The 419,774-nt window shown below is 40.1% G+C and overlaps 16 protein-coding genes across 32 annotated transcripts; 5 read left to right on the top strand and 11 right to left on the bottom strand.

The window, feature by feature from the left end:
• Positions 1 to 4,681: 4,681 nt before the first annotated feature.
• nlgn3b (neuroligin 3b) lies at positions 4,682 to 23,488 on the bottom strand. 2 transcript variants are annotated; one of them, XM_074672213.1, is made up of 7 exons: positions 23,118 to 23,488; positions 18,892 to 19,561; positions 16,433 to 16,492; positions 15,298 to 15,447; positions 13,487 to 13,672; positions 9,559 to 10,348; positions 4,682 to 6,233 (listed from the first exon to the last, which is right to left on the bottom strand). In XM_074672213.1, the coding sequence occupies exons 2-7, from the start codon at positions 19,370 to 19,372 to the stop codon at positions 5,438 to 5,440; spliced, it is 2,463 nt and encodes an 820-aa protein (XP_074528314.1). In that variant the 5' UTR covers positions 19,373 to 19,561; positions 23,118 to 23,488; the 3' UTR covers positions 4,682 to 5,437. The 2 variants fall into 2 exon arrangements, with proteins under 2 accessions (XP_074528314.1, XP_074528315.1); XM_074672214.1 differs by lacking the exon at positions 16,433 to 16,492 and having other exon boundaries at positions 23,118 to 23,485.
• A 6,181-nt stretch (positions 23,489 to 29,669) lies between these two features.
• Positions 29,670 to 39,832, top strand: cchcr1 (coiled-coil alpha-helical rod protein 1). The gene is made up of 19 exons (XM_074673178.1): positions 29,670 to 30,038; positions 30,349 to 30,634; positions 30,720 to 30,890; positions 31,025 to 31,142; positions 31,372 to 31,566; positions 31,951 to 32,114; positions 32,215 to 32,329; positions 32,519 to 32,629; positions 34,616 to 34,759; positions 34,849 to 34,959; positions 35,229 to 35,335; positions 35,468 to 35,580; positions 35,675 to 35,747; positions 36,399 to 36,517; positions 36,605 to 36,793; positions 37,982 to 38,083; positions 38,236 to 38,381; positions 38,467 to 38,566; positions 38,671 to 39,832. The coding sequence occupies exons 1-19, from the start codon at positions 29,969 to 29,971 to the stop codon at positions 38,814 to 38,816; spliced, it is 2,580 nt and encodes an 859-aa protein (XP_074529279.1). The 5' UTR covers positions 29,670 to 29,968; the 3' UTR covers positions 38,817 to 39,832.
• A 15,779-nt stretch (positions 39,833 to 55,611) lies between these two features.
• Positions 55,612 to 150,328, top strand: LOC141791360 (glutamate receptor 3-like). Of its 7 annotated transcripts, none has more exons than XR_012598320.1 (16): positions 55,612 to 56,000; positions 56,478 to 56,636; positions 76,059 to 76,298; positions 101,226 to 101,413; positions 116,294 to 116,347; positions 116,550 to 116,711; positions 117,141 to 117,320; positions 118,466 to 118,570; positions 121,588 to 121,695; positions 123,587 to 123,793; positions 125,958 to 126,331; positions 128,772 to 128,970; positions 138,212 to 138,459; positions 139,186 to 139,300; positions 146,300 to 146,414; positions 147,552 to 147,690. XR_012598320.1 is itself a non-coding variant. In XM_074671752.1 (16 exons), exons 1-15 carry the CDS (start codon positions 55,913 to 55,915, stop codon positions 147,795 to 147,797), a joined length of 2,661 nt encoding a protein of 886 aa, XP_074527853.1. In that variant the 5' UTR covers positions 55,619 to 55,912; the 3' UTR covers positions 147,798 to 147,800; positions 148,880 to 150,328. The 7 variants fall into 7 exon arrangements, 6 of the variants coding, with proteins under 6 accessions (XP_074527854.1, XP_074527853.1, XP_074527851.1 ...); XM_074671752.1 differs by lacking the exon at positions 146,300 to 146,414 and adding an exon at positions 148,880 to 150,328 and having other exon boundaries at positions 55,619 to 56,000; positions 117,141 to 117,308; positions 147,552 to 147,800; XM_074671750.1 differs by lacking the exon at positions 139,186 to 139,300 and adding an exon at positions 148,782 to 150,328 and having other exon boundaries at positions 55,619 to 56,000; positions 147,552 to 147,800.
• A 2,001-nt stretch (positions 150,329 to 152,329) lies between these two features.
• thoc2 (THO complex 2) lies at positions 152,330 to 176,779 on the bottom strand. Its single transcript, XM_074671623.1, has 39 exons — positions 176,609 to 176,779; positions 173,851 to 173,906; positions 172,956 to 173,047; positions 171,682 to 171,733; positions 171,499 to 171,569; positions 171,092 to 171,213; positions 170,868 to 171,001; positions 169,566 to 169,726; positions 169,287 to 169,379; positions 168,860 to 169,015; positions 168,566 to 168,738; positions 168,186 to 168,381; positions 168,067 to 168,096; positions 167,820 to 167,950; positions 166,220 to 166,321; positions 164,879 to 164,963; positions 164,515 to 164,608; positions 164,290 to 164,370; positions 164,065 to 164,161; positions 163,803 to 163,920; positions 163,502 to 163,681; positions 163,227 to 163,391; positions 162,041 to 162,316; positions 161,689 to 161,830; positions 161,412 to 161,569; positions 160,926 to 161,054; positions 160,684 to 160,815; positions 160,391 to 160,575; positions 159,785 to 159,960; positions 159,592 to 159,694; positions 159,006 to 159,391; positions 158,793 to 158,851; positions 157,239 to 157,274; positions 155,246 to 155,377; positions 154,986 to 155,052; positions 154,724 to 154,869; positions 154,452 to 154,528; positions 153,739 to 153,785; positions 152,330 to 153,149 (listed from the first exon to the last, which is right to left on the bottom strand). The coding sequence occupies exons 1-38, from the start codon at positions 176,671 to 176,673 to the stop codon at positions 153,758 to 153,760; spliced, it is 4,686 nt and encodes a 1,561-aa protein (XP_074527724.1). The 5' UTR covers positions 176,674 to 176,779; the 3' UTR covers positions 152,330 to 153,149; positions 153,739 to 153,757.
• Positions 176,780 to 177,102: 323 nt separating this feature from the next.
• stag2a (STAG2 cohesin complex component a) lies at positions 177,103 to 196,100 on the bottom strand. The gene is made up of 34 exons (XM_074672000.1): positions 195,892 to 196,100; positions 191,854 to 191,981; positions 191,629 to 191,707; positions 190,267 to 190,425; positions 190,048 to 190,144; positions 189,879 to 189,955; positions 189,541 to 189,745; positions 189,288 to 189,439; positions 188,308 to 188,381; positions 187,947 to 188,070; positions 187,725 to 187,823; positions 186,862 to 186,941; positions 186,527 to 186,634; positions 186,239 to 186,347; positions 185,948 to 186,065; positions 185,721 to 185,824; positions 185,538 to 185,630; positions 185,359 to 185,448; positions 185,071 to 185,274; positions 184,919 to 184,989; positions 184,746 to 184,833; positions 183,190 to 183,270; positions 182,987 to 183,079; positions 182,701 to 182,875; positions 182,450 to 182,589; positions 182,253 to 182,354; positions 181,997 to 182,145; positions 181,767 to 181,895; positions 181,428 to 181,636; positions 180,917 to 181,163; positions 180,675 to 180,785; positions 180,452 to 180,578; positions 179,666 to 179,743; positions 177,103 to 179,116 (listed from the first exon to the last, which is right to left on the bottom strand). Exons 2-34 carry the CDS (start codon positions 191,895 to 191,897, stop codon positions 179,093 to 179,095), a joined length of 3,840 nt encoding a protein of 1,279 aa, XP_074528101.1. The 5' UTR covers positions 191,898 to 191,981; positions 195,892 to 196,100; the 3' UTR covers positions 177,103 to 179,092.
• Positions 196,101 to 197,319: 1,219 nt separating this feature from the next.
• epd (ependymin) lies at positions 197,320 to 198,942 on the bottom strand. 2 transcript variants are annotated; one of them, XM_074672225.1, is made up of 6 exons: positions 198,784 to 198,942; positions 198,563 to 198,594; positions 198,340 to 198,477; positions 198,050 to 198,245; positions 197,880 to 197,961; positions 197,320 to 197,762 (listed from the first exon to the last, which is right to left on the bottom strand). In XM_074672225.1, the coding sequence occupies exons 1-6, from the start codon at positions 198,860 to 198,862 to the stop codon at positions 197,636 to 197,638; spliced, it is 654 nt and encodes a 217-aa protein (XP_074528326.1). In that variant the 5' UTR covers positions 198,863 to 198,942; the 3' UTR covers positions 197,320 to 197,635. The 2 variants fall into 2 exon arrangements, with proteins under 2 accessions (XP_074528326.1, XP_074528327.1); XM_074672226.1 differs by having other exon boundaries at positions 198,059 to 198,245.
• Positions 198,943 to 207,988: 9,046 nt separating this feature from the next.
• LOC141791758 (uncharacterized) lies at positions 207,989 to 210,644 on the top strand. Its single transcript, XM_074672406.1, has 5 exons — positions 207,989 to 208,012; positions 209,386 to 209,544; positions 209,634 to 209,735; positions 210,006 to 210,197; positions 210,307 to 210,644. Exons 1-5 carry the CDS (start codon positions 207,989 to 207,991, stop codon positions 210,499 to 210,501), a joined length of 672 nt encoding a protein of 223 aa, XP_074528507.1. The 3' UTR covers positions 210,502 to 210,644.
• Positions 210,645 to 210,939: 295 nt separating this feature from the next.
• LOC141791663 (unconventional myosin-Ic-like) lies at positions 210,940 to 231,998 on the bottom strand. 3 transcript variants are annotated; one of them, XM_074672279.1, is made up of 34 exons: positions 231,902 to 231,998; positions 229,599 to 229,799; positions 223,955 to 224,196; positions 221,326 to 221,484; positions 221,119 to 221,234; positions 219,953 to 220,151; positions 219,680 to 219,760; positions 219,366 to 219,545; positions 219,086 to 219,184; positions 218,701 to 218,814; positions 218,546 to 218,617; positions 218,328 to 218,447; positions 218,138 to 218,220; positions 217,927 to 218,032; positions 217,740 to 217,820; positions 217,554 to 217,645; positions 217,364 to 217,458; positions 217,174 to 217,220; positions 215,378 to 215,458; positions 215,040 to 215,145; positions 214,526 to 214,643; positions 214,303 to 214,416; positions 214,110 to 214,186; positions 213,706 to 213,774; positions 213,290 to 213,374; positions 213,002 to 213,161; positions 212,790 to 212,873; positions 212,606 to 212,699; positions 212,452 to 212,507; positions 212,226 to 212,361; positions 211,727 to 211,797; positions 211,548 to 211,645; positions 211,350 to 211,449; positions 210,940 to 211,236 (listed from the first exon to the last, which is right to left on the bottom strand). In XM_074672279.1, the coding sequence occupies exons 3-34, from the start codon at positions 223,970 to 223,972 to the stop codon at positions 211,210 to 211,212; spliced, it is 3,138 nt and encodes a 1,045-aa protein (XP_074528380.1). In that variant the 5' UTR covers positions 223,973 to 224,196; positions 229,599 to 229,799; positions 231,902 to 231,998; the 3' UTR covers positions 210,940 to 211,209. The 3 variants fall into 3 exon arrangements, with proteins under 3 accessions (XP_074528380.1, XP_074528378.1, XP_074528379.1); XM_074672277.1 differs by having other exon boundaries at positions 223,955 to 224,375; positions 229,606 to 229,799; XM_074672278.1 differs by having other exon boundaries at positions 229,606 to 229,799.
• On the top strand, positions 231,961 to 243,117 carry arhgap35b (Rho GTPase activating protein 35b). Its single transcript, XM_074672276.1, is given in 8 exon segments — positions 231,961 to 232,586; positions 234,251 to 238,160; positions 238,396 to 238,537; positions 239,593 to 239,670; positions 239,846 to 239,977; positions 240,177 to 240,282; positions 240,414 to 240,766; positions 240,769 to 243,117. Coding segments are annotated over 7 exon segments (4,806 nt in total). The 5' UTR covers positions 231,961 to 232,586; positions 234,251 to 234,440; the 3' UTR covers positions 241,044 to 243,117.
• A 4,111-nt stretch (positions 243,118 to 247,228) lies between these two features.
• Positions 247,229 to 316,826, bottom strand: LOC141791437 (cell adhesion molecule DSCAML1-like). 2 transcript variants are annotated; one of them, XM_074671916.1, is made up of 33 exons: positions 316,212 to 316,826; positions 303,295 to 303,615; positions 297,730 to 297,876; positions 273,151 to 273,297; positions 272,783 to 273,061; positions 271,264 to 271,539; positions 270,823 to 271,119; positions 268,731 to 269,003; positions 267,691 to 267,975; positions 267,391 to 267,510; positions 267,112 to 267,288; positions 266,345 to 266,544; positions 265,852 to 265,948; positions 265,569 to 265,697; positions 264,949 to 265,116; positions 264,756 to 264,826; positions 264,245 to 264,485; positions 262,641 to 262,826; positions 261,422 to 261,577; positions 259,613 to 259,752; positions 257,018 to 257,171; positions 256,361 to 256,478; positions 256,068 to 256,231; positions 255,858 to 255,956; positions 255,384 to 255,572; positions 253,693 to 253,980; positions 253,444 to 253,599; positions 253,296 to 253,326; positions 253,067 to 253,185; positions 252,816 to 252,968; positions 252,380 to 252,580; positions 250,776 to 251,087; positions 247,229 to 250,485 (listed from the first exon to the last, which is right to left on the bottom strand). In XM_074671916.1, exons 1-33 carry the CDS (start codon positions 316,432 to 316,434, stop codon positions 250,052 to 250,054), a joined length of 6,351 nt encoding a protein of 2,116 aa, XP_074528017.1. In that variant the 5' UTR covers positions 316,435 to 316,826; the 3' UTR covers positions 247,229 to 250,051. The 2 variants fall into 2 exon arrangements, with proteins under 2 accessions (XP_074528017.1, XP_074528018.1); XM_074671917.1 differs by having other exon boundaries at positions 262,680 to 262,826.
• Positions 316,827 to 322,617: 5,791 nt separating this feature from the next.
• On the bottom strand, positions 322,618 to 335,539 carry scn4bb (sodium channel, voltage-gated, type IV, beta b). The gene is made up of 6 exons (XM_074673142.1): positions 335,178 to 335,539; positions 334,628 to 334,931; positions 328,781 to 328,944; positions 328,471 to 328,690; positions 327,020 to 327,149; positions 322,618 to 326,887 (listed from the first exon to the last, which is right to left on the bottom strand). Exons 2-6 carry the CDS (start codon positions 334,710 to 334,712, stop codon positions 326,791 to 326,793), a joined length of 696 nt encoding a protein of 231 aa, XP_074529243.1. The 5' UTR covers positions 334,713 to 334,931; positions 335,178 to 335,539; the 3' UTR covers positions 322,618 to 326,790.
• Positions 335,540 to 340,008: 4,469 nt separating this feature from the next.
• LOC141792174 (myelin protein zero-like protein 2) lies at positions 340,009 to 350,062 on the bottom strand. The gene is made up of 5 exons (XM_074673009.1): positions 349,422 to 350,062; positions 344,673 to 344,842; positions 343,805 to 344,015; positions 341,966 to 342,134; positions 340,009 to 341,029 (listed from the first exon to the last, which is right to left on the bottom strand). Exons 1-5 carry the CDS (start codon positions 349,480 to 349,482, stop codon positions 340,813 to 340,815), a joined length of 828 nt encoding a protein of 275 aa, XP_074529110.1. The 5' UTR covers positions 349,483 to 350,062; the 3' UTR covers positions 340,009 to 340,812.
• Positions 350,063 to 350,070: 8 nt separating this feature from the next.
• On the bottom strand, positions 350,071 to 358,598 carry LOC141792175 (myelin protein zero-like protein 2). Of its 2 annotated transcripts, none has more exons than XM_074673011.1 (3): positions 353,789 to 354,116; positions 352,927 to 353,137; positions 350,071 to 351,205 (listed from the first exon to the last, which is right to left on the bottom strand). In XM_074673011.1, exons 1-3 carry the CDS (start codon positions 354,029 to 354,031, stop codon positions 351,198 to 351,200), a joined length of 462 nt encoding a protein of 153 aa, XP_074529112.1. In that variant the 5' UTR covers positions 354,032 to 354,116; the 3' UTR covers positions 350,071 to 351,197. The 2 variants fall into 2 exon arrangements, with proteins under 2 accessions (XP_074529112.1, XP_074529111.1); XM_074673010.1 differs by lacking the exon at positions 350,071 to 351,205 and adding an exon at positions 358,538 to 358,598 and having other exon boundaries at positions 352,258 to 353,137; positions 353,789 to 353,958.
• A 1,840-nt stretch (positions 358,599 to 360,438) lies between these two features.
• Positions 360,439 to 369,042, bottom strand: LOC141791955 (myelin protein zero-like protein 2). Of its 2 annotated transcripts, XM_074672680.1 has the most exons (4): positions 368,919 to 369,042; positions 364,149 to 364,318; positions 363,287 to 363,497; positions 360,439 to 361,565 (listed from the first exon to the last, which is right to left on the bottom strand). In XM_074672680.1, exons 1-4 carry the CDS (start codon positions 368,977 to 368,979, stop codon positions 361,558 to 361,560), a joined length of 450 nt encoding a protein of 149 aa, XP_074528781.1. In that variant the 5' UTR covers positions 368,980 to 369,042; the 3' UTR covers positions 360,439 to 361,557. The 2 variants fall into 2 exon arrangements, with proteins under 2 accessions (XP_074528781.1, XP_074528780.1); XM_074672679.1 differs by lacking the exon at positions 360,439 to 361,565 and having other exon boundaries at positions 361,629 to 363,497.
• An 8-nt stretch (positions 369,043 to 369,050) lies between these two features.
• Positions 369,051 to 379,002, top strand: pafah1b2 (platelet-activating factor acetylhydrolase 1b, catalytic subunit 2). Of its 3 annotated transcripts, none has more exons than XM_074672676.1 (6): positions 369,051 to 369,130; positions 373,274 to 373,355; positions 374,230 to 374,319; positions 374,529 to 374,645; positions 374,811 to 374,933; positions 376,497 to 379,002. In XM_074672676.1, exons 2-6 carry the CDS (start codon positions 373,275 to 373,277, stop codon positions 376,773 to 376,775), a joined length of 690 nt encoding a protein of 229 aa, XP_074528777.1. In that variant the 5' UTR covers positions 369,051 to 369,130; position 373,274; the 3' UTR covers positions 376,776 to 379,002. The 3 variants fall into 3 exon arrangements, with proteins under 3 accessions (XP_074528777.1, XP_074528779.1, XP_074528776.1); XM_074672678.1 differs by lacking the exon at positions 369,051 to 369,130 and adding an exon at positions 372,357 to 372,413; XM_074672675.1 differs by lacking the exon at positions 369,051 to 369,130 and adding an exon at positions 372,552 to 372,862.
• Positions 379,003 to 393,458: 14,456 nt separating this feature from the next.
• Positions 393,459 to 402,780, bottom strand: LOC141791507 (transgelin-like). 2 transcript variants are annotated; one of them, XM_074672041.1, is made up of 5 exons: positions 402,460 to 402,780; positions 396,087 to 396,273; positions 395,831 to 396,002; positions 394,616 to 394,718; positions 393,459 to 394,520 (listed from the first exon to the last, which is right to left on the bottom strand). In XM_074672041.1, the coding sequence occupies exons 2-5, from the start codon at positions 396,264 to 396,266 to the stop codon at positions 394,373 to 394,375; spliced, it is 603 nt and encodes a 200-aa protein (XP_074528142.1). In that variant the 5' UTR covers positions 396,267 to 396,273; positions 402,460 to 402,780; the 3' UTR covers positions 393,459 to 394,372. The 2 variants fall into 2 exon arrangements, with proteins under 2 accessions (XP_074528142.1, XP_074528141.1); XM_074672040.1 differs by having other exon boundaries at positions 396,087 to 396,276; positions 402,460 to 402,777.
• Between the last annotated feature and the right edge of the window lie 16,994 nt (positions 402,781 to 419,774).

The following is a 419,774-nucleotide window of genomic DNA, read 5'->3' as shown; positions in this document are numbered from 1 at the left end:
CAACAATATTTTTTATGGACAGTCAGGATGCAGAAGAGACTGCTCTGATAGTGAACAGTTACACAATCCTTTACAGTGATGTGTCTAGAAAAATAAGTCTACTGGATTGGTTGATTGTTTGAGTTTGAATTTACAGTCTGTTGCCTTTTCTCTCTTGGAAAAACAAAGCAACAACAGATCAAGTAATTAGTATGTAGAAAGGATTAATGACATCGGCTTTGTCAAGCAGAGAGTGAAGAGCAAAGAGGAGCGATGCCTTTGAAATCTCACAGAAAAGCGTGCGAGACAGAGAGACAAAAACCGAGGGAGAGAAAGAGAGGAGAAGCATTAATTGACCTCTGTTCTGTGTGCGAGGGCTCAGCATGGCTGTCAGCTTTACTTGAGAGATGTAAATTAGCAATAATGTTGACTATCAAAGGAGGGGATTAGGTAGGAGGACAAGTTTTAGAGGGTGGCTTTAGCTGGGGTGACATAAAGAGAGCAACTCATTCATTTATGAATAAAGCATATTCCACAAAAGCTGCAGCAGATGGAGGTTGGGGATGTAAGCAGCTCGGATGATGAATTATTGGCTAACACTTAATACAGCCGCCTGAAAGTCATTAGTAAATGCATGAACTGATTTTGAACCAACATATTACTCTCCAAGCTTCCAAGTCTGCTTTAAACGAAAATGCAATAACAAATCTATCTATCTATCTATCTATCTATCTATCTATCTATCTATCTATCTATCTATCTATCTATCTATCTATCTATCTATCTATCTATCTATCTATCTATCTATCTATCTATCTATCTATCTATCTATCTATTGAACATATATAATAATCAGCACCATGGACAGCACTCACCGTAAGCGTACCATGTTTCAATGCACATGTACAGTAAAAGCCTGTGATACTGCACAGTGATCTATCTTTGAGCCCTCTCTATAACTGTTTGCTGTGTGATAACTACACATGCCAATATTTACACACTGAAAGTGCTAATGTGCATGTGTTTAAACAGGGGAAAGGTGGGGGAGGGTTGCAAAAATATTTGCCACCACCCTCTATCCCTGTTATGGTAATGTGTTATCATCTGACAAAATGAACAAACACGCAGCAAACAAACAAACAAACAAACAAGCACTTGGAGGACAAAGACACCCCAGGTTCAGTCAGTTAGTGGCTTTCACCTCTGCTGAGGGTTTGATTATTTGTTTTAATGCAGGATGGAGTTAAAAAAAAAAAGGAAAGCTGATCTATTCTCCATCAGGCAGTTTATTTGTGTGCGTATTTGATTTTCTCATGATTATATCAGACTGTCTGCTGCGTGTCTGAAGCTCAGGGATGTAGTCACAAGCCACAAGGCACAAATTTGGGGAGATTAACTCTAAAAATTGCAGCAGGAGCTGAGCTAAAAGGGGACAATAGAGGCACATTAAGGTAATGTGTGAAGGGGGCAGGGTGTGGCAAGAGATTCTTAAACACAGAGATATCTGGGTTTAACAGATACTATAACAGCCTACCAGCAGTGACTGCGCCAACTAGTAGCATTACCCACAGAATAATAATCAGCATTTTGGTCACAGTTTGAACATTAGACAGATCAAGTGACTAAGCAACCTTAGTTAAGTCAGCAATACAATTTTCCAGGGCAAGCAAATGTTAACTGATTTCTTAAGCACTTGGTGACTCTCATAAACTTGGCTAACAGTTGTACCAAACTTAATTAGATATGTGGTTAAAAAAATGGATTTTTTTTGTTTATGAATTAATATACAAAGCTTCATATTCAAAAACTAGCACAATCATGACCAACAATCTACCTTGACAGCTGAGAGCTCGATCAGATATTGTCACGTTTTTGTTAGCAGGGTCTGGCGATATGCTAGGACTAGCCCTGCCTTGAACTGCTTGTCAGAAGCAAAGAGAGCAAAGTGTACAAATGTCTGAAAATGTCATGATTTAACTCCACTCAGATTGTTGTCAGTTCTAGATTTTGACAGTACCAACAGGCAACTAGGTTTTTTGAAGCTATTCATACTCAAAGGTGCCTTATCAAAAGTCTTCCATGACCTTGTCTGTATACCAAAGGAGTGTTTTCATGTGACGTAATGAATTCACTAATCGACCAGACCAAGAAAAAAAGTTTCATATGCTTTTTGCTCAATGTTAATACACTATTTTTCAAAAAGCATTGTGGGATACATTAAATGGCTTATATAACATCATTTGTTCCATGGACCCCATCTCGAATGAAAAGTAACAGTATGCGAAATCCTTAAACACTTTGGGTCTTCAGAAAGTTGGACCCAAAACCCAGTTTTGAGAAAACCCACTGGGGACGCTTCAAGGGACCTGACAAACACACCCTAAAAGTTTTGAAACTTTGGAAGACGTTTTGTGGAGTTACGGCCCATTTGGCAACAGGCTGAAAAAAATAGGCCTTCTTGGTCCTGCAAAAATTGCCTTGCAAAAGGGGCTTTTTTCTGAAACTTGGTCCCAAAACCCAGTTTTGAGAAAACTGACTGGGAACACTCATAAGGACCTCAAGAATGGGCCCTAGAAATTTCCAAGCCCTCAGTCTAAGTTTTGTAGAGTTGTAGCCCATCTGGTGAAAGGCTAAAACAGGCCCTTCAGCTCTGAAAAAATGGCCTTGCAAAAAAAATTTTTTTCCTGAAAGTTGGACTTGAAATCAGGTTTTGAGAAAACCCACTGGAGATGCTCCCAGGGACCTCATGGCAGCACCCTAGAAGTTTTGGTGCCCTCAGGCTACATTTTGTGGTGTTATGGCCCATTTGGTGAAAGGCTAAAAATGGGCCCTCTCGGACTGCCAAAATGGCAACACACCAGGTAACTACCCAAATCATGACGTCTATGCAATAACTCAAAAAATGCACTCACTGGTGTAATATTCCTTTGTATGGGATTAAATTCATGTGCAGCAAACCTGTGAGAGGCACAGTGTGAGAACACACACATGCCTCACGTTAACAGACACAAACACACTGCTCTGCTGGCTCAGGTGCTTAACAATGCCACCATCTTCCTCCTCTTATGCCTCTGCCACTACCTCCATTAGTGGATCAGAGAAGAGACCACTGTTAATTACACATTAGATAACATAGTTTTAAATACACGACCTCAAGTTGTTGATGCATAAGAACCTGAAGGGTTATGGGGACCTTTATATTTGTTATATATTTTTGTAGAAGTCAAAATGAATCTTTAAAACAACTTATACTTCATACAAAGTTGCTTGGATTTAAAAGGCTAAAAGTCTCATTTAGCACATTATTTGGACATTTGGCCAGAAAACATTTATTTATATTCAAATTATTATTTTTATTTTTTTTGCATTTTCAAAAGACAAATGAAGAAAATAAAGATGTGACAACTCTGCTTAAAATCACAGCTATATTAGATAAAGCACATAAGAAAAGAAGAGTGGGTCATTGTGTAACGGCAAAGCCACTTAACTTAAGGATAGGTTGTTGCCTTGTTTTGTTATTGCCTGAATAATGGTACCTTTCTTTGTCCCTGGTTAGTAAAGGTGGTGATTGTTTTTTTTGTCTTCACTGGGCCTGTGTCATTCTGATGGGGCCTATCTACTTAAATAACTCTGAGCATTTCATACTCTTAAAGGTCTTGAAATTAGTTGTGAATGTTGAATTAGCATTCACTATTTACACATTATGAAGAGTGCTCATTTTTTTGCACAATCTCTTCAGAGTTCTGATATGATAACACTGTGGTGATGATGTGCCCAAAGATAAAGTTTGTTATTTGAGGTACAGATACTAATGAGTAACTTAACATGATGTTCCACGTTGTTAATCGTACTGCAGGTGACTGGCTTTCCTGATACTCACCTTTAAAAATAACCACTAAGTTCATTAAAGGGTAAAATTACAACTTTTTTTCTCATAAGATCATAACATTATGTTGTTTTCAAAAGTGCATTTTTTTATTCCTTGATGTGGTACGATGGCTTATTTAACCCCACTTACAAGAAACCTGTCAACTCAAAAACAGATCACAACCATATCATAACCATGTTATTCATATAGGGCTATCGATTTTCAACTTGTGAAAAGACCCCTCTTTAGTTCCAAAAATCTTTAATAGTTGTCTCATGTAGATCAAACAACATTATGATAGGTTCAAAGAAATCAGATCTCAAAGCTTGGCGTCCTTTATGTCTGTTTAATAAAGACCGACCCTGGTTATATCTTGGGTCCAAACCACTAATAGAAGGAGCAATGATTTTTCGGTTTCATGAAACTCCATTCAGAATTTGAATAACTGAGTTGGTATACATACAACTATAATGTAAGTAACAGTTATCCTTCTGCAGACCTTACAGTATCATTAACAAAGGACAAATAAAATGCAGGTCTAAGTTTATTCTGTACAAAGAAGCCAAGCCAAAAGAACCATGAGTTGGTCAGAGTAGGAAACACATTTGAAGCAATTCTCTTTTATAGTAAAGCAGAAGTTATATTTCTACAATGTGTTGAGCAAAAATTATAGACATATAAAGCAAAAAACATAGCAAGGATACTCAAATAGACTACAATAGATTACACAACACTACATATGCCAAACTGAACTGTTAAATTCAAACAATGCCTAATTTACAGTTGTCTTGTGCACTTTTCAGTACACACACACACACACACACACACACACACACACACACACACACACACACACACACACACACACACACACACACACACACACACACACACACACACACACACACACACACACACATCCGGACAGCCACCCACCCACTCACTCAGATACACAGGGGTGCTATATTTTGCACTACCAGAGAGATCTTCACCACATGTGTGAGCAGTATTTAAGGAAAATTGAGTCCATTGCTGTTACGATTCCACAGTAATTCCTTATGTGAGCGAGTTACAAGGCATTTTAAAGTAATTACAGTAAAAATACATTTTCATAATAAGCAATGTACCATGAGAAATGTGTATAAAATAGCTTGATAACAATAATAATAATAATCATAATACTGCTTTTCAGCTTTTCCCAGATCTCATCTCCGTCCAACATTAGTTGTAGTGTCACTTTGTTCCACAAGATCAAAATAGATATCACAGAGTAAGAAAAAGCTTCCCATACAAATCCAACTGTATAAACATTATACTAAGTTCTTGCTAGGTAAAGTTCCAAAAAAGCCAAAGTGGAAAATGAAATGCACTTTTTCTTTTAGTCTGCCTTTGAAAATGATTATTATAAAATGACTCTGCAGTTACACTTCCTATATGAGAGAGCAAAGGCAGGATGTTGGCGGTACACCTTTGGAAGAGACAGAAAAACATATTCAATCCTATTTTACCTACACAGCCTAAATACAGCTTTACATTTCCATGTTTTACGCATGACAGTTTCATCTCTTGCTCCTTTTGCCTTTTGCAAAGCTATACCCGTGTGGTGGAGTGGGTGCTGGGCAGGCCTGCCGAGCTGTAACCAGCGGGGAAGGTGCTGTACGGACTCATGTTGGACAGGCCCATCAGGGAATTAGGGATCATGGTGATGTTGTTGGGGGTCATCAGAGGGATGTCGTCAGGGGAGCGGCGTTGGCCGAGCGTAGAGTAGTCCATGCTTGGTGAGACGTGTAGAGGATTGTGAAGGGCCTCACACTGGTTCCGCTGCTGGGACAGGGTCTCATCCACTGTGTTGGTATGACTCACGTTGTTGCCCTTGCTGTCACGCTGGGGACTGGGCTGCTGGGACGTGTCCTGCCGACTACGCTTGTCCTTGCGGTAGTAGAGAGCAGCAAAGGCCAGGACGTTTAAAAAGAGCAATGAGGCTCCTACGGCGATAGTAACACTGAGCTCTGTGGAGTAATCTCTGGGGTTCGGCATGATCAGTGGACCCATTTCTCTCCCACCCTCACCCTCTTGGCCTGAGGAAATGGGCGGTCGACCAGTGCTGCCAGGCCTCTTCCCATTAGACTGGGTGGGATCCAGCGGGGTGACCTTTGTGGTGGTAGAGGAGTAATGGAACATGTCGTGGAGGTTGTAGAGATGGGGCACCAGGTGTTTCCAGAAGGCCACCTTGGTGGCGCGGTAGTGATCACGAATACGAGGCTTGAGGCCAATGTGCAGGTAAAGCTGGTCATATGGGTCATACTTAGACCAGGCCACCTCCTCAAAGCGGTTTGCTTTGGTGTGGATGAACTTGGTGTCCTGCGGGACCGGCTTGTTTGGATCTCTATAGATGTAAAAGAGAGAGTTAACATGAGTGATAAAAAATAAAAGTGATGGGAGAATCCTAAATTGGAGAATCCGAAATCAACATTTAGAATCCGTTGTTTACTTAAGGAAAAGTTGTTTAATTGAAATCCTCTGTATATTTGTTGTCAAATACAAAAAAGAGCTGTATGAGATAGCAAAATGAAGTCTGTGATTCTTGGGAGACTATTTCAGTCTCATCTTTAAGACTCATTTTCTGTTGAGCTGATTTCTCAGTGAACGTGAAGATGTGGCAGGCTGTCCTTTATGATCGACAATTTCCTGTTCTGATCTACATCTCATTGGCTCTGCACGCAACAACAGTACATTTGGCAGTCAACATTGTAAAGCTCTGAATATTAAGGGAGTTTGGTTCAGAACCAGAGCCAGGAACCAAGAAAGCAAAAGTGTTGCTATCTGAAAAATACTCACTTTAAGTGATCAATAAATGGATGTAGTCTCCCCAATGTCACCTGTCTGTTTCCGAAATGGAATTTTGCAAGCAAATTGGATGGCACGGCCATATTTGAAGTAGGGTAGGCTTCCGGTCTCCACACTTACAGCACCCAAGTTAGATCCCCACCCCCCAACAGTGTGTGCTGATAGTTTAGCTAGTGTTTAAGATGGGAGACGCTTTTTTTGTACCAGGCTGTAAATGTTTCTATTTTGGCTCTAAAAAACAGGGTATTTTGCTTGGTGTATATCTTCTGGTACTTCCAGAGCCAGCCACAGGCAGACACTCGAGTAACAGAAGATTTTAGCACCTCTGCATTGTCTCATATTTTTTAGACTGGAGGTTGTTGCTTGGTGTAAAGTCAAATGATTTAGAGCTCTCCCTGCTGACTGTGTGTAGTGTTGATCATAAACCCCATGATCATGGAACATGGGTCAAACTATAAAAACAATACACTACAAATACAGTACAATTTTTCAGACATGGTTTCTGTCTTTTTATTTTTTGACATGCTAATTCAAGTCCTTGTTTTTATTTGTCAAAAATGAAAAGTTGGTTTCAATCAACTATTGATTTAAAAAAAGATTACTAACTGGCAGCTTTGTTGCAAATGCTTGCTCCTGCAGCAAAGCTCTAAAGGAATTATATTTGATACATACTGAAAACTGACTCCAGAGTCATAAGTTTCCATAGTCATAAGTGTCTTCTTTAAACCAACAAAAGGACATTTTCTGCTGTTGACTGCTCCTACCTGAGGGATCGTCCACATTTTACTGGTGAATTTAATACAAGTTTTGGGTTTGCAGAGAGTATATGAAGTGAGTCCTGCCGCATTACCAGCCAGGTCACTTCTGCACATGCAATTGCTCTACCAGCACATGCCTGGAGTGTTTTGACAATAGTCTCAAAAAACCTTAAATGAAGACTTGTTGTCAAATCTATATACAGACAATGATTTGCATCATTGTTTGCAGCTACACATGTCATGTTAGCTGACTCCCTTCTTTTGCTTTTTAAAGCTTTACTTATAATGCTAACTCTGTAATATGAGCTAATGTTTTGGCTAACATAACTCCCTCACCAAACACACTTAACCACACAAAAAATAACTGAAGAACTATCAATCAACCAAGAAAAAAAAACCTTGAATATAAATGTCATGCATAGTAGATGCTACCAGCTAAGCTAAGCTAAGCAGCCCAGTGTAGTTTGAACCCTAATTCAGGACTAAATGAGCTAGTTCACAGCAAGATGTAGTTGAAAACTGATTTAACACAAACATTTTCAACTACAGTTCTGTGTTTTAAATGGAGTGAAAGAGATTTCTCCTATTGTTTCCCATGTAGCTTGTGTCTTGTCATGATTCACACTGTTGAGAACCACAGCCTGGCTCATATTGTGCTGTGTTTGACCATATAGCCAATCACCAAGTTAGATAAAAACCACGTAGCTATACTCCATACAAATAGGACCAGATGGCCTGTTTTTCAAAAAGTAAAACCAAGGAAACAAGACTAAAAGGGCAAAAAAGGAGGTCAACGCAATGTAATACCACTGTCTGTCCTCAAGGGCTCAGCATTCCCTCATGTCGTCACACTAAAACAGCAGCCCACAGTGACCTGTGCTGGGTCTGCTCCTGCTGCTAATGGTCCTCCTCCTCCTCTCGCACTCAGTGCAGCTGTGCATTTAAAATGCAGCAAGGGCATCGGTGGAGTCCTCCACTACAGTGTGACTCACTTAGGTGTCTCTTATCTTTAAAAACACATGGGAAATCTTAACCTCTGTATGACAAATGATATAACAAGCTGTCAGGAGGAGAGCTGCAAGGCTTCACTTTGGTGCACTTTTAACAGCATGATACTCCTGTGCTGAGTCAGTGTGAGAGCAGTATCAGTCAACACTGGATCATAGCCTGTCTTGGGTAATAAACTCTCAGGGTTGAAAACTTTATCAGGCTGAAAAAGCGTCCCATTTCCCCCAAATAATTTGAATGTTACTTTTTCAGATGATAATTTAAAATACATACAGACTCTGTGCATAGAGGAAGCTACTAAATAAATAGTGGTATGCATTTTTCCTCTTTTTGAAACCAAAATATAACTGCTAATCAAAATATGTCAAGTAGATTATTGTGAATACTGGAATGCTGCAGGAAGACACCTATAATACAAGAGTTGTATATAACAAACAGACGTGACTACACAGTTCGCATTTTGGACTTGATTATTTGTGCCACCACTGCTTAAAGAAACAATCATTTGAGGTTTATGAAGTACACTGTAAAGGCTTCCCCACAATTTCTCCTCGACACAACCATTTCATTCTACAAGGTGTTAAAACATTTATGTGACTCAAGCTGTAAATTTTAAAGATCCATCACCTTTAGGAAGTCTGCCCAGAGTGATGAAACTTAGTTATGTGTGTAAAAAGAGGTTACACTGAAGGCTAAACCAGCTCTTTACAGAAGAGACAACATGGCATTTAGAAAGACACAGTTTTCCCTGCACGCTTTTTATATTCTGAAGTTTCATCATTTTATGTGGCTGAACAGTCCTGGAGAAAACAAAATGAAGCTGTTCTCGCCATAAACTACATCAGCTGAACTGCATGCCTATTCATGTCTCTCTTCTCATCTTTCTCTCACTCTCCAGCAAGAATTGGAGTATTGTGGATACATTTCCTTTTTTATATATACATATATTTACACAGTCTAAACCTGCTCTATCTTTAGACTGCCATGAAATAACTTCAGTTGTGATATGTAGCTGTTTTTTAAAAATCATTGGTTTAATGACTGATCAAGTCAATTGGAGTGAAAAGTAAGTATACCACAAAGTTTGCTGCTACTCACCCACTCTTAGCGAAATTGGTCCAGTAAGTCATGACCACAGCACTGAGCATGATGTCGTTCCTGGAGAAGTTACAGGGGAACAGGTCAGTGGGACCCACCATGGGGATTCCAAACACATAAGGAACCTCGTCTCCATGCGCTGAGTCTGACCACACTGGCTTCATCAGGCTCTGGCAGTGGTGGTAGAAGGCGTAGAAGTAAGTGGGTGACCCGTAACGAGCATGGAGGTCAGCTGTCACCACTGAGGGCTCCACCCATTGGTGGTCAGTGAAGAGAGCTACCAGGGTCTTCCTCCGGGTCTCTGGGTTGTCCTTGTCCGCCCAGTCTGTGTACATGAATTTAATTGTCTCCCTCAGTGTGTCCTTCCCTTCTGGGTAGCCGTACAAACTGTCCACAAAGTCTGACACAGCAAAATCAAAGTCACTGCCAGATACGCCATCCTCCAGGTCCATCACGTTCTCCACAAAACGCAGTCCTTCTCCTTGATTGACACCCAGCATTATATCATAGTTGAGGAACTCTCCCTGCTCCATCAAGATCTCTGGGTCGTCAGGGATAACGTCACCATCGATGACAGGACCAAAAGCCACACGGTATCGGGCCGCCTGAATGTCTTGCTCCACCAGCTCCTTTGCACTCTTCTTCTGTAGGCAGGAGACCATGTCTACTGTGTCCAGCACGTTGCAGCCAACCCTCTCGGCCAGCATGCGCGTGTACTTGACCGGTTGGTAGTTGACAGCCCAGCTGGACAGGGCCGACCCACTTTGTATGATGGCTCTATGAAACAAACCTTAGCACACGAGATTCAGAACAAAAAGACAAAAGACAACAGAAGCCAAGAGAACTAAAGTTAGTTTTTCAAACTTTTATCAAAAGTTTAGTTCAGATTTTTCTATATTTAGCAAAAGAAAGCCATGTTTGCTGTGCTTTAAAATATCTGTCTTCTCCATATTTATCAACACTTTCAGCACTGTCTGCATCACTGGGGGATAACTGTTAAAAGGGTTGTCCTTCAGCAAAAAGGTTACAGCATCTGTCATAAGAAATAAACTACGAATCACAATAAAGTCCCGGGTTTTTTGGACAAACGGGGGAGTTTGAATTCTATCCAGAATGAAAATTCAGGTTCAGCGAGGCCAGATAGTTCAGTATCACTGACAAAGGAAGGTTTGGTTAAGTGGATGCATGCTCAATGGCTCATTCTTATCTAATTTAAATGCAAAAAAAAAAATCTCATATGGTCTTTTTTAATGTGTTATGTGATTTCATGAGCAGAAAAATTGGAATACAAGTCAAATTAAATATCAATTTACAGCAGTGTTTCAGTGTAGAGGAGAACACTGCTGTGTACACCAGTGGTTCACAGGCAGCCAGTAGTTGTTGGATCGTTAATGCTGTGTGTCTAACAAGCTGCTTAGCTTACACATAGACTGCTGATGCCAAGTGTACGGGAGAGGGTCTTTGCAGGGAGCTGAATATGCAGTAACCCTGATCCTTCAATGTTGATACAGTAAACATCACTCTGTTGAATTGTTTATATGCAGTGAGTCACCTCTGTCTCGGGGGATTTTGTATCTACCACCTAAACTGACAAGTGATATGTATCAACTCAAAAACACTCTGCTGAGGTTACGGCATAGCAGTCATTGGAAAAAGAGTGCAGGAGCTGTGTCACTTTCAACCTCCTTTGCTGTCATTTATTTCATTTTTTGGGGGGAGAGGGTGCAGCAGCTAGCTAGTCTACTTCAAAGACAGCCGGAGGTCTTTGTGAATTTGCTGCAGCCAAGCTCGGGCATCAAATAGGAACCTCACAAAGGCGAGTTGCCGCAGCCTCCCAAGCACTGATGAAAAAACACAATGTCTGCCCTCCTTGTGATTCTGTCCAGCTTAAATGGGACAACCATGGCAATAATACGGCTAAGATAAGAGGTTTAATCCCATGTGGTTCACTCATATTGAAATATACACCTTGGATTTTAGCAGAGAGCTTTGAAAAGTGTTAGCCAAAAGAAATGAGAATGGCTCACAGAAAAAAGGGAATATTTTTACTTTTTTTCCAATAGAAAGGCACAAGCTTCCATCATACTATGCATACTTTGATTTAATTCCTATTGATTTAGTATTTTTACATCATTTCAGTTGATTACATTCATTTGCACTAATAGCTGTAGATCTGATAGTGCCCAGTCAACAGACCACCGTGGAGAAAATATCTGTTCATTTTCTCAAATGCTGTTCTTTCCATATGTCAGGTAAACGGTAGGGCTGTTTTATAATCAGTGCTGGGGCTTTATATCAGTGGTATTTCTGGTACCTGTGAATTGAAATGGTAATTTAAGTAGTGTAGTGTTGTAATTGTAGTGTTGTTCTCTCTCGGGTAAATGATGTCACCTTTTCCAATGCTTGTGTGTTGAGCTTTTAATTTCAGAAATAAATGATGTCATCTGTCCTATTAAGTATGAAAACCTACAAGAATTCTTCTGGGGGAAACAGTTGTTATTGAATTTTAAGTATCCAAAATGGGGTTTTGTATCTTCGGAATGCACAGAGAGGGCCATTCACTGAGAATGGATTGTGAGCTCTAATAGCACCAACAATTTTGCCCCCTTTTTTAAGGTCACATTCACAAAGCAACTGTTTTTAATGACACTCAAGCTTAAAAGTGATGACAAAGTTCTGCACCTCTGTGCATCTTGCAAAAAGCAGCTTCAGTTTGTCTGTTAGTGCCAGTTTTATCATTTGCATGAGAAGGGCCTGTTTTGTTCCTAATTAATGTATAATAAATCATTTTCATGTATGGACACAGCACTGGCACACAGTCATACTGTTGGCTCTGCAGTGCAGTTTGTAGAGCATAAAACTTGTTGCCTGTGCTGTTTGTATTTGACACACTTTTGTTTTTGCACATTAGGGTTTGTTGGGTGCTGAAGCTGCTTAATCCTGAACTAAATCAGTCCCACTGTGACTTTGGTTGAGTTGAGAAATTAATTAGACTTGATGGGGACACCCCTTATGAAATTTCAATGCAAACAAGACCACTAGTGAGTCTGACCAGAACAAAAGTCTTACTTATGCACAGTACAATATCAGAAGAGATAGGAGGTATTACTCTGCCCACAGGGGGCACCAAAATCAACTCAAACAGAAAGTTCCCTACAGGGGCTTTAAAGCATTTCATCTACTGACTTATACAAAATAAGTTTATAGACATCTAGAACTAAAAGTATGTTTAAAAAATATTCAGTTGCATATGTTTTGGTGTGTAACTGCATTCACATTCACTCTACATTTATGCACTTAACTCAAAACTTTAAATTTTCAACTTGTAAAAGTGTTTCTCTCAGGTTATTGCTTGTAGTTTAACATAAATTTTGCCATCATTTCTCACAAAAAAAGTTCTATTTTTGGAAATGAAAAAGCTGTCCCCGTGAGGAACTCATATAAACCCCTGGAGACAGAATTATTAATCCGTTGGAGGGTTAAAAACTGAGAGACACAGGTGAGTTTGATGACATGGTGCACACTTTATAATGCCAGTAGGCTTCTTTAAGAGCTTCGCATTTAAGAGGCAAAGCTTTTAGGCTGATTAGACTGAGTAGAGGGGAACAAAAGCAATCACTTACTTAACAAAAACCCCCCTTATCCTACACTCATATCATAACACTTCATCTCTCTGACAGTGTTTAATGCTACACTTGACACTGAGAAGAAAATACCCAAATGATTAAAAGTGATTGTTTTTAAAGTGATATCTTCAAGATAAAAAGAATATATTGTAAAAGTAAAACATTATATATATATATATTTATTTATCATTTGATTTTTTTATTTGACACTTCTGTGAAACCATTGTATTAAAAAGTGCTTCAACTCTCACTTAAACAGATCTATACTAGTGCGATAAAAGTGGTGATTGGCAGGTTCTTACCCTCAGAGTGGTGGGACAAAGTTAGCAGACTGACACAGGAGGCACCGATTCCCGATCCAAAGACTGTGATGCGACCTGGGTCTCCTCCAAAGTAACCAATGTTCTTACTGATCCAACGGAGCGCTTGGATTTGATCCAGGAGTCCATAGTTTCCCTTTGCTGCCTGGTCCCCGGTGCTGAGGAAGCCTGTAGTATAAAAAGAGACAACAGTGCTGAAGAGGAGATCCGCAGTATCTGTCACTGCTTTGATCTAAAGTTGTAGCCCAGCAGGGCATCTGAATGAACTGACACCGTTTCCCCTCAGGTGCAAATACGCCTCTGCTCTCTCCCACAGTGTCTCCACTACTTTAGTCAACTCCTTGTAATAGTCTCCATACAGCTGTGCCCCTCAGCTCTTTAAATCATGCTCGCCTTCCATGTGACTTTATCAAATTCAGTGTGCATAAAATAAATAAATCTTTTGATTGTCCCTTGTCCTTTTTTGTGTGTTTCATAAAACCACTCAGAGGTCACTGGTTCTCTTACAATTGATCCTATTACTTATTCCCCTGTCTCGTCTCATCCGAACAACAAACTCTTTTGAATGTTAAACATGGGGAAATGAAAACCTCTTGTCCTTGTGAGTGCTTGTGAATGCTGCATCCCTCCATACAGTATTTAAATCATTTTTCTTTCAAGAAAAACAAGGGCTGATTATCTTGCACAGATTAGATGAATCCATCCAAAAGAAGATGACAAGTGTTTTCAGAAGGAGTGTAAAATCTGCTCGTTTGCAACGACAAAGCATGTGCTTGCATTGTTTCTCCTCTGAAGCCAACATTTTTATGTAAATCATCTTTGGCCATACTCTATGACGCTTATTGTCATACACTGTGTTACATGTTTCTGGTATGTCTATTTGAGCTAGACTGATTCACCATTTGGCTGTTAAGTTTGGTTGATGTTAGATTCTGCATTATTGACACTTGACACCAATGGTTTGAGTGAGGCAGGTGTGAACAAGTTAAGACTTTCGGGACAGAGCTCCAATGTTTTCTACTATTTTGTTAAAGTTACAACCATAAATGTTCATCAAAAATTTATTTTTGATGACATTCATAAAACATTGGGGAGCTGACACTGCAACACCCGTTGTAAAATCCCTGACTTAGGTGACTTAGCTCGCATTAAAATGACTGCCTGGGACTCAAATGTTTGTGCGATGTCAGGAAGTTTAAAACCCTTTGTATTTGCTTCATTCTGCATGTTATCTGCTCGTCAGATTACCGGCATTCCTGTTTTTGCTTGTCGAGGGGATGTAATAACACAGAAACGATGACCACATAAGTGATTAAAGATCACAACATCTACTTATGTCTGACAGCCTGAATGAATTAGTTTGAAGGGAGGCATGTTTGGGCAAAAAGTAATCAATTACAAGATTTTTTTTTTTATTGTTTTACTGTCTAAAACTCAACTAGGATGTTTTTAGGTGTGGTTGATTTAGAGTAGATTAAAGCTATAAGCGTTAAAAAGAAGAAGAAAGAAAAAAAGAAGTCCAAGATGACCAAATCTAAAATAGTTGCCAAGATTGACACAGCATAAGTACATAATGTGAAAGAGGCCTACAAATCAAATCACTGTATTTCTTTACTGCTAGTATCCGTGTTTGTATTGATCCTTAAACCACCTTGTATCAGTCAGCTTTGGTCTTAATATCTCAGTTACTAAGAGCCACACCAATAGGAATCATAATGACTTCAGACCAAAGGATCTGAAAACTCTGTTTTGAATGTCATAAAAATGTTACCATGCAGGAAAGTTGTCATCACCTAATATTCCGATTCTGTAGTTGAGCGTAACGACAACAACGTTCCCATAACTGGCCAGCACGCTGCCATCCATCATGTTCCCAGTGCCCTCCATGTAAGAGCCTCCATGAATGTAGACCATTACAGGTCGAGCCTCTGAATCCCTTATATCTGTAACACACACACACACACACACACACACACACACACACACACACACACACACACACACACACACACACACACACACACACACACACATAGATGCTGAGCAAACAACTGCAGAGGCAACAGTAATGAAACAGAGAGTTAATGGAGCACTGTTAATAAAACTTGATATAAACAGCATGAGTCAGAGAGAGAGATCAGTATGAGGTATGGAGGAACGGCTGCTTAAAAAAGGTGCTCAGAAGCAGTGGTGGGCCTGTGGTTTGGAAGCTGTAATGACATTCATAAAATGCATGGTAAATACAGTCTGACACGGTGAGTATGAATAATAGGATCAGGAGTAATTAACAGTATTTACAGTGCATGCTCAACCTAGCATTCTTCCACTCTAATATACTTGAGCTTAAAAGAGTAAGAAAAATGACATGACTTATGTTAGGTCTCAGATCTGTAAAAAAAAAACTCAGAATCCAAAGGGGTTTGTAGTTGGTAAAATATACATGCACATATTTAGGAACTCTTCTCTAGACTCAGTCTTTAAAGTACAACATTACATTATACACAGCTCTTGTTATATTCAAATACACACTGAAATAGAAGTTGCACTTTCAATAGAAATAGAAAGTCAATGCTTCATGTTTGAAGCCCAATTTGTTATATTGATCAATGTCTATCTTCAAAAGGGACCATGAGACAAATAAGTAGATAATGCATCCCCAGATCAATGTGCACAGCAGCAAATATGCAGCACTTACTGAAAGGATTGCAACTGAGCTCAATTCAAGACATGAGATGCAGGAGCAGCAAACTTATGTAATCACAAATCAGATAACAACATTATTCTTACTTCTCCTAAAATAAAAGAACCCCCGCAGTTCTTCGGTAAAATAAAAACTGATAGATCTCCATCCATAAAAAAGAAAAGAAAGTAGGAAAAACTCAAGTCAAAAGAATTCATGCATCAAGACTGTGAGCTCTTAAAAAATACCTTCAGATATATGAACCTCAGCATGTGAGAAAGCCGCCCCCTTTTTCTTGTGTTGGCTCCCTGGGGTTTACATGAGGAAAAAAAAAAAGAAGAAGGGAATTCAAAATAGCACGGTTCAATATGCCTCTCTAACATGTAGGGTCCAATCAAACTGACAGAATCAGGGAACAAGACCCATAAATTAGAGGCAAAAAGAAGATTAGCCCATTTGCACACAGCATGTTGCACTTTTTCTTTCTAATTGCTTCCTGACAAAATGCAGATGACATTACAGTATGTTCAATTTAAGGAGATGCATGACACTATTACACTATGAGGTAGAGACACAAATTAGCAAATGTCAGAATCTGTTTTCTATCAAGTGAACAAAGTCTCCATCCTTGTTAGAAGTTTGCAGGAAATAGGACATTGTGTGTCTGAACAAACACACAGCTACCTTTGAATGCTTTATTGTGTGAATCATTATATTGACCCAGCTGCCTCTGTTTTGACAGTAAGAATACATCTTTCTTGGTTCATTTTATCTCTCTGTGCAATTATATTTTAGCACAAACTCTCCTGTTGATTCTTCTGCTGCAGCATAATTATCCTGAGGGTATATGAGGTACAGTGTATGGCTTATAGATGAATTATTAATGAACTATGACTTGATTGGGACATCAGGGAACACAAACGAATATTAAATTATTTCAGAAATACACTCTCTAATTAATACTGTTGAAATGCAAAAAATGAAAACAGCAAATGTTTCACATCAGTAAAAAAACACATCATCAAGGCAGAGTGCTTTTGAAACAATGTAGAGGTCTAAAGAATTTAAAATGTATTAAACTAGGGGGTTATGTTGCTTCCCGTGAATGCATATGTAAACTTTAATTAACCTGCTTGTGTGTGTGGTGAGGAGGCAGCACTCAGACCAGGAGCTTATAAAACGTGGGCTGCTGCACCATTTTGGACAGCTCCCTCTCCAGCAGGCTGTTTATGTGTTGTTGCTACGCGACCATAGAAAGTCAGTCAAAGAGTACCGTGCTACATTCAAAAGCTGAACATGGTTCAACTTTGAATGCTGAATGTTTTTTATTATGCTGAGTGCTGGTGAGGGTGGAATACTCTGGATCCACAGGAAGCCATGTTAAATTGGAGCACCGATGGAAGCTGAATCTAAGTTTGTCAACATGAGACCCAGAGAAGACATAACTGTGCTGTGGTAAAACCTTGCTCCACTAATCTACAGATTCACATCTCGCGAACCAAATGTTCCCCTGCTGGTTCATTTTACAGTGCTGTTATACAAAAATAGGAAGGATTCAGCAAGCAATAGACTGGAGTTGACTCCTGTGTCTCACTAATTGGCCCCCAGCAGACCCAGTGTCTGAACAAAGCAGAGATTCAGTAAAATATAAAGAATTTGTAATCTCCTTCTCTAACATGGCAGCTGGGATTGCAAGCTTCTTCTTTGTAATCTTTCATGATTACCTTTGAAGCTCAGCGATGACAGCCAAAAATGCTTGGCTCATCTATTTAAAAGCCGAAACTTAGTTTAGGTGGACCAATACTTGAACAACATTTCACTGGTTAGGTATTGTGGGGATGTGATTCCCTGTTTAGCTTGTGCATTTCATAGCTAATCTATGAGGACATACAGTTAGTGCAATGTGAAAATATCCAAAAACGTAAGTATTGCAGTTGTATCTTTTGCATACTGAATCATTAAAAAAACCTCAACTTCTATCATATACTGGTTCACAAGCCAGGTTTGTGTTTGATCTTTTTTCAATCAATGAAGGCATGTTTATTTTTTTAAACTCAGATTGTAAAACAAAACAATTCTGGGATGCTGCGTATTGAAGGGTATGCTGTATTAAATAGAGATCTGACTTTTCAGAATTAACAAAAAATATCAAACTCTCTTGTATGTACAGGGTAGAGTTTATTCAAACCGTGATGGTTTTTGTGGAAATTCAGTTAAATACTGTTTTCTCCTCAGCTATAGTATGTCCACCTGTCAATCTAGTCAGTTGTGTCTCTGACTAGTCAAACTCATAATCCCTAAGTGAACTACAGTTTTTAGCACTTCCATATCAGCTTAATTTCTCACAGTCAGAGGTTGCCGATGAGTGTAATGTAACTTATTGTGTTGTGTTATTTTGTGTTGTGGCATGGAGTAGCATGGTGATCTGTGTCGTGTTGCAGTGTGCCAAATTGTTTCATGTCATGTTGTGTTGCCAGATTTTTTGCAAATACACAGGAATAGAAAACACAATCATCACATCCTATGAAAAACTATTTGAACAGGTAGAACAAGGATGCCATAGCTGGAATGGTAAATCAGCCTTCACGGGCAGCAATGAAATGAACAATGATCAGTCTCACACATGCTTTATGGTAATATCGCATGAGCCAGGATAACAGAGACCAATGGACTTGAAGAATCAATGCTGTGCTTAATACTAACTTACCTTCCTCCGTTGGTGAGTAGATGTTCAGATACAAACAGTCTTCACTCTGATCCTGAATGTATGTGGCCACCGTGTCCAGGTTATAGGTGAACCATATTGGCATCATGATCTCTGGCACGGTGTTGTGGATGTTCTGAGGGCACACAGGCATAAAGTGGGTAGCATTTCTGATCCCTGACCAGGAGGAGGGCTGCTCGGGGGGCATAAAGCGCTTTTCACCCACGGGTGGAGCAGCATAGGGGACCCCCAGATACTGATCAACAGGCCTGAGCACCTCGCTTGGCACAGGAACCCTGAGGCCTCGCAGTTTCCCAAACTGGGTGGTCACGGACGGGTAGAATTTCTGGCTTGTTGCCTTTGTAAACGACCAGCAAGAACATAGTATCCACCAGAGGAGAGCACAGTGGGTGATGGTAACAGTCCCTTGCTGATGGAGCAGGTGTGCAGGCAACAGATGGTCTCTAAATGTAGCCAGCCACATGGTCTGGGCCAGACAGTGCCCTTCACAGCACAAAAGCACACTGTAGTGTCCACTTAGTCCGTCTGCACCAAGCCCGTCAAACAGGCATCACTCGCAGGACCTTTGGCTCCGACGGTCATCAAATCCAAATACACCTTAGCCAGGTATGGACTGCCCCAACTTCCACTTTTCATCGCATTGTAAAGAAATCTGAAAGGAGATGACAATAAAGACGTCAAGAGATGACATCAAAACCATGTGAAAATAGTTCAACCATCTTGACCAACTGACAAACTGATGATGGCAGGAAATTTCTCTATGGTGACAGAAATGTGTGTCCTATTGATATCCTACTCATACTGTAATATTGTACCTCATCAGATTTATAACATAAAGTAATTTTATAGCACACTGTGCTGTAACAGACTTCACTGTACTGACTCTTCTGGCATCATTTCCATTCATATTATTTCATATTGAATGCAAGTCATATGGTACTATACTGTTTCATATTGCACTTTTTTTATTCAATGTGATCCTCTGTTTCTTTGGGCCCCTTAAATTTATTTGGAATCAGCGTGCCTCATCCTTAAGGATAAAAAGAAAACCTTTGGGACAAATTGCTTCCCTAAAAGAGCAAATCAAAGCTTTGAAATGTATAAATTACTGAATACTGATCTCCATATATCTGTGGAGGAGGCGAAGGGCGAAATTGGAAAAATCCATCTGCCGTGATGTTCGAGTGATGCTGCGAAAGCATCTCAAGATAAAAGGTGTTAAGCACCTCTTTTCTTATATAAAAGCAACAAAGAAGAGTGAGCACAGACTGACACATCTTAAATATGCACTGACGAGAGATTAGAAGGACCACACCAAGGGAGAAATATGTAATGTGGTTGTGATGTGTCAGTGTTTATTATATTTCAAAAACACCAAATATCTCACATCGTGAACTGGGAATGTTTGCTTCTTTATTGTGTCTTTCAGCAGCAGCAGCACTGCCAGCTACAGAGATGAAGATGCAAAATGGAAGTGTCTTTGAACAAACATGTCTGAAGGGACCACACAAGCACAAACTCCCTCCTTATAAAGCAGAGTAATTGCAGGTTAATTGAAAGACTTGAGCGCGGCTTCAAGGCAGCAAGAGAATTCAGTATCAGACATAAAGGAATCCTTACTTCTTTTTAAGAAAAATGTGTTGTAGTCCCAACTAGTAAAGTCGTACCTGCTTACACAAAATGCACCTTTTTCTACTGAAAAAAGTGAAATCTTTAGATTATCAGTAAATCTTTTGTGCTAGCCATTTAAATCCTGTTGATTTCAGGATTTATTTTTTTTTAATGAAATTTCCCTCCATCCCAATTTCTTACATAGTTCCAGTGATTCTGTCTGACACCATGCAAAGATACAAAATATTCACTTTTGGCAGTATTAAGAGCTTCTGTGAGATGGCAGGTAATAACTGTTTGCTGGCATGCATGCTCCAGTTAACAGTCAAATACCCATTCACCCCTAATGTGAATACTGTTTGTAAAATAAGGTATCAAATGAGAGCTCACCCATGGAGAAGTACAAAGGGCTAACTGTGTTTGTGTTTCCTTCAATTAACTACTTCATAATCCAAAATGCAATCCCCCTCCATCCTCATAGGCTAGGGAAGTGGTTAGCACAATAAGCTCGACAGCAGGATCTTCACTGGCTCGTCAATGAACAAAGCAAAAACAAGCTTGTTAACCTAATCAAACTTATTGACGAGTACCGCCTCCAGCATTGTGAAAGACTGCAGCTAAATAGCCTTCTATCAGTCTGATGAAGCTACAGTTACTATTAAGTCAGGGGACAATTCCTTCCCCTCTCATATAAGAAACTAATTAGCTATAGATGTGATGCATTGCTTTTCTCATTCTTTGCAGCAAAGTGTTTACACTAGCAGGAAAATGAAGACAAAACTAAAAGCAGCTCTTGTCCTCTTTCACAGGTGTGCATTAACACATTAGCTGATAGGAGCATCATCACAGTTTTGCCTTTTTTCAGAGAAAAGGGCGAATCAGAGTAGTATCACTCAAGTTCATTTGAGACATATTGTACATCTCAGCCCTAGGCCAGCTTTGTCTGCATTAATTAACACATATGAAAGCTCCCCACAGCCAGAGGAGGACAGGACTTGTTCCATCCCATATCTGCTATGTGACAATGATGAACGGCTCCCTAGACATTAAAATGGAAAAGATAAAGAACCGTTTTTTTCCTCTTTTTTTCTTCTTCTCCTTTTTACAGTGTAGATCAGGGCACATCTTCTGGTTTGGGGCTGACACTGATAATAAATCATCAAGAAGTAGAAATCATCTCTATTCATACAAAACCTGTTATGAAATCATTAGCAATTATCAAATTAGCCGTAACGGGCCGTATATAAGGCATTACCAGTCAGACTTGGTTAGCTGTCTCGGGCTTATAATGTAGCCCTGCAAGAAGAAACATTAGACACTGCCGGGACTGCTGTAGATCAAAGGGATGATATGAATTCTTAAAACGAGCAGCATTTCCTTTTAAATTACACATGGGTTCGCCAAATTAGTTTCAATGGATTTGCGTTTTTTTTGCTATTTGACATCAAATCAAACCCTTAATTTGGATCACTGTAGCAGAGGGTAGGTTATAGAGCTCTGTAGGACTTCCCTTAGTTAAACAGATTGGACTGTAGATTGTCACTGCTTTACAACAGGCCACACAGCATCCTTTTTAAAACCATACTCTCTGTAAGGGGACAGATGTGGACAAAATATTTACGGCTTACATCAAATAGGCCATGTAATAAGTGTGAGCTATGACTCAGTCAAGTTTAATTCACAAGTTTAGTTAAGTCTTTATTTAGCCAGGAACAAGCCCAATTGTGGGTAAGAAGAGAAACACCTATTTCTTTTTACACATTATACCAGTTACTCATTTCAAAAACACAAAATCAACTCAAGCATTACACATTATGTGAATGCACCATATGCAGCAACCAGGTGTTTGTGCATCACTGTGGTGTACTGCAAAAAATGTGTGTTTTCTGGAAACCTAATACTTTAATTCCCATTTGACTGACTTGATCCTAATTGCAGCCCTATTAGAATGATTGCTATAATCATGTACCTCTCCCACCATTTCAATCTGTACACCTCCATCATTGACAGGCACAAAACTCAACACCAATTCAACACTAATAAAAATCTCTGGGACAACATCATATCGATTATTTTCAAGTAGCCTGGGGCCCCTTAACATGAAAGCATTCTGAAAAGGAGCTTGGCATGTCAGACAACAGAGCTGGGCTCCTGATGCCCTTGTAATTCGACTGTTGTGCAGATCAAACCGTTTTACCGGATTCCCCAAATCCCCCCAATTTAGCCACGCAACAAACAGGAGTAGGGATTGATGCAAGGAGAATACCTTATGGAGAACATGCAGGTAGCCTTCACCACAATGATCGGTGCTCTAAAATGAATGCATGCAGACCTACATTGAAAAGCAAGCCACAGCCCTGATAGCATCGACAAACTGCTGTAGTGTGTGTGCACTGAGGAGCTTCTTTAATCTAGGTCCAAGATGGTGTAATATTTGAAAAAAATTGGGGGAAATAGCGATCCAACATATGACACAGCATGGCTTATTGTACAGCAATCACCGTGGGTGAAGCGATTGTCCAAGATGACAGCGATCAATCATAACAAAGATCGTCCCACAGTGGAAAAAAGCAGACATAATCATTAGGTTAACTCACCTGCTTTTACAGAAGCTGATAATACGCGCTCCATCTCGAGATTTCCTCCATACCATGCCCGTCACTCTCGCTGCCTGTGAGACAATGTGGCTGTGTGTGAAATGTTCCCCCCTGTTCTAGTATCAAACACACCGATCTGTACTCTTATCTCTCCTGCTTTGCACACACAGTCTGTGTGCTTTGCGCATTCACGACGCCAAGGTCAGGAGCGCCAACGGTTTTAATGGAGCGCCCACCATAGAGATCTCTGTACGGCGCCCACTGCCAGCGCGTTACTAGGCAACCACCGGGATACGCCAGTGCATTAAATTCACCCTCCAACAACCGACGAAATCCCAATTTAGAAACCATTTAGTAACCACCTTAACCTCGGACAGCACTCACGCGCTCCATGCTTTGTGTTAGGCCATAATACCGATCCGTTGACCAGATAAATCAGTGAGGCTCTTAGAGAAGAGCGCAGGCCTATAAGGGGAGACGATGTGCTGTTGAATACATAACATCTAATTGGCATGGGTCTTTCAGCAAGTCTGGTACAATGGGATTAGATAATCAAGCCAAAGCAAAATATTTTCCAGTAGTTTTCCATTGCTTTTAGTTCCCAACTCATCTTATTTTAACTACAATATGAGTTCACTTATCAAACCTATAATCTAGGCTACCTTCCATTTGGGAAGTATCAGGGGCGTGTCCGGGCCCTTCAACCTGGATGGCCCTGCTGTGGGAAGTTAAGCTGATGAGGCAGTGCTAAAATCTGCTGTTTAATTTTTGTCTGCATAAAGCTGGCCTCACAAGTAAAAGTCCCTGCCTCAAGTGGAAGCTTGATGAAACCATGTACCATTTTAAAAAAGAAAGCAGATCATTACAATCATATTGTTCATATTTAAAGCCTGGTACATAAAATGACTACAGCCAAGGCACACAGAGGGTAAGTTTTCTGTTACTTAGTTGTTAAGTTATCAAGATTTTGAGATTTGCATTCTGGTATTCCGCAAAAAAGTCACATTGAATTCACGCTGTAAGGGGAAAAAAACTGTTAGCCACAATGCTGAGAAGCTGTTGTGTGTTCTGCACAAAAATAAACCAAAAAAAAGTTTATTTACCCAGTGAAAGCACAGAGCCATACAGGAGATCACTGTGGCAGCAAGTCATCCAGGACGATGAGCTTTGTTGCCTGTTGGGTCCAAAACCCAAATTACACTTGTAAGACTGTAGTCAGCACTTTTGAAACTTTATCGTTATTTCCACCTAAAGCAGTGCAAGAGTTTTTTAAGATTCCATAAATATTGGATTAATAGTTCAAATGCAAGTGAAATATACATTCTGTTTTTGGATGCTTCTCTACATGAACTCCTGTGGGATTTTGCACATTGTAGATGATGATCATCATTAGGTGCATGGAATTAATTAAAATGCTAGTCTATTTAGTGTTGATGAAATTATGTTCAGTTTAATACATTATTTGTAGCAAGTATGATTTCACATCTTACTAGATTTTTCAATCAGGTAGGTGATGGTGTCTATGGATTTTTGTCAAGTCTTTTTTAACACAAGGAAAGCAATACAATCTAATTCTGTTTTTTTTTTTTTTTTTTTTCATGACTCTATATGGTATGACCACTTTTTGGGGTTTGCATTGCAGTTTAAAATCAAGTTGTTTGCAAGACCCTATGAAAGATGCCCCATCCCCATCTATGTCACAACACCAACTGTTTGATCAGAGACATAGTGGAGCTCCTAGATCACAGGGCATGTTGCAGCTGTAGCTGTAGCTGTAAGCGTGGAGGCTAAAAGCCTGCCTCAACTCCTACTCTTTTCATCACAATAGCTCAACCAAAGTTAGGTTGATTTCAGCATTTCCAATACAGCACTCAAAATTGATGGGCTTCAAAACTACACCAAAAACCAGATGGTTGATATCACAGAGACAATGTCCTTGTATTACACAGTCATTACTTATGCAGGGGTGCACATTCACACTATTATGACTAATAACATTAATTACCCATTAATTACCCATTTCTATCCCGAGTAATGATAACCTCTCTACCTTCTAACTTAGGGAATCATCCAAACTATGTTTAGCAAAAGGCTTCCTTTAATCTGTCAGCAAAACAGAACAACAACATATCAGTCTTACATTTCGGATTCTGCACCTCTGAAACATCAAACCTATGCTCGTATATCAAGCTGAGCGGAGATGCAAAATTTATGGTTTGAGTTCTTTCCCAAAATTGTGAATTTTAAACTGATGTTTGATAAAAATGTAATTATCAGCTAAAATGACAACAGGTTTAAGTTAAACTTGTGTATGAAACAGAATAAAAATAGTCTTCAATTGTTTCCTTGAAACTGAACAGTACTGAGATGATCGTGCTGCTGCTGATCTTTTTAATACCATTCCTCTCTGAAATGTTATGTAACTGCCTTTTCATGTACTTTCTTATACAAATTTGAACTTCATCCCCTGTTACAATCTAACATAAAAAATAGATAAATCATACTCAAGTCTGTCTGAAACATACACTAAAATCCTCTTCTGTATACAGTGTGAGATACTAGCCAAAGTCAGAATCAGAAATACTTTATATTATTATTATTATTATTATTATTATTATTATTATTATTATTATTATTATTATTATTATTATCATCATTTTTATTATTATTATTATTGATAATAATAATAATCAATTGATATGCCTTATTGCATCATATAATCATTAAATTTAGTTTTACTGTCCAGACAGTTGCTGACACATCAGACATTTTTCAGCAGCATATGCTTTTTATATCATACCCTTGGGCCAAAGCTGTGGGGCTGTGATTTGTGCATGTATGGAGCTGAGGGATCGACCTTGGAAAGGCTATTTCCTATTGATGCCTTTTTCAAACTGGGCTGCACAAGCAAGGCTTGCATTGTAAATGAATCCAGGGAGAAATCTCTGATTGATATGTATAGCATAAACCATAAGGGATATAACATACAGATATGCAAATACAGTGAGATTATTACCTTGTAAGCCGTCCTGTAAGCAATCATACAAATAATGCCACCCCGGTCACCTTTGGTTTAAACTGAGCCAAACTACTTTTTTTAAAAGATACATTCATGTGTGCTGAACCTATCAGTACTTTCCTCAGGCCATGTGAAGAGTTCAATAAACACATTTTCAAAGAGAAAACTTTAACTTTGAGTCAAGATATCTGCAGTCATGGACAATTCCTCCCCATGAACCCTACGCGGAATCAGCTTGATTAGAGAAGAATAAGACAAAGCAGCTTCCACTGTCGGTGTGCCAAGATATCTAGTGTCCTTAGAGGACACAGAGAGAACATCTTTATTCCTTTTTATAACAAAAAGATTCAAATCTTTGGATGAGCTGTTGCACTCAAGGGGACTGTTGCCATGGTGCCATGGACATTGAAATACCAAGTAAGACACCATATATTTTATTCCTGTGTAGTGTTTCTTTTTTTTTTTTTTTTTTCATGTGAACAAGAACCTATGCCGCTAATGTGTGCACTCAGAAATCTCTCTACCAGAGAATCTTCTTCCACCAGTTAAACCAATTCTGCCCTGGTTTGGGCAAATGACAAGCATTCCTCCCAGGCACATCCAGTAAAGAGGAGACCCTGGGGAAGACAAAATCACAATGACAGGATTACATATCACAAAAGACCTGGAATCTCCCGAGGTTTCCCTAGGAGGGGCTAAATGTAATTTTCATGATGATTTACAATACTCCCTCAATCTTCCTTTTCCCAATTGCTCTTTTTTTAAGCAAATGTTTCAAACACCACAGGCAGTGAACTTCCACCTTGATTGGCTCTTAAGTATTCTTCAAAGAAACAGAGCTGCATCTTAATTCTGCCCTCTTTCTAATAAGGGTCAGTATTGTCTCGATTTTCTCTCTATTTTCTATTCCCGGTGGCCCCTTCCGATCCCCCTCTTCCTGTGCTTTGTTCTTCAGGACCTGCTGCAGTACGTGATGAGAGCTGAAAAGAGACTTGACCAAAATAATGCATGGCTCTCCAACTGTTTTCCCCGTTCAACAACCTCAATCTCATAGGTCTACATTTTTGATAGTTCAGTAGTCTTTGTCTTCTGTGGCAATTTACCCCTTTTATTTGACAAATGTAGTGGTATCCTTTTCTAAGCATTGAGTTTAATTGTCAGGCTGTATCAATATGTGAAAATAAATGTAAATGAGTTAAACTGAAATCTCTCTCATTTCCTTGAATACAGATTTAATTAGATGAAATTAAACTTTAATGAAACCCAAGGGAAAAGTAGGTCATGGCAGACGTGGGAAGATGACACACCCTAGGCAAGAGCAGTGTCTGCTGACGATATACTAGAGGAAAATAAAACAACAGGGAAGTCAAAATATGGAGGATTTGGCCCCCTCAGCCAACTGAATGGTAAATACTGTCAATGTAACGAGCAGTAAACTAAGCCCATGCGTTTGGGCAGGATTTAATACTTGAAGTTGGTATATGCATGTAAATTTGAATTGCTGCAAATGGTAGATACTGACAAGAAATCTGTCAAAATAAGAAAACATGAAATGGCAATTATTCATGTAGAATTTACAGCCCTACAACATACCTTTAGATGCATCATACCCAGACATTAAGTTGAAATAACAAATTATTTATAATAGCTGATTAAGAAAAACTCATTTACATTTAGATATGCGACATTCTGACCTCTGTTTGCTTTGCACTGTCTGTCCTGTGGGATCAATTATGTTACAGAAAAATTCTCACGTTTTCAGACTCAGAACCTTAGAGGTACCAAGCAAAGGAACAGTCCCAGTTCAGATCATTAATGTACACTGGGACTTTATGTGGATCTGGAATTTTCTACACCAAGGCAAACGGGTAAATACTGTAAAGATAATGCTTGTGATGGCCAACACACTCTAGAAATTCACAACCAGTGACCCTGGTTCGCAGATGTCCTGAAAAATTGTTTTTCGTCTCTTTCCTCTTAAGCAATCCCAATATCTTCGAATTCTTTTTTAATTTACTCCCATCCAATCACAGACCCTTACAATGAAATGCATACAATATGGGTACGTCTTAATGCGATAAACTGCAGTCTCCCCTCCCCTCTCTACCCTGCAGCAACAAAAGTATTTTCTGAGTCACCAAGTTTAAGGATGTCCCAAAGCAATAATCATGCTCGGATGAGAGAGAAGTGAGGAGGGAGGAGACTGATCGGAGGACCGTTGATCGAGGAAACATGAGAGAAGGCTTTGCTGAAGTCTTTTAACTGACAGGCACGCCCCCCATTTGCAATATTATTCACTGATTGGACACTGCAGCTACTCCAACTTCTCTATATGAACCTTTACAAACACAACGTAGTTTAATAAGCGAGAAAAGATGAGCTGAAAACAAAGTGTTGTTCTGAAATAGGTCATAAAGCTGGGATTAAAAAAAAAGGGTTTGATGTGAGTTAGAAGAACAAAATACCTAACAAAACCGTCATGAAATCAATGAAATCAACAAACAATCAAAACCCAGTTTATAGAACTATTTAGGTCAGATTTATCATCCAATGTAATAATTCGTATTGTTAAATAAAAAAATATAGACCAAAGTTTATTTCTCTCGTTTCTGTTGATTCCCTTGTTTTATTGAAGATTATTTAAGACCAAGAGAAAAGTGTCAGAATTACACATTTATTACATTTCCTTTAGAGTTTCTAAAGTTTTATCTATGTATATGAAATTAGAAAAGAGTAGAATAATTTCTATGGTTGCTGAAACCTGATAAATAATATTTTAATGAGACATAATAAACTAGGTAGGTTATATCAATAAGTTTTAGAGTAGATGTGCTCTAGATAAAGGCTAAATAATCGAATAATCTAGACTGGTAGGTGATCTTAGTGCATCCAAATAGCACACAGAAGAAACAGACTGCAGGTTTTTCTTCATGGTAACTTGTTTGTTAAACAGGTTACAGGATCAGAAACATTGCTGTTTATGTTTTGTTAGAGTTATTACAGTACACGCGTGCAGACACAAAAACAACAGTTAAAGCTGACTGACAGATGATCCAGAGGTGATCAGCTGACGCCTTCATCACCAAAACACGTCGCTTCATGTGACGCGCCAGAGTAAAGGACGTCCCATTGCTCTCTAAAAGAATATCCTCAATTCCTTTTCTCTAATGTCCTCGCATCCCTCCCATGTATCTCAAACGAACGACGCAAGTGGAGGAAACTTCGCAGTTTTAAGACGCACCCACCTATGTCAAACCTATAGCCTACGCTCCACCCATCTGCAACTAAGTTCTGTCTATCGGACGTTTTTCTCCTGAGTGTCGTCTGTCAGGAAATCTTCATCCATGTTGTATTCCCAAATAGCTTATCCTCTTTAAATATTCAACCCCTCAGAGTATTTTATAAGAGACACTGAAAACTCTCAATGTGATTTGTTAAAGACAACAATGAAGGAGAAGAAATTCCCTGCGAGACACAGGTTAGGGTAAAATATTATGTTGAAAAGCGTTCCTCCTCTTTTCCCGTGATGCACCGCGGGATTGTCATATGTGTTTTAATGCTCGATAAACAAATTCGTATGCGGAAAGTTAATAAACAAAGTAGATTTACAAGCTTTGGCTATCGGCATTCGCATTGAATCGAGGTCTTGTTTGAGCATGATAAGTAGGCACACAAAATTAGTGAAGCGGAGAGTCCTGAAGGTTAGTTTGAAAGCCGTAACTAAGGCAACACCATTTGATGTGACTCGCGGGAGAATCAACATTAACCAAACACAGAAACATTCACAAGGTCATTCCAGTTTATTTGGAGACGTCTTCGACTTGTATTAGCTATGGAAAGACATAACTTTGGGGCTGAACGGCTTATTGTGCCCAGTGACTTTACCTCAGCCACGCTTCCAAGTAAGTTGCCTTTTTTGTCCTTGGGAAAGCTGACAAGTTTTTAACAAGCAAATAAGCACAATGACGTCAGCTAGCCAACGTTTGCCTGTAAATAGACTTTCTTATTCATCAAGTGTGCTTCCGTGAGCTTAGGAAACAACGTAAACGTAAAAAGAAAATGTCCGCGAAGTAAGTTTGGGGAAGTTTATCACAATGCTGTATCAATAAAGAATAGCCATTTAGGACACCATATATAAGCTGCATTACATCAACTTATGGCAACACAAAGCTGGACCGAACACGTGCTCTCTAACTGTTGTTTTTTTTTTAGGAAGCACCCAAAAAGAGCTGATACCTCCTTCACATTTCGCATCAACTACACAGTCTGCTGGAGCACTCAAAAGCGCAAAAGTCCAGGACGCATCAGCACCCATGTCATGGATTAACCCTCGCACAACATCGATGCCATCAGGGAATCCCAGTCCCCCCAACCCATGGCTCGCTATATCTCGGGCCCAACAGGAAATCTTGGAGCTAAAGAGGGAAAATCAGAGGATCATGATGTCACAGCTAGAAAACAGAGGTGCAGTGGCTCAAACATCAGACCATAGGACAAGGTATTTTGCTGTATTTTATTGTATGGTTTAAATTAGGTGTATTTTTACTCTGGGTTCAAGACTACCTCATCTTCCTGAATTACAGATGTGCAGAAATAGGGGAGCAGCGGTCCTCCAGATGTGAGTCAGAGTGGCGCCTGGAGGCAGAGAGGCACAAGACTGAAGTTGAAAGGTTGAAGGGGCAGGTAGAGACCCTGAAAGAGACCGCAGAGAGACACAGGGAAGAGATGAGGCGCAATGATATCACACTAAACAGGTAGCAGAAATGCTGACGCCGTTATGTAATCAAGTAATTCTACAGTTTGGCCAGACATTCTTTACATAACACGTCAGGGACAAGTGGTGAATCATTTTGATCAAGCTGAGCATGGTATAACCTTTGTTTGACAGACAGAGTCATGAGTTGGAAGCTATGCACAAAGAACTGCTGGAGTCCAAGACTGAACTGTGCAGAACCAGAGAGGAACTGAGTGAAAGCAGTGCACAGAAGGAGAAAATAAGCTCACAGGTAATGCTGTTTACTGTCTAAACATTTCATTTCGACTCTGTTGATAAAGACCACCTGAGAGTTGCTGGCATCTGTATCTCATTCCAGCAGTTCATAGTCTGGCTGTTTTAGACAGTCTTGTTGTCTCTACAAAGCTCACCTTATCTTACAATTGTGATTTAGCAAGTTTCACTATAATTCATTTTACATACAAGAGTTCATCTATATTTAACATTTTTCTGTCTTACAGCTCGAAAGGCTGAAGAGAGAATCTAGTGAGGAAATTACAAAGCTGCAAAGAGCTTTCGAGAGGAGTGAAGAGGACTCCCGGGAGCTTGTCCTGAAAGCTGAAATGGGCAGGTTGCAAGCTGAGGAGGAAGCCAAACAGCAGACTCTTAAATTATCAGAACAACTGGAGGAAATGCGCAAAAAGCAGAAGGTTGAGGTGTGTCACACCTCTGCAAGGAATTTTAAAACATCATTAACCTTCCTACTTCAACAGAGTTTAGCTCAAGGCCTTGCATCTATGAACCTCTGTCAGTGGCCCTCTGCTCTGCTGGGCTGTTAGTGGTTTTTAAGCAGAACAAGAAGAATGGAGCACAGTGCTTTTCTCAGATTAATCTTAGCTTCCTCAAGAGGGTAACAAGTGAAAAGAGAGCTATATTAGGGGGAAAATGAAACACGTGATCTTTAATTATTAAAAGATAAATGATTAAATTATCTAGACCAATAAAGTGACCCATGTGCATCCAAACAACAAACAGAATTAACAGAGACTGATCTGTTTACTTTTTTCAAAACTTCCATTCTTTATCTGTGTAACTTTCAGCTTCAACAGTTGAACGCTTCCCACTGTGCAGAGTTGGATTCAGCAGTCAAAACTAACAGGGAGCTACATGACAAACTTCAGTCAGTGTCCTCAGAATTGCTGCAGCTGAGGAGCACTCTGGCGGAGGTATCCACTGAGAGAGATGGCCTTAAAGATCGCCTAAGGTGTGATACTATTCCAAAATTGAACCAAGACCTAAACATCTGTAGCAATGCAGAGTTGGATTTGTTAATTTTGTTGTTGGATATGTTGTTTATTTTTCAGCCAAATGGGACAAGCTTTTGAGACACAATCAGCAACACTGCACAGCCTCAGAAATTACATCGGCCAGCTTGCCCCGGAGAAAGGAGAGAGGGAACGATTAAATGACGCTGTGGAGGTGAAGACCATATAAACAGTATTGATTGCAATCAGCCTACTGTAAAGTAATTGCTCTGAGGAAGAAACTTAAAATCTTACTTCAGCAGGTTTAAGAAAGAAGTATAGAGCAAATGACTTAGATTTCTGTTTTAACCGGCACATTTAATCTTCATAACCCACACTGGCTCCAATGCTCTCTGTTCCCCAGAGGCTGAACAAAGAAAAAGCAGCTCTTCAGGTGACCTCAGAGCTTTTGACTGTCAGACTTAACTCTGTGAATGAGATACTGGCCCTCCAAGAAGAGAACATGGTGAAAAAGGTCAGTTTTATTTGTTGTTGTTAGCAATGGATGACACAAGCCTGCTGAGCAGTGTTGCTGCTTACAGGCTAAAACGATTATTTCCTATTTAGGCTTTGTACAGCTTTTCTTACAAAAAAAAAAAAAACCTTTATAAGAGATGCATCCTTAACATGAGCTCCTCATTTGAAATGTATTTCTTTTTATAGTCAGAGATCTTTTTCTGCCAGCAGTCAGTTAATTACACAGTTTCTACAGAGACTGAAAACAGGAGTGTCAAAGAAGTTTGGACACCCCTGTGTGTAAGTTGTTACACTAAGTGCTAGGGGTGTATATGATGTTTTTCATGGGGCCCGTAATCCCTGGCAGCTCCCCTGACTGACTTGACTTGCATTTCTTTACATGCTCAGCTATCTGTTAAACAAAAATTGAAAGTTATCCAACTTATACAAAAGTAGGCAAACTTGCTATAACAAAAGCTCAGTGGTGTACCTGCACCGAATGCCTCATACTCTCTTTTTTATGCCTGCCTGGCCAGAAACTTAATTTTACTGTTGCTAAAAACTCCAAAAATCTTTGTGTTGCTGTCTAGGCTCTGAATCTGGAGGATGTTCAATGCTAGTTATCATCATGGCTGTTTTTGTGCGATGCATGCATCTAAGATAGGGATGCACCGATACTGTTCGGTGGTATCGGTTATCGGTGTATCAGTGCTCCTTAAGGCTCAATCGGTATCGGCAGTAAGAGATCCATGGTGCCAATGCAGGCGAACAGCTCTGTGCCTTTTTTATTTTAACCTGTGCTTTTTGCTTCTGAATTTGAAATGTTGCCTCTGCAGCTGTTCTCCTCCAAACAATGTCTTTTTAATTGTTGCCTTTGTAGCTTTTATGTCTTTTTCGTAAAGAAACGGGTACTGGGACACAAACACATCAATGTTGAATGCTTTGGTACGCAAGCTAAACTTTTGAAAAATCAACCTCAGTCTAAAGAAATAAAAGCCGCAATTTTACTCAGCGAAAGAACGTTGCTGGTGTGAAAACTTGCATTGCATTAGGTTTGAAATAAATAAATAATGTGCGAAATATTTGCTTGAAAAATATGCGTCTGGTGTGAAAAGGGCTTAAATATTAATTTAAGTAATTCCGTAAACCCATTTTTTGCCTTTTACCCAAAACACTACCAGTCTTTTCCTATAGCAGGGTATGCAGGTTATTATTTGACACTGGTATCGGATCTATATGTTTCAGTTGATACCAAAGCCCAGGAATCAGTATTGGAACCAGAAAAGTTGGACTGGTATATCCCTAATCTAAGAATAATCCAGTAGCTGTCTGTTGAGCACACAGGTAAATTCTTAGGAGAACAGTGAGTGTAATGATCTCAAATGAAAAACAAACCCCTGTCTCTGTAAAGTACCTTACTCATTCCTATCATTATATGTTGGTTGGTTTCTGGCTGCCAAGTTATCAAGCTTAGTTTTATCTCTAAAGTTTGTTAAGTGTAAGGTGTGAATGCACTTCATTGAAGACACTCATGCCTATCATTTTCCAGGGCAGACTTCAGGGTTTAAGATTGATGATAAAACCGCAAAACCCTGCAGGAGTGATTTAGTTGGCTGAACACTTTCCCCTGGGGTGCTTTTCCAAATGTCGTGTATATACAGTCTGACCCTGCAGGTGACATATAAAACTTTTTTCCACTTCTGAATGTTTTTCTTCTTTTGAAAAGCATTCAAATTTGCCCCAACAAATGCCAACCCACATAAACTTGGAAATAGCTTCAAATATGAAACTGTGACAGTTGACAGCTTAGACTCCAGGATTGTTCATCAAAAGATGCACTGTTGTTGTCGGTGCTGCATTTAAAATCTGATATGGAAGTTAAAGAGGGAAAAGAGACTCATCAAAGAACCCTATTATGTGTTGAAACACAAAGGTTAATAGTTAATACTATTTACTTATGTTACACCTTTTCTGAAGTGCTGTATGTGTGTGTTTGTCTCAATAGACCTCGAAAGACCCACTTGTGAAGAATGAGTCAGAAGGCCTTCAAGTACTTCGACTCTGGAGAGAGAAAGTGTTCAAGTTATGTGTCCAGCTTCGCTCAAAGGATATTGAAGTGAAACGAGAGAAGGATGAAAGTCTTTCAAAAGTATGAAGTTAGCCGTCTGTTATGTGTCATGAAGTTGTGATGACTTACGTGTTTTAAACTGTGTGGTTCTTGACTGGCGTCTATTTCAGGTCAGAACTCTGGAGCAGCAGCTCCAGCAAGAGCAGCATCGAGCTACTGTGCTCCAACACAGCTTGGATAACAGGATAGCTGAGCTGGACCTGGAGAGAGTGGAAAAGGAGGTTAGCACCAGCCAGGGCATATGATGTGATTTACGTGGGTGTCTGAAAATGTGATGATTCATGATAAATTTTGGGCTGCATAGCGAAGTGATGAATGCCTGTAAATTTGTACCCCTCCAGACAGAGCTGACTCTACAGAAACTTTGCTAGGTTTCAGTAGTATATGAGGTTCTGAACAGCTGCTGGCGGAGAAGTGTTTTCAACACTGAACCTCACGGTGGCTTGAAGAGAGATACTCAGTTGTTTGACTCTCTGTTTTCTTATCCCAGAAACTGAAGATGGATTTGGTCCAAGCTCAGAGGGAAAGCTCTCAGCTGAAGTCACAGAATGACAAAGCAGAGGCTGGTCTTCAAACAGTTTCAGAGGCAGTACAGAGGTAAAACAAATTACTCTGGCTCCAGAACAGGAGGAATAATTCATGTTTTGTAAAAATGGATTCTCCGCTCAGTGTTTTAACCCCCTGTACAATTCATGTTATGTTTTTAACCATTTTGGCTTTTTCTCACAGTTTTACAGCAGCGTTTGAAAGCAAAGTGATAGAAGTGGATGCAGCTCACACAAGGCTCAATACTTTAACACAGAGGCTAACGTTTGCTAAGAGACGAGTGGAAACCATCCAAGGTTTGATTTTAATGGACATTAATGTGCATAGTGCAGAGCTTTGCTTTTTTATTATGTCCCCTAAAATAAGACATCGCAATGTTCTGTCATACAGGTTTAAACATGAGGAGAGCTGCTCTGCAGAAAGTCCAGCAGGCCAGTAAGCAATCAGAAAACATAGAGGAAAGGTATGTGCTTAGTTTTTTGAGGAATGCATCTAATAGTTTTATTTTTCTCTCATTTTCCAGATAACTTTTACCAGTTTTATCACAAACTGTGCAGAAATGTGTATTCTGGGGTGTCACATGGTGCCTGCAACTAACCTCAATTATCCATTTTAATTAATTGATCATGATGATTAACCCAGTAATTACAACAGTATTGCCAAAGGCATGCTGTGCTACTTTGGAGCCCAAATGCATGTCTTCAAAATGCTAATTTTTGTGATGAAATCCTAAATATGCCACTTCTGATATGTAGTGAAGAAGCATCTATTAACATTTTGTAAGCTGTAAGCAGCAGATGTTGCGCTATTTTTTCAGGTTATATTAAAACAGCTTGTAAAGTTTTTGCATTAACCATTTCAGTGCTCTTTTAGGGAATCATAATTATGGTCTGAACATCTCCTTTGGTCAGATAAAGCTTTGATTGTCAGTCTGAAAGAACTCTGTATGCAGATACCAAGTGATGTTTTTCAAGTGTTAGAACAGATGAAACTGTTGCTTTTGGCTATTAAGGGCCTGGCTTCCTCTGCGATGCACTGCACAGCTGCTTCTCCTGCTCCCTGCTTGAGTATTGGCTCCTTAATTTTCTCTGCCGTCTTGTCTGTTTCTCTGCAGCATCACAAACCTTCAGACTGAACTTAGTTTGGTCTGTGAAGAGAGAGACAAACTCACACAGGAACTTAAAAGAACCCCTGCGCTCATTGAGAAAGCTCTGGCTGACCTAAAAGAACAATGTGAGCACCCTAACACCTTAATATTTTGGCTATAATTCATGATGAGTATACATGGCATCTTAATTTGCTTTTCAACGTCTTCTTCAGATGAGAGCAAAGTGCAACAGCAGCAGAAGGAGCTGGAGCAGAGCTGGACTGAAACCCATCAGGCTGTTGCAGGGAGGGAAGAGACTGAACAGAACCTGCTGGAGCTCCAGGCCCAGCTGAAGGAGACAGAAGTCAACCTGGAGACACTCCGCTCTGAGCTGCTCAGCCAGCAGGAACACAGCGAGCGTGGTGAGGCAGCGACTGTGCTATGACTGTTTTTCAACCTTGACTTATCCAGGGGAAGCCGACTGAGCGCTCCCACTCTTTCCAGAATGCCCTTCGTCTCCATATTTTCACACCTGGCCACCTCCTGTCTGCTCCATAGCTTTCCTGGAGTGGTTGGGGATTAGCTGACATGCTCAAGAGCACCTTGACTGTAGATGTCCAGGGAGAGTTACTGGTATAGGTTTTAGAATGGTCTAAAAAGACCACAAGAAGACTGTTTACCCTAAAATAAATGGGTAAATAGTTTCGTTACAATTGTTAAAGTCCGCTTTAAAACAGTCATTAGGGGCAAAAATTCACGTTCCAAAAGGGTTTGCTTGCTGCCATCATTCTTAAGGGAAGAGAGCTTTAAATTGCCCTGATTAACTAAAGCTAATAAAACCACTCTTGTGGCTTCATTGCTGAAACCTAACTACTGTTTTTGTACAAATGTAAAACCTGAGCTGTTGCCTACCTGGAGGCTAAAGAATGAAACTGAACACTAACTTTTTATAAAGTGATGAGTAACAATTGTCAAAGAGCAGCTCCTTCATACTTTCACATGCAGAAGGGACGCAGAACCATTAGCATTCATGTGTAGTCCTGTTTGTTCAAGTGTGATACTAACACTCCTTTCTGCTCTATTTGACTTTCCACTCACTCCTGAGGGAAATATCTGGCTCTTTAGGTGTTGATTGTTTCACTGTTTGCACCAGCTAGTCATTAAGTGTATGTGTCTGCTTTGTGTTGCTGGACATGCTGCATACATTGGGTGTTTTAAGCAGTTTCTCTGACTACTGCTGCCTCATGGTTATACCTGCCTTAACATCGCACACATCAAATCCACACGGTTGAAATGTGTCTGTTATGCATTCTTCTAGATGTACTGAAAGGCAGAAAAAACAAATGTTAAGCATGAGCTATACTGAAAGCCTTAATATGCTTTAGTTTGGCGTTTTGTAGCCTTTGTCACATTTGTTTCACATAAGAAAAGAAAAATCAAGCTGATTTAGTCTCCCTTTCTGTTTCCTGTCTTGCTGTCTATGAACATTTGCTAACAGATGCAACAACATGTGGTTTATCCCCTGAAGTCCAAATACAGCATTAGCCTATGCTTTTCATTGTTTGCGCGAATATACTGAAGAAGCACGCATTGTTGATTCCCTGCTTAAGCCCTGCAGGAGAGAGTGTCTGAGATCAAGGACCACTGTGCCAAGAAGCTGAGAGAGATGGAGGATCAGGTCAATACCGCCAGGAGGGAGCACACTAAAGCAGGTACCTGGATTAGCACCATGCTGCCTCAGCCCACAGCAGCTTAAAGCAGAGGGCTAAAGTCATATCTGTGATCTAATATGACTGTGATTGTTTACACAGCATATACCAGCATGTTCCTGTGGGTTTTGATCTGTCTGTGTTGTCTCTTGCAGTTATGACTTTGCGGCAGTTTGAGAAAGAGACAACGAAGAAACAGGATGAGATGAGAAAAACTCAACAGTGTGCGAGCGAACACACAAAACAAAAAGTCCAGGATAAGCAACTGACGGAGACAGCGAAAGACAAAAATCTGCTGCTGGTAAGACTTATCAGAGCAACAGAAATCAGTGTAGTTGTTGTTTCTGCCTTCATTTATGTTGAATACTTTATATAACCTGATTCAGGCATCTGTTGCTGAATATACAAGAGCTCATACAACAGCTGCACAACACTCTTTTGCACCTGGGGAACATCCAGAAAAATCTTCACACATACATGCAGATGGTGAGTTGTGTCCCAGCTCTTCTCAAATAAGTTACTTTTATTTCAAACTCCCCAAATTTCCAGATATTTTTGGTCTGAACAATTATTTGTCTGTATCCTGGCAGCTAGACTCTTGTCTGTTTTGGAAAAGCTCCACAGCCTCAGTGCTGCAGGGGTTAACAGCTCTGAGGACTCTGCGGAGGAGGAGGAGGAGGAGGGACGGAGTGACAGCGTGGGACCGTCCACAGGCAGTCTGACAGCTGATACCTAATGATGAGTCACTTGAGCCAGAGAACACACCTTTAATTTGTTCAAGAGGTGGGCAGTGATGATGCTTAAGGAGCCAAGAAACCACAGCCAAGGAAAAATAATGGCTTCTGTGCACATTCAGTGCTCTGAAATTGAACACAAACAGGAAATCTTTCATTCGATCCTCAGCGCCTGTTCACAGGATGACTTTATCAAATTAGGATTCTGGGAGATATTGATGAACAAGAAAAAATTGACTCTGCAGAGGCTAAGGGCTGTATCAATACCCAGTTTACGTGGAATGAAAGGAATTTGTGTTTATGTGATAAGTCTGAATTTTAGTCTTAGAATAATAGCTTTTGCAGTTTCTTGCTGGGGCTGATTTGCCAAACTACTAAAACTCTGCACAAAACTGGTTTCCCCACATTTTGCATTATAGGGAATTTTTCCTTTCAGAACAGCTCTTGTCAATTTTATCTGACACAAACCAAAAGGTCTTACATAAGTGGACTTTCGTAAAATATATTATATACATATTGTTTTTTAAACTGTACTGACTTCAATAAACACATAAGTGACCAGATTTTCAGTGACAGTATAATCAAATGACATTTAGTTTCAAATGAGCTATCAGGGCACTGTTTTGCGTGACTAGTTGTCAGGTGTGTTGGCTTTGACCTTTGTAGTTTGATGTTTTTTATACAGAGGCTAGTGTCAGCTTTATGAGGCAGTATTAATGTTGCAGGTCTGTGATGTTCAGCTCTATTTACGAGATACTACTGAAGGCGATCATAAATCAGAAGTTAAAACAAAGTAAGATTCATACACAACAAAAAAAGAACTTCCTCAGGTTTATTTGAGAGTTTTAAGTTTGTTATGATGAAGCAGGAGTAAATGTCACTGGTTTCTCTTCTCATATCACACAGGGGCGACGTGGAGGACCCACATGATTTCATGTGGAAAGAAATCAATAGTTTCTATTTGAAGTTTCGCTATAGAGGTCAATCTGAAAATGACTGTGTAGTCATAGAATGGATGATGATGATAAACATCATGATGAACTAGATAATTGTGCTATTTGTCATGTTGTCATGACTGCTAATAAATTTTGCAGTAGTTCACTTTCCAGCCTCTAGGTAAAACCATCTCATGGAGAGCCCAGTGAAATTACTGATAAAGTCTAGACATCCCTACTCTTTTTTTCTAATACAAGAGCATCACAAATATTTTTGCAGACACACTCACTGATGGCAAGGTAATTCATCACTGCAACCAGAAGATGAATGCATCAAATACATTTAATGAGAGACTATTACTTCATTTAAGCAGTGCACTCCTGCTTTTGTCTGGTGCTCAGGAGTTTGCAAAACAGCATGTGAGACACAGGAGCATTGTGAGGTATGTGTTTTGTATGGAGCCACTCATACTTCGTGAGAGGGATGGAATAATATGGTGGACATACCTCTAACTACAAATGTAGAGGAATATGCCATTGTATTTAGTTTTTGTTTGATAATCTTCGTAAAATATTATTAATCAATCACACAAATTCATGTTAGAAACAAGTTTTTATGAATTTGCTAATATAGCTCGTAATACAGTAATTAAAAGGACACATTCTTGTTGGCAGACTCTAAGACAGATTAAACAACATTTAACAGTTTAACACCAGCAGAGGGCGATGTTGTCAAAGGTGAGAGCAACTTATACAGTGCAGGGATTTCCAGCTTTGTGCTGGGCTTCAGTTTCCTCATTGGGAATTTATTTATTTATTTATTTTATTAAAAAAAAAAAAGCACTTAAAGGCATCACCTGCAGCCACATAACTTATAGCACTTTGTCATGCTGACTAGGTTTTTCCTTCTGTCTAAATCCTTGCTTGTGTTGTAAGTCGCTTTGGACAAAAGTGTCTGCTAAATGAAACAGTAGAACTGTAGGATGGTCTAGACTATATTTATGATGCGCAGGTGTTCTTACCTGCCACCTTTAACAGGCCAGTAAGGATACTATTATGCCCTTGTATGACCTCACATCCTAGTGTTTAAACCATGGGGAGAAACTGCATGCTGAAAACATCCAAATGCAGGTAATAGATAATATTTTTGCATCCTGTAGCTTTATGAGGTCCCTTCACTGCATTCAAGAGTCCTGTAACTCTTGCCTGTAAATAGCCATCAAAACAAATGCCTTGTGCACTCTGAAAGCATTCATCCTTTTAGTACATGATAAACCCATACATTAAACTGATACTAAAGTGATTCTCTTCACCATAAAACAAGCTAAGGCTGATGCCTGACACTGCACATCTCTATGTGTGGATTGCGTGCAGCAGTTGGGCCATGAGAACTTTCTGCACCATGCCCAGTTCATACGCTGATGTTTCACCCAGAGGCAGTATGGAACCCTTTGTGATGCAACAGATGATGGGCTATTTTTATTCGCTATGTGCATCAGCACTTTGTGTGTGTGTCTGTGTGTGTCTCTGTCTGTCTGTCTGTCCTACCACTCTCTGGCAAAGCTGTTTGTGCTTCTAGGTGATTCCACTTTACAAAAATAGCACTTCCAGTTGACAGGGGCAAATTTAGTACTGCAGAAATTAAAGGAACTTGTGGCAAAGGGTACATCTTCTGTGGGCACCATGTTTGGAGCCACTTGGACTTCTTCTGAGTTCTGAATTGTGTGCTGAGAGTACAAAGGCTATGAGCTGGGTTGATGCATCTGTTTCAATAAGTGTGTCTGAAAGAGTAATAGATAAGTAATAAGTGCTATCAACGGAGTTTTTGATGATGTTGTGTCACGTGAGTTTGTAAGTTATTGACTTCACTGAGCTCCTGAATTAATTTCTGCATCAGCTCAAACAGGAATCTTGAACAGAACCATCTTGTATTTCTTTATAGATGGAAAACAACACATGGACGTGATTCTTGTGAACTACTGCATAACGCTAAATGTTCCAACTTAATGTCGGTGTGGAAAAATGAATTTTCTCGACACACTCCCATAGTGAAAGCATTCCTACATCACCAGTGGCTCCGCAGTGAGGAGAGAACTGCAATGCAACCAGAAATTGCCATGGTGAACTGATGAATAATTAAATAGAGCAGCACTGCAACCCAGACACGACGTGAAATGAATTGGGTAATAAAAAACAATCGATGGGCTACCAGTAAATTTTTATTAACTATTCAGATTTAACGGCATGTAACATTAGATTCAAACAAGCCATAAAGCATAAATCATCAGTGTTTCACACGTCTGACTTCAAGCAGCTTTACAACTGTATACAAAGTTTGGTTCTGGTTGCGACTTGTGTTGTACTTAAGTAAGTTTAAGATTTCAGGCATGTAAGTCATCAGGGAACTAATAAAATGCATGAACTGAGATGAGATATACTTGAAAGGCACTGTGGGGTCAAAGTTTTGGACTACATCCTGCCGTGTTCAGAAGATCTAATTGTACATTCTGTACGGTAGCATAAACTTTAATCTCAACAGCTTTCATGATCTGGTACACGTACACATCCTAATGAAAGTTTTATTTCTACTTTTACCCAACCCTGATCTTTTTCCAGTTCCATGATGTTGTCTTCACTGACCACTGTTTTTATTGATAGATTTCACAGTCCTGTTGTGAGCTCTTATATTTTGCCTTGCCTCTCTGGTTCTGAGGCGGATCGGCTGTCAGAGTGCAGCGTGTCAAACCTGAACATCTGCTGTCAACGGCCCCGCTTGTCATCAGCTGTCTGCATCAAGACCAAGTCAAATACTTTTTAGAAACTGAATGCCCAAACCTACAAGTTGATATTGAGATGTAGAAAGTGTTTCCTTGAACAGTTTCAGTTCAGGAATTATCAATGAACTAAATATCCTTGGATCAAATATTTGTGATGCAATAAATTTAAAATAATCCGTCTACCTGGTAATGGGGGGAAGGGAGCGCTGTCATCCACTATGACAAGATAAGAGAGGTATAGGCAAATGCTCTTTTCACATGTAGATCTCCCATAGTCCTCTTGGGTTGCTCATCCAAGTTAGAAACAGCCAGTTACAGGAGTTCAAATAAAATGCTCTATTAGTCCTCAGTAAAGGCTCTTGTAAACCACTCTTTCACTGATTCATACATTACACAGATTTATTTGACACCCAAACTCTTTTATAACTTTGTGTACAAAATGTCCTCGGGAAAACTAACCCCTAAATTTTCAGACTAGATTACATTAGGGGATTAAATGTCACAAAACAAGCATCCCATCCCCAGTCCTGTGATACAGATAAAATTTGATTTAAATTAATAACTGTTTCAAACAAATATGTCTGACACACAGCTTTAGTTTATGATGCCACCAGCCAACATCTTTTCAAAGTTCTCGCAAGCCGGAGGTCAGAGCAAACTTGAAGCAGAGTACAAGGCTGATGTGATCCAGTGAGTCAGGGGTGTCGACCACCAGCGCTGCGTGCTGTATCAGAGCCTGCTGGATGGTTGTGTGCTGCTGTGGCAGGCCATGCCATGGGGGAAAGAGCAGCAGCCACACAGAGCACTGTGAGAAAAGGCAGCCAAGTTCCACTATTTATAGATGCAGGCGATGTTGAGCGTGTTTGGAGGGGTTTCTGCGAGCAGAGCTGTCCGATCTTCAGTTACTTCAACGCTCTATGTTCCTGTAGGTGTAATTGATGCAGATTTTATGACATGTCTACAAGCAGCAACTTTTGAAACTCTTACCAGAAGTAAACCCCAGATTTAAAGTTTGCCAAACTGAGGGAACTGAACACTTTATTTAATCAGAAATAGTGAACCAACCACTAGCAGGTCTGCCTCTTTCATGTGTGCAGCTTTTACACATAACACTTTAATTAATCTCACATTTTAATTGACTGTATCATTTTAAATCCATTTGATCTCTTTACTGAGGATGCTGGAGGTAATATCTGGCATATGGCTCTTTATTGGAACAGCAATCATGAACATGTCTTTATCCTCGCATGATGAAGCCTCCACCTGTGCCACTCAGTTTCCTTGTTTGGAGCAGTCATTAAAGTTTGCCTTCAGGCTGATAGGTGCAATTTGGGTTGTAGGTGTTGTGATCCAGGAATGTATGCTCACATTCAGTACAGGATACATCTCACCTTCAACACCACACTGAGACAAACTATAAATGTCAGTCCAGAATAATATAAACTAAGGGGAGGAGATGGACTCACTTAATGAAAGTCATGATAACTTAGATTGCGTTGAGATTGAATCCCTGGTTAGAATTGCAATTGGTGGTTGATGTGGAGAGAGTGCTGGTAAGGCTGTCACTCCGGGGGCACACTAAGCTAATCAGCATATGTCAAGACTCACACCTGCACAGAAACTTCAGTCAAGTTTGCTAAAAGAGTCTCAGTCCAGGCCTGCATAGATCCACCAAAAATACAAACTGAGTTTGGGTGCAGGCGAATAAAACAGTTTTCCAAAAGAAACATAGAAACACAAAAGTACACTGATCCTCCTCTCTTTGAGACATCAAAATCCATTTTGCCTGTTTATCTCTCACAAACCTTCAACCCACCTATTTAGCAGACCTCAGGTTACCTTATGTAAGAAAAATAGTGCGCACCTCTCTGTCTAAATATAAAACTGACTTGTATCTGTGTAGGATGTAACTAACATCACATTCTGCCACTAATGCAAAAGGTACCAGCATCCAAATATCTCTAATATTCCTTTAGAAGCCTCTTTTTTACCATCAAAGCCTCAGCATTTAATGAGCTTTTACTGAAACTACAAACATATCAAGGCTTCTAATATGCATTTAAAACCATAACTGCTTCCTGCTCTTTTGTGAAATGTTGGCAGTAAAAATTTCACTCAAAAAGTGCTTTACTGTTAGACTGCACGCCATTCCAACTGAACTGGGCCTCTTATGGCAGCATTGTGTAAGCAGAGAGACAAAAACTGCAGCGCTCTTTCAGCCATATACACTGTTTGTTTTCTGAACACTGTAATAGGGTATTTGACATTATACTGAAATGTTAAATTAGCACATGAAATATCCTGCAGTTCCACTGTTTTTGAGGTAATGTGTACTAAAGAGAATACCAGTGGAGTCAGCCAAAGGGCAGAAAGTCTGCTGTTGGTTTTGTCCTTAAAAACATCTGTTGAGGTCTCATCGGGTAGAGGAACAGACGAGGAATGAAAGAAAACAGAGCATCGATAATTAAAATTGCCGGGTTAATTTGTTTTGTTCTGAGAGCTCTTTGCCTGTGGGATATGCGGTTAAAGACGTGGGAATTTTTAATCAGATTTTCATTAATATTCATCTGTGCTGCTGCACCTTCGCTCCCCCTGGTTACCATCATGCTGTTCAAATAACACTTCCTAATTACCACTTTTTGAAAAAAACTTACATTCCATCATTTTCTCCATTTGTGAGCATTCTGTTCAACAAAATTCAGTTTTGACTCAGTTGCTGCTTTGTCTTTCAAAGACATTTTGTCTGAGAGGATCGCTGTCTGACAGTTTAATTACATTCTCAGTATAATAACAGACAAGTGAACTTTCCCCCCCAGTGGGATTGTCTCTTTTCAATTATGTTTTATCACAGTTTTTAGTCATGTCAAGAGAAAAAGAAATAAGTGTACGCTTAAGCAATTCTACCATCTGAAAACAAAAAGTGCTCTTCAGTCTCACACTTTAAGAAAGGAGCCTATAATGATTACAAAGTACTCTGATTCATCTCTCCTCATTTAAAATTGCCACAAGCCTCCCTTTCTTGTAATATGCAAATGCTCGTTTGTTTAAAAATGTTAAAGTGGGAAAATGAAATCAACTAAACCGATTTTACAAATATTTCCCCTGATAAATATCAGATTATCTTATTACAAAAAGTTGAATTTAGAAGGAAGGTGCTGACTACAAATTCCTGCAGTGGCCCATTGAAGTTGAGAAGAAGCACCGTCATTTTGGACTCTGTTACATGACTGTCTGTTTTATTTTTTTCAGGGGCTTCAGTGTCATCATTGAGATGACAGGACAGTGGACAGAGTAGGCAAAAAGGGGGCTGAAGACAGACATGAGGCAATGGGCTGCAGACTTGAAACACACCTGAGTTGCCCCTCTTTATGGACCACAGCATCTGTATGCAGTACGTGCAAAGTAACAGTTTGACCAAACAAGTGTCCTGTTTTAGTTAAATCATAAAAAACAGAGATCTCAAATTTTCCCCTCCCAACCTGTTAGATGTAAAGATTGAAAAACTATCTTTGTCTCATTTTCTTTAGAACTGTATGTTTTTTTAAATTTAGTGTGTTTTGGGACAAATTCAGTTGTTTGTAGTAGTTCTTTACTTTCAAACTTAACAAAGCAAAGCCCAAGCCAGGGTTTAACCAGAAGCAACAGTATCTGTGAAGTGACGCCTCCACCCGGCAGCCCTCAGCATGTATGAGTTATGATATAAGAGTAGCTGCAGCCCTGAGTGGGTGAGCAGGTCTGCCACTGACTCTTAACATGTTTCAACCATTTGTAAAACACGCTGCTTTGGGCAACTTTAGAAGCACTACAGAAAGACAGTCAAATACTCTGTTTCTTTTTTTCCTGTACACGATCTGTGACTACACTGTTAAGTCTGTACCATCTTGGCTCATTTCTGGCCTGAGATATTGCCCTGTTAAGTGTTTCAGATCTGCTTAGGCTTAGTGAAGATAGACGAGGAGTGACTGCGATCAGCTCCAGTATCTCTTCGGTAGAGCTGGGTTTTCAGTAAAAAGCATACTAAAGCTTTGGCTGGGTTATCCGAGGATTTGCTTTTTCATGCCTTTGTAAAAAAACTTGATAACATTATTGTGATGCATCTCACACTTGTGTAACACAGTTATCCTCAAATCATCTTCAGTTGGTTTAAAATTCTGCTGCCAGGCTCATGGCAAAGTCTCTGTATCTATACTGCGTCACACTTGGGATTGAAGCCAGGTGAGTCGAATACTTTATGAAGGCACATACGCATCATTTGCTGTATTCAACTTATCACTGAGCAATATTGCAGACAGTTAGGTTATTATCTCTGCAGTAAATTGCAAATGTACATTTTAATTTCTTCATTAGGCTCATAAACACTGTGATCAACACTGTGTCCAGTACTCAGTGTCATGCTACTTGAGCTAATAGCTTAAAGGCTGAGCCAAAATGTGTTTCATTCATTACATTAACTATTTGTTGCAGGGTTCAATACTCTGAAGTGAACACAGTGATGAGTTGGTGACAAAACTTAACTATACTGCAAAGTTTTATTGCAGGAATGTCTTAGGCCTTAAAAAGTTTTTTTCTTAAATTAGCCAAATAGCATTTGGTTAGTAAAGTTAGCTGGACAGGATTTCGGCTCTTTATTTTCAATCAATCAATCAATCAACCAATCAATCAATCTTTTTTATAAAGCGCCAAATCATAAAAAACATTATCTCAAGACACTATTCAAAAAAACATTAACAGATCTAGACCCATTAATGTTAATAAAATTTTATTAGCAGAAACCCAACATCAAGACAAGATAAGGAGTCTTATCTCATCTTAACCCATCGTGTTTACAGCACTTAGCAGCATTTAGCAAGTTACAATGGCAAGGAAACTGTGTTGGTGTTAGAGTGATTGAAGAGTGCGAGGGGGGGGGGCATGTAATTATGATGAATTTAATAGATTGTCTCTTAATTTTTGAATCTATATTCAAGTCACGTCACTACCAACCCTCCCTTATTTTTGTTGATTCTGGAAATGTTGATTTGCTCATGACTCAGCACATATAACATCCCCGTCAGCCCCAGTTGCACTTAACGTTAGAGCCTGAAAACAGGCTACAACCAGCTTCTTCTAGCTTTCTAATGCTAATATTTAGTCTTCCCGACTCTGCTTATATAGCCACAAAAGATGTCAGCATACCCATAGACTCTAGTCATAGTATTTTAATTTCGTCACCGTTAAGGCAGAAACAGAAACGCTCATTGGGCTTACAGGGGGATGAATTTGGGATTTAAGTCTTTAACTTTTTCTCATTTCGACAATAATTTCATTTACTGATATACATAGTACACAGTGGAAAAATATTTAAAAAGGTAAAAACACACCTCGTCTTAGTGAAGTAAAGTTTAGCTACGACCAGAGGGGACCTGTTAAAAATAAAAAATAAAAAAACCCAATTATTCATACATGAATTATGTTCTGAGATTCTATCTTCCAGAAGGTTAGGTAGATTCGCCTGCAGGTCAAACACAGAAACATCCTGTGCTGTGACTGTGCTCTGATGGAGTAATTACGCATAGTTGTTTGCTAAAACTGGTGTCATGGAAGGACACGTCTGCACCCTGCATTTGTCCTTTCAGCCCCTTGAGCAGAGCATGTTTGACATAATCACTGAAATACAACAGCCTCTGATTTCCACACTGAAAAGCTTCTTTCTGTACAGCCTCTCTCTTATCACTATTTCTTGTAGATTAAAACATAAACCAACATACAACAGCATATATAAAGCAGAACTGCCTTAATGGGTGGGGAGAGCAGAAAATGAAGAAGATGTAGAGGTGATAGTGAAACGATCTCTTGGTGAAGGGCATTAAAGATGACAGTCTGTGCTCAGAGATGTGGCAGAATAAGAATCTCTGGGACCTCATACTGTAGCGAAAACTCTGTGTTGTGCAATAAATACAGACATTTCAGAGGAAGCCTTGGAGGAACTCGAAGCATAAAATGCTTTATTGTGGAGTTTCAACCACTCAGCGGGCTCTTTTTATCCTCTGACCTTTCTGGGAAGCTACAGAACACTTATTGCAGCCCTGACCTTGGGGACTGCAACACAAAGAACAAAACCATTTCATTCCAAGAACTTTAGAGGCATTACTTTTTTATTTAGTTAAAAGAAAAAGCCTCTCTCAGGAGCCTCTTTGCCTGGAGGGCAGGCATATTACGTACTGTACTATCTGTGGTGTCTGGTTTGGCCCATACATTATTAATCTCAGTTAATCTCGTGCTCTCTTTTTATGTTTTTCTTTGCATTGGCTTAATGAAAGTCATGATTTTAAAAAAAATCTGCTGCAGTCTGAACTGCTGAACTTAGATGTGAGCAACACTTAATCACACTTTGTTTGAGGATATCTGTTACATCTTGATCCCTGACTGGAAATAAATAATGGCTCTAGGTACACAGTTCTCTGCTTGGTTTTGAAGACATTGTTTACAACTCCATTTCTCATCTTTAATTATCCTGTGCCAACCCTCATTTACTTTATCAGCCCAGGGAAAACGAGTCTGTGCCTGCATCAAAGTGCCTCTGCTGTGTACTTTTCAATCCTCCCAGCAGGCTTTGGCCCCTAAAGTCATCTTAAATGTGAACAGCAGAGCTGTGCACACAGCTCTGAAGTTCAACATCTAATTTCACAGGTTCCTGCTCTGAGTAATGACACAAAAACAGGGACTTTGATTAAATAAACAAGTGAAGTTCCAATCCCAAAAGCAGGTGATACACAAATTCATAAACTGTTAAATGGGGAAAAATAACCTAGTCTTGCTTAAAACAGAAATTAAAAAGTGGCGGTAATAGATTATCTATTTGAGGTGAATAAACAAATGACAAATGATCAGATGTCAGCCAAAAGATTTGATGAATTCAAGACCTGGGTGGAAAGATACATGATGTTTCAAAAACTCTTAAACACAGTTTCCCATTACCACCTGAGATAGAACAACATCAACCCCTCAGTCTATATTCGGGATCTGCTCAAATCGTTAGGATTTCCTTGTGGCATTATAACCCATACCCACTAAAAACTATCCTTCCTTTGTGATAGGAATAATCATAATAAATGGCTAGCAGCTGTAAGCCTTTAACATGACAAATGGGTAATTTGTTTGTATTTTTAAGGCAATTAGTGATTGTAATACTGGCAACTGAAAGTGTGTCTACCATAACAGATAACTTTGTTGTTGGCAGTCAAAATTAAGGCTTCAAACAAATATTGTGTTAAAGGTAAAACTGAATGTAATGATGTAGATCCATTTGTTTCATTACAGCATACAGTGATACAATGTGGGATACGGTGAGCATCCGGTTGCTCCCATCCTCAAAGCTTCTAAAACAGCAGTTCATGAGAACAAGATCAAGAAGCAGACATGGCTAAGACAAAGCTACACACCATCCAAGGTCGAAAACAACTCTCCATTGATTGGGATGACTATCAACTCATTGAAGATCACTAACAACTGTGGGATGACACCAACTTTTTATTTTTTCGTCTCTTTTTTGTCATCTTTGCATTTGGAGTGGATTATTACTTTGTATGGTTCATTTTTTGTCAAGGACACCAAACTGGTTTTGTCTTCAGTGATGATTTTACTATTTTTGCTCCTATGTTTGACTGGAGATCCTACATGTAACCATGGCCGCATTGTTTACATGTGAAATCAGCTGTTAGCAGCTTGTCGTCAATGCTAACTGGTGCAAGGCCGGATGTTTTCCCCACAAGGTGAGGAGAAGGAGGTGAGGACAATGTGCTGGTTCTTAGGTGTGAGCTAATAAGTGACGACATTGACCTGTCCTTCCATTCATTGTTGTTGGGAACGTACGATCTGTCTCTAATAAGATGGACAAGTGAGCCATGCTAACCCAGCAATAGAGGGAATACCAGAAGAAGCAGAGTAGCATCATGCTATTCACAGACATGGTTAACAGAGCTAACAGCAGACACCAGCTCCACATTGGAAAAACCTGCTGTGAGTGGAAACAGGAGAGAGATGGAACAGACTGCAGGAGAAGCTCAGTCCTGGACCCTGTGGAAGTGGAGGCTGGCTGAACTGGAGAATGATGGACAAGCTATCATCATTCATTTTCTAATGGACCTTTTTGTACTTTCTATACACTTACTTTTGTTTTCTTGATTGCTGCTGTGACTTCTGAATTTCCCCTCAGGGAAAGATAAAGTATTTCCTATTCTATTCTATTCCAAAAGAATGTCAGATGGCAGCTGGAATGAAGTGCATGGTGAAAATGGTTCGAAGCAGGCTCCCAGGGGCAGGGCTGAAGTCATGTACAGTTGGAAAAAAAAAACCTTTTGAACATTGAGAACCAAAGAAGAGCCAGGCTGAGGTTTGCAGAAGACCACAAGGATTGGACTATCAAGGACTGAAGTAAGGTCTTTCTCTGATGAGTCTAATTTTCAGCTTTGCCCAACACTTTGTTCTCCAATGGTCAGATGGATACCTGGAAAGACCTCCAAGCCTCAGTGTCTCACACCCATTGTTAAATTTGGTGGAGGAGCAATGATAACCTGTGGGTGCCTCAGCAAAGCTTGACTTTGGCAGATTCATCTTTGTGAAGGATGCATGAATCAAGCCATGAACAAGGTTATCCTGGAAAAGAACTTGCTTCCTCTTGTTCTGATAATGCTGCCCAACTCTGAGGATTGGTTTTTCCATCAGGCCGATGCTCCATGCCTCACAGCCTGGTCATCAAGTTGTCGAGATCTTGAGAAAACAACTGAAAACACTTGTTATCTTGAGAAAATGGAAAAAAAAATCTGTTAAACCATGGAATTTAGTTTTACTATTGCAACACGCCTCAGACCTGCTCTGTTTATTTTGAAATAAAATGACTCTTTCATCGAGCCAAGCTGAGCACCATTTTTATTTTAGCATCTGTCATCTGATTCAAAAGTATTCCCAAAATATTTTCGATGATAAAATATCTGAGTTGAAAATCAGTTGCCTTTTTTGATGACTTTATGTTAGATGACTGTGACTGTGTACTCTATGCTAACGGCGCTAACACTGATGTGTCTGTATTTAGGCCACTCCACTCCCTCAGGCTTACAATTTGTGTGCATAATTCTCTGGGTTAAAACAGGCACTCACTTAATAAAAACAAGGTTAAGTTCACAGATTGTATTGACAACTGATTGATCACTGGTATGTTTATGAGGTTACTTTCTATGTGACCGTACACACAATATGTGTTTATGTTTAAGTGCATTGTAACTACTGTGCAGGGGCTTTGTGGTCCTTAACATGCCGATGCTAGTTTATTGGAGCAATGCCAGAACAACATTGTGTTATTAATTGCACACACCATATGGTCTAAGCTTCATAAATAACATTTTTATTTAAACCTCACTGATGGTTCAGGAAAGACCTGCTGACATCTCCATTCAGTTGAATCTTGCTAAAGAGCTTGTGTTTCACACAGACTCCCCAGGCTCTCATTTGCCACAGTGGGAAGTGGGAAGCATGCCTGAGGTGTGCTGGGGAGACAGTGTTGTGCTAACCTGAATGCTCTTTCAAAGACATCTAATGCTTATTGAAGTGGTGTCAAAAATTCTCCCCCCTAAGTCCCAGCTGAGGAAGAGAAAGAGTTTTCCTGAATTTGAGGTGAAATGGAGAAAATCAGCATGCAGAACAATCATTATTTGCAACATCCAACTAACTTACAGCGATGGAGATTGTACAGAATTTGAAAGTATGTTCTCTTTATTATTTATGCATTAAAAAGTGCAAACTTCTGGCCTTACCTTACATGCATACGACACTTATTCTTGTGTACAAGATTTTCAAGATCAAGACTGGAAAGTGCATCAGAAAGAGGTGCTGTTGTTTTGATTCTCTGAGGTGAAGGCACAGAGGTGTGACTTTTTTTGAGACCTTAAATGCTCTTTTTTTTTTTTTTTGTTCACTTTTTCATTGATATTCACAGAAAGAGAGATTGTGGCCTGCCGTTTAGAAAGTTTTGCAAATTTTATGGAAGTTTATGCAAGTCTTGGCAGATACAGTATTTTATCACAGTAATATGTATCCTGTTTCTGCGTTTCTCTGTCAGAAGACAGAGAAGAGCCTACTGCTTGATACAGAATTAATCCTGGTAACTGGTTGTGTTTACCATCAGGCTCTCTGCCAGAATGTCTCATCTTGAAGTGATACTTCTCTTGTGATATTGTCCCTGCCTTGCAAATCTAGCAGTGCGAAAAACAGGTGTTGGGTATTGTGTATTGGGAATGAAAGAGGTGCCATTCTCCCTCTCACTCGACATCATACCATCACAATCATTTTAAAGCTGTTATTGTCAGGCAGATGTGTTACATAATTTTGCTTTATAACTGTTTGGATGTTTTCAAGTGAGAGGGTGGTTTTTCTTTTAGTGTAGAAAGTGATTTAAAGACACAATACGATTATGTAAGTAGAGGCTTTGTACAGAGTTTAACATAAGGTTCAGGCCCGGTCACATTAGCGACAACTTAACTAATACAACAGCATGGGTGGCTTTGATGGTGTATTGCAACCTACACTTGGGATCTTGTGTATGCACGTTTGAGAAAATTTCATTTGCAGTTAGAGTTAGTATTTAAATGAGATGAAACTAAACTTGCAATTTTTATGCACAGGGGTTCACAATTAAAAACAACATTTAAAAAAAAGGGTCAAAACATTATTTGTACTCATAAAACTGCTCTGCTAGTGGTATCCTGTGAGAGATTAGAGTTGTGTGCCAAGCATTAAATCAAATCCAGATCAATAAGCAGAGACTCTGTATCGTGTTCTGCTGTGCTGGGTATGCAGCACTCTATCCCGGAAGCTGTAATGAGTTCTACCACTCAAGCACACACACATACAGTACTTACTGTGTGTGTGCATATCAAGCCTGTGCACATCCCTGTTCCAATGAATGACACAGAAAGTTAATTGATATTGTATTGTTCAGTTAATCTAAAGGAATCCAAAGGTTGCCTACAGAGAGTCAGCAACACTGACGTGAATAAAGTGACTTAACTTTAACATCTTGAAATGGATAAATGATTAAAGAGGATGAACTTCAGGCAGAGGAGTGTTCATCTTTAAAAGATCTGAGCTCAATAACTTTAGCTCAGTAGGATTAATCACATTTCTGCACAGTGCTGCAGCATTTTACTTTAAATTATATATTATCACATAACAAAAGGCATCAAAGACAAAAACTCACCTCTAGACTCATTGTGGTAATGCAGATTTGTGAAAGCTCCCATGCTGCATTTAGTTCACTTTGCTGACATGATAACAGACTATTGATCTGGACAGGAGTAAATAGAGCTGCATTTTCCAATAGGAAGCAGTTAAAAGGTAAGTGCTAACATTAAGTTTGTGGAGTTTAAACCAAATTAAGCAGAACTGTTTTATAGTATTGTATCAAGGTCTAAATTGCTGGTGCATGCTTGTGATTAGCTGTGGGTTTGCTGACATCATTAAGTTTGACTGCCTGAGATTACCCAGCAGCACCTTTTTGATATCTGCATGCTACACTGCTGAAGCAGTAACAATGTCTGTGATTCCCGTTTCCCCCTGTGGGAGTCTGCTCATCAGGCAGAGCACAACTTCTTTCCCATATTGATGGTGTAATAATTGGATGGACCATGCTACACCAGAACGGCTCACAGATAACAAGCCCACAGATCTGTACAATCCCTTAATCATTTCAAATTCTGCTGAGTCTTTCTGGAACTGACAACAACATTTCATGGTTTCTGGAACTAACAACATTTCACGGTGCAGAGATGTAAATGTAACCACTGACATATCACCCATTGGTTTGTGTGCTACCAATAGAAGCTTTGAGCCAGGAAATCTGAGTTGCTGTAGCATTGTTTATTGGACAATTAGTATGTGGTTGAATGAAGTTTAACTCGCCTTTGGTGCAAGCCTCAAGTGGCCATTATAGGAACTGCAGTTTTGGGCACTTTAATGTTGGCATTGTCTGAAACCCAAGCTAGCATGTAACCTACTAAATACTCAATCATTATGTTCTGCATACTACTTACCAACCTGACAACCTCGCCATTAGGAAACAGTGCTGTGGTTGGCCCATAGGGTCGGCCTAATGAGAGCTGAGCAAAGAGCAAGGGTCGGCAGGTCCACCGGGAAAAAAGCACGGCTTGTAACAAATTTACAATGGTGTACTGGATTACATGAGTTAGGGTTAAGCAAACTTTATGGAATTCAGAAGCTTTATTATGTTGCTAGTAAATACTGTAACGTTTGCTTATCATAGCTTACATAGCTAATGCAGTCTGTTTGCTGTTAAGTTGTCGCCCTGGTCTGGTAACGATGTAGTTATTAGCTATTGCTGTAGCTGTCGCTATAGCAGCATCAGGTAAATCGTTATAACAAGCCATTTCAAAATACAACCAACAATTCAAAACATTTGATCCTTTTCTATTGAGTGTCTCCCCACCGAGGTGTCAGCTGCTTTCTGATATAGCTATATTAATGTTACTTATACAAAATGAATGTGGATTGAAATTACTAATGCCATAAAGTTAATTAGGATACTAATATTTAGCATTAGTTAAGCCACTCTGCAGATGATGATTAAACAGTGATAAATTAGCTCCCATATTTACTCTGCATTGGAACACCTGCAGGGGACAGTCTGAGATTATACTGCTGTATGCAGGAGAGCGCCTGCTGCAGGAGTGCTGCTACATACAGACAGGCAGATAGATAGATAGATAGATAGATAGATAGATAGATAGATAGATAGATAGATAGATAGATAGATAGATAGATAGATAGATGGCCTATAAACAGTAGCTTGCATACATTCACATGTCAGCACTACACCACTGGCCCACACCAAGTGGATCTGGTGCTTCTCTTCCTTTGCACCACATACACACACCAAACACAGCAGAGGCTACTCAGCCTCACACAACAACTCTGCAGTGACGTGTGGAGGAGGACTGGGGGCTGCTCTGCTCTTATTTCAATTCAACGTCAGACCAAGTTTGATAAACGCCCCCCTCCCCTCCCTCCCTCATCTCTCTCTCTCTCTCTCTCTCTCTCTCTGGCCAATTTTAGTGTTCCTTCCCCACAGTAAGAAGATCCGTTTTCTCCTTTCCTCCACCACCATCTTTGAGATAAAGCACTGTCTTGAGGTTTCCAGCAGCAGCAGCAGCAGCAGCAGCAGAGGGCTGGCGCTGCAGTCGCGCTGGCATACATTCAACGTGGGTGCACACACAGTGAGTGAGAGCGACCCACCGCATCTTGTGGATTTCTTTGCGCCTACAAGCCCGTGTACATGGTTTTCCCTGCTTCGCCTCTGTCACATTCACGCCAGGAGTTGAATTTACTTCTCGGAGAAAAATGTGGCATCGCACAATAGCGACAGTGCTTATTTTGTTGTATTTTTGGGAGGACTCGCTGGCTGGGTTTCCAAATCAAATCAACATAGGTAAGTTCAACGGGATACTCTGACTGAATGTCTTTGTCCATACAGTCCAAATAGGACGCATTTAAAAGTCGCACTTGGTTTCGTTTTTGTGTATAATTCATTACCAAGTTCACTTCTCGTAAAGATAGGAGGATTGTGGGATGTTGGTCTCTGTAGGCGGTCTGGTAAAAATAGAGTAGAACCAAATTGTTAAAACAAAGGCGAGTTTAAGTATCCGCAGTGCTTTTATTTTGTGAGTGGTCACATTTATTTTTTTTAACTTCCTTTCCCAAATTTAACAGACCCATCGTGTTGGCATTATGCGTAATTTTACGTCATTATCCTCACTATATTTTACAGGGGGAATTGTCTTTTTAATTAGATTCAACCTTTAATTTTCACAAAAAAGAGTGCAGTCTCAAAGGAAAGAAGTATTATGTCTTGGTAAAAAAAATGCTGTCAGTGAGCTGGTTTAATGTGACATTTTCTGTCCTGTAGGTGGACTGTTCATGCGCTCCACGGTGCAGGAGCACAGCGCCTTCAGGTTCGCTGTCCAGCTCTACAACACCAACCAAAATGTGACGGAGAAACCTTTCCACCTCAACTATAATGTTGACAACCTGGAGTCCTCCAACAGTTTCTCTGTCACACACGCCTGTGAGTACACTCTAGAAACTCAATGAGATATAAACTAGATTCTTGGTTTATTTCTTTATTTTACAATACTCTAAAGAAATGATGCAACACAATGTAGCTACATGTATTTAGACATGTTTTGTTCTGATTGGGTGACCAGCTAATTTAGAGATGAAACAGATGTTAGCAGTTGACATGGTGTTTGAATAAAAAGGTTGTGTATCACACAGGCACCTGCCAAGAGTCTGTCCTCAAACACTCTCCTCCTGCAATCCAAAACTCTCCAGCTGGATGATGGAGCACATGGCCTGTAATTGGCCAAGCGCTGTGATTTAGTAAACTGAGTAATTCAGTAATTCCAGAGAAGCTAATGTGCAACACTTAGATGACTGTACACTTGACAGGAGGAAAAACATACAGTAATTTTCTCGTGGTTGTGAGTCCTTGCTGTGGCAATGGATAGAGGCTGGGTGATGGTTGATGCTATGTGGTGGCTACTGGCAAAGATGGTTGTATCATTGGGAAGATAAAAACTTTATATTTCATTGTATGTAAACCAAATAAACTGCTGGTTTAAGAAAATAGATGTTGTATTTGTTGCGACTTGAATTACAGTTTGCAGAAGTTGCTTACCACATAGTGTTGTACAGAGATAGTTATCTGGTCTAGCCCTATTTCAGCAAGCACATGGTGTCATCTGATACCATCAGCCCCTAATAAAAAAATAACCAAGCTTTTTCTAAAATGTTGTTCACTTCTGTATGTGACCAGGCTTTTTTTATGAGTGCTGCAACCTTTGCCATTTAGAAATTAAGCTTATGTGCTAAAGTAATTAAAACTGCAACTTTTCAGTTTTTAAAAACAAACTTACTGGTTCAAAAGAAAAAAAAACTCTAAACAACTTGATTCTCTATGCACACACTGGTGGTGATTTTCTTGGTTTTGAAAGTGACAAGTTTTGCTGGACTGCCACACTGGCACTGACACCTGTTAGCTTCTTTGCTAACTAGCTTCAGTGAGAAGGCTAGCTTAAGGTGCACCCTTTGCCTTACACCAGGTTGACCAATAGACAGTGAAATGACGTCCATGCCTTGAACAGTCTGTGGTTTTATGTCCGTTATGATGCAGAAAGAAAGGGATTACTCATATCTTTTTGTAATGTGGTTCGAACTGGCCTTTTGATTGTCAGTCGCTTTGATAATAATCTGAACCATCACAACATGTTGTATCAGTAGCAGCACAGTGGTGTAAATCTGCCTGCCTACACTTTTGATGCATAGATAACCCACCGCATCAACTGTTACAGGCTGTAATCCATGTAGTCATCTGCACAAACATGATGGATTTGATAGGAAGGCCTGTGGAGTGTGAGATGGCTTCATAATTGGTCCACCAGTCACTCCTCTGCCATGTAGGGCACCAAGTTCTGTCTGGAGAATTAATTTGTTATCCGTCTTCCCACCGACTGCTCTTCACACTTCACGCTTTGAGATCAGCTGCAGCTCTCCCAACTCTGTCAGCTGCTGCAGAGATGGCTGTGTGGCCTAATGAAGTGAGAAATAGCTGAAAAAAAAGACTGAACACAATCGCATCATCAGTAATGAACAAACATAAATGATGTTTAGATGATGATGTTTGAAGCTTTGGTGAGATGCAGGCTTTAACACCAACACCCTTATTTAACCCTGCTCAGTGGACCAGTGTTGCACTATGAGGTTAGACTGAAGCGCCTGTGGGGTCAGCAGCTTAAGGGCACTTCAGCAGTCGTTACTGCGTAAGAGTTAAATATTACACGCTTGGCTTGTCCATATCAGGGTTATAGCACTCCTACCTCGGCCTGTTTTTCACTTCAATGAGGTCACCATGATGTAAGAAATTACTCATCCAGTTCAAACATTTTCTTGTGAGTGTCAATGAGCTGTTTTTCCTATAGCCATCTTCAACCTATTGGTTTCCCTTTGACCCTTCTTAGCTAATTTACTCAGCTGGGATTTCAGCTCATAGGGATTAATTTTGTTGTGCTGGGCTTCACATGCAACTTTTCTTGTATTATTTTATTTTACCTCAAGGCTTTAAAGCAAAAAATGTGTCCCTTGCTACATGTGGAGTTTAAAAATGAAAACAGAAGCAATCACAGTTTATGTTTGCATCATGCATCCATTAAATATTCAGACCGTACTCAGATTCACTTTGAGCAAACCTGGATCCATTGTTTTGAAATACGAAGGTTGATCTTTTTCTTCCAGAAGGATGAGAAGATAATCAGGAGGATTACTTTGAGTGAGATAATCTGATGCAAGCTGAGAAAAAAGAACCAGTGAGGAGCTCATTATGCAGACCGTTCAGGCCAGCTTGTGACTAAGGCTTGAAAATGCACCAAACTCCACGACTCTTATTTTAGCAGTCTGGGTTGCATAATGCCCTGCTTGCCTGGCAGGTGTTGATGTAGCAAATGAATGTGATGATTATGATTTGACACATTTCTATTCTGGCAAGAGTTACATGTTAGTCATTGCTGTGCTTTCCCCACAGCTCACATCGTTGATTTTGATAATATTAGAAAGTGTTAAGAGTGAGACCTAAAATATTGATCTTTGGAATTGTCCACAAAGCCCCTCTTTTTGTGTGAAATGAAAGGACTTACTTTCTGTCTAGGGCTCATTTATTGTGTTTGTAGTTCGGCTCATGAATGGACTAAAGCAGGACAACAGTGCTGTCCTCCAGCTGGGTCAGTATATAATGATTGTTACAAATCCCTGATGGCAAATGACTGTGTTATTGGCAGCGAGGATCAATAGGTGGAAGGCTATAGTCCAGTAGTAGTGTGTGTGTGGGGCTCCAGTTTGTGCACCAGTGTGGAAAAATCAATTCTCTCCGAGCTTTCATTTTCTCTATCTCAGTCCCTCTTTACTAATATATGGCTGTTCTCCAACTCTACTTGGCTGCAGACACTGAATCTGCAGTTTGGTGCTTGCTCTGCAGCTCTTAAAGTTGAGAAACAAACAAAGCAGCTAACGTGTACAGCCAGTGATACATCAGTGCAAACAGTCTCCAGCTTTTGCAACTTGATTGAATTGATTCTGATAAAGAGAACTTCCCTATGCTGCTGCATTTATTACGTCTCACCAATTTGCGTCTGGGTGGAGTGAAGTTGCAGGATCAGGATGTATTGATGTGACACCTTGCCCCAGGCCAGGACAGATTGTGAGCATAAATGCAGAAATGGGAAGGTTACGTCCATTAAGACTGAGGTCAGGGCAGGAAGTGACAGCGGAGACGGAGCCGCTGGCCCGGCTGCACAAATCGAGTGCATGTGGGATTGTGGGTTTTGGATATGGTGACAGGTCAGACAGCCGTAACAGATCACTCTATGTCTTTATTTACAATGCATTTACCCACTTTATAATTTGCACAGATTTATATGCACTTGGAGTACTTTTGAATGCACTATATTTTCTGATGTTCTTTGTTGTTATAACAAAAAATTATAGTTATAGCTACAACCATGCCTCATAAAAAGAAACCTAAAAGGCTGAATCTTGCATTTCATTTGCTTTCTCTTTTCCTCTTTTCTTGTTTGATCCTTCTGCATGATGTCTCTGTTTAGACCAGAATCTCTCCAGAGAAGAACTTTAAAGTGAAAATGACAGTATATTTCTCCATGAGGCGTTTATTATAGCCACCAATCCTCCCTCTGCTATGACTCAACAGTGTGATGCTGCTTAGACAGAGGCTAATGTCAGAGCACTTCAATGTGTAGGCAACGGACAGTCCCACTAATGCAGCAGTTTATGAAGCCAGATCGCCTCCTCCTCCTCATTCTCCTCTATTTCTTCTTTTTCTACCTTCTTCTTTTGCATTACCAAGGCCCCTATGAATGTATTGACTCAGAAACTGTGTCCAAATAAGGACATTTTTTGCACTCCAAGGGCTTTTATGCAAATGTAGCCTGTCAAGAAGTATACTTATAATAGTTCGAGTTAAAGCTGTTGTACCCTGCAGTGCAAAAAAGTGCAGGCAGAGGATAGAGTAGCAGTACACAAATACAGGTTAAACACAGATTTCAGTGTGAAACTTTTATAATTCTCATTGCAAATTCTTAAGCAGAAACAATGCCTAGGGCACAAGCGGGAAAAAAAAAACATTGAATGGCAACTAGATAGCAACTGATCAGGAAGAGAACAAAGAAGTAGCCTTAAAGGTAGGAAAGAATGACTCCCTGATGTGCTGTTATATAGAGCTGTGTTCATTATGAACCCATATGGTATTCTTTAAAGCTCCAGTGTGTTTTTTAGCTGGTTAAAAAATAGGTTGAAATCAATACCGGCCCCTCTAAACAAGCAGAGAGAGCAGAGTAGCAACACAAAGATAGCCTACTCCTTTAAAGTTATTTGTAGCTTTCAAAACCTACGTTATGTTCTGTGGGTGCCAGTTGTATTCATCAACTTCATGCAGCTGACACAAGCCATTTTACATTTGTCTGTTTTTAAAAAAGCACAGTGACATTAAAACCCCCTCCAAAAGAAAATAAACACTGTGCCCAAGATATGAAAGATGCCACTTATCCACAAGTTCTAGTCTTTTTTGATTTTCATTGACAGGTTATTTTAAACTGTTTTTACTTTTTAAATATATAGGTACAGCGATGTATAGCCAGTCATTTGCTGCCCATGTTTCTGTTGCTTGGTAGCGATGCTGTCATGTCTTCACTGCTTAGTGGTCTGCCATCAATACACTTTATAGCAAGCTGAGAAATTCCATTTTGACTTCCATTGTAAATAACAGGGAAAGTTTTTAGGGCATGAAATATAAAGCTTTCAATAAGTATTTCTTGTTATATTTCACCCAAACCTGGAAAAAACAACAGATTGCTGTTTGGTTTTTGAGTTTTTGTGGTTAATAGGCCCCCTGTAGTTGCCTGGCAATCAGAAAAACAGAGCATGTCAACAGTCACTCTGTAGAGGTGCTGTTAGAAAGATATTGTTTCAAGTGAACAGAGCCAGGTTTTCAGGCCTTTGTGCTAAACTGTGGCTCCACTGTTACCAAACAGTTATGACATTGAATCAAGCCGTTCCAAATGATACAACTAATCTGTGAATGATGCTGAGAGGCTTCAGGAGAAGAGAAATAAGGACAATGCGATAAAAAAGAACTTACTCATTAGCTGCTGTTTAAGCAGCTGGGTCATTAGAGCTTCGGGAAATATGTAATGCCTAAAATTAAGTGTCATTTTGGCAACGCTTTACATAATCATTTTCTGTAGCTGCTGTAGCAAAAACAAACACGCTGGATATCAATAAAACAACCATCTATCAATATGTAACAACCTTTGAAGCGTCAGAGCTCTGAGAATTAATTTACACGGACAAGTCATGTATGATGCATGAGCACCAGAGACGGGGTTGTCAAATTGTTTGGCCTGAGGGAGAGCCTGCTGCATGATAGTTTCTATCTTAATCCGCACTATCTGGCCTCAGAGATATCTGCAGAAACACAGAAGAGTCATTATTTCAACCCCTTTATTAAGGGTGCATCGGGTGAGGGAGCTCCCTGATCATGAGAAAAAATAAACATGTCCACATTTGACTTTGAAGCTCCACTGCACATACGTCCAACTGGTGATTACACTGCTGTAAAGCCTGGGATATATATTGTCTCTTTGGGCTGCAAATTTTGTAGATTTTGTGTTTTTTTTTCCTCATTTGCAAGCTTTAAATGGATTCTCTCCATCACGGAGCCCTTGAACAGATGAGACACTTACCCACCCAAAAGCGTGTCCTTTCATCACGGTGCAGTGACAAAAATATCTGAGTTACTGCTTCTGTACCCAGCATCCTGTCAGTTTGGATGACCTGCTCCAAGTTGACAAGTCCTCTTCCTCTGATTGGTCATGGCATTCTCATCAGGGACCATAATGGAAACATGACGCTTTAAAACTGTCTAAGGATTGATTTAACAATTTCACTGAAGTCTCATTTGAGTTGCAGACAGAGCTGTTTTCTTACTGATCTGTTCACTGACATGCATACACAGTTTTGCCCTGAGTTTAACAAGAGCTTTCTGGGTGTTAGCTGAGGGGCAAGACAACACTCATGGCCCATCATGCAGCATTAATGCATTAGCTTTTTTGAACGAGAGAGGACTGCAGCTCAGAAATGGCTAAAACTACAACAGGAGCTTTTGAATACCAAAAGGCAGAGAGTACTTTGTAAAACAAGTTCATATCTTTAGTATGAGAGCCTCTTGTTTCTTTTTTTTTTCACCCTGGTTGGCTACAATGCTGCAGAATGGTGGAACAGCATTGGATGGTTCTGGGGGCATGTCACTGGAGATGTGCAGTTACTCTTTCATCCTGTGCATCAGAATGTGCTTACATGTCAGCGCTGAAATGCAACGATGTGATCACTACTGACAAGCTACAGCGATGCTGCAGCAGCTTGAAGCCGTGTAACACAAAGTCCTTCAGTAATGCTGACTCAAAACGCTCCGCTATTATTCACTAAATGTTACCTGAGATTACCATTTTAGACAACAACAGGAGTGACATTAAAGCTGCATTATCACACTCAAGAAAACCACAAATGTCATGGTGGAAGTGCATAATTAACAGGAGCTGCTCTCACACATTTTGCAAAGTTGTATGAGCCTTAATATTTCATTTAATGGAGTAGAATAATCATACCATACCTAAAATCTTGTTCATGTCACAGGTTGTTAGCTTATAATGAAGCAGATGGTTCTTTGAGAAAACAAGCAGACATTGCATGAATCTGTCTGTGTGACTGTTTTTGTCATGCGTTTTAGCTTCCTCAGTAAGGGGCTTGATCTTTTGTGCCTTTTCATGAACAGTCCACTGTACAGTTTGATAAATATAGTATGTCTCTACCATATACCATGAAATATGTGTATGTAGTGTCCGTGATGTCATCCATTTGTTTCTGACACAGTTTTAAAGCCCGTCATAAACAGGAAATGCTAAGCTAAACCTAACTATGTTCTGATGAAGTAAAAAGTTGGGTCTTTAGGCCTCTTTGTGTTAGCTACAAGGTGCCCACCTATCACTCCGGTCAGTCAGCTTTTAGCATGTGATTTCCAGTGTTTTTGCAGCCAGCCTCAGGTGGAATATTGAAAAACTGCAGTTTTTTACACTCTTTTAGCACTTTAAATTGCAGCCCTTATTTTGGATAAATAGAGGATCTAGGGGGAAAATTACAGCGCTTATTGTGAGGTTTTATTTTACTTTGGTGCTTCACTCCACATTTATCCTCCATGCTGCATCTCATTCAGCACCTGCACTCTGTCTTTCTTATTAAATTTTTCAAGTCTAATGAAAATGAAGAGAGACGACAAACAAGGGCAGTTACATAGAGGAAGAGAGTAACGAAAGTATTTTGATACATCATTTTCATACGTGTAGAAGGCTTAATACTACATATGGCAATTTCAGTGTCTTTTAAAGCACAGAAAAACAGGGATCAACTTTCTCAGCAGCTGTTTTCAGACCAAATTATTCATGTTTTGAGGAATAAAATCTGCAACTTGCACTCCTAAAGAAAGCAGGGTAAAATTTTCTTTTAATCAGCAAATATGATTTACACAGGACAAGATCAGCAAAGATAAGAGGTATCATTATCTCCACAGGAGGCCCCAAAATTTACACAAAGTTTGGAGCTTTAGGCATTGAAAAATATCCTTTGTGTACAAATCGCATTTTATTTGTAAAATATTGTGATTGTACAATTGTGCTGTTATCTTTTAATTTGATTTCCAAAAGCGATTGAATCACGGATTAAAATAAAACTTAATTTTGGAGGGTGAAATTAAATGTTAATCCTTAAAACTAAGAATGATAAACAGAAACAAAGATGATAAATGGACTCAGCTGAAGCTACTTTGGCCAGAGTCATTCAGTTTTCCACTCTACTCCTACACATTTGCATATACCTGATGTATATTTGAATCCATTTTTTAGTCTCTTTTACAACATTATAATGTCTTTTTAAATATAATACGTCATTCTCCTCTGTCATGGTTAAAAGTGGTCCTTGGATGGTGTTGTAGCAGTATATGCAAAGCATGTGTAGGTGGAGTGTTAGCTGTGCTTTCACTGTGATGCAGTAAAATATTGAAGTGTATTCTTCCATGCAAGAGTCCAATAGCCACAGGCTCTGTCTGAATATCTGCTGATTTCCTTCTTGTTCATGTTGTTTCAGGATGTGGGCTGAATCCAGTTGTATCTCAGATTAGGGCTAATCCAACCAGTGTTGCCCGGCTTTTTGCAAATAATGAGGATCTGCTGGGGGTAGCCCACTGGAAGAAAAATGTTTGTTTTTACAAAGCGGTAATCTGCAGAGAGGAGGGAATTTCAGCCAACATGCAACCAGAGCGCCTGAGGAGAAACACCTACTCAGGCTTCAGTCCCTATGTGCCCTCTGCTGCCTCCATGGTTGGTCAACTGGGACAAATTGCACAACAATGCTGACTGTAATGCGGATAAAGATATGAAACACTTATATGTCATAACACAGAGATCATTGAAACTGTGCTTCTGCTCTAGTCAGATTTTTATCAGGAAACAAACGTTCACTGCAATTTTATGGTCAAATTGAGCTGGCAGATCTTTACAAGGCTTTCAGTCGAACGAGTGCAGCTTATTCAGCTCAAACCAGATGAGCTGCATGCAGAGTCACTGTTCAAAGGCTCAGGCACAATTATAGAAGGTTACATAATCTATTTGGTAACTCCTTTCATTAGCCGTTTTAGCCGCATCGCTCTATGAATAGCAACATCAGTCTCACTCTCATTCTTCTGTCTGTCAGGCTGAAACACCAAAACAACCACAGGATGGACTAACATTGACTTTTTTGTACAGACAGTCATGGCGTTTGGGAGATGAACCTTGGAAACTTGGCTGCCAAAATGAAGGATGTTTCTAACTACGGAGCTACTGTTATTGCTAAGTGATGTTTTGTAGATTAAAGCACAAACATGGCAGCATGATGGAGCGCAACTTTTTAACAACTCCCTCCTTCATGGTGTAAGAATTGTGCACTGAAAGAAAAGGGGGGTGTCTCCAAATGCCATTACTTTAATAAACCTTGTGGGGAGCTGGTTTGATGAATTGACTCCAAAAAGTGACCGGAAAAGCTGGGACTGCTGTAGTGAGACACGGTGTGCCTGTAAGCCTGAGCTTAGGGCAAACAAACCCTCCCTGCACATATTTGAGAATCTTAAAAAGCAGAATGGTAGCAAAAGCCAAAAGTGTTAACAGACGACAAAGAGGCCCACCTCAGTTGTGTGACCAAGGTTATAATAGTTTTGGATTTGTCATTATAGTTTAGATTTAGTTAGTTTTGGCATTTTTTTCCCCATTACAGTTTAGTTTTAATTAGTTTTAGAGCATTCTAGTTTTTATTTAGTTTTGATTTTTGCAACAAGGCTTATTTTTAGTTTAAATTCAGTTTAGTTTTAGTTTTTTCATACCTTATTAACCAGGTGCAGGATTCAAAAAGGTCAGAGTAATTATTTTGTAATCAGTCAGTGCTGATACTGAACTGTTGGCTGCTGCCTTGAACACAAGAAAATAATATAAACTTAATGTTAAAAATTATAAACATAAATCATATAAAAAGAAAGTTAACATAAATTACATAAAAATGATATAAACATAAGTTATATAAAACAATATAATATGAGCTTTGATAATTAGAAACTTGGACTCTGTAACAATAAAGGCAGACTCAAATACAATTAAAGTCAGAATCACATGAAATTAAACTATTACAGATGCTCAGATTCATTGCTCCACAACGTTTCGTCGCAGCACAGCGCAAAGCCAGTCAGTGCAGTAAACAAGCACGTCCCAGTAGGTCGGCACTGACAACTGCTGAAAACTGTCTAAAATTGTTTGGGAAAATGTGTCGGATTAATTTAAATCCTAAAGGCTATTAATTTTGTCAGAAACGATAACTAAGGACATTTTGTCTATAATTTTGGTTAGTTTCAGTTAGTTTTGTGAACACAAGATACAGTTTTAGTTTATTTATCGTTTTTGTTTGCTTTTCTAGTTGTTATTAGTTGGAGTTAACTGCAATGTGTCTTAAATTTCAGTTTTCGTTTTTAGTTTCGTTTTTCGTTTTGGTTGTGACTATGCATTTATGTATCTCCCTCCTATCTATTCATACATTTTGATTGTTTTAGCAGCAACACTAGCTCTATAGGTAACTGCGTACCTGCCAAACCTGAACAGGTTGGCATATTGACATTAAAAACACAAAACACTGCTGTATCAAAGTCGTGCCTTGCAGGTCTTCTAGCTGTGCCATTTTACATTTGATGATGTTTTCATCTTTTTCAGTGCACTGAGAAACTCAAATACAGACTGTCTACCTCTTCATGGCTCTCTGCTGTGACATAGCCTATAATTAGAGTGAGCTTTATATCTTCCTATGATGACTGTGAGCAACTATTGCATTGACACATAAGCCTCAGGGCATAAAATGGAAGAAAACATTGTATTGCTTTAGAAAGTTTCTGCATTATGAGCTGTGAAAAAGGCCCTTTTGATGATTAGCTGTACCTCTCAGTTTAAAAAAAATATGCAGATCACAACTCAGAATAAATTTGGCTTGATTTCTTTGTGTAAATACACAAATGTTGACAATTCAATGTGCTTTTATTGAATCTCTATGCTGTCTTACTGCCTGCCACCAAAAGCATGTTGGGAAGGCTGGTGCTCCTCTTTGTTTCTTTTAACAGAGACTGGATTATTGTGGGTGGAGGTATTTTGTAGAATCTTTATAAAATTATGGTTCAGCTGAAGATTTCTGCATGACTTTCACTGTAGATATTAATGTACTAGAATACACCATTGCTCTGGTGTCAGATGTATCTTGTCCTTAGACATCCCCACAGTGCTGGTGTGCATCCTGTCCAGCTGACACACAGAGCAGCTGCTGGCAGGATGCAAAGATGGAGAGGGATCATACCTGGAATGACAGGAAAAGGATGTTGGCAGTGGGCTCCAACCCTGTAACTCATTCAGAGGATGGCACAGCTAAGCTGCCCAGCTTGTTTTTAGGAGAATTTACTCCGTGTTCTCCAGTCAGCACATTTAGCAGGCATCCTCTGTCCAGCTTAGTAATTAACCATTAGTGGAAAGAGATCCTGGCTACTTTGAATATGTAGGTTTTAATAAATCCCAGCAACTATTTTATTTTTTTTAGTCCATCTGACTTTACACTTTCTGTCCTTTTTGACCTAAAAGCATTAAATATATAACATATGTTAAATGCATAACACATATTGCACGTTGGGCATAAAAAAGATACAAGTAGTAAATTGGCTTGAGTAAGGACAATCTGTGTCTGATGATGGGAAGATGGATCACCCTGATATACAGTTCATCGTTCTTCCCACAGCTGTAAATCATGCAGACAGAGGTTACACAACCCCACACATGACATCAGGGATTAATGGAGAGGGTGAAGCACATAAAACCTGATGTAAGAACCAGAGTGCGGGACTCACACGGAGAGGGGTCTATACCAGCTACTGAATAAATACACCAACGCTACATCAATCAATGCAGGATGACTCTAACATTGTGATTTATTTGTAAGCAACTAAAAGTCAATGAAGCAAATATAGACCTAAATGCAGGAAGTTATGTTCTGTACCCCATAGGAAGACATGAGCTTGTTTTTAAACCACACTTAGCCAGAATTTAATGCTAATGTGGGCCCATTAGCTTCATTCTGACCAGGTTTCTGGCCTCACAAGTTTTATTTAGTCATTAATGAACATGAAATGAAAGCATTGTGATATCCTTTGGTGGTATGCCTTTGAGGTTGTTTTTTTTGTTGTTTTTTTTCGGTATTGATCCACTCCAAGAAATCTCAGTGACTACTGGTACCAAGAGCCACGATGCCCAGAGGATAATCCCTAACATTTTGTGGTTGTCTTTATTCACCGCAGCACAGCCAGAATCTCGTTATTTCTGTACAGTAAAACATATCTGCTAATAAATGGATTTTGACACATCATGGCAGATGATAAATTGATATTCCCAAAATGGTGCATTCTACTTCGGTGATGCCTTCTCCTTTCGTGCCACCGTGATGTTGACTCTCTGAAAAATATGCAACAATTGTTTATCATCTGACCCTTGATCTGAGTTGGAAAGAATGTCTGGAATGACAAATAAGGTAACTAAAAGGTTGCTTCACGCAGCAGTGAGAGATGTTCCTCAGTAGGGTGTAGACTTGAAGGAAAGTATTTTCATAGAGCGTCATTTTAAAATTTCCTATTTTAACTCCAAAGACTCGCTGTACTTTTTTGTTCCAACTAACTATTATTAGCATGCTAACATGGTAAACCTAGATAATGATAGTATTCAACTTTCCTCCTGCTGAGTATCAGTATGTTTGCCTCAGCGCTGCAAACAATAGCTTTAGTATTTCGCTAAAACTGTCGCAGTTAGCGTTACCACCTTTGAGGGAGGGTTCTTGTCAATACAAGAAAAAAAAACAATCTGAGAAAATATATTCAGTAAAACACTGTGACAGCTTAAAAATAATTTATACCTTTTTAAAATCACATTCTGTTGATTTTTTTAGTAGGATTAACTTTTCCAAATTTATCATATTTTCTTAGTAAGATTCCTGTATCTGGAGATGCTTCAAGTAACTGTGAGACTGACATTTGTTTGTCCTGATGCTGCAGTATTATTGCTCTCTAGCCGCATGCTGTTGCATGTCCGACAGGCGACCATGTAGCACAGAAAGCACTCGGCAACAGATTTGACCGTATCCTTTGAAACAGTTTCACTCACACTCACGTCTTGTTTTTTTTTTGCATTCTTTTGCTTTTCAATGGGGCACGGGGCTGAGTACCAGATGCAGCCACAGCCACAGACTGTTTACTTCTGGTTTCCTGTGACTTTCTCTTACCCAATAGCCGATTAACATCAACCAACCAACTGCTGTTTCTCCTGGGCGGATGTGAACGCATGTTGAATTCAGGCAGAGTGGTGCTGCATTCAAGGCAAACTGGACATACAGGACAAATTGTGTCGCGTATTGATTTTAAACAGGATGCAACATTTAAGTGCGAAATACGGGATAATTCCATATTTTACAGGACAGGTGTCAAACCTAGTCACAGTCCAGCATCCACAAAAAGTGGAAGCAATGAAAAGTTGAATGGAGTTTTACTGTGTATGGTTTTAAATAAGAGTGTGGGATCTTAACCAGGTGTTAGCTTCAAAGATGCTAGCACCAGGTAGGGTTGCCACTTTTGAGACAGAAAACTAAAGGACACCCTCAGGAGGGGGTTGGGGGTTGCGTGTCCTTTGAATTCATTTTACCGAGACGGTCTCAAGCCAGTCATTTGAAATTTTCCCCACTCGCGTCTTGTTTTTTTTTTGCATTCTTTTGCTTTTCAATGGGGCACGGGGCGGAGTAACAGATGCAGCCACAGGCACAGACATGTTTACTTACGGTTTCCTTTGACTTTCTCTTACCCAAGTAATGATGAGCACTTATTCATGTCTAAAATCAACCAACCAACTGCTGCTAATAGCAGGCGGAAGCAAACTCATGTTGGATTCAGGCAGAATGGTGCTGTGTTCAAGGCAAACTGGAAATACAGGAAAAATCCCATCCCATATTGATTTAATGGGATGCAATTTTTAAGTGTGGAATATGGGACAATTCTGTATTTTACAGGATGGATGGCAACTCTAGCTCCAGGGTACATTGTTTTAAAACTTGCAATGCTACTGTGCTTTCTGTTCATGCTATGACACACTTTTGGATATTTTCTCTGTATCAGGCTTATTAATTTAATTTAATTTAATTTAATTTAATTTAATTTAATTTAATTTAATTTAATTTGGTTTAATTTAATTTAATTTAATTTTATTTTGTTTTATTTTGTTTTATTAAGCTTTACTTAACCAGGAAGAGACTCATTGACATTGAAATCTCTTATCTAAAAGTGTCCTGGCCAAGACAGGCAGCAGCACTGTTCCTAAATTACAGTAGCCACAGATACACATTATGCATTAAACACAACATGTACAAATGACAGATACCTCCATGATTCAAAAAATCATCCATCAGACAAGACGTCTGCAGATGGATGGACCTACCCCAAAATTGTTCCAGATCTGTTTAAAAGCATCCAGAGTGTTTTTGTAGATTGTTCCAACTAGAAAGAACTGCAAACTTGAAAGGTCAGGAAGTTCAGTCCTGACCCTCAGTAAAATAAGATCTTGCAAACAAAGACCATGAGTCCCTGCACTTGGTATTTGTATGACCCAACCATTACTAATTCTTTAGGTTTTGTACATCATTTTTCTTGTCTGTGCTGTGTCCTTGACCTTCTTCCTAGCAAAACATGTGACTCCTGTACAGGACAGGTATTCCCATGCGACTCAGACAACCATGCCCCCCTCCCTCAGGAGAACAAACTGAGGTCCTGCTGCTCTCTCCTCCTGTAGAGTCGCTGCAGGCATTTTTCAGACAGGGGTGGAAAAATAACTCCCCAGCAGGCAGCAGCACACGAATAAACAGGTTATTTGTTATCAGCACAAAAAGTAAAGGAGCTTGTCCTCACTTTGGCCTAGTGCAGGAGCCAATCCAATTCCCTTCAGTCCAAGAAAGTTCACTCCCTCCTCCCAGTGTGAGTCCACCTCTTTCCTTCTCTGCATTCTCACCTCCTGATGTGCATAAAGTTCAATTTTCAAGGACAGCAGCCACCTCTCTATTCTCACTCTCTTTAAGTATTCCCTTTGCAGGCCTGACTCGGCTCTGCACTGGCACTACGGGTTCATCCCTACATCAGCCAGTTTCATGACTCTAAGTAGATCCTTCAGCTGTCTGCAGGAGAGACCCTTAAAGCTGCAAAGCCCTGAGTTTTATGGAAAGAGTTAAGACAGCGTCGGTGGTTTCAGAGCTGCCGCAGCTACCTGTAAAGTTTGACGAGATGTCGAGGAGAGGCAGGGAGGGAGGAAGAGGAGAATGAAGCATTATTGGCAGGCAGATGTGGGTGTTTGTAGGGTGGTGAAAGAAATAAGCTGTGCAGGAGGCAACGGTTGAATTTTCTAGTCTGTGATGGTATTCTAGACAAAATGCGGAAAGGCTGCAGTCCAGGAAAAAATATCTCCATTTCCCTCTGCAATAAAGTCAATGATGCGTATCTTCATCACTGACCACAATCAGAGGGATTTACTGCAGTGGATGAATGTTTACTGCTTCACAAGCCCTAATATATGATTTCATTAGTCCTTTAGGAGAACAGGCGGTCTATTTAACCTTGACAAACAAAAAAGCTCATGCTGCCATTTTGAGAATAGATTTGGGTTATGTTGGACGAGCTTAGGCGTGTTAATTTAATGGTGCCCTCCATTCTTCTTGGATAACGTCAGCTGAATATTGTCTGTAGAAAGAGAAATGTGTAAATCAATAATTTGACAGAGATCTGTGTAAGGTGGAATAACATTATCCCCTCTGAGGCACCCTAAATCCCAAATTGAGAGGAAAATCAGACATTTTTCTATTGATGAAAGGCAGATTTACTTTTTACCAAATGCTTTTTAAGTCCTTGAAATGAAGCTTAAAGTTGTCCTTCAAATGTACAGAAAGCAGTCCTCAGAAGATTTTAGATTTAAACTCTATCTTTTACACGTAATGCCTAACAGGTGCTGTGGATGCTTTTCTTTGCTTCGTTCAAAACTGTTGGATGAAGCCTTAAAATATGGAGGAATAAGAAAACAACTGAGATAAAGATGATTGAACCAGTCAAGGATGACTGAACAATCGTCTTAATGGAAAGCTGAACAAAAGAAACTTTCAAAAACATGCACCATTAAACTCCAACTACACACATGCAGAACTCACACAGCTGTGAAATTATTTTACCACCTTTTCAGGCACAGATGTGGATGTGTGGGTGTGTTTTTCAGATTCATCTAAAGTGCATTTCTATAAAGTTCAACCACTCATTTTCAGAACACTTTCCCTAAAGATTTGTCTCTGGATATTTGGCACTCTTTGATTGGAACCTTACAAGACAGGGATTTTGAAGAACTGTATAAGATATGCAGGATGTAGAATGCATTTTAAGACTTAGAATACGCTTCCAGCTGTTCCTCTGCAATAAAACATTTGAAAGTTATATCGGGGTGACTTTTAATTGCTTGTGTTGGAGGTTTTGGTTTATCAAGGTACAGAGAGTACAAAGCAGGGTGCAATGATGACTTTATGAAGTCAGTGCTGCTGTGTAAACTCTGTGCCATTCCATTGTAGGGGACTCATTTATAATGAAGAAATGCTGAACTCTTGAGTTTGAAAACTTTCCTTTGTGGAAAGTAATGCATAATTTGTTACTAAGTGCATTTGTAGGAACACGAATTGACCAGAAAACAAAGACAGCTGTGAGTCATGCTCCTTTCTGCAAGAGTTATGCTGCTTTCTGTTAAGACTTATAACTGAGTTATTGTTGAAGGTTAAGTGTGGAGTCATGGGAATATTAAACAGTATCTATCAGTCAGAATCTGCACTGGTGTGCTCTGATGCTCATCCCTCCAGTTGGTGAAGCTACAGTGGCCTTCAAGGACAATATCCTGCGATGCATGATGAGTAAAATCCTTTGAAGCTGTCCTTTGTTGTCCTTTGACCCGCTGCAGTTTGCCTATCAGCCAGGAATCTCTCTCCCCTGGAGGGGACTTGAAGCACTCTTATGAGTGTTTTATGTAATTTTTCCGCTGCTTTCACCGCTGTACAGCCTGAGCTGTTGTGTTAAAGGAAATGTGGACACTGGTTTTCTTCATCAAACTGCAGTACAACAAAAGTCTGGTTCTGCTGCTTTGATTTTTATTCAAACCAGATGCTAAGTCAAGCTGTTGGTGCTATACTCAATCAAACTCATTCTCAGCCTGTGTCTTTGTTGTGACTACTAAAGTTTTGGGGGACTTTTCTGAGAGACACAAGACTGTAACCCACAGGTTTTTAGGAAAGATCCTTGTTGAATGTAATAAGTTGGGAAATGACATGGTTAATATTGATTGGAGAAACTGAGCAGCTTCAGTCATTGGAGGGTCACATAAAGTAGAGGAACCCTCCTAGAGTGACTCACATTTTCTTTAGTTAGAAGTGACATTAAGACTGGGGTCATATCCCTTAGTTGTTGCTGTTTAATGTTATTAAAACTATTTATTGTGTGCAAATAAAATTAAATATTGAGCATCTTGTGGGACCAAGTGTCTGATGCGTTGAGCGTTTATGGCTGGAGCTCATTTCCGTGTCTACAGATGGCAGCACACAAGGCTTGATATAAATCTTTTTTACTGCAGCACAGGCTGCTGCTTGCACATTTGCATGCTCATGTTTCAGGGTATTTGTCCATAAAGAGCTGTGGCCAGAGCACTGATTCCCCCATTATTTCTGGTTGACTACCCGAGCGGTTGCATTTAGAGCAAGGAGAAGTGAAGGACACAGAGCAGCCATGCATGGCCATAGGGAGCAGACATCTCACATGGCACCCATTTATTCAGACAGGCTGCTGTTTCACCCTGAAGAGTAATGCCATCAGGGAATCACTTTACCTCAGAGTGAGTTTACACCTTTCACTGTCACTTTAAGACTTTCACTTTCATTCGAAAGCAGGGGCGTGTCCAACAGGTTGTCTTTGGCGTTTGAACTACTCTCACCCAGAAAAACTGTGATGCCTATAACTGTGAAGTGGTCATTCAGTAACATTAATCATGGTGAGCTATAACTCTGTAGAAAATATCCAGATCCAAACCCTGATTGTCTCCTGCTCTGAGACTTTGTTCAGAACAGCTCATGGATTTTGTTCCCAAAGCTGGCTGAAACTGGACATTTCTGTTATGCATATTTTTTTTCTTCTGATGTGACCCTCAGCGGCCATTTACTCGACAACGGTTTCAGAGTGCACGTTGCGTTTTAGCCTCGTATTTACACGGAAACGGCGTTTCAGCTGACCTAAAACACAAACCTTTGAAAACGGCCGCCAGAGTGGGATTTTTCTGAAACCAGTGTTGCCAACACCTCAGCATCGGAGGTAGCTATATGCCCGCCCAAATGTTGCTAGAAGTAGCCAGATAGTTTTTTTTTTGTCCAACGGGGGTGGGGGGTGCTAGTCTGTAGCCAGATACACAGTACGGGGTGGGGGGGAACTGAGCCTGCGGCTGCCTACCTGTCAACTGAGCCGTCCTAGTGCCCGCAGTGTACAGCTGGCCATGCATGGAAAACAGCGCTTTTTTTTTTTTTTACTTTTCTCCCGTGATCTTGGAGCTACCGACCACCAATAAAAGTCGCTAGATTTGTCGCTAGTCGCTTTCCTCTAATTTTGTCGCTGGGGGGTCCAGAAAGTCACTAAAATAGCAACAAAATCGCTAAGTTGGCAACACTGTCTGAAACGCTCCCAACACAGATGACATGTAAACAATAAGCTGGCGTTTTCAGTGGAAACGCTGACTTCACACTCCGCCTCGTGCAAGTGCATACAACAGGACAACAGTGCTGTTGGTATGATCGTCAGGAACTACAGTGTTGTGCTTGTGCTGCTCAATCTGCTGAATCTGCTGATTGTCTTTCAACAAAATGTGCATTTGTTGCTCCACTTTTTAACTTAGTATTCCCCAATACACCAGTTGACCGGCTCAACTCTACTTCGGTGGAGATCTCTGTAAAGCTGCTTCTGGACAAGAAAGTTATAGCACCACCTACAGGCCTGGCATGCTTACTACAGGGTTTTCAGTCCATCAGCGTTTCTGTGTAAACACAGATTTTTTTCACTGCGTTTTAGCGTTTTCAGATGAAACGTTGTAGTGTAAACGGGGCCTCAGGTATACATCTTCTCAGATCTTTACTGTTTTTTGAAAACAAAACAAAGAATTAATTAATGCCATTAATGTCATTAGTCTGATAATCATGTTAACATGCAATCCTTATTTAGGAGACCTGTCCAGAGGGGTGGCCAGGAATGGTTTGGTTGTCCAGTTGCCTGAATTGCAAAAAACTGTTGGGGAGTTTTTGATGTGACTCCTCACATTCATGTTCTTGTAAAGTCCTCAAGGAATCAAGCTTTTAAGATTTCTATGTAGCCACTCCATTCTGTTGCTGTTGTACACAGGAATATAAAACCTGTATTGTGCAGATTAATAAAACAATAGGTGTCATGTACAGACATGTTAATAAATGTTATTGGGACACAATTGCGCACATGTACTTCATGCCACCCCTGCAGAAATCAGGACTTTAACTTCCCCCCTTTTAAAAAGTCTCAACACGTCTGTTTAGTACAGGCTTCGTCCTCTCCTCTGGCACTCGTCCTGACTGAAAAACAGCTGATCTGAACTGTTTTGACTCTGCACTTGTCCCTGACCTGAATCTGCTCTCTGCCCTCTGTCACCAGTCTGCTCCCAGTTCTCCCGAGGAGTCTACGCCATCTTTGGCTTCTATGACAGGAAGTCCATGAACACGCTGACCTCCTTCTGTGGGGCGCTGCACACCTCCTTCATTACACCAAGCTTCCCAATTGACGCTGACGTGCAGTTTGTCATCCAGATGAGGCCCGGGCTGCGGGGTGCCGTTCTCAGTCTTCTCGCCCACTACAAGTGGGAGAAGTTTGTCTACCTTTATGACACCGACAGAGGTAAGACACTAAAACACACCCTTGAAAACTCTGTATGCTTTTGGTAGGAGACAGATGAGTCGTGCAGAAAATGTCATGCTATGAGAAGTGTAAATGATCTGGTTTTAATATGTTAATCCTCGTCCCCAATCCTCATTCGAAGTGCCTTGATACATTTGAATCTATGCTGTAATGATCCTTAATTGCTTCTCTATGAGCCTGAATGCAGATCACAGTGGTAGTCAATAGCTCCTAGCTTCAGAAGAATGACTCATTCACAGGTGCCGCTGATCTGACGGTGTAACACGACTTCAGCCGCATGAGCCTCTAATCCTTGCCACTCTCTGATTATCTTTTAGCTCTAATTGGATTATTCAAAGACAGAACACAACACACTCTCACTACTTCATTTGCTTCCTGGCCTCCTGCTCTCCTCATGTAGGCCAGCTATTTACAGACTTGGGTCTTGTAGTCCTCTGTGGGTCAACATCTGGAGCAGATGCATTAAGAAAGAAAGAGTGTCTGAGGAGATGGAAACACAAGCTATCCGGCAAAGATAAACCGTGTGATGTGCTTCCTTTTTGGGTTTTGAAAGTCGTGTATCTCGTGTTGCGGAGAGATTTTCTGGGTGCAGTCGCTGCTGTGAAATGTGCCAAATTGTTCAGAACTGTGTATTCCAAGTATTTTTAAACTGACGTGGAGCATTTCTAGGACAAGTGCACTCTTCTTTTCACTTCCCCCACCTCACTTTATATGTTTCCACTTCAGGTGGGTGTGTAGGCTGCTGCTCACGAATAAAACTGGTTCTCACAGAGGCAATACGCACATTTGGAAATCTGGAAAAAAACTTTTTGGGTAGTTTTTTCATCAGAAATACAGTATGTCTGACACAAAAGAAGACCAGATGAGGACAAGAACATTTTTTTTGGCGTAGCTTAAAAACCAACTTTATTCAATCAGATATAGAATAGAATAGAATAGAATAGAATAGAATAGAATAGAATAGAATAGAATAGAATAGAACTTTATTGTCATTGTAACAAGTACAACAAAATTGAAGTCACAGCATCAATCAAGAAAACAAAAGTAAGAAAGTGCAAAAAGGTCCATAAGAAAATAGATGATGGCAGCTTGTCCATCATTGTCCAGTTCAGCCAGCCTCCACCTCCACAGGGTCCAGGACTGAGCTTCTTCAGTCGTGCTCCATCTCTGTCTCCTAGATCCTGTCTGCTCACAGCAGGTGAAGTTCTTAAAATGTGGCATTGGTGTATGATGTTAGCTTCGTTAGCCATGTCTGCGAATAGCATGATGCTACTCTGCCCTCTGGTATTCCCTCTGTTGCTGGGTTAGCACAGCTAGCTTGTCCATCTTATTAGTGATAGATCTTACGTTCCCAACAACAATGGATGGAAGGACAGGTCGATGTCATCACTTCTTAGCTCTCACCTGAGAACCAGCACATCCTCACCTTGTTCTCCTCATCTTGTGGGAAAACATCCGGCCTTACACCAGTTAGCATTGACATGCTACAGGCCGCTAACAGCTGAGTTCACATGTAAACAATGCAGACATGGTTGCATGTAGGATCTCCAGACAAACACAGGAGAAAAAGTAGTAAAAATATCGCTGAAGCCACAAAAAGTTTGGTGTCCATGACCAACAAATGAGCCATACAAAGTAATGATCCGCTCCATATATAACATCAAATGTAAATCAAATACCACCAAATATAACATCTTTTACACTGTCAACTTATCCTGGTGTGTCTCCGTATTGAGGAGGCAGATTGCAGCAGCTGATAATAATTTGGCTGCCATGTTGGAGACACAATAATGGACTTCACTGCTCCTCTGGGGAACAATCAGCCTCTCAAAAGTACGTCCTGATGTGGCCGTTCGAGCTCCGCTTGACTTTGTCTGCCTCTTTCACCTGCTGCGTCGAGGCTGATGATCCACCATCTGTAATCCTCTGCCTGTCTCCGCAGTGTGACACAGTGTAAACACTGTAGTTTAGGATGGATTCCCACATGCTGCACAGCTTGTGTTTGCTGAGAGGATAGTTAGTCGTCTTTCTATTTTTTTTTGGCTGCCAGTCCCAGTCCGCTCCTCTGTGTGTCAGGGCTCTGGAGCCACACAGCTAACACTCTTCCAAATGTCAGTTTAATCTTCATTATAGAGAGAGGGCTGGATTTAGGTCTGCAGAGGAGCTCGCAGGGGGCTCTTTCAAGAAATGCTTGTGTCAGTGACTGTTGATATGACGGTAATATGCTGCTGAGGCACTTCACAATGACTGCGATCTAATGCCTGTCCTTTCCTGAGATGTGCCAAATGTGAGCTGTACATTTATTCGAACAATAGCAAAGACATTTAAAAGTCAGCTGGAAACTATGAAAACCATTAAAATGAAAGTGCCTATCCCCTTCTGAAGATCCTGTGGAAATGGACTCTGACTTCCCTTTCATCACACACCATAAGAGAGATTTTTTCTATTATAGCTTGAGGGCATCACCACCATGAGGCTGTATCTGCATGATGGGATTTTGATTCCAATAGAATAAAAATGCCTAAAGATACCAGTTAATGTAGCCATGCATGAACTGCAAACTTAATTTCAAAGTATATTTCAAATTTAAAATAGAGGCAACATCAAACAGGTGCAGCTCACTTTCATGTTGGTGATGCCTTCCCCTAACAGAAAGCTTGTACTAATTTAAGCTGTTCTAGCTGACACTTTCACAATAATTATGAAATAACGAGAAGGGCTTTTAGCTGCCTTTTCACAGAGCTGGAGTATGTGTCTATTTCCAGGAGCCCTTTCTCCCTACAAAACAGATTATTAGACTAACACAACTGATACAAAAGGAAAAAGGAGCTTAACATGGATACTAGAGAGGCAAAACAGAACCGAATCAGACTTTAACCCTCACACACACGGGTCATCAAAGACGTCTTATCTGCAGCAGTGCAACAACAACTATTCATCCTGAATCCACCGGTTATGAAACATCCTCATTAAACAGGCTAATGGCTGCTGGCAGAAAAGACTCCTGGACTGAGTAACATCTGGGCATAAACAGCTGGCCACAAAGAGCAGGACCACATAAGGTCTAATTTATATTTACCTCATTTACAGCTAATTGCTCAGTGCTCAGACGTTTTATTAAGGGGTGTCAGGGCATGAAATTTGTGCCAGTTATCAAGAATTTTGGAGGAATTATCTTTGTCAAAAAAACATTTGAATTAACAATCATGATTGTGAACCATCTCACATCAGAATTAAAATAAAAAAACACATTTATATATCTGTAAATCCATCACAAAAGATTTTTGCAGTCTACTGTAGAGGTCTCCTGTGATTGTAATGATGCCAGGAGAAACAACTGCTGTGAAATATATATGAACTAAATATATTACTGCACCACTTCATGGTCTCAAAGACAATATCATTTCTTCTTACATGAATTTCAAGGGTGATTTCAAACCTTTGTTTCATTATAGACACTTGGATAACAGAACAGTGTGTTCTACATTTGACTCTAAGGGACATTCTTGTATTGCATTACAGTTTGCTTCTTCGTCCTTGTCCTCTCCTCTGCAACGACCTCCACTGTCAGTCCTCTGACTAAGACACTAATGGAGAGTTATTCATCAGTTTGCTGATGTTGTTATGCTGTGGGCAAGGTTATTCTTTTTTTATTTATAGCTTTTAATATATTGAGATCAGTGGTGGAAGAAGTATGCAGGTCACAAACAGAACAATGTCACAATGATCGTTAATAAGTGGAAAGTCACACTTTGAAATGTGTTAATCAGCAGTTGTAAATATGGGAGCACTATACACCAAATTAATTTTCAGATTTTTAAAAATCTGGTTTTATGCGGTGCTTGTAAAATGTAAGTGTATCACCCACATAGGACTTCTGTCTTTGTTTAGTTACCAGTCAGAGAACCAGCACAGAAGCCATCAACCGCTGCAGATGTCCAGTTTGATAAAGTCCACTATTAAACTAATCTTAAGAACGTCTGACCCAAACATTAATGTCAATGTATGGGTCTGTGGGTTTTGAAAAATACATCTAGACAACAAAATGAACAACCCCTGCATTGATGATGGCATGACATTTACCACAGACACCTTGATGAGCCCAAAGAGGTTGGAGGAGACCTAACACCTGGAAAATTAAGGGGAGAATCTTCTGTGCTGACAGGATACCAAGTTACCTGCTGTGTACCTTACCAGCTGTGTGTTCTGTAAATTCATGCCCCCAAATTAAGAAAACTGTGTGTCAAAGGTGAGACTTGATAACAACAGGACCAAACAACCCTTTTGAAACACAAGACACCAATGACTCACATGCAGCTAAACTCTGCGTTGCTCAGCAACTAGATCTTTATGTTGTCACGAAAGCTGTTGTTTTATTCAAATTTAAGTGTGTTTCCACTTTAAGTTTCAGCTGTTGCTATTTTTTACTGCACAACACAACTAATGGTCGGCACAATGTGAACCTGACTAAAATGTCTTGGCGAGGAAGTCTGAGTTGAAACAACAGCCTTTACTGTGTCTGTACAGCATTTGTTGCTTAAAATTTCATCAACCTATCACACAGAAACATCAAAAATTCCCCATAAGGGTATGGAAAAAAATCAGAAGTAAAGTCATGAGCTAAAATGTTCGAAATAGAGCACACACTTAAACCGATAAAAACATTTGGGTAGGAGTGAAAATTTGCCAAGATACGCTGTAGAGCTGACCCAGTCTGCAGCAGTTCAATGCCGAGCATCAGTTCTGGCTCTCCAGCTGGAGACTCGCAGCATTTCACATCAAGGGACATAAAGTTGCATTAATTGGACAAACCCCAGTGGGATGAAGTAAATCTGTATTTTCATGCAGTATCTGTATAAATGTATTTGTTTGAGATCTCTGTAAGATAAAATCATCATAGTCTAGTGTAGTCCTCCTTATACATGGACCCTACATAAGGCTAACTCATACTTAGTTTCTTTATGTTGTCGTCATATAAGGGACTGCAATCTAATGACCTTTACTGTGCCTTTTCCTGAATCCTCCTCCTCCTCCTCTAACTGAAGGGGATGGTCAGGAAAGTGAAGAATTTGCATTCGGCGTGTAATCAAACTGCCCTGCTGGTGAATGTCTGGTTGCTTTCGTGTCTGCGAGGAAACGTCTGATTAATTGCACGCTGCTAAAGAGCTGCACTCAGCAGTCAGGCACACAGGCTCATTAATGGAGAGTGGAGGAGAAGGAGGAGAAAGATAGAGAGGGACAGAGAGAAAGAAGGAGGCACAAAGCAGCTGTTCCGCCCTGTGAACACCTGACTGCACCTTCAGTCACAGATGGACACGTATCAATAGGCCCTGACCCCCCTCACTGTGCGTAAACAATATTTTCTTTCCAGGCTGTATTAGTGTGACTGGAGCAGAGATTTATCAATAAGCTCTTCTTCTACAGAGCTGTTTTCCTGTCTGTTCAAGGACTCCATTATGCCTTACAGAGAACATGGAGGAAGCAGAGGAGAGCGTGACTGGGATTCACATGTAACAGAATCACAAAGTAGGGACTGAAAGGTGCTTTTTTGTAAGATGGCTTTCAAAGGATTCTGAAACACATAGAGATGCAGATAGGAAAGCACAGCACTGCCATTTAGAATAAAAATCTCCAAGGTTAGACAGGACTCTGTAAAATGTATTAAACTTTAAAATCAAGCTGTGCCTTTTCCTTTTGTGTGTGTTCACTCTTCACTTTGTTTCTGAGAATCTGCTCTGACTCTGTCTGAATGACTGTCAAATCCTCAGTGGGATTGTGATTGCCTTCAGAGTTTTAGATGAGAGTGGAGTGTGTTTGGAAAGGCAGAGCAGATGCCTGGAGCATGTTTGTGTATATGTGTGCGCGTGGTGCAGCGATATCATTGGTTAAAAACTACAAAGAGCAATGTGCATTCAATGAGAAGATACAGCTGAGGCGTTAACTGTGTCTGAGTTTTTCTGCATGAACCAAACATCCTTTCTTACCAGGCCCTCACTCTGCCAAAAGCCCAAAATGGCACCAATTGATCCGTGCACCTCCACACATGCAGAGGCAGTGCAGCTTAAAACCAGCGTCAAATGTGTTAACACCCGACTTTTAGCTCCACACTGCAGTATCCAGTGCACTGTGAATGTTTTTAACCTAGAGAAACTCATTAAACATAGTGTGATCTTTTTCTCTGCCTGAATGAAAACAATGAAAACAGTCTGCTTATGGATGTTTCTCCATACCTCCTCAAATAAAGAGCTTGGCTTGCAATGCAGAGAATAAAACACACCATTCTTCATTGGCCTTCAGACATTACATAACTTTAAACAGTTCAGCATCACTTTGTAAATCTTTGTTCTTTGCTTAAAAGGGGAGCTGCAGCGCTTGGCCTCATTATAGACAATCTGTACCCCAGGCATCTATGCAGAACTGGCTCAGTATATGTAGACAAAGCCATTAGGACATAATGCTAGCATGCAGGAATTGTTACAGTGTGGCTCACAGACAGTTTTGACAGCTATTTTCTTCGTGTCCATGAATATTTCTTTTATGTAGTTTCCTTGGAGCAAAAGCTATGTTGGTGTAGCTAGTGAGCTTGCTGAGATCAGAACCTTGGACAGTTCCTACCCTGCTCTGCGCTCACTCTCAGACACAGTGGGATTTCTTTTCCTTAAACATCCTTCATGTGCTCTTTAATTCAGTTGGATCTCTCACAGAAATCAGAATTAAACAATGAATTAAGAAGCATAAATAAAGTCATTTGTGTGCCGTTTCATGAGTTCATTAGATCGTAACACTTATTGAGATTTTGCACTGGAGGATTTAAAGTCTACTGTCTGCCACTGAGTGTCTGCTTAGAGAAATGATCCCAATTTGTTACCACACAGAAGATCTTTTATATCAATTATTTCATCAGTATTAATCCAGTGTATTCAGGTGCAGGTGAGTGTAGTCTACAGAGTAATAAATACAGGTGTTAGCTTCTATCGCCAGCACTGCACACCTGCATGAACAGGACTCTGTGATTATCAGTCATACAGCTGTGAATGAGCCAGTAGCCACGGTTACATGAGGAGTTTTTCGTCTTTCCGAATGGAATCTTTCCGAATGACCTTTACGAAAACAATAGTATACATGGAAAGGAATATTCCAATCTCTGGTCTACATGCGCTGCTGTAATCAAATAGAATAGTCAATGGGGTATGCGCAGAAAAACGTAAACATCACAAGATTTATCAAAGCTGGAGGATGACAGTTTGTTTATCACGATGTTGCAATACTCCATATTGCGAGTTTTCTGTCAGTCCAGTCTTGAAATTATGTTCATTTCTTTCAAAGATTGGATCAAAAACAAACTTTCCGCAGCAGTCCAGTGCTGACTGCTTGCCGCCATTTTTAAAGTTGAGGAACGTCTCTAGTTGCGTCTTATGTCATATCTGAGCATGCACTGAAAGAACGCACCCTGACAACTTTCCGTTTGAGCGGATACATGATACCTCAATCGGTTTGGGGAGAGGAATATTCCACCCCTGTGAAATCGATTAAATGTCCATTCAGATTGGCAGTTTTCTTTCAGAATGAGGTGTCTACAAAGGTTAAATTCTTTCCGTTTAGGCAAATAAACCGAATGCAAGCAGAATATTTGGGTCCATATAGACGTGGCTAGTGACAGTAAAGTGCTAGTGAAATGACACCAAACAATGACATACAAATAAATAAATAAATAAAATAAAATAAAATAAACACATAAAAAAATGAATGTGTGTTAATTATTGATTTATTTACTGAAACAGAATATGGCACAGCACAGCCCCTCCTCTTCACCAGCGGCCACTGATCAAGAGGAACAGTGTGACCTTTCGGCTCTGGCTGTAGATGCTGCCAATGTGTTAATGGACACCTAACGTTCAGTTTTCTTTCATCCAACCCCTGCCCACTAAAATAACTCAATAAACCAAAACATTTCTGCCTGCAAAGATACTGTCTAGTAAACACAGATACTGGAGTCGTGTCAGATGTGATAGAATTTAGTACTTTGTACAGTATCGAAGAATGATTAAGGTAAGGAGATGAATTATCAGAGAAAGAAATATGTCAGAGAAAAAGTCAAGTATAAATTACTAGAGCTGGGACAATATGCTGTTCCTGGAATCGATTCTGTTATGATTTTTGGGGGGCGGATTCGATTTAAATTGTGATTCTTCAATGTTGACCATTTTTGCGGTTTTTAGTTTGCTCTTTTAACACTAGACCATGTGAAAAACATTAATGATGATGATAATTTCTACAGACTATATCAGGATCCATATTAACCCATAAAATGCACATCACTTGAGTCAGAGAGAAACATTTCACCCTCTGCTGGAGAAAAGTGGTAACTTTTGTCCAATCCAGTTCATAAACAAAAACTGAAATGAAGAATTTGAATTTAAAAAAAAAAGAAAAAACAATTTTTTGACAAAGAATCGCGATTCTTTTATTGACGAACAAAAAATTCCTGATTATTCAATTTTTCGATTTTTTCTCCCACTCCTATAAATGACGTGTGAGTGTAAGTTTGATTACTATGTACAAGACTGAAGGCAGATTCATGAAAGATATAATGCTTATTCCAGCAGAGCACCCTTTACTCAGTGGGTGTAGCCGTCTGTAACATTAACGTGCTTTAAAAACTCATTAAATGTTAGAAATTACAAAAACACCCCCCTAAGCTCTCTATATTTATTGAATTCTTTGCTCACTGATGCATGAGGAATGCACTTTCTCCCAGTATGTTCAAGGCTGTATGGGTTCCTCTTTTAGATATTGGCTTTAGAGCTATTTGGCTTGAGTGCTATTGCCTTCAGTCACAGAGCTTTGCTTTCACCTCACATGACCTCTGGAGGAGAGAAAGAGAAAGAGAAAGGGAGAAAGAGGTTGGCAAACAGGGTTTGTGCTGAAGTGTTGAAGGGAGGCGACTTCTGCTGCATTTTCGGACAGCTGTTTGTTTTTGTGATCAGAAAACACAGAAGCAGCAAACGTCAGAGTATGTCAGCCCAATTTTTGCTTTGAGTCGTAAAAATGAAGTCGTAGTTAGCGTCAGACAATAAATGTTAACTTAAGTCGAATACTTCCTCATGACTTATGGTGCTGCTTAAAAAATAACAGAGTCAAGACACAAGATTACTTGATTCACTGATGGTTGCACCATGGCAACCAGAAGGTGTGAGTCCATTTGTCAACTCATTTAAGTGTCTCCCGTCAGGAGAGGAGCAAGAGGTTTATTCCAGCCTAAGTACATTTTCCCCTCAGCTCGACGTTGTTGCCTCGGCCGCTCACTGCAAAGAAAGCAGCCAAATCTTGAAGTAAATAGCAGTGAAAATAAAGCTGTATGAAGACAAGGAGTGAGGGAAGGAACAGAGGAGTCAGCAAAGCCTTTGTGTCTCTCCTGCGTCAGAAACAGCAAACGGCACAGAGGGCCAAGCTCTGTCAGACGTGCTGTCAGATGCACCAAATGTTTTTTACTCCACAAATCCAATGCCCAGCCCCCCACCCCCACCTCTCTCTCTCTTTTTTTTCTTCCTGTATCATCCAGCTTGTCCTTTTTAATCCGCTCTAACCTTACCACTTTACATGGCCGAATGAGAACAAGGTGACTTACAGCGCGGTCGTCTGCTTCGCATGCTCTGCTCTGTTTGTGTCTCCACTCCTGTGTCTGTGTTGCTCAAATGTCTCTCATCTATTTCAGGACACTTGCTTTCAGGATAACACAAGGCCATTACAGCAGCAGTCTTTTTGCATTATGAAAGAGATTGATGTGATGTGCGCTTTTCTGCATGCCCAAGAGAAAACGCCATTTTAGTTTTCTTAAGAGATGTGAGGGTGTCTTTGAAAGGAAACAGGCAGTGATGGGAAAGAGCCAGTCTGCTCCACTCCTTTGTGTGAGGCTAGAGCATAAACAGTTTTTTTATACTTGTGTGTTTTTCTTTTATTTATATTTTCTTATACTGTCTGAATTTATGTGAATATGGCCTTGGGATCAGAATCATCTGTAAGTGCAACCAAAATTGAAGGGTTATTTCATGAAGTGTGAATACAAAAGGTAACAAAATAACATGGAGAGAAAATCTTATCCGTCATCTGTCATTGGATAAATAATCTGTTTGATTGGCTCTGAGCAAGGAGTGGGTGGTGTGGGGGTGCAGGGCTCTTTACAGTTCAGCTCATTTGGAGCAGGGACCTGTTATCTGCATCAGTCTGCATCAGCAGTAGGCGTTGCTAGGCTAATTGTACTCAAAACTGTCCTTTTGCTGTCATTTGGCAGCTTCAATCCTTTTTGTTTCCCTGTCTCTGAAAGCATTGCCCACTGAAAACAACCCTCTTCGTGAAGCCGCTTATAAGATCTGTCTGAGATTTCTCTTAAAAGGGCTGTGAGGACTTTCAAAGTGATCTTGAAGAAGTTTTCTTTCTAGATATATGACCGATCGTAATCCACACTTTATCAGTGCCAAAAGAGGTTATTTCAAAATGTTACCTCATAGCTCCCCGATCGGGTCGAGCAGGACCGAATTGAATTTAAGCAGGTCATAATCTTTATGATAACACCACGCTGACTGATGAAGTTTAGAAGTGAGAAGATGATTAATTTTGTAGTGATGGTGGACACTGGAAGTGGAACTCTCAGACAGAAAATGGACAGAAGAGCAGGAGAAAGCCAAACTAGAGAGTGTCACAGCATGAACTAAAGGCTAAAAGGGCTAAGCTGTTTTTTGATAATGTTCACCCCAACTCACATGCAGTGGTCTTTTCAAACTTGAGAGTCTATCAGTGGGGTGTCAGTGGCTCAGTCCATAGGGACTTGGTTTGGTGGTTGTTGGTTCAAGTTCTGGCGCGGACCAAGATTGGGAATTCGGCTGATGGCTGGGGTGTTGTTGACTTACATTCCTGAGCACTGTCGGGTGCCCTTGAGCAAGGCACCAAAGAAACCCAACTGCTCAGGTGTGCACCGAGCAAGGGTATTAAAAGTACATCTTCTTCTAAAATGAAGAGTGAGGTTACGTTAGCTCTACTTGGTAGATGACCGTCAGGACATAAGCAGAATTCACTAATATTACGCATTACGGACACATCTAGCGTTACATGTGGACAGCTCCTAAACTACTGTGCGGACTGGCAGTTTGCTTGTTGTCACATTAGCCAATGACAGATACGTCTTAGCATCGGGCTGCTAGCGGCGCTACAGAAGCTGGCTACTGACGTACAGTACATACTTACGTTTGCTTGTTGTCACATTTCAAATAATATTGTTAAGCAACTGTACTGACAAATACCACACCTTGTCTGGTTGTATCCGGTAAAATGTTGTTATGAATAAAGACAATTTGTTCCAAAAGAAACAAGTGCCCGGTTAAAAATTGCATCTTTACGACAGTGTGGGTCAGACTCCGGGCCAGAAGGTGGCAGTCCAATTTAAACAGATCCTCCTCATAGCATCTGTACATCAGTTCAGCGTCTTTGTCTGCCTGAGCTTCCTTTGGTGTTGCACCTAGCTTTGGGCATCCCATGACAACGGTGTGGTTCAGATGCCTGTAAGAGAATTTAAAAGAGGTCACCTTCTCCAGAGAGGGGGAGGGATAACTGAGTCACAGTTGAGACTGCACACCACGCTTGGTCGTTATGTGAGCCGCTGCCCAAGACAGAGAAGAAGAAACACAGGGCCAGGTGCCAGCAGAGCCTCAGTCCGCCTCCTTGTTCCAACTCTGCCTGTCACAGTGGAGATAAATCTCTTGGTAAATCCATTATTCTGCATTTGATCAAGTATTCTCCCCCTAGGATTTAAGAATCTAGGCCTTGGTGAACGTTACTGTCAAACATTTGCTAAAGAAAAGTAACCAAAAGATATAAAATACCATTGAGAGTATGATTTATTTATTGCTTTGTGTTGAATTTTCTGTGATGTTACTCTCAGGGTAGGAAATCCAAATATTATGTTGTTCTCCAATAATCCAGGTTTCCAGTCCTGTAAGAATCTGACCAACAGTTTTTTTTTTCATTTCACTGCTTCTGGTTTAGCAGCAGCTGAATAGACAACAAATAGTGAATATTTGAATTGAATAGAATAGAATAGAATAGAATAGAATAGAATAGAATAGAATAGAATAGAATAGAATAGAACTTTATTGTCATTGTAACAAGTACAATGAAATTGAAGTCACAGCAGCAATCAAAAAAACAAAATTAAGAAAGTGCAAAAAGGTCCAAAAGAAAAATAGATGATGACAACTTGTCCATAATTGTCCAGTTCAGCCAGCCTCCACCTCTACAGGGTTCAGGACTGAGCCTTTTCAGTCATGCTCCATCTCTGTCTCCTAGATCCTGTCTGCTCACAGCAGGTGAAGTCCTCCAAATGTGGCGTTGGTGTATGATGTTAGCTCCATTAGCCATGTCTGTGAATAGCATGATGCCACTCTGCCCTCTGGTATTCCCTCTGTTGCTGGGTTAGCACAGCTAGCTCATCCATCTTATTGGAGATAGATCTTGCGTTCCCAATAACGATGGATGGAAGGACAGGTCGATATTGTTGCTTCTTTGCTCACACCTCAGAACAAGCCCGTCATCCTCACCTCCTTCTTCTCATCTTGTGGGGAACTTCAGGCCTTACGCCAGTTAGCATTGACATGTTACAGGCTGCCAACAGCTGAGTTCACGCGTAAACAATGCAGACATGGTTACATGTAGGATCTCCAATAAAAACACAGGAGAAAAAGTAGTAAAAATATCACTGAAACCACAAAAAGTTTGGTGTCCATGACCAAAAAATGAGCCATACAAAGTAATGATCCACTCCAAATACAAAGATTACGAAAAAGAGAGGAAAAAATTACAAGAAAGGACAAAGAAGAGAGAGCTGCTGCAAAAGGCAGCCATAGCCAACAGGGCGGCGCCTAGCAACATAGCAATATTCAAGGGAACTAACACTATACTTCAAACTTGTAATATATTTGATAGCCTTTCTGCTCAAGTTTGACTTTAACAATTTTGAACATTTAACTACACCTTGCTAACACAGGTGTTTGATGTTCTTACATGACAGAACAGGAAGTGTTGCCTTTGTTTACCCAATTAGTGGAGGTAAGTGACAACTGTTAATATTTGCATTCAGATGACAACTTCAGCGGGAAACACTTTTAGTGCTAAAATTAGCTGTGGTGACTGCTTTCAGAGTCTGTTGCTTTTAATGCCATGTTGATGAATTTACAAGTGCTGGAATGATGTGAGTGTTGTCAAATTCAGGACTTCATAATTTTTTTAAAACACGCAATATCTTCCCACCCTGAGTGTGACATCAGAGGAAGATGGCCTCCATGCAAAATGGTAAATTAGACTTTGAGTAACCTCCAGTTTGTGCTGTCCACAGTTCTGTGCTCTGTGAAATAAATCATCCAAGCTGCAGCGGTTCTCATATCAGAGGTGCACATACTGATCTGCTGGGCAGTGCTGTGTGGGCTGCTGAGCTCATGTACTGAAGAGAATCCCACCTACAGGAACACTCTGCTCTGTGTGGCTCACTGTGACATTTGTTGTGCTCTTTAGTCTTTTCTTTGGGTGCGTTTTGTGGACAAACTTCAAAGCAAACTGAGATTTAAAACATTGTGTTGGTGGACCAGAGGGCAAAATATATATAATACCATTGTCTTCACAAGTGGGTGAAGCAGTGATGCGTCTCAGACACTACATGTTACTTAAACTCTATGTTTCCTCCTTCCTGGCCTTTCTTTGCATGAAATAAAACTATTTAACTATTGTCAGCATGTCACAGGCCTGGTTTATGTCAGCACTCATCTCTTCAGGAGACATGTTGTGCTCTATTCTTCCTCTTTGAGAGGCAGCCACCAAATCTGATTTCACTTGTGAGTTGATGAAAGGGCAAGCTGTCTGGTTGGGAGCTGGTGCAGAATAAACTGCAGAGGAATCAGATGCTGCAATAACCAAAAGCTTTTCTTTCCTTTTGTTCCTTATTCTGAAGGATACCAGTGAGTGTCTTTGAGTTGTGTATGTGTGCTCTCTCACATGGCTTACTTTTGACGTCAAGTTGCTTGCCTCATGTGTGAAACATTAGACTTAATTTGCAAAACCAAAGTATTTCATTTCTAGTTAGTTTATGCTTTATTCTTTTATTGTATTTTTATTACATTAGTTGTTACAGAGAAAACAAGACTGGAGAAAGTGCAGCACAGGGTCTATTTATCTAAACACAGTCAGTCTGCAGCCAGTGTCAAGTAAACACTCAGTTTACTGCAGTTTTTAACACTTCTGCATTGGCTTCATATTTTAAGACTGGAGGTAGCCACTTCTTTTAAACCCAAGTCAAGAAGCTGTGAATATCTGAGCATCTATCGGGTAGAAAAGTGTTGAGGTATATTACAAATACAAAAATGAACTCTCCCTCTCTAAGATCAATCTTTGGAACCAAAAAGACAATCTGGGTTAAAAAAAATTCTACTAATGGTGGATTTCTTTTATACTTTTCTTTCTTGCAGTTATTTGAAATAATAAGAATTTCTGGGGTTGAATGAAAACTATCAGTTGTGGATATTGTTTTTATTTTTGAACCTGCAGGTGCTTTGCTGCAGTATTGAGGAGATAATGAATCTCTTCTCTTTTAAAAGTTGAAAATGTTATACTAACCTATTCATGCCAATTAGCTCTGCAATGTGACAGTAACAGAGAGGGAAACTAAACATTTGGACATTTTGTTATAAAGCATAAATAGATTTTTACGAAGTTTAATAAGAGTTGACCAGCTGTGGAAATTGTAGTGAACCTCTCCTGATTATAAAATGAACTCAAAGTATGTGAACTGACTTAAGTGTTTGCTCTGATAAGTGAATTCCAACCTCTGCATTATTCAACACAGCAAACAACGTCTGAGGAGAAAAAGCAGGGTAAATAAAGCGTCTGGTATTTACCTTTGCTGCTCTGTTTCAAGGACTCTCAAGATGCATGAACAGATTTTTAACTCAGAGTTTCACTCGGGAAATTCTTAAACTTTCTACTGAAAGTTGAAATGAGGATGTCTGTCATGGTGAAATGAGCTGATCCAGAAGAGATTGGTTATTGTTGGTTGTCCTAAAGCTTTCACTGCCTGTAGGAAAGTGAGAAGGTGGCACTTGAAGTTCAGTCTGCTGTTTTGTTGAAAGAAAAAAAAAAGAATAGAGAATAATAGGTGATGCTTTCCTCTGATCTTTTAACCATTTGATTATTTGAGCTTATTTTAACATGTTTCCCTCAAACCAGTGAAAATAAATTGAGTTTTGTGTCATTATACTGCTAGAAGTTTCCATTGGAAGTCATAACACTCTGGTTATGGCTGAAGTGTGCAGAAAAGCTTCCCTGAAGGCACAACATGTCAAACCATAAAGCAGATGGTCCATAGCTGCAGCAGACCACAAGGCCTGGCCATTATTTCCTGACCTCTGCCATCATCAAAGTACTCAGCCTGAAAAAATGTCCACTCATTGGATATTTTCTCTTTTCTGGGCCTTGCTGTGTCAATTCCAGATGAGGTTTCACTTAAACGAAAAAGATATCTCACTTTATCAGATGCTCAGAGATGTTTGTGCAAGGAGCATCTTGTTTTAGACTACATGGATGGGTAACAGGAATCCTGATGTGCTAAGAGGTAAAGACCTGGAGAAAGAGAACCTGTTAATGAGAAGAGATTTTGGATTCAGTAGGGTGAAACAAAAACAGCTTCAAGTTTGAAGTTAAAGCTGAAAGACAGCCTAACAGTCTGAGGTGTATTATGTCTACCTTTAGTTCTGTTAGTGACCCACTTGCATTGAAAAAAAAAACACAAACAGCTAAAAATCCCTCCACACATTATGCAAGCTCAACTCTGAATGGGACGACACCTACCTAGAGGCCCATAAATAATCTTGGCAGGGATAGCTGTCAGGCCTGAAGCAGATGGAGAACTTAAGAATTCAGCGATGCATAAAGCCTTCAAACTTCAAACGTCACATCATTTTTCTGTCACAAGAAAAAGGTAAAACAGGAACTCATGTAACTCAACTTTATGTCTATCATCAGAAGGTTGTGTGTATTAAGAATCAGAATTACAGCTAAGACTGTCATAATCAATGAAATGTGACTTCATTTGCATTACTAATCCTGAAATAAAGAGGCTCAAAATGAAAACAAAAATATATGACAGTCATCTCAAGGCAAACTTACTCATCAAGTCCCACAATGGACAAAACTAGTGGCAACTGAAGCACTGACGCATGGCTGTTCACTTGACACTGACTCATGTAACGATGCATTAATTTGTGGCATTTGCCAAGTGACAAACCTGGTTTGACAATGAGACCCATTTAACAAAAAAGGAAAATAACTTTAAGGATTTCAGGAAAGAACAGCAGAATCTACAATTACAAGCCATTTCATCTTTTAAGTGAAGTCTACTTAATCGTGTTTTTTTAAGAACACTTCACACTCGGCTTGACTTCATGGTTGTAAAACCCAAAACTCAATGTAAATGGGTAGATGGACAGATACACAGTCTTGCATTTATGACCATGTCAGAGGAATGTTTGTTGTGAATGAAGAAGACTTTTCTTATTGTGTTTTTACCTTTGACTAATGGAGCTTTAACTCATGCTGATACTTTCCTGTGGATATTTTTTTGTCTTTGTACTGTGAGGTGCTTTACATGCGACTGACCAAGTGACGGTCAATAAAAATCAAGTTAGAATTTCAAAGAAAGATATTTAATGTATTAGTACTTTAACTTTAACAGCCTGTTGGGTCATTGGTGGAGGTCTGAGACCAGTATAAATCAAGTGAACAGTCAAGTGTCTGAGCGCATTAAAATATGTTACATGTTTCTCTGTTTTGGCTTCCACCACCTACAAGCTATCTTGGTTTCTATCTTTGCTGAAAATATGCCTCCTGCTTTGTGACACTACAGTGGTGAAAACTCAAACTGAAGTGCAGACAGCAATCTTTTGCAGTTTGAGCTGTGGGATAGTTACTTCCGCCAAGGAGGTTATGTTTTTTTTAGAGTTTGTCTGTTTGTTTGTCTGTGAACAACATAACTCAGAAAGTGACAAACAGATCATGATGAAATTTTCAGGAAATGTTCAAAATGGGATAAGGGAGAGCTGATTAAATTTTGGAGGTGATCCGGCTCGCCATCTGGATCCAGGGTTTTCTAAAAAGATTCTTTATCATTGTGAAATTAGGGCCGTTTTCACCATATGTGTTTATAACTCCACGATAAATGGTTGGATTGCTTTGCAAAATAATACAAGACAAGGTCACCATAATTTCTGACAGATGTAAAAGTACAATCCCGTTCCTGGCAATATTCTGGATACTAAGATCTTGAATATAAACTATGTACTGGGTCATAATTTTCACCACTGTCAGGTAACAACTTACCGTACAAACCTTCAGCTAACACCAAATTGTAGCAGACAGTCTGCTGAAAGGGAGTATAACATTATAGTAGGACTAAAGTGCTGTGTGACAATCACAATATGCTTGGTGGAGGTCTGCGCTCTCTGAGTGCTTTTCTTGTTAATATCTGTTTGGGATCAAGTTTATGTATTTGTGAAATCTGTGATTGATCTTACTATGTAACACTTAATTAGTTCAAGTTTTCTTCTTATGTAAGGGTTTTTATCCCTCTGAGGAAAAAAAAAAAATCTTCTCCGTGCTATTTTCATAGCTGTATGCTCTGGATTTTGAATATGTATTATTGGTCAGGACACTGCTGAATAATTGACTCTGTAAAATGCCCTTGATGGTTGTCACTGCCTGCCGGCTGTTTTAAATCCACCATCTGTTTACAAAGTCAACCAAAACTTCTGGACAAAAAGACATCATCATTTGTGCCCAGGGTAATCAATGATTATTTATATTCACCAAGAGATTTTAAATGTTTTTTGACATTTTTTGTTATTGAAGTTAGAGTACCCTAAATGTCACATGGAGTGAATTCCTTCAGGTCAGGACTTTCAGAGATTGCCCTGAGAAATACTCTAAATTGCATGCACCCTGAATAGCTCAACATTGACAAGCCCATAAAAATGTTTAAATCCCAAATATCCAGCTTAGTTTAGTGACAGAAAAGAAATGAAAATAAAACTCTCAAGGGAGTCGTTTGTAAATCCCCATAAATCCTTTTTCTTAAGCAGCTACTAACATTTCTCTAAATGTCATGCATATCCCTGCTTATGATGTTCAGTATTATGTGTCAGGATACTGGGAGGAGAGATGACACTCAGCTGCTGCCTTTTCATTTCCCCTCTGAGACGCACAGTGCTGGCTTCTTGTTTTGATATCCTCCAGCTGATAAAAAAGAAACATGTGTCTGCCTGTTTGACCTGATAAAGTCTGTGATGACAAAGCTGGATCCAGTCTGAGGTCAGCTCAGCAGCTGCTTATCTACGAGCACACTCTTAATAATACACTCTGACAGAACTGTCTCCTTTAGAATTCCTTAACCTCCCTGTGTATCAGACATGTGGACACACAGTCTTCCTCTTTAGACCCCTGAGTGGCTGATGTGTTGGCGCCCAGTGAGAGCTACTTGTCTTTAAAGGCTGGACCTGATCTGAGTGCTGTCTGCCGGGTGCCTCACTGTGAAGGTCAGCAGCAGGGGAATGGAGGGCAGACATGTCAGCTAAGTCTCTGTGCTCTGAATGCTTAAGTGACGGTCACTGGTGAGTGCTTCAGCCACTTTACAACAGCTGGTTCTTTTGTTCTGGATGGATGATCTTTTAGGGACATTTCTGATTAACTGCTGCACATTTGTCAGAAGCATGGGTCAGTGCGGCCTGACACAACAGGGTCATCTTTTTAATCTCAATTATTTTCACAAGAATGTTTCAGGCAACTCTGAAAGCTCTGTTAGTGACTAACACGGACATACCAGGCTTAAAACCTACCTTCACACAGGTCTTATCTTAATTTACTCTTAAGATATGTATTTTTTCAACTCTATTTGTGCAACTTATATTTCATGGTTTTATCACAAAGGTTCCCACTCTGAAAGGCAAACCCTCTATTTTACACAGACTGATCACAGATCTTTGGAAGTGTGACTGGACATGAAAACAAGTTTTTTATAGCTCCATCAGGAGCTGTGTAGTCTAATGAATTCCCCTTGGTGATGTCCATTAGTCAGGGTTATAGTTTGCTCTCAAGATTATGTGTGTAAAAATTGAGAAAATCAGAGCTAAGAAATACACTAGAAAAGCACTCAGAGAGCACAGACCTCAGCCAAGCATATTGTGTTCGTCACGCAACACTTTAGTCCTACTTTAATGTTATACTCCCTTTCAGCAGACTGTCGGCTACAATTTGGTGTTAGTTAAAGGTTTGTACAATAGTTTGATACCTGACAGTGTTGAGAATTATGATGACCCAGCACATATTTCATATTCCAGATCTTAGCATCCAGGATATTGACAGGATCTGGATTGTATTTTTACATCTGTCAGAAATTTGGGACCTTAATTGTCTTTTATTGTTTTGCAAAGCAATCCGACCATTTATCGTGTAGTTATATACACATATGGTGAAAACGGCCCTAATTTCACAATGATAAAGAATCCTTTTAAAAAATCCTGGATCCAGACGGTGATCCGGATCACCTCCAAAATTTAATCAGTTCTCCCTTATCCCATTTTTAACATTTCCTGAATATTTCATCAAGATGTGTTGGTTACTTTTTGAGTTATGTTGTTCACAGACAACAGACAAACTCCCAAAAACATAATCTCCTTGGCAGAGGTAAAAATGGGATATTAGATTTCACTCCTAGCTTGCCGTATCTCTGTTTTGAACAGCACCTAAATTATGCCCATGCCAGCTGTAGTGTCCAAAAAAAAACTACATTAGCATTTATCGTATAACTGTGTGCGTTAGCTGCCCTTTTATATCACTTTGTCACTTATAATGAATAAAATTGATGAAAAGATAACTGCAGTTCTACGTGTGTCCACTTGAGGCACATTTAAAAAGCCAGGGAAACCATTAGCGGCTCATATTCAAGTTCAGTTATCAAAGCAGAACAAAACATGTTTACAGCCAGGTCCGAAAAAGTTTTCGTCTCTGTTAACTCATTTGTTTATTCATTGTACTCGGGATTCATTTTTTCTTGTCATCTTTTTGATTATTCTAAGGCTAGTGCTTGAGGTTATTAGGTATAATCAGGGGCACATTTACTGGACTCACAGAAATGTGAGTTGCAACTGTTTTCTTTTTGGCAAGGCTTTAGGCACAACTCCACCTCTTTGTGGAGTTTGGCTTGGATATGTTTCATAAGTCAGTTTGTTTTTCCTGGTTTAAAAACCAGCGGGTGATATGAACGTGGTTTTATTCATCAAGCAGTTTATTTTAAACAAAGAGAAATCTTTTCCCTGACAAGTGGAAGAATAAAACGACTAATGTAAACTCTGTCAGGACTTTGTGAGGTCTAAGGCGATAAAAATTTGATAGTGAAATGACGGACTTTAATATTAAAAGGGCATGTTCAGCACTGAAAAGATCTTAATGAGGCATTCACCCCATAACTATACATTTACAATAATGCATGTGCGAGCCACCTAAGCTCAGTCTAAATGTATGTAAGAGCACTTTACATTCCCCCCTGATAAAACATGCATGCTGGAGGTGATACTAAAGCTTCAGAGGCTGCGATAAAAAGGGCAGTCTGCTCTGTGATGTGTGGCTGTAGTGCATCACTTCACTCGTAACAGAATGTCAACCAGGTTTTCAGTAAGCTCGTGTAATGCCATCTTCCACCAGGCAGGCCATGTGGCTGACTTGTATTTACATAAACACATTTTAAACTGGCTTGTTCAGCACCTCTAATAATACCCCGTTATTCTATGAAATCAGCAGTTCCCACCCTGCTCAGAGAGGAAAGGCTGTGATGCTGCTTTTGTTCATTCGGACCAGTCATCTGCACTGTGCTGCCTGTGCTGTGTCTTTGTTTTTCTGTCTGTTAGTTATGACCCAGTACAGCATGCAATGAGCATTTTCAGCACCACTCAACATATCCTGTGCACTGCTCCTCTGATAATGGAGTATGCAAATGTGTGATGGAGGTTGTCATTATCTCCCTTTGGAGCTGTATATTTATTCTGCTGTTAATATTTTTCTGCATGATAACATGCAGCCTTTTCATGGGTCACTGCTCCTCCTGTATGATGTGTATTTTTAATGTCTGCAATTTCAAGTTTGTCCAAGTATAGTTTCACAGTTTGAACTTACATTCAGCTGCATTAGAAAGAAGATAAGCTCCTGTGAAGAGTTCTGAGAAGGTCATGAAACACCTTTTTTTTTACTGTTGTCTTTTTAAATGTTGACATGCAAATAAGGCCATCAAAGACACGCTTGTTTACATATTTCTAATACTTGACGCTGCTGACACAGACTTGTTTTTTGCATTTTTGACAGGAAAATTACACTTTGGTAAAAATATACAACTCAATCATAAACAGGATGAAATGAGCCAGGAGGCAGACCTTTGTCCACAGTGGGCACCAAAATCAAAATAAATCTGAAACCCCTCATAAGAGCTTTAGAGTGTCTCTGATAGTATTGTTTGAGTTTTCAGGTCACAGGTAAATTTTGTTAAATCTGTACCATAGCCAGTTTAAACCCCTCACAAGAGCATTAAAGGAGTTCACCATAACTTAAAAGTCGGGTTTGCAGGAATTTTCGTTACTTCAACATTCAAACTGGGCTCCTCCTCGGCTCAGTGCCAGCAGCAGCACACACCCACGGCATCCAACTGTGTTCACAAGCCTCACAACTACCTGCAGCGTCACGTTTCTCCTCCTGACGTTTCTTCACCTGACTTGGTATGTTAGCACAAGCTTATCACTGGGTTATTTGACACATATGGCCCTTTTCCACTAGTACGCCTTGGCCCTACTCTACTCAGCCCTACTCGATTTGCAGCGTGTTTCCACTGGCCTGGTACATCCTAAAAACAAGCTAGTTTTAGTACTTACTCCACCCTGGTTCCAAGCAAGCTGAGTCGATACTAAAAGATGACGTCACCGACTGCTGGCTGCTGATTAGTCAGACAATGTCTTCAACAATGAGTCATGAGCGCGACGCCCAAAACAAGACAGGACATAAGAGGACGAGAGCCACCCGCCATTTTTAAACAACATCTGCAAAATTGGTGTTTCTCTTTCATACGGTTCGTGACAAAAAGCCACAGACCAAGCAGCAAGTATACTATTGCCTCCTAGTCCTCCATTGTTTGTGATTGTTGTGTCGCACTCAAAATAACATGGACGCGGTGTCGCCCAGCTGTTTTATGGCGACCCCACCCCCTGGTGGTCAAAGAACCGGGGCTAGTGGAAAACCATCACAAAACGAGTAGAGTCGGCTGAGTAGAGTAGGGCCAAGGCGTGCTAGTGAAAAAGGGCCAATACATGGTTAGCAGAAAGCCAACTTGTGCTCTTCATCTTGTGCTGCTCTCCAAGTCCCTGAAAGTGAGTTTGGCGTTTAGTTTCACTTTGGTTGTGTTTTTCTTTCTTTGTGCTATGTCCGCTAGTGTAGCTGCCACTCAAAATTAGCAACATGCAAAGCCACTTTTGCCCTGCGATTGACTGAGGCATGCTCACTCTCCACCCAGAAATGTCCCAAACTAACCAAAATATCAGCACACAGGCAGGGGAGAGGGTTGGTGGCAGTCACGGGCACCAATGCACATGTATAGAGGCCTGTTGAAGACAAATGAGCAGGATTACTCCTGTAAAAGTTGATGTTCTATTTTTGTGGAAATCCTGCAGACCCTACCTTTAAGGAGATTTCTAAAGCTTTTTAAAAACTTCACTTTTTAAATCTTGCAGATGTAGAATACTCTTACTTTGTCAAATATGAACATTTTTGTAAACACTTGGATACTTACATACTTGTAAAATGTGTCTATGTGTAACCCCTGTAGCCCACTTCATCTCCATTTTCCTTTAAGCTAGCTTAATGCTAACATGCCAGCACAGAAAAAGACGATACTCAACAAGAAATGGACTAATCAAAAGGTCATTGGGGCTCACACAATTAGATATAAAAGCATAATTCAACAAAACATTAAAACAAAAAATCCAGGATTGAGTTATATCGTCCTCTTGCTTGTGTGACAGAGTGTGTGTGGGTGTGTATGAGAATGTCACTGCTTTGTCCTCACATAACAGATGTTTTGTTGAATCGGCTCCATGAAACCTTCAAACAGCTCAGCAGGAGGTTTTTACTTCCTGGAACAATCCCAGTAATGAGACAGTTCACCTTCACTTTACTCAAACTGCTAATATTATTTATCACTGAAGCCACTCAGCAGCTGGAAAAATCACTGATGTCACTTTAACAACATCTGATTAAAAGATTGTTTGAAATAGCCCCCTCGGTAGAAACTAAATTTAATGAACAAGCATTTTGATTGTAGATGCATAAAATTAAGATAATTAGTTGTGTCTGAGGGGGAGTTAATCAGAAAATTGGTGTTCTTTCACAGTTTCCAACACTTTTCCCCAAAGATAAAGTCAAAAATTTCAAACAAAGACATCAGTAGCTGTTTTTCTCTCTCCTTTCAGCTCCAGCCATGATTTCTCTTCCTGTTTATAAACTGCCTTTGTGGTCTTTTATGACTGCTGACCGTTCATCTTCAACCTCTTTAATAAACCACTGAATCCCCGCAGCTTTATCATGACTCCTCAGCAATAATGTTGGCTCAGCTCCTTCATTTCATACACATCAGCTACACATTCATCCCATGGCGCAGCGAGCCCAGCATGGTGCCAATTGTGCTCCTTAAACCGCTTCTTTAGCAGTCCACTTCACAACATGAGGTTGAATTTACACCACACGTCTCATTGTTGTGTCGACTCAGTTACACTTCCACAGTGAGGCAGAAGGAAGATCACTGAGGAGACCTTGTGTGACACTCTGCTGAGGCAGCATGGGACACTCAGAAACATCCCAGATAATAGTTTTTTAATTATGCTCTCAAAACTCTGTCTTTTTAATGAGCGTTTAAACTTTCACTCCATTTTCCCTGCTCCAGCTTGGCTTTGTCCCTGAATCTGCTCCATCTGATGTTTGTTTGACCTCTGATGTTTCTGGAAAAAAAAACTTGTAAAACTTATATTTTGCTGCAGTAAGAACATATGAATAAAAGATTGTTAGAGCATTTGGTTCATATTTTGTTCATAACTGGAAAAAAAAAATAAGTCAAGTGTTATTTTCTTTTTGTCTGAATCCAGATTTTAAAAATCACAACTACTTGTTCTTCCAACCTCTAGCTTGGTTCATTGTGTAAAATTAAAAAAAAAATGGGTGTTGTGGCCTTGCAGTTTCAGTGTGCATCCTATTAAAAGCTTGTTGTCCTTGTCACAGCGGTTGATGGTTGAATATCTGGCCAGGGGCCTTATGCTGCATGTCTTCCTTCCTACACATTCTTCTCCACATTTCCTGTCCCTCATTGGCTGCCTTATCCCCCCCAAAAAAACTGTAGATGAAGAAAAACAAAGAAATGAATAAGTATAACTGCTGTTTTATTCTAAAAAGCTCTTTTAATTGTTGCATCTTGCTTGATTAAATAGCTAATTTACCTGCTGTCGACATTTCTGTCTCCATGTATTTTGCATAATCATTCCAAACGATCTAAAGCTGCATCATATCTGTAGGTGGAGTATAAAAGAGGATTTTATAGTGGAGACAAACATAAGTGCATTTTAAGATTGTTAATAGTTGTAATAAAAAAGCTTTTCAGGCACTAAACGAATTGTTAAGCATTTTCCAAGCCTTGCAGCTCTTCTGAACAGCTATTTGAATTAGCGCCTCATTTTCTTGCTCTGCATTGAAAAAGAGTTATGTGATGAAGCTGGTCCTCTCCTTCTGCTCCTCCAGGTTTTGCAATCCTGCAGGCCATTATGGAGTCGGCTGTAGCCAATAACTGGCAGGTGACAGCCCGCTCGGTTGGGAACATTGTGGACCCCACAGAGTACAGACGCATCATCGAGGAGATGGACCGTCGTCAGGAGAAGCGCTTCCTCATCGACTGCGAGGTGGACAGGATCAACTCAATACTGGAGCAGGTATTGAGTTTAAAAAAAAAACAAATCTTGAGTTCAGCCTTAGAGAAGCATAACACACCAAAAAAACAAAACTCTTCTCCGAAAATAACTGCACTCAGCCTCCAGCTCTTCTTCTCCCATTGTTTCTAAAGGCGTAAACACACCTACTTCCCCTTTCTTTTAGCCTTGAACAGTGTCTCCGAGAAATAATGCACTCTACCAGCTTCCTCTGATCCTGTCTTTTCATTTCTTTTTCATTATCACTCCAAACACCTGGAGTGCAGCATGTTCGCCTCAGATCTCTACACTCTCATATAGCAGACAATGCTAAAACAGGCAAGATGGGTACATTCAATTAAGGCTTGTTATTTGTTGTTGTTATTTCGGTGAGTTCCTTGTCTGAGGTCACTTGGGCTCAATCCACGTGCAGGAATTTAACAGCCTCCTCGTCCTTGTTTCCTAGGTGATACTCAGCCTCGGTTTTCCCGCGTGTCTCTTGATTTGGATTCAGTGCTTTGTTAATGCGGGCTGTGTGCACTGTGGAGAATACTGTAGCCTCTAAAAAGTGTTAAATGAGGGTTAAGTGAAAATTAGTTTTATTTACTATGGAGATCATTAGTGTTCATTAGGGAGGCAGAGACTGTGTTGTACATGTGCTCACATTTTGCCTTACAAATGAACTTTTAAAAGGTGCTTTGCCCTTGGTCCATGTAGTTATCCAAGGGGGCAACATCTCGTTAAGTAAAATCTTGCCTATATGGAAGTGCCAAAGGTTGCTTTTCATTGAAAATCCACTTGAGGCTGACTGCAGAATACCAGAAACCATACACACCAAGCCAAAAAAAGAAACTTTTACAGCATTTATTAATACAACATATTTACAGCCTGGTTCAAAAAATGGCTTAGGTCTGACACTATCATTTCGCTATCGGCATACACTGTACAGGGATGATTTTTTTTCTAACTCAGCTGTTTAGAAGATATTGAGGTCATAAGTTTGTCCAATCAGAGGCACAGTTCAGCTCACATGACTGACTGGCGCCCTATAGCGGCTAGAAAGGGAGCTCAAAGCCACTGCATCATATCCAAAAAGCAACCTCCAGTCAAAAAATATGAGACAATGCAGAAGTGCTAAAATCGGCTGTTTCTCTTGTGTTCGCTTGAGGCTGGCTCCGTAGGTACCGGAAGTCACAAACACAGCAAGCCAAAAAAGCCCATTTCAAAGCAGAAATTAACCTATTTACAGCCTGGTTCAAAAACGTCTCTTGTCTGAGTCGCTAATTTTACTATCGGCACACACTGTACGGGTGGTGAATTTTTTTCTGACTCGACCATTCGGAGGATTTTAGATCATGAGCTCCCTCAATTAGAGGCACAGCTGAGGGTCACGTGACTGACAAGCGCCCTATGACTGTACACGAAGCCCTTGTCACTACCAATATGGCCCCTTTAGCCAATGTGCTTCATTTTCTGTTGCAGAAACAGACGGGTGACATCAGTGAGACCACGTCCATGTTTTATACAGTCCATGGTCATATCCAACACGGACCCTGCCAGCAATTGGCTTCATTACTCCACATCAGAAACAGATTGATGACATTGCGGAGACTACATTCATATTTTATACAGTGGATAAATAAAACACATCTATCGCTCAGTTTAGTTTTTTCTGCTGGTTTAGTATATTTACCCTCTACCATGTTGCCACTAAGTAACCAAATACCGAGTCTGAAATAAATCTCCTGTCCTCATGACTGAGCCTAAGTCCAAGTCGAGTCTGTAATGTTAAAATTATCATTTCTTTTAAAGAGAAGCGCTACTTCACTCTAACTCATTTACTGTGTGAGACCTTTAGATGTATAGGTAACACATTTCATCTACTAACATGAGATTCTTACTGATTCTGTTCATGTTTGATGAGATTTACATCATCTGCAATGTTATGGTGTGTTGAGCACCTCCCAACACCTCAAACCAAAAAGTTGTATCACTCCAGCTGCTAATATCACCATCAGTGACACAATCAGTCTGAGGAGTCTAACTTGTGTATCTCAATTCATCGCTTTACATTTTTGTGTAATGTATGCCAGTTTATTCATTATTTATAATACCAGACATCTTTAACATGAAATGCTATTCATGATAACAAGGGAAAGAAATTCATCCTGCATTCAGGATATTGGGATATCATAAGGTGAGCACCATAGTGATGGGTTTAAGTCTTGTCCAATAACAGCTCCTCCCTGTCACATGCATGTGAAAAACATTATTTATCTGATAAATATTGATCTAACTGTTCATTTTTACCCTTTTATCAACAAACTCTAATTCACTTAAAAGGTGTATCAGCTATAGACCAGGTACACATGTGGCTTCTCTTCCAAAGACATAGGTTTTCTTCAAAGCCGTGTTTTGGTTTGCCTTCCACTGAAGAAAAATATAGATTAGGATAACTCTGTTGTGCAGTTTCACACTGTGCTTAAGCAGAGATCAGAGGTCAGGAGAGAGGTGGATTGTTCTGCACACACAGCTTTTGAGTTTTACTGTCATGTATCTGTATGATTATCATCAGCGTTGGATGCAAACCTAAGCCAAGTTGTTTAACATCCAAAGTGAGCCTTTAGCTCTAGTGGAGGGTTTCATAAACCCTGATAACCCTGTCACACTGAGACAGGACAGGTCTTGTTGTTTATGTATGAAGACTTGTTGACAGGTTGAATGTAACCAATTTAACAGCTAACTTGTGCAGATCCCTTCAGTTTGGAGTATTTCAATTCTTAGCCCCTTGATGTGCTACAAAAACAGTTAATCCCACAAATATTGTCATATTTCCGTGTGTGCTAGTGTGTGTATGCATACTCATTGTGTCATTAATCCCCAGCATATCTTAACCTTCTGTCCTTTGCTGAGATATTAGCGTGTAAAGGCTTCTGCCCTCTGTGTAATGATCTTCATTTATACCCCGCCTTGCCAGTTTCACTCTGACCTTCACAGCAGATCTGTCTTAATATCCTCCGACACAGGGGAATATCTTTAGTGACAGTACAGGACATTTTCATTAATTAAAGAAAGTTTGCTTTTCTCTGTCCTTCACATCCATACACCAGCTTTCTCCAAATGTCCTCAAATTGCCTCCGCATTAGATTCCTGTTATCCAATCAGATAATGTCGGTCACTTGGTGTCACGTCAGACTGGCTCAATTATAATCTTGTTACCGTGGCGGATTAATGTGAATGATGGGCCTGAATGCAGCATCTGTGAGACAAGTGTCTCTCCAGATGCTTGAGAATGGCAGGAAGTGCTCCAGTCTCTGGAGAGTGCTTCCTTATACGAGCTGTGACATCAACACTTGCTTTAATGTAATATCAGCTCCCTGTGTAAGTAGGACACACTGTCCCATAACAGCAACAACAATGAGCCTACTATAAATAGCCTACCCTCCTAGCCTGAGGGAAGATCTCGCACAAAGGCAGGAGTGAGCAAACACAAGTGAGATCACTCAGGCGTTAGGATGCAACCATTCCTGACATGATTTATTATTTAACCGGGGTGTATAACCTGACCTCATAAACACGGCAATCCTTAAAATACGATCAAATTCAATCTCTGGCTTCATCTCCAACCAGTGTCCTATAAACGTACACGGGCAGCTATCATTCATTTTGAGCTAATTATTTCATCATCAAGGTAGGCTTACTTGTAACGAGGCTTTTATTTGTTGATAAATGTGCTGTGGGCTTTCTCCCTCTCCCCTGATGGCTCTCTAACTGCTTCGGAAAATATCAGTGTGCTCATCCCTTCAGTTAAATAAAGACGGAGTGATAAACACCTTTAAGGCTTTTCATCAATAATGGGAGCACAGTGAATTTACAATCTCTGCCAGAGGATCTGTCACCTCTAGCCTCCTCCTGCACAGTGGACAGACAAAGAGAGAGGGAGGGAGAGCTTATGGGAATTGAGCCATGTAGTCTGAGTCTCCCTGTCTCCTTCTGTGAAGGGAAATATGAGAAGTACTGAACACCCAGGGGTGCTCTGGAATTCTACTCCGTGCAAGAAGCCCAGTGAAACAAGATGCTGTAATGGGATGTGATTATTTCTGTGTGGATGCTTTTAAACTGCATGTTATTTGTTTTTGGACTGTTGCTTTGCATAGACGTTGCTTTATTCAAGTCTATGTTGGGGCTTTGAGCCGCTTTGAAGGGTTAGGACACTGGAAAGAGCAGGAAACTGGTAGAGAGGACGCAGAATGCATGCTTTCCGGACTTCAGCCTCTGTACATGGTGCTAATGGCAGCACAGATGATAAAAGCTCAAAACACAGACTTAAATTAAACAAGTTTTTTTTAACAAGAAGCAGTCGACAGACATGCTAGCAGCTGTGTTGTGCTAAACCTAGCCAACCACATGCTAGTAGTTAGAAGTCGTAGGTTTGATCCCGTGTTTGTTCTTTTGTTTCTTGAAAAGTTTCAGACATCTTTCAACTTTTTTTTGTAAAGCTATTTGTTTTCTAACAAGCAGCTGCCGCACTAACAAGGCTCCTCTTGCATATGGTCTTAGCTACAGACAAAGTTTCCTCAGACAAAGAGAAGACAATGTATTTATTACAAAATTAGAGGAAAGGCAAACTAACCAAATATATGAATCAAACATATTGTTCTTTCTATAAGAAAAGCCTGAAGTTGTGAAGAAACCTTCACAGGGTTTCTCACACATACGTGCTCTCAGCGCTCGTGGAACATCATGAATGAGGTCATTTCATGCCAGGTGCCAACAAACAGTATCAACAGTACGGTCTAGTGAAACCAGCCAAACTGCAGACCTGTGATACACACACAAGCCTCTACAAAGTCCTCCTTTCAAAATGTAATGATGAAAAATCGAGCGTCTCTAAAACATGAAAATGATCATTCAGAGAGTTTTCATGTTGTAGGTAACTGAAAAACAACGATAACACAGCATCATTGTAGATATATTTAAGGGTAATACTGTGACCCGAGACTTAAAATGGGAGTAAAAAGTAGTTTCAAAATACAGTAGTTTGGAATTGTAACACTTCATCACTTAAGTGGCAGGCTATGGATGATTTTTGCATAATATTTTTTTTAAATACCAGTGCAGTCAGAGCTAATGTTGATCAATGTAATATGATATCCAGTTCTTGTATGGTTTGTGTCGACCTTTTACCAGCTTTACTGGTAAGCTTTAGAGGAGGTTCATGACCAGCACAACTATTGATGACCCCATGCATATTTTAAGAGGCTGCTCTGGTAGGGAAAGACTAGTCATTTAGTGGCCAAAAGGTTCCTTAAGGTTTACAAAAACATTAAAAGAGAAAAAGGAGAGTTCAAATCACTCAAAATAATAAGATAGAAAGGGTTTGTATGTTTTTGAAGTTTGTAGTAAAAGTATGGAGGGATTGTCAGTCTACGTCATCATAAAGACGCGCACGCAGAGGCAGCATTTAGCTCCATTGATTCAGACGAGTAATCAATTTTTAAACACTAAATTCAACCTGTTAGAAGCATCAAATTGTACGTTTTTTCTGTGGACAGCTGTCAAAAACAATGATACACAATAGAGGTAACTTCTGTCAAGTTTCGACCGTTACAGCGCAACCTGTGTTTCAGCATTAATAGCGACCATGCCAACTGGAGACTTTCAGCCGACGGCAGCTGTGATTAACGGCTGAGAGTCACCAGTTAACAGCTAAGGACACACTTAACACTGATACACAAGCAACGTCTGTGTGTGTGTTATTAGGCATAAATGTGTCCTCTTAATCCAACCTCAGTTAACCAGGTTTGACTGCAAACAAGCAATAAAAACTGCTGATACTTAAAATATAGATTTGACTTTGTTTATTTAATGAAAAAGTTGGTTTGGGGCTGAGGTTCTGACCAAACATGGACTCGATATGGACAGTAGCCTACATAATGAGTGAACCAATAAATTATGACTAACAGAAACAGATTTTATAACCAAAGTAAAATTAGGGAATATTATGAAATGACGTTTACATCCTGGTATGTCACAGTCTGATAAGTGTCCACGGAAAATGCAGTCATGAGCATCGAGTGAGAGTTGCGTCTCCTCTCTGGGTACACGCTAGTTTTCTCTGCTAAGAACGTCTGTCCACCTAAAATCTGTCCACTTGCTGATCTCTTCTGTCCACTCACTGCTATTTCACAAACCTGGGAGCATTTTGCCATCTGTCAAAGTGATGACATTAAGTTAAAAAATGTGTTTTTTAGTGGTGAACTCCTCCACATCCGTTGACAAACCATTATACTCTGCAGTGCTTCTGCACCCAAGTTGCGCGTGCATCCGCTGTTGTCGATAAACAAATAATCCCTCTATAGTCATTCTGTATGTTCTCGGGCTTTGAAGATACACTTTTTTGGAGGAATAATATGATTTGTCATTAAACTTACTTAATGAATTCAAAGGAAGGAGGTGTAAAAACATCTACTGTGATGTGAAATCTTTGGCACCTTTACATATGGATATTTTGCATTATGCAAAAGACATGGAAACCACAGGCATAGAAACAACCCAGGCTACATGTGCTCAAATCATGAATAAAAACAGTACAACAGTCATATGATACCATACGAATACAAGGAAGAATTTATTTTGGTTACCATTTAGATTTAACATTGTTTCCTTTTTTCAGCTCCCTGTTACTATTTTCTAATAAAACGTAAGCTTGATCTACAAATGAGAACAGCATAAGTGAACTCAAATACCCCCAAATACCTCCAACAACAGGACAACGGTGTCTTCTAAGCCCATAATTTCCTTCCCTTTAATTTCCATTACAAGAAGAAAACATGGCCTATGATAAAAGAAAAAGCACAGACTGTGAAAAAAAGATTTTTGAACAGACTTCTTTGTAGCTCTAGCGTCCAAAACAGACCCTTGAGAAGTGCAAGTTAAAAAGCGAGGAGAAGTAAAAAAAATAAATAAATAAATAACAGCATCAAACACAGGAAAGCTGGCAGATGTACAACTCCAAAAAGGATACTGGGGACATTACAACTTCATATGCATTGTTGTTCTGATGATATTGGCATCCAAGAAGAAAACTGATTGAAAGTGTGAAGCCGGTGCTGCTACTGCTACATGCTGGAAAAACAGACACTTAAACCATCAAACTACACACAGTCTCAGGAACAAAGTGGGTGAAAAATGTTTCTTTGTTGGCTTTTATTGGACAGAGGAACTCAAAGGAAGATATGGATACTGCTTTTTTATGTTGCAGCAACATAAATAGAACAATGAAGCTTTTGGAAAAATAAGAAATGAGCAAAGACATGCAGCAGTTTGAAGGTTCCCAAATGAACATTTTCCAGGCTTCAGACAGACTGTAGTCACAGAATGAGGCACAGCTACGATATGTGGAAAAAATAGGGCATTTGGAGCAGCATTTTACTAATATACTGCCAGATTCTTCCTGTGTTGTATTTTTTGTGTAATGCTTGTCCCTGACAGTGAAATCCCAGCTCACATTTTGCCCTGTTTGGAGCCGAGCAACAATAATGAGTAGACTGGTGAAAGGGGACAGTTATCAACCTTAGGATGTCCGTTCCACTTCTGAGGAAGGCACATGACAAATCAGAGTAACAAAGAGAAGCCTCCATCAGTGGGAAGAGAGTCAAATCCTCTTGAAGGCATTCGGGCAGACATCCAGCTCGGCACAGGACTGTGGCTCCAGTCTGCTTAATTAGAGTTCATCCCCTGAGGAATATTTAAGCTGATCGTCCTGCAGCTCAGGCCTGCTCAAACACTAAAGTACAGACCTGCTCGTCCAGACAGGCGTGGAGGAGGAGCACAGAGGATGGATGGCCAGAGAGACAATCACTGTCTCTGTGCTCCTTTGTCTCAGTTTGTCTGTCGTAGCACAGGGATATTTCCCCAATAATTCAGATTCACTGTCACATTAAGGTGAATATTAATGCGCAGCTGTAATGTGAGTCTGTGCTAGGTTTATTTGTCTATGATTCATTTGGATGTGATGAACTGGCGGGGGCTGGAACATAAAGTGCTGTGTTTTATTTTTAACTTCAGAGTCTGAGCATCACTCAGAAACACCAGAACCTCGGCACTTGTTTCAAAATGTATTAAAAATCTAATATTATTGGGATTAAAAACTTATGAAGGGGTGGTGAAGCAGGAGCTGTTTCAGGTGATTTAGTCCTCTGGCTAACGTGAGTTATTACTTGTTATAGTTTAGCATCCTGTTTCATAATACTTTCTTCAGATCTACATTATGACAATTAGTCAGTGGATTGACAAGTTTTTTCAACCTCTCAAAATGTTAACGTCAACCAATTCCTCTGTAATATGTTTTATCACATGTGAGCAGCTCATATTGATGGTTGTCTGTGGCTGAATAATGTATCATCACGCTTTATTCTTCGTGCAGTGTTTCTCTCAACACAAATTATGGATGAGAGTTAACAAAGGTGTTGGATGTTCTTTCTGTGTCATCAATAATTAGCTAAGCTTCTCTTGAATATTTCAAAACTTTCTCTCTTGAAAACTTTGTTTGCTGGCTTGCATTTTGCCCCAACTTAAAAAAAAAATGCTAATTGCTGCATACTTTGGCATGCTATCACACCAGCTGTTAGACTGCATGTGTATCACGCCACCCAAGTGTTGGTCCAATGTATTACAACCCATACTGAAATACATTATTCCATAGCACTGCTAGTGGTAAATTTTGAAAACACAACATACCTGTTCTGTTCATTTCTAAAGGGACGAGTCGTGTTCTAGGTTTATGAATTGCCTGTTATTTAAAAGGAAACCACACCAAGCTTTGGGCTGTTGCCAGGTGAAATAATTAACTTGAAAAAGGGGTCAACAGGTGATGGCACCAAGACAATGCCTTTGACCCAATGACTATTACAAATTCAGCAGGCACTGTTTTAAAAATACGTTTTTTCAAACCTCATAGGCTGTGGGTCACCTTTTTTCTGAAGCCATTTATAATAAAACATTTTTAAAGAAATAGATTTTGACAGAGAGGTGGACATGAGGCCTGTTTCAGTGTCTTTCTCTCTGTGACGATAGTGCCTGACCTCTCCCTGGTTCCTGCTGCTTTTACATGCTCACAAAAAGTGATTATCTCAGGGGAGTGTGAAACTGGAGCATCAGGATCCTAAAAATATTTGTTATGCCCAGATCCTTTTTACAGACCAGCAGTGCTGACAGAAGGATGAAGCAAATCTCACAGCAAACCCAAGAAAGATGTTTTAAGGAACATGTGTAGACAGTGTAGTGCTCATTCAAGGATTGTGAAAATGTCCACAGTTAAAAATGTCTTGGTAAGCAGAACAGCTCGAACACAAGTAAAACACTGAACAGTTTCGCTCAGATTATTAATTTAAGCATCTCTGATTTAACTCTTGTTAGACCCCGGATTTTTAATATTTGTTGAAATAACAGAGACACTCAAAATGACTGAATTTATCCATCCCTGGCACTCAGTCTGCAGTTATCTGGTCAGAAAAAGAACAAAAATACCCTGGAGGCTTTGCTGTTTTTGAACTCTTACAAGGGTCCTCTTTCTAAGGGTGGGTGGCTGGAAAAATGGCTTCTGGGAAGTAGCCTGTGTATTTTTATTCAGAGGAAATCTTATTTCATATCATTCAGAAAGCTAACTGAACTGTTCCATGTAAACAAGCTACCTCAGAAAAGTCAGAAAGCTCTAATGTTCTCTAAGAACCCCCAATCTGATGTGAAAGTATTTGACTTTGTATAAAGATGGACTACATATCATTGCCTTCTCTTATTGTACAAAAATAAACACAAAGTATGGCTGCCATTTCTGGCTGGTGACATCATTTATCAGAAATACTTTATTGACCCCCTGGAGGAATTGCTTTTTTGTTACAGCTACTTCCATTCAAATGGTTAATAATATCGAAAGTACAAATAATGAAACAAGATATAAACAAGTAGAAAATAGAAACATAATTGTCATATAAAATTGAATGTATGTACATTTACTGGGAATATATGGTACAAAATAATAACATAAGTTACGGGTTATTACTCAAATGTTGACATTAATTATGGGTAAATTGAACCAGAGTCATTGTCTGTATAATATGTGGGCATAATGTCTTTGATGTCACTCATTTGTTTCTGGTACAGAATTTGAAGCCTATCGATGACTGTAGCCATAGCAGAAATGTTTAAGGTCCTATATTATGCAAAAATCACTTTATTAAGTCTTTGGTGAAATTTGTGGGTCTTTGGCTTTCCTCCCAGCCCATAAAATGTGATATTCAATGACAAACCCTGTATTTAGTAGTGCTTATGAATGTAAATGAATGTAATCCTGACCTGAAACGAGCTGTTTGAATTTTGGGGATTTGCTGATGTCAGCGATTCCCTTTTTTGACCATTTAGGAGCAAGTCTGACCTGATTGGTCCACCGCTGCTGGAGGGTGGAGAATGTCAAAGTTGAAGAGTCATCACTGCTCTGTTTTTGGCTGTAAACAGCGACATAGTTCCATGCACAAGCTTTCCATCTCGCAACAAGACAAGACTAAGTGGCTAGAGTTCATTTATCAAGGAAATGTTCCAGCTACACTCAGTAAAACTGTGCAGGTGTGTGCTAGTCACTTAACGGCCGACTGCTTTTCCAAATTTGGACAGTACAACAGAGGGCTAGCGAATAGACTGGTCCTAAACCCAGGCACATTACCAACCATCCACCAACAAATCTCAGACCCTGGAAATGTGAGTATTTTAAATGCTGTGTGCTGTGGGGCAGATGTAAGAGCTTTTCCTCAGTGTTCCCCCCCGTCTCTGTGTTAGCTTCAGGATGCTAACTTTAGCTGCGGTGAGCCTGTTGTTTTAGCCTATAATGTTACGGTAAACGAGCTTCACTGTTTTCTAAACATTGTGCACTCGGAGTTCGTAGCGCTGCTCTCAGTGACGCAGAAAAGCAGGGCAGTATCAGAGGTGGCTCATTTGCATATGAAGGCCACGCCCACTAAATCAGAGCGTTCTGAACAGAGGGGCTATGAGAGCCTGGAAACAATGCTGCTGTGCTTGATTTATTGGCTTTTTGGACCAAAACATGTTACTACCATTTCATGAAGACATCAATGATCCATATTAAACTGCAGAAAAGGAGCATAATATGAGACCTTTACACTCAACCAAAATGTTTAATAAGTTAAGTTACTGAAATTAATAAATCATAGAAAAAAAACACCTCTTGTTCAGTGTCAGCATATAGAAAATGAGTGATGCAGACCCAAGCTGTTTCTTGAACCAGGCTGTAAACATGTTTTATTTTTGCTGGGAAAATCGTCTCTTTTGGCTTGGTGTGTATGTGGTTTCCGTTGTTTCTGCAGCCAGCCTCAAGCTGAATCTCAAAGAACTGCTGTTTTTAGCACGTCCGCATAGGCTTCATATTTTTAGACCGGGGGTTGCCGCTTGGCCAGAGCCTGTGAAGACTAGAGGAAAGGGAAGATAACGCAGAGGAAATCTGCTCGTATTGATATTTACCCTTGCAGCTACCTAAAACACTCATTCAGCTGCATGGCAGCAGAGCAGAGATCCCTCGTGTTGCCACAGTCTACAACAAAAAAGCTTCCGGTGATGGTCTTGTATAAAAGTCAGTGCTAGTTATGTCTCCTCTTGCCATCCCGCTTTTCCTCTGCTGATCTGTGCTGGGGCTGCATTTGTTGACAAGTCAATCATACAATTAGATCCTTTTTCTGAGGCATTAAAAACTGATTGGAACATAGTTGAAGCACTTAAATTAATCTGAAGGATTAAAACAACTATAATAACAGAAGCCATGTTTAAGAAAAAAGTTTTTTGTATGAATTCTGCTTTTAAAGTCTGACTTTCAGCTTTATCTACAACACTTGAGTTTACTTCCTTTTTCTACTAAACCATTTAGTTACTGATAATTTCTGTTAAAGTCAAAGGGCAACTCTGGTTTTTTGACACCTGGACCCTATTTATAGGTGTGTGCATGCTCATATACTCACTCAGACAAACATCGTGCAGCTTGGAGTCCTTCAGAAGTTATTTAGATCCAACCGATTTTAGCCGCGCTTAGGGTGGGCCACGGCAAGGGAGCTTCAGCGCGGGACATAATCTCTGCAAAATCGCTCATTTCGGCTATATTTTTTCATCCATCGCCAGTGTTATCATAAAGTCAGCTCGTCTACCGTCGAGGAGGTTTTTCCTTTTCAATTGTTGCCAAACATCTGGTTGTGATGGATTTATATTTGGTTTCTAATTAATATAACAAAGAGTATAATCTGAACCTGATCTTTGTGAAGTGCATGAAGTTAACTTATGAAACAATGGCTCCACATGAATTAAATATATAGAATCATTGATTGATTTCAGTGATAAAATCATAACTGGCACATTGTGTTACATTGCATAACAAGCAAAGGTGTAGTGGTCCTTTTTTCCATCTAGACTATAAATTCACCCCAAGATTTGATGCTAAAACCCATCCAACTGCATCTTCCGCAAAGTACTTGTCACTGTTATTTTACAACTTGTATTAATTTATTCTTATTACCTTATCTGTTTACTTTAAATAGTTAAACTGGACATTTATTGGTAATAATGCAACCGAGCTGACCAGGGAGTTCATAGGACAAGCTGTATAAAGGAGTGACAGCTTGTTTGTTATTGGATGCAGCTTAATATTTAGTCAAATCACAAGTAAATATGACTCACAACTGAAATTTGATTTGGATTTTGAAAACAATGTGATATAATGTTGCTCACGTAATCTATAAACTTGCACTGACAGGAATGAGAAATTGGAAACTGTCAAAACTTTCTATCACAGTTTTAACCATGCCTGCAAAGTAAACCATGCTTTAAGAGAAAAAAAATGTAATTAATCTGTTAGATTCATTCATTGCTGCTACGCTGCTACAGTTTGTACAGTTTATAGTTTTTTGTTTGTTTACCAATTGATGGTTTAAAGACAAAAACCTCAAACAGCAGCCACCTCTCAGAATCATCTCCGTGTTGAATATCCAGCCAGATTTCTAAACTTTTGAAGAGTTGTCAGCTTCTGTGCTCGCTGCCAACTCGATGACTACCAATGCAGCTGCCAGGGGATTTTCTTTCTTTTCATGGAAGTCAAAACACTTTCAGGTTGTCTTGAAAGGAACTATCTGACACAAAAGCCGAGTGGTAAGTCTCTCTGTGAAATGTGCATGAAAGTAAATAAAATAAACAGTGAATGGCTGTGAGGCATTTGGATGCTGAACAGTGTTTGCTTTACATCACAGCTTTATATATTAAGCCTCACATTTTAGGGATAAAATGTTTGGAATGTTTCAGTCACGGCAGCAAAAACTCGCCAAATGAAACACTAAGCTGTGGTTTAATAAAAAAGAAGCATTCATTTTTTTAAAAACTTCTTTTAAAGAAGTAATTCAATAAAACTTTTCCACCGCTGCTGACAGCCAACAGCAGAAGAAACACTGCAACATTATTTGTTTGTGTGTGCCGCAGAGCTACAGTAAATGTTTACAGCTGATTATTTTCTCACAGCTAAATGAGGTTTCAGTCTCAAACAGCAGTTGATGTGTCACTTTTGGATGCTGATATAAGAGTGTGAAGTCTTGTGCTTCCTGCTGGAGTGGGTTGATGACAAACCCAGAGATGCAGCCAGTCTCTCCCGGCGCTGCAGCTTCATTAAGTTCCAGCTCGGTTTTTTACACTTGGGTCACCGCAGCTACCTCTCTGATGGATGTGAAGCAGGCGAAGCTTTTTACTGATAATATGGGAGACAATATGCACAAAATCTCCTGGGATTTTATTAATTTTTTTGCTTAGGAGGAAAAATGCAGGAGGTGTTGTGCAGGGAGTCAGAGTGAAGGGTAAGAAATGTCAAACACAATAGAATCATTTTTGCATTTCCAGGAGAGGTAATTGGATTTATTGTCAGGACTTCTCAGAGTGTATTAACCAGTCTGAGGGTCAACCTGGAGGCATCAAGGACGATCCCTCTCGAGAGACAATTAAGCAGATAGCTGGAGTATGGAGAGGGTATTAATGTGCACAGGTGTGGATTAGATCACAGCATGGAGATAGAAACTGGACGATTATGAAATAAAAGAGAAAAAAAGCATATGCAAATAATACTTGGAATGATGCATATCCGTGTTTAGGTGTAAAATATTCCTCTACATTCACATCCTCCACAAAATCCCTCCAACATGATATCACTTTCACTCTGGACATTTAACATTTAGATGATTGCAGTGCCTGAGTATACTTATCAACACTGTGTAGGAGTGCAGAAAGTGAAAAGACAGGAAAAAAAAGAGAAAAAGCTATCCGCCCCCTCAGTATCTTTTTGAAGCTTCATACTCTGCAGTGGAGATTCAGAACGGAGGGAGGGAGAAAGTGAAAGAGAAAACGAGTGGGAAAAGGAGGGAGGAGGTTTGGGTGGTGTAGGGGAGAAGTTTAAAGGAATTACATTTTGATGTATCTGCTCAATCTGACAGGTGAAGAAGAATTTTTAGGTTTAATTAAGACGAGCTTGTGGCTGAGACTGAGACTAGAAGAGAAAGAGTGAGAGGGAGAGGTTTGCCGGAGCCATGACCTTATTTAACATGTTGAAGTAAATGAAAAGGAACAAGCGCTGTCTTCACAGTCTCTCCCTCTCCGTCTCTCTGACTTATACAAACACACACAAAAAAGTACAAATGTGCTCACACGCCCCCTCTTGCCCTTGCAAATGTCAATCCAAAGCGCCCCTCCTTCTTTCCGTCTTTCTTCACCGAGCACTCTCTGTGATGAAATGGAAGGTCTTTGTCATTTCTAAATGTCCTCGGTGTTATGAGTTGAGAGTGTGACTCACCACGCATTTCCTCCTGCGTCTTGTAGGTGGTGACCTCGGGAAAGAACACCAGAGGATACCACTACATCCTCGCCAACCTGGTGAGAGCTCACAGCATGAGACACCCCAGCACAACATCCAGAGTCTACACCATGTGATGCAATGCAGTGCAGAGGAACGCAACACCCAGTAGAATAGTCAGACTTCTCAATGTGTACTGATGGAGTAGTAATCGACTGCTGCGATAAAGAGGAAAGCAGGCTAGTTACTCATGATTGCTGTGTGCTCTTTCTCCCCCCTCAGGGTTTCTCCAACATGAGCCTAGACCGAGTGTTTTCTGGTGGAGCCAACATCACCGGCTTTCAGATCATCAACCCAGACAGCCCCATCGTCCAGCAGTTCCTTCAGCGCTGGGAGCGCCTGGATGAAAGAGAATTTCCAGAAGCCAAAAACACTCCACTGAAGGTCAGAGAGGCGAAGCTGGTGAAGCTGCAGTAACATTTGATTTGGCATTTTTCAAACACTCTTTTTGCCTCACCTTTTTAGGTGTCAAGGTGGTAAGACTGCTGAAATCACCAAGAAATATGTCAACCTGAATCTCTTCAGTGCTTGAATAATCTTCTTCTGGCTCGTCCTTGAATAGCAAAGCTTTCATTTCTGTGTCAATCATCGTGCGAAGATTTTTTTCTGATTTTGTGTCAAAGCAGCAGAACACTCTCTGTACACTGTTGCAGAAATATCCTGCTTTTATTTTATTACATTTTTAATCATTAGCATTGCTCTCCATATATACTGCTGCAGACATAATAACCTTGCTCTCGCAGCAGTGCATTGTGGGTTTGCGTGATGTCAGTGGTGCGTCACTGGAGGTTTCCTGTCGCCTTTTTTCCACAGTACACATCAGCGCTGACCCATGATGCCATCCTCGTGATCGCAGAGGCCTTTCGGTATCTTCGGCGACAGCGGGTGGATGTGTCTCGCAGGGGGAGTGCTGGTGACTGCCTCGCCAACCCCGCTGTGCCCTGGAGCCAGGGCATCGACATTGAGAGAGCCCTCAAAATGGTAGGAAAAAAAGTGCGTCAACCCCCTCTCTTACCCTTCTTTTGTTCTGCTTGTCTTTACCTTATCTTGCATGAAACTTCAGTAACCTCGATGAAAATGAAAGACTTTGTGCATGGTCTTCTCTGGCTTACCGATTTTAAGATTTGTTATGAAATCTTAAAAGGATTTCTTTTTAGAAGACAAACCTGTCAGATTCAGATTATTTTAAAACATTGCCATTCATGTATTTTTTCAGGTTGAATATGTTGTTTATCTTTTGTTGAACACCTGAGTTGTACAAAAGAGGATAAGGGCCACTGACATTCCTTTAGGGAGGACGTTTGGCTTGTAAAAATAGATTGAGACACTCAAGAAGAAAAATCTAAGAAAATAAAGAAATTCTGAAAAAATGAATCTAAGAAATGAATGAATTGAATTTTGACATGTTTGCAATTCTGAAAGACTTTTTAAAATCCAAATCTGAATATTCTGAAAAGAAGTCATAACTCTGTCTTTAAATTTGGCCCTACCTTTAAAAATAGTATTTTCTTAGTGGCACTTATCATCCTCCATGGATTTTCAACATTTTACTGATTCATCTGAGAAATATATTCCCCCCAGATTAGAAATTCATCATCTTTGCAATGCTGGTTTGGTCTGGTGGTCAGGTCAAGTGCTCCACGTGAGGAGACTTTTAGTCCCCATGTTGGTTCACTTCTGCTCTGCTGCCCTTTCCTGCATGTCATTCCTGACTCCTTCTCAGGTTTCCTGCTCTATCCGCTGTCCTATCCTCTCTGAATAAAGCTGTAAAAGCCCAAAATATAACTAAGTAAAACATAATCCGAAGACTGTTCATTAATACCAAGATTGTTTTTTAACCCACTTATTCCAGTTTATAAATCTCTTTATCATGACAATCAGCAGAGTCATGTATTAGATTATATTCACTGGCTATGAATTCTGTCACCATCGCCAATTTTCTGCACAATTTTACAGATATTCTCCAGATTCATCCGAGCACACTTGGACTTTGAATACATGTTGTGGTTGTAAAGCTGTATTTATCAGGCAAGATGAGGGATGATGTGAGACTTAAGAGTTATCATAATATGATGGTTTTGTAGTGTTCTCACCTCCTGTTAGCACAGATATTATCATCCTCTCATTGTCCCTGGCAGGTTGCAGTACAAGGTATGACAGGAAACATCCAGTTTGACACGTTCGGTCGACGATCTAATTACACAATCGATGTGTATGAGATGAAGTCTGGAGGTCCGAGGAGGGTAAGTGGAGCTCAGAAACATCTATCATAATTGAATTAATGTGTGGTTAAACACTCTAAACAGGATTAGCATATGATAAACATATTATCGCAGTATTTTGCAAATCCATAAGAGCAAAGATGGTCTGTGAAATGGATTATGATTCCTCTTTATGTCTGCAGTACAACAGCAGTTTTATTTCAATTTTATTTCTTACACAAACTTGAAATTGAAAAGTTTTGCAAATCCAGCGCTAATTTGGGAATCAACCACAAGAGTTAGTCCAGCCCTGGATGCTAAATCAACAAAGTTTTGAACAGCGGTTATGTATTTCAATAGTGAAACCTTGGTACTATACTGGGATCTTAAAAATATTTGAGCTTGCTTTATAAGACGGAATGCTGCTTTTATTTTCTGCATATGTAATGTTTTACTTAAATTTCACTTTTTAAGATTTCAGTTTTTTCCTCCATGGAGCTCCTGACATCTTCAACACAGTGAAGCTCTCTTTTTCATCTCCCCATAGTGAGCTACTCATGAGTGGGTTCACAGCTCTGATAACAACAGTGGTTCTAATTTGCACCAGCCTTTTTTTTTTTGCATTGAGGCTCACCACAGTGAATTAGGATGCTAGAGCAGAGCAGAGAGACTTGCTCCACAAATTGGATCCACTTGGCGTCTTTTGAGAAAAAAGACCCTGAAAGAATATAATTTAAAAATTTAGTCATGAAACCATTAAAGAGACATTTAACCAGTCTCACACACAGACAGACGTGGTGGCTGCAGCATTAGTTTCCAGCAATAGCCTGTTCATGTTATGTTGTATGTTCACACATCTCACATGTTTTTCTTCATTAAGCTAGTGATCTCAGAGGGATCAAAAGAGGGAGAGGTGCAGTGGCTCAGAAAAAGCCATTTACTGAGTTAGCCTGACAGCTGCAGCACCTGTCAATGTCTGTTTGCTTGGATCCGGAAAGAGTCCGCTTTCCCACTAACGCTAACTCCACACTGTCCCTCTCTGTATTAGCTTGTTTATTAGAGCAAGTCTTCAAACAAACACAGCATCGATCAGTCTCCTCAGACACTCGAAGGCTAAATGGCCTCCTCTTCCGTGTTCCAGTTTAATAAATCAGGAGGCCATGAGGGTTAAATTAAAAAGAACAAAAAAGAAAATATTTTTTAAAGGTCCTATATTATGCTCCTTTTCTGCAGTTTAATGTGGATCATTGATGTCTTCATGAATTGGTAGTAACATGTTTTGATCCAAAAAGCCAATAACTCAAGCACAGCAGCATTGTTTCCAGGCTCTCATAGCCCCTCTGTTCAGAACGCTCTGATTTAGTGGGCGTGACCTTCATATGTAAATGAGCCACCGCTGATACAGCCCTGCTCTTCTGCGTCACTAAGAGCAGCGCCACAAGCTCCGAGTGCACAATGTTTAGAAAACAGTGAAGCTCGTTTACCGTAACATTACAGGCTAAAACAACAGGCTAACCGCAGCTAAAGTTAGCATCCTGAAGCTAACACAGAGACAGGGGGGGCACTGAGGAAAAGCTCTTACATCTGCTCCACAGCACACAGCATTTAAAATACTCACATTTCCAGGGTCCCAGGTTTGTTTGTGGATGGTTGGTAATGCGCCTGGATTCAGGACCAGTCTATTCACTAGCCCTCTGTTGTACTGTCCAAAGTTGGAAAAGCAGTCGGCCGTGAAGTGACCAGCACACACATGCACAGTTTTACTGAGTGTAGCTGGCACATTTCCTTGATAAATGAACTCTAGCTACTTAGTCTTGTCTTCTTCGGAGATGGGAAGCTTGAGCATGGAACTATGTGGCTGTTTACAGCCTAAAACAGAGCAGTGATGGCTCTACAACTAAATCTCTCCAGCAGCGGGGAGTGGGCGGGGAGGGGGTTCGGGGGTATCCACTCCGGTGGACCAATCAGGTCAGACTTGCTCCTGATTGGTCAAAAAAGGGAATCACTGACGTTGGCAAATCCCCCAAAATCCAAACAGCTCGTTTTAGGTCAGGATTTTACATTCACAAGCACTACTAAATACAGGTTCTGTCATTAAATATCACACTTTGTGGGCTGGGAGGAAAGCCAAAGACCCACAAATGTCACTAAAAGACTTAATTAAGTCATTTTTGCATAATATGGGACCTTTAAAGGAAGGTGAGCTAACTTTTCTAATTTCTAGCGCACTTGAACATTGATGCATCTTCAGAAACAGGGGTCTTACTGGAACCACAGGGTCCCTCGTTGCTTTGCTGTGAAGTTGTTTCTGTAAGTGCAAATAGAGAAAAGCACAACACACTCCACACACACTCTGGCGTTCATATACAGCCACTTATCTTTGGCCTGGCTAGCTTCATGACCCTGAACTATGACAGTCCCCTCAAAAGATAAGCTCCAAAGGATCATGCCCCCTACTGTTCACATAGATCTGCTCATGAGTCAACATTAGCGACAGAAACCCTGTGCGTACAAACAAGCGCTGTGACACAGAGTGAGTATTGTCGTTCAGATAAGGGAGATGGTAACTTCCTGGCTCAATAAATCTGAAGAAATAAACAGATAAACAAAAAGAAACTAGTGCAGTCATATTAGGTTGAGTAAACATGGGCCAGTGTTTGTTTTTTTGTGTTCGATTTAACTGTTTTGGACACATCTAGTTAGTATTAATAGAACGGTACAACAGTAAGGCACATTCAGACTATTATTGGTCTTGCTGGTTTTAATTTTATCAGTCTTCGAGTGCACTTTTGGTGCTGCTTCCTTATTATGTAAGAGAACATTTGCAGAGCCAGGAATAGCTCACGCCTACTCTGCTGAAGTGTGGCCCAGGTGAAGTAAGAAGCACCACTACAGCACCACTACTTTTATTAGATCCACATCAGGCTTAACCAATGCTGTCTCCTGCTGCGCAGATAGAGCCGACCAACTTACACATACTTGGAGGCTCTATCTGTAAAAAAAAAAATGTCTTTCTGCTGCTTTTTGTAATAACTGTGAGTCCTTTGTGTTGTTTTCAGATCGGCTACTGGAATGAGTACGAAAAGTTTGTTTATATTATGGATCAGCAGGTCACCAACGAGTCCTCTTCTGTGGAAAACCGAACAATTGTGGTCACTACTATTATGGTACACTCTCAAGCAGGTTTTAAGTGTTTCACCTCAAGATTTCTGCCACTCAAGGTCAAGGTGTCCATTGTTGCAATCTGTCCTGGGAGGGTAGAATTATTTTGTTTTGCGTTGCTTTCCATCCACTCACTACATGTTGAAACAGTCGATTCACAAAGAGTGTTTCAACTGTATCCGTGTGGGTGCCAAAGCATTTTGGTTTTTTTATATTACAGTGGGCTGTTGTAGTAGTGACATCACAATAACGGCTTTGGTAATGATAACGTTAGCGGTAGGCTCCATCGTATTCACATTCAGTGCATACGTAAGTAAACATGTTTCCCTCTCATTAAGTAAACTGTCAGTGATGCTGCGTCTTAGTGCAGACATGAAATGATCTGTAGAGTAAGGAGGGTGTAAACAACCAAAGGCTGCAAACCTTTGGGTGTTTAACCCTTTGTTGAATGTGTCTTTAACTTGTGGCACTGAAATGTAGTCTCCTACACCAGTGCACTGAGTGTGTCAGGATTAAGGTTAGCTACAGCGCTAGTTAGACTAGTCAACCCCAGGTTAATCACCATCAGCCATTTTTAAATGTAAGATAAGGTACGCCTTATCTTACATTTAAAGCCATGGCCTCTCCTTCCTTCTGACTTTGCCTATTATGTTTTCATCTTAGGCAAATTCAGAATGTGGTAGTCATACATTTTCATTTCAGTGTCGAAAAACTCATTATCTTCATGAGCAGGCAGGAAGGAAAAATCAGAAGAGCAGAGCCATCACATATTTTCTCACTGCCAGGCATGCCTTTGATTTAAAAGAGACGGCTTTTATCTTAGACACATCACAGTCATATCATTAACTTTATGTTGCTTTTCTTGCATTTCCATGACTTTTGAGCAAATATTCATACCTAATGAAAGGTCTCCCTGTTATTACAGGAGTGTGACTCTTTCATTTTTGTTTGTTTTGTAACATCACACATGAAGAAGAATGAAAGAAGAGGTGGAGAGATATTAGATCAAATGATAAACGAGTCAAACCACTAAAAGCATCACGCATGAGTCTCATGAGTTCATGACTTCTGTTGTGACTCAACCTTTGAAATTTCATGTTTATGCCATTTAAATGAGTAAATCAGTTTTGTCCTCAAGGTGGCATTAGGTCATCTGAAGGCAGTTTGATGGCAAACATGCAAAGTAATTTGGAGGAAGTACACAAATCAAAGGCAAATAAAGGTATACAGACTACTGGATTATTTTATTGTCATGATAGAAGTTAGAGAGGAATAATTGTCTAGTATAGTTATTTAGTATATATTTCAGCTACTCTTCTAAGGTGGATCAGATGTTGTTGGTATTATGATAAATCTGATGGTGATTCTTATATCTCTGCACTCACTGATGTTTACTTTATGAACTGGAAAAGAGTGCTCCATTCAACTTCTCCTGCTCCTTGTGCCGCGCTGATGCAAAGCATATGCAACCCCCTGCTTATTGCTTATTTCCACCTATTTAAACGGTGAATGAGGTTAGCATGAAGGAGTCCTTACATCCTGCTTTGCCTCCTTTTTTTAAGTGTGCTAGATGCTTTTCTCCTCAGCCGGCCCTTTTGTCCTCTTTACTGCTGCAGCGGCCCGCTTCTTTAGTCCCCTGATAACATGTCTTTAACTAGCGCTACATAGATCCTTCTAACTTCCGCTCTGTCTATCTTTAAATGTCCCCTACATTTGTGCATTTGTCATTCCCCAGCATGTGTGTGTTAGTGTGTGTGTGCGTGTGTGGGTGTGGGTGTGTGCGCGTGTGTGTGCATGAACCTGTACCGGATCAAGGCCTTGCTTGACCCTTGAGGCCTTGCCACTTTGTTTGTGTGATTATTCTGCCATGATCTCAAAACTCTGTCTAATTAACAGGAAGCTCCGTATGTGATGTACAAGAAAAACTATATGCAGATGGACGGGAATGACAGATATGAGGGCTACTGTGTCGATTTAGCTTCTGAAATTGCAAAACACGTGGGGATAAAATATAAGCTATCAGTAGTTCCTGATGGAAAGTATGGAGCCAGAGACCCTGAGACCAAGACGTGGAACGGGATGGTGGGTGAACTGGTTTATGGGGTGAGTAGCTAACAATGTTTTTTTTTTTCAAGCATTTTAAGCCTCAGATCTGTTACATGTGATGAATTTTGAATAATATATCTACTTTTTTTAAAACTCCTGTGGAGAACTTTTAGTTTGAGTCAGATTTTGGCACCAATAGCTTTAATGTTGATTTTGTCCTGTACATGTGTAATTTATGTTCTTTAACACATATCTCTTCTCCTGTTGTCTTTGAAACGTCAGATTTATCACTCATCAAGAGCACTTGCTGTGAAACTTGTAAAAAGGGGGTTTCAGCAGCTTGCTGTTCATCACTCTGTTTGACACCACAAAAACAGTTTCAGGCCTATGATTAAAAAGTCCTTGAGCTTAATTTAGCTCATTTGGAAGCTGCAGTATTGACTTCTGTCTGTTTTTTAACAAAGTAAAAAGTATTCACAGGAGCTTTAAAAACAAGCTCATTTCATAACACTTGCTCAGTTCAGTGACAAACCAAGCACATGATGCAACTTTATGAGATATAAAACAGGATAAAACATCTTCCTTTTTTGGTTTAGATTTACATTTTCAACAGCACTCTGAATAATTCTGAGCGCTGTTCAAAGGAAGATGCAACAATCAATGGTGAAAGTCATCCTGCAAAAACAAAAAATAAACTTCCAACATAAACATTTTAAAGAAAATTAAAGTGTGTAACCATGAGTACTTGTTTTCATCATGCGTTTCATGGCTTCGTCTTGAACTGAGCTTCTACAAGTCGATACATTTTTTATGAGTGCTCAGCCGCTGAATAAATGAATAAGGTTGAAAAACTGCACAAGGCAGAGTGGAGACTAATAACAATCTGCATGCAGACAGTGTGTCAGTGCAGGCTCTCTAATAGATCACCTGCAGCCCCTGCTGTTATGACTATTTTATAGACTGCCCACCCAGTATTAATAGCTCAGACAGGAAGATATGACCCCTCTGTACTGAAATGGACTCTATGTCTGTCTTAACAATGAATCTGTATAGCTTTCAAGCAGCAATTCAGATAGATCGATGTCTGATAAGAATAAAAACACTAAGCCTCTGCTATCTTTATCTGATAAAAGACTACTTTATGTTTCAATGTTCCCTTTTTTTAAGTTGAGTCACACCCTCTCCTCTAACATTTGTCACCATGAGCTGATAATTGATGAGGCTGTCAGGCGTTGCCGGGGATCTGATGTAGGGGAATTTAACAGGCTGATTCACATTTCATGGACTGCTTACATAAGCTCCTCCACCTCTGTCTTTCCAACCCCCTGCTTAATTCATGGAAGAGATTTGGATGGAGACAAAGACTTTAGCCAACACAAATGCTGAGTGACTCACTTTCAAATGGCAGATTCCCTCCTGCAGGCTTAAGTGCAGGTCTGCTATTCAGTGTATTCCAAGCTGCCTCATTTCTCCAATCTGTTTACTCCAGGAATCCACTTTAGACTCTGAAAGCCTGCCCATGCATATGTGATTATAAGGCAGTGTGACGTGTGTATGTAGTCATTATTTCTTTGATTCTGTGTGAATAAAAAAACTTCCAGTCATTAGAGCTGGGAGTTGGTAATCTATGTTGATCTTGACAGTTTTGGGACATTTTCCCTCACTGTGGATGGATCAAATTGTCTATCACACAGCAGACAAAGCAACAATAGCAAGTGAGCAGTCGCTGATTTTGCGTGAGAATTTATGCCTGTGGAAACGCCCACTTCCTACTACAAGGCATTGTTGAGCTGCTTTCATCCTCCAAAGATGAGAAAATGATTGACAGAAAATGGTAATATAACTTTGCTTTTGTGGGAAGTGGTAGCAGCTCAGCTCACAGCCCCCTCACCAGACACCATGTATACAGAAAATAATTGAAAAATACACAAGTTTGAAAGCTTGAAACTCCTTCTTTTAGATTTTTAGCTGGTTTGAAATTTGGAGAGACTGAGACCTCTGTGGAAGAACAACTGATTATGGCTTATCAACAAGGTAGAGAATGTGCAACTCGCAGCCTGTGTCTGCTCATGGGCATAATTTAAAACTTCTTAATCCAATGTTTCTACTGGTCTTATTGATCTTTGATAAAAGAAAATGGAAAATGCTTTACTCGTCAGAAAACATAAAGGTAGATTTTAATGAATTACTCATGCATGTCTCTCTGTGCCTGTTTCCACAGAGAGCTGACATAGCCGTGGCTCCGCTAACGATAACGTTGGTTCGGGAAGAGGTGATAGACTTTTCTAAGCCCTTTATGAGCCTTGGAATCTCCATTATGATAAAGAAGCCCCAAAAATCCAAGCCAGGGGTGTTTTCCTTCCTGGACCCTCTGGCCTATGAGATTTGGATGTGTATAGTTTTTGCCTATATTGGAGTGAGCGTGGTGCTCTTCCTGGTGAGCCGCTTCAGCCCGTATGAGTGGCATCTGGACGAGAACGATGAGGTCAAAGACCCTCAGAGCCCCCCAGACCCTCCAAACGACTTTGGGATATTTAATAGCCTGTGGTTCTCCTTGGGCGCCTTCATGCAGCAAGGATGCGATATCTCACCAAGGTTGGTTGTTGTGTTCACTCTCCACCACCTTTCAGTTGTCCTCGTCATCTCTCTGCATTTTATGGTCCCAAGCTTCATCTCCATCTTGCCATGGTGCATATAGGTTATTTTGAGCTTTGCTGCTGTCCACCTGACCTCACGCTGCACTTTACTGCATTCCCCTCCCTTTTTCTTTTTTCACTCTCATCGTGCATCCATTTCTTTTCAAGCCGCATGCTGGCAGAGATGCTTTGCATCCACAAAATAACTTATATCCACCATGCTGAGGGCTGTAAAATGCACAGGGGTCATTACATTCCACTCGCAGCTGCTTTGATTCCTCATGACTCTTGGAGGGCTACCGTGTTTTTGCTGCATGTCTCATTTTACGGTCATCAACTTGGTGCATATAATGCATTTTGTGCAGCACCGTGAGGGCATTATGTGTTTTCATCACACAATGGTAACACAGTCATTCCCTCCACACATTTATCCATTCAACCATCCATTCATCCATCCGTCTCTTCTGTCATCACTGTTGTGGGGCTCCTGACCACTTCTTCAAGAGTTAGGATCAAGGTTTCCTCTCATCCTGCCCTTTGGACGAAATACTGCTGCTGCAAAGGAAAGATTTAATGTCATTCAAGGAACAAATTTTCTATAAACTCCAATTAATCCAAGTGATTAATGATGTTCTGATGATTTTCCACTTTTCTTGACTTTCATAGTGACTTGACTTTCTTTCAGGGTTTATTTTTTATTTCCAGTCAACCACACAGACTTCTTTAATTGTCAGAATTAAAAACAAGATACACAATATGCATAGGGATAAGCGAGGTGCATCAAATTATGCACGATATTAATTAAAACACGTAAAACATGATTTGTTAGTAAGACAAAAAAACAAAACCTAAAGGAGTCAGAAATGTGCAGATTTTGTTTTATCCTTCCTAATGTCTGTGAAGTTGTAGATAGTATAGTCTGAATGACAGGCAGTAACGCATGTTCTTATAAACAGACTCAGATGCATGATATCTGCACCAGACAGTCACAGGTTTAATATGAGCTCAGATACTCGGCTAGATGATCCTGGCTTCAAAGAAGTACAGAGAGAGCAGCCTCTGCAGTGTAATATATCAGTGACAAAAATCAATTAAGCAGCAAATGAGGGAACTTATTCCTACATGCAGTTTTTGAGTTAAATCTGCTGATTCTATAAGTTCACAGAACAGTTCAACATTTCCCTACAGCAGTTTCTGGATCAATGCAGTCACTGGGAGGAGGGGGGAGGGATGTAATTTCTAGTGTCTATACGGTTATCATATCTTCTGTAATTTGTAGCCTCTGGCTCAGCTGTGTTTGGACCAACTCAGTGACCTTAATGTGGTAATATTGTATATATTTTCCTTGAATAAAAGCCATTTATAGATAAGACTTCAACACAATCTGTCTAGAATTACAGCCTGTTTGAAACTCTGATGATAAGGTCAGAGTATCCACAGATTATTATTGTATCTGTGTATCTGTGAAGGACAAAGGAAATGTTTACAGCTTGGAAGAGCCACAAGGAGAGCATACATTCATTTGAAAAACAATATATTATGCCCAGTACATCTGCATTGCAGTGATACAGTGAGGATGGCTTCTTGTTTGAAATGTTAAATACAAGTTTGTCTGCGAGCAACTCAGTGAGTGGAATATGAGAGTGATGGAAAAACTTTGTGATGGTACCAGGGAGAAACATCCACTTTAAAAATTTGAGCCCAGCATTGCACTATGAGACAGATTTCAAATCACAGCCTCAACACAAATGTGGAAACGGAGGAATTGGTCAGGGAGCAGGGAGCAGGATGGACATATCAGTGTGACAGACCAGTATGGTTCATCACTTCCAGACTTCAGTTTAGAGACAGGGTGTCACAGTGCTTTTACTTCTGACTGTGTCTGTCCTGTTCAGTCTATGTTTGTGTCAGAGAGCGTGACATACTGCACCATGAAAAGGATATTTAAAGAGATACCAGTGTTAAAACTCTTTAGTGTGGCTAAAATAAATACTGCACAATACAAAAACTGTCAGTCTCCACCGTGGAACAGAAATTGGTAAATCTTTATCAGGTCTTGTTTAATTCTGCAGACAGAGTTTGGCCAAGACTTTTTGTCTATGTAAGGTGGTTCCTCACTCGAGTAAGCTCCAAAATGAATGCAGACAGTTATACGGACTTAATGAGGTTTATTATAACTTTTCATCGGCTGTAATGACAGTCATAGTGAGTTAATGATACTTCACTTAAGTAGATTTAAGTGTTAGTGTGCAGCTCCGCAGGGACATGCAGATTATATTACATCTGGAAATTGGTAAACTAGACATTTCTCTTTATTACATCCTCCAGATTAAGGAGTCCCCCTCTGTTTCAGAGCACGCCGCTCTCATGTCTCTGTGTCTGCTCTCTCCTGCTCTCAGGTCTCTGTCGGGCCGCATCGTCGGAGGAGTGTGGTGGTTCTTCACCCTCATCATCATCTCCTCCTACACAGCTAACCTGGCTGCCTTCCTCACTGTGGAGAGGATGGTGTCTCCCATAGAGAGCGCCGAGGACCTGGCCAAGCAGACAGAGATCGCCTATGGGACGTTAGACTCAGGCTCCACCAAGGAGTTCTTTAGGGTGAGTGTTTCGGCTGGCAGCAGTCCATGCTGTCGCTGCATATCAAAGTTTGCTTTAACAGTAGTTAATGTTGGCTGAGGTACAGAGCTGAAGAGTCTCTGGAGATTTCCTGTGGGTTTTTGATTTATTACCTGCCAGGTAATAAATCAAAGGAATAATCAATAAAAGAATGTCTAGAGTATATTTTTTCCCTGATACGGCACTTTGAAAGTACTAATAATACAGCTACACTGGATTAATTCAGTGTAACTTAAGCAGAGCTTCACAGTATTTTATTAAAAAGAGTTTAAGGACTTAAAGACTAAACAGCTAAAAGACTAAACAGCATTTGTTTTATGAAGTGATTTAAAAGTTGCTGCACTGGGATGGATATCCATTATAAACTTTTCAGAGCAGAACATCACTCGTGCTGTGAACTCTCACAAACCTAAATCATAATAATAAATATTACGACCATGCCTGTTATCAGCTTTAATCCACTATATCCACAAAATGATCCACCCTCTCTTCATCAAAACCAAAAGTTTGTTTCACTGTCTGTAAACAGAAATGATAACTCCAACCAGTCACAAACTGAACTTTATTTATCTACATGCAGATTGTCTTCTACATTAGCCAAACTGTGCTGCCAGAGCAAGGGTTTAAATATTTTCCTTCAATGCTCTACAGTGCGTAAATCAAACAAGAATAAAACAGAAGGCAGCTGTCTTAAAAACAGTAATAATTCAGTGTTAGTCTATGTAAGCCATTCAGTGAAGGAGTGCAGAAATGTCAAAGTTTGTTGGTAATCATTTTTGAGGTGTGCGCAGGTAATCCGCAGATGCTGCATGAAAAAAAAGCTGCTGTTTACATCTTTGACTTGTCCAGACATTCATAAAGAATCAGAAATGACCGTTCAGTCTGATTATCAGGCAGCTCAGACTGTGTCTGAAAACTACAGAGGAAAAAAGAAAAACAAACTTTCAAGAAGACTAGAGGATGTCATTATATTTCCAATTTGTGGGCTTCTGTCACAGAAGTGAAATCTAAAGACGACGTCCTATTTCTTGGAAATGGAAATGTCATTCACCGTCCGGCTCTGAGCTGCGTCTATTTTTAGTCCCAGTCACTCTCTTGGTGTGATCGCCCTGAGCGAGTCTGAGACATTTGATAAATACAAACCCTGGACGCAGTAAGACTTGGGCACAGTTTGTTGGCTCCAGACTCCGCCTCGGTCCACAGGGACTTGTGAAATCACATCGTACAACTCTTACATACTCTTCTGAGATTTACACACAGCTTGTGTACATATGTCATGATACAGCAGGGGTAAAACAGCTTCTGTCTGCTGGGTTCAGTTATTTGCTTCGTTTAACACTCAGCACTGGCTTTCTGCTGGGGCAATAAAAACATATCTCCCAGGAGGAAAAGGCAGATAAAACAAAAGGAAAAACTCTCGGTCATGTTTTTGGCTTTAGGATGAAAGCCTCTCCATCTTGTTTGTGTGGTTAATAGCAAAGAGGGAGGATTTTGCGGGGAAGTGACCGAGTGCAGGCAAGTGTAATGTTTCTGTGACCTGACTCGTTTATGAAGGTATTCAAGCAGAACAGCTTGGTCGGCTGTGCCGAGCCCTGCTGAGGTCTAAAAGCATTGAAATGGAGCAATCACCGTGATCAGTGTGGAGGAGGTCATCTGTAACTTGCTGGCTCCTGCACTGCAGTGCTTTAAAACATTATAAAAGATGTGGCGCCTCAGAAAAGATGATACTTTTCTGGAGGGAGGAAATTATATTTAGTGCAGCATGTTATCAGCTGAAAGAGACAGCAATACTCTTATGTAAGATACCCTGTAAAGCCCATTAAATTACACCCATGAAGAAGTAATGTTAAAGCAATGTTAATGTGAATGGTTACATTATTTACCGTCTCCCTAGGGGTTAACTTAATTCATCCCTGCTTATACAGAACGATGCACAGAGGAAATATAATGGATACAATTAAAAAAACAGTTTTAAATATGTGACCACAGCCAAAAACAGCAGCATACTGCTAGCAAAGAGTGACACATTAGCCAAGATAGTAAAATGTTACCAATCAGCATTTTGGCTACCCACATTAAACTATAGCCAGAAAATTAGTAATGATAAAAAAGAAAAAATACACAAAGAGAGTTGTTTTGGTTTTTGCAATTTTTAGGGTTTTTTTGACGCTCATTGTTGGAAGGTTATAGTTGCTGTTGCTAACTTTAGCATAGCTTGTATGAGCCGGGCTGGATATGTTATAAAGATTCCCCTGAGCCAGGCTAGTTTGAAACAATTATATTGAATTTAAACAGGATTTGTGGTGTGAAGGTGTTAAAAAATAATTCATCCCTTTTCCTGGCAGGAGACTCGCTATTGGCTAAGTACTGGTATCAGAGCCAAAATTTGCCTGAGTTGTATTGTTTGCTGATTTTGCTTTCTCTGTTTATTATGTCAGCATCCTGAACACAAGTTTGTTTTGCTGTCAAGAAAAATGTTTGGAAGTTGTTAAAATAAATATTCAAAATGTTAACAGTCACGTACAGAAACCCTGAAATTATCCATTGACGTGATTTTTTTCCCACACACCTCATTAAATAAGTAATTTTTGAGGCTTCTTAGTGAATCATTACATTAAAAGCTGCTCCACAAGCAGCTGAGGGTGTGCTAATCCTCACTGTCATTTGGCAAGATGTGATTAGTCAAAGGTGCTCTAGAGGAGATAATTGACAGGCATGCCGTGACTTCATTCTGAGCAACAAATATTCTGCCTTTATTCCTCAAACTGGAAATGTCAGAGCAGAGGATCCACTCTGAGCAAGGGCTGTTGAAGAGTGATGATTCAAAGCTAAAGATGAGTAAGAGCTGTAAATATGAGATGTTTAAAGACCGTCAGCCTCCACAATGCACATGATATATGATTATCACATACATGTTTTTTCTTTTGAAGACCTCTTTTAAAATCTTTATTAGGAACATGCTGTATTTCACTGTCAGTATATGAGAGACCTACTAGGTGGTTAGCTTAGTTTAGCCTACTTTAGTTAAAAAATTAGAAGAAAAGGTGAAGTGCTTATTGGGCTTTCTGCCATGCAGTTATAAACCCTACTCAACAATTTGTTGAGATTCCTTTAATTACATGTCGCTTATAGAAATGTGAATATATATATATATATATATATATATATATATATATATATATATATATATATATATATATATATATATATATATATATATATATATATATATATATTAATACAAAATAGTTAGAACAGAATATAACAAAAGTATAAAATAATCAAAATGTCCAGCCAAACACATAGGGCTCTAATTTCGTGGCGCAGCGCAGGGGGCGCAGCGCAAGCCTGGCGCACCCTACGCAGTGCTAATTCCGTGCGGCGCACCACCATGCACTGCCAATTTGACAATTTGGTAGACTGTCTGCGCAGAGATGGGTGTGGCTGCGCACCAGGGGGAGTTGATGGCGCACCAGGGGGAGGTGTCAGCAGATTCATGTTGGCGCATTGACAATTTCGTGCCAAAAAAGTGCGCTGAAAGCTCGCCAGCTCCAACCTGGTCTATCATCGGCGCAAAGTAGAGAGCACAAGGAGAGCGCAAAGGAGAGAGCACCCTCCGCAGCTGTAATTTGGTAACACATGTCAACAAAGAATCAGAGGCAGGTTTCCAGAGTGTCAGGCACATTTTAATGCAATAAACAATCACAGCAATCACTATTTAATGTAACTGTCTGTACCAGCATAGACATTTGTATCTATATTAATTTTCCCATCGCATCTGATGTCAGATTAAAGACGTTTGTCATAATGGAAAGTTAACCTGACAGCAGCTGGAAGTTTGATGCACATCTTACAATTTAACAATAAACAGCCTTAACATCTGATACTGAGTATATATCTGGCTTCTCTCATTTCATTTAATTCAAAGAAAAGAGGGAGAGAAAAAAGACGAAGAAAAAGAGACAAAATAAATGTTTGTCACTCAGGATTTACCTGTGATTTCCCATATTTCTCTGTTTTAGTCTTTATTTTTAACGTGATGTAAAAAGATGGAGTACATTATTGTAAGGAGGATGAGGCAGAGACACTGGGAGAGTATACAGTATATCACCAAAGGTTCTGCTATTTCACGATGACAAACCAGGAGTGCAGGTGGATCAAAAGTATTCTGAATGGATAAGCCAGCTGTGTAACTGTCTCTTAATTTTGTACTCCTATTAATGACTAAGGAACAGATTGAATCTGTCCCAGGAGCTGGCCCACACAGTGACGCGCTTTGTGTCCTCCGATTTGCCCCGCTGTCCATTCTCCTGCTGCAGGGACAGCGGCTCTGACCATCTGCGCTCCCTTGCGCTTTTTCCAGCACACTGTTTCCGTGGGGCTGAGGATCACTCAGACCAATCAGACGCTGCGCCTCGGCCACAGCGCATTTATAGGCGAGGAGAGGCGCTCATTTGATTGGTGAAAACAGAGCTCGGCTGTGTTAAACCCACTCACTGCTTTTCTCCTCCCTCTCTGCCATTTGCGCGGAGGGAGGCGTGGACGCGCTCCTCTGCGCTCCTCTGCGCTTTGACTGCGCCTCTCTTGGCACTGCAGGAAACTTGCAAAGTGCCCTGGTCACGCCCTGTGCACACGGCGAAGGCCGGCGCAGGGCAGGTGCGCCTAGGCTTGCGCCTGGTCTACGAAATAAGAGCCCAATGTGTTTTCTATTCAAGTCAAGAGTTTTTTTTGTTTATTTTAGAGAGCAGCTCCCTAGCTTTTAATGATAGTAAGACTGATCTCCTGGCCATGACTACAAACTTTTTTTTTTTTTTTGGCTTCAGTGGATGAGAGTGGTTGTGCTGTCCATTTTTATACAGTCTACAGCATAGACAAACAACTCACCATTATCATGCTGTAGTTTGTTTACACTGTTGTTGAAAGAATCAGAGTTTATGACTTCAAAAGTTTGAAAAAGCTGAAGTAAGACAGGGATAGAAAAGTTTTATCTATTGACTTTAATTACTGAGTGATGGGGCTGATTTGAACTTTAATTAAAGCAGCAGTAAACGATCCATGCAAGTATTTAGCTACCCAATTAATTCATTTCCACTGATCTTTAACACATCTTACATGAGTCTTAATTACAAACTTCATGGTGCATATAACTATTTTTATGTAAACAAAAAAAACAACAGAACCTCTGTACACACTTTGTTGAGCCTGTCAGCTCTTCTGCAAGATGAAAGATGTACACGGACAGAAGTGAATCACTCTCAGCCTTTCAGTCATCAGCTGACGGATACAGAGGTGGTTGGAAGGAACTGAGTCTAGACCAGTTTGTTTCCACAACAGATGAGGGCCAGTTAATCCCATATTACTCACTGACTAGAGAACAGGATTTGTATGTCAGTGATTAGATGACTGTTGTTACTAAAGTCATGAATTCAGATAATTTATTGATCATTTGTTTCTGTTAATTTGGTTTCATTGGTGAGATCTTTAACTCTTTGAGCACTGGCAGCCTCACAGATTTTAAACCAGGCTGACTAACCCGCTTCAGATGAACTCGTGTCCTTTCTGTAACCACGAAAAGAATCACTGCTTTCTCACTGTGGTCAGGCTGTCATCAGCTGTTAATGTCATGCTAACATTGTTTACATGAACACTCAACTGAACTGAAATCGTGCATATGTCAAGAATGATTCACTTACCAGCCTGAGCCCACAATCCATTACATCGCGGTGAATTATTTACACAACACTGACGTACACACTGACACTGACATAGTTTGTCAATTCACTCTGATAGTGGCCTTTTTTTTTCCTCTCTGACCAGATGTGATGTGGGACTGACTCAACTTTCAGTTCATACAAACCAGATCAAACTGGTCATGCAGGCAGGCATTGTTCTCAAACATGGAATACAAATATGAAGCAAAGTAGATATGCATTCAGTTTTTTCCTTTATACGATGAAGCTTAAATAACTTAACATACTAGAAATAAAGAAGGATTAGAATAAGCAGGAAAAATGATGATGTTGACATTAAAACATTGAAAAAAAATGTTGACATTACCCTGCAGAGGTTTAACACATAAAAAGAGAACCCAGATACAGATTATGAGAGATTTATTGTTACGAAAAGGAAACAAAACAAAACCAGGGCATTATTTTAAAGATGGTTTTGAGTTTAGGTAGTTTTAGGACATAGAAAGAGACTTAACACAGAATGAATTATCAAACAGGTGTGACTAGCAAGACACAAGTAAATAAGGGAGAGCATTTGAAGAAACACATAAAGGAAAACACATGTAGGCAAGTGCAGCAATATAAGAAGGAAGCTTATGATAAAAGGGACTAAACATCAACTCAAAGACCAAATATGAATTAAATTTATTCATGCCAGAAAGTTTCAACCCAGACTTTCCCCTGCAGGGCAAATCAAAGTCCCAATAGAAGGTCACATTAGCCCGGTTTACATCAGCCCCTCTATTGTCGACAGCTGTGTACTCCAGCTCCTCCGTGACCAACGATCAACCTCTGTGCAGCCATTTTTAGCAGCAAACTGAGTGTCAGAGCAGGACTGAGCTCTGCGTGTCTGTAGCTGCTCCAGCTGGCAGCTGAGCGAGCCGCAGAGGTGAAGCCGTCAGTCTGAGAGGAAGCAGGTCAGAAATGACGTTACAGAGAGAGAAGGGGGAGCAACATACTGACAAATGAAAAAGACACAATATTATGGTGGAAATTATATTTATAAAAACATATGCGTTAAATTACTCATGGCTTTGATCTTTCTAACTGTGTTTCAAAAAGGGATTGATAAGGTTTGAATCCTAAACAAAACTTTTTTTTGTGTAAGTGATTATGAGGTCACCAGACCACAGTTAGTAAAATGATATATAAAACCTGAAGTATAATACATTATTATTTAGAAAAAAATCATAAAATAAAACTACAGAAATAAAAGATAAGAACACAGATTAGGTTGAAAAGAAAATCAGCTCTTATACATGAGCTACAATACAACAACATCAAACAACTTACTGACTCAACTTTTATACAACTTGTCACTAATAAACCAACCAATCACTAAATCAGAACTTGTATAAAATGTTATGAATCTTAAATTATCATGTCAAAAAATAGATTCTTGCTCTGGTTATTTATAGCAAACATTTCTTAACAAAGTTATAAAGAACTTCACAATAATATGCAGCAAAATAACAATAAAGCAGATAAAAACAGGTATGGTTGGACAAATGAGAAAAAAGATGAGCAGAAAAGAGAGGTTGGCCATGATTTAAAGATGCAGAAAAGACTTCCTAATTACAGGAAACTTAAGTTGTGGATTGGCTCTGATTGGATCTTAGAACATCCACTGATCTGAGAGCACAGAAGGAGTCAAAAACCTCTAATATATCTCAGAGCTACTTCATTTAACGCTTTAAAGTAATCATAAAGTCTTAAAATGAATACAACAAAAAAGGGTTAAGGGGCTGATCGTTATTTAAATAGGACCGGGGTATAGTTAGAAACCCCCCCCAAAGGCCCCCCCTGAGGGATTGGAGAAACATGCATGGACCCCCCCAACCATAAACAACACACCAGCAGTAAAGAGGGCAATAATGATGACGATTTCCATCAATAAATAGCACCGTGTTTGACTTCGACATTGTTTCTGTATAAAACCTTACTCTGCCAGGTGGGGTCAGTATTGAGCTCACAAAACTACTGTGAAACTAAATCTGGAAACGTCTTCTATTTGATTCTGACACTGCAAAATAAAGACAGACTGGGAGCTATATTTTTGGTATTTAAAATAAACAGCTGTGAGTATAAAAGCTGTCATTATCAACTGTCAGGAGTGAGTTTTTTTCTCTCCTACCAGTGTTGTGTTTTAAACCAAATGGACCCGTAGCAGCCGCTAAAATCCATTTTGTGTCCTCTTGTAGTATTCCAAAGCGGTCTTTTAAAGAGCCATTCAGCATTTGACATACCGGTAATAGCTGCAATGTCATATGAGCAACAAAATACTGTTCTGCTCCTCCAAACTTGTTTCTACCAGCTTGTGCCATCTTGTCATACTTTGGTACGACCCACACTGTACTTTACGACCAATCAAATCACCCTGGATTAAACCATTGCATTAAACCAGGGGTGCTGTCCATTGGCCACTGTTTTCATTCAAACCTGGTGATGCGAGGATAAACGTGCCACTATGAAAGTGACGTGTGCACAAGTGGGAAATACAGTCCATCGGGAAATACCATTGTGGACCATGCAGGGTAACTTTATATAGGGGTATGAACCAAAACCTCTGAGTAAAATATGAATGGAAAACAAACAAAAAACCATACAAAACTTAACAAATTAAAGTTGCATGACCCCCCTGAAGCCAAAATAAAAACCTTATGGCACCCCCCAGTGCTCAAAAAAAAGTTTGGGAACCCCCTCTGTTTGGACCAGCCCCATTTGCATATAAATATCGATCAGCCCCTAACCAATGTCTGTTTGTGCATGTTAAAAATCAGAGTGAAGCAGCTGGATTTGCTGAAGGTGCATGAACGACTTTGCACAGATCAGAGAGAAGAGCGTTTAATGTGAATGAATGTTTTTATGTAATGGTCTCACAGCTTATTTTATGATCATCTAACCTCACTGCAGCCATATCACCTAGCTTTATGACATGTATGTGTAAAGGGATTGATTAGATTAAAGTATAGATAAAAAGGGAACCCTGTTGTTATGACTCCTGCTGTGACCTGCTGGTCGGAGCTCGAACCGACAGGAGGAGGTCACTTCAGTCTGTTAATATTGATACCAAACATGACCTGCGTTTTGCTTCTGCTGAGCTGCCAGATTGTCAGACTTCAGCTGCTGGCACAAAGCCCACTACCTTTGAAGCCGTGCTGACATGGAGACTGTGAATCCACTTTGATTAAAAAACTGTTAAAAATGTAGAAATATATTCAGTGATGTCAGAGTCAAAATGCCTCAAAATGTTTTTGAGACTAAATCTGTAAAAAAAAAAAAAAAAAAAAAAAATCAGAGGCCTATTTAAAGTGAGCTTTCCCTCCTCAGCAGAAGTAGACATGACATTTTAATCCCATGTACGACAGGAGCTAAGAGTATTACCTAGCATGTTGAAGCTGTGCCCTACAGAGGCTCATCATGAATGTGTTGTTGTTTGTTGAAGTTTCTGGAAGCTAACCATTCTTGTCTTCTCTCTCTTTCCTCAAATGCAGCGCTCCAAAATAGCAGTATATGAGAAAATGTGGTCATACATGAAATCAGCTGAGCCCTCAGTGTTTGCCAAGACAACACCTGATGGGGTTGCCCGGGTACGAAAGTCGAAGGGAAAGTTCGCCTTTCTTCTCGAGTCTACTATGAACGAATACATAGAGCAGCGGAAACCCTGTGACACCATGAAAGTGGGCGGGAACCTCGACTCTAAGGGTTATGGTGTGGCCACTCCGAAAGGCTCTGCATTAGGGTGGGTGGGATATTATAACAATATCCACTATGTTGTTATAGTATTCCACCTACCCTGATGTCTCCTCTTGCCGTTTTCTTTTTCTTTAACTCTTCTTTTTTTTCCCAAGTGCATCACTAAGTGAACAGTATTTCAATCTGATCAACACGTTCAGTCATTTTCTGTTGTGTCCGATGTCTCTGGTTTGTGTCTGTTACTTTCTTCTTTCTCTTAAGGTTTTTATTGGTATAAAAGTCACTTTCAGTAAATCATTTGAATGTTGATGTGCACTCTCGCCCTTCCCAACCTTGTTTGTTTTGCTCTTTCCCCCTCAATCTCTCCCTCCCTCCTTGTTTCCTTGTGCCCTCTTTTGCATTGCTTCTAACTCGACACTGATATATGTCTCTTTTTTGCTAGTTAAAATGCTGCTCTGTCACTTGTGATGAATGTTAAGCTGCATGCTGGATGTTCTTATTTCTAGTTCAGCAATGACAGAATATCCCCATCCCGCACACTTCAGTTACAAGCAATGTAACCCTCCATGCCACCTATCTAATATTTATAACATTTTCTTTGCTGTAAAGATGCTTCTTACCCCTCCACACCAGTGAAATTCTTTACCAATTTGTTCCTCCCGTGCTCCCCTTATGAACTATTGATATTAATCACTATTCTTTACTAATATCCTATATTAGATTTCTCACGGACCTGTTCATTTTCTTACAAGTTATGTTTTATCGTTTCAAGAAATGCTGTTAACCTGGCAGTGTTAAAACTGAATGAGCAAGGCCTCTTGGACAAATTGAAAAACAAATGGTGGTACGACAAGGGAGAGTGCGGCAGCGGGGGAGGTGACTCTAAGGTCAGCCTCAATGTCACCAAAGTCGGGTATCCTAGAACTGAGTAATCGGCAAGGCTGTCCTTACTGAACATAGCTTTTTGGACCTGAATACCTTCAAATATTTATGGAATTAATATGGTTTTATATTTTTGTGCAAATGTGATCAACTGGGAACCCTTTACTTGGCTAATGGAGGAGAAAAAGCCCAGTGATGCTTGAAAAGTGTAGGAGTAAGACTGAAGTGGATCAGGAAAGAAAAGCTTAACGTGTTATTGATAGACAGGGTGGTTATTTCTGATTTTTTGGTCTGTGGTTATGAAAGACAGAAACAACCCTTTCCTCTGTTTTTTATAACTACAGGCCAAAATGAAAGGTGTGTATCTTCAAACATAGTCTTTGAGTCAGGCTGACTAAAGCTAAATTGATTTTGGTGTTATGATTAACACCTCCAAGTCAAACTTTGTATGCACTCTCCACTCTGCCGCCTGGGTGTTAGGGCAGGCACGGGGAACAGCGTTGTCTTGAGGGGACTAAGCATCGCAGGCAAACGTGAGAATTCTAATGACAGACTGACAACTAACGGTCCAAACTTTTCTGTCCAACATCCTCTCACTGAATCCAGCGTTAAGACTGACAGACACCTTTGCTTGGTCTTGAATCAAGGCCAGTCAAAGTCTATCCATGGCCACCCTGACCTGGTAAACCCTGCACTGTTAAAGAGTTTGATATGACCAAGAGCCTCATTTGTAATAGAGCATTTGATTTGAATCTGACTTTTGAATTTGGATATTGTTTCAAAGTGTGCAAACAGTGGTTCAAAGAAAACAATCACGTGTTAAAGTGAGACTATGTGACTTTTGCTGAAAACTGGCTACTAGTGGCCAAATGATGCAATTACAGAAACAAGGTACATCAAGTGCTCTCAGAAGTTAATTGGATTTTTCAAAATGTGTTACTAATCCTTTAAAATGAGAGTGTTTGATATTTTCATACTGAGAGTCATAGCAATATTAGAAACTAGAGACCAGCCCAGCCAAGGCAGATATTGATTCCCGAAGGTTTCAGACAAAAGTTGTTCTTGTTTTTTTAATTTCTGGAAAATTTTCAGCAGTTTCATTGAGACTTCTCTAAAATTGTTATTAAAAAATCCCTAAAACTTTTCACAGAAATATTTCGATAATGTCCTTTTAAAATATCTTAGAATGAAAAAATACTTCAGTGAAGAGTAAATTCTCAATCTTAAAATTTCTAAAAAAAAAAGTTTAAAAAATATATATATACAAAAATGTCTGAGAAATACTAAACATTTTCTATAACTTTCAGTAAAAGTTCTTAACTGTTCGAATGGGTATTTAGCATCAGTTTGGAGCACCAGAATGGATACAGGAATAAGGCTGAAGTGGTTATGAAATATTTTTGAATCCAACATAAAATTTCTTCTTCTTTAAGAATCTACTGAGTCTCACTTTAAACATTTTTTTACACAAAATAAAAGTTTCATGTATGAGTAAAGGCTTCATAAATGATCATAAAGCTCATTTTTGAATTCTTCCTGTGAGCTGTGCACACTGAATTCAGCCAAAGTGATGGCATCTTTCACTCCACTCTCTGTAAATTCTATCGTCATGAATGGGCTCGGTTCAGTCAAATCCCTTGTATCTCCTCTATATAAATGAGGCTCTTGATCTTGTGTTTCAGACAGCAGGGCGGGTGCAGTAAGAGCCCGACAGTGGATCCATCTCTGCCTCCGCTCTTCAGCTTGCATCATGACCACAGTACACTCGGCACATTGTGAGAGAAGAGACAAGGCAAAACTTTGCTGTTATTGACTCGAGTCATCCATCCCTGAGTGAGCAGGAGATGGATACTTCCAGTGGGATAACACAAAGAGAATGTCTTCTCTCACTGGCAATTTGCCCTGACCCCTTGGTTAGAGAGAGACAGAGTAGAAGATCAGTGTGACTCTACCACATCTGGCTGCCACATTTCTATGTCCTTATTTCACTTTCAGAAATGCATATGTGGGTAATTTGACAATGAGATGGAAATATATTGTATGTAACTACCACTGAGAAAATGTGACTTTCCTCAAAGAAATGTTAAAACAAAATTCAAATTTATAAAATCTTAAATCAACAGTTATTTTAACACTTTTATTTTTTAGATAAGCTCACCAAAAGCAAAATAAACTCTGTACAGAGTATATCTTCTGACGTCAGCAGGTGTTTTAGACATTCAGAGCTGGATTATAGTAGATTATGACATCCTTTAGAATCTATACTGCATACTGTGTGATGTTTTGTAATTCCACATCTTGCAGTATGTGTTGTATGTCTTGATTTGGCCATGAGAGTCAGTCTGTGCATGTGTTTGTCATGTGAGTTATTCTGTGTGCTTATGAATGGTTTTAGATGCTGTTGTCTTGTTTTGCAGACAGACCGAAGGTGCCTTTCTGATGGTACTGTACATAAATGAAATTAACCCCTTAAAATATTCCTCAGAACACAGGAGTGGACACAGGATGAAGAACACCTGTACAGTGTTTCAAACCCAATATAACAATAAATGTTATGTTTGTGAAGCTTATAGGCCTCCTTAAACACCTTACTATAAAAAACTACAAAAGCTACCATGAGTGTTCATTAATATCTCTCTGACACAACTTCAACAAAAGAGGATCAATTAAACTTCACAAGTATAAGATTTATAGCACTTGCTGTTGTATTGCCCTTTAACAGACTGTACAGTTATTCATTACATTCTGTCCATCCTGCTTGTGCTTATTCAGAGGGTTGGTTTCGCATCACTTTCAGTACTTATTTAAAAACACAATAAAACTCAAGGGAGAGCTGTAAGTGTACATAAAAGCTCAGATACATTGAAGTCATGGACTGTGGAAAACATTGGCGAGGTCTTAGTGGCATCTCTGATTGATTTCTGAAGCCCAAGATAATGATAGCCACATTAGAAACCCTGACTCAGTTTAACTTTCAGACAATTTAACAGGGAGGCAGAGACAGTCTTTAGCTTCCTGGCTAATACTTCACATGCGCTTGTTTGGCTGTGAGGTCAGCAGTCATGCTTGATAATGCAAAGCTTGCCACCTTAATATCTTCCAAAGAGGTATTTTAATTTGCCCCTGTAGGGGGAGTAAAATAGAGAAATTGACTATTTGAATCAAAACTTAATTTTTTTTGTTATAGGCCAAAAACGTTTTTATTCCTGCGGCAAAAGTTTCAGTGCATTACAACTGAAAATACATTAAGTTCCAGAATCTTCTCCTTAAAAGGACTGAAAGTTAAAGGTTTAAAGAGCTTTCCTATGTAGGAATGTAGGTTTCACAGGCCAGTGACATCTTAATGAAGTCAGTTGTTCAACTGATTTTTGGTCTCTGCTGAACTTCAGTATAAAAAAGTTTATAAATTATTTTGGCAGAAGATGTATTGATTATTAAAAAGCATCAGGTTATAGGAAGTACCTTTTGTGATTTCTTGTATGTGCCTCTGACTATCTATCTTGGGGTCTTTGTGGATAGCAGCTATGTTCAATGTAAAAAGATGTTATTCAGAAAAGACTCACCTCTGTTACCGATAAAACACCTGAAGCCCCTCTAAATACAGGAAAAAAACATACATGAGCCATAAAACATGGTTATTGAACTGAAAGGTTCAGATTGCACATATACCCAATTGCTCCTTCTGCTTCCTGAGTTTGTCTTTGCACACAGCTACCAGTATTTTAGATGTGAATTGAAGGACCTTTTGTTGATGTAAATGAGATCATCTCCAGGCCCAGCACCCTAAAGTTCCTGGACTTCTGGGTGTTGATGGGGTCTCCAGGGATATTGGAACCATTCTCAAGGAACCCAAGGAAGCATTTTAGCATGTCACATTGGGGTCATTTTTAAATACAGGAAGCTGCCACTTGAGCAGTGGTCAACTCTCAAGTTTGAACAGACCACTGCAGAATAAGTGCTGCATGTGGGTTCGAATGAACATTATCACAAACAGTTTAGCCCTTGTGTTTTAGAGTGATACAGCTAGAGCTAAAGGCTAATTAGCCTTTAGCTCAGGCTGTATCACACTCCTGTTTAGCTGTCTTCTGCTCTTCTGTCCTTTTTCTGTCTGACAGTTAGGCTCCAGTGTCCACAACCACTACAAAATTAATCACAGAAATTGTTTTTAGCAGAGGAAAACGCAGATATCAGTGTTTTATCTCTTCTCACACTAAACTTCATCAGCGGGCGTGGTGTTGTCATAGAGACCCAAACGTGCCGTGAATCAATTCAGTCCTGGTCGACCTGACCTGGAAGCTAAGGAGTAGCCAATTAAAATAACCTGTAACCAGCAATGTGGATTACGGTTAGGCATATATCTAGAAGGGAGACTTTTTAAAGATCACTTTGAAACTCCTCACAGCCCCTTTAAACTTACTCATCTTTAAAAACGTTCATCTTCCTTATCCATAATGTAGAGGGTTCATTTAAAGTTTAAACAGGTCTCGTCACCTGTAGGTTCATTGGCTTAAAAATTTATTTGATAGTTTCTATGTAACAGTGATCTACGTTTAAAATCTAGCATGACTTTACATTTTTTGATTATCTTCGAAACATCCTCACAGTTTGTTCTGATACCTACAGTTTTCACCCCAAACAGAGGATTTCACTCTAAAACTATAAAAAAAAGAAATAGCAGTTGGATCACACAGCATTTTGAAGCAGAGTGAATTTACAGGTTTGGCACAAGAAGCTTCCAAGCAACAGGAGCGCCGACTAACTGCCCTTCTGCTCCGGTGTTAAATGAGGCCAGAAATTTCCTGAGCAAACTACACCTTTGAAATCTGCTTGTGTGTTCACTCTTTTACTGCTACGAGCCCGAAAACATCATAAGTGTACTCAGCAGACTTCATGAATAAAAATAAATAAAATAGCCAACAAGAGAATGAGCCTAACCTCACAATGAATGCTTTGGAATGTAATTTTTAAACACTCTCACTCAGCCTTATATATCTGGGCTGTGGAAAACTTGCATACCCCTCTGCTGACCCTACTCTTTCCAAGGACCCCTCAAAAGCTAAAGCTATCATGTCCACACATGTATGTGAATACTGTAATACACAGATTATAGGGAATTTCTTACTAGGTTGATTCATTCCTGTATCCTTCTAAGAATTGAAGATACCCAAGTTTTTTATGCAAGTATGAAAATTCATCAAATCTGGTTTGTTAACTGGACATGAAATCAATCATCTTTTGTGTAATCAGACTGTCACTGGAAAAGACAGACTGTGCTGATATCAGCTGCTCTGTCCCATGGACTAGTTTCTGTACAGAATGATCAGTGATTCATGTATTCAATGTCTTCTAATGATCTCTCTGCTTATATTGGGCCTGTCATTTAAAATGTTGAAGCTGGTTGTTTTTTATTGTCCTGTCAATATGAGGGCTGAAGGGTTTCCCATTAAACAGATGTGCTAACTACTTTATATATTACATACGAAATGTAGAGCAAAGCATTTACATGAAAGAAGTAAATATACAAGCTTTCTTCACTTTTACATATCCACATTCATAGCCTTGCTGTCCAAATTTACTGAGCTATTTCTGTCATTTTATTATCTGATATGCCAGTATACGAGAGACTGTAAGACTGGACAGTGGTCTCCATAAAATTATTCAAAAGCCCACAGCCTCCACCTGGTGGTGTGTCTGAGGTCTTAATCCAATGACTAGCACGCGTATTAGATTTGTCATTAACAAAAAGAAGACACAGGAGAGTTATAAGAACAGGCCACACAATCAAACTTTTGCAGAAATTCAATCACAACAAATCCGTTTTCTTTTCATGCAGCTAAAAGTTATCTGAGAGAAACAGAATATGAAAGTTAATTGGATGCTGAACCAGTTGTTGGAGCAAAATGTTTGAGCTTGTGCCATCACACAGAGGAGAAAGTGCACTTTGTTGTGTCTCACAAAGGAGCTGTGAAGCTGATCCACAAAGTGAGACACTTTTTACAGATTGTGATCAGGTTACCTTCTCTGTTTGTAGTTTTATTTACACTCATGAATATGAGGTTGTACTTTGTCACCATAACTCTGCCTTCAAACAGCTCTGCCTGCTGAACAAGACTTCAGATCATCTATATTACATATTACATTGTGCATGTTTTCTGAATGTTGGTTTGTACTTGTTTTAGAAATCAGATACTTCGATTCTTTCTCTAATTAACACAAAGAACACAGTGGTGAATACAATATATTTGATGATGTTGGATTACAAAATCTTTTTGTTTTGTTTTGATGATTTTTTTCTGAAAGGAAATAAGCCTGGAAATCGATCAGTCAAAGGAAGTCACATGTAATGTCTTGCAAAACAAAAACCTCCAAACTATGAGCCCCTTTCTGAGGGAATGGGGGGTAAGGGTTTAATAACAGCATTTTGTAGATCTATAGTTTGGAAATTTAATGTAGATTCGAATTTTGCTTTCTGATTGGTTCAGACGGTCCTCCATGTGGGGATCACAGTGAACTCTGTGCCTTAGAGGGGTGATTTTGCGAGACATTAGCCTTCAATAGCTGATACTAAAATTGGACTGCAGTGTTTTGTCTGTTAGTCAAGAAAGGGTTCCTGTTAGATCCACCTTGCTAAACATCCAAAAGGCTGCCAAGAGCAAAACCAAAAAAAAAAGTGCCCTCAGCAATAATTGCCTCTGTTTTCTTTCATTCTGCAAAGCTATGCAGCAGCTGCTTTATTCTGCAAGTTCAAATCTTTTCTCTTCTTGTGATCAGTGTGTGCCGATTACTCAAAGCGATATAGGTGGGGTCTGGCATGCTAGGGTAGTCATGGATTATGAAAAGTCATATATGATACATACATTATACTGTAGTGTTGCCTGCTATCTGTGATGTGTTGGCCAGGACCCTACTCTATCGCTTTGCACAGTTTAAAGTAGTTTTTTAAAAAAGTTGAATAACATAAAATAACATAATTAAATGTTATTTATGTTATTTCCCACGTGAAGAACTCCTGTAAACCTTGCAGTATTGAAACTCAGTGAACAAGGCATCTTAGACAAGCTGAAAAACAAATGGTGGTACGATAAGGGTGAATGTGGAACCAAGGACTCTGGAAGTAAGGTCAGTCGCTGCAGGTCTTTTTATACTGATTCCAAAATGCATTTTGACCCAACTGTTCATGTAAAAAAAAATACATGTTCTCTCAGACATGACATATTTCTGGATACTTAGCTGTCTGCCCTCACAGTTACATGTGAAAGAGATTAAAAGTTAAAGCTCACACATAGTCTAATTCATGTACACTGTGGTCATAATTCATCACATTGACATTTTTTTCATTGTATGCAGACGATACCAGAGTAAAACTCAGCATGATTGCACACATTTTCTATTCATACCATAACAAATTATGAAAGTTGAACCATGGAATTGAAACCATTGTACTGCTATTGTTTTTGTCCAAACTTTTATTGAAATTTAGTTTATTGGTGTTCATCATTTGTATGCAAAAATCACCTTTAACTGGAATAGAAACAGCTAGTTTTAATCCCGAGGTGTCTTTTTTTCTCAGTTTTTTCTCAAGAGCACAACATGGGCAAAATATGTACAACTATCAAGCCCCAGTCTTTCTATAGAGAACATAACATAACTATCATAAATAGGACTATTAACTGGATTTTGAGAAGTAAAGATTTTAATTTACTGCTATTAGGACTACAAAATCTCTTCAGGGTTAGAATGCAAATGGTAAAACTCATAAATTAATTTCAATATCAATGTTTGGCTCTTAATAGCAGCAAAATGGTTCAATTCTCCCTCCACAGCTTGCCACTTTGATTGTACAAATGCAAATGTGTTGAAACTGAGCAGCTATGATTTAGAATCGAGGGTTTAATCTGTAGACCTGTACGACCACGACCGCCTTCCTCTAGACGTGGTCTCGTAAAGAGTCCACAAACAGGATAGATAGAAACTCTCTCTACATTCACCTCCACAGCTCACAGAGTAGAAATAACCCGGGAGGGGGAATAGAGGCATTTCAGTTGTTTTCATTTATCTTTCTGTCTTAGGTTAATTCAAGCATCTCAGAGGGGTTTTTAGACACAGTTAGCAGCTTCCTCAGAGTTACTTTGTAGTTCCAGTGCAGCTGCAGGATGTACAGATAGGATCTGTGTTTGTGTGAGTGTGCATGTTGTTAGAAGTCAGACCCATTTTGCCAGTGAAAGAGGTCTTAACGGTGGTCTCTACCTCCCCCAGGACAAGACAAGTGCACTAAGCCTGAGTAACGTGGCAGGAGTCTTCTATATTCTGGTTGGAGGGTTGGGCCTGGCTATGACTGTGGCTTTGATAGAGTTCTGCTATAAGTCACGGCAAGAAACCAAAAGACTGAAGCTGGCAAAGAATGCCCAAAACTTTAAGCCAGCCCCTCCGGCAAACGCCCAGAATTTTGCCACGTATCGTGAAGGCTACAACGTGTACGGGACAGAGAGTGTGAAAATCTAGAGGGTATGTGATTCACTGTTTCTTCTTTTTTTTCAGTCATAACATCAAGTGAAATGTCAAACAGGGATTTATGCATTTACTTATTTTTAAAATCACATCTTTTTATCTAACAGCAAGTTTGGCACAGCATGTCTGATTGTCAGTACTATCATGAAAATCCCAACAGGTTGAGCAGGACCCTCACATTACTGGTCACTTCTAACCCAAAGGTGATTCTTATCAGCATAACCACCAGGTCACGATACACTATTACACACGTTACCTGGCTACTAACTTCAGGCAAAAACAAGTTGCATTAAGGATAAGATCAAACAAGGTGATCAAAGCTTCTGAAGGAATGTTTTTGACAGCATGTCTGTCCTCGGCTCTGCTCTGGATGTTGAGGCTTGTAGTTAAAATTTCTTTGTTGCAGTCACCAACTTAAAGCTGCATTCACCAGCTCTGCTGCCTTGCCTGGGTTGCAGGACAGGATTTTTCTCCACAATTTCCTGTCAAAGATGGTAGTTGTCTTGTAGTTTCTCTAAGCCGCCTTTATATCTGCTAATCTATTTTCTGAAGTCCAGCCTGAGACAGAGACTAACATTTTTACCACACTGTCAACAGGAAGTGATGGAGTGTGTGACTCTCCGCAAATGAATTTGATTTGATGAGCCATTTTTGTGTCCCGAGCATCACTGTTGTTGAAAGCTGCTGTCATGGGGTTTTGACCAATCAGAATCAAGTGTGTAGCACAGCCAGGTAATTAGTGGGGAAAAGGTGAAGCATAGGTTTTTTCTTGTTTAATTTTCTGAACTATGACGGAGAATTTAGGCCCCAGTGAGGAAAAAACATTGAGATTCAGAAGTTGTAGTATGAGAACATTAAAATTGTATTATCACAAGAAAAAGTAGTCATCTAAAGATATGAAGCCATATTAAAAAAGTTTAAATGACTTTTTTACATTGTCACAACACAAGACACATCTGAATGTACAATTTAATTTAGGTCCAGTTACCTCATCAGGGAGCAGCAGGGAACTTGGGTCTCTGAGGTGAACCAACCCATATCGACTTTTCCCTGAACCTTCTCTTGTGGCCCTGCAGGAGTGACGATGTGTGAATTCCTACTGGAGCATCTGGATGGAAACAGCCACTGTGTGTGACCCCGACACCCTGAGGTTGTCATCCTGGAGGCGACAGCCCTCTTTGTCATCAGCTTGGACTCAAGCCTAACTCTCAACAAGTGCTCATTCTGGGCTGTGGGGCCCATCACACTAACAGAGGGCAATGACGCAACTGGACTTTTGCTTCTGGAAACATGAGATTTTGCCTCTTGTAGTGCCTTAAGGAGCATTCGGGCGTCACAGCAATGCAACTAAAAATTAACTAACTTGAAAAATTTGAAAACAGTCCATGGAAAGCTTCAAATGACAATTAGATGAACTGTTGTGATTTCAGTTGTTTTATATTTTGAAGAAGAAAAAGAAGAAAAAAGCCATGATTTGCAATCAAAGCATCCTGGAGTACTTATATGAAGTCATTTGAATCCTTTACAGACATATTTTTGTGGTGAAATCTTAAGTTGGATAAATGTTATATTTAGTGAAGTAAAGTCATCTTGTTTTAATATAAGACTATTTTCAGTTTCATAATATTTAGGACAAGCATCAATCAATAGGTTTAAGCACCGATTACAATAACATTTTACCCCTGTTTTTACTCAGAAAATATTAATACTATGAAACTGTTTAGGTGGTGTTATTTTAAGGCCTGTTGGACATTATACACAAATGACTCTGTGTTCATTTAGATGCCTTTGTTCGAAGTCCACCATGCACATTTGTTTCAACTGCCACTGTTTTGAAACAAAAGTCCATTTTTTAACTGAAATGAGGTCCGCTTTAACTCACTTGGTGCCATATTGTTGGAATCAGAAGCATTATTAGCCCATGGAGAGTGAACCCCGTTTATGTTTCATCTTATTCACATAGTTTAACCGAGCGTATGGTTTACACTTTGTACACATTTAGAAGCTGTTCTCATGTAAAAGCAGTATCTGCAGCTGTGAATCTTAACATTTTTGGTAACTGATAACACACCATGGCTTCTTTGGTTGTGATGAGCTTTCTGTGTCTATGCATTATGCAGACGGTGAGCTGAAGAACTGTACATTAAGGGAAGGAGAGCTTCAAATGAATCATTTTGTCTGTTTGTAGAAGTGAACTTTTTATAAACCGAGAGGAAAAACCTCCAAATGCTACAAACCATTTACGCCTACATTTGTTTAGTATATCAGACGTTGTCATCCGTTTCTCCCCAGATAAAGTGCATGTGAATTTGGTGATAGTTTGACCAAACTGCAACTCAAAATGGACCCTGGTTTAGTTAGCATCAGATGACAGTATCTGATCCGGTCTGGTTTTAGTTTTTCCAATTCATTTGTAAAGGTACCTCAACCATGAGAGTTGCATGTGTGGACACAATGAACCTCTGTGGAGAGATCATGTACAAAGATTTTATTACATTTCCTTAATAAAAGCAGGTTTATATTCATCTTTGGACTAAATATCTACTGTCATTTCTCTATCAAAATGATTGGTTTCTTGTGTTGGAGGCCTACTTTACTCACGCAAGTCAGTCAAACAGAGTTTTTCTACTAATATGTTGAGAAATATCTCAAGTATTGTTTGAATGGAAGCCCAGTATACAAATATGAGATCTATTCCAAGAAAGCCATTTTATTTATGGGCTGTTTTTATGTCCATCACATTTTGGTCAGCAAAAAAAAAAAAAAACAGGTAAAGATCTGAGTCACTGTGTCTCATTCTGCATCATAAAATGTTTCACATGCACATTAGTGACACTGTATAGTCAATTAGATTGTGTATTAATCAATTTGAACAGTTTTTTTTTTTTTTTTAAATAAAACTATATTTGTACAGAAATGAGTCCTGACCATTTCAATGAAATAACCATGGGCTTAGTCTGAGGTTTAGGAAGATGAACACATCATTGTCAATACACAGTCTCTGTGTACAAACCAGAACTCAAAATTACTAAAATAGATTTATTAGACAGGACTATGGTGAGAGAGATGCTGCTGGTGGGAGAAGTTTTTATTGATCTATCCTGTTTAGGACTGTGAGTGACTCATTATAGTCACTGATCAACATATATTTCTTTTACATCAAATGCTATTTTGTCCCTTTTGGCCCACTGTGGTAAAATCGAAGCAGTGGTTTCTTCTGCCCCAGTGAGAAGATAACACAGGTGCTGCAAACCAATCCTGAGCGATGAACACTCCATACAATCTGAAATCAAGATAGTGGTAAGAACTGTTTTTTTGTTTTTTGGTTTTTTTTTGCTTGTTTTTGTAGCTTCATATTGTCCTTCAGCTTCCCCCAAAGTGGCTTTAAAGGATTTAAAGCTTAAAACAACTCCTATTTTTCTCGCATTATTATTTTTATCTTTTTATTTATACATTTTTTAACTGTTTTAAAGCCTGTCTGAAATACTTAATTTTAGGTGCCATAGATTTAGTATAATTTTTTTTAATTATTATTTTGGAATGGACCGCTTTTTGAGCAGTTTACAGTCAGGGATTTCTACAACGTATAAAATGTGAAGGTTTGAAAATCTGCGCATGTTCAGTTTGTATCCAACATTGTTGCCTCATATCCTCATTTGAAATACGTAAAAACATAATACCCCCTTTTTAATAAGGGCATATGAGCAGTTAATAAATCCAAAATAAAGTTACTTGAAACCTAAAATCTTGTTCCACACAATTTACTACTAAACGTATGTAATTTCATTATTTAACAATGAAAAGGTTTCCAATGCTACTTTAAAAAAGGACAGACAAAAACAAAGAAGTCTCATGAGCCCAGAGATTCTAAGTTATGTTTAAGTTGAGTTATGTAGAAATTTACTGCACTTAGAAGGATTTTCTGTCATTTTCGTCCTGTTTTTAACTCAAATAGGATCAAAAGGTTATGATTTTTTTGGGTTATTGAGGTGGCTACACATTCAATCTGCCTGTATTTTATACATTTAAAAAAAAAAAAAAAAAAACAAACATCATTGCTGGAGGATAAATTTACAAGCACATGTAAATTTATAAAGTCACTCTCCTAAAAACCACTAAAATTCTACTTGGCAAACTTTCAAACATTTTATCAACTCTGGGCATGCCTACAGCTAATTTCAATAGTTGGACACTTACTGGAGCAAAAAATTCTTTAAAGGGAAATTTGATGAACCACTGAGCATGGATAAGGAGAGACCACCTGTTTCTTTCAGTGGCACAGTAGAAACTAGCAGAATGACAGTTCATGTGAAATTAGTTTCCAAAAAAACGACTGATCTTAGAGGCTACACAAGAAACTAAAGGAGAAACTCATTGTAAGAAGTGACAGTGAAAACTGTTTCTACGTCCAACTTTTGCAGGTTAGTGCAGCAAAGTTCTCCCTGATTAAACATTTGTATGAGGAGAAGAAAGAAGAAACATAGGAGACAACATCAAAGCGACACACTAGGAAAACTATTATTTATTGTTTTTGTTTTGTTTTTTTAAAAAAAAGCTTACACTCATTGAGTACAGCAGATAAAATCTCCAAGTCATTTCGAAACGGATGTATTTGGAGTACAGAGCTTCAGATTCTTTTGTCTGATTTCTTTACAATTCTACATTTGAGTCAAGGTTGAACTGGCATTTTTATAAATTATGTAAAAACCTGATTAACACAAAATCACAAAAGGACTGTAAAGAACATTGGAAAAAAAAGAAAGGAAATAACATGATGGGAATTTCATGTTACTCTCTTTATTATTGTACATAATATACAAACTGGTCCTTTGTTTCAGTTTTCTCACTCACGTCTACTGTCGAACTGGGGTTAAAAGGTGGAGATAAATAAATAAAAGTATCTAAGTATCTCAAAAAGGATATGAGGTAAGTGAGTATGGAAAGCATGTTAATTACAATAAAACAAGCCAAAAGCAAAAGCCTAACAATGTACAAAAACATATGTATGTTCATGAAGCAGAATCCATGACCAGGTGTCACCAAGAGATCATTTCATACAGTAACCACTTTCTACTTAGAACAACTATAACCATGTGATCGAAGCAGCACACTGTGCCCGTAGTGGGTAATAAAAGAAAAAAAAGAAAAACAAAGATAAACAGATTTCACCTTCCTGCTGTATACTGAAATGGAAAGATAATGAGGTGATTTGTACGTCCAAAAAACTACAGCTAACAACACTGGAGAGGGGAGTTTACAGCAAAACAACACAGGCAAAATGAGAGTTAAAGACAGAGTACAGGTGGAGCTGCAGGTGTCTCGCTGATAAAAACAGCTTCGCCAGTTCTGCAGAGGATCAGAGAAAACATATCAATCACTGACCACACACAGAGTGGATTTACAACTGGTTTTACCACTGACTGCTTAAAAAGATGGACAGCACAGCTCCCAAAAAGTGAGGACAAAAATTTGGGGCTCCCTCTACTCTGGCTGCTATAAAGGTCATAAAGCGCATCTCTGTCATGTGGCCTCTGCTTGATCACTGTATTCTTATTTGAAGCTAGGCCCCTAAAAAGGTGGTGCACTGTCATGACTGTCAGCTCTGTTCACTAATTCGGCTCCTGCAGTGCTGTTGGTTGGCGGGGTAGAGGAGGAATCACCAGAGGAAATGTTACAAACAGAAGATTCATTCAACTTTCCATAACCTGAATCTTTGCACACCGAGGACAGGTCGTAGAGATCTCCCCTGATTCATCCGTTGGTTAATTCTGCTCAGCTCGAGTCTGGCGCCTCTCCTGCTGCGCCACCGGACAAATCCCTACAGCATAAACTCTAGCCTCAAATGGAATCACCAGCCCAACATGGACCCCAGGAGGAGGTGGAGCTCATTGTCTATCCATCTCTTTGTACAGTCAGTGAGCTGAATGTGTCTTACCTTCACTGGTCAGTGCACATTATCTGTGCTTCTCAGAAGATTTATGAGTATCACTGTTAAGGGAAATTAAACATTGATCACAGACAGAATTTGAATTGATATCTCATAAAATATGTTTTATCACACTCCAGCCAAGCGTGTTTTATTTTCAGTATCAAAATGTGGGAGCAAAAAGCTGTGGGACACTGAAATTGGACTCAACACCAAGTTTTTATCCATTACTGTAAAAAGAAAACGTATACTGAGCACTCTGCATCAGCCAGAACCACATCACAGAGAGCACAAGCTCAACTCTGCTCATTCCATCAGATGGACAAGCAGTTATTGGCCTACAGTTAGATGCATGAATTAGCTGCGAGTTACTGTTATAATTATATTACAAGCAAGGGATACGAGACCGTTACACCATTCTTCAGACAATATGACAACTGCTGTAAGTGTGAGCAGTAACTGCAATCAGAATATTTAGTGACACGCAAAGTTTTTGTCTCAGCATAGATCAGAGGAAACAAATTAACTGTAACACCAATGCATAAATGTGGAACAATTTCGATGAACTAATTCATTTTTTACCTACAAACCTGACTGATCTAGCATGGCATTAAAAAAAAAAACTATTATTTCAGGACTCTGTATCTTTAAACCTCTGCATATTTGCCCCACACAGTATCCACTGCCCAGAATAAAGTTTTAGGTTTTATTTTAAAGGATATTGTTTTTTCTCTTCCTTTCCACCACTGCTGTCCCTCTTCTCTTTCTTTTCAGATTTCTCCTTATCATGTCGAGACTCCTGAAACAGTGAAACAGAGACAGAGATGAGACTTAGCAGATCCATGGTGATAAACATTAACAAATATTTGGGACTAATTAACATCATATTCTTTTGTTACAAAAAAAATCAAAATCGTGCAGTTCCTCTCACAGTTTGACGACACTAAAAATCATATCAGTTTGACTCTGGGATCAGGTGATGAGATGATTTCACCTTTTTTCCTCCGGAGGATGTCCGTTCAGGTTTTACAGAATCTGCCTTCTCTTTGCTGGATGATTTCGATCTTTTGCTCTTCTCTTTCTCGGCTGAAAGTGGGGAGTCACAGGAGGGACTTGTGCTCTTGCTGTTTTTTGAGGAATCTGAGGAAAAAAGATAAAGTTTAAGGTTTTTGGGTTTTTTTTAACTGCTCTTTGTTACACTTTATTTCCTGGGTATTTGGTCTGAAAAAAGATGGAAAAGTGAAAAAAGAACATACTGGTTCCATTCTCATCCTTTTTACGTTTGGATTCTTGGCTTGCCTCACGGTCATTGACAGCATGTTCCTAAAAGAAAAAAGTGAGTTAATAAAGGTGTTAGCCAATCTAAATGTCTGCCCTACAGATATTAGTTGAGCATTTACCGTACCATCCTTGTGTGAACAGGTTAACCGTTCTGTTATTTATCTGATCGAAACACTGGGTGATGAACTGAACACTAAAGAGTAAAAATATATCAGCAGTCTTGGTAAGTACTAACTCGCTTCCTGTCTTTTCGATCCTTCTCTTCTTTCTTCTCTTTGGATCGGCCTTGTGTGTTGTCTGAGTCTTTCTTCTCCAGCTCCCTCTCTCTGCTCTTGGACCGGGCTACTGAGTTGTAGTTGATGTGGTGCTGTAAAGATGATTTTATGTGAGCACAACAAGACAAGCAGAACTTTTTAAAAGACCTCAGGAGTGTCTTCCCAGCTCAGAAAAAAAGAGGTACAGTAAGTCAAACTGGAAATTATGGGTGTATTTCAAGAACTGATTAAATGTGAGGGACACAAAAAGCTCAGAGAAGCTTAACAATAAGTCATTGTTACAGTTGATCCTTGTTGGATTAAAGAGTTACACAACTTTTAGCTAACGCTCTACATCTTGTAGTGGTTCTGTATCGTCCCAAATAATTTTTCTGAGCTGACCAAATCCATGAAAGAGTGAAAACAACGTACAGATGAAATATCAGTGAAACAAATGTGATTATGATACTTCCATTTATACATAAATGTCCTGTTACAGATACTTAATGTGAAAAAAATCATCACGTTAAACTCACAGCTTCTTTACCAACACATTTTTTGTTGTATTTCATGTTTATGTAATAGAGACACTGCTGCTTAGATTCAACCTTTTTTTATTCTAGTATTAATTTAGCTGACCAATTCTGGTCAAAACCTTTACTTTTCTGAAAGAGGTCTCGTTCTTTAGCACCAAACCTTGCTCAGCCAAACAAATTGTTTTTCAAAGACAAAAGCTATTAGCATTTGCATCGACACCAACTCCAGGCTCTGTAGTGTCTAAACAAATATAACATTTATAGAGAAACATTCTGGTGAGCAAAAACGGGACTCAGTTTTTAACTAGATGATAAAACAAGTGGAATAAAAGCAAAACCAAAGCTCATGTCTCAGTTGCATTGGAGCCACTAACGATAGCAAGAGGATGATTATCTGTAAGCCCGCATAAGAGGCAAAGCACAAGTATCAAATATTCATGTGAACATTCAAAGAAATGGATTTTAATCAACTGATGTGGACTTTGAATCTAACAAGCACAGACCTAAGCAGGCATGCTTTCTGTGCCTAACAACTGAATTTGATTTCAGCAGTTCCCAAAGTATCAAACATGCTGTGACTTCATTTTCTAATGTAATATTAACAGTGACACAACAGACAGAGCTAACACTGAACAGTGGAAGGTACTGACAGCAGTGATGATACAAACATATCAAAAAGACACAAGGCAACAATCACAGATGTGACTACAAAAGAGCTTCCCGTGCACATTCACAATGATTTTGACCATTGACTGTTAAACATCATTTCTTTAAATTGTTGTGATGTTTATTCCGCCTTTCACAACTATTTTTGTCCATTTGAGTGTTTCTCTCATTAGATATTAGGTATATTTTTTAAAGTTAAATGAATCAGTTGATGAGATGTGTGACTCTTTTAAAAGACTTTCAACATCTTAGCAGATGAACTTGACTCCCACTTTATTTAGTATCCAGAAAATAATGTGACAGAGGTCGTACATAAAGCCTTGGAGATAATCACTCAGCCTTTCAGCCTCTCCTAACTCATCGTTTTTGCTATCTCCTGTCTTTACGTACGCTACCTGCTCAGCATCAAAGCACAGAAAGAGTTTAACCCTAATGGATGAAAACTGTCAAGCACTTTACAGTTAATTGCATTTTCTCCTAAATTTAAGCTAGGTTCACCTGATGCTGAATACTGGACATATTTTTGTCCAGTGGAAATAAATGACTTGCGCCTAATGTCAGCTGGATGTGGAACCATGCATGTGTGAATCGTAGCCTAATAAAAACACTATCATGTCATGCTTTGTGGCTGATGTAGCTTTAATGAATTTATATGGTATGAGGGTTTACACAAGGGGTGGAGACATTTGTCCAGTTGGCAGCTGTGCAAGTTTGGCAAATAAACAAAGATAGAAGTCAGACATGAGGAAAAAGAGGAGGAATCAGTTCAAACCTTGGATGTGGACTCCTTGGGTTCGTTGCTATTGTCCTGTAGGGATGAATGGAGATGACAGATGAGCTGGGAGGGGGTGGGGGTATTGGGAGGAGGTTGTCAGACAGCAGTAGAGAGTTTGAAGAAGGAATGGGGAAGGTTGTGGGGATTGGGGCTGGCCGGACCAACAGCAAACTTCTCCCTTGACCTCTGACCTTTAAGGACTAAGGCTTTGACAAGGTTATTACATAAGGAGAGTTCATAAGCTCAACATGTGGAATGTCAATACTTTAAATAGAAAAACCCTGAGAAAAAATATCAAATAAGTGATTATCTGTAATACTACAGGCATGTCTGCAAGTTTAGGCAGCATAATAGAAAAGTCTTACAGCGCAGCTGCTATCAAATACATCTAAAGTGCAAGTGCTGTAAATACTGTTTGTGTGAATATGTGTGTGTGAGTGTGTGCCTGTATGTAAAAGACAAATCACTTAAATCTTGTGTACTTGACTGCATCCCTACATAAATAACTGTGGCTGTCACTTACAGTTCAGGAATGGATAAGACACATGGAGCCTATTTCTCTGGTGGAAGGTAAAATAAAGACCTATCACAAGCTTCCAGTGGTTTAGGCAACACTCCAGATGATTCAGGCTTCGCCCACTCTTTCTCTCCCTCTCTCTGTGAAGGGGCAGGCTTTTTTCCTCTGCATTTTTGGCTGATTCAAAACTGCGTCATTCATTTTCTCCGTTGATCCCAGCTGCTGGTGGCTCTGGTCTCCCATTGAGTGCTTGCCAGGAGGTAGTACAACTGTCGATTGCTGATGGCTGGTAGGAAGGTGGTGGTGCTGTAGGGCCGGGACCGAACTCGTATCATGTGACTTGAAGGCTGCATGCAGGCCGTTTTGAAAAACAGAAACGGGTTGAAGGTGACGGCTCAGCCACAGCGGAGGGCTGCTCCTGCAGCATTGTGGTTGAGGGGACATCATCAGACTCCATGCTGGATCCAGAGGTGGTGGTGTCAAAATAAAAATAAAAAAAAAACTTTACATCGCTTTAACCAGGCAATCTTCGCAGCTTGCAAAAAAGTGATGAAAATAATCTTGTATATCATTTCAAATAGTGAAACACTGCTCCCGATGGTCAAAAAAAAAAAATCTTCACACGAAAAGATGAAACTCTTGATTTGGCAGGCCATTAAACTTTAGGCAGATATTCTCAAAAAGCAAAAAAATCCGCAAGGAATATAGAATTGCTTAAAAATTCTTTCTTCTGAAGGCACACTGACTGCTTTCATTATTATGAAAATAGATAAATATTTCAATATGAAAATACTTTATTTACACATATTCTCTTGGCTAAGTCCTTGAGGGGTTTTCTCTCAATTCTGCAAAATTTTATGCTCAAGTCCATGGAATGCTTTCCAACTCCCATGGATCTGGTTGGGATTTCCAGATGCCTGCATGTACGACAACTCTCCTTGGTGATCTTCGGGGCTGCTGGAATGTGCAACGGCAGGGGAACGATCCGGCAGATAGAGAAGAAACGGGCACAGCCTTCCTCAAGCCATACTAACCTTAACAGACGAGGAGTGGGATGGAGAAGAGTGGCTGTCGAGCTTTCGTCGTTTGTGATCTAGTCATACAAAAAGAGAGACACGGGATAAGCGGAGCTGCACATGACACCTTAGTAAAAACTCACTTTTATGGATAAACTCAGGAGAGACATGAAGCAATGGGGTAAGAAAATCCAAGGAAGTGCCAAGGACACCCATACAACAGCTCCTTACCCCTCTCCGATTCGGCTGACTCTGATCTGGGTACTGGTGACTTGAGGGACCCGGCCACAGCGCTCCTGTCTCCCTTCTCCTTGTTCTTGGACTCCTTGATGGCATCTCGCTCCCTGGATGGCTCCATGGGCTCCCCATTTCCAGCTTTGGCCTTGTCGTCTTTGCTGCTCTTCTCCTCGGTCTTCAGTTTCTCCCTGTCTGCCTTGGGGGTCTTCTCCTTACCCTCACGTGCTGCTCGCTCCTCCTTTCCTGCTCTCTCATCTCTCTGCTTCTCTCGACGGTTCTCCGCTTTTGTCTCAGGAGTGCTGCCTGGTGTCTTTTCCTTTTTTTCTTTCTTATCCTTCCCGCTCTTCTCTTTGTCGTCCCGGTCTTTAACAGCTTTGGTGCTGCAAGAGGAAGAATTTCTTCTTTTAAAAAATCTTTACAGAGGAATTTTTCATCAAATGTTATGGGTACAATGCTTCTTCTGCGCTATTAAGTTGCTTAACAAGAGTGTATCTAGATATTTGCAGTGACAGAAGGTTCAGAAATCTTTTTCATTTGTGGTTGATATTAGTTTGTACACAGAAACTTTTCAGATTCTTACCTGTTGAGAGCACCATTCCCGTTGCTGGTGATCACTTTGGCCGCTGCACTGTTGGTTTTGTTCACTGGCTTTGTGTTCCCCTGAGATTTATCCTTGCCCCGATCTGTGGACAAATACATGGAAACTCTTAGATCTTACCTGGTTCCTGTGGCATTTTGTTTAATACAGCCTCTCCGTGGTTCTCGTCACTTACCTCCATCTTCTGACGTCCCCTCCTCTGTCTTGCTTGTGCTGCTGGCTGGCTTCCCTGTGCTGCCGGGGCCGTTCTGCTGGCTGGCGGGGGTAGCACTGCGCGCTGGCTGCTCCTTGTGGTGAAACTCGTTCTCAGGGACCATGTGCACCTTCTGGCTTTTCAATCGACCGGAATAACTGCAAGATGCATAAATGGTTTGCAAAACGCACAGACACAACCACATACAGACCTATTGGGTATCACACATTTTTAGAAATGTGACCTTGGACACATCTGGGAACTTAAGGTTATTTGTTTTAACTTGTAATAGCCCTGCAAAATCTGCTATGACAAAAATGCAGTGTTAGCCCTTTAAAGTGATGAAATGTTTCCAATCAAGTACAGACTTAAACCAGAAAAGGACTAGCTACTAAATTATCTTTGCAGCTTGGGTGCCATCTGGATCTGGATGGCTGTCACCACTTGGCACTCCTAGGTGAACAGAAATCAACACGAAGAACCTAAAGTTCCCCCCATCTTCTTCTTTCTTTGATTTGTACTAAAACATATGTAATGAACTGACTGTATGCTCCACATGGAGCTGAACAGCACACAATGCCATGTTACCCCATTGCTAAGGCATAGAGGTCAGGCCTCTTGTCCTTCTCTTCAAGGCAGATCTTGTGGACACGGCACTCCAGGGCTTGGCCAAGGTTCAGGACCTTGGGATAGCAGGGCAGGATCTTGGTAAGCACGATGAGAATATTCCTGATGTGGGTGTAATCTCCTGTCTCCAGGCAGTGAACTGAAGCCTAGATAAGGCAGGGACACAGAATGTTATAATAAATAAGGTAAAATCTCCAAAATAGCACTGGCATTGCTGAAACTGAGTTTCAAAAAAGGAAGGAAATGCAGCTCACTTTGGTCAGCATGTAGTGCCACTTGTGCACCACATGCCTGAAGTTCTCATAATCCAGCTGGTCTGCTTTGTTCCCTCCATCAAAGCCGGAGGCTCTGAAGATGGTCAGGAAGCCAGGGTAATTTACACACTCCTATAATCACACAGTAAGAAAACACTGATTCATTCTCAGCCAGCATTACATTAGAAAATAAATTAAACACATCAGTCTGACAGGAATGACGGACAGATACGATTGGTCACCTTCTCATAGGTTGCACGGTCACTGTGCCATCTGGTCACTGTCTCGAGCATGCAGCAGAGGAAGCGTCCGTAGCGGTGAGACTCATTCTCTGTACAGCTGGCCACTGTGTAAATGATGGCTGAAAATACCTGAGGGTGGCATAAAAAAGTGTAATTCAGAAAATCAGGGCACTTGGAAAAAAAGTAAACCAACTCCTCGTCACTGCTTTTGCAATACTTTGTCTGTCTCATCCTAAAACATTTTTTCAAATTCCCACCTAAAAATGCACTTGGTCGGTCTGTCTCATTTGAATTTTACCCAAGTGATTTTATGGATATTTCTACACTGTTCTGCTGAATTAGAGATGATTTTGTTTTACCCTACTTTAAAAATTAATATTTTTCATACCTTTACCTCATAGTGCACTTTGTGGCTTTGCAGTAAATGTAATTTAATAATTGTGAAGTGTGTTGGACTAAAAAAAGGCATGTTTCTGAGTGTCTCACCCTGTCATAACACAGGAGGGTGCAGAAGTTGGGTGTCTTCTGCTGGTGAACCAGCTCAACAAAGCGGGCACAGTAAACAGCATCGATGGAGGAGAAGATGCAGCGAGGGAACAGACAGAGCTGCAGGAACTTTGTTATGGTCTCGTTCTTTGTGGATTCTGTTGGTGAGAGTTAAAACTTTGGAATTACAGAGACATAGTCGAAGATCAGTTTTAACCCATATGCTTGTCTGGACCATTAAAATTTAACAGATATCTTGCATCTAAAGAATACTTACTGGCCAACAACCAGTTGTCTTTCTCCAGTTTGAGGCGATGGAGAACCCGCTGGACATGCTCCAGCTGCTTCTTCTCCTCCTCCTGCAGCTTCTCCATGAGGGCAGTGCAGCGTTCTTTCTCTTTCTTTTTCTTATTCATGGGCTACATGAAAAAAACAAAGAAAAAAATGTATCTACACCATTAATTTACAATGACAGCTCTCATAAAGTCACAGTCATCTTCTGTATCTTCGTGTGTGTCGCCCAAAAGTTTTGCTGCATTCCTTGTTACTTAATTTACTCGAAGTAAAACCGGTTATATGTCATGTCTGATAGTGAGCCAGTTAGCAACAACCCCAGACCAACCACTTACTATTTCCGGGTTCTCCTCGATGGCTTTGATCTGGACCTTGAGCTTGTTCACTTCCCGGTCGTAGGCAGAGTGTGGAACAGCCAGGTCATACATGGTGAGAGACCAGAACGTGGCATAGAACTGGGGGCGGATGTCGTCCCAGACTCTGGCTGGATGCAGAGACACCACAGCCTCATGCACTGGAGTCATCACTTGCTCACAGGCTGCCACATATTTGTGCACCTTCTGCTGCTGCCTGTTGCCTTTCTCTGCTTTTTTCAGCTCATCGTACTTCGACTGTAAAATAGGAAATACAAGTGAGGGTTTCATTTTAGACAGTTTGTAAATAAGTAGTTAAAAAGTACACATTTTCTTACTTTTATACATATTAATTTAAATCTTCCGACTTCTTTCATGATGCTCTGAGTAAAGGCAGATTTAAGTCAGATTTATATATTTATCCTATGAGGACGATCTGTTTAATTGGACTGCCTCGCCACCTTCTGGCCCTGGAAGTTTGAACAGACCACTGCAGTATGACTGCTGCATGTGGGTTGAAATGAGCACAATCTCAAAGAGCTTAGCCCTTTTAGCCTTTAGCTCATGTTGTATCACTCTCCTGTTTAGCTTTCTTCTGCTCTTTTGTCCTTATTCTGTCTGACAGTTAGACTCCTGTGTCCACCATCACTACAAAATTAATCATGTAAATCGTTTTCAGCGGAGAAAAACGCAGATCTCTCTTCTAAACTTCGTCAGTCGGCTTGGTGTCGTCACAGAGACTTGGGCGTGTCGTAAATCAATGCAGTGTTGCTGGACCTGATCGGGCAGCTGCAAAGTAGCATTTTGAAATAAACTATATTGGCGCATCTCACTTTAAAGAGAAGATTATGATTGGCATATATCTAGAAGGGAGTCTTTTTCAAAATCACTTTCAAACTCCTCACAGCCCTTTTAATCTCAAGACTGAGCCAATTCTACCCACATATGCTCATATTTAAATGAAGAGGAGGGAAATGGTAAAATGGTGTGAAAGCACAACACAAACAAAATGAAAATTCTCTAAGTGAATCACTTGGCAAGGAAGTATGCCCGATCATTGACTTATTTACGAAGGCAAGTATAGATCTTGAGATCAGAGAAGTAGAACAGAGATGTGGTATAACACACACACACACACACACACACACAGACAAAGTAGTCCACTCACCAAAATCTGGTGGGCGTACATTGGCCTAGACAGGAAGAAGGCAGCGTCATGTGGAGTGTGGAACTGGTTACATAGGATGTCGATGGAGGGAACCCGCTTGATGTAATCCTCTGTGCTCAGGTTAGAAGCCAGAAAGCCTCCAAACTGTACCAGTGTGTCATGACACTGCAGGATTAAAAATAAAAGAACACCTTAAAAAAATCTCTGTCCCTGAAGATTTGACATCATGTTCTTTACTGCGAAATATATCTGGATCCTGGAGTAATGCTGCATACCTGATCATAGAGGTGCCCCACGAGTTTGAGGTGATTCTCTCCACCTTCGAGGAAAACTACTCCATTTCGTTGCTGGGCCATGAGTAAACACAAAGGCAAGGCCAGTTCATGGTCAAGTAGTGCATCCTTCAGACGCTGTGAAGACTTCTTCGTGTTCCTGATCTGGCCAAAATAGCCGCCCTGTTGAGAGAATCACACCAGTAATGAAAATGACCTGAGCTCAGGTGCATTTCTGGTCCAAGTAAATCTTTGTGTCAAGAGTCTTTGTTGGGGAATAAAAGCTGAAAATGATTCAGTATACCTCTGCTTTGAGTTGCTCCCCTCCCGTCATGGCCTCTAACTGCTCTGAGGTCATCTCATCAGTGATCTCAATGCCAGCCATTTTCTGCACCACCTCCTTTAGGATCAACAGGTCAAAACTGCAGGAGGGAAAGGAGGGATTGGAAGGGGCATAATAAGGCAAAGCACATTTCCTTACACTTAAAAAAAAAAAAGCATGAGGAGCAGGAAAAGGCTGGACATGTGGTGGAAAAAGAACATCTTGTGCTTTTGCATCGAGTTACCTCTTCCCCGCCTTCAGCTGATTTGTGACATACTGGAGAAGGCCGGCCAGCTCAATCGGGTACTTTCTGAACACAGCCCCGCACAGACTTGCCAGACCTTCATGGAGCAGAGGAACAGGTGTATGTTAGATACTCATTAAAACATCAAACAGTTTCTCTCCTTTTGAATGCAAATGAACTATTTGACCAGCCAGTAACCGGCCTGTTAGCTTTGGTGTGACATACTCTGAAGCCATGAGGAGATGGTGGTGTCGTCATGTTTCATCTTCTCTTTCTCGGGGTTGGCCAGAGCCTCAATGATGCAATCTGAAGACAGAGTTAAGTGAAACAGCAGAGAGACAGGATAAAGGCAACCCTACACTTATTCCACAGCACATGAACACATGCAGACAAACGTAAACACACATCTGTGGTAACTTGACTGAATTGCAGCCAAACAAAGCAGGATACAAGCCAAGACATCGTAGTTCAGGGATGTGAGGTATTTCAAAGAGTCCACCACTGGAACGATGAGGTTGTCGTACCACTGGATCTGAGACAGCATCTGATGAACCAAAGGAAAGTGGAGGAGAAAAATGTCACAAACTGCTCAGAATATAAACTAGAAAAGCACTTAGAGAGCACAGACCTCTGCCAAGCATATCGTTATTGTCACGCAACACTTGAGTCCTACTTCAACGTTATACTCCCTTTGTATTGTTTTGAAAAGCAATCTGACCATTTATCGTGGAGTTATATACACATATGGTGAAAACAGCCCTATCTCAAAATGACTCTAAAGCAAAACAAAGCAACTTCATCTAAACAGACTTACATAATCAAAGAGGATGGTGGGATTGCTATGGCTCAGCTTGCCAATCTGCCTTCCAGATTGTTTCACATTCTCTTTGGTCAACCGCCTAGAGTTGCAGAAAAAGCATAGGACAGAAAACAGCAGATTAAACAAGACATGGGGATGAAAAGAGAGCTGTAAGCAAAAACTGTCACTTCTGTAAGCTTCATAGCGACTGCGAAATGCTTTCATGGTTGTCAACTTAAGAGAAAAGTAACTTCATGGATTTCCTTCTTCAGCAGAACAGTGTCAGAATAATTACTTGATCGGCACAATACAGAGAGTCACACTTTAATGCTCATTTTGTCAAAAATGCAATTAATGAAGCTAAGCTTGGGTTGGCATGATAAAACATAACATTAACACATCCCAGGAGCTTTTTTTTTACAACTGCAAATGAAACCATCATTAGCATTGGATCAGAAGTACACATCAGTGTGTGGGGATGGGTACCTTTCACATTTGAAACAATAAGATACTGATGCCCGGTGTCTGGCAATTGGTATCAGTACTCAACAGTACCAATTTTTCGTGCTTTTGTGTGTGTTAGTGTGCAAATAAACGATAATTTGTTTAATAATAAAATCTCAAAGTTTTCAGTTAATTCTTATTTATTTCTCAGTATATAAACTTGCAACGCTGTGTTCATGTCCAGCATGGAAAATCGCCTACTCTTTCACTCCCTCACAGGTACAGGATCCATTTAGGTACCAAAAGATGGTACCGTTTGATGTTACATGAGTTGGTACTCGGTGCTACAGATAGAATTCGGTCAATACCTATAAATGTACCTAATTTGGTACCCATCCGCATCAGTGTGAGCAAGATCTATGAGCAACCTAACTCGCTGACACCAAAAATGGATGCCCTTACAGTAACTCAGAGTTCAAAACTGGATTCATGCCAAAGTTGTTTCAGTGTGTAAAGTACTCCACAGTCTGAAATGCCTTGATAAGGTAATGTGAGATGCTGGGAAAACAGAGCTATTTGTTTCTCAAACAAAGACTGAAAGACTGTGCGAAGGAGGAAGAAATATATCTCGTATAAAACTGTCAAACTGCAGAACCTTGGCTTGAATTGATGTGGAGGGCCCTGCATTCTTTACCTTTATCTTTTCTGAGTAAAGCGAAGGTCTGCAGAACACGAGAAGGTTGTAGTGGATAAGGGAAAGAATGGCTACAGTCTCAGATACATTCAGTAAAACACACAGCTTACAAGGACACAAACACTGAGCCACTGTCTGGATTGAACAGACAAAGTAAACTAAAGGAACACAAGACCAATACACAGTAAGGGTGGACCGGGTTCTGCAAGGTGACTTACTTCATGATGTATTTGGCCCGTTCCACAGTTTGAGCTTTGACTTTGACCAACAGTGGATGGCTGGAGTAGGTCTCATTCTTCCACTGTCCAAATAACCGATACCTGAGAGAGAACAGAAAGAGGAAGCATGAATAATCAGCAGCAGTAGTTACAAGGCATTCAGACACACTGGCAGCATTGGTTAATGAAGGGACACGTGGTAAACACTCTGTATGGTGATTACTGTGACATGGTGACACTTGTTCAACAAATATATCAAACGAGCATCTCACAAATAACAGTGACACCTTGTTTGCTCTAAAGAACGTGTTCTTGTTGTAGTTTGAAAAAATAATCCTTTCCACTGATACCTTGATATGTTTAGGAAGAAAATAATTGATTCGTGTTTTTCTGGTTGTACAACTCTTGAAATCCACACTAACTGTAGTGTAAGCTTTAATGAATCAATTTCAGTTTTGGGCAAGCAAGCCCGCTTTTAAAGCTTGCTCATTTTAGTTCATAACAGTCCTTAGAATAACAATATAGTAACCCTCTGTGCACATAACTAGAATGACTTAAGGCAGGATTATCATTAGGGATGGGTGCCAAATTAGGTACTTTTATAGGTACCGACCGAATTCTGTCAAAAGTACCGGGATCCATTCATGTAAAACCAAAAGGTACCATGTTTAGGTACCTAAATGCATCCTTGTGACTGTGGAGTGAAAGAGTAGGTGATTTTCCATGCTGGACATGAACACAGCATTGCAAGGTTATATATATGAAGAATAAATTTGTTAAATTGAATTTTTTTAATATTTCATCATTAAACAAGTTGATAATTTTTACCACATAAACACAAAAAAGTACCGAAACTTGGTACCGTTGAGTACCGGTACCGATTGCCAGGTACCGGGCATCGGTACTGTGTCGCTTCAAATGTGAAAGGTACCCATCCCTAGTTATCAAACCACAGATGCAAGATTTTTTTTTCCTTTTTGTCCAAATCATTAAATTAACTGATTGCCATCTAAATATAAAGAGAATTCTTACAAAAAAAAAAAAAACTTAAAAAACTCTCACTTTGAATGTTGACTTATTCTAAAGATGAAAATAATCTGCTGTGAGTCAGAGTGCAATGTCAAGAAATACTATAAAAAAAACAGCAGAAAGAGGCGCCAAATAAACAGCTTTATTTGTCCATTTTCAGCTCGAATGAATTCCTCTCTCGAATGTTAGGTTAACAAGACAGTGAGATATTCTACAAAGCACTACTGTGCTCAGTCACTTAACATGATGCATTATTAGCTGTGACAAACTGACACAGACAACCACAGAAAACAAAACCTTTGGGAGTCTGGACTGTCAGTGCTCATCAGTGTGCCAAATATTCAAACAAAGAGACTAAAAATAAAACAGGGGAGCAGAAAGATGGTAGGATTTGTAACAAAACAATCTGGTATGGTCTGGTGAACTGAATTTTTGCATTCATGTCTGCTACACTTTTCCAGCCAGCTAGTAAAAATCATCCTGGAGCACTGCCCGAGGGTTTACTATTCAACACCTCATTTAAGCACTGCCAGTGTGAGTGTGAATACAAATGTGTGTTTGTGTGTCGTACCTGTGCTGGTAAGGGAAGAGTTTGAAGAGACCCCACAGCTCCTCTGACATGCATGCATTACACTCCATCAGAGAGAGAGAGGGGAGTAGCACCTGGTCTGCAATGCTCAGGAAACAGCTTAACAGTGTGTCCTGTAATAAAAGCACAATCAACATCGGCCTTGAAGAACAGAGGTAAACTCACAGATCTCTCATGACAATGCACAAAACAGTGCTTTGCTGTTTGAAATATTGATCTCTACACCAACCATTTTGTCAGCTCTGCTGTCACTTTGGTACTGCAAAGAACAAAATAAAACAAACAGGAGTTAAAAGAAGACACAGATTGTCGTGTGGATGTTGCAAGAGAGCAGTGACAGCTTTCTACCTCTTTCATGAAGCCCTTTCCAAGTCGCACAATCTTTGCAAAGAGGATTGGATCATGAGAGAGGTGAGGGCCCAGGTATCCCAGCATGCTGAAAGTGTCCCTGCGGAGGTCCTCAAAGCTCTCTGCAGGCCGGGGCGCCCGCTTGTTCCTAAGTGGATGCATCACACATCCTCGTGCCCCTTTTGGTAGGCCAGCTCTGTGAAGAACAGGCCGGTGTATAAAACTAATTTTATCTTTGTGAATGAAACTGCTTGATTGAAATTTTAACAGGCAGTAGAGATAAATTATTTGGTTTAAACTGTGGAATGCGAGGTGCTCATGCTTGTCCTGGTCTAGCTTCACACAGTGAGCAACAAGTAAGACATTTAAAAAATCAGCACCTTCTGTAAAGAGGCTCCACAGTCAGGTGCACAAGCTGGCAGAGAGCCAGTGCAATGGCCTTGTGAGAAGCTGCATAGAAAGAAGGCATCTGGTCCATAATACTCTGGGCGTGGTGCCAGTCTCCGATTCTAAGCAGTGCCTCCAGCAGACCAAGCTTCTGGTTATCAGGTGGCTGTGGGCACAGAGAAGAGCAACTACTGAGTTGTGGGTTGAACAATGATTAACATCCCAGCATTTATACAAACATCCTAGCCTGGACCCCAGGAAGACTATCTTTACAAATGCTTTGATACCTTCTCATTCTTCTCCTCCTCCTTTTCCTTTTCTTTGTCTTTATCATCATTTTTCTCTGATGGTAAGACAACCATGACCAACTTGCGGGCAATCTGTTTGGCCTCTGAGATATCTTTTTTGTGTTCCTCTATGATGGCGGCATCTGGTGGCATGAGCTGGAATAACAGCAACAAAGAGAAGGGATCGTCATAATGCAAAGACCAATTATTTTACAGAAAGTAAATGTGATATAGATAAAATGTAACTATATTTTTAGATAAAGCAAAATGAATATAATAACAGAGTGAAGACAGTTTGTCTAATATCTTATTAAAAGCATTACAAGACTGCAGTGTCAAGCTTTGGCTCATGAGACTTAAATCATCACATTTAAGCTCTTTAATCTAAAATAATAAGGTGCCACACTTAATCTTTTGATGCCCTTACATGTACGTAGAGATCCTCCAGCTCTATCAGGTTGTGGTGAAGCAGGGCAGCAGCAATGTGGTAAAGTGACTTTGGAGTTTCCTCATTGGGCTCCTGAACAATGAAAAAATGACTGAAATTAAACTTGAGGAAAAAACGAATTGATGCTTTGAGCTAGAGATTGGTGGATGGATAAAAGCTGCTAAAAATACAAATATATTCAACACCTACAAATCTTTTTGAATTAAAGACTGACTAAAAAAAGCTCCTTTAGTCAAAACCTATTCTTGATGCTCTCACCTGGTAAAACTTGAACTTAAAGCCCAGGATGTGGCAAAGGGTGAGGGGCTCACACATGTATGACTTGATGAGAGCCAAGAAGAACTCATCTTGGTCAGATCGACTCTCATACACCTCCAAGATTATGTCCAAAACACGATTAGGGTCCAAATTAAAACATCCTGCACACAGAAAACAACAGAAGGATAAGGTGCCAGAAAGATCATACAATCAAGGACTATGCCTAAAGACAGGACGTAAACAGGAAAATATGGTTAGTGTTGAAATCATTTAGATGTCAAGTAAGAGTTGGTGCTAAGGACTTCAACGAGTGAGCAACAGATGAAAAGATGAAACAGATAAATGCAGGGGTTTCCTCGAGTGCTGGCTGTTGCCCAAATGCTTGGCTCGTCTGTTAATCAAAGCCAGCCAATAATCAATTGTTAAAATAGAAAAGCGCTCAAAGAGCGTGGACTTCCGCCAAGCATATTGTGATTGTCACGCAACACTCTAGTCATACTTCAATGTTTTACTCCCTTTCCTTGTCTTGTATTGTTTTGCAAAGCAATCCGACCATTTATCATGGAGTTATATACACATATGGTGAAAACAGCCCTATCTCACAATGATAAAGAATCCTGAAAAAAAATCCTGGATCCAGATGGTGATCCGGATCACCTCCAAAATGTAATTACTTCTTCCTTATCACATTTTGAACATGTCCGGAAAATTTCATGAAGATCCATTTGCTACTTTTTGAGTTATATTGTTCACAGACAAACAAACAAACGCTCCCAAAAACATAACCTCCTTGGTGGGGGCAACTTATAAAGCATTTCAAAGAACAAGCTGCAATCCACCGTTTCTGAAAATGTTTGAAGCGCCTGCATTTAATTCATATCCGTTTGAGCATGAGACAAAGGCCTGTCTATGTCGGTCCTGTCAATATACAGGTTACAACCCTGGTCCAAGTGGGTGTTCAATATCAGAGCTATTTTCTTATTTATGTTTCTTGCTGACTAGCATCACAATATCAGTTTGCTATTTACTGATTTTAACACAAACTGCTCCCTGTGATTGGCTGGTGACCAGTCTAGGGTGTACCCTGCCTCTCGCCCAATGACAGTTGGGATAGGCTCCAGCCACCCCCGACCCTGAACAGAACAAGTGGTTCGGTAAAATGAATGAATGAATGAACACAAACTGCTCTGCAGAGCTTGTCTCTTAAATCAACAAAAATCTGATGTAGGATTTAAAAGACCCTAGCTAAAAGCAGCAGGAGCTCTATATGAGTTCAGTCACTGTGAAAGACACTTCATGTACCTATGAGAGACTTGATGCTCTCCAGGACGACATGGCTGGTGATGTTGCCTGAAAGGTCTTGGCCGAGCTCTGTGATGAGCTTGGCATAGCCCTCGTTCTCTTCCCGTAGCAAATTAAACTTCTGTTGCTTATAACTGAAAAAAAGGAACAAAAAAGTATTACTGTTTCTGAACACATGTATGTAAGTATGTTATTGTGGACATCAAACTGAGTAATGTACTTACAAAAGTTTAGTCTTGATTTTTACAATCTTCTGATTGAACTGATGGGCCTGCTTGATGAGTCCAAGAGATTCAAGGGTTTCTGGGTCAAGCCTCTCCTTCAGAATGGCTTCTGGAACAAAAAACTAGAAAAAAACAACATTTATATAAATAATTCAGCCTCAGTTTAACACAAACCTGGCTATAAATAATGTCTCTGAGACACCAAAAGAGGGTGGTTTAAAAAAAAAACAGTAAAATGATCTTCTAATTAATTTTTCATGAATATTTGTCACATTAAGTAAATTAAGTACAAAAATTGGATAATTAATTTCTAACTATATTTGAATGGCATAACACCAGTTTTTATGGGTACTTATTTAATGAACTGTATAAACACAGTGATATTCATAATGAGATATTATTCTTACCAAACATGCCCCCACCAGCTGTGTGTAATGGTCACGTTTGTTTTTTTCTTCCAGTGCTCCAGTTTCTAAATCTTTCAAAAACAAACACATTTATTCAAATTATATGTTTAACCATGTCAACTGAATAAAGCTGTGAATTTTCAAGGCTATAAAGTCACAATATTTTAGACACTTAAAATGTACCTAGTATGCTGAACACATCTGCTAAAATCGATGGCATGTCGTCTCTGAGTTCCTGAAAGAAACAAAAAAAAGTGAGCTTTTGGGTTTGGGTAAGATAGTCGACAGTGACTCAAGTCTTGATATTTTAAATATTTTACTGTGAATATGAAGGTTGTCTGCGATAAGCATAAATAAAAATGAAAACAAGGTTTTTAAAAGAAAAATTTAAGTAACTATAACTTTAATTTGAGTTTACAAAACTAAGAAAAATAAAATAGAATTATAGTGAAAATTTCTTGAGGATTTGTCTTTGTCAATCGGTCTTATACATAAACTCATTATTTTAAACAGACCTAATAACCCCTGATTTGGGAGGGAGTCTCCTACTTTTAACCCTTTCTCTCACTGTTCTCCAGACTTGAATTTTCTCCTGATTATCCCCCAACTTTAAGTATGGTCCTGTAATCTCTGGTTCTTTTCTGGCTTCTTCTTTATTTTTTTAAAGTAAAACCAAGTCCTCCGCGTGTGCCTTATATCGAAAACTGAAACCCTCTCCTGGAATTGGTTTGATCTAAATATGCTGCAGGAGATCTCTATCTGCAGCTATGGAGACACAGAGGAGTTTATCTGAGAATCAGCTGTTTTTATTTGTTTATTCATTTTTAAAAAGTTACCATGATATGTCATGAGCTGTACTCTTGCATTGGCTAAAACGTTCATTAATCCTGTGGTTCAGCCCTGATATCTCTTATCTAACATAACCTACAACATGCTCTAATGAAGCATCCTCTTCAAAAAGGAGAGTTTGGAGCTGTGTGAATCTTTGAGTGATGACGCTGACTGTTACACAACGAAACTTTTGCGTTTTACCCGAAAACCGTTGTTGTGTAAACGGCCCCTGAGTAAGCCAGTGAAAAAGACAGTGAGTTTTAACTGCAATGTTTTGATGTTAAAAGTGATAGAAGAAGCATCGAAACCTATACAATCACATGAATGCAACCAGATGAAAATTTTACTCGCACACGCTGAAAAAAAAGGTTGCATGTGTGACCATTTGGCTGCAGTCTTTAGACCTGATAAATTTATCATCTAGTTTTCTTATCTTACAGTACTCAGTATGCCTGCACTGTTACATGCTCTGTCAATGTTTGAAGTGTTGACCATCAAGACACAAGGGCACAATTTTACAGACACAAAAGAAAAATATGCCAAACAGGTGGTTTAGTTTCTGTGCACACAAATTCTTGTCTATACAGAAAAACTGTTGAAAATAAATGAATGAATGAATGTTTTACCATCATATCTCCAAGGACGCTAGCAACTAGATCCAACTTCAGGTTCCCATGTACAACCTGCCAGCACAGCTCGTATAAGGCGGCCTGTATGTCTGGAGACAAGACAGTTTATCTTTGAATAATCCCAGTGAACAAACAGAAAAAAGCTCAGTCATATCAAATATGAGTGCAATTAAAAATGGAAAAAATCAAGTTTAGATTGAGGATTTACCCATTTTAAGAGTATGCCAAGCTGAGGCCTTGTTCGCAACAATTGAAGTCTTGAATGTGTTTGGAAAAGTTTACATCAGCTTTGCAAAACTAATCAAAGAAAATGGGGTGATCTCTTTTTCACAAATTACAGATTTTAAGTGGTCCTGAGGTCAAGGCTGGAACTTTTCAAAACCGAGATCACACTTGCTGACATGAAGTCGTAACTGTAGTCAAGGTGAAATGCTGGTGTGATAAGACACTGCTTTACTGAAAATTCCCATGTTCCAAAAAAGCTATCTGCCGAGTGAAAGCCTTTCCGGCAACAGAGACTGCAAAAAGGGGTTATTTTTGGACCGTAAGAAGTTTTTTTTTCCTACAAGCTGTCAAAGACCCTTCTGTTTGATTTACACCACAGGAACTGAAACCCATCTTAGTCATTCTAAAGGTTGGGAGGACTTTATCATACTCTGCTTTAAAATACTCACCATCTAAACTGAAGAAGAACCCTGAATGTTATGTACCCAGGCTAGTGCAGTCACTACAGCATTCCTATCTGTGGCGCAAATTCTCAGGGAGATTTCCCGAAGTTATGTGGTTTGCAAAAGAGTGTCAGCTGGCAGTCCCCGCTTGTGTTCACAGGAGGAACACAGAAATACACTTGTAAATACAAAGATGTGAAATACAAAAGTCATGTGGTACTTACCTCTAACCTCACTTCCATGATTGGTTTTCTCTGTGAGCTCTTTGCAGAGTTGTACACTACAAAATAAAAACACAAAAAATGTGGTCAGTTCGTCTGGCAACTGAAACATTTTAACCCATAAACCTTCCAGCTGTAGATATTGTGACACTGAGTTATGTGTTGCCCCAGTGTCTTCTGTTAACAAAGGTTAAGCTTATGTTGCTGATACTTTATAACTCCTGCAGGACCTTAAGGTTCTCTGATCAGGGTCTATGAGACCTGACGCACACCCTAAGGAGGCTCTGCTTTGAGGGTTGTGGCTTTTAAACTCTGGAACTGTCTTACATTAGGAATCAGAGCTGTGGATTTCTTTTAAAAGCAGCCGAAGACAAGCCTCAGCTTGATCTGTCTGCTTTTATGTAGCTATTGTTGTTTCTTGTTGATCTTTGCTATTATCTTTTTATTACTAATACTGATAACTTTGGGCTTCTAAAGGCCGTTTTGCAGGCGCAAACCCGCACAGCGTTACACTCAAACAGCTGCGGTCATTGTGGCGCAGAAGTGCAATGAAAGACAAGGGAGGGAGCATCTTCCGTGCGCGCATCAACACAGTTGGACTGTCAGAAATAAAAAATAGCGAAGACATATCGTTCACCTGTCCAACAACGCCATTTTTGAGCTTTATTTTCCTTTAACTGGGGCTTTGTGTTTTCACAAGCTGTGCAGGTCTTGAACGATCATCTCCTGGAGAGCTCAGGAGATGAACCTCTCTCTTCGCTTGCTGGGAGCTCAGTTGAAGGACCACTGCCACTGAATGTTCTCCGGATTTTTGCCAGGGCATTTACTATCAATGTCAGCCCAGACACAGCACTGACCAGCTGCTTCTTGTGGGAAACCGTGGCCCCAGTGTCACGGCAGAGGGCGGGCATCACATCTGACACAACTCTCACCACCTGTGCAATAGCCCATGACCCATACATCTGATTTCTCCAACTCCATGGCTGAATGGCGTCAAAATTCATTTTTTTGTTTATGGCCTGTTAGCTCTCCCTAACTCTCCATGTTGACAGCAGGTAGCGCGCACTCAATCCTTATTTAAAGAGGGCGGTTTGCACCGGTTATCAATTGCGAAGGCAGTTTTACTAGATCACCTTTAACACGCTCACTAATAACATAAATAAAGTAGATGCACCTGTGTTATTTATCTCAAGTAGCTGCATAATGTTCTACATCTGTCACATTCAACCTCTGACAAAAGAAAATTAATAAACCAAGTCAAAAATAACCTTGTGACATCTTCACAACACACTTATGCTTGGTCAAGCATTTAAGCTTGACAAAATAGTTATTTGATTTATATCGTGATAAATATTGATATCAACTGATATGGAAAAAAAGAAACTGAATAGGATTTTTTCTCATATTGCTCAGCCCTAGTCTTCAATTGACCTTGGCTTCACTGCTTCATCTCAGTTGACTACAATCAAATATCTTTTTTTTTGCAGTAAATGTAGGGTTGAGACAGTTTCTTCCAGATATGTAGAGAAATATCATGGGGTGCATATAGACTTAGCTTCTGAAACACATTCCCATTTTATAAAAGAACTGTACTACATGAACTTGACTCATAGTGATGGATTAGGTACATCTTTCGCTAGGCCTTACTTAAATTTGCAAGGCTTACAACCACTGGCATCATCTAACAGAGAGGATAAGCCTATTGTGTCTTGGCATGTACAATATGGCTGCAATGAAAAAAAGGAACTGAATTCTTATACATGCAACACTTTCCTATCAGGAGTGGCACAACTACAATTCCATAGGTAACATTACTGATGTTGTAAGGACAGACTTCTGGTGGCGTCAATCGACAGATGTAGCATGTTTGCTTGCTGATACAGTTGATTGTTTTTGTTCAAATGTGAACAGAAAGCAAAGGGAGCATGAGGATTTTCTTTACCATTTTACAGCCACTGCCGAGTTACGTCAGTTAGCTTACACTTATGGGAACCCCAGTTATCTAGACTCAATATTAACTGAAAGGCTAACAAAACTTGAACGTTTCGCCCCAAACCCACCACCACCAATACCTCAATCGAAGAATATGCACAGCATCACAGTATCAATTAAGGGGGAGGGGGGGGGCGAAACAACAATTCACAGAATATTCTATATCGCGGACACTGTGGCTAATGTTAAAGCTAGCTGGAAGTATCCTTCGTTTCCCTCCACCTGATGAGTTTAAGCTAATAAGCGTTAAACAACCTCAATAAGGGTATTTCTTGTTATTAATGAGTGTTTTGATTGGTAATAAAAAATATATATATTTAAGCACTCACACAAAATTTACTCGCCCAAAATTTAGTTGCCACATCCATGCAACCGAAGAGCAAAGCTACACGGGTGCTAACTTGCTAAGCTTGGATAGCCACCGTGTTTACAAATGGTCTGCTGAGAGCGTTAGGAAGCCAAAGTGCTAGAATGCATATTGGGTTGACTACTGAAAGTTGCATCAAAGTTGTGTCTCAACTGTATAAAAATATAAGTAAAGTACCGCACCTTCTACTAAAAGAAATGACACTATCTGGTCTTTATCCGAGAACGCTAGCAGGCCACTGTAGTGCTTTCTACGTGCTAACGTAGCCGCTGGTGTTAGCCTGAGCAAACACTTAAAAGACTGGCCCCAAACAGCAATGCTAGCGTCGTGCCTTTATTACTTATCTCATTTCAGTCCATAGCTTTATCGAATGGCACTGTGTTGAAGTTTACATGTACTCACAACTCGTGTTTTCCTGATTTTTCCCAGTTCTTGATCCATTCACCAGGGAGGATAAGTGTCGCCATCTTCCATACACACAGCCCGGATGTCTAATTCATGATGGCACACAACACGCACACACAGGGTCAAATGTGGTGGTTAGCTACTGCCGCTAGCTCAATGCAGCATGGAGGGACTGTCTGTTAGGGCTTTGTTAATACGGAACTTTGTGTTCCTTAGTCCTGAAGAGAGTTCAAATCAGGATTCGCTTTGTCTGACTTAGTTTGAGTTGTTTTCAGGAAACTTTAACCGTACCTCACAGTTTAACTAGCGTTTATGAGCTACAAGGAAACACAATATCACATTTACAGCTTCTCTTAGTTCGAAATAATAATAATAATGCAATTTCACAGCTTTACGTCAAGAACAACCTTAAAATTAGAGGTTTTATTCTGTTTATTCTTCAGTAATTAAAACGAATCTATAAGAATGCAATGGACAATTTGAAAACAAAATAAATATGTAAATTTTAATACACAAATATTTAAATATGTGTAAACATACAGATGTATGCACATTGTCAGCAGTTCAATGCAAAACAGAAAAGATACCAGATGACACGAAAAATGTAAATTTACAAGAAATTCTCAAAGTGTGTTTTTGACATCCATCACCTAACATGATGGTATGAAATGTATATGGTTGATGCTCCAGACTATATAATCTGTTTCTCCAGTTTGTGTTATTCTGATGAAATTTGGATTGTTTTCTAACAACAAAATTAATGCACTGTTTTCCATTAAGTCTGAATCTGCCAACCAGGCCAATACACAGACAAGAAAATATCTCCACAAATCACTGAAAGACAAACAAAACATTATTTTGTATCTCAAGTTGCAAATTTGAAGGTTATAGTTACATTATAGTTCTTTCCCTAAAATCTCAAGCGAACAGAACCTGCGGATATAAAGAGAGTACTGAACCACAATATATTACACATTTGTAATTGTATAATATACAATTTTGGTGCTATGATAGTAGGCCAAAGGTTTCTAAAACTTTGTACTTTAGAATATTTCTATAACTCTTATACAACCAACAGTGGTACATCAAATAAATTGGCATTTTGAAAATTCCTCTGCACACACACAAAAAAGAAAAAGTAAACGAGTCAGCACACACCTTTCTCAACTGCTGTTCATAACCTTTCCTCAAAAGACTGTAGACATGGCATGTTTGTATTATCAGGTAATATTCAATACTATACAGTAGAGAAAAAAATATTCATTTTGTAGGAGAGATTACATGTTAAAGGTGGATTTAGAAGGTTATGTGTGGCATTGTGTATACTCCCAATATTAAAAAATATTAGATGCAGCTGTCAATCTGTCAAATTCCTGCATTTGAGCTATTCACTACTTCTGCACCCAATCATTATAGAGACATGAAAAGGAAATACAAACAGCTGGCTGTATCTATAGTAACATAATAATTTCATTAAAAAGGGTTATTTCAGCATCTATGTGAAATAACATGATTAGAAACCATTAATTTACATTTGATTGTCATTACAAAATATCTATAAATCAAAGTCATCTATAAGGTATAAAAGCAGAACACATTGAATTTCTAAAAAATACCATCACAAAGAAATCTGAAAATGTCGTATATCATTTGTGGCGAGGCCTTTGAACAGTATGAGACGCCAGTTCACATTATATTTACTGTGTACATGTTTTCATATATGGCTACATGCCACGCCAAAGTCTACAGTTTGAAAGTATGGAAAGTGAACACAACATCACTGACACCTTTAAAATGTGACATAGTCCAATTCAACTGCCTTAAAAGCAGGTCTTAAAAAAGCTTGTGATGTTCAATTGAGTAAACATTGCGTCATAGAGGCATTGATTGTATTATATCCAGGAACATGGCTGTTAAATTACTAGTAAGTTGGAGTCATACCTCTGTGACATAGCGCAGTATCTTAACTGTATTCAAAAGCTTATCACTTTAAGCATCAGGAAGGTGGTGTTGTGTATTTAGCAGGGCTGACATTTCTGTCCACTTGTGTGTGTGAGGTTGTGTTCACCCCTCTTGTATATTGGCCATTACATATTTACACCGAACAACTTTTGTCTGCTGAATGAAAAAGTTTAAAGGTATATATATATTTTGTTTAAGATTCAGTCTGTTATTTTTCTCTCTCCACTCACCTGCCAAAATGTTTCACCTCAGTAGAGGCTCACATTGTGTTGTTTTACATACATTACATTTCTGCTGCAGTGTGTCAAAAGCCCAGTTTGCGAAAAATATCAGGGAAAAAATCAAAGTCAGGCTCTCTCCAAAAGTTTTAACAAAGTATCGAAGAGGCAAACGGTGGTGTCTCAAAAACCCTTTTTAGTAGTCCATTTTCCTCCATTCTGGTTTCCAGTGAGAACAAACATCCACTGTTAACTTTCAAAGATTTCCATTACACAATCTCCTCGATCCATCTGCAATGTTTTAGAACATTGAAACGTTGAGAACCTAAAAGACACAGAAAAAAGTGTTTCAGAACTCAGAATCTTATACGAACTGAAAAATTCAAAAAAATGTTCCTGTAACATTACATTTCCAATTTACTAATTTTATCTTTGTCGTTTGGGTGTTTCCTTTATGTGAAAACAAACATTAAAACAAATTCTTTCATATTTAAACACTAAAGCATCAACATGATAACAGAATTAAGAAAACGTCTCCTGATTTCTGACACAAAGTCTTTTTGCTATCACAGCAGCCTGTCACCCATCACTGCTGCTGTCCTCAGTGGCAAGAGAAACCAGAATTGTATCTGCACATTTATTAAGAGATGATTACAACTCTGAATAATAATGTATACTTTTTTAATTTTAAGAAATCATTCTGTAACTGTTAAAACAGAAAAGTAAAAATGAAAAATGACATTATTTATGTCCTTAAATATTGAGCCATGGAAATGAGTTAACTCAAGATGAAAGGCATGTAAAATTTGAACACATTGCATTTACTTATTTGCTTATAAAGAAGTAAATGGCAAATAGAGGGGAAAACCCTTACTGAATCATCCATGATGGAAGACGGATCAAAGTAGTCTGGCTTTAGCTCGGTTCTTTCTCTTCGGTTCTTTGATGCCGGCTGAAAGATAAATGATCAGTCAGAGCAAATTAAATTAAATGCAACAAAAATAAAGAGACAATACAGCTTTTTAACTTTAGGGCTTTCTAAATCAAGTTGAGTTGGTTTACTTCACCTATTGTGGTTATCAAATGCTCCTTTTCACGCTGAAGTAGTTAACTTGATCACAATGATAATATATGTGACAGAAAAGCCCCTTACATTTCCTGATAATATTTTGCAGAAAAACCACCACAAGACTTTCATTGGGCTTGAAGTGAATGAAATCAGATTTTACTTTTCACAAAGTGGTAATAATTTCTTTGCACGATAAGTTATTACCAGCAGCGTCAAATATCGTCACGTTCAAGATAACTGTGTTTTGTTATTTAATGATTCGTTTGTTGCTCCAAATAATTTTTCAACTTAAGCAGGAGAAAAGTCTGAAAAACCCAAGATTTCTGCTTTGCACTTAACCATGGACAAATACTTTTAACAAATAGCTGCAGAAAAGGATAAATAAAGAGCTAAATATTTTAGTCAGTTGACAAAAGGAACCAAAAACAGAGTTGAAACAGACTAGAAATTGAAATAACATTCATCCACTGTCATGAAACACAACACAAGATAATCAAAAATCCAAGCTGTATGTGTAATGAAGCTTTATACATGCCAACAAGTTGAATATGAAAACATGATGTTGAATGAAATGACCATTCTAAAATTTACCAGATCAATATCCATTGTGTCAAAATCCATGCCCTCATTGATGTCCTCCAAACGATCTTCCGATGACATCATCACATCCTCCACTATGGGCTCTTCATCATCCTCCATGAGGCCAGTGCCCCGACGACTGAGAGGAACACAGAGAAACATGTCAGCAGTAAGAAAAAAGGTTTAGTTTCTTCCAACATATGAAATTTTCTCTGAAGATGTTTCATCATCTCACATGGCTTGCTGCATGTGATTCCTCATCTTGGCATAGTGCATGCTGACCCGCTCCTGCTGCTGACGGGCCTCAGCTTGTTGCCTTTGTGTCAACATCCATGTAACCTGGGTACTGAAGGACAGTGCTCTGTGTTAGACATCACTTTATTGGGCTCCTAGTTTCTAGACACCACAAATAGCAACATTCATGCAGAGTCACATCAAGGTAAAAGAAATCCACATGAGTAAAATAAGGTTTTATACTTGTAATCAACAGCTGTCTGTTGGTGATGGTGCGCCTGCTGCTGCTGCGCCTGCTGAGGAGGCAAAGGCTGATGGGGATGCTGCTCTGCTGCTATGCTGTAGGCAGCTGTGTAGCTGTCTTCTGGTCTCATCTTCTTTGGATCCCTCAGCACAGTGGATGTGAGGTGGGGTGAGTGCATCATTACCGGTGTTTGCACATTCTGCTCGCGGTTCATCCAAACAGCATCACTGCTGCAGCTATTCTCTTCTGCAACACAGATGGACATTCATTTAGTGACACAGCTCCATGCTTTAGCAGACAAGAGGAGAATTACCTCACTAAGTGACCCAAGATAGAAAGGCACATGTATGACTTACTATAGGCAGATACGCATTTTCAGTTTAATCTATTTAAGTTAATAGTTGTCTTGTGTTAACAAAATTAACGTCTGTTAAAAAAAGTTAAATCTATGTTCAGAGGATGTAAAGTACACAAAGTTACTTTTTCAATCATCAATGTGTGGCTGCTTACCTTCAGGCAGTTTCCTTTTGCTTGCAGCAGCTGGTTTAGACTTCTTGCTCCTGACAGTGGAGCCTCGACTGCTGATCCCACTGATGACAGACATGGTGTCATCGTCTGCTCCAGCCTGCAGGGAGTTCCTGTACGAGATGAGGGGCAGCCAGCAGTCCTCTCGCTGCAGGGTCATCTGGAACGTCATGAACCGCTCCAAATACACGTGACTGCAGAAGTATGAGGATTAAAAAAGTGACAGTTACAATCTCTTCAGAGCTCCTCACCAAGACAACACTTTCAACAAAAAAAAAACAACACAAAATAATGGCACGCAGCATCTCTGTAGCTCAAACTTACACTGTTCTCTTGTCCTGTCGCATTAGTTTACTGGAGAACTCGCTCAGGACGTCAAGGAAAGCTAGGTTAAGAGGAGGGCTTCCCTCTCCATGGGGACTTGGCTCCTTAAAGGCAAACTCTATTCCATCCCTAAAGCCAAAACAGATCAAAAGGATTCATGACTTGTAACAGATGAGTTAAGACAACGAGTTTCATGCATGAAGCTTTTGTCCTCCAGCATTGTTACTCACTTATGCAACATGGCGATAGCTTCCCTAGTCTTTAGCTGATCCAGACCAAAAGTCAACGAGAAGCGTCGTGCAAGCTCTTTTATGCCGCAGAAAGCCGATGACGAGCGGTCCACGTTAATGCCATGTTCAGACAACATTTCATTGAATAGCTGCAAAAAGAAGCATGTTTTAAACAGTTACATACAGGCAATTTAACCGACAAAGAGGCACACCCAAAAAGCATACAATAAATATTTTGGCATTTGAAGAATCTTACCGTTTGCAGGCTCAGAACGAGTGTTTTTGCACATTGTATTTTGTCAATTTGTCTGGTTTTACTCATTGTCTCCTTGATGATATCTCCATAGTCGTTATAATACTGAGATGAAACAAGAAGGGGATGGTTCTGTTAAAACGAGGAGCCGAGCAGGAAGAACTCTATATGATGGATATTAAAGAAGTGTTTCAACTTACCCGCATGTACTGTTTAAATATATCTGCTCCTGTGTTCATTTCCACAACATTGTAAATGATTAATTTACAATAGGCAGCTAGAAGGTTTCTTCTCTTGTGCAGAGCCTCAATTTTACTGGCTTCATCATCTGGCTGTCCGTCTGCAAACATAAACATAGTAAACTCATTATAAAAGAACAACAGTTACAGCCTCTGTTGCTTGACTTTAAAATACTGATGAATCCTGTTAATGAGATATGACTGACTCCAACCTGAGCTGTTGTTGTCATCATCCTGATCAATAAAAACTTGATCCAGAATGAAGTTGAGCAGCTCTGCCTGTAAAGAAACATCTGGTGTGTAGACCAGAGGCTCCAGCTGTTCCCGGCCTGAAGACATCATTTGATGGCTGAAGATCAGAACTAGATCGCACAGGATGGTGAAGGCCTGGAATAAACACAGACTTTTAGCATTTTTTTACAATATGTTTAAATCACAATTTCAGAAGATTGAAGAAAAGTTAGGGAGGAAAGAAAAGTTGTGTTAGTGTTTTCCCACCTGCTCTTTGACTGCAGTGTTGATACTGTTTAAGTAACGCTGACACATTAAGCAGAAGGCTCTCATTTGCTTTCTTAAGGTCACCATATCACCCTGATAGGAACAAATGATCTGTTAGTCACACAAGTGCACAACATATACCTAATGAAGTTTGTGCTTTTTTGACACTGAAAATGTCCAGTTTCATGATCCAAGTTCAATACCTTTACCGAGCTGCTGTCGGAAACCTTCGCTAAGTGCCACAGGATGATGTAATGTGTGCACTGCATTGCATGAATCACGATCTGCGAAACAGGAAGCAGACACTTAGGAGGAGCTAATATATTAACAAGTCTGAGCTTTTAATTTACTCAGCAAGGATACAGAGAGATCAGTTAACCCAAGCAGACATCCACACACACACAGCACTAACTGTGATTATAGTCATCCTGGGTCCGCAGGTACATCCAGCTATTAGTAGTGAAAACGGACCGTTTGTACGTTGGTGAAAAAATGATTGGTGTTGTGAATGAGCTAAATCAATGCCCCCCCAAAAGACCCATTAAATTTAATGGCAGTAGATCCCCCACCACTACAGGCGCTAACAGCAGGATTACCACACCTGTTAGGCTGTTTAGAAACGGACCTTGTGTTTATGCAGTACCATTTAAGACAAAATATGTGAAGAGAAAAGGTATCTAGGGATTTAACTACTTCTCTGGAAAACAATGTGGAGTTATTAAGTAATTTTAGAATCAGGAGTCAACACTTTTCAGTCTACAGATGAGACAAGGAAGGCAATCACAGTCTCACCCCGGCAAGGCTCGCTGCCGTCAGTTTTGTAAGTTTGCTTTGCTCTTTGCTTTTTTGTCTAAGTATTTCTAAAATGCGTGTGGCGAAATGTGGAGTTCAGTAAACAACTGCTTATAGAGTTATTCATTGAGTTACTGGGGCATTGCTGCAGTGCTTGTTCTGCAAAGCAGCTGTCATATTGCTTATTTTATTTTTCAGGTCTTCTGCTGTGAGCTTGGAAACCCCACACTCATTTACCCTGTTCAAGCGTTCCCTTCCTCTTTGTTTATCTATGACGACTGACTTGCTAATAACTTCTGTTTGTTTATTCGATATTCTTTGAATAAAATGTCCATTTCTTCTGCTACAAATCTTTTTCTTGATCTTCTCTCAGTGAAACTGTAGCCGGTATGCATGTGCAACTTGCTTTCATGGTGTGATTAGTTAACTGACCAATTATTTGCATTTGTGCACGCAGCTAATTTTAGGGCCAAATGGGCTGTTCCATAATAGTATGTTAAGACTAATGGTCTTGTTTCATGAAATGAATGAAACACGCATACAGGCCCTGCTTATTGACATAGCAGATCAGAAGTCAAATTTCTCTCTTATTCCAAATTTACAGATACAAGTAAATTTTTTTACCCTGAGATGGTGTCAACATGCTTAACACAGAAATGAATTTCAGACCCAGAAAAAAGAATAAATGCCTGTGTTTGTGATTAATTTTGACTTCTAGATGCTTCTTTATCCCACTTTTAGTTTCAGTCAGTAACAGTCCCAAATGTCTGATACTGGGACTCTACAGTATTTGATACACTGCAGAACCCTTACTTAAACCAAGTGTTAAGTTTACATAATGTTTTAAATGCTACAAAAGGCTAAATGAAATGCTACTTAAATAAACCTTAGCAGTACATCTACGTTATGGTGTGATCATAGGGGATCACATCACTGAAAAAAGTAAGAGCAGGTGGAAGAGCAGCACCTGTTCAGGCATATCTCCATTCTGCAGCCCTGTGTTGAGTAGCCTGTAGATGCTGGTGAAAAGATCCCACTTACAGAGGTCATGAGCACTGTAAGCAAAACAACGACAAAATAAATGATACAAAACAAATTCCAAACTACAGTTACATTTTACAAGCATGCAAACTAGCTTACTTGTGAAAAGCACTGATCTTCTTCAGCGTTGATAAAACCTGGTATGCATCATCCTCATCAGGTTCTTCCCCCTGAAAAAAAGGGATGCAACCTGTGAAATTCTCTACATCATCTTTCTGCAGAAACCATAAAAAGGCAAAAAAATCTTCTACCTCCTGCAAGAAGTCCTCAAGGAGTCTGTTGAACTTATCTACAAGCTCATCAAGCAGTTGGGAGCGGGTGATGTCCACACGGTTGTAGATGGTAAACTCCTCATTGCAGAGATAGTGGTATGTGGTGGAGCAGGCTTCTAGGACCTCAGTGTCTGTGTGCTTATCCTGGACCTCCCAGATTTGTCGCAGCAAGGAATCTAAATGCTTTAAAAGAAAGAGAAAATATGTGTCATTTCATGACCTTTTATAACTTTCTCAATAAACCACTGTATTAAAACAGCAACTAACCTTTTCCAACCGTCCAGTGGTGTAGATGTCAAGATCAAAGTACTTTGGTATTTGGAGCAAATTCGTCACCTTATCGATATCAACACAGTACTAAGACAAGAGAAAAGAAGGCAGTTAGGTTTGATGAGTTCAAACCAAACTGTTATCAACTCACAGCCAAACACAAGTTAGAGAAACACCTTTGCCAACAAGAGAGGTAACGCGACGGCAAACATCTCTGTGATCCGGGTCCGATCGTCCAGCTGGGTTTTCTTCTCTTTTGCAGTCAGGACCTTTTCCATGCATAGAAAACATGTTAACAACATGAAAATATTCAGACACATGGTAATAATCTGTTTCAGTCATGACAACCCAACACTCACCCTTTTCCCTGTTCCTCTGCCCACTGGAGGGTGGCACTCACAAGCTTGCCGAATAGCACACAGCATGATCTCCACTAGAGCTGTCTCCTGCCGATCAGTCAAGGCTGCAAACACAAACACAGGGAATTACAGACACGTTTTCAGCTGACAGGGGAAAAACACTTGAAGAAAAAGTTAAAAAGGCATAAAATTTCTGGAGTATTTGTGTGAAGGAAGTGGATCCTCACCCTCCTCTCCTGGCATGGGCTCATCTAGCAGAAGGCTGATCATTGTTTCCCAATCCTTCAGCAGCTCTGACCCGCACTCCCACAGGCTGTCCACCAGGTAGGCCCCATGTTCATGGAGCTGTTAACATCATGCATTTAAGTCACATGAAAATATACAGAAACAAGGCAAAATTTCTAGCTAAAAATGGACAGAAACAGGCCACAAAAGACCAACTTCTCCAGATCTCAGTGGGATTTTTCTTTCAAAAGTGAATGACTAAAATCCAGATGTGAGACACAAAAAAAGATTACCTCGCTCTCCAGGAAAAAGAAGACAGTGGTCTTGATGAGGCTGCCATTGAGGCTTTGCCTCCCCCTTCTGGGAAGTCCTTCCTCCACAGGACCCTGATGGCTGAAGAGCCTACAGTCAGAAAACAGGACAAGACTGTTAGAAATCCCTGAAACAGGCTGGTGGAGTAACCATCTGCTCCGTCTACTTTGATAGATTGCTTTAATAAAGTGATATTTTCCATGGATTTTTCATAATTCCTACTGTGACTTTACATTAATGCAGAAAAAACGATCAGTTCAAACACTTACTTCTTAAACAGAAATTCTCCGGCCGAAACAGCAATGGGTCGGTGTGCTGAGTAAACCAGATGATACACACTCTCACAGTCCTCTGGAGTTAGAACCTCATCACTACTCCTGTTAGATGAAGTGTAGAAATGTACTTAATTCCACTTCATTCAGCCTCTGCCCAATGAATTTTGTGATTGTTGGAGGTGAACTTTTCAAAAATGTCTTTAAATTAATGCAAAGAAAGTTAATTATAAATGTAATTGTTCACAAAGTCCATTCTGTCTTGTTGATTGTTATGAGTATTGAATCATGACATGGTTCACTCAAACTCAACAGCAGGGGTTGTTACTCACTGTAAGATCAGAGTTAGAAGCTTGACAGCTTGCACAGCAACATCATATTCCTTGTCCAGAGTCATAGATACAATGCGGTCCTGTTAAGATTGAGATTATGTTACTTATCGAGATGATCTCACATTCTTGGTCTGATCAAATCTGTATTCATTTTGGTCAGATTTGAAGATATTTAACTCATTGGCTGCCGTTGATGTCTTTTGACTTACACTGTGTTTTTCAACAGGGCGAGCTGGGGGTAGACTAGCTGAGCTTGGCCATCAATGTCAGGGTTCTAAACTAGTGCACTGACAAACTGACCCCTGTAGGTGGCAGCAGTGCTCTCTTTGGATGAGAGCTCAGCATAGATTATGACAAGAGGATGCAAGATGACAGAGAGAGCGAAAGTTGCCATTTGGACAAGTGTAGGCAGCTCACACTCAAACAGAGCATGTGTTGTGATCATGACAGAAATTGGCGAAGGTTATGAAGAGGATCAAAGGATTGAGTTTAAGAGACGCACTAAAAATGAGTCAAAGCTCATAATCTCAGGTGTTTTTGGTGAAAATAGCCTATGCTATATTGGCGATAAATGAAGAATGGAAAAAGTTGAAATCACTTTTTCCAAATGAATAAAGAGAGTTTACTCTTTTTATTGGTAGTTTCATTGTTTAAATAGTCACAGAACACACTGTTCTGTGGTTCTTGAAGGATCAGTCAAAATACTATAGAACGGCTGGCAGTAAAAGGGCTCTCTGCCCTGAAAATGGCTGGCAGCCAATGAGTTAACCTTCAGTCAACAGAGCAAGAGTAAAACCTGTAAATCTGAGTGATGTTGAAGATTTTTTGTGACTGATCTTGAAGTGCTGCAGCTGCTGGCTCACCTTGAAGCGACTTGTGAAGAGCTCCAGCCGTAATCCCAGCTCTCTGTTATGGAACAGACCTTGAAGGGCTGTCAAACACTTCAGCCGCACCTCACCTTGCTGCAGCCACGATAAAATCACATGAAGCATTTACCAGTTTTAAAATCTCAAATTTTGGTGTTGTTTTTTTTTACTTAAATTTAAATCCCAGGTAGATCCTTTGGTACATCTGTGCTAGCTCACCTTATCATGCATTGTCCAGCCAACATACTTCAGGTAACTGTCATTGAGGAAGGCGTCACTGTACAGCTTCATCCACATGCCAATCTCTTCAATACAAATAGCTCTGATTTCAGCAATGGCATCCCTTTGAAAACATAAAAACTGATTACACTTAGACAATAGTCAGTTCTCAAACTCAATGGACTTATGATGGTGCTTGCATTAATCTGACACTAGAGGGTGCCAGCGGGTCGTAACAACACAGAAAGATACAGACTTGATGTGATAGGGCTCAAGTTAAATCAGAGGCATCTCAGTAAAACTCCAGCAGTCACAGTACAAGTGGCATGACAACAAATGTGAAGTCGAGTGGTGTACATACCGATATCTGTGAACAAACACTCCTTTGAAAATGGCATTCATCATGTTCTCAATTTCATCTTGATTTTCTTGAAGCTGAAAAACAAAGAAAGTTTTATGTTAGTTTTCTATCTCTTGATGGCAGTGGTGGTGGTGGTAGAACCTTATTGCTTATGCACAGCCACAACTTTTAGGTATTTTTTATGTAGCAAAATTACACATTTACAATCCAGGGGGATAACTTAACTTTTTTGTGCCCACTTAAGTTTTTGTAGTGTGCTAACTTCTTTAGCTAACAAATTGTTTTAATCAGGGAGTAAAACACTTGACTGTCTAGTTTCACCTACCTTTAACTAAATATTTTGTGCCCCTGTAGATACACACTGTGATCTGTTTGCGGTACTAGATGTGTAATTGATGAAATGGGAAACAATATTATAGAAACTGTAGATATTATCTGAGGCAAGTCCTGTTTGTTTTTACAGTTTTGTAAAAGATGGCCATTAAAAGTTAACATTCTCAGAAATGTAAATTTTTCCACTGAAACAAAGAGAAAGGTTATTATGCTCTGATTTTACAAGCAGACTTGAGATCAAACTGGGCTGTACGTATTCCCTAAACTAGAGTAAGTTTGACATCCCCAAAGTGTTAAAGTGAAACTATTTCCCAAACTCACTGTATTTCTTTTTACTTCGATGGCAGTGCCATCAAGCTCTCCTTTTAATCAAAGTTGATTAATTGAAAGACCATGAAAATGAAAATTATATGAGGAAGTTACAAAAATTGTGCATTACAGTGTATATTGGTCAGTTCTAAAAAAAAAAAATCCAATTTATACTCTAAATCTGTTTCAATTGGCAGCATAAGGATATCAGATGAAAGGCTTGTGTGTGTACACCCTAAACACTTTTTTCATATACTGCAGGCTCCATATGCTTGATGTAGACACATGCAGCATCTTCAGATAAATACTGAGAGTGATAAACTGTAGTTTGTCAGTACCTCTTTCCGCTTCTGTAACAGGAGCTCCAACCTGTCGTTAGCTCTTTTTGCAACAACCTTGTTTCTCTCCGCCTCATACTGTCGCTGTGTGTTGTCCATGTTGATGCTAAGGTTAAGAGCAACGTTCACCAGGGCTGTCATCAACTTCATGGCTGGGAGAGACCACAATAGTTCAAGATGGAACAACAGCACAAGCATTAAGACAGCAGTAGAGTAGAAATCCAAAATTAAAAACATGCCTGTTAAAACTGACCTGCTAGTGTACTCGTGTGTCTGAATGCCCTGACCTGGGAGTCAGACAGGCCAGTAAGCAGAGAGATGACTGTGTCCATCATGTACTCATCATAGATGATACTGTATTGACACTGACGCACAAGAACAGCAATGAAGTCGCAGAAGCTTGTCCTGAATTTCTTCCACTGTGGCCCTGATAGAGTTAATGGATAGTCGCCGCTGTCCTGTTTGATAACACAAGAAGAGAAATTCAGGTTTGCGGGATCACAAGTCTACCAAAGCTCCAGTAATGCTGAGGTCTACAACATAGATTTACAGTGCGATACTAAATGAAAGTAAAAACACAGTCTGTGGCACCTCATCAAACTCCTCTGTCATTTTTCGGATGATTTCAGAGTTTTGCATATGTCTAAACATCTCCCCAGACACAGCACCTGTGTGAAAGATCACATAAAGGCAACATGGATCACCATTTTAAACAGCCTTTGGGGCACTTAAAACACAAATCACTACATTGTATACGTACCTTTGCAGCCAGAGCACTGAATGAAGAAGTTGATTAAATCCAGGAGAGCAATATCCCTGTCGGTTTTGTAGGCCTCAATCCAGTCATCGACGACAGACTAGAAAAAAGCATTACCACAGAATTCAATTCCTTCAACAAACCCACAAAAAATGTTGAACTACAGCACATCTACTTAACAAAGCCCTAAATACAAAACCTTGATCATGTTCTTCTCCTTACCTGTGTGGCACTCTTGCCCAGTTTAACCACCTCGAACAGAGTCATGCTATCGGTCCCATTCTCCTGATGATGACCATTCACCCAGCCAGGACCAGGAGCCTTCCCTGCTCCCCCACCTTTGGCCTTTTCTCCAACTGCCTTCTTCCCCTTCCTGGCTGACTGTGGGGACAAAGATTTGTGATTTAATTTTTAGGTGATGTAGTTTAGTCATCATAACTCTCAGGCCCCAGTGTCTGTAGCTAATTTGCATGTGACACAATTCACCACACTCAGGGTGGGAAGCTCAAAAGCAGTGAAACTGTAAATGAAGAGAATCTGGAGTTTATCTGATATTGGCCAATATCCAATCAAACACCAACTGACATCAATTTCAAAAATCCAAAAGAAAATCAGGTCACATATATGTGATTAGACATGCACCAATCGATCGGTGCCGATTTCCTTAATTTTGGGGGATCGGTGGTTGGCCCATCCTTACATATGAAACTGATCTTATACACCTATGGGAATGTCTGACAGCGACCCAGCCATTGTTGCTTTTTGCTCTGAGACCAAAAACTCAGTACACTTCATTGGGTGTTTAAGTTAAAACATAAAGATTTTATTGTTCCACAGGCATTGTTCAATGATTTTCAAAAAAATAAGATTGGAACATCGAAGGTATATGATGTCAGTTATAAAAAATAAAAATCAGTATCGGCCCAAAACGATATCAGCCGGTCAGGCTTTTTAGAGAACAGTGATCGATGATCAGCCAGAAAATTGTGATCAGTGCACCCCTATTTGTGATTATCACTGATAGATTCTTTTCTGATTGTTTTTGTTTTTATTCATACACACCACTTTGGAGGGGGTTAAATGTGTGCAGCTGTGTGACTTCAAGACTAATTTCGATGTACAATACAGTTTATCTGATCAGATTGAATCACATTGTGTCATATTGTTTCACATCCCCTTCTTTCTCTCACAGTCCACCTCTTGGAGGTTTGGAAGGGGTTGAGCGCGGTTGTTAATAGATGTCTTTGTGCAGTCATTAAACTTACCAACACTGCAACAAATCAGTGCGACATTACAACATCGCCAGAGCATCCCACCCGGGGAGTTTGAATATGGTGAAAAGCTCATCAGTTTATCAGACTATAAATGAGTCCCACTGAGAGACTGAACCACATTCCAGACATGTGATGAAGACAGTGATGTGGCAATAACTCATTTCATGATCAGTCACAGCTGCTGTATAATATCACACTGTTTATACCTGGTGTTAGTGCTGCAGTGTACTGGGAAACAGCCAGCTGTAATCACTGCATTTCATCGTATTAATGCTGGGATTGGCACAAGGTATAAATCTGATCAACATACCAGTCCCTTTCCAGCCTTTGCATATTTGCCATCAGGATCCTCAAGGTCAGTATCTGATGATAACTGAGATTCTGCCTCCCTGTTCATGGCACAGAGAGTCATTACAAACATTAACAGACAGAAAGTACAACATACAGTGTATGATCCAAGTGAAAGCAAACCTGTCTACTGACAAATACAACAGGCACTTTTGCAAGACAGACATCTATGTAGTGTATTACTTACTGGGGGAATTGAAACTCTGTGTGCAAATCCTGCGCTGCTATCATTTCTTTAACATTTTCTGGATATGCTGGAGGAGGTGCTTCTACTGATCCGGACCACAAAAAACAAGCTTTCTTTTCAGATACACCCTAAAAAAAAGACAAAAAAGAAGTTTGTAGATGAATGACACCCTGACACTGGCTGCAATAAATTATTAATTATGCAGGGTTGTGTTCGGAGGCACTTGTTGAACTCAAGAGCAAAGGATATAGACAAAGAAGAAAACACCTTAACAACTGCATTTTCAAACCTGTGTTTGAATAAAGATGGTCATGCAGAGATGCTGTTTTCTATATGAAGGCATATAAATGTTTTAACTCAGTTGGATGAATACAGTCAAAGCAAGGCACTACATTTTTTATGAATCATGTACCTGTGAACACTGACATCCCTGAGTAAGAATGAAAACAAGTAGGTGGATGTTTATTCTTAAGAACAAATACAAATGATGGCTTCTCTCCAGAACATGTACTGAAATGAGAAAACCTGCAAGGCCAGAAATGGCAAACCCAGAATTCTGATCAGCTGCTTCAGTCTCAGTTTGAGCCCTGATATTTCGTGAAATGCCTCACACTGACATAAGATAATGGGACGGTTGAATTAAACACACCCTTATCTCAGACTTCTCCAGTCACAACGTCACCCTAAATTAAAGCACCTGTTAAGTATTTCTGGTAGGGATGGGTAGCAAATTAGGTACTTTTATGGGTACCATCCAAATTCTGTCAATAGTACTGAGTACCAAGTCATGTCAAATCAAATGGTACCATGTCTTTGTACCTAAACAAATTCTTCTGACTGTGAGGGAGCGGTAGAGTCTGTGATTTTCCATGTGCTGGACATGAACACAGCATTGCAAGTTTATAAACTGTAATGTTTTAAGTTGAAAACTTTGAGATTTTACTATTAAACAAATCAATGTTTATTAACATATAGACACACACAAAAGTAACTAACATTTGTACCAGAGAGAACCATTACCGATTGCCAGGTACCAGGCATCAATACGGTATTGTTTCAAATGTGAAAGGTACCCATCCCTAATTACAGGGGGCTCCTAAGTTCACATTAGGTTGAGATGAGATTTACATAGAGCTTCAGTTGGACATGTGCATCCTAACCAAATAGCATTCAATTTTCTTTTTCTTTTTTTCCATTTTGACAATTTTAGAGTAGAGATAAATGAGGTTAAAATTTAAGGACCCAATGTCAAAAATTTAATATAAACTGAAGGTTTGCAGATCCTTCAAACCCTCTATTAGGCTGAAAATAATGCAAAATCAATTGTTGAATTTGAAAAATTTTGTTATTAATGAATAAATACTCATTTTAAATCGGATGCATCTAGCATAACATTTGAGAAAAAATAATACAGAGGCACGTTTATCTTCATGTTGCATCACCTCTTTCATTATCAACTCTCTGCCAATGTTTGTGAACCAGGGAAATCATTTTCTACTTTTTTGACATTGTTCTTTCAGTCTTGCCATAGAATTTCAGATTAGAGTCTCCTTTGTCATATTTTTCATATCATGATGCACCATGTTTTCAATGACTGATAAATATTTTTTAAATAGCATCGTCTGGATGGCAGCATGTGTTGCTCCAAAACTCTGTGCATGTCATTCAGCATTGATGGTGCCGCTACGTAGCTTATATAAGATCACTGATGCTGGATTCTGTACTGTTCACTGAAAACAATCTGAGGTAGTCCCTTTCTTCTTTAAAGCAGGGAACCTGGCATCCATGATTTCCAAAAGAAATGTCAAAGTTGGATCTTTCAGATCAAGATAAGTTTGCACATTGCCTGAGTCCATCTAAGGTTCAGGTTCAGAAGAGTTACCAGTGTTTCTGGGCCCTGTTTATGCATGGTCTTCTCTCAACATAGTACAGTTTGAGACTGTATTTGTGGATGCAGGGACAAGCTGTGTTCCCAGGATATGGTTTTTGAAGTGATTTTGCACCCATGTAGTGCTTTCAACACATAGTCATGGCTGCTTTTTTAAGCAGTACTTTTTCAGAGCCTATACATCAGAGCCTTACAGGGCTAGTTTTTATATTACAGAGATTACTCTTGATCCTCTAATGCTTTAAACAATTTTAAGTGCTGCAGTTTACAAAATCGCCGAATTCATGCAACTCTAAGGTCCTAATAAAAGACAAAATAAAATGTAAATGTTGCATTTGTTTCCCTTACTTTACTGAAAATATACTGAACCAAGAATTCATAACCAACCAAGGTAACATGTTTTGTACTGTTTCACACCCAGTAGCCTGTTGTGGTTCAGTTACTAGGAGTCATTTTGGCCGTCAGCTGGCACTTGTTAAAGTCATAGCAAAAAGAAAAAAAAAAAAAAAAACATTTTTGGGTTGGAAACTAAAAACCCAAATGTTTTTTGCTGTCCAACCCCAAGTGAAATGCTACGAGAAAAGCAAAAGAAGTCAGATGACTTAAGCTATTGTCTCATGTACTGAACAGGACAAAATATTGATAAGGCATCATTCCGTCATCCCGACTTGGATGATATAAATCTCATTATATTAAGAGACATACGTTTTAATTGGAAAAAAATATGCTCTCTGAGAAGATATTCCTTTTTCCTTCACTTAATTTGATACTGGTGTATTGAGATATAAGTGTTTTGTAATATATCTAGAAAAAGTATTATTGTAACATGATATGGTAGCTACTGTGGGTCAAGTATCCTGTATCCTATCATTAGTCAACTCCTCGTTTATATGTGTAAGACTTGTTCACTTGACTTTTTTGTCACACTGTTTTATGATAGTGTGGCTCCTCTTTTCATTAGTAAATAATTTGGCTGTTTATATGGTGTAATGTTTTACCTTCTATAATAGTGTAAACAACTAGAACACAGAGCTATAAGACGGCCTTAGTCATAAATGGTGTCACATTTTGCTTGAGTTACAATATTAAAAAAAAATTAACATAAGAATAAGAATAAAGCACTACAGCTGTACATATTATTGATACACATCGTATTTGGGCAAAAATGTTTTCTGATCTACAATTACAGCTAGGTTCTTGTTGACTGACATAAAGGAGCTAATATTTGAATGCATTCAGCCGGAGTTATGAGTAATGAATGCATTCGCATGCTTGAGTTTAATTTCAACATGCATGGCATATCGGTACAACTATAATACACTGAGGCGCGCGTGTCAGCCAGTCAGTATGGGGAAATACGTGGGGGCGTGTTTACTCAACACTAGCACATCGTAACCAGCGATCTGCAGTGTAAACATGGCGTTGTTTTTGATATAACCAGGCAAATCCTGACTTTGGACTCATGGCATTATAAATACCACGGTTCGTGTGCCAATGTAACTTTTCAAGCCAAGTAACGAAGGTGTAACGTGCACATTATCGCGTGCATATGTCAGTGAGTTGGGAAAGTAAACTCTTAACTTGATACAAACGAGAAGACAGTCAAATAACTTAGCACACGAAGATGTGTACCCCTGAACAACAAACACATCTGCAGATGTTTGTGAGGAGACTTCTGCCCGGACTTGTCTCTCCCTGGCGAGCCTCGTTTGCTACGTCGGCTAAGTAACTCCATGGCTAATACGAGCAAATCTGTGACATGCTCGCCGAGACACTTCCTCTTGGTTACATTTGGATTCCCAGCTCGAAAAAATTTTTCGTACCGTGCTATGAACGTAAGGGTAAATGTTCGTTTTAAAGATTTTGCAATATTAGCAACAACAGCATCAGATAACATGAAGCTCGACTAGCATAGCCGTTCACTTCATTAGCTTTCTAGCTTAACACCTGCTAATGAAACAGCAACTGGTATCTTACCTCGCTGAAATAATGTAATTTCACATTTAACTTTGAAAAAGCCAGGTGTTTCTTTAATGTTACTGGGTTACACCATTGTCAGTTGCTGTATTTTTCCTTTTGAATATCAGCATCAATGACAATTTCCCTGGATGTTAACGTAGCGTTAAGCTATCCGCCATTTTACAACTTACCTCGTTTTAAATCATTGACGGATTGAAACCAATTTATCCAAACGTTGGGAGTTTTGTAAAGAGGATGCTTCGTCAATTTCCTGCAGAAACTGTCATTTCTTAAATACCAAAAATTGTGGATTAATTTGCTAGCTAACGTTGAGAAGCTCCTTGGTGGCTAACATAGCAAGGCACAGTTTGTATTTTCGTTGTTTTAGATGCAGCACACACACCACCTGTCGGCGGCTCGGTGAACTGCAGGTACAAGAGTATATAATGTACCCTGCAGTCAGGGTGCTCTGAGCAGGCTGCTGACTTCTCTCCTGTGTGATCACAGCTTTACTCTCAGCAACAACAAACACGCCAGGGAACAGCAGCAAACAGTTTTAAATTTTCCCGTGTTTGCTGACCCACTGAAAATATCACTGTCTGAGTGATTTTAAGACTGAATTCATCTATATCAGGTAAAAGAAGACCATTCAGCCGTTGATTTTGCACAAATCATGTGACATGCATTTAATTAATTAACTGACAAGTACAGTTGTAATAATTTATTTGTTAAGAAAGTCTTTTAGGAAGCAGATTTTAAATTTTGTTTAAATTATTGCCCCATATAAGCGCAAAACACTGAAATCCGCTCTGCTCATTGTCGAGTTAGATAAAATGAGACTGAATCCTTCTATGTTGAAATTGGATTGATTGATTGGGAAATCATGTTCTAAAATTTGAATTATTTCAATAACTTGTTTTATATATGTTTAAAAAAAAAAAAAGAACTTTTACAGCGTTAGCTGGTTATCTGTTAGGTATTTTTCCATAAGGTATACTTTTTAGATTCTTTTGAGTTATAAGATACTTCTTGTTTATTATTGTTGATAATTTTAGACAAATTTACATCCCCAAGACTCAAATCAATTCAATATTATCAGCAAATGTTTGGATGTTTGACTAATTATTTAATTGGTCTGTACCTTATTTCTTACCTCAAAATGCACTGTATCAGTTGCAACACTTTCTTGGTCTGGTGTGTGTCCCCCACCAGTGGTTTCAGACGTTAAGAGTTACTGTATAGTTTTAAAAGGGGAACAAAAGCGTGTTATTCCGGCTCGGAACCTCATGTTGGAGGTCTTGTTTGGTTAGTGTCATTTTAGTTATACAGAAACTCAAGCATTAATCCAGCCCAAACTCACCACATGAACTGATTGGCATTCATTTTGTTTAGAAAATGTTGTCAGACTTTGCTGGAGTTCATTAGTTACTGAGATTTATTTCAGTATCTCTGAACAATGACGGAAAAAAATGGTCCCTTCTGGTTCTAACTTGGGCTAAAGTATGATTTTTGAGCAGTGCCTCTATTATTCTGTCATGGATTACTTTTTCTCTCTGCTGAATAACCTGGATAAAACATGTCACTCACAAATCATACATGATGAAAAATTTGCACACCACTGACAGCTTTGACATTTTATTGTTCCATTAATAATATCTTACAGGTTTTGTAAGCAGAACCAAGTTGAAAAGCCACCAACTGTTAGTATTTATGACTAATTCTATATTCCATGTCATATTTCTTTTCATCATCTCAAGACGTATGTAATTGCTACATTGTGATCCACTCAAAGCCATTTCTTCATAGGGGAGTGATGGAAACGGGTATGATGTAGTGCAGTGACACATGAACACACGTGAAAAGGAGAGAAAAGCCTAATAGTTCTGGCAGGCCACGCATGGACGGTGGGTTGGTTTACTGCAGGAAGGGATTCCTCTACACAAACTCATGGAGGAAGCTGTTTACTGTCCCTTCAGGCGTCTCCTCCAAGGGCTGTCCATGGCAGAAGGAGGGTACCACCAGGAGATCAGGGTCCTTGATCTCCATCTCAACCTCCATTACGCTGCAAGAGTTACACAAATCATTGAATTTTGAAGGATGTAACTTATCCTGTGCAGCCACAGAATGAAAACATGTCTCAGAACCTCCTTAGACAGTTTAAACTGTGAAATTCACAAACCTGATCACCAAAGGTGTGGCCTCAGAGAAGTAGATGGTCAGGACAGGCAAACAGCCCATGGTTGCAGACATGGAGTAACTGCCTGAAAAAGGACAGACATATTGAGGTTCAATTTAATACATTTATTATTTAAATCTCTGTCACAAGAAATGTACTTCAGCTTATAGCACCTCTCCAACCTTTGCCGTCTGAGAATTTTCCCCTCCATACGTTGACTTTCACCCCCTCTCCTTCAATGGAAGCACTTCCGGCGTTCAAAGTACCGTGAAACTTAGAATCATCAGGAATATCTAGAGGCTGCAGTTTGCAGTGCAGTTTCTTTTTCTCACAGCTCTGGTTTTTGCTGTCGATTTCATAGAATATCCCCTGCAGAGTTTTAAAACAGATATTGATTTGTGAAGAATCAAACAAACATGAACAAGGAGTGACATTCTTCACAAAATCTAAGAGAATTCGTTACCTCTTCAAAAAACACTAGTAGATCCAGACCTAAGGATGTGTTCTCAGGATGGCTCTCATTTGACCTGAACCGTAGTTTGTGGCCAGTTGTGTCATAAGTGAAAGCACCGAGTGCTTTTATTTCACCCTTAAAATTCATCTGGTATCAAGGAAACAGAAATAGGCCAGAGTTTAAAGCTTTGTAATAAATGCTTCCAAGGTAAGAAAGGCACAAGTCAACTTACCACGTTCATCAGTCCTGTCATGTTGGGAGTATCTGAAACACATCAAAGACAGAATCAGAATCAGAAATACTTAATTTATCCCAGGGGGAAAAAGAAAAAAAGTTTAATCACATGAGATAACCCACTCAAAAAAAGAGTGATCAAGAACAGTGCCTAACTCAGAAAATCTCACAATTTTAATCACAATGAGTCACCAAAATGATGCAACCACTTATTCTTACGGCAAGGATGATGATGGTGGTCTGCATGAGCGGTGGTCATCAAGCACACAAACATGAAGACGGTAACAGCCGCAAACATTTTCCTGGTCCAGAGAGAGCCACAGAATTAAGTTTCAGGATGGTGCAAACAACCCTCAGCTCATCTAGCTTTCAGCAGAGATGCAGCATCTTTTATAGGGCTGAAGATTAGTGACGTACGTAAAAAAAAAGAAAAAAATAGACAACTCTTGACTGTAGGCTTCAAACACCAAGCTGTAAAAACAAATTAGCCCTTTCACAGCAGAGAGCAACACAGCAAAAAAAAAAAAAAAAGGGCTTTGGCTTTGTTATAATTTGGGACAGTGCAGGTGTCCTTGAATGTTTATTCAAGCAGTGTTTATCTGCTTTTTCCTGCTCTCATTCAGAGTCTCACTGACATGCTGAGGATGATCACGTGATGGAAATATAGCTATACAATGACATACAATGATGACTTTGTGTCGAGGAACTTATTATGGACTAAATTATCCCCCTTCCACCCTTCTCCTACGTACCTGGGTATCACAGGAAGCAATACGTCTTTTTTAAATTGTGAGGTCTCAAGGCAAAGTCTTAAGAGTTGACCTGAATTTTGCCAAATTTAATTCAGTGTCCCGAAGAGAGTCTTAGCAGAAAGTTTAATTTACAGATCCAGCTCAGAGATATTTTCAGTTTTTAGATTGCAAAATCAGTTGTCTTGTGTCTTTAATTTTTTACACAATTCTTCCAACACCAACAAATACAGATATCCAGGTCCAGTCCTGAATTCATTGGTCTTTATGGCAGCTCTTAGTTGACAACCACATGCAAAGAGTTGAATCATTGGTCATCTAACTCAATCAAATTTTTAATTCACTGCCAAGAAAAAAAAAATCTCCCCTTAACTATATAACTGAGGATTAGTGTGATAAGTGAAAGTGGGGCACAAACACAGCAACATTTCAAAATATACATCCTTGTGTCTCAAAATACATAAACCAGTATGGGAGAAACCAATCCACATTTTGCTTATTAGCACAGTTACTGATTATGTGGTGTTTAAATCTGTTTAAATTTCTAACATGAATGATACTATGCAGACCTTTTTATTCAAGGATACAATATTCTAATGTAATACAGAGAAATAGTGTATACATGTTGTCTCTCTGTGACCTCGTTTATATTAAAGACCTCAGTCCTTATCAGCAAATAAGGCCAGTCTTATGAAACACTTTCTCCCTCCTTTTATAAAAGTAATCCAAACTAAACAGAGAGCCTGGTGGGTTTATACCAGGTCAAGTGCATGAGCCAGGTCAGAAGTGTGTTGTTGTTACAACTGCACTTTGTGCAGCTGTCTTTTGTTGTTCTGTTGTGCTAGCCATCTTAAGCAAACATTTCCAAACAGCAGAGTGTTGTTCAGTTCAAGAGCGCATCATCTCTGCAGGCCTGTGATGACCCTGTACGTTATCGGGATCTACAGCATGTTGTAAAGAACAGTGATGCAAAACCGAAAACAGTTTTTAAAATTCAACTGAAATGTGTCTGTAGAAAGCATTAACCTGTGTCGTTTGCAAAGACTTAAATATATCAAAGTTATATCACTGCATATTGTGTGACTTCCGTATATTCAGCCCCATATGTCACTCTGTAGACCTGACTTTTTTGAGTATGGTGATTTTTTTATGAAAAATAAGCAAGTTGCTTTTGGAATTATTAAAAAAAAAAGAGTCAGATTTGACATGCAATAGCAAAGCCCATATTCCATTAAGACTCTTAATTAGGACATTTTATATTTTAGATATAAAACCAAGTCCATTGATGTGTTAAATTAACCCATAATATAACCCTTTCTCTAGAATGCCCTAAGAATGTCAACTGTTGCAAACTGCAGTAGAACCCAGAAGCAGACCACTGTCATGTAAGGTTTCAAAACAGTTTTATTTCCTGAACTCTGCAGGATATAGGTGAAAGGATAGATGGTGGGACACAGCTACAAGGTGCACTGCAAAAACAGACCTAGTAAAAATAAGCAAAATATCCTCAAATTTGCCACAATTTCCTTGTTTTGAGCAAAATAATCTGCCAATAGGGTAAGGAAATTTTGCTTGGCTAGAATTCTTAAAACTAGCTTATAAATCTAGATGGAACCTGTCTTGAAACTACATAAAATGTCCTTGAATTTGAGAAAGGTTTGCTCATTACAAGCATAAAAAAGTTATTTTTAAGAAAAGTTCACATAAATTTTGTGTTGTGCTTTTTGATTCAGCTTATTTCAAGAATGTTTTTACTTAATTTAAGATTTAACATGTTTTTCATTTAGTAAAAAAGTCTTGGAATATGATAGATTTTCTTAAAATAAGAAATTGGTCTGTCTGATCTAGCTGGTTTAAAGAAATTATCCTCCAACTCGAAGAAAAACAATAAGCAAAATAAACTTAGAATAAGATATAATTTTTCTAAAAATGAAACACAAACATGTGTTTATCGAAAATCAGGAAACCAGAGGCAATCCTGTTTGCTTTCCATTTATTAAAAAGTCAAATCAGCTGACAAACAGTTCCAAAAGCACAAATCTCAACAACTCGAACATCATCTTCAGAAAATACTGTCTTTTGTGCTTTTTAAAAAGAATATTGCAACATTTTAATTGTTTTCTGTGTCTTACCTCAGTCCCTAGTCCATAACACGCAGGAAAAGACCATTTTCTTGACTGTACGTCCAGTACCAATTATATTGAGAGACTTCCAACCAAAGCCACTAGCTTAGCTTAGCTGGAGTGTACACTCCAGCCAGCCTCTGGGTACAGGCATATCAGATAACTGTTGACGGTCAGATGGATTCAACTTATATTAGTGTAATTTCTTAAACTGAGAAATTGTGTAACTGATCTTAGTCTTAAAATAAGTAAAATAATCTTGTTTTTCTGTTGGGACTTCATTCAAACCTCTGTTGTGGCTTGTTACCAGCAATACTTGCTTGATTTTAGCTGAACTTTCTTATGAAGATTTTGTTAGATATATTCTCTTGAAATAAGGTTTTTTTTTGTAACACACATCTTGCTTGTCAAGATAATTTTTCTTTTTAGGTAAAATTTAAGAACAAATTTCTAGAAACAAGCTTTTTTTCTTTCTTAGAAATCCTTTTTTGCAGTGTGGTTTAGCCAGACAGTGGTTGACAGGTGGCACATTTGGCTCGTAGATCATTTAGGGAGACAAGGAAAACAGCTGTGTGAGTTTAGTTACAGGCAGATAAATAAAACTTGCTGCAAACTGCTAGAAAATAGTGGATTTGGCCAATAGACAGACAAACTATGGCACAAAGATCTGGCATGGACTGGCCGATGGTGCAGGCTTCCTGTATGATGATGATGATGATCATGATGATGTGGTGCTTGACGGCTGGCAGGAGTTCAAAACACACTAAAAACTCTGACAGTAAACAAAAACACACCTACAGGCACACAAAGGTCTGGAGGAGTAACTGTGACATCAGCTGTCTATAAGAGCAATGAGAGACACATTTGCTGTTGAATCAACTGATTTGAATTTAAAATCCTTCATCATGAAAAAGAAAGCATCATAAAGAGCTCATTGTGCATTTTTTCCCCTTATGTCATTACTCTCCCACATGCAGGCCTTTTCGTGGTACCTCTTTCATTCATACTTTTTGAGCCAAACACAGTTCCAGTAGATGATACTATTACTGTAAATGCATGTCTGGTTATACATGAGGTTTCTGCCTATTTCAAGGAAGTTTTTTTTTCTCACTACTGGAAGTTGTGAAATGCAGCCCTTGTGATTTGCCAGATGCGCTTGTCATGGTGGATTAAAATAAAACAAGTTAACTATAACTTTGTAAAAAAAAAAAAAAAAACACAATAAAAAAAACTAAACAAAGTGCAGTCCCAGACCTGTTTGATACATTTGTTAAGAGCTGATACTGAATAAAATAAGATTAATTGATTTACTCATTTCTATGGGCAGATAAAGACAATGTGTTGTGGTTTAATTTGTAGATCATACAAATTCATTTTGTACCATGTATTAACAGTTTATGAGGATCTCTTATTATGAAAGTTTTCATTCATCTTATTCAAATAATTCAAAAAAACCTTTCCATTTATTAGTTCTTTTCATTAACTTTTAACTTTTGAGTAGTAAGGGTGAAATGTTGCCACAGGTGTATCATGTTCTCTTAGCTCTGATATAAAATCAGTCACAACTTCAGAAAACACTTCGATAACAGACCTGTGCTTTTTGACTGCCAGCTGTCCAATCAATCTTCTGTAAAATTAAAAAATTAATGTACAAAGGATGTTTTTTTTCTGCATTGTTTTGTATTTTTGACAGGTGAATCATTGCTTATTAAAAAATAAAGAATGCTATTGGTGATTAGCACACTGATAAGAATATACTTCATTTATCATAAGCTGAATAAGAGAACTGGGATTCAGAAGTTTTAAATGTGAGAAGTAAATGTATAACAAAACTAAAAGAAAACTGAAGGATTCCTGAAACCATAATCTGATGACACATGACTCAAGAAAATGAGAGTAAAACGGTGTGTCACTGGGGAGTTTAACATATAAGGAAAGGAAAGAAGAGAGGAGGGAGTTACGATGATGAGGGAAGCCCTTTTCTCGGGGACCCCTTCCTCTTTGACTGACCACACTAAACATTTCCTCTTTCAAAGAGCTTGTTGCTGATCTGAGAATCACCCACTGACCTGCAGGTTTCCCTCTGTATCCATTCTCATTTCCTCATAATTCTCTGAACATTTCAGAAATCTGAAATGTCTCTTTGTGGAACCCCCGTGCTAAAAAGTCAGGAAGCTGGGTAACACAAAAAAAAAACTAGTTAGCTATAATCTATTCAGAGATTTGGGAAAATTAATATTTTAAAGTATAAACCAAAAAAAATTCAAATCATTTCTAGACAATATATGGTAATTAAAAATTTAAACTTAGTTTAACATTATGGTTTTCAGATGTGCTAGTCATCCGTACAACTGAGCTTTAAAAACACCACATGATTGCTTTTGAATTGTGCTCTCTCCTCATTGGAGCAAAGGACGGCATCCATGATTTCCACAAAGAATGCCAATTATACATTTCCATACTACAGAACAGTTAAGCACTTCACCACAGTCCATTTTTAAAAGGCATTGAGAAATCGTGCTCTCAGGCACTCTTTGCAATTTTATGCTGAAACATTTGATTTATTTCATCAAGTAATTACAAGTGTTGCCTTTGCACCATGTTTCAATTAAATAAAAGGTTTTGATTAATTGTAGCACATCAAAATATGTTGTCATCATAAAACGCAATGATCTAACTTTTTGGGATTTAGTTTGGAAATTTTAAGACAAAAAATAACGAAGCTTTAATCAAAAATAAATAAATTAAAATTAGTAGAAGACCTGACAGGAAGAACATTCAACTCTGTGAGGAATGTGTCTCTGCAGGCAAACAATGGTCTGAGGATTAAAAATGGAGACTGTCACTTAGAAAAATGAAATACTGTTCTATTATCCTGTTAGAAAGAAACTCCAAAAAATGAGATTTTCATCAAAGATCACAGGTTCATTACAGGCTTGTGCTCTTGTAAAAAATTATGCATGGTTCTTTGGTGAGTTCAACAAGTTTTGAATGAATAATGAAAATTTGGATGTCACCAGCAGCCTGGTACCCATAGAGGGTGCACCTGAAGGTAAGATGGTATCATCCGCATATGAAGGGACCCCAAAGTCTGAAGAAATGTATAAGAAGAGGAAACATGGGTAGTAATGTTGGTCCTTGTGTCCAGAAAAGTGTAGTCCCACTTTCGCAAGTCAAAACTATGATGTAACTGCTTTCATCATATTTTTAGAGTCCAGTTTTGCAATAATCTTTTCGAAATCTTGTATTCTTTTTAATCGAGTCAACATCTTATTGTGACCACTTCATAAACAGATACGTTTTCCTTTTTAAAAATTGAGATTTTAAGTCAAAGGGAAAAAAAATCACAAGAATGTGATTCAACCCACTAATACAACATTTGTATGCTTACATTATCTGCTTAACTGCATCATAACAAACTAACCTGAGAAAGTCACAAATGCTGTCAGTCAACTGAATGTTGGGTCATACATGTTTTTTCTGTACAGCTGGTTAACTGTAATGACAGCAATAAAGAATCATAAGTTGTACACGTCTCTTACAGGACTGCAGACAAAGCGAGCTTTGAACCCAGCCAAACACATACATGATAACCTGTGGTCTTTGCCGAGCTGAAGAACATTATAGACACCGACTCAAATTCCTGCTGCCACACTAACCCAGCACTGATATGCCATGTGAAACTACCATAAAGAGGTAGGAACCGCCAAGTCTTCGGTGTTTCTGCAGAGGAGGAATTTTTGTTTCTAGTTCAAAATTATCTGAGATATCTCAGAGGAAATTTTCACAGGGACTCTCTGTCCTGTTGGTTTCACACAAGGCTGTAAGAAATGTATGTTTTTCATACCTGTACCATCAAAGAAATTACCACTGTTTGTAAAAGAAACTGTTTTATTGGCTATAGTTTCGCCCCAAATAATGTAACTTAATAAAACAGTTGTCTTTTTGTACAAGCAGTATCTTATGAAAAAGGGATACAGTGCCTGAACTACCTACATAAAAAACGTGCATCATCTATACTTCTGTGTTTCTTTTATGGAGTCTTTTCTGTCTTACAAGATATATCTTAAATCTTTTTTGTACTTTCTTATGTCTAATATTTTATATTTGTACTTTTTGTTTTAATACTTTTGAAGGAGTAACTACAAATTTAAAGCAATTTCCCCTTAGGGATCAATAAAGTATTCTGATTCTGAAAAGGAAATAAAAAAAGCTCCTAAGGTGATGATAATTTTTGAGAAGATTATAATAAAAAAGACAAAAAATATATATATAAAAAGAAACAAACAGACAATGCCAAAATAAACAGCACAACAAAACTAATACAATAAGAGTGTATTGTAGCATTTTTAAAAAGGGTCATTTACCTTGTACATTGATGTATACATATATACATAAGATTAACATGTGAAAGTGGTACTGCTCACTTTGTCTCATGAATTTCTTTTAAATTGGTTCATAAGTACCTGGAAACTTAAATCTGCACAGTTTTGTGTCTGATTAATTGTGGTTTATAGTAGGTTGGGTGACTTCCCATTGGGGACTGATGAGATTTATTGCAGCCTGGAATTTACCTCTTGAATATGATTAATCATTTTTCTGGAAAAGGAGGCTGTTCTTTCTTTTTAGGTAAACAGTAGTTTACACTCTTAACAATGCCCATGACAGAAACACTTCAAAATAAATGGTCAGATCAGACAATTTATATATATATACATATCAAAAAAATGTATCATTTAAAGGCTCAGCAAAATGATGTGACTCAAGTCGGGTCATGTGGACAACATCGGCCTAATACTTCCTTTTTACTGACAATTATTGTCATTTTTTATTATCAGCATATTTATGATGAGCGTTAACTGCACTTTGAATGTAGTTGTATAGTGGTTATGATTTATATGCAGGTGTCCGTATGATGAACTGTTTGGTTTAAAAAGAGGTATTGTCTCTTTCTCCTGCTCCAAAACAGGCGCACATGAGTCAACAGTTAACTGTAGTGCAGCTAAAATGCTGTACATTGTTCCTATCAAAATAAACTAATACTAATATTACCATCCCTGTCTTTATATGAACAGAACCCTGCATCACATGCTGTAAAATTAAATATGAATAATACAAATTACAATTACAGATGGGTAAATAAAGGTATAATAAGGCATTGTAAACAATGCTCATTGAATTAAACCTAAATAATAATAATAATAATACCCGTCTGCAATATTAAAGATTAGATTTATCATAGTATAATGGGTAACAGAAGCCCTGCCATATTAGTTTCATATTCAAAAGGATAAAAAGGTGGCGAGTAAAAGAAAAATCTGTGCAGAAAGACAGGAAAATACAAATGAATCAAATATTTCAATGTTGACAGTCAACAAAATGAAAAATAGGGATAATTTCTGTTTTCTCAGTTTTTTTTTCTACCAAGATGCAGTGAAACTGTGTCAACATCATGAGACTCCAGAAATATTCCCTGAAGATGCACAGTCAAGACTGAACTTCACTGACTCCTCTGAAAAAAAAAGGGGAAGAAAACACAAGTTTCTAAGATTGGTAGTTTTTAACAGCTCGCCACTTTCGCTGCCAGTGTTACAAAATAACCACAGACTGAGACACAGCTCATCGATACAAAGTCCTGTACTTGTACCAAAGCTTGTCACTCATAAAAATAAAACACACTTTAAATGAGATACAGATGAAATAATATAATAAGTTCATCTGAAACACAGACTTCTTCACTTGTTTGTCAGTGTGTAACATATCTGTAGCTACTAGTTAAACTTATTAAGGTAACACATAAACTGAAAAAATACCTGAGGTGAATTTAACATTTCATCAGTGGTCCCCAAACACAACATTCCTGTGGCAAAGTACTAATTGGTGGGATTGTCCTTTTTTGTATCTTAAGAACTAATTCTAAGTTAGTGTAGTTAAGTTAATAATAAATGTTCGCAAAGTTCCAAAGTGCCAGGTAAGCCTTTGTTTGAGCGATCCTGCAATGAGAGGGCAAACATGTAAGTTTAAACAAAGAAAGACAATTTTTTCATGGCAATAGTGAAGGAGGCTTACAAAATACTGGTTTCTGAAATGCTAGAGGGAGACATAGAGAAAAAAAGTGTTTAAAGGTCAAAAAGAGGTGTTTAGAAGACACCAGCAGGAGATAAGGAATTAACAGACAGAGCTGTAAATCATGTTTACAAAGCTATCAAAGCCTAAAAATAAGCAAAATATCCCATCAGAAAAAACCTGATGCTATAGCGCTCTTACCGCATGCCTTACTCACACTGTCTTGAGTCATATGTGACCACAAATCACTGAAACAGAGAGAGAGGGAGGGAAAGAAAAGAAAGTCCGGATAGTGTAGGAAACTGAAAGCACAACATGACAGTTATATAAAGTGTACATGAGCTTCACTACAGCATGAAGGCGTCTCACTCAGAGTTCACTGCTCCTCCAAGGTAAGAAAGCACAGTCTTCTCATTGTGGATGTAAAATATTGATTTAATTTTGGTTTCTGAAACATGTTCAGTCCCTTGTTTACCATGTTATACCATGTTAAAGCTTGCCAAACAGCTGGTAAGTCTCTGTTTGTGTGGTGGTGTCTTGCATTCAAAATAAGTGAACCTTATGAAATGAGAGAGCTCTTTATTAGATTAAAAGATCATTTACAAACCCTTGTTGAATTATTTTTTAAGGGACAAGCAAGAAATTGTTCAGCATCTTACTTCTAGCAGTCAGCACATACTTGTACTAAGGAATGTCTGCAGTTCAGACTTAGCTGCCAGTTGTTGCTGCCCTCTCAGCTTTGGGGTAAGAGTAAACAGAATAGTAAATAACAGAATGACAGGTGACCAACATTGCTTTCAGTGTCTTCAAGAGTACAGGAGTTAGTATAATATTGCTGTTTATATCAATAGGACCTTAAAAGATCTCTGGAGTCTGAGAAGCATTCTTACATTTAAAGATGTCCTCTGACTGACAAATGAAGACATGATTACGTTACACCAGTCTCCCTCTCAAAGTGTCGGCTGACATGCAAGTCCAGGGCCAGCTATGACCAAATTAACATGGTAACATCCAAGCCTGCTCCCATTGAGGATGCAACAGGAATTGCCATCATGAACTCCAAACTCAAGAAGGACAGCTACTGTTGCTCAGAAAACAACAGCTCAGAAGAACAGCCAATCACCATGTTGTATTGAGGAAAGAAATGTCAGATCAGCTGGAACGCCCAACACCAGAATATAAAACAAGCTGCCTCACCCTTGGGGAGGGGGTTTTTAGGAGGAGGAGGTTTTTAGGGGACAGTTGATTTCCTGCAGACCTGTCAACTCACTTTGTTCAAGATGGCATGTTTGAATAAAGTTTTTGGACTCTAGTCTAATATCAAGGTAACAGAAAATTCAGTGATGAAGAATTTAGGCAGAGGAATTAGGGGCCCATCCCGACGGGGCCAGCAGGAGGCCCAAAGCACCAGAAAAAGTTACTATGCCCTGTCACCCTTTATAAACAAATAATGGGTCTGAAGCAGGTTTGCTTTTTTATTTAGATTAACTTACAGCTAACTCAAAATCTGAATTAATTGAACACTTCTCTAGTTATCTAGTTTGCTAACCAGTTGCTTTTTCAGCAATGATGTGTTGTGAAACAAAAATTTGTCACCTGTTATCTCATGACTTGGGACATTGCCACAACAACAGTACCGAGAGAACACTTCCTGTCTGAAACCACCAAGAGGGGTTGATACAGCTCTTTTTTGATGCATGTGTAAAGCTGTAGTGTTTCAAAGGAAAAGCATGAATAGGACTGTAGTGCAAACTAATTTTCCCCTGTCAATGCTATCAGACTTCCAGTCAGATGATGAATTGAGTTTTCAGATGAGTAATCAGTGTGCTAATTGACTGAACCATGTGCTAATGTATGGGCTGTGGTCTTGTCTCTTGTTTCAGATGACTGTTTGGTGTCAGGCTCTCCTCCTCCTGTGCTGCACGCTGAACCTGGTGGACTCCTTTGCTCCATCTCCAGTATTCCAGCGACACAAATACAAGAACTCTTTTCGCCTTACGAGGCACACCCGAGCCGGTGTCCAGGAGCTGCAGAAGAAATATGTGAGTTCCAAAGAAGACTCCCTGCTTGTCCTAATCTGTCAGTATCCAGATTGATCTTTCAGTAATCATTTTGACTTTTTTTTCAACAGAAAGAGCAGGCATGGTGGAATGAGTACTTTGAGGACAGAAGCCGGCAGTTAAAGGACCTGCCATCTCTTTCTACTGACTTCTACAGCTGGCTCAATCTGACGGTTGGTAGCTGCATGAGTGTTTCAAAAGAAATTCACAGGAAATCACATTTTCAAACTTTTCAGAGAATTTCTTCCTTTGGTTTGAGGCTTTTTTTTCCATTACAGGGGAAAAAAATTAAACACCATGACACACACAGAAAGTCAGCTCTTGCATCATGTAAATCTTGCAAAAATTTGAGCGGGTTTCCCCTTTTTGAATCTCAAGCTCATGAAGATGGTTGTGAAATACTTTGGATTGATTCATTAAATGGATGTGTCTTGTGCATTCAGGCCTGGGATCGACTGCATGCCGCTTTCTGGGACTTGCAGACCTTCCAGACCAAGCTGGAGAGGAAAAGAACGGAGCTGGAGGAAGAGGAGAAGGAGAAGCTGACAAGGAAGGGGGGCAGACAAACTTTATCTGCAAAAATCCAGCACATTCAGCTAGACCTGAGAGACTTAATGAACCAAATCAGCAGCCAGGTATCCACTTCATTCCCTCTATAACACCGTCTCTTTATCCCCTCAAAAAAAAAAAAAAGACCAATGAGGAAGTGACGTCTGTTAATAAAACACTTTCCTTTTCTCTCAGATGACTTACATGCGCAGTTCTTGGACCAAGCCTACTTTTCCTTCAGTCACGGAAACCAGCTCCAGAACAACCACAACAGTGTGGGACAGCCGACTGGAGGGTTACATCATTCTGAGAGACCTAGACCTTTACCTCACCAAGCTGGCGAGAGACTTCCTGCTTCTGGCTTCAAAACTACTAATGACTCAGCAATGACAGAAACATCTTAAGAAAAGGGACACACACACACGCGCACACACACACACACACACACACACACACACACACACACACACACACACACAAACAGAGCTCAAGTGACGAAGGGCAAGAAGCTGAAGTAACTGTGTTAACCTAATCATTCCTGTATAGTGTTAACACCTTGAAGCTACAGCTGAAGCTTCTTTTTTAAGATGATTGACTGTATGATTAAGGACTTTCTTGGGTATTTCCCAAAGTTTCTGTCTCACCACTAACTGTCAGTTAGCAGTAAGCTCCCAGTGCAGGCAGAACACTTCCTAACATCTGGTTATTCCCCCACACCCTACATCTTCAGGACTTTCCCATCATGTATTTGCTATTTATTGATATTTATTAGATTTTATTTATTTCAAAGTGTTTGTTTTTTATTTCTCTCACAACACAGAGATAAAGTTGTTTACAGTATAAGACATTTTTTTTATTATTTGATATATTTAAATATATTTGTATGACTGAGAATAAAGAGATGAAGCATTTGAATCAGTGGCCACTTGTGGTGATTTTTAGATCTTTAAATATGAGCAGTAATTCTTGCAGCGCTGGAGGGGGTTGTGATAATATGAAGGGATATGAACTAATAAAGGATCATCCTTTTGTTTATAATCTACGGGAGCTCTGGCTGTTGTCCTTTTGCTGTTTGTCTTGTTGCAGTTTTCTGTTTCTTCATGTGGTGTTGATCTGCGGGGCTGTCTGCAGATTGAAGTCACATTTAACAAAGTCAGCTGCCTGAATGTTTTTGATTTGAAAATTCCCCCTCCACCCTTTAAGCCCCACACATGACTTCTGTACGGTGTCTGACTCACCACCAGCAGATGTCCTCGCTTGCCTTTGGTCACCTTTAGCTCTGATCCACGAACGAAATCAATGATTCCCTCTTTGCCTCGGGCAACAGCAAACTTAATACTGCACATTACAAAGGGGGAAACAAGTAGGAACAGAGCACAGATGAGTACAGTTTAGCTAGTGTTTATAAAGCAGTGAAGCACCAACACACGCCTCACCTGCCCGGGCTGACGTTGACGTAGTTGACCTTTCTGGCCATCATGGAGAGTTTGGTCACCAGCTCGATCACATGGTTACAGTGCAGCACAAGATCGCCCTGAGGAATACACATCTGCGGTTAGAGGGGAAACACTGTGAGGCACCATGTTAAAGTCATGACTGCTGCCTGTTAACGCACCTTCTGCTTACTATCCTCATTGGGCAAGTGAATGACAAACATCCCATCGCTGAGAGAGCTCACAGAGATACCTGTGTAAAGAAAACAAACTTACTGTGAAAACAAAATTAAAATGAATTAGTTCATTGACCAAACCAAAAACAAGCACATGCCTTATTTTTCTCTGTTTTTAGGCTGAGCAAGATAAAGCCCCATGAGGGAGACTGTGATATAAAAGCCTTCTGATTCAGTTTCAGTATCAATCATTATCGCTCAGAGAAAAGTTTCCTTTTTTAAAAATAATATCACCAGACAGAGGACTGAAGAGACATTAAAACAAATAACCAGCTCACAGAGGGGACAGTGACTGAGGTATTACCAGTTTTGCAGGTCAATATATAATAAAATTATTGGACAAATTCTCTTTTACAGGGACTAAAATACAAGATTAAAAGTCATACCTTAAAATGAAAAAGTTCATAAATTGTCCTATGCAGCATTGTTTTGTTTTGTTTTTTACCTCTTAGTGTGGCATAGTCAATCTTCTGTTTGATCTTTGTCCTGTCCACCAGCACAGCAAAGGTGTTTGTGAGGAGCAGCTGGCGTGGGCGTGGCTTGTAGCCCCTCCTGTCGTGCTTAATCACCGAAACACCATACTGAAAAGAAATGTCAAATGTCACTCGTAAGCAGTAAAAAGCTTTTTTTTTTCCTACCTCGAATACCACCAAGGAAGAAATGTGCCCTACCTGCACTTTGTCGTTGCCAAGAGTCTGGGTGACTTTTAGATTGATCTGCTCACGCTCTGTGTAAAGCAGAAAAGTGATGGTTTCTTGTGCTTCTATATCTTCTGTATGGTGTTAGGTATGTACAGATGAAATGAATGCGTGCATGAACATGTACCTAGCCTGGAGTCCAAAAACAGCCTTCCAACACTTGCAGGGTAGCTGTCTTTCTGATCCTTGAAGATCTCACTTGCAGTAACTTTCTGCATCATCTGCAGAAAAAGAGAAATATCACGGAAGTTGAAAAATGACCAATACATTCCCATTTTACAGAACAAGTGAGTTTTTCATAGTCTGTGTACCTGCTTCTTCCATTCAGGCTGGACCCTTGTGCAGTACTTTATAACCATGTTCTTCATGTGCAGCCTTCTCAGGTGCTCAGAGGTCTGCAAATAATTAACAATGGGACATATGGAATGTGTAGGTTATTTCATAACTTCAAAATAAAATAATTAACAAAGTTAACTTGCATGTGGAGCATCAGTTAGGTTCTGCGTGTGAAGGATGTGCATACCTCAGCCAGCAAGGGAGAAGATGTTGGCCAGCTTTTGTCCAAAACATTCTTGGGCAGGTTTTTAAGCAGGTTTTTGAGGAATGAGTAGCGTACATGGTCCAGGTAGTACTCATTCTCAGGGCAGTATTCCTCATGCCGGTAGATGAAGCCTTTGATGAACCTGACAAATACACAGGTCCAAGAAAAAAAAAATGAAATTATACAAATAAACTTACATGTTGATGTTTCAATGTGTACAGTATAGCTGAAAAAATACAAGCAAACGGTTCCTTAGTATCAGTAGAGCACCTGCGGATTAACTCGGCAGCATGTCGTCGCCTCCTAGCCCTCCTGCGTGCTTTCATCCCTCGCCATGCAGACTGGATCACTATCACTACACATACAACATACATGCATACATGTCAACACAGAGACAACTTTAACACTCTGCTAGAGAACATCCAAGGTCAAGTACAAACTAAAACAGATAGTCAGCTCCAGATTTAAAGCCAATCTACACACGCTTTTAGACTAATGAGCTGTTATGGTCAATGTGTGGGCCCATTTTACCAAAATGATTATTTAAGCCATGACCTGGGAAGTTAAGGCAGTCACAAGCTCTTTTTGGGATAGTAACACTAACAACTTGTTTCAAATACATGAAATTATATTAAACAATCTACTAACAAAGTATGAGGGAGTGGACAGTGGGGGCTAGCTCTGACCTGCATTCCTGATGCGCTGGTACTTTGCTCTCTCTCTGTAGCCTCTCCACGATGTCTGCAGGGCCAAAGCTTAAAGAAAGAGAAAAAGAGCCAAGATGGATTTACATCCCAGGAAAGGATCCTATCCAAAGTTCGACAGAGGACTTATACCATAAAAGTTACACTTGATTTGATGTCACTTGATGATCCAGTGTTGAATTGCAGATAAAACACTCTGTCCAAATGTATTCATGAAATGTCATAAACAGCTGTGAGACTAATGGAATTTGGCAGCAAGCAGGAGGATTTTTAAACTTTGGAAGCACATCACTCTTAAATACAGCTGTCTTGTGAAGTAAATGAGCATATATTACTTGAAAGATCTTTAATAAACATAAAAGGAAGAAATCTCCACTGTTACCTACCTATGTCTGGCTTTTTTGCTTCGAGTGCATCCTCAGTGGTGAAGAGAGTTTTGGGGAAGCGGATGAAGATTTTTGACCTATCATATAAATGGATTGTCAACGTTTACATGTGATGAAAATGTCAAAACACACTACTTTACACTCAGAGACCCCTCATAGCCAAACTTTCCAATGCCCTCTAACAGCACATCACCTGCCCAGTTTGTACTCCTCTTCCTTGTAGCCCAGGTGGTTGACCAGAGTCGCCACACCATCAGAAAGTCTGCCATGCCAGTTAGGCCATGTCTCCGGACACAGGGGTTTGTACCTGAGGTCATTTATAGGTCATTACCATGAGACCAGGCTACTCAAAGCACAAAGAATATAACTCTGAGACTGAGACTGAGTCTGTGGGCTCTTTGGAGAGGAGGAGTCACCTCTGCAGGAAGGCCTCGAAGCGGCGTCGATAGGCAAAACCAGCTCTCCTGACCCTCAAGTTTTCCATCAGGCCCAGGTACTTCACTTGGTGTCGGACCAGGACTTCATCAAATCTGTCTGCAAAGAGAGGCAAATCCACTGGTGACAATGATAAACCACACTGCAAGTAAAAAATATAATGTATGTTTTTAGCCCTGCCTTTGATTATAATGTTTCTTTTTCAAAATGTTTTTTGAATTTTAGAAGTCAAACTTTCTTTTAATTAATCGTTATGATAATTTAACCCTGGATTGCCTGCATCTCTCTCATGGTTAGAGGTGGTTCTAGCTCAGTGGCAGAAAGATTGGCGGTCTGAGCGAGAAAAACAAAATTTCTTTCCCATTTCCAGGGTGTGAGAATGTGTGTTTGGGTTTATTTAGCACTAACTGTCTTCACTAACTATGGGAGCCTCTGCACTCAGTGTATGAATGTTTATGTGGATGAGCAAATAAGACACGTAGGGAAAAAGTGTACCTGGCTGCTTGGCATCATTGGGTTTGATACAGCGAACGTAGGATGGCTCTTTGGACATGAGAATCTCCTTAAGTTTCATCAAACTGGTTTTAAACTGAGTGGCAGCCTGGAAGACACATACACATGGAGAGGATAAAACATCATACTTTGAAAAACACTTTCAAAAGTTGTAAGTACATTTAATAGATTTTGTACTTAACTTACAACAAATGTTAATAAATTAATCATGATACTACAACGTGAAACTTCTACTTCTTATTCAGAACCACATCTTAAAGCTTTAGAAAGAAATACGTCAAGTGTGCTGGGAGGGAGAAAGGGGGAGGGACAGGACTCACCGTGTCTGGGCGTTTCTGGTCGATCATTTCCTTTCTGCGGAAACAGTGCCTCAGGATCGGGTTTTCTGACTGGCACATGACCTAATGGAGACCAAACCACATTACCACACATCAGCACAACACACCGTCCTCATTCTCTTCACAAGTAATAACAAGTATCAAAGGGACCTCAACTCCTTAATACCTGAATTAATTAACAATCATAAAATAGATTGTTTTATGTGTTTCTGCATTCTTACAGATGTTAATAATAATAATAATAATAATAATACATTTTATTTGTGGGCACCTTTCATGATACTCAAGATCACCATACATAACAAGTATAAAAATGAGATCAATCAATTACATAAAAACAACAAACAGCAGAAGAAGTGAGGATGACGAGGTCAACCAGAAAAAGTTTGTCCAAAAAACTGAGTTTTAAGCTGGGATTTGAAAGAGGACAGACAGGTAATGTCCTGGATAGTTTAAGGGAGAAAGATCCAGGGACGGGGGGCAGCACGGCTGAAAGCTCAGAACCCCAATGAGGAGAGGCGGGCAGAAGGTGCAGCAAGGAGCATGAAGGAAGAAGATCGGAGAGTCCTGGAGGGTGTATAGGTGTGAAGGAGATCAGAAAGGTGAGGTGAGTGCTTGAAGGTGAGGGGGGGAATCTTATAGTCAATGTGGTATTTGATTGGTAGCCAGAGGAGCTGGTAAAGAACAGGAGTGATGTGATTTGCAGAGGGGGTTCTAGTGATGATCCGAGCAGCTGAGTTCTGAACCAGTTGGGGATTATGGAGAAGCTTGAGTGGTAAACCAGAGAGAAGGGAATTGCAGAAGTCTAAACGGGAGGTGACGAGGATGGCAGTGCAGGTGCGTGTGAGAGACGGGCGGAGACGGTTGATATTGCGAAGGTGAAAATAAGCTGACCAAGTGATGTTATTGACTTAAGCTTCAGGGTACTGTCAAAGATAACACCCAGGCTCTTTACAGTGAGAGGAAGAAGAATATGGAGTTGTCAACAGTCAATGAAAAGTTGGGGGGTTTTGTTTGGAGCCCACAAGAAGGACTTTGGTTTGGGCTCCGTTGAGTTTTAAGAAGTTGTGAGTGACCCAGGATTAAACTTCAGTGAGGCAGTCAGAGAGTGATGAGGGTGGCAGGATGGAGCTAGGAGCTGGGTGCCGTTGGCATAGCAGTGAAAGTGAATTCCAAATTTCTGGAAGATGAGACCAAGTGGTAGGAGGTAAATAATAAAAAGGAGGGGGCCCAGGACAGAGCCCGGGGGAACGCCAGTGTTAAGTGAGGTGAGCCGTGATCTGAAATTTTTGATCTGAACATACTGAATGCGACCAGAGAGGTATGATTTAAATGTTAATAATTATCTACAATTAGGTAGAGGTTGTAAATTTGTGCGTTCATATATATATATATATATATATATATATATATATATATATATATATATATATATATATATATATATATATATATATATATATATATATATATATATATATATATATATACATACACACACATATATATATATATATATATATATATATATATATATATATATATATATATATATATATATATATATATATATATATATATATATATATATATATATAGAGAGAGAGAGAGAGAGAGAGAGAGAGAGAGAGAGAGAGAGAGAGAGAGAGAGAAGGGATGTTCACCCCCTGACCAATAATGAAATACAAAGCTCATGTCAGCTGCATTAAGACATGACAGGGTATGTTGCAAATTTGCGACAACAGGCATCAAGGGGTTAATGCTTTCATAACTTTTACCTCTTTGGGGTTTCTGTTCAGCCATTTGTTGTTTTTGTCGAGGAAGCCTGTATCAGAGAACAGAAAAAAAGTTTATCATTAAATAATCAATGTGTTTCAATGTGTTTCAGACTAATCTCTAACATGAATTAACCATGAATGCATTCATGAAGAATTCTTCTGACTGATCTATTAATGAGTTAAATGTTACCGTTGACATTATAGTTGACCTCCCCAGCATAATGTAGCAGCCTGAACTCCTCCCTGCTCAATACCCTGCGAGTTTTTCCATTTGCCAACTTGTGACTGAAAACACACACATGTAAAAATATAAGAATCTGCAGGATGAATAACCTCATGTACTGTAAATAAAAAAAAAAGTAATACTAAAAGGTGTTTACGTGACAAAATGCGGATGGCCACCCAGTGTGTCCTCTAGTTTCTCTAAAAAGGAGAGATCAGAGGCTTCTCCGGGTCGTAGACACTCCTCATCCTGAGAGAACATGTCACGGGTCAACGTGAAGCATTATATTCGCAAATGTATGTTAGAGTTGGAACGTATGTAATGTTTGAGTCGTCATGCCCACCAGAATGGAGATGATGCCTTTATGCTTTTCCTCAATCAGGTCACAAATGATCTTGTTGTCGAAGTATTGCACCGTCTCCCACTTGAATTAGAGGAGAACATTTGGAGAACAGTATCCCATTAGCAGTGACGCACTCATTTCAACATGAAATTAATCCAACTGACTTCTCAGCCAACACGAGACTCACTGCAATTCCCTCAGTCTCATACTCCTCCTGCTCAGACCTCAGCGTGAGCTCAATGAACAGCTGCTGGAGCTTCTCGTTGCAGTAGTTGATGCAGAACTGCTCGAAACTTCCAACACAAGGATAAAAAAAACACGAGGTCAATCCAGGCTAGAGTAGTGAGTGATTGCTGTGTGCTTTACAGGCTGTGATTGGTAGAATGGAAGGATCATACCTGTTGTGCTGTAGGACCTCAAAGCCATAGATGTCCAGAAGACCAATGACTGATGAGCCTTTGCTGCTGTGGTAGGTTTCATCCTGCAAAAGTAGTAGGCTTCAAGTCAGTGTTAAAACCAACCAGCAATGCAAACACAAGCTGGAGTTTTTATGTCTGTGTTCGAGTTTTAAAAGAAGTGTTGTTGCACCTTCAAAGCCAGTGACTGGTTTATCTTCTGCACCATCCATGTGAAGGTCCGACCATACATAGACTTGGCTAAGGCATCCCGGGCAGCCACTGCTTGCTCAAAATTCAGAGGGCTGATCATCTGAAATGTGAACACACAAGTCAACACAAAGTTATCATGGGACACATGGCACAACAAACAATAAAATGCCTAAGGAACAAGGACACTGAGGCCATTACCTCCTCTCCTTTGGCAGTGAGTTTCTTGTGAGTGAGTGCCTCCCCGAGGGCAGAGCTATCAACACCCAGCAGCTGCAAAACAACACATCTGTGCTCAGAGAACAAGTTTTTGTGCATATCTGCACATCTGAAGGTACTACTGGGACTGTTCTGACCTTCGCAAGATGGTCCAGACGAGTCTCGGTGGTGATATAAGTTTCTCCCTCTTCCCCTTCTCCAAACTGAATGTTTCCCAAGTGAAGAACACCGGCAATGATGTTCAGCATTATCTAGAGACCAACACAGGAAACAGCTCAGCACTATAACCTCACCAATGAACTATTTGTTTATTAACTAAATGGCAAAATACACACGAAAATGAGCATCAATGTAGACTAAAGAAAAAAAAATAAAACAGAAGTTTGAGATGTTGAATGACAAAATAGTGGACAAGAAAACAACCATAAAATAAAAATGCTTGTATGCAACAAACATACTCTGTAAGCCAAAGAACATGAGTGGAAAACAAAACAGTGCTCCAGTGCAGCGAGTGGTACGCACCTGCACCTCTTCCTCAGTGAAGCCAATGATAGTCAGGGCCTTCATCACAACTTTCCAGTTATTCTTGTCACTGACAGAACTGAGTCTTGGACAGTTGCCCTAAAAAAATCCAATAATGTTCAAAATTGTTTGAAGACAAGTAATGTAATAAACACCTGCCACACACACACACACACACACACACACACACACACACACACACACACACACACACACACACACACACACACACACACACACACACACACACACACACACACACACACACACACACACACACCTTTACAAGATAACCATAGCTCTGTGGGTTCCTCTCCAGGTCCAGTGCTCGGAGCAGGTCGTCATCTCCTCCGTCCAGGAGCTGATAAAAGATGTGGAAGTTCCTCTCTCCTTGGTTCTGGTACACCACACGTGTTTTTTCCAACAGGAAGTTCAGGATGTGACTGCCCACTGGTGCCCCCTAGGAGGGGGAAACATTGAGACAGAGAGCCACTGTTCAAAGCAGGTTAGGATCGAATGTTTCAGCTCTACAACAAACTGTTGTCAGTTATCAGTTTACTATTGAGTGAGGAAGTAGAGGAGAGCTTTGTTTACCCTGAAGTCAAACTGGATGTCCATGTATTTTCCAAAGCGGCTGGAGTTGTCGTTTCTTAGAGTTTTTGCGTTGCCAAATGCCTTAACAAAGCAAAGGAGGTACAGTCAGCAAGGGGAGAAGGTAAAAATGACAGAAAAATAAATAAATAAATAAATAAATAAATAAATAAATAAATAAATAAATAAAAGAATAAATGCAAAGTAAGTGCAGAATAAAAAATCTTATTGTTTAATCATAGTACAGATAATTTTGAAATTCCAGTGGTTAAATACCTCCAGAACTGGATTGGACTGCAGCAGACGTTCACCGAGGGTAGCCATGTGCTCATTAGCAGGGCAGGTTACAGCGTAGTAGAGGAGGATCTTCTTAGAGGCCTCTGTTTTACCTGCTCCACTCTCACCTGATATGAGAATACACTGATCCTTTCTCTCTGTCCGCATGGCTCGGTATGTGTTGTCTGACAGTGCGTAGCTGGAAGAATAACACAGAAGCAACAAGCACTGAAAGGTGGTATTCAAATGAGGTCACTATGTACACTTGGGGTGAAATGTAATGCAAACTGTGTTTCGCTTTGTAATGAAAAGGTTCATCTTTAAAACTTTCAGCATGACTTGTCTTACCTCATATAGTTGTAATTAATATGAACCTATGAAGACAGTCTGTTGCGATACAAAAAGCAGGAACTTTTTTTTTTTACTTGTACTTTATTTCATGATCATTTGACATATAATTTGGGATAAATAAGGCTAACACTTCTCCTGCTCAAGAGTTTTATCCCTATCATTTTATTACAGTTAAATATGAAAAATATAGAATTGTTAAATATTCCAAAGGGAATGAAATTGTAGGATTAATTGATAACAATTTTTGATAGTCCTCTAGTTTTTTCAGTGTTGTTCTGTTTAAGTACTGAGTTGTACAACATGTTTGAGTTTGAGCATTTATTGCATGCACATAGGACTTAAAGGCATTTTTAATTCTTCATGATCCCAAAGAATCAGTTTGATTATTCATAATCCTCAACACATGATCACACTGCAAAAAAAATGCATTTGACTAGACTTTGGGATAAGAAATGTTCAAATATGCTTAGTATAAGCCACTCGCATAATAAGAATAGAAACATGTCTGATTTCAAGATATCAAAAGAAAAAAATTACATGAGAAATTTTTGTAAAAAGTTTTTGAAAACTAGCATAAAATACTTGGTTGACAAGTTCCTTAAAAATACCAATGTCTTACAACAAGACAATTAACAGGTGAAATTATCTTACCCCATTTGTGATTTTCTGTTACTCTTTACATGCGAATCATAAAAGAATGATTGAAACACTCACCTTTCAGTTTTTTAAGTGCATTGGTTGGTCAGTCGAAAGCAAAGTACAGGAGAAGAGTTTGTAGAAAGTATTTATGAAAAATGTACCATTAAGAGACTCACATGTGAGGCGATATCTCGTAGAAGCTGACCCCTCTGTAGCGCTCCATCTGTGTCTTGGAGTAAATCTCCAGATCTTTGTAGGGGTTCACTGACACCAACACTGAGCCAATGTATGTCTGGGCCAAAAACATTAGGAAGCATTGAAATATGTTTCACCACACCAGCTGAGATGTTTGGGAATATGTGAGGAAAATCTAGATGGATTACATAGATGAGACTTTCTCTGAAGCGTCTTCGTAGGTTCTCTATGAAGGCTGCTTCGCTGTTATAGTTTTCCAGCAGGACAAAATCCTGCACCCCAACCCTGTCCCGGGCAGTCAGGGCGCTCTCCATCACCAGGCGCACTCGTCCTTCAACGTCCACCTCCTACAGAGAGACGGCAATGTCACAGAGAGAGACGGAGTTACAGCACAAAAGATGGTTTCTGCACTTATTCGCAATGAATTGACTACCTGTGTAATTATAATCCTGTCAAGCAGGGGGCAGAAAAGGCCAACTTCCATTTTTTTAAATGCATGATAAAGTCATTCTGTCATGAAAGAGTTATCTTGTAATGTTTCACAATAGAGAATCCATTTATAACAACAAAAGTACGGAGTATTTCAAAATATCAGAGCAAATGTCTCAAGACTCACTGACCCCATCACCAAAGCAACCCTCACTAAACACACAAAAGAGGAGAAGGTAAACCAGAGCCCAGACTAAACAGTTAGGACATTTAAGGAATCCTGATCATAAACAGACAGCAGAGACTTCTTCATTTTATAGAGATTGAGTATCATGATGTATGTACAGTACACAGCGCCAAATCACCAGACGGGATTAACCAATGTGCCTGGGAATGAGTGTGTACATGTAAACCTCAGTGTGATGGCAGACTTAAGAGTGCAGACAGGAAATAATTAACAGTCTGCTGAGTGACATTTTCAGATAGGCCCTAAACTCAAATCGAACTCACGTAACCCCAATCATAGGCATGCATACTTGCTTAAACAGGTATAAAAGTTTGAGAAGCCCAAATTTACTCATGTTAAATATCCAAACACACATTTTTAGTGTGTAATCAGTGCAGTAAACTTAAGCCAAAGCATGCGCTCTATCCTCAGTATCAAAGATCCATTTATGAGAGAAGCCCCGCTGTCATTTTTGTCCAACAAATTCATGACAACAGCAAGCAAGTGGGACAAAGGTGCTACACTTCCACAGGACTTCTGTTGTTCTTAAAGGCAGGTCTCTCAGGGGGCTCATTTGACTGTTTGATGGTGGAAAAAGCTTTTAAAAAAAAACAAGAAGACAACAGTGGAAGTCGGCCAAAAGGCTGGAGCAAAGGAAAGCCAGTGGACACACACACTGCAGCCCCTCCTCTCTGCTTCACCTTAGAGTATTGTTCTCCCACTCCTGCAGGTGGGTTTCCCTTGGATAGTAATCACAGTTCACAGTCAGATTTTCCAAAGGATACAGCAAAGGAATGCCTGGGTCAGGTTTAGGACAGGATGTCAGCGGATACCACTAATAGTTTCTGTGCTTGCATCTGCAGCTGTGCTTAATTTTATATAAAACACAGAGGCTGTGTGCTTTCCCTGCACCTCCATTCATTAGAGTAGCAGTTCAGAGCAGAAACAATGCAGCGAGGTAACACAGGTGGCAGTTAACCAACAGACATCAAAATGTGGATCATACAAGGAAGTGATGCTGATTCACTTCTTGTTCAGCCTGGCCACTTGAAAAGGACATAAACATCAAGCTTTAATGGCTGCTGACACTGACCAGCACCACCTGGCTCTGACTCTTTTGGCAGGAACATTTCATTCCACCTTTGAGTGCTTTGAGACCTGACATTTTCTGTGCTGTTTAAAGGATGAAAAGTAGCTGCCTTGGCGAAAACCACACAGTGTACACCAAAAATGAGCAAATCTTGAGACCTAATATTGATGTGCTATTTCTTTCAAGAATAATTACGAAGCCAGCATTGATGTCGCACTGATAGGACAGACCTTTTTACGCAACAAGATACAAAAAACACAGCAGACACTGTTTTCATTGTCCTTGGTAGTCATGGGTTACATTTTTTAGTTTTCGTAATCCCAGGAATCAGAACATGCATAAGGAAAATGCTTCCTCCAAACGCCCATAAACAGTTTTACTCGTGTAAAGAGAAATCTTCAAGGATGTGATCCAGAGACTCTTGGACCGACATAGCCTACGGGCAGCATGTTTTGGATGGAAATACGATCACAATACAGAGTAATCCTTGCAGCTTTGTTTTCAGTGAACTGACCCGAGGCTCAGTTTTTGCAGCAGTGAGAGTCTGATTGAACTGACAGGCCCCAAGGAGTGCTTCAACCCTTTATGAGACTTTGACTCTCAGCTTCAGTGATAGCTGCAGGTTTGTTTTTTTGGTGTAGCAGAAGTGACACCCAGTGAGGACTCTAACCACAAAGTGGGACTTGGCTCCAGGCTCCATGACTAAGCTCTGCTGGGCCGTCTGCATTGGGATTGTCTTCCTTATAAGGCCTGCCCCACCACTCTGTCCCAGGGCTAGCTGCTCTGGTACCACAGCTGGCTCTTTAGCACCGATGTGCCAGTAATGGATATGGTGGAAAAAAAAGTTTACACTCTTACGGCTGCTTGAGTGAAAGCTTATACAAACCCAGAATACACTGTGACTCATACAAAGGCATGAACAGAACTCAAGTGACTCATTGTTCTGCTTTGTTTGTCTCCATGACAGTGAAATTAATCTTCCTTTTATAAAGTAGTAAATGCACACATATGAATGAAACCTATGCAGTGTTTGCACTAAATATAAACTCACACAGAGCATCAAGGACCTTACCCTGCCTTGGTACCTCATCCTGCCCTGTTGTTGCTGAAAAAAGCCAAACTGGTTGTCTCTCCCAGGCTTCTGCTCCTCCTCCTGTGTCAGGCAGACTTCTTCAGCCGTAGCGTCTCATCCACGTTTGCCTTCAGGCAACAAATTTTGGAAAATTATTCTCTTTCTCTTCTTTTCAGTCACTTTCTCACTCCTTCAGCTTCAGTCTCTTTCTCCAGGTCCTTCCTCCTCCTTGTCTGGCTCCCCTGTGAGGACAAAGCATAAGCGCTCAAGCCAAAACACCAACAGTCCCCTCTTGTTTACACCTTCAATTCATCCTCCCTTTGACCGCTCAAGTAAATGTACGCCTCTCTGCGAGTCCCCTCTCCTTTCCTCTTCACTGTACTGCACAAAACAAGGGCAGGAACCTCACTCAGACGTCATGCTGGAAAAAAAGAGTAGAGGGAAAGTAAGCTGCTGGACCCTGAAAAAAAAAAAAGAAACAGAGGGCTGAGAGGGCCTGGAAAAAATTGCTAAGAGCTTCGGTCTACAAACATGTAATCAGTGCAGCGATATGAAAAGAGAAAAAAAAGTGAAATCACATGATGAGAACTCAGTACATTCTTTCTTTCCTCCCTCCCTGTTTAGTTTACTCCCTCCCTTTTCTCCCGCAAGCTCAGACAGATTCACATGGGATGTGAGTTATGGAAGTGTTCACCAGAAAGACTGCCTGTCTCCTTGTGAGGCTCACCTTCACTGTAGATGAAATAAATATATCAGAGGATATTTTTGAACACCATAACGTCACATAAAATGTGCTTTTTGCATGGACAAACAGATTCCTCACTTCTATCAACCCCTTGTGTTTGAGGCATTTTAGGAAAGTGCAGTCAGGGACACACTGTCGGGGAGAACAGTGCCCTCCTCTGGATTCATGGTCCCTCCTTTCACCCTATTTCCCCTCCCTCTGAATCCCCGCCTCAGCCTCTCTTCTTTGCCAGCATCATCACATATCTAGCACAGAGGAATCTGAATAATGTTACCCAGATGGAGAAAATCGCTCACTTTTTTCTCCAGAGGTCTCCGTCTCTTTAAATGAGGAAGAAAAATCGCCATGTGTCTGCCTCTCTACCACAAGGGATTACCATTGGCATTGTAGAAATAACACTGCTACACTAGTCTCACTACATAGGCCAAAAATAAGGCAAGCGATGTCAGTCAAAATCTTTTTTGTTTCATTTTTTCTATATTTGGTTAGAAATCCTGTTGTGCCTGCTATAGGCACACCCCCCTAATCGTTTTCTATTCCCTAGAAATTAAGTGTCTCTCAACCAATTCCTATTCAGTTTGAGCACATCATAAAATAATCTGTCACTTTTCTTTACGCAGGGCACAAAAATCAAAGGAACTAGCACAATGACATGAAGTTGTTAATTCAATTGGCAGAACTAAAGGTATTATTGTGTTTCCCCAATGAAGGAAATATTCTGGACAAAGGGTTATTTTTTTCTGTCCACTTCAGGGTGCACTGGGATTTTGGTTTGGGTGAGTGTGCTTTTTGTTTTAGTAGTTTGATGAGTGAACTAAAATGTGTTTGTGACGTTAAAGTTCAAAGGGACAGTGTGTCCATGCCAGCTTCTAAATCATATGGAAATACAGTTCACCAGTAACCATAGTTTGTTCAAAGACAGCAAAACTCTCAACCCTCAATGCTTTAGTTATCAGAGCTAAAGCACTAATTTAAAATCTCTGTTTGGTATCATTAGAAAGACTTCATTAACAAAGATGCTATGAGGGGGATCTGTTTTAATTGGACTGCCTTGCCACCCTCTGGCCTGGAGTCTCACACACACTGCCATAAAGACATGACTTTTTACCAGTTTTGGAACAAATTTTCTTTGCTCAAGACAACTTTTTACCAGATACAACGCAACAAGGAAAGGTATTTGGTACAGTTACATAGCGTTGTTGTTTGAAACATGACAACAAGCAACAGATGGGAGTTTGTACCATACAGTCAGTAGCCATCCATATGTTGCACTACTGACAGCATGTGAGACATGTCGGTAACCAAGCAGAGATAACATAACCTCACTCTTCATTTTATTGATAGACTCTCAAGTTTGAACAGAACACTGCAGAATAACTGCTGACTGTGGGTTGGAATCAACACGATCTTAAACAGTCTATAGCCCTTTGGTTGTTTCACTCTCCCTTTTTGCTCTTCTGTCCTTTTTCTGTCTGGCAGTTAGGCTCCAGTGTCCACCATTAATACAAAATGAATCATGCAAATAATTTTCAGCAGAGAAAAACACATTTCTCTCTTCTCTCTTTTAAACTTCGTGAGCTGGCGTGGTGTTGTCATAGAGACTTGGACGTGCCGCAAATGAATCCAGTGTTGCTGGAAACTACGAAGAAGCTATGAAGTAGCATTTCAAAATAATTAATATTGACTCTGATAATCTCATTTTGAAGTGTGGATTATGATCGGACATTTATCTAAAAGGGAAACTTTTTCAAAGTCACTTTGAAACTCCTCACAGTCCCTTTTACTGACAACATTAAGGACTGAAAAATAAAAGTGCCAAATACAGTGAATTGTCACTTAAGGCCTTCTCAAAACTGCTTGCTAAATAGTACTTACAATTGTAATATGAAGTGTGTGGCATGAAGTAGGCCATATTGTGAGTATATAGTATGTACTGCTCACTATACTTCTTTTGAATGACTGCTCTGTTGGATCTGTTTGTAATATGCTTTGCTGGTTTTCAGTTTGAAAAGTGGAAGAATAGCTGACAGCAAAACTCCTTTTGCATCAACTTGTTATTTTTAAAAAAGTTGATCATTTGTTTATATGGACTTTAAATAGGTATGAACTGTGATCTTTGAGATGGAGAACTCTACTGATTAGAAGAGAAAAGAATCAGCAACGTTTCTTTCATTACTCCACCGTAAAAGTGTAAGGATGTTTTTTAGCACTGAATTATTAAAGTAGCAACAGTAACACAGTGGACGATGGTAATGCACCTAAAACTGAGTGCCAAGAGCAATAAACCAAAACAGAGCAATAACAGTAGTAGCACTCTGCCTAAAGGGGAAACGGTATATGAGGTAGACTAGCCGCTGCATACTGTGAAATTTTCTTGAATCAGTAGGACATCCAAGTATTTTTGACACACCACATACTAAATTTTTGTCAACTTAGTATGCATTGTTAGTATGGAAGGTGGTTCAAAACTGCTAGGGTCTCTAAAAAAAGTTAAAAAAAAAAATACAGAATCTTTAAAAAAGAGGGGCGTATGGGAGTAACCCAAGGCGTAGTTTCTTATGCGTCCACTAGGGGCTTCTTTCAAAATAAAGGACTCAGCATTTACACCATTAACAACCATTTAATATTTGACTCCTTTATCTCAGTTATATCAAGAATGAGAGTAATGTATGACTGTATATGACTAACAGGTGGATGATAGGTAGTAGCAGTCTGCCTATTTGCCAGTGAGACAGATGTAAAGTCAGGCAGCGTTAGCATCCTCAATATGGTGGTGTAAAGGTGTGGTTGCTTTGTAAAAAGCTAGATGTTTTTAAAAGTCTAGAGGACAACACCTCAGCTAATTCAGGTCTCTAAACATAAAACCCTGGGAATCCCACCTCAGTATGGTCCTGTATGGCTCCATAAAAAAGTGATGCCTAATTCAAGCCTTCATAGGTGACAATAAGCCAGTAAAGCTATCCCTCAATCACTCATTTTCTGTTCATCTCTTGGGGTCCTAAAGTCAGAATGTGTGGCAGATAAATGGCTGGCAGCACTTTCTGATTTACTTTTGAAGGGCATCCAAGGCATAGCATGAGTAACCACATGCATGTGGGAAACCTGAGGGTGCTCTCCTAACACATCTGGTTTCCCTACTCTGCACATAGCACATTTCACCACCTGGCTACCATACTGTATGAAATCATAGAGACAGATAGGAACTACAGTTTACTGTAAAGTGAATCTCCATCACCTCAGCTGGTGATGTATTCTCTTGTGATATTTTTTTTCCAATAAGTGTTCCTATCTTTGTTTGGCAGTTCCTGTAAGGATTTCCTTCCTAGCTGTTTCCTGGCGTTCAGCGACCACCTTTCTTTGAGGTTTGCTGTGATCTGAGCTGTTTCTTTCTGGAATGTAGTTTAAATTCCTGACTGTACACTTCTTAAATCGTTGCCTTCCTCAGTTAGTTCAAGATGTAATGTGTGTGTGTCAAGTGATCCAGTCAAATCTCTTTTTTAAACTGTGTGTTTCAAGGCTGAGCTGATAGATTTAAACCTTCTCTCAGGAGTACACTCACTTCTCACAACCTCAACTGGCACGCAATCCACTTCTGCAAAACTCAGGCTGAAAAAAATAAATCCTCCTCTGCAGACATAACCTTCTGCCTGACTCCAACCTCACATAATTTCATAAAAATTAAAAACTAATGCTTAACATCTGACATGCTGGGAAAGAAATTCAAGGAATCCTTGCATAACCTTGGATGAATACACAGTGATTTAGTTAAATCATTTCCCTCGTTTAGTCTTGTGTTGGTTAGGCTTTCCCATTAAAATAACAATGAATCAGTGAGGAATGATGACTTCTCTGGGCAGGGTGGGGTGTGGTGGAAAATGGTTCCTTACTTACTCTCTACTCCTTACAGCTCTCTCTTTCTCTCCCTTACTCACACTCACACTCCCAAAGAAGCTCATTCAAAAGAATAAATGGGACAGTGGGAATTAATAAATACTTCAGTACCTTCCTTTATGGCTTTAGATAGACTCTCCCCCTCTTCTCTCTCCTTTCTTTGCAACCTTGCTTGTTGCTTAATAGTTCTGTAGAGTAGTGCTGTTACAATGTAAGCCAAAACCTAAGAATACATTCCCTTTTATCTAACTTAGCATGTACATTTTGCACCTATTGTCCATCTGTGCTGAGCCCTGTCAGCACCCATCTGTTGCCCCTTTCACCCCAGGTTCACCTCTGCAGCCTCTCATCCCCAGATCCCTGTTACACCACAAGGGCTGCTTTAGAAATTGATAAAGGTGTAAAACAAAACCCAGCTGATCAGCAAGCTGTGGGAACACCATAAGTAATTTAGATACAAAACCCCTCAAATCAATCAGCTTTCTCTGAAATGGGGATTGAGCGTATTCATTATGTTTTCTTTTGATGATAGTTAAGATGATTACAATGAGGGTAAGGTTTCAGGTCAATAGTTTAACTCACATGCATGATCGCTGATGTAAAAACAAAAGTGAGCTTATCACAAGATCAGCTTATGCTAAGGGTGAGTGAAAGCTTAGAGCTCGGCCTAGTGGTGATACTATCAATTACACTCCAATGGCTCATATGCTTCTGATGAACTGCAATCAACTCTGAATATAATAACTGCATGATTTTTCATCTAGAACAAAGTGTATTTTCAAACAGGCTAATGCAATAACAATCATGACAGACTTTCTTTCTGTGTGCTGGATTTTTTTTTTTTTTCATATTTTCTACTACCATTCAGCACAAAAACTTTACTCATATACGTAAAATACAGTACGAGCTACAAAAGTACATTTGTTTGCATCCTACACATCACAGAACAGACACTTGAGCATACACACCAAGATAAAAACTGTATATGAAGCAAAATAGCTTACATACTTCTTACCTGGTCTGGCTTCACTGAAATTGTGAAACTTCCATCCATCTGTTTCTCCAGTAGCAGTCCAGTGATGGTCACAATGCTAGTTACTCAAACAGTTAGAGGTGAAGCTCGAAGACTAAACAATCCATCGCCAGGCTGACTTTCCTCTTCCAGCAGCAGCAGAGACAAAATGAACTCCCACAGGGAACCACTCAATCCTGATGGAGATGATTACAGCAAAGCTGAGGCACTTTATAACAGAAAGCTCTTGAAATCTTTATAGGAAGTAAAAACCCATGACTGTTACAAGCTTTCTTGCAAAGTCGATAGAACATTTCACCGAGTTTGTGGCCTTCAAATCCACCAGGAGGCGGCAACTCTAAAGTTAATGATCTGCGCAAAGTAATCAGATATGATGCTAGTGACAGATGCCAGCCTCTGTCAAAGGTGGAGGAGCTGAGTGGCACTGACTGTACTGTGGGCTTATGCAGGAAAATTAATGAGCTGCTTAGGGTAAATGTTTTGAAAACAATTTCTGTTGAATCAAAATTCAATTTACGCTTTGAACTTTTGAGAGGCTTGAGTTGCTACTAAGGTGCCTTTGCTTGCTGCAGTATTATTGAAACAGTTTGTTTAATAGTGCATTCACTCAAGCTTTATCAGCAGAAAGTAACAGAGTACATTTCCTTAAAACTGTTTTATATAAAATTAAACTTGAACTTATTTAATTCATTCTACCTTTGACTTAAAATGGGTTTTCATGTCTATAAGTAAATCAAATCCAAGAGGGAAGCATTTTTCTTTAAAAAAAAAAGTTATATTAAAGAACAAAGAGGTCAAATTATTAAAGAACCTAGAAAAAAAACCAGAGGAGAGTTTTATTGCTGTCTTCCTTTCTCTCTGAGGTCAAAACTCATCCTTTTTATGTCAGTGTGAAGGTTCTGGGTGCTAACTGGTTGTATCACACACTATTTTGCTTTTTATTTTTATTTAATTTTGCAAATTTTAGGTAATAATATCAACTTCAGCAAACTATATTTAATATGGGAAGCATATGAGGATACAGCCATGCCACGCTATTAGACTAACAGTTTATGTTTGTCATTTTTAATATATGACACATTAAATATGCTGCTGTTGGTGGAAGTGCTTTATAATATAAATAACAATCCCCAAATGCCTGCTCTGGGTTGGTTCCAAGACCTTAAGTCACAGCAAACCATTCTGATAAAGTCAACAGTTCGTCACATAGCCGAGATGTCAATTAATGGCCATAGAAACACGTTTAATCATGACAGGAATTTAGAAAAACAAACTTTTCATGTAATACCAAACATTAAAACAGGGTGAAGTACCTGTGTTTTTTTTTTTCCTTTTAAATAAAGCAGTCAACATTCAGAATATCAACATATAGCCAGAGGAAACAGTTATAACTGGTATGAATAGTGTCAGACTGACCTTTCTGTCTCCTTTGTTCATATTATACTCAACTATGATAGAGATGTCATATTCTATGTAACATGTTAATTTTTTATATCAAAAAGTAACATTATAGAGAGGTTATATTTAAAAGTTCCACGCCTATATTATTAAAGATTTCAAAACATGTCCCAAAAAGTAAAAACTTAAAATAATAGTAAAACAAAACTTAACACAATTCTTGACCAAAACTAGGCAAATATTCAACTGCTTCTAGTTGTTAAGTGTTAACAGACAGCTTTGCTGGTTTTTGAGAAAGATGCAAAGTACCCAAACTTGTCTGTCTCGTTTTATGTAAATTACTTCTAAACAGAGTCAGAATGAAACTGCCTTTACTTTACTTGGTAGTTTACAGTTAAAGTTACGCATATAAACAGTAAATTTCCTATCCAGAGATAGGCTAATACTATGCTAATCTAGCAGGATAGCAAGAAGTAGGGCAACTAGGACGAAAAAGCACCTTCAGTGATATTCCCTGTGACATTAGCATATCTTGTAGCAATTACCTAGTATGTCTTTCATTTTATATTGTATGATACCAAATGACGAAATGTTGGACATCTGTTGATTAACTGAAGCTATAGACAACATGCTAAAGTTAGCTCTTAAGTTACCGTTTCTGTATTTTTTCGTCAAAGAGGCTAGGGGGGCACTACCTCTTTCTTTTTTAAAATTAACTGTGACCGAATTATTGGTTTTAGACAGGTAAATTCATTAGTTTTAAATTTTAATATAAGATAGGTTTCTGGTTAAGTTATGGTATGACTGGTGAGAAATTGATTTCTTGCGAGAAAGGACTCCCGCATTGTCAGCGTAGTGGTGAGCTCAGCAGAGAACAGACCTGCTGCAGTTGTGTGAGGGCGCCGCTGGGTGAGTCCCTCTCTCCGCTGCCTCTGTCTCCACAGCTCCTTTTTCCCAAAGAAAAGAAGAGGAGAACTAGGTCCGGGGAGGAGGGCCGCCGCCATTATCGGAAAGCTGGCAGAATTACCTCTTTCCCGCACGCAATCTGCTCACAAATTGACCAGGACATGAACGATTTCTGTTGCAGCAGGAGTATATTTGAGACGAAACACCACGGCGATTGCAACAAACTCACCGTTGTCTCGTGTGCGCCACCGGCCCAGCATTATGTGGGAACAACAATGGACAGAATAATTATTGAAAAAGCAACGTGGTGAACCGAGAAGAAGACGCCTAAGCAGACTTAATACGCCTGAATTTCTCATAAGGACAGACTCTTTCAACAACACAATTGGATTGTTCTGTCATTTCGGATATTTATCGCTTCATTCCGCGTGTTTAATTGCATAGAAAACAGTGAAGCCGAACAAGAGAAATCGGGCATGGGCAATGGATATTTAAATTAAATAACCTCATTGCACACATTGTCGTATTATCAGTATTATCTGTGAATTGGGACGAACCATAGTGTGTTCTGCGGCTTTATGCTATTGCACATCAGGCGGCGAGGGCTGCGGCAAGAGCTGGCCTGACAGATGCAAGAGGAGAAAGGGAGAAATGCGAAGGTATGTACCCTGCATGCTCTGTCCCGGTCTTTATGTGCTATTACCTTGTGAAGCTATCGAGTGCTACACCCTGAACAGCTGAGTAAATAAAATCCGTTTAAACATTGTCTGTCGGCGTGGAGGAAGTAGGCTATCCAGGATTTCGGATCTGCGATTTCATTATGTAGACAGCAGGCCTGGCGTGGTCAGCCCCTCTCTGTGCACCCTAAAGCCCATGGTAACTGTTAATCCTTTGCAAAACATATAAGGTTGCAAAATCTTATCTAGGTAAGTAGGTTATGTGAATGAAATCGCTCAAAGGTACGTTTCCGTAAACTGTATTTGGATAAAGCTGCATAGGGTTATTTGGTTGTTTTTCTTTGCAGTGAACTTGTCTGTTCATTTGTGTATTAGGCCTAGCTCAGCTGAGCGGTGTAGACTGCCCATGGTTGCATGGTTGACCCTGCTGGAGCTGTTTTTTCCCCTCATGTGTGCTCACTTAATGCGTCAGGGCATTAGCTTCTTCGTTAGCCCATGTTTTCTCTTTTTGTTAAAGTTGGTGGATCCTATCACGCACAGGTGGGGTCCTGCATTTGTTCAAATCCTCCTTTTTGATTTTATGAGCAATTATACAAGCATTGCATCAGTCGTAAAATAATTGAGGCTCTGACTAATCCCGTAAGATTTGAAGTCTAGTTGCCTGTACAGGTGGCTAAGTTCAGTGTCCTCTGGCCTACACAGTGCGTGTGTCAGACTTCATTGAGTCACTGTGTTGTCTCAGGGGATCAGTCTGATAGCTCCTGTTTGAGCTAGGTATATAAACTGATGTGCCCATTTAGTCATTTTCATGCCTGTCATCCAACTCACTGATCAGCTGACATGGTCATTTAAAAGCACCACTCCCAAAATGTCCTCTTATAGGATCAATGTAGTCTGATGTTGGAGAAATTCATTTTGAGTTGGTTAGACTTGACACTGATCTGAGTTGATGTGATTTTTTTTTACACCAATCCCATTGATATTCAAATATAATTCAAAGTGAAGTGCTATGTTGAAGCAAAAATACAACAAACTAGTCCAGCTTTTTGCATCTGAATTTATTATTTTTGTCAGCTGTAGAATGAATACATGTTCCTGACAAGTTGATATTACTCATTGTGTGTGCCTATTTGAAATGCTGTGAGACTTACTTATAGCATGACTTTTACATCTTAAGCCAGAAGTCAATCACTGTCAGCGAATTGTGACTAGTAGAAACTTGTCTTCACTTTGATTTAAAAAAACTTAGTGTGTTTAATAATAATGCATTTAATGCCCAGGTGTGATCAGACTTCACCAGATTAATGGTTTTAAGGAATATGATAGAAAATGGAATAATGGTGCCTCTTGTCAAAGTCACATGCTGTTATTGTGACTTCATTGCTAAGTTATAAAGAAAAAGATAGAAATTAGGCAAATGCAAATTAACAGACATTTTGAATGGCAACATTTGCCTGTTTTGTGATCAAACTGCCACTAAGTTTTTTTTTTCTGGCATCAAGTAGAATGATTGAATAACCTTTGACAGATGAGCTGATATTTGCCATGTTTGTCTTCTTGCTGTATTTTTTCCTTTTATTCAATTTAAAAATGTATTTTTTTTAATTTTCCAGATAATCTGATGTCTTTGTTTCATTTTTTGACAGGATCTGATTCTTGTGAGGAATGAATGAAGGAAGTCCCCTCATACAGCTGCACTGCTATTTAATAAAATTGAAGGCCGGCAGAAGAAAGTGAAATCTGATCTTCTCTGTGGATCAGCAACTTTATGGACAAACATTCAAGTGAACTCCTTTACACAGTGCCTGTTTGTGGCAGGATGAGCTTCAGCAGGCTATGATGGCAAAAAAGCAAGATGCCAGATCGCCCATTTACAACCTGGTTGTGGTGGGCTTGTCAGGAACTGAGAAAGAGAAGGGGCAGTGTGGGGTTGGAAAATCCTGCTTGTGTAATAGATATGTGCGGCCCAGTGCTGATGACTTTTACTTGGATCACACATCAGTGCTGAGCACCAGTGACTTTGGGGGTCGAGTGGTTAATAATGATCACTTTCTGTTTTGGGGGGAGGTGTCCCGGGTTCTGGAGGAGGGGCCTGAGTGCAGGATGCATGTTGTGGAGCAAACTGAATTTATCGATGACCAGACATTTCAGCCACACCGTAGCACTGCTATGCAGCCCTATATCAAGCGGGCAGCTGCAACCAAGCTGGCCTCAGCTGAGAAGCTCATGTACTTCTGTACTGATCAGCTGGGCCTGGAGCAAGACTTTGAGCAGAAACAAATGCCTGAGGGCAAGCTGCAGGTGGATGGCTTCCTGCTTTGTGTGGATGTCAGCCGGGGCATGAACCGCAACTTTGATGACCAGCTGAAGTTTGTCACAAACCTGTACGGTCAGCTGAGCAAGACTAAGAAGCCTATTGTCCTGGTCCTTACCAAGTGTGATGAAGGAGTTGAACGCTACATTAAGGATGCACATACATTTGCTATTACAAAAAAGAGTCTGCCTGTAGTTGAGACATCTGCCCGTTCAAACATAAATGTGGACCTTGCCTTCCTCACTCTGGTTCAGCTTATTGACAAGGGCAGGGGGAAGCCCAAGATCATTCCTTATTTTGAGGCCCTGAAACTCCAGAGTCAGCAGATAGCTTCAGCCAAGGATCGCTATGAATGGCTAATCAACCGCATAGTAAAGAATCATAATGAGACCTGGATAAACACCAGCCGACGCATGAACACCTCCCCTGAGTACAAAGAATATGTTTTCCTGGAGGGGACTGCTAAATGCAAGAAGCTTTTCCAACAGCACGTCTATCGTCTGAAGCAGGAACACATTGAGAGGCGTCGCAAAATATACCTGAGCACTCTTCCTTTAGCACTTAGTTCCTTGGTGCCTGACCTGGATGAGATTGATCAGCTGAGCTGGTCTGGGGTGCAGAAGGTCCTGGAGTCTAAGCAGCACTTTGCCCACTGGTTTGTTGTTCTCGAAGACTCCCCATGGGAGGATACATCTCACATTGATAACATGGAAGATGAAAGAATCCCTTCAGACCTGCTGGAGACTGGGGAGGCAGAGGACTTATTCAATGCCCACTTGGAACATCTGCGTAACGAATGCAGACGGGCAGAGATGAGGCTGGAGTTCAAACACAAGTTAGCATCTTCTCCCTTTGTCACACCTGGTAAACCTTGGGAAGAGGCTCGCAGCTTTATCATGAATGAAGACTTCTACCAGTGGCTGGAGGAGCCAGAGTACTTAGACTTGTACAACCGCCATCAGAAGGAGATCATCGACCGGGCTAAAGAAGACTTCCAGGAGCTCTTACTTGAGTACTCTGAGCTTTTTTATGAGCTTGAGGTGGATGCCAAGCCGAGCAAAGAGAAAATGGGAGCAATTCAAGAGGTTTTGGGGGAAGAGCAGCGGTTCAAAGCTCTGCAGAAGCTACCTGCTGAAAGAGATGCTTTGGTGCTGAAGCATATCCACTTTGTCTATCACCCTACCAAGGAGACCTGCCCCAGCAGTCCTCACTGTGGAGATTCTAAGATTGAACAGATCTTGGCTTCACGTTTCCCTACTTGTTATCCCTTTTTTGATTTGAAGGCTCACTTTGGAGACAACAAGGCTGACAGAATTAATCTGGTCATTCTAGGGAAGGATGGACTTGCCAGAGAATTCGCCAATGAGATTAGAGCTCTGTGCACAAATGATGACTGGTATGTGTTGGATGGGAAGATGTATGAACTGACACTACGGCCAATTGAAGGAAATGTGCGTCTTCCTGTAAATTCCTTCCACACACCTACTTTCACTCCTCACGGATGTCTTTGTCTGTATAACTCTAAAGAGTCCCTCTCTTATGTGGTGGAAAGCCTAGAGCGGCTTAGGGAATCAACTCTAGGTCGAAGGGATAGCCAGCTAGCACAGCTGCCAACATCACTGCTGTTAGTTACAAAAAGAGGTGTGGGATCGTATGTGGACATAGGTGGAGAAACTGCCTTAAACCTTATAACACAGGGACAGCAAGTCGCAAGGAGACTGCAGTGTAGCTTTTTGGACCCCGCCTCCCCAGGTGTGGGCTATGGCCATAATGTCAATGAGACTCAAATCAACCAGGTGCTGAGAAGCCTTCTGGACATTAGGAGGAGCACATCTTTCAGTAGCAGCTCCCCACCCCTTCTTCCTGAGCCTCCGGGTCTCAGAGACTCCCCTCATCAGCCAGCTCCAGAGGCTGACCTCCGCATTGTCATGTGTTTGATGTGTGGGGACTCCTACGACATCGAGCAACTCCTGTCCCCTTTCCTGATGCATCAGCACTGCAGGCCCATGTCCAACAGTGGCACCTCTGTGCTGCTGGAGCAGACAGTTGGAGGACACAAGCTGGCCATCGAGCTCTCTCTGCTCTCATACCACGCCTCCTTCACTTTGAGGAAGAGCAGGTTAGTACACGGCTACATTGCTGTGTACTCTGTGTCAAGGAAAGCCTCCCTGGAGACCCTCTGTGCCTTCTTGTGTGAGGTTCAGGACATCATCCCTGTTCAGCTGTTGGCGGTGGGAGACAGCCAGGCAGAACTCACTGACAGTGACTATGCCTGTGAACAGCTGATCCAAGGGGAGGAGCTCGCTCATGAGATTGAGGGTCGTTTCAACAGCTTGGTGTGTGGAACTGGAGGGGTGGTGGGAGGCCTTCACAGGATAGAAATGTTTCACTCTTTTCTGATGGAGGTGGTCGAGAAACGCAACATTGTGGAGGCCACGCACATGTACGATAATGTAGCTGAAGCATGCACCAATGAAAATGTGTATTCCCCACGCTGCAGTTCTCCCAGCCCTGTTACCATGTTCCTGGATTCAGAGGACGATGTAGAGCCATCACCTCCGTACTATGATGGCACCCTCTCTTCTCATAGTGGGGGCTACAACCTGCCTGACTTAGATTCCAGTGACATCTCTGTCATTTCTGATATCAGAGACTTTGAAAACAAGCTAAACAACAAGGTACCCCCTCAAGTGAGAGTTAAACCAGGTGTCACTTTTGACTTCCGTAAGGTTAGCCGTAACCCTTACATTGATACGTTGGGTCACCGCCGCTCCCTGCCCTCTGCTGTCACCTGGGTACCTGGAGGTGATGTAGGCTATGACCCCTCAGACTATGCTGAGCCCATTGACGCTGTTTCAAAACCCCGCCCAAGCAATGAAGAGATCATCTACTCAGTGCCACACGACAGCACACAAGGCAAAATCATCACTATCCGCAACTCAAACAGGATGCACTCCAATGGAAACGGCTCTGACAGTGAAGCAGACAGCAGCTCTCTGGAGAGGAGGAGGAAGTTCTCAGCTGCTGGGGTGAAGCCTCGTCTCTACCGTGACCGCTCCAAGCGGCTCGGCAAGTTCAGCAGCTTCCGCACAAGCTTCATAGGCAGTGATGATGAAATGGGAGCTCTTCAGAAGTCCAAGGAGGATGACTATGGGACACTAAAAGGGGAAAGCCTCGTTAATGAGGAGAGTGAAGACCCAAAGAAGAGGAACATCCTGAAAAGCCTGCGCCGAACAGCAAAGGTGTGTATTATTCCTCTTTTTTATGTGTTTTTTGAAAGTGAAAAGTCTTATTTTTATTTACCTGTCAATGATCTTAAGCAGGAAGTTTTTCAAAGACATGAATGAGTTAGTGTTAAAAAACTGAGGCAAGTGTTGGGTGAATATGTTCGCACAGTGAGAGCATGTTTGAGGATTTAGATAGTGTATGTGAGAATTTCTCATGATGAAATACAACACATTTTCTGTTCATTCACAGAAAACAAGACCAAAGCCCCGTCCTGCTATTCCCAAGCCCATGGAGAGCACTTACTTTGGAGTCCCTCTTGCCAGTGTGGTATCCCCAGACAGACCTATCCCACTCTTCATTGAGAAGTGTGTCCGCTTCATTGAGACTACAGGTCAGTTTCTTTGTCCTTTTGTCTCTTCTTTCTGCATGTTGAGCCACTGTGCATGTGGTTTATATATGCCTGATCAAATGATTAATAGAAAAAAGTTGTCATTCAGCAAGATAGGTTAGTACCTGTTAGTTGGGATGGGTACCGAATAAGGTACTTTTATAGGTACCAACCAAATTCAAAAGTACAGAGTACGTAAATGTACTCTGTACTTCACGTAATTCACGTAAAATCAAAAGGTACCATGTTCAGGTACGTAAATGCATCCTCGTGACTGTGAGAGAGTGGAAGAGTAGGTGAATTTCCATACTGGACATGAACACAGCATTGCAAGGCTATATATTGAAGAATAAATATGTTAAAGGCTGCACGGTGGCACAGTAGGTAGTGCTGCAGCCTCACAGCAAGAAAGTCACCAGTTTGATTCCTAGCTTGGCTGGTGGGCCTTTTTGTGTGGAGTTTGCATGTTCTCCCCCGTGCATGTGCGGGTTCTCTCCGGGTCCTCCGGCTTCCTCCCACAGTCCAAAAACATGCTCACCAGATTAATTGAACACTCTAAATTGCTTATAAGTGTGAGTGAATGGTTGTCTGTCTCTGTGTCAGCCCTGTGATTGACTAGCGACCAGTCCAAGGTGTACCCTGCCTCTCGCCCAATGACAGCTGGGATAGGCTCCAGCCACCCGGGACCCTGAACAGGATAAGCAGTTCAGAAAATGAATAAACGAATGAAATATGTTAAATTGAAAAAAAAACCTTTATTATTAAACAAATTATTTTTTACCACATAAACACAAAAAAAGGTACCCATCCCTACCTGTTAGAATTAGTGATATTGATTTGTGATGATCACATTTTGCTATATCTCTTAATTAAATACTCCTGTTTCTGATATCTAAGTTATAAAAGAGATTATTCACTGGCTTGATACTACTATAAAAGTGTCTGTGTCTGCTTTATGTCAGTTTGCAACACAGCTAATGAAGTGTTTGTGCTTTGCTTGTTTCTGTCGCTACCCCCCACGTCTTTCCCCTTTCTCTTCTGCGTTCTCCCTCCCCCAGGCCTGAATACGGAGGGGTTGTACCGTGTGAGTGGCAACAAGTCAGAGATGGAAAGCATGCAGAGGCAGTTTGAACAGGGTGAGTTGCCAATCAGACTTGTTTGAAGCAGCTGTTTGACATCTAATTATGTGGTCGTCTAATCAGAACATAAACAGAAATTTACCAAAGGAAAGTGACATGCAGCGGATTGTTTGCTCCCGCTGACAGCTGTAGTTTCTCTGATCTGTTAAACTGTCTCTCTCTTTGTGTGCAGACCACGGTTTAGACCTCGTTGAGAAAGACTTCTCCATAAACACTGTGGCTGGAGGCCTCAAAAGCTTCTTCTCTGAGCTGCCTGAGCCCCTGGTGCCTTGTGCTCTGCAGGTGGACCTATTGGATGCTTTCAGTAAGCAAACACTGCTGGGCTGGGAGGGACTTCACTCGAACATAAAAAGATTATTTCTCTAGGAGGGAAGAGGGTAGGGTAGGTTGTTGAAAACCTGAGCCGCTCTGAACTGCTTTCTTCAAGGAGGACCTTTAATATGAAATACGTACTGTGTGTGATGATAGTCTCAGTTTTAATGAAGACTTCTCTGTGTATGCAGAAATCAATGACAGAGAACAGAGGCTGTACACCATGAAGGATGTCCTGAGGAGGTTCCCCAGGGAGAATTATGATGTCTTCAAATATGTAGTGAGCCACTTGCACAAGTAAGTCCCCTGTCTGCTGTTTGGATCCTTTTCATGGATTTGTCGGTCTTCTACAGGAGACAACCATCTGCTTTTCTGCACTTGATGATGAGAATGAATAATTAGTGTCTGTTTGCGTGTGTTCTTCCCAGGGTGAGCCAGCTGAACAGGGTGAACTTGATGACCAGTGAAAACTTGTCCATCTGTTTCTGGCCCACTCTCATGAGGCCAGACTTCACTACTATGGACGCTCTGACTGCCACACGCACCTACCAGACAATCATTGAGACCTTCATCCACCAGTGTGCATTCTTCTTCTACAACCAGCCCCTCCTCGACTCCCCCACAGGCCTGGCAGGTCTCCCCGCCTCGCCCACCACCACCCTCAGTGGGAGCTCTGCCTACTCTTGTTACCGCTCCTCTCCCCCCCACACCACCGCACACTTCAGCCCCCTGCAGCAGTCCCCGCCCACCACCCCCCAGTCCCCCCTGCAGTCTCTGCTCCCTCCCCTCCACCAGCATCCCCACTCCCACCATTCCCCTGCCGAACAAGAGACACTGTGAGAGACGGTGAAACCATGTGTGCCCATGATGATGCTGGACCTTATCACCAACACAAACATACACATACAAACAAACATGTGCTCTTGCACACTACATTTTTGATCATGGACAACCTAGAATATGAAAAGAGGGGATGGGAAGTGTCTCGAGAGGACCTCCCTCACCTGCCATTTGTATCCATATTTGTGTGCAACCAGGCAGGCTACCTTTATCAGTGACTCTCCCTCTGCCCTCTGAGCTCCTGATCACCTGGAATCTGACTTCAGCTCAGAGGCCGAGGACAGAGGTGCTGTCACAGCAAGCCTAGCTTCTGTCAAAACCCAACAGTTATCCTACACTACCAAGAAAACAAAACCTCGATGCCAAGCTGGAAGAAATGATTTGTGGCCACCATGTATTTATCTGTATAAAACTGTTTTTAGTTTTTTTCTCATGAAAGTACTGCCACTGGATTTTTAGACATGTCCTCTGTAGGTCCTGTGGGTAGCAGGTTGTTCTGTCTGCCTATGAGGTGTGTCTCATCGGCTCTACAAGAGGGGTCAGCATGGGGAGGGAAGGGAAGGGGGGGTATCACATCCAGGGATGCACTTTACTGATCACTGTTGTTTTGCCCTCAGAAGGGTTTTTTTTTCTTTTTAGACATACTGTTTTGTGTGTTTTTAATTTCACAGCTCAAACAGCCATACCCATTGTCTCTACAGAGCTCTGGCAGATCAAACTTTGTTTACATCAAACCTTTTGTTTTTGTATCCGCAAACTTATCTGAAGCACTTTTTTATAGTGTAGTGTTAAAATAGAAGAAATGCCACATTGATTAATTGTCCATAATGTTTGTTTAGTGGTTAAGCGTGGCATCAGAGCAGGCTTGTGAAACAAGATCCTTTTTGTAAAAACTTGCATTGTTTGAGTTGATCCAGAAGGCCCGTATTACTTGATGAGAAAACTGAATCCACTGACATTCCTCGTTCATCCAGCCATGTGAAAGTAGTTTCTTTTAGAATTTGTCCTCTTCATAGCTGTCGGTGGATCAGAGTGGACGTTTAGGGAAAGTTTGGATTATTTCAACCATTTTAATATCAGAGGACTTTGCCTGCCACCAGTCAAGTGAAGGAGAAATTTTGAATGTGTAACCTTGTCATGTCATACCACAACATAACTCTACATTGCCATCCGGTGTCCATAGAAGCCAAACGCTTGAAACATGATAGGTTGCTGGATGTGTTGCTGTGGCTATCTATCAAACAAGCTCTTTGTATTCATCCAATATTAAGGACCTTTTAACTCAGAAGGTGTAGTATTCTCAAACGCACTGTTACTGCTAGTCCTGCTATACGATACAAACCTGTAGAAGTTTAAATGTTTGTGAATGGGGCACATTCAGGAAGCACCTACAACTGTTTACCTGCTCTAGTGAATTAGTTCTTGTGCTAGCTCATCGCCTGCCCTTTCATGGAAAACAAGCTGCACATCTTCGGTGGTAGCACTACTGATGAGACCCTGATCATTTTAAGCATTAAACCCTGAGAGGAAGCATTGTCTTTTTAATGGGAAGAAGAAAAAATAGTACCACCAGACACACAGGCTCTGGATGTTTATGGCTCAGTTACAGTTCTTGGGTGCAACAAAGAAGGAAGTAGTGAGGTGGTTTGTCGTAGTAGTAAATGGGATCATCAGTTTACAGGTACTTTTGGAATCACAGTGCTGTTGCAAGTCAGGCATTTTAGGTGTCCTCGGTGTAAACTGAGGACACACCTCATCAAGCTCAGAGCTGGGAGCTGTGACACCAAGACTGACTCAGAAGCAAGCAACTGTCTCACTATGTCACGATTCCTGGGAGAATATTATATTTCCGCATCACTTGACTTCTGATGCAACTTTGGCAAACCTGCTGTTCAATGAGCAAAAAGTGAGTGCATACTACTCGATAATGGTTGTTTATTTGTATGTTGGGGGGACACCACCCTTTAGTCAATGGTAGAAAACATTTCTAGTGTGTATTTCAATGATTGAAAGTCCATTTTTACAATTTTTGTGAATGGTTCAAGGCCACTTAAGTTTAGTGCATGATTTAAAAAAACACAGAGGGAGATGGATGAAATGCCTCTCCCTGTTTTAAAACATAAAATTACAAGAAAACTGAACAATTGCTGAAGTGAAATAGCTGAAAAATGAAAGTTTATGTACCGTGCACCAAGAGCAAACCATGAAATTTGTCTGACTGAAAAGTGTTAGAAGATGAAGGCCTTATGTGAACTGTATAATAGTTAATAAATTAAATCTTGTAAAATTGTCCTCAGCTTTCTTGTGCTGGTGTTTTTGTCTTTCTTTGAGTGCCTCAGCCCCTCAGTCAACGATGTCTCAATTGGGACACCTCTTCTTTAAATGAGATAGAAACCCTATTGTTGAAAACAGTGCCTTGCATTATATTTGACAAAGCCACATAACAGCTGTTTTAATAACACTGTCACAACAACAAAGCCCTGGGAAAAAAAGCGTATCAAGTATGCAATTTTGTTGATTACAGTTTTCAGTTTTATCTGAAAATCGAGGAAGAGGCCCCCAGCGGCCTTTGTGAATTAACATTGCACCTGCTCTCATCTACAGCAAAATGTTAGCCTATTATTACCATCAGATTTTATTTTGCAAAGAGCTCTGTGATGACTTTCATACCTTACAATTATAGCACTTTGTCCAAAGCTGAACATCAAATAAGGCCCACTTTTTAATTTGGGTATCCATGAAGCATCTTTCTAATGAACACGCTACACTCCACGCCACACACATGGCTTGCTGAAAGGGCTCTGCTGTATTAACTGGGAGCTGTAGTGTTTAGGCACTGATGCAGGTGAGTCTGAAAAGCATCAATTATTCACAGCGTATCCGTCATGAGCGGCTGCACACTTTTGGTGGAAGACTTACCTCACGGTATCTGTTCATGGATGGAGAAGAGTTTCAGGATGTGATGTTATGTCTCCGCCTTGTGGCTTTGAAGCTGTACAGCATGGAGGACCTCAGCTCCTTTGTAATATTATGCATTTTTGATTAGGATGAAATGTACATTTGAGCTTACATATGTCCCTCAGGGTTTGTTTATACACACTTACTGTCTGTCTCTTTGTTCAGATGCACCCTGGGATATAACAGGAATCTGGTGCCAAAATGATAAAGAGCTGGATTCACAGCTTACAGTATGCTGTGTGTGTGAGGTATGCCACAACAATGCATCTTCATCCTCTGCATCGGTCTAACACATAAAGTGTCTGCTGCTGTTTTGCTTTTCATATTTTCTGCATATTTTTACACAGAGGATTAGCACATATGACTGATTTTTATTACCCACAAACAGGTGTTTCAATGGCTTTTAAGATCCTAAAGTGACATCTGTATTCTTTATATTTACTGCCTTTTGTCTGATATTGTCATGGAGTTCCAAGCTTTGGACCAATTTCACTTAATTTTCTGATCTCTGTGGTTTTTAAAATGTTTAGTATAGTTATTAATAGCAGCCAACCACTTCAAGATAGCCCCCAACTTAGTAACTACATGACCACCCAGGCTAGAGCCAGTGTGTCAATACCCAACAAATACAGACAAATCAAGGAGTTTGGCTACACACTCAAAAAAAAAAAAAAACTTGTTGAATGAACGTAATTCAATTATGGAAAGAATTTCCACCTAACTAAATTTCTTTCATTTAGCAAGATCCCAACTTGTTAAACCTACTATTTGTAAATATGTTGTGTGGACATAAAGTACTGGTGTTAGTATTACTTGTTTACAATGTGTTGGTCCAACTTAATTTGTAAAGGTTGTTTCAACGTATTTACTAAGGTAAGACATTTGATCCGTGAATGAGGAGGGTACACAGTGGATATAAGATCGTGCTGTACCTTAATCTGTGTTGTACGTCGCTTTTGTTAAAAGCAACATGGCTGTCTGTGCATCACTGCATGGACCAACTGTGTGACCTTAAAACACTTAAGTTTAAACTTGGCCAACAAAGCCCACTGTGTCAACACATTTTGTCTTATTAATATAAAACATACTGTAAAAATTGCTGGGTACATGGGCTTGGACATGTGGAGCACAGACCCCTGGTCCATGCCAGTTTAGCACAGACCACAGGTCCATGGCAGTCTAGCACAAGCAGCCAGTCTGTGCCTAGCAAGCACAAACAGCTGGTCCGCACCCAACGAGCACAAACGCCAGTCGATGCCCATAGAGCACAGACCCCAGATCCATGCCAGTCAAGCACAGACAGCAAGTCCACACCTAACGAGCACAGACTGTAGGTCCACACCAGTCAAGCACAGACTGTAGATCTGCACTCGGGGAGCACAGACAGCTTGTCCGCGCCCGCGGAGTACTGTCTCACTGACCAGCAGGGTCTCACTTGCGCTGACTTTGTTCCTCACTCATGGTTTCAATGAGCTGTCACAACAAAAATTACTTCATTAGTTTGTACCAATTAAACAAAGGTTTACATAGTTATGTCCAGACAACACCTGGTGACAGCAAGTGGATTGTTAGCTCATCAGGAACTTGCACCCTTCAAAATGATGCCCACATTATCCAGGTTATCCTCTGGCTCTGCTCTCTGATGAATAGGGCCTTTTGCACATTACTGCCACCTACTGCTCTGGACAGGTGTTGCAGATGGGATTCCTACTCAAACAAATTAGGTTGAGTTAACAGAAAGCAATCTTGTAGTTTTAACAATTTTACACATCATGCTAAAGCAACATGATTTAATCATGTTTAACCACTCAACATGAAACAATCTAGTAGAAGCTACGTGTTTTACTTATGTTGGTTGAACAAACACCCATGTTGATTTTTTTGAGTGCAGCTGCCATGTTACTTATGTCAAGCCACTCCTAAACCACAGACAATGTCAGATACGTCTCACCTTGGCCAAGGAGAAAAAGAGTTAGACTAGTGCTCAGTGTTCCAACATATTTTTTGCATTGAATTTGAAAACCAAGGATCCAGGGTGTGGACAAAGCATGGACAGGTACTGAAGTTGTTTGAAGTGCAGTGTAAAGTTTCCACTGTCAGGCCATGACATCTGCTGGTGTTGGACCACTGTGTTTTCTGCAGTCAGTGCAACCGTTTACCAGAAAACTTTAGAGCACCTCATGCTTCCTTCTGCTGACAAGCTTTAAATAGATGCTGGTTTGATTTTACAGTACAACTAGGCACCTGCCCACACTGCCAAAATTACCAACAGAGACACCAGACCAAGTAATACAGATGAGCCTGTGTTTCCAAAACACCTCAGTAGTGCTGCAGGCTGATTGCCCCCATGCCACACCACAATGCTGCAGTAATTCATGCAAAAGGAGTCCCAACATGGTGTTGAGTGCATAAATGAGCTCACTTTTCAGAGGGTCAACATCCCTTTTATCGGTTTTGTGCAATATTCTGATGTTTTTTTCAAGATATTGAATTTTGGGTTTACATTCACTGGAAGTAGTCTGCACAGTGCAGCAGTCAGCGCTGCTGCCTCACACAAAGAGAGTTCCTAGTCTGATTTCCCAGCCTGGCAGGTACCAGTCTATGAGGAGTATGTATGTTTTCTGTGTGCTTCCTCCCCATGTACTCTGGCCAGTCCAAAAATACGTATGTGTGAATGTTTTTCTGTCTTTACTTGTTAGTCATGGGAATAGCTGGTGACCTGTTCAGGGTGTACATCCTGCCTTTCACCCAATGACAGCTTGGCATCATAGCATTTGATTGATTTTAAGGCATTCACAGCTCAAAACTTGGTCTTAAAGGATCACATGAACATACTCAAGCAGGACAACTACAGTCCCACCCTCTAGCCAGAGTAAACAAAGAAAAGGTAAATCATAGCAGACAATTCAGCCAAGTAGCCTTGTAAGGATACTGAATGAGTCCACAACAGTTGGTACAGTTTAACCTGTAGGTGGTGCTCAAGTATTTTAAAATGCAGTGACAAAACTGAGGATAGAAACAGCTGCAACACAGAACCGCATATCACTGCGTATTGAAAATTGTTCATATGGACAGTGAGTAGGAGCATGAATTGTCACTTTTAGAGCAACCAGGTCCTTAAAATAAACCATGGATGTTGTGCACGTTTGACTTTTTTTTCCCAGATTAAGTTAAATAAAATCCAGACACTCAGTATTTGGCTCTAGTTAAGAACTGTTTCATTGCGTGGACTGCCGTCACCACACCCTAAATGTCCCATCTTTACATAAAACCTCCTCTCTGTGACACACCCCTTTTGACTCTTTAATCTCTTTAAAATCCTGACTCATTGATGCTCAGCAGCTGTGATTTGATGTGAATTCAGTCCAAACCAAACATAGATCGCAAACAGACTGGCTGAGAATGACAGAAGCCGTGACGTATGAAAGATAGCTTTATTGCACAAGGTGTTAGAATGATCTTTTTAGTTTTTGCTTTCTTTTCATAGAAAATGTACTTTTGAACACAAGCAATTGCTATAACAAGCAACTCAAACAAATGTTTGGGATACCCTCAACATTTTTTTTTGTTTGTTTTTGATTTTCATACATTTTTTCCTTCAATTTTTCCCTTTTAGCTAGCATGCAATGACTTTTTGAGGATGAACAAAATACAAAATAATGATAAAAAAGTAAAGAGGACAAATGACGACATCAAAAGACTTTTAAAAAAGAATAAAAATTCAACAAATTAGTATCAAAAACATGAAGGGAAACTTAAATGTATTTTGCCCATTTCAGAAGTAAAATATTTCATTTTCGATAGTATTTCAAATTTGAAACTGGGGCATTCAACCCTGATGTGTCCCCTGATTTATTCTGACGAAAATAGCTCTTCATACAAAACTGTGTTTATGTACAAGACTTAATCTATAAACAACACTGACAAAGGTAGAGAGAATGGGTCTGGTATGTTTTGGGTGGTGAATTTTACCTTTAATTTATCTGAAAGGGGAAAGGACGGGAGTCTGAATGCCAGGTTTACAGACTGACTCCAGTCTGGTATATACACAACAGCAGTTTGTGTGACCAAAAGAGCTACGAGTCCCTGATTTCACTTTGCTGAACTGACACAGACCAAACACTTCAGTACTGGTTAGCCTCTGGAACCAAAACTTTGACAGCAGTCCAAACATATTCAAAATGAAGATTACAAATCAAAATCAAAAGACCAACAGAAACACCCCCTTTGAACGAACAAACAAACAAAGCAAATGGATAAATAAATATAAAACACAAAACACTTTCATGAAGATGCTTCAGAAAGACATTCCAGCAGGTTCTGGTGTGAATGTACATCAGTGAAAAATGGAGGGAATGGAGATAAAGGAAGTGGGACATATACAGTACTTCAGACAGGGCAACAACAAAGATATCAATCGAGTGACATTGTACCATTTTCAAAACTGAACTCCCTGACATATAACAACGCTCAACGTTATATTATTTCACTTCATTCACATCATGACGGAGATTCCTTCAGCTAGTTATCCATGTCCTTGAAGAGTGACGATCTGAGTAGCTCCATGGCCGGCTGAGAGGTTAGTTGGATGTGTTACAAAATCCTTCATTCAGAAACACAAATCTATACATATATGCTACATATAGGGTACCAGTGGATTCTTTGTGATAATAATTTGGTTTTTAAAACTTACTGTACTGAACAACCACTCAAGCTCAGTCAAAGAGACTCATGAGCAAGCTATGACACCTTACAGGAGGCTTTCTGCTGTTACCTTTTTAACATGGCCGCCATTTTCTTCAGACAACACGCTCAAGGTGGGAAAAAATAGTTTGATTACTGTTACAGCTTTGTGAGCCCTGTGAACATAGAGAATTTGACTAATACTTGCCAATTCACTGCTTTGTTCTTGATCAGCAGCTAAAAACAACAGGGGCATCAGTTTGCCAAATTTCAGGGGACAAATGTTAGCAGGCTAACGTTAGCCCCCCTCTAGCTTCGTAGCCAGAACACAGTGATGTGAAATTGTATCAGCATTTTCCAGCTTGAGCATGCTGTCTGCTGGAAATGAGTGTGGATATAGTGGATGATTGTTTCCAAATAACACACTGAGCAAAGAGATCTCCCTGCTTTTTCGGACATCCAAAACCAAAACCTGCCGGCCTAGCTTGCTTTTCTTTTCTCAGCATGTTTGTCGCCTGGTAAAGAAACACTCCTCTCTTTGTCAGTCTACATACAGAAACATACAGAACATCCCGTAGATATACTAAACTTTTCTTTTCTTTAGTCCAACCTTTTTTTTTAAACTGATCTTTCATTAAATTTCATGATTGAGCGATTGTCTCATTCTTAAATTTGACATTAATGTTAAATTCCTGTATATACTACTACACTATTGTAGTACATACAATGTATACTTTGTAATAATTTCACTTAAAAGTCAATAATATACCTACATAGAAATATATATGTAAATTCTTTATAATACCAAATATTCTCTATTTTTAATGTGAGAAATTATAGCTGGTTCATTTGGGTTGTCATGATTGTTTGGAGTCAAACACTGTTCAGCTGGAGAGATAGAGAGAGAGAAAGAGAGAAACAGAGAGATGTGTGGAGAATGTTGCTGCGATAAATTTTTACTTTATTCTTGGACGTATCTGAACCTGAATCATTTCTTTTGGAATCACCATTTAGAGAAAATTCAGCCAATAGTTTCAGTTTTTGGGACATTAAGAGACACAAAGAGGGTAAAGGATAGAATAAGAATAGGGGAACTTAACTGGAAGTCCTGTAAATGACAATAATACTCAAACTATGGAGGACAGTATGTATGCATGTGCGCATGAGAGACAGAATGGCCACACAGCTTCATACTGGCTATCGTAGTCTTCATCGTCATAAACACGGAGCTTTCAGCTCCTCAGTTAAAGTCAATGTTTCAAAATGACCACAGAATCGCTTTCTGTTTTTTTGCTGTGCAACTCCCGCAAGAACTGAGCGGAACTGAGCACCAGCCGGCTGGAACTGTTAGTTGGAGTTAGTAAATCTTTTAAGAGTCCCACGTGAACATGAAAAGTAGGGTTAGCTGGGTCTCTGTCTGGGAAAACGACTATCCCGAAGGAAATCAGACAGAACGCTGGGCAGTTCACCATCGTTGGGTTTAAAGAAAGATGTCTGCATGCCCCTTCGGCCCAGGCAAAAGAGCACCAGAGCAGGGCATGCTGAGGAATGGGGACAGCAAAGCAAGTCTGTGCGAGAGTGCCCGCTACACCAGTGTGTATGATTTCGAGTAGGCTCCCGCACTCTGTTTCTGCAGTCTCCCCAGAGCAGAGGAGCTGCTCTCTAGCAGCGAGTCTCTGGAGCCCCCCACCTTGTTACTGCTGGTGGGGTTGCTGCTCGTGCTGGAAGTGGAAGCTGTTGCTGTGGTGTTAGAGCTGGGCATGGTGAGAGTCCTTTGAGGCAGGGTGGCGGTGCCCGAGCTCGCGCCCAAGCTGCCCAGCCCAGAGTGGCCCAGCGTCAGGGCCTGCTGCTTGGCAGGGTCTAGAGTCTTGTGACGGCCCTGGGTGTGATATGCCCGCTGCGTCAGGCTGCGGATTGAGGCTTCTCGCGGTGGCACAGCTGGGCATGGGTCATGCAGCTCCCCTTGCTTGCGGAAGAACGGGTCTGTCTTCATGTAGAGGGGAAGGTTGCAGAATTCACCTGGAAGAGTTAACATAAGACCTGAGTGTTTTGAGTTCAACAATAGATTATTACCAAAAGCAAATCAACAAGATTAGATCCTTTCCCCCTCCAACACTATTGCATTACTGGTGAAAATGTTCTTTCTTCTTGTGTATCTTCAGTTAGTAGCTTCAGCTAACTGCTTGCAGATAGTTACTGTAACAAATAGTGCCATAATCCAAATAGCCTAAAAATACGGCACACCTTATATCTGTTGGAAAATTGACCCTAAAATTCTCTGAGTATGGCTCCTATCTCTTCCTACTTACTTTTGTTGGCGCGGTGGGGAATAGGCACTGCCACATTTTTGCCGCGGTCATAGTCCTGCGGTTTGGGCGGCGAGGCAGTGAAGCGGCAGATGCCCGGCTCAGACGGTGTGCTCAGTGAGGTCATGCTGTCTGCCGGGTCGTTGGTGCCTGTGGTCATTTGGTCCGATGAGCTGTCGGAGATGAAGCACTCTGTGATGGTGAACTTAGCGTGCTGCAGGTGCTCCTCCAGCTTTGCGTGCTCGTAGGCTCTCGCCAGCTCCTCGTAGGTGGAGGAGGCGCTCTCTGTTGACACCATGCTGTTGCGTCCCTTATCTGTAAGAATATATTTTGAGGACACATGATGTAGAGTTAGATGAAATTTTCTTCTTTAACTGTATAAAACACTCAGTGAAAAAACAGGAATTACATTAAAGGGGACATATCATGCTTGTTTCTCCTTTTCACTATGCCAGACTAGGATGCCTGTAAAGCATTTCTGCCCTCAGTACAAGTCATTTAGTTCCTTCATTTCCCCACAATAGTGTTCTCAATATCCTCATTTTAGGCCATTCTGAAGATCTCGTTGAAACGCTCCGTTTCGAGAATGACCTCCAGTAACCTCGCAACGTCACAGCCCTTTGTGCTCTGATTGGTCAGTTCTATCAGAGGGGCGGAGGGGGTACAGCCAGGGGGGCGGTTTTTGCAGCATGGCAGTATTTACAAAATCACCACATTGAATTGAAAAACTTCACCGTAAGGCATTGATAGCACTAATAAAATGGCAGAGTGTAAGATACGTCCTTTTGTATTGGACCCCGAGTCAGACTCGGACGGTTCTGCAGCTCAGGAGGAAGAAAATCCACCTCGACACAGATCATCTCAGGACGCTTCAGTGTGGTGAGTCAAACCGGTACTGTAAGATGTATAGTTTAAACGTGGAAATATAGGCAGACTTCACCAATAAACTATTTCTACAACAGGGCTCCATTCTGCTCCTTCACTTTTCTCTGTCTGTTTTATCCATCATGCTGAAAGTGTAGTCTAAAGATCGCCTCTACCGTCAGTTTGTCACTATGTTATTACTGCAGCATCATTGTGGTCCAGGTTCACAGTGCATGTCAGAACAAGCATGCAAATATCACAGTCTCACAAGTATTACAACGTCTGCTAAAACTACAGTGTTTTAACTGCTAATTCACCATGTAAGGCCAAGCTGCTCAGCAGAGCAGAGTCCCTGCATCCAGCACTCAGTCAAGTTAGCCAGAGCTAGTGGGGAGCTGTATTTATACTCTGCTCTAGGTAGGTGTATCCCTTGGTGGTGGTTGTTTGACTAACTGACATCACAGAGGAGGAGCTGCTTTATCAGATTACTCCAATAAAGAGAAAGGATCCTCGTGTCGTCATGGAGGTTGAAATCTCGAAGACAAATGTCAATGACCTATTTTCAGAGGCATCAAATCTCGTTCTAGGATATCAGAAAAAATACAATATCTCTTTTTTTGAAAATTCAGGGGGTGTAAGGTCTTTTTTTCAACTTTATTATTTTGTATGTAAGTATCAAATCAGCATGACATGTCCCCTTTAAGTTTCATTGTCAAATTAAAAAATGTCCAGCGATGACTGACCTGTGTCTTGTGAGAGGCTGGCGCTGTAGCTGTCACTCTCTGTGGCCGTGATGCCATGAGAGCCCATCGTACGCCAGTCTGAGGTCAGAGTTCGTGCTGAAGCTGTCGATTGGCTCTGACTCGGCCGGCTCAGCGTCCACTGGCTGGAGTATCTGTTCCTAGAGCTGTGTGCTGATTTGATACTCTTCCTGGACACTGGATCTGAGAGAGTTCAGAGTGATCAGAGGACAGCTTGTGCATCTTAAAGACTGTGGATCTATTCATTGATTGTTAAAAAAAAAAAAAAACATCCTTGCTGTTTCGGGGCAGAAGTGCGTGATGAGGCAGTTCAATAAGAGATCAAAGCTTTCCCCTGGATTTACCTGCTTAACCTGTCTTAAGTCTTATCCCTTTATGAGCTGTGAAATTCATAGCTTGAGAAGAAAAGCCAACTCACTTGTGCCTGGGCGGATGTCGGACATGTCAATCAAAGGCCCTGAATTCTGAATAAGTGCTTGGTGGTGCAGAGACACGCCCGTGCAGAAGTTCTGTGGATTCACTGATTGGCTGAACTCGGTGTCGGTCACAGGCACAGCTGCTTTGTCCTCTCCTGCGCAGGCAGATGAGCAGAAACATTGATATGAAGCCATCAGATCCAGCCTGTTTGGTGAATTAAAGCTTTTGTTTCTGTGGAGCGCAGCCACATACCTATCTGTTTGATTCCTTCTTTGTCCTCAATGAGCAGCTGAACACGTGGGATGTCGATGTGGAGCCGTGGTCCTTGAGGAGGGCCCTTCACTGGAGTGTCTATACTGCGATTGTTCTTGCTGCACAGACATACAAATGACACACAGGATAAGAATCAGTTATCTGATATCTAATGAGTTACTCGTCCATTGAAAAAAACACGATTATGTTTGTAACAGCTAGCTCTTACCTGATTAGCATCTCAGCAAGGCTCTTGGCATCTACAAAAAGACAATATCTTAGTTAGAGTAATGGCTATAAAGGTCATCTTTTTAACTTGTAGCATTTGAATTCAATAACACAGATCTCTCCATTAACTGCCTTTCTTTTTTCTTTACCTCTAAGGCGTTTAAGCCTCTTCTCTTTGCGTTTCTTTCGGATAATAAAGAGCAGAGCAACACCTAGTGTAACCAGGATGACAGGAGAGCCGATGGAGAACAGCTTTTTCACATCGTCCCCTTCTCCACGAGCTGATTTGATAGGAGGGATTGTACCTGTAGAAAGAAGAAGAAAATAAATATTTCACAAAACATCTTAGAATATTTAAATAGGTTAAGTTAAAATTTGGAAATGTGGTAGATACTGACTGCCGTCATAATCTGTGGTGGCAAACTGGGAGCTCTGGTTGCCACACCCGGCGCTGTTGCAGGCCTTCATTTTGAGCTCGTACCAGGTGGCCTCACGCAGCTCGCTGAGGAACAGCTGAGTGGTGGAGTTGGCCTTTAGGCTTTGCCAGGCCCAGGTGCCTTTAGGCCTGAAGTCCAGCATCAGGTCTGTGATGGGGCAGCCACCACTGGTCCAGCCCTGCAGGTTGAGGCCTGCATGGGTGGAGTTGATGTGGATGAGCAGAGGCTGGTCCTTATTGAACACTGGCTCTGTAATGGAGACATGAAGCCACAGGTAGTAAGAAGATCATGCAGGTATACAGCAAAATATCAGGATCTGTTTGTGATCTTTGACTAAATTAACAGTGGTGCCTAAGAATATTACAACACTTGACACATCTGAAAATGCTAACCTTTGTTTTTGCATCCAGACATGGTTTTGTTTTATAATGTTTATCAACAAGCAGATGGAAGCTCTGAGCATAAGACATAACAAATTAATTGATTATGTTTTTATCTACTTTTAAATGTAATATTTGACATGTCAACTTTCGCAGCAGTTACAGCAGCACATTTCTCAGGCATCGTGTCAATTTATCTATTACCTCCACCAAGGAGGTCATGTTTCTGTAAGAGTTTGTCTGTTTGTTTGTCTATGAACAACATAACTCAAAAAGTAACAAACAGATCTAGATGAAATTTTCAGGAAATGTTCAAAATGAGATAAGGAAAAAGTGACAACATTTTGGAGGTGATGTGGATCACCGTCTGGATCCAGGATTTTTTTAAAGGATTCTTTATCATTGTGAGATAGGGACGTTTTCACCATACATGTATATAACTCCACGATAAATGGTCAGATTGCTTTGCAAAACAATAGAAGACAAGGTCACAATAATTTCTGACAGATCCTGGCAATATTCTGGGATATGAAATATGTACTGGGTCATCACAATTTTCAACACTGTCAGGTAAAAAATTATCATACAAACCTGCAACTAACACAGTCCGCTGAAAAGGGAGTATAACGTTAAAGTAAGACTAAAGTGTTGCCTGGTGGAGGTCTGCGCTCTCTGAGTGCTTTTCTAGTTAGGACTTAAACACTACTGATACCTCATACCTTCTGCAACTCAGGCTGAAGGCTTTCTTTTTAATGTACAATAGATCTGTCATCTTTATTTTACAATTTGCCAAGATTTGCTAGATGGGGTTAGGGTATGGACTTGAGGGGGCCAGCCAATCATTTCAGTGTTCCTTTTTAAGGAAAATGGCCTTTATCACCTTATGATGGCCTTTTCTATAGTATACAGAGCATAATAATGACTTTGTAGATATTTCCTTTATTTCATTGGTATTTTAATGGGGAATACGACAAAAGCACCTGGAATCTAAATGTATTCTTTAGTTCTTGCACAGCAGCATTCTGTAGTGATTTATCCTCCTCCTTTGCTTTAATTAAAATCTTGCATAAGACATTTCATTTTATACTGGGATTAAGTTAAAAGAATGAAACCAACAATCTTAGTGAACATGGTTTAGACAAATCTTGGACCTTAGATTTGTCAGAGTGAGAAGATACATGTCAGATTATTACAAAAGCATCTTTGTCATTTAATAATGCAGTTATTTGAAAGCGGAGGTGTTATAGTCTTTCACATCTGTTTCATCTTCACCTCGTCCGTGTGTCTTGGCCTCGATGATCTCACTGATGCGGCCTGAGCCCACGCTGTTTTTGGCAGCCAGCTTGACCTTGTACCAGGTTCCACAGCGTAGATTGTCCAACCTAAAGGAGCGTTCACTCGAGCTGATGAACACGTCCCTCCATTCTTCTGTGTTGTCCACAGAATACTGAAGCACAAATCCTGCAGAATCATATAGAAGAGATTCATGTTAAACACAAGTTATTTCAAGCAACTACTCACACTTTGGAGACAGCTGCTGCATCTATTAGACACCAGGGGGCGACAAATGGCTACAATTAGCACTTGTTTGATTACTTCTTACCTGGAGACAATGGTTTACTGTGATGTGATTTATTAGTACAAGTGATGGCAAAAGCGTGAACATAGATAAAAAAAAATATGATAAAAAGAGAGCTAGGGATAGCTAAAGTATGTGCAGATGCCTCTGGTCACAGAAAGCCTTACCCCTGATGGAGCTTCCACCATTGTCTCCTGGGATCCAAGCCAGGGTGATGGAGGAGGTGGAAGTTGTGGAGACGGTCAGACGAGGCTGATCAGGAGGAACTAGACGTAGAGAGTGAGGGAAAGACATTGATGTAGCAGCAGAGTAGAAACGTCATCAATACAAACACACCCTCTGTTAGCCACTTGAAGTCATCTCCTGTTTTTTCTCACCTTGTACCACCAGGTTGACTATGATGGTGTCAAAGCCTAGAGTGTTCGTTGCTGTGCAGGTGTAGTACCCAGAATCCTCTGCTTTAACTGAACGTAGCACCAGCGTGCCATTGGATAGGATCTGTTTTTGGCTGTCTGCAGTCACTGGGATGGCTGAGTCCTCGCTACAAAGCACACACAGGTCATAATGTTAATCCAGGGAAAAGCTGAGTTAAATTTGCCTTCCTGAGCAGCACTATCTGCCTGAGTGAGTCATGACGCTGATATTAAAGTGGTATATGCAGAGCACTGACCTATCTTTGGTCCATTTGATTGTAGGGGCTGGTTCTCCCACTGAGCTGCAAGGAAGACGCACTTCCTTCATCCAGGGTGTGGTCACCGTGCCCCCAAAGGATAAGATCTTAGCTGGGACTGAACAAACACAGACAAAATATTTAAGGTATTAAGTTTTACACGTACTTTGACAGAGAACATGATCAACAAACCAGGACAATATAAAACTGCTTCAACATGGCTTCACATCTGCCTCACTGCTGATATTTCAGCAAGTAAGCCAAAGGGGAAAGGTCTGATGTAGCGTGGTGTTTTAGCATAGCCCCTCCTTTAAACCACTTAGTTTCAGTCTATCTTTTCTCCATAGATCCTCCCCTCTATTGATTCCCTCCTGCTATCTCTCTCCCCAAGGGTCATTTTACTGGATAGGCCCTGTTCATCACCACATAATTAACAACACTGTTTCTGGCAACAAAGCCGCCACTCAATCAATACAGCGGCTGTCAATCAATAACAGAGAGAGCAGACGAGGCGAGCAGGAGAGAGTGATGAAAGCGATCCCTGTGCAGGAGAGCGTGTTGGCGTTTCATAGCCATCTTCACAACGCTCTCCTTCGTAACCTTTACAGATATCCCTCTACCCTTCTGTTGCACTACAGGTTGGCCTGAGGAACCCACCTTTCCCAGCAGGCTCCACGTTAACCTTTGAGCTGAAGTTGCCTCGACCGGCTGTGGTGACGGCTGCGGCCCAGATGTGGTATTGTTTTCCACGGGAAAGGTGAGTGATGCGGTAGAACAGCATCTCTGGGTTAGCCTCGTACTCGCTAGGCGCCTGGGACAGAGAGCACACAATGTCAAAAGAGCAAAAAATGATTCTACAGTGACACCGTAGTTACACATGGACAGTGTCACCATAAGGTAAAGTGTCAAAGGTCACAGTTCAAATATTTGAGCACAATTTTCAGAGAAAGAAAAGCAAAGGTGGTAAAAAATACTAATCACAATGGTCAGAGTGAAAAAAAAGATGAATGTGATGATGAGACACTTTCACAATACAAGGATCCTTCAGCTGAGGTAGATCAATAAAATTCAGCCACAATGTATTTAATCATTTAACCAAAATGTCTTTTGTGAAAGAGGCTTAAGACATGAGGATTATTTCAAAGCAGATTTTTTTTTAACTTCAAAAGATGTTTGATAACTGGTTACAATCAACGGGAAAGAAAGAACATATTTATCTGACACATAGACATCAGTAGAAATAAAAAGAGTGAGCTCCATTGGTTTATGAGTCCCTTTATGCCATTTCACTTCTTTTTTTCTGGCCTTTATTTCTTTTGATAAAAGTAATCAAAGAACAGATTTGTAGAGGCAGATGATCAAATTCGCTGAGTTTAACAAGCAAACAGACATAGACATAGGAGAGGAAATTATTTCTCTGTTTTCTTTTATTCTTGTTCACCTTTTTTTATTTTTTTTAAAATCATCTTTAGTTTTTTACATTCAATTTCATGGCCTTTATAAATAAACGAATGACTCTGAAGCCTGCTTAAAGTGAGCATTCTTTCAAGGCTTAAATTCATGAACAGCTTTAAAGAAGAAAATGTTCCTCTTCTTTTTACACCTTGTGTTCCTCTTGCCTGCATTTGCTGTTTTTGGAATCAAGACATAATTTTTCTCCACTTGAAAAATTGCTCAAATCATGAAGTCTGTAGTGATATAATGATGAGAGAAAATGCTGCTTCACGGTAATATATTCCATGAATTTATTTAATCTGCCAGATTTTTGGTGATTGAAGGCCTCAAGCAGGACACTACAGATACTAATGTAGATCGGTTATTATTGAGCATTAGGAAAAACATGTTTAAATAGAGGTTTAAAAAAAGGCATTTTGGCTAAGTATCTTTATTTCATCTTTTGGGACCAAAACTGTGCTCTGATGAAAAAAAAGCCTTATTTTGGGCCTCCACACTGGATTAAATCATGCTTCCTGTAGATATGTTCCTACAAACAAACATCTAAAGAGGAATTTTACCCTTACACACCTGCAGGCGCACACACGCTGACGCGCACTCTCGAACAGTGTTTTCCCTCTTAAGTCAATCCTCTATTCTATCTCTTAAATCTGTTCATCTCTCAGTGTTCATCTCCAGTCCCTTCACCATTTGCTGGTTTCCTCTTTCCCTCTATCCCCCTCTCTGTCTCGCTCAGTGAAGAGGAGAGGATAGAGGGAACGGAGCAGGGAGGGAGGAGGATGTGTTTGGTGTTTGTGTGTGTGTAGGGGGTGCGTTCGAAAATTCCTCCAGCATAGCGGCGGTGTTGTGGTGATCCAGGGAGTGATACAGGGAGATAATGAAAAGACGGACAAAAGCACTCTCATCTCGATGTGACTGATACCCTCCTCTGCTCCTCCCTTCTTCCCTGCCTGTCTCTCACACTCTCCCCCCCTTCATCCCTCTCTTTTCCCCTCATTTCCCCTCAGTCTCTCCCTGTACCTCTAATGGTGTTTCTCTTTCTCTGTCTCTCCGCCGCCTCTCCCCCTCCCTTCCTCTTCCCTTCCTCCCTCTCTCCTCCCTGCCCGTGCTCATTTACATGGCACTCATGCACAGAGAGGGAGGAGTATTTGTGAATAATAAGAAAGTGAGATTCTAGCCCGATGTCAGGTTTCACTGTGCGCTGGTGTTTGTGTGCACATGATCTAACCACAACTGAAATGCTTCACATGCATGTATAAATAGAAAATGTTGAAATGTGATGGCTGTGTGAGTGTGTGTGTGTGTGTGTGTGTGTGTGTGTGTGTGTGTGTGTGTGTGTGTGTGTGTGTGTGTGTGTGTGTGTGTGAGTGTGTGTGTGTGTGTGTGTGTGTGCGCTTCTTATGCGGCAGTGTGCATGTGTGAGCTTGTTCTCTGCTTCATTTGCATATCTACGTCTCATCACGTTGCCAAGACAACCTCATCTGTTCATCTGGGAGGGCAGGAAATAAAGCGATGGTGCAAAAGCAGTGAAAGAGAGACATGCGCAAATTTACACATACACATACACACACACACACACACACACACACACACACACACACACACACACACACACACACACACACACACACACACACACACAGGCATGTATGTACAGGTTCAATTAATAATAATGATGAGAAATCAATTGATTCTATTGGTAGAATGTTATCAAGTTGAAAAATTCCCCTTTTTGATCACCTCAAAAACATTCTCCTGGCCCTGCTCATGAGTCACACCCACAGAGGAAGCACTCACCGGCTGCCCAGACCCCGGGCTGGAGCAGTAGATGGTGTACTTGCGGATAACACCATTTGGTTTGTGAGGGGGCAACCAGGACACCACCACACTGCTCGGAGAAGAGGGAACCGCCTTAATGCCAGCAGGTGGACCAGGAACTATAGAAAAAACACGGCAGGACAACATCAGGAAAGCAGGTGTGCACATGTGCTTCTGTGTGTTTGTGCACGCTCATGCTGGGTGTTGGATGCCCATTAAAGTGAGCAGGCTTGTTTGCAGATTGCTGGTCTTATCCCGCACTAAGCCGCTCGGGGAGGACTTGGAAGAGCTCCCTTTGGGTGCACAGTGGTGACATATGTTCAGTCAGACATTGGTCAGCAGTTCGGACTCTGTGACACCCAGCGTTCTCTTAAGTCACAAACCCACAAACAGATTAGACAGCAGTATCTGATCCGTCGGCCACTTCAGTTTGACACTGGACACCATTTAATGCTCTTTTCACCACGTAAAGGCGTAAGAAGGCTTTAAAACGAAGCTCACTCTCCCAAACAAAGCACATCAGAATACTGGGTGCTGTGAGAGGTGAACAATAATGCTTTGTCACTTCATTCTTACCTCTAGGGGCTACTGAGTGTCAAGTGTATTCAAACCCCTCCATAAATACAACTCAGGCTCAAGTGGGGGCCCTCATCTGGGGTGCTTTCTATCGTGTAAGAAACAGTTCCCTTAAATGCTTCTTTTTCTTTAACGTGAGGCCCCTCTGATCCCATAATTCAGCTCCTCATGCCCTTGGACTCCCTCATCCTGCACATTACATGAGTAGGGATAAAAACCTAGATCTTGGAAGGATAGATATGGCAAGGGATGTTTTAAAAGAAGGAGGCAGGGATGGAAGAAGAGTGAGAATGAAAGGTGCATGTCCTGAGGGAGCGATGATGATAGTGGTGTTGGGGAGGGGTGGATGAAGGAGTCATCATTATCATAACTAGACCTCCGTGTCAAAGAAGGAGTGTTAGAAAAAGGGGGAGGGGGTTAAGTCCCATCTGGTGCCCAAAATCTACCCAGGTCTCCAGAAAAGACAGACAGACAGTCTGCTGCACAGCTAAGTTGGCCTGTGTCATGATGGAGCCCCGCCCACATGAATATATTAACACTTCAGTGCCTGTCAGAGGAGGGTATATCACAGTAAAGGACAAATACATCCTATCAGATACTCAGAGAGCTCTTTAAATGGGCTCAGATTAAAATGTCTCAGTTTGACATTTCTATTATGCGTCTTCTTTGAGGCCTTGTTTGTTTTGTCTGCCAACAATAGACTGTGATCACCTCTCTATCTTTTCCATCTTCACCCCCAGGCCCCTCCTCCTCCCCCTCCTCTATAAAGAGACATGGATCCAGCTGTAATCCCGCCTCCAATGGTGTAAGCACAAAATTAATTCTTTCTAATCCAAGTGGAGTTAATCCCTCTGCCTATGGCAAGAGAGCTGGCGGAAAGGATGCGAGGCCTGGGCTGATGGCTGACTCCAGGATGTTATATGTTTAGGGAGAGCACCCCCTCCCCTCCTCCTGGTGTCTTCCTCCAGCCCTCCCTCAGCCCTGAGCTGTGCACCCAAAGCCTCTTAATTCTCATTAGCACTACTAATGGAGCTTCCCAGCATAAATGAGCTTTTGTCATGGGTTTGAGATAAAGCCCAGCACTCTTTTTTTATTTCCCCCTCCCATCTCTACATCCTCCACCCTCACCATTGCAAGGAAGATGCTTACCTCTATTTTTAAACTTCCTCAAATCAAAAAAACAAAACATAATAAATACACTTGTGTACTTACGGTCCTCCCGGGTTTGGATGTACAGGACATTGCTGCGGACCCCGTCTCCAGCCTGTGTGTAGGCCAGCACTTGAACGCTGTAGTTGGTGAACTTCTCCAGACCTCGCAGCTCCACCTGTTCTCGTGTGGTGGTGATGTTCTGCATCTCTCCCCACTCTGAGGAGGAACAGTAGCGACAACTCTTTAACTGTACTTTTGGTGATCTGATGCCCATTCAACACACATTGCCACAACCTGGTGCTACCCTAAAATCCTGGATTGAGAGTTTTTATCCCCTTAGCTTAGGATGGGTGCATTTTAAAATCAGCTTTTTGGGCTGTGAGTATCCCTTTTTTTTAACATTCAATAAGGCATATTTTCTCCACGCTAAACTGTTCAGTGCTGAGAGTTGTTACAAAGCACATCTTTGTATTTGAATGTTGTTGTTCTGCTTTGTTACTATATGACATTTCAAAATCCAGAATTTTTCTTGACAAAGGCCAATCTTTTCTATACTTTAACATGAGTACTAAAAAAATATATGATTGGTAAGGAGTGAATAATTCTGTGCCACTGTGTAGCCAAAAAGTCTGGGCCTACCCCTGTTACTTAACAGCTCCAGTATATTATCATTGAATGGATGTGATTTAATTGTATTTGTGTTTTTTTTAGCTTGTACATTTGGCATGAATGACTTTTTTTTTAACTTAAGGTGCCTTAAATTACATGTTTGCTAGTTTTGACTAACACCACATCCTACAAACTGTTTTTATCACTTAAAATTAAATTAAGAAAGAAAGACATCAATATTTTGTTCTGGAGCTGCAAAACTATTTTCTAATAATGGACACCACATCTTAGACGGTACTTGTGAAAGTTATCATCATGAGTATCAAAAAACCCTTTATAAGTATAATCATTAAATTTCTCTTTTTAGAGTCTTGACTTTCCAACAAAACACATTAGTTAAAGAAAATCGGTCGAAATAAATATCAAGGAGTACAAACACTATTCCTTGACCGTAATCTTAACCATCAAAACTGAAGCCAATATGGATCTTGGAAACAAAGACACGAGGACAAACAGACTAATACAAAGACACACAGAAACAGGAAGTGCTGTATGAGAAAGGTGAGGACACACGTGACCACAAACCGGCTCACAGCACTGACAGAGAACAGGGCAGGTGGGTGGGAAGGTGGGGTTTAGTGACGTTTAGAATGAGATAGGTGATAATTACTCTGCATTGGCCATTGGGCCTGGCCCCCACAGCACCCACCTCCGTCAGGGAAGAGGGACCAAAACACAACCCGGTAGCCTTTCAGCACACCGTGCAGCGTCAGCCGTGGAGGCTCTGCCCATGTGATAACTGCCTCGTCCGACGTCACAGAGATGGCTCGCACATTCTGTGGAGGCTCGCTGGGCACTGGAGGAGAGGGAAAAATTGGGACACATTTTCAAAATATGAAGTCATTTTAATATCTACCTTTCAAAAACCATTGAATATTTATGTTCCTAATTCAACCTCAATTATCTAGAATGGTGAAATTAGAGACAGATCTCTGTGCTCTCAATAGTGTCTGGTGCAGTGCTAACTTTTAGAGACGGGCAGGGCTCTGAGAGAAAGCAACATAAAAAGTGAAACAGCCACACCTTGAGGAGTTAAAGTGCAGATTAGTAGGAAGGGATAAGCTAGGAGGGGAAGACAAAATCTGAAGGAAGGCAATGTGCACCTTTAAGGTAACTGCTATCATAGGAGCAGTTTCAGACTTTGTATCAGGACAATAACCACATTATTGCTGTTATTATCAGGGTGTCAGCCAGCACTGCACTTAGAGACACGACAGTATGGTCTCGCGAGAAAAATGACAATGATGTCAGAAAAATGAACACAAGATATAAAAGGCTGTTAGAGATGGAGGAGAGGGGCACATACAGAGAAGAAACAGAGAGTAAAGGGGCTTCTTGTTCCACTCTTGCTCTCTACCAGCCTAATGAAGGTGCTAATTAAAGGCAGAAATGAATGAGGGGGGGATGTGTTACAAATCCATTTGTAATGGTTTATTTGTGTGTGTGTTATACTACATATGTATGCTGGCTCTATTAACTCACATGGCTGACATTCTGCAAATGCAGTTTCTTTTATTACATTTCTGACAAATAAGGGATGTTTGCCCTAAGGAGTAATCGATGTGTCAATAGTCACGGTTACATGAGGAGTTTTTCGTCTTTCCGGATGGAATCTTTCTGAATGACTTTTCTTAAAACAACAGTATACATGGCAAGGAAAATTCCAATCTCTGGTCTACATGCGCCGCTATAATCAAACCAAATAGTCAATGGGGCATGCTCAGAAAAACATAAACATCACGTGATTTATCAAAGATGGAGGACGACAGATTTTTTTATCACGGTATTATACTCCGTGTCCAGTCTTGAAATTATGTTGAGTTCTTTAAAGTTTGGATCAAAAGCAAACTTTCCTCCAGTGCTGACTGCTTGCCGCCATTTTTAAAATTGAGGAACGTCTCTAGTTGCGTCTTACGTCATATCTGAGCATGCGCTGAAAGAACGCACCTTACACTCTCCATCTGAGTGGATACATGATACCTCAATCAGTTTGGGGAGAGGAATATTCCACCCCTGTGAAACTGATTAAATGTCCATTCAGATTGGCACTTTTCTTTCGGAATGAGGTGTACACAAAGGTTAAATTCTTTCCGTTTGAGCAAATAAACTGAATGCAAGCAGAATATTTGGGTCCATGTATACGTGGCTAATGTTACTTTTCCGTAAATCTGCCATCTGCATACTTGCCCTATCCTTCTCTCCTGCTTTTCTTACCATCTTCCAATGTCGTCGCGTTGATCTCAGTACTGGATGGGCCTGTTCCAGCTCTATTGAAGGCTTGGACTACGACCCCGTACTGGGCAAACTTCTTGAGATTGTCCAAAGTGTACACTTCACTGTCCCCTGTAGCTTTCATCTCCACTATGCTGTACTGGCCGCTGCTGCCTGGACCATTCTCTCTGTAGCCAATCTGGTAGCCTCGGATCACCCCGTTCTGCAGCTCCTTCTTTGGAGCCTGAAAACAATGAATCCAAAATGGGAATGGATCAGTTATATATGTAAGCAAGATAAAAAAACAAAAAACAAAGCCTTATCAATGAAAAAATCATTTAAGATTGTCTTCTGTGGTTTTAGAAGAGGCTCATGATGTTCTTATCTATTCGCTAGTTCAAATACATTTTGTAAACTTTTAGTGAATTACCAGCACAAATCTTTTTCCTCAGAGAGTACATATCTAAATCTAGTGTTGCCTTTAACTGAAAAGAAGAAAAAACTGCGACTTTACCCTCCAGGTAACACGTATGCTCTGAGATGTCATTGGTTGGAGGATTACTTCCATTGGTGGGCCATCAGGTGCTGTTGATGGAAAATGACAAAAACAGTGCAACAGTCAATATTCAATCAAAGAAGGAATCTCGGTGGAGGACAAAACAAAAAAAGGACAATTTTGATTTCTGGAAGAGAAAACAATCACTTACGGGCTTCCTCAGTACTGATTGTGAGCTCTTTGCTCGGGAGGCTGCGGCCAATCTTGTTGTAAGAGTACATGCGGATGCTGTAAACACAAGCTGGGTGGAGCTCTACGATGTTCGCCTGGTTGTTAGTGGGAGAGATGTTCCTGGTGGTGTACATGTGATCCCAGGAGTCTGCCAAACATTTAAAATTGATTTGAGACTTCTTCAAGACTGTTTCCCTAAGTGCTTTTATGCTTCTTAGGGCATAAAAAAATGTTTTCATCTTTTTTTTTAAATATATTATTTTTCAGGAAGTTACAGACGAGTCCACTCCAGCGGGCCACATGTGCCTGCGCATTCAACATAAAACATTGAACTTTAATGTCATAATGAATGAAATTTTTTCTTGGTAATAATTTAAACATTTTTTTTATTTTATGCTTTGAAAAACATTTTAATGTTTTTAAGCTTTTTTAACCCTCTGATGCACATCTGTAACTTTCTGAAAAAACAACAAAAAAAAAAAAAAGAAAAAAAAAGAAAACTTTATTTTCATGCCACAGGCAGTTTCACTATAGAAACTACTGCATTTAGGACAAAACGGCCTTTGACCAACTGTCCAATGCAGTGACCACCATGCCCACCTGATTTGTTCTTGTACTCAATGTCATAGCTTGTGATGATGCTGTTTCCATCAAACCTCTGGATCCAACGCAAGTTCATGCTCCTGTCTTTCACCTCTCTTACTTCCAGTTCAGGAGGGTCTGGTGGTTCTATTTGCATGAGAAGAAGAGAGAAAGGGAGTGAGAGTGTAGCAACAACAATGTTTCACTGAGGTTCAAACTGAGATCTGATTCTGGAGCACTTTGCCTTTGAAGAAGCTCCATCAACCACTTCTGAAAAAGTTTCAGTTGCTGACAGAGGTACCTTGCACAGTTAGCTGGATGAGCCCTCGTCCCTCTCCATAGGAGTTAATGGCATGGCAGGAGAAGAAGACAGAATCTCCTCGCTCAGCTGGGTTCAGCTGGAACACATAAATTAAAAAGGTTTCAATGTGTTACACAACATTTGACATCTCAACAATCTTCCACAACTGAACCAATAATGTTTCAAGCCACACAACTGCATCTTTAAGTTATTTCATTCCTCAGTGAGAGCTGTTGATATCATCACCACACTGACATCTGTACTGTGACCATGAAGCTGTGGAGCCAGACAGCTTGGCCTAAAATAAAGAAATGGCTACAGCTTCCCTCTTTAATGAAAGTTTTATAAATCTCTAATAACAAAAAAAACCCCAATTCTTTGCAGCCTGAATAATAGTAGTCGTAGATATCTTAAAGGCAATTTCGGCTTTGAGGTTTCAGACAAAGATGTGGTTGATTTTAGGGTCTTTCCTGTGCTGTAATCTGAGGCTCACCTTAAGGGTAGAGATGACTTCATCTCCCTTCTTGTTGATGGTGATGGAGTAACGGGGGTTTCTCTCTGCGTCAATGACCGTGTCACCTCTCTCCCAGCGAATGATGATGGGCTGCTCGCCTCGTGCTGTGCAGTTCAGCTCCTTGGTTTGGCCCTTCCTCGCCATGGTGGTGTTTGGATGGCTGGTTATCATGGCAGGAACTGAGCAGAATTACAGACACATGTCGGTGTGACAAACAGTATTATATGGGGTAATGAGACAAGAGAACAGGGATAGGGTATTGCAGTAGGAGGATATATTACAGATGTATAGACATCTCTATTTCTGCCCGTCGTTCTCCATTCTCATTTCACGCTTCAAGCCCTGCTGGTCCTCTTACTCCTCCCTATGTGTCTTCTTCTTCTACTCCTGATTCTTATCCACCTTCTTTCCCCAGACATAGATTATTGATTGAGTGGGTTCCTGCGGTTTTGTTTTCATCACTAATTCATCAGCCCCTTTCCCCACCAAACATCCAGTAGCACATGGATCAGCAGCCAGAACACTTCAATCAATAACAAAGATACCTCCATTTCAGGATGTGCAGGACGCAGGTTTTGTGAGTTTCAGTAAATGCCACACTAGCCTGGGGCAAAAGTGCATCTTAGAGGGGCGGATTCCCCTGGAAAAAAGCTATCTCTGTGTAAGGTAGCCTCGTTGTGAAATGCAGGAGATGTGTTTGTGAGATGGAGTGTGTTCAAGCTGAAGCAAGAATGATTGACACTTACTCTTGACAGTGAGGATCATGCTTTTACTGATGTCTGAGCCCACCCCGTTGGAGGCCTGACAAAGGTAGTAACCCCGGTCATCCTCGAGCACATGTCGGATGAGCAGAGAGCCGTTTGACATGATCTGGATACGGCCTGTGAGAGGGACTGGGTGGTACTGTTGTGGGTTTCCTACACCTGCACATATAACACAACACAGAGTCAATGTGTGTTAGCCGCTTTATCTTTGTTCACACAATCTTGTTATTAAGGTGATATGGGGATAAACTGCTCATTTACCTTTAGCATGTTTCCACATGACTTTTGGAGGTGGGTAACCCTCCACAGAGCAGTTGAGAACTCCAGCTTTGCCATAAATGCAATCCTGATTGTTGGGCTGCACCACAAAGCGAGGCGGCACTGAGGAACAAAAATAAGCAGTTAACCTAAATGGAAGAACTAAATAAAGTCTTCAGATAAAAGGTAGGAAATGGAAATATTCCTAAAATAACAGATCTGAGCTCCCTCAGCACATTTATAACACATCTCATCTGACCCATATTCATCATCATGCCACTCTCTTTCTGCTCAATCCCTTACCAGTAACAATCAACTGTCTCTCCCAGCTGACGGTGGCGGCCGCGTTGCTAGCGATGCAGGTGTAGTTTCCGTTGTGCTTCAGTGTCACCTTGGAGATTTGCAGGGAGCTCATGAACTCTTTGGTCTCTATTGCCACGCCAGAGGCCGAGCCTGGCACAATGAGCTGGCCGTCTTTGTGCCAGGTGATGCGTATGGGCATGTCCCCAGATGACACCACGCAGGCAATGTACATGAGCTTCCCCACTGAGGTAGAGGGGATATCGAAGGGCTGGATGAGTGGTGGCACTGAGGGGGGAGAGAAAAGAGCGCGGAGAGTCAGTGGAATAAAGGCAGCGATAGACGAGGAAGAGTGGCAGAGTGGCCATCTGGAGCAATGCTGAGGGAGAGAGAAGGTCATTGGCCGTTGGGCCCCCTCTTCTTGCCCCCCCTTCAGACCCCATCTCCTGCAGCCCATAATAGCCGCTCTGGTTAGAGTCCAATTGGCAGGAGGAAGTCATTCCGTTTCCATAGCAATGGAGGTTGGGGTGGGGGTACTACAGCTGAGACATCTGGGGGATTTAATCTAGGCTTCATTATTATTCATCTAATTAAATCAGAGACACACTCACACACAGGCACATGCACACAGCCTTAAACACCTCTGCAGCTGCCCTGCTACCATCGTTACCCCAATCACAGACTCAACAAAATACAGACGCAGGGTGAAACATAAATCTGTCCTCAACACCATCTACCTCAGCCATGATGGATTACTGCAAAGCTGTACAGCACAACTTTAAAAATTAGTGTCTCCAGTTAGCAATGAACGAATACTCCAGAAACATCCTCGCTTATTTCCAGGCTGTGTAATTACAGAGTGCTTTCTCGCTTTTCTGTTTCAGACACATTTGTTTTTAAAATTAGTTTTTTTTAAAAAAGGAAAAAAGCTTGCAATTAGCAGAAAGATGTGTCTTTTAGGAAAATCTAAACCCGATTAAGCTGATGGGTTGCGTTTTCTTTAAACCAACCTTTTTTTGAAATCATCACTGCCTGGATCTTACCTTTGACCGTGACATGGACGGTCTGGTTGATTGACACCTGAGGCTGGATGAGAACACTGCACAAGTAGGTGCCCTCGTCCGCGCCCTTCTGCACGTCAGTCAGCCTCAGGGTGCCATTCTCAAACAGCACTTGACGATGATTATCAGGCAGCTGCATGCCGTCCTTCAGCCACTTGATGGAATAATACGGGTAGCCAATCACTCGGCATGTTATGTAGGTGTTCCTACCCGCCACAGCGGTGATGTCCCGCATGGGTCTAATTCGAGGTGGACCTGGAGACACAGGGAAGAGAGGGAGGGGATGGAGGGTGGAGACGGAGAGAAATACAGAGGTCGGAGAGAGGGGCAGATGAGGTGAGGGAGGTCATGGCAGAGTAAGGGAGCAGCCACGGAGACAGGAGGTGAAGAGATAAAGGTTGAGGGATAGAGTGATTGGGGCAAGTTGACAGGTGGACAGGGAGGTTAGTTAGGCTCCCTTTACTTCAATCTGATTGAGGATATTTGGTGATTTTTATCTGATAAGAAGTTCAGTGAAGCTAAGAGAATGTGAGTCATTTTCCTAAATCCCCCTCAGAAAGACAGAAAGATAGATGGATATGGATGAAGGTAGATAGATAATTTGTAGGTTGTTTGTTTGCATCTCTGCATTTTCTTTGATTATTCATGTTATCTGTTCAAGAGCCATCTTAAAAGCATCACCGGCCCAAGGGCAAATATGTACATTAGCGCCCCTGGCATGTCAACTTTTGTCAACAACCCCCCAAAAAAACCTTTTTCATCAATCTGTGGAGCCCCCTAAACTCATGGGAGTAGGTGGGCTCTAGGCAACTGTTCACTGTACCAGGATATGAATATCATAGGATGCAAAATTCTCTGAAATATTGATCCCAATGAGAACAAAGCATATCAACTAAACCCAAACTAAATTTCTAACCAACTGGCCTTTTGATGATAAGATGGGCTCCCAGACAGTAACACCATAAAGGAAACCAAGCAAGCAACAGCTAGCAAAGGAAAAACTAAATTGGCTTGCTAACGCTAGAATCTCTGTTTTAATGTACAAACATCTTGGCCAATCTGCATATCATTAAACAATGCCAGGAAAACAGTATTGTTAAGAAGTGCACACATGCTAAAGAAAAACTAGCATAGCCAATTAGCAAAACCACTTTCAAATATTTAAAAACTCGGTGGAAGAGAATGTATGCTATGTTGGGAGGTAGATCTCAAATTCACGGGTTGAAGGAAATTAAAGTTGTGAACTTTATTTTCATTGAGTTAGAAATTTGCCCATGAGCTTAAGAAACTCTTAGTCCCTGTAATAACCAGCTGCAGAGACAACACCGAGTTGGGCTACAGTACGTGGACACCTTTGCGTATAGCTGCAGTCTGGGACACTCGAAAGTCAGACTACACTGCTGTCACATCCACGTTTTGTACCATCTTTCTAGCTAAGTGTTCAGTCTTGATTGTTTTAATTGTGCTGTGACACAACAAATGGACCACAAGACATGTTAATCAACTCTACGGATGTTACTGTAACATTAGGTATTGGTGCTCATCAAAATGCAAAACTGAGATGCAAAAAAGTCACAATTCACAAGATATCTGTGACAGGTATGTTAGAATACTGATAAGCTGATGGGCCGCAGGCAGAGGGGACGTATGTCATGCGTTTGCCAGTTGTGCAAAGACAAACTGGATTTCTGATATTGAGCTGAAAAACTTCTTCAAGTGCACGCTTAAACTGAGGTGAGCACTTGGGTCAAAGTCTCTAGAAATCAACTGAATTATGTGGCAGAACTGGCCCCATCTGCCGTGAAATGTAGCCTAGCATGCTGCCATTACTCCTGGCAGTTTTCAGTTAAAGGGGCTAGGTTGGCTGGTATTCAGTTATGCTTTAACAGTTACCAGCGACATTACTTCTTGCATATTTTGATGGATAGAGAAAGAAATAGAGATAGACAGAGGTAGAGATAGAAAGACATTTTTCTATGTGAAATGCATATTAATCTAAGCTTCTTGCTAACCCTCTGTGTATTTGTATTGAGTCAGGTGTAGAGTGCATTTATATTGAAAAGCAGACAGGCACCTCTTACGTTTATGCGCGCTTGGTACTCGGCGCTACCGGCCGAGTTGCGTGCGACGCAACGATACACTCCTCCATCTCTGATGAGCGGGCTGCTGACGTTGACGTGGGACACAGTCAAGCCGTCCGACAGGGTGTACTGGCTGGTCTTATAGGTGGAGTCTCGCACAACAGGCTCGTCGTCCAGCGTCCAGGTGATGGAGGGGGGCGGGGCTCCTTTGGCAGCACACATGAGAGAGAAAGGCTCGCCGGGGTTCACCACCCGCTCGCTGAAGGAAGACACGATTCGAGGAGTACCATCTGAGAGGAAACAGGATGATAGAAACAAACCGAGTTGTAAATGTGAAGTGGTAAACCATATAACTGGTGTTATACGATGCTAACTGAATCTCTTTTTAACTAGAACATCCACATTTTGAGTTTCCAGTCTGTCCGTCAACATACCCTCTAGCAGAATAATGGAAAAGTCCTGAGCAGTGTAGCCCTTTCGGGAGGCGAAGCACTGGTATGCTCCAGAGTGGAACTTCTGTGCTGCGGTGATCTGCAGGGTGTCGTTGTGTTGACCCTGGATGGAGATGTGCTGATCAGGGACAATAGGCTCGGTGTTGCTGTACCAGCTGATGGTGTATTCTGGAGAGCCCTCGACAGAGCAGGTGAAGAACAGGGTGCTGCTGATGCCGGTTTTCAGATTCTTTGGGGACAACGTCACACGCAGTGGATCTGAAGGACAAAAAGCTTGTTACATTTTTTTTGGCATTTTAATAAAACTCTGTTTTTCATGTGTTTTGATGTACTACGTTATAAATAAAGACTTCACTATTGCTAAAACATAGATCCAAAGACATTTTACATATTTATAAAGGGTTCATAAGCTGCTTTTGGTTAATTACTTGCTATCAATGAACATAAAATAGAATAAAAACAAAAAAAACACATCTGTGACAACAGTTTACAGGTTGGACTTCAGATCAGAATATTATGCCCCCATACATTTCGCGTTATCATCAACATATTTTTTTTTGTGATACATTCTGAAGTAATTTAGCATTTTATTAGAAGCACTTAAATCATTCAGCTGGATTAAAAATGAGACTTTATGTTTGCAATCTGCATCTACATTCATAGAGCTAGAAGGGGGTGGAGGGGGGGCACAATCAACCATGGTGACTCAATCAGTTCGACGCACTCATTAAAAAAGCAGCTGGAGATATCTCTTCACATCTCTGTCCAGTTGTGTGTGGTGTGTGTATGTGAGTCTCTGTGTTTGTGTGTGTGGAATAGTGTGTGTATGTAAGAATGTGTGTGTGTGTGTGTGTGTGTGTGTGTGTGTGTGTGTGTGTGTGTGTGTGCAAATGTCAGTGAGCAATAAGGCAGCTGGTGGTGTGTGCTGGGGGGCATCTCTGTGCCTCCCATCCCCCCCTCACCCTGTCAGAGTCACAGAGTGTGCTGCCATGATGTGCCCACTGGCAAAGCCCACCGCCTCCCTATTCTCTTCCTCTGTCTCGCCTCCTCCCGCTCTTTGTTTCTTTGTATACCTTACACAATGTACATTTATCTCCGCCTCTTTTATTATCTTGTTAGTACACGGCAGATAATGTCATTCCAGCACTGTCTGGATGTCTGATCGTCCCCTCCGTGACCCCTCATCTTTATCTCCGTCTTCCTCACCCTCCCTCTCTGTGATGGTGAATGCTGCTGGCAGCTGTGTTACGGATACAGTCTCAGTGAATTATTGCCCTGTCTCTCTGCTTGAGACCTGATATGATGGGGCATCATACTGCATAGCCCGCACATATGTTTGTTACAGACACACTCGAGGTGCGACTTATATGTGTGCCTCGAACCAAAAAGCAGAGGAGCTGCTGAATGTGTCTGACTGTCAGGCTGATTCACCGAGAAGACAGCGTGGGAGTCTGTCAGGTTGTGTGTGTGTAGAAGAATGTGTGTGTCTGTGCTCGCACACCTATAACGTGGAGCTGTCCAGACACCTCCTTTGAGCCAAAACTGTTGGTGACCTCGCAGGCGTAGCTGCCGCTGTCCTCTTGCCGTAGGTCGCTGATGGTCAGGCCCGTCAAACGCCGTGTCCAGCGGGCATCTGAGGGCAGAGGGCGACCGTCTTTAAGCCAGCGCACGGTGGGGCTGGGGTAACCTCCTGCAATGCAGGGTAACTCAATACTCTGGCCTGCATACACCTCCCCTGCTTGGAAACTGTCCAGGATGGTGGGGGAGGACTCGTTGGGGTCTAGAGGGCAGAGATGGGGATATATTTTAGTGATTATAATAAGAAAAAGCAGAAAAACTTGCCCAAACTGACAAAACAAAGCTTCTCACCCATAACAGAGAGCCTTGCACCATTGCTTTGGCGAGTCTCGCCGCTGTACTTATGTTTGGTGATGCACCGGTAAGTGGAGAGGGCGTCCTCCTTCTGAACATCAGAGATGTAAAGAGCCCCGAAGGAGGTCAAGGAGAACCTGTTACCTGTAGGGGACACATTCAGTTAAGACTCCTGTTAAATTGCCCAAAAGAAAACTGATGACAGACAAAAACAGAAAAAAAAAAGATCCTGCAAGAATATGATCATTAAGGTACAAATCCATTGTGCTCATTGTAAAAACATGTTGTACTGAGAACAAACAGCTGCCTGAACAGTTGGCACTACCTGCCTGATGAAGGTTTTTTTTTTGCTAAAACCTGGCACTCTTTCAAGGCCTTGAGGACACACAGCGGTCACTTTCACCACCCGAAAACCAAGCAGAGGCAGATTAACCGCCCTCATACGCACAAAGTAAAACTTACAATGCGCATCATTATGATTCGGTGGACATGCTCTTCCTTAGACTGTGGCAGGTGAATGTTGTGAAATTGTTGATGGCTTATTTTTCTTGATCTACTGTTTTTTATGACTCAGAAAAACACTGTAATGTTGATAACCACAAGTTTTAATGGTGCCACTGAGTGGAGGCACATCAAGATAGAGAGTGAGAAAAACTGATTTGTGCTGGGTGTTGAAGCAGAGCTGGAACTAAAAGATTTCTGTGCATGCCATTGCCACAAGATCCTGGATAAAAGGAAGCTTCACTGCTTAACTTTGGTCTACAACAATTCAAGTTCATCTTCAAACTAACTTTTATTACTGTGGTTTTTTTTAAGTCCTTTTCTTTCTATGATCAAATTATTAAGGGCTCATACTGGAAAAAAAAGAAATTTTATCAAGTGTTTTTTTCTTGTTTTCAGTAGAAAATACCTTACCTAATATATTTTTTACTTGTTATGAGCAATTCAGACCTAATTTTGTCTTTAAACAACTTAAACAAGACATTTTTTCAGGACAAACCAGTTAAATTTGGCTCATTTCAAGTATGACAAGAATTTTTTTACTTAAAACAAGACAAAACCACTTGATTTTGTTTTTCCAGTGCACCCCACAGTGTCTCAAAAACATGGCCACATTTCTTATTGATTATAAAGATGCTATGAGGAAGATCTGTTTTGATTGCACTTACTCACCACCATGTGGCCCGGAGTCTCCGCACACTGTCACAAATTACTTTTAGTGAGGCGTGTGTTTGTTTTGGAATTAAATGGAGTTCTGATTCAAACAAATTTTCTTTGCTCAAGACAACTTTTTACTGGATATGATGCGCAGAGGTAAGGTATTTATCAGTACAGTTACGTAGAACAACAGTTTGAAACGTGGCATCGAGCAAATGTTGTAGCAGCCGGCTATGTTAGCCTGGTGCTATGATGTATCTGTAAGCGAACGTGACAACAAGTAAACACTGTCAGTTTGTAAGTTGTTTAGTAGCCATCCATATTTAGCGCAGCTGGCAGGCCGGTGCTGTAACACATGTGTAACGCTAGTGAATCATTATGTCCTGCCAGTTACCTACCAAGCAGAGCTAATGTAAACCTCACTCTTTATTTTATTGGTAAACTTACAAGTTTGAACAGAACACTGCAGAATAACTGCTGCATGTGGGTTGGAATCAACATTAGCACAAACAGTTTAGTCCGTGTGTTATAGAGTGATACTGTATCACTCTCCCGTTTTGCTTTTTTCTGCTCTTCTATCTTTTTTTCTATCAGACAGTTAGGCTCCAGTGTACACCATCACTACAAAATTAATCACAGAAATTGTTCTTAGCAGAGAAAAACAGATCCCTGTGTTTAATCTCTTCTCACTGCTAAACTTCGTCAGCCGGCGTGGTGTTGTCATAGAGTCCTAGACGTGCTACATTCAACCTGGTCCTGGACGACCCGAACTGGAAGCTAAGAAGTAGCATTTTAAAATAACCTGTAACCAGCAATATTGGCGCTGATAATCTTATTTTTAAGTGTGGATTAAAATCAGGTCCATATCTAGAAGGGAAACTTTTTCAAGATCACTTTCAAACTCCTCACAGCCCCTTTAAGATACATTTCAAAAATGGCCAGATAAACACTGTCAGGTTAGTTTTCTTTTAAAAACACCCATGTGTGTTTTTTAGCATCTATGCTTCAGGTCAGCAGCTGAATACATTGCATTCAGTTACACCTGTGTGTTTATCAGCGTCAATATTTTATCTCCAGTCTCTGTCTCTGTCAGGGTCATGAGCAGGAACAGTAAAAGTAGCAGTTATGGACTGTGCATGTGTTTGCATGGAATATACTGCATGACCCGAGAGGAGGCACAGGCTGCAATTTCACAGCAGCCTTTGTTTGCCCCCCAGAATGAAGCCTTACAGGATAATGAGCACTTTAAGGCTGCTACTCCCACAACACCGACAACTCGCCTGTCACAACACTCTGACAAAGGCAGGGGGGAGAGCGCAAGCGAGAGAAAGAGGGAGAGAGTCAGCTGGATGTGTCAAAGCCACACTTCCTTTCTGCAGCAGGGGACGGAATTCATCCCTTCTGCAGCGATGCCTCTGAAACATCACTGATTACACAATGCACGCCACATTATTTCCCTCACTATCTGTCCTTGTTCACTGAATGGCTTGTACGTATAATCGGTCGATCTACAGATGACTGTCTTCGTTACGTTGTGTGAACCCTCTTATCCTCTCTCTCAGTCTCAGTCTCTAAGCAGAGTGGCAGACAGAGTAAAATATTAATTACTAAATCACTGCGCTCCCTCAGCTTTTATTCACGCTGACTTGACTTGGTAACAAGAAACAGAGCCAATGTGCATTTCACACACAAAGACATGGACACATTCACAGCTGCAGCAAAACATGCACACATGCAGCATGCAGAAACTGAGCTGGAAGCAGCTGTTGTTGATTGTTAGTGTTGCATAAGTCTTTCCCATTTGTGCTACATTCAAATCATACTGAGTCTGTATCTCAAGTTTGTCCTTTACTTATTCCTCATAATTACCCAAAGTTAAGAGTTATCTCAAACATGCATGTTTTCAGTGTTCAGTTAAAGCATAAAAAGTCACTTTTTTCCTCAGGGATGAACTCAGCCCTGATCAGCAGTGCCATCAGACATGCTACTGTACACAGAGGAAAAAAATCTGCAACTTCTTCTGGTTAGTTGACCAGTGTGTAAAACATCGTGAACCAGAAAACCAAAAGAAGCGAGAAGTAAAAATAGCAGCACTCAGTTCTTGCAAAAAGCTCTGAAGGAACCATTTAGAGGTTTAAGTGTTCTTCATCAACTATAAATGGTTCTTTACTGAGTTCCTTCACCCAGAAAGAAGCTTTCTGAAAGCGGCTGCGTTGCCCAGAGGATGCCAACATTGTTGGGTGTTGTATGAGTTTGGTCAGAGTCTCAATGAGACCCATTCATGGAAAGATTGTACAAAGCTGTTCATGTATCCCTGATGCAGATGGAGTCCTGAGGGTAACTACTGTAACCCTTTCTGGTAAAGGCTGGACAAGGAAAATATGACTGTTTGAGAGCGATCCAAGATTTCATTCTCTTGCATTCAGCACAACTCCAAAAATTAAATCAGTAAAAGTAAAAAAAAAAAAAATTAATGTTTCTTCTATTACAGAAACATACTCATATCAAAAAGCAGCTACCCTGTTCCTCTTTGCTGTCATATTTAGCTTAGCATTTTTAAAACAAATGGTTATTTTACTAGTTCATTAGTGCATGCACAATAACAAGGCATAGACTTTTATGTGTATAGCTTTGCATGTATTAACCATTCTGCTTTTAGAAGCACATTTAGAGCCGATGAGACTACACAGATCTGCAGAAAAATATAATTCATGGATAAAGGGATATTCAAAGTGTATATGTGTATACTCCATATATGTCACATTGTAAAAGGCCATTACTTAAATGAATTGTTCTATATGTCCTTAGCAAACCCCTCATTCACCTTTATGTTTTTTTTAAACCCCATAAAATGCACACGGCCTCACAGGCCCACTCTGCTGCTGTGACTATTTCAAAGAGTTGGATAGAAAAAGGAAAATAATAGAAGCATAAATGTGCAAGAGATGATAGAAAAAATAAAAGCATGACAGAGTCTATAAATAGGATACATACTGTAGCCCGTTTGGGTCCAGCATCTAGTGTGTGTGCGCGTGAGTTGGTAGCAGCCTCATTTTCTCACATGCAAATGAAGGCGTCGGCGCAAAGATAACGAGGCCCATATTTCCACCTCCTCAGTGGGGCCATTATTTATTGATGTTCTGCATCTTTCCCCCTCCCCTCCCCTCTCTCACGCTTTCCTCATCCTCTCCCTGTTGCTAGGGTCTTCTCGCCGCCATCCTGCTACTATTTCCAAGTACTTTCAGCAATAATTAAAGCACCACATATTTGCAATCACAGAGGACCAAACAGTGGAACCCTCTGTGATGCGGGGATGCAAAAAAATCGGGACGATGGGATGGTGGGAGAGGTCAGCGAGAGGAACAGGCAAAAAATAGCACCACTGTTCAGAAGCTAAAAATAGCCTCTGAGATGCACATGGGTTTTGCATCCAATCACAAATATTTTAGAAAAACATCAAACAAATCACACTTTCTTTAGATTTTCTCTCATCTGAAGACTTGATCTTGCGTTTGTCCACCACTGAACTTTAAAATCAGAATGATTAAAGTGACATTTGAGTTTTCTTACACTCCAGGAGAAGAGTGTGTGCTGTTTGTTGTGAGTGTCCCTTACTCACAGTAAAAAGCAGTTCTAAAAATACCCAAGGCTTGTTCATTGGCAGTAATTTATGCAGTTTTGAAACCAAGTTGGACTCTTCTGCCATCAACAGGAAACTGATTTTGTTAAGACCAAAGAAACCTATTAGCCTTAAATGGGCAACTTCCCACTTGGTCTATCGTGTTAAATTAAGGTGACAATCTTTCTTATCTCTTAAAGGAATTATTTTCTTATCTGTTTTGCTAAATGCCCCAAATAAACCTATTCTTGTGCTCAAAGCAAATCTCCATCCAAACAGACAGAAAGTGATGGTTTGCCAACCAGTCTATGTCGAAACAGTGGCTGTCCTCTGGGAGCTCTTTCTACGGACGCCATATCTAACCAGTTTGGAAAAGGCTAATGAGCTATCGAACTCACATCCCTGTTTCCTTCCCAGCAGATCGCTCCAGTCAGATCCCTGGGGTCTTTGCCTTACTCAACACAGCTGATGGTCAAAGGCAGTGGCTCCTCGCCCTGAAGGGCTTTTACAGTTAAATCAAGGTTCGCGTGTTTTCCCTGCTCATTATGAGGAGTGTAAGAAGACAATGTGGTGAAGCAGTGGAGGGTCAGAGGTTTCACTCCTCCACAAACTGACAGCGGTATAGAAATGATCTGGTAAGAGCCCACTGCACGGTTTTTTGCCTTCACAGAAAAGTGGATTTAAAAAGAAAATTCATATCAACTATTTGACAACACTTGCAAACACACCTGTGAAGACATGCTTTGCAAAACTTAAAAAAAATTGTCAGTGAAATAGATTATTTTTCTTCTTCTGGCTTTTGCTAAAACCACTATGTTGCTTCAATCAAAAAAAAAGGAGTTCTTGGATTATACAAACAAAAGATGACATTTGGTAAAGGGGAACAAAACTGAAACATGATTTTTAGGTGTAGTTTGAAACTAAAAAGCACAATAGATTGTTTGCGTGATGGGAGGAAAAATATTACTCCAACCATACAATTCTATCAGAGGCTGTTCGTTAAAATGATGTCGTATGAGCCCTTTTTTCATACTAACTGGCTGCAGTATAAGTGACAAACAACGTTTAATTGTTTTTTCTTTTTTTTAAATAAGGTTTCTGTGTTCTTAATGTGTAGTACAATGCTTATCTATGCCCAAGTTCACATTTACCTGACAATTTTAGTTTTACTTAATTAATCAATTTAAAAAATAAAAAGAATGTCATGATTGATAGCTATCAACAGTTCATTTTTTTATCTTCCTACCAAGAGTCTGATGCCAGTCCAGCCCAAGTGGCAACTTCTGGTCTAAAAATATAAGTGCTAAAATCTGCAGTTCCTTGAATGTTCACCAATTTCTCTAACAGCACACACAGTATGGGGGGATTTCTTTCCATCTCTGCAGTTTAGTAGATATGACATTAGATGACGAGATAATCCAACCAGCTCAGCTGACTGACAAGCGTGCGCCCTGTAAGTGTTCGTGTGGAGGCTCAAAGCCCGCCCCATTTCCAATATGGCCACTGTAAAGGATTTGCTTCAAAACTCAGTTTCAGAAACAAGTGACATCACAGAGACCACATCCATTTATTATACCATGTATGGGATAGCCAGGTTGTGCATGCTTTAGTTGCACCAACGCAGTATTTCAATTCCTGTGAAGGAAGTCTTTCAGCTTTATAGCTTACATTGGCAGAAATGAAGTGAGATGATCTATTTTATATATCATCAATGTGCATGACATAAACTCTAAGTGCTTTGAGAGGAGCTTAAAGTCCTCAAATTTTTACTCAACAAATTTTTAAGTCACCTGAAAAGTTGTTGTCCCAATTAGGGATGCACCGATCCAACTTTTTCATGTCCTGATACCGATACTGATACTTGGATTTTGGGTACTGACCAATACCGATACTGATTCAATACCAGTGTTAAATAATAACCTGCAGGCCCCACTGAGGGAAAAGACAGGGAATGTTTTAAACAAAAGACAAAAAAAGAGTACAAATGGAATTACTGAAGTTGATGTTTATTTAAACTATAAGTATTTAAATGTTAAACAGAAGTTTGGTTAAAACAGCGTTTCAGAATTTACAGAAATTACTGTTTAATTCTAATTTTTTATACCCTGTATCAGGGCTTGACATTAACGTTTTTGCTTACCAGCCACTGTGGCTAGTGGTTTCCCAGAGTTACTAGCCACTCAGCATTTTCACTAGCCACAATTTTGTTGTTGGACAATTATGTTTAGTATGATTAAAGCCGACGATGACATGCTAAAGTTTACTTAGACTAGATTTACAACATTTTTAAATGTGAATGACCCCTGTGCACACTCAAATCAAGACTACATAAATGTTGACACCCCAGGTCATCATCAGGTATTTAGTTTTGAAACAGTTGTGTGGAAGGTTGTGCTCCTTTAATATGAAAATGTGAAGTCCATTGAGACAAAGTAATTAAAGGAGGAGTTTATCATTACATTTAAAGAAAGTTGTGAAGGTTAAAGATTAATTGAAAAGATAAAAACTAAACAGAAAAACTAGCTAGAAATGCTGTCTGCTAAAATATTAATTTACAACAGTCATTTTTCCTGTAATAAAGTAAGTACCATACTTTTAGCTTGATCCAGCTTTTAGGGGCTGTATCAGGGTCGATATCCATACCAGAATCAGAGCGGTGCATCTCTAGTCACAGTAAAGATTTATAAAAGGAACATAAAGTAGCAGTCGCTGCTGCTAGCATCAGCACCAATTAAACAGGGAGCGCCATTGTACCAGTTCATGAGGTATTTGAGAAATGCAGAAAGAGTCCTAAAGCTAAACCCAAATTCAAAATCTCTGAATTTACAGCCCTTTATAACCACAAAGATTCCAGATTTCACCAGGTTTTACCAGCCTATGGCAAGTTAAGTAAAAGTATAATGATTCACCTCTACTTCACCCTGGCTGCATAGACTTCTGATGTTTGTCCCATGAGTATTTTTGGTTTAAAGATCCAGAGGTTAGAATAAGACTCAACATTAAACAAAATCATTAAATTCACACAAGTGCGCTGGTTTGCAGGTATTCAAAATACAAAGACATTTATAACACACAGAGCTGGTTATAACTAAGATTAGCTCAAAAAAATCCACATCATTTAAAAACTCCTACATGCATATTTCATACATGCATTTGCTGCTGTTAGGGGTCTAGAAGTTTTTTGGACAAAATTTTCTCCCAAAATATGCAAAAGCAGATGAAAACGGACATAACAGTCACAAAGATGTCAAAGTTTTGTAAGTTGGTGCAATTCTTTTCATAGATTATAAGCCCTCTAATGTCAGGTGTAAAAAATGTGGCGGTTTTGACAATGGAAAAGATGGCATTCAGTATCTTTGCCTCATACCCTGTCTCTCAACGACAAGTTGTGGGGAAGAATTTGAAAGAAGGTGAGAAGAGAGAGAGAGAAAGAGGAGAAGGAGAAGGAGGAGGAGGAGGAGGAGGGAGCGGATCAAAGACTTGTGACTGTCACGGAAAGAAGAAGAAAGAAAAAAAAAAAACAGCATATTCCGGAGATATTCTCTGCAGTGCTTGGTGCTCGCAAATACAGACATGCCAGGCACACACACACACGCACACACACACACACACACACACACACACACACACACACACACACACACACACACACACACACACACACACACACACACAAACACACACACACACACACACACACACACACACACACACACACACACACACACACACACACACAAACACACATTTTCACATACATAAACACTCACCCAGAAAAAAAAACACCTACTGGGGCTTAAAATAGGCCAAAAAATGTTTCCCTGCTGGAGTAAAAAAATAATAAACTATCTCATAAAATTAGCAGAGGAGTCAGTGAGTGGCAGCCGTCCAGTTTCACAGCATAGGAATTTGTTAAAGCAGAAAATCAGCGGCACTATTGGGCTCAACGGGATAGATTTAGGGGGGAATGAGTGAAGAAAAAGAGAAGTAACAAAGGAGGAGAAACAGAGAGGAGGAGATGGAGGGTAAACTGTGGAGGATATAACAGTGGATGTCTGTGTTCTTCCCTCCTTCATGCAAAAAAAGGGGGTGTTGCATCTGCATTCAAAGCGAGAGCCCCCTCCTCCCTCCGACCCTCCCTCTTCTCTCTCTGCTGTGTACATTAAAAGCCCGAGCAGAAGCAGGTGTCAGCCAATTAAATATATACACTTTCCTGGCTTTTATTCCCCTGCACTCTTACTTAACATCCATGAATGGCGCCCTCTTAACTCCTTTCAATTCATATTCAAAGGAGGTTTTATTGGCACAACTCATGTGCAACAACTAATTGTGTAATGCAGGCCCACCCCACTGCATCCCCTCCATAAAAGAGACTTTGTTAACACGAGCAAACTGTTCAGACGGAGCGCGAGTCACGCTGCCAGTTAAAGCAAACGCTGCATGAGCAATATCTGAATCTCAGCGTTCAATTTTCTTTCTCCCTCCTCGCTCATTTTTTCTGTAAGAAAGGGGGACGAGATGCAAGATGTTGGAGAAGCCGCAGCTATGTCATGTTTTCATTAAAAAGCCACGCTTGGCTGTCTAATCCTAACTGCTGCACTCTCTCCTAACCAATTCTGACTGCTTACCTCATCCTTCAATCATACTTCCTCTCCGCCCTGACCCTTGTGTTGTACAGCTGCTCAAACGTGCGCGCAGAGGTTGTTGGAAAAGTTGAGGGGCACGTAGGTGAGGCGCAAACAAACAAAGGTGGAAATTCAGGGAATGAGGGATGAGACAGAGTAGACAGACAGAGCGGGGTCCGGTTTCCACGTCTCTTCTGCTTCACTTGACTGCTCTGTCCCAATTTGCCCTGTGTGACTTTTAACAGTAAACACTGGGGGAGGGGGTGTGCCAAGAGGCTGAATGGGCAGTCAGGGCACAGCAATAAAACTGATCTTATGTAAAAAAAAAAAAGAAAAAAAAAAGACATAGTCATCTGCGTAGATATAACTCAACGCAGTGGCGCAGAGACGCCATGTTCCCCCTCATAAACCCACCCTAACCAGACAGGCCGACGACGACGCGTAAAGCTAAATGGACCATCTCAGAACGAGGCAGCGTGCAGGAGATTAAGCATCAGTAGAGGCATCAGAGGGAACAAGGGATAGAGAGGAAGAGGGTGGGAGGAAAGGCGAGAGAAATGGGGAGAGATGTAGAAATAGGACTCCATTATTCATGACGTGTGTTTCATGTGCTTGGTGACATCTGGGACAGCAGTGATAATGAGAGTCCCAGGAGAGAAACCACACACACACACACACATACACACACACACACACACACACACACACACACACACACACACACACACACACACACACACACACACACACATATACATCAAAATGCTATATGTAAAGAAGTGTGCCACCACAGTCCAAACACCAACCCCAACAGAACCCAATCTGAACAGATGATCCCATAAGCGCCACAAAGCCGAGACACTGAGGAAACTCTGTCCTTTCAAAGTAAATGTCACTCAGTGAAAGTAAACATCCAGCCGCCTCGCCAAGTTGTTGTGATTCTGCAGCAGACAAGAGGCTAAGCTGGATGTATGGTGTGTGTCTGCAATCGTGTGTGTGTGTGTATGTGTGTGTTGTAGTGTACTCCAGCTTAGCCCATGGCCCGGGGCAGTGAGCTGCATTAGCGGCACTGAGTGAGCTGCCCGGTCCCTCCCTATTAGAGCGCTGGTGGCAGAGGAGTGTCACTGCCCGGCATGGAGAAGGAGAGACAGAGAGACCCACTCACCTACACTTACATGTATATGCATTTAGACTGCTAACCCCCAAGGAAGGACAGATCTGGCCTGGTAATAAAGGTAAATTAAAGAGTTTCTGATTGGTCATGAAACAGACTAAAGTTAATAGTAATGTCTGTTTGTACTGTCTGAAACCAGGCATCAAACCAAGTTATTCCCATATGCTGGTGATGCAATCTTTTTCATGTGTTTTTGGCAACAAACTATACTGTATTAGGCCTGGGCCGATAAGAAATATTGCTGGACAATGTGTTGTCCCACAATTTTTGACGATAATCAAAATTATTGACTATATTATTTTGAGACCAAATCATAAATCATAATGCAATACACCCTTTCAAATACAATTGAGTTTTATTTCTCATGACTATTTTTTACTGTAGTAATTGGAATGTCAATAACTTTCACATGTCCTAGAATTAACAAAAACAAAAACAAACAAACAAAATAGGCAAAAAAAAATAAAATAATAATAATAAAATGGACACTCAGTCAAAAATTACTCTTCAATAAAAACTGTATTAAAGCATTTAAAGCATTTCTTTTGCAATGTAGCAAACTACACTTTCTGTGTCCATGTAAATTCTCACTCATCCAGTTCAGAGTTGTTCTGAATGCTCCAAACCAAAGCAACTGGACTGTTCAGTCTGTGAAGACATTTCACCACTCATCCATTGGGATTGGTACCTTTCACATTTGAAACGATACGGTACCAGGCATTGGTTCCTGGCAATCGGTATCAGTACTTAATGGTACCATTTTCTGGTACTTTTTTGTGTTTTTGTGGTAAAAAAAAATCCACTTAATACAATTAAATAACAATTACATCTCATATTTATTTAATCTAACCTATTTCTTCTTCAATATATATTAAACTTGCAATGCTAGGTTCATGTCCGGCATGGAAAATCACCTACTCTTCCAGTCCCTCACAGTCATAAGGATGGGTTTAGGTACCTAAACATTGTACCTTTTGATTTTACGTGAATCGGTTACCGGTACTTTTGATAGAATTCGGTCAGTACCTACAAAAGTACCTAACTTGGTACCCATTCCTAGTCATCCATAAGGCTTCATCAGCCTCATCCGCCTCATTCCAAACTACAAAAACAAACACGCATGCACATGGCGATATATTGAGGCCAGGTAATTTTATTGAGTTCATTTTATTTATTGTACGATTAATTGATTTATTGACCATCGTCCCAGGCCTATACTGTTTATAATAATATATTGAAAATATCTGACAGTAAAGAAAACATGATGAGAGTTTGATCAAGAAAAACAACTTAAATACACAAGAAGAACTAATCAAAGACCGAGCCTTGTCTACGGGGGGTGCCGAATGGACAGACCAAACATTACAAGTTCATATGTACATTAGCACGATTTAACCTCAGAAATCATCACCGTCACAGACAGGTGTTGGGAGAACGCATTTTTATGCAGTTTTGGCAACTCAGCCAAGAAAATGTGAATGCACATTATCCACAAGAGGCAACAGGCAGAAACCTCAGACAGAACCAGACAATCATGAGCGGCCACCTGCCATGACTGGTTACAATGTAAAAGTCCCACTGTTTCAACTGCAAATCTAAATTTCGGACTAGCCCTTTATTTCTAGATTTTCTATGTCCGATAAGAAACCTTAACAGATTTGTCTTGTACACAGGGACAGGGCAAACAACTCACACGCTGTAACCACACAGAATTATTGACTTGCTTACACATGACATTTACTTTGTACATACTAATCCACAGACAGCAGCACAATCTTCCTTTTCTCTCTGAATTTTCCATCACATTAACCTCAGAGCAGCTTTCCGATGCGTTCACCTCCCCTCACCTTCCCGCCCGCTGCAGTCAATCTCAGCCTGCCACGTTGATCTGGCCTTAATGTGTGTTTGGACAGCTAATAGTGCGGCAGATCAATAGGTCTGATTGAGAGGTCATGTAGGAACATGGCTCTTGGATGACCACCAGGGATCCCATTTGATCCTCGATCATGTCTCCTTGCGGTGCATGCAGTCACAGACACACAGGAATCCATGACTCTCAGCTAAACAAAATCTATCTTAGTCTTAATTGATGATGGTTGACAACGCAGTCAGTTGCTTGTTTATAGACGTCTACTTTAATTTTCCAATCAAAAACACAATCATCATGCAAGGTTCATCCTTTTTGAAACATTAACCCTACAAGGAACCCCACATGATCAGTTGAAAATTTTTATAACAAAGAAAATCGAGACTTAAAATGATAACAGGTAAAAACAATGAGTAAACAACAACTGAAAATCAGAAGCAAACTTCTTGCTACTGCTGCATGCAAGCAGCAGTAGATAGGCATTTCCTTAAATACTATTTCTTAGTAAAGCCTGCTGTAATCTCATGCACTAATCCCTCTTTGCTAGCCTAAACAAAAGATTCAAAGAAAGCAGGAGGAAAGAGGTAAAACCTCTTTACTCAAATCCTATTTCTTAACCCAATCCAGGCCTCATAAAACCTCCAACTCTTTAACTCTAAGCCTCAACACAAGCCTTCCTACTTTCACTTTTCACTGATTGACCCTGGATGTTGTTCGTGAGTAGATTAACACCTATCCTGGACAGAGCCAACATTACTGGAATTTATTTCAGTATTTACACCTTAATAACAAACTAAAGAGAAGAATCTTAGCAAGTACAATGATATCTTACTCATGATTGTTACATGAGGCTGTTACATCTCATATTCATTGCAGATACTGGCATTTATCAAACACAAACTGCTTTATAACTTTGTAGCATCAGAATTTAGAGTGTCATCATCCAAAGATCTATGAGTTATATAAATGGGCTACATCACAACCCTTTTAACTTAAAGGGGACATATCATGTTTCTCCTTTTCACTATGCCAGACTCGGATGCCTGTAAAGCATTTCTGCCCTCAGTACAAGTCATTTAGTTCCTTCATTGCCCCACAATAGCGTTCTTAATATCCTCATTTTAGGCCATTCTGAAGATCTCGTTGAAACGCTCCGTTTCGAGAATGACCTCCAGTAACCTCGCAACGTCACAGCCCTTTGTGCTCTGATTGGTTAGTTCTATCAGAGGGTCGGAGGGGGTAGAGCCAGGGGGCGGTTTTTGCAGCATGGCAGTATCTACAAAATCACCACATTGAATGGAGCAGACCGAGCAAGTTTGCTGTTTGCCAAAACTTCACTGTAAGGCATTGATAGCACTAATAAAACGGCAGAGTGTAGTATACGTCCTTTTGTATTGGACCCCAAGTCAGACCCAGACGGTTCTGCAGCTCAGGAGGAAGAAAATCCACCTCGACACAGATCATCTCAGGAGGCTTCAGTGTGGGGAGTCAAACTGGTACTGTAACATGTATAGTTTATACATGGAAATATAGGCAGACTTCACCAATAAACTATTTCTATAACAGGGCTCCATCCTGCTCCTTCACTTTTCTGTTTTATCCATCATGCTGAAAGTGTAGTCTAAAGATCGCCTCTACCGTCAGTTCATCACTATGTTAGCACTCAGTCAAGTTAGCCAGTGCTAGTAGGGAGCTTTATTTATACTCAGCTCTTGGTGGGTGTATTCCTTGGTGGTGGTTGTGTGACTAACTGACATCACAGAGGAGGAGCTGCTTTATCAGATTACTCCAATAAAAAGAGAGGATCCTCGTGTCGTCATGAAGGTCGAAATCTCGAAGCCAAATGTCAATGACCTATTTTCAGAGGCATCAAATCTTGTTCTAGGATATCAGAAAAAATACAATATCTCATTTTTTTTGAAAATTCAGGGGGTGAAAGGTCTTGTTTTCAACTTTATTATTTTATATGTAAGTATTAAATCACGGATCAGCATGACATGTCCCCTTTAATGTTTACCTGGTGATATGTATGTTCTCACACTTCTCAAAGTCTCACATTACCAATGAACTTTTAATGTGCCTGAATCTGCCTGATGAGAGTTCAAAGAGCCAGAAAATTACCAAGCAAGCCCCCCCCCCTCTCACATTTACCTCATCTCTCTCTTTTTAAGTGTTTTTTTTTTCCTTCCTGGAAAACTTTACAGTCGCAGAACTGTTTTGTTCCCAGATCAGATCAGTAATAATTCCAGAGAACAACCTGTAATCTAATAAATACAAATGACAACAAGAGCTGGATGTGTAGGAGAGGCTCTGTTTAAATGAAGTGTCGTTATCTTTTAAGCCACATTATTAGAAAAGACTTGTTGTACTCGCCGTCTTTTCTTTTTGAGTTGTTGCATCCTGACACTGCCAGGCTTTGAGGGCAAGAGAGTGGCCAGGCTTGTGTCACAGTGATGTGCTTGCAGGGGCTTCCCCATCTCTCCCTCTTAAACTGATTGACACTGATACACTGCAAACATGCTCACACTGCATCCGTGTGTGTGTGTGTGCGCGTGTGTGAGTGAGCACTAGTGTGTTTGACGATATCACAAAAAAAGAAAAAGGGGCAGCAGCGGAGAGCAGTCACAGCAGCGCGTGTGGAGAGTGTGTGTGTACGTTCCTGTGTTGTGTGCACGTGAGCGGGCGTGAGTAGTAGTGTGTAAATAGTCAATAATAGGCGACACTTGTCAGCCCTCTGCTCTGTACACACAAAGCCTGTGGTCGAGCCATTGTTGAACTCCGCCTCCCCACGCCAGCCACCCCCACCCCTCACCCCCCCACTCCCCGCAACTGAGCCTCTCAAGCAGAGATAATTATGCCTATTGTGCCCCTTTAATGCAAACGCGCACACACGCACACACACACACACAGAGTAACACACTTGTTTGTGCCAATTTACACACCCACCCACGTGCCTACTCAACCTAACTGAGTAAAAGATGGCTGCCAGCCCCCCATCTGCTCCTGTCCAGCTCTCAGCGGAGTGGGGCAAATGTAAGAGGGGGCAAAAACATCCAGAGAAAGTAAAACAAGAGGAGGAATGCGTAAAAACCTGCTAGAAAGTTTTTGGCTCAATAAACAGCATAAAAACTTTGTGATGGAGGCTTAACGTCACAGAGCTTTCATGCTTTCTGACAAACTTCTCGGGAGGCACATCATTGTTGAGTGCTGCTGCTACAGTCATATGTTTGCATGTGTGTTGCACCTTCAGCTGCATGATTTAGTCTTTAATGTCCTCTACTAACCCCCATGGCCTGCTGCGTGCCATGTGGGACAGAGGCAGGAGCAGAGGAGGGGGCGGGGGTGAGGGGAAAGGGTGGGGGGGGATTGTGTGAGACTTGTCCAAAGGTAGGGGGGAGTGACAGAGGGCGAAAGTCAATGGGGTTGTGTTCAATGAGCCCTGGGGACGCCACGTGTTCCGTGTTGTCCTCTGTCACACACGTCCTGCTGCACCCGAAACGCAACAATGGGACAGCCGTCACACAGCGAAGCAGAGCAGAGCAGAGCCTTAATGTACCTGAGTTAATGTTTAATGAGAGCTCCACATTCAGGCAGCTTCATGCAAAATCTGAAAATGGCTTTATTGTGTTCTGCTGTGTGTATGTGTGTGTGAAGAGGGCAGGGTTGTACATTTGTACTTTGTCGAAGTGCATGTTCGTGTGTGTGTCGGATGAGACTTTACATGAGTCTGCGGTGCCCCAGACAAGTGTATCTATTAATGTATTCTGTTCCAAGAGCGCAAGCCCAGATTTACAAACACAGTGCATGTCCTAACATACCGCTGCTCTCCAGGACGCCCTGCTGCCTTTGTCACCTCTCTCCTTCTGCACCTGTGTATGTGATGCTGTATTACACCTGCAGGATGTTATAATAAAGATATACTGTGCCAACTATTTCACCAGTCCAGTCAGGCACAATTTTAATTTGTAAGGCCCCAAACAAATAGCTGAGGTCATTTGCTTAAACCTTCATATGTTTTACAATATTCATCCGTGGCTACATTTAATCTACCAAGTGGGACTTTCAGTGTTTATACATCGATCAGCTGATTGTCTCTTCTGTTGAACTGACCAACATTAATAAGCGTTCGTCATCCATGACCAAGACACAGGTTCCTCAGTTTTCCTCGCTTTGGCCACCTTCAGTACGGACCACTATAGACTGGCAACACTCAATAAGAGTATTGATGGTCTGACTCTGTTTTTTAGCCTTTACAATTTGTCCCATGTGAAAGTCTCACACAATCTTACACTTTTCCATTTCTCTTGCTCCTAACACATGAAGTCTAAACACAAGGCACTGCCCAACATGTCCCACAGGTATCATTGTTTTAAGATACCAGCTTGTAGGTGTTCCAATTTTTTTAATATTTAGTTTTTTTTTTTTCTAATGTAGACACAGCGTACTTAGGGCCGTGCGTGTTTTGTAATAAGGTGAAAGGCTGGAGATTGGAGTAGTGTTACTGTGGGCCATAACAGCCAATGGGGGAACAGCGCTGTGGGGGGGCCAGTGGTGCTTGAGTACGGTACAGATGGCCAGTCTGACTGCACCTTTAAGGCCCATTTAGGCTCAACTTTGCATACGGATATGGCAACGGTCTGGGCCTTCTGTCTGTGCTCTACGTTCATTTTGTCCGTATTTCTGCAGGTTTCCATACAGCTTATGGGTACGGACCAAAGAGAGCAGCACCACTGGAAACCGTGTGAGCAGTGTTGCTGTTACTACCCGAAACAAACCTTTAGTGAAATACGAAGAAGAAATAACAATGGCGGAACATTTGTGATGTATTTAACTTCCTCACTGACCACCGCCTGCTACAACGCTGCCTTTGTTTTTGTCTTTTGTGCAAGTGGCGCATTATTAATATGATTGTTTTTTGAGTTTTGTTGTAATAAACATTTGACTCTTGGATAGTTAATCAACGTAATTTATAAGTCTTTAAAAACATTACTGGACATTTCTGTTGCTTATAAAGAAGAAATGCTGAAATAAACAACAGTATTTTCAGATTTAGAAAGTTAGCTGTTAAATTGACAAAGTAGCAGGGCAACCAAGTCCCTGCTCTGATTGATAAATCTTATTTCTAACAGGTTAACAGATACAGCTTGAGAAAAACAATACGAGACCTCTGAAGAAAACACAATTGGGTAAATAACAAAATATGTTTGAGTAAAATAAACAGACACTAGACGCTTAGAGTGTCCGTGGATGTTTCCTCTGTATTCCTTTCAGTCGACATCTGTAGCAGCTCCTCTTCTGTGTAGCTACTCCGGTTCATACAGGTATCATTTTGATTCCAAAGTGAATGTAACTTCATTGTCGCTGTCATAGTCACTCATTTTGAATTTCCTACGCTGCCTCACAATCCTTAGAGTACAAACAAAAGAATTACGATACTTGATCAAACTTACACGAGGCTACAACCGGCGCCCGAAGCGTAGTTTGTTTACATTCCCTACAGCTGAAAGGGGGGGGGGGGGAGCTCACTAGCGCTGCGCGGAAGGACACATGACCAGTTAGTTAGGTCCGGATAAATGTTTATATTTCCGAAGACTTAATGCGCTTAAAAAAATATTTTATGTAGAGTACTCTTAAACTGTGGTATTACTTTTTGATTTTAGTTCTTGTAGGCAGAGAAAATAGCCTTTGAATTTGGTACCGTCTGTCCCTGTTAGCGCCTATTTCCTCGTCACCATCGATTACAGTTTGTGTCTTACTGAGGGAGAGGAGACAACTTTCTACTGTATCCAATGTCCTTAGTGGTCACATAGAGCTCATACAACCCCACTTCAAAAAAACTAAACTATCCCTTTAAGGATACACTTGGAGCGACGTTTGAAGTTTTTTTTCCAGAGCTGCATGTGAAAATATTAGATACATGCAGAGTTATTGGGTCATCTTTCAAACCAAAAGGGAATAAATCGGTCAACCAATTCATCATCATTAAACTAAAGTCACTTTGCAATAATTAGCCTAGCAAGCTTTTTCAACATGCTTATACCACAAATTCATACACAAGTACATTTTTCTGTGTTTCCAATTAACCTCTATAGAGAATGAGTGGGAATGACACACACGCACACACAACTGTGTGGTTGAGTGTTGTGTCCCTGTTGAACTGCCTGACTTCCAGCAGGGACCCCAGAGGGCAGAGAATTGATCTGTAATGTAGCCTGTAAATGACCTCACCACCCGGTGACACCACTTAGGTCCCAAGTTCACTGTGAGAAGTGTTAACTCAGCAGTTACACAATGAAGGGTTAAATCCACCCAAGGCTTAATTAAAGGGCGTGAACTCAATAGGTCAGTTGACCTTTAAGGTAAAGAAGTTAAAAATTTGGAGATGGACTTTTTCTGTTTCTATTATTGCTTTTCAGCCCTGTTTTTGTGGCCACATGTGTTAAATCACTGTGCAAAAACACAAACAGGAGCAAACTGTGTGGCAGGTGGATGAGATTGAGCATGCTTGGGCATCTTCTGTGGACCACCATGTGGCCTCAGCCATCTGCTGGTTGGGTCTCTGTTCATGGGAGCCTCTCTTTAGCTTTTTGCTGGTGAGACTGACAGCCTTGGTCTGCAAGCTGAACCCTCTCTATGTCCCACTGTTGTTTTTGTTTTTTTTATTCCTGTCCACAAACCCTCCATCTCTCTGTCTGCGCTCCAGCTCTCCTCCTTCAGATCACCGCTCAGGCTAGCAGGCCTCTATTGTCTCATGAGGGTCACACACACACACACACACACACACACACACACACACACACACACACACACACACACACACACAAAAAACAAAAACAAAAAAAAAAACATGCACACAAAGCTTATCTACAGGGATGGTTTACGGGACGGGGAAGCAAGAGGGAAATAGGTCAGTCTGCCTGCACCCCTCCCCTCCAAACCCCCTGCACTGTCCTGGCTGGACAGGAAAGTGGGGCAGGCAACACGACACACACGCAAATACACACACACACACACACACACACAAACACACATGGCTCCAGATGGGAACCGTGTGTGTGTTTGACAAAATAGAACCTGTTGGGGTTCAGAGGGCAGGGCTGCTTTGTGTTATGTCATCAGCTCAACCTTCACGCCTGTGTGTGATTGTACTACTGATCAGTGTTACGCTAATAATAGGTCTCACTGAGGAAAAGTGCAGGTTTAAGTGAACTTTGGACACACTGCTTCTTTGTAATTCAAAAGAGATCATGAATTCAGAATCTATTCTTGTTTTGTGTCTAGATTTGTGGAAGCAGTAGGAATAAAAATATGTGATTCATCCTCAGGCCAGGTGACTGGAATTCATCCAATTTCTTAAAAAAAATTACTTCATCAGAAGAAGTAGAAAAAAAGAAGTGTATTGGTAGCTGGTTTATTTATTTTTTTTACTTGCAACTAGGGATGTCCCGATCCGATCACGTGATCGGGATCAGGGCATTTTTTAACAATCGGAGATCGGGGGAGACAGAATCGGAAAAAGCCTGGGGCTTTAGTTCTTGTTTTTAATTAAAATGTGTATAATAGAACATCATCATTCATTTTAGAATATATCTTTATTTGTCATTATAACAAGTACAATGATATTGCAAACAAGAAATTGCAACCTTATTGTCACACACATACAAGGTTATCTTGTGGTGCACCACTGAGAAGCTTTATTTTTATTTTGTTGATCCAATGCTGCACTGAGTGGAGAAAAAAAGCTATATCAATGTTGGCTAGAATGATACCTTCATTTAAATCAAATAAAAAAACTCAAAGGACAACTTGTAGGAGTTTTTTTCTTTTCTTTTTACCTAATGCATTGCTGAAAGATCGGATCGGGAAATATCGGGATCGGCAGATACTCAAAATAAAATAATCGGAATTGGATCGGGAGCAAAAAAAAGGTGATCGGGACATCCCTACTTGCAACCAATGTATGGCATTTAAAGTTGAAGCAACTGCAATTGTACATACAACAGCTGTGTTCTGATTCTGTGTATGCATCATATAAAGGACGCACTTCTAGAGAAATTGCATCACAAGCCAGTGTTATTTAAAAGCAGGGGTTCCAACAGGTAGCTTGCAGGCCCTACGTAAGCTCTCCAAGTAAATGGAAAATAAAAAAAAATGAAAGAATAGAAGAAAATAAAAAGAATTGATGCAAAATCTAGTTACTACAACTCTATATCGATCCACCACCTCTTGCCCCAACCCAACTAAGACTATCAGTCAGTCACATTTGTATCTATGACTCCATCACCTTTTCCAAATGAGCAGAAACTAGTGTGTGAAACAATTACAAGGCCCCAGTTGATGGCATGACGTGTCAAACATAATATTAAAGATAAGCCTGTAATAAGGTGCTAAATATGTATAAAGCAATAAATAGATAAAAAATCAAATAAATAAATACATAGAAGGACTTAAAGTGTCTTGGAGACCTGTGTTTAAGAGGGTCCGACAAAATGTGTCCATGGAGTGCCTCAGGTGTATCCTACCATAAGTTCCCATTTGAAGCACAATCAACTCTCAACACTTCTGAATGTGAATTTTTGGTTGCAAGTCAGTTAAGGGATTTTGAAAATGGCCTGATTTCTTTGAGTGCTGTAGCTTTTGTACATGGCTGCAAGATTTAGAATACCTCAATGTTGGTGATATTAGTCTTTATATTCAGGTGGCAACACCTGTTTTAGAAAAATTAAGCCTCTGTGGAAGTCATCTTCAAAAATCAACTTGCCGCTGGCTGCAGAAACCACATATCTACCATGTCAAAAAAACAGACTTTTACAGCATTAAAAAACATATTCAGTTATAATTTTGCTCATTTCTCTGTTGTCACTAACTGTGGTGGGGATGAATGTTTTTCTAACTTAGCTTGGTTTAGAAGATATTAGAATCACAAGTTTGTCCAATCAGAGGTTCAGCTTCTGGGGAACCAGGGGAGAGTCAATAGCAACAGCAGAATAAGTTGTTTGGCATTGGCAGAGAAGATGTGGGAAAGTTTTCTTGGGTGCATCCCACAAATGCCTGTTACTTTCAAAAAGGGTTAAGAGAAATAAACTGGCTTTCCAACAGTTTCAGATTTATTGCCAAGAAGCCTTGTCATCCTTGAGCAGTTACCAGAAAACATCCCAGGCTGAACTTTTGTTACCACAGGGGATTTCTCAAAATACAAAACATGCAGCTCAGTTTATGTGATTGTAATTGTTTAAAAGACTTGAGTGTTCCCCTGACTTATGCCCAGTGCAACAAGCAACAAGCAAGTGAGAGAACCAGCAGAATGGTTGCTTCTGCTTTAAACAAAGACAAGCAGATATGGATTTGCTCGCTCATAATCAACCTCCTGCCCCTCCTGCTGCGTCTCTCAAGCCGAGAACAAGAAGAAGTGACAGGCAAAGACAAGCGGCCGCCCACATCCCTTGCATGCATGGAGCGCTCAGTCACAAAATCAATTTCAATTTTCACATCTTCATTAGACCTGATCTGAGTCTTGTGCTGATCAAGAGAGAGTTTGACCGGAGATGTTGGAGTGACTCACAGTCATTTGTTTGAGCTGCAAATCAGCATTGATTATTTTCCCATGTTAACGGTTTATATAAGCATCTTCTCTTCATTTATGTTCACTCTATTTGGATGAATACTGTGAATTGTTGCCAGGCTGTGTTTAATCAGGGATTCTGATTGGTCAAAATCCCATCATTACAGCAGTTATCTATTCTGTGATGCCAGGAACAACCTGATCACATATTAAATGTTATGTCTGGCCTATTTTACCTCGAAAACTGTTAGGATCTGACTAAGACAAAAGAGGGACAAGATTCCTCCACTTTGCATCAGTCCCTGCTCACCCTGTCAGGATGATAACTTACATAACCCCACATTCATTATGGATCATCTTACGCATTACAAAATAACGTTATCACTCAGATAGGTGAGTATGTTGACTGGTGTGTTGACACTGAGGTCATGATGTCGAGGTCAAGGGTAAAAAATCAAAATAAAAAACATACACGGGTTTGTGTTGTGTTTCTGTTGCAGTGAGTCAGTGTGCAGCTTGTCATGTTCAACATCTGATCCTCACACTCACTGCTCATCAACTGACCTATATACCCCTAATTACACACAGCAGCCTCATGACAGCATGCACAGCAGCACCTTGTGTATATAGAAAGCAGAAATACACTGACAGAGGACTGGAACCCAGAGAAACAGAGCTGCTGTGTTGTGTTCAGAAATTTTACAAGTAAATGAATGAATACATTTGATAACATTTGATATTGAAAGAAAAATAACTAAAAGATATGAAGAATCAAAATATCTTTTCATACAGAGAAAATAGTTGAACAAACTAAGTATTCTGCTTTTAGTCCAGCAGTATCATATAACTAAAATTTAGTGTGGTGAAAAAAACAATGATAAATCAAATAAATACAAAAGTGGTTTTGGATTAGTAGCCAAATGAAAAGGTTTAATCTAGTGCTGAATAATTAATTGAATTTAAACCGACATCGCAATTTAGTAGAGTGCAATTCTCAAATTCCAAAGGCTGCAACTAAAAGAAAAGGTTCATTTACACAGACCTGAAGGGGATATATTGTAACTTGCTCTCAATCCCAATAGCAAAATCAACCAAAGTCAATATGCTAGTTTTTCTGGTAAAAATATTACATGTCTATAAAGGCTTGAAGTTGAGTCAATTTCTTAATATCTTACTGTGATTGTAAAAGTTAAATAAAGACATGTTACATCAATTCATGCATCAGTTCATTTCATTTTATCATAACATGTAGGATGATTAATGCTTGTGTTAAGTGAATAATGCAGAAGTTAACCCCCCCCCCCCAAAAAAAAAAAAAAAAAAAAAAAATGCATGTTCAATTGCAATCGCAATATTAGTCCCAAAAATTTGCAATTGGACTATTTTCCAACTTCTTTCAGCCCTAGTTCACTTGCAGCATTTGGAAGTGTTTAAAGAGAAAGTAAAGATGGCTACAAAGCACCAACGCTTTGGTCCACATTACACACAAAAAAAGGTTTCGGTGATTCTGAAAAAATTTTAGCTTCAAGCTGTAATAATTTGTGTCTTGTTGAAAAATAAGGGAAAATATCCAAAAGCCGTACATAAAAACAAAAATCAAGTTTAGAAGACCACGCTGAAATGTCTCAAAATAATAAACTACCACAACCATGGTGCATGTGCATGTGCGTGTGCATGTGCATGTTTGTGTGTGTGTGTGTGTGCGTGTGTGTGTGTGTTTTGCATACATATAATATAAACGCCATCTGCCAGGACCTGAGGCCATTCTTGCCCTACTACCCTCCTTGCATCTCCTCTTTTGGTTAATTTCCCTACTTTACTGTATTTCTTGTCCTTCTCTCCTACATTTTCACTGCGAGAGATTCATAACCATGCATACATGTCAAACATACACTGCACAATAAAAAACAACGTGAAAAACTAAGAATAATGCTAAAAAAACTGTGACAATAGACATCAACTGCACACTGCATGTCTCTGTCTCTCACTTGCGCATACACACACTGACTCACAAACACAAATGAGGTTAATGAAGATGAATGTGGGGTCTCAGTCCTATTGACATCCTGTGTCTCTAATTGTGGCCCTGTTCTTCAAGGACACGGTGCTGATACAAGCAGGGAGAGGACAGAAATAGATCTGTTTTGGAGAAACTGTGGAGTAGTCACACCATTTAGAAGAGAGTCGGTGTTGTGCTGTGTCAATCGCAATAAATGACGTTAGGGTGTAAAAATGTGTGTGTGATGAAATTTAAAAGCAGTGATAGGACAGGGGGAACATCTGTGACAAGAAGGGGAAGAAGAAGGAGAGGAGGGAAGGGAGGAGGAGTAGGTGGACCAGATCAGTGATCCAGAACAGTGAGCAGACAGAAGACACGAGTCAGGGGTTTGGTCAAACATGGAGCACAGTGGTGCATCAACCATCCACACGAACACACACACACACACACACACACACACACACACACACACACACACACACACACACACACACACAGAAAAACAGTACATGAAACTTAGAAGTTGCAAAACCCACCATTGATAAGATGAATGTACTAATATTTTTTCTTACCTGGGACGATGGACACGGTGTCTCTCTCCCAGGACACGACACTGACATACTCCTGCACGGCGGCGGGAATGAGGCACTTGAACACGGCGACGTTGCCCCGCATGGAGCGCTGGTCTGCCACCCGCACCGTGTAGGGCTCCCTGAAAACTGTTTTTCAAAAATCACACAAATAACACGGATGAGCTTAAATCTTGAGACAATATCTGTGACAACAAGAAAAAGTGCCATTTGCAATGCATCTGCGAGAGTCAGAAGTTTCTGATCACAAGCACAGATGTGAAAGAGAAAGTCATCATGTATATGTTAACTTAGAGGTAAAATAGGAGACAGCACTGGTGGTGGTGGTCTGTAGGACCAATAAATACATTACAGCATGTGGATGGAGATTATGTCCCTGAGCTCTAAACGCCAATTTCCACAGTCTTCCCTCAGAAAGTTCAGTTTCCTTAAGTATTCTTTTTCAATGGTCCTGATGACTTCTGATGGTATTCCAAGCTAAAGTCTCAAACATGCTGTATAATCCATTGACATAGTCTCTGTCACATCATCCATTTGTTTGATACAGAGTTTTGAAACCTACAATTCTACAGTTCTACAGTTTCATTTAACAGGCGTTTTATTCCAGAGCGACGCACAACACAAGCAAGAATGTAGACAGAAGAAAAAACATTAGTGCTGAAAATTCACTTGGAGCTGTGTCTTAGATCTTCTGACTCATTCTGCCCCTAAGGACAAAGAGGAAAAGGGTCAGCTTAAGTGCCTAAGTGTTCCCTGAACAGATGAGTTTTCAGACATCTCTTAAAAGTAGAAAAGGACTGTTGATGGTATAGAGTTAGGTAATTCATTCCACCATTTGGGAACAACAGAGGAGAAGAGTCTGGCTAGAGATTTAGAGCTGCACTGGGCTGGGACCCTCAACCTAGCTTTGAAAAGAGACTTTTAGCCTCTTCAGACACAGCCCATATGTGCCCATATGTCAGTCAAGTCACCCATGCCCTTATACAGGCAAAACTCTCAATTTGAGTGACTTTGATAAATAAGGAGTTACAGAAAAAAAAGAGATAAAAGAATGTAAACATCAACCCCTGTGCAGTGTGTGCAATGCCAACAGAGAAATAACCTATGCAGGCCTAAGTCCTTTTCTAAACATGGCTGTAAATTTTATCATTTTTGCTGTAAAAATCAGCTGTTTTGGTTGATGCGTATGCAGTTTCCAGTCTTTCTGAAGCCAGCCTCAAGAGCAATCTAAAAGAACTGTAATTTTTTAGCACTCCTGCATGGGCTTCAAATTTTTAGACCAGAGGTTGCTGCTTGGTTGTACTGTAACTTCCCATAAAAGATGCAGAAATAAACAAAATGAGCGCAGAATGCATAAAGAAGGCTCTGTCCGTAGCCATGCATGCACAGCATAAAAAAGCTTTTATGATTAACTCAACACCTAAATTCTATCAAAATGGAGGAATTACGGTTAATTTAAATATAGATATAAGGTACCAAAACCCAAACATTTTTTACTAGGTTGTTAATGTGTTTTGGTTGTAAAGTGTGTGTTATGATCAAGCGGCAACCTCCGGTCCAAGAATATGAGACAATGCGGAAGTGCTAAAATCTGCTGTTTCTCGTGTGTCTACTTGAGGCTGGCTCAGGAAGTAGCGGAAGTCACATACACAGCAAGCCAAAAAAAGCCATTTTCAAAGCAGAAATTAACCTTTTTACAGCTTGGTTAAAGATAACGCCTCCTGTCTAAGTCGCTAATTTTACTATCAGCACACACTGTACAGGGGTGAATTTTTTTCTAACTCAGCCATTCAGAGGATATTGAGATTGCGAGCTTGCCCAGTCAGAGGCACAGCTCAGGTCACATGACTGACAGGCGCCTTATAGCTGTACGCAAAGCTGTTTCAGAAAAAGATGGGTGACATCGGGGGGACTACATCCATGTTTTGTACAGTCTATGTACAACACTCGGGGAATTGTCTTTTTTTTTTTTTTTGCTCTTCAAGCCTGGCTTCATTTCTCCACACTGGGGTTGGCCACCTGAATTTGACTTGTACTCTCTTCCAGCTCAACAGAGTAGCAATACACCACTGCTGTTCATCATCAATTAAGAGCTGCTCATGAGAAGCTGTGACCCATCTTTTTAAGGGCTTAAATGAGTAAAAAAAAAAAACCTGTCAGGGAATCTCTCTCCTTGGTTTCACAGATATTTGATTTCATACATAATATGTTCTTCCAGTTATCCAAACGTGTTGACAACATCATGATGCACTCATCTATGTTTTCCGTTTTAATCGCCTTTGGCTTGGTCTTGTCCTAGGACAAAAAAAATAATCAACTTGTGTTTACATCATCAAACACAACCGCATTAACACTCCAGAGCAGAAACAGCCTTTCATCAATTACCCCAGCACTCCACACTGATTCATCCGAAACACTGTCCCACTCTCATGTATTGTTTGAACTCCTCTAATCCTGCCTCTGCTTTACCATAAATGGCGCGAGCCGCCATTAAGCAGGATAATCATGGAAATTATTTTTCAGCTTTGGCATGACATCACCGCGTAACGCTGATCTGTTTTTGTGCAAAACTTTGCGAGAGCGGCTGGTTCAAAGTGAACCGAGCGGCCATTGGAGCTTCAGTTTATGCAGGTTCGTGTAATATTTCACACTCTGTTCAATGAGCAAGGACTCATTAGCAAAAATCACATGAAAGATAGGACGTATCTGAAGGTTGCTAAGAAACTGGTTCGGAATCCCTTCCCTGGTAACAGACGTGTTGACAGCATGCATACATTCCTGCTGCAGGAGGGGAACACATGCATAGAAATTTACATCTGCTTTGAACACTTGAGAAGAAAAACCACGGACCTGTCTGGTGTGTTTGAGTCTTATAATATGAATCGACTTAGACGGGAATCTGCTCAGAAACTGTTGTTCTCCAGGAAGCAGTGGAGGTGATCCAATCACAATTCAATTATTCCTCAATGAAATTCAACAACACGGCCAAAAAACTGACCCTCCAAAATAAAGCTCCCAGTGTTTGGTAACCTGTGCTTCTGAGCCCGGCAGAGGCCGCTGGCTGCAGGATGTTTGCTTCCTGTTAATCCCTTGCCTCCTGAGGCTGGGCTTTAGGGTCATGTGGGAATGAAGGCGGCAACCGGCTGGCATGCAGCTCAGGGTCCTGGCTCAAATCCTCAACTTGGCGCTAGTATTAGTATTAGAATGAATATGAGTATTAGTTCAGGTCGGTGTTGGGAGGCAGAATATGAAAACAGATGTTGACAGCAGGAGGGAAGGGGGAGGGACCAACTGTCCTGAATGAATGATGTGAGGGAGGAGGAGGAGGAGGAGATGAAGGAGGAGGGGACAATAGATGCAGAGTAACTATCATCCAGCTTTGTTCCAGCTGTGATTTAATGTAACTGTCTTTTCTTCAAGTTTCTGGTTCTACAGAGCTGACAAATCCAAACCCCCAATGGACGCTTTAACTTTAGACAAGGTCTGTCTTATTAAAGAAGCCTCACGTGGTTCAATCAATGGGAAGCACCAATTTGGTTTGTTAATGAGAGATAATTAAAGAAGTGAGCTGTGGCTATATTTAGTCAGGCACAAGAGGACTGTTTGAGGAGTGAGAGAGGCAGGAGGAGGAGAGAAAGAAATGAAGACACGATGGCAGCAGAGGTAGCTTTAGTCCATCTTTCCAAACATAGATGACTGACATATTTAACTCATTCATATCATCTTTAGTCTTTCTTATTTTTCCTTTCTAAGTTAGCATTTAAAGTGTTAAATCTAATTTCTTATTTTAATGTTAATTTTATTATTTTATATCAAAGTCTTACTTTTCATTGTTTTTGAGGAAATGTTTAAAAACTAATCTACAGAAAGGTCTTTTTACTTAGAGTTTAACCAAAAATGCATCAAAGTGTGTTGTGTGGCTAAAATAAGTTCCTTCTTTGAAGAGACTCTCCAGTTAAAAAGGTACTGAAACGACACTTGAATCATCAAAAGATGTTTATTTAAGGATAGTGTCAAAAGGATGTTTTTTTAGGTTCATTATTTTTTTAAGTGGGGTTGTATGAGGTACTTTGCAATAAGTGTGTTACAGCACCACAGGGTTTTCTACCAGGCACCGCATCCATGTGGGTAAAACCAGCAAAGGAACCTGAGTTTAAGCCAGTCTATCAAACGCTGAAGACAGAGTCAACTTTTTTACTAAATGTATTTAATTTCAAAAAACACCAACCTGAGCCTTTACTTTGATATAAATGCAGACTGTCTCAAGAACCTGTGCTGTCAGATCCTCCCCCATGTTTTCATGTGCAACACATACATGCTCTTCATGCCTGCAGTATGGAGATCAGTTGTTTGGGACTGCGAGATTAAGAGAGACTAAAATACAGCCTTCTAAAAAAATGATAGATTCTCTTCCTGATGATAACACAACACTTACTGTGAGCTAGGGCTGGACAATTAATTGGATTTTAATCATGATTTCAATTTTGCCATCTGACAATCATAGAAACAATATAATCAAAGAAAAACAATTAATATGCCACACAGTGTAGATCTAGTTCTTGTGCTTCATAGCTCTTCTGTGTTCCATGTGCAGCTACAGCGAGTGTGTGTGAGTTATGTGTATCAATAATACTGTATATGCCACTTGCTGGTTCTTTAAAGTTGTGTTTAAATCAGTACTGACGTTTTTGAATAAATGAATAATTGTGTATATCAATTGTGATTTCAATATCGCTTAAAATAATCGGGATTCTTATTTTCACCATAATCGCCCAGCCCTACTGTGAGCACAGGTAAGAGGAGGGTCTCTTAATGAACCAGAGTCCACAAAAAAAAACTGAGTGATGGACAGAAATAAAGGTAGGAGAAACTTCTGTTCTCACTTGAGAAGTTTCTGAAACCAGTGATAAAGTGGACCTTGTCTAAAGATGTAAAATTTAATGCTCTGGAGTTTCCCCAAAAGAAGCTTGGCTAACTAACATCCTCTTAATGTTGTATGGCCTTTAATGCAATGCCCTTTGCAAAAGTAGCGATGTGAATGAGCATGTAACATGATACAACCTATTGTCACCCTTTTTTCTCATCATCACTTCATGGTTATATCATCTTCAAATTAAACTCCAGTTTCAACCTGACTCTTTGAGCAGGCCACTGCTTTGGTTTTCTTCCCACCAGATGGTACACTGCTGTGTGTGTGAAGCTGACGGGGGTTATGTGGGTATAAAGTGCAGTGGTTCATCAGCAGCTCAGTCAGATAGGTGCGAGCTCAGGCTGAGGCCGGCTGTAGTATGTGATGCAGATGTTTTCCCTGCAGACTGTGTTCTAGGTCAATCTGTGTTCAGGTCGAGACAGGCTATTTTGGGGCAGGTGATTGTGTGTGTGGGTGGGGCTTTTTGCAGCTGCCAATCACATCTGCTCTACTTTATGCTTTCATGAATGTTTTTTTTTTTCTAAATTGCCTCTCATGTGGTGTTTGGGTCTAACCAAAGCTTCCGTTTTCTAACCCCAGACTTTTTTTTTTTTTTCATTTTTGTCATCCACACTCACCAGCTTTGATGCGGATGTTGGGGCTGCGGATCTTGCCGGCCTGGTTCTCGGCGGTGCAGAAGTAGTCATTGTCATGGATGTAGCTGTTGTAGGCAGAGGGCGAGAAGGGGTACAGCTGTAGAGTGCCATTGGCATGGACGTGGCGGATGTGGGGCACGTCGTAGATGTCGTCGCCAGTGGCCAGGTACCAGCGCAGTATGGCACTGGGGGTGCCCCCTGCTGGACAGGGCAGGGACACCCCCACCGAGCTGGAGTAGGTTACCCTCTGCAGGGAGGCGTTCACAAAGTACAGCCTGGTAGAGCCCACATCCTCACTGTGTACTGAAGGGGCACACAAAAAAAGGCAACACAATGTCATTTAACAGGATGAGGACGAGGTAAGACGCCAGAAATGAGCGCCTTGTAAACACACAATAGGATAAATGTAAGCTAACATGATTCCACAGTGGACGATCTGCATCATTTTAATGGACAAAAAAATGAACAAACGGGAATGTCCTTCAGATGTGTAGCAAAATAATCATAACAAATGTATGTCAAATGTCCAGCTGCAAACATCAGTCATGTGATCCAGAAAGCCAGGGATTTGGGCTAAAGCCTATGATGGTTTAGGTGGAGGGAAGGTGGAGGGGAGAGGGGTGGAGCCTGTTACCTCAGTACAGTGTGTGTGCACAGAGAGAGGAGGGGAGCACACAGATAGGTTATGTGATTGGAATTTCTATGCCAGACGCAGAGATTTAAGTCGATTTAATCTCCTTACATATTTAACACACACACACACACACACACACACACACACACACACATACATACACACACACACACATACATACACACACACACACACACACACACACACACACACACGCACGCACGCACGCACTTACATACACAGAGATGTTCTTCATTGGCACTCAGATTAAACACATACAGCTCCAGCAGAGAAAGGAGGAAGAGTAGAAGATGAAGAGGGAGTCTTTAAAATTTGGGGTCAATACAAGAAAGATTAGAGAAGAAAGATGAATCAGAGGGGGTGGAAGGGGACACTGCTGATGGACAGATGTGGATGGTAAAGACCACTGAATCTGAATTGTATCATCTAACACACCTCCCCCATCATATGGTGTCTGTTCATGTTCAGTTCAGCGAACAAAGTCAGTGAAACATCCTAGAAGATTCAGAAACAAACTGAGAGAAGGGGTTTTAATCCAAAGAAGATCAGATTAGCACTCAAGCAACTGTGAGTTTCACTTTTACAGAAACTCTGAAATGTGTAATAAATCTAACAGGGATTGAATGACAGAATCTGAGTGGATCTAAAAGTTGGACCTTTAAAAGAACTTTATTTCAATGTTGTTGATTATGTTACAAAATGTATAATTTGCAAAAGTTTTAGGCTGTTGGCGTTGACACCTGACTTTTGGAGGGCTTTAACTTCTAACTCCGTATTCTCTTTTTTTTCCCCTCTACACAACTTCCTCCCACATAACTTTTTTGCTATTAAATCACATGCTAAAGGTACAAAGGCTGTGATCAATTAAGTGGTTGAAATATAATATTAAGAAATGCACATATATCAAAATTAAAGTCAGAAAAATCTTTTAAACCTTATCAACAGTTTTAATATATTTATACTAAAAAAGGTTATACAGCTGGGTTTAATAGAAAACAGTTATGAATCGGGTTCTGTTCGAGGTTTCTGGCTGTTTCTTTGTATGTACCACTGTACCATTTTCTTAAAGCTTTAAAGAGCCTCACTCAAGGTGGATGAAGATGAGATAAGACTGAGGCTTTCTTGAAACATGGGGCTGAACCTTATCCTGTCTTGACATTTGGTCATTTATTTAAACATAAGTTTAGTCTAGACCTGCACTTGTTGCAAAGCATCTTGAGTTAACATTTGTTGTGTTCTGGTGATTTTAAAATAAAGATTAATTGATTTAGTAAAAACAGTCTGATCTATTACTGCAACATGTTGGACATATTGTTTCTTTATATTTGGATCTAGTTAATGTTGGGAAACAGTTTTTGGTTGGCACATCATTTTTCTTCAAGCCCAGTTTTTGGATTTTATTACTTTTTTGTGACCAAGAGAAAAAAAGTGTATCACATAAAACAAAATATCTATAAGTATATATAAGTTTTAATTTCAGAAAAAACAATCAGAATAATTTCAGACAGTTCCTGGCTTCATGTTGCAGCACTTTAAAGAGAAACAGTGTATCAGACACAAAATTATTCTGTTCTGGTTTAAACTTCTGCAATGCCTTAAAAAGAAGTTTCAAATGTTGATTACACCATGTCATGCCATCATTAACCACTATATAACATAAATTATTGAATCACTTTTAATGACTTGTAAAAATGAGATTTAAAGTTGAGAAATAAATCTGTTTACACTCAAAGAGACGGAAAGCAAAAGGTCTGAAACAGTTGCAACCATCAGCACCACGTGTTGATAGTGATAGTTGAGTTAGTAGTGGAGAATCCCAAAGCCCATCAGATTTTAAACACAGGCGAACTGGACTCTTTAGAGAATCTTACCCAAGTCTGATTATCTGGCGCACATCAACGTTGTTAAGGTTGTTTATTATGAGGCGTGGCTTTGAGCTATGTGTGATTCAGGCAGAGAAACATTATCAAACAAAGCCTGCAGAAACGATTATCACCAACACGGGTAGTGCTGCTCTTAGCTGAGCGCAGCTGATCGAAGACAAGACGCTAATATCTGATCATCCTGGAGGGTTTGTTCAAAATTCTAGCTTCCTTTCAAAAAAGTTCCTGCCCCAGACAAGAGATTGATAAATCTGGGCACAGTGTTACAGATGGTATATGAAAATGTGTCTGTCAGTCCGGCGGTGGGCTGCAAAAACCAGGTCAGACTCCCTCCCCTCTGCAGATTACTGATAATGGCCCCTGAGCATAAAGCCCATATTAAAGATTGCAATATCTATAATCTCCCAATGGGGGGACAGGACTAAAGTGGAGGAGTGAGGGGGTCACCCTGAGAGCACAGGGATGGCGGGGGCTGGGCGACGGGAGGACCTCTCATACAGTAGATTATATGGCCTGGGGGGTCTGGGCACTGGAGGGAGGGGCTGATGGAGCTGGAAGTGGAATAGAAAGGGGATCAGAGCAAACTCCCACCACTCAGGGCCTGTCAAAACCAGGCGAGCCAACACACACACACACACACACACACACACACACACACACACACACACACACACACACACACACACACACACACACACACACACACACACACACACACACACACACTCCTGAAGCAGCTCTCAGCGCTCAGTCACACTGGGAGGATACGGAGCGGGTTGCCATGGTGGCGCTGGCACTTGAAAGCTGTTACTGAATAAAAAAAAACAACGTGACAATTTAACCCAACAACAATGACCCAATGAAGAATTTAAATTTAGAAACCAAAACCCTCAAATCTCTCACAGGATGTTCCAGTGAGATATTAGCTGATGAAAAAGATAAATATGTTTCTTAAGTGGAAACAAAGAGTTGATAACATTAAAATAGTCATCTTTAAGTCTGTGACTCTTCAGTTTTGCGATTTAACATCCAGGTCAGTCAGTGATGGGAAAGAAATGTGTTGTTTTTTGGGACACAGCAACGTAGGTTACGCTCCAACACTCAGTTGGCACAGTCCTGTTTGGTGCTGGGCATGCAGAGTTTCCACTCCATTTAAAACCAACAGTCCAAGCATTGCAAACCACCTGTGCCTACCTGTGTGGACAACTGGCGTGACAAGAAAACAAAATGCTTCTTATACCACAGGGAGCAACCAACAGAGACTGAAGTGTTCATGGTTCTTCTTAGTTGCTGGGGGACTGAAAGTCCACAAAAATAAAGCTGCACAGAAGGTTGACTGATCAATCAGCCAATCAGAGGAAACACAATTACTTTAAGATTCCATTTATCATTAATGGGATGTTTTCTTCCTGACAGATAAAGAAGCTCCCAGATTTTCTGGAGGTTGAGGTCAAATAGGAGTTCCCATTCTTAGTTTCCACAGAGGTTTCTGCTTCTTGCCCTTTTCTTAATCTTCAGAAACTGAAAGTCCATTTGGATTTAACTTTAAATAACTCCGACCAGAATGACTGACCTTCACAGAGAGCTCAGGTGATGCTCAACACCCAGTAATGGTACATTAAACATCAGGGTGTGACACTTTAAATTAAGGAAACAATCAGGGCTGTCAAACAGTTAAATTTTTAACATTTCTATACAATAAATCTCTAGATTTCGATCCACAATATTCAAATTCTTAACTTCAAATTAAAATAAGAAAATATTTTGTATTCCACAAAAGTTTTCAAGTCCTCTTTAACAATGTAATCATTATCAGAGTTTATTGCTATTTAATCAGTGGAATGCAATGAAATACAAATTACAACATTAACTTTTAGATTTAATTCATTCACCTTCTACTGCTTATCCTGTTCAGGGTCGGGTATGGCTGGAGCCTATCCCAGCTGTCTTTGGGCAAGAGGCGAGGTCCACTCTGGACTGGTCGCCAGTCAATCACTGGGCTGACACGCAAAGACAGTAGGGATGCACGATATTATCGGCACAATATCGGTATCGGCAGATATGAAAATTTCTGCCGATATGCACAGCCGATAATGTGCTATTCAGTTGGCATTATTATTATTTTCCATCTGAAAAATAAGCTCCTTAAATAAAATGTAGCACTTCATTTATTTGCACTGCAGAGCTCTGTGTCTGTCACCAGGTCGTTACAGTAGCTCTAAAATGATCAAATGCAACTCGGTTATGTTTAAAAATACATTGTACATTTAAAGTTCATGTGATCTAAAGAAATTATTTTTCTGTATTTCAATACTGAATGTCTTGAGTTTGAAAAAATAATACATTTCATATTAATGGTAAAATCAAATGTTTTTTTGTCTTGTTTTATGTGTTTCTGAAACAAATAAGACCGTCACAATAAGAGTAACATATAAATTCTAGTACAGGATAGACTTAGCTTTCTTTACAGTGAAAAAAACAAACAAACTTGTGATTATCGGTATCGGTATCGGTATCGGCCAAAAGAGGTTCCGATATATCGGCATATCGGATATCGGCAAAAATCCAATAGCGTGCATCCCTAAAAGACAGACAACCTTTCGCGGACACACTCACACCAATGGGCATTTATGAATCACCAATAAACATGAAGAGCGTGTTTTTGGAATTTGGGAAGAAGCTGGACACAGAAAGGTCCTGCTTGCCTGAAGCAGGATTTGAACTTCTCACAGTGAGGCAGTAGTAGGGATGGGTACCGAATAAGGTACTTTAATTGGTACCGACCAAAGTCAGTCAAAAGTACCAGGTATCAATTCACGTAAAATCAAAAGGTACCATGTTAAGGTATCTAAATGTATTCATGTGACTGGAAGGGAGTGGAAGCCTGGGTGATTTTCCATGCAGGACATGAACACAGCATTACAAGGTTATATACTGAATAACAAATATATTGAATCAAAAAAAAGTTAAATTTCATTATTAAACAAATTGATATTTTTGCCACACAAACAAAAAAAGTACCAAAAATTGGTACTGTTAAGTACCAATACTTGCTGGGTACCGGGCATTGGTACTGTATCGTTTTAGAAGTAGAAGGTACCCATTCCTTGGCAGTAGTGGTAACCACTGTACCACCGTGCAGCCCAACTTAGATTTATTGTTCGAATTTATGCTGCACTGCTACAAAAGTGTGGTCTGGAAGTTGAGTGTTTTTTTTACAAGTGTCTAGCAATCTGAATGCCAAAACAGCTGATTTTGATATAATGATTTCCTCAAACTTAAAAATCTTCACATGATATTTAAAATCTGTGTCGCACATAATGCTTATTATGCTTGAATTTTTAACCGGGCTGGCTGCACAGTTTTTGAAGTGAAGTATGCAGTGGTGTCATTATTGGTGGCTGCAGGATGCAGGGGTGGCTTAACTACTGTATGCTGACGGGGACAGACTAACACTTAAATACAAAAATGATATGTTAATTTAGACCTTGATAAATGTGCTACTAAACTGGTAATGCCGACAGCCCTAAAAGAACAAACATGCAGTTTTTATTTATAATTATGCAACTTTTATTTAACTTTTTGGTTATAGAAACTTCTGCCAACTCACATAGCAAAGACTGTGGTGCAGCTGTAGAAACATTTTTACTGGTGAGCTAGTGCAGTCCATTGATTTGGTAGCAAATCATTGTGATAAATCCAAAGTGATACTGAAATCTACCGCTAAATGAACGGTTTATTATCATCCAGCATTTTTGGTTCCTGCTGGTTTAATTACAACATCAGGATCAGTTCTTTCATCGTGCATTTAAAATTTGAAATGCCAGAAAACCGTGACCTAAAGTCAGGAGTTCGAACAGAGCTTTACATGTCATGAAGTATCCTGAAAAGTCCCCATATGCAGAAGGGTTGGTTAATAATTTAAAGTCAGTCAATGTATTGACCAATTGTACAAGCTTCTGTTCCTCACTGAGCCATGCTGATAGAGTAAAAACAAAAACAAGCTTCAGAATGTTTTAAACAACATGAGATGACTTCACCTCAGCCACATGTTGTCCTGTTCATTTCTAACTCGTGCTTCTCCACAACATCCAGCTGCCTGTAGACACTTATCATCCTGATATCAGACTGACCACAGCTGTGTCTAAGCTTCTTATTTTGATACCTCTGCCCTTCACCTGCACCCAGGAGGCTTCATCATCCTCACTCAGACACAGTAGCAGCAGCAGCAGCAAAGGAGAGAAACCAGCCGCACTGAGAGGTGCTGGAGCTAAAGCTTTGTCTGTCAGAGCTGCAGCCACTATTTTATACATCCTTCCAGAGAGCCACGCATGAATATGTATGCAAGAGAGGCACAAGTCATAACCTATGCAAGGTTTCATCATGCATAATGCAGCTGATCTACGCCTCCTCTCCAGGATGCAAGTGCACGCGCACACACTCACACACACTCGCACACACTCAACACCCAGGACTGTATTGTGATGAGGAGGTAAACAAAACCCATCCCAACACACACACACACACACACACACACACACACACACACACACACACACACACACACACACACACACACACACACACTGACTGTACTCCCTGTGCCTTGGCAAAGACATAATTCCTTTACGTTTATTTCTCACTTTTTCCTCTTTCCATTACTTCTCCTGTTAATTTCTTTTTTATCTCATTATGTCGTTTTTTAATATTAAGTCTTTTTTTTCCATCTTATGGAGCTGTGGAACAAAACAGGAAGTTTAGAGAAGAGAGAGTGGGAACTGAACTCACAACAAAGCTGCTGGTCTAAGTGGAACCAGGGGGTCAGAGCAGTACTTAGTTTCATGAAAATGTTACAAACCAATCTATCCTTGTTCCACATTTTGGAACAAAGAAAAGGTAAACTTGGTATCCCCTACAGAGACCCATCGTAATCCACCTTGCGGGGACACTTTGAACACTTTTGCAGGAGTGGTCAGCAGCAGAGCTGGCCTTTTTGAGGGGTGGTAGTAAGTTTTTTATGTGTGTGCCCACATAATAAATGGCTATTATCAACCTCTTATCATCACTTATCAAGAGATGTTATTTGTCTGTGTATTTCTTTTTTTATTTTGGGTACAAAATGCTCCCTTGCTCATAGGGATGGGTACTTTTCACATTTTAAACGATACGGTACCAATGCCTGGTTCCTGGCAATCGATACCGGTACTCAACGGTACCAAGTTTCGGTACTTTTTTGTGTTTACGTGGTAAAAAATATCAATTTGCTTAATAATGACATATAAAAAAAATTCAATTCAACAAATTTATTCTTCATTATATAATCTTGCAATGCTGTGTTCATGTCCAGCATGGAAAATCACCTACTCTTCCCCTCCCTCACAGTCACAAGGATGTATTTAGGTACCTAAACATGGTACCTTTTGGTTTCACATGAATCGATACCAGGTACTTTTGACAGAATTCGGTCGGTACCTACATAAGTACCTAATTCGGTACCCATCCCTACTTGCTCACTTCTCCTGTCTCTGAAGCATCGGTAACCTTTGTAAACAAGAACAAGAAGCTCCTGTGACACATGATTAGTATTATCCTCCCTCTGTCAAGATTTACTATTTAAACTTTTATCAATTGTGCAAAAAGTTGTATTTCTTCTTACAACTACTACAACCTTTGTCCCCTGTTGAACAACCTCTGAGTTGTAGGGAAAGTCATCAGACAGAGACCAAAACGGAACCTATTGGTGAACAGTCATCTGCATTGGACTGCTGGTATAGACTGGCTGATATCAAGTATCCTCTGAATAAAGTGTAATTACCTCCGCCAAGGAGGTTGTGTTTTTGGGAGTGTTTGTCTGTGAATACCATAACTCAAAAACGAATGAACAAATCTTGATGAAATTTTCAGGAAATATTCAAATTGGAAAACAGAAGAAGTGATTAAATTTTGGAGGTGATCCAGATCACTGTCTAGATCCAGGACTTTTTTAAAGGATTCTTTATCATTGTAAGATAGGGCTATTTTCACCATATGTGTGTATAACTCCATGATACATGGTCAGATTGCTTTGCAAAACAATACAAGACAAGGTCACCATAATTTCTGACATATGTAAAAGTTCGACCCAGATCCTGGCAATATTCTGGATACTAAAATCCAGAATATGAAATATGTACTTGGTCATCATAGATTTCAACACTGTCAGGCAACAAATTATTGTAAACCTGTAGCTAACACCAAATTGTAGCAGACAGTCTGCTGAAAGGGAGTATAACATTAAGGTATAGGACCAAAGTGTTGGTGACAATCACTATATGCTTGGTAGAGGTCTGTGTTCACTGAGTGCTTTTCTGGTTGCTGATATTTTGATTTAACAAACACAATTTAGGCTGTTTGTTTACTTGGGGAGTCCATAGTCCATGGAATCAGGTGTGGTGCATTGATTGCCTGTTAACCTACATGGGTGGAGTAGGAAGCCAGTTAGAACATCTGTAAAAGAAAGGGACAGAGAATGTGCTCTGTAAAAGTCTGAAGTGGGGTCAGACTTGACCAAGAAAAGACTTGAACGTCAGTCAGGTGAAGTGTCAGACACCTGTCCCCTCTTCCTCCCACATTCCTGGCCAGAGTATAACTCCTGTGTGTGCCCCATCACTCATCCTTCAGGTACAGAAAGTTGTTACTTTGAGGCTTCAAAGTGAGCGTGGAAACATAAAGCAGCAGAAGGAGGCCGTGTGAGGAGACAGGCTGGAAGAAGGGGTGTGAATTGAATATTGGTCGACTGCAGGGTGGAGTGAGGGGGGTAAAGAAAGGTGTAAGCTTATGGATAATCCTCAGGGGTCTGGTGTAAGGAGGTGGTGTGAGGGTGGAGAAGTGAGGGGGGTTTTTGTTGGGGTTACATCTAATCAGTGCAGGGGTATCAGCACTCCCCACCTACTGTCTTTCTGTACACCCTGTCCCCAACAATCTGCTCCCCACCCACCCAACACCAACACCCCCCCGGCCTGTGCTGTGTCAGTAAAAAAAAAAAGTGTGCTACTTCAGCAGTCCCCCGGGACCTGCTCCCCCGCACATCAAAGCAGCCCGTTTCTCTCTTAATGTGAATATCAAATCTGTGGATCACAAGTCCCAGCACAGTCTGCATAAAGAGCCCCTCCCCCAACCTTTAATTCTGCCTAGTGATGAGGGAGAGAGAGGGAGGGGAGTTACAGCGAGAGGAAGCGATGGAGGGAGGGAGGAAGAGAGAGATGGAGGGAGAGATCCAACAAAAACAACTACTTGCTTCAGAGATTTGACATTTGCTGAACGCACCCTCCTTCTGTCTGAAAATGTGCAGCTCCAGCATCCAATCAAATTTAGGAGGAGGTCTGGATTAATTTAGCATGAGGGTGGTGTTATAGAGAGTTCTTACCAAAAAAAAAAAAAAACATAAATAAATGAATAAATATTACTATTGATGGTGTTTGTTGGAATGTTTTTGTTTTTACAAACGAGTTGCTCTTTTAGTTTGGGATGTTAAACTAATTTAAGGACAAATGAGATTGCAGTAATGCTGGTGACAGAGTTGTTACATCCTATTGGTGAGCTGAGAAGTGCAACGAGCTGCGTTTCTCATTTGACTGTCCTATTCCAGCACACTTTACCCACCATTTGGCAGCAACATTGATCCAAATTGAGAGCAGATTTTTTTTTCATTGTAAATTTCTAACAACTTGTCATGTCGTGTTATTATTTCATTTCAGCAGTAATCTCAAGGAAAGGTGAGGTTGGAAAGAAAAATATAGCTCCTTCTTTCCATTCAGGAGATTTAGCTTCATGAAAATTATTTTTTGAAGGGACCAAATTGCTGAAAAAAATCTCTCTACTGTTAAGAATCTTTCTTCAAGCCTCTTGAATTTGTGTGTTTGTGCAGTATTAAATAGTGATAGGTCTGAGCTTGTATTGAAAGTAGGCCTATGCCCTGCCTGGGTAATGACTGGCAGCCCCCTGGCTCACAGCTCTGTCACTGAGAGGTGTCTATAGCTCAGATTGCAGTTTTAATTGTGCAGCCTTGCAGAGGCAGCGCAGGGAATTGGACTGGGGAGGGAAGAGGGGATGGAGGGGGTGGTTTGCATATTTCTATTTGTGGGTGAGCAATGAAGAGGACAGGAGTGTGCCAGGGTGAAGGATCACCTCAGTGCTTTACACGCCAGAATTCAAGTTACACAATCTGTCACACAAGAATGTGCATTTAGATTTAAAATACTCGGTTCACAATGGGCCTACAGCAGGCCTGAAGTTAGAATGATCTAATCCATTTTTAATTACACAACACAGTTCAAATAAATAATCAGTGAAGAGGAATTTACAATAATAAATACACAAGCTTCTATTTTTAACTCATGATTTAAAACAAAAGGTCATCTTTTAATGCAGTGGAATATTTAAATTTAGTGAAAGAGGCATTGTGCTCTAATTGATGAGCAGCCATTACCCTTCAAGCCTTTTTTTTTTTTTGTCAAAGATCTGTTAATTACCACACACCCTCAGCCTGCTGGACTTATTTCAGACATTTTTAAATTATTAATCATCTCGTATTTGAAGTTTATTCAAGAGTTTCAAAAATAAATAAATGACTAACATTCAGTCATATTCTGGAAAGAATAAAGTCTTAAAAAAAAAAAAAGGGCCAACAATTAAACAAACTGAGAGGGGTGTCCCCGCCACTTCCCCTCCTCCGCGCGCCCGCAGAAACACACTCACACAGAGGCTATAAGAGACACGAGCCATGACGCACGCGCTGGCACGCGCGATCACGTCCGCGGGGTCCAGGTGCGCTATTAGTGAGGAACATGACCGGGCAAGTCCATAATACGCACCCACGCCCCTGGAGTTTCACATTCTGTGAAATAAATTTGCAAATTTGAATCTGATTTTGCAGAAGCCTGATAGGCTCTCAAAATCCCAGCTTTCACTTTCAATCACTGCTTTAAATCACTGACAAATGTCTGACACATAAAGTGACCAAAACACATTTGAAACAGCAAAACATGCAGCAGAGATGGTGCCAGTGTGTCATCTAGATGCGCCAACATTTTAAGGAAATAGGTTAATCCAAGAGAGAAAATGCCAGAAGTTAAAATGGCAAACAGACCTAATGGCCTATTTTTTGATCAACTCCAGATCAGCCATGTTTCTAGTCGTAACCACACCGCATCCTAGATTTTTTCATAAATGAATTTACACACTGAGGGCCTGTGCTTATAGGAACAAAACAACATGTAAACACGGCTCCAAACACGCAGCAGGCTACACAAAGGCCTCGAAAATGCTCTCATGTGCAGATAGTGTTGAACTTCTGTTATTTTCGACGCAGATTTGCTCGGGATTATTATAATGCACTGTAATAGCACAAGATCAACTTTGCAATAGGGTCAGGGATTTACTGCATATACTGAACATGAAGGAGAAAATGAATCCCTTTAAACAAATAGACCACTTTTTAAATCAAACGCATTTGAACGAAAGGAGAACATGAAGGGGCAGAATGAATGAAATACAGAGGAGAAATGTGGATGCTCTAATTATGGCCTTTATGTGGGTGCATGGCCATTAGAATAATAAGGCCGACACAGGAAAAGGGGGCCTTTTAATTGTCATCCAATTTTAAATGGAAACAATTTGTCATGACAACACGAATAAAAACCTGGAAAAATATCTTATTTAAAACAAACAGGGACATCCCTGTGAAATGATGAGCTCCTGCCAAGTATAGTCCATGAAAAACAGCTGCAATTAGCAAAAGCTGCACAATGAGAGCACCGAGATAAAAAAAAAAAATCTTTACATATCCACAAGAATCATGCGCAAAACTTTACAGGTCTGAAACATTTTCGGGGGAAATTTGTTTCAAAATTGACGAAAAATTGATGTAATTATAGGCCGGTGCATGTTTTCATTTCTCTCTCACCCTCCCTCTGTATTTGCACCTCATTCTCCCTATTCAGCCATTTTACATATTCATAACCAGAGTTGGTAATGCGAAAACAATCCGAGCTATCAGCAGCAGCCAAAGCAGAACGAGCCACCACACAAAAACCACAAAACGGTCCAACAAAAATCACTTTACACATTTACCTCCACTATTTTTCTACCTGTTCAGCTTCAGTGCGTTTATCAATATTGATAAGAAGAACCATTTTCAATCATTTCTTCATCACAAGACATCCGATGATACATCAAAGCATGGTACACACACACGCACACCATCCACAGCCACAGACTCAATGATTAGATAAATTTTCACTTTCCATACAACTTAAATAGAGAAAGAGTTCAGCGGAAGAGCGCAGAATGAGACATTTCTCCAGGATTTCTTTTTTTCTTACCTTCTTGGAGAGAGTACAGCAGGAGTAAAGTTACAAGCCACATGCCATAAATAGCAGGTATATTTTTCAGGAATATTTGGCAATCCTGGCAAGTGTGAGGCGCGGTTTTTTGGCCAGGCGGGTCTCCGTGCTGGACTGGCGACTGTGCTCCCCGGAGGTCTCTCCAGCCCTGCTGCCCCGCTAAGCGTGGAGGGGAAATGAGAGGCGCCTCAGCCCCGCCCATGTCCCTCCTCTCCTCCCAAGACTACGGTGCATACAAATCCATCCTCCCTACAAAAATCAAACACCGCAGAACGATCCCTGGCCACAGCGGAGCGGAGGGTCGGCGTGAGCTGAGCTGTGGATTTGGGTCCAGATGTGTCCAAAGTGCCAGAGTATAAGCGCGCTGGAGCTGCGCAGACAGATCTCTTGGCACCTTGGAGAGCGCACCCACCTGTGCGCCCCTGATGACCGCGTTTCTCTGCGCAATCTGGATCTACAGAAGCCTCTCTGACTGCTGAGAGTACTGTAAAAAGGAAACAGCGTCTTTTCCTTTAAGTTTGGATATTTATGGCAGGACCGTGGAGCTGCACCACACTAATGACTGTTTCTCTTTGTCCTTAGGAGCCATGAAACGTGCGTAGACATTTGCGCACAGAAATGCACTGCAGATAGAGAGGAGGAGGGGAGAGAGTGGCAGGGTGTGGGGCATGATACTCTCACAGGGCAGGTAAAACACCCAGCAGGTGAACCAAACCAGATATTAAAGATTCCAGTAGTTCCTTATGAGATTTTAAGCAACTTTGTACATTGCATTTACTCCCCTTCAGCCTGCTGTGTGCTGCTCCTGCTGAGAACAGCTCCCCTGCATAATAAGCATAAATTAGCACGAGAACACTCCCAGTTCATGGAATATTTAAAGTCACTGTGGACGCCAGTGTGGATCTGCGAGAGCCACACATCCTTCAGGCGAAGAAACAACACAAGGAAACTATTTTAGAGTTGAAAAAAATTCAAGAGGATCGAAAAAAGCGCGTGGCTTAAAAACCCGTGAGAGGGAACGAAAACTGAAGGAGCTTGGTTGCTTTGGCTTTAATGTCTCCAATCAAATTTTTATTAAGTGAACTGTGTCTATTTATCAATATTTTTTATCATGCATTCATATCAACATTTAAACGCTCCACACGACACACTAAGAGTTTGCAAATCCATTCACTTATTATTAGAGCGAGGTGTCAGCTGCTGCTCAATTTATTGCCTAACTTGTACAAAATAAAACACTAATGACCTATTATTTAATCTAAAAAAAAATAAAAAAAAATTTGAACAGCTATTTGTCATGCTTGGACATCCTGGGTGAAAGTTTACCATTATTATTTCTATGAAACACCTGAATATGAGGAGCTGGAGATGGAAAAGCTATCAGTAAAGTTTCGTTTGTAAAACTGTAGACGTGGTATTTGGAAATGTGCTCGTCTTTAAACTTAAATAACTTGAGGAAAAGGTCAGCAGCACCGTCTCGTCTCTTCTCTTGAGGAGATGCCTTCAGGGTCCGCAGCGAGCAGATCCAACACAAGGTTCAAGTCTCTAATAGCACACGGACCACTGCTGACATCTGGCGGCCACACTTGGTATTACAGGAGTCACATATGTGCAGTCAGTCATCTACAGTGGGGTCTTTCTTCACAGTGATTTTGTCACATACTACCTTGTTGCCTCAGTTTATTTATTCTAACTTAAGAAAGTGCACCACAGTACAATGTAAAAAAAAACAATTAGTCAATTAATAAAATAATAAAAACTACTCAACACCATGAAGTATACAGGAATATGCACTTTTTTTTTGCACAGCTAAATGGCGAATTTAAAAATTTCAATGGAAAGGGAAGGGCCTGATTGGAATCGGGTGGTTCCAAAGACCTCCATCTCAACAACATGATAGAAGGTTTCCTTTAAAAGGGATGAGGTTTTAAAAATAAAAAATAAAAAGTTTGCAACCCCCTTGAGGATTATCCTACCACTACAGGCAGCTAGAATTGTATTTTGGCCCTTTTCAAAAATGTCTGCTCCCATAAAACTATCCACACACTTTTTATCAGAAAAATCATGGCTAATTTTCAAGAAATTGTGGTAAGAAAAACGTCTTAATTGTTACTTGTTTCTTAAAATAACTATTTTCTGCATTGAAGGAATGCACATTTCTGAAAAACTTCACAAAAAAGTTGCCAAAACTGCCCAAAGTGTCAAATGTGACACATTTTTTTATTAAATAGCAATCATTTTTGAGGATTTTGTTATAAGGGTTAATAAACATTTCAGTTTAGGAAAAAAAAAAAAAAGGTTATTTTTGATGTGTCAGGCTTTACAGGTTTAAGTGATAAATAAAACAAAAAAAAGCAACAAAGCACAATGAAACTAGGATGGGCATAAGCTCATAGTTTACAGCAACACAAGGTTGTGATATCTGTACTGTCCAGTTAGCATATGCTGTTCCCCCTATCTTGTAGTCTGATGAGCCCTGTTTTGTCTCTCTGTTGATTTGTTTGTGATGTGTTTTATCCACAGTAAACAGCATATCGACTTAGCTTTTAAGAGTGATGGGATCCTTGGATTAAGGTAATACCTTTGTCATTAAAAAGTAGTTTCTTCTTTCTTAACAAAGCACTCTGCCTTCAAGACAAAAAATGTCACAGGACTTCCTGGGCCTGTATTGAGTTTTGCAGTACCCCCAGTGGCCAGTTGGGTTTGGTTCCAAAAGTGACTTCATGGTGTTGAGTAGTTTTTATAATTCTATTAATTGTACGAGTTTTTATTGTTTTTACATTGTACTGTGGTGCACTTACTTAAGTTAGAATAAATAAACTGAGGCGCAAAAGTCATCGTATGACATCAGACTTCTGTTTAACACCACCAACTAAAGAAAAAAAATTACATGTCTAAAGTACAGATGCACGATATTATCTGCACAATATTGGTATCGGCTGATAAAAGCTTAAAAACCTGTTTATCGGTATCGGCAGATATGAACATTTCTGCCGATATGCACAGCCGATAAGGTGCTATTCAGTTAGGATTATTATTATTTTCCATCTGAAAAATAAGCTCCTTAAATAAAATGTAGCACTTCATTTATTTGCACTGCAGAGCTCTATGTCTGTCACCAGGTTGTTACAGTAGCTGAAAAATAATCAAATGCAACTTGGTTATGTTTAAAAATGCATTGTACATTTAAAGTTCATGTGATCTAAAGAAATTATTTTTCTGTATTTCAATACTGAATGTCTTGAGTTTGAAAAAATAATACATTTCTTATTTATGGTAAAATCAAATGTTTTTTGTCTTGTTTTATGTGTGTTTCCTAAACGAATAAGACAGTCACAATAAAAGTAACATATAAATTCCAGTACAGGATAGACTTAGCTTTCTTTGCAGTGAAAAAAAACAAACAAATTTGTGGTTATCGGTATCGGTATCGGTATCGGTATCGGTATCGGCCAAAAGGGGTTTCGATATATCAGCATATCAGATATCGGCAAAAATCCAATATTGTGCATCCTTAGTTTAAAGACTGGTATAAGAAATGTTAGTGGTCTTAGAAGCTTATTTTTCAATTCATGGCAACTCTGAAAGGAGTGAACTTCTTTGCAACCTACTATTTCTGATATGTTTGTTCTTAAATTTGTGCAATCTTTGGAGGGTTGAGAAACAGTTGGGTGTACGTAGCTGTCTGCTAGGTGTTTGTATCCACAGTTCTACAGTTTCATTTAGTAGATGCTTTTGTCCAAAGCTACACAAAATACAAGCAAGAATTTAGACAGAAAGTGACAATAACAGTATCTCTGTTAATTTAGTCACCAAACTTCACCTTTGGGTCTTGTTCCTGTTGTTTGGTACCTTTAGGAGATTCTATTGTAAGAGTTTGAGACAAATGATACTACTTGTGACATGGGAGCGTGAATAGTTTTTCCATATACTATACATGCCTCTGGCCAACTATCACCAACTGATGTAGAAAATCAACCTGACAGTTGCCAAGTTGCTATAAAGATTTGCGTTGAAAGTCATGGAGTTTTGCGTTTTTTTCCCGTGCCATATTGGTTTTCAGAGACAAAGGTGATCATTACTACTAGTGAGACACTTACTCTACAAGGAGCCCTATCCAAAGAGGGAAGGAATGCCACCACATTACAACAGACACATCCAGGCTCGAGGGTCAGCCACAATTTAGAAAACCTAAGAGGATCTCATTGAAATCAATACTGCACAAAACAAAAAGCTCCTTCAGACAGCCTCAAGTGACCCAGAGTTGGATAACCCTATGAAAGCTGAAAGTCAAGCCTCAATGCAGGGGATGAGGCCCCTGCAGAATGGGGTCAGCTGCAATGACACCACCTTGCAGACAGGGATGGAGAAGAATAAGCAGGTGATGTCAAAAGATAGAGCACGGCTCAGAAAGAACCTAGAGGTCAAATCACATTTCCAAGATGCAACAACTCCAAGGTCTCATTGAATCTCTAAACAACCAGCTGCAGGCTAAAAACTGAGGGTTGACACTCAAAAAAAAAAAGAAAAAAAAACTGGGGGATTTCAAGTGCTCCTTTTAAATTTATGTTTTTTATCACCAATTTGCATGTACCTGAATGTGACAATAATTCACCCTCAAACCGATCAAATCAAACCAAATCCACCAAAGATAGTTTGGCTCACTTTACCTCTGACTGCTGGCACAGTGGCAAAAACATTTGCGTGTTCCCAGGTTAAAGGGGTTGAGAGAGGTTAAAATACCTTCCAAGGAAGGCATTTTAAGTTTCAGATAATTATTTAGGAAACTTTGGATTAGTGGCACCCGCAAAGGAACAAAAAATGGAGGAAAAACAGCACGGAAACCAAGGAGCTGAACGACAGAGACAACACAGTCCATTTTCCCTATATTCCAAATATTCAGCGGTTAAAAACGGGAAGACACTACGTAGTTGTCCAGAGAAACGCCTTACTGGCAAACTTTCCATTACAATGTTAAAATATACTAACCTTTCTTGTTTGTTGAGCGTTGCGATGTGAACACGTGTGGTCCTAACTTCAAATCTGGTAGCTCGTATGTTTCTTTTTTTCGGTAAACAGGAAGAGAGGACTGTCCTTCCTGTCAAAGCACACACAGAATATAGGCCTGCACTTTTAAAAGCCTGATATTGTCTCTGAAGACCAACTTAACTTGAAAATATAAAATAGGGCAGTAACATTTGGGCGGTTTATTTCATTAAAAAAAAAAAAATCAAACACACATTTATTGTCACCTTGTTTTCTTTTTGGTTTGTTTATTTAGCTATTTTTACCAAATCAAGAACTTAGGACATATGGCTCTTTTTTTAATTTTATGGAAAAAAAAAAAAAAAAAAAAAGGAAATTATTTTTAAGGCCACAACTTATTATTCGGAGGGCAGGACCCCTGGAGACTGTCAATCCCACGTCAAATGAAAAAGTTGAGTGAAGAGATATGAGAAGATTATCAAGAGATGAAAAGAAGTATTGTTGGGTAGTTAGGAATTAAATAAATAAATAAATAAATAAATAAATAAATAAATAAATAAATAAATGTCTTCTCTTTTTTATTTGATTGTAGGTTTTCACAATGGTAGTAGTTTACAGGAGGCTAAGTTAAAATAATTATCATTCAGCTTGATTATTGCAACCAAGATCATCTGCTCCTCAGAAAAGTTGATTTAAAATAGTTACCTTCTTCATATGTTCCGGTTGGATTAGGAGAGGACGAGTTGTCAGGATACAGTTTACAGGAAGATGACCTGTCTGCAATCGTTATTTTTGACACTGAGATACAATGCAAGCATTATGCACAGAAGAGCAGAAAGTAATGAACACAAGCACAAAGGTGTTTCAAAGGAGGTCTATAAAGTCTATAAAAAGTCTTCAACCCATAAAGGGAAAGCAGGTTCAGGAGTTCAGGGAGAGAAGAGAGATTTCTGAATTAAAACCAGTTGAGCTGCCTCCTGCTGGTGAGAAGAAAGACTGCAGGTAGAGGGCACTCCTGGTATAAAAAAGCTTCATTGAGCCTCGTGATAATGGTTTAAATGCACCTCACCTGCTGCTCCCCAACCCCTAAGCTGGTGTGTGTGAAGTACATTTTAACTTTTTGTTTTTAGCAGCTTTAAAACATGATCAGCTCAAAATGAAGTTAAAATGCCTCTAAAGAGAAGTGGTTGTGCAGAAAAAAACGCAATCCTTTTTAAAAAAAATTAAAACAGTAGGTTATCTTTTGTGATTTTTTTTTTCATTGCACTTGAGTTTGCAAAGGCCAACTGGTGCCCCATTTACATCTTATTATATGTCACAGGTTTACCCATGAAGTTTCCGTCTGAACTGCAGGTGATGAAGGGTCTCAATACATCAGATAATAACAGCACAACACAGAGACTTTAATCAAAACTTTATTAGATTTTATGTGTCTATAATAAAGAGATCAGGAGCTGATGTGCATGAATGAGAGGTTGATGGAGACATCATTTGGGAGCGAGCCAGAGCATTATAGCAGTATATTTGTGTGCAGAGAGCAGCAGTGGAGAATGACTGTGTGAATCTTTACACTCTGCAGGGCCTGATTGAATACAGGGGCTCCAGTTCACTTTGTGCTCCTCTCTGAATGTTCCCTATTCAACCAACATCCCATCATCACAACTCCCTGATCCAGCACATCTCCACTGTGATGTTGATCACAGACCTGTCACAGTAGAAACTCAAAGGTGCAGTGTGACAAATTGTCAGAGTATTTGCTTCTCTTTTGTTTGCATAGAGTCGCTCAGTCATCATAAGGCCCTTACTGGGACAATCCACGCATTATCAAAAAGCACTATCAGACCGAACAGTTATAAATCAGTGACTCACAGAAATAATCCTCATGCGTTCAGACAATTAAAAAAAGAACCAGATTTTAAATCATTCATCACTTTTAATACTGTAATTCAAGTAGTATGTTCATGTATCTGTAAGCTACTGCAGCACCTCTCAAAAATTTCAACTGTACTTCATTTTATATACTTTAAGTTACAGCCCATGGACTTTCAATAAAGGGATACATCATCAGTTTCTAAAATCAATACCTCAATACCATTTGCTTTCTTGCAAAGGCTGAAATCAAATCATCTCATTTGTTAACCATGTAGCTAGAGTTAACAGACAAGCTTAGTTTAGCACAAAACCCCGCTCATTAAAGAAAATAAACAAATTAAACACCCCACTCCAGCTCCTCCCTAGCTATTATTTTGTATGAGATTCAAAAACATCACTAACCCCATCCAAAAAAAATGTTATGCACTTAATTTTGAAGGAAAGATTGATACAGATTTTCTTATCTCACTCTACTTTTAAATGCAACAATGGTTGCCTTTTCTTTTCAGAGAGTGCTTTTTTAACATTTGTTACATTCAGCAACTAGCATCGTACTTTCCTAGGATCTTGAACTCCACAAACACTGATATATATATTCATGTGTGCTGTTTGTTTTCTTCTCATCTCAGATTATTACCAATATAGCAAACCCACTCCGCTTTGGATGGTTTTGAGTTAAAAATAAACATCTTTAAGAGCGCCAAACTGACACCCTTTATGGTATTGCTTAATGTCGACGACTCAGGGCTACAGTCACTTTAATGCAGAGGCACATTATTATTAACATTAACAATACATCACTAACACTTCATACTTCACCGTACAGTGCACTCATTCAACACCTGTAGGGACTGAGGAGGTATGTTCATACAACAACACAGTGTTAACACCTGTCCCACTCACCAGAGGTATTTCTTTAAAAGCCAGACATTCAGTGTCTTGAATGTGCAACAGATTGTAGCTGTATATTGTAAAATATTGGATTTCACTGTCTGAGTTGGATGCAGTTACATTCATCTCCTTTAGTGATACCAGGTACAGTTCATCCCTGTTTGGCACTGTCATGTCAGTGGGATCCGCTGAAAGCTGAGATCACTTGTCTTATTGCCAGCTTCAACAGAGTTTAAGCCATCTTCCCATATTCAGCCTGCCGTCTCCTGTGTTTATTTAAACTCTGAAATGTGTCACTGACTTAACATGGGCAGGACCACCAGGTTGATCTTTTTCACCATAAAACAGCTGAAAAGATTGTTATTGCAAGACAAGATGAATGACTGCATTTAGAAGGGAAAAGGGGCCATTTTCATGAAGAGGCACATACTAAGCAAGGGGGAAATGTTGAGTCTAATCTGAATCCAGGCTGACAGTTTCAAGGGCTGCATCACCAAATAGTTCTAAGCCTTAGCCAGGGTTAGCATGATGAAATTAGCATGGCATAAAATGGGATTTACAGTTGACCTCAGAGCTGACAATACCAGTGTTAGTATACCAAGACACATTTTTTCCACAAAAACTGTGTTTTTCTGATTTCAAGCATTGTGTCTAAAGTCTGACCCATGTTGCACATGCTTGAAATGCATTGATTATTTGTCTTAAAAGCAGCATCATTTGAGGGTCATTCATTTCTAGGGGGAATGGGGGAAAGGTTTAGGGGATTGTCTATTGTTTGAGCTGAGAAGCTTGTTGGGTTATTACTTTTTGCTGAGTTTTATTAAGTGTTCTGCAAAATATAGTGTTCCTCAATGACAGAGGAGCAGAGAAGCACTAGCAGGCACCTGTGTTTATATCAAGCAAAGAGAAGATACAGCATGGAGAGCTGGGCTGAATGCCACAATATTCTGTCAGTGACCCGTTTAGTCAATCACTTTTTGACTGTGGTCTTAAAGTTACAAACTGATTAATAAAACAAAGCATAACTCTATAATTTCAAAGTGTTGTTTTGATTGATTGATTGATTGACTACATTTTTCAGTTTTTCAGGTTATTGTAATTGTCTTGTGTAATGAGGTATTCAGCCCAGCTGTAACTACATTGCATTAATCCCTGTTTCAAGCACTGAAATAAAAAATAATATTTGTTTACCTCTGAATGAAAAAACAGTCAAAGTTTAATTTCCCATGTGCTCTGGCTGTGGCCGAAGAGAACCATAGATACATCATAGCTGCAAAGCGCTTCAAACAGTGCAATAATGATACACAATGGGCCTCGTGAGCCTCACACAGTCATCCTGATAGCATGTCAGGCAAACTTACTCTTTTTCTCAAAATCTGCAAAAAAACTAAGTTCTGATCTAATGGGTTCAAAATGAAACAATCCACCAGAGTCTGAACAGACACACTGAATTTGACCAGATTTACATTCAGTGTGTCTTGCTTTGAGGATCATATAAATTAACTATTTAGTACATAATCATCAATTTGTGCTTGTTTCAAGCAATTTCCACAGGACCAAGATATTTCATTTTACACTGTTTGTGCCCCAGACCAAATTTTATATGGTTAAGTGCAGCCTAATTTGGCAAGTAAACTGTTGAAATGTTACCTGAACCAGGCACTGGCTCCTGAAAATGCAAAACTAAAGGCCAAAACATCTTTCAGTAGTCCTGTAAAGTCATATTGATCAGAGTGAGACCTGAAGGCAGACAAGGAGGACCAGACAGTTTGAAATAGTAGAGGACAGATTAAACTAAAAAATCCTAACCTGAAATTTTTTGTGAGGTGCATACTTGAAATTAATTTTGTGTGTACATTTAAGTAGTAATCTGCTCACAATTTGCACATTCTCCAGTTTCATATGATCAGCACATTTTTGTTTAAGGTGTAATTTGCGCCTGAAACAGAATCTGACAAAGCCCAGATGAGATGAGCGCCTACCCAAATGAACCCCTATAACACATTTTGTGTTTTATTCAATGATTTTACATACTACTTAAGTTACTTGCAGATTTTTTCTTTTTCTACTTGTAAGTATTTGTAAATCGTATTTCGTCTAAGAGGGAGCGAGCAAGAGGTCAGACTGCAGTCAGATCATGCGTGGACACCTGCAGCACAGGATTTGATGTTACTAAGATTTGGTTACAGAAAAAAAACGAAAAATAAAAATCAACTCAGAGAGTTGATTTTGGTTTGTTTTTAAAATGGTAGGAAAATGTACAAAGTATCTGAATATTCTAGCATATATTATTGTAGTCTTAAACTACAATGGGCATTTGTGAAATAGTTGAATTTTTGTTGTATGTACTGTAAAGACAAAATTCTTTGTGGTGAAAATGGTGAAATGGGACAGTGTAGCTCTGACCATGGTGCTGAAGCAGAGCAGACTGGTGGTTAGTTTCTCTGAGACAGAGGAAAAAGATGCCTGGCGTAAGCCACTGTTGGTTTGGGTTTCTTAGGGCGATGGTTGTGATTAATCCTGCATGCTCCCAGCTCTGAGAATTTCAGATACATCCTGTGACTTTATCGTCACCCTCTGAACCACTGGAACAGCACTCTCTGTGCTCCAGGACCTCAAGATTTACTAGTTAAGCACTTGTTGTGTGCACATGTGTATCCATCTTCTCTGAAGGCCACAGCCAGACAGAGACTCTTAGGACCCAGCTTGAACATATTAATTTTCTGTGTGTGCAAATAAATGTGCATATACAAATATATGCAAAGAAGGTTTATAAATATGAGTACCCATAATATTTACATGCTCTTTCTCATTTCTTTTTTGGTGTCGGCTTTGAGTCAGCTTTGGATCCTGAGAGGCCATTTTCTGTGTTGTCGATCCCTGATGAAGTTACAAGGCACTCCTTACTGCAGTTGGAGGAAAGGGGAAGAGAATTAGAGAGCGCTAGACATCTCAAATCCACCACAACATGCTTATTATTTGAGCTCACCAAACTATGTGTGATGATTTAACAGTATGAAGTGGTTGTGAAAACGTACTTTTTCTCTTCAAGTTTGGAAAGAACAAAGAGGGTGAAGTTCTTGAGCAGCATGAAGCCCATTAACAGTGCGATGGCTCCACCCACAGCAGAGGCTATTATGGTGGCCACCGTGTTGTCCACCACCTTCACTGGAGACATGTAAATGCACAGGACAGGGAAGTAATGTAAAGAGAAATCAACATTTTAAAAATCACATTTGAAGTGTCCAGACGACATATTGAGCTCTCCCCACGGCAGCTTTTCCCCTTATACTTGAAATGCCATCTCTTGTGACCTTTGACCCTTCGGGCCTTTAAAGGCACTGTTGGCACTTAACTGAACCCTCAGTACTGTGTGGAAGTTTTATCTCAACACCTTGTCAGCAACAAGTCTCAAATGACTAAGAAAATTTATTGACAGTACTTGGTTGGATGGTCAAACTGTTTTGTTTGTTTGTTTCTCGAACCTACTCTAGAGCTCCTGTCAGGAGATTTGAATAAAGATCTGCAACAAGGTTGGTGATTTCTGTGAAATTATTTTCACAATGTGTTTTTTGATCTGTTTTTTTTTAATGAGTTTCAATTCAAAAGTGCTAAATACATTCATTAAACACAGAGCAGAAGCCTTAACCTCTCAATATTTTTCATATGAAAGGTTTCAATAAGCTTGGATACAGCACTCTGTGAACAGTCAGCTTCTTTAGAAATAACATTTGGTGGCTCACCCTCCTCTTGTTAATGAGGCTATATATATATATATATATATATATATATATATATATATATATATATATATATATATATATATGGTTAAGTGGTGTGCTGATCAACCTAGAATATTGATATACTGATGCCAACGTTGTTATCAGTATTGATCAATGCTTGGATGCTTGGGTAATGAGATTGATACTTAAGTTTCAGTTAATCTTCTCTACATGTGCTGGTCTCAATCACTCATGTACTTGTAGCTATCTATCTAGATAGATAGGTAGCTCGATAGATTGATTGATTGCTGGAATTTTTTCTCTTCTGCAGTAAAAAAAGAAATAGGCTCTAAGTACGAATTTAAACACACTTACACGCACAATAAATCTTGCATTGAAAAATGGACATGTATTGGTTTTAATTTGATGTCACTTCGTTAATGAGTGAGAGGGTGTGTTTGTAGGACCACGTGCGTGATGTGGCTCTGAAGTACCACAGTAATTTTTGTGGCTCTTGGTCTCTAAGTGGTTGCCCCCCCTGATTTAAAGGCTCAGGAAACCTTTTTTCACAATATTCTAAATTTATAAGATATTGCACTTTAGGTTTTCATAAACTGTAAGCCATAATTATCACAGTTAGAAGTAATAAATGTTTGAAATACTTAACAGCCATTTAACTATAAAACCCCACTGGTATAGGGAAAAGAAAATAAATCTTACTCATAACAAATAATAAATCAAGACTCATTGCCAAAGTTGACACTCACACTCGTCCACCACAACCAAGGTGAAGACTGCGCTGTGGTTCTTGAACTTCTCTTTGGGGTTGCGTCCAAAACATGTGTATTCGCCTCCATCCTCGAAGGTGATGTTCCAAAGCAGGATGGAGATGTTGTTGTTGTCATTCATCCCCACAAACTCCACCCGCTCACGGTATATTTTCACCTGTGGCACCACCCCCTCTGATGCTATCACTGAATCACACACCTGAATAGACCACCAAGAAGACAGTCATCCATCTAACCAGAGACCAGAAACTGACCATGAATCTCTCTCCAACATATTGTTCTGACCTACCTTCTGCATGGTGCCATTGTCGTTAAACTGCCAGTTGAAGTAGAGATTCTTGATGCCGATACAGCTGGCGTATGTGCAGGGTAACATGACAGTACTGCCATTCACAGCCTCCATGTGGGTAGTCTTCCCCACAGACATCTCCAGAGCCTGACTGGGCCACATGCCTGAGGAGGACAGGAGAAAAAAAAACTACAGATTCAGCATTCTAGCTTGAATACTAAGCTTTTCTGCTTTAAACCAGTGATTAAACACTCGTACAAAATACATTTATGCTTGTAAAGAGTTACTGTAGATGGAAATATGATACCACACTTGTGACTGTCCACCAAATATACAGAACAGACTGTATAGTAGATGGACATGGTCACTGTAAATTAAGTGTGAGGTAAAGAGGTGGGCTTTGAGCTTCCTCACTGAGGGCCACAGGGTGTATGTCTGTTGGTCAGGTCAGCTGTGCCTCTGTGTGGACAAACCTGTATTCTTAGCCAGTTAGAGGTATGAGCTAAAGTCATTTTTCTGTCCCAGGCTTTAACATTACTTTGAAAATCGTCTTTCTGAGTTGGTGAGTAAGTTGTTTCCGGTGCCAGCACTCCACTAAATGTGGTTTTCATCACTTCTGGACTGGCTTCATTTTGCATGGGTTCTGCTTGGTCTACAGTTGACAGTTCATCAGCTTTGCCACAAGTTAGCTTAAAGCCAGAAAAGTCACTCATGAATACTCTCAGCTTTTTTTTTTTTTTAAATACTATTTTGTTGTGCAGAAAGTAAAACTGACATTCAAAGATCTTAAATATGTTACTGAAGATAGGTAGAGAAGGTTACTGCTTATACTGCTTACAGGAAAGAAGAGTTAGCATGTCACCACTGGACAGCTGCTATTTGGCTTATAGGGGAGAGCGGGGTGAACTGAGCCACTTTTTACATTGTTTGACCTGTAGGAAAATGGAAATGAAATTGAAGTGAAATCAACACATGTACATTAATTTCATGATGTCTCACATCAATGGAAATAATTAGAACACATCCATATTGATTGGTCATGGAAATATAACCTGTCAAAAAATGGTCTTTGTGGCTCAACTTGCTCCAGCTAAGGGGTAAATTGCTCCACCTCAAAGGGTAAATTGAACCACACGGGGATAAGTTGAATTTTTGACTTTTTTGGGCGTGTTCCTTGAAGTTGATGAACCAATCTCGACCCAAAAGAATAGGGTCACTATTAAGAATCTGTTTAGGTACAAGACCAACTGTTTACCTGGGTTGAATTGTGATCTTTTCTACACTACCTGCTGAACGGTTAGCTTTCCAGCTCTCGGGGACAGGGATGTTGTTTTTTTCTGCCATTTCATAGGCCAGATCACAGGATTTCTTCGCTGTGAGGCCATGGAACTGGTCAGCCAGTTTTTTTCACATGGTTTGCAAGGTCTTCCTCCATCTCCTCTGTGAAGACCCTCTTTGCATTTGCTGTCCCTGTGTAGCCTGCCACTGTCACTTCCCCTCCCGCTTTCCTTTTTAGAAATCTGTGTAAGGTTGACCTGTCAATATTCCTCTCTGTGGCCACTTTTCTTATGGATTTTCCACCCTGGACTTCGGTTTCTGCTCTCTGCATCTCCTCAAGGGGTGCTGAGCCCCATTTTCTCTTCCTGCTGTATTTCCTCGGCATTCTAGCTTGTCTACAATGTTACACATGTTTAAAAAACAAAACAAAAAACGAATCATTATGTATTGCTACACTTAAACACGTTTTACCTCTGACACTTTAGTGCCTCATTGTGTGGTAAGTTAAATCACTGGGTCAATTTACCCCAAGCAGTTTGGCTCACTTTACCCCACAGCCACCATTTTGTTAAAAACAACCGAGCCTAGCAATTCAGGCAAATACCTAGCTACACGATTCACATGGTTTTATACATTGATAGTTCAGCAACACATTTGATGTATGTTTTAAAATATAGTTACAATTATTTTGAGTTTATATTCATTATTCATAATATGTTGAAAATTAACTTTGACGTGCAAAAATGATTTTTGGAGAATAAAAGTTACTTAACACTTCAACTTGTGTTTCTGTTTACCACAGAGAGCTTGAAATGAGGCGGGCTAACTAAATCCAGAGTCATGTGACCACTGATTCGTACCGTTTCCCAGAGACAGGGGGTGGGTCAATTTATCCATAGGCTCAACTTACCCTGTTCTCCCCTACCCCAGATTCAAGTCTTTTTGTCAAGCTAAACTAGACTAATCTAAGCGAATCTGCTGCTATTGAAAGTGTTTTAGTTACAGGTATAAGAATTCTTGTTTTATGTGTGCAAAGACCAAATTGCGAATTTGATATTTTTCAGATGCTAACTTTAAACTTTTTCAGTGTATACATGTAGCCTACATGTGCAAACCGTACCTCTGAAGCCCATTAAAAACATTTCACGCCACGACAGGAAAACATTTAGCTGACTACACAAATACAACAGCAGCAGTTACACCATTTACTCTCTGATCTGTGAGTTGTTTTTGTTGTGATGATCAAATTAATTGCTCCCAATGTTGTCTTTTGGCCTTTAATCAGTTGCTTTTATGTATTTTATTGTCAATTCTTCCCTTATATATCTTAATCTGTGGATATAATTCATCTTTCTTCTCAGTGCTAACCCTCCGTGTACCCATTGTCCACACTTAAAATGTTATCCTCCAAAATGTAGCCAATGTCCTCATTTTTGAGACTAGTGTACTATTGTAAGTTAACCAACTTATCAATTAGTAATTGGGAAATTTCAGCGACCTTTCAAAACATCCTTTTCATAACAACTGAAGTTACATTTTTTTCCTGAACAGTTTATGATATATGTCTCTCTGTGTCAGTAACATGACACTTCTGAGTCTTTGCAGTGACATTACTGTGGAGAGCAGAGGAGAAAATCCACTGTGCCCCTCTCGAGACTGTAACTGTACACCAGGGACCACAGACAGACAGACAGACAGACAGACAGACAGCACCCTGGGTCTATACCCTCCTTTCCTCATCACTCTTTGCTTAATGCTTCCACCTAGTGAGTGAGGTGTAAACTGCATGCAAACAAGGGGCTTTGCAGTTCTGTACTTCAGACATTCAGAGCTTGTAGCTTGAGGAAAAAACATGCATGAAGATGATGTATGGCTGCAGGAGGAGGGGTAATATTTTCTGCACTCTCTCTGACATTCTTGTGACTCTGCTCTTCTCCTTTGCACTCGCTGTGTTCTTACTCTGTGGTCAAGGTCAATGTCTGGCAGGCACCACTGCAGCAAACAGAAATGATGTTGCTTAGAGCAGCAGATGGGGTTTAACACTGGAGAGGAGAGCATGCTGTATGTCCGAATGTTACTGATTTATTCTCATCCCGTTCTCACCATTTCCCAAACTCACTCTGTGCGATTTTTTTTTTTTCCTCAGCTGGTCCAATGCAGCACAGTGAGCTTGCAAAAACAGGGCAGAGGGAGCAACAGCATTGCCCCTCCTGTGTCTTCCTGTTCACAGTCAATGACACGCCTGCATTTTAAACAACTTTAAAAAGAGTGTTTGCACTGTATTTGTATTTCTGTTTTCTATCTTTTACTTTGACTTCCTCTGAGTGTCCTCTTTAAATCCTTTCTTTTCCACCAAACTCCCCCGTTTTATATTCTAACCCTGCTGTCATGAGAGAAACCAGAAGACTGTTGTGACAGTGCATGTTGGTATGTCACAGTTTTTGATCTTCATGTGTCTCAGGCAAAATTCAGATAACACCTCCCTGGAGTCAGTAAGCCCTCTGCCTATGACTCTATTCTCTCTGCGGCCAATTAAAGTTTTCTTGTGCAACATACACTTTTGCTTCATCAGATAAAAGTAGAGCAGCCATGCTCTAGTTTCTAGCCAACATATGCCAACCTTAGGACAAAAGGGTTTTTGGATATATACACAAATGCTGCATATGCTCTCCATGAAGCTTGTATCTCCTCATGAGAATAGCAATACCCTGACTGACAGTGGACTTCTGATGCAAATATTAAACATTAATTTGTCAGATTGAAAGTGACATCATTTGAAACATGCTCAACTGGACGTTGAGGAGAGTGTGATTTCAGTTATAGTGAATAAACCTGAAAGACCTAAAACCTACTTCACATTTCTGTACTGCCATTGTTTGTTACTCATCAGAAATTTTACTGCATTACACCAAAGTCAGTATGTACATGTGTGGCTGTTTGGCCCCAGGAGTGATTTAAGAGGAAGAAAAGGTCAGTTGATGAACAGGAGTTCTAAGGAGTGTTAGAACAGTTACGGTAATGAAGTAACAGGACCCAGTATTTTATATTTCACTCATGCCTAAAACAGCTGGTGGCTTCCCTGTCTCACCTCAAAAACGTCAACATTATTAAAAAAGTTAGGGACCTCACATGACTTGTCAAAAACAGCATGTCCTCTAACTTTTAGGACAGGGTATATCAGGAGAGCAGGAGCAATATTTTCACTTTGTTATTGTTCAGATGTGTGGGAGGTGACATGATCTGTACATGAGAACAGCTTTAGAATTGAATAGTCAGGATGTAGAAAAAATAATGCCTAGGTTGTCTCAAAGTATGAGATAAAAAAAATACTCTGACTTTCTTTCATTAATGCAGCCTGTGCACATAAGCCCAAAATGCAGACTTGAGATCACGACACCACTTTTTAGTTACACGTGAGCCTGATTTCCAAAAATATGCCTGATGCACAATCAAACTTTTGTGTTACTTTATGAAAAATGAATATGACGTCAAAAAGATGACGTCAGGCTGCTTCTTTCCAACACCTGCATCTACTGATTAATATATCAGCCACTTTGTGGTATAGGAGGCCCATTTGTCTCATCTTTGTTCTATATACGTCAGTGTCTGTGAGTGAGCTGTGGCTAATATGAAAGAAGTAGAAGGTTAAGGGGTTGGTACAGTACAAACCAAGGGTATTAAACATAAACAGACTCTTACAAATGCACAACACAGCTCTCTATACAGGCAGTTAATGGTCAGATAATGGTTTACGCAGACTTCCGTGCCAGTTTTACCTGCCTCAGACTCTCTAGGGTTTCTGTCTATCTTTTGAAAAGGTAAATAAATCACTCTTCAGAGGATGCATTGTTGGATATTTCAGATTCAACCACTCACACCTGAAACACTATATGTCAATGTGTTTTTTTCCATGACTATGTCTGACACGGATGCCTGCTGTTCAGTTAGTTTAATATAAAGAAAACAGACGGTTATCTGGACTCTGTTTGGGGGAAATGCTGCTGCTCTTTCACTGCAGATGTACATTATACTGTGAACAGCAGGCCCTCATTTAGAGTACCCTGAGTCTGACACAGCTTTTCCACCACAGGGGCCACTTCCTTCTGCTGACATTTCCTTTTCTAGAGACACAATCTAAACGCAAACCAATACAGATCAATGCGCATCATGTGAAACTGTTTGACCGCAATGACATTTCAGCTTTTGTTACAAACTTTCTTATATTTACATCTCTGTGTTTTCAGGTAATCCTAGCCTCACATTTGCACATAACAAAACTTCAAAACACCTTAACTCCTTATCACAATAACCTGTCTACAGAAAAAATATCTGTTTTTAAAAAGCGTATTGACCCATGCAGTAAATATTGTTGCATCAAATGCCTACGTAGGTCAGAAGCAGATGAAGGTTAACGTCAGGTTTGGGAAAGCTTCAACATCAATTTCTCCACATGAAAACACACCAGCTCATGACTGCGATCAAATATGAACTTTCAAAAGAAAAGAAGCAGTGAAGCCATGATGCATCAGCCGTGACATAAGGTAATGTAAAGTGAGAGATTTACATTACCAAGCAGAATCGAGAAGATCACGCTGATGGCTTGATGAGGAGGGCCCAGCCTTGGGGGGTTAACCCCAACCCACTGGACCTCCATGACCACCAGATGTGCTCCAAAACAAATGCTGCTGCAGGATCCAGCCCAGGCTTTGGTTAGCAGCGTATCCCTTAGCTTTGACTCAGCCTGGATTGGACAGGAAAGCTGCAGTCTGGGTGTTTCGACTCCAAAGGAGGCACGTCCCAATGATGCACCTACAGTGCTGTATAGTCCTGGGGGGAGGTGAACCTGCCTGCCAGCCCCCTCAGCACTCTGAGACTGTAGGTGAGACAGAGGGCAGAGGAAGAAGGGAAGAGAGCGAAAATAGAAAAAAAAAAGTTAATCAAGTGCAATATTAGGATAATTAATTCTGCATTTTTAGACAGAAATAATGTGTTTTTGTGTTTTCTTCATGCATTTCAGACATATTCAAACAGTTTCACCGTATATAGATATAAAATACGTAGAACTATGACTGGATGTGTGGTTTTAAGCAAAGGAAAGAACAAGTTTTACATCTCCTACCTGCAGCCGGTGTTCCCCTCTCAGAGGCCGGCAGGCTGCCTACACAGCTGAGTCAGTGTGAACAGGACAGCAGGCAGAGCGGCAAACGCTCACTGCGCACAGTCAGGGTTCACTCAAGGAGAATCCAGCAGCAGCCAGCACTTTCACTGCAGAGACAGCCACATTGCAGCCAGGATGGGAGAAAATTAGAGAGGGGAGAAGAGGCGAATAGAGAGGGCAGACAGACAGGCAGAAACGCAGAGAGACAGGAGGGGAAAGCGGCGTGCTCTCATTCCTCCTCAGCAGAGCCCCACTGATGCTGACTCTGCCCGTCCCTCCGGCTACCTCACAACTTTTCCCTGTCCTCTCTGCTGGCTGCACGCCACCCCTCTCTCTCTACCCCCTCCTCTTCCTCTATCTATCTCCCCTCCCCTCACCTGGTCCCTCATAGCCCTCTTATTCTCTTTCTCTCCTCCATCAACACCCTCCTCCCACTCTCATCCTCCTCCCCTTTCCCTGTCTTCTGACTTGGGGCGTGTGTGCATACTCAGGCACTTTTGTCAGAGTGTTTGTGGAGATCAGAGAAAAGTTCTGCAGTGCAGGTTTGACGAGGGAGGAGGTTGTGTAATGGAGCCCCCGAACAGCCCCAGACATATGGTCCCAAATCAGAATGATCCATTTATGAATAGAGATGTTGTTTCACAGACAACACCATCAAAAGTCAGCATCATATGATCATACAAAGACAGAAAAACAGCACAGTAAAGCAGCCACTATGTTATAATTGAACTTTAAAATAAATGTTTTGGCTAGCTCCTCTCATTTCAATAGTGTTCCCCTCTTTTTCTCCTCAGCTTCCTCTAACCTTGCACATACCCTCAATGACAGAAGCGTTTGTGTGTGTCTCTGTGTCCCATATATTTCCCAGAAGGTCAGGTATCATGTGCATCATGCTGCACCTACTCCTCTCATGATCAGTGAGATGCTCCTCTAGTGCATTGTTATGTGATGCAGTTTGTGTGCAGTCATTTTTCACAACAGGACAGCTCCTTTTTTCCCATATATACACAAACACATCAGTCAACAACATCTGAGCAACATCATGTGTCTGCACTTCTTCCCTGCAGAAAGTGCTACTGTCAGAGTTTTTTTTTTTTTAGATTTGATTAAATCAGTTGTAGTCCTGAGTGAAGCTGCACCCGTACACTTAAGACTATGCACCTGTCAAACTTAATAACTGTAAACACACAGGGACTGTACAGTAACAGTGATGCACTTTTAGGAGTTTGATGGATTGGGAAGAGGTTAATTAGACTTTTTATACCAGGGGAAGGAGAACTGTGAGTGCTCGGAAGGATGCATCTGAGATCATGTGACAGAGTGCCATCCGAGCCGAGGTTCAGTTGATGGCAGAGGACAAGGGGACAAGTGTGCATCAATTTTGGACTTAAACGCTTGGTGTCTTTTCGCATGGCGTGAGAGGAAAAGGTAGTATTTCCAACTTTTAAGGGCTTCAAAATGTTTTTTTTGTTGTCCGCTTAGACTGAAGGTGGAAAGGCAGATGCAAGCGGAGCTTTTACTGTCTACTCTGTAAGTATTTACTCTAATAGATGGAAGAGCAGCTTTCTTCTTTGGCATCACTTGAAAATTAACAATACTTGCCATGTGTAGTGTTTTCTTCATCTAGCAAGTGAAACCACCCTGTGTGTGATTAAATAGAGTGAGATTATGCCCAATAACAGTCTGCTGGGCCTGAAAAGAGTAAGACAAAAGAATATAAACAAACTAATCCAAACTACATGTATGGTATGTTTGTAAGATGTGCTTTAATGTGAGGAGTCAGAGTGGAGGGTGTTAGGAGCTCATCCTGAGAGATGATGTGGCTGGGCTGCAGGCTCCCGCTCTCCACTCCAGGCCCCTCCACCAGGGTGTCAATGCAGCAGTGGTGGGAAGTCTTCCAAAACTGCAATAAGGAGAAAAAAACACACAGAGCATTCTGCTGCAGAAAGACAGGGTGCTGCTGCAGACCTACAGGACAGCTGCAGCCACATAGAGAGGGAGAGGAACACAGTGAGGACAGTGGCGTTCACATTAACGTACACATATGCTATGTAATGTGCAGATCTGCATCAACTGCATCACTGTGCATGCGATGATAACAGAGGTACACTCTCAGCTTTAAGAGCTCCAAGGTGTCATTTGCTCTCACTGCAGCAAAGAGTGAGCCGCCTCAGAGCAAAGAGAGAGGGACCAAAACTGTCTCCATTCTTACTGTCTATTCATGAGCTACATTATACAAGTAGGTTCCAATAAAATGGACCAGCAAAAAACTGTTCAGCCCTTCATTTGAAATTTTCTGAAAGTACAATCTACTATAAGTAGATACTGAGCAAAAGGTCTCTGTAACTTATATAATTATTTTTCTTTATTATGATTAGTCCCACGTTTCAGGGTTTCGGGAAGATGTGAAGGGGTACTCACTGTCAAGAAAATGTCTCACACACAACAACAACAACAAAAAAAACATCCTCTGTTATTCAGAATCAGTTAGAGAATATCTTTGGAACATTTAAAATCTGGGAAATTGCACAGTAATGAGAACATGGCAGACATGGTTGCACTGCTGTCCTTTTCTGTCCAGAAATCTATTTTCTGTGTGACTCTTAACTCTGGAGAAGCAACACTGACCAGTTACTCCTTAAATAAAACAGAATAGAAATGTTGAATCAATGGTAGCAACAGATTATATATCAGTAAAGTAAGTTTTTTTAACCATACCAACAAAAATGGTTTGTTTATATCTGGTTTAAACCAGGTGGCAACTTCCTCTCTCGAACTATGAAGGCTTTGCAGAAATGCTGCAGTTCCTCAAGACTCCACTGGGGGCTGGCCGTAGAAACAACGGCAACCACAAACATACCATAACACATAACATAAAAAGCAGATTTCACAGAAAAGATGAAAATGTTGGTTAATGTCTGGTTCAAAGAACGATTTGAGTCTGACAAGCACATTGTAACTAAAACAAAGTTAAGTTGAGTTCAACATTTCCATTATGCCTGTTGATGATGGGCAAACAGTGGACGTCACTGACACTGCGCTTGTACGTTATACAGTCTGTATGTACCTATATTTTTGTAATACTTGGCCCTGTTTGTGAAATTACTACACATTAAAGTTGGGTTTTGGCTAAGAAAAGATTGCAACATCCCAGTAAAATAGAAAACATACAAAACTTACACTTGGTCTCATAAAAATCCAAGAATATCTGAGGCTGCACAAAGTTTGAAATGAAACAAAACAGTGCTTTATCAAGAATAAAAAACATTTGTGTGTATTCAACCTTTGACGTTCCTCTATTTTCATTTAGTTTTTGTTGAATAAGAGACAGAGTTCTACATCAAGAACTTCTAAATGTATCTATATTCAGTATTTTTGAAATATTTTGGTAAAAACATTATGAAAATGAAGTACAAATGTGACCAATGTTTATTTGGTTTGTCACCTTTTAAAAGTTTGTCGCATGAATCTGCTGCTACTCAGAGCTTTGAAGAACTGTTTGGTTTTTAGTTTTAAATGACCCATGGAGCTCACACTGGTTTAGTTAGAGTTGCAGAAAAAGCTCAGAGAACAATCTGTGCAAATCTGGCCACAAGCAGCAAACACAGAAGATTTTGAAGCCAATGAACTCACGGCAGTTTGCACCCTCCCTTCACTTGGCTCACAAAGTTTACCATCTCCTTCTGTTGGAGAATGGTCATCATCTACACAGACAAAGGCAAAGAACACCTTGACTTTTCTTAAACATGAAGATACAAAGCTGAGTCAGGATTTGGAGTACCTGTAAACAAAATTATGGAACACTGGATTGCTAAAAACACAACTCTAAAATGTGCTGAAGTCCTTTCTTTCAAGCCAAGTCTCAGATGTAAGTCAACAACATCTCAGAAAATGCTGGTTGCATGAAAAAGATAACATTATTTACAGCAAGTGTTCTGTTTTGAACTTCATATTAGATGCATATTGTTTTTGTCTCGACTGGAGGGATTTAAAATGGATCCCATGTTATATGCTGTATCTGTCACCAACATGTAACCCATTCTTAGAAGACAGAAGAGGTTTGACCGAGCAGCTATTCATTCCATTAGAGATTAAAAAAATGTATACACGCGCACACTAATCAAGAGTCTGCATGGAAAGTTTGTGGCTTTTGACAAGCTTGTGTTTCTCAGGCAGGTTAGTACTTGTCTAACATGACTCATTGCTCCACACTTCATAGTCTGTTTGTCTCCTTTAAAGAGGGCAAACAAAAAAGCATAGGTTGATTTTAAAGTCAGCAGGAACCAACTAAAGATGGTCTGTGGTACCACTAGGGGGAGCTGACCACTCCATCCATTTGTTTTTACTGCTTTATGCTCACATTTTAGGGCTTTAAAGCCCTGCAAGGCTTTCTAATTTTAATGTGAGGGTTTTAAGTGTTGTTGGAAGCACTTTGATTATTTAGTTGCTAAAACATATAAGAGAAAGAAAGAATCCTCCAGGTGAGACTGTTTCCACCTGCCCTTGTTATAGAAATGCACTGAAGTTAGATCAGTATCAAGTGTCTGCATGTCTTCTATCTGAACAGTAAATGAATAAACTGAGATCCATACTCAGCTGTTTCCATGCCAGGGAGTGTGTAACACATTGTTGTGTGTGACACATACAGGAGTGGCTGATCTCAGGAATTTCACACTCACCCACTCAAACTGTTCACCTAGAGAGCTGACCTATTCCCACACCCAGCAACTTTACATCAACATACTCTGGATGCAATCAAATGATTTTAAATACAGACTCTTTATTCCACAGCTGTTCATTAGTAAGACATATAAAGACATTTCTTGAGTTAAAAAGTGAAAAGTTCTTATCTTACAAAATGTACAAATTTACTTGTGCAATGTTGCCATTGTAGTAAACAAATAGCTTTGATTATAGCTCGGAAATCAAACAGTGGACCCACTCAATGTGAAGCACTCTGACATAGTTATAAACCCTTGCTGAATAAATCTGGAAGTTTAAGATCATTTGATATCAAGCATAATATTGCTTTTAAAAACTAAACAGGAAGACATTTATTCTGACACTAACAGTTTCTAGGACACTGTCTGTTGATGTGTGGTACTTTAAAGATGAGCTAAGTTCAATAGGCTTCTCTCTTTGAAACAAAATCTATATTACATTTATTCAGCAAGAAAATTAGCGAGTTTTCTCAACATTGCCCAACAGTGGCAGCTGAACTGATATTCATTCAAATTAGCACAAACAAGAAGACTAACAGTGCTCACTCATATAAAAAAAAACAGACACTCATTCATTCATCCATTCATGTTTGTAAACCAACAGAAAGTCAGACAAGCTTCCTCAAGTGATGTCACTGAAGTCAACATCCATCTGGAGCTGAAGGTTGCAGGTTTAAATGGAAAAATAATCTCAGGGTGTGTACTTTAAACTTGTAGAACCTTTTCCCACCAAGTTGCATTGTGGGGGATGTAGGCTCCAAGTATCAATTACTGTTACTGTAATGATATCATTCAGTGATCATAAAACACTGAATTAGGAAGTACAATAAATTACATAAAGGGTTAAAACTAATGCTGTAACAGAAGGGGTCAACTTAACCAAGTGCGTCCAATATACCACCCTCATCGCCACCACCATCATCATCATCGTCGTCATCATCATCGTCATCATCGTCATCATCATCATCATCCTCTTCAAGGCCATCCTCTTCCTCATCATCTCCACTGCTAGGTTCAGACTCTTCATCATCCGAACTATCAGCTTCTTTCTTTTTCGTCACAAGTTTTAGGTGAACGGCCTCCTCGGGTGAACTGACGCATTCCCCGCAAAACAAAAACATATACAGACAGTGAGACATGAAACTCATGGGCATCTATCTGGACGCCTTAAACGTCTGGGAAATAAAGGGAAGGCCCACGTTGGTTTACCTTACCAAATGTATTATCCCAATAAAGAATAAAACAGGGACAGATTCCTAAAAACTACAATACCCAGAATCCTCAGGTTGAAACAAACCCAGCCAGAGAGCCACAATTTTTTTTAAGCTGCTGCCGCCCGAATCAACAAATGAGCCTTTTTTTTATCTGCATTCACAAGGTGGAATGGTGTGAAGCATGTGAACAGCAGCTGCTGCTGCCTACAGAGAGAAGAGAAGGAACTGCCCAGAATTTGTATACCTGATTCTGTCTCCCATAGCTTAAAAAAAAAAAAAATCAAACAGTACAAGCAATAAAAAGCATCTCAATTCACAGCAGCGTAATCATGAATGAAATATTTGGGGGTTGGATGTAATCAGCTCTATATCTTTAGGAGATCATTTTTTAAATATATAAAAATGCAAACAGAGTAATAACCGCAGAGAGAACAGCTGCTGTGAATCAAAGAATAAATCTATAGAACAGCATTTAGTGAGAAAGGTCTCCATATTTACATCTACTGCTAAAAACTGATTAAAACATGGTGAGTTACGATTATTGAAAAATTTTGGTGAAAATGTATATAAACAAGTTAAAAGATAAGCACAAGGATAAAATACAAGCTTGGTATTCTGTATCTCTAATACTGTAGTAAATGAAGTTCAGCTGAATCCAAGGTTCACATTGGGGGTGCAAAAATGACAAAAGAAAAAAAGTAACCGCCTCTTTCATTTCTGTCTTTTCCAGCAGAGTGGACCCAAATAGCCACCAGACTCCACACCAGGCCCAAAAAGAAGAGGAGCAAAGCAGCTTCAGCTGTCTGGCCCTCACCACACGGTTGGGTCCTTCCACTCAGGCTCCCGTGATTGTAGCTCAACGTCGTTTTCCATACGCTTTTTCTTGGAAACCCTCACGGCCACAAAGATAGCCAGGAGGATCAGGATCACAGCACAAGCTCCACCCACAGCAGCAGCTAAGATGCCGATCTCAGAGAGGGAAGCTAGAAAGGGCAACATCCAAAATCAGGAAATTTTCAAAGAAAAAATCTCGTCAGAATGAAAAAAACATAATGTGAATGGTATAATAAACCCAATTTAAAAAAGACATAATAAAATCAGTGCTTCAATGTGTTTCGAACCAACTGTGACAGATGGCACATTTTTACAAAGTAAAACATTTTTGTCTCTCTAAAGAACTTGTGACAATCAATTTTGGGGGAAAATTTACATTTTATACTCAAACACAATGAATATGTGTTTTTTGATTGTAATTTTAATAAAAGTATTTTATGCTGTTATGGCTGTGTTTTCTCTGTGTGTGTGTGTGTGTGTGTGTGTGTGTGTGTGTGTGTGTGTGTGTGTGTGTGTGTATGTGTGTGTTCCCTGTCTCTCTCCTTGTTCCCAGGTGAGACTGCTAATGATCAGTGAGACTCACCTGGTCACGGCCTTTAAAAGCTCACTGCTGCTTGCAGCAGGAGAGGGGCATTTTTTTTAGTAATAAATCCCCTTTTAGTAATTGTTTAAGGTGTTTGCCTGTTCCTGTTTTAAGGAATACTTTTGGATTGTAGTTAGCCCTACAGGGCCACTCTTCAGTTGGGGCCCAACATAAGAGTCTTGCAAAGGCTTTTTGGTCTGTTAATTTTGGTGCCCTCTATTACCTGTCAGTGTTTGGTTGTTCATTTTTTTAGGTCATGTACCCTGTTGCAGCAGTATTAGACACTAAAAGTGAACACAGTCTAGTTTGGTTAAAGAGATCATGAAGAAGTATCAATAATGTTTCATAACCAGCGAAACTAAGACATCCCCACCTGAGCTTTACACAGTATGACTGTGCCTACAGCAGCTACTAACAACTCACTGTGGGAGTGGGTCTCCATACTTCATCGCAAGAAGGTGCATCCACCTTTCCCCTCAACTCTCCACTCTCAACTCTGAGGGCTGGAACAGCCTGTACTTTCCTTTTCATTGTAGGTTAGAAAGTGAGAAGTGTAACTCTTAACCTCTTTTCACCACTATCAACTTCCTCAGCAATGAAGGGTCACCAACGTTACCCTCACTCATGGCATTAGCACCTCTGCTGGGAGTTATGAAGTAAACACATGGTGAGTGACACTGGCACATTAGCATTAGGAACCACCAATGTGTAGAGCACAGTCAGTCTTTAATCAAAATACCTAACTGTTCAGCCCCAGCTCCACAGCTCTATCACACAAGTCAGGATGATGCTGATAAACTGTTGGATTAATATTTTATCCCAACCATAATCAACATGTGAAGTCTGAAAAATAATTTGAATTGATCTTGCTTCCTTAATTCAACAGTCAACTGTCTGACAAGTTAATAAGCCTGAGATAAAAATATATCTTTTCTAAAGTGGTTGTAGTTTAGGTGCAGTTCATGTCAAGTGGTGTACCCGTAGACTGTGGGTGTACCTCGAAGATCCAATCTCGGACCCTTTTTAATTCAAGAAGCTTTAAATTGACATTAACAGATAATTTACTCAGATATTGTCACATATAGGGAATGTAGGTACATGGTGAAGTAGGGATTAGGGTGGGTGAAAAAAAAACGATGTATAGTGGTACTGGAATTTTTTGTTTAAGTAATTTAAATTGTGATTTGTGCAAGCATCTCCAATGGTTTTGATTTTTGACAGTGCTGCCAGTCTGACCTCTGTTGACGACTTTGAGGACGATCTCTCCATTACTGCCGTGCACATCTGGACGGTTGCGCACCTGGCAGATGAAGGTGCCATTAAAGGTCGGGGGCACCTGATGCAGCGAGATGGAGGCATCTCGTCTCAAGACGTCTCCTGACCAAACTGCATGGCCTTTAAAACGCCCAATTTGGGGAGGATAAGCCACCTCCTGGTAGTAAAACACCTATAACACAATTACACACAAACACAATCCAACAAAAAAATCAAGCATGAGAAAAATGCTGCTGGAGCTGGGTCAGCCACAGCAGACAAACTGTGATGAGCATGTTTTGGTGCAGTAAGAAGCCACAAGAAAGACATGCAGAGTTTAAAACAAGCTTTGAATCCATGTTGGCACTCTAAAAGTGACCATAACTAGCAAAAAAGTTGAACTTCAGCATAAAGTCTCTGTCCTGATCAGCTTTGTTGTAATTTGTCAATTAAAGGTGTCCATGCCCTGAGGCATACTTTGCTTATATACTCTAGATGGGACCAGCTTTTACAAAATAAACATCGTGTTGAAATAAAGAAGACTTGAAATAGCAACAGAGACCAAAATGTTTGCAGATACACTAAGAGGAAGTATTTTTTTCCATCTGGTTTTGGACAATAAGTTTTTTTTTTTATGCAACCAGGAGTGTAGCCCTCTGCTGCTAATCTAAAAAAATCATTTTTGAGACCGGGGGCCATTTAAAGTGTTTTAAGTTTAGTTCAATGCATTTATTTATTTTTTTTTCCTTAGAGCCACTGCAAAATGAGAGCTGTTAGGAAAGCCCAACATGCTGGCTTATATCATCGAACATGACACATTTAACACTTTCTGATCACAGTTTCTACCAACCGACTCCTCCGATCCTGAATTCAAGGGCTTGAAGTTCCAGGATACTGTGACAGTCTGAAGCGACACTGGGTGACTTGAAGAGAAGGTGCACTTCAGCTTCACATTCGTCCCGTTCACCGCCTCCACTTCACTGGGAGTGTAAATATCTATTCCACAGACATGTCGCACTCCTGTTTCAAAGACAGCCAAGTGAGAAATAGTATGCATCAACATCACTCCAAACACCTTCACCTCCTGACTCATTCACACACCACAGATATAACTTTTATTAAACTTTACTTCAAGCTGTCAAGACAGGTGGGTGCTATTATTCTAAGATAAGGTCAAACAAGTGCACAACTGACTGCAGCAGATCAAACTCAGAAATGTCCGTCACAGAAAAGAGCAGATATAGATGTCCCTCAGATCTTTCTGAAGCTCTAAACTCTGACTCAATACAGCCATTGCATGAGATTATCAGACTTCAGTGCAGCACACTGGAGAGCCACTAATCCAAATAATGAAATAGCTGCTACGCCTACCATGGGTTAATGATTGTGTGTGTGTGCACAAGAACAGAGGGTCAGATGAACACCGCCTTTAAAGAAACAGGTTTAGATGTTTGTAATTGGATGTGTGTTCACTGAAATATCCTCTTAGCAAAACAAAAATCCATTTTCTGACAGGTTTTATTGTAACCATGTTTAAGTATGCTTCAGTATGTTTGGCTCAATCTGCTCATCTCTGTGAGCCACAGTGATGAGCAGATCTGCAGACTCTCGTCCTGAGGATTAAAACATTCCTGCGAATAATAGACCTCAGAGAAGCAGAAGCCAAGAATGCTCTGTAATCCTGTACATGCAGGGATAAATTAAAATGGGTGAAGGTACAAAAAAACTTCAACTTTTCCATTGTCAAGTATTTTGAAAAACACAAGAGGGGAATTTGAAAAAAAAAGAAGAAAACTCAAGAAAATAAAGACATTTCTATTTTTCATTAGTGCACATAAATATCTATTTAGAAAAGATCTTTAAAATTCTAAAATTAGAAATGGATGTAAGTCTTAAAATCAAAGAAGATAAACAGCTTAGATATTTCTTAAGTGGAAACACTCATTTAACAAAAGGCAACAGTGAAAAGATTTGGTGTTCAGACAATACATAGATCACTTTTCATCCTACTTTGGAAAACTCTCCTGAACTAGTATTGTTGATAGTTAAACTTACTTTGAAGAAGAAAGGAGTAAACTAATTTCTACTACGGTTTATTTATGCTCACACAACTTTTAGAAAATCTGCAGCACTTCTTAAGGACAATGGATTTCTTTGTTTAGTTCCTAAGAACTGGTTTATCTCACTTCCTCCTGTCGATTCCTGCAGACAGGAACTTAAACACAGGATGCACCATGTATGTTGTGAGTATTTAAATATCCCATAAAAGGGAAAAGTGCCTGACTTTTTGGTTCAAGAGCTTATTCAACCAATACTGATATTCTATTTTAATGCAACAATTTCCAAATGCAACATTTATTTACAGAACGTTACATTAAATCAGGGGTGTAGTTTTGGGATTACAGGAGTTACTTCTCTTTTGCCAACTCATCTGAAACTTCTGGTTATGCTCATGGAGGAAGTAAAACCACACTATATTTCTTCCTTTTCTTCAATGATCTCACATTATTCTATTTCATATCCTTTTCTTAGGAAGGAATAATCTTAAAGTCTCAGTTCCCTGTTTAGTCACCTCAGTGTCATTTTAACTGAGTTTTTTGATGCACTGGTCTGTGAATGTAAGGGACAAGTGGGGGAAGTTTTACAAAGTGGAGATAATTTACATCATGTTGAGTTTGAATTTATGTCCTGAGTAGGTTGTCCTGGCAACTGCATAAGTGTATTTATATACATATATGTGTAGATAAGAGGGTTACATTGTAGGTGCTGTTTTGTTTGCCTGATGCTGTTTGATGCTGGTTTGGCAAGAATCTGGAATATGTTGACTGGCTTTCAGTTAAAGAGGGGGTATTCTGATTTTTTTTTTTAGATAGTATACTGGACCTCTGGTACCCATGTAGTAGTTTTACATGATTTATAGCTAAACCGAAAAGTTATATTTTTCTCACACTGGTGTTTTAGAAAACCATTATTTCAGCCTCTGTTCAAAAACACTATCTCTTTAAGGCTACTCACTCCAAAAAAGCTCTACCTGTCTTAAAACAGACTATTTGAGATGTTAATTGACAGATTCAGAGATTTATAACAGTTTGAAAAATCTGCATGTTTAGTATGGACATGTAGCACTGTTGCTTTAAATCCATGTTTGAAACGTGGGAAATCACAACACCCTCTCTTTAATGTGTCTGAATAATCAAATGACAGATGGGTCATACCATGACCAGACATGAAAAAAAACAACATTCATTTGTTGTGAAGTCAGTGATACTTTTTGTACAGCAGACAGTCTTATGGGTGTTTCTTTCAGCTCAGTTCAATTTTCCTTACACAGCTTAAGCAATAAACTGAATTAAGCCATATAGCCTGTGTGAACTTGTTTGATTGCAAACTTTTATCAAGCATGCCCTGATAAAGGAATGCAGTAAACTCAACAGTGCAAAAGGAATTTATAGTGCCCCGCATTATCTGTCCATTGTGACGCCATTAAACAGTTTATCTGACATTCAGCCTTGAAACGTACAACTTCCACAAGCAGAGCATTCCCTCTCTTACACAGACTGGCTTCATCCTCAAGATTAAAGCCAGCAGTAAGGGAGAACCTAATAGTAATTTTCCACTATTCAAAGATGGGATCAGACATCCCCACCAGAGCCCAGCCCACCACACCAGGTATTTCCAGCAAGCCTGTCTGAACAACTCCTCCATATTCACAACCAGCAGGCTATTTCAGATCTAATGTCAACATAACACAATGATAAGGCTGTGTCTTTTTTGAAAGCCAACACAATGTGTGTCACGGCTCTTTTGGGATAGAGCTGTTCCTGTTTACGTCTTTGCCTGGTATTTGATCATGGGCTGATGCAGCTGCACTTTATAACACTCAAGTTCAGCATGACTTGTTTTTTAGCATAGTTATATAGCACATCACTCCATTGCTTCTCCTGATCCTGGCGTCATTACATAAAACAGTGATTTCCCATATTTTAAACACGGGTATAAACTAAAAATGCTTGATGTCCATACTAAACATGAGCAGGTTTTGGAACCACTACATATTCATATGTTGGAGTAATCCTGGAAGCTTGAAATGGTCCATTCTTCAAATTAAATAAATTAACAAGTAAATAGCTCTATATAGTCATGAGACTTAATAAAATTATGAGTTCATCAAATAAGGATCTGGTTCGGGACATGGTGGAGGTGTAGGCCTCATTAATTAGGGTCTGAATGTAGCTCTGCCCCCAACAGGCTTCAAAAAAGCTGGCTAATAAGAAGGAAAAGGGTGTATAGAGACACAAGCTAAAATTAGGTGTTTCAGACAATGCGACTAAAATTTTCTAAAACAACAGTGTGTGAGAAATAAGAATTTTTGTTTAGCTGGAAACCATGTCAAGCTACTACAGGGGCACTAGAGGGAAAATATAAAACCTAAAAAAAACCACCAAACTCTGACTTTAAGTTTGAGTTTTAATTTAACTCGTCAACCTCATACCTTAACAAGTTAAACCAGGTGAACATTTCTCTGATACAAACTGTGCCGATTAAATCGTTTACATGTGCAAATGTGCTAACATAAAGCTTCAACAACCTAATCACCATTTTGATCTAACAACCTTACTATCATACAAGGTGTGCATCATTCTGTGGCTTGTTTTCAAAAACAAAGTGCATTCCAGTTTATCAAATTATTTTCCTCTGACTGAGGTGTTAGATGGAAGTAACCCCTCAGTCTGGGCAGCAGAGGATCTACTATCAATCTATCTATCTAAAATAGTCAACAAGTCTGGTTAGAAACAAAAGTAAAAAAAAAAAAAAGTAGAACAGAATTTAAAAAATATGCCTTCAAGGTCTCACAGACTTCCTCTCCTCCGTCACGGATGGCATACCATTGCTGTGTTTTGGTATTCAGTCGTTGCCTCATGTCACCTTTAACCTCCACATAAAGACCACCAATAGCTCAAATAAAGTGAGCACAATGCCAGTTATCATCTAGAAGTGCATTTTAGCATCTTCTTGTCAATTCAAAGATTCTTCAACTTATTTTCTGCCAATGAATGACAAAGTTTGAATTATTTCAAACAGTGTAATTATTCAAATTCAGTATTGCCTTTTCATTCATTTAAGATAGCTTCCTATGTATCCCCTGCTTAGTGAAAAACTGTAAATTTGTGAGTTTTAGTAATCTTGCTTTCACAGACTTTAGACCCACACTGCACTGCAAGGGAATGGGAAAAGCCTGATAACACCATGTCACCTGCTGCGTTGTAAAAATGATGTATGGTTATTCTGAGACCTAGATAACAATTGTAAACACATGTGACACGTGTAAACATCAAGTACAATAATAACAGCGATACACTGTTTTCACGCTGTAGGCTATTTTCATCAGTAGTTTTCACTCCTCACTTTTAGACAGTAACCTTTAAGTCCGATTCCCCATGAATAAAGAAACTTACTCTATGTGTTACTTACTCTAATTCTTGCCCCTTCGTGAGACTGTAAGGCTGAATAACCAGTTCAAGCATAACATTTTCAATCCATTTGTTTCGACATTTCGTACAGGTCGCCAGTCCCCCTCTCCAGGAAGTCATGAACTTACCTGGCAGCACGAGCCCCAGGACAACAAGCAGCCATATCCGAGACATGGGAGGGTAAAACATTAAAACGGGCTCGACTCCGGCGGGTTAAGTCCTCTGGAAAAAAAGTCCCTTCATGTACGTTTGTTGGACGGACTCATAAAGGCAAATACCACTAAAAACTGGCGGAGGAAAAGATCCTTTTGGCGTAAATCTTCGCTTCTGTGGTGAAAAAGTGAGTCAACCTGCCAACACACCTGATGGGCGGCGTTTGCTGCTTCGCTCCTTGCATAACCTGTTAGCTCACCTCCAATACCTGCTGCTCAACACCTCAACTGATTTCATTCAGCTCCTGCAGGCATACAGAATGAGGTTCATAGCTGAGAGTTAAGAAAACTTTGTAATGTAAAGCTTTCTGTTGACTGGTTCCATCTGGCGGCGTCAGCATAGTGTTACATTTCATTTAGTCTATCAAGGCTGATGACAGTAGAACAGGTGTTGTGTTCAGGTGCTATGCTTTCTAATGGAAAACACACAGGAGGGGGTTTGTGTGGTATCTGCATAAAATTGTGAAATTGTGAAATATAAACTAAAATATTGTGACAGGCGAATTATAATTTCATAGAATGGGTATCATCTTTTATTGTTTTGTATTTTTTTTCATCCCATTTATTGATTCTGACTTATGTGCAGATTTCACTGCCTACTCATCCCAGAACTATCAACCAAATCTGAAATGAAAGAAAAATAATTTATGTCTCTTAACATGTTAAACAATACATACTGTTATCCCCTTAACGTAGGCCTATGTTATACTTGCTGTTATAACTCAGACTCCCAATATAAAAACCATGAGTGATCCATACGTTTAATTTGTTTTCTTCATGTCAGTGTCAACAATAGACTGCTTTATTGTTATCCATTAAACGTCTTTATTCAGTTAAAATCAAAACATTAGCGTTCTCTGTTAGGTTCATGCAATGAATAATACTTTGACCTGGATACCCAGGTTACTTCTTTATTCTGTAACAAATACTCTCAGACCTGTGTGTTCAAACAAAGCCATGAAACAGTGAGAAATCCAACCCTGCAAAGGAAAAATGAGGAGTGGCCTGTTTCAGTCTCATCTCAGGAGCCACACTAGGGCTCCTTGTTGTAACAGTTAGTTCCCTTCCCTGTTTTGCAACAATCATACTTGCAATAAGATTACAACACTGCACTAGGCACAAGGGCCATCTGAACTCTGCCTTCTTACCTGTTGTTAGGTCAACCAAAAGTTAGTTTAAGCCTGCATCTCTAATATGACCATTCCCCTTTGGAGGGGTTCCTAACAACAGTTCAAGAAACCATGGGGTCACTTCACAGACACGCTGTGTCCATTTATTATAGTCTCATCCCCAGTGCTCTAAGTGCAGCATATGCTATAGTTGTAGGTGGTGCAAATTGGCCTTCCTAAATTGACTTTCACAACAAACAATACTCGCTAGCTCATCCTTGAAGTTGCTGCAGCTATGAATCATGATAATTAATATGGAACAGCAACAGAAATTTCCCTAGGCTAAATGCAACAAATAATAAGAAAAAGGCCAACTAGCCACCAGCATCAGGGTGAAAGCTGCTGCTTCACATGTACGTCACCCTCCAACTGCGTGGGCTGGAGGTTGTATTGAACATGTTGGTTCCATAAGATGAAAAGAGGAATGTGTATTGCTTGCTCTTAATAACATTGGTGACAAACGGGCCTCATTTGTGATGTCAAGGGGTCAAGGTTAATCCAGTCGTCACCAATCAGATTGGGGCTAAAAACCTAAAAGGTGAAACATTAAAAAAGGGTGAGTTCAAACAGAATCATACGGTGGCCAAAATGTGTCAGATGATTTGCAACAGCAACAACACAAATGTAAAAGCCACAACAAGAATACAAAACCCACAATGAACAGAAGTACAACCACAACGACACATACAAGCTGGGAAGTAAGTTAATGATTGTTTTTTTTTCTAATTTTATTTTTCCTTCAGCTATGACAAAGTTATAATGCTTATGACATGGCTGATATATAAAGCTAAAAATAAGATGACTGGCATGTCCTGCGTTTCCAGCGGTGATAGAATGCAGTATTGATTTAACAGGATAATGATGCATTGCCCTCAGTTGATTTAGTGAGCACTCCGGATTAGAAATGGTCAGGGATCAATCAAGATGGGTCATGATTGGTGCATGGGCAGTATTGGAGGCGAGTGGTGACTTCACTGTACGTCGGTTGGTCGAGTTGCACTTTGTTCTGCGCTAAGTTTCCCAAAACCACCATTACGAAGGATTTTTTTTCTCACTTTCTGTCACTAAAAAGACGTACAAGGAAAGTCACTCTGATATATGGAAAATCTATTTCAATATTTTTCATCCAGGACATAAATTTCACTCCTTTCGTTAAACCTCCCATGATTCATTGCGGGACAACGGATATTGGGTGTTGTTGCCCAATGGAAAAGCTGCAAGGTAAAACACTTAGAAGCTGTATGTCAGCTTGATTAAAAAAAACTCATAAAATTACCATAGGATGCTTTTACATCGTGGTTTCGTGTTTTTAGTCTTTGGTATAACTGTTACAAGAGTTAGAGTTGGGAAATATTCGCAGCCAGATCGTAAGGACCTGCCACCCGTCAGACAAATATCGGGGAACAATACGCCCACACTGTATGGTCGCTCGCTGCACTGCCCTGTTACAGTGTTACCACTCATGGTAACACATCGGCGCTCTCTTCCTTACAGAGTCTCTACAGTTTGCCTTTTTGACACACCTTTTGTTGTCTCGCTTAGCTACAGTCAGCTAACAGTTGCTAGCGAGCATCACCCGCCTCCACTCCCCGCCAGCACACAACTGAAGTAAGAAAAGTATTGTTCTGAAGCCAAGTGAGCCAAGAAGTGACGACCGACACCCTGCCAGGTTGATTTTTTTTATTTACATTCAGAGCAAATTAATTTCTGTAAAAAAATAAATAAATGTAACATTTGGGTGTGTCAAACGTTATGCCCAAGATTCAGCTTTGACAGCCTGCAGACATTTGCAGGTTAGCCTGCTATTAGCAGACATGCCAACCTAAGATAAACAGACAGTCAGCGGGTTTAATGCTATCTGCTCTGTGATCCATAAGCACCCTCTTACAAAAGCGAAAGTAGCCTTCATCCGTATTAGGCCAGGCTGCCGGCTGCTGTAAATAAGTGTTCACATTGCTCTAAAAGGTTTTGTAGCTGATGGATGTCAAATTACAAAAAAAAATATTTTTATTTCAGAGGATGACTGTAAGCTGTAAATTTTAATAAGTGACTGTCCTTTTCCCTCTTTATACAGTTTTATAGTACTTTCCTTTAACACAGTTATTTTGTGGTAATACTTAATGATTTATAAGTTTAGTAAAGGTTATCTCCAGTACAAGTCTCCAGCTTGACATCTTCTGACACATCTCTTTTTGAAAGCAAAAAAACTACATGCAAGCATCTCCAATGGTTTTGATTTTTGGCAGTCTGACCTCTGTTGACGACTTTGAGGACGATCTCTCCATTACTGCCGTGCACATCTGGACGGTTGCGCACCTGGCAGATGAAGGTGCCATTAAAGGTCGGGGGCACCTGATGCAGCGAGATGGAGGCATCTCGTCTCAAGATGTCTCCTGACCAAACTGCATGGCCTTTAAAACGCCCAATTTGGGGAGGATAAGGCACCTCCAGGTAGTAAAACACCTGTAACACAATTACACACAAACACAATCCAACAAAAAAATCAAGCATGAGAAAAATGCTGCTGGAGCTGGGTCAGCCACAGCAGACAAACTGTGATGAGCATGTTTTGGTGCAGTAAGAAGCCACAAGAAAGACATGCAGAGTTTAAAACAAGCTTTGAATCCATGTTGGCACTCTAAAAGTGACCATAACTAGCAAAAAAGTTAAGCATAAAGTCTCTGTCCTGATCAGCTTTGTTGTAATTTGCCAATTAAAGGTGTCCATGCCCTGAGGCATACTTTGCTTATATACTCTAGATGGGACCAGCTTTTACAAAATAAACATCGTGTTGAAATAAAGAAGACTTGAAATAGCAACAGAGACCAAAATGTTTGCAGATACACTAAGAGGAAGTATTTTTTTCCATCTGGTTTTGGACAATAAGTTTTTTTTTTTATGCAACCAGGAGTGTAGCCCTCTGCTGCTAATCTAAAAAAATCATTTTTGAGACCGGGGGCCATTTAAAGTGTTTTAAGTTTAGTTCAATGCATTTATTTATTTTTTTTTCCTTAGAGCCACTGCAAAATGAGAGCTGTTAGGAAAGCCCAACATGCTGGCTTATATCATCGAACATGACACATTTAACACTTTCTGATCACAGTTTCTACCAACCGACTCCTCCGATCCTGAATTCAAGGGCTTGAAGTTCCAGGATACTGTGACAGTCTGAAGCGACACTGGGTGACTTGAAGAGAAGGTGCACTTCAGCTTCACATTCGTCCCGTTCACCGCCTCCACTTCACTGGGAGTGTAAATATCTATTCCACAGACATGTCGCACTCCTGTTTCAAAGACAGCCAAGTGAGAAATAGTATGCATCAACATCACTCCAAACACCTTCACCTCCTGACTCATTCACACACCACAGATATAACTTTTATTAAACTTTACTTCAAGCTGTCAAGACAGGTGGGTGCTATTATTCTAAGATAAGGTCAAACAAGTGCACAACTGACTGCAGCAGATCAAACTCAGAAATGTCCGTCACAGAAAAGAGCAGATATAGATGTCCCTCAGATCTTTCTGAAGCTCTAAACTCTGACTCAATACAGCCATTGCATGAGATTATCAGACTTCAGTGCAGCACACTGGAGAGCCACTAATCCAAATAATGAAATAGCTGCTACGCCTACCATGGGTTAATGATTGTGTGTGTGTGCACAAGAACAGAGGGTCAGATGAACACCGCCTTTAAAGAAACAGGTTTAGATGTTTGTAATTGGATGTGTGTTCACTGAAATATCCTCTTAGCAAAACAAAAATCCATTTTCTGACAGGTTTTATTGTAACCATGTTTAAGTATGCTTCAGTATGTTTGGCTCAATCTGCTCATCTCTGTGAGCCACAGTGATGAGCAGATCTGCAGACTCTCGTCCTGAGGATTAAAACATTCCTGCGAATAATAGACCTCAGAGAAGCAGAAGCCAAGAATGCTCTGTAATCCTGTACATGCAGGGATAAATTAAAATGGGTGAAGGTACAAAAAAACTTCAACTTTTCCATTGTCAAGTATTTTGAAAAACACAAGAGGGGAATTTGAAAAAAAAAGAAGAAAACTCAAGAAAATAAAGACATTTCTATTTTTCATTAGTGCACATAAATATCTATTTAGAAAAGATCTTTAAAATTCTAAAATTAGAAATGGATGTAAGTCTTAAAATCAAAGAAGATAAACAGCTTAGATATTTCTTAAGTGGAAACACTCATTTAACAAAAGGCAACAGTGAAAAGATTTGGTGTTCAGACAATACATAGATCACTTTTCATCCTACTTTGGAAAACTCTCCTGAACTAGTATTGTTGATAGTTAAACTTACTTTGAAGAAGAAAGGAGTAAACTAATTTCTACTACGGTTTATTTATGCTCACACAACTTTTAGAAAATCTGCAGCACTTCTTAAGGACAATGGATTTCTTTGTTTAGTTCCTAAGAACTGGTTTATCTCACTTCCTCCTGTCGATTCCTGCAGACAGGAACTTAAACACAGGATGCACCATGTATGTTGTGAGTATTTAAATATCCCATAAAAGGGAAAAGTGCCTGACTTTTTGGTTCAAGAGCTTATTCAACCAATACTGATATTCTATTTTAATGCAACAATTTCCAAATGCAACATTTATTTACAGAACGTTACATTAAATCAGGGGTGTAGTTTTGGGATTACAGGAGTTACTTCTCTTTTGCCAACTCATCTGAAACTTCTGGTTATGCTCATGGAGGAAGTAAAACCACACTATATTTCTTCCTTTTCTTCAATGATCTCACATTATTCTATTTCATATCCTTTTCTTAGGAAGGAATAATCTTAAAGTCTCAGTTCCCTGTTTAGTCACCTCAGTGTCATTTTAACTGAGTTTTTTGATGCACTGGTCTGTGAATGTAAGGGACAAGTGGGGGAAGTTTTACAAAGTGGAGATAATTTACATCATGTTGAGTTTGAATTTATGTCCTGAGTAGGTTGTCCTGGCAACTGCATAAGTGTATTTATATACATATATGTGTAGATAAGAGGGTTACATTGTAGGTGCTGTTTTGTTTGCCTGATGCTGTTTGATGCTGGTTTGGCAAGAATCTGGAATATGTTGACTGGCTTTCAGTTAAAGAGGGGGTATTCTGATTTTTTTTTTTAGATAGTATACTGGACCTCTGGTACCCATGTAGTAGTTTTACATGATTTATAGCTAAACCGAAAAGTTATATTTTTCTCACACTGGTGTTTTAGAAAACCATTATTTCAGCCTCTGTTCAAAAACACTATCTCTTTAAGGCTACTCACTCCAAAAAAGCTCTACCTGTCTTAAAACAGACTATTTGAGATGTTAATTGACAGATTCAGAGATTTATAACAGTTTGAAAAATCTGCATGTTTAGTATGGACATGTAGCACTGTTGCTTTAAATCCATGTTTGAAACGTGGGAAATCACAACACCCTCTCTTTAATGTGTCTGAATAATCAAATGACAGATGGGTCATACCATGACCAGACATGAAAAAAAACAACATTCATTTGTTGTGAAGTCAGTGATACTTTTTGTACAGCAGACAGTCTTATGGGTGTTTCTTTCAGCTCAGTTCAATTTTCCTTACACAGCTTAAGCAATAAACTGAATTAAGCCATATAGCCTGTGTGAACTTGTTTGATTGCAAACTTTTATCAAGCATGCCCTGATAAAGGAATGCAGTAAACTCAACAGTGCAAAAGGAATTTATAGTGCCCCGCATTATCTGTCCATTGTGACGCCATTAAACAGTTTATCTGACATTCAGCCTTGAAACGTACAACTTCCACAAGCAGAGCATTCCCTCTCTTACACAGACTGGCTTCATCCTCAAGATTAAAGCCAGCAGTAAGGGAGAACCTAATAGTAATTTTCCACTATTCAAAGATGGGATCAGACATCCCCACCAGAGCCCAGCCCACCACACCAGGTATTTCCAGCAAGCCTGTCTGAACAACTCCTCCATATTCACAACCAGCAGGCTATTTCAGATCTAATGTCAACATAACACAATGATAAGGCTGTGTCTTTTTTGAAAGCCAACACAATGTGTGTCACGGCTCTTTTGGGATAGAGCTGTTCCTGTTTACGTCTTTGCCTGGTATTTGATCATGGGCTGATGCAGCTGCACTTTATAACACTCAAGTTCAGCATGACTTGTTTTTTAGCATAGTTATATAGCACATCACTCCATTGCTTCTCCTGATCCTGGCGTCATTACATAAAACAGTGATTTCCCATATTTTAAACACGGGTATAAACTAAAAATGCTTGATGTCCATACTAAACATGAGCAGGTTTTGGAACCACTACATATTCATATGTTGGAGTAATCCTGGAAGCTTGAAATGGTCCATTCTTCAAATTAAATAAATTAACAAGTAAATAGCTCTATATAGTCATGAGACTTAATAAAATTATGAGTTCATCAAATAAGGATCTGGTTCGGGACATGGTGGAGGTGTAGGCCTCATTAATTAGGGTCTGAATGTAGCTCTGCCCCCAACAGGCTTCAAAAAAGCTGGCTAATAAGAAGGAAAAGGGTGTATAGAGACACAAGCTAAAATTAGGTGTTTCAGACAATGCGACTAAAATTTTCTAAAACAACAGTGTGTGAGAAATAAGAATTTTTGTTTAGCTGGAAACCATGTCAAGCTACTACAGGGGCACTAGAGGGAAAATATAAAACCTAAAAAAAAACACCAAACTCTGACTTTAAGTTTGAGTTTTAATTTAACTCGTCAACCTCATACCTTAACAAGTTAAACCAGGTGAACATTTCTCTGATACAAACTGTGCCGATTAAATCGTTTACATGTGCAAATGTGCTAACATAAAGCTTCAACAACCTAATCACCATTTTGATCTAACAACCTTACTATCATACAAGGTGTGCATCATTCTGTGGCTTGTTTTCAAAAACAAAGTGCATTCCAGTTTATCAAATTATTTTCCTCTGACTGAGGTGTTAGATGGAAGTAACCCCTCAGTCTGGGCAGCAGAGGATCTACTATCAATCTATCTATCTAAAATAGTCAACAAGTCTGGTTAGAAACAAAAGTAAAAAAAAAAAAAAGTAGAACAGAATTTAAAAAATATGCCTTCAAGGTCTCACAGACTTCCTCTCCTCCGTCACGGATGGCATACCATTGCTGTGTTTTGGTATTCAGTCGTTGCCTCATGTCACCTTTAACCTCCACATAAAGACCACCAATAGCTCAAATAAAGTGAGCACAATGCCAGTTATCATCTAGAAGTGCATTTTAGCATCTTCTTGTCAATTCAAAGATTCTTCAACTTATTTTCTGCCAATGAATGACAAAGTTTGAATTATTTCAAACAGTGTAATTATTCAAATTCAGTATTGCCTTTTCATTCATTTAAGATAGCTTCCTATGTATCCCCTGCTTAGTGAAAAACTGTAAATTTGTGAGTTTTAGTAATCTTGCTTTCACAGACTTTAGACCCACACTGCACTGCAAGGGAATGGGAAAAGCCTGATAACACCATGTCACCTGCTGCGTTGTAAAAATGATGTATGGTTATTCTGAGACCTAGATAACAATTGTAAACACATGTGACACGTGTAAACATCAAGTACAATAATAACAGCGATACACTGTTTTCACGCTGTAGGCTATTTTCATCAGTAGTTTTCACTCCTCACTTTTAGACAGTAACCTTTAAGTCCGATTCCCCATGAATAAATAAACTTACTCTATGTGTTACTTACTCTAATTCTTGCCCCTTCGTGAGACTGTAAGGCTGAATAACCAGTTCAAGCATAACATTTTCAATCCATTTGTTTCGACATTTCGTACAGGTCGCCAGTCCCCCTCTCCAGGAAGTCATGAACTTACCTGGCAGCACGAGCCCCAGGACAACAAGCAGCCATATCCGAGACATGGGAGGGTAAAACATTAAAACTAGGGTGACCATATTTTGATTTCCAAAAAAGAGGACAACGGCACAAATTCAGACAGGCTTCTTATATTCTTAATATTTTCACTGCCCCGTGGTTACTCCCGTCTGTGGAAACACCACAGTACTGGATTTTTTTGAGTGCTTCATGAGTGACTTCAACAGAATGGGGGGCTTTTACACCTAGAGATGGGTACCGAATCAGGTACTTCAAAAGGTACCGACCGAATTCTGTCAAAAGTACCGAGTACCGATTCATGTAAAATCAAAAGGTACCACGTTTAGGTACCTGAACACATCCTTGTGACTGTGAGGAAGTGAAAGAATAGTCGATTTTCCATGATGGACATGAACACAGCTTTGCAAGGGTATATACTGAAGGATATATATGTTAAATTGAAAAAAATAATAATAATAAAAATATATATATATATATATATATATATATATATATATATATATATATATATATATATATATATATATATATATATAATATTGTTAAAGATATTGAAATTTTTTTACCACATAACTACAAAAAAGTACAGAAAATTTGTACCGTTGAGCACTGGTACCGATTGCCAGGTACCGGGCATTGGTGCCAGCACTCCTAAACTGTTTAGCAACGTCAGAGTCAGGAAATGTCTTTTTTTTAGCAAGGCACTGGTGCAATCCATGGACCTGTAGCTGTTGTGGTGTTTTACAGTATGAAATGCCAAACATGCCCTGTCATGTCATGTTTTTCAGTGTCCATGTGAGCTTTGAGATCTCCAGCACCTTTATTGGACACTGAGACATATGTGCCAGCTTTGCACACGGTTCACTCCGCCTTCCACTTGTCCCGATCTGGATGGTATGTCGGAAAGTTTTTTTTGCAGTTTATCTGTGAAGCTGCACTTACGCTTAGGCATCTTCCGTGCAATACAGCTCCGCTGTATGAACAGCCCCGTCTTCTCCGCTCTCCGTCTGTGTCTCTCTCTCTCGCCTTCTCTCTGATCCTCTCACTCTCTATGCGTGTGTGTGCACGCGCAGAGCAGACCTGCCCACAAGGCAGCCTCTCGGTAAGTGATGCGCATCATCATATTGTTTGCAAGCGCCGGTCAATTTACGGACGTGCGTAATGGTCCTATGAAAATCAGTGAACACCGGACATTTTCGTGAATTTATTAAACCCGCCCGGACACCCCGGACAGGACGTAAAGAGTGGACATGTCCGGGTAAAAGAGGACGCTTGGTCACCCTATTAAAACGGGCTCGACTCCGGCGGGTTAAGTCCTCTGGAAAAAAAGTCCCTTCATGTACGTTTGTTGGACGGACTCATAAAGGCAAATACCACTAAAAACTGGCGGAGGAAAAGATCCTTTTGGCGTAAATCTTCGCTTCTGTGGTGAAAAAGTGAGTCAACCTGCCAACACACCTGATGGGCGGCGTTTGCTGCTTCGCTCCTTGCATAACCTGTTAGCTCACCTCCAATACCTGCTGCTCAACACCTCAACTGATTTCATTCAGCTCCTGCAGGCATACAGAATGAGGTTCATAGCTGAGAGTTAAGAAAACTTTGTAATGTAAAGCTTTCTGTTGACTGGTTCCATCTGGCGGCGTCAGCATAGTGTTACATTTCATTTAGTCTATCAAGGCTGATGACAGTAGAACAGGTGTTGTGTTCAGGTGCTATGCTTTCTAATGGAAAACACACAGGAGGGGGTTTGTGTGGTATCTGCATAAAATTGTGAAATTGTGAAATATAAACTAAAATATTGTGACAGGCGAATTATAATTTCATAGAATGGGTATCATCTTTTATTGTTTTGTATTTTTTTTCATCCCATTTATTGATTCTGACTTATGTGCAGATTTCACTGCCTACTCATCCCAGAACTATCAACCAAATCTGAAATGAAAGAAAAATAATTTATGTCTCTTAACATGTTAAACAATACATACTGTTATCCCCTTAACGTAGGCCTATGTTATACTTGCTGTTATAACTCAGACTCCCAATATAAAAACCATGAGTGATCCATACGTTTAATTTGTTTTCTTCATGTCAGTGTCAACAATAGACTGCTTTATTGTTATCCATTAAACGTCTTTATTCAGTTAAAATCAAAACATTAGCGTTCTCTGTTAGGTTCATGCAATGAATAATACTTTGACCTGGATACCCAGGTTACTTCTTTATTCTGTAACAAATACTCTCAGACCTGTGTGTTCAAACAAAGCCATGAAACAGTGAGAAATCCAACCCTGCAAAGGAAAAATGAGGAGTGGCCTGTTTCAGTCTCATCTCAGGAGCCACACTAGGGCTCCTTGTTGTAACAGTTAGTTCCCTTCCCTGTTTTGCAACAATCATACTTGCAATAAGATTACAACACTGCACTAGGCACAAGGGCCATCTGAACTCTGCCTTCTTACCTGTTGTTAGGTCAACCAAAAGTTAGTTTAAGCCTGCATCTCTAATATGACCATTCCCCTTTGGAGGGGTTCCTAACAACAGTTCAAGAAACCATGGGGTCACTTCACAGACACGCTGTGTCCATTTATTATAGTCTCATCCCCAGTGCTCTAAGTGCAGCATATGCTATAGTTGTAGGTGGTGCAAATTGGCCTTCCTAAATTGACTTTCACAACAAACAATACTCGCTAGCTCATCCTTGAAGTTGCTGCAGCTATGAATCATGATAATTAATATGGAACAGCAACAGAAATTTCCCTAGGCTAAATGCAACAAATAATAAGAAAAAGGCCAACTAGCCACCAGCATCAGGGTGAAAGCTGCTGCTTCACATGTACGTCACCCTCCAACTGCGTGGGCTGGAGGTTGTATTGAACATGTTGGTTCCATAAGATGAAAAGAGGAATGTGTATTGCTTGCTCTTAATAACATTGGTGACAAACGGGCCTCATTTGTGATGTCAAGGGGTCAAGGTTAATCCAGTCGTCACCAATCAGATTGGGGCTAAAAACCTAAAAGGTGAAACATTAAAAAAGGGTGAGTTCAAACAGAATCATACGGTGGCCAAAATGTGTCAGATGATTTGCAACAGCAACAACACAAATGTAAAAGCCACAACAAGAATACAAAACCCACAATGAACAGAAGTACAACCACAACGACACATACAAGCTGGGAAGTAAGTTAATGATTGTTTTTTTTTCTAATTTTATTTTTCCTTCAGCTATGACAAAGTTATAATGCTTATGACATGGCTGATATATAAAGCTAAAAATAAGATGACTGGCATGTCCTGCGTTTCCAGCGGTGATAGAATGCAGTATTGATTTAACAGGATAATGATGCATTGCCCTCAGTTGATTTAGTGAGCACTCCGGATTAGAAATGGTCAGGGATCAATCAAGATGGGTCATGATTGGTGCATGGGCAGTATTGGAGGCGAGTGGTGACTTCACTGTACGTCGGTTGGTCGAGTTGCACTTTGTTCTGCGCTAAGTTTCCCAAAACCACCATTACGAAGGATTTTTTTTCTCACTTTCTGTCACTAAAAAGACGTACAAGGAAAGTCACTCTGATATATGGAAAATCTATTTCAATATTTTTCATCCAGGACATAAATTTCACTCCTTTCGTTAAACCTCCCATGATTCATTGCGGGACAACGGATATTGGGTGTTGTTGCCCAATGGAAAAGCTGCAAGGTAAAACACTTAGAAGCTGTATGTCAGCTTGATTAAAAAAAACTCATAAAATTACCATAGGATGCTTTTACATCGTGGTTTCGTGTTTTTAGTCTTTGGTATAACTGTTACAAGAGTTAGAGTTGGGAAATATTCGCAGCCAGATCGTAAGGACCTGCCACCCGTCAGACAAATATCGGGGAACAATACGCCCACACTGTATGGTCGCTCGCTGCACTGCCCTGTTACAGTGTTACCACTCATGGTAACACATCGGCGCTCTCTTCCTTACAGAGTCTCTACAGTTTGCCTTTTTGACACACCTTTTGTTGTCTCACTTAGCTACAGTCAGCTAACAGTTGCTAGCGAGCATCACCCGCCTCCACTCCCCGCCAGCACACAACTGAAGTAAGAAAAGTATTGTTCTGAAGCCAAGTGAGCCAAGAAGTGACGACCGACACCCTGCCAGGTTGATTTTTTTTATTTACATTCAGAGCAAATTAATTTCTGTAAAAAAATAAATAAATGTAACATTTGGGTGTGTCAAACGTTATGCCCAAGATTCAGCTTTGACAGCCTGCAGACATTTGCAGGTTAGCCTGCTATTAGCAGACATGCCAACCTAAGATAAACAGACAGTCAGCGGGTTTAATGCTATCTGCTCTGTGATCCATAAGCACCCTCTTACAAAAGCGAAAGTAGCCTTCATCCGTATTAGGCCAGGCTGCCGGCTGCTGTAAATAAGTGTTCACATTGCTCTAAAAGGTTTTGTAGCTGATGGATGTCAAATTACAAAAAAAAATATTTTTATTTCAGAGGATGACTGTAAGCTGTAAATTTTAATAAGTGACTGTCCTTTTCCCTCTTTATACAGTTTTATAGTACTTTCCTTTAACACAGTTATTTTGTGGTAATACTTAATGATTTATAAGTTTAGTAAAGGTTATCTCCAGTACAAGTCTCCAGCTTGACATCTTCTGACACATCTCTTTTTGAAAGCAAAAAAACTACATGCAAGCATCTCCAATGGTTTTGATTTTTGGCAGTCTGACCTCTGTTGACGACTTTGAGGACGATCTCTCCATTACTGCCGTGCACATCTGGACGGTTGCGCACCTGGCAGATGAAGGTGCCATTAAAGGTCGGGGGCACCTGATGCAGCGAGATGGAGGCATCTCGTCTCAAGATGTCTCCTGACCAAACTGCATGGCCTTTAAAACGCCCAATTTGGGGAGGATAAGGCACCTCCAGGTAGTAAAACACCTGTAACACAATTACACACAAACACAATCCAACAAAAAAATCAAGCATGAGAAAAATGCTGCTGGAGCTGGGTCAGCCACAGCAGACAAACTGTGATGAGCATGTTTTGGTGCAGTAAGAAGCCACAAGAAAGACATGCAGAGTTTAAAACAAGCTTTGAATCCATGTTGGCACTCTAAAAGTGACCATAACTAGCAAAAAAGTTAAGCATAAAGTCTCTGTCCTGATCAGCTTTGTTGTAATTTGCCAATTAAAGGTGTCCATGCCCTGAGGCATACTTTGCTTATATACTCTAGATGGGACCAGCTTTTACAAAATAAACATCGTGTTGAAATAAAGAAGACTTGAAATAGCAACAGAGACCAAAATGTTTGCAGATACACTAAGAGGAAGTATTTTTTTCCATCTGGTTTTGGACAATAAGTTTTTTTTTTTATGCAACCAGGAGTGTAGCCCTCTGCTGCTAATCTAAAAAAATCATTTTTGAGACCGGGGGCCATTTAAAGTGTTTTAAGTTTAGTTCAATGCATTTATTTATTTTTTTTTCCTTAGAGCCACTGCAAAATGAGAGCTGTTAGGAAAGCCCAACATGCTGGCTTATATCATCGAACATGACACATTTAACACTTTCTGATCACAGTTTCTACCAACCGACTCCTCCGATCCTGAATTCAAGGGCTTGAAGTTCCAGGATACTGTGACAGTCTGAAGCGACACTGGGTGACTTGAAGAGAAGGTGCACTTCAGCTTCACATTCGTCCCGTTCACCGCTTCCACTTCACTGGGAGTGTAAATATCTATTCCACAGACATGTCGCACTCCTGTTTCAAAGACAGCCAAGTGAGAAATAGTATGCATCAACATCACTCCAAACACCTTCACCTCCTGACTCATTCACACACCACAGATATAACTTTTATTAAACTTTACTTCAAGCTGTCAAGACAGGTGGGTGCTATTATTCTAAGATAAGGTCAAACAAGTGCACAACTGACTGCAGCAGATCAAACTCAGAAATGTCCGTCACAGAAAAGAGCAGATATAGATGTCCCTCAGATCTTTCTGAAGCTCTAAACTCTGACTCAATACAGCCATTGCATGAGATTATCAGACTTCAGTGCAGCACACTGGAGAGCCACTAATCCAAATAATGAAATAGCTGCTACGCCTACCATGGGTTAATGATTGTGTGTGTGTGCACAAGAACAGAGGGTCAGATGAACACCGCCTTTAAAGAAACAGGTTTAGATGTTTGTAATTGGATGTGTGTTCACTGAAATATCCTCTTAGCAAAACAAAAATCCATTTTCTGACAGGTTTTATTGTAACCATGTTTAAGTATGCTTCAGTATGTTTGGCTCAATCTGCTCATCTCTGTGAGCCACAGTGATGAGCAGATCTGCAGACTCTCGTCCTGAGGATTAAAACATTCCTGCGAATAATAGACCTCAGAGAAGCAGAAGCCAAGAATGCTCTGTAATCCTGTACATGCAGGGATAAATTAAAATGGGTGAAGGTACAAAAAAACTTCAACTTTTCCATTGTCAAGTATTTTGAAAAACACAAGAGGGGAATTTGAAAAAAAAAGAAGAAAACTCAAGAAAATAAAGACATTTCTATTTTTCATTAGTGCACATAAATATCTATTTAGAAAAGATCTTTAAAATTCTAAAATTAGAAATGGATGTAAGTCTTAAAATCAAAGAAGATAAACAGCTTAGATATTTCTTAAGTGGAAACACTCATTTAACAAAAGGCAACAGTGAAAAGATTTGGTGTTCAGACAATACATAGATCACTTTTCATCCTACTTTGGAAAACTTTCCTGAACTAGTATTGTTGATAGTTAAACTTACTTTGAAGAAGAAAGGAGTGAACTAATTTCTACTACGGTTTATTTATGCTCACACAACTTTTAGAAAATCTGCAGCACTTCTTAAGGACAATGGATTTCTTTGTTTAGTTCCTAAGAACTGGTTTAACTCACTTTCTCCTGTCGATTCCTGCAGACAGGAACTTAAACACAGGATGCACCATGTATGTTGTGAGTATATAAATATCCCATAAAAGGGGAAAGTGCCTGACTTTTTGGTTCAAGAGCTTATTCAACCAATACTGATATTCTATTTTAATGCAACAATTTCCAAATGCAACATTTATTTACAGAACGTTACATTAAATCACAGGGGTGTAGTTTTGGGATTACAGGAGTTACTTCTCTTTTGCCAACTCATCTGAAACTTCTGGTTATGCTCATGGAGGAAGTAAAACCAAATTATATTTCTTCCTTTTCTTCAATGATCTCACATTATTCTATTTCATATCCTTTTCTTAGGAAGGAATAATCTTTAAGTCTCAGTTCCCTGTTTAGTCACCTCAGTGTCATTTTAACTGAGTTTTTTGATGCACTGGTCTGTGAATGTAAGGGACAAGTGAGGGAAGTTTTACAAAGTGGAGATAATTCACATCATGTTGAGTTTGAATATATGTCCTGAGTAGGTTGTGCTGGCAACTGCATAAGTGTATTTATATACGTATATGTGTAGATAAGAGGGTTACATTGTAGGTGCTGTTTTGTTTGCCTGATGCTGTTTGATGCTGGTTTGGCAAGAATCTGGAATATGTTGACTGGCTTTCAGTTAAAGAGGGGGTATTCTGATTTTTTTTTTAGATGGTATACTGGACCTCTGGTACCCATGTAGTAGTTTTACATGATTTATAGCTAAACCGAAAAGTTATATTTTTCTCACACTGGTGTTTTAGAAAACCATTATTTCAGCCTCTGTTCAAAAACACTATCTCTTTAAGGCTACTCACTCCAAAAAAGCTCTACCTGTCTTAGAACAGACTATTTGAGATGTTAATTGACAGATTCAGAGATTTATAACAGTTTGAAAAATCTGCTTGTTTAGTATGGACATGTAGCACTGTTGCTTTAAATCCACGTTTGAAACGTGGGAAATCACAACACCCTCTCTTTAATGTGTCTGAATAATCAAATGACAGATGGGTCATACCATGACCAGACATGAAAAAAACAACATTCATTTGTTGTGAAGTCAGTGATACTTTTTGTACAGCAGACAGTCTCATGGGTGTTTCTTTCAGCTCAGTTCAATTTTCCTTACACAGCTTAAGCAATAAACTGAATTAAGCCATATAGCCTGTGTGAACTTGTTTGATTGCAAACTTTTATCAAGCATGCCCTGATAAAGGAATGCAGTAAACTCAACAGTGCAAAAGGAATTTATAGTGCCCCACATTATCTGTCCATTGTGACGCCATTAAACAGTTTATCTGACATTCAGCCTTGAAACGTACAACTTCCACAAGCAGAGCATTCCCTTTCTGACACAGACTGGCTTCATCCTCAAGTTTAAAGCCAGCAGTAAGAGAGAATCATGTAACCTAATAGTAATTTTCCACTATTCAAAGATGGGATCAGACATCCCCACCAGAGCCCAGCCCACCACACCAGGTATTTCAAGCAAGCCTGTCTGAACAACTCCTCCATATTCACAACCAGCAGGCTATTTCAGATCTAATGTCAACATAACACAATGATAAGGCTGTGTCTTTTTTGAAAGCTAACACAATGTGTGTCACGGCTCTTTTGGGATAAAGCTGTTCCTATTTACATCTTTGCCTGGTATTTGATCATGGGCTGTTGCAGCTGCACTTTATAACACTCAAGTTCAGCATGACTTGTTTTTTAGCATAGTTACATAGCACATCACTCCATTGCTTCTTCTGATCCCGGCGTCATTACATAAAACAGTGATTTCCCATATTTTAAACACGGGTATAAACTAAAAATGCTTGATGTCCATACTAAACATGTGCAGGTTTTTGAACCACTACATATTCATATGTTGGAGTAATCCTGGAAGCTTGAAATGGTCCATTCTTTAAATTAAATAAATTAACAAATAAATAGCTCTATATAGTCATGAAATTATGAGTTCATCAAATAAGGATCTGGTTCGGGACATGGTGGAGGGGTAGGCCTCATTCATTAGGGTCTGAATGTAGCTCTGCCCCCAACAGGCTTCAAAAAAGCTGGCTAATAAGAAGGAAAAGGGTGTATGGAGAGGGTAGCCTTAAAGAGACACAAGCTAAAATTAGGTGTTTCAGACAATGCGACTAAAGTTTTCTAAAACAACAGTGTGTGAGAAATAAGAATTTTTGTGTAGCTGGAAACCATGTAAAGCTACTACAGGGGCACTAGAGGGAAAACATAAAACCTTAAAAAAACCACAAAACTCTAACTTTAAGTTTATTTGAGTTTTAATTTAACTCCTCAACCTCATACCTTAACAAGTTAAACCAGGTGAACATTTCTCTGATACAAACTGTGCCGATTAAATCGTTTACATGTGCAAATGTGCTAACATAAAGCTTCAACAACCTAATCACCATTTTGATCTAACAACCTTACTATCATACAAGGTGTGCATCATTCTGTGGCTTGTTTTCAAAAACAAAGTGCATTTCGTTTATCAAATTATTTTCCACTGACTGAGGTGTTAGATGGAAGTAACCCTTCAGTCTGGGCAGCAGAGGATCTACCATCAATCTATCTATCTAAAATAGTCAACAAGTCTGGTTAGGAACAAAAGTAAAAAAATAAATAAAGCAGAATTTAAAAAACATGCCTTCAAGGTCTCACAGACTTCCTCTCCTCTGTCACAGATGGCATACCATTGCTGTGTTTTGGTATTCAGTCGTTGCCTCATGTCACCTTTAACCTCCACATAAAGACCACCAATAGCTCAAATAAAGTGAGCACAATGCCAGTTATCATCTAGAAGTGCATTTTAGCATCTTCTTGTCAATTCAAAGATTCTACAACTTATTTTCTGCCAATGAATGACAAAGTTTGAATTATTTCAAACAGTGTAATTATTCAAATTCAGTATTGCCTTTTCATTCATTTAAGATAGCTTCCTATGTATCCCCTGCTTAGTGAAAAACTGTAAATTTGTGAGTTTTAGTAATCTTGCTTTCACAGACTTTAGACCAACACTGCACTGCAAGGGAATGGGAAAAGCCTGATAACACCATGTCACCTGCTGCGTTGTAAAAAATGAACCATAGTATGGTTATTCTGAGACCTAGATAACAACTGTAAACACATGTGACACACGTGTAAACATCAAGTACAATAATAACAGTGCGATACACTGTTTTCACGCTGTAGGCTATTTTTGTCAGTGGTTTTCACTCCTCACTTTTAGACAGTAACCTTTAAGTCCGATTCCCCATGAATAAATAAACTTACGACAGACTTCGTCAGTAATTCTTGCCCCTTCGTGAGACTGTAAGGCTGAATAACCAGTTCAAGCATAACATTTTCAATCCATTTGTTTCGACATTTCGTACAGGTCGCCAGTCCCCCTCTCCAGGAAGTCATGAACTTACCTGGCAGCACGAGCCCCAGGACAACAAGCAGCCATATCCGAGACATGGGAGGGTAAAACATTAAAACGGGCTCGACTCCGGCGGGTTAAGTCCTCTGGAAAAAAAGTCCCTTCATGTACGTTTGTTGGACGGACTCATAAAGGCAAATACCACCAAAGACTGGCGGAGGAAAAGATCCTTTTGGCGTAAATCTTCGCTTCTGTGGTGAAAAAGTGAGTCAACCTGCCAACACACCTGGGCCCTGTTCTACGAAGCAAGTTCAGCCTGGCGAGACAGCCGTGGAGCTACCTCGCTGAACTGAGCGCGGTAGCCGGTGGTCTCGTTACACGGTTTTACGACACTGGTTATCAACCTCATAAGTGGATCCAGCTAGGCAATGAGCGCGTGCACGCATATAAGGCGGAGCCCGCTGCATCTGACCAATCACGAACATGGAGCAGTCTGGAGCGTCAGAGCAGGCCAGAGAAAGAAGGACCGCATACTTCACTCAGGAGGAGCAGGAGGTGATCATGAGGAAGTATGACGAGCTGAAACATGTAATTAACGTTAAAAGCAACACCGTCGCCGCTGCTAAAGCACGGAAGGAGAGCTGGCAGAAAATTGCTGACTGTCTAAATGCACAAGTGTAGTGCAAAAGAAAAATCTCTTGTGCCATTATCATCCTGAAATAGCACTCTTCACCATGCACTTTTACTGTAACATGCAACATACCTAATTTATTTCTTAGATGAATTTATTCATTTGTTCATTCCTATTGTGTTTACATTTTTTGTGTGATATGTAGCCCACATGAGCCCTACATGAATTCCTGTCACAATTTTAATATGGGCAATAAAATATTGTCATGGAACAGAAGTGTTGGCATTAAAGATCTTATTACGGCAATGAGAGTTCTTCATTCCCTTTAACTACCTGTAGAAAGTGTCATGTACTACCAACCCCTCCCTGGAAAACCGGTAACTTTCATAAAGGTGGTCATCCGAAAAAGAGAGTGGGTCGGGCTCCGATGTCCACGGGATCCTTTAAGAACGGACAAGCCGCTTTTTCGTGAGGGCTCATTGGTCAGTGGGCGGGGTTTTTATAGTCCGCGAGTTCAATCTGGAACCGAACCTAACCTGCCCCGGAGCAGGTTAGCCGTTCAGCATGTGTTGCCATGGAGACTTGCCTCGCTGAGGAGTGATCCCGCGTCGTAGAACAGGGAATCCGGAACCTATCCTCAAAGCTACCTCGCTAGGCAGTAATCCTGCTTCGTAGAACAGGGCCCTGATGGGCGGCGTTTGCTGCTTCGCTCCTTGCATAACCTGTTAGCTCACCTCCAATACCTGCTGCTCAACACCTCAACTGATTTCATTCAGCTCCTGCAGGCATACAGAATGAGGTTCATAGCTGAGAGTTAAGAAAACTTTGTAATGTAAAGCTTTCTGTTGACTGGTTCCATCTGGCGGCGTCAGCATAGTGTTACATTTCATTTAGTCTATCAAGGCTGATGACAGTAGAACAGGTGTTGTGTTCAGGTGCTATGCTTTCTAATGGAAAACACACAGGAGGGGGTTTGTGTGGTATCTGCATAAAATTGTGAAATATAAACTAAAATATTGTGACAGGCGAATTATAATTTCATAGAATGGGTATCATCTTTTATTGTTTTGTATTTTTTTTCATCCCATTTATTGATTCTGACTTATGTGCAGATTTCACTGCCTACTCATCCCAGAACTATCAACCAAATCTGAAATGAAAGAAAAATAATTTATGTCTCTTAACATGTTAAACAATACATACTGTTATCCCCTTAACGTAGGCCTATGTTATACTTGCTGTTATAACTCAGACTCCCAATATAAAAACCATGAGTGATCCATACGTTTAATTTGTTTTCTTCATGTCAGTGTCAACAATAGACTGCTTTATTGTTATCCATTAAACGTCTTTATTCAGTTAAAATCAAAACATTAGCGTTCTCTGTTAGGTTCATGCAATGAATAATACTTTGACCTGGATACCCAGGTTACTTCTTTATTCTGTAACAAATACTCTCAGACCTGTGTGTTCAAACAAAGCCATGAAACAGTGAGAAATCCAACCCTGCAAAGGAAAAATGAGGAGTGGCCTGTTTCAGTCTCATCTCAGGAGCCACACTAGGGCTCCTTGTTGTAACAGTTAGTTCCCTTCCCTGTTTTGCAACAATCATACTTGCAATAAGATTACAACACTGCACTAGGCACAAGGGCCATCTGAACTCTGCCTTCTTACCTGTTGTTAGGTCAACCAAAAGTTAGTTTAAGCCTGCATCTCTAATATGACCATTCCCCTTTGGAGGGGTTCCTAACAACAGTTCAAGAAACCATGGGGTCACTTCACAGACACGCTGTGTCCATTTATTATAGTCTCATCCCCAGTGCTCTAAGTGCAGCATATGCTATAGTTGTAGGTGGTGCAAATTGGCCTTCCTAAATTGACTTTCACAACAAACAATACTCGCTAGCTCATCCTTGAAGTTGCTGCAGCTATGAATCATGATAATTAATATGGAACAGCAACAGAAATTTCCCTAGGCTATATGCAACAAATAATAAGAAAAAGGCCAACTAGCCACCAGCATCAGGGTGAAAGCTGCTGCTTCACATGTACGTCACCCTCCAACCGCGTGGGCTGGAGGTTGTATTGAACATGTTAGTTCCATAAGATGAAAAGAGGAATGTGTATTGCTTGCTCTTAATAACATTGGTGACAAACGGGCCTCATTTGTGATGTCAAGGGGTCAAGGTTAATCCAGTCGTCACCAATCAGATTGGGGCTAAAAACCTAAAAGGTGAAACATTAAAAAAGGGTGAGTTCAAACAGAATCATACGGTGGCCAAAATGTGTCAGATGATTTGCAACAGCAACAACACAAATGTAAAAGCCACAACAAGAATACAAAACCCACAATGAACAGAAGTACAACCACAACGACACATACAAGCTGGGAAGTAAGTTAATGATTGTTTTTTTTTCTAATTTTATTTTTCCTTCAGCTATGACAAAGTTATAATGCTTATGACATGGCTGATATTTAAAGCTAAAAAAAAGATGACTGGCATGTCCTGCGTTTCCAGCGGTGATAGAATGCAGTATTGATTTGACAGGATAATGATGCATTGCCCTCAGTTGATTTAGTGAGCACTCCGGATTAGAAATGGTCAGGGATCAATCAAGATGGGTCATGATTGGTGCATGGGCAGTATTGGAGGCGAGTGGTGACTTCACTGTACGTCGGTTGGTCGAGATGCACTTTGTTCTGCGCTAAGTTTCCCAAAACCACCATTACGAAGGATTTTTTTTCTCACTTTCTGTCACTAAAAAGACGTACAAGGAAAGTCACTCTGATATATGGAAAATCTATTTCAATATTTTTCATCCAGGACATAAATTTCACTCCTTTCGTTAAACCTCCCATGATTCATTGCGGGACAACGGATATTGGGTGTTGTTGCCCAATGGAAAAGCTGCAAGGTAAAACACTTAGAAGCTGTATGTCAGCTTGATTAAAAAAAAACTCATAAAATTACCATAGGATGCTTTTACATCGTGGTTTCGTGTTTTTAGTCTTTGGTATAACTGTTACAAGAGTTAGAGTTGGGAAATATTCGCAGCCAGATCGTAAGGACCTGCCACCCGTCAGACAAATATCGGGGAACAATACGCCCACACTGTATGGTCGCTCGCTGCACTGCCCTGTTACAGTGTTACCACTCATGGTAACACATCGGCGCTCTCTTCCTTACAGAGTCTCTACAGTTTGCCTTTTTGACACACCTTTTGTTGTCTCGCTTAGCTACAGTCAGCTAACAGTTGCTAGCGAGCATCACCCGCCTCCACTCCCCGCCAGCACACAACTGAAGTAAGAAAAGTATTGTTCTGAAGCCAAGTGAGCCAAGAAGTGACGACCGACACCCTGCCAGGTTGATTTTTTTTATTTACATTCAGAGCAAATTAATTTCTGTAAAAAAAATAAATAAATGTAACATTTGGGTGTGTCAAACGTTATGCCCAAGATGCAGCTTTGACAGCCTGCAGACATTTGCAGGTTAGCCTGCTATTAGCAGACATGCTAACCTAAGATAAACAGCCAGTCAGCGGGTTTAATGCTATCTGCTCTGTGATCCATAAGCACCCTCTTACAAAAGCGAAAGTAGCCTTCATCCGTATTAGGCCAGGCTGCCGGCTGCTGTAACATTAAGCTGCTGCAGCAGAGCAGTGGTTTCTGCTAGCTGATGCTGAGGCTTTCCTCCCTTCATCGTAGCATCAGAGGCGTCGACTCTGTGTGCTGTTTGTGTTTGTTTCTTGTGAATGATTGGTGATGCCTCCTGTAGGATGAGCGGTGATGGATTGAACCCAGCTGCTGTGGCCAAACCCGTAGAGGATGTACAGGGAGATGGACGGTGGATGTCACAGGTAAGTTTCGTTTATAACGGAACGAGAACCAATCACTTTGCATCCTGTGTCTTCATGTAATTTGAATGTTTGTTGCCATCTGGAGATTATACTTTATTTGGTTGTGCCTCTCTTAGTTCTGGGCTTAATTGTGCTTTCCATAACATCTATTCTATTCAAAGAAATGCTCACTTAAATTTACAGCAGCCCGCATGTGTCAGATGTTCCCAGATATCACCAAGTGGCCCTCAGTCAGATCATCTTATTTGACCTTATATACACTTCATGTTTAGTGCTGTTACATAAGCTTTGATTTTTATATTATAACTAGGATCCTTCTGTGACTGATTATCTTAACTTCACCTCAGTCATAGGAACTAAAGCTTTTTCAGTCCTATGGCTACCGTGTTAACTCATTTTGATGAAATGCATGACCTTATTCTTTACTCTGCACCAATTTGCATTAGTAAAGTCAGGAAACAGACAAATACTGTCAATTGCATTTGTGATAAAATGTTTGATCAAAAACAACATGCTCATAGACCTTGGTCATTAATTCTCAAGGCTCGTATTTCTTTTAGAGGGCCACGTTATCTATCCTGTGGCAACTCCTCGTAGGTCTATGAAAGGTTAATCCTGCTAATAGGACTGAGACAGTCTACTTTACTCTAGGCTCTCTATCAGATAGGCACCAGACATGTCTTGTCCTCTGATGAGCTTGAAGGCTTTTTTTTTGTCTTGGAAGGCTCATGAATGTAATTCAACAGCTACAAAAACAGACACACAAAGATTTTAACAAAGACTAGTATAGCTTATAAGAAGCTGATTAATTATACGCTTTTCAGTGAATTAAATGTAACTTTCCACTTTTTGACAAGACTTTGTCTTTTTACAGCATACACGATTTGTGCAGGAGTGTAAAGATGCCGAACCAGATGTGCTTTTTGTGGGAGATTCTATGGTGCAGTTAATGCATCAGTATGAGGTAAGAAAACATCTTCATCATGGTGAACCTGGACAGTTTCCCTTCAAATCACAGTGTGAAAAAATGTGATGTCATAAAAATTGTATTTTCAAAAACAACTTTGAAGGCATCTTGTCATTCATTGGCCTGCTTTCATTCTGCAGCAGTGTCTTATTCCAGATTAGCCATCAAGGTCAGAAATCTTCACCTGAGATGCTCTGTCTCTTCAGGTCTGGAGAGAGTTGTTCTCTCCTCTTCACGCGCTTAACTTTGGCATTGGAGGGGACACCACCTGTAACGTGCTGTGGAGGCTGCAGAATGGAGAGCTAGAGAACATCCGCCCCAAAGTGAGTCAGACAAGCCTAGTCACATCCTATTATTGGCTATTTTGTTTTCTGCAATGGCACTCTGTCATGTCATTTCATCTCTTTGTTGATTGACCATTGCTGCTCTGTTGTTTAGATATAAGACACAATACTGTGTTTACGGTGCTTGTCTGTGGTCTTTTCCAGGTGGTGGTACTGTGGATAGGCACCAACAATTATGAACACACAGCAGAGCAAGTTGCTGGAGGAATTCTTGCTATTGCTCAGCTGATCACCTCCCGACTTCCCAAGGCAAAGATCATTGTCCTGGTAGGTATAGCTACATTTACTATACACTTTATACATATATGATAGAAAATATCATATACATTAATGATATTTTCTGGTAAGTGGTAAGCAGTATGTTTTGTGTATGAACCTAGTTTATTTGTTGGGATACTGTGTTCAAGTTTTCGGTAAAATATGACAGTTTTTCTCAGTTGCTTTGGTACATTTCTCGAAATCATCCTCGCCATTTTCAAAATGGTAAGTGCATTTCTCAAAACTTTTTTTACAAATAGCAAAACCCCATGGATTACCTGGAAAAGCCTGTCTCTTTCTCATAATCCCTAGTCCATCCCTCAAAAGTAAATATCTGTGTTAGTGAACATGTCAGTGCATCAGAATGATGAGTCCTCATGTCATTTATCCTTTTACTGTTTGTGCTGTAATCTGTTGACCGACCCCATCATTGCGATACAGAAAGGAGAAGAAGGTGCTGCATAGCACAAAGGAAAATAAAAAATACAAAAGTAGAAATGGGAACATAGAACAGCCTCTTAAAGGAAAACTGTTCATGCAGTCCTGTGGGAATTACAGAGCAGTACAGTCTACATAGTTTTTCTTCCAGCTTTTGGCTGCATCCTTCATCTTAAGCTTATGTTTGAGAACATGGTGTGATAGATCTTTATTGTCCTTTACAGGAAATTTGTTGCCACTGTCTGTACAGAGAAAAGTACACATATATACTTATCAGTTGATGGTTCATGACATGCACTTCTGAGCTATTTCAGAAATCTGGTTGATCATTGGTTGATCTGATGCTTCACACATTTCCATTTGTTAGAGAAAGTCAAGATTGAACAGATAGCCAGCTCAGACATTTTCAGTAGTAAAAAAAAGTCCAAGGAAATGTGTGGAAAGATGCTTGACATAGTGTCATAACTTGTTCCATCTTTTTGCATGTAAAGACTTGTGCCATGAACTCATGACTGAATGTTGTGGAGGGTGAGATTATTCAACAGAGACCCATGATAATCCATTTTGATCAACATGACATAAGCAGCTGATATTGTAGGAAACAGCAGAGAATTAAACATAATAATTTGCAAGGATGTCCTAAAGCATTTGCAACTTGTTCAGAGAAATGAGAAACTGCTTATTTGATGAGCACAAGTGACAATGGTGCCTTCACAAGCGATGATGTGAAGATTGAACAAGTAGTTTAGAGAATTTCAATTCTGATCTGATCTGAGAAATGAACCAACGCAACTGAGAAAAACTGTAGACAAAGCTAGTTACTCTAATCAAAGAGCTAGTACATCTCAGATTCACTGGTTCTTAAATCACATGGAACCAATTAATGAAACCAACATTGCAGGAAGTCTTTATGAAAGAAAACTTGTCATGAAGTCCAGAGAATTATAAGTTTAAAGTATATAATCTTAAAAAGGAAGGAAACTGTTTGATTCTGTGAAATGAAACACTGAATGCTTCAAAGACCTTTATCCAGGTGTATGATAATAAAAAGTAAGAAAAACAAGTAAGAAAATAAAACGTAAACATTTACAAATGAGTAAAGATATGAATCATTGATGTCTTTGTCGTTTTCAGGGTTTGTTACCTCGAGGGGAGCGTCCCAACCCACTGAGGGAGAAGAACGCAGCAGTAAACGGGTACCTGCGCTCCTGGCTGCCTCGCCTTGGTCAGGCTCAGTTCTTGGATGTGAGCGGGAACTTTGTCCACTCGGATGGGACCATCATTCCACAGGACATGTTTGACTTCCTCCACCTGACGTCTACAGGATATCGCTCCATCGCCAAGCCCCTCAGCGACCTGCTGCTTCAGATACTGGAGGAGACGCCAGAGGAGAGACGGGCATCGCTGGTTTGACTGCGAGTGGCTGAACATCTCCATTCACCCAGAGGCATGTCTCACCTGCTGTGGGGAGACATGTCCCTGGTACCTGGAGGAGGAAGGGCCCACTTTGAGTGGGCCTATGAGGGGCATGAGATCAAAATCATGAGCGGGGGCTGAATATTGAGAGGTGCTAAAGAGGGAGAGAGACTTGAGATTTAGACACTGTGATTGCTATGTTGCTAAAGCATTTATTAAGGTCAAGCTACTCAGATTCATCAACAGATACACTGAGGTCATGTTGGACTATTAATCCAAGCCTGTATATGCAAAGCTGGCTCTGTGCTTCTTTTGGGGTTTTTTTTTTGGTGTCCTGCAAAGGTCAGCCTCTCTTTTAACACATGAGCTCCAGTGCACAAGATACTCACAGAGGGCAGAACATTATCCAGTATTGTAAAATGTGATTTTTCACTACACAGAGCAGAACTTCCCAACACAAGGCTCAAGGATCAACAAGATACCACAGGAATCACATTAGAGGTCATACTTTAAAGGTCAAAAGGGACAAATCATCAGTTAGCCCAAATTGTTTTTATTTTATCTCTTCTCTTTCTTGTGGAACTCTGCACACTCCTACCTCTTAAGGCTTCTAAAATCCTAAAATTGAAACAGCCGACAGAGAAAAAAACCTTCTGTGATGCGATGCTGCTCGCTCTAAGTAGCCTTCACCTCACAAAGGTTGGGAAACATTGCAGAGAGGCTCCTGCTCAAATGAACTTTTTTTTTTTTGCGAAGGGCAGCACTTAAAAGTCTCACGCTTGAAGTGTAATCATGTTCATGTGATGCAAAAGTTTTACAGAAAAAACGCATTCGGTTGTGTTATATTTCATATTCCTAGTCAAACAAGAAGCACTTACTCAGCTAAATTTATATTCTTGAACACCACGTGCAGCTGTTTAGATATCTTTTGAAACTGTTTGTTGTGCTATAAAACACACACTGTATATCTTAGGTGGCATATAAACAGCAAATCCCTAAAAGCTCAAATCTAATGTTTGCTGCATGCATGTTTTTAGCATCAAGAAAATGTATGAAGTCAATAGCTATTTGAAAAAAAGCGTATAATCAAACATCATAGCAATGATTACCTGTTTAATCTTCTCATCTGTGCACTTTTTCCAAACACTTCCAACTCATTTGCTTATGTTCAAATGTATTTATATGATGTGTACAGGATTTAGGCTCTGGTGACTCAGTCTTACTGAAAATTAATTTCAATATTTAAATGTTTTGAAACGCTAAACTGCCAGCTTTTAAAATTAGCTCTTGGAAGACTTCTTGGTGTTGTCTGTCTGTTGAATCACATATTTTTATATAACAAAAAAAACTTGAACACACTCTTCTTAAGCAATGTTATTTCACTGTCTAAATGAAACTATGTAGTAAACACAGTGGCTGTTATACAAACACAAGTCCAGCAGCTTTCAGCTTACACTGCTCGTCATTACATGAGCTCTTTCTCACAAAATACAGATTATTGACGGGCGACTTTTCCCTTTCTGTCTTTATCTCTCAATCTGAAAAATTACAGTAAATACTAAACCAACCAGCACAGGCTCTCTCTCCCTCTCCCTCCTGAATATTGTTTAGTATTAATCTGCAACCCTTTATCCCATTCCCACTTCCTCTTCATTCCTCCCCCTGTTGTATTTGTAGTCGATTTTCACACTCTGACTAGACGTCTGTGCTCACATGAGTCACTAAATATTTTTAAGACTGCAAAGCAACATGTTCAATCCACAGAACACAGCTAAACCGAGTATTATCATGCTAAATGCTACAAAGCAACCCCAGGTTATGTAAAGAAAACCATTTGTCTGTGAGCTTGTACTGTAGCCGTTTCCTCTTGACTTGGCTTCATAAGTCTCTTGTTGAGCATCAAATTATCCAACGTTACTGCTGTTTTAAGCTCTACACATTGGCGTGCTGTGTTATACATTTAAATAGTGTATGTGTGTGTGCCTTAAGTGTTCATGGGGACGGTTGTGTACAGTGAAGTATGTCTGGTGTGGGACTGTTTAAGTAAGTTGAACATGTGAGTGTGTAGAAGTGACCACAGTTGTAAATATGAAACATGTAGCCTGGGAAAATGATGTTTGAAGGAGTCTGTGTTCGGTGCGGTAACGCATTTGCACTGTTTTGGCTCGTTGTCATGTTATTGAGGTAAAGCATTCCAAAAATAAAAAACAAAACAATGAAACAACCATGTGTCTAAGTTTGAGTGTCTATGTGGCTTGTGAGTGGAAAAAGGTACAGGTAACTTAAACTTAAACCCCCCAAAATATGTCAGTGTGACTTGCAGTACTGTAGTCCCACCAGCAGAGGGAGCCATCATCCGGAAGAACTGAGACTACAATATTTCTCATTGCTTGATACTTCTCACTCTCAGTAAAGAGTCTTATGACTTTTCAATCTTTCATATTTTATAATGTAATAAGCAGCTGTCTGAAGCAACTTAGACTTGTTATAAAAATTTTATTCAATAAATGAACAAATTGCTGACTTTTTTTGGAAGCTTTTATTGATTTAAATTGATGCAAACTGTTCCAGATCAAACTGTTATTGCACATAGATGAGACAAAAATTACTCTGTCATGAAATTCAGATGTGATGTGTTGAGTTCATGTTCCAGAAATAAGAAGAAAGAAGAAGAAGCAACTCTTAATCGAATCATTGGGGGAAATTCTTGTATTTGTGTTTCATAAACATAGGTCAGACATACACACGCACAACAAGATCATACAGACATACTTATGGAGAGATGTCAAAGTGAGGGAGCTGCACATGAAAAAGTTCTCTCTGCATTTAGGGGTGACTTGCTCTGGCAACGCTGTGGTTTCCACACCAAGTAGTCCTTACAAACTGAGCTGCAGCTGTCCTCACTGCCTCACTAGTTTACTCCCATTTTCAGGCATTTTGATGTGATATGAAACAGGGGTTCAGCTTGGGGGTTTTGTTACAACAAAAAAATTTGGAAAACAGATCAAACATTTTCTGTTTGCATGATTTTTATCTAAAGTTTATTAGGCTCCATGTCCTATGAGCATTTGCACCCACTGTCTTGAAGATGTGACCCTAACCAAGGTGTGCGTTTGTTTTGGGGCAAATTAATGGAGATCGGATCTTCTGTTTAAACACCACTTTTCTTTGTTCAAGATGACTTTAACTAGCATACAAAGAAACAAAGTGATGTATTTAAAAAAGTTATGATGCAGCAGTGTTTGAAATGTGACAACAATAAAACTTTGTAAACTCATTTTAAACAATACATTAGCAGCTAGCTATATTTTGTGCTTTTCACAGCCCGGGGCTCTAAGACACATCTGTAACTTTTAATATATGTCATTTACCAACTCCAACCTCACCAAGCAGAGCTAACAAAACCTGGCTTTTCATTTTATTGACAGACTCTCAAGTTCGAACAGACCACTGCATACAATGTGTTTTAGCCTTTAGCTTGTACTCCACCACTCTGCTGTTAAGCTTCCCTCTGCTCTTCTGTCCTTTTTCTTTATGACAGCCCAGCATCTGTCCACAATCGCTACAAATTTAATTCAAGAATTCTTTTTTTAGCAGAGGCAAACACAGATCTCTCTTTTCACTACTAAACTTTATCAGCTGGCGCGGTGTTGTCATAAGCACTCAAACATGCTGTAAATCAGTCCTGCCTGAAGCTGAATAATAACCTTTTTTGGCTCTAATAATCTCATTTTAAGTTGTAGATCAGACATATGTCTAGAGGTGAAACTTTTTCATGATCACTTAGAAAGTCCACACAGTCCCTTTAAACATGAGTGGGTGGAGGGGGGTAGGCGCATCCCTCACAGCCTGTACATTTTCCATCTACACTCTTTATGTTTTGACTTCCAATGAGCCAGATCTAAATATCCCTCTCATGGTTTTAAACTCTTAAAATGACCCTGTTGGCCCTCGATAAATATTTTACTGCCTACTCTATGCAAACACAGTGTGAAAATCGGAAACCGCAACCTCCTAATCCCAGAAGATCTTTACAGAGCTACAAACGTCACCCGTGAGTCAGCTACACCCTGACAGAATCTACATCTGGCATTGTGATGTCTTGCTTCTTTTGACTTGTTTGGATTTGGGTTTAGCTCAGCTGGGCAGTGCTGGGAATCAATGCGTGTGTAAACAGCATCTGTGAGGATAGCAAGGTGCAGGGACGCATGTTTGCACCTATCAGGGAGCTGTTTTATGTGTGAACTTGTGGGGTCAGGGTCTGTTATATGCTGCTATATGATGAATGGTACAATGGATCTATAAGTTATATTCTGCACAGTGAAGTGTTTACTTATCATGTCTTGTATGGTAAGGAAGTTACACAGACCACGCTGTTCATGATGCTGTTTATTATCTTCTTTGACTTAAAGTCCTCTGTTGTAACATTCCCCAAAAATTCGATTTACCTTTTAGAAAATAAGAGTCTTTGTTTCCTTGTGAAATGAGTCAAATTTCACTCATGAGGATCTGTTTATTTGATCATGACATAATGTGATTTGTCTGCTTTTATAATTGCTTTTACAAAAATATCCATGATATGACAAAGCATGAGCTATAAAAGCATATTTGTGCATGAGCCGTGTGCATCTGACCTGTTAAAATACATTGATCACATGATGTTTCAATTTCTGATTGGCTCATATCACAGGAAATGAAAGATAGAAGTTGATCTGATAAAGCAGAAGTGAATGACTCAATGACGCTCCTGAGGAAAACTGTTGTAATGTTTATTGGCAGTGCAATTTTTTAGCGTCACTGTGGTACTTTGATCAACTCCATTTTTTTCTAGTAACAGTTTTCAAGGTAACATTTCGATAAAACATGTAAAGATTATTTTCTTAATTTATGCACCCTTTACAAAGACATAGTTTAATTTCCATCCAAATAAGTGCATCTGTGTTTATAAAATCATTTTTTAACATGTTTGTTTACAACTATCTGAATAACTTAATGCTCATTGCAGCGCCACTGAATCAGCTATTTTTGGACAAAGAAGTGCAAGACAGCCACATAACAGTGAGGATTTGAAAAGGTTGAAATCTTGAAGGTTTGAACTACAACTGCATGACTCTTTGGAGAGTTTAAGGGGGTGAGGATATTTACTCGTGAAATTGGAGCTTCAAATACGTCATCCTGCCTCGTTCTTATGTGTTTCACCTTTCAGCTTCTTAGTATTTTGGCCTTTAACTCAAAGTCTAGCTTCAGATTACTCAACATTTACACCTGATATGTCTGTAACCCAGCGTCCCCCTCTTATCATTCTGTGCTGCAGCAGCACACAGAGCTAATGACACATGCAGACATGCCCCCGCAGCTGATCTTTGGTTCAGAATCAGCTGTATACATGTCTATGAGTCATCAACGCCCATATGCAGTTGTCATGTTAAACTCAGCCTGGAGGCAAAGAGTAGCTGATGTGTCACCCATGCTTGATCATTCAGAGGATACAAATCTACAGTTTCCATCATGCACAAACCTCCTCTAGAGTATCTGGGTTGGCTTCCAATGCCTAAAAAAGCTACCAATGTAGCTCATTACTTTCCATTTCATCTGCAAAAAGCTCCCTTTACCTGCAACAAGGCTTCTGTTCTGTATCTCTGCCTCACTTGAGCAGTGCAGTAGAAATCCTGAGGGTTTTCTCCTCCTCCAGCAGGTCATCGAGATTCATTAATACTCATTGATTTCTGCTCTGCACCTCTTGATAATTGTCTTTGTCGTAGAGCTAATTCAGCACAACTCAGGCCAGGGTCAGGCAGCTGTTTACCTCCCAAGCCCTTCTTTTACTGAGGATACCATCGTTTCTTGACTGCAGCCTTCTGTGGCGTCCTTCAAGACCTTGAACTGACCTCAGCCCACTACATAAAGACAAAAGGAGAGTTAACAAAGCTCTGCAGTCAATAAACGCCTCCAGCTAACTCTAAAAATCTGTTTAAATGATGTCTAAAGCAAAAGAAATTGAAAGACATCCCTGCCCCGTGGCTGATTTTAGCTGCTAAACAAATAACTGAGTCTGTTTTCTCTGAAGGGTTTAATGCTTCAAACCTATTTTCAGTTTGTCTCTCTTAACACAGACCATTTTTCTTGTCCTCCTCTTTCGCTTCAAGATTTATTCACAAGCATTGTGTTGTTGCAAAAAAGGGCTGTCATTCCTAACCTCAGGCCTGACATCTCCGCCTGACATTTCCTGCAAACCATACACGCCTACAAAGCAAATTAAAATTGGACTCACTTCTTTTCTCTGTAAGACGTCCATTGTGAGAGAGGATTAGTGTCGTCAAAGTGTATTTGACATAAATTCGAAGAGCAGCAGTTAAATACTGGATGATTGTTTGAGACCCTGAAGAATTTCTTGTTTCGCTTTAAGAGAAAAGTCGTCCTTCACATGATTTGAAGCGTGTGATTTGATTCTTTTCAAAAACCTTTGCATTCTTACTACAGCACTCCTCAGTGTCACAATCTTTTTCCTCCATGTTGGCCTTGAATAATATCTTCCTCTCTCTCTCATTTTGTTGAGATACAAGAAAAGCAAAATAACTACTAAATGACCTTCAGCTGAACAAACAGCAACCTTAGTTACGCTGCAGTGAAAAAAAATGCAGTTTCTAAAGTGTCCAGTAGAGGCTGTCCTGAAGCCAAGCAGACTCCATCAAAGCTTTTAATAAAATGCCAGTTTTTACAGTGAATAGATATATTTCAGGCCTGGAACAAGAAAAGGGGTGTCTTTCTCTACACCTTCATTCTGATGATCTGTTTTGATCAGTTAAGGCTAGGCTACTTGTACATACTTGGACATACTTGGACAAAATACAAGTGGTTTGACTGACAGGCTGGTGCGTTGCATCAACCAATAATCTTAAAACACAAAGCTACACAGACGTTTTTAAAATTGCAGTCCATCACATATGGCTTATGGTTGGCTTCATAAGCACCAGAAACCATGAACACACCAATTCAGAGAGGCTGATCCTCACTGAAATGTTTTTGGTCTAAATAATTCGTTTTGCTTTAGAAGTAGATTCTGCAGGAGTTTCCTTAAAAAGTAGAATGTTAACTTTTACAGAAATAATCCTGCTCAAGTTGTCTCTTTTGAGACTATGCGTCTGTCCACCTCTGCCCTCCTCTATCTTTATGTTGATGTTTTGGTTTCATCAGGAGTTTCTGGGCGGAGAGTGGGCGTGGCGTCGTCAGCCAATCACAGCGCGCGCACAATGCGCAAGTGACTTTGCTTGTTGACTAGCGAGTGGAAGAAGCTATCGCCAACGGCTACGATAGGGTACGTAACTTTGGAACAAGAAAAAACCCCAAAAGGAATTGAAACCCCGAACATACAAAAGCTTTTACCTAAACGAGGGTGAAGTTTGGTTGGACTTTTACTGGCTTCCGGGCACTTGGAAAGCAGCACGGGACAAAGATCCACCCGGGTTGGCTTTCTGCTGAGCAGGTATGTGTCAGATGCCCACGATTAGCTTGTGCTAACATGCCAAGTCAGGTCACGTGCTCTCACAGTATAAGCTAGCTAGCTAGGCAAGTGAATGCGTTCATGTAGTCCCGGTAGCGAGTTGTTTTTTTTTTTTCCCTAGGATGAAATCGGGAAATCCACGCCCCCAACCCATGTGATTAGTTCCTGCAAAGTCTCTCACTTCCACACGCTTCTACCTCGAATGCTCGAATGGTTTTTAAATATTCACTGCAATTACATCGCGGCTCCCACCACGCTGTGTTGATTTAACATATGGTAATTCTATGGTAGTGTGAAATTTCAAATGTTATTAATATTTGACGCTTTTTTTTAGTGTGATGCTTTTACTTTTCATTAAAAAAAAATCAGCTTAGTTAATCATTTCCTTTTTTTCTGTTTAACTCTGAAGCACTTTGAGCTGCATTTCATCTCATTAAAAGTGTTCTACAAACAGGCCTAGTTTTATTATAAATATGTACACTTCATCATCACGCTTATCACCACCATAACTACTTACCCAAATTGCATAACTAGATAATAATGCATAGATCTTCAGTTAATAGAATACTACATGGCTTCCTTGAAGTTGGACCACAAACACTCCATCAGTCAGAACCATATGTAGCTGAAACGTTTTGAAGGAAAACCCCATTAGCTTTGGAAGGTAGGCGTGCATTTCCACTAGATGCAAAATAGCATACAGATGATGCTGTTACTGAATGTAATTGAAGTGCAGAATATTTTACTTTAACATAATTTCTAACCTCCAAAAGTGGACTTTTCGAGTCTTCGCCTCCTGGCCGCTTGCTGTGCTGTCAAAAGATAGCTATTGCAACAGGAAAATATTCAAAATCTGTGCATTTCTTCTTGATCTGATTTCATATATCATTCTGATAGGTAAATGTAAACTACCTGTGAGGCGCCTCATTTCCCTCGGAGACAGATGGTGGCACATGTAATGCACTCGATGTCAAATCAGCAGGATTACACAGAAGAAGAAGAGATGCTACAGGAACTATCACATGGGTTGGGGGCATGGATTTCCCGATTTCATCCCAGGGAAAAAAATCTTGCATCCCAGTAGGAGGCTGTGAGTCAGCCTCCTACCGCCGCTGTCCCGCTGGTAATGAGCCGAAGAAGAAGAGCCCGGTTTGAGTGTTGTGCTTACTAACAAGTAATAAAAAAAATCTGCAGACCCCATCTCTAAGCACACACTGAAGGAGTGTGATTTTAAGTTTATAAAGTCCTTACTTCACTGATGCTGTTAGCAAAGAGGCCTCAAGTCCACCTCATCTCCCCCTAATCCCCTCAGACAAGCTCGACAGAAGTTGGGTTGAGTCAGTATATTAAATGCCGACAATATTCTTCAAAGCTCTACTTCAGAAATAGAAAGAGTAATGTCAAAGTCACTACCTCCATGTTTGATATTGTCTATGGCTGTAACTGTTTGCCTGGAAGCTTCACTGAGGCCTTAACTTTATCTCTTTGATTCCTCCATCTCTGTTTCTTAAATTTGCTGAAAGTTGGATTGAGTAAGCATTTGCACCATGGCGACCACTATCTTAAGGCTTTATGAGGCCTGTTCAGAAAGTCTCTGAGACTGCATCCATGTTTCTACGTGAGACTGTTATGAAAAGTAAATTTGTTAAAACACTAAGCAGTATCATCAAATCAAAAAATATAGTGAGTTTTACTAACTTCATTGTCATTTCACAGTTTATCTTTTCAGTTAATCACTCAGGAAGCGGTGAAAAAATAATAGGCAATTACTGTTTGGATTAGCAACCAGCACTTTAGCTTCACATCATGACATCAGAGGAAAATGGCCACCATAGCAAAAATCATGCTATTTTGAAAAGCACGGAGAGGAATTTTGTAATGTGGCAGCATCGTTATTCTGATGTCATCACTTTTCTGTGCCCCTTACAGCCCTGTAGCCAGACAGAGAAACAATGCGTTCAGGCTTAGGGAAAGATTGTAAATTTGGTTTAAAAAAGTCTCTTCATAAGCTTGAGGCAGCTTAGCCGTTGTGTTTACAGAAACAATCATGTGGTTATTTGAGCTGCTGATTGTTGACACTTTCATTCTCCCCCAACTCCTCCCGATCCAGTCACTTGACTTCTCTATTTTCCTGTCATAATAACAACAGTAGCTACAGGGTTTTGTAAACATGTCATTTTGATGAACTGGCTGAAAATGTTCATGCTGATGTCTTCTTGGAAGGATTTTGTCTCCGTTGCTTTTTCCACTACCTCACTGTGATGCCCTAACCAGTGTCCTACCTGACTGACTGCACTGAGTCTGGTATTAGTTCTAGCCTGATAATCACACTGAAAGGACATCTCACAGACTGGACCTTTGAGGTTCTTGTATTTTACTTGAGTTGGTATAAATTAAGGCCTGAAGCTGTTTGACATTTTACTGAACCGCTACGTGGCACTGTCTGGCTGATATGCATCTTTTATGGTGCAGTCTGTGGTAAAAAATACGCCTATACCTTCTGTTTTTTCTATTCTGCTACAACCCTCTGCTTACAATGAAAGCTTATTTTAGAGAGTTCTTTATCTTGAGTTGACTTTTAAAGGACCTTTGATAGAGCTGTCTCTTCACTGGAGCAGGAAGGCCTCAATATGTGGCCTTGCTCAACAGCAGAGTGGTGACTATTTCTGTTGAAGAACATGTTACATCAGCTTCCTCATTCACATTTTCACAGGCATAGAGACTGGCCCCTCTTCAGTCATAAGGTCACTTCTTTATCCCCGAGGCTAAAAGTTACCCCTGTCATGCCCCAGTATGGCAGCAGGGTGCATTCCTCTGCATTGAGGCCAGAATGTGTTGGTGTTTCCACTTTCAATGACAGCATTAGTAAAAATAGCTTCTGCGCTTAAAAAAAGGCTTCTAAAAATCAGCAGATGGAAATTGTCACAGATATTTAAGCTGTGAAATGCAGATAAAATGTGTAAAAGAGGGATTGGTTTGTTCAAAGGCTTGTGTACAGTAATGTGTTGGTTTCCCTCGCAGTGCCAAGTCTAGAGCAGCAGCTCCAGACCTTGAAATTGCACCCTCATACATTGGATTCCACAAAGTTGATATCAAAGGTCCCATCTTTTGATCAGTTAAAGTGATACTCCGGGATGGAACAAGTTGGGTCCTATCACAAGGTTTAGGGCAGAAATTACCCCTACAGCAGTGTTTTTGTGCAGCAGAAGCCCAGGGCGCACGCACCAAAGACCCCCCCTGCTCGTCAGCCGGTTTCCTCTGCACTCAGACGGGGCCATATTTTACTTGACCAAAAACACAAATAAACAGACTCCCACCGAAAAAATCTGATATCGGTCTGCATTCACGCTTTATTTAGAGAATTTTCAGCGCGTTACTTTCACACAAAAACACCGCTAAATAAGGTTCTAGTTCTCATCGTGTCATAAAGCGGCGCTACCTCCGCTGCAGAGCCACAGCTGGCTACAAGGCGCCACACGGCGTGCCAGATTTAAACAAACGCAGGTAGTCTGCCAGGACGAAGAGACACGATGAGAACTAGAGCCTTAATTAGCGGTGTTTTTGTGTGAAAGTAACGCGCTGAAAATTCTCTGGATAAAGCGTGAATGCAGACCGATATCAGATTTTTCGGTGGGAGTCTGTTTATTTGTGTTTTTGGTCAAGTAAAATATGGCCCCGTCTGAGTGCAGAGGAAACCGGCAGAGGAGCAGGGAGGGGGTGTTTGGTGCAAGCGCCCTGGGCTTCTGCTGCACAAAATCACTGCTGTAGGGGTAATTTCTGCCCTAAACCTTGTGATAGGACCCAACTTGTTCCATCCCGGAGTATCACTTCAAGGATGGCGAGAAGATTGAAAAGTGACTCTGACAGGCATTACATTTCTCCAAAAGTTGAATTTTTCAGCTGAAAAAACTGTGATAAAAACAGCCTGGATGCAGAAAATGAAGAACTACTCTGGTTTTGTGTAGATGATAGTTGCTGCATTTGGAAAAGTTGCCACTGGTTGACACAGGCCCTGAAGCTTGTTATACTTCTAGGGATATGATTGGCATAAGAGCAGGATGCTGTGGAGCCTGGTGTATACTTATGCATAGCATCAATCCCAGAGGTCTTCAACGGGGGATCTGTGGCGGTACTGCAGGGGGTCAATGTCACTTTTGGTTGATTGAGTTTCATTTTTTCAACTTTCAAATAACTTTTCCTAAATCTTTCAATTTTGTTGTCTTTGAGCACACATTAGTGGATACACAGAGGCCAAAGATGTTCTCTTTCAATCAGAAATAAGCACATTAAGCAACTCGGCAGCTTTCTAACTGCACACAGGTTCACTCAGCTTTCACTCAGTTTTCACGTCTAGCTCCTGAAAACAGAGGAAGACCTGCCTCGTTCGCTGCTCTGCCAATCATACAGCCGCATGTTTCATACTGGCTCTGTCAGGCTCCCAAGAATAGCTTAATATTGAATGCACACTAACTGGTGCATTTTAACATAGTACTAGGTAGGGCTGGGACAATATGCTATTCCCGTGATTCGTTTTTTACGATTTTTTGGGTGCTGATTCGATTTAAATTGAGATCCTTTGATATTTACAATATTTTGCAATTTTTAGTTTGCTTCTTAAAACCAGACCATGTGAAAAAGTTAAATGATGATAATGTCAACAGACTATATCAGGAGCCATATTTTCTCAAAAAATACACATCACATGGGTCAGAGAGAAACATTTCACCCTCTGCTGGAGAAAAGCGGTAACTTTTTTCAATACAGTTTATGAACAAAAACTGAAATGAAGAATTTGAGTTCAGAAAAAAATGTTTTTTTGACAAAGAATCCCAATTTTGATATTGTCAAACAAAAAATCCAGATATTTCGATTTTTTTTTCTTTCTCCCATCCCTAGTACTAGGCATGGGGTCCCTGGTCTTAAAAAATGTTGAAGACCTCTGCCCTACCTTGTAAGTCTGCAAACCCCTTTCAAAAGTGGAAGCCTGTGTATGAAGCCTGGCTAGTATGTGTTGAAACCACATGTCCTGTGATTGGTCCACTGGGACCAATCACAGGACATGTTGACAAACACACAAAGAGTCACCAAAGTTCTCCCTGGAAAAACAAGCAAAAAGCATAATGGAATTGGAAACAGACAATCAGACTTTCAGTGAGATCACACAGAGTATTGTAGAGAAACATGGAAACATCAATGCACAAGTGGTGCTCACAACAGTCAAACATTACAGCGTAGGGTCAGTGCAGAAGTAAACACCAGGCTAAAGAAGTGTATTTGCTCTTTTCAGCTCCAACCAGAGGCTTGACCTCCAAGTCAAGTTTTACTCAGTTCCCTATTCACTGTGATACAGTATGTGACTTTTCAAAGCACTACTATAGCGATTTACAGAATAGCCGTGCTGATCTGAGGTTATGCTGTCCTCAAGGGTACATGTCTTGTCTTTCAAACCAGCCTTTTTCTTTGGTGGCTGCCTCAACCTATTTATGGCTAACTTTACAGAAATTTGTTTTCCAAGTAGGTTAAAGCATCAGTTGATTAACATTTTCATTAGCTATTGATGAGTCCTCTAAAGCAACATTTATCAGTCAAACAGCACTTCATCACAGTGCAACAACAACAGCTGATCAGATTCCAAACTCAGGAAGTAAGTTATAAACACTAAAAGTTGTTAACTTGGTGAACAAAGGGTTCAGCTCCTGGCTCAGTTAATGATGAAAGAAACACATCTGTCACTTCACCAACTTTTAACTCCTCAGAGATGAAATGTGATGAAACAAGTGAGTAATATCTTTCTGGAACAGGGCTGTGTTTAATTTTTTAAAACTACTTTCTCAGTTCAGACATCAAATTTTACTGTTTTTAACGTTACAGAAGGAGGAAATGACCCAAGGTAACAGCTTTGTGGTAATGTTTGTTGTAGTGAAACAGGAAAACGTCATGGTTTCTGAACCAAAACATCAAACAGGGACACACAAGCTAACACATAATGTTAATGACTCCTCTGGATAAACTAGTGTGGACGGATTGAGCTGTGTTGGACTCAAAGACCAGTTTGCTTGTGTTTGTTTGAACAATTTTAGAGTCTACGTGATAAAATCTTTTTTGGTGTTAGCTGAGATAACAGCTGCCGCCTCGTTGAGACAAATGTGATGTAGATTTATCAACAGCAGCTTAAAATTGAATATCAAGAGGGAACAAGCTCCATTAGAGGCAGATTATGCCTTTTAGTAGTATTTAACATAACAAGCTTGACTTCACACTGATCAAGTAATAATCGTCTGTTGATTTCAGTGTTGAGATAGTAGAAAGAACATAACCGTCTTTGTTGAAGTAGCATCTTTGAAGCTGTGAATAAAATGTCAGCATCAACGATTGGAAGAATCTCCTTTTTTTTAAAAGAACAAAAATTGGAAACACAGTGTACCGGGTACACAGGGTAATTAACTGTAAAGTGTCCTTGAGTGTTTAGAAAGGAGCTTTTAAATAAAATGTTTTAATTATTATTATTATTATTATTATTATTATTATTATTATTATTATTATTATTACTATTATTATTATCTCTGATGGTTGCACTCTTGAAAGGTTCAGCATTATGGTGTCTACATTAACATTGTATTCACTTGATTTCGATCACTTGATTTAACAACACCTAAACACTCGTTCCCTTTGAGTCTGATGGTCTGATAGCTTGAAAGTGTCTCTGTCAGCTCCCGGTGTAACAGTTTGAAGGGCTTCCCTGTAAAATGGCGCCTTCTAAAGAAAGTATCTCTGGTTGTCAGGTTTATAACAGAAGTCGAAAACCTAGTTTCGTTTTTCAAGAAAAATGTCAAAACATCCTCACCAGATGCGATTTAATGATGATCTAAAGCCCTTTTACAGGGATACGTCTGCCTGTCTGTGCCCCTCCATGCTCCTCGTGTCTTCATCAGAATATCTCAAGTCTTTAAAGGAACAGAAACCAAAAGTGTACATTTTTCCTTGAAATGAAGAGTTGTTTCACTTGTCTTCTCAAAATTTCACCAAAACTTCACATATTCATAACTTCTATGCTGAGAGTGGCCGAAGCAAATAATGAAGAGAAATATGTGAGCATGTCGTGATGCATGCTGTAGCAACTTAGGACGCGGTCACACTGGCCAATTGTGCCGCGCCTAAGCACGCTTCGGCCGTAAAGCATGTTTGGAAAGGCCAGTGTGACCGCAACTGTGCCGTGTTCAAGCACAATTCGCTTCCGTGCTTCGGCACTTATCGGAGAGGTGGGCTTCGGCACGGTTTACTTCATGCACGAGCACGAGCACAAGCACGTGGACAGCGCGTGCAATCCATTACGTATAATCACCGCTAGCGCATCTCTCGACAATCATTTTAAACAAAGCGGGGGTGTTAGAGGGCTGTGTCGGGCGAAAACGACTTAATATAAGTCCAAAAGTCTCTAAAGTTGTAGCAGTGCTCTCTTTGTCTCATTGTGCTGACTCTGATGAGATCGCGCTTCATGTAAACAGATGCTTCACGATGACGAAGGCGGGCTGTGCGCGTCTGTGATACCTGCTAAAGTCTGGTTCATATAGGGGTAGTGTGACCGCTGGCCGTACTCTACAGCTGGGGAACAGCGCTGCAGGGGGGCAAGCGTGCTTAAGCACGGTATGTTTTGGAGGGCCAGTGTGAGCGCGCTCTTAGGGGACAAACTAAAGTTATTTTTGTGTCCGTAGCGCTAAATCACTGGAGTCTGACGAAAAAAAAAAAAAACATTCTCCTTTTTCTTAATGAAAATGGTGAAAAACTAACGGTTGCATGAACAAATGATATTTAACAGTATTCAAAGACAACAGCAGCTCACCCTCCCCCTTAAATCCACTCCAAACAAGTGACTAAAAAAAAGGATGTCGTATCTCCACCCCTATTCTTACAGTCTACCAATCACCAATCGTGTTCCCAAAATTAAGCTATATCCTAAACAAACAAAAATTAGCACTACAAATAATGCAAACAATACCACACCCAAACCCCAAAATATAGAAATAAACTGTAAATTATTGCATTCATGGCTATAATCTATCAACAAGGAACAAGCTTATTCCTCTGAGGGGACAGGGAAAATTACATCAAGATCTTTAAAGAAAAAAAAGGGGAAAAAGTTTATCAATCATGATGGCAAAACAGAGTAATAGACACAACCACACAGAGATGAGGTTAATATGTGCATTTCATAACTCTCGTGCACTTCTCTTTGTGTGTTTCCATCTGTCTCTGTGAGATAAACTGAACATTTAATAAATGAATAAAATGAAATGCAAGTATTCCATCAAAAAATGATCTGTTTCCACTTTTTTTTAAATTTAATTCTTGCTCCTCTCAAATACACTAGTTAACTCCTCACAGTGAAATAGTCTTTCACAGTTTCCTGAAAACAGTCCAGGAATAAATCGGAAGTCTTTTGTCCACACTTGCTCTATAATGACCTCTCCTTTTTTGGAAACACTCCCTGACGTCTCTAGTACTCTGGTCTCTTTTAACCTGCACCCAATCTGACCTCAGCTGTCTTTATCCCCTGTGCTTGACTCCATCTGGACATTTTTTAAGCACCTCTTCTTCCTGTTGTTTCATTCTAACCCCTTTCTCTAATCAAACCATAGTTTTATGTGTCCTTTATTTCTTCCCCTTCCTGCTTTTTTTCTTCTATCTGCGGCCTTCTTCTGATTCAGTTCATGCTGGACAGATTAGTCAGTACTCCCGCAAAAACAGAACAAACAAAACCTTGGCAGGAGACGGTGTTAGTCCTCCTCCGATTCCCCCCTCCTCTCTTTCCTTCCAAACAGGCCAAAGCAAGCCAGGAAAAATCCAGATCCAGGCTTTTTCCCCACTCATCATCACCTTCTCTCACCAGCTCTCCCCTCCTACTGTACAGAATATAACACATGGGCTTATCTTTGTTTGGAGGCTTAGTGCAAACAAGGTCAATAGTTACCTGAACAAACTCTGGAATGTTTTTCTAGGTTTCTATGTACATAACTAAATGCCTTTCAGTGATAACCAGGGCCCACCTGGCGATGAATGTCACTCTGAGAACAATCGATAACATTATCATTGGACGAGGACAAAGACTGCTTTCTTTCAGTTCATCTATTTATCACACAAGAGGCTTTTTCACAGGAAAATCAAATTTTATTTAACAGTTATCATCATCATAAATGAAGCATTAAGTCTAAAAGAAAAAAGGTCCAACATCAGATTAGAGGTTACTATTCTAGGAGCTGCAAAATATGTTAGAGCAAATCAAACCCACATGTCTGTATGTATTCCTCTTTTTTCTTTTTTTTTCAACCAGGCTAGTTTGATTTAAAAAAGAAAGAAAGAAATAACTAAACCAGTGTACTCAATTGCTGCGATTTATTCACATCAAAGTTTGTGCTTGACTTTACTGGCTGCCACTTTTACTATTTATCACAAATCAGAACAAAAAAAAATAGCTGAAACTTTGAGAGAACTGCCTCATTAAAGTGTTGTTTTCTCACACTGCAGCTGCAAACAGAAGGAGATGGTGCGTTTAAGGACATCCTGAGGCTGTCAGAAGATACGGGCTTTGTTGTAAGAAAAACATTTCCAGATGAACAAAAACTCTCAGACTGAAGGCATAAAAGGATCATTGACTCACCAACAAGCAGAGTTTTGAACAGTTAATGACTGAACTTTCAGTCGGGCCAGAATCTGATGTTTTTGTTTTTTTTGTCTTTGAAGCAAGTTTCAAGTCCCTGCAAGTTAATTCTTATCCTGAAGTGAAATCTCTGGATGAGCGACAAACAAGAAATCAATCTAGAGTTCTTACAAGATTGCAGTCATGGAAAGCAAAGATGCAAAATATTTGGAATGTTTTTATTTTTTTAAGAAAAGTAGTATTTACAATTTCCTACTGTCTGTAAAACTGCTCTGCCTGTTGTGTAAATGGCACAGTATTTATTTCTATGTGTGCTGTGTATGTGCTCATGTGTTGGTCCCTGTTTTGGTCCAGTTTTGTCTCGAAACAATCAGGTAGCATTTTTCCTTGCGGTAAGAGTCTCATCACAGAGGGAGACGAGGGTTTAAGCTCTGCTGTTCAAGGGTCAAAGATCTGTCGAGGTTGTCCGTAACCCCTCATTCCAGCTTGAGATGCTCCCTTGTTTGTGCCCATTTGCAGACCGATGACACTTTTGCCTTCGTTCAGCTGCTCCTCTGAGAATTCTCTTTTGTTCTCCTGAGCTTTCCTGAAAAAACACAGATAAACACTCGTCTTCCTTACTTCCTTCCTTGCATCCTTACTTTGGTGCGAAACCTTAGAGGGATAAACAATCAGACTTACTTATGGAACCAGTTGGGGTCTCCTTTGTAAGTGCCATCAAGTTTTGTGACGGCCAAGCTACCCAGAGCGGCCAGGGTCCTCTGGACAGCAGCTAAATCTTTGCCTGAAAACATGCAACATGCTCACTTAATCAAGGAAAGACAGTGATGTGATGTGCACCCTGAAATACCTAAAAACATTTCTTCTCCTAGATATTTTTCCAAATCTGCAAACAGAAACCTGCTTTAGTCATGACTACTCTCGTCAAATGAAAATGAAACATTTGGATGCAATAACTTCTATTTTGTCATATAGCTTTGTGAGATCCCTGCTCTTCAATGTGCCCATCCAAAATGCCTAAGTCTGAGGAAGGAAGAGCACACCTCCCCTCTCTTCATGTGCTTACATGAAAAGCCAAAGCAGGGAGAGCAGCAGCAAAGACCATCAGGGGTACAGAACAGAGCAGACATTAGAGACAATACTTATGTCAATGGTAAAATTAAAAGGAGGAGCTGGCTGGTGGTTTGCAAAACGGATTGCAGTGAAAGCAGGAAGACAGTACAGCTTGATTGGTGTAAATAAAACGCACATTTTGCTGTTTGCTTATTGGATGTTTGTAGATGTAATCAGATGAGCTGTCAGCCAGGGGCAGGTGTTCGTAGCACCTAATGTAGTGAGGGCTGATCTTGACATTTGCCGCCTGCCTGAACCAATGCTTTGTAAAGTGTGAGTCCGCAGTGGTAGTTTGTCTTTAGTCCTTACAGATATTTGAGGGGTTTTTTTTAATTATTATTTTTAACTTTAAAACATTTTGAACTAAAGATGAGTTATGTCAGCTATCTGACATGTACACTTCTACACCGTCTGGGCTTCTGTAGAGATCCAGAAAAAAGAACAATAATCTTTTGATTTGTCTGAGATTAGTGTTGATACTTTCCAGACAGTCCATGGTAAAAATGAACTGTTTTCTTTTAAGATCTCATCGGCATACACACAAAACACAATTTCCCTAAATTTGTCTTTCCCCAATAAAAAACTGCCTTTGACTGTTGCTCTTTCATACTTTCATATTCAAATGTTTAACCAGGTTTTTGCCATATCCAATGCAAATGTTTTTCTACCTCAAGATGAAAAAAATCTTAAAATTCTGTTTAAACTAAACTGCTAGATTTAGAAGCAAATCAGTAATGGCTCACAAAGACTTCTAAAAATACAAATAAGTCTTGGCAGTCTTACCTTCATACAGGTCCACAGTCTGAAAAATGTCGGTTTTGGTGACCCCGTAGGTTTCTGCAGCTGCCAGGAACAGGGATATCTGCTCCATCTGCTTAAACGCCATGCCAGAGCTCTTAATGCTCTTGATTGGCTTGTTGTGTGGATTCAGGCTGTTGATAAGCTCAGACAGCACCTACTCACACACAAAGAAGCAGCTCTCAATATATGGTACACTTAGCAGATAGCAGTATTGTATTCACCTAAAGTCAAAACTCACACATCCATCCTTGAGCCAATTTTGGAAGCCAGTCTTGCCGGGCTCAGGCTGACCGATGCTGGAGCCACACTGAGCCTTGATCCACTCCACCAGCGTTTCCTCCAGCTCTGGGTCGTATTTCTTATCAATCTTATTCTGCATTTCCCGGCTGAAACCATAGGCAGGGCCTCTGTTTGACATGATGATCCTGCTGAGAGGGAGATGGAATGTGCTATTAAAACTTTATATTTATATGACAGCACTAAACATGTCACTACAAGTATGATACAAAACTGGTTTAATCCCTAAAGCTCATGTAGTTATTCTTTAAACTGCATGAGGGTAAGTTTCTTTTATAACTGTCAGATCTGATTGTTCTGATGCTGAGAGGTCTGATTTATGAAGCAGAAGCAGGGGTGTGACTGATTTGATTTACAGGTGTGAACGGAAACCAGAAATCCAGAAACAAAGATTCATTGGTCCTGCTTCAGCCCCAGATCTGCAAGTTTCTAGATTCGCCAAAAAGTGAGGTGGAGTCAGCATTTCAAACATGGAAAGTGTCAGTCTTAAGCTTTAAAACACATTGCCTAAGAGTGAAGTCACTCAGAGTATTTTATTTTTACACAGTCACTAGTGAAGGTATAAGCTGTTACAGTGGCTATGTTTACAAAGTTACACAGGGATCCAGATTCAGATGGAGCCTTTGTGTGTGCTCTGTGTTCATTTTGTCTGTGTTTCTGTACGTTTCCTTCAAGCGGCAACCTCCTGTCTAAGAATATGAAACAATACGGAAGTGCTAAAATCTGCTGTTTCTCGAGTGTTTGCTTGAAGCTGGCTCTAGAAGTACCGGAAGTCACATACACACCAAGCCAAAAAAAGCCATTTTCGAAGCAGAAATTAACGTATTTACGGTCTGGTTGAAAAAACGTCTCCTGTCTACGTCGCTAATTTTACTACCAGCCACTGTACGTGGGGTGTATTTTTTTCTAACTCGGCCGTTCAGAGGATATTAAGATCGCGAGCTCCCCTGATAAGAGGCACAGCTGAGGATCATGTGACCAACAGGCACCCTATGGCTGTAGGCTTAGCCCTTGTCACTACCAATATGGCCGCTATAGCCGATGTGCTTCATTTTCCATGTCAGAAACAGACGTGTGACGTCGGCGAGACTACGTTCATGTTTTATACTGTCTATGGTTTCCACAAAAATTACTGATAAGGGTGAAATGGAGCAGTACCACTGGAAACCTTGGGGGCACTGTTGCTGTTACTACCCGGTACGAAGCTTTCAGGAAACGCAAAGAAAAAATGGCGGAACTTTCGAGGTGTATATAGCTACCCCAGCGACCACAGCCTTACACAACGCTGCCTCTGTTTTTGTCTTTATGCAAGCAGTACATCAGCAATACCTCCTCCACAGTCACCATGCTTGTTTTTGAGTTAGTTGTTGTCATCAACTTTTGACTCTTTGCTGCCCCCCCGGTGGATGTATTGGTTAACACGCATGGGAGTATGTTAGCAGTGTTATTCATTTTTACATGGTATCCCGATCAAGACAGCAACGCAACATCATGACGCAATGTGCGTCATTTCCTCTTCTTCTTATTGTAACAATAGGAGCAACAGCAGCAGCACGGCAGACTTCCTGTACTCCAAAGACCAAAATTCCTTGCGATATGCACAGAACACAAATTAATGTTCCTTCGGTAGGAACATCCCGATAGGTGTATACATGACCAAATTGGGTAAGAAAAGGAATAACCCAGGAGTGATTTTTGGGTTTTAAAAAAAGAATATGAGCATATTCCGTTATTTAAAAAGGGTTATTATTGTTTACATAGCCGTGTGTAACCAGGTTCTTGCTAATATTCCAAATATGAAAGGGTTACCTGACTGCATGTTAACATAGCCACTGAGTTTCATGTTGGAAATGAGCTGAGATGTAGTTTCACTTTAAAAAGGGTGTTTGATTATTCACACAAAGTTTTAATACAAGGTTTTGATACAGGAACCCATCAGAATCCAGTGGTTGGAGGAACATTTCTCAGTTTAAGAGAACAAAATAGAAAACTGTATCTGTCCGTTAAACAAAAGGTCAGTAGGCTAAGACAGCAGTTGCTTGGCTTTGCTTAGGTTAGCTTAGTTTAGCTTTGCTTTTCTTAGCAGAGCCACTGTAGGGAAACTGTCAGCCATGTTTCATTAAAAGAAAAACACAGAAATGAAAACAACCTTTACAGTAATGGACGAGTGGTTCCTCTTTCATTTCATGTTCTAAAACCAAAACCAAACCTGATTCAAAACATTCTACACAGCTTTAACCAAGAGTGTGCAGTTGTTTTTGTTAATTTGAGCTGCCTACATACTTCTTGAGACTTACTGTAAATACTTGCTTTTATATTTGAAATACAAGACCCATGGGGAAGGGGAGGGCGGGAGAGGAATGGGGCTATACAAGCTGTGTTTATGACAATGACATGGCTGTATGTTGTGCTATCAAATGACTTTATTAGATGATATACACCTGTAAAGGCTTTCAAAATAAACAAGTTAGTTTGAAAAAATGAATAAAGAGTGCACAGTAATTATTTAGCCAGCGGCAGTAACGTCCTGGTACTGAATATGTTATTTTGACCTTTCCTTTCATTTTTACTGGCCAAACACAGAAGAGACAAAGAGTTGGTGTGTTGGTTGTGCCAGCTAACAGACCTAGACACCTTCAGGTAGAACTGAGCTAACTGTTTTAATTAGTTTTTGATGCTAACTCAGAGTCTTTCAGCTAAGACAAACAGCTAACAGGCTGCTAGACCTACATCCAACAGATGTAGAGTGGAACCAAACTGCTCATCATACTCTTCATCAGAAAAGGAAGAAGACCATTGGCTTCAATGTTTGTTTAATGTTAACCACTGTGGTCCTTTAAGTCTGTTGCATTGAATGTGATCAGGAGGAGGTGAGAGGAGTGAAGGGAATGTCATATACATGCATCTGAATGTAGTGTAATCAGGTGTTTTAATTTGAATAATCATTTTAAGGGTTTAGATCATAACTCTTTGTGTTTCCATTGTCAGGACAATGTAGGTGTCACTTTTCATAAAGAAATCTTTAACTGCGTGAAGTCTAAAAATATTCACTCTTATAGAAATACCCTCCTGTTGTTTCATATATTAGTTAAAAACGCTGTATTTAATTTCTTCATGCAGTCTGACCTTCCTGTTGGCTCTAGCAGAACTGCCCCGCTCCCTGCATCCTGTTTGCACATTGAACTGTCACTTCCTTCCTCCCTTCCTGACAAAGGTAGTTATGTGTGTAGAGGGCTCTAAACAAAACAACACATTACCGCTCACCATGGGAACAGTCTTTATGTAAAAAGAACACAAGTAGCTTGTTAAATCATGAAAGTCTGAGTTGTCATGCTCGCTGCCACGCAGCAGTTATTGCTTCAACAGGTCTGAATAATAGAGTTACATAAGACAGTCTTAAGCCTAGGAAGGCAGATAACATATGAAGATGTTTAGAGCTGAAAGGAAAATTCATCTGCTCTGACTTTTCATGCCATGCCCACAATGTGTAGCATGCTTAGGCCATGCTAACACGAGGCAATCGTGCATATTTGACATACTTTAAAAAAGTCTGTAGATACTCTGTTTGGTATCTGGGTCTCTGCAAGAATCCCTGTTTTATTTTTCCATGCAAACTGTATTTTATATAAGACATGAAGTATGTCTGATCCTCGCGGGCACAAAGGCACACCTATTCCATGCTTTGCAAAAACAGGGGCTTGGCAGTCTTACACAATATGTGTTGATAGTTTGACAAATTGTGTTTGCGTCTACTGGCTCAGGAACTGGAGCCCTCGCTGTTGTAGATCACACTGTTCATTGTCTGAGGTTGCAGTGGTTTAATGGGAATGTGGAGGAGAAATGACTTCCTGTTGGCTCAGTATTTCCAAAACCAGTGACAAGAGTGAGTAAGGATCTAAACATCCAAACATCCAAGCTCTTTACGTCTCTTTCTCAATCTTAGGATCATTCATCTGTGGTGTCCTGGCACGCCCAGAGAACAGCCAACAGCTGCAAACATCTTGACTTATCTCTGAGGGAGGATGAAGTCAGAGCCAGGACATCTTCTTCTGATACAATCAAACCTGCACTCTGACCCCTTTGATCTGCACATGAAAAACACTGAACAGATATCACAAGATTAGAACACTGACACTCTGCTGTAATCGATTTAATCAAGCCTGCCATGGGGCTATCAACTGTGCACCTCACTATAAAGTAGACCACACTAGCCTTTCAATCAGAGTGTGAGCAGGTGTTTTGAATGATTACATAAACCTACACACTTGAGAAATCAAGCGGGCGTGGCTCAAACTTTTCTGAGAACGTCTTGTAATCGTAGAGTCATAGCTACAACCTCCTACAAAAAAACAAGACGTAAATGAACATCTGTGAGCAGCTGGGGTCACTGAGGATAGTTTAACTTTGATGTACAAGAATAAGTTGTGATTTCACTGATAGCACAAAGGACATACTTTAGGTTGATTTTTGTGCTGATCATTTTCCAAAGTTATGAATCAATTATCAATGAATTGATCAATGAATCAATGTTCTGACTCCTTTTTTAGTTGTGATCTAACTCAGATATAACATGACTGATACAGTACTGCGTTTACATCAGAGCTATCAGCATTAAGTGAATTAAGTCAATACTAAAATACAGGAATTTAGCTACCACCTGTGAGCTAAGCAGGGAGGTGCAGCCAGTCAGACTGATTCATCAGGTAACATCACACATGCATCAAACTGTAATAGATAAGTGAACTACAGTGGTTGGTAAATGGGTGGTAATTGATTGCAGGCAAACATTGGTGTTCCTTGTTGTTTATATGGGTTTAAAATTGTTTAAAAATGCAAATAAAATGTATTATTTTTCACAATTTATGTAGATTATGAAGTAAACTTCAAGAACTACTTGCAATCTTGAAGTTTAATTGTGTGACAACACTATTTAATATTCATTTGATATTTAATGATTGAACCTCTGCTGTGTTTTACTTCAGGGCTACAGCTCTCAACTTGTCACCATTTAACAAATTAGCTTTGTAGCTCCTGTAATGTAGTTGCATGTGACCGTCGTTATTTTCTGCTTGACTATGTATGCTTGATACTCCCATGCAGTCATGCACATGCTTGTAGTTTATAAGAAATGATCTCACTGTTCAGGTATTTATTTGTTATTATTTGCTTTCCCTCTAGAGTCAAGAAATAATTTCACCTGAAGTACAAATCTCATTGTGATCCTTTGTTTTTGGGCATTGCTTTACCACCACACAGAAACTGTAAAAGGTTGAAAAACTGTAGCAAAACTTACCTCCCTTTACTAAACTAAAACCTTTTTATTTGTCAGAATGGTCGTCTTTCTTTGCTCTTCTTTAACACCTGAGCAACCTCCTACCCCCACCCCCATGTGAGCCCTCAGGGCTGCTCCTGTGTGCCGTCTCATTTCACTACTTAACTGTAGCTCCAGTTATTGGTTCAACGTTCGTCATTCACACCCCCACCCAAATTCTTCAACTTCTGTCTCATAGTTTGTTGGAGTCATCCGGTGTGAGTCGTTTCACAACTTTTTGGCGCTGCACCAGTGCTGCATGAACCTTACCATCAGTCAGTTTAACAGTATATCTACTTATGGCATTATCTGTGATTTATGCAGCTAAGCACAAAACTGAGTGGTCACTCTGAGATCTAAGTGTATATTGACTCCGTACCCTGTTTCTTGTGTCTTCTTCATACACGTTCCCAGCTGCTGCTAAATCAGCACTTTATCACTGAGTACAGCCTGAACACCACCTGAAAGTTAACTCTCTTGCACATAAAACTTTACCATAGTCCATAAATGTGACATCATACGTGACAAACACATGCTGAGTTTAACAGCCGTATCAAACCAGCAGCCAGAGCATACATTAAACCAGAAGAAGACATTTTATGATGCAGTGTAGACAGCTCTGAGTCTCTGATGACAGATTAGTCAGAGGCCAAACCTTGTGAGGCCTCACATTTTGCAGTGTGCAGAGAGAAAAAGGTAGATAAGAGGCAGGATTTCGTAAGAGGAGAATTCATAGACAGCCAGGGCATTCAGAAGGGAACTTATCCACGCGGGTAAAGACTAAACATTAACTCAGTGTTAAATTCTGTAATGATCAAACACGAGCAGCGAGGAGGAAGACAGAGCGTGGGAGCAAGGGTGGGGCGTACAGAGTGATACATTACACTTGTTTTTTCATGTTTCCTGCCACAAACTGAGAACTACAAAGAAACCCTGCCAGTCTAAAATCAGAAAACTGAGATTTACGACCAAAGAAAACGGAGCGAGAGGAGAGCTTACTTACTTTGTTGTGTTACTCTCAGGTGAATAGAGGTGAGTCTGGGCTTGAGGTCTCGTATCCCCCCTTTTTTTCTTCTTCTTCCTTACAACACAGCACAGCACTGAACAAGACTGCCAGCATAAATAGTGCAAACACCCTTGCCTGAAATATGACTTCACCACATTCAAGTGAAAAAGAAAAAGAGATACGCCTTCACCTCCTCCTATTTCACACTATGACCCGCCCCTTTAGCTCTTTCTCTGTTTCCCCACTCAAGTAGTAATTCCTTATTTAGGAGAAGGATGGTGAGGAAAAAGAGGACATGTGACCGGAGAGTTTGGTGTGGTCACTGAAAGGAATTCTCCAGATTTCTGCCTCCACCGCTGAAGAATGAGGCAGGATTAGGAAGGAGGAAGGAGGAAGGAGGGAGGAGTGATAAACCCAGGAGAACAGTGCAGTCTGAGGAGGTAATTAGAGAGCAGAGGAGCACATGTGGAGGAGATTATTCATTGCTTTAATTCAATCTGCTGATGTTTGCGGTTACCAAACGTGTCTGAAACTGAAACAGGAAGTGAGGCAGCTGTGGAATGTCAGCCCCCACTCCCCTTGCAGTTTTATGTCCAGAGGAAGCTGACAGCGACAGGTCACGACACATCTTGGTATTTCTCTCCTATAAAAGTTTAACATGTGAATTGTGAGTCTTGTCCCTGTGTTCAGAAGCTACTGTTGCACATACAGGCAGGCTCCAGGCTGACGAGACACTCCCTCTGAGACATTTCACCCACATCAGCCCCCGTCTCCAGGCGAGTCAGGACCTGGCAGGGCTTTGAGACATCAAGATGACATCAGAGGTGATAACAAAGCACGGAGCTGGCAGTGTGAGAGGCCCAGCAGTCATGAATATGTAGGTGTAAGAAAGGTTAGGGCATGTTCAGCTCCATCAGATGCATTTTGTGTCATTCAGCTTCAGCAGACGCGGATTAGTCTTATATTCAAAGAGGGCGTCTGCAGGGTTAATGATTATCTTTGTCTGTGAGTGGTTTCATTGCAGGGGAGTATTTCCTCTTCACAGCACACAAGCTGTCCCTGCATGAAAGATCAGAGAGCGAACTCTACTTTCCCTAACATCACTCACCATTCAAGTTTGATCTCATATATATTTTTTTCATCATATGACAACAGAAAGTTTCAAATACTTGACTATGACTGGTTCAAAATCAATAACATATAAGTCTAAATATAAAAGAAGACTAGATCACACATCATACCATCATCTCCCCCTGTTGGCCCTGAGGCTAGAATTTTAGTTTCCTTTATTGATCCAAAAGGATCTTCTTTAGTAAACTAGAAAAGGACTCAGAGAGCGTAGACCTCCACTGGCATATTGATATTTTGTCATGCAACACTTAAGTCCTACTTTAATGTTATACTCCCTTTCAGCAGACTGTCTGCTACAATTTGGTGTTTGTTACAGGTTTGTACGATAATTTGTTCCCTGACAGTGTTGAAAATTATGATGACGGGGAACATATTTTATATTGCGGATCTTGGTATCCAGAATATTGCCAGGATCTGGATCGTACTTTTATATCTTTAAGAAATCATCGTGATCTTGTCTTATAATGTTTTGCAAATCAGTCCGACCATTTATTGTGGAGTTACCCATATGGTGAAAATGGCCCTATCTCACAATGAAGAAAAATCATTAACAACAATCCTGGATCCAGACGGTGATCTCGATCACCACCAAAATTTAATCAGTTCTTCCTTATCCCATTTTAAACATTTCCTGAAAATTTAATCAAGATCAGTTTGTTACTTTTGGAGTTATGTTGTTCACAGACGAACAAACAGACTAACTCTCCCAAAAACATACAACATAACAACATAACCCCCTGGTTAAGGGGTGGGATTCATCGTTTGTTTTGTTGTTCATCTACTTGCTGCATAATCCTCTGGAAACACGCATAAGATGGTGAAGAGCAAGTTTGTAAACATAATTGTGAAAGAAAAAAAAAACATGTAAAAACAAGTGTACCAGTAATTAATAGTGAAAAGGCTTTGGCTGACAAATAAGTCTACAGCGTAAAAACACTACAGCCCCCTACTGTTAACTAGTTAACACAGTTTTAGTGAAGGTTAGCTTTTTAAGTATGACACCAATATTTCTTTAGAAAAAAATGTGGTCATGGAAAATAAAGTTATTGCGACAGCTGTAGCAGGAAGGAAGTTGCCTAAAATGTGATAAATAACTGTGGCGCAGGCTTATGGTCAAACTTAACTGAGAACAAAAATGTAAAGTTTGCCACAGTTGTGCTGCTGACCAACAAACCCAAAGGGCATGTTTTTGTTTATTTTATTTTTATTTTTTTACACACTTTAATACTTTGTATTAAATTGTTTGTATCTGTTGCTGGCAGTCAGGTATGACCTGGGCTAATGAGTGAAAAACATTCCTCTGCTTCATGTCTTATGTCACACTGTCAGGATTCTGTTTGTCAAAACCTGAATTAAACTCAAATCTCTTTTAATAAGTGAATTGTTCAGAAGAAGCCTTTGTATAGACACCTGAATGGGTGACGTGCTTGGCTGTTACACAGTTGTACCATTTTGTCTAGAGATTAACATGGAGAATTTTTTCCTGGTAAAATGTCTCTGAGTGGAGGGAACACAACTAAGTAGCTTTTCATTTTACTCATGTGAAGTGATGGCGCAGTAGAAAGATCAAAAACACTATAACTAGTGTAATAAGTGATTACTGCATATGACACACAGTGCCATCTGAGAGAGCCACGTGGAAATTAAAATTACTGGAAATGCAATGAGGCATGAATATTAATTTCACCACAGCTAATCAAAAATTCAAAGATGAAAAACTAACAAATTAATTTGTATTTCAATGTAGTTATATTTGTCTCTCCATTTTCCCATAGTACATCCTGTTAAATATATATATATATATATATATATATATATATATATATATATATATATATATATATACATCTGATGCTATTTCATGCTTCATAACTGCAGGAGTCAAATATAGCTTCTGACCACACTGTACTCATTTTGTAATCACTGCTTAGTCTTAGCACGTGGGTTTGCATAGACATATTTTAGGCTTGGTCATAAGATATACAATGTAAAATTTTGCTTTTAGATAATTAAACAACAATTAACTAGCAGACATCAATCAGTCTATAAGCAGGTAACTGGGAATGTAATGTAATAGCTATGATATTTCTAGTTTAATGTAGTTAAAAAAGACATCTTACACCTTATCTGATGCATTTACACCAAATGTTCAGTGAACTGGTTGACCTAGTGGGTAGAGGAGTTAAAGGGGCGTTACTTGGATGAATGTCATTCTGCCAGATGACGGATCGCTGTGTTTAAGGGGGGACATGGAAAATCTACACAGCAAACATGTAAATGGTGAAATACACACAGACGAAAAATTCCACATGCAGCTGAGATCTGAGCGAGCCAGGAAACACAATCACTCTGGAAATCTTTTGGACAAAGTGTTAGCAGGCTCTGTACTTTTTCTCAACACATGACCTGACCTGGACTTCATGGTGTCTGCCATACCTGAAAGAAATCACACATTTGGGGGGATTTCAACTTAAAAATGCTGTGTTTGCAGGAGCTGAGACATACAGCTGGCTTTGCATCTTTTCTATTAAAGCCGTGAGCGTACATGCTTTTTCTGCACTACAGCAACATCTGGTGGCTCAGGGGGGCAGAGAGTGTGTGACATCTACTCATTGCTTCATCCTCTTCTTCTGTGGTGCACTTTAAACAGCTTAAAGCAGCATTATATTCAACTCTCAGCAAGCTGTGCTTATGTGATACTGGGATTCAGTTCAAGCAGAGGACAAACTCATTGTCCTCTGACCTCGCCCCGAGAGCAGTTTATCACATCTATTTTATTTTCAGGTATGTCCTGCTGGGTGTTAATGACAGTGCTGAGAGCTGCTAATTGAAACAGAGCTGTGATGTCACCAGGGCGTAAAATCTGAAGCTGTTACATAGAAAAGGAAACTTAACAGATGGTAAGGAACAACAGAGCATCGAGGGGGACTGTGAGGGAGAAGTGATGCAGGTTTTTGTTGTTGTCAGCCTCACAGCTGAATAATTCAGGTGGTACAAACCTATTTTAAGTCTAGAGGCCAAAACAATATCTGATGCACCATGAAATCTGTCTCTGTGGCTGCTGACTTAGTGGTTAGTTAAAGAAAAATCAAGCTGAACATACAGATGGGGTGATACTTTTTTTAAATGGCACAGTGCAGACAAAATATTCAAGCACCTCCCCTGTTTTTAAGACTTGTTAGCTTAGTATCAGCAATGGCAGCGTCTCAACAGCACAGTTGGTCTTATTCTCAGCTGATCCAGCACTTCACTTCAAACTGAAAATCTCAACCATTCTTGGATGGACTGCCATAAAAAAATTTGGTTCACACATTCATGTTTCCCTTCTTGATTGCTTTGCTTTTCATCAAATTAGCTGATCAGATATTTAATTTGTCAGGCAGGATCTGCTCATGAGCAAAAAGCCACAAGCTAATTAAATTTAGCCTCAGCTGTGCTTTGTGTAATGCTGATAAGCTAATGTCATGCTAGCACATAAACAGAATATTAACATGGTATTGAACATGTTTACATCAGCGTGCTAACTTTGTCATTGTCAGCATTTTGCAGTATGTTGTTCATAACAACCCTGTTCCTACAGAGCTGCTAGCATATAAGGTACAGGCAAGTTTTGACATGTTGGTAATGAATCAAGTGTTGACTTCTTTCAACTCCTGACTGACAGATTTCAAGTTCAAATTCCTGTTAAGCACATCTGCACAGGCATATTGTTTTAAAAAGTCAGAAGCGAAACTGGCTGATTTGGAAAACTGGGTTTGTCCTTCAGCGTGTAATGTCCTGAAGCCAGTATTCATAAAAACAAAACATGCGCTTCATGGTCAACATTGCAGTCGGAGCTTTGCCTACTTTATGTTCACTAGGAGAGTCAAATCATTTAATTTTTAACATTTGGAAGCAAGCCGAGGAGGCCGCTTCTCCTTTTAACCTTTACTAATGCATTGCCTTCATTCATTGCATTAGTCATGTGGCTCAGCTTCTCATTATGTTTGCATATTTCTGTAATGGCTCCTGTGGCTGCATGCCAGCAAGGAACTAAAATGTAAAGTGATTGTGTGAGGTACTGCAGATCCTTGAAAGAGGGTCTCCCCCATACTGAGTAGCTTGTCAGCTGAAAAGGGAAATGTTATTATTTATGACTCTTTGGTACAGAACGATTTATGCATATAGCATGTCCTTCCAAGGTGGGGGAACAACCGTCAGGACAAATAATAAAGAGAGGGCTTTTCACACTGCCTTAGGGTGTATGAACATGGGCCCATTAATGCTTCAAATCTGAACCATTGTGCAGGATTCCCTTTTTATGGGGACAGTCACACAGACAGCCACAGATCACATACAGTATTGTGTTTTTGAGCTGTAGGAGGTGTGATGAGCATATGTGTGGATGAATAAAGAACCTAGATTAAGACCTCAGGTGGTCCAGCAGTGCCTGATACTTTAAGCTAGCCAGACGCAGCAGGAGGCACATGTTTAAAACCATAACCTTTTGTGACTCTGTGCAAGGTGGTCTCTCTTTTTCTCCCACACAAATGTAGAAAAGAAATCCCTGAGTGTCTTGTAACTATCCGAGTGGTGTGATAAATAACCACTGTGTAACCACAGGTGTGGAGGGAGAGGATCTGCTTAAGGACAAGTTATTTACATGTACCGCATTTTTTCTTCTTGAGCTGTAGTTTGTGGGTTTCTCCTCTTGGGGTCGCTGTGTTTCAATACCACTCTAACCACTGAACAGACAATTCACTTTGCTGACACTCTGCCTCTAAAGAGTGACCCCTACACGTCCATATAAATCTTCAGCGCTGCACCTTCCCCCTCTAATAATGCTGTGAGACGAGAAGCAGCTGTGCAGAAAAAGAGGCTCTGCTCTGAAACGGACATGTTCAAGGTGGAGATAAGGTGTGTTCAGGGCTCATGGCAGGAATTTACTGGTCACATTTCAGCTTATATCTGAAAAAAAAAATGACTCCATGCTTAGGTTGCGTCAAACAGCAAGTTTTATTGCAGTCCTTCCTGCTGTGGGAACATCTGCATCCTTTATTTTTCTGCTGCTTGACTTCATCGCACACAGCTGATGGAGGCAAACCACATGCTTTCTAGTGCAAAAACAAAATAAGATAAGTGATCTTGTTAATTTATGTGACCTTTGTTCATTGATCCAGGAGGCAGGGGTGCTTCTGTGGGGGATGGGTACAGAGAAACACATTGCAAGCAAAAGGTCTATGGTGGACTCTTTGTTTTTGGGTGAGCATGTGCAGTTTGCGACTACTTCATCGCATGATTGAGAACCAACAGTATGTGAATTTCTGCAGATTTCTTCCAGTTTCACAGCTCTTTGTTTTGTCCTTGTATTTCTCCAACCAGCCTTCTCTTGGATTTTATGGCGTCTCCGTTGTTAATCCACGTTATCTCTGTCCACAAGAGGAATTTGGTCTGTTGACAGGAGGTTTTAGACTGCTCAGGTAGAGGAGTCAAAGTCTTTACAGAGGCTGCAGGAATTACTCACAAGCATCACTCTCACAGCTCTTTAACCGCCTGCATACGGACTAAGGACTTAAGCGTTAGAGCTAAATAATATCCCTGTACCTTGGTGTCTGTTACAGCAGTTTGACTTAAGGATTAATCTCCATGCAGGATTAGAAAAATAAATTCAGTATCAAATAAACCAAGTCTTCCCACATCATCAACCTTTCTAAATCCTCAGGCGAGGAATGAGAGTGGGTCATGTGACACTACAGTCAGAGGACAGAGTCTGAGGTGTCCACTCTGAATTTATTTCTGTCAAGGCTTATTTTGGCTCCCAGATGAGGATTAGGTGTTCTTAAGTGGGATGTTTTAAGGATATGACATGAAGGGAATAGATGTGTGTACATGTGTGTGTGTTGACAAATCATTCTTCAGCTGTTTGAGAGATATTTTTGATTTTCAGCTGTTGGACGGAGACTTTCAGGTTGTTAGGCCTAATCTCTGAGCTCACTGGTTGTTGTTGGTTGAAAGTTTAGCCTTTGGTGTTCATTCCATCAAGACTTCTGTCTTTCTGTTTAATGAGCAAAAGAAGATGTGGAAAGTGAGATTGAGTTGTTAATCATCTAAGAACAGATTGTTAACTTCACTTTCATGCAGAAACTGTTTGATAACATTAATCATGGCTCAAATCTGAGTCATACAATTGCTGTGGTTTCCATGATTACTTAAGGGTAAATTAAAAGCTTTACACTTTGCTTTTCAGAGGCTGTTGACTTAAAAAACAAACATCTTACTCATACTTCTTAAATCCAGTCCCACACCAATCAAATTTAAGTTTTCATGCAGATGTTGTCAGGGCTGCTCATATCTGTACCTTAAAGATTCTGTGAGGGGGATCCATTTTAACTGGACTGCATCGCCACCTTTTGGCCTGGAGTCTCACACACACCGTCGTGAAGACATGACTTTTAGCAACGGTGATTGGCTGCAGCATAACTTTCAAGTAGGGATGCACGATATTGGATTTTTGCCGATATCTGATATGCTGATATATCGAAACCCCTTTTGACCGATACCAATACCGATAATCACAAGTTAGTTTGTTTTTTTCACTGTAAAGAAAGCTAAGTCTATCCTGTACTGGCATTTATGTGTTACTCTTATTGTGAAGGTCTTATTTGTTTAAGAAACTCACATAAAACAAGACAAAAAACATTTGATTTTACCATAAATAAGAAATGTATTATTTTTTCAAACTCAAGACAGTTTTGAAATACAGAAAAATAATTTCTTTAGATCACATGAACTTTAAATGTACAATGCATTTTTAAACATAACCAAGTTGCATTTGATTATTTTAGAGCTACTGTAACAACCTGGTGACAGACACAGAGCTCTGCAGTGCAAATAAATGAAGTGCTACATTTTATTTAAGGAGCTTATTTTTCAGATGGAAAATAATAATAAACCTAACTGAATAGCATCTTATCGGCTGTGCATATTGGCAGAAATTTTCATATCTGCCGATACCGATAAACGTGTTTTTAAGCTTTTATCAGCCGATACCGATATTGTGCCGATAATATCATGCATTCCTACTTTCAAGGTCATACAACAAATGGAGCATGGATCAAACTAGAAAATTAAAAAAACAGTTTGAGCTGGTCACTTCATTTGAAGATGATTCACAGACAGCTTGGACAAATGCTGCTCCTGTAGCGATCTTCATCTGGGTTAGCAGTGAAGGGGAAAAGCAGTGAGAGTCAACGTGACAAACACTTTCACAAGAGTCTTTTAACTTGTGAGCATTAACTTCAGAATAACACAAGAATCTAATCTAATTTCATCTCAAGTGGGATGGACTAGTAACATCATAGCATAATTATCCATAAAAGCATGAGAGCAAGAGGGAGCAGAGCAGGCAAGTTTTGAAGAAAGCACAAAGCTGGATCTTTTTTTTTATTTTCAAGGATGGGAACTCAGAGCGGGGCTCCAGTTTCCCTCTGTTACCGCTCACATCACGAGTCTGAAGCATGCCCAGAGTCAGAATCAGAATCTGAACATCATTTTTGGAACAAGTGTGGAGCAGAGCAGAGAAGGAGGACATCTTGGTTGAGTGCTGAGCTGTGATAGGCGAAGCAGCATGGTGGGACTTTGAGCAGGGAGCGACAGAGGCAGACACCTTTAGGAGTGAGGAGCGGAAATTCTCACCGCTTCACTCCATTCACATGCTCTGTTACATTTAAATTATAGAGGTTACCCATTTGTTTTATTTATTTTTTATTTAAGCTTTATTTAACCAGGTTTGTTAAAAACCTCTTTTTCAAGGTAGACCTGGTCAAGACAGGCAGCAGCAAAAACACAAAGTCACAGACAAGAATCACTAAAAGAGACAAAGTACAGTCAATAAAAAACACATGATAATGGATTAAAATCTCGTTTCAGGAAACCACTGTTTTTTTTTTGTATTTTTATTGTTTTTTTTAAGTCAAATACAAGTGTTTTATAAAAATCTTTTTATTTGATTAACTAACTTTCTAAAAAACATTTTAACACTTAGGATACTTCGTTTCTGCAGCTTTTGGCATGTGTATTTTCCAGTGGCGAACCGTGAGTACTACAGCTGGGCCTTCACCTCAGCCCTCACTGCCCAGAAAAGAAATCATCGCGGAAAAAAGTAGTTAACATAAAACATTTTCATTGAATAAATTAAATAAAAAAAGAGGCTTTACATAAAACAATGACTAACATTATGAAGTGAGTTTACAAAACTTTCTAAAATAACCTAAAATGATGAAGAAAATGTCTTTAGTTTTTATCTTTGTCAATCTGTGTCAAACATAAACTCGTTACTTTTGCCCATCGAGAGTACTGACAGGCTGCCAACACTCCTGAATATGGAGGGAGTCTCCCATTTTTTTAAACCCCTTCTCTAGCTGTTTTCCTGACTTGTGATTTCTCCTGGTTGTTCCCCAACTTTAAGTATGCTCCTGTGATCGCTAATATTTTTTGAAAGTGAATCAAGTCCCGTACTTGGGCGTTATATCGAAAACTCAAAAACCATCCACCCCCTCCCTCTTAGTTGGTTTGATCCAGAGACGCTGCAGGAGACCTCAGAGACGGAGACAGATAACGGTGCTGCACTTGTTGACGAAGAGTTTATCAGAGCCTTAGCTGTTTTCTATCTCTCTGTTATGGTGTTGACATGACGTGAGTTAAACTAACGTAGCTCTGCTCTAACGCAGCATCCTCTTCAATCAGGAGAGTCTAGAGCAGCGTGAATCATAATGTTAGAAGGCTGACTCTAAAATAGTGAAACGTGTGTCGTTATGAAGTTCTGTCTGTCTTCGGTGTGTGATGCTCATATGCGCTGCATGTGTACGCGACAGCGCTCTGTCTTTAGAACAGGGGAGTGTTCAGGTGGAGGAGATTGACTGAGCCAGTGAAAGAGAGGAATAATTCAAACCACAGTGTCCCTTACAGTGCCCGTGATAGATGAAGTATTAGGACATAAGCACTCGCACGAGCGCGACCAGATGAAATTTTTACTCGCACACACTGAAAAAATGCTAACAAGCTAGCCACAACTTCGCTCTTGTCTCCTGCCATTCCTTTCACTGCTCTCTCCACTCTGCCCACTGTTCGGACTTCACTCGTGAAGAGCATAGGCCTTCGTGAAGGCCTATGCTCTTCTGTTTTTGTCCCGCCCCCCAAAACATCAAATCGTGATTGGTCAATTTTCCTGTCACTCTCCAAACCAAAACATACAGCCTGGCCTTCATGAAGTCCTAACCACTTAACGAGCCAGCAAACGGGCTCCGATAGAGATAACGTGTTTCAAGACAGTAACCCTTTCATTGCTGAAGTGAACTTTGCAGTACACTTAATTTTAAAACTTACATGATGTATTAAATGTATTTTATTCAACTAAATGAGAAATTATATACATATATAGATATATGATACGTATATTTTTGATCCAGATTTTTTAAGGCCTTCTCTGAAGGCCTAGAAGTCCCTGAAGGTTCCCCACTGGTATTTTCATGGACTGACCCTCATAATACAGCTTTGATGCTAAAGCTATTTCATTAGCAGCTAGGTAGCTGACTGTCATCACTACATCACTGACCTCTCTAATGAACACAGACTGATGTTTACTCAGACGCACCAGCACTTCATTCATCTTACCTCTTCTAAGTTGTCCTTGCAAGCTGTTGTATTTCCACCACACCATGTCTGATAGTGGCGCCAAATGTTATACCTTGAGCACCGAAACTTGCTGCGTACACAACAACCATACAGGTTTCCCACTCCCCTCAATTCATCCCTCGGGCCAGATTAGACCCCTTGGCAGGCCAGTTTTGGCTCGTGGGTTGTATGTTTGACACCCCTGACTTAAGCTGACCTGAGGAATCATTGGCCATTTATCACAGTTAAATGTGTGCTTTGGAAAGTGTGTGAAGACATGCAGCTTCACCTGCAGGCTTGCATCTGTGTATCATGAGGAGATGGAGGTGTGGTGTCCATATCAATAGACAGTCATTGATTTTACCCAGTACTGACTTACGCTAGCTTTTGATCATTGGGTATTTGACTGTTTTTTCTCTGTTAGATTTTTTGCAGTCAAAACAAAACACTATTAACGTAAGAGTGAATCCAGACTTGTTCTGTGAAAAATGTTTCTGGTGAATTAAGTTTAACTGGCTCTGTCCTCTAAAACCTTCACTGCTCTGGCTCCCCATCAAACATTAAATACCCTTTAAAATCCTCCTCCTCACATACAAAGCCCTCCATAACCAGGCCCCTTCCTAACTCTCCAGCCCCCCCCCCCCCCCCCCCCCCCCCCCCCCCCCCCCAAAAAAAAAAAAAAAAAAAAAAAAATTAAATTAAATAAAAAACTCATCTGAAGTCCACCGCCTCTTCCTACCACCTGACACCAAGCACCAAACCTGGTGGGGGACAGAGCTTTCTCTGGCGCCATCCCCACCCTCTGTAATGCTCTACCACTTTACATCCATAACTGTCCAAACCTCTCCCTTTCAAAACACTCACCAAAACCTACCTTTTTAAAAAATGCTTATGATGTTTAATTGCCTTTGAATGAACTTTGTTGTTTTTCTTGTTTTGCTTCTTTTTAAATTCATGTTTGTTATTCCGTGTTGTCTTTATATGATGATTTTAACCTTGCCTGGCTCACACTACAGGCTTCTCGGCCCGATTTAACCCTGATTCGGTCCTCCCGACAATCGGGGAAGAAATCTGGTCGGGGACTAAAATCGGCCCCGATGTTCGGCAAAGATTATCTTCTAGTGTCAGCGGTTGACAGGTGAATCTTTAGCCCCACGATCGACTCGCCGCCCCGATAATTTTCAAACATGTTTGATATTTATCTGGATGATTACAACATTCATTCTCACTGAGGATGACAACGGACAATTAGAAAGAGCCCCAGAGACCGGACAACAGACAACAAACGCAGGCTCAAAGTGCAACTGAAAGGCTCCGGGTCAGCTGACTGCGCGCTCCACTGGCCCACTCGAGCCAGTTCAATAATGCTTTTAAAAATAACACATAATCACGTCATTTTCAGTAGCAAACTGTTGTTTTATCAGTGATCGGTGTGAGATCATGTCATTATTGGCTGATACAGCAACAGTTCACCTCTGTCCCTCTGAGTGCGTGTAATGGATGAAAGGCACCACTACAGACAGCTCCGCTTCTCTCTCCTCCTGTCCCACCAGTGCGCTAAAAACCTCAGATCAAACAACTGAGCAAATGTGGTCCATCACTCTCTCTGGTCAAATAATCTTGGGTAAATCCTGTAGTGTGTGGTGGTCAGTATTTTCAAATCTTGTAGTTAGTGCGTGCTTAAAATTTAAGAGAAGATGATCTGTGAAGATTCTCCTTATGTGTGAGTTACAACCTGATTTCAGAATCTTATAAGATTTTTAAAATCCTGTAGTGTGAGCCAGGCTTTAGACTGTTTATAGAGTGGACAGCGTGGCTCTGCCATTTATCATTATACGGTTTTGAAACCAAAATTCCCCCGTCACAGCCGCAGCCATTGTAGCAGCTGTGCAGCCAGAGTCTGCGCGAGTAGACGCTGTGAGGGATTCTTGCAGAATCTGAGTGGAACTGGGTGACAAAAATAATAATTATTTATATGTCAGGAGGTAGAGTCTAATCACTTCCTGACTCTACCTCCTGACATATTTTACAGTCCCCGAAAAAAATACACAAGAACGGCTGCTGTCATCATTAAATGTGACGTAACACCTTGTCTTTAACCTATTATAGCTACTGAAAACAAAACTTTTCAGAAAAAAGAAGACTTAAAAACAAGGCGGCAAAAAATATCTTCAAATCACTACAACAATCGGACGTGAGAAACATTTCTACGAGGTGTACTAATTTTTTAAAGTTTGACCACAGCCCATCTGGAATGACTGGAGAGCTGCATTTTTTGACTTATACTGCAGCCAGTCACTAGGGGGAGCAGTTTTCCTGGTGACCTCACTTCAAGCCTTCAAGCCCAGCAAGATGATGACCATTTTTTTACAGCCTATGATTTTAACCTATGTAAAGTGGTTTTGAGTTTCTTGAAAGCACTCTTTTGATAAAATTTATTCATTTTATTTATTTGTCAAAATAATAATAATAATAATAATAATAATAATAATAATAATAATTATTATTATTATTATTATTATTATTATTATTATTATTATTATTATTATTATCATTATTGTTATTGTTATTAATATCAATTCTTCTTGTTGTTATTATTATTATTATTATTTTATTATTTGTTAGTGTTAGTGTTACTATTAACAGATTTTTCTCCTGTGTGCTTCAGACTAAACTGTAAACGTCAAGCTGAAAAAGGAGAGCACAGTCTTCAGTTTTTCACCCATGCCATGTAACTAACTTGACCCCAATATATCCTCTTTTTTTCCTTAATTACTAGAACAGCCGCATTAGAGGCAGCAGAGCTGAATGTGCCACAGAGTTGGCCGAGTGGATGATGGGGGTATTTTTGAGATACAGTCCAAATCTGACAGACACACAGAGCACATTCTCGAGTATTTAATCCAGGGAGATGGTGTAACAGCCATGAGACGATCTGAAAGTCTTGACGCTAAGAAAGTTAAAGCTTTAAAAAGATACGGTCGAAGGGAACTTCAGCGTTGTCTCTTCCATATACATCATATTTCACGGCTTACCAGTCAGGGAGAGAGGTGAATGGCATGTCAATCCAGCATCAGTTGCAGAGGGAGATAATGAGAGTTGGTGAGCTGCTGGGAGAAGACGTCTCAGTTCTTTTTTTTTAGCGCTTCCTTGATGAATTGGGGTCACAGACAGTTTAAGAGGGAGGAGTGGGTGAGGAACAGCTTTTCTGCTGCACAGCAGAAGAATGAAGATTTCAGCTTCAGCAGCTTTGACGTATGTGAAGATGAAGAAATGGAGCAAGACAAAAAGGGAAAATGTTCAAACTGAAGGTAAATTCAAGAGAGATCCAGGTGGGAAAATGGAATTGAGCTTCAATGAAAGAGGACAGAAAAGGTCAAATGGAAGCAGGGGGCTGAATCAAACATAGATGTGGAGGAAGCAGCGGGAAGAAGGAGCCGAGCACGTCAGGTGGAGGAGGAGAGGAGCAGATGGAGAGGAAGGGTGGGTAGACTGTGCCAAGAAGGGATATCACAAGAGGAGACCAAGTCACTGGCAGGAAGCAGAAGGGAAGCTGACACAGATTGATAGCCCTAGACATTAAGGGAGCTGAAGTGGAGCAGACTCCAGAGAGGAATAACACAATGTCAGCATCATCTTTATGAATGAATGAAGAGGCAGAGAGGGAAATATGGAAGGAACACAGGAGAGGAATAATGAAATGATTTTTCCTCCATAGTGCCGTCTTATTACAGAGATACTAATAAATCAGCTGTGGAGAGTAGGTCACAGAGCAGATGAAAATTTGATGAGGATGCAAGGGTGAATGCCTGAGAAAAGATTGTTAGCACCAGTCAATCAGTCAATACAGATTTATTCTTTATTCTCATAAGGAAGGAAACAACACAGGGGTGCTCTCTGGACAGTAGAGAAACTAGCAGCAGATCAGTCCATCTTCAAGATGGGCATACACTTCAAGAGTCTCATTTGGATGAAATTCACCCATAGAAATAAAAGAAACCTACCTTGGAGTCAGTTTTCATTAGAAATTCATGACCAAGCTCTTGGTTTAGTCATACTAAGATAGCCCCATGCCCCACTGTGAATTTTGTCCCTGGTTATAGGATTTGATCGGTTGGTTAGCAGTTACTAAAATGTCAAAAAGATTCATTTAAACTCTTTAAAGTGATACTCTGGGACGAATCACAAGGTTTAGGGCAGAAATTACCCCTACAGCAGTGGTTTTGTGCAGCAGAAGCCCAGAGCGCAGCCACCAAACACCCCCTCCCTGCTCGTGTGCCGGTTTCCTCTGCACTCAGACGGGGCCAATTTTTACTTGACCAAAAACACAAATAAACGGACTCCCACTGAAAAAATCTGATATCGGTCTGCATTCTCGCTTTATTCAGAGAATTTTCAGCGCGTTACTTTCACACAAAAACACCGCTAAATAAGGCTCAAGTTCTCATCGTGTCGTAAAACACGTGCACCTCCGCTGCAGAGCCACAGCTGGCTACAAGGCGCTCGTCGCTTAGTGTATCAGTCCGCGCACGGCGTGCCACATATAAACAAACGCAGGTAGTCTGCCAGGACGAAGAGACACGATGAGAACTAGAGCCTTACTTAGCGGTGTTTTTGTGTGAAAGTAACGCGCTGAAAAGTCTCTAAATAAAGCGTGAATGCAGACCGATATCAGACTCTTTTTGGTTGGAGTTTATTTGTGTTTTTGGTCAAGTAAAATATGGCCCCGTCTGAGTGCAGAGGAAACTGGCAGAGGAGCAGGGAGGGGTGTTTGGTGGCTGCGCTCTGGGCTTCTGCTGCACAAAATCACTGCTGTAGGGGTAATTTCTGTCCTAAGCCCTAAATCCATTTTGCTGTTATTGCAAGTAATGAGGGACAGCAATTGATGTTAGTCACAACAAACAGTCAACTCCAGTGATGATTTTGTTTTTTAATGAATGTATTTACTTAAATATGCTTATTTATTTGTATTAGTAATACATTGTGAACATTTTTAGAAAATCAAAACTGTAACCATAACCATGTTAAAAACCAAGTCAAGAAAGGAGAATATCTTAAACAGGCCTTCAGTACAGACTGTACGTAAGGAAACTCAGATTAAAAAGGGTGTGGATTAACTTCAGAACTTATCCAGTCCTATCTCATCTTCATAAGCATATGCTGATGTTGCAGAGACATCATGTTATCCATCCATCCATCCATCCATTTTCTATACTGCTTATCCTGTTCAGGGTCGCAGGTGGCTGGAGCCTATTCCAGCTGTCATTGGGTGAGAGGCGGGGTACACCCTGGACTGGTCGCCAGCCAATCACAGGGCTGACACAGAGACAGACAACCATTCACACACACACACACACACTCACACATAGGGACAATTTAGAGTGACCAAGAAACCTGGTGACAAGTTTTTGGACTGTGGGAGAAAGCCGGAGGACATGGAGAGAACCCACGCAAGCACGGGGAGAACATGAAAACTCCACACAGAACACTTAAACACTTAATTGTATAAGAGATGTGGTTGGAATGAGAAACTCAGATGAGCAACTTCCAATTTAAGCATTTAGATGCCTGACTTTGAAAATAAGGGTGGAATTCAGTTTACCAGTAAAGGTTTGCTGAGACGCCTCATTGTGAATTTACAGAATCTACACTGTGGGAACTGAGGTCTTATCAAGTGTTTTTGTCTTATTTTTTCCTAATATAAGCCACATTCCAATTTTTTCTTGTTTCAATTGCAGATTTTTTTATATGTTACAGCAATTCAGACCTCATTTTGTCTATAGGTAACTTGAATTAAAAGCTGGGAATTGAACTGGTGGCCTTCTTGCTGTGAGGCTGCAGTGCTACCCGTTGCACCACCGTGCAGCCATCATATTATTACAGGTTAAAAAGATTTTGAACAGACACACCTGTACCTTCAGGTAAACTGGGATCTCTCCTGCTCTCCAATTAGCAGAGAAGTTTCTCCACTCTCTCCCTCTCTCCTTCAGTCTGTTGAGTCTCATTGTTCCTCTGTAAACTCCGGACTTTAAAGGTATAGTCTTGTAGTCGTGTACCATCATTGCTGTCAAAATCAGTCTGCATTTACTTTGATGTTGTTCTGTATCATTCCTTTTTTATTGAAAGACTCTGTAAACAATAAGCCCTATAAATAAACCATAACTCCCTCCAGTTTTCCTTATAACCATCATTTTTTGTGTCCGTGAGTAATATTTGAAATTATGGTGTCATCTCATATTTTTGTACTGCATATTCTCTTTGACCATAATTGGTTGTGTTTTCCAAGATGATTGCAGGAAATAAAGCGACATACGCCTGAGTGAAAAAGTACGGAAATAACAGCTTTGTAAAGCTGTAACTGGAGTACCTACATAAATTGTTCATTCTATATGTTGAAACTGAACATAACAGCCATGGTTTCTGCGCTGTTGTCCAGTCTCATAGCACAATGTTGTGACTCAGTACTAAATGCACTCACCTGTTACTTGGCTCTCATAGCTGCAGCTCAGCAGCATTTAGCCGAGCACAGC

This window comes from Halichoeres trimaculatus, unplaced genomic scaffold (genome assembly GCF_033239565.1).
Source record: "Halichoeres trimaculatus isolate MK-OKI-2021-1 unplaced genomic scaffold, fHalTri1.1 fHalTri1_scaffold_6, whole genome shotgun sequence".
NCBI classification, from domain to species: domain Eukaryota; kingdom Metazoa; phylum Chordata; class Actinopteri; order Labriformes; family Labridae; genus Halichoeres; species Halichoeres trimaculatus.
The sequence above is the reverse complement of the archived record's forward strand: the minus strand, read 5'-3'. Positions and strand labels throughout refer to the sequence as shown.

What these genes read in the sequence shown, in the direction of transcription:
- LOC141791360 (XM_074671750.1), top strand. Translation starts at nt 55,913, where the DNA reads ATGTGGCATCGCACAATAGCGACAGTGCTTATTTTGTTGTATTTTTGG. An exon ending in TCCAAATCAAATCAACATAG is followed by an intron (nt 56,001 to 56,477) that starts GTAAGTTCAACG and finishes TCTGTCCTGTAG; the next exon opens with GTGGACTGTTCATGCGCTCC. An exon ending in TTTCTCTGTCACACACGCCT is followed by an intron (nt 56,637 to 76,058) that starts GTGAGTACACTC and finishes CTCTGTCACCAG; the next exon opens with TCTGCTCCCAGTTCTCCCGA.
- LOC141792174 (XM_074673009.1), bottom strand. Translation starts at nt 349,482, where the DNA reads ATGTTTTACCCTCCCATGTCTCGGATATGGCTGCTTGTTGTCCTGGGG. An exon ending in CCTGGGGCTCGTGCTGCCAG is followed by an intron (nt 344,843 to 349,421) that starts GTAAGTTCATGA and finishes TCTTTGAAACAG; the next exon opens with GAGTGCGACATGTCTGTGGA. An exon ending in ATTCAGGATCGGAGGAGTCG is followed by an intron (nt 344,016 to 344,672) that starts GTTGGTAGAAAC and finishes ATTGTGTTATAG; the next exon opens with GTGTTTTACTACCAGGAGGT.
- LOC141791663 (XM_074672279.1), bottom strand. An exon ending in TCAGAGAAAGTCTCATCTAT is followed by an intron (nt 221,235 to 221,325) that starts GTAATCCATCTA and finishes TTTTTGGCCCAG; the next exon opens with ACATACATTGGCTCAGTGTT. An exon ending in GCTATGGTTATCTTGTAAAG is followed by an intron (nt 219,185 to 219,365) that starts GTGTGTGTGTGT and finishes GGATTTTTTTAG; the next exon opens with GGCAACTGTCCAAGACTCAG.
- nlgn3b (XM_074672213.1), bottom strand. Translation starts at nt 19,372, where the DNA reads ATGTGGCTGGCTACATTTAGAGACCATCTGTTGCCTGCACACCTGCTC. An exon ending in TTTGTCCCACCACTCTGAGG is followed by an intron (nt 10,349 to 13,486) that starts GTAAGAACCTGC and finishes TCGTGTGCTAAG; the next exon opens with GTTTGTTTCATAGAGCCATC. An exon ending in ACCAATTTCGCTAAGAGTGG is followed by an intron (nt 6,234 to 9,558) that starts GTGAGTAGCAGC and finishes TTACATCTATAG; the next exon opens with AGATCCAAACAAGCCGGTCC.
- epd (XM_074672225.1), bottom strand. Translation starts at nt 198,862, where the DNA reads ATGTTTGCGGCTGTTACCGTCTTCATGTTTGTGTGCTTGATGACCACC. An exon ending in AGACGGCAAAGGTTGGAGAG is followed by an intron (nt 197,962 to 198,049) that starts GTGCTATAAGCT and finishes GTCCTTTTTCAG; the next exon opens with GCAGTTACTCCATGTCTGCA. An exon ending in GCCACACCTTTGGTGATCAG is followed by an intron (nt 197,763 to 197,879) that starts GTTTGTGAATTT and finishes TAACTCTTGCAG; the next exon opens with CGTAATGGAGGTTGAGATGG.
- LOC141792175 (XM_074673010.1), bottom strand. Translation starts at nt 358,598, where the DNA reads ATGTTTTACCCTCCCATGTCTCGGATATGGCTGCTTGTTGTCCTGGGG. An exon ending in CCTGGGGCTCGTGCTGCCAG is followed by an intron (nt 353,959 to 358,537) that starts GTAAGTTCATGA and finishes TCTTTGAAACAG; the next exon opens with GAGTGCGACATGTCTGTGGA. An exon ending in ATTCAGGATCGGAGGAGTCG is followed by an intron (nt 353,138 to 353,788) that starts GTTGGTAGAAAC and finishes ATTGTGTTACAG; the next exon opens with GTGTTTTACTACCTGGAGGT.
- LOC141791758 (XM_074672406.1), top strand. Translation starts at nt 207,989, where the DNA reads ATGTTAAAGCTTGCCAAACAGCTG. An exon ending in ACAGCTGGCTCAATCTGACG is followed by an intron (nt 209,736 to 210,005) that starts GTTGGTAGCTGC and finishes TTGTGCATTCAG; the next exon opens with GCCTGGGATCGACTGCATGC. An exon ending in TGAACCAAATCAGCAGCCAG is followed by an intron (nt 210,198 to 210,306) that starts GTATCCACTTCA and finishes CTTTTCTCTCAG; the next exon opens with ATGACTTACATGCGCAGTTC.
- thoc2 (XM_074671623.1), bottom strand. Translation starts at nt 176,673, where the DNA reads ATGGCGACACTTATCCTCCCTGGTGAATGGATCAAGAACTGGGAAAAA. An exon ending in CAGCTGAAGGCGGGGAAGAG is followed by an intron (nt 163,921 to 164,064) that starts GTAACTCGATGC and finishes TCCCTCCTGCAG; the next exon opens with TTTTGACCTGTTGATCCTAA. An exon ending in CCCTCCTGTGTTATGACAGG is followed by an intron (nt 161,055 to 161,411) that starts GTGAGACACTCA and finishes TGCCACCCTCAG; the next exon opens with GTATTTTCAGCCATCATTTA.
- LOC141791437 (XM_074671916.1), bottom strand. Translation starts at nt 316,434, where the DNA reads ATGGGCGGGGCTGAGGCGCCTCTCATTTCCCCTCCACGCTTAGCGGGG. An exon ending in CGCGACGACATTGGAAGATG is followed by an intron (nt 262,827 to 264,244) that starts GTAAGAAAAGCA and finishes CCTCTCCTCCAG; the next exon opens with TGCCCAGCGAGCCTCCACAG. An exon ending in CGTGGAGCCTGCTGGGAAAG is followed by an intron (nt 256,479 to 257,017) that starts GTGGGTTCCTCA and finishes GTGTTTGTTCAG; the next exon opens with TCCCAGCTAAGATCTTATCC.
- LOC141791507 (XM_074672041.1), bottom strand. Translation starts at nt 396,266, where the DNA reads ATGTCAAACAGAGGCCCTGCCTATGGTTTCAGCCGGGAAATGCAGAAT. An exon ending in ATTGGCTCAAGGATGGATGT is followed by an intron (nt 396,003 to 396,086) that starts GTGAGTTTTGAC and finishes GTGTGTGAGTAG; the next exon opens with GTGCTGTCTGAGCTTATCAA. An exon ending in GACTGTGGACCTGTATGAAG is followed by an intron (nt 394,719 to 395,830) that starts GTAAGACTGCCA and finishes GCATGTTTTCAG; the next exon opens with GCAAAGATTTAGCTGCTGTC.
- scn4bb (XM_074673142.1), bottom strand. Translation starts at nt 334,712, where the DNA reads ATGGAGGTCCAGTGGGTTGGGGTTAACCCCCCAAGGCTGGGCCCTCCT. An exon ending in GATCTTCTCGATTCTGCTTG is followed by an intron (nt 328,945 to 334,627) that starts GTAATGTAAATC and finishes TGTCCTCCTCAG; the next exon opens with GCATGTGGCCCAGTCAGGCT. An exon ending in ACAATGGCACCATGCAGAAG is followed by an intron (nt 328,691 to 328,780) that starts GTAGGTCAGAAC and finishes TGGTCTATTCAG; the next exon opens with GTGTGTGATTCAGTGATAGC.
- stag2a (XM_074672000.1), bottom strand. Translation starts at nt 191,897, where the DNA reads ATGATAGCAGCGCAGGATTTGCACACAGAGTTTCAATTCCCCCA. An exon ending in CAAAGGCTGGAAAGGGACTG is followed by an intron (nt 190,426 to 191,628) that starts GTATGTTGATCA and finishes TTGTCCCCACAG; the next exon opens with TCAGCCAGGAAGGGGAAGAA. An exon ending in TACCTCTCTTGTTGGCAAAG is followed by an intron (nt 185,449 to 185,537) that starts GTGTTTCTCTAA and finishes CTCTTGTCTTAG; the next exon opens with TACTGTGTTGATATCGATAA.
- cchcr1 (XM_074673178.1), top strand. Translation starts at nt 29,969, where the DNA reads ATGGAAAGACATAACTTTGGGGCTGAACGGCTTATTGTGCCCAGTGAC. An exon ending in ACATCAGACCATAGGACAAG is followed by an intron (nt 30,635 to 30,719) that starts GTATTTTGCTGT and finishes CCTGAATTACAG; the next exon opens with ATGTGCAGAAATAGGGGAGC. An exon ending in GCAGGAACACAGCGAGCGTG is followed by an intron (nt 36,794 to 37,981) that starts GTGAGGCAGCGA and finishes TCCCTGCTTAAG; the next exon opens with CCCTGCAGGAGAGAGTGTCT.
- pafah1b2 (XM_074672676.1), top strand. Translation starts at nt 373,275, where the DNA reads ATGAGCGGTGATGGATTGAACCCAGCTGCTGTGGCCAAACCCGTAGAG. An exon ending in TAGAGAACATCCGCCCCAAA is followed by an intron (nt 374,646 to 374,810) that starts GTGAGTCAGACA and finishes GGTCTTTTCCAG; the next exon opens with GTGGTGGTACTGTGGATAGG. An exon ending in AGGCAAAGATCATTGTCCTG is followed by an intron (nt 374,934 to 376,496) that starts GTAGGTATAGCT and finishes TGTCGTTTTCAG; the next exon opens with GGTTTGTTACCTCGAGGGGA.
- LOC141791955 (XM_074672679.1), bottom strand. Translation starts at nt 368,979, where the DNA reads ATGTTTTACCCTCCCATGTCTCGGATATGGCTGCTTGTTGTCCTGGGG. An exon ending in CCTGGGGCTCGTGCTGCCAG is followed by an intron (nt 364,319 to 368,918) that starts GTAAGTTCATGA and finishes TCTTTGAAACAG; the next exon opens with GAGTGCGACATGTCTGTGGA. An exon ending in ATTCAGGATCGGAGGAGTCG is followed by an intron (nt 363,498 to 364,148) that starts GTTGGTAGAAAC and finishes ATTGTGTTACAG; the next exon opens with GTGTTTTACTACCTGGAGGT.